The sequence below is a fragment of the Takifugu flavidus genome, chromosome 3 (genome assembly GCF_003711565.1).
Source record: "Takifugu flavidus isolate HTHZ2018 chromosome 3, ASM371156v2, whole genome shotgun sequence".
In the NCBI taxonomy this organism is placed as follows: Eukaryota; Metazoa; Chordata; class Actinopteri; order Tetraodontiformes; family Tetraodontidae; genus Takifugu; species Takifugu flavidus.
The window spans coordinates 1,832,211-2,332,500 of record NC_079522.1 but is presented as its reverse complement, the minus strand read 5'-3'; the positions used below and the strand labels follow the sequence as shown (position 1 = coordinate 2,332,500).

Below are 500,290 nucleotides of genomic sequence, written 5' to 3'. Positions count from 1 at the left end.
ACAATGCTGCTCCACGTCTGACCTTGTCCTCCCGTGTTCTTCATGCTAGCGGGACGGCGGCGGCGCTTGTTGACGAATGGCTCCGGCGGCAGGATTCATCAGCGGCCGCGGCGGTAGCTAGCAGGACCGACTTCCACCGCGCTCCACAACCTGACCTTCAGCGGGAATGATCCCGGGCCGGGAAAGGGGAGCGCCAGGCGGAGAGCAAGTTCCCTTATTTATAACCTGTGACACTCAAAAGGCCATTTAGGTGAATAATTTGGCGTCATCGGCGGACATTTATTCGCGGGATTGTGACAACGCGTCACGATCGCGTGACGCTGACGAACAGCCACTAGCTTGTTTACGCAGGTACGCGCGCGGGGTCATGCAAAGTGTAGCTCTGATTGACATTTACTCTGTAAACACAATGCAAATACAGCGCACGTGGGTAAAGGTTGCACTGTATCGGCGCGCCGCTCTCTGAGGTGTGCGCCTGTGTTCCAGACCTGTAGGGATTCTTCCGACTTTACAGCAGCTGATTAGCATTGAATATTCTCCTTATTCTAAAGTGTGTTTTGAAATGTAAATTTTTTTTTGATTCTATTATAAGCGGCGGCGGCGGCGAGAGGCCCCAAAGGCTGCGGAGAATCATTAGAACCTGAGCCGGTCGTTGCTAAATGTCAGTTTCACCGCGGATATTAAAATATTGCTGTTTAACATGGTGCAAATATCAAAACGACTTCATTTGGACCGGAATGTCCTGAAAGGAGCAGGAAGTGTGACAGCTAGCTTCACATTTTCGGGGTATTTGGCTTTAAAGAGGATGAGCTCGTTTGAGTTGGGTCACTTCCCCAAATGGATCAAAGTCTAAATTTGCCGGCCTCCGCAAACGACAACCCATCAGCTACAGGCTGAACGCCGCGCTGAATGCTAATTAGCAAGCAGCCCCATGCTGCACAGAGATGGTGTAAATACTGTGCACGCTCATGTTAGCATATAGCCCAGAGCACATGTGCTATTAGCCAAACGTCAGAGATCGTCCCTCAGTCAAGGTGCTGAACGTGTCGGCCAGATGGAACAGAACCGGGCGCCAATTTGGGTCTTTAGAACTGTTCATTTCCTGTGATTCTTCAGACAGAAGGACCCAAAACGACGAGGCAGGACGAGAGGAGCGTCGCTCTCGCCTCCCGTCGGCGCATTTACAGTCTCCCCGAACACGTAAACCAGTCATTGTAAAATTAATTTCCCCATCAAGCGAGACTCGCGCTCTTTGGGATAACAATCTCCTAAGCGGATAAATGTAATCCAACGTGTTGAGATTGACTTGTTTATGGCCGCTGCCCAAGCAGTGAAGGCGGCGGCGGCGGCGGCGGCGGCGGCGGCGGGTTGGGGGGGGGGCAGGAGCGCCGAACGCCAAGGTGAAACCCGGCGGGTCCTTGGCTGCGACACCTGATACTCTTCTTCCGATCCGTCATACGTGATGGATGGCGGCGCGTGCAGCCGCTCTTGCTCGAGCTGTTAGCATTTGCTAAGCGGTTGCCAAAAAGTTCATGGCAGGAGACAACACGGGATCTTCTGATGTGGGAGGGGTCGGAATGATCGGGGCGACTGGGATGACGGATGGAGGAACCGAGCTGCACGCAAACAAAGGCTGGACACTGTAGTTTCCATGGCGACCATTAAAACCTGGAAGCAGCGTCCCAGGAAACCTGGATTTCCTGAAAATGGCATGGAATACATTTGGGATTTAGCTGGTTGCTAACTGGTCTTGCTCTCAAGTGCCAATGATGACTTCATTTGTGTCTAATAATGCTAGCTTCCATCTGAAAGAAGGAAACCTGTGATGCTACAAGCTAGCATGAAGGTGGTCCTGCTCTAGGTTTTTCCTCTGATTTCAACAACAGCAGTAACTGTCGCTCCACAGTTGGAACCTGACAGGGAGGATCTCAACAATGTTTGAGCTGCAGTTGTGGTCAAACATTAGCTCGGGTGTTTGCGGCTGCTAGCTGTTAACCATTAACCGCGTTGGTAGCCTGGTCTGACTGCACGTACGCTTGGCTGATGACTTGGTGGGACTTTGCCTCTGATTAGCCTTCGATCGGCTGTGATTGGCGCCCGCTGAAGCTGCACCCAACGCCGCCTTCGCTTCGTTGCGCAACGACACGTGATCGCTGTCGGCGACACGCGCGTCGTCAGCGAGGACAACAGGCAACTCGAACTGTTACCTGAGCCGCATCGCCGGCCTGACTCATCCGTCCCGATATCGCTGAGTCACGAGTGGCCGCCGTCACCTCTTCACGGCGGCGAGCAGAATCCGATTTGTGTTGAGGGTTGCAGCCAAGACCTCGCTTTGATTTACTTTACTTCCTTGGTGGGAGGGGCAATGAGCTGGAAACCAATTAGGCCCATTAGGAGATCACCAGGGACGGTGCCGCTGTGCAGCCGGAACAGAGCGAAGGAGAGGGTGACGGAACCGTGCTAGCTAGTGACGCCGCCTGGTGCAACTGTGCTAACGCACAACGCTTGTACGTGATTAGACGGTCGAAAGTTGGCGTCGATCCTGCCGCCTGAGTTGGAACGACGAGCCAAGATACGATTAACGGCGATGAGAGCCGAGAGGCTGCGCTTGGGAGCGAACGCGGGAGACGCTGCCAAAACGCTCCGCACGCTACCGTCACTTGGTTTTCATTTTGCATGAAGTCATTTTGTTGGAGTGGCGCTAAGTGCGCCCAGAAAGGAGCCCGAGCGATGGCTGTAATAAACGCCGGGATGTTGCTCCTTCAACAGGAAACATCTGTCTCCGTAGCTGCCGATTGATTAGCCGCCATTAGCTGCTCTCGGTTTGTGCGTGTTGTGAGCCGTTTCCATGCTAACTGTGACACTGACGAGTGCTCTCATCACTACTTGGAGCCGCGAGGTTCAGAAATTCCGCTCGTTGGCGGCTATGAAACATCAATCAATGACGGATTCAATTATCGACTCTTGATTCCGGTCACGTTAGCGCAAAGAGGCTCCGTGGATTTGGACGTTTCTCTGGAGATCGATGGCGACGCTAAAGATCTCTGGTGTCCCTGAGTCTGTTGTTGCAGATGGACCTTTGGGGTCCCGTTTATGGGTTCACGGCAGTTCTTCAGTAGGTCCCTGAGATGGTTCTTAGGCCGCCTCCCCTCCCCCAGGTGGTTCTCTCTCCCGATACTGCCTCCAAGTCACGCCGCTGATGTCATAAAACCAGTAATTCCAGATAAACGGAACAGCTGAGCAGAAGGTAAACATCATCTCATCCGACCCGTCCGGGGAAATCAGGACGTGCCGTCATCAGGCGACCGGCGCGTTTACGAGCCGCCGCCGCAGACTGGCCAAGGGTCGCCCGTGCACGCCGCCGGGGCCCCGAGCCAAGAGGAAAACAGTTGAGCGGAATCACAGAGGAGGAGCAGGAGAGCGGAGCAAGGTGATCCTTCATTGGCTCGCAGCTTTATGGGATGGCTTCCAGCTGCCGCTCTGTGTAGCGACTCCGCAGCGCCGTAATATCTTAATTGTTTCAAATTAAATACTCGTAAAATGGCAACGGAAATGAGCCCCCCCCCCCCTCCCACCAGTCTCTGGTTAATCCAGAGCAGCTCCTTGACTTCCATCTGGGCCCACTTTCAGCCAGAGACGGTTTAAAAGGCTCCCACATGGGAGGAGCGAGCGGCGGCGGCAGCGTTAGCGCTCGTAGGTGCTGACCTGCGAGCGGAGGTGAATCACGCGCGTGAGAGCTTCCTCTGCCCCTCCCCCCTCCTCCACCTCCTGCCTGTCTGTTCCCGCGCGTTAGCGGGGGGGTTAGCGCTCATGCTAATAAACCGCCTGAGTTTCCCGCGGGGATTCGCACACGCAGCCTTCCCCTCCATCTCCCGGAGGCGCTTGCTCATTCCGCAGCGCGCTCGGTTCAGCTAAAGCATCTGGAATGACATCAGCCGCGCTGTCGGACACGCACGAGGGCGTGCGCACGCGGCGGCTGGAAGTTTAAATGCGCTCGGTGGGCATTCCGCCTCGCGCAGTGCGTCTAATTTCCACGCTAAACGCTCGTCTTTGGAGCGGCGCTCGCCTCCTCGCTGGACGCGGCTCCGCGTCTGAAAGGATCCGTGGTTCCCACGGGAACGCCCCTCTGACTTGACATCCTCCGCTTCCTACAGATGCCGGGATGAAATGGAGCTCCTACGCCAGCCGAATCAAACAGACAATTATGTGTCATTACGTGTGCTTTGGTGGGGGGGGGGCGCGCGAAGGTACAGATACTGGAGGAGATTAGCATAAAATGAGCCGCGCGATGATGGCGAGGTAGAACAGAAACGCAGCCCGAATGGCCTCCAATCCGCCCCGTTTCCATGGTGAAAAGTTTGGAACTGAAAGACTTCCTGGATTGAAATCGGGTCTTCCGAGCTCTGTCGACCGTCGGGGTCACATGACCGACCAGAGGATCCCGGCTGGTTGTTTGTGTGTGTCAACCGTTGATTATTTCGTTAATGGTGGCGGCGTCCTTGTCGTACCCTTCAGGTTTCGCTCATTTACTCATCCGCCGGCGCCTCCGGGAGGTCGACCACATGCGGCGGGAAGCAGGGTCGGCCTCCGCCCCTCCTCCTCCTCCGCCCCTCCTCCTCCTCTCCGCTGGTGTTTTGGAAGCCCCCCCCTCTCTCCACACTTGTGTTGAGGCTTCCAATGACCCGATTCTTCTGCCCCTCTTCCCCTTTAACCTCAACATCTTCTCTCTGGCATTTTGCCCACATCCTGTCCGTGGTGATCCGTGAACCTGTCCCCCGTTCTTCCGTCCCGGCTCCGTCTCGTGTTTGTGGCCTTTTGCTCTGCGCAGCTAATGGCTCGGCTGTAATCCACTGGCTAATCTGCTGACGGCCTGTGTGACAGGGCATTAGCTTTGTGTCAGCGCCCGCTGTGCAGCCGCTCTGCGTGCGCGCGTGTAAAACATGCGCACGTCATGTACATGCATGAAGCTCATCAAGCTATGTAGCTGCACAATTGCTCCCGACTAGCATCCTTTTCCGAGGATAGACTTCGGAAGTGCACGGACTGCGCCCCCTTTCGGTCCTGCTCACGGTTTCTGCCTGTTCAAAGGCCGCTTGGCCAAAGTTGGCTGAGTCTCGCCACAAGCTTCAGCTAGCATTAGCATGTGAATGTCAGTTATGACCCGCGTTGGTGAACGAGCAGCGTAAACACAGGCTCCTCCGGCTGGAACGCCGCACTCGCGCACGTCTGGCTGCTTTTTCCGCACCTTTTCTCCGGCGCGCTCTTTCCTCGTCTCCCCCTGAGTGATCCTTTTATCACGGATGACCCCGCGCTCGGTCTGTTGACAGCCAAATGGATTACACCGAGGCTGGGGGACGCAGCAGACGCTCGGGTTGACGCGCGAGTGTGTTGCCTGATCCCTCCGTGTTGATAAACGCGCCGAGGCTTCTGGGATTGGAGAAGGTCCTGGCGGGAACGGGTTAAGGCGGGATGTGCGCGCCCGAGCCGACGTTAAGTCTACTTCTAATCACGGCGCCTTTCGGAGGGGATGAAAAGGAGAAAGGGAGCTCGGTTTGGATGGAATTAGGCCCCGATGGAGCCGGGATAAGCTGCTAGGCTTTGATTTAAACACACTGTTAGCTTGAAAGCTTCTGTTTGATCAAAGCTACACCCCGCTCTGATCGGCCCGCGCTCTCCCCAACAATAAGGAACCAAAACAAAGAGCTTTTTAACACTCCTGTAGGCCAGTTCCAGTTCCTGAGAAGTCGCTCCAGCCTCAGCACAACACTCGGGTCAACAGGAGGCGTCCGGTTCCGCCCCCAGCTGCTTGCGTAGCTCCCCGGGCCCTTCCCCCGCCCCTGGAGGACCACCATCCCTTTCCTTCTGATACCTGGATCCGCCCCTCCCTGGTTCTGCCGCATGGCTCCCGCCCCTCTGCGGAGCTCCTAGCGTTGCTTCACGCGTCACAAAAGCGGGACTTAGCGAGACCGACTCTCGCGGAAAGCCGTTCGCCAGGACGCCGTCAGCGACGCCGGCTTGATGGCTCACTCGTCCGTGGCCTCCGCGGCGCGTCGTCTTCGGCAGCTGCCGTCTGACAGGGAAGGGATCCTTCCCGCGGCGTGCGGAGCCACAGCCATCGACTCAAGAGGCTCGACGGCAACACGCCGTGGAGCTGTTCCCACTATTATAGCAGGAATGACTGAGGCCTCCATAAACGGTCCAAGCGCCAAACAAATTCTACAGCAGGAAAGCGGAATTGATCCGTGCTCCGATGCAACGCTTGATGGCTCGAGACGGCGCGTTAAAAGCTAATCCGTTGGCACCGGCTCGCTCGTGAAAGCCGCCGCCGCCGTTTCTCCCCGCGGTTTGGTCTCAACTCACAATATCGAGTGATTATTCTGGATTTAAGCCTTAAAACAGTGCAGCCACCCCCCCAGCGGAGCCTCTCATTGATCCGCCCTAATTGCAGCAGTCAATAAAATTTATGGCTCCTCAGCTGCCGGCAGCCGTTTATACGAGGCGCCGCGTGAAGCGTTGGCTCCTAAAAGCAGGTGATCAGGTGATAAACCGACGTGCCGAGCGGCAGCAAATACGGAGGCTTATAAAAGCGTGTTGAGGTCTTTGTTTTTATCCTCCGTCTGGGCCACAACTGACAGCGGGTCCTGGAAGACGCTCCCAGCTGCTTCTTCGGTGTGTTTGGCTTCAAGGAGCCGCCGAACCCCCCCCCGAAACGGTCACGGAATTCCACCGGAATTCCACCGGTGACTCGCGGAACCCCAACGGACGCGAGCAGCTTCCCTGCGACTCCACTCCGGGGTCGGAACCTGAGCGGCTTCTGCGCAAACCTGTGAATCCGCCCAGCCCGGCATTGGAATTCAATCCCGGGTCCTTTGCGCAGCTCCTGGAGAGCAGCTCTGCACACTTAGTAGATCATCGCAATTAAAACATAAATTGGAAGCATCGAGCGGTTGCCGGCGCGACTCCAGCGAGGCGTCGATGGGCTCCTGCTCTTGGAAACAAGCACTCGGATCTGGAATAAAGCGGGCTGTCGATAAAATTGACGGTCAACAAAGTGCCTCTGATTGTTGGCAACCAGCTGCCACGAGCTAATGCTAATGCTAACGCACAGGCTCTACCTGGGGTTGTTATGGCAACCCTATTAATCCAGATTTCCAAAAAATAAGGAGTTCTTTGAAGGAAAAGAGCTGAGAGATAACAATTAAAGATCTAAAAACGAAGCGAGCGCGGAGAGAAACCCTTTAATACGGCGTGAAGAGAGCGGAGACGTGCAGGGGCGGCTCTCCGCGGAGCTGCCATGTGCCATGAAGGAATCTTTCCGAAAATCCCTCCGGGCCCACACCTGAACCCTGCGCCCTACATTTCTAAATTTACATCTTGAAAAGTACAAAAAAAAAACGGTTCAGTTGCTGCAACCGTCGTGTTGTTGGCTGCTGAGGTGGGCGAACGGGAAGCGACGGTTGCTGGGGGGAGGGATGGGATGGGAAAACGGGGAAAACAAACAGGCGCGCTGGGAATCTGCTCCGAATGAACGCAGCAAACACACAAAGATTCCTGCCAATTGCACCTCGAGCGCCGCCGAGGCCTTTCAGCGCCACGGACGGATCCCGAAGTTGGGATTTATCCTCTCCCAAATCAATGGGATGCCCTAAATCATGAGAGGAGCGGGAACGGCTGCGGAGACGTAGCCAGACTGGATGGTCGGGATGCGGGAACGATCCCCGGATGACGGAGGCGCCCACTTGCGAGGCCCGAGATGAGCCGAGGTTCTGGTGGCCTTAACGCCACCGTAGCGGCTAACGATGCGGAATAAACGAAGAAGAGAGGCGGGAATCTGCCGGGAATGCCTGAGAAAGCTCCGCCTGTTTGCCAGGTTAGCATTTAGGTCACTCGGAGGTTACTTGTCCTCGTCTAATCTTCACGTAAGAGGACCCCGGCAGGCGTGATGCGTTCAGGTACCATTTGATTAAAAACAAAAATCCATCTCGGAGAGAAAACTTGATCCATCCGACACACTTTGAAGCCAAAGAGATTTATTACGGATCCGCTAGCTTGTAGCCATAGCATTGAGTTCCTTTTATAGTCAAATTCCTCAATTCAACGTTGACGACACCCAATAATCTCACATGGCTGCGATAAACATCCGATTTCGGCCATTTTGTGTTGGAAGCGCCACATTTGGTTGATTCCTGGTGCTGTTCCCAACAACGTTCCGCTCCGTCACATGACGGATGCGGCTCGGATCGTCATCTGTCTCTGTCAGATGTGGTTGAACGCAGCTTCCTATTGGCTGCGCAGGAATCGCGGCTGCTAAAGCGGCACCGGCGTTCCCGGAGACCAGGTTAATTAAACTTTGGGGGAGAGCAGAGGGAACGGGAGGCCCCGGCTCTGCATCCACTCCTGAAAACCGATGCCAAAGCGGGAAAACTTACCTTTCAGCGCTCCAGCGACCTTCCCAGCTGTTCAAGAGCTGCGGGACAAACACATGAAACACGTTAGCTTGTCTTTTCGTCACATTTTCACAGGACTTTCCCTGTTCGAAAGGCGGGGCAGAGGTTAGCTCTCTGCTAGGTTAATGGGAAATAATTCCGACATCTCGGAGCGCAGAGCCGGAGCCACCAGTACTTTTTAGCGCGTAAAGGGCAAACATTTATTACCCGCTGATTACACTCGGCAGGCGCATGTGCCTGACACTTAAGCCCTTGTAATTTTCAAGCCCTTACAAAATAACCCTCCTCTGCCGGTGATATCCATCACAGCTCCGATGTTCCTGGATTTCTTTGGAAGACAACAAAGCAGTCGTGCGGATAAAGGGGGCACGACGGGAAGGAAAGAAGGGGGGTGTCACTGCGGCGGTATAAGACTAATTAAAACCCGGACGTGATCCCAAAGGTCAAAGATTGGCTGAAACCCGGAGAAATGGCTGCTGATAGCGCGGAAGAGTCTCGAGCTCCCGCGGATTAATGAAAAGCGGGAACAAGGAAAATTAGCAGCGATGAGCGACGTTCCCTGCTGCTGCTGTTTGTTTGGGCTTCGGAAACATTAGCCTTGGTTCTGAGACACGCACGCTGTCCGACTCCGATGCTAGCGCTTGACTTTTTATACGCCGAGTATTTTTGGCATCCTGGCAGGAAGCGCGCAGCCCTTTAGTGTCCGATGTCGCCCGTGAAAAGGATACATATATATATAAAATGATTAATAGACACTCCAGCAATCAGCAGGCAATAAGAGGGCACCTGTCAGAGGCCCTCCTGCCCTTCCCTGATTTATAGCTAATAACTGTCCGTGAATGTAGCCAGAGAAGCTAACGGGAGCAGCCGGGAGGACACGGACATTCAGCTGAATCCTGACAGAGTTTGTGGGAAACTAGTGACCTCCTGGTTAAATACGTGTGACATCAGTGCTAACAGCTAGTTAGCATGGCTGCTCTTTCTTGACTGTTTCTGAAAAGTGCTGAAATATTTGGTTTTGGGAGAGATCACAGCGGATTCCTGGTTGGTACCTTTGGGTAAAACGGAGTTTTTCTCCTTTGTACTTTAAGATGAAATCGGAAGTACAGCAGTCCACCCTCCAGACTGGAAAACGGCATCTGTTGAGCGGCTCAACCACAACATGGCCAGATTAGCCTGACAGGATTGCGTTATAAGTCCGCCTCGCTCCGGTTCTTCGGAATGCCATTGTGCCGCTACAATGGTTGAAGAGAAAGGCGCAGGAACACGTCTGAGCCTCTGTAATAAGCGGAGCGCTAACAGCAGGAAGGCGAGCGTGGATCAGGCTAAAAGGCGAGAGCGAGGCCGCCGCCGCCACCGGGCGATCAAAGTGACAGAGATGCTGATATTATTCCGCTATTCCTTAATCTGGGAATCCCGACATGTGGTACTGCTCTGATGCCGCCTGCCGCCCCAACTTTCACTTCCTATAATTCTTTTCCCAGGATTAATGACGTCTCCTCTCCGGCACATCCCGGTGTCGGGGCGACTGCCCCCCCCACTCAATCTTCCTCCCGCCCCCCCCTCGGAGAGGCTCCGTCCGCCGGCCTCCTGACAGCCACCCATCAACCCGGCTGCAATTTAAAAAGCCCTTCAACAGCTGCCATTCCGCAGGGCCGACTATCAGTTCAGCTGACAAAGCCCCCCCCCCCCCAGCTACCCCCCCAGCCACCCCCCCCTCCCAAATAGACTGAAGGTGAAAGACTATTTCTCACCGATCGGCTTGGCTGAGGACTTCCTGACATGTTGCAGCAAACATCTGGAATGCAGACGGGAATTCTTTGACAAACATGAGGCGGCGTGTGAAGCGTTGGGAGGAACATTTGCGGTTGCGTGGATTCATCAACCCCCCCCCCACACACACACACACACTCCCCCCCCCCATGCTAACGTTGCATGCGTTGCTTGACAAAATGTGCACGTTGCCTGAAACAATCAGGCGGACGCGGCTGAGGCTGGAGGCCGGGCAGCCTGCCGCCGCCGCCCCCCCCCCCCACCATATGTCTTTGTCAGAACCATTTGCGGTGCACGGAACGAGGGATGAAATCAATCCAAGCGCCCCCCCCCCCCTTGCTTCGACTCGAAATGGCGGCGAGAGTTGCCAGGCCGGGCCGCGTTGGCCAACAGTGACACTTGCAGACGGACCATCTGGACTCCAGCGCCCAGCAGTGGTTTCGGGGAAGAATGGGACGGCTGGACCTGGTTCTGGGTGAGAGATTGGGTCCGGTTCTGGACCAGGCTGCTGGACTCGGCTGTTTCAGGAGATCTGTTGCACTGCCTGAAGGAAAAGCTCCACCTGGAGCCGCGTCCCGCGTCCTCGCTGGGCCCGGGCCAAAGCTTTTAGTCCGTTGTGTTGTGGCATCGGTTCTGCCTGCAGCCGCCAGACCAGGCGCACAAAAGCCGCAGCCGGTCCGGTGCCCCCCCCCCCCCATGTACCTGGGGGGCGCGCACGTTTCCACGCGGGCCGAGGCACGCTAACTGTCAGGTCCATTAGCATGAGAGCGCGCCGCAGCTTCCAAACAGGAAAAGTGCCCTGAGCGGGCCAGCATCGCGGCGGGACATCGTCCCCGGTCCCATTCAGGGGGGGGTTAATGGAGCTGAAGTGGGTCAGCCGAAGCTGAGCCCAGGCTGGATGTCGCTAAGATGAAGCGATTGTCGCCACGTCGGGAGCGGCGCCGTCCCGGAAGCCTGGTGTTTCAGGAGTCCATCGGCGGTTATGTGGTCGCGTCCCGCTGCGATTTTAACACCATCCCGCTAATGTGACAATAAGCCCGAGTTATTGGAACAAACCTTCTGTTGGAACGTTCGTTTAATTGGAATTGGGGAGAATCGAAAGCCATCAAATTTAATGAATTCGTTTTGTTGCTTTGTGGGAATGATGAAACGAAACTATCGAGGTGGGAGAGCTGCTACCAGGCGTCCGCATCAGTCGGCTAATAAGAATAAGAAAGTTTTGGGAGGGTTTTTGTTGTAACAGTGATTCTGGACTGGGTCCTTTCCTTTCCCACCACCAGGGGGCGATGCCCTCACTTATCTACAGTCGAATAAAAGTGCCTTTTAACGTCAATATTTCTGAAAGTGGAACCTTTTTTTGGCTCTGAAACGAGAGGGTTCTGATCGCACCTGCTTCTGCTCCCGACCACAGGCGGCGGGTGCAGCAGAACCGGCGGTTCTCTGGTGGGAGCCCAGTTAATGGTGGAAGTGTCCTTCCCACGCCCTTCGGTAATAGCTAAGCATCATTAGCGCGAGGCTAAAGAGAGGGCTCGCTCATCCATATGTTCCAATAATTACCTCGCACTTCTGTCCGGTCACACGCAGGAAGGCCGTGCTCGCGTCGGGCGGCTACAGACAAAATGAGTGATGGGGGGGGGGGGGGGCGACACAAATCTCTTTTCCCATCAAATCTGCCTTTTCTCCCTTTTTTTCCAAGCGAGCGTTGAAGCGGCTGAAGGTGAAAAGGTACAGATGTTCCGGTTTTATCAAAGCGGGCCTCAGCCTTAACACCTCGGATCACAATCCCGCCTTAATCAGCCCCCCCGCCCCCCCGACAGCCCCCACAAATCTATTTTCTGCTCGGCTAGCTTTATGAAACTGCCCCGATTCTGTCCGATTATTTCCCCCCGTGTCTTCGCACTGTTTAGTTTGAGGAGCAGACAACTGCAAACAAGCACCTGAGCCGTCAGAAACAGGCTACCGTCAAGTGCAATAATGCTACGGCGCCGCCGGAACCGCCGTTAGCTTATTTACCCAGGATGTACTGACGGGCTAATTAAACCTCCCTTCTTTACTTTCAGGCATCGACTTTCCTGGATGGATCACCTGCAGCGCGTGGAGATCCAGTTCACCGTCCAGAGCCGTGGGTGAAGGTCAGTGCTTCTCCAGTACGTCACGGTTAGCGACGCGCAGTTATCTTGCTAGCTGAATTAGCTGTCAGTCGCCGAACCAGCCGGGAGGAGTTTGGCTACAGGTGCTAAATCGTCCTGTTTTCTGTGTGTTTGTGAGTTGAGTTAATCAGTTTTGTTGGCGCCACCTGCTGTTTGGGACTCTGAACGTTGCCTTATTGTTGCTAGCATTGCAGCTAGCAGCTCCGTGCTAGGATTGAACAGAAAAGCTCGGTAATATTCAGCAGGACTTTGACCTTTATCACGTCAACTCCAACGAGTTTTACGTTCTGGTTGGAAACATCTGGAGCATCAAACGGCTTCACAAAGTCACCGCCGCGGCGCCGGCAGCCAAACGGCTAAACGGTGTTTGGCCGGTGCGGCGACACGCGATGGGCTCAGCACAGCGGCGGTAGCTTCAGCTGTGTTGGCGTAACGGTCATTCAATACCGTGCATGTGTGATTAATGCAGATTGATGCGGCCTCTGTCTCCACGCCGGAGATTCATCGACGCCTCTTTAAGGTTTCAGAGAAGTTTGGACGAAGCGGTTTGACCCCAACAAACTGTGAAAAAGTTTATTAAAGTGGGTAAACTGAAGAGCCAAAATGGCCGCCATGTTTAAAACCTTACAGACTTCCTGTTGGGTTAATGCTGTTTGGGAGGGGAGGGGTGGCTTATGTATTCATTAGTAAGAAAATGTGCTTTAATTTAAGTTGTATTGGCGTCTAATAACGATTATTTGCAACTTTTTTCTGAGAAATGTGGCGGTTTCGCTCAAAAATCCATCGCAGATGAGCTCTTTTTTGCTCCGTCGCTAACGCTAATGAAGAAACCCAAACGCAAATGGCTGGAGATGTGGGTAATTAATTAGATTTCCGCTGATAACTTGATCCAGGGTTGACAAAGTCGCTCCTTGGCGCTGAAGCGGCTCCGCAGGAATAAACGTCCCGAGCACTTGAAGATAATTTCCCATTTATTCGGCACGCCGCGCAGACTTCCGCTCCGGCAGGTAATATCGTTCATCCCGATCTTAAATGAGCATATTTGCTTTGACGCTCCACATGTTAAGAGGATCTGAACTGAGTCTGAGGTACGTGGACGCCGTCTGCTCACACGCGTCTGAGCGTTTCCTTTGAACGCAGCTCTCCGGCGGCTCTTTGATGCCTTCCTCCACTTCCTGTTCGCACCTGAATGAGAAATCTGTCGCAAAGCAAAAAAAAAAACAGGTTGCCACGGCGTCTGGCTCGCCAATCTCCCCGGGAAAATGAGCAATTAGCGCCTAAGCTGGCTTGTAAAATCAATTAAGGAATCGCAGCTCGTGTTCCAGGTGGGACGCTAGCTGGCGCACAGGTGATCCGCGGGGCTTTAATCTTCACTTTGCTGCCTTTGAGGACGATCAAAGCGCGTTTCAGGTGCCGTCAGGTCCTGAGACTTATCAGATTTACCGGATGAATATTTTGACGTCCGATTAATTAGATTTTGCTTTGTCAGCACTAAATCTGTTCGGATGAGCCGGTTATTTAGGAGGAAAAGGCCTCGGCTGACTAAATTAATGAGATCGACATTTTCAATTATCCGCCGCCGCTCGCGTGCGCGGCAAAGGAACAGCTGTTAGCATCGGCGAGGAGACGGAGAACAAAGGGGCCGGCAGCTGCCGCTCTGAAAGGCGGCGTGTTATTCTCCATCAATATCTCTGAGCAGCACGCCGCCGCCGCCGGAGCGGGGTTCCCGCAGGGGCGTCTAACGCGGTTGGATATGATGTCACAACGTAGCCGTGAAGCCGCACAAAGGAGGCCGGCGCTTTGTGGAGCGTTGCAGACCGGAACCGAAGAGAAATAAACCGGCACGCCGTCGGAGAAACTTTCCGTGTGACGGAGGGATTTAAAGTTGAAATCCGCGACGTTCCCAGAGGAATATTGGATTTTTAGGGACGAGGTGACGTGAACGGCTGGATTGTGACTGAAAACACACCCACCAGAAATGGCCCATAGCAGCCTCTGCTGAGGCTTAGCTAATCATGCTAGCGTCACATGTTTTAGCCGGCGCATGAGGATCTAAAAGCTTCATATAACGAAGGGAACAAATCGGTCTGACTCAGCCAATCAGGGTGACTGAGGATCTCCGACTGTGACCCCTCGCTGGGTCACGCGGCTCGTTTCCACCTCGCCCGAGGTCGGCGGCGCTCCGCTCGGCTGGGAGCTGCAATTAGGCTCCCAGACCAGGAGGCGCAGCGGGTTAGTCAGCGGCCGCGGCTGCCGACCAGCGCTCAGGTAGCCGTTAGCTTCCCTGTAACCGCGGCAGATTTCACCTTGCCTGAACGCAGCCACCAATGAGGAGAGGGAGGGGGGGTCATGTGACCCGCCTTTTATTCAACCTTTGTCGTCAGGGATAACAGGAGTTAGCACAGTTAGCACAGGTTATTTGTGAGTCAGCGCCAGTCCCGCTGCGGTGAAACAGCGCCGAGATGAGCCGGGTCGACGCCAATGTAGCCGCTTATGCTAAAGTCGCCCGCGACGACTGCCGGTCTGCGGGTGTAGAAATCAACGACGAGCCTCATAAATACCCCAACCGGCCCCCCCGCGGTTGCAAAAACCAACCGAAATCAACTTTAGCACGCGCTGCCAACCGGCACAGCTGGAGCGCCGCGTCGCGAAGCCTCGGCGTTCGGGGCGGAGGAGAGGAAACAAAAGTAAAGTTGCGGCGAGCCACCCATGTGGAACGTGGCGAGCGCGGTAACGTGGCGCGGAGGAGGGAACGCCACTTGAGTAAATCAAGTGTTAAGGAACATCTGAGGCTGCGACAGGCTGCTAGCAGCAGATGCTCCTCCAGGTTCAAGCTCGAGTCCCGGCAGCACCTATTTATAACCCCTCACGTCGGGCTAAGCTAATTTCCCTTGATAGTTCCTGTTTTAGAAGACAAACTGAAGTGAGTCGAGGAAAACCGGCGTTCCGCACATATTTGTTCACGTTGATGCCGACTTTTCCTGGTGAGTGTTGGTGAAGCTCTGCCGGGGAAAAATGGGCTCTTAGCGGGGGGAAGCTAACTCTTGTGGGGAAGAACATTCGACTTTTGATGCTTTTAATGGACTCAGGAGGCTAAATTGGCCCATTTTCTCCGTTAAAAGAGTTTTAGCCTGGCTCCGCCCACTCCGACCATCGCTAGCTTTGCTGTGCTTTCGCAGCGGCCGCCATGATGGAACCGCTGCTCCTTTCGGTTTCGCAGCAACCGTCAGAGCCGTGACATTCTTCAATCTCTCACCTCGGCGCCGCCGCCTCGTATAATCAGGAGTCGGCTGGTAATTATCAGCGCCGACGCGGCGTCTCTCCGCTCGGCCTGAATGGGGGGTATTTATACTTGAAATTAAGGTGTAATTAAAACAGGTCTGGTGCTTTAGGGGCTGCAGGTGATTACGCTCATTTGCATAGCACACCGAGTTCTCTTTAGAAACGCTGCCTTCGCCGTAGCGACTGCCGCTAACGCATTTCCGGCGCCTGCCGTTTCCGACAGATGAGATCCGAACTCGGCGGCGATTACGAGCGATAACGCGTGACGGATGCGTTTCCCCTTTTGCCTCGAACCGAGCGCCAACTCGGTGCCGTCCGGAACGCTAGAACCGGATCCGCGAGAGGTTGTCGCGGAAGTCCGACCGGTAGAGTAAACATTAGCATTCGGCTCATTTTTCACGGACGTAACATTTCCTAATTTGCTCCACCGGGCTTGTTTTGGAGCAAATGGGGGATATTATCCGGGGTAAAGACCAAGGAGAAACTCATTACTCCCCACATTATCGCGCCAAAGCGAGGAGCAAAAATCCGGAAAAGGCGGCGTCTCGTCCAGGAGCCCCGGTGGCGGCCGCGCCGCCGCGCCAGAGCCCGTTCCTGATATTTGGGATGTCATGACTGCTCCAGCTGTCACAGGCACAGCTGTTCACTTTCCCCTTCAGTGAGCAGAGCTGCCTTCGGCCCGCGGCGAGACGCCGCACGCACGCACGCACGCACGCGAGCGAGCGCGCACGGACACTGGCGAGGTGCGCTAGCAAGAAGCGCCTCTCACCGCAAGACGCCAACAATGGAAGCGGTTACAAGCTGCCAGGTCGTGGCGGCGCGGAGTTAAACTGATTTATTCCAGAATTCGCTGTGATCGGGGGAGCGTTTTTTCCGAAGTGATAGATGCACGTCGGCGGGAGTGTTGACGAGTGGAGCGCTCGCCGCGGGACAAGCTGCCGCTGATGCGAGCGCTCCCCGATGATTGATGCCTCGCCCCTCCGGCCTGGGCAAGCGTTTACTTTATCACAACCCCCCCCTCACGCCGCCGCCGTGTAGCTCCGGAGGTCCGGGCTCCTAAAAGGGCCGTATTGATTGCATACTGAAGCGGTCACTTATGATGAATGGACGCCGGCGGCGGCGGCGGCGTCACGGCTTTGTGATGGGTGAATTAATACGGCGATTAAATGAGAGGTCGCCGCGGTGTCGCCGTGTCAGCTTTGACAATCTGACCCCGGATCTGCTTCCATGGGCGAAGAGACACTTCATCATCTCCCACCTTTAGACTGTCTTTGACCTTTGACATTTCCATCCATCACGGAGGGTCGGCCTTATCCCAGCGCCGCCGCGGCCGAGGGACGGCGACTGAGAGGTGGAACATCGAGAATTCCCGCGTCACCGTTCCTGCCGACTCACTCGCAGCGGATTTGCGCTCGTTTGGGAAGCGGACGGTGCAACGTGTTCCAGAGATGGAAAACGTCGATGCGAATCCACCAGAAACTGGAAATCAAAGCCCGGCTTTGATGCTTTGAAGTGCCGGAGCTGGAGGGGAAAACTCCCATTGATCTGCATGAACGTTTGGAACGTTTTGGAAGGAAAAAAAAACGTCGGCGCGGTTTGATGGCGGCCGATCGATGTCGGCGGCTCAATTGGTCTCCGTGCAGCTGTGAGCGGCGTCCATTACGACCCTCGCGTGCCGAACTGTCCTTTGTCAGAACGCACGCAGAGGCTTTTATGTCTTTATGTAATTTGTGCCTGTCGATGGCGCCCCAGAAACGTTTTAGCGTTAGCGGCGTGTCCCTCTTAACGCCACGGAGCGGGGGCACCAGCAGGGGCTCACAGCGGGGCATCAGCGGGGACACCAGTGGGGGGCACCAGCGGGGGCATCAGCGGGGGCACCAGCGGGGCACCAGCGGGGGGGGCGGGTGGCCCTGAGCTGTTGGGACGTGAACTGATTTGATTGTGGCGGCGCATTTGTCGGCCGCGTCGTCTAAGCGCTGTCCTAATTTAAAAGGACGGGTCATGGGGGGGGGCGCCTCGCCGTGGGGGGCGCGCTGCGTCCCAGCTGCAATTGATTCTCGCCGGTGTCTCTGCGGGCTCCTTTGGAACGACCCGGTCCTGCCCGGGGCAGCACTTACTCCACTTCTGCTGACCTCGTTGCCCCCCCCCCCCCCCAGCACAGTTATGGCCCCCGTCCTCGTCATCACCGCTTTTCAATCCGGGGTCAAAACAACCGGCTGCGTTTTCTCCCCACAAACCCTGAAGGCCCGCCCCCGGACGCGGTCATGTGACCTCTTTAGCGTCTGTTGTTTCACACCTGTGCTGCGTTCGGGCGCGTCTTTATGAGCCGGGAAAGTCGAGCTCCGCGTTTAACAAAGGAAGCGGAAACGGGAGCAAAGTTTCCGCGTGGCGTGCGATTGCGATTCAATTACTGTGGCGGCGAGGAGGCCCGGAATCTGCCGCAGAATGTCCCGTTCCGTCTGGCTGCTTTGGGTAATGGTGTTTTCTCTGCTCGGGAAATGAAATATAATATCATTAAACAGAGAGATGCGGAATGAAGTGCCGACAGATCCATCTCGGCTGCCTGCTCAATCTGTTCCCGGGTGCTGAGTGGCTTCCCGGTGACACATCCAGCCCATCACCGGAGCCACGCCGCTCACGGAAATCTGGGCGTTTGGCTCGTTCCGCGATCCAGAGATTTACGGTCGAGGGAACGTGGAGATGGGAACAAAGACGGGCAATTAAGGAAGCGTGGAGCGGTTTATTCCGGAGGATCCGTTGTCGGGGGGGCCGCAAATCCACAAATTAGACAGCAAATATGTTTAATTTACACCTGCGCCTACGGAAGCGTCCCGGAGTCTGGAGGCTCTGAGAGGGACCGGAGCTCCGGGGGGGATGAGGAGGAAGCGCTCCGACGCTGTCGTGCGTGTGTTGATTTAGCTGGGAAGGAAGCGCACAGATGTCCGCCTGAACTCCTCGGAACGCCATCAAACATTCACCACTTCCACGTTGTCGTCCTTGTTTTTATCACCGACGCTCAAACAGGAAAAGGTCTGATGCAAACGTTGCGCGTTTAGCTCGCCGGCGCTCCGAGGCTCCACGCCGTCGTGGAAGTAAAGAGAGAGGGAAGTGGCGTCATCGCTCGGACGGAGAGGAGGGAAGTTGGGATGATTCTACATAAAATAGCAACGTAGGCGCCACCTGAGGCTAATGAGCCCTCCGTGCAGTTAGCGGTTAAGCTAGCAGTTGATAATGGCGGTTGGCAGAGGTTAGCCAAGACGGAGAGGAAAACCAGCGAGGATTGTTAACGAGGTTCAGAGCTAGCGGGATTAAAATTTAAGCCTGGCGTGTGCTCGGTGTCAGTATGCTAATATTAGCAGGTTTAGTGCTGGAGACTGTATGACTGTAACCTGCCACCAGGGGGCGTGTAGTTGCCATCGAGGTTGGAACATTCCTGGCGAAGACGTAAACTGGTCGTTTGCAGTTGTTTAAACCGGAACCACTTCATTTGCAGTTATCCCTGGCTAGCGTATGATGCTAAAGCTAAATGATGCGGGTTCATTGCATTTTTACATCATCTTGGAAGTTAAAGTAAACGCGGCCTGTAGCGATGACGCCGATCGGGGACAGAACTCCTGACTTTTCCGTCTTTAAAATTTCCTTATTTATCATTCTGCCGCTTCCGTGACGTCTCCCCGATAATTGGAAATGCAGCTTTTCATCCGGCGGATGTCAAAACATTTACACCTTGAGCCTTGTGCATCTGATAAGATTAGCTTTGTGCGATAGCGATCTCATCTTTGGCTCTTCCGGCAGATCTCCCGCGACAGCCGCGTCGGAAGACAGCGCGACCTTCAGCTTCTGCCGCCTTTTAGGACTAAGTAAGAAAAGTTAGCCTGGATGTGAACCCCGGCTAAAAGTTGCTAACTCTAACGACGCAGTGGCGCTGGATTGTATCCACTTTGACTCCACGCCACTAACCCGAGCGGATGATTCCCTTTCAGGAGGGAAAAGGGCTCCGTCACACACAACAGGTCAAGGGAATCAAATGGCGGCGCGCTAATGCTTCCTGTGCCGACCCTTTCTTTAGCTTGATAAAGCGCATCGCCGCGCCGAAGAGAAAAGCCTTGCTTCATTTTCCAGAGCTCCCGTTCGCCTTTGTCGGCCTTATCTTCCATCCGCAGCGGCTGTTTGGTCCGACGCCGCCGCGATCCGACAAGTGGAAGATAAACTTGACAGATCAACTTTTTGGATAGGCGGCGAGGCCGTAAACAACCGCCTCTAATCTGATAATCCACCCGTGAAGGATCGGGCGCCGGGAGTATTATGGCGTTGTCACTCTTGCTTACGGGGTCGCACGGGTCGGACGTCCCCGGGCTAACGCCGCGGAGGTGTCGCGTCGCCTCAGGTGAGGCCGGCTGGCGAATATTACCAGCGATTATTAAAGAAAGCACCGGAAGCTAGCGGGTCCGGCTCTGATTGGACCGGCCCTCGGCAGCTTCTCCGTGCAACTTTCTATCGGCTCAATTAAAAAGTGGTTTTCGTAAAGCCGGATGGACGCGGCGGCCGTCATTAGCGCGGCCCACATTGTCTCGCCCGGCTCCTTTCAGCGCCGCTCGCTCCAGACCCGGCTGGTATTAACCATCCAGGCAGCTCCTGCATATGCTCAGCGCTATCTCGCGCGGAGAGCCGAGAGTCGGAGCAATTCAAACATTCTTCAAACCGCAATTTATTTTCCCTGAGTTGTAATTATGGTCTATTAAAATGCAAATGATGTCAACGGCAGAGCAGCGCTAATCACTCACTGTCTGTTTATGGGCGGCGCAGCCGTGTTGGAGAGACTCCGATGAGCCGGATCCTCCGATATTTCGGAACAGTCCAGATGAGATGCTAGCAGGGCGGCTCAGACAGACGCTCCTGCACTTACTGGTGCCACAAACCGGGACGCTTCGGACCTAAAGCTTGTGTTTCGGCTAAAGGGCGCTAGCTCCACGCGCATCCTGCCGTGAGTGGTGCCGAGCGTCACTGGATTTGACAACGGAAACGCGGATGATCCCAGATCTACCTGATCCCTGATGGCCCGACAGGTCGTGTGTCAGGTTAGCATCGTTTCGACTCAGGTTAGCATCGTTCTGGTCATTTGGAAGAAAACCGGCAAACCCCCCCCCACCAATTCGGGATCATAAGCACCACGATGGGGATTTGTAATTCTCGAGAAAAGGGTAGAAAGCTCGTTATGTATGTTGTGTTTGTTTAATTAATGTCACGCATGACATCACGTCTTCAAAATAGGTGATATTTAGTGTTTAACAACACAGCTAACGAGCTGTAAACGGTCCGGGAGCCACAGGGTTGATGTATGGAATCATGGGTAATGATCACACGTCCATTCCAGAGAAGATCCACATGAAATAAACCGGGTCAAAAATATTCCGGTGTTTTATTCATGAGCGCCTCGCCGAGGGTGGAACGGATGCTCATGCATGCTGATCTACACGCGATTTCCTGTCGTGCGAGCGGGCGCGGGCGAGGCCGAACGCACCCAACGACCCAACAGACGAGCATGAATTACGCGTTGCTGTTAGCATCCCTTCCGCGCCTTCTCCCCTCCGCGATATTTTATGCTCCTCGCTCCCGTCGCCTTTTCCGCCGCGCGTTCCGCGGAGCCCAGCGGGAACGGAAGCTTATCTATATCGCTGTACGGCGTGACGGCAACCTTTTGTCGGCGTTATCGTGGGGTCGGAGTCCTGACGCGGCGTCGCTACGAGGGGAAAAACCTCGGAAGCGCTAGCACGGCGTCGCACCAGGTGATCAGGCGGGTTCGGCGGGCGGCGTTGGTGGAGTCCTCCGGCAATCACCGGTGAGAGGATTATAAATAACCCGTTCACCGGATCGATCCGCTCATCCTCCGGCGGCTCGGGCTCCAGCGGCCGCTTGGATTCTTTCTGCTTCCTCTCTGTTTGAGCACCGGGGCGGCGTTCCCCAGGGCGCCGTCTCCAGCCCGTTGATGAATACATCTCCCCCACTGAGAGTGTGTGTGTGTGGGGTGTGTTGTGTGGGGGGGGGGGGGGGGGGGCATTGACTTTCCATTATGGAGATCAGCATATTGGAAATTGAATTTATCGGAGGTTTAAGCAACATAAGACTCGGCTTCAGAGGCCCCAAACAACGTTAGCACACAGGAAGATACTGACAGAATGCCCAAATAAGGATTTCACGTTTTGTACGGGAGATTAACGGTAGATTAACGGTAGTTTACAAGATGACGTGCCCGGCTGGTAGCATCTGTTTGGGTAGTTGCTATTGGCAAAAGAGCAACATGCTAATCAAAGTTTTATGACGTTTAAAGCACTCATGAATGCGTCATAACTGTGCTGGTTTTAGCTAACATCACATTTCCAGGTAGCGCTGTCGTGAGAGCAGGTTGGCGTTCGGCCTCAAACGAGCTGATTTTAATGGAGCCATTTTATTTACACGTAAATGCATCTTCAGGGTCGTGTAGCCAGCTAGTGTGTCACGCGTTTTACCGCTCAAGGTTCAGGAAGGTTGAGCAGAATAGCCCGCGCAGAGCTGTAAATTACATCAAGGTGAGCTAAAGTGTTTACCCCCATTAATTTAGTTTAGCTAAAGCCAGCCCGCTGACCCGTAAAATGAGCTAAGCTAATACTGACCTTAACATGGTCTTGTGCACATGGTGGTAATTGCCAAGGCTCCGAGATCAATCAATATCGACTTACCCCCCACCCCCACCCCCACCCCTCCCCCACCGCCGCTGTTGCCGAAGCTGAATGTGTAAATTTGGGTTAATCCCCGATAGCGTAACCTTTAGCTAGTTAGCGTGTTCTCTTGTGCCAGAAGAGTTGGGTTGTTTGATTTGAGTCGCGGTTAAATTCCAGACGCGAACCAGTGAAACACGCTAACACGCATCTTTCGGCACGCCAGCAGTAGCATTAGCTTCCTTTAGCGGCGCGTCGGGACCAGAAGGTTTGCTTTGCCTTTGATTTTTCAGGGTGCGCAGCAGGCGTTTCCATCTGCACTTGATAAATCTCGCAATCTTCTTTTTTGCCGCCACACCGAAGTAATTTATTTTCTATCACTCCGAGCTATATCTCCCAGTTAATATTTCATTTTTTTCCCATACACGCTGACAAAGGATGCCACGAGGGATGATAAGAAGTCTGAAACCTTTGCACTCTCTGGATCGACGATTTACCGTGAGAGTAAAAAAAAGGTGGAGAAAAAGACGCCTCAGACGGCGTCGATGTGGCGAGCTGGTGATTTAAAGCTAATTTATCTTTATAGTCGGTTGATGTTCGCTAATCTACTGTCACAACCCTCAATATTAAACATTCTTTCTGTTTTGGAAATATTTTCAGTACGTTTTTCACGTCTTGACTCGCGTTAAGTTAAGATCCGTATTCCCGCCACTAGGTGGCGCCACGTCTCACTGGGAAACGTCTCAATCGTGACCTCCGATAAAGGTCTGACTCCATCCTTCCTGTGCGACATGCCCGCTTTGATGCTGCCCGGGCGCTAGCTGATGGTGCTAACGAAGCGGGAGCCGGATTCCACGTTCCTGGCGCGGCGGCGTCCTCCGGGCCACGGCGCTCGCTCCTAATTTGAATTTGATAAGACGTCTTTGGGAGCCGTCGCCGGGCCGGACGAGAGCCCACTGCTGGCTTAGCTGTGATGAGGTGTTGCTATCTAATATCTAAGGCAGATAAAAAGCCTTATTAGCCCCCCCGGTCTCACCAGAGTGGGGACTTATTACACGGGGGAGACGAGACAAACGCAGATGGCGTAATAAGACCGCCGCGAGGTTGGTTCCGCTCGTCCTTAAGCTTCCTGACGGGGTCAACTTAATTTTGCGTCTTAAATGCTGCGGCGTCGTGGACGCGGACGAGCTGATATTGTTCGAGAGATCTAATTCTGACTCTTACATTTCATAGACAGCAAACATCTGGGGGATTACGGCGTCGCCCGCCAGCGGCGCTCTGATAATCGCTTGTCGTTTCAGGAGTCGCGCGCCCTTCCTCGAATTCTAAAGGTCTTTGGTTCAATCAAATGTTTTGCCAGATTAGCCCTTTCAAGCGGCGTCTCCGTGTGGGCTGGAGTTTCATCTCCGCCTTCAGGCTTTTCACGGTAGAACGGCCGAAACGCGCCGAGCGGCCGCTAACTGCTAGCAGAGTCGCTGGATTTTAGCGGTCAGGGAGGAATCGACAGACTCCGGACTGGAAAACATCCGTCCAGGAATAAAGAGGATCCGATGTCGTGCCTCCTTTTCTGTCCTACTCACACACATGCTAGTGTTAGCCTACACGGTGTGGGTGGGCTAAGTAGCCCGCTGCTAATGTGCGAATGCTAAATGCCACTTGGAGTCACCGGTATCTGACCAGGAGGGGGCGTCCTCCGTGGGAAAGACACATTTTTTCGCTAAAACCAAATGCTAATTAGCTCCGAAACCTCTCAACATTTAAATGTTCGACGGAGCTTCAGACTGAGCAGCAGCATCGCTGCGGAACGTCCAGTCCAAATAAGTCGGAAAACACCTTTGGGTTCCAGCTCCGTGTCCCATCGATTTCTCTTCACTCCGCGCGGCTCCGTCGGACGTTTAATTCCCTCCCCGGCGAAGTGATTACAGCCAAGCATTTAATTAAGCAATCACAGCGGCGCAATCGGGATGATTCAGCGCTGAAGCCGAGGCCAAGTTGGCAGTGTGGAAAAAGGGGGTCGAGCTGGCGTCGCCGCGCCGTTCTCGTCCCTGCTCCAGCGGCATTGTGGGAAAATTACAGCGTGCGTGTGCACGAAGCGGTGCTTCCAAACAGGTTTTCTGAGGCTTCATCTGAGGGCCGGCGGACAGGAAACGGGCGAGCCCACCCATGTAGCTCGGTCAGTTAGCTTAGCGCTCAACGTCTCGGGGGTCGGTGGCAGTTTACAGGCTGTTTTAACTCTTTCAGGACCTGTTTGATCAACATTTTAATGGCTTTTAATTAGAGAAAAACCAAACTGGCTCCTGCTGTTTTTGCATCAGTCAAAACACAACAACAACCAAAAATCCCAAAAACCTGAACTCTGACATGCTAATCTGTGCACAGACGCTAATCAAAGTCATAAATTAATCCGGGCTGATAAGAGGCTCTGTTCAACAGGCCTGTGGGGGGGTCGATGCGGGGAAATGAAGAGGAACTGATTGCTCGCCGTGATTGTGCTGATTACATTTTAAATTTAAAACGTCCCCCCTCAGACGCTGACCCGAACGCCGACGCGCACGCGGTCAGAGGCAGGTTTGAGACCGCCAGGCGAGCAAACACTTTCTGCGGGGGTTTGTCTTTCCGACGCTAAAGCTTAGCGTTGCTAACGTGCTCCCAACAGAAGGTTATGGACGTCTGTGCTGCAGACCGGCACTAGCATGAAGCATGACGCGGCGTACGGCATTAGCATGAGCTAGCGTGAAGAACCCTGTGTAGGGAAGGAAGTCCAGCCTCTAATGTTTGACTTCCTGTCGCAGTTTTGAAAACTTTAAAGGGTCAGAGGCTCCTGGACCGTCGGGAGATCCAGGGAAACGTCTCGGAGGGGGCTGAGCGGCTCCGGCGGGGGACTGAGGGACCAGTCGCTCTGGGTCTCAACATGTCCGGGACATTTAAAGCGGGTTTTTTAGATGCTAAATGTCTCATTTCTACGCAGCTTGATGAGTTGAACCGCTGAGCTACTAGCTACACGCTAATCTGCTGCACCTATTTCACATCCTGCCGTCGTTTGATCCGAAGACGCCGCCGGGGGCTGTGGCGCTCCGCGGCGCCTTCGTCCCACGTTGGCGCTGCCTTCGACAGCTGTTGAGGGTCGTTTTCGCCGGCTGTGACGGAGCAGCGGTCCTACGGCAACGATCCGTCAGAGCCACGGAAACCTGAGTGATGAATATTCATCAGCGGTTCTGCCGCCTGAACCTCGGCGCTCCGTCTTTTCCTGCTTTTTCCCTCTGACATTCAGGATTTCTTTATTTATCCCTCGGGGAAGGTGGTCTTAGACGCGGAGGGGGGGGGGTGTTTTTGGGTGTATTTTCATAAATAAAATGGACTGAGCAGCAGAGATTCACCCCTGATCTGCCCCCCCCCACAAACGATGTAAAATATTCATTTACGAGACCGGGAAGAAGAGTAAAACCCTCGGAGAGGACCTACCTTAAGGTCGAAGGTGTGAAAGTCATGGAACATTCTCTCTCCTGAGACCTGTGACAGAGGGGGGGTGGGGGGGGGGGGACACGTCACTCATGATTAGGACACAGTGCAATTACAGAGCAAGTTGCCTGACAGTGATTGATCAATGAGGAACTCCCTTAATGAAGACAAGGACTCCGGGGCTCCTGGGAGCAAACTGGCAGGGAGGAAGAGGAGCGGGAACGCTGTCCCGGACTGCCGAGGCCCCCCCCGGGGATCATCCTGCGGGGGAAATAACTCGTACTGCACGCTTGGCTACCTCCCCTGCTCACATTCCAGAGCGGAATATTCTCTCCCGGCAGGACAGCCGAGTCACGGCTCCTGACTCCGTTTCTGAAGCTTCTGTTCTGGACGAATTTCATCCGAATCCTAATCCTCTTCCCCAATTTAAAGGCTGACGTTTCAACCCCCCCCCCCCCCCCAAAATTAGCTGTCAGGACAGTCGACAGCATCCTGAAATCTTTTCAAGTCAGGCTTTGCTTTTCCCGACGTCTAACGTGGTGCCGAAGCTGCCGGTTAGCTTCCCAATCCTCCCAGTTCAACCCTCAGATCTCCACCTCCTCACGGAAGCACCGCTGGAGGAGGGAATCGGGAGCGGTGCTAGCCGAACCCGATCCGAACGGTGGGGGGAGACGCGTGGGAGCAATGAGCAACATCATCAAAACGGTGACACGTTAGCTGTATTTCACCGACTCTGACCTCCTGACACCGGCCCCTGTGGCTCGGAATGACCTTTCTGGTCTCTTCCCCCTTTGACTCCGCCCCCTAACGATTGGGCGGTAGCGATAAAACGGGTCCTTGGGAGCTGAAGAGCGGAACCATTTGGCTAACGGAGCTGCTGCCTCAGCACATGTTTAAATGCTCGGCTCTCACCTGGAATGGCCCACGAGAGGCCCGGAGAGGGTGGACGGCGAGGGCCCGGGCGCCGGCGAGGCCATTCATCACATTAATGAGTCGTGTCACTTTATTTATAAAAGCAGGATTTTCCCTCCGGATCCAGCTCAGAATTCCGACGCTAATGTCAACGCGGCGCAAAGTTGAGAGAAAGAAAGTGGATTTTGCCGGTAGCCCGCCGAGCCCGGACACAGGTAGGCGCTGCTGGGTTGGCCCGGGCTTTTGCTAATTTGGCGCCGCGGCTAGCGCTTTGGCGAGCTTTGGGATGGTTCAATCATCAGAGCGGCTGCAGCGGAGCGTCCAAACAGCTGTGGCTCAGTTACATCCCAGTTCCATCTGCACATTCCCAAAGCTCTGAAGCAACTTTGGAGGACACAAACCCACTTCCTGGACTTCCTGGCACCATCCTGGATGCAGACGCTGAGCAGGATTTTAGCCGCATGGGCTCTTCTGCGATACTACCGTTTCAGGAGCGCCATCCCGATAACCCCCGGGAGGGCGGGAAGAGATGAATCTCCAGTTATTTATCCTTTTTTAATAGGAAGTGTCTGTCACAGGCCAGCAGACCCAGTCCTCCTCCAGACCATTATCTGTCTGCCTCCATCACCTGCCGGTAATTCAGGAGAATGACGCCGCCAGCGCCGATGCTAGCGGCTCAACGGCTGCGCGAAACAAAGGAAAAGGTGCTCATCACGTTGGCTCGGAATATTCAGGATCGATTGATTTGATTTGGTTTCCCTTGGTTCGCCGGATGTCCCCCTCAGGACCAGTTCCTCAGAGCTCTGGACCAGCGCTTTGCTAGCGCGCTAATCTGCCGGTCGTCCTGGTCGACACCGGAAAACCAGCGGCTCTGCTCTTCTATCACAATGTTCACGTCAGATTTTTGGATTTGGGGGAACGTGAGGGAACGGCTGACAAAAACCAGTCAAACTGAGATAAACTCTCAATGGCGGCAACCCTGCGGAGTTGATTAAACTGTCAACATTTCGTGTCACCAGGTAGCTACCGAGCTCCGTTATCCCCTTTTCGGGGGGTCTCGGTTGTGTTTCAGGACAGATTAAATTGGCAGGAGGTTCTTGAGTAGACCCCTGGGTTCCGCTCTTAATTGCTCCCCAGGGTCCCGGCAGACGGTTCTACCTGCTCTCCGGCCCGCCGGCGTGCTGTCATCGCCGCCGCGCTGCCTGTCTGGGCTCCTGAGTGACACGGCAGAGGCGCAGGATGAGTTCTGGCGAAGGGAAGGAGGAGCCCACTGGGACGCCGCCAGCCTGGTCGGCGCTATCGCGGCGTGACAGCGGCGACTGGCTGAGCTGGAGAACACTTGTGAGCCAGGCGGGGAGGGTGCTCATGTGTGCTCGTGTGTGTGTAAACACTCCCATCGCCGGCGAGCGTGTCGGATTTTCAATGAGGACCTCAAGTTTTTTGCCCGTGAAGGAGCCTGAACATCTCGCCGACCTCAGGATCTTCACGCGCCGCTGTCTTCAGCGTGCTATTGCTAACAGTGGAGTCGCTGCATCTGTCACGGCTAAAAGCAGACGGCGGTCGACCCCCACCGCCTTCGCCACCCCACCGCCCCCTCCTCGTCTCCAGCGGCGTCCTTTGATGTGTCGAGGTGATGACGGCGCTCGCCACTTTTATTTCTCTGTCAGAGTTTAAAGGCTCGTTTGCGCCGTCTGCCAGCGGAGGTGACGGACGATTCGGGCGGTTCAGCGTTCCAGGGGGCCACTGAGACAAAGAGAATACGGCTGCCTCAAACCGCTAAAACCGCTCTTTTGGTGTCTTTGAAGGCCGGCGCCGCTGAAAGACGCAGACGCCGCGCTCGCGCTACGTCGCTACAGGGATTAGCTAACATTCTGGGCTGTTCCCAGCGATAGCGGGATGTGAGAAGGTTCTCTGAGAATGTGTCGTTTCTCGTGTGTTTGGGCCTCAATAATTCTCCCATCAGGATGATGAGGCAGGGGCAGTTAGCTAGCGCTAAGGGGCTACGTTTAGCGGGTGTCTTCAGCCCTTTTTAGGCTGATTTAACCCGAATATCTGAAGCAGCTCTGAGGTTTTCATGAGTTTGTTGGGCCGGAGGTGACCCGGCCGTACCTGCAGGCTAACGTTGGTCAGGCTAACGTTGGTGAGGCCGACCTGCAGGCTAACGTTGGTCAGGCTAACGTTGGTCAGGCTAACGTTGGTGAGGCCGACCTGCAGGCTAACGTTGGTGAGGCCGAGGCGATTCTGCTCTGATGGTGATTTGAGCGCCAACATTCCCAGGCAGGGATGTTTCGCAAGGGTTGATCCCGTCCCCTCACATCACCGTCAGAACTCCCCACTTCAAGAAACTTCCCAGTAAAGTTAGCATCCGTCGGTGCGACGCGTCACGATTCCGGCGCTTTGATTGCGTCCGTGTTTTCACGTGCAGGGAGGCGGAAAGGGAAAGAGGAAAAGAGGGCTTCGTGTGTTGCTCAAGGTCCTTTCAGATACTCCCCTTCCCACATCTCCCTGCACAATTAATTTTATCTTTGGGATATTATCAAGAGGGCGCCCGGCGAAGCAGCATGACAGAGAAACGGCCCAGAAGCCCGCGGCCCTGGGTGGGAATTAATCTGTTTGACAAGATCTCTCACAACCGATTTGCCGGGCTTTCCTTCAGCCGGATGTTGCCACTATCCTGCACATCTGAGGGCTGAAGAGTTAGCATGTTTCGCACACAGTGAAGAGAGCAGCGCTGGGAAGTCGTGCACGTCCAGGTTCCAAGACGTTAGCTCGGTGATGCTACTATTTAGCAACAACAATAACAGCTACATCCCGCAACCGGCCCTCGAACCGCTGAAGTGTTGCTAGCGTTAGCTTTGAGCCGCCTGTGCAGCCTTTACTTGATTGACTTCCCTTTCCCAAGGCAAGCTTCCTAAAAATCGTCTCGTCCCGCTCCCAGAACCATCGGCACCAGCCGGACGCTTGACGCCTTATCTGGGAAGCAGGAAATTAATCAAAGTAATGATTGAATAATTATCTCAAGTGCCATTAATTACACATGCCAATGAACTCATCTTGAACAGCTGTCCTGACGCTGCCACTTAATCACTTGTGAGAATTACCAAACACAAGTGGAGGACGCCGAGTGCACGCGATGATCTCTGCAAAGAGCATTGTTTACAAACACTAATTAATATCGCACCGCGTTAGCGGGCTGAGCGACTGCGGCGCTCTGCTGTAATTGGGCCTGAGAGAGACGGTTTTGTTCCCCGGCGCCGCCTATCCAGACTGGAGACAGATCAGGAGCCCGGGGCCGCGTCCCAACACTCTTCAGACGTCTCGTACCCTTCACGATGTATCGGATCGTCATGACGACGACGCCGCCGCGCTAGTCTGGGGAGCATTGAGGTCATTTTGACATCTCGTAGACGGTTTTCGTGGTCCGCCGAGCCTGGCGGTCACATTAGGAGACCAGGAAGTCGCTAACATAGCGGCTGTTACGGAGATTAGCATTGAGCTTCATCAGAATCCATCGGCTCTTGACTCACGTGCACGTTAATGGTGTAAATGCACAGAATTATGTTGTGATATTAGCAAGCACGTGTGCTCATTAGAGCTCTAAAATGGCATAAAACCATTTTAACAGTCTGAATATCACAGAGATAATGAGGATATTCATTACAATTCTAATTACATAATAGTGTAATATAATAGCGTAATTATGTCCTCTGTACTGTCGAAGGGAGATACTTTGATCACTGAAATAAGCTTCCCGACCGTCACATTTTAATGAAGAAAGGAATCGGCGTTACCCAGCTGAGGCGCCGTTTGGTGACAGGAAGTGAAAGTTTACAGAAGCGACTCAGTTTTTGGATTCTCTTGGTTAAATGGTCAATGTCTCATCACGTGTGAAGCCTTTAATCATCAAAGTCAGGAGTCTTTAATGTCTAGAATGCTTAGGAGCCGAGGAATTTGTAAGCTGTTAGATGTTAGCTTGCGCTTAATTGTGGTTTAATATGATTACTTTGGTGATTTAAGGAAAGGAACATCTATGTAGAAGCACCGTGGACTCTGCCTTTAAACTACCTAAAGGTACGCTAGCATTAGCAGCATTAGCACCCTCTTTATCATCTGTTTACGCTTTCTGCCAGTTTTCTCCTGCCTGGACAACTTTTTTACAGCGTGGAGACGTTGAACATTGTAAAACAGGTTAAAATCTTAAATTCGCACAAGCTAATTCGTGTACGGAGCAGACGGTTCCGGCCCTTTGATCCTGCCGTTATTTGTCCCAGCAGAGCCGCTTTGCTGGAATCGATTTTTCAGCGGTGTGATTGGTGTCGTGCCTGGTTTGGCTAAATCAGCCGTTCCGCTCCGAGCTACGCCGGCAAACAAAAAAGGCATCTCTTAAGTCGACGCTAGGCGCTTCCGCGGACCAGAACTGTTGTCTAAACAGTGCTCGCCGCCGTGCACCCTGGGTATTTGCTTTTAGCGGCCTTGCTGTCCCTCTGACAGCATGAGCCGCTGCCAAACGCCGCCGTACATCAGCACTTTAACGTTTTTATCAGACTTTCAGCGTAATTGAAGCGCATTAGCGCAAAACGGGTTCACCCCCGATCGCTCGGTCACGCTCGACGCGCGTCGGTGAGACCCCGATTCACCGCTGGCAGCCAACCAGAGGAGCTTAATGCATTTTGGTTAACAGAAAAGTACAAGGTCAAAAGGTTAATATCTGCCGGCGACGACGATCCTCTCTGCTAGCGCAGCGGAGCGTCCCGCCCCTGCTCCGGTTTGCTCTCCCTCCATTGTGTTATTGCGCGCACGTGCACACGTGCACACGCGCGCCGCTCTCCTCCCACCGGCGTTCGAGTGGCGGCACAGCCATCCATCTGAACCCCGCAGACCATGAAATGAGGTGAAGACGTACGGCTGTGAGTGACACGGGTGTGGGCGCCAAGAACATCGCAGCGAAGAAGGTCGGGTCCGCGGAAGCCGGCGCCGTCGCTGCGGAATGATGTTTCACGCGGCGTCCTGCGTGGTTTTATTCTTCTTCTCCCGTGAGCGAGCGGTCAGGACGGGGCATTAGCATACACGCCGGGGGAAGCTACGCATGAGGACTTTAGCGCTCGTTTTATAGCAGAAAACGTAAAAGTCGCTCAAGCGTCGCTGCGTGTTTATAGACACTTTCTTCTTTTTACTTCGGATCTATTCCGGAACTCCGGTCCAGGTTTTATTTTGTCCGGCTCCATGATTATAACATTTGGGGCCACGTCGAGAGTTCACGTGCGTCGTAGTTCGGGTCCATGCTTTTGTTCCTGGTCCTTCTCAAGGTTTCTTCCTGTTAAAAGGGAATTTTTCCTTGCCGCTGTTGGGGGTCTGGTTCTGGGTTTCTGTAAAGTGCCTGAGACAGTTCTGGTTCGAAAAGACACTGTCTTCCCCGGACGAGCAGCTAACATGTCTGGAGCTGGGCTCTAAGCCGGGTTTGTGCCTACTAAAAGGAGCTTTTCCATGAGAAGTGACCCATGATTTGAAAAATCAGGTGAGAATTTACGACTTTGAACGCAGCATTAAGATTTTTCCAGTTGTGATTGTGGGAGAACCCAGACAAATAATGACCCAAGGACGTCGGTGTTAGCCGTACGTGGCCGCGACAGCCGGTCACAGGTGGCGTTGGCGTTAGCGTTAGCCTTCGCTCCCTTCATTTAAACTTCTCTTTTATTCATCACTCGACAAAGGAACCATCACCTCTCCTCACAGTGCTGCAGAGAAGGATTTTTCAAAGCAGCCACATGCGAACCGCTAACGCCATCGATTATTGCTATAATAGCTATTGACCTGTGCATCCACGGGGATCTGCTGACGCCCGCAGTCCTTGAAACCCGACTGACTTCAAACACGGAAAGTTTTTGGAGCGCTGGCCGTCTGTCCGGCAGGAAAAGACCAGAGACGGAGGGAATTAAATACGTGCCGGAGTTTGATTGATGGGTGCTGTTCAAGAACGAATTTCCCGGCTAATGATCCTTTTAGCTTTGAAATGCGTTTAATCGGAGTGCTAAACGAAGGCGACGCGCGCCCAAACACAACAGGTTTGACGGACTATTATAACCCCGTTTGATTAGTTTCGAACTTGTGATCGGATGCTAGCATACTGTAGCCGTAGCCGTGTGGGCCAAGAAACCCACCTCGCGTGTCGGCAGCGTGAACCATGGATGCAATACCCAAGTACTTGTGGGATGTCGGAAAGGTCAAGTGGTTTTCAGCACGCCTGTACGAGAAGTCCTGACGCAAGCTAATCCTTTTTTTTTTTATTGTTATTTGCATGCGGCGCGCTGCCTCAGCCGGCTCCCGTTGCCGGAGCGTTCCCGGGAAATGTCAGCATCGTCCGGAAGGCAGGTGTTTCCTCTGCGTCTCGCTGCCAAAGGGAAGGCGTCTTTTTCGGTAAACACTTCGTAACACCTCTGACGCCCGATGAGCAGCCGTTGGCTGAATCTTGGACTCAGGGGAGGAAGGCGGGGAGCGTCCTTTTCCTTCCCGCTCCTCGCTTGTCTCTGCTTTTAGCCGTGTAATCAAGTGCACTTTGCTGCCATCACGTCAGGCCCGACTGTAATTTTAACTCCCGGTCGGACGTTGAGTCGCGGCGTGGGGAGGGGGGGCCCACGTTGACAGACACGTCACAAGACGTTCCATCACTTTTCACTGCGGGTGGCCTGAAAATAGACCCGGCTTGTTTTCTTTTACTCAAAAATGTCTCCGATTTCCAACGTCTTTGGAATTTTTCGGGCATTTTTGCAGGACGCCCACGCAAAGGTGGTGCCACAATTGGAGGGCGCCGGACCCTATTGAAGCGGGTTGTCGAACGGGACCCTCGCAGGGTTACGTTGGGGCGTAAAAGCAGACGCAGTTTTCACGCCGCACTTCGGAATGATCGGACTGGCCGGGAGCCGACGAGTTCGAAAAAATTTTCGGAAGAGAATCGAGTTGATTTCATTTTCTGGTCCATCAGAAATGAAGGGAGGATCCTGCTCGGTGTCTTTAATCGGGTTTTCAGGCTTTATTACCGGCTCCCATCACGCTCGACGTCAATGAGGAAACATTATTGCTCTTCGCTTGAACAGTTGGGAAAGAAAACGAGCTTCATTTGCTAAATAGTCTGTCGGAAGCAGAAGCGGAGAACTCACAAATGAGTCACTTCGGCATTCCGCATAAATGAGCTTTACTCTTTGAGCTTCCTTGTTTTTACTCGTCCCTTTCAGAAGAACCGTCTGGAAAATACAAAGATTCTATCGACCTCCGTGAGGGACGAGGTCGTCCGGGCGACGCCGCCGCACCGGACCGTTGGAACCATTGCTGATAATTATTGATTCCGTTTCTCAAGTCTTGATCGAGAGTCACGAGCTTCCTGTTGGAGATTTATGGGTCAGATTTGAGGTTTGGATGTCGGATGTGTCCGTGAATCACTCCGAGCCAGAGTGGCTTGTTGAGGTGCTGGGCGCCGCGGCGGCAGGAGGCGCTTGGTTTGTGGTGCGTCTGTGGCTCAAAACTGCCAGATCAGCAAAAAATAACAGAACAGAACTACACAGGTGTGACAGAGATGCAAACATGCTATACGCATCCGGGGAAGCTAACGGGCTAGCCTCTCCTGCGTCCAGTTTCCTCTGGAGCACATTCCCCCCGGAGCACATTCCCCCCGGGGGTTGATGTGAATCCCTGCTGAAGATAGATGGGGGCCCGGTCTGGGGCCTGGTCTGGGGCCCGGTCAGGGGCCCGGTCGGGGGTCCAGTCGGGGGCTCGGTTAGGGGCCCGGCGGGCTGCAGAGAGGAGCGTTTACCTCTTTGTCTGCTTGTTTTTCTTCTTCCAATAATAACTTTCTGGCCAGTCCGCCATCCTTCCTCAGGCAGGGATACAAGTGAAGCAGCCTTTATTGAGTCTGGAATCACCAACTGTGGAATTCCCAGAACAGGGATTTAACTGAGCCGCTATTCCGTTCTTGGTCCGTGTGACCACCAGATCTAATATTGCGCTGAAAGCCCGTAAGATGTCCAATAAACCGGCCCGAAAACAGTTTATTACACTCACATGTGGGTGTGTTGTGGTTTCTCCAAACGTCACAACAAGCATCAGGACCTCACGCTAGTGTGAATGCTAACAATGCTAACACACGCGTTCTCCTCCCATTTTCCTTTTGTTTTGTCTTCCTGCTTTATATCCCCGTTTCCTCCATGTTGTTTCCACATCTTTGACCCCCCACCCCCCCCCCCCACCCCCCCGCCAGCAATCGCATGTCCAAAAACCCATTCCTGGCACTTCCCTCCACTTCATCCTTCTCCGATTTATTTCTCTCCATCTCTGCAGGCTGGTCAGCCCCCCCCTGCCCCCCCCCCCCCCCCCAGTGACAGTCTCATCACACTCCATCAATCAGGCTTGTGCGGCTCCTCCTCTGGTCCCATCACTGCCACTCACTCTGCTTCACTCTCTCAGTCACTTTAAAGAGCTTTCGGTTGCCAGATATGCCCCCCCCCATCCCCCATCAACCCCCCACCTGGGCTGATGCAGGTCAGCAGATGGAAGGAATCAGATTAGCGCTCAATTTTATTCCACTCGGCATTTTTAAAGGGGAGAGAAATCATTTTTCCCTCTTCGGTGGATCTTTAACGGTGGAAACGTGAACTCGCCTGTTTTTAATTTCAAAGTACAATTTTACGTTGTTTTTTTTCCTACATTGTGAATAAAATGGAGCCGCGGTTCCCAGTTTAACTATAACCTGTCGTCGACCTCTGAGATGCTAATAAAGACGATTATTTGGAATATCTGGAGTGTCTCCGGGTCTCACCTGCCGGAGGCCTCGTCCCAGCGGTGACGTCTCAGGAAAGAGAACTGGGAAAACAGAGAAAATTCCCAATCAAATGTTTCCATTTCTGTCCGTTAGCTTCCGTAGAAGCGAGTCTCCTCTGTTGACTCGACAATTACGCGGCAAAAAAAAACACAACGGAGGGAATATTTGCTCGGAAAGTCAAATTCAGCTGAAGGAACAGAAAATTGCGCAGCTTAGCCTCGGTTATCGATCGGCTCTGTGAGTTATAATGAAAACAAGTGTAATTACATTTTCCTTTAAGTAGCACAACAAATTAGCTTGTGAGTTATTCTGGAGGGCAAAGATGGAGGGGGGGGCAGTCGTAGATTTAATGTCCTGGGAAGATTTTCTCGGGCTATTTCCTTGCTAAATCCATTAGCTAATATTCTCGTAAATGATTAGCTCCTGATTTGAGCAACAAGGAGAAATGTGCTCTGGGTGGGAGCAACAAAACGAGCCCGTGGGGTCGGGTAAACATTTCAGGGTGAGCGTTAATTTCGCTCGTTATCTCTTGAAAACACGGTGGCGGCGGCTTTCTGGCGGTCGAATGAGGTGATTAGCGAGGATGATTATGATTGTTGTGATGACGCTGGAATTCAGTCAGTTTTCTTTGCCGCTTGGTTCGCTGCACGTCCCACACTGGCAACGCCACGGGCAACTTGACGAGAACACGGTAAATGCTAGCTTACGCCGCGTCAGTTAGCTTTCGCCGCTGCTAATCTTAGACTTGAGCTTTATTGGGCACGTCTATGGGGACGTTATCAGAAGCGTAAAGCTCCTAAACTGTCCATGACACGCGAACTCCGATGCTAATGCGCCTGTTTGCTAGCTCCTTCCACCTGCGGGGGCCCTCCGACGGCTTCCTTATCATCTGCCTTCGCTCTCGCGCCACGTTCATGCTAATGAATCCGCAAATTGAATTGTAGAACAGAGAAATATTAGCCAGGCGGCCATTTGGATGCGGTCAGGAATACCCAATTAGCCCCCCCCCACACTGTAATTACTACATTATAACTAAGATAAGTGTTGAATGGACACAAACGCTTTGATGGGGTCCCTCCTGCAGCGGGGACGGGGGTGGGGGGGGGGGTGGGGCAACTGGGGGCGTAAAGATGAAAAAAGAGCAGAAAAAGTGGGAAAAAAGGGGTGAAAGTGACAAGAAGGCAATCGGACGGGAGCTTCTGTCTGCGGCAGCCATATTTCATTACACAGCACTGAGGCAGAGGAGGCAATCAAGCATATTTAGCCGTCCTCATCTCGCAGCCGCTGCCCCCCCCAAAGCAATTATTACTCCCCAGTTTTTTTACGGTGCTTCGCCATGGGGAAAATGAAGCCCAGTACTTATCAGCTCAGTGCATACACAAGTGACTGGGGTGTGAGGACGGCACAATGAAGCTTTTGTTTACATTTTATTTTGTGGGGGGGGGGTGGGGGGGGCTGGCCATCGCGGGCCACCTTTTGAATTCCCATTAGCGCGGCAGCATCAGCACATTTAGGGGCGGCAGGCGTAACGGGCGCAGATACAGAGATAACCGTAAAGATGTCACGCCGTTATTTGCATTCATATCGGAAGGGGGGGGATTGATGGGGGGGTCAAACGGGGAAGGTGAGGGTTTATGACCTGTGCAGAGCGCCGCCGTCAGCAGCTGTCTGATCTATCGGGGCCCGGCCGCTCCGCGCCTGATTAGAACATCACGGCCCATCATCGACGGCAGCCATCGATCGATGGAAGGCGGCGCTAACGGAGCTAGCAAGCGCGGTGAGGTAGCGCCCCGCTGGTTACCTGCTGTCATATTTGCTAACAGGTTAGCTTCACCTGGAGGCCCCGCCCCCTTCCCTCCGAGTCCATCCGCTGGTGCTGCTCCGGTCACACGACTCCCTTTTAATACACACACGCGATAATGTGGCGTCGCGAGCGCCTGCTGATAGCCGCCGTTTCTTATCGCTGCGGCTGAATATGGCAGCAGCGCCGCCGCGCTTTGACGAGCTGAGGGGGGGGGGGGGGGGGGCATTTTGGTTCAAATTATTTAAGCTGCCTACAAAGCTCTTTTTAAAGCTGCAGGGTTGTGAAAGTTCAGCCAAACGAGGGGGAGTGGCTGGGAAATGGCGGCGGCTCTGTGAGGCGCCGATAGCTGTGATATCTGGATCAGGCCGGTTTTTGGTTCCACCGGCTGGTGAACGCCGTCGAGGGGGGGGGGGGGGGGGGTGCAGCGGCGCTAAAAGAGCCCCCAAAGAGCCCAAAGTCCTGAGTCCAGCCATCGTCCCCATCTGTGCGCGGAGGTGATTGGAGGCGGCTAATGCTCAAGCTAATGGTGGCGCGTCTGAGGAGTTGCCGCTCTGAGTCGTCTCCAAATGGCGCCGGCGGTCGGCGGCGCAGCCGAGACGCCGCGACGGCGTTTGATGGACAGCGGCGCGGAAACGGGAAAGAGGGAGCTGAGGGATCCAGGACGAGGGCGCCGAGAGACGCTTCCCTTCTCCCGGAGACACGGGCGAGTGCACAAACAGATGGTGTGTGTGTGTGTGTGTGTGTGTGTGTGTGTGTGTGTGTGTGTGTGTGTGTGATGACGCCATCTTCCAGGAGTTTGAGACTGCAGAGCAGAGGTGTGAACCATCAGCCATTGATCCTGGAGGCTTTCACTTTTTTCTTTAATTCCTTTTTATCGCGGCAGCAGTAAAAGTTGCGTTTGGCGGCGGCGGCGCTGCAGTGTGAGGGACGCCTCGTGATGATGATGATGATGATGAGGAGGAGGAGGAGGAGGAGGAGGAGGCGGCGGTGCATCCACCGAACCGACGCAGAAGTGGCTGTGCGGGTTGTGTTGACCGACTGCCACCTGCTGGCCGCTACTGTAACTACACCAGAATGCGTTCAGGCCGCCTCCCCGCAGAGGATTGTGGGTAAAGACTCTCCAGAAAAGAAGCTGGTTTGTCTTCTGTCGGAGCGACATGGTTGAATTTAAGTGTGGATGCAAATCAGATCAGGCTTTTTAAATAGATCTTTGTCTCTAAAGTGACTGTTGGGAAGGAGGAATCCACTGATTAACACATTTATGGAAGAAAAACCGGCCCCGGTCACAGCTGAATGTGGATCGCCATCGCCATCTAGTGGTCACATCACATTATAGATCTTAAATATCTATACATCCTCATCGTTGTGAATTAGAAAGCCGACTTAATTCTCATCATTAGAGGGTTTATTTTTTAATGAAGAACATGCTGCCACTAGTTTATAGTTACTATTTCCCCTTGATCAAGTTCTTTTGTTGCTTTATTTCGGAGATGGTGTTATGAAAAGCTAATGGCGTTAGCTCGTCGCTAGTAGCTGCAGGAATTGCTCACATCAGATTTTGATGAAGTAATGAAAATGTGTAATTTGTCAGGAGTGTGTAGAAGCACAGGGAGGCTTCCAGGGATGAAGATAAGGAGCTAAATCTGAAGTCATTAAGAACAAAATTAGTCTTTTAATTCGGTCACAAATCTTTCATTTTTAGGTCGTGAATCAGCAACTTTCTCCTAAAATCCTGCTCATTTGGTTTTTTTCCCCAATCATCGTTGAAGTTAGTTTCCTCTCGGCCGCCGTCGTTAGCGTTGCTAGCATCCTCCGCTCGGTTCACGTGAGGCCATATTACCCATAATTCCTGGCTGCAGTTTATGGAAGCTGAGCAGAATGTTTGGGAAGAAGCTGCTGGATTCGTTAGCTTTCCGTGCTCGATCAGTCGTCCAACTCACCAGAAATGAGGCTGCTGGTTGGGGCTCACGCAGGCGCCGACATGCTGCTGTCACCTCGCCGACAGACCCCAGATTTAATGCCCCCTTTGACCCCCCCACCTGGGACGGAAGGAGGAATACATGAGATTCATTTTGTTGTATTTGGAGAAACAGCATCAACAATCCCACCTGCAGAGGCTCCTGGCGGCTGCTTCCTGTCGTTGGCAGAGAACAGGCGGCTAACGCTCAGGCTAACGTCAAACTGTGACGCGGCGTTTTCCTCGCAAATGTGATCAAAAACCCGAAAAAAGTTCCACTAAAACCCGAAAACTCGGTGAGACTTCACGTTAACCCTGCTAATGCTAACGCTAACTTAAATTGAGTCCCCCCCCCTTCCGCCGATGAAGCTCTTTTACGCCTGGATGTGTGTTTATGTTGGACAACATCCTGTCGTGCTAAGCTAACGACAACTGCGAGCGGCGAGCTGGGCCCGACTGCCATGTTGCTCATGTGACCTCGCCAAACCCTTCCAGCGGTGTAATAAATCATCCAGGCAGGGCTGGAACACATCACACGCTCGGGCACACACACACACGCACACACACACACACACACACACGCACACACGAATGACATCACAGCCGGCAGGAAGCTGCTGGCGTCGTATCCTGTTTGACTCGGAAACACGGAAGCGCCACGTTCATCCCGGCTAATTGTTTCATCGTTGCATCTTAAGCTCATTTTCCGTCCGTCTGTGGTCGTTTTTAACGATGATTCCGGGATCTGCTGGACTTCCAGACTTCGTTTATGAACTCATTACCGCCCCTGCTGGCGACAGAGAGGTAGCACAACCGCACTGACTTGACCTGTCGGTGATCCGACCCCTGGCTGGAAAGCTTTCGCGGTCAGACCTTCCGAGGAACGTCGGAGGGGAGCAGCTGCACTTCTGCCTGATCCCGAATAAAATGGCCCCGACTCCAAAACACACAGAGTTGAGCAAAGAAAGAGTTTCTCAATATTAATGAGGACATGAGGAATTAATGAGCGCTTCAGCCCGTTTCCTCTCCCAGCTCATCAAATAAAGACGTTGTTGGATTTAATCATCCAACTTTAATGCTTTTATATCCTCCAAAACTCTTATTGAACATCTCTGACCGAAGTGGCAGCAGCTCTTTAAACCGGTTCAGGTTCAGGTTTAGGTTCAGGTTCAGGTTCAGGTTCAGGTGGGGCATTTATCATTTATTGAGTCTCTTTTGGTTTTGGCGGGTGTAAAGAAAAAGCAGCTGTAGTTGACATTTCTGGCCACCAGAGGGCGACACGAGCACGCGGATGGGCTCGTACCTGCCGTTTACGTCACTCGGCGCGTGTCTGTGAGGAGCCGCTGGTGATAAACGTCAGGAAGACGTGCTGCCAGTTTGACCTTTGACCTGTGCAGGTGGGATCGCTGATGTTTGCTCTGAGGGGGCGGAGCTTACCTGTCTGGAATAATGGCTGGTGGTCGCTGTCTCGGACCAGAGCGATGAAAGAAGAGAACTCCTCAGAATCTCCCTGGAAGGAAGGAAGGAAGGAAGGAGGGAAGGAGGGAGGGAAGGAAGGAGGAAGGGAGGAAGGAAGGAAGAAAGAAAGGAAGGAAAGAAAAAAAAGAAATTGGACTCACATTTGAACCTTTTATCTTCGGTATAAAGTCAGGAAAACAAAGAACATTTTTGATCTGAAGACAACAGCTGCTAAAACTGTCACAGACGTCAGACGGGGGTCAAAGGTCACACATAAAGCACAAAGACGGATACTTTCTTTCAAGTGGGGAAGCAGCTCCTTTGGTCCAAAAGACAAAGTTCCTCTTTGATCTTTAACAGGAAGGGCTGACGGCGCCATGGCAACCATCTGCCACGACGTTAGCATGACGAGGTCTTGGTGGAAAACAACTTCCTGTCCTGTCCCTTTCAAAATAAAGCGACTCACGCTGAGAACTATAAAGGGGTCGAGTGAGGTGCGTGTGTGTGTGCGTGTGTGTGTGCGTGTGTGTGTGCGTGTGTGTGTGTGTGTGTGTGTGTGTGTGTGTGTGTGTCCACGCAGGACTCGAGTTGATCCTGTCAAAAGCAGAAGCAGCTCACGGACGCCGACGCCGTCATTTCGCGCCACCTTTCTCGTCTTCCTGCGATATTCAAACGCTTCTTTCACCACCGGAGATCAAGAAACCTGCTTGTTTACTCGGAACATCAAAGCTTCTTTTTCAGGATCGGGGCCTCGCCGCTCCTCCAGCGCGCTGATTCATTAGCCTGAATAATTAGCCTAATGATGCTAAGTGCTGCTGGACGGCATCCGTAGCGTGTGTGCGTGTGTGTGTTAGGGTTCGGTGTTTGAGAGGCAACGGACTCATTTGACCCCAGCGCGACCCTTTAGCACGATTAGCTCACAGCTTTAAGGGCGGAGCTCCGGCGAGCGTTCTGGACTTTACGGTTTCCAACATTCCCGACATCAATCTCCCGTTCACCAGCTTCCCCTGAACAGGAAGTCCGCAGAGACACCAGCTCCAGTCGGAGCAGCCGAACTGATCAAATCCCCGAGATTTGACGGATTATCGGGATCGTTTTAAAAAACTCGGTGTTCAGGTGCTTCATTGGTTCTTTTCTCTGCCGTCCTGAAGGAGCGAACGCTAACGTGAGTCAGATAATTGCCGCTCCATTAGCGAATATTCCCTGTGATCAAAGGCGAATTCAGGCTCCCGTATCGCCAGAGAGAACCTGCAATTTAAAAAATTGCTGTTAATCATCGGACGCGGAAACAAAAGAGACCCGTTTGGGACCGCGTGAGGACACGTGGACTCGGCCGCCAGCGCACGGATTCATGCTAGCTGTTCTCTGTCAGCGGCGCTCGATTCGGCTCGATGAAACGGTAAAAGCGCTGCGAAATGTCGGAAGCGAGCTGGGAGGTTGTGGATTATTCCGCTTCCCTGTCGAAACTAAAACGGGCTCAGATGAATGTTTCATGAAAACGCCTCTATTATTTATGTTGATCAGAACAATCTGAGACAGCAAAAAGCGGCGAAAGAGAGACGCTAATGTAGAGAAAAGTTTCTGGGTTTGACTCAGACTTAAACAGTCGCTCTGCGTGTTCCGGCAGCTCACAGGAGCCTTTTATCCCGGAACAAATGAGTCGCGAGGAGCGCTAACGCTAGCGCGAGCTGCTGATGTGGCTTTGACGCGTCCGCTAGCATCTGTGCGCGCGCCTTGCCGGCAGGTGCGGTTCTGTTCCCGTCCCGGGTTTGACACCATTGTGTCAAAAACCTCGGCGCTCGGCTCGTCAGCCCTGCCGCTCGGCGCCGCAGCGCTAAAAATGAACCCCGCTGACGACGAGCGGCTCGGTGGCGCGACGTCACTGTCAGACGGAGATAGAAACGGCGCCGCATCGCCCGCCTGCTCTGAACCGGCGTCATCCGGACCCAAGAAAAGAGGCTGGTGGGTGGGAGAGGTTTGACTCTGCGGCTACATTTGCATGTTTGTGATATCTGACGGGATGCTAGCTCACTTACACCGTTATGATTAGCATCTGTGTTGTTAGCATCTCGAGCTACGGCTTTGTCTGTGACAAGGTGATCCTCCAGAAAAGGGCCCAGATGTGGAGCAGATGTGGGTTCAGGTTAGCAACTTCCTGAACCCGTGTTCGCTCCGACTCCGTCCGCCAGGGTGGCGAGGGGGCGCGCCGCGGCTCTGATTGGATGCGTTTGTGGCGAGCGGCGTGCTATCAGCAGCGCTGTCTGTCACGCTGAAGCTTCCCCCCGAAGGCCCCTAATCTGCATGCCGCGCGTGGCGCTAACTGCTGGAGTATTTCATCACGACAACACGATAAACGCGCTGTCGGCACCAAAAGAGCGGCGGGATTGACAGGAGGAGAGTGGGAGGGGGGTGGCGGCGGCGGGGGAAGGGGGGGGGGCAATTAAAGCGAATATGAAACGGGAAGACGGAGACGGAAAAGGCATTAAGTGTAAAGTGGTGGAATTAGATGAAAGGAGAGCAACTCCGACAGGAAACCCGACTCCTCTCGCTTCCAGAAGGTGACGGCGCTCGCGCTCAGCTAGCCGTGGGACGGCTAACGCCCCGGCTGCGGTGATTTTCCGCTTTTCCGGCCCGGTTATTTGATTAGCTATATTGAGCGTCATTGAAAGTCCCGTCCGATGGCGCGCTCATTAATCACAGCCAGGTAATTCCATCATGGCCGAGGCCTCGATGACAGATCCTCCATTTCTATTGTTCTGATAGATGACTCGGTAGGCCTCGGTACCGCCGGGTCTCCCCCAGGACCCCCCCCAGCTCTGTCCTCATGAGGACGGGACAAAGAATGAAGTAAATAGATTTTGCCTTTTCCTCCCATAAATCCACTTTCTGCTGCATGAGTCTTTCCTGGCAGCCTGTTAGCGCCTGGACCACTTTAGCGCTTCAGAGGAAGAAGACGGGGGAGTTTGGGACGGCGCAGGCCACGCCCACTTCCGGTTTGTGTCGACTCCAGGAGTATAAAAAGGAAGCATGTGCTCGTGTCTCAACTGTGAATATCATTTTCATAACTTTTTCCCGGTCTTCTCGTGACTGCAGTTCTCGCTTTCGCCACTGGTCGGCGCCATCGATCAGGATAATCTCAACATTCCTCTGCTTTTCCAGGAGTGTGGCCGCCCCGCCTCACCTGCTCCAAGAAGTTACCTCATCTTGGCAAATGAGCTGCGGGGCCTCGCGCCGCCGAGCTCGCTGCGAATTCCACCCGTTTCGGAAAAGCGTTCCCGGTGAACGGGACATGGTTCCGGTGATGCGGACCTCGTTAGTCTGTAGGTGAGGAAGAGGTCACGGTGGCTGTCTTTGTTAGGCTAACGCGCAACAGAATTCCCAGAATTAACGTTTTCCTCGTGGGTTTCCGGCCGGCGCATCTCTGCCGTCTCCCTGTTTTCCCTGTTTTCCCTGTTTTCCCTGTTTTCCCTGTTTCTGCCCGCTTCAACCACATTGTAGCCGAGAGCCGGAGAGTCTGTGTTTGCTGAGTGGGCAGTGGGGGAGCGGAGGAGGGAAGGAGGAATGGAAAGAAAAGGCGATCAAGGAGGGGTGGAGGAAGAGTTATCTAACAGGATTAAAGGAGAACAACGGAATTGGAGAGCACTTAAAATACTCCTGACATGAGTCCTCTTCCAAAAAAGGAGGGGATGAGTAACAATGGCTGAATCACTCTTGAGGCGCCCCGTCGCTACGCTAGCTTCTCTCCATTTTCCCCTTTTGGTTTCAGTTTTACTTACTGGACAAGGGTGTTTGATGATTCTCCGAGGAATTGCACTAATAGAGTCAGGAGGAGCGGCTTTAATTAACCAGCCAGAGAAAAGAGGAGCTCGGTGGAGAGAGAGCGGCTAAAGCTTCCACCCGTATTCCCACTAAGGATGGAAGAAAGAGGAGGGAATGAACTGGGAGGAAAGGGCGATATCAGGAGGGGGTCGGAAGAGGGATTCTGCCTTCAATCGGAGATGAAAAATGGGAAAATCAAGCTCCAACTGCTGACGAAAGCCAACAATTCCGCACCTTTAACCTTAGCTTGTTAGCATCGGTGCTATTTTGAACCACAAACTAGATCTTGGCTCCCTCTTTTGGAGCCGCCTGGTTCCCCTTCGCTGGATTCAGTGAAATCTTCTCTTCATTAGCATCAACGACCTCATGCTAATACGCTAGCCGCTCTTATGCTAATACGCTAGCCGCTCTTATGCTAATATGCTAGCGGATGTTGCTGTTTATATGCTGTCCTGCACAGAAAAGCCTCTTGTTGTTGGAGGACATGAAAGGTCTTTAAAGCTAACGACGACCCAGGAGCCCTCCAGAACCGACCCAGAGATGCGGCTTCAGGCGCCGCTGCTCGGGAGGTGGGGGGGGGGGGGGGGGGGGGGCAGGGACGGGACCTGAACCTGCCTGGAGATGTCGCGTTGATGCCTTCACGTCTGACAGCTGCCTGATGTGTGACAGGGGGGAGGACGTGAAGGTGAGGGGGGGGTGGATGACGGATCTGTTGGACCCCCTCCTTCATGTCAGAGGACACGGAGAACACGAAGATGGCGTCCGGGCGAGAACGACAGGACGAGGATGGATGGACGGCAGGAACGGCGAGGGGGAGGGGACCAGGAGCCCGAACAGGAGTCACCGGCGACTCCTGGAGAGCCCAACATTCCGCGGCCTCTGTTATTAACAGGCGGCTAATTAATGCGCGCGTCCAAATGCCAAACCTGATGGAACACCGCGATGAGGGATTAGCCCAAATAACGAGAGCGCCGACTAGCATAACTTTGTGGTGCTGATGAGGAGGAGCGGCGCTCCAGAGTCCTGCTCCTCGACTCCTTCTCCTAAACTTCACCGCAAAACTTTTCCCCTCGTTCTTCCAGCCTTGTCCTAATTCCATTTTGATGGCTGTGGAGGGAAAGAAGCTCATTAAACGGGGTTTTTTTTGGCGCTCGTCTGATGTGTGGTCAGGTTTTTTCTGGATGCTGGATGTTCCGTGGGGTAAGGGGGGGGTGATACCCGTGAGAGGGGGTTGTTATGAAACCCTCCTGCACCGACGGAACCGTAACCCGGAGTCAGGAACGGAATATTTATTGTCCAGCCGAGATGTGGCGCGTTAGCCGCGCGTCAGGTACCTGCTAACACGGCGGCTTTTGTTCAGATCTGTTGTGTTTTTCATCCTCCTACTAGCGCTGTTAGCACCTCAGGCTAGCTCCAGTTGCCTCACCTTGTTTCTGGCAACTGTTTTTTTTTTTTTATCACTTTTCGTGATTTCAGCCACATAATTCGTCATTATTATTCAAGCGTCTCCGCGGCGGGCTGCTCGCCAGGGACGAAGCTGTGGCTCGGGCACCGAAGATTAGCCTAGCATATTTTTAGTTTAGTTCTTATTATTGTAATTGCCGGAGACGTTGAGTTGCCCGCAGCTGTATATTTTTCAGCCGTGATGATCTGCGACGGCTCTGTCCCGCAGCCTTCGCAAGGCTAAGCTAAGTGGTTAGCTCTAGCGTTAATTATCGAGCTATTGACTAGATTAGAAATGCCAGATTCTTCTGCTCTGATGGTTCCTCCTCAGGAACTCTGCTCCAAAGGTCGGGAGCCAAAACGGAGGAACAGGAAGGGTCTCGTGACCAATGCTAGCAGTCTGCTAATTTCTCTTCCTTCCTTCTGCTTCACTTCACGTTCTGCCGGAACTCGATCGGCGGCGCGACCGAAGCAACGAAGACAAATATCCGACTTATTAAAGTTTGCTGGAAAAGACTCTAATGAACCCGTTGAAGACGGTGACATCAGCCGCTGGCACGCCGTCCGTTCCTGCGCGCCGTTTTCACACCGGCGTATAAATAGCTTCCCTCCCACATGAGTTCTGACACATGATGTTCTTACACTTTGAGGCCTCAGCAGCACCAACCCAATATCACACGTACGAGTGGCGAGATGAGATCTCGCGGGGGCCCGGAGACGCCGACCACCTGATCGACCGTTAGACGGTGGACGCTTGTGGTTAAAATGGCCGCTTCTTCTGGGGTCTGGCAGTGGTGAACTAAAGTCCTGGCTCCCCCGGTCCTGAGCCAGTTCCGCGTGCGCTCGCCGCCTGGCAGCGCGTCCTGAACGTACAGTGGCGGCGTGACGGCAGGTATCAGCCTGCGAAACGCTGGATTCCGAACTCACACCTGCCGCCGAGCCGGAACCGCTTCGGTGTAGGTGCGCTCTGTTGTACATGCTAACAAGCAGCAGGCTATTTTTAGCCGGTGCCATTTTCTCCGGGAGCTGACGGCTCGGTGTCGGAGCGGAGGACGACGAGGGCGGCAGACGGAGCCTCTCCCCGGACCAGAGGCCCGGTTAATGGCAGGAAGCTCCGGAGACTCCGAGTGGAGATGTAGAGGCAGCTCAAAGATCTGGGAACTTCCTGGAGACGGCGAGGACCCTCAGAAACAGGGGGCGGGTCTTTGTCTCCAGACTCGGAATGTTGTTTTGCATCCGCAGGCGCCAAAGTGGATCTGGGTTCTTTAGATGAAGAAAGAGGAGTTCAGCTGCTGGCGCGAGCCGGTCGGACTCGTCCGAACAGCTGCGTCTTCACGGAGAACCGGCTTAGGAACGCCGCGTATCCATCCAGCCGTTCCAGGTTGTTTTGGTCCTCAGCGGGAGTCGACTAAAACGGGCCGATGGAGAACTAATTAATGTTTGCCCGTCATCTCGTGCGTCTGCACTTAAAAGCGCGTCGGCCCGGACGTCAGATGTGTCGGCTGAAGAGGAGCGGGAACAGATGGCGGAATGTTTATCGCCCACTTGAAAAGTATCGTAAAGTGTAAACGCCAGTGCGGGCCGTCAATCTCCCGTCAGGCCGCCGTTCTGGGGCCCCGGTTCTGTTCCGCAATCAGGAGCCGAGGAATCGGAGGGGGGGGGGCTGTGGTCCGACTCCCAGCAGCATCCGTGGGACACGGCTGTTCCAGGAATGCCTTCCTTGTTGTTTAAGAAGGGAATCGGGGACACCGGATATCTGCCGTTGCCGGTACGCTGGGAGATAATGCGGCGTGAGCCTGAGGTGGGGGGGGGGGGGGCTGAAAACCCCTCTTGTCGTTTCAGATAAGGGGAAGGAAATGGGACTGGCTGCTCTGGGACCAGCTAAGTGCTTGTCGCTGTCTCTTTAGCTTCCCGCCAACAGGCCGCGGCGGCGCATCCGAACGGGCCGGCGCCCGTCCTGCAATAATCGCTTGGGCGCGGCTCCGTCCCTGACGTGCAGCCGGAGAACAAGGACGATAAAGTGGGTCTGAAGTTCGGGATGAACTCGCGCTCCGGCAGCCGCACTTGGGGGAATTCGGGCTCCCTGCGTCACGCGCGAGCGTGCAAAACTTTGGGAAACGGGGTCATTTGAAACCTCCCGGATGCAGAGGCGCTCGCGAGGGTCCCGGTTAGCGGGAGGCAGCTAATGAATGGCGCACAAATCCGAGCGGTTCCTGTAGCTAGCTGTAGCGGCGTAGCAGCTTTTAACGGATCTGAGGCTGTTTGGTCTCGCTGGAGTCTTTTAATGGACGCCGCCGTCACGCTCCGCCGCTTCTGCCCTGAGCGGCGCTGCAGCTGTTAGCACGCGCGCTAAAACCCACCACAGTCCAGGGCTGCCTGAAGCGCTAGCTGCTGTAAAACGGCGAGCGTGTGGGACGATCGCTATAAACAAAAGCCTTTATTCCGACGCTGCACATCAGAGGGGGGAGTTCTAATCCAGAGGACTTGATGAACGACCTCGGACGCGCTGGTTTGTGTAAGCGTGCAAACAAACCCGCCCACCCGTCTTCGCCGCTCCGAGGTCAGCCGCTGTCCAAAATGTGTTTATTTTGAGGGTAATTGCAGCGGAGCGAGGAGTGAAATACCGCCGGCTCCCCGGGAAGATTAGCGGCAGGGCCATCGGAGGGATCGATCACGGCGCCGGCCGCGTCTGCGTGAGCGATGGGAAGGTCAACGGCTGCGATATTACTCACGTTGGAGGAGATCTGATGTCGGCGGCTTTAATCTTGAAGAGGCTAAATAATAGCGGTAGATTGTGGTCGATGCGACGCCGGAGCTGAAGCCTCTGGAATATTTCTGTTATTGAATCACTCTTCCCCCCGTTTAACGGTCCCTTCTTCCGTTCCTGCCGCCCGTCTTTTCATGCTCCGCCCCCCCCAGTTGACTCATCTCGACACTTTCGTGTTCAATGAAAGCGACGCACCGCCGTAGCCACGCTGCTAGCTCGAGCTGAACCTGAACCTCCTGGGAGGAGTCCAGGGGGGGCAGTGGGGGGGGGGCAGTGGGGGGCAGTGGGGGGGGGGGGTGGTAGGAAACCTGCCCTCCCCTGAGTTTGGAGCCCCCGGACCCTGCAGGTGAGCGGACGCATCTGCTAGCGCTTCTGTTTGTGTTGATCAAGCTTTGGCTGCTCTCCAGGCGCTGTAAACAGCATCACGGGTGAGTTGGCTTTGGCAGGCCGCGCGCATCGATTATCGAGCGGGTCCGAGCGGTGCCAGCGAGGCCGTGGGAGGCAGCGCCGAGCCACGGCGGTAAAAATACATCCAGGTTCGTACGGGAGAGCCAGGGCTGTGCGGCTTATTGTGGCTACACATAAAGAGCGTAAATCAAGTGGAGCCTGACACTTTATGTCAAAGCTAATTTAGCTTCCAAACGAGACGCTACTTCCTGTAGCTAGCATACATTAGCTGCAGGGCTCTGCCGCCCTACAGAGGAACGTGAGCCAAAAGACGCTCCCCCTGGCGTTGGTTAGCATATCATCCGTCCAGATGCGTCGGTAAATTCTGGAGACGGTGAGACGCCTGCGGAGCAGCGGAGCGCGAGGCGGCGCCCCCCCGCCCCCGTCACACCCCGCCCCCGTCACCCCCCGCCGTTCCTCTCAGGTAAACACAAACACGCCACAGATTTACCGGCGTGCCGCAGATACGAGGCTGCCGCCGACGGTTCGGAGGCTCTGAGAATGTTAATCATTCCCAAACCCCCGTGGATTCGCTCCCGCTGCCGTCTCCGCGCGGACGGCGAGCGGCCTCCGTTATTGCGGTAAACACATTTGGCCTTGTAGAACATTCAATTACACATGAAACTTTAACGGCCGCCGCTTATTTCACACGTCTATTGGATGCAATTAAAGCCAGACACTCCATCATATTAATAGAGCTTGAGTGACTTGAGCGTCACGGGATTTTAATCAGCCGTTTTGTTGGATGCCTTGTATGAAATTAAAGAGATAAAGTATGAAATAGACAAATGGCGAATCTCAGGCAGGGAGAGTGCGAGGCGAGGAATTCACTGCGGGGTGAAAATTCCCCCTCCGAGACTCGACGGGCGATGTTGGAGCTCCGTGAGCGGTTGAGTTTAACCTCAATACACTGGGAAAAGGGCCTGGCTGAGAGCCTTTAGCATCTTTCCTTGATCTTTCATTCCGACCTTGACGTTTTATTGGTGCCCAGACGTCTCATTCCAGCGTTGTCATGTTGGGAAAATCTCCCCAAACCCCCTAAACACAGGGAAAAGTCACGGCGGAGACCTCAGGAAGAGAGGTGGTAACGATAGCCAGGGCGCTAACACGGGCGCTAACACGCAAACACAACTCAACACTTCCAGGATGACATCTCAGGCCTGCGGGAAGTCCTAAAGAGCCTGTTCGGTTCCTCTAGAGCACCACTAGGGGGCCACCTCGCTTCCTTTGGGGCCAATGCTGTTCTTGAACGCTAATGGAGGGATGCTAACATTCTCAGTGTCGGAGTCACTAAACCACAAAAGCCCAAAGGATGAGGTCATCTGTGGTCCATCCGTCCTGTCCCAACACGCTCCGACACCGTTGGTCGGGCGGACAAGCTGCGGGATTTCGGTGTGACGTGTGAAGGGAAATGGTCCGGACCGGCTCAGAGCGCGGCGCCGCTAACCTAGCAAGTATCGCCGCGGTCAGATACAGTTACAGACGCGTCGCCTCTCAGACGTTAATACATAAAAGCTCATCACGCCGGATTAGCGCTGATGAACCGCCCAGCTAACGTGACCCGATGGTAGCGTCAACGCTCCGACAGTTTGCCAAATAAAACAAATTACCTCCGAGAAATCTCTGTCGTCTTTCAACCCTCCACCTCCGGCCGCCGCCGCCGCCGCCGCACCAACAGAGCGGCGCGAAGGCGCGGGAGGCGAGCGTCCTCCCAGGCTGCGAGGTTGTTAATTAGCGTTCATCACACGTCTAAATTTAAAGACGTCTCTGTCGCTGCGCCGGTGGAGGTGTTGCCGTCTTTTGTTTTGTTTTTTTCCCAGAAATCCGAGCAGGAAAGTTTCTCGCTGTGAATCGCTGGTGTTTTGGGCTCCTGCATTATTCAGCGAAGGGTACCGCGGCTCCCCGCGTTTGTGTTCCCCCCGTGGCAGAATCTGCCTCGTTGACAGCTGCGATAGCGTCCTCGTCTTCCCGCTGCTTCCTTAAACAACTGTACGGCGCCCGGAGTCTCTCCCGGTTGCGTACAACTCCAGAGATCAAGCCGGTAATGCTACACCAGAGCTGTTCGCTCTTTTTAGATCTCAGGTTGAAAAAGGAAGTGACAAATGTTTGATGATATATTCAAGCCTATTGCTTTGGGCTTTAGCTCCTAGCTGCTACTCTTCGGATGCTAGCTCTGTGATTTGGCCGTATTTCCGACTTCCTGTGACTATGGCCATGGAGACTTGGCTCCCTACAGGAACAGCTGGCCCGTGTCCATGACGTCACATTAGATGATGTCACCCGTGTGATGCTAATCAGCCCGAGCGCTAGCTGTCCGGTGGTCGCAGTCGCTGCGTCCTCCGGCAGCACGTCAGCAGCGCATTCTAATACGACCTAATAGGCCCGCCACAATGTTAGCGTGCTACAAATATGAATGCTAACGAGGAGCTGAGCGATTAGCCACTGCACCCGCAGGGGCCAGCAGCAAATAATTAAAACGCTTCATCCTTCAGTTGTAGTGGGCGCATCGTTTAAGGTGCTCACCCGTAGCATGACGCTGAATGTTAGCCAAGCCGCCGTTAGCCTGATGAAGAAGCCACCGGCTGATAAGCTGTTGTCTGCTGACGGACGCCATCGTTAACCTCAGAACATCCACAGCACACGTTGGTTTCCGTGAAACAGCGACGCGGCAGAGGTGTGTCGGTGGAACCGGCGCCCAGAACCAGAACCAGACGGCTCCAGCTAGAACTTCTCTCAAAACGGGCTTGATAAGCGGTTCCCTTGGACCGTGACCTCGCTCCGCGGCGGATTTAATTAAATTTGTGCTGATGATTTGGAGATAGAAGCCGACACGGGGGAGCGAAAGGAGACGTAGCGGCGGCGAATTTCCTGGCGCTCCCTCAAATGTGGCTCCGGAAAAGAATTCCGAATTCAGAAACTGTTTATCAGACGGATTCTCGCCTCTGATGGACCAACCTCAACCTTCAGCAGCCACCAAGCAACCGTTGGACACGTCTCACGTCATCTGACGCGTCTTTCTGCCGAGGCTGGGGGCGAAAATGGCGAGGGGGAGGGGCTTATCCTCCTCCTGCTACCAGTTTCTCCCCATCGCCGTTTTCCGTGGCGGTGATGGGCTCGGTGCTTACCGGACCCTGGCAGGAGGCCTTTGAGAGAAATGACTGTGAAGAACGAGATGATGGCATAGACGGTTGATAAGCTGCCGGCTCACGGCCGTCCATTAGCTCGCGCGGCGTAATTGCGTCCTCCCATGTGTGAAAACGATCAATCAGGTTGCGTTAATGGCGAGCTATTATAAGTGGATTAAAATCCAACAGTGATCGATATGTTATCGACTGTCTTATTACAGCCGGCGCGAAACGATGAATCGCTCCGACTCATTTCATCCTCCGGGCTCTTTGTTTACTTTGATGTGACGCGTTCGCCGTTAAACGCTTTCGGTGTTGGAGTTGGTGGCGTCTGGTGGCGAGATGACGGACCGCAGGACGGGAGCGTCGAGCATTTGATGGTTGGACTGTTGGATGAGACGCTAACTAGCACATGCTAATGTCCTATTATGTGACTTTTTCATGTTTCCATTTTGTGTTCAAAGCCAAACTGATAAACATCAAAGCAAAGGTTTGCTTTAAGAACAGAAATCCGTTGAATATTATTCTTAGGATATTTTGGGGGGATGTAGTTTGTATTTTTAGCACTTTATCTTGCTTTGTTGAGTCGTTAATCCTTTTTTTGGGTGCTGTGCTAATATGTGAGATCATTTATGCGAAAGCAAAAACCACCAGTGTGGATTAAAACAATACAAAACGAAAAAAAAATCCACTTTTGTGCCGTACTGAAGCCGGACCTGTTGTAATTCCAAACGGTTTCCGAGTCTTTTATCGTGGTTGGAAAATCCTGCCGGCTTTATTACAAAGCGATCCGTTTAGCTGAGGCGGGCGGGAGACTCCCGAGTGCTGCTGAGCATTCTGGGTAATGAGCGTGGGACTGAAACTGAGCGAGGCAGACGGATAATCTCTACCTGTCGCCTCGTTAGCTTGTTAGCGTTCGCAAAGCCCCCATCAGAAACCGCCGCGGCAGCTTTTGCTCGTCCAGGTGACGGTCGGGACCGAAGGTCGCGGACGCACGCCGCCGCCGTCTATTACTGCTTTAAGTGTAATTCTCTCGCAGTTCACGCCCATAAATAATGGATAAGCACGTTTCGGCGATGTATGATTGATGACATTAGCTCTCGATGTGAAAGGTTATTCACAGCTGAATAAATCGATCAATTCTGCCGCAGTAAAAGATAAAACAGGAAGGGCGAAGCGGGTGCACTCCCGTATTTATGGCGGAATAAAAAACCCTGCTGAAGATTATCCCCCCGCCGTTGACGGTGCACTGTCAGCTTGTTATTCCTGTTTCGCGCTATCTTACATTTTTGTTTCCTCGCCTCCCGTGAGAGAGCGCTCGGCGGTGGAGTGGTGGCGCCGGTAATCACCCGGGAAGGACTCTTTTTTTTTTTTTTACTGACTGGGGTAATAAAATTTCATTCGTTTAGTTTTGATTCTGTTGATTCTGGAATCTTTCCTGCTTTCTGTCCCATCGGGGGGGTAAACCGCCGTCACCCTGAGCCCCCTTCCCCCGCGGCCGTCGCTGCGTGGGTCAGGAATTTAAAAAAAAGCCCATCTGAGCTAAAATTTCCTCTGACTTCGGGCCCTGAGTGTGACCAAAGTGGGTTGAGGACTCCTGTTTGTGGGAGCCCAAATGGGACTAATTAACGGGAGTTCTTATTTTGGTACCTGTCAGAAACAATGAGAGTCGAGCAGCGCTCTGGTTCTGACTCCGCTCATTTGGATTTTTCCGCCCTAAAATGGTGCGCTGATGCTAGCTGACGCTAGTTGAGGTGATTCGACAGAACACGTTTAGTCAGGGCCGACTGCTGCGCTCGGAATAGCGTAGCAACGCACACATAGGTGTGTTCCTCTAGTCGTCCATGTCGCCGACATCTGATGAAACAGACGGCGTTTGTTTTACTCGATGCAGCTGTCGACACGTACAGCTCCGTCTTTTAATCCAGCTCGGTTGCCATGTCGGGGGCGTTTGTTGAACTCTCCACTTCAAACCTGCAGCCCGTCGCCTCAGAATTCGTTGTGTCATAATTAGCGACTGTTGGTCGGACTATTTACAAGAAAACTAGCTTAAAAAAACGAGTAAAAGTGGCGAATTGGCCAGTTTGTTCGGTCCAGACGGACCAAAAATCGCGTGTCGCGTTAGAGTAGCATTAGCTTACTGTGGGGATGTTCTGGCAGCTTAGCTCTCATGTGCAGATGATCGGTGGAGTTTAGCCACTGGAGACGAGGATCCGACTGCTAACATCCAGCCAGACTGGCAGATGGACCGGCCACCGGATGACCTCTGACCTTAACCTTCAGGGAAGAAGGTCGCTATCCAGCGGCCTTCAACTCTCCAACCTGCAGCCTGGACCAGATGTTGTTGGACTTTCTTGCGCAATTAAAACTGGATTCACGAACACGTACGCGAGGAGCTGCGTGAAAACACACGACAGGATCATCGTTTCTGTTTGTGGCAACTCTTCAAACGATGATGTCGGGCCGAGTAGAGTCCCCCGATTGTTTCTCCACCAAGTTTTCTAATGGCGGCGCTTCTAATCAGCCGAACCCGTCGTGTTTGACAGCTTTTGTTCGCTTAATGATCAGACCCTCGTACGGGAAAGGAAATTGTATTTTTGAAGAGCAGGCTAATTAACGTTGCTTATTAGAGAGACGTCGGCGCGGGAATAACAATAGACGGAGGCAGCGTGGGGGAGGGGGAGTCGGTTGGCGCGCAAGCTGGGACGTATCAGGCTTTTCACACATTAGCCGAGGCTTAGCATGAAAGAACTGGAGGTTTTTATGAAGCAATATTCATTTCATTTCCAAACAATGACTCTAAAGTGTGAACAACTTTAGTCGCGGTTACGAATTCCGTGATTCCAAGACCTCACGCGGCGGTTCCGGTGGAACGCCGTCACGTTGGTTGGAGGTGCTTAGCCCTGCCTCCTCTTCGCGCTCTTGACGTTAGCAGGTTCGGACCTGCACGACTTTGAGTGAGAAGCCGTTTGTGGAAACACTCGATGGTCTGGGATCGATGGTTCCAGGGGTGGGCGAGCGGGGGATATCAAAGGAGGGTGAGAGAGGAGGAGAAAACGAGCTCTTGAGAAAGACGCCGTGCCCACGAAGACATTTCGTCTCTCAGAAAAACAGGACTAACCTGCAGGTAGGTAGCTCGGAGCTTTGAAAACAGATAAAATAGCTCCAGCGTGATGCTCACGATCTCAAATGAGGTGCCCACCAGCCTGCCGCGCATGCTCACAGTGCACGTGTTGTCCTGTGAAGGGAGCATCAAAGGCTTGGCGGGTGTCAAATAGAACAGGAAGGAGAAGAAACGGGGAAAGGACGCTTCAGCGCGCCTTCGGCGTTAATGCCGCTCCCTCCCCGCCAGGTTCTAAAGCCTCCGCTGGTGAGCCCGGCGCAGCTGAGAAAGTTAAAGATGCACCATCTGTTCCCGACAGCCGCCCGGCTTCATTTGCAGGGATATCCAAACGTTCGGTGTTGCCGTGTAGCATGGCTAATCACGTGCGCCGTCAGCTGCCATCATGAGTGATTAATAAGGAAATAATTGGCCCCGTGAACATTCGACCAAAAAAGACGTGAACAACCGGTGAAGCTGTCACCCTCGCGTCGAAAAGTCCCGCTAGGAAGCTACCGCTTACGTTTTTGTCCCGCTACTTTCCTAACAGTGGTTGGTCTTTATAAAAACAAGGGTAAGACGGGGAAAAAATAACTTTAATCTCCCCCAGGAGGCTTTCAAGACTTGCCTGAAAAATCCACCATTAGCGAAATGGACGGTTACCCAGAGGGCACGGCCAAAAGAGAGCGCGCCACATTAAAACCCGCCACAGCAGCGAGCTATCGTCGTTAGCTAATAGTGTGGGCTTTTGATTGCCCGCGATAGGCCGAGCGCGGTGAGATCTTCTTGACTTTTGCCTCCTCTCTTCACGGAGGGCAAACACAAATATCCACCGATGATCGATAGCGAGGATAATTATCCAAACAAACGCACCAAATTAGGACCGTGTCCTTGGTTTCGTACAAGTGTGGCTTTCTGAGTCTGCAGAGCCCAGATGGAAGCTTGAAAGAGCTCTGTTATCCATGAATAGCATTATTCGCGTCCTCGGAGGGATAAATAAAGCAAGAAGCCTTTCAGAAGAAGCCACACGCGACTGTTACAAAGCCAGCAGTGCTTTGGAAAGTGTCCGTGCCGGCCCTTTCAGAATTCCCACCAAGCGAGGATCTACTTTTAGACCAGATTGGCTTAACTTAGCAGCCAGCGACGCTTCCTTCCCTGCCAATGTCGTATCGCCGATCCGCTCCTGTCTGAGGGTAGTGCTGCCAGACGTAACGCAATAATAGCTGCCGCACAGATTGTCGGAGAGAATCAAGGACCCGTTCCGCCGCTGATGATACCGGCGTGAACTCTTTGTGCTCTTCCCTTCTCCCTCTCCTCGCCTCTGAGGCCCCGGAGCTTCCGATGGCATAACGAACCGATTGAAATTCCTCGGATATACCTTTGTGTTTCCGTGCGCCCGACGTTTTTTTTTTTTAACTCTTCAAGGATGATCGTCCTCCAGCAGGAGGGTTTGTTTGACTGGAGGTGTGTTGTCGATTAGATTCACGGGTAAATTAGGAGTAACTCGGTGGTTGGAGGTCATTCCCGACCAATCGGAGCAGAGTGGGCGTGGCCCCGCTGACTTGATGACAAAATAACAAAAGTTACGTCTTCGGTCTGCTTGAAAATGTGCGCAGGCAGCTGGGATTTTTATCTCCTTTCAGGAGCCTTAAATTGAGGTTAGCGTCAAACCGACAGACTGAAGCGAAGAGGCTAATTTGCGGCGTTGCTGACTGCGTCCGCGCGGCTGCTGCTATCTCCCCGCCGTTATCCAGACGTCACTTAAAGCCGTCGCTTTAGCAGGTGGCACTAATCTACTGTGAAACGCCGCCCTCGAACCAACACAAACGCCTCACGGAGATGTGATGTGCGTTAAGATTCCAGCGGCTTTTATCCTCGACGAGTAGCGGCGTGCGTGCGCGAGCGAGCGCTGCCCCCCCACCTCTGTGATGTCTGACAGATTCCTCCCTCTCCAGCTAGGCTCACGGTGAATGTCCATCTGGCAGCTTCCCACGGGTACTTATTATTCTCTGCTAGCCAGAGGTTTTCTGCTCCCGAGCAGTCGGCCAGCGCTGCAGATGCCGGCCCGGGTGGTGCGGCGCGTCCCTGGCTGGACCCGCTAACAAAGAGCAGCATCAGCGCGCGCCAGTCCTGTGATTGGAGATCAGATGAGTGATATCTACTCGGGAACAGATGCTCGGAGCCACGGGCGACCTCAGAAGGTCTTGCTGTCCGTGTCGGAGCCCCCGCCCACATGGATTCAATCACGCCGTTGACCTCCGTCGCGTTCTCGGAGCCTGCTGAGGGCATCCTCGAACACCAGAGGAGGTTCTGTTGTGGTTGTTCTGCTCGACAGTCCGTTCTTTTGGCGATGAAAGAAGGAAAACCGCCGGTTGAAAGAGCTCTACTCCTGAAGAAGGCTAACAATGCTATCTATGTGTTTACGTGTGCACATCTGCTCATAGGTAGGTAGAACACCAAAAAGGTAAAAATATCCCACCACTCGGCGGCACCAGTGGCTGTGTTGGCACGTGGAAGGAACAGACGAGCGCTGGGATGTCCAGAAGCTCGCCACGGTGGAGACACGGGCGCCGTCGGTGCTAGGCGCGTCAACGCCGCTGCTGTTCCTGGGCCTTTCCACGCTCATTTGAATCAAATTCTAATGGAGGGCGCAGAGCCCGTAGCACAAAAGTGGGCGAATGACGGGTTGCAGAGCATTGCGTACATCCAGCCCCCACCCAGCCCCCACCCGGCCCCCACCCAGCCCCCACCCAGCCCCCACCCAGCCCCCACCCGGCCCCCACCCGGCCCCCACCCTGTCCTCTATGTTTATACATTCATGCCGGTCCCAAAGACACAACGCACACACAAGTGAGACTGTGAGAAATGAGCCTTACCTACAGTAGCGCCGAAGAGTCGGTCACATCTGTGGGGGGGGGGAGAGAAATGTCAGCAAATTAGTGCACAGCCAGCAGAACCAGAACACAGGCTGAGTTTTCAGCTGAGAGACCGTAATAATCCCCGGTGAGGGGGCATCATTTATTCATCCAGGAAGTTTAAAGGGCTAAAATTACCCCACAAGAACTCAACATTCTCGATATGTGAAGAGACGACACGGAACATGATCCATGATGACGGCCGGGCCCCCGTCTGTGGGGGGTCTTCCCGCTCCGCATTTGCCTTTGAGCTGATTTAGCAGCACTCAAACATCGCTACCCCGGCGCTCCGACCTCTGCCGCGTTTCCCCGAGCTTGTTAGCGACTGCCCTAATTTCGGCGCCGATGGCGAACCGAAGCGTCCCCCAGAGACCCTGATGTGGTCTCAGCACGGCAAAACAGCCGACCGGTGCGGCCACAGAGATGATTAGCATACGCGAGGATGGAAAAACATCCTCCGCAGCAGCTCCTAGCTGTGAGAGGGAGCGCCGAGCTCTCAAGTCCAGGTTTGCCTTCTGGTCCAGAAGAAAAGGAACAAAGGTTCCGACTGCATGGCGCGACGTTCCCAGTGATCTAGTTAAGTGTTGCTAACGTGGGATTAACGAACAAACACGAGCTGCGAATTCCACTTCAGAACCAGAGAAGTAGGACACTCCGGGAAGGTGCATTTTCACATGGCGTTAGCAACGGGAAGCTACGTTGCTGTGTGTTTTGTGGAATTTCAGCCTCTGGTGCGGCGGGACGTGACGGAACGTCGCAGCTTTAGCGTGTCAGGAGGACTCTATTCCACAGAGGCGTAAATACAGACGTTGTGTCTCTGGGTCCCTCATTACGATGCTGACACACATTCGCACGAGCCGCTGCTAAACACAGAGCTCCACCGAGGACCTTGAAGCTTCACACTGGGAAAATTGGGCCCCGGGGAACACTCGGCACGGACTGATGTTACACTTCAAGGGGCACGGGAAGCACCTGGGGTTTGGGCCACATTAGCATCGCTATTGTTTGGGAGGAAGGCGCCGAGACGCTTGCAGTACAGTCGAGATCATTGATCGTTTTCTCGGTCCTGGAGTGGAAACTCACAAGCCTGGATGGTCGCAGCCGTTGGACGTAGTGTTGGGCTTTAAGTGGATTAGAGCAGATTGGTGGCGGTGGGTCGAACCTCGGGGAGAAACCGGAGCTGCGGCGGCTTCAGTGAGTCCAGCCCGTCAACCAGGAAACAGACGGAAGGCTGAGAGGCTTTTTTCACCCTCTCCTGCCCTCCTGTTTTAAGCAGATAAGCTGCTTCCAGGGTCTTAGTTATGCTGCGCAGAACCCGAACCTTTGCACAGAAACTTTTTCAGCCAAAGACAAACTGAGGAGCCCCCTTTCCTCGCGCTGGCTTTTCTCTGTTGGCAAAGAGGGATTTGGGGATGTCTGGAGTGGTCGGTGCAGGGAGGAATTACAAAAAGACTAAGGATGCTGCCACTTAAAGGGGTTTACCGAAGGCACGCCGGGCGGTTCCGAGTGGTTTCTGCTCCAGCACAACCTGAATTCCGTCCAAGCGGACTTTTGAAAGAGGCCTCGGAAACTTGTCGACTGGCGAGCGGCAGAGAAACGCCAGCAAGAACGATGTCCGTGAAGGTTCTCAGTCATCCGGGTCGTGGTAGTTCTGGTAGCTGAATCCTAGCATAGTCGCTAGGATTCAGCTACCAGAGCTAGCAAGAACCTTTCAGACAACGTGGAAAAGTTCCCAAAGGGGCACTCTCAGATAAAACCCCCTGGAATTGAGCGAGGAAGCTACTTTGCCATTATCTATGAGTCAGGATTAGCGCCTTTGACTGCTAACTTTTTAAAATCTAAATACTCCAGGGTGACAAAGTTGACAAAAGCTCTCCTCCATCCGTCTGCAGAGATGAAGTGATCTGAGAGCTTCTGGTGGGAACAGATGTGTTTGTTCTAGCCGCGGCCCACCTCTCATCTCCAACACGCCTGATTCCGAGAGTCTGCCGTCATTTCTGCTCCCTGCACCAACAGACAGCTGCGAGAAATTCCCGTTCTGATTCCCGGGAGACGCGCTGGATGGTTCGGATCTAGGCGAGGGCTTTTAATGAGATGGACTCTGATGGCAAATTAGCCTGGCTTGTTATATTAGAAGTGAGATGGATGGTTTGATTCTTTTCAGCTTTTTAGCCATAAAAAAGCCAATAAATTGATGCTGGGAAGCACCGCGACGGAGCGCTTCCCTTCCTAAAGGTCACATTTGGAACGCGCGCTCAGCGCCTTGCAGTTAAGACAACCGAGCGTGACGAATTCCCGGCGTCACTTATTATGTTTTTGTCTGGAATTTTGGATTAAATTCCGCCAGACATGATCTGCCCTTGGCGGGGCGTGCGCCACGCTCCGTAGCCAGGCCTCCCGAGACGCGATGAGAAGGACATCGGCTTCCCCCTGGGAGATTCTCTCTGACACAGCCAGTGTTGACTTTCCTCATTCATCACGGAACACAAGCGGGACAACGGTGCTCTTTAAAGGGCGTCAGGGGAGCTGGTGAGTTCTGCCGCTGACAGCCGACTACACCTACCGAAAAGTTCAAATTAGCTCCTTTGTGTCACTCTTCTCTGTTAACTACCAACAGAAGTGGGTTTTTTTTTTTTAAATCTTTAAAAAGTGTCCTAATGGTGCTGGAGAAAAAGCGCTGTCATGTTTAGCATGTTAGCGTATCCTGTCTAAAATGGCTGCTGCCTCACTGGCGTTCGCTAATTAAAGTCCGCTTTTCCAGCCTTTTCCTCCCGCGTCACCATTTAACCTGTTCACCAGTGTGAAATGGGAGCAGCTGTTTCTTTACATGTTCCCGTTACATGTGATGGGAGGAAATGGCTCCGGCTGGCTGAGCTCCAGTTCGCTGTGAAAAGGCCTGAACGCGGCGAGGGTGTGAAGGGAACGCCGCTGCTGTGCGATCCGCCATGCCGCCGGAGCTTGCACCCTTCCATCTGAGCCGACATAAACATTCCTGATGATTATTTTTCCCCGCTCTGATCCAACAAAGGTTTAACGAGGCGCTAGCGGTGGCTACAGATGGCCCGGGCCCGCACAGCCTGCTCAAGAATCTAGAAGTTTACACAAGCCAGAACGGAAGCCAGACTGGAGAGAACAAGAGAGAAAAAATGGCGTTTTTGTTGATCTGAGGTGTGAACGACAGCCTGACGAGCGCTGCTGCTAACTCCGAACTCCATCGGGCGGCTGTCAGGCTCGGCGCCGTCTGGTTTAAAGGCCACGAGCGCGTTTCTGTCTCTCTGGTGGTCATTTTTAAAGTCACGCGTCCTCTTCGTGGACGCTGGCCGAACGCCACGCTTACGTGTAGCCATTAGCATTTTTTTCATTTTTCCTCCCTTTACCTCTTAACCCCCCCTCCCGGTATCACGCAGCTGATTGGACCTCATGAGCGAGCACCATCTCGCCGTCTGAGGACACTTATTGCGTTTTAATTGTTTTCCTGCGCCGCCGCCCGACTGAAGGCTCGCGTACCTGCGCGTGGCGGCCGTAGCGGGGGGCCAGGTGCGGTCATTACCACGGGACAGCTGGATCGGCAGAATGGCGCTTGCTCCTCTGTGCGAGGCGTCGCGGCATCTGCCATATGTAGGCTCGTCATTAAAGTCGACCTTTGACCTTCCACAGGGTGTCTGTCGCTCTAATGGAATTAATTAGCTGTGTTTGGGTGTGTAGGCCGGGATATTCCCTCTGTTTGAGGATGTTATTGGATTGTGGGAAAAGTAATACTGGTGTTTCTGTGTGTGTGTGTGTGTGTGTGTATGTGTGTGTGTGTGTGTGTATCGCCCGGCTGTGGAATCAGCTGTGTTTAAGTTTAGCGAGCACCTTTTAATATTGCCAGCGCGGCTCCTTTGAAAATTCATTAAAGCGCTGCGACCTCTCTGCCATCTGCTCGAGCGACGGGGGGGGGGGGGGCTAGCTGGACGAGCCCGAGCTGCTCGGGAAGATGAAAATCCCGACATTAGCGAAGGTGTGCGGGCGCCGTCCCGGAGCGCCGGAGATGTTCTGCCTTGTAAACCGTTATTTATTTCTGGTAAAACCTCGCAGGGATGTTGCGTTTGAATCGGGAGCGGAGGGAAGATCGGGGCCGCGGCTCGCCGGCGTGCGTCGCGTAACCAAGACGCAGATAAACTTTGAGGATGAGATGGAAACGACGCCTCGGGGTTGGCGGTAAAAGCCCCGGCGCCGGGAGGGGGCCGTGTCGTGCTCGGCTCCAGACATTTCCAACCCAGAGCTCCAGTGGAAACCTGGTGGAAGAATAGCGTAGCGCCGGCGGACGGGCCCGGTTCTGGGTTTTACATCACCAGGAATGCTAAAAGTAGCCACTGCTGTTGCTCGTATCCGAGCGTGCAGCCGTATCGGCGTCAGTGTTTCTCCCCTGTAATCACATCCTGATCTGCTCTCCCTGCTGCCAACATTATTGATGTTAGCATCCAAAATGTGCAGCTCTGCATTATGCATGAGCGGCGCTCTCCCCCAGGGTGGGCGCGGGCGCTTTGATGATGCGTGGACGCGTGCTGTCGGAGACGGACGCCTTGAATGAGACGTGAGAAAACGCAGCCGGGTGTGAGAGGAGCGAGCTCCTTCCCTGCTTTGTCTTTTCTGACACTAATCAACACCTCTTCTGCTATTAAAAACACCTCTGCGGGTTTTTTTGGGGTTTTTTTTTGTAACTGCTAACTATCTGATTTACATGACTGGCGCTAACTAGCCCGGCATGTTTTTCCAAAGGTGTGAGGGTGGGGGGGTGCAGCGGGGGAGACACTCAAACGGTAGCGAGGGTGTTAGCCCTGAAATGTTCGGTTTTTAGGTCCGTGAGGTGTTCAGCATTTGGCCAATATCCTCAAACGCCTGTTTAGAAACGGCATTACGTCATCGGCATACACACTAACGATATTCTGTTCGCCGCTTTCGGTGAAATCAAGTGACAACCTCGAAAAAGTTGAGGATCAGAAACTTCTGCAAATCTGTGTTGGGCTAAAAATAGAATGTCTTAAAATGATTTCGGCTGATTTCCGGGGGTGGCTCCCCCCCCCCCTCCTCTCATCTTGGCTGACTTTGTGCCGCGCCGCGGGGCTCCCAAGGAGCCCGGGCCTCTTTGGCAAGAACGGCGAGCCAGGATGTCATTGAGGACGCGGCGGCGGCGGATCGGAGCGCACCAACGGGGGTGCAGTCGGCAAACGAGAGGGTGGAAAGGTGGGGAGATGGGGAAGTTGTGGGAATGGCAGTAGGTGGCTTCAATCGCAGCTACGCCATCTGTTCCACGCCATTTTTTGCACTGGCAGCGGAGATGTTCCCTGGTGAGATGAGAGGAGCCTGTGTGGATTTGTTTGTGTGAAAGTGAGACAGGCAGTGCAGGAGGCAACCGCGGCATTTACGCTCAACGCACGTGGAGCTAGCCTCACGAAGTCCCGGGAAGCCGCTCTGCTCCATAAAATGCCTGAAACTGGAGTTGAAGATGCAACCATTTCTCACACCGTTGCCGTCTAATCGGGGTTCTGGGGGCGGGATCTGGCAGGGCTACACATGCTAGGATAGCACACATGCTAGGATAGCACAGTCGTATGCTAAAGTCGCCTTTGATCAGAGGAAAAATGTGAAAACTGTTAAAATTCCCGCTGAATTCATAAAAATGTGTTTTTTTTTCTCCCACCCTTTGGGTCCGACTCATGTTGCTGTTCTGCTTCAGCGTGCGTGAAGCTTCAACACCCCCCCCCCCCCCCCCAGCTCAACCTGCCTGTCTCCCTCCTTTGTTCTTTCACTTAGATCTTTCGATCTGTCACTTTGTCTCCTGATAATCATCCCCACTTTCCCCCGTTCATTACCTGTCCAGCATCATTACAGTCTTTTTCTGGTTGCACCTCTTTTCTCCAGCGGATTAAAAAAAAAAGCAAAGGAAAGCTAGCGCCCGATCCCCTCCCCCCACGCCGCGATTTAAACGAAAATTCAGCATTTGTAGATGAAAGGCAACTGGAAATAATCCCAGCATTAGGAGTAGCTTTAGTTTGTCGGAGTAGCTTTGTTTTGTGTCTCAGGGGTCAGAGAATCTGTCTCTTATGGAATGTTAAATATGAAGTTGCAGAAACTCTTTTTTTTCTTTAGCATGTTTGCTCAGGAGACGTTATGGGATCAATGTTCCGGGGGGAAAGGCCACGACCGACCCAGACTAATAATAACAAGGGCACTTGTGCAAACCTCTAAACCAGGTTGCTAGCATAAGCGGCTCCTCCCCAGGAGAAATGCCAGATTTAGGTACATACCCCAGCTTTAGGTCGGCTATAGCGAGTGTAGCAGGCCAGTGTGTTTGCAGTCTCTTAGCTCGCGTGCTCAAAGAAGCAGCGCTATTAGCCGGAACATTTGACCTTAAGTGAAAATAACGGACAATTCAGAGCACATGCTGAGATTTATAGTTGTGGACTTTGGGTTCCAGTCCAGTTGCTGCTTGGACATTTCTTAGAAAATTCGGAATTTGAGGAAAAGTCAGTGGTTATCCGATCCATAAAGAGGCGCCTTCTGGGAACCCCGAACGGTCGATACTGGTAGCATCAGTCCGATTATTTCAGCAGAGGAAATGTCAGGATCAATAAAAATCATTTCAGTGTCAAAGAAATCTGTTATTGAGATTCTTCTCGAGGGGTCGATCGATCCGTCAACACGTTTACGGTGGTCTGGTCCGTCGGCCCGACCCCCCTGATCCGAGCTCAAACAGATGCTTCAGTATCAACACTTAGAAACCTCCGACCTCACTAAAGCAGCCTGCAGGGTAAATAAAGCTCGGTTTAGAGCTGGACGGCGTTCCTCAGGGACCCTGTCCAACCTGACAGTCTAATTAAAGCCAATTACTTATTCACACATGAGCAGCAGAGTTGTGCCCTCACAACCACCCGCAGGACCGGAGCTAATCTGAGGTTAGTTCACCTTAGCATCGTCACGGTCGGCTCTCCTTTCTGTTTCTGAGGATAACGGCGAGGGACATTTGGGAGGGTTGGGTGGACTGGGAGAGCTGGGTTTGATGACCCTTGTGAGCTCCATTGTCAAGGCCACACAAAAAGAGACGCCCCCCCTTCTCAGGCTCGCCGAAGCGCAGCTTTTATATCCTGCCGTGGTGAGTGGTTCCCAACCAAGAGGAACCACATTTAATGAGCACCGGTCGCTTCAAAAGCATCGAAGGAGGCTCCAATACGCGGTAATGCTAACGCGTCTGATCGTTTAGAAGCGCTCACATGAGTCTTTACGTTCTTTCTGTGTCAATTATAGGTTGAAGTCTGGATACAGGTGTATTGTGGTCAGGGTTAAATGGGCGAACAGAAAGGGAAACGGTTAATCCTCCAGATGAAAACAAACTTGTAAAAACGAGAAGCAACATTAAAAACGATCAGGACGACGGAAGCAGGGCGCCAGAGGTCGAGAAAATTGCTTTGGGAACTGTTGTGGAATGACCTCGCAGTCTTCCAAATCGGAATCAGCTGTTTTTTATAGTGCGGAGCGCGACAGTGAGGAAGCTAGTGTCGCCTACGGTTGCCGCTGGACTCCTGAGTTAGCCGCCATGGCCGCCATGTGGGCTAAACTCAGGCAGGGAGGCGGCTAGGCCTCAGAATCTCGCTGTGATACCGAATTTCCACCGACGCTAATCCCAAATTCATCACCACTGGTAATTCAAGCTTCCTGCTCCACGGTGCACTGTTTTTCCCAGCTGACCAGGCCCGATGCGATAATTTGTCAACAACCGTCGGCTCCAAACAATGGCTAACCACTGGTGCGCACCACATGATGGCGCGAGGGAGAACGCGGCTTCATTCACGGTCGGCGGCGAACGCAAAGCTGCGCCCAGGTGTTCGGCACCTTCCAGGTGGTCATGTAATACTCGCGCCTAAACGGGATCACGGCAATCACGGAGCTGGCAGGGACGGCTGGTTGCCGCCACCAGTGCAGCACCCGGCTAACGCTGCCAAGTTGGCAGCTACGTTACCGGAAAGCTGGCGAGCGAACAGGCGGAGAGAATTGGAAAGATGCAGAATGTTGGGTTTTATTATCTGATTTATGAAAATACTGCCGGTCCGCGCGAGGTTTTCCGAGTTGCGATCACACGAATACAGAAGCTCTCCAGCTCGTTAGCATCGAAACAGGCGGCTTTATTAGCATGAAGGGAACGCAGGATTAATTTGGTTGGGATTTTCCTTTCGATCTCATTCAAGAAAAATCACAGTTCTTCTTATTTTGAAGCGGTTTTCGTGCGACATCACTCAGAATTCTGAGGATGAAAAACACAAAATCAAGAACGAGAAGAAAAAGGGCGTTAAAATGACAGCGTGATCACATCTATCTCCGGATAAACCCCAAAGTGCTTCAGTTTCAGCCGGATTTGTCAAATCCTCAAACGAGGGATCGGCCCTCTCGGCGCTCCACGCGGCTCCGCGGCGGTCTGGGCGCGCACACTGTCACAGGCTCTGCTGGCGTGCGGCCACGGCCGAGAGCGCCGTGTTTCCGCCTGCCATCCTCCCATTTGACTGCACGCTAATTACCGTCTCAATGCAGTCGGAGAAAGCCGCTTTTGGTTGGTAGGACTGAGGAAAAAGGGGGGGGGGGGCGGATTGGGAGCGCGTGTGGCTTAGCGGCTTAATGAACTTGTCAGATGTATTTAAACAAAAGGATTAGCACATCTGTACACAACTGGCTGGATCGCGCTCACTCCGAGGAGCTTCCCGCTCTGAAGTGGGTCATCGAGAAACAGAAATATTGGCGGTGTTAAGAGAGCGCGCGTGCGGCTTCAAACACGGCTAAATCCAACCTGTCAGTCAACTTCTCCTGCCCCTGATGTGCTAATCATCATTATTGTGTGTTTTGTGGCTCTGCAAACTTTGAGAAAGCTTTGATGCTTTGATTTCACAGCCTCCTCCTGCGGTGACGTCTCCATTTCCGACCCTGGCGTGCAGCGTGCTAGCGCCGCGAGCTCGTCTCCCGGTCTTGAGGCGCAGCTTGGTTTTAATCATCCTGGGATGGATTTAAAAGGTGAAGCTCACGGGGGGGTGAGAGGCCCAAACATCTCTACCTGCTTGTTGCCTGTGTCATTAAGCTTTGTGGGGGGAGCCAGGGTCGAGATGCTAACTGGGAGAATTAAGCTTTAAAGGGGGATTAGAAGTTTCCTGCGAAGGTGTTTTACCCCGATGGGACTCGCTGGAGTGTTCTGGTTTGACCACAAAGTCCCGGGGCAGCAGCCTGGCCCCCGCCAGGGAACTTTTCCATTTATCCTTCAGACAGGGTCCAATTAAACTGACCAATAGGTGCTGAGTTATTTTGAGGGGTGGGGGGGTTAAAGGACGCCACTTCCACTTATTCCTCATTCTGGAGCCGTTGCTCCTGCAGTCATTACTAAGCAGAATGTCGATAGCTTATTAGAGAGCGAGGGGCGAATGGAAAACGGGTTTGAATGAAAACCGCCGTATTGACTCTGACACTGGGAGACGGGGAGCAGACAGGCAGGTCGGGGGTGGGGGGGGGGGGGGGGGCGGCGTTTCAGCCTAGGATTGACAAAAACCACACATCCGCCGTGTCATTTGTGTTTGATGGCTTGATCATGCCGCCGCGGCCACATCTTTCCCAGCTTTTTCTCTTTCCCATTTATTTGTGCCGCTCCGCTCTCCCCCGCTTCTCTCCCGGCGTCGTACAAATGTTGCTCTTGTCTAAGGAACCGTTCCATATGTTTGCAATCACTCCGGCTCCCTCGCCGGCACAGATCATTTAGCAGCCTCTCTCATACATTTCAATTAGGCCCATCCAGCGCAGCCGCAGACACGGCAAAGCAGTATTGATTTCCTGATATCCTGCGTGTGGGTCGGCCGGAATTAAAGCTTGTCCTGGGGAATATGACGAATCCGAAACCGCTCGCTCCTGCTCGTTACTGTACGTGCGCCGCACCTGCCGTCTCTGTCAAATCCACCGGTTCGCGCCCAGTGATGGAGCCACCGGCTTCTCTGGAACGCTAACGCGGCGCCGCCTCGACCGGCTAACGCACCTGCTGGTCAATTACTGCCAGCGTTTAAAAGATATGGCCGCTAGCTTGCGTTTGCCAGAGGAGCAGCCCCCGTTTGGAAGCTATCCGTCACTCTGGGCCACCTCATCCATCCTCCTGACACTCCGCCGGGGCCCGCAGAGAGCAATCAGTCAGCCATCAGGATACGGGGCCGCTGAATCTCAGAGGCTTTTCCATTCCCTGTGAATGATATACACGGCCGTATTTATGTCCCGAGGACGCTTTCCGTCACGCGCGGGCCGCAGCCCGGTGCTCCTGTAAAGCTCCGCGTCTGTCTTTGTCATTTACCGCTATTTCTGGCTCTGGAGGACGGGCAGAGCGCGCGCAGCCTCTGATATTTGTAGTAATTATCGTGATAAAGACGGGAGGCCTGTCAATTACAGTGGCACTCGATTAAGACTAATGGCTCCCGACCCGGAGCGGAGCGCCGGCATTAAATCCCCCTCTAGCTGGGGGGTTGACACCGAGCGACTTATGCAAACTGTCCTTTCCTTTGACTCCGCCGCGGCAAAATAAGGCGAGGAAACGGCCGCCGAGGGCGAGAACCGCGACGTACGGATGCGCTCCATCTAAATCCGCCAGGATCCCCTCGGTCGGAGGTTGCGTCACGCCTCCCCGTGTAATGACAGTCTTAATGGAAAACAAAACTGCCTCTCCGGGGAGTGTGATGGTCAGGCCGCCCATTACAGAGCCACTCAATAGCGGCTGATTGACTCGCTCTCCTTCGCCTTTATGAGCCTGTTAAGCCGCTCCGGGCGCTCTCCGGACAGCTCGGCTCGGAATAAAGTGCTTCCCTGATGCAGGAAAACGGAACAGTCCAGGACTTTATTTGTGATCAGCAGCGATATCAATCAGGAGACGGAAGAGGTGGCCGCAGGACACCGCCATCGATAAATAAAGGCGACCCGCTCCTGCCTCCTTAGCTGCCACCGCCTGGGACGACCAGGCCGGGTTTTGGGGCTTTTCCGAAGGGAGCAGACGCGCGGTCGCCACGGCGCCGCGGCGTGACGCTGGTGGTTAACGTTGCCTCGAGCGTTCGTAGGTCTGCAACAGAAGCATATTTCACGCTAAAGGAGCCATTTTCCCCATCAGTCGTGTGATCAATGAGCCTGATCAGACGGGCGTCTGAGAATCAGGCCGCGATGGAGCGAATGGATGAACCATCTCCACGGCGCCGCTCGCCGACTCCGGCGTTCATCACGCGGCCCGGCTCTCGTCCCATTACCGTTCGAGATGAATCTATCTGATCCCTCATTCCTGGCGAGGAGCCAGATTCCCACCTCGTCCACGTGGCGTTTTTACTGACCGCGGCGCAGACGATCACCAGTCGGCGTCCCCCAGCGTCCTCGCCGCACGCCGTGCCTCGCTCTGCTGGAATCTTCTTGATTTCTTTAGGTTCATTTTCCAAGTGAAGCAGAAGTTCTTTGGGAACAGGTCGTTGTCATAGCAACGCATATTGACAGCCTGTAAAGTCACACAGAACCGCTGGACTGGATGAGGGGACTGAAATGACCCCAGTGGGGAGCAGAAAACCGAAGCAGCGGCTATAGATCAGTGGACGACCGTGTCTGTACGGATCAATCCTGGCAACTTCAGGGCACCAGGATTAATGTTGCTGCCGTTCAGGGACCAGATCCAGATCTGGAGTCAGTGTCACGGTCAAGGACGGCGCCCGGCCCCGCCTGCCAGTGTGGTTGTGGGGGAAACCGGAGGACCAGACAGACCCCCCGACGCAGGCCCGGGGAGGACCTTCACATCTGCGCGGGGTTCGGATCCAGGAGTTTTTCCAAAACCTCCGTCTGGTTGAGCAAATTCAGTTTGCAAATTTGCCGTCGTGCCGACAAGTCTGAGGAAGGAGGTCACGCTCCAGCGAGGCTTCTGTCTGGGACCTAACCGGGCCGTTCGTTCGCATCGGCAGTCCAATCTCAGCCGGATTACGGATCTTTTCTCTGCTTAGAAACGCGGCGATCTGCTGCGGGAACGTCGACAAACGATTGGAGGACGAGCAATAATGTTAGAGTTGGTCCAAATGGGATTTGGAGAAAAGTAATAGCCTTAGTTTTTACACCCCCAGATATAAAGTTGTAGCCACGGTCGGAGAAAGGAGCGTCCCCCACCCCCTTCCCGCCTCGCCGCTCCCGCCGCCACTTTTACCTGAGGGAATCTGATCACCTCCTGATGTGGAGCTCAGAAGCTGTAATCCAATAGAAAGTCAACTTAGATTTCCCCAGCGAGATCGCCGCTGCTGAAACTTCATATTCTTGAGCGGCCACGGAGCCGAGGGAGGGGATGGCTCCAGGACATCGGGAGGACTGGAGATGGAGGGGGGGGGCAGATGGAAGAGGGGGAGTCTCATCCAGACCCTCGCGAGGCCGCAGACATCTGTCAAGGGCGCTAAAGTCAGAGTAATCTATTACGAAGACCTTTACCCCCCGCTGTCAGGTTAGCGTGCAATGGCTAATGACACCTGGTCAAGCTAGCGGAGCTAGCGGAGCTGTAGCGAGCTGGTCTAGAACTGGAGGCCCACGCCGCCTGTCTGGCTCTACTCCGTCTCTGACTGGACAAATCGATAAATGTGCTTTTCATTATTGTTTCAATCTAATTATAATCCATTTAATTTTCCATGCCGCAATTAGCCGGGAAACAAACAATCTTCTTTTGAGTTTCGCTGTCAAAAGGCAGACAAACGACGGCGGGCAGATAAGGCAAAAATTCTAATTAGAGCAAATAATGCTAGCGTTTTAAAGTATTGTAATATTAAGACCCCAGAGCTGCTCATATCTGCAAACAATGAATATTAGTCAGCTTTGCAATTAGAAAAGAGCCACGAAATGTCGGAACAGGGGGTTAAAATGTGATTTTAGGGTGAACAATGCACTGGGCTGGGCCTTTAAGCGAGCTAGCTAGCTGTTATCTGAAATCTGGACGTTGATCGTGTGAAACGTGTATCGAGGAGTCTCCACTCAGATACATGATAAAGAAACGCCGAGCTCTTTTCACAGCTTCTTCCATGGAGCCGCTGCTGTTCAGAGAGACGAGAACTGACTCACGCCAGTGTTGGGGGGGGGGTCTGATTATCCAACCAGAACAAAGCTGCGTGTCCGTGTGAAGGGAAACTGTGAGGAACGCGATGTGAGGCTCCCCATTTAGGAAGGAAGACAGCACAGGTGGAATCGACTCATCAGGCAATAAAGCTAGCGGTTGGCTATGACTGCCGAGAGGGATTTTATGAAGAGGGAAGACTTCGGAATTCACACTGTGAGTGGAGGTCAAGCATCGGAAGATCCTTACGAGAGCCGACAAGACTTCTTCAGTTTTTTTCTTTATTTATGTACAGAATCAGGGAAGTTAGCCATGGTTAAGAGAGCCGCCGTCAGGAGTGGACGCTAATGCGACGCCGCGGATCTTCCGCTTTGCTATGCTAGTCGATATCTGAGGGGCCTTGGTTGTTAATTTAGCATCGGTGATGAGCGCAGCTTAAATATTCACAACAGCGTCCAGCAGGGGGCAGCCACGAGGTCGTTGGGTTCATCTGCGACCACCGAGTTGATCTTTTATCTCTGTTTTATGTTTTCTGCCTCCAGGCTTCCACACTTGTAAATGTTGATGGTGCACTTCTCACAAATGGAGCCCTTCTCAAAAACAGGCCGGCGCGCAACAAATACAGCACATTGTGTTGACACCTAAAGTGAGATGGACCTAAATCCTCCTGGGCTTTTGTCTGCTGGAGTGTGATATAAAGCCGGGGAACAAAAGGTTGTCTCTGCTGCCTCTGCTGACGAATGAAGCGGCACAGCTCTTAATTGGAGCTCTGATCAGAGCGGGAGCCCACAGCTCCCAGCAACGCTCTCATCCTGGGAATGCCAGGGTGTTGCTCCCGTCTTTCCTGATTAACGACCGCCCCCTCTGACCCCTCCCGTGAGTCCTGACAGGCACCTCAGCAGCAAAGACACACAAAAAAAAAAGCATCCGAATTTTCAGACGTCTGAATAACAGTGCTAATGAGTCTCTTCCTGGAGAAGGGCCCCTCGGTCGGCCGGCGCTAACAGCAACAACACGCGTGCTCCCTCCTCTCCGTTCATTATCCCGCAACAGCCACTCAGATGAAATATGAATGACCTGAAGTGCACATATTGTTCGGCATTTGTGGGAAAGCGCATGAGAGGCCTCACTTAGCTAGCTGGGTTATTTAATCTGAGGCTCCGGTAATAAATCTGACTCTTTCACGCCGGTGCTGTCTGGGCGTGGGTTGGGCGCCGCGTGAGGCCCGGAACTGAGCGCAATTACGATCCCGCGGTGGCTCATCAAAGCAGGAAGTGCATCGCGGGTATTGACGTTCGGTCGCGTCGAGAGTTCGGGTTTTACCTGAAGTCGCTTTGCAAGTTAGCGCGATGCTAACCAGGCAGTCCAACCCTTGTCTGACTGGCATTTCGGGAAATTTGGGGACTTCGAGTTGAAGCGTTCAGGTCTGAGTCAAACGAATCCAGGCTCTCGACATCGTGACAGACCTGCATCGGTTTTTGCCTTCATTAGCCAATAAAACTGCTCTTCCTATTAAATGATGGCGTCCTTGCCTGCAGCAGCTCTCTGGGCTCAACCAATAGGCTCAAAGCAAACAACCCTCATCCATAACAGCATCTGCTGACACCTTTACCCCCCCCCCCCCACCCTTCCAATCCTCCTATTGCTAATTAAGCAGAAGATGGATTACATCACGAGAGCTAACGGAGAGAAGCGAAACCCTCGTCGGACGGGCTCGGAACCCTCCCTCGCTGTGGCAGAACCTCTCAGCCATTCTGCCCGTTGAGCTCCAGTGTCTCATTAGGCTTTTTCACTCCAAATCCTTGAAGTCGCGAGGACGGACGCGATTATTTCGCTCCGGAAAATAACAGTCATTTATTTTCCAGCGCAGTCACGTGACCGAGAGGCTCTGGAGTCCCAGGAGGGACGGAGTGTCCACGTCCACCACCTACTTTGGTAGAAAAGTAATGTCTTGAGTCTTTTAAAAAAAAAAAAAACAATTTCACTTTTGTTGCCATGGTGACCGGGCGCACGGGGCAGGAATCGGCATACAAAAACTCATGAAACCTTAATGCAGGCAAAGTCACTTTCTTCCCTGTGCGCTTGATGCCTCGGGGTTGAAATGACACGAGGAGCCGGCGAACGCGCTTGTTTATCGCCGGGGTGGAAGGTGGCTGCCTGCGCCATCGTTAATTCTCGGCGTAACTCCCCTCTTCAAGAAAGGAAAAAAATCCCTTTGATGGAAGGCAGTCGGAGCTAAGCTGCTTCCAACCGGCGCGCTCCGTCGGAGACGCCGCCTGCGTACCTGCTGCGATCAACTCCTCGCCGTCGCTGTTACTTGGCTGGATCTCGTACCCTCTACCTCAGCCATTATCTCGCCGCCGCTCGCTCTCTTTTATTACCCTCTCCACTTTGCTCTCCTTCACTGCCTCCCCATCCTCTCTATCCAGCTAATCCCACCCTCCCTCGCCTCCCAGATGAGGTGGTCTGGCCCTGGCCTAGCTCTTCTATTCCCTTCTAATCTCTGTCCCTCCTCCTTTTCCCCCGACGCCTGATTTGCACACTTCATGAACTGGAACGTCTCGATGGCTGGTATTCCCCTCGGCGCTCACCCGGCGCCCCCCCTTCCCCCCTCCCCTGAGCTGCCATGCCACCTTGAACACATCATGACGGCGGCTGTGACCGTGAAGACGGGCGGCACGAGCGTGCACGCACAGCACCGGCTCGCTCCAGATAATGACGTAACTCGCTCGTTGTCGTGGTAGCGTCGCGCTGCCTTGTCATCCTGCCACATCTTCATACGTGCCGGGGGAAGTTGCCACTTCCTGCGTGGTCAGGAACTCTTTGCGTTTTTGAGAGTACCCTAATTTGTCGATTCGAACTTTTTGGGGGACCTCCAAGTATTGGGCACCCGGTAAAAGCTGGCAGAACCATCTGTGTTACGCCTCTCGGACCTCGTCAGGTTGCCTTCAGACTTCCTGTTAGCCTCTTGCTAAAGCCTTCCGCGAGGGCAGCGGTCCCCGGCGGGGCTGTCGCAGGACGCCTGCTTGTGTTTTTGTCACGGCGAGGCGGCGTGAGCCATTGTTGGGTCGGTGTAAGCCCGCGTTGGCCCGGTAGAGCCGCGGCGGTGATGGGATGCGCTGGAGAATGCTGCCTGCCTCGTGATCCAAAGACCGGCCTAATTTGTAATTACCTTCTTCAGTGTTGTGGAAGACTGCAGTTTGTGCCTGTCCAGGATGGGGATTATCCAGTGTGTACGCGTGCACGCACCCACACACGTGCTCCGGTACTGACACACTGATGAGTTTCCACGGCCCGGCACTTGATTGACTAAGGGAGCCACGTTCCTAATTCGATTTTCCCGTTGCGGTATTGTTGAATTTTTAATCAGACCATTCCTGGACAGGGAAACTTTAATCGAATAAATCCAATTTGGACTTTGGGAACACTGAAGTTGGATCGGAGAAGCGTTTTCTGGTACTTTTCCTTTTGGGGAAAAAAAAGAAAAAAGATCGTTGATGCATTTCATCGGAATGTTCTGCAGGGAGGAGCGATCGGAGATAAAGCCGCGGCTCTTTGGAACGATCTTTGTGGTTATTCATTCATAATCTGATTATATGGAGCAACAGCGTTGCGCTCCATTTACTGCGACTCGTTTGGAAAGACGTTTGTGGAAAATCTTTGGTCTGTGTTTAAAGAAATCCATTAGCGGGAAAGGTCAGCCAAGCTCCGTCACCGTGTTGTAAGTATCCTGCCGTCTCTCCAATAGGCCTCGGCTTCCTTTCACCATATTGTGAGCGGTTTCAGACGATCTACTTCCTTTTTGGAGGGTAGCCGGAGTGCTACCGGCTCCACAGACCCTGGGTGAGCGTGTTTACTGCCAAACACCATAAAATAAGTCAAAAGGGAGACGGCAGGGTCCTTCCTGGAGGCTTCGCCTCCACAGATAACAAGCTGTACTCTGCTTTCTTTGGCCTCTGTACGCATGGAAGTCCTGCCTGGACTGACCTAGCCTTGTTAGCGCGAGACACGGCAGAGTTGGGGGAAAATGGTCAGATGGCGGTGGGCAGACGCGGAGTGGGTGGGCTTTCCTTGCTCGTCCTGAGCAAGTTTTGTGACTAACTGCTCACCCACTGACCCGGGAGCTGGCGTGGAGGCACAGCTAGCTTACAGCTCTCGAGTGTAAGATACAAAACAACTCTTTCTCCCATCCAGGATCAAAGGAATTAAAACTTTCCTGGGCCTGGCGATGGTGGCAGAAGGTGGGAACAAACGCGCCGATTCCACTCGAGACTCTATCGTTCGTAATAAGGCGAGAAACAGAAGAGCTCATCCTCCGTAGGGACAAGAGAAATAGGAGTTTTTAACCCTTTTAAGATGAGCGAATCTTCCTGAAACCCACCATTTACTCCACCAGAGTAGTTTTACCCATTTTGACGATGTCTCCGTCAGAGATGATGACTGGAATTAAGCTAGCATGTTGAAGGCAATTTGAAAACTCTGCACAGAACAGCCTCGAGCCAGGGTTGAAACCCGCCCTCCAGGAGCGCCGATGTCCGTGCGCGTCACAGTGGAGAAACTTTTTAGTCTTTGTGGAGGAAACTCGGACTGGAGCGTTCAAATTTGACGCACGTTCTTCCACACGTTAACGAGCGCTTTACTCAATCAACCCTGAGAACAAACCTTAATGAATACGAATGTTTGCGCCCTCGCTGACTGCTAATAATCCCAATAGTGGCGTGATTCAGTGTGCTGGCGTAATTGGCGTTCCCAGAACAGAAGCGCCGTGGACCGGATTCCCCGTCTCCTCTGGAATGCCACGTTTTTAATTTCGCCCTCCCATGTGGACTCGCTGCCTGACAGTCGCGGTGCCTCGTTTGGGCGAGACACCCAATTACACAATGTAATCTTCTTCAGGCCACACGGCGATGGCGGCGAGGTTCATTTGTGGTAGACAATGGCGGGACGTGGGCGGGGCCTGACGTGGACTTCAACTGTCTCCAGTCTGCCGGCATCTTCCTGTGATCCCACAATTACGCTAAGGTGGCCGGTGACTCCGGAGAGCCACCGGGGTGACTGTGGACACGACGAGGGTACGGCTGGAGGTAATTGCCAAAACCCACAGCGGAATATCACGATCTCACTCCGACACCGACGGGGGGAAAGACAAAGAGCCTTATGAATATTTAAATTGCAATTTTCTTCGTTTTCTTCACCTGACCTTCTTTTTTTGGTGGAGGAGGGTGGGGCGAAGAGCCAGAACACATTCAGGACGTAGACACTTTTAGACCTTGATAGTCAGGCAAACGAGGTCCGCGTTAGCCTGCGCTCCTGGTGTCCTAGTTTCTCTGCTTTAATTCTAAATGCAGCAGTCGGAGTCGGTCCTTGGGTTGGATTTATTAACGTCGAGGCTGAGTTAAAGCGCTCGGCTATTGATTGCGCCTCTGCGGTACCCGTGTGTGTCCATCGTTCTGTAAATCTGTGTGAAATGTCTCCACTAGCAACGCCGCGCGAGAGCCGCCGATGCCGACGCGCTAATGCGAGCGGTTCGGAATGACATCATCTCATTAGGAGATAATTACAGCAGGTGTCTGAGGGCAGACGCAGTTGATGAGGGGGGCAGATTAGAACTAGAGGAATGACGCAAGTACAGCCTGACGGGTCCTGGAATGTTGCTGGGTCTGGAATGTTGCAGGTCTTTTTGTCCTGGTAATACTGCTGTGACTTGTTTGTACGTGTAGACATTATCGGATCAGGCCCTCCACCCCCGACTTGGTCGTAAACACAAGCCGCCGCCGTGCTCGGTGTGACCCCGGCGTGATGAGCGACACAAGCTCTTTGCCCCGATGCCAGCGTCGAAGGCGAGGGGTAAAGACCGAGTCATGCTAATGCACCCTGGTGCCGCACATGCTAGCTGACTCAGGGGAGCATCCTTGTACCTCCTCTCTTATGATCATATTAGCATGGCCCCCGAGGCCCCCGGAGCCCCCGCCTCACTTCCTTGCTCATTCTACCTAAACCCCTAAGTAGCCCCGCCCACTACTTCTGTGTATAAGCCATGAATATAAAGCGAGAGTCGCAGCCATCATGTGACCGCCTCATAAATGAAACATCGGTCGGAGAAATGACTTTTATTTGGTTTTGCATGCACACACACACACACACACACACACACACACACACACACAGACACGCACCTCTCGCAGGCTAACATGCATTGTTATTCACCTTAAGACAATTATTTGCCTTCCACAGCCGTGTTGCGGGAGCGTATTGGCTGTAATCCCGGCGGGCGCTAGCTTCTCCCCGTGTCGTTAACCCCGCGCAGCCTGGAAGTGCCGCAGGTGAAACTGTGGAATGTATTCGTACTCGCGCCCTCCCTGACCGCATTAGCCAGCCACGGCTGACACGGCGGCACCTTCCCCGGCCGTCTGAAACTGGTGTTAACAAGCCGTATAAATAATTGCTTCCTTCTTTGTCTTGCAGTTATGATTCCTCATTAGACCGGATCTCCAGCCGTGTACGTGCACAGGTTCTTATCCTAATAACACGTGCACATTTCCTCTAAAGGCTCCGACTCCCTTCGCATGGTTCCATGAAATCGTTGTTTGGACGCCATCGCGGCGAGGGGTTGCATTTAAAGCGCGTTGTTTTGATCATGCTAACGTTCAGGTACCTGCACCTTTGATGTGTCGCATACTAATGTGCCCCCCCCCCCCGCTCCGCCCCCTCCCAACCCAGTGAATCGTCTTCCACAATCCCGACCTGGGGAGTCAAACCTGGAAATGACGAAGACAGTGGTTGTTGTTGGCTAATGATGATATTAGAAGCTTTTCACAGTCGATTCAGTCGGAAGGGGAAGGAAGGGGGGCATTTTATTGGGGGGGGGGGGTAAAACCTAAAAACCCAGCAGCCCCCCGTGATCACGGAAAGGGGCCGTCGGCTTAATTCATGAGGCAGTTTTGCCTGAGATCATGAGGAGCCGCGGCGCTGTAAATGGACTCGGTGGTAAAATGCAGGAGGCCTCATTGATCCGGAGAGGGATCGATCCGGCTGATCCCTCTCAGTTGATCCTGAGAGCGCCGAGGTGCCAGGTGAAAAATGATCCATTAGCCGAAGGCGAGGCAGCGCCAGAGGAGTGCATTAAGTCATCGTCGGAGGCTTTGCTACTGTCCAGCGTTTAACCATTTCGCCGCTCAAACAGCGGCTAGCTCCGGAGCTAAAACGGCGAGGATTAGCATTTAATTAGCGTAGCTGCCTTGATCCTGTGGCCATCTACACACGTCAACGTTGACTATTTGCATCTAGCATCTTTCTGAAAGTGGCCTAATTATTAGCAACGTTTGCTCCACAACAGAATGTTTTTAAAAAAAAGCTAATTAGCCACATTGCTGTTATCTATAATTAAATGTCCCTTTGTCAATAATGAGAATATATGTGGATGTTTACATGCAAACCTCTGCTAAATGCATTTTTTTTAAAGAATAAAAAGCTGAAAATCCAAATTAGGTTGAGATATAAATTGGTTTTATCTTTTCAATGATTTTTTGTTTTCCCCCCCTCATCGGGCTGGAAAACAAACGGACAAAAACCTGGAATTTCAGCCCAGAAAGGCCCCAAAAACCTGGAACCAACAATGCTAACTCCAGGAAAACTAAAATTAGAAGGTTCATTCTTCCAATTCTGCTGCATTTCCACACGTCGGGATCTTTACGGGAGTCAAAACGTCTATTTCCAGATAAGAAAAGAGGCTTTTAACCAGATTATTGCCGTGAATCGCTGCTGATGGGAAGACAAAAGCTTCCGTCTCTGACATCCTCTGACACGCTGCCTCCGCTAACCAGATTTGGGAAGGACGTGAGCGCCCATTCATCTGCGCGCTGGCGTATCCCGCCGTGACGACCGCCTCGCCGCGTTATCACCTCTGAAGGACATTTCCTCAACATTAATCCGAGATTACAGTGAAAACATTACAGTAAGAAAGGGCGGGGATTAGCGCCCCCTCCCGTCACGCCGCCGGTATTATGTCATGTGACCCTGCGACTGGGGGAGGTGTTTTATTCCTGATCTCCAGATATTTAAATACCTCAAACATGAGCAACACACCGGCAGTTCGGGATCAGCATGATACACACGATGTGTTTTATCCCGTTGTAAATTCCGGAGGAATTAAGGCTGCAAGAAGATGGGAAAATTCCAACGTGTCAAAGACGAACCGGCCCTTTTGGGCTGGACGCCGTCTGCTAAAGTGCTGCTGCTAAATAACGACTAGCTACGCAGAAGCATCGGCTTCATTAGCCTTCGCTTTAGCTTCAGATGAGCTGGTTTTCACGCTGCATGAGACAATTTCTCCAGGCTGTGATGAAAATCCAACTAAAACCCGGTTTTGGGTCATCGGTTAGCACTCTTCTCCATTTGCGCGGGGCTAAAATGCTTTTTAATTAGCGGTTCCCCGCTTGCCGGTCCCCTTCCTCTGACTCCTGAGCAGGACGGAGGCTTCAAAACTAATTTCCACAAAAGACAATCGAGCGCCGCCGGACCCATCGGCGGCCTTTGTAGCCGCGGGCGGCCACGCTAGCGCTTTCCTTTACTCCTGCTCGCGCAAGGCTGGTATTTATGGTCTGCGCTTCTTTCGCTTCCTGCAAGTGAAATATTTAAATGTCATAAAATGCTAATGTGAAAGGCTTCACAGCCGCGTAAGTGCGCCGTGGTTTCAGGTGCAGCACAATCGTCTTTCTTTCCTGTCATTCACACGTTAAATGAGCGGTAGCGGCAAACGTCCGGCAAACACGTTAGCTACCCTGCAATTACGACATCACGTGGACGAGCTGCAGGTGGCTTCGTAATAACGCCGTGATTGAAATATTCCCGATCCACACCGTCCGCCAGGGAACGCTGACTCGGCTCTTCGGTGGACGTGCCTGGAGTCGTGCTAGGCTGCTCGGGCTAACAGCTTTACATGCCCCCCCCCCACACACCAGTCTCCGTTTTATCTGCTTGACCTGTCACCGCTCCGGTTGTGACGCGGGAACGTTCCGAGCCAAACGGCCCCGGAGGCTCCTGTCCCTTCCCCCGCTTCCGCTCCGCGATCTGTCGACTCAGCGTGAAGGACGTGCTCCCCCGGGACGACGCGCCGGGCGGTTAGCGTGCGGGGATGTCGGCGCCCGGTAACGCAAGGTCAACGACTGCCAGAGGCCAGACGCCTGCGAGATGACGAGGACCCCCGGCGGCCCCCTGCTGGGTAGCGCGCCGCCACACGTTGGTGATGCAGTTTATGTAAAGAAAGACGTTACGATGAGGCAGCGAGGCGATTACAGCTGCGCGCCGCCGGCACGACGCGCTAAATGCGTAATAAATACGTAATAAAAACAGGCTTAACTCTGAAATCCACCTCTAGATCCTGATGACCGACATTAATGGGTGCAGAACGCAATTAGAGTTTTGTTGAACAAGCCATTCGCACGCCGCTCATAATAGCCCTCGTTTTATGGCGAGATTTACAGGCGCTAATCATCTCAGCCGCCGCGCCAAATCCTCTACCTTGTGCGAGCGCAGAGCGAGAGCGATTATTTTTTTGCTAATACTCCTGTAATTAAATGCATGCTTAGACTCTGAGCGATTGCGGTTGGTGACGAGTAATTGCTCCGCTGCTCGTGGCGCCGCGAGAATGCTAATCAGACGCGCAGAGTCGCGTCCTTGTGCGGGAAGAGTCGGGACGCCGCCGCCTCAAATTAAAACCCGCTTTAGTGACGACCAGGAGCTAAAACCATCCGGAACGGTCTCGCCAAACGTCGCGTTTGTCTCGCTGAGCGCGGGCTGATTGCTAGCAGGTGAATCCGCTCCGCTTCACACGTTGGCCCGCTTGTTTTTTTTAGCGTCAAAAAAATGAGGTTGCGTTTTCGGAGCGGAGTGACACCGCGAGGAGCTAATCTGCTAACAGCGTGCAAGTTTATTCCATTAGCGCGATTAGCATGCGCTTCAGAGGAGCTAATGTAGTCGCTGGACTGCGTCTCCGACGGAAACGAAGTGTCCTCGCCTCCAGACTCAGGTGGAATGGACGTTTTATTTACTCGTGGATGGAAAAACAAGAGCCTTTCCGGAAAAGACGGATATTTGGAACATTTTCCTCTCTCACGCCTTCTGTTTAAACAAGCGGCTGCAGCCAGGAGATGGTTATTTTAGATTATCGGCCTAATGTGCAAATCTGCCCGGCAGCACCTCCGACGCTCGTTAAAACCTTTTATCTCGTTGGGTGAATACGCATTAAAACCAACTGACAGTGCAGAGCTATGGCGTCGCGGTGGGGGAGGGGGGGGTCGCAGCACGCGCTGACCTTCCAGCGGCTCCGTGGCCTCCGGGGGGGTCAAACAAGTGTCGGTCATCTCCGACCCGCGCTCGTCCAGGACGCCACCTTTGGGTCGGAGCGCTCTTTCCTCCGCCGGACTTCGCATGATCTCATACGTGAGGTGCGAGCGGCCGCGGCGGCGCCTCACGATTCCACGCCGGCGTGGGCGGAGGCGAGCGGTTGCTGCATTTGTCACCAGAACAGAGCTTAGCGTCCGTCAGCGCTGCCAGCGGAGGTGCGTCTGTCGCTGAGTGGGAACAGAACGGGCCAGATTGTGGGGGGAGGGAGGCGCTGGCACGTGACCACGCGCGTCCCGAGCCTCCTCTGATCCGCCAATGTGCCGCCGAGCTCGGCTATTCCCCAACACGACCCCCGAACACCTGCTCGGTGCCTTTGTTCGGGCCCAGAACGCAGCAGGTGGAGCGCCGCCACGAGGCGCAACCCTGAAATCCGCCATTATCGGCGAGGAGCGTCGGAGGGACGCGCGGTCAACGAGCGCTCTGACGGAGCAGAGCCGCATTTGACTAATGAGGAATTTTGAAGGCGGGCATCCGTCAGATGGGGAACTAATGCCCGATCCCCCGTCATCACCGCGAGCGGCGGCGGCGGCGGCGAGCGATGGGTGAAGCGTGGCGATGTGACAGGCTAATTGGAGGCATCTATCAGAGCGGAGCGACAATATGTGCTCTGGGGCCTGTAGGTGTTTCTGCCACCACGTTAGCGCAGCGCGGGCGCTGTATTAGCCGGGTGACGAACGCCTCGGCACGCCGCGCCTAATGGAGGGTCGTTAAACGGCGGCGAGTGTCAGGACGCCAGGTCGCCGCTGCGCCGCGTGTTTGGCAGTTGTTGGGGGCGACGGCGCGTTCGACAAAGATGTCTCGTAGAGTGTTCTGTGGGGGGCCGAGGAATAAGAGGGGAGGGGACGGGTAAATGAGGCCATCGCCAGGCGAGGGGGGGGGGGGTTCCGAGCTGTCTCAGCTCCCTCGCCGTCCGGCGCTGCCAAATCCCGACCCCGAACAGCTGCCGGCGGGTGGAGAGGCGGCGGCTGAGCCATCGTCACCAGCGCCCGAGGTCGTTGCGAGGTGGAGTTGGACACCACAGGATTCGGACCCGGCCGGACCCTCGTCAGTGGTGACACGGATCGCCCCCCCCCCGCCGCCATCCCTGTATACGCCTTCGCTGCATGAGCCCTTTTTCCTCGTCTTGCATCACGCCATTTGGCAGAAACACTCTGCGCCCCCCCCCCCCCCCTCGCTCCCCCGCCCGCCCCCCCACTCACGGGCGGATGCTCCATTAAACCTGTGGTTCGTAACTCGCCGCCACGTCACAGCGCGTCTGCGGCGCCGCCCCGACGTTCCGACATCAGGGGGCGTCGATGTTTCATTCATAAACTGGAGGGAAAAACGGCTTCAATCGGGAATTTACGGCAACGATTTGTGTGTTTAAACGGAATTCCTCTGTGGGGGAAACGAGCTGGAGAGAAAGCGTCTGGAGAATTGCAAATTAGCGTTGATGAAACGCGACGACAGCTTGTTGCCGCTTTTTACTGGAATGATTTGAAGACGCTCGTCTTCCTTCAGGAAGGAGCCGATCACTTGGTTAGAGTCCCGGTTAGTAGCTTAACTAGTCCAGATTTAAGATCAACGCGACACTCAGAGACACCAATTAAATCATCTCTGGAGGAGGCGGAGCCGTGGAGCCAGGCGCTGCCTTTAGTTGCTAGTTCAGACCCAAACTCCTTAATAAGCCGCACGGCGACGGCGTCGGGGACAGAGGAGGTCGCCCGTCCTGGCGATGGTGCGTTCCAGTCGAGCGGAAAGCAGGAACGCGAGGACGGCAGCAGGAAACGGCCGCAGTCTGTGAACAATCCCGCGCTCGCTAGCACCAAACCGTGAGCTCGTTAGCGAGCAGCGATTGTTCCGAGTTGTCACATTTGGTCGGCGGTCGTCCCGGATGAGAAGCCGTCTGGCCTCGCGTTAGCGCGTCCTCTCCGGAGGCCCCTCCCCCGACCAGCCCCGCTCAATGGCGCTCTTTTTAACTGTTGCTAACTGTCCCTCCTCTCTCGGCGCCTGCCCAGGCTAGCCGCTGCTAGCATGCGCACAGGAGGAATTCCGGAAACGCTGCTCTCAAAACACAGCAGGAAAGTTGTCGGACAGAAAACGTGTTTTCTCCGACTGTTGTTGTTCTTTAATAGCGCGACGCGCACGCCTGAGCGGCCGCCGCCGGCTGACAGCTCCTAGCTCGCCATCGTATCGTGTCGGGGCTTTGAACCGTCGGCGCGTCTACATTTAGATGCGCCGCGGACGAGCAAATCTCCGCATCCCAGCAGCCATTTGCATAATTGGCGACGGCGGTTGTTGCTCGTTGACACAAGGCTGCGGAGAGGCAGATGGAGAGATGTACCGAACTGACTGTTCCTGTTTTTGTCAGGAAGGGATGGCGGCGTCCTGGCAAAACCGCCCGGAAGCGGAGGGGGGGGGTTGGGGGGCTTTGAATCAAAGCGGCGGCGCGTCTCCGTCCCTTTCATTTGTTTACTTTTGGGCGCTGAATCGCAAATTGACGTGTGGGCCAACATCTGCGGAGGGACGCCGGGAAACGGCGAACGGAGCCTCCCCAGACAAATCTGAGGCCTGGAATGAAACGACCCCCTCGAACCCGGAGCGCACGGAGCACCTGACGGAGGCACGGCGGCGCTGACTGACACATCCATCTCCTGCCAGACGGAGGACGGAGGCGTCGCAGGTCCCTCATGCGTGAAGAGGAACGCGCTGTTTATTAGCTAGCAGGGGGGGGGGGTGTCTCGATACCAGCTCGCTGAGAGTCCGGGTGACTGTCGGGGTACAAACAGATTAGCGAGCGGACGTCTTGAAAGCTGCGTTTCGTCACGTTTGGTTGCAGCTAGCCGCTAATGTTCAGCTAACATTCAGCTAACATTCAGCGTTAAAGCTGTTTCACTTCATTATTTTCCTCATCTGTTTTATGTGGCGCCGACTCGAAGACTCGCCGTCTTTAAACCATCGTTTTCCGCCTGCTTTTGCGTCTGTTGCTATTTATTTTTAGCATGTCTCCATGGAGACCTATTAATGTCATCAAATAATAATGATTGGAGAGAGAGACGCCGATGCATCGACCATGCTAACGCTGCCCCTGTAGCATTAGCGGAGCTTTTCTGCCTTCCTAAGACATCAGCTTGTTTAGCACCATGTGACCATGGCGACACGTGTGGTTGTGGACAGACGAGGACGTCGGGAATAGTTTGGAAAGGTTTTATTAGTTCCAACGAATGTCTATATCAGAACTGCTGCTTGCTAGGCTACATGGGCTTGAATGGTTGGACAGGACTTCCTGTATCCCGTCCAATGGAAACTCTGCGACCCAGGTCAAGGCTGCTGTTGGCGGGGAAATATGAACGTGTATGTCGATATCCGACCTCTTCCTTCGAGGCCTGGTCCTATTTCTGGTTTACGATCTTTCGGACTGCTACTGGTTTGGGTGTAAAGATGGGAAGACTGGAGGGAGCGCCGGTTCTTCCCAGAATGCAGCGCTTCGCCGCCAGGGTCGTGTTTTGGATGCAGGAGCCGACGCGATTTCAATTTAGCATCGCCGCGGCGAGGAGGCAAACATTTGAGACTTCCCGTGTTCCGAACAAAATAAATTCAATCTGTGTGGTTAGACTTGGGAAGACAAACAGAATAAAAGATCACAACCCGCTCTTTCACGGGGGATCCGAGCGTCGCGGCGCGCGCTTGAAGAGTTGTTTGTCTCACACTGGGTCGCGGCGTTTTAGAAGTAATCAAGCCCAGCGTGCGTGAAGCTTCGCGGTCAGCGAGAAGGCAGAGGAACGCCGCGGCGCTACGCTCCGCCGGGCTCGCATGAACAACCGAACGAGTCTGATCACGCTGCGAGCCGCGCACACGCTGTGTTAGCATGTTACCAGCAATGCGCCGCTGCATGGAGCTCCGCTGTTAGCTGGGCGTCGCCACACGAGTCGCCTCGCTACTTCGTTAGCTACCTAAACGGCCGCAGCAGAAACGCAGGAATGTATCGGAACGTTCAAACGCCGCGTTAGCTTCCTCGCTACTGCAGTCAACACTGGCTGTGATGAGAACCAAACATCGGAGAAAAGAGGGCCGGATGGATTATTTACAACAGCTAAGGCTTGTCCGCTAGCATTAGCCACGCTCGTAGATCCGCGAAGAGATGAAAAGCAAACGGCAAAATTGCGACGCGCTCCAGCGGGAACGTCGGGCCGCCTCCACGCTCCCCAAATTTTCTGGCTAAATTTAGCATCATTCCGAACAGCTCGATGACGCTAACGGTCAATTAGCTTCAGAACTTCTCCGACAGGCCTGTGAAGTCGGAGCGAGACGACTCCCAAACATTTTAATCACGGCTGTAATTGATAAGGAGCGTCGGCAGGAATTAATGAATCCAAAAGGGCCCTTTGAAGTGAGCAGGACTGTGACATTCAGATTGGCTCTCGCCCGCGTCTGAAGCAGATAGCTGCACGCGGCGAGCTGGCGGTGGCGCCGCCCGGCGTCATCCGTCACCTTTGATTTCAGAGGGCAGACGGGCGAACCGATAACCCCGGAATCTTCCTCCACAGCTCCCGGGAGCAGTGCGCCTGCTCGTCCCTGCGCAGGCCGGAGCTGCGACGGCTTCAAAGGTTTTTAGCGTATTTATTCGATTCCAGCTGAGACGGTTCCGCCTTTGGAGTCGGCCAGGTCTCGCTGCGGGGAGGGAACGGGCCAACGGCGCTGTTTGTCGTCCCCGACTAATGCCTGGGATTTGAACCTTTGCCCTGCCGTAATGGCCCGGAATAGCATGGGGCCTAGCTTCATAAGCTAACAGGCAGCGGGCCTGGCAGCACCTGACAGGCGCTGCCCCCCAGCCCTGCTGCGTCCTGGCCTCGCGGCTTCCCGTCAGAATGATGAGGGTGGCCCCTCCTGGAAGTTCACGCCCCCCCCCCCCCCGCGCTCAGTTTAGCCCGAAACTATAAGAAATGACGACAAAAACCTCAAAGTTTCCTTCCAGTTTGAGTCCGATGTTTCCAGGGAACGCCGGATCGCTCCAGACAGATGGTGCGAGGACACGACCTCGATAAGTGCCGAGGAGGTCCGGACTGGAAAAGAGATCGTCTGGCCCCGGAGACAAACAGAACCCAACCGACCGGAAAAACAGAAACTTCCCAGCTTTTAATCGGAGCAGGATGGTTTCACCAGCAGGAACAAGACGGAGACTCCGGGATTCTGGAGCCTGTCCTGGCAGAGAGCTCCAGTTATCCTCCAGCTAAAAAGCGCGTGTGTTGTGAGCTAATTTAACATTGGCAGTAACATATTGAAGCGCCGCAGCGTTTCAATAACATCCGGTGGCGCCATTTTTGTCTTTCCGCTCTTTGTTTTCGTATTTTTAAAGATATTTTCTGTGTAACTGTGAAGCTTCCGACCGACCTGGGAGCAGCGGCGCGAGGAGAAGCCGCTAGCAAACCTCATAGATCCGTCCGTTCATCCGTGAAACCTGCTGCAATTTGTCAAGTGTCAAATTACGCGGCGGCAGACGGAATCTTTCGGAAAACCTGCGAGAGACCTGAACGATCTTTTCAAGTCAATTTAAAGAAGAGAAGAAGAAATATGTGCAGACAAGAGGCGTGCTGAATTAATTTGTCAATTCCTCGGGATCGGCCGCGGCGTCGACGAGGCCGCGGAAACAAAAGCAGCCGCGGAGTCGTAAATAAACGCCGGCAGCTGCTCCGCGCGGTTCTTTAACCTTTGATTGATGCTTTTTCTCGGGAATAATGGAAGTCGTCAGCAGTGAAAAACCGCCCTTGTTTGTTCTGAATTAGCACAGTTAGCGCCACGCTAACGGGGAGACGTGAGACCTGGAGGCCTGGAAAGGTCCCAGCAGGGTTTTTTTTATTCCCTCTCTTTCGAGGCCTTGATGATGCTTCCCAGCTAAAGTTGGGATCATTTCCGGAGTTGGCAGTTCATCAGACCAGCGCGCTCAGGAAGGATTTCTGCTGCCAATTAGCATCAATCGTGGGGAAAAGAAGGGCTGCACTGTTGCAATTCCTGCTCCTTTTCCCGCCTCTGTTCCACATTTACGGCCTTCAAACGGAGCCGCCGGAACGCTGCCGGAACGCTGCCGGGGAAGCTTAATCGCGTGACGCCCTCGATGTTTTATTGGGGAAAAGTATCGCCCGTCGCCGTGGAGACCACCGCCGTTCTCTATATCCTCAAAGTGTCCGACACTTCGTCCAGAGAGGATTCCTCCCCGCCCTGTCGGCCCGCGGGTCACATGACCTGCTGGGCGGCGACTTCATTATTCAGAAGCTTTGAAAAATTCAGACAAGCGAGGGACAAAGGGAGCGTCCCGGCGGCGGCTGTTAGCCATGAATGCGCGGCGCGACCTTTCGCCGGTCCTGGGTCACACGTTAGATCCGAACGGAAACGTGGCGGCGGGTTATCGGACGAACAAGCTCCCTCCCTCTCTCGCTTTTCCCCTCTTTGTTGCTGAAGGCTTTCATTGTGGGATTGAAGGAAATTAAAGCAGCAAAACTTCCAGAAACCCGGAGAGAAACTACAAATCAGAGGATCCGGTTATGTTCCCGCAGCAGGAGCCGCGGGGGAGGAGGGAGCGCAGGGATGGATTTGTCTTTTTCCGTCACGGTAATTGTGTTTAGGTGGGAATCGTCACGGCAGCGGGCGGCCTTCCGTCCTGCCTGCATCTATGAGGAATGAAGAGCTTTAAACTCGTCCCCGGTGGCTTTTCCGGTCTGGTCCGGTTCAGTTTGACGTCGCTCCGGTCAGCGGGCGCCACCTTTGACGGCGTGTGATTGGGCGCCGGTGGAAAGACGGGAAGGAGCTCGTTAAATCGGCGGTGCTGTGTTGCTCTGTTGTTGCTCCGCTGCGGGGCTTTATTTTCGGAACGCTACAAAGCCAATTTGCTCAACATTCCGATGTTTATCATTAGCTGATTAGGGCACCGAATCCCCCCAGCAACCATCTCCTGAAGCGCTCCTCGGATAAGTGAGCGCCCCGGCTAACGCTGCCTCCGACCCCAACACGGGAAATATAGTTCCGAAAGAACCTTTACGGATGTCGTAAGTGTGCGCCAGTTTATGCTACCGAGGAAAACGTTGTGTTGATGACCTGGTTTACCCACACAAATACAAAAAATTCTTCTGGTTTTCCCTTAGAAACCAGATCCAGAACCCAAAAAAAGCAGCGTTCATTTGGGAAAATTGAGTTTGGAAGCTTGATTTTAGCTGTGTCTCCTAGCATTAGCCTAGCATTAGCCTAGCATTAGCCTAGCGCGGCTTCCACTTCTTACGTCTGAGGCGACAAATCAGGACGGAGGGATTTTTTTTTATTCATCTTTAAAGTTTCCGACAATTGCTCAAGTCTGTCTGAGCGTGAGGGATCCTCCGGCTTTCCACCTGGCGTTCCCGGCGCCATCATCGTTCTAAGGTAGGCCAAGACGGCGCTTTGTCTTGGGGGGGGGGGGACGGGGGGGCTGTGCAGATAAATGCCAGATGCTTAGAACGCAGGCGTAAGAAGAAAAGTAGGGCCGGACCGCTCACTCAAGCCTCAGACAGATCCAATATCCCGGGGCGTTCGACAGGGGAGCTGGCATAAATAAAAATGCTGGAGTGGAAATGGAATCTCACGGGAGGGGGGCAGAGAGAGGAGGAGGGGGGGGGGGGGGGGGGGGCCGACAGGAAGGGCCCTCGCTCGCTCGCTCCCTCGTCTGCCCATCACCCGTCCTCGCCGTGTCACAACAAAGTGGAAGCCGCCGCGCATTCCACTCCAATTGTCTTGCGAGTCATTACATTCCGCCCGACACCGGGGCCCATTTTCCTGCTGACACGGCCCTGCTGTCACCGCGGAATTTCATTGACATTCACACAGTCTTCCTCCGGTGGGATTCAGGCCTTTACGTGTGTGTGTGTGTGTGTGTGTGTGTGTGTGTGTGTGTGTGTGTGTGTGTGTGTGTGTGTGTGTTGAAGCCGCCGAGCGGTGATGAATGCTAACAGGGCTCATTACGACTCTTTAGCCGTGACTCACCGGAGCCGGACGCCAATCTTGGACTTAATTGAACAATTTGAAGAGATTTGCGGCGATATCGCGGCCCGTTAGCCGACCTATCGGGCGCCGCCAGCACCGACCCGCGGCCACTTCACACGTGGGCGCGTGCGACAATTAATCCATTGTACATCAACTTCCTCCTCGGATGGCGAGCGGAGCGCGACCGGAATACCAACGCCGCCCCCGGTGCTGCGAAGAGGCGCGTTTGGAGCAGCGGAGCAGCGGATCGATGTGAAGCTCCGCCCTGATGGGGGGGGGGGGCTGTAACGAGGCGAGATGGTGACAAATGTGGTCGGGAGCGTTGGAAATTCTCCCAAAATGATAGATGGAGTCGCGACAAACTGCTCCTCGACGTGTTCCGGACCTGTTTCTGCAGGCGGCTACTAGCTTGCGATCACTTTTCCGTGCTAGTACGTAATTAGCAAACTCCTGGAAGCAGTTTTTTAGCTTTAACCAAGTTTGAACCGACAGGATGGGAGTCTTAGCATTAGCATGGATGCTAATGATCGCTACTGCGCGACCCATCCTCACAACAGGGAATAGGGAACGTTCCGTTGTAACCCGGGGGGGGGGGTCTTAGCAGGAACGTCCAAGAGGCTAAATAAACGGTCTGAACTGTCGCCCCGTGTGATGGAACAATGAGTCCGCCGTGTTCCGAAGGAGTTAGTCCCCCTCGGGAATGGAACCCAACCCTGACCCCCCCCCCCAGGGGAGGTCGGGGAGGCGCCGGGGCAATGGGCCAGTCAGGCACCTGCCAGGAAGTCGTGGACGTGCGTTCGTGCACGACGTGCAGTTTCCCATCAGAAATGTAATATGGTCGAAACTTCCTGCGTCCCTGTAGCGACCCGCCGCGGTGAGCCGGGTCGGCTCGCGTTACCCCGGGGAGGCGTCGGGGGCGTCTGTGGGCTGTTGTCATCAGGGACGCCCCCTCCCCCCCCCCCCCCCCCCCCCGAGCATGTCGAGTTTGTGCACCTTTAGCATTAGCGGTAAAGCTAACGCCTCTGTGGTCCAGGTAGCTGAATGGAATTGTTTCAACTGCGATGGTTGATTTGAAAAACACTTCAGCTCCAATGACATCACAGGCCTTATCAGCGTTGCCACGGCAACCATCTGCTTCTTTGAAAGTTGTTTTTTTTCCTGAAAACGGAGCAGCAATTTATTTCATCTGCGGACCTTTAAAAGTCAAGGTTCCTGCTCGAATTTCACAGTTAAAGTCTCCCTTAGCTAACGGACGGTGGTGATGGTGGAACTGGGGCTAGCTTAGCAGCAGCAAAGACAGGAAAAACGAACGATAAAAAAAGACATCTTCAGGGAACGCTGCACTTCTGAGAATCTTCCTTTTTCCCAGACAAGCCTCAAAAAATGTGTCGGAGTTAGCCGACTCGCTCTCGACTTGTCGTTAATTAAATTTCGACACCTACATAATTAAGCAGCTGCTTCAACAAAATCTGCGCTCGGGGCCGAGAAGAGCGGCGGCGGCGATAATGAGGGAGAAAATGTTAATCTGCAGGCAACATCCTACCGAGGGGGGGTCGAAGAACAAGGTCCATTATCACCTGAGCGGAGCCTCGGAGCTGCTCCCAGCTCGGCAACAGACGGCAAATCCCTGACGACGTAGCCGTCCTAGCAACACTGTGCTAGCAACACTTCTTGTTTACGGGCCGCAAACGGCAACGCATGGAACAATGATAACGGCTTTTTTAGGCTAATTTACCCAACGATTTAGTCCCGCTAACGCCATGCTAGTATGCTAACGGGGCCTGAAACTGCTGTTCTTCCCAGTTAAGGTATCCGACCGCTTCAGAAGTCGGCCGTTCGCTCGGGCGCTACGCTAAATTACGCCACGGACTGGAGCTGGCGCATTAGCGTTTACACCTGTGCTTCATTAGCTTCCCTCGTTATGCAGATTCCATTTATTTCATCAGGAAAAGACCAGACGTCAGCGCCGGGGCCCCCGCCGGAGCTCTCCTCCCTCATTTGTTATCGTTAGCCGATAAAAAATCAAATCATTCCCGGATTCCTGCGGTCCTCCCGCCACAGACAGGTGCATTGTGGGTAAACTACTTTCCCACGCTCATGCGTGCGGATCTTTGAAAATCCTCCAGGCTTTTTTACTTTTCCCGAGCGCTGACTGGGAATGAAAGTTGAGCCGGCGTTGTCGTCCGCGATGGGGGGGCGTAAATGTGCAACCTTGCGCTTTCTTCTCCTCATTTCCAGCTGATCCGCTCGCGTCCTCGCTGTCACGCGTTCCTAATCCTGGGAGGGGATTGTGGAGAGTCCCGAGCATAATGAAGGCGGATATTTGCCGTCACGGAACCGGGCGGAATGAGGCGGCGGCGGCGAACGAGCGAGCGCACCTGAAGGCGGCGGTGACACCGCGGGAGCCGCTGTCTCTTATGAAACGGGATTTGCGAGGAGACACTCGGAGCTAATCTCCGACGGCGTCCGGTTGGTGCCGAGTTTGGACGACGGAACCGTTAAAACGGTTGGAAAGTCGCCGCGTCTTCTCGGGGGTGTCAGGGTGACCTGGGGGGGGCGGGACGTGAGTCCCTGCCTCTCTGAAGTCGGCTCGTAATGAATGAGAGGTCAACCGGTGGCTCCTCGGAGGAGGGTTCCACGCGGCGGAGCGGGCCGGCGGAATTCCCGGGAGGGGGCGGGGGAGCGCCGCGAGACGAATCCGCTCAGAAAATGAGAGGTGACCTGTGACCGGAGCCACGGAGCCGGCGTGAGACGGATCAGAGGACTCTGGGAACAATTTGCAGGAAGTTTGTCTCCAGACTTCGGAGCGACTCCTGACCCGGAAAATTCCGCATTTATCATTTCTGGGCTATTCTTGATCTATTCTGTGAAATACGTTTGGGATTCGTTAGAAGCTACGAATCTTAGCTTTGGCTAATGCTCAGCGTCCTGGACTCCACTTGAATGTCCCTTTGCGGTGACATCATCAGGTGATTTCCGTCCAGATTTTTCATCTCAAAGTGAAATTTGGCCGCGGAGACGGATCGCGTCCCAGTTCCGACTGGTGATGTGAGCGCAACTGGAACAGCAGCACCGGGAGAGCGCTCATTCACTGGGAAAACCCCCCAGACTGAGCTAAAGGTTGAGAAGAGACTTGGAAAATGCTGCTGTGTTGAGTGTGTGACGAAGGGGGCGGGGCTTCCTGTCCCACGGCCCTAATTAGAGGAAGAAAATGTCCTTTATGGTGACGAGCCTGATCGATTCCGGAGCGGACGTGAGACCCCCGTAGGGGTAACAGAGTTTGGCCGCCTGGTTCCCTGTGGGCGCGTTCAGGACCTTGGACAGAGAACGTTCCGTCACCGGTGAATCACCGGAGCCCTTTGGAACGTTCTTTATATCCGTGCTAACGGAAAACCTGTCAGTCACAATGTGTTGTGAACGTTGTGATTACCCTGCTAGCGCATTAGCTTTCGCTCCTTCAGCCACACGGAGAACACCGAGTTCTTGTCTGATGCGGGAAAATGTGCGGAAGATAAACGGGCTAAAGGTTAGCAAGAGAAATGAAATGACAAAAAAGACGCTGGGATCCGAGTGGCACATAAAGAAGAATGGAAAAGTCAATTAGCATTCAGGAGCCGCGCAGCCCCTTGAAGCCTTTGTCTGAAGGACCCATTTCACTCCAGGTGCCCCGCGCCTCCACAAGCTAACAAGCTGATAATTGTGCCGGAATTTACGAAGCAGAGAGGCTAATGTGCATAAAACCCACGGCCAGTTAACGCGCGTGTGTGTGTGTGCGTGCGTGTGTGTGTGTGTGTGTGTGTGTGTCGCTGGTGATAACACAGTTGAAAGGAGCAAACGCTGAACCGAGATCAGGATCTTTTTGCAGCAGTTCTGTATTTTTCACTTTAAAAGTGAGCGGCTGATGATGCTAACTCTGTTCGTCACGCTAACTCGCTGTAGCTGCGCAGGCTCCGCCTCCTCATGCGACCCGACTTTGTCAGTCCAATAGTTTGTGTTTGTGGGTATTTTGGAAGGTGGAGGCAGCTAACGATAGCGAGGAGAGCTAAAGACGGTAGAGCTAATAAAGCTGGAGCGCGCTAACGAGGACGGAGAAAGATACGATTTTTGCTAATGAGTGTTAGCGATTGATGAAACCTTTTCCTAGAGCCTTTCTCTTAATACCCCAGAGGAACTGCCCATGAACTGCCCCGTTTTTTCTGTGTTTCCACCCCTGTCGGGGGCCAGTTGATGAGGACACGCAGGCTAATTGTTTAGCGGATGGAGATGAAAGCTCCGGCAAATCAAAGCCAAACGCTACGGCGTCACTTCGGGCCGACCGAGCTCGTGAATGGGACTTAAAATGTGGGATCTTTATCCTGGATTAATGAGACGGAATATGGCTGATGAAACCGCGCTCCCCTGAGGGGGCGGAGCCCAGAGACACAAGCCACATGAGCCTTTGATGTCGGCGCCACCGGCCTTTTTTTCTTCCCTTCCCATAATGCAATAACCTGAAACGGCGCTGAAATCAGGTGTTTGACGGCGCCGCGCTGACGGACCAGCGAGCTGGAGTCACAGCGGGGCTCCCGGTCGGACGCACGTTTCCCAGTCACGCTTCCCGCCGGCCGCCACGAGGGGATTGCGTCGTATCCCACACGCCGCGGTCCAGCCGCCGCCTCGAATTAGCCGCGGAATGAGATGTTGAGTTGGTGTTATTATGCTCACATTATGCGGATTGCCGGATCTTCCCCGCTGGGCCCGGTGGGCTTAGAGAGGGAGGGAACGTCGGAGGAGGAAAACCTGGCAGCGGACAGCTGCTTGGCTGAGTGACAGATTCTCCGGAGCAGGAAAATCTGCTCTAAAAACGGGTCTAAACGGGTCCTAACGAGCTTTTGCCTCCGTTTAAAGAAATTCATCGTCCCCCTAAAAGCTTGAGATGATCAAACCTCTCCTGTGGTGGGAAAACTGGAGGATAAAAAACCACAAACTCGCCGACACTTGAAATCGGCGGTGGCAGCCGAGCCGCCGTCCCGGAATATTAATTGCCGTTGTGCAGCCGGAGTCGGAGTTCTGTCGTCACGCAGCTCTGAAGCTTATTATTATTTTCTCTCATTTTCCCGCTCGGCTGTTTGTCGGATTTCTCGCCCTTTCCCCCCCCAACTGTCATCTTTTAACGCTCATTTTCCCATACGAGATGCCTGTGACGCTACGGCAGGCTAACCCGCTAAGCTAACGATTGATGGGAGGTGATTTATGACAGAGTGACGCTGATCCGGCATCGATCCTGTCGTTCCGGATCCTAATCGATGTTGTCACGCGGAGCGTCGTTTCTGCAGGGACGACCTCGTTAGCCGGATCCGAGTCCCGACGCGTGATACGCTAACAGTTCCCTCGTTTCGCTCTCAACATCGTCAATGATCCAGTTTATCTGCTAGTTTATCCACCAGTGAGCACGTGAAATGTCATGCTAAAGCTGATGCAACTGTTAGCCCAAAAGGCTAATGTTGCCAACGAGCTCATTAGCTTCCTACATTAGCTTCCTAGCAATGTAGCCAGATTCCCCCGTCGCGTGAATTGCTAACAGCAGGATTTAAACACTCACGACAGTTTTTTTTACACAAAAAGGTAAAAAAAAACACATTTGCTAAAGAAGCCACGCCCACCTTGAGCATGAGATGCTAATGGGAGCGAAGTAGCTTCAAGAATCGTTGCCGTTGCGTCCCTATGATTTAGCATCCTCCCTGACTTGACTGCAAACACACTCTGACCTCCCGTCCGTTACTCCGGCAGGATGCTAACTGAGAGAAGAAGAGACCATCATGGCGGCGGTGAAAGCTAATCGCTCTTCAAGGTGAAACGGCTTCTCTCAGATGTTTTAAGGCGGTGAGTCACCTCGCACACGGCCGGGCTTCCTCTGCATTAGCATCCGCCCGCGCAGACGCTGACGTGATGTCGCGATACGTGTAAAAGGCTTGTTGGGCACTTTGGTGCTAACCGCTGACAAACGTGTCCAGAAGGTCGGCGCGGGCAGACGGGGAGTCTGTTCCTTAATTGGGACGCTCGTAAGTTACCTGAGAATCGTATCGAGCTGCTTCAGCGGCGTCCAGTCGCCTCCGTCTGTGACTGGGGGGGGAGGGGGGCAGGGGCCCGTGGTGACCGAGGCTGCTGGAGCCAAATTACAGCTATTTGCACGCAAGCGTGCGGCGAGGGAGGCGTGTCGAGAGAGAAAAATCGATGCTAATGAGGGCTGAGTGCTCGCACGCCCGACTGCAGAGCGCTAAAGGCCACGGCGTGCTCCATAGGGTGCACGCCACGGCTCTGGCGTTTAGCCGCGTCACACCTGCGCGACCGCCCGGCCGAGGGGACGTCTCTGCCTCGGACTGGCGTCCAGTTAAACCTCTGTTCAACTGGAAGCTGCTGTGATTAGCGTCTTCCTGGCGGGGTCTGCGGTCTCATTACTCCGCTAACTAACTTTAGCGAGTTCTCGTTTCATCTCCCTGACCCCTCCCACCCTCCCCTGACCCCACACTCCGCCGCCGGAGAGCCCGGTTCTGCTGAAACAAGCCCAGCACGTAGCTTTACCCTGGGAAGGAGGAGTCGGGGACGAGCCGATTTGGCCGGCAGGTGGGACCCAAAAATCCGCCGAGCTACAAAGAAAAGCTTTAATCTTCAGGATCCAAAACATCATTAGCGTTTGAGCGCATGGACGCGCAAGCTAACTGCGAAATCAACTCTGCTTTGTGCAACCGACATCAAACCGCTGTTTGGGATATTTGCTCTGCGTCTTTGTGGAATTCTGGGAGGGATCGGCTGGTTCTGCTTCGGCGCCATGGACCCTCCGCCGCTAATGGAGTCCGGACAGCATTCATACGCTAAGCACCTGTGCGCTATTATGCCATTTGGCAGGAGCTGGTCTCCAATCCAGGTGGAAGTAGCGTGTTTTTCACCAGACATGAAATGCTAACGCCGCCGCTACGGAGCCGACTTCATTCAGGAGCGTCGACGAGTCTTTCAGCCGCTTCATTTCTTCACAAGTCACATGGTTTGACTGTGAAAGCGCACGGAGGCGCTAACACGACCTCCTGACACAAACAAACAGAGAGCTTTGTGGGGGAGCTTTTCTTCACCACCTTCTTTGCTGTTAGCTAGCAAAGCTAGAAGGGAGCACAAAGGCAGCTCAGCCCAACTCGTTTTCATCGTCCCCACCCACTTTCCGTCACCGCCGGATCAAAAGGATCATTTTTCCGCACTTGGCTGAGGAGTTAGCCACGGCTACAGCTGCTGAGGGCCTCTCTGCGCTACTACCAGATCATTCCAAACTTTAGCTCGCGTTGCTATGATTGGGCGTCTTCAAAGACTTTTCCTGTTTCGGGATGACGGGACATGAAAGATGGAGTCAAACGCTCTTGAAGCGCAGCAATAACGGCGGAATTATTCATCTCTGTGTCTTTCTTCCCCCTCTGCGCCCTCTCGCGCATCTTCCATCAGTCTTTATTCTCTGGCTCCGCCCTCCCTCCGAATCCTGTTCCACGTTAGCTGGTGACGCTCGGAACGCCGCGGTGCTGCTCTGCACATAACAGGATGAGCATTTCCCTGCCGGAATACTCCTGTGGCGTCTCCTGAGAGGGCGGCGGACGGCTCAAAAAAATGCAACATTCCAAAACTGTCGGGGTTTTAGCCGGAGAAAAGCACCTAGCATGAATGCTATTTTTAGCTTCCGGCAGGAGAACAGCGGACAGATTCACCTCTGAGAAGTTCCTTTTTTACTCGATTGAGACAGCGAGAAGAAGCATCTTCACTTCCTGTGATTGCAGCATTAACGCTAATGAGCGTATTAGCTTCCGACTGTCTCTGGGAATAGGGAGCAACATTGATCTCTTGTCACAGAGCTCATAATAGACCCCCCCCCCCCCCATGCATGTATTATTGCGCCGCTGCGTTCCAGCGGGAGCGTCTTCGGTATTTTAATCTCTCCACTGTAAACACAGCTGATGCTAATCACAGCGCAATAAGAAAGCTAGCTTCTTGTCCAAATGGCCGCTGAAGCCAACCAGGAACTGGAGTCGTGACTTGACGCGCCGTCTTTGTTTCACAATTCCATCGTCCAACTCTGAAATGATTAAACGACCCGGAGCGCTGGCCCTGACCTTAGCGTCGTTTAGCTTAGCTTTGATGTTTTTGAGGGACAGTTTGTCTCTCCGCTGCAATAAAAAGTGCGTTTCCGCCTGGAACGCCGACAGACTTTAATTTATTCCCGCTTTGTGCATTTGCATCCTTTTGTCATCCTGAAGGTCTCTGGGCAAACGGAGCGGAATTCTAAACCGGATCGGCTTTAATTGTTTCTGGAGGATGGAAACACTCTTGGCCCCTATTAGCTCTGTAACAAAAAGTGTTCTCCATCAATAACCTTGTTTATGAAGACGAGCGGCGGCGGAGCCTTGCTCTCCGCCTGGTCCTTGATTACAGCGTCTGACAGACAACAGAGGACAGCTGGAGTCCTGCTGGACCCCTCTCCCAGGGGGGACACACTTGGCCCTTCCACTGAGAAAAGGCCACTAATGGAATTGGAGGGTTTGTTCTCCAGTCCAGCCGGGCCAAACGGTGTTCCGGGTCACTCCGGGTGCAGCCGTGTTTACAGCAGCTGCTACTGGAGCCACACATGAAGGGAAGGCTTTCCGGACCTCGGATGGGGCTCCTTTGACCCGCCCGTCACGGCCCCCCCTCGCTTCCAGAGCTCGTAAACATCTTTGGACGGTTCATAAAACATTCATTAGCTCGTAAAGGTGAGGCGGGGGCAGCCGCGGTTGAAGCCGGATGCTAATTCACTTCCTGCTTTCCTTGGAATTCTGACGGCAGAGAGCAGAACCCACCTCAACGCCTCCGTTTAGAGCCCCCCCCCCCCCGACTGGAGGCAATCGCAGCGTGTATGACGCATTAGCGTCTCCTAATGTGACCGTTAAATGAGCATGAGGAAAATTATCCCAGCGCGTGGGAGCAAACAGGCTCAACGATTCTGTTTAGCTACGTAATTTTCAATTACGAGCCGGGAAAAAAAAAAAAAAACGGCCTTAGATGAAAGGCTGGCTTCACGCCGCATGTTGCAATAAGTAAAGAACTGGATCGCACTTCCCGCCGGAGCAGTTAGAGCAACCCGGAATGTTTTTAGGTTGGGAAAAGCGTCTCAGGAAATTAGGAATAATTAGTCTGACGTCGTGAGTTTCGTCTGGGTCGACAGGAGTTGCGTTCGGGAGCTAATTCAGAGGCGCTCTCAGACAATGCGATCCATATCTTTACCCCAACGGGTCCCTTAGCGCGCTAATTCAGCTCAAACCCTGCGCGAGATTAATCGCAGGCAGCGGCCAGATGTGATAAAACGGCAAAAAAAGTCGCTCCCATCGGCCACCGGCACAAAGGCTCGTTTGTACGACACCCGGGGGGCCACCATGGCCACCGTTGTTAGGGCTCCATCAGATCCTGTAGCCGCCTTGGCTATAATTAGCCGGAGGAGCATCGTAATTCACTCTGCAGCAATCAATTACCAGATAAGCTACTTGCTAGTTGCTGACTCTACATGGAATTATTCCATGTAAGGTGGTGTTAAGGCGCAAAGAGGCGCCCGCGGCTAATGCTATTTACCGCCCTCCGTTTGTGTGTTTCCTGTTGCCCAAACTTGACTTTTCCTGTTTTTGTCTGAGCTGAGACACACGATTCCAACATGTATGTGTTAGCTAGGCTAAAAGAAAGGCGATAACAATGTTGCTAACCGGTCCGAGACGTGCCAAAACTTCCTCAATGTTTTCTCCCTGTGCTATCCTTAGCAGTCCCCCCCAAGTTAGCTTAAGAATGCTAAGATTTGTTGTCGCGCTGCTTCACAGTTAGCTAACGGGGACTGGGCGGTGATTTGCGTACGTGGCAGCAGTGCTTGACAAGAGGAGAGAACTTTCCACAAAATGGGAAACTCTGTTGTCAAAAAGGAGCTCAAACGAGTCCAAAACACCCGGAAAATCCAGACTCGCGCCGCCTGACTTTGTCGGTCGACTTTGTGAGACAAACACAAAATGTCCCTTTAAGGAAAGAAGATGACAAACGATTGTGATGTTCAAAGGCACAAAAACAATCCTGCATTCAGTCCACGCGACTCCTCGTTTTGGGGGGGGGGGTCCACGTCCACATCCGCGGATAAAGGAAAGGGAAAAAGATCCGCCGCAAAGCCGTAAAACACAATTCATCTTGTGGCGGCCGCCGCTAGCAGCGTGTAATCGCAATGACACACTGGTGTAATCCATTTAAAACACTTTGGCTCGGGCCTCGGATTCCCTCCGCAGGCTCGTGTCGCCGTCTTCCTTTCAGATCCGATTCTCCGGCTGCCTGCGAGTAAACGCCGCATCGGCTCCCGGTTATAGGTTAGGAAATAGCAGCACCGCTCGGTGAAAGATGCTAACCTGCCTGTCTTCAGTGATAAAGAGCTAGCCTGGTGGCTTCTTTACGGACACGAGATCCAGAACCCCCCCGAGTGTCTTCGGAAGGGTGGAGATCCCAGCTGCGCTAGGCAACGAGCTGGGAATAATGGTGTCACTGGAGCACGGAATCTCATTGAGGCTTCAGCAAACATTAGCTCACAGGGAGCCGCGGCAACGTTGTCTGGAGGGGAAGTCGGGCTGAGCTATTCCTCTCGCAGGAAGTCGCCTTTTTAAGAGGGAAAACCGGAGGGTGACCAGCGGTTCCCACCTAAAGGCGGAATGGGAAGGGAAGGGTGTGAGCAGATGTGGATCCGGTGGATTATCTCCGCACCTATCAAAGCGGAGCTAATGGTGTCGGGCACGTGTGCTCACCAGACGGGAGGGAACAAGTATCCCGTCAGTTACCGGCGACTCGGGAAGCCGCAGCGTTCCGCGGCTTCTCCCAGAACCGCTCTTATCTCGCAGGCAATAATGTAAACTCCTCTCTGCCGGCGTATCGCGTTCCCCGAGCCAACAGTTCAATCTCCCCTTCCTCGCCCACTTCTCTCCCAGCAGCAGATGCCATTATTCCCCCCCCCCCCCCCCCCCACACGTCTAATTCTCCTCCTCCTCTGTTCCGGGGCCTCTGGATGGATCGGCGCTCCGCCGCTCCTCCACCGCGCCTCCTCAGACGGGGAGATTGATCTGTCTGCAGGACGCCTCTGACCTTTGGTATGATCCGATAACGGACACGGGGCCCTAACCGAATTAGACGTTCTCGGGGGGGTGGGGGGGGCATTAGGAGTAAGATGAGGTGTTTCCCCTTCTCCTGTAGCGGACCTCCGCCTCCTTTTTCCGTGGCGGTTTGGAGCCGCCGTCGATCTCCTGCCCGACCCCATCAGACGCCTGGGGGAGGATAAAAGATGTGTTTCCAGATTGCACTTTGCCTAAAGGCTGTTTGGGCCGGATTTAATTTTCACCTCCCATCGATCTCCCCCTGCCCCCCCCCCCCCCAACGCCGTCGCTGGCGTATTTGTGTGCAGGCGAGCTGCGGACTGCTGCCTGTCAGGAGGCCGTACGTCTTCCTTAAAGTATCTGGGCGGAGGGAATGATGGAGAGCGCCTCTTTCACGTTCATCTCTCCTCCTTCCCGGTGGTTCCGTAAATCCTCCACCTCACGGAATCAGCAGAATGGAAACTGTATTTACGTCTCGGCTCCGTCCGCAAGTGGACGACTGGACAATTTTGCAGATCTGAGCCGCTATCTTTCACTTCCTGGGTGTGGATCGACTCTCCCGAAAGAGAATTCCGAATGACCTCCTTTAAAGGAAGCAGCTCGGCAAACTCCAAACTCCAGACAGCGGATTTTTTAACGGAACCTCTGAAGTAAATCATCAGCCGTCTGGAGTCGCTTCTACCGCGGTTACCTTCGTGTTAGCGTTGTGGCGGTTAGCCTAAAGATGATGGCAACGCTAATTATTAGCTGCAGCAACCGAAGTGTTGACGCTAGCGCCGTGTTGACGCTAACGGCCAGGTTTTTCCTCGGATCTCTGGTGGCAGAGACGGTCGTGGTTTTTGGTGGCGGCGTTAACGATCCCGCCTGTTTTTGTGTCGGCGAGCTAATGGGCTGCGTTTTTAAACGAAACGCGCGTAATCTTGCGTCTTTTTCGCCTTCTACCTGTTTCAGTGTCATAAAACCCAGCGTGGCGCCGAGCTCGAGTGGATTTTACTGGCAGCCCGGAGAAAAAAGGCAGGAGTGACGAGGCAGACGGAGGGAAGAAAAGCTTTTGACAGATCTCAGCTGTCTTTTGTTGGAGTGCGCTGGAGCGAAAAACAAAGAGAGGAAGAGGAGGGTGAGAGGCTGCGGTGGGCTTCAAAGTGGGCGACGGCGCTGCAACAGGGCGGAAACACGCCAGCGCGCACGTCAACAACCAGGCCTGGGATCGGCCGGCGAAACCGCGGTGGCCGTTCTGCTCAAAGATGGGTTAACGTGGAGCGATGCCTCACTCGCCCCTCCCTGCCCGTCGTGCATCAACCCTCTCCAGAACGGCTCTGTGCCGGGAACCGATCCCTCCCAAAACCCTCATTGATATTCTCCCATGATGCCGAGGGATCTGCAGAGCGCCCGCAGCCAAACTTTGCGCAGGGCTGGGTGGTAGACGGGTGGGTGCCGTGTCGGGGGACGTTAGCGGGATTACAGGGAGAGAAAGGAGTCCTGGTGGGTTCTTTTCCGCTCAGGAAAATGGAGGAAGAGCGTTGGGAATCGACCCGAGGACACTTGCAGGTTGTCTCGTGTCTCCCTGCCGCGGAGCCTCGGTGCCTGTCTGGGCTTTGAGTTATTCATTGAGAGGGCGATCAAAACGTGTCGTCTTACGCGCTGATCAATGACGAGGCCTCTGGGCCCGCAGCCGCGCGGCGGCGTGCTCGCCGTGCCCGCCGCCGCCCCGCGGTCGGCCCAGTCGTCTCCGGAGAGCGACTCCAAAGCTTTTACAGAATCCACAATATCTGAGTTAAAGGTTCCAAACTGTTTTTTGGAAACACTGGAGTCAACCGCTGTTCTCGTGGAGGACGTGAGTCCTCGGGACGAGCCCTGGGTTCTGATCCGACCATAAGGTGCGGTTCCGTTTTGGTTTTTGTAAAGCGCGACATGATTCCAATTTGTTTGGAACTGTGATTTGAGCGACGGGGGCCTGATCCATCAAGCGTTCCGAGGGAGTCCTCCCCTCTGTTGGGAGCGTCGGTGTGCAGGAGAGGCTTTCAGGAACGTCAAAAGAACCTGTTCAGGATCCAGATTTTCAGAAGGGCTCCATCAGCGCTAGCATGGAGCATCCCCCCACCACCTCACCCCCCGTCCCAGCGGACGCCGAGGCCCCACGTGCTCCTTTCAGAACCTGTTCTGGACAGGAAATGCGCAATCTGGTACAGCAGGCGAGGAAAAGGTCGGAAGATCATGCTGCTATTTGCTCTTTAAGTCGGCGGTCGGTGATTATTCGGCGCCACAGAGGACGCCCCCGCCTCCAACGTATCGTGAAACCAGCCTGGACTCAGTAGAAGCCCTGATACACATTAGTCCAACAGGGACCATAGAGGAAGAAGCTCCTCCAGGAGGCGGAGTCTGATCTGGCCGCCGCCCCCTGTCCTGGAAGTCCGTCCTAACTGGAGACCTGGAACTGGAGCGACCTCCGCTCTCATCCCTGGTGTGTGTGTGTGTTCCTGTAGCCCCCTCACACACTCACGGGGGATCGATTGTACCTGCGGCCCGTCCCCGTGCGAGGAGCCGGCGCTCCCACCCCAGGATGGTGTTTTTGTGGTGTGAGGAGAAAGATGAAAACTGGAAATGCGTCAGCCTGCACAAAATGAGGGCCGCCTCAGCAAAGAGCATTAAGATGTGGATAAATAAATAAAACATTGCCACCATGAGAGGAGAGCCAATGTGACAGCAGGCTTTTTATTTATTTTATTACCCCCCCCCCCTTTCTCGTTGGCAGGCTCCGCTTATTTTGGGATGAATCACATTTTCCCGAGGAGGGAAAAGAGCCTGCGTCAGGTGTATCTAATCATCTGACAGCGCATCATCGTTATAAAAGCACCCGGGGGGGGGGGCCCGCCGGCTCGCCTCGGCCGGCCGCCGCCGCGTCCTGGCGGCGAAGACGCGGGGACAATGCGGAGGCTCGCCTGGTGACAGATGGGCGGGAGTTTTCTCTCCGCTCATCCTGCAGAATTCCATTAGCAGAAGAACTAATTCAGCGTCTGACCAGTGCCTGTCAGCGGCGGGGACGGCGTCCCGCCCCGATGACGTCACGGGCGGCGTGATGGGAGCGGCCTGGACCTGCGTTCACACCTGTCCAGGCCGCAGGTCGGCGTGGACGGCCTTCAGCGGGACAGGCCGTCCTCCCCGCTGCTTCCTGCTCAATTCCCATCTGGCGGTGACGGATGCGGGCCTGGCGAGCGGCCCGACGCCCGTCACACGTCGACTGTGACGGCTGGGGGCGGGTCCCACCTGCGAGGACACGCTCTCAGCTGCAGGTTGAGGTGGAAGCCCCGGAAGGACCTTCTCACCTCACCAGCGATGAGCCAGCGGGACTTTTCCTACATCGGACTCAAACCCGGGATCAGGCGGTGACGTGAAACAGACAACAAGTCCTGATGTAACTGATTGTCTCAGCCTGCATGAGCTGTCCTTGGCCTGGTTTCCTCCTCTCTCTCTCTCTCTCACACACACACACACACACACACACACACACACACACACACTCAGAGGTCACTGTCTGGCCTTTTTGGCATCTTTATCTACTCGCCTGTGCCACGTTGCCGCTAATTGGCGTTGCTTGACTCACTTGTCAGCCTGACAAACGTGAAGAAAAGGGTGGAATAAATCCTTGGGGGGGGGGGGGGGGGCTGTCAGTCACGAGTCAAATCTGCCATCAAAGCCTGTCAGCCAACAGCAGCTTAGTCACATCCCACCTGACGTCCCATCACCTGAGTCTGCGCAGCCATCCACACCAGTGCAGCCCAAACTTTCCCCGCACGACCGCAGCTGACGCGCCGCGCGGAGCCCGTGCGTGCCTGCGCCTCGGCGAGGTGTCAGCGAGAGGGGCTGAGCACCGCCTGGAGGTCTGGGCGGGGTGTTTGAGGGCCGCTCCGAAACATCAACGGCCGTGAACCCAAAACGCGTCCCGCAAGCGTCAATCCGCGGGCGCAAGCGCGGCGCGCCGGACGCGCCGCTTCTCTTCGCCGCGGCTCCAGGACGTGCAAAAACACGCGCCCCCTCCCCGGGCACCGACCCACACACTGGCACGGCCGCGCAACTTGGAGCAAACGCCATGAAAAGATGGGAACACATCGCGGAACGAGCAGATGCAGCGAGGAAAGAAAAAGTCTACTTACTATGAGCGCAGGCGGCAGCGCGCAAAAAACCCCGGTAACTGCAATCAAAATAGAGGAATTGACAATGAGAGCAACGCTTTCATCCGCGGACACAGTCGGGTTTGTGCGTGAGAAGGACCCACTCATCGGGATGTCCACTTACCGGAGCGGTCGGGATAAATTCCTTAGGAAATTCCAGAGGAGTCCCTTCTTTCTTCCCTCCAAGTCAGAAAACAGCGACGCTTTTCTTATTCCAAAAACAGGCCCCAGCTTCAACTGAAAGAGAGAAGACAGCCACAAGAAATTCCATTAGAACCGCGGGTCCAGTAACCCTCCAGCACCAACCCCAAAAAAAAAGTGCTGAAATGTGATGAGCGCGCAGCAAAGAGGGGAAAAGGCAGCTTAGAGAGGGAGGGAGAGTCGGACGGACGGACGGTACCTGCTCTCTTCACCACTGGCGCCAAAGACACCGAGAGCGGCACCAAACTGAGAGAGCGCAGCCTTTCCTTTTTTTCCCTGGGAAAACGCAGCCTCGGCAGTGCTGTCAGGCTGTGGCAGGACGCACACGCACGCACACGCACGGAGGAGGAGAGAGGAAGAGGCAGGGATGCTGCGCTCCGAGCTGCAGTTCGCGGCCCCGCCGCTTGGCGGCCAGAATAAGATTAATTCAGAATAAGATTCCCCCGAAACAACGAGATTATCTCCACTGATTTGGAATATTTTCTACTTCCTCATTCATTTTCTGTATTAAATATTCCAGATCGAATCGGACATTTCAGAACACGTTTAATCTGGATTATATCCAGACTACATTAGCAGCTGCCCCTGAGCCACTCTGGAGGATAAAAATAATTTCAGGAATCTTCGTATGAGATTAATGGTTCTTTAGGAAACATCAGCGAGGACACGGGCGGCAGAATTAACTTTCCATTCGAATGCAGCAGTAATCCCAGATTACATCCATGTTTTGTGGAGATCTAGGAGAGAATTCCAGGTTTCGCGCCACCAGTTAATTTCCTGAGGAGCGGCCGGTCGGCGTCCAGGTGTTCTGTCATCGTTAGCGGCGTTAGCGGCGTTAGCGGCTAGCGGGGGTCGAGTGAGGCAGGCAAAAGGAGAGGAGAGGGGAATCTGGAGGTTTGGAGTGGAGACATCAGGGTGTCTGAGTGTTCACATGGCTGGGGGGGTGGGGGGGGGGACTGGGGGGTGGGGGGGGACTGGGTGGGGGGGGGGGGCAGGCTGCTGATCAGAGCAGAACCAGGAGGAGCAAAACAGGCGGGAAAAACTAAAAATACAGGCGACAGAACTCGATCCGAAACCTCCGGCCGTAGTTGTGGGTTTGGAGGCCTCCTTCCTGATCGGAGTAACCTGCCCCCCCCCCCACCCCCACCCCCCCACTCCACGCCCCTCCTCCAGTCCCATTTGTAAACGCAGACAGCGCGTTGTGTTGTGCGTGCGCATGATTTATAGTTCATGTATTAATCATATCGCTTGCTTTAAGTAATTGTGCGGCATGAATATTTCATCGGAGTTCATTAAGGATGATCCAGGGTGTGAGACGGCGGGAACGCCGCGGCCGGGACGGAATGTCAGGCTGCTTCTTTTCTGGAATTTCCTGTTTTTTGGAAGTTTGGCTCAAGTCCCCTGGACAGAGATAAGAAGTACGGAGGGACTTGATCTGGGACTCATAAGCCGTTCAAGGATTTTCGCAGAAAACAGCAGTGGCTTGTGGGAAAAGGCCGCGTGGGCGCCAGAGTTTCGAGAAAACGTTCCATCGGGGCAGCGGAGAAACATCTGTCCTGGAAGTGAGCCGGCCTGGAAGATCACGTGGTGGTGCTCAATCATGGCGAGACCACGACCCACAAGAACTCGTTGAGCTTAATCAAGTGATTTTAAACGTTTGGGTTCGGAAGTCCGGACGGCGGACGTCTCCTCCCTCTCAGATGGAATTTTAACTCCAAGCTGCATTCGTTTCATCTGCTGCTGAAAGAACAATATGTGGGTCAACGCGCCCGAAGAAGGAGAGCAACCGCGCTAGCATCGGGGGTGCTCGGGAGGACTTCCAAAGGTCTTTGTTGTTAGCGCGCTCTGGTAGCTCGCTTTGTGTCCCCCCCCCGCGTGTTTATTTTGGTTGCCCCCTGAAGAACATGGTGAACAACCGATGAAATCGGAATATTTATTATTCCAGTGAAGCGGGTTTTTGTAAAAGACTCTCTGATATTCGCCGCAGCAGCAGCGCTCATAAATCAGCAGGGCGCCGTTACACCAGTTTATGTGGAACAAAGATGGTTCTTTTAGTCCGGGTCCGTTCTTTCCGCTGGACTGCAGAGATGCATTCAGGTCCAGTTCCTGCGGGACCTCCATGTTCATCAGGGGCCGATGACCCGTTCGAACTCCGAGGTGTCCTGAAGCACGTGGGCTGCATGCTAACGCCGCTAGGTCTCCTGGTGGGGCTGGTTTTATAGCGTGACCCCTCCTCGGTTCTGCAGTCTGGACCCTGATCCCTCCAGTCAGCGGGGTTAGGAACCCGAAAACTGTGACTCAACCCACGAGGAGCTGGCTGGACCGCTGTCGCTACTGTGCCCTTTAAGCTAACTTACGCATGCATGAGGGAGGCTGAAAAAAATGGGCCCGGTTTCGGCTTCGTGCTGGGTTGAAACGGCACCGGAGTGACATCATTCTGTCCCCGTTTTGCCTCCTCTCGCAGCTCTGAAATGGATTTGTTCTGTCTGGCGCGGTTTAGCTCAACGTGTAAACATGGTCCAGCCAGAAGATTAGAACCATGTTCCTGATCTCGTGCGGGTCCGACACGTCAGGGAACGGATGGATCCCAGCCGTGATTGTGTCACATCCCATCATTCTCAACCGGGTCGTAATCCCAGAGGTCTGTGGGCCACCAGGCTCTCCAGCGGGTTCCTGCGCCTCGGCAGCGTTCGTGGTTTGGCAGACGACGGCGGCCCTCGTTTATCAACCCGGGCCGGTCTTACGAAACGGCTCCCGAGTGATTCATTATGGGCTGGCGCCGCACTCGCACGGACCTGGCCTCGCGACCCGGCTCCGCATAAACGTCTCCGTGTTTCAGAAACCTGAACCGCGGTCACGATTCAGAGTCGGCCGATGACACGCGTAACGGTACGCTAACGCTAACCCCGCAGCCATCCAGCGCGCGTCTCGCCCGCCGCTCCGTTCTAGCGCCTGCTTTGTTGACGGAACCTTTGAATCCATCGTACAAGGTCGGGCTCTCGATCCTCAAGAGCTGCGTTATGAAAGCGCTCTTGACCTTTTGTTGCCGCGTTGTGTGCAACTCATTACCCGAGCGTCTTTTCTCTTCAGAAGCGTTGCCGCCGATGCTGCTGCTTCTTAACAAATCACACTCAGGTCTCCTTTTAAGCGATCCGAGCTCGAGCGATTCGGTTCATTCGCTGGAAACTAGCATCAAATCAGGCTAGCAGAAGCCCACCGTAGCCGCGGCGCCGGAGTCATGATTTCAATATCTGCGCGATCCGCCGAGGATGAGCGAAATGGGATTTGTTTATTGCTTCGACGCGGCGCGAGTTCCAGCTAGAATATATAGCTGGCGTCCCTCCAAGTAAAGCAACATAAATAAAATTGAGTGGGTGACTTCGGCTCTTTATATCTGATATCCAGAAGCCAGGTGATATTTATGAGTCATGGGATTATTCTAGGAGGCCGGAATTACTTGCTCGCTCCGCTCCCGCCCGTCATAAGAGGCGCCGTTTGCCGACTGAACTGCTCTTTAGTGCCTCTTGTGATCGCCGCTGGATTATGGGATAAAGGAGATTTGCATATTTCCTTTGTTCCCGGGAATCAGACCGTTTTTAATACGCCACTTAGCGCCGAGCTCTGTGGGAAGCAGAGTGACGGCGCGACGATACTGGTTTTCATCTTTGAATGGGCAGATATCGGCTGGCGCCGGCGTCGCCTCAGGTGGGGAACGCCAGCGATCAATCGGCAACAAGGGTGGAAAAGCAAGTCCGACAGGGAGGAGGAGGAAGACGGCTGAGTTCCAGCGCTAATGTCGGCGCTAATGTCAGCACACGTGTCACAGTTGTTGCGGGCGGGGGCCATAAATGTTGGGTTAGCTCTCTGGGCTAAAGTCAGGTTTGTTAGCAATTACGGCTCCACTTCCGAAACGCCCCGACGCTTTAAAATCCCTCACTTAGCAAATGAGATGGGAACTGGAACATAGTTTGAATGGAAGACTGCACAAACGCTCCCTAATTAAAGCGCCGCCGTCTTTGTTGCTGTCACACGGTGGCGTTTAATCTCCGAGGCCGCCTCCCGTCGTCGTTACGGCTCCTCGGATGAGCTCATCGTTTGGATGCGACAGAGAAGGAAAAAAGGAAAAAAAACAATTTCCAGTTTTTTGGAATTCAGATGTGAGAAAACACTCTGGGAGCCAAAACCCCAAACAGACGAAACCGGGAGTCGCACGATGTCCGTCCATATTTTAGGAACCGGAAGGGCTTGTTTCCTGATCGAAGATCGGAGCGTTCCTGACAGAGCTCTTCCGTCATTCCCTGCTCAGCCTCACGCCGGTTGTTTTGTCGGGTTTAGGAGAAACATATGTTCGGTGGGAGGTTCTCCGACGCCTCTGTGCTTCTCTCGGCGCTGAAGGTGACACAATGACACAGCTTTCCTCTCCAGCGAGCTTCCTCGGCTCTTCTAATGTTCCGAGCTGATCGGAGGGTTACGGAACCCGAGACGACTGGGGAGGTTCTCATGGCGTTTAGCTCGGTGCACCCGCTGATCTGAGAATTCTCTCCAATTGGACATTCAGTGGGAAAAATCCGGCGGGTTTCCAGAGCTCCTCGGCGTTCCGCAGCCTCTGAAGCTCCTTTTCCTGATCTGGAACAGGTCACCGGCTCCTGTGTTCACCTTATCCAGGCTGATTCATGTTCTGCAGGCTGGTGCGAATATGCTAGCAGTGACGTGAGAACGTTCCCTCAAAACAAGCCGAACTGACCCTCCCAATCTTTGGCTTTGAGTCTCCTGTCGCTCTGGAACGTCGTCATCCACCCGAGGTGGAAAAGTGTCGCATTCACCCTCTTTGGAGGAAACAGGAAGTCACTATTTAGCTGGGACCAGCCACACGCACCAGCTGCAGGTTAGCTACCAGCGCAGCTTCAACAAGGGCTCCCTTTTACTGCCCGGAAGCAGGAAACTCCTTTCTTTGATTCTTTGATGAAATGATTATTCCCACCATAACCATGTAAAGGTCTATGGTGGACCAGCTCTAGACAGTTGTGGCGTTAGCGACAGTTGCCTTCATTGTTTTCTATTGACAGCAACGATGCTTTCATTTCCTTCCTTCCTTCAGCTGCCCACTTTTCCTCCCCTCCAACCTCTGAACCGGCTGCAGTGTCGTTACCAATAAACACCTGCGCCTTTTATACCTTCCAGTTTAGCTAGCCACAAATTAGCTTCGCCCTTAATTCTGGACCAACACTGTCCGTCAACTTCCCTTCCCAGTTAACGCCTGCGAGGGCTCCGGCGAGAAATGCTGTAATCGGCCGGCGTAGCGCCGATATTTTCAGGATACGTAGATGACAAACTAGCGTTGCTGGAGCGGCGTATGCCACAGAGGTCGTCCAGCCCAGCTGGAGGCGGTCTAATAAATTGCCTGTCGGACCCTCTCGTGTGGTGGTGGCAGATGGTCCGTAAACCGCGTGGAAGCGGCGGCTTTTCCCACTGCTTGTGCGGCACTTTTCACCTCCTTCAAAATAAAAGTGTCCGCTTGTCGTCGTTTAAGGGATGGACCCTCGGAAAACCCGTCTTTTCTGTTGGAGGTTGAAGGAAACGGACGTAATCTATTTCTTCCCCGGTGCTTCCTGGCGTCCCGTTGACGGGAGGTATCATCAAGGCCGGTGAAATATCGGTACAATATGCTGATAATGCCCGACGGGAAGGCGGAATCAATTCAAAAGGAAAGAGAGGGAAAGACGATCCAGAGCTGAATTTGTGTGTCAATAAACTACAGAGTTTGGAGGCTTAATAATTCAGAGGTTCCTCAGAGAAGCTCCACGGTTTCCAGGAAGAGCGTTAGCTTCTGGGGCTAAATTCAAACGTCTGATTGTCCAGTAAATCCAGAGCTGCCTCATTGCCTCCAGGATCCTGCCGTTCATTCCTCATTTTCCACGATGACCCGTTCGGCCATTCCTAAATGCTTCCAACTCCCATCTGTAACCATCGGAGAAGCGGCGCTCTCGTATCACGAGAAACTGGGCGCGAACAACTTTGATTGACGCGCCGTCTCTGGCTTAAAGGTAGTGCGGGGATTCGCTTTAATAAAAGGAGCTTATTGCTTTTCGTAATACGCTTTATTATTCCTGGAAGGCAGAGGAGGGAACCCCGGGGTTGCTGCGTTTACCGGAGTTTTTTATGTGTGGACGGCCCAGCACACAACCACGCAAACACACAACCGCACAACCACCGGCGAATGTGGAAAGTTTATTTCCAAACAGGGCGAGTTCAGAGGAAGTTCTCACGTCGGCATTTTCACGTCACGTTTCCCTCCCGCTGTTTTGCATTTAAAGACACAAACGGAACGTTCTGACGAGCCCTCCTCAGGGCCGACGGGGAGTCGGCAAACAAACCGCCTTCCTCAACGTGGTTCTTTTTTTATGAAGGCGTCCCGCGGCAACAGCAATTACGCTCGGCGGATATTACCCGTTTACCGTTATTACTCGGGGATTGTCGGGAGAACAGCTGGAGGCTGGAGCGACCGCTAACCCGCTCGCTGCTCCCATTGAGTGAACGTGATACACGACGCACGTTTTCTTCGCTAGTTCACGTTCTCTTCAGCCGACGGATCGTCCGCTAGCGCAGGAAGGGAACGGTATCTTGGTGGTTGGCGGCTGTACGGCTGCTCCTCGAACCCAAAGTCCGACCGTCAACTGACCATAAAAGGTGCCGAAATACAGAATCGATGATCACAGCTGCCGCGGCGTCAAAAGTTCTGAGCGTCTTTGGAATGTTCAGTGTCAATATTCCCGTTTTTGAAGTTCTTGTGAAGAGTTGAGGCGTTAAGATCTCGCTCTCTCCGCTGTTTGTCTCTCTTTTCAAACATTTACTCTTCTGGGCCGACTTTCTGATGTGTGAACTGAATTATAGATTTCTAATTTCATCTCCACTGGAGGCCGGCGGCCGTCGGTGAATAGCATGGATATTTTATCACAAACCAGAAAGTAAATAAAAACACAATAGCCCCGGGGTCCGGCGGAAGATCGCACTCTTTGAGCGGATAAATGGAGGGAATTTCCGACAGAACCCAAGTTCTCGTCATTTCCTCCGGGGTCGGTCCAAAAATAAGCTAGTAAAATACAAATATTAGGTCGGCGGTACGAACTGCTCCCGACAGCTTTCACCGGAGCAAATTTAGCAGCGTCCGACCAGACAAAGTGCTGCCACGTAGGTGCTGAGGCTTAAATAATCGCCTTACCTGGTCTCCCCGGGGGGGGCGGTCTGCTCGAGGCAGCCAGTAGGCGGAGCTTTGTTTTACACGGGCTGGAGGTCCTCGGGGAGAAGGTTTCCTCGGTGTTTATAGGCTGTTTTACTCATTTATTTGCCTTCCAAAAGCCACTTCATGGGTTGTTAGCGAGTCCGCGCCACAGTATCGGCTGTGTATGAAAACACGCATTAGCATACTAATATTTGGAGATGATATGGTCGGTCGTGCATAATTACGATTCCGAGGGGCTTTCGTAATGAGACGGAAAAGCGGGACGGGGGGAGGAAAAGGGTGAATTGGTGAGAGACGCGGCAAACAGAGGAAAGCATGAAAGGATCCAGATGCCGCCGCGTGAGGCGGCTAATGAGAGAGCGATCGGCGCTCGCTCCAGATTGCGGTTCATTTGTAAAGGGTTTAATTGAATCACGCTGGCGCTTGTTTACAGGAAGTCGTCAAACCGCCGCTGACGAGAGGGGAGTTGGTTCTGGCTCCCACAGCCTGCGTAGGTTCTCTCCAACTTCTCCAGTTTCCTCCCACAATCCAAAAACGTGCATGTTAGCGTTAGCTATCGTCTTACCTAATCAGCAGTGGGGTTTGTGTCTAAGAATGCCTCGGCACCATCGTGAGCTTCGGGGTTTTTTAGCTGACAGGAATAGAGTTCCTCGGAATCTCGGTTTCTGAGATCCACTTCCTGCCTCCTACCATCTCCTGAGCGGTGCAGGTGCAGCATCCAGTATTTCCAGTCAGAGAAGCGGTGTGGGAGGATCAGATACCATCAGGGAGCACATCTGAGAATTCATGTGCAAATGTTCCGACAGTGAAGGAAGCATTCTTCTCCAGCAGAAACGACAGAGGTGTATTTTTAGGCGTGCTAGCACGTCCTGGAACGGGCGCCGAGGAGAACAATAGCTCGCAGACAGGAACTCTCCGGCCACTTCTCACCCCGGCTCATCAGTTATTGATGCTTTGTCAAAGTTGTTTGTGGTTCATCCAGATGGAAAATTTCCTCCGGCTTCGCCCGGGAAACACAAGAATTTTTTGCTGGCACACAGCAGAGCCTTTGGCCTCTGTGACCGAAAAGCTAGCCCCCGGCTTCCTTAGCATCTCGGACTAGCCCTGACCCCGTGAACCCGAGTGTGTGACTCGGGAACATCTGCTGGTTTTGATGCATAGCTAATAAAGCAAACAGTCACTTTATTAAGCACAAGCTTATGCCGCTAATGCTCCCCAAGGAAGAATTTGCCGGTGCGGGTATTAGCATAAATTAGAGACAAGTAGCTATTCGCCAATTTGCAGGTGCTGTAAAATTTGCTCTCCGTCTAATTCACGGTCGTTACATAAGTTGTGCCTCGGCGAGCGATGTCGCTGGTGAGGTGCTAGCGCCAGAAAATGGCCTGATGAATCCTCAGGAGCTATTCTGAAATGCTAATCTGCTTTATTCTGGAAGTAAGTAGACCGGTGATTCCGGGACAGAGAGGACAAATAAACTGGATTCGGTGGGACAGTGAAGGAGGACTCATCTGCAGTTTGTCCATTAGCATTTTGAAGAGAAGCCACGTTAGCGCAGCAAGACGACTTCGATCCCCGCCGAGGCAAAAGGAGTTCAGCGGCGCGGTTACGCAACAGCGTTGCATGGTAATGAGGTTTTTTTGTCTCCGCTGGGAATTAGAGAAATAAACTCGCATCAAGACAAAAACAGGGCTGCTCGGGGTCACCACGGCCCGCGTACTCCTGCCAAAACAATAGATTCCTCTACATCCTTACCGTCTTTTTGGTATAGCTAAATGCTTGTTTACGGCAGAACGCTCGGCTTTGCTCCGTCAAAGTCAGACGTCCTCGACCTCTGTTCTCTCCCGGCGTAGGAACGAGTTTATTTTAATGCTTCCCTATATTATTGATTAAGTAATCCGCTGCGGAGCGCAGCTCTCCGTTTCCAGCAGCTCACGGAATCGCGCGTCTTAATAGATCCCTCTGGGAATAGCACGAGCTGAACTGTCAGACACAATGTCAGGCTGCGATTGGCCCGCACAAATGAGCCGAGCATGTGCGCCCGGGTGCACGTCGCTGCGGGTCGGCGGAGGTGGGAGGTGCAGCGAGAGAGAAGGAGCGACTGGGGAAGGAGTGGGAGGGAGAACAGGAGATTCCAGAGGTTGATGAGGCGCGTATTCGCAGAGCAAAGGCCCGACCCCGGGGCCGCGAGCCGCGATGTCTCTGACGGCCATGTTGCCTCTTTCAGCCGGCTTCCTCGTTTCGGCTTTCATTGGAGAAAACCTGGCAATGTTCGCGGCTAACCTGGGGCTAGCTGCCAGCAGCGCGAGCCTCCTCCGAACTCTGCAAACACCCAGTTCTTATACAGACCTCCTATACGGGTCGGTCACCATGGTAACGCGTTGCTTGTCCGAAAAGACTCAATGCGTGCTACTCGTTCCTGTGCTGAAACTGTCCGTTTCTGGAAGACGTGCGCGATACATCAAAGCGGAGCAATGCATCACCGTGGAAACGGACGCGGTTGTGCTTCAAGGAAAGGAGCCAGATTAGCCAAACAAGAGTGTTTTAATGTTGAAGGGTGGTCGTCATGGCGGGTGTGGAAACGTGTCCAACGTGTTGACTGGAAATGAGGAGGAGGCTTCCGCCGAGAATCCAGAGGCTTGAACACATCTGGATTCGGAGCTCGACCCGCGTTTGCACCCACGAGGTCCCAGTTAAAGGGACTGGATTCAGAGCCAACCCCGGTCCTCCTCCTGCTTCCTCTGAGCAGGGATGCATTTGGGTTTGGTGCTGTTTCGTTCCTCTGGCAGCGATTCTGTGGTTTGGATATAAAAAAGAGCCGGAAAGATCCTGGAAACGCTCCGTTCCCCTGTGCTTGATTAATCCCAGCTGTGAGATGAGTGGATTTTGCTAACGCTAACGCTAATACGGGATGTTTGTTTGTCGACATTATTGCAGTAAATATTACTGGAGGTCTAAATGTGTTTATATTGCAGGCTAATTAACCGCGTGCGTCCGTTTCCGCAGGCGGGAGTCTCGTTTGTCACCGATGAGGCTCCTCATCGAATAAAAAGTCCAGGTTTGGTGGTTTTGGTGTGACGTAAGTCGGAGGAAACTTTGGCGTTCAGCCCGAGGCTGGTTTTACCTTCGGCTCTCTGCCCGCCAGCGGTCTACCGACGCTAGCTAGCACCTAGCACCGACTTACTCTGCTGGAAATATTCACTCATTTAATTCAAAGCTGTCAAACTTGAGTAAATATTGACGTTTTGTCCGGCGGCCATCTTGGACCTGTCCATCTGTCTTTAGCTGGGGTTTAATTGCAGTTTGACCTCCGTGCGACCTCCCAGCGGTTAGAACGTGTCGTAAATCTGCGGCGCTGCTGTTGTGTGAGTCACGGCGCAGCGTGATTAGACCTAATATTAGAATTTATGGTTCACATCGGGGACACTGGTCGAGTTCACGCCGTTAATACTTTATTTTCCAGCGACTGACGGACACGAGCTGGACTCCTTCAAATGAGTCTCGTGGGCAAAAACCTTCTTTTTTTTTTAAACTGGCTGTAAAATATGCATCAACGTGGAGCTAACCCCGCACGAAATTACCGCTCGCAAAATTAAACTGCTGCTGTTTTGGCTAATCGGGGCTGGCGTGACAAAACAAAGACGTCATCGTCCCCCTCCGATGTCGAGACGGGTTTTCCGGTTGGGAGAGTTTTCGTTTTACTCCTAACGAGGTCGGGCAGCGTTTGCGTGGAGACGTTGGAGCGCACGCGTACCGTTGATGGGAGTTTACAGGAAGTTGCAGATTATTGAAAGGAGAGCCTGGATGAGAAAGGGTGCTAGCATCATCGGGAAACAGAAATTAGCGTAGCAACATTTGCACGATTAACTGTCCTTCGTCCTCCAAAGAAAAAGCTGCTGTTTGCGCAGGCGGTGAGGCGCCATCGGCCGCCATCTTTGGTTAGTTTTGAAACACAAACTGAATTATTCTCGCACGCGTCATTTGTGTTAGCATTTAGCAAACGGCTACAGGACCTGTGAGCAGCTCCGTTCCACTTGCTAAACCACAGGAATGTGGGTTTTCTGTTTAATTCTGTGTAAATTCGTTAGCGTGTGGTACGATTTCCTCTGTCGCACCGCTGATTCTGCCCCTCGCTGTGCAAATGACACAATTAGGGGCTGTGGTTTGTGCCCAGTGTAGCTGTTATAAATATATATTAGAAAAATAGGATTTTTTTTCCCAGGGAGCGCCGTTCACACGCTCATTAATGCACAAAAACAACAACATCCTGCGTGTCCTACATAAACACACCAGGGGAAACGCACCAGAAAGGGGGGAAAAGTTCCAGCAAAGAAGCAAATGATAGTTTTTAATATTAAAAAAAAAAGTTTTTACGTCTTTTCACGCTGAGAAGGAAACATGGAGTCGAAGGTTCCACAGTTCGGCGGAAGCGTGCGTGCACGTGTGTGTCTGTGCGTGTGTGAGCACCCAAACCTGCATCCAGGTTGATTTGGGTCAGGGGTGAGAGGTCAAAGGTCAGGGTTCGAATGGGCTGGCTATAGGTGTTATAGGTTCTCACAGCCGCCTCCTCCCAAACCGCCTTTCCAGTCCGACCAGTCGCCGGTGTTTTTGTTGGGGAAACTCGTCCCGAGCCGCCGCGAACCTTCCGGTCTCTCCTGTCCCAGAGCCGCGTCGCCCTTCGCTTATTAATGCGCCGCAGCAGAGCAGACCGAGCAGCACTCTCCGTGATTCCGGCGCCAGGCCTCCGCTGACACGCCGGCAGAATGTCACGTCGGAAATCAGAGGCAACAATTTCGGCAAAATCGCGGCGCCGGCGGGGAGTCACGATCCGCCGCCGGCCCTAAAAGGGGATGTGACCCGCAAATCGTCTGGGTACCTTGCGGAGCGGCTGCCGCTATTGCGCGGCGCTCACCCGTGAAAACCGCTGTCTTCCCTCCGGCTTGTTGGCGGCTGAAATGGGTCGTGGGTTGTCAGGTTTGCTGTGACGCCGGGAACGTCTGAGCCGCATCCGCACGGCGAGCGGGAGACAGCTCCGCTCTGCACATGAATGGGCTTCCTCCCTCGTTGTCGGTCACCCCGTCACACCGCCGATTACGGGCGGAATCACGAGGGGACGGCTGTCAGGCGGAAAAGCACGTAAAGGAATATTGAGACGTCAGGAGATGAAGGAGAAATGAACACCGGAAGAACCACCGATCGCTTCAGTTGTGGCAGAACCCTCGAGCGAGGCCCCCCCCCCCCCCCCCCGCGCCGTAGCCACGTCGGCTAACAGCCACGCGGCCGAGCGGATTTGGAGGTCGAGTACTAACTCGCCAATAATCAAAGCCAGGGCGGATCGATGCTGTTGAGCACGTCAAGAGCGAGCCCACCTCGTGGAGGGCGAAGGTGCGACGCCGAAATCGACTGCCGCGAGCCCCCGGTCATCGGGGTCGAGCGGCGGGAGAGAACAAACAGTGTGAAGAGACAACAAATGTTAGCGCGGCTAAACAAAAAACAACGGTTGTTCCTCTCTCTTATGGTAAAAGCTCAAACTGAGTCGCTAGCTTTAGCTAAGCTATGTGATAAGAGCCTTCTGAACGCGGTGACCCGGACAATCCCCCGTCCGTTCTTTTTATTTCCTGTCCCATCGGACTGTGGCCAGAAGCAAATAATCACCCTCACCGTATCCCGACCAGGAGATGTGAGGTTGCGCTCGGGGTCATCATCCCCCACTGGAAAGTTAATCTTACACCAATTAGTTCCAGCCCAGAGGGTCATGATGGCTACCGTGCTATGAAATGCTATGGGAGCGCCCCTCCACACACACACACGCACACACACACACACACACACACACACACACTCCAGGGGTTGCGGTATTGATCCAGCTATCACTCTCCTTTAGCTGGAGCGTAGAGTCTGGCCGTATTACCAAGGTTGTTACTCGGCTCCTGTAATTGTTGCGTCGATATCATGTCAGTGTTTTTGTTGCTTTACGTTTGGCGGCCGCACTTTTATCGGGTTTTAACTGTTTCTGTGGTCACTGAGCGCCGACGATTCCTGCGTAAACGTCTCCAGGAGCGGACCAGCGTTCCCAATATGGGATCAGCTGACCTTGGTGCTCTGCTCCAGTCAGGCGAGGTTTCAGGAAGATCTATCGTATTTTGATCGTAGCTAACGTTGTTTGCTCTGAGCTAGGCCCCAACCCGACCAGCGCCTGATCTAATTAGCGCCGATGGGCAGGTTTAAGGTGGCGGTTTAGGTGGAGGCAGATCCGTCTCCTCAGGTTACCTGAGTGATTTGTCCTCTTTCGTCACGCTTCCGTGTTTATCCTGCTCCGGATTTCAGCTGCGTCCGAGCCCTCACTCTTACACTTCCTCCTCCTCATCTTCATCAGGTTGGCGTGACTCGACCACAGAGGAGCGTGTGACAGGAAGTAGATCAGGACTAGTGACACACCTTTCTCCTGGTCTACCTCTGACATCATTGCTCCGGAGAGCGCGGTGGTCAGGAGGGAAGCTCTTGGCTCCCTTCACGTGGGAACTTTTCCTCGGCCAACTCTGTGCTCTACCTGTGGAAACAAATTTACCGGAGAGCTCTTCCAGAACTGGGGCTGCTGCTGTCAGAAACCTGAAAATCCGCCTTTTTTTTCCCGTCCCATTTTCTGTAAAGTGGAAGCTGCTCCCGCAGCCTGATTCAGGGAACGCTCGACTCTGAGGACGCTGAACTCGGAGGCCCCTGTAGACACGGAGATGTGGATTCCTCATGCTCGGCTGGAGGATTTGGCTGTTTTCTCCCGCCTTGGCACGTTCATCCGCTCGCTTTTAGCATGCCGGCTAACGCTGCTGCGCCTCCCAGAGGAGAGCGACTCGCTGGGTTTCCAACGCTCACCTTTAGATAATTGACATTTTGGTTTATTTCCCACTTGTTGCAGATGAAAATGAAGCAACGTGCGACACGAACAGGCTCCTCTGACTGTCAGCGGGGCCTTTTAAAAATGTATCCGTTGCTGCTCCATTTTTAGTCAGTACAGGGATGAAGCGTGTAAGAAGAATACACGAGTACACGATTAATACTTTAAAAAGGCTTTAGCTGCACGTCTCCGGTGGCAGTGGAGTACAGGCGCACCACGGATGAGTCAGAACTTTAAAATAACACTTCTCATCGGTGACTTTGCCTCCTGCTGTGGAGAGTTTGCAGGTGGAGAACTTGAGCTGCAGGAAGGTAAAAGGATCCACTCAGAGGGCTGCTGCCCTACTGGTGTCAGCACGAGGCCAGTCGGGGGGGGGCTTTATAGAGACCAGTACAACCAGTGTGTTCATCCTCTGGCCCAAACCACCATTTTGTGCCTCAAGCTATGGGGATAAGCTCAATGCTAACAAATAGAGGCTAACAGAAGGTCGTTTCCCTGCTTCATCAGATGTGTAAATAAACTCTTCCTCATCCTCCTCCTCCTCCAACCCCCCCGGGACTTCTGGCCTGTAATTGAAATGGTGGCAGCCTCCCTGAGCCCGGCCACGCCACCTCCTCCCGCGTACACAAATGGGTTGTTAAATGGACATCGAGCAAACGTTTGAGTTGATTTTCGCCGCCCGCGATCCGTCAGGCTCAACATTCGTCAGCGCGCTTATCGATTTAGCAATACAGGCGAGATTGGTCGGGGCAAGGAAGCCCTGAACCACGCCGCAAATCAAGGGTTCGGCCAGCGGCGCGGGAGTGAATCATGAGGAAATGCAACGCTAGCTGTAACGCACTGTGAAGAGGATGATGACACCAACAGCAAACACTCAACTTTGTTCGCCTAAAAGCTACCATAGCAAGTTTTACCTTCCAGCGAATCGGTGGCGGAGCCGCTCGGCGATGTTACCGATCTGTTGGGGGAGGAAGTAACTTTACCGTCCCGACTGGGTGGAACATCCTGTGCCCGGGATCCATTAGCACAGCTAATGCTAACCCGATTAACAGCTCAATCGGGCAAATACAACCAGTATCACGGTGGTGACGCATCACCGCCTCCCCGAGGAACGCCCGCCAATCACAGGCTCGGATCGTTGTCGTATTCCGCAGCGACGGTGAACTTTTTTCCGCCAGAACAAATGAAATATAATTTGTATTTCTGTCTTGTCAGTTGAGGACGACGGGAATAATCATCTTTCATGTTATTGTGAAGCGGCGTCTGTAGTCGTGCTCATGGGTTCCAAATGAGAATGCATCTTTTTTGTTCCTAATTGGGTTGAGTTCCTTTTGAACCCTTCGCTGTGCTGCAGGCAGAACCTTCTCTGGATATTTTCAAATTGAAAGAGACGCGCTACAAAGAGCAGGCGCACACCTACGCACGCTCTCGCACGCACACGGGCGCGCCAGCGCAGGCGGGGAGCGGCTGCCGGAAGAGTTTGACTTTTTGTTGTCAGACTTTGCAGACGGAGACGCGTCAACATGACAGGTGTCTCCGTGGCGCCCTCTCAGATCACCGCAGCTCCTCACTTCCTCTCTTTTCCCCCTTCATTGCTGACATCAGGATCTAGAAATACGCTTCAACGGCGGCTCTGCGCCTTCGAGTACAAACTTTGGGAAAGTATAAACGCCACAATTAGCGTCCAGGAAGCTACGCTAGCTCCTGCTGGGCCGTGCGACCAGCTGAGCGGCAACAGAAGAACCGGCGTACATGCCGTAAACGCGTCGCCCCGCCGTCGCCTCTCAAGGATTTTAAAATCAGGTTATTGATTCCGCCACCGCTGTTCCGTGCTGACGGGTAAGTGGCAGATTCACGAGGGCACCGATGGGTGAAGGCCGTCCTCGGAGTTTCAGCCGGGAAGCCGGCGAACACCGCCTCACGCTCCCCCGAGAGACTCTCAACCTTGAACGATGGCTGTGCTCATCCCCGTCTGGTTCTATCATTGTGATGGTTCTGGTTCTGGTTACACCGGCGTTTGGGCACAGAACCACTCTGGCGTTGACCTTGGCGGCCGCCGTATTTCTTTCCCAACCCGACTTTTGTGCATCATCTCCTCAGCTGAGTTGAAAGAGCTCATAACGGCAGCGAACTGTCCCTGCCAGTAATTAAGAGCTTAACCCTCCTGATCCGCTCGGCGACCCGAGGGACCGGCTCCACTCGATACCGTCAGGGTTCCATCAGCGGTAAACAATGAGCCACAACCATCTGATTGTTCTACGGCAGGTCGTTAAGGGACTTTGTGGAACGCCGAGGAGGCCACGTCGGGCGACTGCTCGGGTCTGTTGATGTGAGCGGCTCCACTCAGCCGTGCGCACACGTGCACGTTCAGACCGCCCCACTGACCAGTCGGAAAGGACTGGAACCGGCAACCGTCCCACCGTCCATCATGATGCAGGATGGCACTGGAGACGAGCGTCCCCCCCGGCCGCTACAGACGGCGGATCATTAAGACGGATTCCTGCCTGGTCCTGGTTCCCTGCACTGCCTCGTGGTCCAATACGAGTCCACAACATGTCATTTAGAAGGAAATAAAAATAAAAATGACTAACGGTGTGTAACAGGTGATAAAATGAGGCTAATAATGGGGACCATTTTAATGGGGACTTTATTTCTCTTTGAGACATTAACCGCAGGAACGTTTTCCTCCAGGGGTGCACGGACCCTGTCAGATGAGCACGTCAGGCCGTGCGTGATAATCCTCCACCTAATCACCAAGGGGCGTGGCCACGGGTGGCGGGGTGGTATCAAAATGTTTCCTCGCTGCTGCTGAATCGGTAGAGACGTTAGCGTGTCGGCAAACGCGCCCTGGCCGCGGCGTACTGCTGGTCACATGTTGAGCCGTTGGTGGATATTGATGGTCCGTCGTTGGATGAGGTCGCGTCTGTGGCGCGTGTGACTTTAATTCTACCGATTTAACGTGGACAGTGTTGACAAATGGACTGAATGTCCTCTTTCCTCTTCCTCAGGTCTGTGGGGACCGGTCACACCGTCCTACCTGCCGGAATTCCTGGAGAAGGAACCACATGACCTCCCTCAGGATGTCCCAGGTAGGCACCTGGTTTGCTAATTTCGTCCTTGTCAACGGAATACAAGGCGGGAGCTAACATTAGCTTACATTACCTAATTTTATCTTCCAATGGGAACGTGAGCATCGAGTAAATCTGTTAATATGAGGAGGGTCGCATCAGGTTTGGAATTACTCTGGGATATTCCTATTTCGGCTTCATCCTTATAGCCAAGCGAGCGATATGTGTGACATCGATTTTAAGACTTTAAGACAAAGATTTTAAGACCTTAAAAATGTGCCGCTGCCCTGCAGAAGGTCGGCCCTGTTAGCGGGTGACACGATAGAGGAATCTTGTGACACTCCGAGGAACATTATTAGCAGACGCGTTTGTTAGCATTGTCTGGAACAGACTGTGGTTGTTGCTGGAGGACAGGGGACGTTGGGGGTATTACTCTGGCTGTCATGTTTAATGCTGCACACAGGCAGAATTAAGCATGTTCAAACAGAGCTAATTCAATAATAGACTGCTCCCTCACAGCAAATTTGGGCGGGAAAAAAAAGGTAGTTAATCGTTCGACGTGACTAATTGTCGCGCCACTGTTACTCGGCGCGAAGGCCGGAGGCTCTGGATTATCTACGTGGATGTAATTGCATGTTTCACCAACTTAAATAGCTGCATAAAGGGAGCGATTTTAGCTTTAACGCACAGAGAATCGGCTCTTCTTCTTTCATTACAGCAGAGCCTTTAGCCAAACGTCTCATCCGGTGAGACGGGCTCTCACCCACCTTCCATCCCCGTCTCATTTGTCTTCGGCCCGCTCTCATATACGTCAGGCCGTCCGCCTGTTTGTCCTCCCCCACCCATTGTTAGGCTGAGATGGATCCTGCAGACCAGCAACCCCATTTGGGATTTACAGCCCAGGAAATGGAGATTAGAGGGCGGCCGCTGCCCTTAACTGCTGCCTATTTACGCCGCCGAGAAATGGGCTTGTTTTCAAAGTCGCCGCTCGTGATGTGAAGAACGTTGGCTTGATCGTTGCGCTCCGGAAACCGCGAATGTGTGACTGATGTGGAATTGATGCATTTCTGTCGCTCGTTTAGCGTAATGACGGTTTTTAGCATAAACAACGGTGAGTTTTGTCGCTTGAGTCCCTCCAAAACACATTAAACCAACAAATCCACGTAAAACCCGGCAGCACCGCAGACGCATACGAAGATACCAACTCATTATTTCAGGGTTTTGTTCCCCGAAGGCGCCGGGGTGGCGCCGCCGTTACCGTTGTCCGGGTCTCCTCCGGGACTTTCGGGTCGTGTCACCGGGAGCGTGTGGGGACGTTCCTCGGAGACCTCTGAAGGAACGTCGCAAGTGTCTCAGCTGGATCCTTCAAAAAGACGCAGAAGCAGCAGATCCAAAGTGGGATCGTCGGAGTGTTCCGAGCGGCTCTATCGTGCATGCCAACACCAAAACGCCGGTGCCATGGAAACGCCATCACAGAAGACGGAAAAAGATCTTTTTCCCTCCTCCGCTTCTCTAAATAGTGAGGGAATAAATAGAACAGCAGCGCAACGGGAAGGAACTTCACTGAAGGGGAAAATGAAGAGCGAAAACAAGGAGGAGACACGAGTCCGGAGTGGAATGAGCGATCCGTTACATCGACTCTTTCTTATCTCCATTCCAGACATCAGTCACAACAACAATCTCACCCTCGTTACTCCATCTAACAATGGCTCCGAGGGAGAGCCGGAGCGAGGCAGCACCGCGGGAGGAGCTGCTCAACGCCAAGGTCACGAGGGGGGAAATCCATTTCTGCTGGAGAGGAGAGGTGTAACATTTTATTTCTCACCCGCAGGGCGGGCGGCCGCCCTTTGAGATTTGGAGAGGACCGTTTTAATGGCCGTGTTGCTTCCTCTTCTTCTTCTTTTAAAAAACTGAGCCTCCTATTGTGTTTTTGCCAGCTGATTTTTCCTGTCCAGTTCTTTTGCTGTAAAAAAAAAACATGGAAAGATTTTTGATTTATCAAGCGAAGCTGTGAGAAAGAAAAAACTGACGTCTGTGACCCGATTTTTTTTCCCCCTCTGTGTTGCTATAACAACCAGCTAAAGAGGGTGTTCTTGTGAAGAAAAGGAAGTGGCAGAAAGCTTGATTTATGTATGTCGCTCCGCTCAGACCCCGACACCGGAGGCCACCGCTGTAGCGTGTGGCCTAGCCAGCGTTATAGCTCACTGTTTTCGTGGCCTTCGTTTGCTTCATCGCGTTTCGGAAGCTAACCGGATTTAAGCCGACCGCTCGTTCTTCCAAAGATTCATTGACATTTCTGTCAGAAGAGAAAACAGGAAGACAAATAAAGGCCGTAGAATTGCTGAATTTCCACCTGCAGCTGTGTGTTGAGCCCGTCCCAGGTCCATCGACGCTAACCCTCGTTAGCTAACCCCCGTTAGCAAACCCCCGTTAGCAAACCCTCGTTTAAGGACTTTCCGACAAACTTTGCTGCCTCCGTCCTTCTGCGTAACAAGATGAAACCGGAGACACTTTAAAACTGGGTTGTTGTGCGGATGGTTCTCTCCACGGATCAGCTTTGACAAACATTCAAATTTTAATATGTTTATATTTAGCTGCTCCCTGATTGAATAATGCATCCCCCCCCCCTTTTTTCCCCCACATCCAGAAACAACTGCAGGGCGTCAGCAGCGATGAAAAATGGATACGTTCAACTTAGTTCCACAAGAGGAAAAAAAAAAAAAAGTTTTCAGCATTTGGCAAAGGCTGCCGACAAAATCCATCACGAACCGCGCAGAATCCATAAAGATGTCAACCGGCCAGAGGAGGGAAGCCGCCGGAATAGTTTCCGATTAATTCTAGCGCGGCTGACTCCGTTTGTAAAGATTTATAGAGTCGCAATTAGCATAAACATGAAGGGGGTCGATAGCGGTGGCGTTATCTCTGCGCGGCTAATCGGTTTATCCGCGCATCAAAACGAGGAAGAGCAAATATTGTTTTTCAACACGGACACGCGGACGGTGAAGAGCCCACACGGATGTGGAGGGGAGCTGGGAAACTGCTGGTGTCTCTGGGAAATCAAACCCTCGCGTCAGAGCCTCGGAATTATCTCGACTGACATCGTCTCATCCCGTCGTCAGGCAGAGGGAAAACCGCCAAGGGGCACCGAGGTCCCCGGTGGCGCTGAGCTGGAGGAGGAGCGCTCCGGCGCCTGGGGGTGCTCGCCGCTTTTAATAGAAACCAGGAAAACAGAGTCACTTCAGCAAAGAGCTGACTTGTGGGGACCGTCGAGAGCTGTGACACGCCACCGAGAAACCGCCTGAGGTGCGTCGGAGGGTCAGCGCTCCCGCTTTAAAGGTCGACCGGGAGGATCATTCGTTGTTACGCAACAGCATCTGTCTGCATTTGCTCACCACAAGTGTGCACGTAGGTACGTGCGCTGTACTCATGCAGCAGATGGGGAGCTGTTTGTGAGCCTCTGATTAATGAGCCCACTGACCTAAAGATGTTTCACATGCATTTCGGAAATTTGTATCCGTGTGTGTGTGTGTGTGTGTGTGTGTGTGTGTGTGTGTGTGTGTGTGTGCTGGGAGTAATAGAAAATGAAACTCTTGATCACAAAGTACAGTGTAGTGATACATTTTCAGGTCAGAGCCAGTCAGCAGAAACTGCCGCTCCGGCTAACAGCTAAAAGCTATTTCCAATCTAAGTAACAATCGAAGAAAAAAGTTCTTTGGGAGTCAAAGTCTGGCCTGGATATTTTCCTACGTGACGAGTCTTTATTGAATTATTGCAGAGGAGCACTCAGACAGGACGGGAAGCTTTAGCTGTCGGCCGCAAACTTGGCCGCTTTTGCCGAGTCAGCGAATAACATTAGCATACGGCTGCCGTTAGCCGGGCTGCAGGATTCCTAGCTGTGGATTCCTTCTTGAGTCAGTGAAGAGACGTAGAAACACAGAAATAAGGTGTAGCGGGGGAGAAGCGATCGCGGCGAGTTTCCAGCCGATGGGAACGGCCCCCGCTTGTGTCCAGCCCACCCCGAGAGAGCCGTCATTTCAGCTCCGGTCGAGGTTGAATCACCGTCCGTCACACGGCGTCGCCGGCTGATTGCTCATCCGTCAGGACGGCGACGGACGCAAACTGGTTGCTGATGCTGCTCCTTAAACGCATCCCGGTCGGGCCTTCATCATCAAACCTGTCCCCGTCTCCGGTGATGTATCGGCAGGGCCGGAGTTGTCTCCTCCCTCTCCTGCCGGCTGAATTCCGTCGTAAAGAATGTGTGACGGGACGTTGGGGCGGGGAGCAGGTCGCCGTTGAGGACGTTTAGCAGCCCGGACTCGCGGCCTTGATTTCGTTCTCAACCGCTTTAAAATCCGAGGTCAGAGCTGCGTCGGAGGTGGCGTTCCCAGCACCTTTTCATCGGTCGCGGTCCGGAAGGCTCAAGCTCCCACTTCTTATCACAAATTGTGATCTGGAACGATAAACCTCAGGACCGGATCGATGGCACCGGCCTGGACGCTGATGTCAAATCCAATTAAGATTGCCCGTGTGGCACAATGGCACCAATCTGAACTGGGTGGGTTCAGCATCAGCAGGGCCACCACGCGCTTTTTCTTCTTCTATTGTTTGAGGTATAGAGACACGTCCAGAGGGATCCCTGGCACCACGAGGCTATTATCTGGCTCAGGTCCGGGACAATCACACCGCCCCACTCTCATTTCTTATAAAGAACCCTCTTCAATTATTGTCAGCTGTATCTTTTTAATGCTCCCTTGTACGGAGCGCGTGAAAGGGGACTTTTTCAAAGCATCCCGCAAACAGGTTGGCCTTCGGGGTTGAAAGGGAACAAAGCGGCTTTATGTCCCGGAGAGTAAACCTGGGAAAACTGGGATGTGGCCGGGTAAGTCTGATTATGTCCAAATGAAGTCGGGTGGTCTGGAGCCAAAGTTGCCCAAAGTTTCCAGAGAGCACCGGGGGTGAATTATTACCCAGAAGAGCCGTCGTTATCGGGCGTCTCGACCTGAAGCGCAGCGGCGAGGAGCCGCCGCGGCCGTGTCAGAATCTGCGTTCCTTCTCTTCGCCGGCGCCGCCTTTAACCGCCGTCTGTCGCCGATAGGGCGCCAATTTGTCGGACTCCTGTTTCAGAAGATAATCATCACAGAGGAACACGGCATTTCCAAACCCGGCAGCACCGGGGAGATGAAACGGACCGGGACCGACTGGAATCTTTATTGACGGACTAAAACCTGAAAACATCGCCGAGAACGGACGCGGCGAACAAAACCTGCTCATTAGTTACCGATGCGGCGTCTCCTCTCTTCGGGCACACTTGTTTTCCCGTCGCCGGAATATAACCTTGAGGAATGTGAACCAGGCAGATGTGTTGAGGTGATTAATTCATTTCCGAATTGCTCTGCCCAAACGCAGGAAGATTAATTTTGTCAATTTATGTATTCCGCGGCGTTCGGAGCGCAAAGATGAATGCTTATTTGGACAAACGGGCCGAGATCTAATGTTACTCTCTGGCCTTTTGTGGTGTGTGACGACACACACACACACGCACACACACACACGTGTGTGTTCAGTCAAAGTTGTTTTAAAGTCAAATGGATTTCAACGGAAACCCAAGATGCACTCTGCTCCTACTCTGTGGTTTAGGTCATGTGTAGAACAAAAGACATCTGAATAATTTATTGGTTACGGCACACGCCGCGGGCGCACACATGCAAGTGTCAGCTTCCCAACGGACGTGTGAAATTCCAAACACGTTCCATAGACTTCCGATTCCTCGCCAGGCGGACGTTTGAAAACGGCAAAACGGACACGGTTCGCTGATGCCACGCGCGTATCACCGGGACGGAAGGATAAGTATCCGCTGCAGTGTGACGCTCGGCCCTGCAGGGGGCGCCGGTCGAGCCAGCGCGCCTCACCTTCGACCCGTAGCTCTTAAATCATCAATAATAATCACCAAAATGGCGTCGGTAAACAAGGCGGACCACATCTGCTGCAGCTCCGAGCTGCTGAGCCATGAAAAGTTTTGTCCGCCATTAATTTTTCCGAATGGTTTGAGGAAACGCTCGTGCCGCGCGGCTCCCTGGGCCGCGCACACCTTTTTTTTTTTATCCCTGTTCTGGGGACTTCATCATTTTTTTTCCTCTCTTCTGGGTCCATTCTATAAAAAGGTGGCGGTGTCTTCAGGTCCCGGCGGTACCTATTACAGCATCCTCGTAGTCATTAATCACCGAGGAGTAAGCATTCCGACGCAGCGTCTGCCCCGAGTTTCCAGTGGCCATTCATTAACAGTTTCCAGCGCCATCTCTTTTCTTAGCACCTGCCCCCTCCTCCGCATCACTCCCACCTGGGCTCTCTGGAATTGGCCCTTTTCTTGCTGACATACCTGCTTTTTAGTTTCTGCATTACAAGTCTCGGGTTTCTCTCTTGGCGTCGGAATAATCTTCCGCTAACCCCTACAAACGTGCACCAAAGACTCTTTTTTGCCAGTAATGAGTCTGTGGTGAGAAAGCCTCTCGGCGTTCCGTCCTGGATCGGCCGGTTGACAATGGATGGTCCTTAATTGGGGTCATAATCGGATCTGCATGCAGGCTTCAGGTAGATTAGGACCATCTGAAGCTTTGAAGGGCTTTTCCACAGCTCTGAAGACGACGGCGAGTCCTGAAACGCTCGGCTGCTAACGATATAACGAGGCAGGAAAAGTCTTTGAAAGCTTCTGCTGTTTGATTTCCCTCCACGTGGAAAAACAGTCTGTCAAACGTCACGCAACATAGCGGCCGGTGGGGAAATTATGGGCATTATTAATCGTCTCCGAGATCTCCCAGGGGCTTTTCGTTGCAGATATCGACTTTTTCCTTCTGCTCCCGTTCGCAGTTTCTCCTTTTTTTTTTGTTGTTCATTCGGTTACAAGTCCCAACATGTGGCGGAGTCGCCACAGCTGGAAACTCTGAAGCCCAAATTAGCGTCTACAAGCAAAACTACAGATGAGCCCGTTTGTTTTTGAGTCGTCAGAACCTTGGAAATGACATTTGGGCCTCGTCAGACATCCCGTCGACACGTTTGGACCTTTAGCGACCTTTTGGACCGAGAGCAGCAGTGGCGGAAGAGTCTTTTTTCCTTTAAATCTGGAGCTGCCGTGTCGAGCCGGACGCGTTTAACGGCCAAAGAGCCGGTCTGTGTCCGAGCTGCTCGTCGTTATGCACCAGCGGCCGGGAATGACTTCCCTCTCCAAATAATTTGCCTTCAATTAGAGGCCACCTCCCAGCCCGGCAGCCCCGTCAATCAGGAGGAGGGGGAGGGAGAGGAGGAGGACACAAGTGCCGATTAAGCAGATTAGCAGGGAGATCCTTCATCCTCCTCCTCCTCACCTTACCATGTGTCGGGCCATTAACTGTCTCCATCAGCTTCAGCGTAAACGACTGATTGCTCGTTTTTGGCTTCTGTCTTTGGCTGCTGACCAAGTGTGAGCGGAGGGAATGAAGAGACTCTCCTGGAAACAGGGCACCACGATCAGGAACAACAATTTCCAGGGAGAACAGAAAATATCCCGACAGCATGAGGGCATCACCTTTAGAGCCAACAAGCACACAAGGCTAATAGCTAAAGCTAAACTTTCCGATACAAGCACAGGGCAGCACATGGATCCACGTGGAAAATAAGCACGGAGAATAAATCATGCGGGTGCGGAATCCTTTCATGGAATGGCACCAAACTGCCTGGAATTCCCCACAAAGAAAGTTAGCGCACAGCTCCATTATACCAACTTTCTACATGACTAAGGAATCAAATGTAAATACCCCTGTGGTCTCACGCAGCATGGCAGCGCTATTACTCATATCCTGGAATCAAATTAATAGGCCAGGCCCGACCACACTGTGGGGGGGTGAGTAATGCGGGGTCTTGGCCGCCGGTCAGCTCCCCAACAGAAGTTAATGGCACTTGCCAATTCCACGATAAATATCAAATAGTCTGTCGGCACCTTTTGGAAATCGAGCCCCACAATGGAGGGGAAGTCGCCATCAGGCTGATGAATTGTTAAAGGCAGGCGACAACAGCTGGTAGCCTTTTCCAAGATAATCCCACTCTGGATGTTTTTTGGGAAAGGATGGGGGGGGGGGGGGTGCTCGCTCGTGGCCTCTTTTCCTCATCCGCTCCACAACAAACTTTGCCAACTTCTTTGGGGCACAGAGGGAAGGCGGTCACACGTGATTTGCCTGCAGATGGGCAATGCAACAGCACAATTTTGGACAAGGAGTCAATGAGTCTGCATATTTGCGGGATCGTCGGTACGACTCCATTAACTTGCGGTAATGATGCTAGCGATCCATCTGTCTCCCTGCTGGTGATTTAGAGGTGGCAGCCTGCTCGCTCCGGTTCTGCCCGGAGTCTCGGGCCTCCTGACACAGGCAGAGGTGCCTGAGAGGCAGGAACCAGAGGTCTTTGGAAGCCTCCATGCCTCTTTTTCCAATTGCGGAGTTTATTTGTCCGCAGCCCCTTTGGACAGCCCACAAAGGCGCCGCCTGACAAGTGAAGACGTGTTTTCTCCGAGCGAGCATCTGCCTCGGAAAACGTTTACCTCCAGCTGTTCACACGGGGTGTCAGAAGATCTGCCGCCTCGGAAGTGAAATCGGCTAACGTTAGGCCTTATTTTCACCGGGAATCGTGAGGGAATCCAGAATTTGCCCACTCGGCTCTGGAAGTCGGCTTTGAAGGGGGAAGTGCGGCAACACGAGTCAGCAGCAGCTTCCTCGGCTGAATTTCCCCGTCATCAGATTGTTGTGGAGACGCCAGGTGTCTCCCTCCCGTGAGGAATCGCTCTCGTCGGACGAGGACGCGCTGGAGAACATTAGCTCTTTGAGGGACCGTTGGAATATTTTCCCGCCAGTTCTGACCCTGATTGGTTTTTTCTAACTCTTACAACAGATCGTTGTAGATGGGTGCCGCTCTGCTGCCTCCCAGCCAAGGACGGCCAATAAGACTCCTGATTGATACGACGTCTTTACAACGATTCCTACATCTGCAGGAGAGCGACGGCAGTTAGCTCTGTTTAGACAAGGAATACCGAATCTGTGCTCTGGAATGACCCAGCGCTCCTATTTGTCTCTCCCACTGCAGCTCTGGATCTTCTGGATGCTGCTCAGCTGCTAGCTAGACTAGCTTCACGCTGAGCCCGAGGATGACCGAGATGAGTGGATTCACAAGCTGATTGGGAGAAGCAAATCACCCACATTAGCATTGCTAACGCACTATCTGCTGCCTTTGATCCGGCTGCGGTCACCTCGAGGTGGAACCCGATTGGAGCCACGTCGCTCCTCGTCCAACCCGCCTGAGGGACTGTACCTATGGTCAAAGCCACGCCCCCCACTGAGCTGGAACAACGCTCTAAAATGCTTTTTGTGCGACGCCTTAAAAACGGCGTGTCTGGAATCCTTCAGCGGCGAAGCGGAGAACAGAGCGTACGTGCGCCAGCAGGCGACGGCGGCGCCTCATCAGGGACCAATTTACATTGCGACGGCGTCACGATGGTGCCTCAAAGGTGCTACATCACACCGAGCGCTCTGAAATGATGTGCACATATATTTGAATTTTAACATCAAGTTCATTCGGCGCCGCCCTCGGAAAGACGGAACTCCACAGGCGAATGGCTCCGCACGCGGGAGACGGAAGGGTCCGCGTTGTTTACGCTAACATGGTGCCGATGGCGAGATATCCGACCAGCAGAGCCAACGTTCCCCGTTGGGAGCAGCTGTGCCCTCACCCTTACCTATTTTCTGGAACGTCGAGCCTCCTTTTGAGGTTTTCCCACTCTGTTCTTGATTCAACAGCCGATTTAACATTCGACCCAGTTTCCTGGAGCTTCTCTACTGGGACACAACCCAGAAGTGTCATGCTGCAGAACCAGAAGAATAAAGCCCGGCGCTATGGAAATGAAAGCAGGCAGCCTGTTTATGAGGAGCAAATTCGCACACAAGTGTCAAATTCAGGGGTGAGAACCTTCACGCAGGCTTGGGGCGGCGCACGAGTCCAGTCCAACCAGGACTCACACGCAGATCTCATTATGGGAGCTAATTATGCTCGCTCTGCCTCTCAGATGCTAGTTTGATATGGAAATGACAATTTTCTACAAGCTTCAGAACTGTAATTAGTGCTATAACATGATGCATGTGTTGCTGGGTTGTGTAAGAACGCACAAATATGAATCGTTAATGCAGGAAAGGCCTGATTTCACTCTCTGGCTAGCTTTAAAAGTGCTAGCATCGGTCCGGCAGCAGGTCTCAACCGCGACTTTAGGGTATTTAACTCACGTTCGAGACCATATCATCTCCCCCAGAAACGGTTTCGCCAAGAAAGATGCCATAAATTTCATAATTTCACGCTACTTTTCCAAGCTTATTCGCGGTGATCGAGCATAATCGTGGTTAAGTTATGCTAGCTTTGGTGTTTGCCTCTTTAGGTTGTTGCCAGTCATGTGGTGAAAACCCTTGACATCCGTTTTCGCCAGGTCCAGGACCTGATACTAGAGGAAAAAAGGTCTTCTGTGTAGTCAAATAAAGAGCTTTAGCATCTTTTAGCTGGAGTGTGCACGTGTCTGTTATCTGGGACAGGCTGCTTTAATTTGCTCCCTCTCTGCTTGTTTTTTTACCGTCTGTTTCTCTCTCCAAAGCATGTTTCCGCCATCCGAGCTAGCAAAGTGTTGGGGCAGTAATTAGCCCAGATTAATGAGGAGGCTCCTTCAAATGAAACATATGAATAATAAAGGTGTACTTATCCAAACACAGCTTGTTATCATGTTTATTAAGGGCACGCTGACAGTTTGTCCCAGTGAATATTGATTCAGGCGGCTTTATTCCTGCGTCGGACGACAAATGTGTGGTGAAATGTCATGGGCGACGCCTTCTGCATCCTTTCATTCCTCAGCTTTTGTGCCGCTGTTGCAACGGCATCGCCCACTTTGTACCCGCAGAAGCCTAATTAACCACTCGGGGGCGCCACTCAGCGTCGTTAGCATCTCATCACCGTGAGCAAACGCACAAATTACGCTGTTAAACTGGGCCCGAATCAAAAGAGGCTCCTTTTACACAGACTTTTCTGCACAAAATGTGCGTTTTATTCCTCTCACTTCTCTTCACGTAGCCTAGCCTCCGCTTCTAATCCGATGTTTTCTGTTTGTGTTTTTTTTTTCCCCGTCACGGGGGGCGTGGATAAAAAGGCCGATTTGCGCCGTGTTAAATTTAGCGTGACGGGATGAAAGTTAATTTCCACATTAAACAAAAATGTGCTGATCTCTGATTCGGGGAGCAAAAGACACAAAAACAACAGCGGCGCTGTGAAAAAGTGGAGGAAAAAACAAACTTTCCCACAGAACCCAGGCCAGGACTTCGCCCCTCTGCCAAGTCGGATCTGGTGAGTTTCGCTATTTCTCTCTTTAACTGAAGCTTCTAGGTGGGCCGGACGGAACACGGAACCTCCTGCGTTGGGAGAACGTGTCACATCCTGGAGGTCTAAATGAAAGCTCTTCAGGTCTCACTCATTGTTTCCAGCAGGCATTAGCAGAGACGGTTCATCTGTCTGGCACCACGGACCCACGGGGCCTTGGCAATTCTGGTCCAGGTTCCATTTGATCTATAGAGAACACAACATGGATGTCAGCGCCGGGAACGGATATTTCCCCGGGGAAGCTGCCAGCGGGGACGACAGAACGCAAGCGGCTAAAAATACAGAGTATTTGTGTTTGCCAGAGAGGCGATTATAGGTGTAACGTCACCGCGGAGAGGCTTTGAAATGCTAATTTATTATCGGCTCCGCGCCTCAATCAGGATCATTAGCGTTATTTTACGGGCGTATAAACGCTACGTCCTATTTGATGTGTCCCTAATGTGAGGAGAGTGGATCCTGGATCTGATGATTCGTTCAGAAATGTGGTGCTCAGTCGCATAATGAATGCTAACACAATAGCATAATGAAGGCTAGGACACAACCATTTCATCAGCAACTGGAATCCGAGCAAAAATAGCCACAAACTCATCGGTTATTATCCTCGTTATGTCTCGTTTGGAGGCTCCTCTAGTTGGATAAAAGTGGACCTTTTTATCGGGAGACCCTCCGTTTTCCTGTCCCGGCGTTCCGCCTCCGCTTGATTAAGTGCAGCTCCAAACACAGGAGAGCAAACACACTTATCAGACAGGGATCAGGGGAAGAAAAATATCCCTGGAACCGCCTCTCCATCCTCTGTTTCTCTTTCCCGCGACGTCCTCGTCCCAGAAGGAGGGGACGAGCGTTCGGCGAGGACACCTACACGCAGGGACGGGGACGACTTGTCAAGATGGCGGATGATAAACCGAACGGTCCGCGCGGGTGGAGGAGCTAAGCGGCGCCGGTTGGCCCGCGGGTGGTTTGACTCGTAACAAATGCGACCGGCGCTGCGGCGGCGTTCATCTTTCAGGTCTTTACGCCGAAGGTTTAACTCTTTTTAACATCTTCAGATCCATCAACACGTGACCGCTAGGAAACCTATCCGCGGCTAGCTAACGTTAGCGCGGGGGGGGGGCGATGTGGCGGCGAGGACTTGCCCGCATGAAAGCGGCCAGGACATCACATTCATGCTACGCTACAGCTTTGGTCCTTGGAGCAGGCGGGCGCCGGCGAGGGCGTTCGTTGACGTGATGATTTATTCATTTTCCTTTTGATTTTTGAGCCGTTGCGGTGAAGGATCGACTCGCGGAGCTGAAGCGCGGAAACTGAATCCGTCTGAGTGACTGACGTGAATATATGAAAGGACGAGGAGCTTCTAAGCGGCCGAAGCACCAGCAGAGGGTGAAACGTGGGATTCTGTGGGTAAAATCACGCCGCGGCGAGCGGATAATTGCTACCGGAGGCTCTTCTTTTTGTGTGCTGGGAGCAAAACTGGGCCCGGATGAGCTGCTCCTGTCGGGATTCTTCCTCTGAACTTTAAAGGTTGAGGACAGACTGCGAACGACACCTGCAAGATGAGACACGACTTCGCAGATCCGAGAATAAAACTGTTGCCTCGCCAGGTTGCTCCGGATTGTTGCTAATGAAGTGTTGACGCTCATGTTGCCTCCCTCCACCGTCTCCTTCTCCCACCCTCTTAAACTCCCAATCGGTGAACAACAGGCGGCGAATTCTGCCCTCACGGGCCGCCCCGTCTCCCAGACACTCTGTCCTCGTGACCCCCACCCCCCACCAGTCGTCACCCCCCCCATCAGGGCCACGTTAATAGTTGAGCACGTGCCCTTGGACGGTTTTGACGGAGGCGTGTCTGAAATCGATAGCCAACGTGACACTTTTCCGATACAGCCGCTCCGACACGTGAGAGCCGCGCACGTGCTCCTCTGGGAAACAATCCCGGCGCCCAGCCGCGGAGGGTTACGTGAAAATGAAGTGCTAATTTCCCCCCCGCCGGGTTGAGGCTGTCGGTGCAGCGTGACGGACAGTACGACCAATAGGTTCTCTCCCAGACGCGCGCTATTGATGATCCCCCGGAATCGCATCCCAGCGTGGCGCCTGGATAACTACGCCGCCCTTTCTTCCCGCTCAATGACAATAACCACCGACAAAACAATTACGCTTTCCCTCCAGCTGAGAAACGGCTCGCCGGGACTCGGCTGGATGTGACTCCGTTGACAGTGCTCGCTACCGGATGCTAACTCTTGAGCCGCGCGGAACGTCGGCCGTGACGGAACCTCACACCTGACGGCCTGAGATGAAGGAAATATCATCAGAAGGCAGGAAGACAGACCAGTTCAAATCCCCCCCGAACCGCCCCAGGAGGTGCATTAAGACGGAATCATAAGTTAGCCGAGATCTAGCGTGACCTTTGACCCTGCCGTTTAAATCTTTCAGCCCTCGGATGAAGCAGTCGTCTGGGCATTAAAGGGAAGGATTGGAAAGACAGGTGGAGATCCCAGTGGATAATTTATGATCTGGCTCCGCTGCCGGGGATGGATATCAAAGGGTCTGCGGGCGGATCGTCTCTACGCTAACCTGTTTGACGGACGGGAACCTGACCTGCATAACCGGGCAAACATGTTGCAAAGTTTTGGGTCTTTATCCCATCAGAACAGGAGATGAGGATCCATAATTAGTCCGAGGTTTGATGAATCTCGCAGGAATCAAATATTTCCCAGCCCGTTCTTTGATCTGCTGAACTATCACCTCTCAGGTTGCCGCCGTCACGCGCTTTGATCTTTTATGCAGTCGGGCCAAAACAGAATCCTGACGATGTTTTTGATCTCCGCCTTAAAAGCTCCCGGGGAACTGACAGCACTTCAGTGTGGATACGGCGTTCCGGAGCGGATTAGACTAAAGTTCCCTTTGATATTTTGATGCCATTATTGACCGTGAAACAAAAAGCTAAATATTGACCTCATCAAATATTTAAGGAGCTCTGACACAATCTATGAGGGCTGGTCCAATAGTTGCCCCTAGGTGGGCTCGCTAGCGACACGCTAGCGGTTCAGGCCAGCGTGATGGAAATCTGACTTTTAAATACCAACATAACCTTTGATCTATAAGAGAGAGGCTTAGCGTGCGCGCATGTGCTAATCAGAGCTTTTGGAACGCGTTAGATGCTAGCTAACTTGTCTTTCAAGCATTTGCTCGGCAAAATGGTTGAACGCTAAAGCGCTCCACGCTAACGGCCACCTTAAAGGGGATATTTTGTCCCATCTGCATTGTTGGTGCTTGAGCTATTAGCATAATCCCAGACAGAGTCGGTGATTTATTTTTTGGACTTATTTCAAATCAAAGTCACCATCTGGCCCCTGAAACAGGCAGCAGAAGAAGCTACTCCGCGTCTCCTCTGTGCACGCGCTCATCAGACGCGTCTTCTTCCGCACGTTCGCACACGCCTGCTGACTTGACACGCAGCAGGTCACGCAGGTGTTGATTACTGCGCCCGAGCTGCTTAATTAACGTGTTGGAGTTTATTTGCTGACACGTGGGAATCAGCTGAGCTCCGGCCTCTGCAGGCCTGGAAAAAATCGAGCTGCGGCTATCGATGTTAGCGCTCTGGTACGGACGGAGGCTAACGCCACTGGAGGCTTTTCTCCTTTTTTGAACAGCAAATTATTTCATTTTGATCTGCTCGGCGGCGGCGGCGGCCTCTCTGCTAATGACATTATCCAATTAAAACTCTCTCAGAGGCGGCAAATTAAACCGCATGTTGAACTTTGGGCGCCAAAGAAGAAACATTGTTGCCGCGAAGCGAAGGACCTTAGCAAGGAGCTTAAGCTTAGCAACACTTGAATTCACAACGTCACTGGAAGGAGCGCACAAGCGCTTGCAGGTGGAACAGAACGTGCACGTTTGCCTCCCGCTGGGTCCGAGAGGCTGGCCAGGAAAGCATTAGCATGTTAGCACGTTAGGAGGACCCTACCAATCAACACATCTTTAATTAAGGCTTGTTTTTAACGAGCAGGGCGGCCCGCGGCGCTCGGCTGGCCGCGGGTGCCGGTCCTGGACACGCCCCCCAGCACCTCCCCTCCCTCTTCCCGAGCCTTTCACAGGAGCGCAGCCTCCGCGCGGATGTTTATGGATTCCCCAGCATTCCAACGGAGCGCCGGTTCTCTTGTTTACCCTCTTTCTTCTCGGCTGTGTTTGAACACGTGCGCGGAGAAGGAGGACCTGAGCACCCAGGGACGTGCACGGAGCCGTGAAAACACAACCGGCTTAAACTGGATGAGCCTCAAAGAGTCGTCAACCTCCTTTCCCGCCTCGATCGGGTCAGGAGTGTTTTGAAAGGAGGTGCGGATGTTCAGAGTTCTTTAATCATGGTTCCACCCGCGGAGCGGGAACCCATGAATTCCTTCACATTTTTAGCCTTTGTTGAATTTTGGATGGACCCATATGGGGGGGCTGGGTGGGGGGGGGGGGGTGATTGACTGAGTCACTCTGGAGATTACAGCAACATTGATGTTCCATTGTTCCACAGAACGGGCTCTGACATCACCGCCGCCGTTCTTGGCCACCAGCGTTTGGCTTAAAAACCCTCCTAATATTTTATTTGAAAGCCAGCGTTGTTACATAATGTGGTGACTCAAACACAAAAAAAAATCCGGGCCGGAATGAGGCGCATCCTGCTCGTGTTTGAATTTGAAAGACTGAAACAATCGGCGGCTATTTTTACCGCCGAATGTTTGCGCTCCCGCAATATGGCGCCTTTGGGTCCGCGGCTGCTGCGGGGAGGGAGCCAGAACCAGTGGTCGGCGTTCCCTCCACAAGCCCGGAAGTGGGCCCGATGGTCCCCTTCCCGGCCTGCATGGCACCAGTGTTCCGGCCAGGTGGGCCAACATCACCCCAGCCTCCTGCTTGGTCCTTGAGCCGCACTCGGTACCCGTGACCGAGGAGCCAAAAAGGAAGCATCAAAGCGACGACCTCGGCCTCGAACGGCGCCGCGCTGCTCTTTGATCTATCAGAACCCAGAAAGTCTCCGTGTTCCAGGAAGCGCAAACATTTGGGTCACCAGAAGCGGCGGAACTGTCCCGTTTCTCCCGAAGGCGCCTCTCGTTCCCGCTCTAACGCTGCGTTAGCCTCTCGCCTGCCGATAAATAAATGATCAAGTGCCGCCGCGGTCGGCTCTCCATCAGGACTCGGCGCCGTGTTCAGACGCATCCCGCCGATGTCTGACATTAAAGCCTCGCCGTCCTCGCTTGACACGGCCCGAGTCGTCAAGTCGTTCCCGCTCGCCCCGAATACAGCGATTCTCTTCCCAACGCCGTCTGGCTTTTTGAAGATAAGCGCACCTTAAAGGGAATTAGCGCCTCTATCAGGGAACATCAAAGCGGGAAGTCCGAGGCGCCGGAACGCCTTTTCCTGTCAAAAGCCGGGTGAAACTCAAAATTTCGGATCGTCATTATCTGTTGCGTCTTTGTTCTTTTGGGCAAACGTGTGCAACGTTTCCCGGGAATGTTAATGGAGCCCCGTGTGAAGATGCCGGGAGACTCTTCAGCTTTTGCTCCGTCTCCTGCTGCTCCGTTACCGCCTGGATTTCTCTCTCCGCCGGGGAAATAGTCAGTAGTCAGAGTCAGTAACGTGGGAACGGAGGCGACGTCACGGGCCTGTAGGATCTTCGGAGGGTTGTCAGGGGCTCAGGTCCAAACGGCTGGAGACGGAAAAGAGGTATTTCATTTACTCCTTCGATAATCTTTAACTATAATTCCAAAAACAAACCTTCAGTCTGGGAAAACTCACGGAAGCAAGAGAGGAGAAAAGGATTTTTACAATCCAAGATTTAACCTGGCAGCCATCAGAACCTCTGAGGCGCTTCCTGATTGGAACCAGCTCAGAACTCTGGGACAGAACTTTCCGTCCTCTCCGTCCCTCCAGCTGTCTCTCGTTTCGGCTGGAGAATCCGTCACCGTCGGAAGCTGCCACTCGCTCGCCCTCTTGAAATTCGCAGCCTTGTCCCGATCGTAGTCCGCCCGCCTGATTGATATCCCTCCACGTGTAGCGAAAATCCCCCAGCATGCCCTGCGCGCCCTCCAGCCAGCGGGGGCCCGACTCTGCCGGGCTTGTTGGGAGCGTTCCCGGCACATCAGGACAAACCTGATTCTGCTGCGGGGAGCCGCCGGTGATTGATGATTCCGGCACCTATCTCCAGCCACAGCAATCTGGCCTGGGCGCCGCCGCCGCCGCGCTGATGCGTGCGCGTGGGCGCGAGCGTGACAGTGAGTGAAACGTCCTCTGCAGCTGTGAGCGAGGGCGAGTGGTGGCGGGTGTGGGAGCGTCCCCGCTCGCGCGCTGGTGGCAGCTCCAGGCGGTTCCCTGTTGTTTGGATTCCCGAGCGAGTGACAAGCCGGGAGCCCACTCCATCCAGGCTTTGTTCGAGAGTCGGAAAATGCCAGCCGCTTCCCCGTCAACACCCACAGGATTCCCGGGCCGTGGCAGTAATCGGCGCCGAGAACGCCGCCCGTGCCTCAAAGTACAAGTTAAGGAGCCTTTTCTTCTTTTCCTCAAATGTCATCCCGCATCACGTTCCTCCTCCTCGCTCCTCCTCAGGCGAACAAACACCGACGCGCGGATCGATCCCGGCTCATCGCGGAGGGGTTCGGATTACACGTTGATAAAAGACGGATGCACCGAGGGGCGACTTCTAAAGGGACGCGCCCGCACCCTCGCTGTAAAGTCCTAATTAAATCGGGAACGAGAAAGTCGCAATCGCATTTGGATGGATTTCAGTTCGGATCGCGTTAGAAAGGGCGCCGCTTGACCCCTTCGGCGAGCTGCGGCGCCCGGGCTTCCGACGCAGCCGAGCCCTGAGTTATCTCTGCGTTAGCGGAACAGGGTTACGCAATATGCCAAGAGTCAAGAAAATCACAACAACACATGTGATGCAGGAAACGGCGTCGCGTAAAGAGGGTCCGGTCGGAAGTCTGACTCCCCCCGAGGGCAGCCCATAAACAGCGCTAACGGATCCAGCTAACTGGCGCGCGGATCCACCTGACCTACATTCATCCACCGCCTCCAATCAGCCCTCGGATTTTGTGAATGTTGCTCCTCTTTGTTTCCCGACAGCGGCCTTGTGTTATTTTGTGAGTCCCGCTGGATCACACACACACGCACGCACACACACACACACACACACACGCGCGCGGATGCTAACCCTAGCCACAGAAAACTCATGTAACAGTGATGATGTGAGGCCGGAGGGAGAAGCAGAAGCACTGATGTCATGTTTCTGCGGAGCCAGTGCGAGGAGCTCCCTCTGCTGCTCGCCTGGGTGAACTGCAGCCCGCGAGACGGACAGCTCCGCTCACCTGGTGAATTATGGGTAAACCGGGTCACATGTGGGTGCGGGAGCTGACGAGACGAAGCAGAGATGGGCGTGGCCTGACAGGGATCCCAAAGGACCCAGAGGAATCCCACCTGGATACTGGGAGCACCTCCAAAACACCCCCCGCCAGGGGCTCAAACCGGGAACCTTTTGGCTTCTCGGCATTCCGGTTTTGCCGCGAGGCGGCCGGGATGTTCCCGTGGCAACGACCGCAGGCTTGATTCGTTTATGAGGAATCCGGTGCCTATAAACAGCCAGGCAGCCGTCGGCCTGGGTTTATAAGCTCATAGAGGTCAGGCAACATCATTTCTCCGGGATAAACTGAGACGTATATACTGTCCGCTCTCCTGGAAGCCATCCTCAGCAATATCCTCCCCCCTTCATCATCCTAAATGCACTTAAATGCTTTGGTTGGAGTCGCTCTGAGTGGGAGTGGGGGGGGCAATAACCGCACCTTTGTCACAGGGGGAATATGCAATCTTTGATGCTTTCCCTGGCATGAAATGTATTTACAAATACCTTTGTGAGAGCTAATAAAAGGTTTAATATTTAATTAAGCCTGGGGGCGTCTCCCAGTAATGGGCGCAGCGGTGATCAATGGGACGTGATGGAGCAGCGTTCCCAGACTGCCCGGCTTCTGCTCCTGAGCCGCCGGATCCATGTTGTTGGAGCGAAGGGCCTCCTGACGTCAGACGATTACCATGAATGATGAATGGAAGCCGGTGATGAAAAATGCATGCGGCCGCTCTTTGTGCCGAGGCGCCATGAAACTTTGATGACCTCTCCGGAGCGGCCGGGCGGGACCGGGCGTCGCCGCGGGGGCGCTGCTGAAGAGACCCCTCGTGATTCTCGCGCACACGGCGACAAATGCCGCCTGGCCGGGCCGCGCTAGCGCTGGGTCCACTCCGGCGGCGCAGCTGACGAGCTAACGCTAAAAAAGGGGGCGCTAAAGCGTCAGCAGGAAGTGCGCCGTGTGCCGCCCAGGAAGACCTCCCGCTACTTCCTTGAACCGGTTGCTAGCTACGTGGTGTAGCTCCGATGTCATGCTGCTCCCAGCTAACGATGCGCAGCCTTGACGCCCCTCCCCCAGTGGAACAATCAGCCCAATTAAAGCGCAGCGTCGCCAACAACGCAAAAAAATGCTGCGTGAGCGTTTTTCCCCAGTTTGCTGCCCAAAACACGAGCCTGAATCCCATCCTGCTTCCCCGCTGTCTCAGCAGAACGCGCAGGGACGCTAACAGCCGGAATTTTACCACCGTGTCTTCGTCCTCTGGGCCGCCCGGGCCCGACCGGGCGACCCGCATGCTGCACGTCTGCTGGGCACCCGGAGGACATCAGCGACCCGCCCGGCCAGAGGACAGCGCTCCAGATCTGACCTAGCTTCCAGAGCCAGTCCAGGAATTCCACAGATCCCGACCAGGCTTCTCCGAAAGTCTTTATTTGTTTCGGGGAGTTTGAGTGGCAGCGAGGCAACAGGAGAAGCCAGAATTTACCCACTAAACCTCACCGTTGTGTAAATTAGCACACCTGCTAACGCGCTCGGCGTCGCGCTGTGCAAATCCACAAAGCTTAGCGGCGGCTGTCGGAGCTGGTCGCTCCTTTTCCCTCTTTTTTTGGTTCGTTCCGGCGTGAAGGCCCACTTCTCCTTCCTTCTAACGTCATCCTTTTAAAAGATGGATAACAGGCTGTTGCGTAAGGCGCTGGCTGCTGACGCAGGCGGCCCCGGTGGAACAGTCGGGGTCTTGTCTCCCTGTCAAAGCTCCGCTTCCACGTGTCTCCACGTGGTTTTCACCCTCGCAAATGGAGACAAAACACAATTAAAGGCCAGGAACCAGTGGAGTCATTTACAGCCTCGTTCTCGGAACGACGACAGGAAGTGGCGACGACAGGAAGTGGCGACGACAGGAAGTGGCGACGCCCGGCGAGGTAGCGCCTCCCCCGGAGCTTCTCCCCATCCCTCAGCGTTCCCACACTGGGATTGTTTGCTTTTGTTTGAGGTATTCAAAGGGAAGCTCGCGCGTGGGTTCCGGGCGGAGGCGTCTGACTGGTCTCCGACACCTCGCCGAGTCATTTCCGAGCTCGCCATCATGTCGTGTAACCAAATGTTTCACTTGTTATTCGTGCCGGGTGACAAAGGTGGAAATGTTCTCGCTAATTTGGTGCCTGTTGAGACGGAAAATTGGATCCACTTTGGGGAGCCGCGGTGAAGTGTCGCCATGCCCGAGCTGCCAATTCCTGCCTCCCATTAATTAAAAGGGAATTTCCACGGGACCTGGGAAAGTCACCCGTCTCCTAGACAAGGTTCCCTGGAATTGGAACCGTTGTTCTCTGGGGGGGGGGGGGTTCCGAGTGTCATGTTAAAAAGTCTTGAAGTGCGAGAAAGGACAATAGAATCCGAGCCCACTTTGACACCAACAATTACCTTCACGACGGATCCGATGCAAAAAATATGCCGCTGGTTGTCATGGCAACTGCTACTTATGCCAATAATACGTTATCTATAGAGAAAGAGGAAGGTTTTCTGCTGCTTTGAAATGTGCGTTTCAGCAGAACCAAAACTGTCCTTGGCTGCCGGGGTCGCCGTGCGATCCGATACGCCGATCCGAGTTTGAGGGGTTTCTGCCCTTCAGACTTCCTGCCTCTGTGAGGACCGGAGACGTTCAGGGTGGTTTTGTAAGACGTTGGACTTATCGCCACCGTGACCTCAGCCGTGACCTCAGCCGTGACCTCAGCCGTGACCTCAGCTACGGCGGTTCGGAGGCGCTACTTCCTGGCATGGCGGCGACGCGCCTCCGTCCAGTTACCACTCTCGCCGCGTCGCTGTCTGGCTCCGCCCACGGAGAGACACTCAGAACCCTTTCAAATGTCTCCCTGAATTGGCTGAACCTGGGAAACCGGCGCTTTTGTCCCCGCCCGCCGGTGCTGATGACCACCGGTCCGACAAAGAGTCGCCGTTTGGTTCTGGTCGGGGAATTTAAGCAGCCTCGTCTCCGGCTTTTGATCGTCTGTCTGGGGAGCGTCTGTAGAACTGTACGGAAAGATGGAAGCTGTTCCCAACGGGAGGTGTTAAAAGAAGAGATTTGAGGTATTTCATTAAAATAAAAATGTGGGAAACGAAGCGCGTCTGGCTCTTGCTAGCAGCGCTTCACACCGTTATCACCGCTCAGGCCGAGGTTTTAAACTCCCGAAGACCCAGACAGATTTAACAAGCTGAGCCGGAGCCATCTTTCCCTTCCTGTCCTCCTCCTCCTCCTCCTCCTCCTCCTGGCTGTAGCATGAAGCTAACGGCACCTTCCAGTCGTGGTCGGGAAGTTTAGCATTTCTCCCTAATCGCTGCTGCTACCTGCTAGCGCCCTCGGCTAGCTAGCGGCTGTTAATCATCTGCACCTTTCTGCCATAAAGCTTGAGAAGTAAAAAAAAACCTGACTGCTGACCGTGGTGGGGGGGGGGAAGGGGGAGCGTCCATGTTTTAAACACCATGTCTCTACTCTTTAAATGATCGCTCTGTAAATCAGCCCAAGTGCTTCGGTATTGGAAAAGCAGCAGATTTAAGAGGTCGAGTCCTTCGCTAAGCAGACAGGATCCCGATATCGGTGGAGGCCTCCGTTCACCGGGATAATTCCAGCTATTCATCAGGCCGCCGTCAGTCTGAGGCCGAGAAGTTCGCCAATAAACTTCTGTCCGAGTCTGAAAAAGCTTCTTCTGTCAGCTCCTCTGAAACTTCTGGGGGCTTCTGCCGGCACGTCTGTCCTGAACCTGCGGAGGACCTGTGGAGAACATGTGGAACACTGAGTCTTGGACTGTGTTTTGGGCTCAAAAGTGTGTGTAGAGTGTGTTTCCAGGGTGAATCCCAGTGGCTCCAGTGAAACCCTGAAGAAGATGATGTGAGAGGTGGAAAACAGATGGACGGATCAAAAAAGGAAACTATAAAAAGGTGAGATGAGAAAGGTAAGATCCTTAAATGTCCTTAAATTGAGCTTTGTTTCTGGTCTCTGACCTCCACTTCCACCAATTATTAGTTAAAACATGCTCCTGGAGAGATGCTCCGCTGGAACCATCCAGGTTCCTCAGGTGGAAATCTTAGTGTGGGGATTTGCCGCCCTCTGCTGGCGGCGCCGCGGTATTACACCCGCTGTTGAGGTGGATGTTTATGGTTCCAGAAAATTAAAAACCTGGACTGAAAATCCCAAAATTCTGTTGTTGATGTAGGAACAAAGCACAATTTAGCACACACACACACACACACACACACACACACACACACACACACACACACACACCTCTATCCCCCCCAGAGGTTCAGTCACGAGTCTGCTCCGGTCCGTCAGCAGACACACCGACACAGTTCCAAAGCTACACCTGTTAGCATTAGCATCCAAGCAGAAATACAACATGACTCCAAATGAAGGTTTTTAAGCTACTGAAATGATGAATGTTGCGTTCCAAGCGGCACAGAACGGTTTGGGTCCAGTCTGTAAAAGGCGGTAAATATTGGACACTTCCTGTTTCGCTCCTGCGGCTCGAAATCACCCCGGAATGCCTCAACATCGTCGATCTTTCATGGCGGTGGGGGGGGGGGGGGACAGGGGGGGAACAACAACAGAATTTTGTCAACGGGGGCCAGAAATGTTTCATTATTCAAAATAAACTCCGAGGACGGAACCAGAAGAGAACCAGAAAGGTTTCAGTTGTATCGGCCCAGAGAAGCGGAAGAAGAGGAGGAACAGCAGGCAGCAGCAGGGTCACATGAGCGGCCCCCATGGCTCCTGGGCCCCCAGCGGCCCCCACTCTGCCTGCTTTTTAGTTTTTGACTCAGGGGAGGATTAGCATTAGGCCTCGGTCACATCATCTCACATGACCCCCTCCCAACCATCCTGCACAGGGTTTGTCAGCACGGTAGCGGGCCGGGGAGGGGGGGGGGGGGGGGGGGGGGGAGGGGTGTGGGTGGGGGTGGGGGGGGCGGATGAGAGGTCAGCCGAGCCGCCATCACGGGACAACTGTACACACAACAGTGTAGCTTAGCCGCGCAGCATACCTGCGCTTTCATTGCTAATGTGGATTTTTCTTTGATTTCCAGTTGAACTGGATCAAAGTCCCGTCCCCCGTCCCCCCCCCCCGTCCCCGTCCCCCCCAGAGATACAAGGGTCACCGTCTCAACGTTCGCGTCGACGTTTAAAACAGATGAAAAGCAGAAAAAGACCCTGGCGAGATGCTAACCCAACACACAGAAGGTTCCTGTGTTGGGAATGCCCTCCATGAGACTGAGCTTAGCGTTAGCTTTGCCTAATCCCTCACCGACCCGGCCCGGTTATGAAAGCGGGCTGGAATTCTGATCGTGGAACACATGTGACTGGGTTAAGGTTCTTTCTCCTGCCGAGGGCGCCGGAGATCACGCACGGCACCGCCGGAGAGAGGCGACGAAGGGACCGACTCCTGACCGCGGTTCCACCGGGTGACGTAGATGTGGGGGGGGGGGGCAGATTTTAGCATTCCCCTCTTTAGCCTCCTCTGGTTCGAGTTCCCAGTTCCTGCTGGGAGAACTGTTGCTGGTTCCGAGCAAAGTTGGGATATTTTGGCAACAGCAGGAAAAAGGTTCTTCTCTGTTCTGAATAACTTTCTCCCCCTGGTCGAAGCCCCAAAATCCCTCAAAAATAGTGTTTATTTCCGCAAAATTAAAATAAAAAACGGAATACTGCAGATTTTTCCAGCTCCGGTGATCCAACACTTGTTGTAGACACACCGATTTGGATCCGTCTCTGGGTTTATGGAATTACAAACATTTCCCTAACATTTGCCACACTGCTGAGAGGCTTCAGGCGGTGTTTTGTGCTCCGTGCATGTGCGTCTCACACGCTCGCACAGCAGCCCCGAAGCGGAGCCAGAGAAGAGTCACATGACCCGGAAGATCAACCTGTGAATGATTTCTTTGTTAGTCTGGAATTAAACTGCTTTAATAACTAGTTTAGACTCATTAAATGTGTTAACGTGCTGCCGCGTTGAGGGTTTTACGTCATCAACGCGGCTCATTTCCCGCGCTTTGCTGCTAATGTCACATTTACACCTGGAATCAGGTGGATTTCCGCACTTTTCCATGTTGGTCCGGTTGGTTTTGGATAAGAAGACGACCTTGTGCAACTTCCAGTCCAGTAGGAACTGGGAAGGAGTGTGAGGGCGTCACGCGGGAGTCAGAAATCCGGGCAGTCATGCGCTAATCTGCTATTTAAGGGCGCTGCTTGGATGATTCTGGGTGCAGCTACGGGGGCGCGGACGCACGGGAGGGGCAGCAGGACACTCTCACACCGGCACATCAGATTCTCCTTCCATCTGGATAAACTTTCACCTCTCATTTTTACCCCAACTTCCAGCCTCGAGCGTGCGTAAAAGTTACCCAAACCTCCGTTTGGATCATGTTTGCGCGCTGCGTTTTCTTGCTCGCGAGCGCAGCGGTCGTGCGCGCTCAGTTCCCGCGACAGTGCGTCACTCCGGAGGTTCTCCGGAGCGGACAGTGCTGCCCGTCGCCCCCCGGGTTCGACGATGACCCGTGCGGCGCCAGCACGGGCCGCGGGCAGTGCGTCTCCCTCACGGTGGACGCGCGGCCGCACGGCCCGCAGTACCCGCACGACGGGCGCGACGACCGGGAGCGGTGGCCCGCGCGCTTCTTCAACCGCAGCTGCCAGTGCAACGGCAACTTCAGCGGCGCCGACTGCGGCCGCTGCCGACACGGATGGACGGGAGCCGACTGCGACCAACGCGTCAGCGTCGGTGAGTGTCGGTCAGGTGGGGCAGAGTGGTCACGTGGGGGCAGTTGAGGTCAGAATGGGGACTTTAGGCACGAAATTCTAGTTAAGGGCCAACATTGTGTGTCCTTCACGCGCAACCTTCACGCGCAACCTGCCGCAGCGGCTCGTTCAAAGCGCCGATTGTCTCGTGGGCGCAGCAGCTAATCCGCCTTTCTTCTCCCGTGACCCCCCCCAGTGAGGAGGAACGTGATGCAGCTCAGCGCGGAGGAGAAGCGCGCCTTCGTGAGCGCGCTGGACCAGGCCAAGCGCACGGTGCACCCGGACCTGGTGATCGCCACGCGCCGCTACGCCGAGATCTTCGGGCCGGACGGGAACACCGCGCAGTTCGAGAACATCACCATCTACAACTACTTCGTGTGGTCGCACTACTTCTCGGTCAGCAAGACCTTCCTGGGGGCGGGGCAGGGCAGCTTCGGGGGGGTGGACTTCTCGCACGAGGGGCCCGGCTTCGTCACGTGGCACCGGTTCCACCTGCTGCAGCTGGAGCGCGACATGCAGGTGAGTGGAGGGAAAAGAGGCGGTTCCCCGGAACACTTCCGCCCCCGGCCGTTAGTTTTAGCTAACGAGCTAAATCTGCACACTTACTCGCCAATTACCCGCCCATAATTGGCGAATGAAAGGAGGTTCTTGTTCCGGGGAACTCGGGTTTCACGCGCGTTTAGCTACTGTCAGCGGAGGTTTCGGATCCCTTTTCCCGGTTTGGTCATCAGGAAGTTCTGTTTCTCACTAACGAAGACTTTTGTGGTCGAAAGCTTGAACCGATTCCGTCAACCAGATCTCCGTCTTTCCTCCGGAACCAGGACATGCTCCAGGACCCCTCCTTCGCGCTGCCCTACTGGAACTTCGCCATCGGGGGGAGCGCGTGCGACATCTGCACGGACGACCTGATGGGCGCCAGGAGCGGCTTCGACGTCAACGCCATCAGCGCCAACTCCATCTTCTCCCGGTGGCGGGTGGTGTGCGAGAGCGTGGAGGACTACGACACGCTGGGGACCGTCTGCAACAGTGAGACGCCGCCCCCCCTCCTGGTCTTCCCGCCCGGGAACGCTCTTTCACTCCGCTTCACCTCCTCTCAGGTACCGAGACCTCCCCCATCAGGAGGAACCCGGCGGGCAACGTCAACAGGCCGATGGTGCAGCGCCTCCCGGAGCCCCAGGACGTCGCCGACTGCCTGCAGGTGAACACCTTCGACACGCCCCCCTTCTACTCCACCTCCTCTGAGAGCTTCAGGAACACCATCGAAGGTGAGACGACCCCCTCCGTCCTTCCCGCGTGGCGCTCCTGACTTCCTGTTTCCCCAGGCTACAGCGCCCCCAAGGGCAACTACGACCCCATCGTGAGGAGCCTCCACAACCTGGCTCACCTGTTCCTGAACGGGACGGGGGGGCAGACCCACCTGTCCCCCAACGACCCCATCTTCGTCCTGCTGCACACCTACACCGACGCCATTTTTGACGAGTGGCTGCGGCGGCACAGTCCAGGTGCTCGAGCGGCAAAGCTCGTTCGTTTCTTCGGCCACATTGCGAAGTTTCTAAGCTAATTTCAGCGAGTCCCCAACAGGAACGGCCGTGTACCCCGAGGAGAACGCCCCCATCGGACACAACCGGGGCTACAACATGGTGCCCTTCTGGCCCCCGGTGACCAACGCCGAGATGTTTGTGACGGCCCCCGACAACCTGGGCTACTCCTACGAGGCCGAATGGCCAGGTAACGAGCGCCCGCCTCCGCTCCCGTCGGCGGACGCCGCTAAAGTAACCGAGTTCCGTCTCCCCAGGTCAACCGTTCACCTTGACGGAGATCATCACCATGGCCGTGGTGGTCGCCCTGGTCGTGGTCGCCGTCATCTTCGCCGCCACCACCTGCGCGGTGCGCGCCAAATCCCGCCAGTCGGAGAGCCACCAGCCCCTCCTCATCGACCAGTACCAGCGCTACGGCGACGACAAGAGCCAGTCGGTGGTGTGAGGTCGCTGTTCGCCGAATCCGTGTCGCGTCTGTTCATCTCGTTAACTAGCTATGAAACAAGTAGGGGAGCTTTTATGAGCTCAACATCTCAACTGTCCTGTCAAATCAAGCGTTTAAAGGTGTGAAAGTGTGGCGCCGCCCAGCAGGTGGTGCTAAAACGCCCCGGCGGGGCAGTAAAGGGGGCATCAGGGGTCAAGAAAGTAGCTTCGGTTGGAACTCCAGGATCTCCTGGAACGTTCTGATGCATTTACAATAAAAAAATAAATTAAAAAAACGTCTTTGACGTCAGCAGAGCGCGCGGGGGCCAGCAGGGGGCGCCACACATCAGCTTACAAAAGCCTCCACGTGCGCGGAGCGTTCAAGAAAATCCAACAACCTGATGTTTATGTCGAACTAACCGGAAGTGTTAATTAACGGCGCGAGGACGGATGTGCTTTGGTGGTTTATTGTTGTTGTTTTCTCTCTTTCTGCTAAATTCGTCTCGTATTTTGTTTTTACGTTTATACTTTGAGGCTGTTACCTGTTTATTAACTCTATATGAATTAAACTTTATTAAAACCTAATTAACATGCTGACAAATATAAAATATATTAATATTCAACATGACAGATTAGCGGAATAACTTGAAAGTGTTTCAGTGTCCTTTTAAACCTTTTTCTTCAGTGGCATTAAAACCACTTTAGCCTCCAGATGCTAAATGTGGTCAAAGGAAAAGTGTTTCTTTGATCACATTTTCATCATTTTACTTCCATCTTTCAAGAAAAAATGGGAGCTAAAAAACCGTCAAAATGACAAATTTGATGCTAAGCTAAAGAACAAACTTGAAGAAGCTTTAACTTAATGTCAAAAACACATCAAAACGACGGCCTAAATGACGTCATCTCCCCGCCCAGGTAACCCCTCACCTGTCCGGCTACTTCCGGAGGAGGTTCCGTTGTGGGCGTGTCTGTGCGGAGGCGCTCACGTCATTGGTTGTCTCGGGGCCCTTGAGCGTAAAGCCAACGTTAAGAAAACCAGCACTTCAGTCCGCGCGCCGGCACAGCTGCGACCACGCGCCGCCGAGTCGCGCTGAACTCGCGTGCGTCTCTGAAGCTCGTGCCTGGTTCAAACGGAGAGTCTGGTCGCTGTTTCCATTTTCGGACACGCGCGATGGCCGAGGACGACCGCGTCTTCCCGGATTTAAAGGACATCGAGACCAAAGTGGGTCGGAAAGTTCCGGAGAGTCTCGCGCGCTCGCTGCTCGGAGGGAAACGTCACGAGGAGCGCGAGAAAGCGGCGATGTCGTCGACCTGCAAACGTCGCAGCAGCTCTGCAGAAGTGAAGCGGCTGGAGGGCAAAATGTTGTTCCTGAGACAGGAAATGGTGAGCAACCATCCCGTAATAAGCCTGGTAATAACGCGCCAATAACGCGTTAATAACATCAGGTGCGTGAAACCTTCAAGCGTGCAACTAAAAGTTGCTGTAAACTTCACAACTTCACCGGAAGTGTGACACAACCTGCACATGTTTACATTCAGTGTTCTTCTATTTGTATTAAAATATACATATATTTGGGTAAAGTATCGCGAGAATAGCTTTACTTTTTAAATTCCTGGAGTTGTTAAACCCTCTTCTATTAGACCGACGTCAGTAATATGCTAAATATGCTAACGACTGGTTAAAAATGCCGGTTTCAAATTTCCAGCCTCAATAATTAGTCAAATAATGGTTCTCTTGAGCTTAGTCAGCATTTTTGGAGAAGCCAGCGAGGTCAACTGTGCAACGGCGTCTTAGTCCTGTCCAGAAAAGCCAAACCAGGAGACAATATGGACATTAGCTCTTCTTTGTCCTAGAAATGTTCGTTAATCTCTTTAATCCGACTGAAATAAGACTTAAAACCGCCTCATAATCGAATTCAGTGGCTCGGAGAACCGAGTCGTGGGTCGCCTGACTCCCAGCGGGGAGCAGGTGATGCACGTTCACACCTCGGTCAGCTGACGTGGCCCCGCCCCTCCCCCACCCCGCTCTTTGTTATTCCCCCCCCCACCCCCCCCCCACCCCATCCTGCCCTTCATTTAAATGATAACGCGGAAGAGTTTCATCCAGTCTGGAGTCGCCCAGGTTGCCCGAGCAGTTTCCCAGAACGCATCCTGATCCGGGTGAACCGGAACCGTGTCCGTTAGCATCGGCCCCGGTCACCTCGTCCGCGTGTCCTCGTGTTTCCAAAGCAGGTGTGGACGCCTCAGAACAAACAGTCCCAAATCCGGGTTGTTTCCCTCCGGAGGGAGGCGGCTGTGTTGACAGTCCGGAACGCCTCCGGGACCGCAGCTGCCAGTTTCACTCCAGGTTTTGTCCCGCTGACGCCAGGCTCCTCCTTCCCGTCCTCGTCCCACGTCTGAGCACGCGGTGTTGTGGCTGTGGCGACGGCGCAGGAATGCTAACAGTTGTTGCCTTTGACATCGTAGCGTCGGTTAGCTCCGAGGAAACGCCGTTGAGACTGTCAGTGACGGGACTTGGCCACCGGGGGCGCACTTCCAAGGTTAAAATCGGTCTTATCCTAAAAGCTAACAAACGTTCCGTGGTGTTTCTCCTCATTTAGGCGCTCCTGCGAGCCATCGACGTCAAGCTGATGCGGCAGCTGATGTCCATCAACGAGGGCATCGAGTCCATCCGCTGGATGATGGAGGACAAAGGGGGCGTGGCCAGCCCAGAGGGCAGCCTGACCGGGAGCCTGTACAGCCTGACGGACAGCCAGGAGGGGTCCTCCTCGCGGGGCAGCCTCAACAGCCTGAACGACGCTAACAGCGACGAGCTGGACGGGCTGTCGGTGGGCAGTTACCTGGACACGCTAGCCGAGGACCTGCCGGGGGACCCGTCCCCCACCGAGCTGGACTCTTTTGTGGAGAAGACGGTCACGGACACTTTTAGCAAGTCTCCGCTCAAACAAACTAAAGTGGAATCAGACGAGTACTACTGCTTCGGATAATGCTAAGCTAAAAACACCGGTTTACAAAGACTGCCGACTCTGACCCGTTAGCTTAGCTTCTCTCCTTATCGCAAATGCTAAAAGAAAAAAGGGATCCCGCGTAAATTTCCCGGTGAAATCGACGTCTTAATTAGCAACGCTAGCTTCGTCGGCAGCGTCGGAGGCTAGAAGTGTAGCATCAAGTGCAATTTTGGCCGATGCCAAATTCCGACACCACCCGGGCGATGCCGGCACCGAACTTTTCCCCGTTGACCGACGGATACTTGAAGAATTTTGGGGAAATTGCTCCCCGAGGCAGCGCTGACCGGACGCGCTCCAGACGTTTGCCGACGATTTTCCCGAGCGCTAACGTGTTTCCATGTCGACATTTCCATGTTTGTCCCGTTGATTCCCTTTGATAATGCCGTGAAAATTAAATAATATATTCCAACTTCCCTCTCGCTCAGCGTCTTTTTCCAGCAGCCTTAATGGGACGGAACGGCTAAAAATACTTTTGTGCCTTTTAAAGTATTTGCAGCGGAATCTTTGTTATTTTTAGCAACATTCCCGACTGATCCCGTTGCCAGAAGCTGAAGGAGTTGAACTGAAACTGACACAGACGAAACCAGAGATGATTGAAACTCCGGCTTCCGAGTCGCCGGGACCTTTTTGGCTTCTTATCTTTCCCCTGATAATTAACGTTCCAGACGGAACATTCAGGGAAAACCATGACGGGACAGACGAGAGCCTCTCTGGTCTGCTAATGAGTGAGCGGTCACGGGGAACAGTAGACCAGTCGCTCCGGGACGGGGACCTGACGTCAGGGCCGGATTACTCTTCAATTACTCCCCCCATGCCGGAGTGTCCGTGCAGTTTGGAGCTAGCATCTGGGAACGCTTGGGGTTGGTGTTAAATTAGTCCCAGACGGATAAATCTCCTGATCCGGGCACCTGTAACTGTCTCATTCTGAGTGTAAAGCAGATTTATCTGAGGACCCCCCCCCCCCAGAAGCTAGGCTATAAGCTCCTAGGCTAGCTAAACCAGCTGCTCCGGGCTAAAGCGCACAGCCAGGACAGGTTCCATGAGGAGATAATGAGTTAAAATTCCTCCGAGCTGCACGGAACGCTAAACATAAACAGTGGCCCTGAGGAGGAACCTGGGAGCTGCCTGTGTCTCCCTCGGGACGTCTGTGGACCTGTCCCGAAGATGACTGACAGGTGACGGAGGGACAGCAGCCATTGTTGGACACGGCTAATGCGTCACGTGCCTGGCTGCGGCTAAGCTAATTAGCCTCTTGGGTTGGGAACCCAAAACCGGCCAATGTCTGGGAAACTGTCACCGCGTGGTTAAATGGGGATACGGGATATGGGGGGGGGGGGGGGCGGGCGGGCAGAGACAGCGTCCCCTCAGACAGGAAATCGGAGGACGCGGCTCTGTCGGCTCAGTCTTGATGTTGACGTGGCACTTCCTGCCGCGGAAAAGCAAATCCACGAACGTCCTTTTCCCTAAGACGCGCTATCGGGTCTCATCCAGGAAAACTCCTCACCGTGCGTCCCTCATCCCAGGGGACGACCGAGCTGGAGCGCCCGGAGCGGGCGTTGGCGGCGGGCGGGGGCTTTGGCCTCCTGCCAACATCTGGGCTCTGAGGCTCTTTTGTGCTGCTCAGAACCTCGATTAGCCGCCGCAGAACGGCTCCACTGTTCCGTTAGCATAAATATTGGCAACAAAAGCCGCCACCGCTCGTAAATTCTCCCGGAGAGAGCGCACGTCGGAAGTTTCCTCAGACGTCGGAGGGAAAGCAGACGGGGCAAATTCCATCCATAGTTTTCAATCTTTATTCTTACTCAGGCATAGCATTAGCATGTTAGCGCGTTTTGGGTCAGCGTAACCTTGGCTCGTGTACAAAAGAAGCTAAAAGTTGGAATATTCACACGTTCCGGACCCTTGGAATTCCTGTTTCTTGGGTGAACAGTTCGGGACGACCGTCACGCCGTTGGTCCGACCGAGGCTCCGCCCCCCCAGGAGGAGAAAGAGGTCGGTTCTTGTGATTTGGTAACAACAGGCATCAACGCTGATGTCATCCCACATCAAAGCAGATCAAAGAGGATCTCATTACAAATCCAGGGTTTATTCCTAAACCTGACCACGCCCCCCTCCCCCACCAGGCTGGGATTGAATAACGGGCCGCAGCAGACGGGAACCATCACCAGAGAAGAAGAACAAAACCTCCCGACCCTTTGATCCCTTCTCTCTCGTCTTCCTGCGACGGTATCGGGAATCAAAGGTCAAAGGTTTCGACCCCGTCTGGGCTTTTGAACGCGGCTCAACTGAGTCATGAAAGAGACGTTTCTCTCCATCTCTTTGGAAGAGTTAGCATTGGGAAACAGAACCGGAATTTCCCCCTCCCGCTCCGATCTGGCTCACAAACGGTGAGACGAGCCACACGCTAGCAAACACGCTGGAAATGCTCGGTCATTCCCGACTGGGGTCAAATGAGGGCCGTTCGGGGTCAACAGGAAAGGGTCGGGATAGATCGACCCCGAAGGGTCGAGAACTATTGATCCACGTTCCGTGTCAAGTGCTCTCTTCCCGTTGTGGACTTAGCTACTTAGCTACGACGTCTGTCATCGCTCCACACTCCCACACTTCCTGGGAACGGGAGGTTCTCTTGGGAAAGACAACGGGAACGAGCTTCCCTGTTTCCTGAGGTCCCGTTTTAAACCTGAGACGGAAGCAAGAGGGAAAACCTTCGTTCTCTAACTTGGCTACGTTCCTCGGCAGCTAGCGCTGAAGCCACGTGGCTAAAACAACAGCAAGCGTTTGTCTGGACCTGTCTCTGATTACCCCCCATTTACCCTGTGGGGTTAGCCACCTGTCTCTAGCTGCTGAGCTAACAGGGGCTAACAGACAGATCCTTGTGCTCGGCTAAGCCTCTTACCCAGCTGTTCCGAGTCTCCCGTCAGGAAGCACCAAAGCTTCGATGGTTTTGCGATGGCGCTACAGCTGCTGAGACGGCTAACTGAGCTCTCGGCGCTCAGGCAGCTCAGGCTAATGATTGCTAACGCTCGCTGCATCGCTAGAGTCGGCTGTCGAGCCGCGCAGGTGACTGTGTACCGGCTAATGGAGACAAACGGAGGCCAACGAGCTAAAAGAGAGCTAGCAAGCGCACCGAGAAGCGGGTCATCGAGCTCGATGAATACGTAGCGGATGTTAGCTGGAATGTTTAGCCATCAGACCAGAACACATCAGACCCGAGCTGTTCGCATTTACTCTCCTCGTTCATCAACGCTAAAACAGCAAAAAACAGAAATACGTTTGTGCGTAGGCCACGCCCACCTCCTGAGGTTGCCATAGCGACAAGTTGACGCACAAGCATAAGTTGGCCCTGACGCGTGTCATTGAATTAGCATTATACACGTCGTACAACATTTATATGTTGATCCTCAAAGCTAATGATAGTTGCTAACGTTTAAGCTGCTAAAGGACCCGACTGTTGCTTTCATTTGTCACTGAAGCCGCAACGTAAAGGCGACTTTGCTTATGCAAACGATGACAAATCGCGGCGCCACATCAGTCGATGTGCGGAGCAACATTCAGTGTGAACGCTAGCGCGCAACAGGTCAACACAAGTCAGAGGCAACAGCCTCCAGCGGAACAGTGATGGAAGGTTGCTGCTCTCCGTTTGGCTTCTGCGGGTTTCTCAATCACGCTAGCAAACAACTTGGAGTGCGTCCTGTTAGCCGAGGGGTATTTGCTAGGAAGAAGAAAAAGGCTGGCGCCAAACCTACTGGGAAGAACATTCACTGAGAGGAAGATAAGATCTTAAAATGAGCACCAGTTAGCTACATTAGCTTTGAAAAAAAACAAGCTAACTGCTACAACATTGTCTTCAGGACAAGAAGAAAAGCTGATATTGGCATAGCTGTACATCAAACAAGAACCAGTCGAGTTAGCATCTGTTTAGCTTTGCTGACTGCTTTAGCACGCCACGGAGCGTTAGCATTTCTGATAGCATCTGGAAGCTATTTCCGCCTTGAGGTGCAGCAGACAGACACATCAGGTACCTCCATCTGCCGGCGCCAGAACATTGTCGGAGCGATCATGAAAGCAACCGGTTTCACACTAAACCCAACCACCCCACGGCTAATTTTAGCATCACTCCGCGCTATTAGAAGCACCATTATAGCCTGAGAGTGGCTCTTTAAACCACATCTGACTAGCGTGCTCGGCTGGAACGCGGCTGCCTCTGAGCGGTCGACACGCCTCCCGCGGCAACGGTTGCCGGCCCGTTTGGATCCAGGCTAAAGTCTGAGTCACGACGTGATAACAGGATGCTAGCGACGTGGGTTCTGTCAGCTCGACACCATTTACAACCCAGATTTATGCTCCCTTGTTTTACTGCATGTTGCTTTGATGTAGCCGCCCAGGCGATAGCGCAAAAATAGGCTAAATGCACACAAGTGCCGGCGGCGGGAAGCTCGAGATCGATAGCATGTCCTCTTTTTCCCATCAGCGCCGCAGAGACGACACTCAGCACGGATCAATAACAAACGAGGAGCGGCGCTAGCATGTTAGCGCCCCGGCGTTCTCTCCCGATGGCGTGCAGGAGCACAGAGCGACCTCAGATAATTCTGTTTCTGTTTACACCCCGAGTGAGCAGCAAATGTTGCCTAGCAACCAATCAAGCTAGCTCCTCGGCTACTATATTGGACAAGAACCCTCCCTGATCCAGGTGGCTCGCTAAGATGGCTTGCGTGGTTGCAGGCTAACAACTGACACTATCGTCTGTGCCAAACACAATGAGATGCTAGTTGGCGTGAGAAATGTTGGTTAGCGTTGCTATCACGCAATCGCAGCTACAGGAAGTGCATTCTCATTCGTGCTGGTTTGCATGTGGGTCGTGCTGGTTCTGTCGCGCCCGGCTGCTGCTGCCCCGTTTCCTCCTCAGACGCTCAAGATAACACCCATGTTAGCATTCACACGTAGCTGCGAGCGCCTCTCTTTGCACGGCTGTAGATCGTTAGCTTGTCGAGCTAATGATCATACGAAATCTGGTACAAAGTATCAAAGCGGCCTGGAGCCATGTTCTTCCACAAGGTCACACTTGTGAACCCCCCCCCCCCCCCCAATGTGCAAACATTTGCCAGCGGCTACGTCACCGCGCTACTTTAAACACGCTCATAAACCGAGATTACACGCTCTTATCGGAGCGTCGCGGCGGTGATGTCATTTGAAGCTGGAATGCTAACATGACAGGTGTGTTTAGCGCTGACTTCCTGTCCCGAGCCTGACGTTGCTAACATGCTAGAACTGCAGTCAAAGGCCCGAACCTTTGACGTTAGCGTTGGCAATAGCGCTCCCTTGTCTGGGTTTAGCTCCCAGACGGAGGGTTAGCGTTAGCCACCAGGAAAACACCACCATAAATCATGACAACTTCCTGCCTACAGAGGACGACGCCGACTTAATTTCGGGTTTACGACAGGAAGGAAATTTGCCGTAATTGGCGCCGGCGAGATGAGTCGTGTTGTGGACAAGAAGACGCTAAAATTAAAAAGCTAAAATTGACCTGAACGCAACGCTAAACTGGGACTGTGAGAGTTGTGTGACGTCGTCGTGGCGACCGACTGTCGGCCGGAGGTGAAGCGCGGCTACGCTAACGCGACAGTTGCAGGTTTTAATCCCACAGGCGCTGTTGCCCAGCGTTAAGCATACATCCAAGCAGTTTACCCACAATGCAGTGCTTCAAGCCATATGTTGCCATATGTGTTCTCAGGAAGGGGTCTAATCCACACCGACCCCCCTTCTTCGGTGGTGGGGGGGTCCAGTCCGGTTGCTGACTCCTGCCTTCATGTCGGAAATGGCAACAATGGTTCCTTTAGCAACAAACAGATGTTAGCAGATTTTATCGGAGGCGGCTATCAATCACGGACCATGATCAGCGAGTAAAAACACGCCGCCGGCGTGGCTCCGCCCACTTGTTCCTTGTCTGATTCTGATCCAGGGACAGAAGATAATTATCCAAAATGATTTAAAAAAAACAAACTTGTCAAAGCAGTTAGCTTGTGCGACAGGTCGCGACTTGCCTTCGCTGGTGTGGCGCAACCTTTGGGATAATCCAGGCCTGATGCTAAGTGTTTAGCATGCGCTGGTGTAGCCAGAGTTCCGTCATGACCGTTGTTGCTTTGATCTTCTCCTTTCAAGTCCGCTCTGCCCTCACCTGTCCTCCTCGCTCACACCTGCATGAAGCTAGCTTGTGCAGCATATTTGCCGAGTCATCGCGAACGGCAGGTTTCTGTTTGCGTAACCTTTTCGGTAGCGCGAGGCGCTAACATGAGTCACGGTGTTTGAACAGGAAGTGCCGCGTCTAAACGAGCGTTAGCGACAGACGCGACACAACGAGTCGTTGTCAGAAGTGAGTCAGAAGCTAAGCAGCTACTTTACGCCATCCTGGACCTTTAGCCGTCGTCATGGTAACCCCACACCTTCGCCCACATCCAAGCGGAGCGTGACGCTGTGGCAACATCCGATCTCGCCTGTGCAGGCACGCCGCGGGTAACCTGACTCCTGAACCCGGGGGGGGGGTGACCTCGAACGCCACGGTAGCTTATTGAGCCAACAGGTGCTCGTTGCGGCTTCAGCTGCGTAGCACAGGTGCTAGCTGCCGCAGGGTTTGGCGAGCAGCAGCTGCAGGTGTTGTCTTGTCGCTCCAGAAACATTCACAGTAACGGGGAGACAAAGCGAGCAAAGTCTTCTTTCTGCTACGAGCTACGTTAGCCTTTAGCGACCACCGTCAGAAGAGCTTTGATCCAGCGGTCTGTTAGCGTTAAACCGGCGGTGAAAAACGTAGATATAACGTACAAAAGAGCCGAGCCAAATGAATCCAAAGGTCACTTTTATTGAGTTGCTGATGGCGGTGAAACGTCGGAACGACGAGATTTACGGGATTTAGCAGCACTACGACACAAACACAAAGATTTCACGCTAGCTAGCCTTCGGCCTGTTGCTAAAGGCTAGTTATCCACGCTGCTGTCTTTAGCGTTTTGCTAAACCGGTTTCACAGCAGCGTAGCATAAAGCTGAACGACTGCCTTTCTCCACAAATGTATCCATTAGCATTAAACCATGCTAACTGATTAGCAGCCTCAGTGGATCTGATTATAAAAATCCATCACGTGTAAAGATTCAGGAAATGACAGATAAAAAGTTACAGGCGATCTATTAAATATCGAGATGCACGTCTAATGCTAAGCTATTTACATCTGACACCACAGTGTATAAAAGCTAAGTGAGCTGCTAGCATCTTTAGTTTGTGTGTTAAACCGGGGCTAGCCGCCGTTGCTAACGCAGGTGTCCCTCTAGGACAGCACGGTGAGCGTGACGGTTCCTTTGGTCCTCTTCAAGATGGCGACGGCCTCCTCGTGCGTGACGCCGTCCAGGCTCTGCCCGTTCACCGCCATGATCTGGTCGCCCCTCTTCAGGCGCCCGTCCTCGGCGGCGGCGCCCTGGGAACAAAACCCGTTAAAGGCGTGTCCCGCTGCGCTAACGCCGCTGCGCTAACACCACTGAGCTGACGCCGCTGAGCTAACAATGCTGAGCTGACGCCGCTGAGCTAACAATGCTGAGCTAACACCACTGAGCTAACGCCGCTGAGCTAACAATGCTGAGCTGATGCCGCTGAGCTAACGCCGCTGAGCTAACAATGCTGAGCTAACGCCGCTGAGCTAACACCGCTGAGCTAACGCCACTGAGCTAACGCCGCTGCGCAGCGCTCACCTTCCCGAACACGGTCTTGACGTAGATGGGCAGGTCTCCGTGGGGGCTGCCGTGGCCCCCGACGATGCTGAAGCCCAGCCCGTCGGGGCCCCTCCCGAGGGTGATGCTCTTGTACTGGGGGGGGCTGGAAACACACACAGTTAGGGAGCGTCCGACAGCGGCGGCGGACGCGGCGGACGCGGCGGCGGCGGCGACGGGAGGTTACCCGAGCTCGTCCTGGAAGATGCAGCCGGCGGCGAGCGGCTGATCCGGCGGGGGCCCGGTCACCGTGGCGTCCCCCCCCGCCACCACCTACGGCGACATGAATCCAGCGTTACGGAATGTCGGGAATGCGGCGCTACGTGCTTGCGTGCGAGTGCGTGCGTGCGGTCGCCCACCTGCAGCTGCACCGTCCCCGTGGCGTTCTTGAGCAGGGCGACGGCCTGCGAGTGAGTCATGCCGTCGGTGGGGGTGCGGCCGATGCTGACGATGCGATCTCCGATCTGGGAAGAGGTCACGTGTGAGCGGCTCTGTTGTGCCCCCCCCCCCCCCCCGGGCCACAGAGCGCCGATTGTGGCGGAACCGCTGAGGTCGCCGCAGGCGTTCGACCCGCGGGGGTCGGATTCAGACGCCAGTGGCGGGGGGGTGACGCACACGTGCACGAGGACGCCAGCGCTCCCCGCTGCTAGCGCCGCTAGCGCCGTTAGCTTCCCGACCGTACCTTCAGCTTCTGCGTCTGAGCGGCGATGCCGAGCGGGTTCATCATGGCGATGAAGATGGGGGTGTCGCCCAGGGGGCTGCCCACGCCGCCCGCTATGCTAACGCCCAGGGAATCCTGAGGACCTTTGGTGAACTCCACCGTCCGGATGTCCGGACTCTCTGGAGCTGAGAGGGAACGTCGCGGCTGTCAGACTCTGGGAATGAACTCGACCCCCACCCCCCCTCCCCCGGGAGGACTTACGCTCCGGACTCGTCCCGTCCGGGTCTTCGGGAAGGCTTCCGGGATCGGAGCAGGACTGCGGGGCGGCCCTGGAGCTGCCGGTTTCACTCTGGGGAAAAGAGCCGGACTGAGTTCTCCCGGGAGAGCGACTCTTCCCGCTGTCCGTCATTCCTTACCTGGCTGCTCTCGGAAAGTCGTCTCTCCGAGTGGAAGGGTCCCGCCTTGAACCGGCCCACCTCCAGCGTGATGGGCCCGACGCAGCGCTGCCACACAAGCCGATGTTAAAACCTCCCCCGTCGGATGGAAAGTTGCGGAATCCCGCCCGCTTCCTACCTTGAGGAGCGCCGCCGTGGCCTCCTGAGTGGCCGACCTCACGTCCTCGCCGTTGACCGACAGGATCTGGTCGCCCTGCGTCAGCCGCCCGTCGGCGTCCGCCGGGCCTCCGCTCACGATGTCGGAGACGAAGACCCCGGTGTCGTTCCTGGAGACGCGGAGAAGAGCTGACGTCACGGAGCGTCAAGTTGGGATCGCCAAGCTGGCGTGTCGGGATCCAACCTAAACTGTGAGGGAACCGGATCCCGGACGCAGCTGCTAACCGCTAACCGCTAGCTCGCACTTTCCGTCCTACCGAGGGTTCGGGTTTCGGTCTTTTCCAGCGCGACTGTCGGGTTTTCCGACCGCCAAAGATTTACGGCTCTCTGTGACCTGGATTCTCATCCCGAGGCCTTCGCGCCACCTACAGCTTCCTGATCCCGCGGGTCTCTGATGGGATCAGGGGCGCCGGCGTTCCCAAATTCCATCCTTCCTCGTTTCTTTTTCGAGGCTTTTGCCTCCTGACAGGAATCTCCTGAACTCAGCTCTTCCGTCAGGAAAAGCCTTTGGGGAACTTTCCGCGGAGCGCACGGTTTGTCTGGAATATTAGTGGTTTTCCCTACGCTCTGCCCGCGTCCTAAATCAGCGGAATTACCTCTGATCCCGAGATCTGCGTTAAAAGAGGACACGGATCCGGTTACCGCGGCTCCGGAGCCACAGAGGTGAGGCCCGGGCCCGGTGTCCCACCTTCTCCGACGATGCTCAGGCCCAGACCCTGGCCCGGCCTCCGGAGCAGCTCCAGGGTGAAGGAGTCCCACAGGTCCTCCTCCTTGTACTGGGCCTCGTCCCTGTAGACCACCAGGTGGACCCGCTGGGGCGTCTGGCGCAGGACGTTGATGGCCTCGTCGTGGGTGGCCTCGCGCAGGTCGATGCCGTTCACCTGAGGGGGACAACAGGTGGCTGATTGGGAAGGGGGGGCTGGTTCCAGGCCTGGAATACCCCCCGGTGACCTCATCCTTCAGAGGGGAGCAGAGTTCCCACAACTGGCTCCATTAAAGGGGAAAAACCACATCGCATTCCTGCAGGACTTTCCCAGCTAACAGCAGCGCTACCCCCCCCCCCCCCCACACACACACACACACAGACCCCCCCCCCCCCCACCACCCCCCCCCCCCCCCCCCACACACACACACACACACACACCCCCCCCCCCCCCCCCACACACACACAGACACCCCCCACACACACAGCCCCCCCCCCCCGGCCTGGCTACAGAAACAAACTGAAAAGGGTAATTAAGTCACGGGGGGGCGTTCAGGTCATATGACAACGCTACCCAACCCACCCCCCCCCCCCGGCCTGGCTACAGAAACAAACTGAAAAGGGTAATTAAGTCACGGGGGGGCGTTCAGGTCATATGACAACGCTACCCAACCCACCCCCCACCCCCCCCGGCCCCTCCCTCTGTGATAAAGTGTGAGGTCGACCGGAGGGCAAATCCATGTCGTTCGTGTTGGGGGGGGGGGGTCTGACATCACATGGTACCTCCAGGATTTGGTCTCCGGCCCACAGCCTGCCGTCTTTGGACGCTGCCCCCTCCTCGTAGACTTCGTGGATAATGATCGCGCCCTGGGGGGGGAGGGAGGGAGACGTTTACGATCATCTGTGTGTGTGTGTGTGTGTGTGTGAGACTGTCGTTTCAAAGGTTCAAAGGTCACATTCCCAGGCTGGATATTGTCTGCTGTGACTGAGGCCTTACAAAAGCGCCCACCCCCCACCCCTCCCCCCTCCCCCGGGGGAAATAAATGAAGAAGAGGAGGGTGAGGAAGGCCGTGTGACATCATCAGTACCCACCACCCCGCCCCAGTGTGGTCACTCTGGCGGGGGGGGGCAGGTTTCGTACCAGCAGGGTGTCGCAGCCCCCCACGATGCTCAGGCCCAGCCCCGTGCGTCCCTTGGAGATGTCGATGGCGGTCTCACAGCCGGGGATGATGGGGCAGGTGGCGGGGTCAGAGGTCAGCGTGGACGGCGTGGACGAGCGGCTCTGGGCTGGGGAGGGACCACAGTCCGGGGGGGTGATCACGGTGGCGCTGGGCACGCCGGGTAGGCCGGCCGGGACGCCGTCGGCGGCCCCGCCCACCTCCTCGCTCGCCGCCAGCAGGTTCTCCTCCTCCTGTGTGGAGCAGATGATTAGAAGCGGATCGGGAGGGGGGGGGGGGCACCTCTCGCGCACCTTTTCCTCGTGTCCTTCCACCTCAGGCGCGCTCCGCGTCTCCGCAGCGGCCTCAGGTCCCGCCTCCTCCAACGCCACGCTCCCGTCCTCCTGCAGAATTCCGATGGTAAACAGTGAACACACACACACACACACACACACGTCCCCCCCCCCCGTCTGACGTCTCTTTCTCCTTCCTGTCACACTCGTCTGCTCCTCTGAGCTCCTTCCGTCACACCCCGCTGACTCTTTTTGTGGACCCCTCCCTCTTTATTGTGTTGCTGCTTCAACAGCATTCCCGTGTGTGTGTGTGTGTGTCTGTGTGTGTGTGAGGGGGGGGGCTCACCTTTATCTCCACGTGATGCCCATATTTTGACGTTTCCGAGTCTCCGTCTGGAGACGTGACTTCCATCTGCGGGGGGGGGGGGACAGCAGCGGTTAGAGTCTAGTTTAGTTTCTGGTTGTCTGGAATCTGGAGACCACGCGGAGGATCCCCGGATCGACCCAGGCTCCGGTCTAAATATCGCCCGCTGTCCCGTGGGGTGTGTTCGTGGTCGTACCTCTGCGTGGGGCTCGGCGGCGTCCCGCTCTCTTACTGGTCCCACAGCCATCTGCTTCAGCGCCTCCGTGTTCCTGCAGTAACATCCCCCCCCCCCCCACATTTATCATCTAAATGTATGTGCAGAACTTCAGAAACGGGCCCAGAACAGCAGCAGCGCCCTCTGCTGGGCGCGCCGCGCCACTGCAGCGTCCCTGACCCGCCTGCCCCCCCCAGGACGGATGCTGCGCCCACCTGATGAAGATGATCTTGACCTTGGAGACGGAGCTCTTGATGATGGCGGAGGCGTTCTGGTGACTGTGGCCGTACAGGATCTGCCCGTTGATCTGCAACAGGAGAGGAATGAGCGCACGCTCCTCTCCCTGAAGGCGGCGCCCGGTCGTGGTCCTTACCTCCAGCAGTTCGTCCCCCACCGTCATCCGCCCGTCCCTGCCCGCGGCCCCGCCGGGGTCGATGCCCACCACGAACACGCTCATGCGCGAGCGGTCCCTGTTCCCCGCCAGGCTGAGGCCCAGGCCCGTCTTGCCCTTCTCCAGCTCGATCATGTGCAGGACGCCCGGGAGGCTGCCATAGCGACGGATGACGGTCTCTGAGAGACAGCGGGAGCAGACGCGTGAGCTGACAGTGGCGTGGACGGGTGCCAGGAACGGGTCCTCACCTGCGGATTCCTGCCCCCGTGTTCTGGCCCTCCGCCTCTAACTTTAATCTCAGCTCTTTTGTGAGCAGCCCTGCTCCCTGCTCCACCTCATCCCTCCCCCCTTTGTCCGCCTCTCCATCCCTCCCCTCTTTGTCCGCCTCTCCATCCCTCCCCTCTTTGTCCGCCTCTCCATCCCTCCCCTCTTTGTCCGCCTCTCCATCCCTCCCTCTGCCAGAGAGCCCGTGTTCAGAACAATGAGCTTCTGTCGCTCTGCTGTACTGGGCTTCCTGCCACCGTTGAGCCATCGCTCCCGCGCTAATCTCCACCTTTCCGGCCTGGGACGGAATGGGGATCCCGTCTGTCCTCTCTGCTGAATCTGACCCTGTTCTCCACTATCTGCCGTCCGCAGGATGCTGACAGCTTCACCGGGACACCGGATCCCTCAGATGGGGCAGGGACACCTCAAACACCTGCGGCTCTGGTGCCCTCTAGCGGCAGAAAGGCCGAACAGCAGGGATACGTTTCCCGCTCCGGTTTGGACAGAACGACCTTCACAGACAGAAAGTAAACTCACTCCAGCTGTATCCAAACTCATCTTCCCCCTCCTCCTCCTCCTCCTCCTCCTGAGCCTCGGCGGAGCCGCCAGGCGTCTCTGCGAGCGTGTCCGTGTCAGTCTCTCCCACATGGGGCACCACGGGGAGGAGGAGGCCGGCGCTGCTGGGAAAGGCCTTGGCCGCTTCACGGTTCGCCGCCTGCCGCGCCAGAGTTTGGGAACAGAGCGGATCGTTAGAGGAAGTTCAGAGAGGAGCCGGGTTTTGTCTTTAAGCTTGAGAGGAGAGCGCAAACAGGAGTGAGGAGAGTCAATGTTGGCTTCTGTTTGAGCAGGATTGTTAGTTTTAGGAACAATCATGATTCCAGATAGATCCCAGGAGGAAGAGTTTAGCCCAAAGCAGCTGCAGCAATTAGTGGTTGGGATAAACTCTTCCTTCAGGTTAGCAGATTGATGATTCCAGAATTAGGAGATGAAGCCGTCAGAGATGCGGAATCTTACTGAACACTTAAAGATGCTGATGAAGCAGACAAAGAAGGAAGTCACGGATTCAGGAGCTACGACGGCGTGAGGACACACAACAGAGACACGAGGCAGAGACCCACAAACCTTAAACGGAGTAGGAGTGAAAGGGTTAGTTGGGGAGAGGCGGTAAAGTCTACTGTGACTGTCCCCCTCCTACAGAGAAGACATAAAGACCAGGTCAGCTGACCCCAGCCGTGCTGCGTTCGAGTGCGTCTGGAGGTCTCGGGGGAAACACAGGTGTTATCTGTGCATGCGGGAGAACACACAACACCGCACCAGCCGGTCTCACACCCACCTTGTCCTTGTCCTTGTCCCTGTCCTTGTCCCTGGGGGGGGCTGCAGCTCTGGCTTCACTGGGCTCTGCTGGATACGACTGTTGCCACAGAAACGGAGAGAACGGCGTCAGGACCAAACACGGCGTCTGCGTTGGGTCATTTTCTCCAGCAAGCTAAACGTTGAGGCCATGAGCGACGGCGGCACTTTTATCCAACGCCGACCAGCTTTGAGCGTTTATCCGCCAACCCAGAAAAAAACCCACCGATTTCGGACGCAAACAAAGACGTCGACGTCCGTCAGTGCTGAACGCCGCATCGAGATGTTTGACGGTGCGACGCCTGCGGGATAATTGCGGGGAAAATTGGGCCTTTAAAGCCGGAGACAGGAAGTGGAATGCACTTAAAGTAAAAGCCTGGGCGGCGATCGGAGGGGGGGGGGGAGCTGGGGGGGGTACACAAACCCAGAGGAACGCAAACATTCCCAGGAGTGGGAAAATAAATAGAGCCTAAAAACCACCCAGGCAGACGGACAGAGGCGGTGGGAGAGGAGGGAGGACCCTCTGGATCTGCCCCCCCACCACACGTTTCCCCACGTCTTTGATAAACAGATCTGCTTCAGCGAAGTCGCTGGGCTCCGGGGGCCCGCTGAGGCGCGTCCCCTGGTGACGAGGCGCCGCGCTGATGTTTCATTAACCTCTGCGGTTAAATTAAAAGCCTGGACGCCGACGCCCCCACCTGAGGCCGTTTCTTAAATATTAGCACGGCGACTGAAATTGGTTTAACCTCTTCGGGTCCCTTTTCATTAAAACCATCACTCTGTCACTGCAGCGCCGCAGGAAATAGGCTCCGCCCCCTCGGAACGTCAGCGCAGTTAATTCTGGGGGAGTCGGGCGAGATAACGCAGCTGAGATTAGCGCTGATGGATCGTTGATGCGAAGGCAAAGACAGAAAGACGGATGACCTGACACGTGCACCGCGGCGTGCACCGCGGCGTGCACCGCGGCGTGCACCGCGGCGTGCACCGCGGCGTGCATGCTAAAGCGGCGGCGCGTCTCTTGAGAGCGGGTGACTCGGGCCAGCACAGCGGCGAGGGGCCTGGCCACCGTTGGGTTAAATGGGGCGCTAGCATGCAGGTTGCTACGGCTAACGTGTGAAACGGGGGCGCCGCCGCCCAGGCCGTGGTCATGGCCGCAGCGTCCGCGTTACGGGTTTTGGACGGGTGAACGGGGTCGACGGGTGGGGGCCACCTCTGCAGACTTACTCTGGGCCTGTGGATGATGCTCTGGACCAGGAAGGAAACCGGGTTGCCCGCTTTCCGGATGGCCTCCACCGCCTCCTCGTGGCTGGCGTCTCTGAGGTCCACCCCCCCCACCTGCCAGAGGAACATCAGGAAGTCCGGGACAGTTTCTCCTGAATGCAAATCCCCGTCTGAATCCTGACCTCAACGATCCGGTCTCCGGTCTTCAGGGTGCCGTCCTGGCCGGCGGGACTGTCCTCCAGGATGTGCTTGATGAAGATGCCCCTCATCACCTCTCCGTTGTTCAGCCTGCTGCCCATCCCGCGGCCCCCCACGATGCTGATGCCCAGGGACTTTCCGGGCTCTCGGAAGAGCTCCACCCTGAAGGGACGAACGGCGATTTTTACAAGCGACGGGAAAGGTCGGGCAAACCTTCACGACCCGGCGTGGAGGCCGGACTCACTTCCTGGGCTGGGTCCAGCTGCTGTGAGAGGCGCTCTCCTCCCCCTCGCCGTCCTCCCGTTCAGGCAGGCCGGGAACGTCTCTGCAGCGGGAACAGCGGGAGAAGAAACAAGCTTGGAGACTCTCAGATCTTCCTCCTGACAAAGGTCAAATGCGGAGACCTACTTGGGGGCGGAGCCGCTCCGGCGGAGGCGTGCGGACGCGTCTCCACGCCGGCCTTGTACTCCTCCAGATACTCTGCTGGAACATACGTGATGCTGAACACAAGCGGAGACACAAAGTGAGCCAAGCGGAGAAGAAATCCCTCATTAAAAACCGTAATTACGCTGATTCCCAAAGAGTCGGAGCCCCGGTGAAGAGGGAAAAGCACGGAAACATCTTGTTTGGGAACGCCGTCCCGTCTGAGTGGGGCCAGATTTGATGAATTCTTTATTTTGAGCTGCTCCAATCAGACGTTTGTGCGTCTCCCATCACAGCCTGAGTGATGGGGGGTGGGGGGGCAACAGAGCTGAGGGCTGTGAACAATCTTCCAAAATCATCAGCAGTTTAGCAAGAAGCTGGGAATTAAAGCCCCATTTTCAAACTGTTTCCTGAAGCGCCCGGGGTGTTTTCAGCGCCGAGACGGCATCATCAGGACACTTCAGCGGCGGAGGGGAGGAAAATAAACCCCCCCCGGAGAAGGAAAACAGAAGAGCCCATTAAAGGCATCACAACATGCAACCGGCGATGAAACGACGCTCAAATAGTGATGATTAATGTGAGATTGAGTTAGAGGCGTGAACGGGAAGAGCCTCGGCGTGGGACGGGAGGAGCCGCGGCCAGACGGGGATTTAACCACATCACCTTTACTCCGGATCCCAATTGATGGCGCTCGGCGCCGTTATTAGCGTCTCTGTTCCAGCAGATCGATCAAATCGTTTTCGCCTCGTCTGGATGAAACTCCCCCGCGGGCGGACGGTGAGACGGAAGAGAGGAAAACCCAAAAGAGGCGGCTGGTCTGGGACCCCCCCCCCCCCAGCGGCGTGGATGTTAGTCATACTCACACATAAAACGGGCACAGATCGTCCTCGGGTGCACAAGCAGATCTAGAACGTGAGAGAGGTTTGCGTTTAAGCACCGGTGCTCACGGGCCGCCCAGGTGAGCTCAGCAAGTGCCCCTTTCTGAAACATCACATCTGATCCTCTCAACGGCGAGAGGAACGTGGGTCCCTGAACGCAACATGTGGGGTCATTCTGGATGAAGAATAGCGAAGGCCTGAGGCTTCTCGTCAGGGTTGAAGCTTTACATCCCCACTTGGAACTATTTTCACACACACGTTTGGCCTTTTTGGCCAGTACCGACCCTCGAGGGCTGCAGACCCACAGAGGGAGTCTCTGGAGCCTCACCCCATGTCTGGCCCGACCAGAGAGTGCCTCCTCAGCATGGCGCGGGCCTGCACGTTGGTCAGGTTGGCGGTGGGCTCGCCGTTGATGGCCAGGATCAGGTCGCCGACGCCCAAGCGGCCGTCCGGCTGATGGAGCCGCCTTGGATGACGCTGCGGATCAGCATTCCCAGCCCGTCCTTGGCGGTGCTGACGGTCATCCCTGTTTGAGGCAGATTTGACAGCTGGTCAGAATTCCTGGAGTTTTCCTCCATCCCGGTGTTTTCCGCTCCGAGTCCTGGGTGCAATCATGCAGACTCTACATCACAAACCTCAAATCTGCATTTTAGCGAGATGTAAGAGGGATTCTGGGGCAAAAAGAGGAGAAATCAGTGTTTCTGAGTCACAAACAAAACAGGCGTCTTCAATCAGACGGGAAGAAAGACGGCGTTTCAACGAGGCGCCGAGCATAAAAGCGGCTTCGTGACATTTGGTTCGGGAGTTTAAAGTTGGTGTGTTGCTGCGCTCCCGTGGGCTGAAACACGGGTTTGAAACACATGCGGGGGAAAAGTGCTCCAAATATTCCCTTCGCAATAAAGGCGGCGCCAGAGCGAAGGCCGCCGCCGCTCTCGGCTGCTCGCGTGGAGACACATTAAAATAAAAAAATAAATAAAAAAAGAAAGAAGGAATTAGCACAAACCCAGGCTGGAGTTGCCCTTGACGACAGTGATAGTCCTCTCGAAGCTGCTGCCGGAGGTCGGCGCTTCTTTATCGCCGCCTTCAGCCGATTCTGTCGCGCTGCTCTCCGCGACCTTGAGGGAGATAATTCAACGCGCACATTTGCATGAGGAACGTAAACCCGCTCTCCAAACACGGCCCGAACACAAAGTCACGTCCCCGTTACCTTCCGCGTCATCTTTACGCCTCCAAAGGTCTTTGGTGTCTCCTTGTGGCACCGGAGCGGTTCTGCGGGATCATCCGGGACGTTCGTGAGCAACTCTGCTGCTTCCTCCTGTGGCAGGAACGCAGCATTCGGGCCTCTCGGGCCGGCGGGGGGCGTGTCCTCTGTGAGGCTGCGCGGCGCCGTGAAACGGGGATGGTCGTGCGCCAGATCCAGGCGAGTCAACTTTAGTTAGCACAAAAAAAAAAACGCAATGCTTCACATTAAATTTGCTCCCGTGTTTTCAACCAGGTTTTGCCAGCAGGGGGCGCTGTGTTCCGGAGGTACCTTGGGTGTGGATGAGTCCAGGTACTCCAGGTCGACGCTGCAGACGCTCCCGTGCAGCGCCGTCATGGAGGCCTGGAAAGTGTCGTCCTCCATCTGGGAGTAACTGCGATCCATCGCCTTCTCCTCCGAGAGCTCCGTTTCGCTGGTGTCGATCTGCGAGGGAGAACGGGAAGTAGCATCGGGGGAGGGAGGTTTGCGTCCGTACGGACAGACAGACAGACTCTGGTGATTCGCACAACACTGAAACTCCACGTTTGTCTCAGAACCGATCAAAGGCAATCGGGAACTTTGAATCCCACACGTTGGGAATCGGGGCAGGCTAGCTTAGCGTGTGATTCGAAGTAAAACATTCAACGCGACAACTTCCGTTCGTTGCTTTGGTGTCAGTTGGAGGTTTCAGTGTTGAGACTTTTAATGATCAGAGTTTGTGCTGGATGAAATCACTCAAAATCACATTTCCAGGTTGTTGTTTTTTTTTAGGAGATTCTAGGTTGATTGATGTTTTCTCGTTTTCCTGGCAAAAGCTAACTGACCAATGCCGGCTCTGCCCGGTACACGGCGCCCTCTGTCAGTCCTCCTTCCTCTCCCTCCTCAACCGAAATATGGTTGAAGGCAAATGAACGGGTGGCGGGCGGCGAAGTAATTTCCTGCTCACCATATGGGTGTGGAGATTGGGAATATCCACATATCCCCTAAGAAAGTGGAGAAATTCTTTCAGTATCTCCGGCTGTACGTGCGTCCTGAGAGATCTGCGTCATTGTGACCACACCAAGCACAGATAAATGAGCATAGAAGGGGAAAAAAAGAAGTTAATGAAGGAATTAGAGCTTAATCCGGGCGCAAAAGCACTGACTCGGAGAGAATCCCCACCTTCTATAAACTAGCATATACGTTCTCCACCGTCACACAAATTCTTTAGCCCTCATATTGATTGTGTGTAGCAGCAGCCCGGACAGGTACAGGAAAAAGCAAGAGAGGCATATTGGTGGATTACACTTGTCAGGCTCAATTTTGTGAGGCAATGTACCGGAGCCCCCGCCCCTCAGGAGTGCATTCCTGCTCCTGCAGGAGAGCCGGACAACTCCACAGAGGCTCCCTACAGCTCTATAATCTCGCTAACCTTGGCAGGCCTGAGGTCTGAGAACGTGCGTGGTTTAGCAAAGAGAGCCGGGCCCCGGAGCGGCGACGGCAAGTTTAACCGGGGTCGTCTGAGACAGGGGGCGGGGCTTGGGATGTGCTGAAGCGGCCAGATGAAGCTCTGCTCTCGCCGCCGCGTTAAATATTCAAGCGCTCGTAAGATGAGCCCTGACGACTGGATACAGAGTCACACAATATTGAGCCGACCTGACTCAGGAGTCCTGGACGTGCTCAAAGACTCATTCCACCGATATATGGGACGCGCTTCGCAGCCCCCTCCCCCGACACCAGTGCTCTAATCCCATTACATGAATCAGCTTCTACCTTTAATGATCAGGCGGGATCAAAGCCAGGAAATTAAGAGAAACAAAGGTCTTTTCAACACGTACAGGCAGCGGTTTGGCAACTCCTATCTGGACCTTGCCAAGCTTGGCCCCCTTCAGGGCCTGGACGGCGTCCTCCAAGCTGGCGTTCTCCAGGTCGGTGCTGTTGACGTACACCAGTCGGTCTCCTGGCAGCAGCCGGCCGTCCCGCTCGGCAACGCCGCCGGGAACCAGGGAGCGGATCACGATCACCGTCTTGGCGGGGTCCAGTGGGTCCTGTGGCGGCCCAGGAAATACAAGTTAGCATAAGTTGGATGCTGGTGGTTGTAGCAGGAGCCACTTCCTCACCTGGTAATCCAGAATGCTGAAGCCCAACCCCCCTTCTCCTTTTTCAAGCTCTATGTTCTGGATCTCCAACTCCCACATGGCCAAAGGAGATCCGATGGCTTCCTCTGCCACGTTATCCTGGGCCGCCGCCCTCACCGCCGGCTCCTCGGCAGCTAGCGCGCCGCTCGGCTCTGCCTGTTTCTGCAGAGAGAAAACGAAACGTCCGTACGGAACAATATCCTCCCCCAGTGTTCCTCCCAGCCCAAAGGAGCTCGGGTGTCTGGTTGGAGATGAAAGGAGGCCAAATATTGGAGGATCAGAGGCTTTCTGACAGTATCGTGGCTAAAGCTGCAGGGTCGAACGCCCCGACACACAGAAGTTGCCTTTTTGCCAGGGCTAAAGTTCAAACATGCACATAAATCAGGAGCTTTACCTTTAGCATCGGCGCCTCAGGCTGCGGCTGCACAGGCTCCGTGTCGGCCTGCGTGTGAGGGGCGGGCCTACAGCAGGTCATGTACACGCAGACAGGAAGCTCCTTCAGGATCCTCACCACCTCCTTATGGGTCTCACCAATCAGAGAGATGCCGTTGACCTGTGGCGGAATAAAGGGATTCTAGATTCGCCTCATCCCCTGCTGCATGCTACATGCTAACTGGAGAAACAAAATGGGACTGGCCTCCAGCAGTTCGTCCCCACTGAAGAGCTTCCCACAGCGGCCGACCGGCCCCTCTGGGAGGACCGAGCGGATGTAATGGTGCCCGCTGTCGGCCTCCAGGCTGATGCCGAGGCCGCTGCTCTCGCTGAACTTCTCCACCTGAGCCACCTGCCAGAAAGAGCCCTCGTTACCCCCTCCTGTCCAGCCAGTACCCCCCACCAACCAAACGCACCATGACTTCATTGCTCGGCCCGAGGATCTCCTGCCACTTTTTCACCAATTCTTGCTCCTCGAAGTCCGTCAGCTTCGGCCCTTTGACAGCGGAACCCGCGTCTGGAGAGTTAACGCAGAGACACTCGTGAGAAGCGGCGGCCAGACGGCCGTTGAGAAGAAGCTCCTGACCCTCGGAGCCGCCAGTTGCCCGACTGGCTCATTAAGCCGTCAGAGTGTGTTTGGCCGGCGTGTTCCTGACAACAGCGACCCTTATCTTTCAGATGTGTGCCCAGCAGCTCCGCTGATGTACTCCGACACAAACCCCAGCCTCCTACCGTGTTTGTCTTGGGTTAGCTGATCCGTGGCCGGCCCGACATCACATCCTTCGCTCTTTGTGGGCAGCAGCTTTTCATCTGCAGCGGAGGTAAACACGGAGGAGACGTGAGGAAGGCAATTCAGAAAGGCTCAGTGCTGGCTCATGCAGTCTGGGTCGGAATACACTGGGTCTCAGCACAGTCTGCGTTCCCTGGAGTTCCACAGGGCCCTAAATCAGTGACCCTTGAACTCACGAGCCTCGGTTTTGATGGTCCAGCACAAAGGTAACATGAGGTAAACCACCGAACTGAACTCAACAACCCGGCCGCAACCAGTTGACTTGGATAATCTCCTCTGGGTTCCCGGCACATTCCGCATTAAATCGGTTAGAAATTCCTTCTATCACATCTGACAACTCGTACAAGTTGCTTTTCTAGTTTCTGCAAGAGCCCGGAGGTGCTGTCGGCTGCAGCTGGGAGCCAGAACCGCTCTCGTTTGATGCCGGATCATTTAAGATTTAGTGTAATTTTTAAAAACTTATGTTCGGAGATGTGGAGCGCATCGTGTGTGCGGAGCCGAGGCGCGTCGGAGCCATGCAATGAGGGAAAACGGCAACATTCTCCACCGCAATCCCATTTACACCAAGGCTAGCTCTTGCTACCTTTAGCGGGACCCTCGGCCTTTTTCCTCTCCTGCTCCAGCTCCCTCATTCCGGCAGCGGCGGCGGGGATGGCGGCGTACGGGGGCAGGGTGGCCACACTGGGGGTCACAGCGGGAGGAATCTCCTCGGACCTGAAGCCCCTCCTGATGAGTTGGAGGTGGACCGTCTGGCCAGTGTGTCTGAGCACCTCCACCGCCTGCTGATTGGTGTATCCCTGGATATTCACCCCGTCGACCTGCAGGGGGCGACGGTGGGGGGGTTTAAAAGAGCCAAATCCACCTGAGCGCAGCAGCACCGGAGCACTCACAGCTATTATCTGGTCTCCGACGTGGATGCGTCCATCGTGGTCCACGGCGCTGTCTTTCGTGACGCTCTTAACGAAAATGCCAGAGGACTCTGAGGAGAGGAGAGACAGTCAGCGGCAGGAGCGGCGACTCGGGCGCTTCCTCCCGACCCACGAGAACCAGCACCTGAGTTTTTATCGCCCACGTATCCAGCGATGGTGATTCCCAGGCCCTGGGCGTTCTTGGTCAGGCTCACGTCAAAGGCGTCCGCCTCCTCTTCCTCGCAGCCCTGCGACGAAGATGATTTAGCAGGGAACCGTAACCACGGCCAGAAAGTCTCTCGTGCTTCACCTGTTGCTCGCTGACAGTGGGGAGCACCACCTGCATGACGGCGGAGCTGGTCGAGCCCTCGTCCGCAGGACCCCTGGTGACCACCAGTTTCACCCTGTTGCCACACTGCCTGAGGACCTGCGCCACCTGCTCGCTGCCCATCCCGTGCAGGTCAGTGTCTCCGATCCTCAGGATGTGGTCGCCGCTGCGCAGGCGGCCATCCTGACATAACAAGAGCACTTTAAAGCCCTCCTCCTCCTCCTCGTCATCATCATCACCGATGCTCTAGAGAATACTCCATAAACAGACCTGCACTACCACGACCCCCCACTAGAGGCAACAGCAAGCCCCACTTCCTTCCTACTGCTAATGCTAATGACGTAGCTTCCACTACCTGGTCAGCGATGCCTCCAGGCAGGATGGTTTTCACAATCACCCCAGAGCTCTTCCCTCCCACGATTCCGAAGCCCAGGCCGGTGCCGTCGTTGACCAGCTCGATCGTCTCCACGTGCAGCAACTGTTGGAAGAAACAAACCCTCGTCGGGCGTTTGCTCTGATCCGCGCTCCTGCTGTCAGTGGCTGTTTACCGCGCTGGAGCTGACCGACAGGGTGCTGGCAGCAGAGGGGGTCCGGGACACCACCGGACTGGACAGCTGAGGGATCGGTCCTCTGGCCACCGTCAGCCCCACCCTGTCCAGGGCGTTCTGCAGGATGCCGATGGCCTGCTGGTGGGTCACCTTCTTGTCCAGCGGTTGGCCGTTGATGGCCAGGATCTGGTCGGCCTCTCTGAGCTTCCCGTCGCTGCGGAGGGATGCAGAGAGTTCGAGAAACGTCTGGGATAAACGCGCCTGGCGTCTGACGACCCCCACGTACCAGTGAGCCACGCTTCCTGGCTGGATCTCCTGGATGAAGATGCCCAGCTCCCCGTGGTTCTCGCTCTTCAGGCCGACCACGCTGAAGCCCAGACCTCCCGACTCCGGCTTCTCCAGCTCCACGTGCGTCACGTAGCGCCCCTGGAACACACGGCAGCTCAGTATAGCATCAAAGCTAGCGGCAACCTTTAGAAGTCTATTTGAAGTGCCTCAGGAGAGAAGAACACAGCCGGAATCTCTGACTAACTTCGGATATCTGAAGGTTTCAGGTCGGCTACCTGTTCGCCGGTGAGGGGATCGTTGAGATGATCCCGTCTACAGAGAATATCAATCTAAACCCAGCAGGCTGGGGTTCAGGGGAGCACCTGTGCCATGGAGTGGATGACGTCCTCAAACCCGCCAGACGCGGCGTTTCCATTGCTGAGGTTAGCGTCCGCGGAGGGGACGCGGCCGCCGTTGGGCTTGACTGCTGCGACATGGTCGCCCAGATCGGTCCCGCGGGAAGCCTGGAAAACAAAGCTCTCATTTATTTCCTCACTTCCGTCGTTACGTCTTAATTAAAGAGCACCGCGGAGGTTTGTTCTAATTAGCCTTCCAGTTCGCACCAGTATCCGAGCCTCCCAAACTCTCCAGCAGAGAGCAGATATTAGCTGGCGCTACTCCCAAAACGGCACCGGGGCGCAAAAATATTCAGGGAATTTCATTTGAGACGCCGGCATCATGGAGCCTGGCGGCCCGGAACCGCCGGCGTGCCAAATACTTTGTTATCCTACCGCGATTCGCTGGATCGATGGCGGCTTAATCCTTCAGGAGATAATGGCTCTCGGCCGACGTTCCAACAATGACTCGGCTCCAAACGCCATATTTCTCCCGTACTATGTCAAAAACACCGGCGGCCATCTGGATGCTTTAACGCGCTCGGCACTTAATGACGACAGTGACTTTACTGGTGTGACGGATGGAGCGCACCAAACTGCCAACGACGTGACAGCGCTTCATTTCCTGGTTTCATTAGCCAAAGGGCGTGATGTTGGCGGCCTCATGAGCGGGCTTTAAAAGGACGGACGTAATGTGCCACGTCGTTTCGGAAGCGTATGGCGTCGCCAGGCTAAAGCTGTCCTTGTCAACTTGTGGGTTTAGGAAAGAAAAACTTTCCCAGCCGGGAGACACGCGCACGCCATACGGCGAACCACACCAGTCGCGTTAGAGACCGGCCAGGACGCACGAGAGCTAGCTAGCGTAGCACGCCGCTAAGTTGCTGTCCTCATGAATGAGCTTTGTTAGCTGGGGCCCGGCTAAGAGGATTAAAGTTCCAGTTTGGTTCTTGCACATTTAAGAAATTGTTTCTGCCCCACTTCACACGCGGCCTCGTTCTCATTGGAGAGAATGAGGCCCGCGTCGCCATGGCGACCGCAGTGACGGAGAGCGCCGACTGTTTACCCGTTAGCCGTCCCTCCAGTCGCGCTTGAGAGGCTTGTTGCAGTTGGTGGAGGACGCTGTCGGAACGCCGGCCGCTCGGCTTTAAGAGCTCAGGAGACCCGAACAGCTATTTAATAAACTGAGCTCAGGAAAACAAACAGGAATGCTCGTCTTCGGGGGGGGGGGGGCATACCAACAGGGGCTTTTATGAGCTGAATTCCCCGGTGCTGAAATGTTTAGCATCCCTGCCTCCCACTGCATAGCTGGAATATTTTCAGCTATACTTCCCCCCCCCCCCACTAAATCCTCTCAAGTGCTCTTTTTTTTCCTTTTCTCATATTTTCAGCGGTGAAAAGAATCCACTTGAGATGAGTCTGAGCAAACGACCCCCGCCCATGAACCCCCGTCTAGCTTATCTCTACCCTTGCGCTGATGTGCCCATAGCAACCAGACACTGGAGATGTCGGGGGTGGGGGGTTGTAGATTAAGGGGGGGGGGGGGGCATCTGGCTGCTAGGAACCTGTATGATATCAGTACCCCTGCAGGTGGGTGCTGGTGTCATCAGCGAAAAGGGGCAGGACACAGGTGATACACACAATTTCCCGCGTTAATAGCGAGTTGACAACAGTACATGGCGGAGCAGCACGCTGGAAACGGTTAGCAGGCTAAACTGGGAGGCTAACGGCTGCCGACGGGTGGGAGGAGCTCCGGTCCCGCCTGCGTTTACCTGGTCTCGGAGGTGCTGGACTGACTTCTGCAGGGCCAGGATCTGGTGGAAGAGGGGGCTCTGCAGCACGGAGCGGAGCAGGTTGAGCTTCTCCTCGGTGGGCACCTCCCCCCGCTCCTTCAGCTTGGCCTGGAGACGCTCCACTGCCTGCAAGGCGCGCTGCGTATCTGCAAGTCATCGCATACTTCAGTGGCGGCGCCAGGCCGCGGTGATGGAGTGGACGCGTGGAGGAGGCGATAGAGGATGAGGACGGAGGCCTTATCAGCGCGTGGACGGCGGCGGGAAGACAGGGAAGGGCGTTGGGAGAGTTCCGTGCTGGAAAATCACCTTATTTAACCACGATTTCAGAACCCTCCTCGCAAAAGTTTCCCAGATTCCCACCAGTTAAGTGACGTCACAACTTGTTATCGTCCAAAACGATGCAAAGGAAGTAAAATGAGCCCTTCGCGCCGCCTCACAGGCAGCTCTTCCTCAACGGAAGGCTGCACAGAGGCTTTAAAGGGTATCAGGAGAGCCAGGCCAGCCCTCTGCACGAGCCCCACAACGGAGCAGCGACTCCAGGGCGGCTTGTTAGTGAAGATAACGGCAGTCCGACTTTATCCGGACAAAAATAAAGCAATTTCCAACGTTCCCCAAGTGTGACCGATGCCTAATGGGGCGTGCACGAAGGTCCAGAAGCTCCTCGTGCACCTATGAGGTCTGTTGATCCGGCAAAGTCTGTTCACAGTGGAGCTACGGCGGGTTTGGACCCCTCACCAGAGTCCCGGGGTCAAGGGTCAGGCGTTTTTATCGCCGCCCCAGCGCCCTTGTTTGTCACTCAGTTAGCGATTAGCACTTTTAGCTTATTCCGCATTACTCACCCATTGTTTCGATCATGTTTGGAGTTTGAGACGAGCCCGATTTCTCCGTACGAACAGCAGTTTCCGACTCTTCGCTGTTCTTAAGGCCTGCGAAGGACAAATATTCTGTTATTCCTAGCGGAGCCGTGACGGGGCTCCGATCAGGCGACCTGCTCGTGCTACACGGAAACACAGGAGCTTCTCGATGATATGTCGGGCCTGTTGATTGATTTATGGCTGATTAAAAGCTAAATACGCCCAATCCTCCCTCTTTCACGCCACAGCTGCCGTGTTCGCGGCCCCGTCGCCATCAACTCCCACCTTAGGAATGTTGCACTTGACCTCGGCAGGTCGTGTGTTGCTAGCACGACACCGTACTCAGGGATAAAACACGATTACAGGAGATTGCTCGGATAATTAAAGCCCACAGAGACTCCCGGGGAAGCTGTCCCACACGCGGCCCCGGGATAAACGCCCGAGAGGTTTGTTTACGTTGCTACATGCTAGCTTTAAAGCCGCATCATCAAATCCAAATAACAGTCCCGCGCCGTTTCCGCGCCCTTCCGTCAGGGTACCCAAACAGTGGCGTTGTTTTTTTTCTTTGATGAAACAACCGTCGCTAAGATGCTAAGCAGAGCATTTAGCTCGTGTAGCTATCAGAGACGGACGGAGGCGTTCCGCTCCAGACCCTACCGTGCCGTTCCGTGCAAATGTGTGATGCTAGGTGGGAATGTGCAGGTGAGAATTTCCTCCGGGCAACTAATGCTGGCAACTAGTTGCAGGTATGAGGTGTTGCTCCCGTTTCTTCTCCTTTGAGGATTTGGAGGCAACGGTTCTTCGTCTCCTGACCTGTGTTGACCCACCCCCAGAGGCCCGGGGCAACTGTTGCAGCCCGGCGGGGCAGTTGTGAGGTGTCGTTGCCCTCGTTTGGTGTCACGTGAGCCACCGCGACCGGGCGGCAAACACCCGCGAGGGTTCTAACGGTCACGCGCGCCTTCGTTTCTCCGTTTCCCTCCTTCTGGGACATTTGGGAATGAAGCTGCCATGTTCGGCCGCCTTCGGAATAAAGTCGCCATGGCAGCCGCCACAATCCGCTTTTCTCGGCTCCTCCTCCCGCCTCATCTCCTCCGCCGAGCGGGGAAGCAACAGGCTGCCGCCGGAGGAGCGAGCGGCGGCTCCCGACGCCCTTTGAGTCGGGAATAACTGTTTAAAAGTGGAAATAAAGGAAGCCGGAGGTGGGAAAGAGCGGCTTTCATGAGCCCCCCTCCCGGTTTCCGCCGAGGCAGCGTCGCGTCCCTCAATGTTTCGAGCCGCGACCAGCGAACAAAGGTGGCGATTTTCCCACCGAATGAAGTTTTTATTTCCTATCAAATCCTCAAATGTCTCCGATTCGGAGCGAAATGTGGCCACTTACATGAGGCTGGAGGCTCCGCGGTCCGTCGCTGTGTCCCGCTGTCCTGCGGCTAACGGCGCGCTCCGACTGGGGCTTAAAGACGGGGCGTAGCGTAACCCGAGCCCGGTGGACACTTCCAGGGACGCGGAGGACCGAGCTGGGGCTGAAGCGCCCCTTACTGGCTGCCCCTGGGCCTGGCCGGGCCAGACCATCAACAGTGGGCTCAAATGAGGAAAAATAAAAACTTAATTTGGCTGAAATTACGCAAAAGTCGCATCCTGCGACAGGGCCGGCTTAAACAGTTTTAGGGCTCCCAGACATCGAGGCCCCCCAACCCCCCCTTTAGTTTGCTGGTTTCTGAAATAATGTGAGCCGTTTATTGCACAGTTGTAAATGTAGTTTTTTTTAATTATCATTATTATTTTAGAAATCTGTCTTCTGTGGCTTATGAAATTAAGGTAAAATCTCACACGGGCGTCGTAAATGCGCGCAACACCTGGATTTATTCCTGAAACTTGGTGTTAATGACATCGGGCCTCTACTGGAAATGTCCCAAGAGGGTCGTTAAATTACAGAGGTCATAATTGTTGGTGTTTGAAACTCAAAGTCTTGAGCCGCCCGGAGCCCAGAATATCAACTTTGGAAGATTCCGAAATAGCATTAGAGACGAATTAGCATTCGGAAGAAGTGGCGTTGCCTTTGTCTCGGGGCAATTAAGGGATAGTCAAAGGTGACATTCAGAGAACACAAAGAGCAAAAGAAGCGGGCAGATAAATGATCTCGTTACCAGCTCGGTGCTGTTTTAATTCCTTCGTTATTGCGCAACAATCGGCGAGGATAAAGCAAAGATTTGAGAGGACGGAGCATGGCGACCTTGAGGGATGCACTCTTGATTTGTTCTCTCTGCGAGGGGACAGAGGAACAGACAGGTGCTTGTTGTTTATGTGCCCTTGAGCAAATTAGCCAGCTCCTTTGCCGCCCTATAAAGGGAGAAAAAGGCAGCTGTGATGCCTTTTGAAATACTGAGGAGACTTCTCCAGCAAATTAGTGCACGGCAGAGCTGAATTCTTAATGTCAGCCTGATACAAACATTGCTGGAGGGCATCCAGTCTCGGCCGAATCAACACGAAATTGTGTCGAGCTTCATCTTCCATCGCGCAGCTATCTGATCGCGCCCCCCGTGCTTTTTTTCCACGATAAATAATTTTGGGAGAATCAGCGCATGAGTCAGTCGAGACGTCTCTGGCTCGCTGCTGGTAAAACACAAACTCAACAAGCCGCCCAAGGTCGTGGCGATAACGCCCACGTTCACGCTGCCTCGGATTATGGGTTGAAAAGTGGAAGTGCCCTCTTGGACAGCACTGTTTTTGATACGCCATGAAATACCCTGTCAGGGAACACTTTAAAAGGGCTTAAAGTGACACAAGTGTCATCTGTTGTGCCTCTGGACAAGTCCTCAGGAAACCCCATAGAAAAATGCCCCCAAATGCACCGTTTGATTGGTCAGAACACTCCAACGAGCCTTGAAGGATGCCTGGAGCAAACGGACTAAAGTGCCCTACAGGCTCCCTATATTGGAATTTCCAGTGTAACATCACACATGACAAAGTGCCCTCTTAGTTGTCCTCTTGGCCCCTAAAGTGTCCCCACAAACTACACTAAAGTGCAACAAAAAGTGCCCTCTTTATTTCCATACGGGAGGAAATGGAACAACTTTGCCACTACTCCACCCAGAAGGTGCCTTTCTGGTGAGGAAGGTTATAAAGTGCCCCCAGAGCTCCTGTCTGTTGTGTAAAACATGACCTGCTGACCTCTAGGTTTCAGCTGGCACAGCTCAGTTCACCAAAATCGCCCCTGAAATGGACAAAAATGCAATAAAGCTGCTGTTTATGAGCACTTTATTGGACAAAATGCAGCCTTAGTTTCTTCCAAACTCTCCCGCGATGTCAGATGAACAGTGGATAAGAAAGACCTGCTGGAATCCTGCTTTAATTGGAATGTTATGGATTTCTTCTTCTCTTTCAGGTCCGGGATAAAAGTGAGCACAGCTGATAAAACCTGAATTCTCTGCCCATCCTGTTTATAGGATTATACATTCTGTTTCAAGTGGCGCTGCGCCATGCTTATCAAATTTGATGAGCTCTTTTCTGGAAATGAAATGCATCAAGAAGTCCGGCGGGATGAAAGCTTTCGGCCGTTAACTCGCTCTTCGGATCAAACGGCTGCAAAATACCCTTTTACGAGCATCGTCTCTGGTACGGGCACGGAACTGGAGGAGCTGGTATTTTACAGCTGATAGTCTGAACACGAGGACTTTCGGTTATTAAGGCCTCAGAGGGAGTGAAGGAGGGGGCAGGGTCAGTCGGCGCCGCGTGGCTTCAACAAAGGCGAAAGAAAAAGTGGATTTCAGGGAGCTGATAGCGGCTAAATCCCTTCTCCGTTCATATCTTCACTTCCACGTCCCTGCTAGCCGCCAAATAACTCCACTCTCACTTGGACGTTAACTGGACGCCGAAAAAGGCGAGACGCGAAGGTGAGGCGGCTTTCTCGTGGGGGGGGGGGGGGGGGGGGGGGGGCGCCCACTTTCAGAAGATTATGCATTTAGCGTGAGTTTTTAAACCATTAGGTATCCATTAACCTACAATGTGTGGCGCTAGCGACGTGAGCAGGGCACTTCCTGTTTAACCCATAGCGATCGGTTTTGCTAGCGCCTATCCCAGAAGGTATCGAGCAGGAGGCAGGATACTCCCGGGAAGCTGGGGGTTTTCCACAACGGTGATGGCGTCTGATGGTTCACCTCCCGCTTTAGCTTTTCCACGTAGCCTCGTGGAACAACAGAAGGGTTCGCTGGTGGAGTCCGATGGACCGATGAGCTAAAGTCTTTGTTGGGGCCTGTTTTCCTGCCATTTTCCAGGTGTCTCACCAGCTCTCCAAACTCCACCACGCTGGTTCCAGCTCCAGACGTGGACAAATTCATTAGCGCGATAACCATTCAAAGGAGCATCGATCAGTTAAAGCGAGCGAGAACAAGAACATTCCAGACTTTTACTGCATGACGGATATGCGCCGCGGTTCGATGAAATGCGAGTCGGGTCAACTGCTGTCGATGTGTTGGAGTTGGCAGCTGCGTGATTGCCGGCTATAGGCTGCTGATTGATAGCCTGGCACAGGGGCTTATTTCGGACAATTTATTGCCACCATCTTCATTTCAAGTGGACGTTGCACTCTCCAGAAATTACAACCTGTTTCACGTAGAGGAGCTCGAGAGGCTGTTAATCGACCCGGCAACCTCCGGATGCGATCCCCAGCAGGAAGTAGGCCCCTCCGGTGGATGTTCAACATTTTCAGCAATTAGTTACATGAAAATAGCATTTCAGAAGATTTGACGTCCAGGCTAATCCGCCCTGCTAGCATCACGGTCCTCCTGGCTAATTTGCAGTTGTGTGATGCAACTTTTGCAAAGTCCTTAAGTGTTTTTCTTTAAAAAAAAAAGAAAAAGAAAAGCACCGCGGACGACTGATGTGATGATGAATAATGCAGTGGTGTTTGTGAGGACGGTTCAGGAAGTAAGAGACGTGGCGGAGGGGCGACGGGGCGGAAATAAGCGTTGCCCAGCGTCTCCGCCAAAACTGCCGGCTTGTTGATTGACTTTCCATGTCGTGACACACATGGATACCTTAACGCCGCCGCGCAACCTGCGCTTCCTGACAGCCAGGTTAATGAAACTTTGATAATAGCATGAATTAAAGATCCCGCCGCGCTAAAGTAAACAACTGGTGCCAGTTCTTGATCAAGAGTCGACTTTGAGTGAAGGAGAATTTGTTCTTACATTATAAGAGAGCTAATTGCTCGTCTTTCTGAGAGACTGGACGATTATGCTCTCTATCGACCGACTCCTCAAACTAGCTTGAGGTAAACTTTGTTTCCACCACTTTTGGGCTAACCGAGTAGCAACGACGTGCACACCGACACGGTCAACTTGAAGCGTAATGATCACAGCAGAGACACTCGACAGACTGATTATTAACCAGGTAACATCGCGGCTGCATCTGCCTTAGCTTGTCCTAGAAAGTTTCTTTTTCAGCGCGCCGGCTAGAACTCTGAAACAGGAGGAGCCGAACTGGGACGTCTGGAACGTCTGTAGATCTGAACGCCATCCCCAAATTACTGATCCCTTTAAATAACTCCTGAAAAGCTCCTGCGGAGGTTGTGGCGATAAAATAAACTTTGCCTTTCAAGCACGCGCAAATGTTCCAGGAGGGCGCGCGGATCCGAGCAGGAACCATCCCGAAGCACCTCGCTGTGGGCTCAAGGAGTCTCTTTTTAGCATAAAAAGCTTCGGTTTTTCCCTTTCTCTTGCGTCTATATGTGTTTCTGTGCTTTTTCAGTCCTGCGGCGCCTTGAATCCTCACAAAGGCTGTGATCAATACCAGAACTCCCATTGTTATGCGACTTGGCTATATTTAGCACGTGCTAGCTCAGTATGATCCTATTATGCCGGTGCAACAAGTGGCTCATATGCAGCTAACATGATGCTAAATGAATCATCTTTTAACTTAAGTGCCCAAAGTCATCACATGGGTAAGATTCTATTTCACCTCCATCCAGAAAGTGGGTATCTCGTGCACACTCACGCTCACACACCCACACGCCGTCACGACCGGCTGACTCGTGACCGCCCGGGCCGCTCGTGCACCCTAAGAACGTTTGGTCGTAAGTCCGCTGTTGCCACATCATTGATTTTTGGTGCTTCTCTGTGTTTCTTGAAGGCGAGGGTTGAGCGGTCGCCCTCCGAGCCGGAGCGAACGGCAACCGCAGGTGCTGCTGGGAGATCGGAGGAGTTGCGGATGATGTAAGGCTGGATGTAGGCAGGCGTGCGGTGCCCACTGACTTGTACCAGCTCGCACTCCATGTTCAAAAATTCCAACGTTCAAGAACCCACATCAGGGTTACGGATGAACCCGGCAGGATTCCGGCTCGAGGGCGAGTTTATGATTACTATTATGAACGTTGGTTCAAAGATTCGCTCCGATGGTGGAAATCTGGGAGCAAAAATAGCTGAAATCAGTAGTAGTCAAACAGCTTTGGGAAAAAAGCTGTAACCTCCAAAATAGAGTTATTTATTGTACTCAACAGCGCCTCTTGTGGAATAAAGAAGAACGACTAGAATATTGTATCCCAAATTCAAAGATTTGGGGTTTTAGGCCTAATCCCTCCACCATGAGCACCTTCAATGTTTTCCTTTGTTTTCCTGGTAGAAAATAAGAAATTAGTTCTACTTCCTGTAGGATTTGTATCCATTTTTTCCTAAAGACGCTCCTGTTTGCAGATAAAGATCTATTCCCAGGTCTATTCTCCTTCAGGATTAGCCGCGGATTAGCTCCAGTGGCTGCGTTTCCTTTGGAAATTTGGGATTATCCAAGAAAACTAAAAAAAAGTAGTCAATCAAACCAATAAATTCAAGCTGGAGAATCTTGTCATATGAAGGAAACTCGTTAATCCTGTCGCAGCAGAAATTTTCCAGAGGCCTCGTTCCCTAAACCGACTCCCCGCAAACCCGGCCCCCGGCTAAGCCTCCCCAAGAAGCTGGTTTTGGCGGCAGCAGAAGTAAATCTCAACGCCGCTGTGCTCGTTTCTAGGCTGAGTAGCCTGGATAAACATGGGAAATGGCTCCGACATTATTGGAAACCATTTGCACAACAACTGTTGCCATGCGCCCTAATTTTCCTGAATGGCTCTGTCGTTGGCAGGAGTGTCCTGCAACAGCCTGGCGAGAACGTGACGGACGCTTTATGGCGCCGTGCGTCACGTTATGGAGTCCTGTTATTGTGGCGTTTCAGGCGCTCCCTGTTTAGCCGATCCATCGTTGGCAGCTGGAAACTTAGCATTAGCTTGTAATGCCGACAGTTAGACAAAGCGCGACGGAGCCGAACCGGTGATGTTTACATGGAGAAACTGGGAGATTTGCCGGGGAAGTCATTTGGTGGAAAACAGAATGAGTCACGAGCTAATTCAGATGAGTTGCCGCTAGTTAAATAGGAAAAACATAAACAAGTGCTAATCTAGCGTCCTAGCCTGGTGCAAGAGGACTTTGAGTCACTTTATCTATAGATTCCACAAACAAACTGCTTTGATGTGTGTTTACATTGCTGGAGGTGTCCACGCTACTGCTGTTTCTGGTCGCTAGCGGTCTTTTTGGGCCACTTTTAGTTGTTAGCGTTGATTTGTCGACAGTTTGTCAAGCTAAAAGCTGCCAAATCTTTCCCGACATGTACCCCAGTTTGCGCAGGGAATGTCAAAGGGAATATTTTCCCATCCTTTGTCAACGTGGATCGAGAGCTGAAAGAAGCGACGATTTGCGCAGCCGTCGAAAAGCCTCTTGACAGCGACTGTGTGCTTCGGCGCGATCGATCGCGTTTATACTCGCTGAATTTTACAATGAAGCGTCATGTTGTTTGATGTCCTAACCTCAGTTAAGATCCTTTTTATTCTTCTGCCTGACAGGAATAAAGCTGTCTCACGTCTCCTGACTTTCTTATTAAGCTAAAGAAATCTCCTCTAGCGTGAAGAAATCCCCGCGCCGGTCCACTTCCTGTAAACGCTAGACTGGTTTGAATGGATATAAAGTGTATTCTGAAGCCCCAGCTAGCGATAGCTATGGAGAGCTCTGATTAGCTTGTACTGGCACGTCCTCTCAAAAAGAAACGGCTGGAGATTCATCTGTTTCAGGGTTTTTTCCCGCCACTTTCCCGCCGTCTCTGTCCTCCTCGATGCTAAACCCCTCCTCTCTGGCCTTCGTTTCTGGGTTTTTGAGAGGTCGGCGCAGCTGTTTGTGCTTTAAACAGGAAGAGTGTGTGACTGTGGGATGAAAAGTCTGGCTTGTGTTCCATTATCCTGGAGGCATCTGCATCCCGAATGCTGCCGCAGCTCCGGCCTCTGCGGCTCGGCCCTCCGCGCATACATGTGGCGGCGGGTATGGAACGGCGCTTTGAAGTCAAGTGCGCCGGCGAACAGCTCCACCTGAAAGAATTCCATTTGCACGGAAGGTGCGAGGAGCCACAAGTCCTCCGACGGCGAGGGCGTCTCTTCAGGGGATTCCAAACAGGAAGTGTGTCGTTTGATCCATTAGCTGATTGTTGACTGACTGCGGCTGCAAAACTGCACCCAAGAGGGCAACGGAGACCCCCTGGGGGGCACAAGGATCCATCTGCTGGGCACTGTAGCGCTGTTTTATCTTTAACGGGCACTTGGATACCTGGCCTGGCCCCCGTGCCCGCTGGAAGAGCCCCCGAAGGGTCATGTGATCCGTTTGTGCTCTGAAAGGGCACCTTAATGGGCAGTTAACATGTTCTGTGTTCCTCTCACCGGGAGGGCACCTAATTGCCTTTTCTTTGGCAGACCTTCTCGTTCTTTTGATGAAGGGCACTCAAGCGGGCCATTTATCAGGATTTGTCCATACGGAGGTCATCTGAGGCTTCCATGCGAAGGGCATTTTATGAGCTGGTTCCCTAAGAGGACACTTTGTGGATTTCATAGACTGGAAAACCAACATAGTCCTGGATCATGGTTCCTCAACACAACATTGGGCACTTTGATGTTTTTGACACTCATGTTTTGTTGGGTGGAACCATAAAAGGACCTTGAGCACCAGTAAGGGCACTATTTTCTCATTACTTGGCCAGATGGATGCCATAAAATTACTGTGGTGGCTGCTTTTCTTCACTAGAAGTTTGATTTTCTTTTCACTCTTCGCGTCGAGTCCAGAGAAAATAAGTGAAAAAATAAAATCAAACCATCTTTAACAGCTTCTGGCACATTTTTCGAAGCAAATCATTTCCTTTTAGGATGAAATGAAAAGAAAAGATGGAACTGTCAGGGACCCCCCCCCCCCCCTTCCTCCAGCCCCCATTAACGGAGGAAAATTTGCATTTTCCTCCATTAACTGAAATTCTGCATTTCATTGATTGACCTGCCCCTTTCAGGATTTATTCTTCCTTATTTCGGGGGGGGGGCATTTGACATAAATATTGCATAGACGGAATGGAACATCACGCGGAACTCCCAGCAAGCCCGGGGCTCCTCATACTGGTGGGACTGGGTTCCGTCCCGCCGGTGGCCTCTAGGTGGAGCCCGAGTATCCCGCCAGAGCGGCAGCGGCTCGCCCCCCCCCCAGATCGCTCAACTACTCCCAGCCAGCGCGCACGATTGTCACAGTCGCAGAGAGCTCAGTATTTTCGGGGGCACAAGAACAACTTTGAGTCTTCTCTCGCCCCCCCCCGACGCACGCTCGTGGAGCTCCGCTCCGTGTTGAATTCTTCTGGATACTCTTCTTGGGGTTTTTATTTTTTTTGTGCGTGTGCGTGAACGGCGAGGGCTGCGTTCGCTTCCTGAGCCTCCAAGACGTGATGTAGCCCCCGCACAGAAGGACGCCTGGTACCATAAAGGGATGTAAGGTGGAAGTGGGAGACATCCGCGGAGCCTCAACGCCTGGAAAACCGCACCAGCGTCAGCGGGACGCGGAGATCGCTGCTGCACGCGCGTGTTATTGTTCCGTTGACGCGGATATTTGAACGCGGAGGCTGGAACCCGCACGCCTCCCTGGACCCGCACGCCTCCCTGTCTGCACCCCGGACGCGGTGCGGTCGGACGGTACCCGACGGCCCGGAGAGATTATCGGACGGGAAGGACGCGAGCGGCGGTAAGTGCCCCTTTCCGCGCACACGCACCCGCACATCCGCGCTGGATGAGACCCCCGCGGCGGTGCCGACCCGCGCCCCGCGCTTTAATTACGCTCGGGGGTCCAGGTGCGCGCGGCTCATCGATGAGCTGTATCGATTATGAATCAAGTGATGAAACGGATCATTTTCGGAGGTCAGACGCGGGTTGCGCGTCCGCGGAGGAACTTTGCGCTGGGGGGGTTCGGTGGGGGGGGGGGTTAATTGCGCGAATCTGAGCAGCTGATGTGAATCAGGGATCAAACGTTGCGCCGAGAAACGCACCGCAGGGCCGCGCGTGCGGCAGCGAGAGCCGCGCGACGCGCACGAGAGGGGCTGTTGTGCCGGAGCCCAAATGAGGCGGTTAGTGAATGAAAGAGTGAATGAGTGGACGGTGTGGTGGCCCGCGCACACGCGATAATGAGCGTGCGTGTGTTTAAAGTCTCCGAAGCCGCTTCAGACCAGCCACACACACACACACACACACACACACACACACACACACACACACACACACACACACACACACACACACACACAGGTTCAGGTTCTGCGACCCTACAGGGGACATTTGATGTGGTTTTTCAGGCTCTGACTTTTTGCTGCGTCTTTTTTTGCTTGTTCCTCACAATTCTGGGTTCGTTTGGAGCCATCGGTGAGAAACTCGCTTCTTCTTCCTCTTCATTGTGTGTCGTTGCCGCTGACATGGAGCCACTTCAGTCCCATGATTGATTTCCTGCCCTCTCTTTTTTGTTGTGTGTGTGTGTGTGTGTGTGTGTGTGTGTGTGTGGGGGGGTGCAATAGGAAGGCAGGGGGGATGTGATTTGTTGTGGCAGCAGCACGAGCAGAGACGTTGCCTCTCGGATTTCTCTTCGTTAGGTTTGCTTATGTCGGGGCCTCGGCTCCGGCTCCTGTCTCCCGCTGCGGGGGCCTTCGGCGTTGTGTCAACTCGGAGAAGCGTTCTTCCGAGATCGGCCTTTGGAGCAGCTGTCGACGCCTGATGGACCATCACCAGGAGGTGAATCTTGGGCGAGTTACGGCCTGGTTCCCAGCCCTCCCAGTCCTCCCAGTCCTCCCAGTCTCCTGGGCTGGCTGACGTTCTTCTTCTTCCATCATCAGTTGCCTCCTGCTCTCTTCTTCTGCCCTTTCCTCTCTCAGCCGGTGGCAGAAAGCAGCGTGAGGCTGCCAGTTTATTACTGCACCGACTTTAGCGTGGGCGGGCCCCCGGCCCCCGCAGCACCGAGGCCCCTCAGTTTTTGTAAGGTCCCAAAGGCCGCGGCGGTCGTGCTGTTAGGAGCCAGACGGGTCGGGCCTGGCGGGGCCCCTACTCGTCCAGCGCTGTCACTAAAGCAGGGAAGAAAAAGTGTGTGTGTGTGTGTGTGTGTGTGTGTGTGTGTTGGGGGGGGGGGGGGGGGTCCTCACCTCTTCACACTTAACGCGCTCGTGCACGAAGGTTCTGACGGCGGCTTTGACAGGAAATGATGGGAGAGACGGACAATCGCTCGGCTGGTTCTGACCCCGATTCCGGAGCATTCAGCGCCTGAACCCCCCCAACACACACACACACACACACACACACATTTCTAAGTCTCACTCATTTACACGCTGAAAACCTGCGTGGCCATTTTCAGCATGAATATTTCCGCTTCTCTTGCGTTCCAATTTTATTAAACTCTGTTATTCTCAAGGTGAAAAAGGCTAAGAAGCAGTTTTCTCGCCCTAAATTGCCAAAAAATACGACGCTTTGTCGGATGTTTAAAAAATGACAATGAGTAAGTCACAGTTACCATGAACATGCCGCATTAGCAGCAAACTGCTGAATGAGGATCCTTGAATTTTCCTGGAAATAAATGAAAATGAAGCTAAAACTCCAGGTTTGTACCGGTCCTCACTGAAAGCCTTTAGCAAGGATGGAAAGAATAAAAGGATCTTTCAAGTCTGCAGATTAGTTAATTCTCCATAAAACGCGGATAACAAAGAGGAAACATTAATATTTCTGTTAACGGATTCTGTGTGGGCACAATTGTGAGATTAAAAAGTCAAAAATCCTCCTTTCAGCTTCCTCTTTGATAAACCACGGTATTGTTTCCACCAGTGGACTCGCAGCGGCCTGATGACGGGATTACCAAATTAATTCCAGGCCGTTTCTCCGCGGCTGCTTTATGAGGAGGAGGAGGAGGAGGAGGAGGAGGAGGAGTCCAATTCTGACCGTCTTGGACGTGCAGGATCAGGTCACGGAGGTGCTTTAAGAACAGAGAAATTAGCAAAAAGGCCTCTTCGCGTGTTGCTAGCGCGCCTAGCTTCCGCTGCGGCTTCCAGCCCCATTTTTAATTAATGGGCTCGGACGCTCGCCCGCAGGCCCGGTTCATTGTCGAGCGACCGTCATGCTTTTATTATTTATTATTTCCATTCAGCTCCGCCCTCAGCACGACACGTAAGCTAAGTCGAGCCCCGGGCGGTCTACACACTTAGCTGCGTTAGCGCTCAGAAACAAAGACTTTGTTACCGCCAGGGTTGTGGGTACAGACAATTGTGTTTCTTTTCTGACTGGAGAGGCAGGAGCCATCTTGATAGCACAGTGATACAATCTGGTGCTAACAATTAGCGCTGCTTTCCTGTAGCCAAGTTACTGATGTGTCTCTCGGTTTGATGTTGGTTCGCTAACACCGCTAATTCACCTCTCGATGTGGCTTTTTGAACTAGCTTGTTCAACGCTCCGACCAGCTAGCATGCCAAATGCCTTTTAAAACTCCCCTCTCGTCTGTTATTTTAGCCTTTTCTTTACGGTGAGATTTTACGGTATGCTAGCGCTCTTTAAAGCTCCGACAGTCCGTATAACGCAGCGCTGGCCCAAGAAAAGCGCCCATAAAATAAACGGTATATTTTCATCTGAGGCGCAGACACGGACCCAAAAATGTTAACTTAGCATTTAAAGCGGCCCGAACTGCTCTTACGGGCCCGCCACTGCTATTAAAAGACACCTAAATGTCATCAAACTGACAGAACCTTTCAGAACCGCGCTACATCAGCGCCGTTACACCTGCCTAAAATCCGATGCACTTTGCATCCCGACATTTTTTGCAGCATAATTGATGGCCGTCCGCTAACGGAATACATATTTTCTTTCTAATTGTGGAGCAGAGCAGAAGATTTGAACAAAGATGCGCTGCTTGTGTGAGACCGGGGCTCTAAAAGAAGTTAATTTATGGTCTGTTTGGGAGGCAGGTTTGGGCCCGAATACATAATGAGCTAGCGCACCTGCAGCTGCATACAAATGAATGGAGATGACGGTTGGTATTTACACCCCCCTGAACCAGCGGGACCTCCTGATCCACCGAGTAATTGGGCAGCAAAGAGAGAAATGAAGATGGCTTTTCTTCTTCTGGGGTTTCATCTGCAGGTATTTCACAGGAGGAGCAGCAGGAAAGGGCGGAGAGAAGATCGCCGCCCTGACCGTTATCAGATGTTAGCGTTAGCGGTTTGGCGTTCCGTCGAATCGGAAGGTGTAGTTGAACTGCGTGTCGCCTCCGAGCGCCCTCGCGGTGTCCTGGAAAATCTGGGCGGGCCCTGAAACCTCGCGGGAGCGGGAAGCAGCTTTTTCCACTCGGTTTCCCCATTTTCTCCTGATGTAATTGCGAGCCGAAGCGCTTTGGCAGGTGGGTAATTAAAGTAATTCCCGCCCGATGAGGATTTCCCCCCCGTTTTATGTCCCTCACGTGTGTTTTCTTTATTAACGGAGGGATGTTGAGGTGCGGCGAACCGGAGCGGACCTGCACTTGATCAGATTCCACTTCAAAATATACTGCAGCATTCCTGCCTGACTTGGACCCCATTGATTTTTCCCGATCGATGGCGCAGGATTGGATTTAGGAGAGTGGGAGTACTGGGGGGGAGGGGCTTGGAGCCTGCTTCCTGGTTGCCACCGTCTTGCTCCCCCGGTGTGATGGCGGTGGAGGCGGGCAACCAGCAGCACGGCTAAACTTCCCTGCCAGCTCTTTGTCACCACGGTGACGCCTGAGCCGCCGCGTCGCCCCGGCGGAGCGAGACGCTGTCAACGACGACGCCTTTTTGGTCTCACCTTGAACTTAATTGACTGCCTGAAAGCCGCCGTTTGAGAAGCGCTGACAGGACGACTTGCTCAAAGGCGGCTGAGAGCGAGACGCTACGTAGCTGCAACGTGTTCTTGGCGAGGCTCTTGGCTGGCGCGTGAGGCTAATTACCGCTAATGAGCTTAACATCCGAACGCGCGGGTGCAAACCGACGCTCCGCTTCTCCTGTTAGCATATGTTGTCATTTTGCCACCTGTGGCGTGGAGACGGTACCTGTGGATGACCCAGGTGCCAGCGGCCCTGTCGGTCACGAGAGATGCTAGCCCCGTTAGCCGCAGCTAACCAACACTGGCAGGCAGGACCAGCGATAGCTGCTTACAAACAGGAGCTAAAAGGATGCTAACAAGGATCAGAATTAACCCCGATGTTTATTGGCTTTAGAGACTGGAATGATCGTTAGACTACTGCCGATGAGGAAATGTTTTTTTTCCCATTTTTTTCCCCTGTTTTTAAAGGGAGATTTAACGATGGAAAAGTGACTTCAGCTAATGGTTTCCTTAATCTAACGTGCTAGCACTGACGCTAACAGCAGCTTGGTGAAACCGCCTGAAGATGGATACATCCTGACCTCATAAAACCGGAATGAAAAAAGAAACCCCCCCCCACCTTTCGAGCCCTGCTCGTTTCCACCCCTGCTCCTACCCCAAGCCCCCCCCCCCCCTCGTATTACCTCATGCTAATATTGACCACTCCTGCCGGGCGTCTTCCGTACATCACGGCTGTCAGTCGGAGGGAGTAGAGACGTCAGCTCGTCCTCTCGTTTCCTCCCATCCTGCTTCTCCTGACACACCCCGGATCGATGGCTGGACCACCAACCCCCCCCCACCCCTCCCCCGGCCATGCCTTGCTGTAATAAAAATCCCTCCCAGATGCTGCGGGAATATTTTTGCTTCCAATTCCAATGTTTTCCGAGGGCGCCGAACCACCTCCCGCCGTACGGGCGCGCGGCTCTAAATTTGTCCGGCTGCCATCTTCTAATTGGTTCCCTCCTGCAGGGATGCGCAGATTCATAACCAGATTAATCTCATCAAAATGTTAAGCTTTTATAATCTTCTCCCGGACCTGGTTTACCCTCTCATCCATAATGAATGGAGCTAAAAGTCAGGCAGCATGCCGTGTGGTTCCTCGTGGAACCTTTGGAATTACAGCGTCACCACAAAGACGGTGAGCTCACCGGGGTCGCCGGAGGTCAACGCTTTATAGAATTCCTGCCTGTAATGATTAATCGGGCAGGTGTGGTTATTGCCTCGGAAGTCATCCGCGGAATGCCGGAGTTGAGCTGTAATCCAGTTTCATTACACCTCCGCCTGCGTTTTCCTTCCCTAATCCATTGTTCTCTTCTGTTGGTAATTCCGAGCGCTAACGAGGAGGCCGTTATTGATCTGCGTGGACAGAGACCGCTTTGTTCCGCAGGTTCTTATCAGCGTAGCCTGGCCGGAGCTCCAGGTTTAGAACCAAGACGGCACAAGTCTGGAATTCTCGGTGTTGGGGGTCATTCGCGATCCATTCAGGCCTCCTCCTCAGTCCGCTCACGTCAGTTTTTTGTTTTTTTTTTCCTTCCGCACCTTCCGAGGAGCGTTGTAGCCAGACTTCCAGAGATGAAAGCGAGCGGACCCGGAGCGTTCGGCTCTCTGTAATCTTGTTGGTGTTTTGGGTCAGTCGTGCGTCGGGCACAGCTGGAGAGCGTTAGCATCGCGGCAGAGCCGCCGTAATTGGCCCGGCAGCTTGGATGCGTCCGTGACGTGAGGCTAATTTGCTAATTTCTCCCTCTCAGGTGGTCTTATTAGCGCGGCGAGCTGCGGCTTTTAGGAAGAGCTCGTGTAAATAATTCACCCAACAACTTAAACTTTAGTTTGATGTTTCTGCCGATTCTTCGGCTCGATTTTTCTCGGGGTTTAATCAGACCTCCCGCCCGCCGCGCAGGCAGCAGAAGCTCATCCGGCGAATTGCCACAGATGGGTCGTCAATAACCCGACCTTCCGTACAGTCGGCGCGCTCTCTGCGTACGTGAGGCACGAAAACGGCCCCGCGAGGAGCTTCTCCCGGCAAATTTACCTTGGATGACTTTGAGCGGCGCTCCGCTAGCAGGCGGGGAAAGTTGGACGGGAGAGTCCGTCGAAGCCACCTTTAATTACGGCGGCGGTAAAGGATGAAATTGAGCGGCAACGAAGTGCTTTTTGTGCATTGATTTTTCCCTGTGTACACCGGGGGAGGAGGGGGGGGGCGTCGCCCCCGCTATCGCGGCGCTGCAGGCAAACAGGCGTAACCTTTTATTTCAGCCTCGTTTTGAATACGACGCGGACACGTCCTCCCCGTCCAATTAGGAGCCGCGACGGGCCGGCGAAGTCGCTCCGTTCGGCTTTATTTGCCCTTGATCTTTTCGGCTCCTTCCAGGTTCTTCCCTGGGGGGTTTATTGTCATTCCTGGTGCACTCCTGTAATCCCCAGGCTGAATGTCGCCCCACCCGGAGATCGGCGGAGCGCACGCCGCCGCCTCGGCCGCCTTCAGGGCCGCTCCCGCTGACGGCGCCGCGGCGGCTATAAACGGGTCGGCTTCCGCCTTCCTCCGAGTTTGGCTTCCTTGCTGTTTTCTTGGAGCCGTTCCCCGACTGGACGCACCGGCCGATGCGACCGTCCGTCACGCGTGAGGAGCTCCATCTGTCCCGCTGTGTTTGTTTCCGTGCGGCGATAGCTTGCTTTCACACCCGTTAGCCACATCCAGCTCCAGTGGCGAGAACATCTCCGGACCTCTGACCCTCATCTTAAAATCCCATCTTCCACCCATCTGTGACCCAGGAAGGAGAAACCTGAGGGAACCCGTCCCAGGCCTTGGATCGGCGTTGCGGTCTCATCGTACTGTAGCCTCGGATGAATTATGGCTCCGACTTCCAATTAAATCTGACCTCCTCCTCCTACGTGATTCCGCGGCCACTTGGCAAAAATACAGCAAATGGTAACGTGATAAAAGCAGAGAGGTCAGAATCCGTCGAGCGCCACAATCTGTGCTAGCATGACGTAACGTGGCCTAATTCATAGTTAGCGTTAGCTAGCATGCTAAAATCTCTCAGTATCCAAACTGTTTTTTGGAATTTTTCCTTCTGTTTGGAGCTGGTGGCAACAAAAAAAAAGCCTTTTTCTTGTCCTAGCTTTCATGCTAGCTTGTGTGAGGTGTTTTTCCTCGTCCTCGCGCTTTGATCTTCATAAGATCCTGTCTGGCGCGACGTGCACTTGGCTCCACATGCCGGCGCGTGTGAGGTCACAGTAGAAAATCTCTGGACTTTAAATGCGATCTGACCCGGTTTTTACGATCTGTTGAGATTGCGAAGCTCTCGCCGTTTCAGCCCGGCGTCGCAGCCAACCGGATGTAAATCAGGGACGCGCTCGTCCAATCCGCTCGTAACTCCGTGCCGCGCACACGTGACTCCGCTGCCGCTCTTGCATGGCGCCTAATTAAGCCGTACCAGTGGGACGGTGTTGCGAAGATGCTAGCAGCATCAAAGAGCGGGGCTGCCATTAGCACGTAGCTCACCGTTTTTTTTTTTCCAGTTGAGCGTTGAGAATTGGCCGCCCCGGCACACGGGCGCTCGCTGTTGTGATTATTTCTGGTCGTCTCTCCCGTCGCCAGCCCGCCTCCGTTCCTTCGCATGTGTGTCACGTCCCTGTTCGGATGACTAAATGAAAGCTCTGATGACAGTCTGACGTCGGAGGAGGGATTTGGGGCCTGTGGGGGTTGTGCTAAGAGTGTGCCGTAAAGCCCCCGCGTACCTGCGGCTGCACGTACTATAGCTCTTAATTTCCATATTTTCCATCAATGCGTTGACGCCTGGTTGAGCCCTCGCTGCACCAAGGCTAACTGAACGTGCTTCCTCGACGTTAGCCGCGGTGCTAAATCAGGGCCCGACATGGAATCCCTGCGCCCTGTGATGGAATGATGCCCATCGTGCTTTGCCGGAGTTCCTCTCCCCTCGGGGCCAGATGTTGAATACGACCCTACAAATGTGATTTAGGAGGGAGGCGGCCTCGGGACGCAGAGGTCGCCGCCGCGGAGGCCTCTGTCGGGACGTGCGGAGCAGGTGAAGGTTATCAGCTTCCTGTCGGATGTGTTGTGAAGGGGGAATAGCGGCGCTCCGGTTGGGGATTTGCCGCCCGTAGCCTCGCCCGGCAGTTTATTTCTGAGTGCGTAGTTTGTCATTCCCAGCATATTTCCTGAAGGCGAGCATCAGATTCCGGCGACGTGTTTTCCTTCTGCTCCCATCCCGCCCCGCCTGTAGTCGTCCTCCATTCAATTATTCTTGGTTTCGGCCGAGATTCCTTCTCTACGATATTGCTCTCTGATGCGTGTTGCCATCCCGCAGATTTATGTCGGCGCTGAAGGATGGCTGTCCCATTTTCTGCATGGATAGTGGCGCTGGTGGCGCGTGTGTGTGTGTGTGTGTGTGTGTGTGTGTGCGCGTGCTTAAAAGCTCTCGTCAGATGTGCGTTAAAGATGCTGCTTCCACAGAAGTAATTCCTCCTGATGCTCACTTTTCCCATCACTTCCTGCCCTTTTCCACGCCTTTAATGGCTTCGGCGTGTGTATGCGTGCGATACGGAGTGTGTTTCGATCCACTCGGCCATAATTCTGTAAATAAACATGTCACCGACCGCCCGAGAACCCCAAGAAACTGAATAATTTAGCAGGCGCTTCGCTGGGCTTTATCTACTCCGCCGAGCAGGTTCGGTGTAAATTGGCGCGCGGCTATCGGCGCACAACAGACGGTGTTAATTGCGAGTAAACAGATCTGATGTCCAGACATAAACAACCTGCGTTGTGGCCTCGGTAACAACGTAGACGTGAGGTGTATCGTCCCGGTAGAGGTTTGCTAGCGTCTTTTCAGGTGGTTGGGAAAAATTCCCATTTGATGCTGGGTTTGGCGCCACATTTGTGCGGCGCTACGAAGGCTAATTGAGCGCCAGATCATCCTCGACATCCTCATTCCTCCTCCTCCCCCTCTTCCTCCTCCTCCTCTTCCTCACAGGAGTCCTGCGATATCTCGCTTGTCTCCGTCCAGGCCTGAATGGACGCATTGTGCTGCAGCCCCACCGCCGCTCTGCAGGTCACCGGGTCCTCCGCACACACCTGTCAGGCCGTGTCCTTGGCGCCTCTGGTGCTGAGACGCTCCAGAGCCCCCCCCCCACCGTAACCCCCCCCCCCCCCCCCCCACCATAACCCCCCCCCCCCCCGCGCTGCACACACGCTCATTGAAGTCGTGAGTGGCCGTGGAAACACACGCAGGCAGCGAGAAGTGGCGTCCGTGGACAAGCGCCCGCTACCACTGGAGGGTTTTCATTGGAAACACTCGCTCGGCTCGCGCTAAAGGTCACATTCAGGGAGGGGGTCAGAACTCAGGGGGTCAAGTTCCACATTCGTCAGGGTGGGGAGGGCAAGGGCACGCACGCCGCGGCGCTCGCACATGGTAACGCCACTCGGGGGTAAACTACCGGTAACCCGATCCACAGCTACAATCGCTTGCAGATTTTCTGCGGTCCTGGAGGGGGGGGAGGGGGGGGGGCTATCTTTATCTTATTTCACCATTGAAATAATCTGAAGCAGGCTGAATAATTAATTTTTGTTTTTTTTTCTTGACTGAAATTTGAGAGAAGGCAGCTGCTGGCGCCGTAATTACGACCCCGCTGTTAGCGTCGCAGGAAAATGCTAAACAGCCGATTGTGCATTCCCAGAACGGACACCCTCCTGAAGGACCAGCCGCGCGGAGTCCCACAAGTGTCGCCCACACAATTTTCCCGTCTATTGACTTTTATGTTCCGCAGCAAGGTTGGTCGTTGAGGGAGGAATATGCATGTATGACAAGCGCCATCGCTGTAATGATATTCCGCGGCTAAGGTAAACAGCACGCCGGCTCCCGGGAGAGGGGGAAAATGTCGGCGTGAATGTGTGGCAGCTATGACAGCTTGTTTTTGATGAGGCATTCTGTGCATTTAGCGCAGGCAGCCGTGGACACAAAGCCTTTAAAGTGTTGTCTCCAACGCGGACCGGCGGAGACGCCGTCGTAACACACATCTCGTTTTGGCTTCAGAGCAATCTGGGGCCCGAGGGCTGCAAGAACACCTTATTTACATAAATATTCAAACCCATGAGTGCGCAGACACCCACGTAGAAAAAAAAAATCAAGTTCCTGAGGCCCACGCTGGCGGAATGCATTATCGCATTCATCGGATCCGTCTTATGTTGTCTACCAACATGGCTGCCGGGCCCTCACCTGGAACGCCACCCGCACGCTCAGATCCCAGTTTATCCCTCTCCAATTAAAGCCAATCGTAGCACATGTAACAGGAAGTCTTAGGGGGGCTCCTGCGCTCCGCGTCCCCCGTCGGCGCCTCTCATCGGTCTGCTGCCAGAGCGGGGGAGCGAGAGGAAGGATGGAGGGAGGAGAGGAGGAGGGGGAGGGAGAGAAGAGGGGGAGGGATGTGAGGAGAGGAGAGGGAGAGGAGGGAGAGGAGGAGGGGAGAGGAGAGGAGAGAGGGGGAGAGGAGAGGGAGGGAGAGGAGAGGAGAAAGAGGGGGAGGGAGAGAGGGAGGAGAGGAGAGGAGAGGGGAGAGGAGAGGAGAGAGGGGGAGAGGAGAGAGGAGAGGGGGAGGGATGTGAGGAGAGGAGAGGAGGAGAGGAGGAGGAGAGGAGAGAAGAGAGAGAGGAGAGGAGAGAGAGAGGGAGAGAGAGGGGGGGAGAGGAGAGGGAGAGGAGAGGGAAGAGGAGAGAGGGAGAGAGGGAGAGAGGAGAGGGGGAGGGAGAGGAGAGGAGAGGGAGGGAGAGGAGAGGAGAGGAGAAAGAGGGGGAGGGGGAGGGAGGTGAGGAGAGGGAGAGGAGAGAGGGAGAGGAGAGAGGGAGAGGAGGAGAGAGGGAGAGGAGGGAGAGAGGGAGAGGAGAGGAGAGGAGGAGAGGGGGAGGAGAGAGAGGGAGAGGAGAGGAAGAGGAGAGAGGGAGAGAGAGGGATAGAGAGGGGGGAGAGAGGAGAGGGAGGGAGAGGAGAGGAGGAGAGAGGAGAGGGGGAGGGAGGGGAGGAGAGAGGAGAGGGGGAGGAGAGAGGGAGGGAGAGGAGAGAGAGGGGGAGAGAGGAGAGAGAGAGAGGGAGAGGAGAGAGGGAGAGAGAAGAGAGAGAGAGGGAGGGAGAGGAGGAGAGAGGAGAGAGAGGGAGAGAGGAGGAGAGGGAGGAGAGGGAGGAGAGAGAGGGAGAGAGGGAGAGGAGAGAGGGAGAAGAGAGAGAGAGGGAGGAGAGGGAGAGAAGAGAGGGGGAGGGAGAGAAGAGAGGGAGAGGAGAGGAGAGAGAGAGGGAGGGAGAGAAGAGGAGAGGGCCGAGCCGGGTGGCAACAGAGGAAGCAGCCAGAAGAATCGGACGGCGGACGCGTGTGGATACATCGTGTCCCTGCACTTGCCACCAGCCTCAGTCAATTGTTATCAGCTTTCCTGAATGTAATGTGACCCTGGGGGGGGGGGCATTATAAATGCTGCCTGCTGACTCTGTGGGGGGGCTCTTCCTGCCTTTACAATGACTCCCTGACTGGCTTGGGTTGTTCACCTGATATAAACATGTTTTCATTTCCTCCCCGGCTTATTTGGATGCTGTGTGTGTGTGTGTGTGTGTGTGTGTGTGTGTGTGTGTGTGTGTGTGTGTGTGTGTGTGTGTGTGTGTGTGTGTGTGTGTGTGCGTGCGTGTGTGTGTGTGTCTTGGGGGGGGTCCGGACAGAATCCCACGCAGCGGCAGAAAGAGGGTGACTAAAACTCAGCGGTGCTGTTTTAGCCGCGGGAAGCTAACATTAGCTTTAGCTCGTTTCCCTCTCTGACAGCCGACAACGGCAACATTTCTATCCAAACGAGGACCAGCCCGCGCAGGGATGTGCGGAGGTCGCCGGAGGTTTCCCGCTCTCCTCCTCACGCTCGGATATTCCTCGTATTTTTCCTTCATTAGCCGTATCTGGCCCGACCTCGGCGACAGTGTGGTGAGAGAGCGGATACTTAACGCGGCGCCCCTGCCTGTCGATTACGGCTTTTGTTGCGAGCCGCCGCGGCCGCTGTAGCGTGGGTGTTTGGTCAGCGCCGGGCACAATAGCTTCGTTACTCTCGCTGACTTCCTCGCTATCGCCGCCCCCCCTCTCTCAGCACATTTTCCACTCGGCTGGTAAAATAAGCCGGTCTTTGACGGGCTCGGGGCGGCCATGCTACGCTGCGCCGGTAAATGCTTTTACTGCCGGCTTCTTTTTTTTTTTCTCTCTTTATGCTGATGACTGATTATTTTTTTTGACTTGACGTTGATGAGTTAGCGATAAGGGGGCTAATGTGTTTCACAAAGGCTGCAGCGTGTTCAAACATTTGCCCGGGGCCGGGCGAGCATTGTTCACGTTCTCTCCTCCGTCGGCCGAGTCCGCGACCTTGTGCTATTCATCACCTTTAGCTGTCAAAGTCGAACAGCGTGGCGCCCGAGAGGGCGAGGTGACCAGCAGCTGCTAGGCTAATTCAGCGAGCTTCTGGAGAGCCAAAACCAAGCTGTTTCAGCCGCTCCCCTCACCTTTGTCGCGTCACACCCGGTATTACACGTCAGCTGTGGTCCGCTGATCAGTTCCAGGGTGTGAAACTAAATCTGGGGTTTGTTTCCAGCTCATGCTGACAAAAGTCGGAGGGTCGAGGTCGCGTTGCGCGGGTAATTTAGACGACGGCCAGGAGACGACAGGGTCCTAACGGAGTGTCTAAATGTGTTACTGCTGGAATCTTTCATCGCGCGACGCTGCTTTATGGTATTTGTAACCCCTCTTTAATGTCCGGAGACTCAAATGGGCTGTAAATTGAAGCGAACAAGACCGGCTCCTCTTGTTGCTGTGCCGTAGAGCGTGCGTTTATCCGTGTTAGCCATCGGAATGCTACTACAATAGCTGACCCGCACTGTCCCTCTAACAACAAGAGCTTAGAAAGGAGAGTGGGCCCAGAGGGGAGATTCGGCACCATGTGATCAATCTCAGAGCTACAGGTTTGGGTCTCTTTTCTTCCTTCCTACACGGCTGGATAAATGGTTCCTGACTGGGGAAGGTTTGATAATTATCGAGTCAAATCCACTCTTGAGGTCCTGCGGCTGAGGAGAACCTGGAGATAATAGGCAGCCATCTTGTCGCAGGGCGCCGCTTCCTCGTCCTTCACGTCTTTGAGAGTCCTTTGAGTGCCTGGAAGTGCTGTTGTTAACTCCTCCGGTCCAAAACCTCTGGGAGGATGTTGTGGAGGTTGGGAAGCTCCGTCGCCGCCTCTTTGTTTTGCAAACTCTCTGCCGCCTTTTGTGAGACGGATTATTGCAATATGGCGTGCGGCGCTCCTCTCCAAACACTCCTCGGGCTCGCCGAGCGACTGGCAGATGCTCTGTGGCCCGATCCCCCCCCCCACCCCGGTTCAGAGGGTTTGACCTGTGGTGTCTGTTCCACCAGAGGCTGATCAGACATAATGAAGATCAGATTCGATACGGCGCCGTGGCTTGTTGGCGAGCCAGGATCGGCGTGTTCTGGAGTTTGGCGACGCAATTGAGCGCTTCCCCCTTTTTCTGTGGCGTCCCTGCACAGTTGGGGGGGGGGGGGGGGGGGGGGGGGTTCTTGATCAGACATCAGTACCGGTCACGGCAAATAGCAGCTATTTACCTTTCAGCTCCACGCGGCAGCCCGGCGGGATTAGCGCCAGCGCTGGTGTTAATTTATCTCGCCGCTCGTCACGTTTTGTAGATGCAGGTGAGATTTAATTAAAAATTAAGAGCGTGTCAGCGGGAGGTGCGAGGTGACGCGTTTCCGTGCGTCGGGAGTGAAGAAGCTTTTGGGTGTTTCGGCGAATACAAACGCCGTTCCCCCGCTCATTAATTCAGCCTTAATTAAAGGCAGCCACTTCACCTTTCCGGGGGCTGATATCGGCGTGGCGAAAGGTTCCCATTGTGCACGAGGCGAAAACAAGCGCGAGAGCTTCCTGACGTAAGGCTAACAAAAGCACGCCGGCGCGTCATAAAAGATGGGCGATGAAAAGGAGGTGAGGCCGAGGCGTTCATCAAAATGCTAATTCCTGGTGGGAATTTACTGCAGATGTGTCCGTGCAGTTTGGAAACAGACTCTTTGTCCCGCTGCACATCACGGAGCCCCTTCAGGGCCTTAATAAATCAGCCATTAGAGGCTGATGTGACCTGAATAACAGGCGCTACAACAGAGAGCAGCGCCGGACAACAACCGGGAAATTTATGAAGATGCCTCTCAATAAGGCCTGAGCCGGCCTCATCTGTGGTCCTGCACCTCCGGAGAGGGATTCCTGATCCCTCCCGTCGCCCGTGTTAAACAGCTGTCCATTGTTCCCGGTCTGTCTCCCATTTGTCCTTAACCTGCTTCCTCTTTCTGTCTCCTCGCAGGGCAGAGGCGTCGTTTTATGACCTGGAATGTGATACGCTGGATTTGTGAGGAGCGCACCCGACACAGAGGTATAACGTTGCTTCTACCCGTGACCGAGGCTGTCCGACAGGATGGGGCGGGGCGGAGCGGAGCGGGGCGGAGCCGGCAAACGGGCGGGATCGTGTTCCACGTTCCACGTCCACTCCAGTCTGATCCGGTATCGTTCGATCGGGCCGCAACACTCGGGGTGTTTCAGGGCGGATTGTTGTCAGGTGTCGGTGAAAATGAAGCTGCTCCTCTTCCAGTGGGAATCTGTTGGATCTCCGGCATCTTTATTCCTTTTTCACGAGCCTGTTTGGTTTTAAATTCTCGGTTGCGGATCGTATTTTCGCTCTAATCGTGCAAATTGCCCATCTGGCTCCCGCATCCAGGAGCCATGAGAGCTCTCGTCCACCGGGCCCACTCTCCTCACCGGCTCGCTCTGCCCAGGAAAAGCCCCCCCCCACCCATCCATTGATCCCCTTCTGCACCATCTCCTCCTCTACCTGTCTCGCTCGCGCCCACGTACGCGTCAGCTCTGCACCCCCCCGACCATCTCTACTCCGGCCGTAGTGGAGTTACAACTCCCCACCACCAGCAGTGCATCATTTCTGCTGGGGGGGGGTTGTTCTCCGCTTCCCTGTTGATGCTCTGCCATCACACTTGAGGAGATTAAGTCGTACGAACCGCCACCGGTGAAGAATGCGTCCTATCACCTTCTCCATAAGCCCTCGGGGACGCCGATTCTCCTCACGACTGCTTCCCGACGGCCGATGTGACGGGGGAATAATTAGGAAGCGCATTTGAACCCAATTCCAGCGAGTACGCGCGCACCTAGTCTGGGATAATCCCATTTTTAGGATTAATTTGCCGGCTCACTTGCATATTCAGCACAAAGGAAGGACATAAAGTGTTGCTGACGCGGGCGAACGGCCGCATTAGTCGCAAGGTGAAAATGGAAGAGCGCCGTCATTTGAATAACACGGCGCAGCGGGCGGCGGCTGCGGCAAACGTTTGAGAAGGGCCCCGTTTGTCGGCGCACGTGTCCGACGACACGGCGCCGTGCTGCGCGGCCGTGCTCCCGAGGAGCATCGGCCCGGGTCGCCTGCTGCGCACCTGCCCATCAAAGCCAAGAGCCAGCTTTGATGCTAAAAGGCTTTTGGGGAGTGTAAACATTCTGCAAATCACCCACAATGCTTTGCATACCCAGGACGGTTGCCCATAGCATCGGCCATTCAAGTGAGTTTGACCATAATGGCCCGTGATGACGCGGCCCGCGCCGGGTTTTGGTTCTGTTATCTTAGCGCCGCGCCGCTTGTTGTGACAGCGCGGCGTTGGCCGGACTCTTCCGAGCGATGCAAAGCGGATCGTTTGAATGGAAAAGGAGGAACTCCTTCGACCAGCACCGCCGCTGGTGTTGAGTTTGGGTTCCACCAGGAGAAAGTTGACCGCGCGTCCTTTGTTTATCGGCTTGTTGCTGGGACAACTCGGATCGGCGTCGGGGTAACGGGCAGAACGCCCGAACCCTCTAAATGACCGAATTATTTCCGCGGCACACAAAGCTCGATGCCCTGCGTGGCTGATAATGACAAATTTGTTGACCTTCAGAGCAAATTGCCGGTGTCTTGACAACGGCAACCTTCTATTCAAGTAATTGCTCAGACGTGTTTGTGGTCATCTCGTCCCGTCCGGCCCACTCAGGGAGGGCGTCGCCCGCCGTCTCGTCTTAGCCAAACGTCTTTTCGCGTTAAAATAAGCCTCGTTGCCAAACATTTCGGGAGGTTTGTTTGTTTATTTGCCGTTTGTGCTTAATTAGCATGTGAGGAACACTCGCTCTCACTTAATGTGGTGTTTGATTGAACGCTCCCAACCTTCCGTCTTCTTTCATTCGAGCTTTATCGCTTCTCTTCAATAAACGCTCGATCGCCTTTTCATGCTACTTTCAAAATTGTGCGGATCAACAAGCGTTCGCGCTGCTGTCAAAATCAATTTAGCCTGCTTTTAATTTAAAAATCGAAAGGGTGTTTTTCAGCCAGCCTTTCCTCTTAGGTAGCCAGAAATTTCCTCGGGATAAGTTAGCCTTTGTTGGATGGCTCGGCAGCAGCAACCGGCACTAATCTCCCAGCGGGTCCGAAAGCTGCTCGGACAATGCACCAGAACCGTTCTAAATGGCTAATTTTGTAAGGTAGGGTAAATATAGCCCAGGGAAGCACCTCTTCTTTCAGTGTTTAGCGATCACAGGGCAGCCATTTTGTCCCAGTGTCGCATCGGAAATAGTTGGACTGCAGGTTTCTTTGTGGATTTGCTCTCGCTAACGATGACCGTTAGCTTCCGTTCGCTAACATTAGCTGTGCTCTGATGGTCACCGTGTCGCTGTCGTACGTTGTGGTGAAATATATGTTCACGTTAGCGTTGGCAGGCAGAGGAGCTATCAGAACAGCCGCCAATCATCCGAGTCTCCCACGCTCAAACTCACAATGGTATCACCCGCCGCCGTGCGTCCTGTCAGCGTGGGGGCCGCGCCTCACCGGCCCTGATTGGTAGCGGCAGCATCTTCACAGCACCCCCGCCCCCGGTCTGAATCCAGGGCGGTAAACGACCGGTGAATTTGGTTGAGGCTATTTTGGTCCGATAAGGATACCAGACACAAGTGTCTCTTCATGTGGGCGGCGTGCTGACCTTCTACCTGCACCCCCCCGACAGCTCTGGCGCTTTAATCAAATACAGGAGAGACCACACAGCAGCTCCCTGATCTTCCTCCCCCGTCTCCTCCCCCGTCTCCCTCCACACTGTGGCCATTGATACTGATATAAATGAACAGTATGATCCGTTGATGGGAGTTAGCTCCTGCACCACTGAGGCCTCGCTCTCATTATCTGGTTCGACAGCAGAGTAGAAAAGATCTAAAGGTTTCCTGATGAGTGGAGGTCACCACTGGAGCTGTTCAGGACCAGATGTCCGCTCACTAGAAGTGCTTCTTTTTTTAATTTTTTTGTCTGTATTTTTAAAATCCTCCTTTGAACCGGAGCTCCGCTCCTCGTCCGGAGCTGGAGCTCCTGCAAAGGTGCGCGGCTCTAATCAGCCCCGTTTGATGTGCGGAGGCAGCAGACTTAGCTGTGGAGCCAAGATCTCTTAGGACATTAGGAGGAGAGGAGGGTGGAGAGGAAGATTACGGCTCATCTTTTTATAGAGCATCACTCCATCTCATCCTTTTTAGATTCCTCATTAGTTCCTGCTTCTCCCAGAAGAGGATCCTCTCTTCTTTTTGTCTTTTACCAGGTCTCATTTACCAGAGTTACTGGTTAGCGGCTAACGTGTTCATCTCCCGAGCCTTTCTGTCAAGCCGAGGTCAGGAAGTGCACGTGTGACCGGGAAAGGCTGGCATTCTGGGAAAAATAGGGGGTTGGGGGTGATTGTGAAGCAGCTCCAGAGAGAGCAGGGAAACGGAGTTGGATGACTAATGACTGCACACGCTTTGTTTTGTTGTCAGCAGAGGCTCTGGAGCCGCCAAGTGAGTTTTCTTTTATTCCTTCGCTCCATTTTCTCCTCCCCCTTTCACCTGCTAAATCAGACGTCCCCCCCGTGTCCATCAACACGTTGCAGCCGGCTGTCAGGGGAGCGGTGGCGGCGCACGCTGAGGCAATCACAAGTTGTCAAGCGTAAAGAGTCCTCCGCTACGCTAGCCGGAGGGGCGCTAGCAGCCTCTATCAGCAGGTCCTGCGTGGTGGGCGGGGGAGGAGCCTCGTCTCGCCGCCTCACCGTGCGTCCCTCTCATGGCCGATCGCTCCTTCTGCGTTGTGAAGAAGAGATTTGCACATTTGCCGCTGTACGAAAGCAGCCGTCTTCCCCGGAGCACGGACACGGAAAACGACCATTTGCGTGGGACAAAGCCGGGAGACGGACCCAAAGGTGGCGCCGCCAGTCTGTCCTTTTTACAGCATGGGTTTCCGGCATCTCTTGAAGCTTATTTACGGCCTGGCAGTAAAGCTGCAGCATTTATGACTTAGTTTTTAATTAGAAATAATGTCTTGTAGAGCTTAACTGATGGATGGTTTAATCAATATATAGACTCCTGCGGCCCTATGATGAACGCCGCTCCTGGCCACCAGCGCGGGAGCCTAACTGGAGGCCGGGTTTGGTTTGGAGATGGAAACCAGCCCCTCCTGCCCCCCTGCCCCCCCGCCCCTCCTGCCCCTCGCCTCATTCCTTCCCTTCCAATCTCTCCGTCTTTCGCTCCTCACCCAACTTTCCCCCCCTCGACTGGCAGCACTTTCCACACGATGAATCGGGCTCACCTGTCACGCCGTATTTAGGGAATTACTTTAGCTCAGCAGAACCATCCATTGTCTGAAGTGCCACGTTTGTCCGGGTTTAAATGAAATAACCGTCGGAGGCGGCTTCTCCTCAATGGAACGTCGCGAGCTGGAAGCAAATGCAATTGTCCAATAGGTAGAGCTCTTTTAAATGGGTTAAGCAATTAGTTTTTTTTCCCGCCTCGCGCCTCTCGGGCTCGGAGAGACGAGAGCTGCGAGGATTTTCAAGAGGAATAATTAAATAGGAAGCAAGTCAATGGGATTTGTTTCCCAGTGCCGTGGATGATGGCGTAATAGACACCGGGGATGGGAATGAAAGCACTTGAAAAGTGAAGTTCAGTTTTGTCCCTTCTGGGCTCCTGTGAAGTGCTCAGACGGAGCGGTGATCCTTTTTTTTTTCTTTCTGGGACGCCAATCAGAGGTTTGGAGTTCAGACGCGCTGTCAGAGGTTGATTCAAGATGAACCCGGATGGACTGATGTCTCCGCTCAGTATTCAGGCCCAGAGCAGAGCTAAATATTTAAACTCTGGCTGGAAAGACCCAGAGATTGGTGGGGACAATTCTGTGTTCCTAAATTATGGATCGGGACACGAGTGTCTCCAAAACTTTAGATCCGTTTCTGTTCAGAGTTTGGGCCTGAAATGAGCTACGGAGAAACAAACGTACATTTGAGTTAGCATGAGCCTGTTTAAGGGCACCCCAGGAACGTGGGGGTCCCCTCAGCAGGACCCCCCCCCCCCCCAGTCGTCCTGGTGCTCCGCCTGCTGCTCCCGGACAGATCGGCCTCATAAACATGCCGGTCTTATCTGAAATGGACACGTGCAGGCTAATGCTCGCCGCTATCACCTGCCCTCGCCCAACAAGCACAATGCTTCTTTTTCATCGATTAGCGTTGCAGTCGCTGCTCGGGGCAGGCGGGGGCCGTAATAACGAGCTCATTCTTTGTTGCTGTGGTATCTGGGATGGGATAAGACACGGATCCTGCTCCGCGCAGCTTGACTAGTCCCCTCTAGTCAATGGTTAACTGTTCTCCGGTGATTCAAAGCACCGAGGCGCTGTCGCAACCCACTGCCCCGCGGTAGATCTCGACCCGGGTACATTACCTTCAAACCAACCCCCCCCACACGCTCCCAAGCTTCATTTCCACTCGTTTTTCCATCCCCTCATGGCATGTCTGAGCTTATCTGCCTCCTTTGTGCAACATAAGCTCCCAGATAAGCACTATATTGGTCTGGGTTACTCATGTCTGTCTTGTTCATTCATCAGAATCCTCTCATTCCCACCCAAGAACGCACATTTCCCAGCCCGCAGGTGGCCCGTGTCCTAACTCGGGGGCCACGCCCACTCTCTCCAAAGCAAACACAGACATTTTAGTCACCTGCCGCTTTTGTATTCCCAACCGGTGACGGCAAATTCCCAAATGTGTGTGCACACGGGAGTGAGCAGGAGATGGCGTCTAACATACCAGCGTTGGCCTCGCCCAGATTAGCCGAGCGTTGGAGCCGCTTTCCTTTGTTGGATTTGGCCCCAACGTTTTAATCCCAGTTGACGGCAGGGTGGCACCGGCAAAATAAACGGAAATCTTCCTGGAATTTTCAACAATGGTTCCCCCGAAAGCCCTGAAATCTCCAGGTGAGTCCACTTTGGAGAGCTTCTACAAAGGAAGAAGCTCATCCCGGTTCTTCCATGACGCAGCAGAAGTGGAAACTCGCTCTCCAACAGTAACGCTGCGAGGCGTCCGCCGGTCCTGCCCGCCAGCCGGGGTCGCCGCCCCGCCGCCATCTCTGTTCTGGACAGTTAATTAGTTATTACAACGGGGCGTGACCCTCGGGGCCTGGAATAATGAACACCTGGAAATGACGTTGACCGAGCGCTGAAGAGGAGGAAGTCCTCTGCACCGGCGGCGGCGATTCCATTAAAGCGCCTGAACTTGTGTCGCCTTTATAATTACACACGCCGTTTCCCTCCCAGTTTAACTGGAAACTCTCTAATATTCGCCCAGTCACAGGCGCGAGCCTGCCTTCCCTCGCTGGAGACAACAGATTTGCCGTGGTCATGTGACCTGTTGTGTAATCCAGAGATGCAGCTCAGACTAATTAGAATATTCTCAGCAATTGTAGCTTTATTCCCCCCAACACACACACACACACTCAGACACACACACACACCCCGTGCTGGCAGAGAACAGCCCAGTACGCTCCGTTCTGAAACGCCGCCCGGCAGTCATCATCTTCCTGTCACATGTGGGGGGGGGTACAGTCCAAAGGTGGCATCTGGCCGGCTGTTGCGTGTTTGGCTGGTTCCTGCAGGAAACTGTGGATTTATTTCTTTAATTACACGCAGCAGGTGAAAAACCACCTCTTTCAGCGCGATTAAACCCTCTTAAATGTGTGGACACCCTCCCGCTTCACTCACACCTGCCCCTCCTGCCCTCTGAGGGGCCCCCGGACAAACCGCTGTCCTCGGGGCCGATGCTGGGCCCGGCACACGCCGGCCCGTCTCCGGGAGCGCCTCGGTCCATGCTAGCAAGCCCTCGCTAACGGCCCGGGCCTTGTGCTTGAGAGCAGAGGATCACTTTTCTCCTCTTTTGTGTGAGGAACGTGGGGCGGGATGGGGAAACGGCCGGGATATCTGGTTCCTCCGCGGCGCTCCCATTGTGCTCTCGGGTGAATTCGGGGCCAGAAAATTCCCTTTTACAGTAATTGGGTGTGAATGAAACACTTGTCTGTTGTCTCCGGAATAATCTGCAGCTCGAGCCAAGACTCGCACGGTCCCGAACGGAGAACGCAGTTCTCCCAGAGAGGGCGCGACTCGCAAAATCCTTCGCAGGGGTAGCGGGTCCACGGCAGGACGTCGGACGGACGTGCCGGCGCCGCGAGTACGGCGGCGGGCGCTCAGTGCGACAGCGGCGAGATTGATTGAGAGATTTGCTGGACTTAATTGTGCTGCACCATCTGCCCAAGTTGCAGAAGCTGCCAGGCATGTGACAGGTTCCAACAGGCCGGCTGACGAGCAGATGCAGGCAGGAGTGTGTGTGTGTGTGTGTGTGTGTGTGTGTGTGTGTGTGTGTGTGTGTGTGTGTGCGTGTGAGAGTGTGTGTGCGTGTGAGAGTGAGATCTCTCTTTTCTTTGAATAGCATTATTATTATTTTAACATATCCTTTCCAGAATCCTCTTGTTTCCGTAATTAAATCCTGCCTGATGCAGTTTCGGCGCTCCGTCGGGAACGCTGCCGCGCTCCTCGTTGCTGTCGGAACGATTATTGATACGCCAGACTCATAAATGTCACACGCACAGAAAGACTTTCCATAAATCAATCAAGCATTTCCCCCGTCGCCCACCCGACGGAACGCCAGCCGAATCAGACAAAGGAGACAAAAGCCTCCATTTTAATGTCTTCGCCGGCTTCATTTGCTCTTCGCTGCAGTGGCTGATGGGAGATTTCGTGGGAGGGTCCCAAACGTAGATCCCTCGCGCCTCCGACTTGTCGGAATTAAAACGTCACGATTGGCGTCCGTTGCCGCGGCGACACCTCGCTTGTCTCTTGTTTACACCTTTATTTTTAAGCGTAAACATCTGGTCGGAGCGTTGGGCGCCGGCATTCCCAACAGTGAATCAGGACGCCGGGAATTTAGATTGAGAGGTCGGCGCTCGGATCCATGCCGTCACGCCCATCCTCGCGTTCCGGATATCCCGGTGTTCCGTGTCCCCGGACCCCCGCTCCCTCCTGGAATTATCATTCACCGGATGCACCGCTTGGCGCAAGGACAACAGTTTGCATAATTTATGCGCGGCCATCATCCCGTTTGAAAAATGGCCTGTCTTCGCCGCGCGTTCACAAACACGACGGGAGACTTTGATCGTCCCTAAACTTTTCCTGTCTTCCGTCTTTGTTGCGTCCGGGAGCCTCGGTTGCGGCAGCACGCCTCCCTGCGGGCCCTCACCTGAGCGGTTATTTTCAGAGACTCTGCCGCCGTCGTTCCGTATCCCAGAGGGAACGTTGTATGTCCGCTCCCACTCTTTATGGTGACCCTCCTCTTCTTCTCTGGTTCCTCATCCTGCCGTTTCACTCCCGGGCTTCACAAATGCTTCAGTTTTGATGTTTAAAAGTCGGAACGTTTCCTTTCATTTCCACATCTGCCCAAAATCTTTATCTGGAATTCCGTTTTTCGGCCTCCTAATAAATCCGGTGCTTGGACTTTTAATCTCCCAAAGTGATGATATTTTTCTGGTATCGACACATTTTAAACGCGTTCGACTCGCTTTTAAAGCGATTCCAGTTTGATTTGGATGAAGCGGTTTTCTCCGGGATTATTAATTCCCGTCATATCTGACTAATTTAATCCATTTTCGCCGGGTGGGTTTGCGTTCGCAGCAGCAGTTTATCTTTCCAGCAAACGGGGGCCGATCGCGTTTCACCTGCCGCCCGCATCGACAACCTGGCAGGGAGGCCGATTCCCGTGAGGTGGAGCGACGCAGGAAGTTCGTGGCTCCGCCTGGACGCCCTTTGACCTCCTGAAGATGTGTTTGTGATGAAGAAACGGGGCAAAACCATGTGAACCCAACTGTGCTTAATGAGCGTTTGACCCAGGGCGACGCCGCAGAAGTGATTTTTTTTTCCCGTTTCCAGCTCCCCGTCATGCTTCCTCACCCAATATTTCTCTCCTTTTTCCAAAGGAAAACAGATCAATGCGCTTCACTCCGTTAGGAGACCCTCGGGACGTTAGAGCTCGGCCGTGACGAGGAGCCGCGGCGGCACGATCTGGATGCTCCACAGGCACGTCAGATGTGTCTTACTTCCAAACCGGAACCGGAGCGTCGGAATCCATGAATATTAAGGAGGAATAATTTCCACTTGTCTGACGCTCGGGTTTGAGTCGGACTCTTTGGCAGAAGACTCAGGAGAGGAGGTGATGATGTCAGCGGGGACAACGTGGGGCAGAAGGAGGCTTTAGAAGCCTGGAAATGGCGGCGGCAGCAGCGGGATGGATCTCGGCTAAGCTGCGGGTCTGGATCTGGGAATGTGGGTGTCGCGGATGCGCGTTTTTCACGGCCCCGCGTCTCCGGCGCCCAGTCGTGCCCGACAGTTGTTCTGCACCGTGCGCAGATGTGCGTTCACGCCTCCCACACGATGATTTAGCGCGGAACGTGAGCCGAGTTCCGGAGCGGCGTGTTTAACGTGCGGGTCACGCCGCCGGTGCGGTGTGAGGCGCACGTGCCCCATGTGAATGAAGCCAGACTTCCACTTTGGCATGCGCACCTTGTGCGCTGTGATTGCAGCTGTGCGGCGTTGGCAGGACGAGCGGACGGAGAGGCGCATTCCGACGTGAAGAAGGGAAAAAAAGCAATTAACGCGGGAGAATATTGGCAGCGCGGCGAAGCCGCTATGACCGTTCATAAAACACGCATAAACACCTCCTGATGTCATGGCAACAGAAATATGCAGCTCGTTATTCCTCATCTGGTTTCGATTTCCATCAGAAATGGGAACGACTTCGGCAAAGCGGCCCCAGAGTTGCCCCCACTCATTCCCTTCAAAACAACCCCCCCAAAAAACCACGTACAGGTCGTTCCTGGCTCGGAATCTTCGGAGTTTCGGACTCACTTTGACTGCTTGCATGGAAAAATCACATTCCAGGGGATCCGGCGACAGACACGTGGGCCTTTGATGTCATAGTTTTGCAGTAAAAAAGAAAAACTCCCAGCATATTTATCAGGAGAGGTGAAGTCTCACAAGCGTCCAGTCGTGATTTACAGCTGCTCCGACGCTCTAATGTGTAATCCCGAGCAGATTTATCAACATGGAAAAAAAGGCCGACACGAAATGGACATCTTTTTTCCATTAAAGTGTGACTACAGGGACCAGAATTCTCATCTCCAGAACTGTATTCCGTCATTGTCGTGTCCGTGATGAGGAACAATTCCTGCCAGAACAAGTGTAAATGGACTGGGGAGCTCCCAGTTCGCCCGCTCCGCTCCTCCTTTGGGCCGGAGGGAAAAACATAATCCGAGTTGAGAAAATTAATTATTCCAAAAAAAAAAAACACTGGAAAAACTCCAGACGTCAGGTGCTAAATAAACAGGATCTCAGTGGAATTCAGCAAATTGTAAAAGCAGCTTCGTAGCCGGTTGTGGCTTTAGCCTTTTAGCTTAGTCAGATAAAGATGAACTCATTCAAAGAAAAATATTTTTCTTTCCTCGGGAATTGCTTTGTTTTCCTGCTAATGCTACTTTTTAGAGATGCGTTGTGAAATTCTGGGCCGATGCGATTCCGATACTTAAAATGAGAAATTAACCGATACCCGATATCTACTGATATTTATTTATTTAGTTTTATGTTTTGTATGGAACTAAGTTTTTTGGGTGGTGTGCGACGCGTCTCTGTGGCGGTCGTGACGGATACAAACTTTGGAACCTTGGTGTTTTTATCTTGTAAACTCTTAATTTGGACGATTTGTTCGGAGCGTTTTGGTGTCCGACAGCCGTTGAGGGTCGTTGAAGGAGCTGCTTTAAGTCGGGGTCGTTCTTTGGCTAAAAAACATCGTATACGTGGCATCCGTCGTTAATATAGGCGCTAACGGCCGTCGTCATCTGGCTTCGCTCTGCCGCTCACTCCGGGTTCTTCCTTCACGCTTTCAGGCTTTTTTTAGGAATCGTTACGGGAAGTGCCAGGAAATGGCTCGGATGCGCTGACTTATCGCTGCCATTTGCGGCGAGCATCGGTGCGTGGTCGGAGGCTGGGCTCACCGAGCTGTGCTCCAATCTGAGTAATGATTTGCAGGGTCGGAGTGAACAGGAAGACATTCCTCTGCGTCACTCCGAGAAAACGTGCCCTTTCCCATCCGGCTGTAGCTCGGAGGAGGCAAGTACCTCGTACGCTAAAGAAGCTACATTAGGAATGTGTGATGAACGGGAAAGGGCTGATTTTTCTCGCCCATCGAGGAAATGAATGTTTTAAATAAACTCCAGTGTTGCTGCCGTCTTCATCGGGCTCATCCCGACATCATTTCCCCGCCATTTATCGTCCGTGCGCATTAAATCTGCATCATCTTTAATTTCAGTTGAACGTAGTAAAACGATCTTCATCCGTTCACGGAATCGCATTAGTTTCCTCTGACCTAATTTTCTTGATGATTCAGTCGGAATTGTCATGTGCGCAGCTCCGTGCACAGGCCGTGGAAGCGTGCGGCTCCGGGGGTGGGGGTTGGGATGGGGTGGGGTGGGGTGATGGGTATTTCTGTCTCATTCAGCTTGGGGGGGTGAGTGGGGTCAAAGTAGACGCCGTCCTTTTATGCAGATAATGGCCGAGCGATTGGAATGCGAGGAGCGCCGCCGGACCTTTTCCTGACACAGTTCGGAATACCGCAAACAGGAGCGCCGCTGCTCATGCTAGCGTCATCAATCCGCCTCAGAGATCGGCCACTGTGTCAGAGGGATGAGAAGGCCTCACTTTCATAGGGAGGCCATCCCGTAGTGTCACTGTACGCGACTCCTTTCACGGAAGTGGGTCACGACCAGCGGGAAACATGGAGTTTAGTGAGATGAGTGGCACCGCTCCGCCTGCATGCGGAATCTTCCAGGAACGGTTACTGCAAACCTCCTTTGAGGGCGGAGTTTCTGTGTCTGATGCCTCAGAAGGGCACTTAATTCTCCAGGTGGTGCAGCTCCCGGTGGCTTCCTGGTTCACCTAAACCCCTCCATCTGTGGGAACGTTGGCGTTGCTGCGGAGCACGGGGAGATTTACCTCCGCTGAACGAGTTTGGCGAGAGCTTGAGAGGAACAGATGCTCTTTTACGTGTTAAAGTTCGGCACTCCTGCTTTAATTTTTCAATAAAGCCTTTTTTGCAGTGAAATGTGAAGGAAAGCTCGTGAGGAAATGGGCCCAGTGACGTTCCCGAATCTCAGCGAAGCTATTCCATTTAATGTAAAATTGAGGCGAGGCATGCCGGAACGCTGTTAAGTCTCCCTGTTGGCTGCGTCGGAGGGGTAATTTCTCAGTCTCGTTCCTGATGTGGCCGTTTAATTTGACGACGCCTCTCAAAACTGAAGATGCTGACAGGTTTTCCGAAAGAACGGTGCTTTTCTGGGACTTTCAACCGTGTCTTAAACAGAGAGGATCTCAATAATTAATGCCGAGTCATTTTCGTCGTCTCTCCTAGCGTTCCCCCGAGTTCCACAAATATCCTCTGGAACTCTTGACACGGCCGTTGTTGTTGCCGGCTGTGCTGATCTTTCCCTCCTCCTCCCGTCGGACATATCGGATAATAAATATGAGATCTGCCAGCACAGATGATGTTATTAGAATTGCCAGTCTGAGGCATCAGCTGTGTATATTAGATATCTGTCAGAGTAGATGCCCCCCCCCCCCCCAGCCGTCCTCAAACCTCCCGAGCAGAGATCCGGCCTCGACTTGCCTCCAAGTCCAAAGAGAGTGTGGCTGCTGATTCCCACTCCCATGCCCCCATGCCTTTCCTGTCCAGTTTAATGGGGAATCAGGGTGGAGGCGCACTGGGAAGAGAGAGATTCATGGAAAATGTTGCGGTTCAATAAGATTCCGCTGTTGGGTTGGTACAGGAATAAAGTGATAGTAATGGAAAAAGAGGGGAGGAGGGGAAATTCCTTTTGAGATAGGCTCGGAATCGTTAAAGGCTATGGGCTCAGAGCTCCGATGGGCTCAGAGCTACGAGGCCCATCATGTTAGCATCGCAGCTGTGGAAGCCAAGAAGTATTGAGTTCAGCAAAATCATCTCTTTACCTAATTTAAGGATTGTTGGATTTCAAACGAACCCCCAAGAAAAATAACCTCGATGAGGCTTAAGGAAAGCCTCGCGGACCGATCTCGCTCCTCTCGGTGGTGGGATCGCGCGCACGACCCACCCAGAGACCTCTCAGCGCTGACGCACTCAATATTGATTGGCAAGAGGCCATCAGTCCCGACTCTTGGGTCGTCCCGCCTGCATAAACAGGAGGCCATGGCATAAAAAAAAAAAAGGCTGCAAAATTTCCACTTATTTCCGAAGCGGCCCTCCTGTGGGTCTAAAGCAATTACTGGCTTCCGAGCTTTTATCTGCTCTGTCGAGGGCAGATTGGTGTTTGTGGCCACTGTGAGATAACGCCGGGGTTCAGGCCGGACGGCCGGGCTCCGCAGTCACAGCGGTTCTGGGTTAAATAAAGGACGTTTGGGGGCCTCTGCCTGTCGAGCCCGTGCACCACCTCTGGTTCTCGCTGTATCCCAAGAATTTACCCGTTTTCTTACCCAGTATCCATCTTCCCAGCCTAATCATAACAGAATTTGAATGCTTTCCAGAATGTTCTAGACTTTTGACACCCCTAACCCTAAACCCAGAGCCTACAGGAAGATACCCACACAGGTCACGCGGCATCCCAGCCTCCTCGGAGCGATCCACGGCTGGTTCCTTTAGTTTTTTTCTTTATGAAGCTCTAACAGACTCTCCTCTCAGATTGAATCCTTACCGATAGCATCTTCGCGGTGTCGATGCGCTTGCTTTGTGTTGCCCATCCCGCGTGGCTGAATCCCTCCAGTCCGCATATTCCTTCCTCAGGTTTTTAACAACTTCATTAGAATTAGTCAGCATCTACTGAAGCTAAACTGCGCTTCCTGAATTGCTTGTTTTTCGTGTAAACTGCATCTGTTGGTTGCCGACGTGGTTTGCCGCCAGCGAGTTAGCCGGCTGTGGGACGAACGTACTTATAAGAATAGGGCTGAACTTCAGTGTGCATTTAGATGGAGGTGGAGATAACCCTCGGGGCCTCCTCTATCTCATCGGGTTTTAGGAGTGGCGGTAAGCCCAGGCACCTGGAGACCGGCCATGATTTGTCAGACCTGAGAACGCTCGCCACTGACGAGAGAGGAGAGTATTGCTGCCCGTGTCCAGAGACATCCCCCACGAGGATGTTTGCCCAGACCAATCAGACTTTCATCAGAGTCCGTTCTCCTCAAGCCTGAGCGAGGACCTAGGGACCCTTCAGCCCACGAGCTGTCTGCACTTCTTCTAGTCTTTCCTCGCCAGCACCTCTTCCCCATGGCTTGGAAAAACAAAGTACCCAATTTCAGATGATTATCTCAGGCTGTTCTGTGAAAAGTTGGACTCCTGGAGAAGAATTGTTATAAACTGAGAGGGGCTGGAGGAGCGAGCTGGGGCAAAATCATCCAAAATCCGGGTCATGGGGTCTTTGACTGCCCTTCTGAAGCTTTGCTCTGGTTTCTGTTTTCAGCAGTCAGGCCGGTCACCCTTGAATTGGTGAACAAAAGGAAAGAAAGGAGATAAATATGTTACAGATTAGGGAAAAAAAACGTTCACCCGATCCTCATTTGTTCCCACTTTTTTCCCGTCAGGCAGGTTTGGTCTCGCTCACAAATCAATCGCTCTGTTGTCGGGTCATCGGGGTCCCGGCTCGAGATGGGCCGACACATTCCAGCCGGCGTTCCTAAGGAGTTGCCGCACAACTGGAGGAGCCAATCGGGCGGGTCGCCGCATTGACCTCTGACCTCTGTGTCAACTGCCTGTGGATGATTGTTCACTCCAAAAGCCACAAATGAGGAAGGTGAATGTTTGTTCTGTGGTTCCTCTGCAGCTTTCAGAGGAACCAGAACCAGCTTTCTTATATTAATGCTGCTGGAGAAAACGATACTCGTATAATAAATCTTTGATAAATGAGTATCTCTCATGGAAAAATGTTCCAGAATAGAGCCGTAAAAGTAGTTAAAATTCCATCTCTGGTAGCTTTTGCTAACTTTTCATAGCCGGGATAAAGGTTTCAGCCCCATTCTTTTCCTCGTAAAAGACAGTCGCTGCCAAAAAAAAGTCAGAATTATTCATGATTTTCATTTATTCATTTTATTCCGATGCGCTTTGAGTATCAAAGGGCAGTTTTCTGCGAAAAGCCGCGCGGATAAATCCCGATCACAAAAGACTCTTCCAGCGCTGGTCTCACCGAATCAATGACGATCCACGCCATGTATTATTAGCGAGGCCGTTATTTATTCGCACTTTCATATTGATAAGCCGCCTCGATTACTCGCAGCGGGACGCCCTTGCACAATAACGGGCGGAGCGGCCTCCAACAAAAGCTGTTTGGGCTGAAATGTCAACTGATAACGGCTCAATGAAAAGGCCCTCCCAGTGGAATTGAAGCGGGAAATCAAACGCCGAGCTGCGTTATTGCTTTTTCTTTTTGGGAAAACAATACATTTGAGTGCGGGAACGGCTAAAACTCGCCAAAGCTAACGGCGTCTCCGAAAATGAGTGAACCAACGTTGAAATCTAGAACCTCCAGACGTACATTTCGCAACATTTGTGGAATACATCTGTATGTATTAGGTTGAGTTTTCAGATCCCCCCCCCCACCTCCTTCCCGGCTAATGGGGCTGTGAGTAGAGTCCAGGTGGAACCCATTTAGAGTCCCTCTGGACCGGGCTGTTGCGGCGGTGGTGACACGGCCCCACCTCTCATTTCCAGACCATTTGCAGCGCCTTCTAGCCGTGGCTAACGCTCGCGTTTCCCGTCATTATGCAGCCGAGACGCTCCGTCGTAATCTGCGGTCAGAAAACACGGACATTTGGGACCAGGTGGACGGTTGCAGTACCTGTAATCGCCTCTGGGGAGGGTGCGTGCAGCAGGGAGCGGGTCGCTCCGGCGTGCATCGCGTTAGCACGGCCGGGCCGCGCTTCCTCTTTTTTTTAGAATTCATATTATTGCGCGCACGTCCGATAATGACATTGAAATGCATGCGCCGACGGGATCAGCGTTATTGACACTGGAATCTGCTGCTCTCCCGAATCAGACGCCGAGCCGAGATTGCCGGGCTGCTGCGCATCTGCGCGACGTCTCCAAATCTGGCAGGGAATTAAGTGTCTATTGGAAAATTATGCAGACGCCTTCGGAGGGATTGCAGGGAAGCCGGTGCCCTGGAAAAGTCAAATACAAATGAGGAGGAAACGTACGGAGCAACTGCCGCTCCACGGAGCAGAAAGGGATGTTTGGAATGGTGGCGCCGCACGGATAGAACCCGCCCGGAGGTCCTGTTCGGAGCCTTCCCTGCTGCTTGGACTCAGCAAACACGCTAACGGTCTATAGATTCCTTTTTCTATTTAATCTGAGTATCATTTTCATTAATCCAGCTTTGTTTCCCGGTTCCGTGGAGGCGCTCCACCCCCGGAATGGGCAGAACCACCGGAGGCCGCCCCCCACACCTTCATCATTTTTATGAATCGGACTCCGGTTCCTCCGCGAGTGGGTTCGTTCCCGGAACAAAGCTGAAAATAATGAGGATTTCATGAGTGCTGAGACGACGCTCACCCAGAGGAGCCGGCGGGAACGCCGAGCTCAAATTTCCCAACAATCAACGCCGTTTTTATTAAAATGTATTTGTCCATTACTGGCGGAATGGAGCCGCTCTCATTGACGAGGATGAGGTCGTTTCCTTCGCCGCCAATCCGTCCTGTAATCCAGTCGATTCCGCCGGATTGTGTCCCGTCAGCACGGTACTTTGGCGATATATCGACGCCGCTGTCGAACAGGAAATCAATTCCAGCCATCGGATTCATCTCTGAGGTCAGAGCTGTAGTTCCGGGCACAGCTCGGCCTCCCAGCTCGCCTGGAAAAATCCAGCCGCGTTCTGACCGGAGGCGTCTGTAGGCCCGCGGGCGAGGTTGTCATGGCAACCACGATGGCAACAGCGGCCGAGGTGAGGGCTGCGGCGCCGGGTTGGCGACCTTCAGCTCCGCCCCTTTCCTTCACGTCCCTTATTGCTTCCCACTCGGTCCGGTTTCTCCCCTCTCTTTTTCCGACGCTCCTTAATCGTTTTCCCCGGTTAAAGTTCATCCCCCCTCTTCTCTTTACCGCGCCGCTTCCTCTTTGTGGCTCGGCCTCTGGGATCCGCTTGTGTTGCGTCGGGCGAGATATGCGGCGGGAGGAGGTAATGAAGGCCGACGTGGGAAATGGATAGCATCGCGGCGCCGCATGATAATGGAAGCTCGGCTCGGTGTGGATTCGGCCCGACTTTGAAAGCCGATGCAATTTATTCGCCATTATTCACCTCACATTCGCGCTCAAAAGAATGTGACCCCGGCGTTTGAGTCCGTCTCTCCGCAGACTGCAAATTTGCCGACGGATGCAATGGGAACGCCTCTCCCAGAAACACCGGGGCATCCGTAAAAGCGCTCCCTCATTTATTCGCCATAAACATCGGTTTCTTCAAGGAGCTGTTAGCGGGAACGCTGAACGGATGGTGTTTGCATTGTGCCGCAGGGTTGGAAGCGTGTCGGGGGGGCTGGGACACCTTTGTGCACATAGAAGTGGGAGGGACGTTCCCATTATTTACCCAAAGCCATCAGTCACACTCAAGAAGCCATTCACGGACCGCGGCGGCTAAAGTTAGCACTATTATCTGGCTGTCACGCGGCTAGCTGTGCCAGGTCCCCGGTGGAGGAGCGGCTGCTCCAGGGACGCCTGGGAAGAGCGTTCCCTTCTCTCCGCACCTCTCAGCCGGCATTATTAACTTAGAAATTTGACATTTCTGCTGTGTTTGGCGTTCCGACGCTGACGGTCCGGCAGCAGAAGCCAGTCGGGATAAAAACAGGACAGTTTTCCCTCCGCTTTAATCATCTGAGCTCATCTTTCCGAGTGAGCGCTCATCAATCAAGCCGTATGCCGACAGCGTGGCTGATTAATATTCGCTTCATGCCACCTCATTTGCATGAACACACTGCCTGTCTCATTGGAATTACCGAGGCCTCCGAGCCGCCGCCGCCGCCACCGCCGCGATAAGCATCTGGACATGAAACAGTCTAAAATCTGAGACGCGGTACTTAACCCGGAAACAGGATCCCACTTCATTACATCGTGTTACGTGGGCGGACTCGATGAAGAAGCAAGCCGTAACATCATCCTTATTATTCCCCCATCAGATAACGCCGCGGATCCAGTTTCACTTTGTTTCGGAAGCGCCCAGGTCAGGAAGTGACAGAGGAAGAATGGCCCCGGGGCAGGGGGGCAGCGGCCGCCTCGCCAGCCAGAGCTTTATTAAAATTTAGAGGCTGGTAATTACACCTTTGGCTCTTTCCACTTCCACACAGCCACAGTGGAGGCTAACACAGTTGCTTTAGCCACTATTTCTGCTTAAAAATGTCATAATTAGCTTGCTCCACTCTCCGCGCCGCAGTTTCGGTGGCCTAAGTCAGACTTCCTCCAGCGAGCTTCAGGAAAAATCTGTCAAAGATAATTGTGAGCTAAATTTAATAAGGAATTGTTTATGCAGGAGGACAGCGAGCAGAGGAGTGTGAAAAGGAAGATTCGGTTCCGCTAGCCGCTGGAAACATTCATATTCATTCAGTTCCTGCGAAAACAATCATTTCTGTCTCCCTTTTGTCTCTCAAGGTCGGAGCTGCGGTGGGTTGGGAGGAAGGGAGTCGTATGGAAATCGCTGCTCGGAGTTTTAATATGGAAAGTACATGTAAAAATCATGTAAAGCAATTAGCATAGCATGCTACGCTCGCCAGAAATGCAGCAAAGGGCAAGGCAGACTGTTAGCTGCAGGTGCGGCCTAGCGTGTTGACAAGTTACTTTCGTGATTCATCCCGAACACGTGTAGCAACGGGATCACCCATCCCGCCCACGTGCACCGTGCACGGAGGCAGTTGAGCAGTAAACCTGGAAGCCTCCTGTGGCTCCGGATGCCAAAGTTGTCAACGACTCGCTGAGAAAGTGCCGCGGCGGCAGCATAAGCGGCTCAGAAATGTCTTTCCCTGAACGACGCGCGCGACGTTTTCAGAGAAAAGAATCCGCTTCCGACGCGTTTCCCTTCAACTTTGACTGGGAACGCCGACGGCCGGCCGGCCTGCTGCGACTGCTGGCCGGCGAATTCATCAAAAACAAACGCCGTCACCTGTTGGTGAAGAAAGGAAGAGGTGGCCGGTCCGAGGCCCGGGGAACGTTGGCCGGCTCATCTAAGAGTCGCACTAAATCCCTCTGAACACGTAGCCTTGAAACGGCAGCGGCGTAATGTATCGCCACGCTCCTTCTGGAATACGGGACGAGCTGGCAGCTCCCGTCAGGACTTTCAACTCCCCGCGTTTGCGTGTTGAAGCCGCTCCAAAGCTTCCTTTCATGGAAATGGGTTCTGCCTTATTTTGTTCGTCTCGGGGAGCAAATTGACGACTTGTTTCTCCGTTATTCCCAGGTAGCCGCTCCTGCCACGGCAGCCTTGGTTCTTCCCGTTCTCCCATTACGGAAGGCGCCTTTGTCTCCTGTGATTCGCTGTTTTCTTCCGTGACAGTTTAGGTGTAAACCTGTCAAAACAAGAAAAAAAGAAACCCATGCAAATTGGGGGTACGTGCGGTTCTCCGTGTTGTGCGTCCGTCTCCTCTTGAGTGTCTGTCTTTGACAGTAATTTCCATGTTGTCCTACAATCCACCAAACTTCAGCTCCAATTTGCGGAGCGTCCTCGCCATTATTCCTGGAATAATGTGGTGGTTTTTTTTTCTGTCAAGGGAGTCAGTCGCTGATTCGTTGTCACGTTTAATTTAGCTCTCCTCCAGCCGTCGCGGCGGCTAATAAAGTGCTGTTTACTCCCTCGGATGTTTCATCAGCTGCAACCTTTTGTGTCGCTCTCATGATGCCTTTAAAGTCCGAATGTTTTCCTGGAGTTTTCTGGAAATGTGTCAACTGATCAGGCTGGCAGATATTTTCGCGTTTGCATCTCCGGCTCCTCTCGGCTAACCGCTACCGGTGGTCATGCTGAGCTAAAGGGACATCATGTTAGGGGACAAATCAGGACCAATGTCCAAAATAACATCAGCGGTGTCCTTTGGATGACCCGCGTGGTCCTAGAAACCAAGTCGGGAATTTCAGGAACTGTCAAACGGCCCTGAAAACATCCCGATGCTATAGCTAGCTGTCTAGGGCGTCGTTGCTGTTGCTTGTTTCTGCAGAGACGCAGCGTCCATCAGATTCCTCGAAGTTCTTTGAGGAGGGACGAGGAGCAGCTGCTTCCGATCGACACACGCCCCCCAACGCAACCAAGCCAAGCTTAGCTAACGTGGCGCTTGGAAGTTTGCTCAGCTTCCTTGGGGTCGTGTCTCTCGATGGAATTAACTCCGAGGAACATTAACGGCAGCTTAGAATGCCGTAATACCCACAAATAAGCGGCTGGTGATGATTTGTTTGGCAGAGATTATGTTTCTGAGGCAGATCCTGGTTGATAGTGGATAATAAAGGGGTTACGACCGGCTCGTCATTCCGGCTGACTTAACCTTAATAACATGATACGGGTTTGATTCGGATAATCTCATCAGCACTGATAGGAAAACATCCCAGTGTATTACAGCAATTACGTTCATCCCGAGGAGTCGCACAAACACTCACGTTACTCTCACAGCAGATCCCACTTGATGTCTGCAAATTGTTCCGTGCTAGCTTAGCTTCTCTTAACGCGCCCGGTGACCTAATTCAGCACTCCGTTGACGCTCCGACGTCGAGGATAATGGTGCCGTGGGGCAGTTGGCGTCCACAGGAAGTAGAAAAATCCGAGGCCTGTGTTTTTGGTGTCGGCTACCATCGTGCCGGTCGAGCGGCGCTAGCACGGCAGGCTTCTTCGCTCCCTGCGCCGCGCCGTGGGGTGTGGTGTTTCGCTGGTAAAGTGGAGGCGTTAGCAAGTTGCTGAGCGGACGACAACAGAAGGCCCCAAAATACATCGAGCGGTTTCCACTTGTTTGGTGTTTGGCTGATCACACCCGGCGTGACGGCGCCGACTGGAGGCTGAGCAACTCGCAGGCTGGCGCACGATGACACCTTGAAAGCTGCGGCGCCATACGGACGGCGCGCGAGCATGCTAAAGCTGTGGTGCGCCCATCTGTTGCGTTCCTGGAGAAGGTGGTCGCTTCCTCCTCAGAAGTAAACACCAAAACTCGTCTCTTTTCCCCCCGACAGGTTTCCAGACTCGTGACCTGGCGTGAGCAGCTTCAACGTGGAGGGAACCGTGCCCTGAAAGAGGCACCAGAACCACCTGATCGCCAAGACTGACTGACTGGGACCTTCGGCGGCGGGCGGTAAGAAGAGGAGGCCATGTGGACCGCACGCCTGCTTGTCCTCGCCAGCCTCTTCGCTCCGGCTGCTCTGGGTGAGTTCATCTGTCTAGGATTCACCCACTTAGCTCATCGGCTACATGCTACATCCCGTTAGTTGTGGACAGATACTTAGGTCTTCATTCTCGCCACTAGATGTCAGCAAATCCTGCACGCCGTTTCGTTAGCCCGAGTCACTGATTAGCATCAGCGTGTTGGGTTCTTACTGCTGATTTCCCAGTTTTATTGCTACTATGAACAGAAATAAACGTGTTTCCAGTCCCTTTGACTCTTTAGCGTCATCGCTCACATCAGAAACAACCTCCGTGTGTTCTCTCTCTTTTTGAAACCCTTCTGCATTTTTCTTAAAAAGATTTCTTACTCGGTCCCTCTCGTCTCGGCCTCTCGTTCTCCCGGCAACAGGAAATTGGCTGCTGTGACTGTGGGAGAATCAGTGACGCAGCGGTAGCTTTGCGTGTTTAGCGCGAGGTCAGTTGCAGTACTGGGAATGAAAAGACTTTTCATTCGAAGGAGTTTCTAACGATGCAGCCGAAGCTAAAACCTCCTTTTTGCCGATAAAATAAAACAGTAATTTTTCAGGCTGGGGGTGTGAGCGTTGGGGTGTGCGATGCGGGGTAGCTAGTGGCTAATGGGAGCTGATGAACACACACTTTGTTGTGTGTTTTTCTTTTAACTTTTGACCCCTCTGCGCTTCTTAATTATCTCGACAAACACAGATTGATTGCAGAAGTTCTTCTGGGCTTTTTGATGGGTTGCTGATGTGTTTGCCGGATGCTAAAGCTTTATTCCCAGCCAGTACGCTAGCACTTCACCATCTGTGCGAGCGTGTTATGTGGCGGTGGTCCCATCTGCGCGGCCCACCCGGCCTCTGCGCCTTGGGATTAGCGGAGCAATATCACGAGGAGATCTGAGGTCATAACGCTGCTTCTTGCTTCACTTGTTTAGCTTCCGGTTGTTTGCTAACGCCTCAACTGGATCCCTGACCAGTCCGGTCCAGTTCGGCCTAGTTTGATCTGCTTTTTTATTGTGATGGTACCAAATGGTCAGATTTAGCAAAAAAAACAAACACCTGTTGCTCGTAAATGCAGCTTTAATGCTAGTTGTTACAATGTGAGTTAGCATAGCTTTTATGAAAAAAAAATCAAAATAGAGAACATTTCTGAGCGGACAGCAGTGATCTGTGCCCAGTTTTGCCCCATAAGTGTAGCATAAATGTACATCCACCATGTGGGAGTTTACAAAAAGGGCCCATTTTATCCTATTTTCCACCAATCAGCTCCACTCAAATAACTGCGTTGCTTTTCTCCCAGTTTTCCCACGTAGCCTAATGGATGTTTGCTCTTCTCATCCTTCCAGGCCGCCGTACCGGCCATCATTTCAGTCCAGAGTGAAAAGTTAGCACTTTTGAAAGTCATGCAGGAATTATTCCAGATGGGCTGTAAAGATAGCTTCACGCTCCCACGCTGCGTTCCCGAAGCTCCGAAGCTGCAGCGGCTCGTGAGGGAAAGTTTTGGAATGGAAACGTGAATAATTTGACACTTTTATCGAGCAAAACAAGCATTTAAGGCCCAATTCGAGGCTGACGCCCCTCGCCAGATGTTAGCGGTGAATGCCTGTGTCATTGTGCGTGCTTCTCTCTGGGAGCGCTGATGGAGGTCTCCTGGGAATGCTGGCCTACTTCGGGATGTGTAGGCGCTGGTGTCCGCGTGCACGGATGACTGGAATCAAAGAGAGGGAAAAGCACTTCCACAGTCGCACACCTAGCATAAAAATAATAACAAAACAGTCGGCTCAGACGGCGCCGATGTGTGCGTGCACGTGGGCGCATGTGGCGTGATTAATGGGAGGTTCCGTCACAGTCGGCGGGTCGGTAAAAAAGCAGCCGGACGCATCCTGCTCGCCGTCCGGGTCAGAGTGAGCAACAACGAGCAACGCGGTCACACCTGAGCGCCGCATTAATCACGCCGTTTTCTGCACGCGGCGCCGCACCGGAGGGACTTTTCCTCTTCATCCCGCTGCACGTCGCAGCGCGGGGTCAGAGGTCAACTCCAGAGAGGTAAACAGGAAGATTACAGCTTCCCCCCCCTACCTCCCCCACCCCAGCAGTCCTAATGAAAAGCCCGGCATCGGGGCGTCCTCGGCTTTGCCTCATTTGCTTAATTAAACAAATGATTTATTAGGGCTCATATTTCAAAGTGGAAGGAAGTTGTTTGCAAGCAAACGGGCGTGGGGGGGGAGGGGGGGCTGCCAATCACTCATTTTGTGGGGGCACATTGTGCAGACAGATACAGTACGTCAACGCCGCCATAAATTATGCCTCTGTGCACGGCGGCGTATTAAGGAAATGACTTTCAGGCGTCTGCAGTGGGTGGGGCTTGGGGGTGGAGGGGTGGGGCTTAGGGTGGGGGGTGGGGCTTGGGGGGGTCACTGCAGGAAAAGCAAACAGAGGCAGAGTTTGGGGAGCGTATCCGGTTCCCTGATTTCCCTCCGATGCTGCAGGTGGCGCCGTGACCTCCGGCTTCATTTATGGAATCACAATCTGACTCGGAATTCAGCCGCCATGACTCGGAATTCAGCCATCCTCCTGCGTCCCTTTAAAAAAGACTGGGGGGGGGGGGGGGGGTACGTAGCACTAATGTGCTGATTTATACCCGCCTGACTGGGGCTGTAAATCACGTGAGACTCAACGTTAAAAGTCAAAATAATTCTGTGTTTTGGACGCTGATCCGGCCCAGGCGGGAAAACGCGGCTCGTTTTTATTGTTTTTCATCCAGATGTTGTTCGTCTTCGGTGTCAGGTGGGTTTCAAAAGCCCCCCCAGGTGTTGCGGTTTGTCACACCTGTGCAGTTTTTCATGCCGATACTTCCTGGTTTGATCCGTTGTGCATCGTCACCTCGGGAACAATCGGTCCCACTCTTGAGCCGGGTCGGGGTTTTCTGGGTGTTCCGGGTTTACTAATTACGTTGCCTGGCAACAAGATAGCATAGAAAACAGCATCCTAGAGGTGTTGTAAGCTTGCTTTAAGGTTCTTTACCACTAAAGAAGTTGGACCCAAACGGTCCCGGATCACATGATGTGGGGCAGCGGGTCAAAGGTCGACTGTTATTCTCCGACTTCAAAGCTAAAAGTTGACCCACAGTTGTTGAGCAACTTAAATCCGCCTTTAAAAACAGGAAACTTTCCTCTCCACAGAGCGACTGAATGTTGCTGAAATCAGAACTTCCTGGATCGGTCCCGGTCCTGCGGTCCGGTCCAGTTTATATAATATTCCGGTTCCTCCCGCTGATATCTGGGCCGCTGCCCCAAATCTAGCCTCCATTTTTTATGTCCTTCCGTAATGAGTGTAAAATCAATACAGGCGCGATACGGGGAATAAAAGAACGGCCTTTTGCGTGCGCGGCTTCGCTAGCCGCTCGCTTAACATTGCCAAATTGCTGTCAGAACTCGCAACCAAAGAGGCCTGAATGACAGCGCTATTACTGATGGCGGGGGCGGGGTTAAATACCAGCGCTTGTTTTATAGGTGTCCATAGCGGCACCCGTGTATATCTTCCAAATAAATGACTCAGATTCCACATCCATTCAGCTCGGTAACGCAGCCATAATTCGGTAAGAGCTGACTGATGCCGTTTAGAGTGGACTTCCAGCCGGCCGGCCGGCGTTTAATGAGGACGGATATCGACAGCGAGGTCAAGTGTTAGCTGATGCTAGTTTACATTAGGCTGCATAATGCGCCGGGGCATTTATATGTTTATGGTGTCTGGCCGAGCGCAGGGGGAATTGCTAAGTAACCTCCGCGGACGGAAACGGTGGGCGTGCGGGCGCAGGGTTTCCCACACTGCATAATGGCAGGGGCGAGGCTGTAATTTAGGGTGTGGGTGGTACACGGGGGGCAGAAAGGGCAAACGGAAGCATGCCGAGAGACATCTCAATGGCCTACGGTTGGCTCAATCTGCCATATTAATTAGCAATCCCTGCGCGAAAGCTACACGTGCCGCGTTTAGCGTGACTCCGGCGCGTCCGTTCGGCATTCCGCAATTATTTGCATACTGATGATTGCGCATCGGACGCCAAAGTGCTGCGTATGCAAATGGATTCACTTTGTAGCAATTCCTCCGCCGAGGCTTCCTCCGTCATGGTTAAAATGGTGCATGAGTGAAGCTGTCAGACCCCCCCCCCTTCCCACCGCTACATGATGAATTAGCGCTGCAGCAGAAAATGATCGGGAGGAAAGCCTCAGAGGAGCGTCCAGTCGGCTAATTAAGACGCGCGTTTGAGTTTGAGCATCTGTGCCGTTGGAGGTTTGAATGAGCTGTTTTTATTGGAGTGCCGCGTCGCCATTGGTTGTTGGGACACAGCCGAAGGTCAGGTGCTACGATGTAGCTATCACCGAGGACAGTTTGGTTCGGTTGGACAAGGTTTGCTTTTGTTAGCATCCTGCTGAAAAAGCATCAGCCCAATCATCGAAAATTGGTAGAGCAGCAGGCCTAGCCTGTTTAGCACCCAGTCTGAGCTCACAATGGGCATGTCTCTTATCTGCTAGCCTAGTTAGCTTCTTTATACATATACAGTAGCTGATTCTCAATATGCGTACTTGTGTGATGTCATCAGTTACCGCCCTAAAATTAAGCAACCTGCCAAATATCTGACGTGCAGTTGCTCTGCCAATTGAAGAAAGTACTCATTAGCCGCGACTGCTAGATCCACGGTGGTCCAATAAATCCTGTAAAATCTGCTTCATTTTTCCCAAAGTCCATTTTTTTCTCTTAAAATTTTTGTGAATTCCTTCATCATTTTTTTGTACTCTTATTTTACGACCAAAAGAGTCTGTCTTTTAAAAGTAATTTTCTAAAATATACAAAAACACCACAAAAAGTGCCTAAACTTTATGGACGTGACACAAACGACACTTAGCAACACCTTAATAAGCAAGCGCTGCATGATGCTACGTCAGACTTCAAGTGCCAACAGCTTTAAGCTAGTTTAAAAATAAAGTGCTCATTGTCATTTTAATGCGTCCAATCATTAGAATCCTGGCAGAATTTGCAAAACAATAATTCACCTGCTCGTAAAAACGTCGCTACGGCTCTGTGTTCAGGAGTTGGCATCGAATTTCTGAGCTGTTTCACGGGCGAGTTAAACGGTGCCGTGGACGGCCGCCTCGCCACGCTGACGTTGTTTGGAAGGGGGCGGGGCATAGCACCGTAACCACGTGATTTCAAATCCCATTTTAATCGTCCAATCCCGCGATTCCCTCCCCAAATCCGTGATCAAGGAGCTACAACTGGTTTTACCACCGAGGTTTTTCCGGTGCTTTCTGTCAATGTTCACAAGCTGCTAGCAGCAGTCGCGCTGGCTAGCAGTAGCTGGCCTCTTGTTTGTCTGGAGCGCTCTGAAGGCTTCTTGATTAATGTTGATCGTAAAAGCCCCTAGCATCTTCCAACTTTTTCTGTTGTTGTCGTGTTTGGTTTTGAAACAACAGCTGGAAGGATCGTACATCCGACCTGACAACGTGACATCGCTTTACTCAACAACAAAATAATTAGCTGAAAAACCTGTTATTGTTCCCGTCTGAAAAATAGAGATTTGCCTCCAGGTTGACGCCAGCCTGCGCAGCCAACCACGGCCGTGGGGCGCTGCGCCTCGATTCTTGTCATCAAGCACAGCTAGCTTGTGCATGAGCGACTGACTTCATCACAGCGGATCAATAGGAAGTATTGTGAAATTTGCAGAAATGAGGCGTTGGGGGTGGATCAGATGGATCAAATGATGAGCCTGGTGCAGATTAGCCCTACAGACCTTCAGAATGAGTTGGTGGTGGTGGGGGGCAGCGATATTGGAGATGGCCTTCAATAAGGCCCAGCGGCCTTGTGGCGGAATTCAATACATCCTTTGACAAAGAAAGCTTCTTTTTATGGAGGTCTTTGGGAGACTGCTTGATTCCCTTATTAATGATGTGCTCATTAAAATAAAAGGAAAGTGGGGGTAGATAGAGACTGAGCGGTGGTAGCTCTGCAGCATGGCCCGGGGTCAGAGTTGAAGAAGAGAAATCTTCCTTCAGGGCTCCAAACAGGCTGTCAGCAGATGGGGCCCATCAGCGCTCTGGGCTCCCAGCCCTGCCTCCCAGCTGTTGGACAGGGGAGGAGTCGTCATTCCCGGCTGTGGATCAAACCCCGAACAAGGATCCTCCCTCCCAGGCCGGTCGGTGCTTGAAAGTCAATTTCTCCAAGAGGAAACGTGTGCAAGTTCATCCAGTGCTCACCACGCAGCTTTAGCCACCGTGTGCACCTGTGTGTGGAGATGAAGCCCCGCCCACTCACCCAGGCGGCGCAAGGCCACCGTTTGATACTGAACAATTCGCCCTTCTCTTCGATTTATACAAGGATTCGCCACAAGGGGCCATTTTTGGTCGAGAATCTTCATCCAATGAGATCAAAGACACCTTGAGCTTTGAGTGTTGCCTGGTCAAACCCTCGTCCGAAGGGCCAGCTGGTTATCCGACAAACTGGGAGTCGTCTTTTGTTTCTCTTGGAGCACATGCTGTTCTGTTCCCGGTGTTTGGGGCTTCCATATGGACGTGCAGCCCGTTCCAAGCTTTTCTGAGAAGATATTTCAGCTCGGCCAAACTTCTCCGGTCATCTTGACCCCTGCCGGTACAACCGACCCTCCCGACTGTCCAACTCCATCTCGCCTCCCACTTTCCACACATTTACTAAGGCACAGATGCCCGTGTGCTCCCCCCCCCCCCTCCTCATTTGGAGGCAGAAGGAAGAGGAGTAGGGCTTGGTGAGGGGGGGGCAGGGGGAGATCCTTTTTCACTCTGATATTGCTCCTCTTTCTCTGCTCTTATGTAGTTGGACTCAGGAAGCGCCTGAAACTCGATAGGCGGGAGAGAGAAATGACATTCCGGCATCAAACGAGCCTTTTTACAGGCCCGCTGCAGATGTTCTTGGGCTACATGCTAACAGACAATGGTAGCTTTTGACTTGAGGGGGGGTTATGCTCAAGGCCCCTCCCCACTAACTAATGAATTTCTGGTGTCAAACATGGGTCAAATGTTATGCTAGTTTTGTTATCATCTCCCAAAACCATCGGATTCTCTTTGCCAAACTCCGCCCCCCCATGTTCGAGAGTTTAGACTGAAACGGCTCACCGCTGAGGCATCTCCAGCTTTGCCAGTTAAGCTTGTCCTTTGTTTCCAAGGCTCACGTCTTCCTCCTAGCATTACTGTATCTCGCCTCGCGGCTGTGTGAAACCTCGGCGACGTGTCGAAATCTTGCATTCCGACACGTTTCCGCCCGTCGTGCTTGTTGCGGGGCGCCGATGTGCCAGGTGCAACAAGTAGAGCTGCAGCCAAAGAGCTCTGTACCACATGTCTAATGCATGTTCCACTCATTATGTTCCACACACACACACACACACACACACACACATACACATCTGAAACTTGTCAGTTTCAATATGGAACAAAAAGACGATCAAAGGAGGCGATAACACATGCGTCTCAGAATTAGCGTAGCCGGCGTGGCTAATTTCAGCGGCGCTTTCTTGATTGCATACACGTGGAATGAGATTACTTCTCACTCTGAGGGTGAGGAATTCTTCACATTTTGCCCACCTCCTTCTCTAACACACTTTTTTAAAGCCCACATTATTTTCTTTGCAACATTTTTTCTCACTTTTCTCCGGTTCTTTGTTCACAAATCCACATCACCCACACACTGTCTTCACTTTCCCTTTTCTATTCATATCAGCTTCCCGGTTGGTGCGATGCTACATATTTAGCTTTCATGGTCTTGGATTGTAAGTAGATTTTCCCAAGTATCCTGACAGCCAGGGAATAGAGTTGAAAGTGCATTCTCTATTTCATAAAATAAAAATTTGTTTTTCCTTTTTTTTTTTTGACAGCAAGCTAGCTTCTCCCCTCAACCTCTGAGGGAAATCTGACTAATCTTTATGCCTTTTCTCTTACTTTGCCTTTGAAAGATTCCAAAGTTTTCCTTTCATCTCGCCATCATAAACAGTGGCTTGTCCCGGCTGCGGCACTGTGGGGCAGCCGACACGAGGTGCGGACCTCGCTACAGCTTGTCGGTGTTGTAGCTCTCGGAGGGGGGAGTGTTACTAGCAAACAATAGCTCTGATTAAAAATCCTTGAGAGCCCTCGGCTGCGCCTCCGATGCCGCTACATTATTGATATTCCCCAGGGACAAACTCCCCCGACTTAAGTATTAGAGTGGGCGCGTGCACCTTTAATGCTCATATAGGATAGTGAAAAAAGACCCCACAGGGGAGGCAAGAAAAGAAGTGAGGCTTGGAAGTGCCATCGACACCCACCGCATTAATCGCCCCCCCTTCAGGTTCCAGCTGCCAAAGCCCAGCTGCTTCGTCTCAGCCTAATTGAATACCTTCAATTTCCATCCATTTAGATTACCGGACATAAAGCTTCTTGGGTGTGTGTCTGTGTGTGTTTGTTATTACATTTGGAGGACCAAAATCCTCATTCTACTTGAGAAATGGGGCCGTTTTGTTGGGTCCCACAAATTGAATGAACAGTTTGAGGGTTCAGACTTGGTTGAGGTAGAGTTGGGGTGAGGACAGGGTTGTGGTCAGGGACTTAGTGGTGATGGTTAGGGTATAGGGGTTCTATGAAACAACCGGAGAAATGTGAGGGTGTGTGATAGAGACTGGGCTAGCCATGGCCGATACTTGACGTACTGTGCCTCCAGTTTTACAAATAAACAAAGGAAAATGTATTCATGTCTTTATTAGGCTGAGAGAGCATTTCATATGCATGAAATCACATTTTAATTTTGTCATTTAAATAATTTTCAGTTCATTTTTGCAAGTAAACATTGCGCCAGCGCGCTTTAATTGGTTTTAATTCATGCTTTTTCGCCCCTCGGATATTACTGCCGCAGCATGGAATAAATAAAAAAATTAAAGTTGAAGGACTGTGGGAAAAAATAAGAATTGGCTTATTTTTGAATGTACTCGTTCAAAATGTAATTCAGAGTTCAGCCCTTGTATTAGGAATACGTTTAACACCACAGAATGCAAACTAGCTTACGCTGCAAGTGTGCGACCTTGGTTTTTATTTTAGTGCTTTGATCTTTGACACGCGGTTGAACTCCAAACAATTTTTATCGCAAATATTCATGTTGAGATGCTGCTCTTATCTTTTCTCTTAACTGTCCTTACGTTCCAAACGTGCTCTGGTCACACGGCCCCAGTCGCCCCGATGATACACGATTTGTTGGAACACAAACCGTTCGGCACTGAAGGCTGTCGCATCCTTGTGAAAAGAGCTCAGAGGATACTGAGGGTGGCTGTGTCAATAAAGTGCAGCGGAGTGTTCACAGGAAGTGTCTTAGAGGAAGATATACCGACATACTTTTTAAAGCCTTTGCCCCGGGAACATGATGGATTTATTGGGAATAAAAACAGGAACGTCCTCTAGCACAAATAATGGGGAGGCAGAGGAAACATGAAATTCATTGAGGAAGTTCAACTTCCTGGTTCTAAACAGGGCCCTGACCTTACCCCTCACCTCCGTTCTGCTCGGCATGTTCCATCGGCCTCGAGAACTTTGGTAGAACTCGGAACCTTAACATGAGTCGACTAACGAATGAGCGCTACGTAACCGCGACACAATGCAACCAAGGATGACTGTGATGCCGGAGAGGGGCTGAACCCATCTAGCATTAATCACAGGAACAAGACCCTGAATCCTCCTCCTTCCTCGGGTCCCAAACTCAATTGTAATTTGTGTGAAAGCGCCAAAAATATGATCAGCGACTGATTTGGTTACCCTGGGAGATGCAGCTAAAACATTGCTGTACCAACTGTGAAGGTCGGGTAGAAGAAGCCAAAATCCCCTCCTGATCAGATCTTCTGTGTCCTCACCTTCAGCTGTGGTGTGTGTTGGTCCAGGACGTCAAAGCTTGTCCCTCCAGTTCTCTGTGATGATGTGGGGTAAATGAAATGTCTGCTAACGACCGTTTCCCCCTCGCACGAGACTAAAATCACCGTTGTTTCTTTCCTCTGACCTCAATTACTGTCAGGGCACCCCTACGGGGGCGCTCTGGGAGCCGTGTCCCACAATGTGGACTGTGTGTCTGTCTGAAAGTGATTGTGTTCACGTTGGCCCGGGAGGCCTGGGTACAGTAGGTGGTGGCCAAGGTGTGCCGGGCTTGGCAGAGGTGTGGGGGAGGGAGCCAGGAAAGGGCCAAACCATGTCAGAACAAACGCGCCTCGCTGTCGGGAGCACTGGCTGCCTGCTCCCGATTGGACCTGCAGACTGGAAACCCGTAATCGCTGACAGGAAGCAGAACTGCGCCTGGCTTCCTCTCTGGAAAGGAAAATTGGGCCAGAACCCAAAAATGCAGAGGTGCCTTTTAAACAATCATGAAAATTCAAATGAAGAAGTCCTAATGCTCATCACTCTTGATGAGCTCGTTTGTTCAGACTGAAGGTCCAGTTTCCCCTCAAGGCTCTGTGACTGACAGTTTGAAACCCTCCATCACTCCTCCGCCCTTCCGCTGGAGTTTGTGAGTGTTGCCAACTAATTTGTTCGAATGCGTGTCAGCAAATGTGAGTCGAAGCGAAACAAATGGCCCGGCCGGTTCCCCATGCCGAGCGGATATCTGGGTCCTGTCATAATGACTAATGCTAATTGTGCTCAGCGGAAACGTCGGTCAAAGTCTCAGGAGTCCAATTGAAGAGTTCATCAGAGGTGCACGGACGTTCACAAATCTCGGGGACCTCTGAAACTTGCTCATGGGTTGCACGGCGACGGTAGCGCGAGTCTCTATACCCCATCATCACCTGGTGGGGGCAAATGTATTATTGATGGTCTCCTCTAAAACTCTCCTGTACACACCATGCATGGCTTCAGGCAATATGTACACTTAATTTTCTTGGGAGAGCAAATTGCTGTTTTTCACTTTGTTAAATCATCCCTCATGCATCTTGGAAAATGCACCCGCCCCCCCATCCCAAGCCACTCGCTTCGATTGCTGAAAAATGGCATTTGTTGCAATCCAGGAAGTGGGTGTGACAGGCCCCCATTGGTCTAATCAAATAATGGTATTTAGATTCATGTGCTAATTCATCACTAGCGCTGGGGGCCGGACGGAGCCAACGATTCTTTGTGGGGGAAAAAACAGACCGCAAAAAGAGACTGGCCGCCTCCTCGCCACCATCTATCCTCCGTTAATCCAATGACGTTTGAGTTGATTTGAACGCACACTCGTCTTTTTCTGCTTTTTCTGGACGTCCAACATCTTTTTCGCTCGTTTCGCTTTCGTGTTTTCTTTGGAAGGAGAACCTGGTTTTACCGGATAATGGATCAAAACCTTCCAAATCATTCTTGTTAGCTCCGCCCCCTGAAGGGGTTTCTAACGGCTCATCTTTTTTTAACCATTTTATTGCCCTATTTTGGAGCGCATATTCTTTATTTGGAAACAGTTCATTTCCGTTGGTTGCAGCTGGTTTTTTTGAACATTTTCAAACGTACACGTTAAGAATCTGTGCGATATTTAGATTCCCCAGTGATATTTTTAACCTCACGTAGGATTTCCTGGCTTCGTTTGCCAACACTCGGTGACCCGCGATGTTTCTCGGTTTTCTTCTTCCTCTTCCAACATTCAGCTGGGGGTGAAGCATAAAAGCAGACAAAGGAGGAGGAGGAAAGAGTGGCGTCATCTGCATATTAACGCTCGTCTGGGCTGCAGACGGAACAGAAACCACTGATTCCCAAAATCTCACCACTGCGTCCACAGATGGCGGATTGAGGAGTGCCGGCCCCCTGAGGGGGGGGGCTTTGATGTCCTCTGGACACCAATGTAATTATGCTACAGGTGGAGACGCGCCGGCTAATGTGCCGCCGTGATTGGCGCCGCCGCCCGTGTTGATAAGACGACAGCCCAAATTGAGATCTCGATTGCAGGGGTGGTGGACCTCGGCGCGAGGGGCTGGCGGCTGCGACGGGAACCAACAAAAAGCGAGCGCACGTCGGTGCACTGGCGTATTATTAAGAGCCTCCTTCCTTCATTGAGCCGAGCACCTTCCTCAACTTTTTTTATGCTTTTTTCTTTTTTTCCCCCGCGCGTTTGTCGGCCTCATAGAAGTTTGGGCGCTTTTTGAGGGTGGGCGGCATAAATCTTCCTATTAAGAGGAAGATAATTGATGGCTTTCAACACCGGAATGAATACAATTATTTCAGACCGCGATGTTTCACTGACGCTTTGCTGTTGTGGCGGTTTGAATAATTTATGAGATGGTTGGAAGTGACACGATAATGATTGGCTTTTTTGTTGTTTCTACCTCACTTTTCTCACATAACTGGTTTGCTTTGATTAAATGATGAGAAGTTTTACCTTTTCAACCCCCAAAAAGGCCACTTTTACCCTTTCAACTTCTCCGGCGGTCGTGTCCTCCTCCAGGTCAGGGGTCAGGGGGTCGCCGCTGCCGAGGTCGTGCTTTATTTATGAGCGTTCGACAGTGTTTCTGGGAGCAGGCGTACGTGGTGTCAGCAGGACTTTTTTGCATTAATCTTCAGCGTAATCAACAGGATTGCGCAGGAGTTCTCCGTGTAGAATTTACTGCAGCCTCTGTAGCTCATTTAGTAATTAACCAGCTGTTGGAGCTACGATAAAGAGACCAGGAAGGAGCAGGAACGCAGCAATCAAAGCCGAGTGTGAGATTTAGAAGAAAATCTTCGTTATAAAGATGTTTTTTTTTGTTTTTCCCCTCCTTCGGCTAATTATTGCGGCTGCGAGAGTCGTCGGGGAAAATGTCACAGTACAGAGGCGAACTTCAAACCGAGCTGTTTAGCTCGAGACTAAAGCGTCTGGAATCGTGTAATTACTGAAAACTGCTTTTCCAAAACAAAATCTTCTCCCTGTTGATGAACAACTCGGCAAAGAATAGCTAACGTTGACGTGTTTGTGCCACAGCCGTCATTTCAGGGAACGAGCGGCTGGAATTCCAGCCGATATCACACGTGTGAGGTCCCCTCGCTGCTTTGAGGCCAACGTTTGGACTTTAAATATGAGGTTACAGCATCTTTTGGTTTCTGAGATGGAGGTTCTGGGGCCTCAGGGGCTCCTGCTCCTCTGATGGGTCGCTATCGCTTCGTGTTAGCTAGTTTTCATAAGACAAAGGTTGGGTGGATCGTCGGTGGATCACCTCAGCCATCGTGCCCACAAATACCTTCGGTTGGGGTCAAGTTGGAGCTCTTGTCCGTCTCAAGACTAAACATTCGGATGGCCGACCGCCCAGAGCTAAAATTAGGCTGCCGTCTCCGGGGAAACCGACAGTTTTTGGTGTCATCTTTCCACCCAGTCCTACTTCCACATAGATCTCGTTTTCTCTCCGTCCTCTTTCTTTCACTCGTTTCCTGTCTGTTACCTGATGAACTTGCTCCACATCTGACAGCCCTGTTTATAAAAGTCCATAACAGCCAGAGTCCTCCTACAGGCTTTCAGACCAATGTTTACTTCTCCTCTCCAGACAAGTGTGTGTGTGTGTGTGTGTGTGTGTGTGTGTGTTTAAACTGAAGCTCAACTGCCCCTTTCCCGGTAGCCACGCCGTCCTCCAGGTCCATCCGTCCCATCTGTGTGTTGTGTGGTCTCGACTTTTAAGGGTTACAGAGAGGACTCGGCTCCGGTTGACTTTTCTCCGGCTCTACTTTCTCACTTGATTGCCCACGTAAGGATATTTTCTCCCAGCCCAATGCAAACACTTGCCTATTTCCTGGTATTTGATCTCTGTCAATCTCCGCCTGGTTTCTGGAGGAGCCCCTCCGGTATTGCTCATCCTCCCACACCAAGCAACTGGCGAGCATCCTGTCCGCCCACGCTCGCCAGACAACCTCTCCTCGTACGTCTCAGTGGAAGACCTTTTGATTGGAGGTCGTCCTGTCCCTTCTTGATGTTTATTTTTTCCTATTCTCTGGATTCTTTTCTCTTCTCACAAACTTGGCACGAAGTTTTTCTGAGCGTGGAGTAATCAACACCCGAACCCTCCGGGGATCCTGGTAGGACACAACAAAAAAAAGTTTTTCTGGCTTGTTTAGCAAAGTGTTCACATCAAAAATCAAGTCATCATCTTCCATTGAAGCGACTCTGAGCTATTTGGAGTTGATGAATGGTCAAAATGTCTAATTTTCTCCCAACAGTTGGAGTAAAAATGCAAAAATACGGCATCAAATTCAGCAGAAGTGCTGTTTGGAGGTGTTGCCCCCCCTCCTCCCCCCAAGTTAAAGTTAGCTAAAGCGTCTTGCTAGCAAGTGACTAGCATCTGTTGACTTAAAGTACGTTTTTTCTGTCTGCAGCCTTCAGTCGGGCGCCCATCCCCATGGCGGTGGTGAGGAGGGAGCTGTCCTGCGAGGGCTACCCCATCGAGCTGCGCTGCCCCGGTACCGACGTCATCATGATCGAGAGCGCCAACTACGGCCGCACGGACGATAAGATCTGCGACGCGGACCTGGCGCAGATGGAGAACACGCGCTGTTACCTCCCCGACGCCTACAAGATCATGTCTCAAAGGTAACAGGGAGCAGCGTTAGCACCGGTTAATGGAAAAGTCAGGCTCATCATTCATGCGTCTGGAGCCACATGAGCACTTTACTTAGAGCTGCTAATCGTTGAGGTCCCAAAATCCCGACAGTCAGGTACAAAAAACCAAATTGTAGCTGCAGTAATTAAATGACTTGTTAAACGTGCTGACTCCACCCTTGCTGTGTGAGCTTTAGCCTCGATCTGTTAGCACCACACCAAGCTACAAGGCGTGTTAGCTTATCGGTCTTATTTAGTTGGGGGGCCCATGTTAGCATGTAGCATCGCATGCTAATGCCTGCACATTTGAAGGTGCTATGTGTGGCTTGGAGCCCTGCGACCTGGTCTGGGGAGGAGGGTATGCTAGCGTGTCAGAGAGGGCTTTGAAAAAGGTTTGGTTCCACGTCACTGGGTTAATCTGGTGAAAAGCTTGAGGGGGCCACGCTCAGACGTAGACGACAGCGCACCTGGCAGGTGAGCTATGCTCTTAATTACTGGAAGTGATGATGACTTAAACCAGGCTGAATATGCGATCGGCTTTGATTTTCCCAAGAAAGGATCCCTAAAATCTGCTCCTGGGTCCAGAAAGGAGGTGGAGACCAGTCTAACCGGTCCTGCTTTTCCCCGGAATGAGAAAACAGCAGCGTTTCCACGAGCCGGGACCGAATACGTGTCGACTCCATTATGGCCCCTTTGTTGACTGATTGCTGCACTTATAAAAGACCCACCGATCGAAATCGCCAGCCCGCCATTAACTTTTGTCTCCAACGTTTTGCTCGACCCCTTTGAGATCCGTAATGGAACGCTGGGTGTTATCAAACATTTGCTCTCGGCTTTTTAGTTTTGTGCCAGACTTCAGATAATCAGCCGTGTCAGGAGCAGCCGATGGATGGAACATGGTGTCGGATAATTGACGCACCCCGTGGCTGCCTTGTTCTCCATCCGCCCACTCGGAGGGGAAAAAAAAACCTTCCCCGCAGGGAAAATGGGTCCGGTGGACTGATGGGTCCTGCCGCTGTCACCAGCACAAAGGAAGCATGTTGTGGCGGAGAGAAGCGAGCTAAAGCTAAAGCTAAACGAACCGGCGCCAGAACGCCTGTTGTTGAAAGTGCTGAGTGGATGAAAAGGTGTGGGTGGTGCGAGCGGAGGACCGGCGAGGGGCGCGACGACTCAGTGACACCGACCGCACGCTGGGGTCGGCGCCACAAACAAACGCCACCCCCGGCGACGGCGTTGTCGGGCCGTTTGAGCTCAACGGGGAACCTGCAGCTGAGCTCATTAGGGTTTAAACAGAAAAAGGAGACGAAGGAGGAAGAGGGATCGTGTTTGGCTCGACGCTCCGGCAACCACGTTTCACTTCATTCCGTCTTTTCCTTCCTTCCAATTCGGAATAAAGTTTGCGACGCTGTCGCGTGAAGCTCGACTTTGATCTCTGCGTCTAAATCGCAGCTTTGCGGGCAGCAAACCGTCGTTTTCGGACACCTTTACAGGCATCGTTTCTTCTTCTACACCTTTTTTTTTCTCGTTACCGGCGTGCGTTTGACAGCCGCTAATTAACGTTCGCTCCCGCGTGTTGATGATGATCCGTAACCGACTGAAACAAACCGAACAACGTAGCGGCACCGCTGGAGCTATTACGGCCGCCGCCGTAACCTGATTTCCCCATTTTGTTTCCGGGGCTAATGCGAGCCGCGCCAGACGGCAGACGTAATAATTCTTTAATGGCGGTTTCAAACCGACACGGCAGGAGAGCGTTTTAAAGCCCGATTTGGGAGATCATATTCAGCGTTGGCCTCCTCGCTCTCCTGGACAATTTCCCTGTTGAAATATGAAACCCAGAAACGGCCGCTCGAGATCCGGGCGCCGACTTTCAACCCAGTTTAGCAAATAAAAGTGCTTGAGCGGCGCTGATCTAAGAATTAGCTTAAATAAAATTTGTGCTGCTCCTGTTGGCTTCCGGCCCCGCGGTGATTTTCTCCACCACCTGCCTCTCCTGCTGGCACCGGTGTCGTCGTGGCGACTGGCACACGTGGCCGTTAGCATTCGCGTCCCGTCCCTAGGCGAACTGCGCTGATGCCAGCTTGCTCAGCGCGCCAGACTTGCATACATCACATGCTAATGCCCCTGCGTGTCCTTATAGATTTAGGTGGCTACCCCCCCCCCCCCCCCCCTTCCTGAGAGCACTTCCCTGACACTCAGCCATCAAACCCGAGTGCTACCTTTCAGTTAAGCGCCCCCACAAAGGTGTGTACTGGACCATTTCAGCGGGGGGTTCGGTTCCATTATAGTCGTCTGAACGAGAGCTAATAGCAGCCTGAGCGACGACCCACGTGAGCGCTCTAATGCATTTCAGAATGAAGGCTGTCTGACATCACGCTGCGACAAGATGAGAGAAGTGGCTCCCTTTCATTAGCCGTCGCTGCCTCTGTGCCGCGGCTGTCGAGGGGCTCTGCAGAACCAGCAACCTCCAAATACGCACGTCCCTATGAGCCGCACCGCATCGCCGACTCCGAGGAGGCTAATCACGCTACCGCGGATTGAATTAGCATCAATTGGAGGCCATTTGCATCACACCGATTGTTTTGTGGGGTATTTTTAGCGCTGGTTCGGTAGCCTGGACGAAGCTGCGTGAAGATTACAGTCCTCTCCTCATCAGAGCCCGAGCGTCTCGTCCTCCTCCCTTTCTTTCTCCTGTTCTCCTCCGTCTTCCCCTAAGGCGGCGTGGCCTTCACGGCCAGTAATTACAGCCAATATCAAAGCCATATATCACCTTCTACCTCAGCAGACCCCAGCAGACTCCCTCAGGAGGGCTGATAGCATTGTAGCGGCGTTGCACCTGACCTCTGAAGGAGACAAGCGCGACACAAAGCAAAAACGCAACCAAACACGTGAACCCGATGCCACTTTTGATCCAGTTTTGTGGCGGCGGTCCATTTTTTTTGCGTGGCGAAGAGTAAATTTCCCCAGAGGGCGGAGAGAGGAGGCAGGTTAGCATGGCAGCTACTCCCGTAGCCGCGCTTGTGTTCATTTCTCTCTTCGCTCCGTCATCGCATTGACCACAAAACCATGTTTTGTGACGATGTTGTCATGCTAGGAGCTACATATTAGCTTCTTGCTACTGAATCACAGGCTGACGAGCCTCCGGAGGACGATAAAGCTAAATTAGCGCAACCCGTGATGCCGGCCTCACCAGGGCTGACATGTGACAACGGTCCCGTTAATGATGTTTCCGGGGGGAAATAAACGAGCCGCTGTTTACTCCGGCACTCTCGGCGTGAACGCGCGAGACAAACGGCTCCTCCGTCATCGGGTGCAAACGCTGACGGAGCGTCGGGAGTGATTGAGGGACGAGGAGGAGGAAAGCAGATAGGAAGATCCTTCCTCTGTTGCTGATGAGCTTTCCCATACGTTCCAGCTCTCATTATCCTCGACTTCTGACCCCCTTCAAGAGTTGAAGGATTTGATGGGATGTTTGTGTTAGCGGGAGGGGAGGATTAGCCCGAGGATCCCTGTCGGCTCTCAAACCCATCTTCATTCAGATCTCCTCATTCCAAATGGGCTTTAGGAGGACCAGGAAGAGGCCTCGCGGCTGATTACCCCTCTGGACATGAGACAAGTCGTTGGCAACAATGTTGGAACTTGATTTAAAAAAAAATATGACCCCTGATTTGAAGTCACCGTAAATAAAAGGGCTCGTTTCCTGGCGGCGGCTCGAAGCTTCGGCCTCCTTCGACGTTCGATGAAAGACCTGCGGCGGCCGTGTTTGCTAACATTGCTAACTGGAAACAAAGCCTTGCTACATAAATAAACTGGCGGAGGCAATGACAGGAAATGGCTCCCAGATCATCCAGCCGGAGTATTGATTAACTTAAACAAAGGCGGTGCGACCACGCATTCTTTGCCCTTTGATCTTTAACGTGGGGGAACACTAACGAGCCTTTAGCGTCTCCTGATCAAGCCGGTGCCGTAAATGTGAGATGTTTGTGTTTGCTTTGATTGCAGCGTTGCGCGTCCGCCATGGGCGCCGCGGTTGCGCTCACGTGTTGCCGCGGCGACTCGCGGGCCTACTTTTCCGCGACGGCTTTGTTGTTTACGCAGGAGTCGGTTCCTCTTGGTTGGCCGCCAGGTTTCTGCGATGCAATTATGTGTTGAGCACCTCGCAATTACAGTACAAAAACACGCATGATAAGCACGGCGGGGGGGGGGGGCAGCGGCGCCGGCAAATGGAGACCGGTGGGTGGCTGTGCAGCTAGCATTAATATGCAGATGGGGAGGAGGGATGAGACGGATCCCTCCATCAGCCAAAGCTGCAGACTAACAAATATATTTGAAATGTCTTCGGAACGCCGTCGGAATGCCAATCCGAACCCCCCCTCCTCCGCCCTTGTGTAAGCCTCTTTTTAAAGTAACAGGGTTCATTGCTGGTCCCGACCCATCTGATAAGGAACCCCTGTTCCCGGAGTTGGGTGATGTAAATTCCAGGCTGACGGCCCTGCAGGTGCGATCCCCCAACACATGGAAAAGGAAGCCCCGCTACGGAAAATGGGAAATGTTTAAGGCCGTATGAATCCTCTCAGGGGGCGGCGATGAAAGGAGAGCCGACTGAATCGGACCCAGTCAGCGCTTTGAGCTGCGCTGGTTTCCTTTTTTTTGGATTCCTGGGCCGAGGACCCGGCAGACTTTGTTATTCCGGAGTAAGCGGAGCATTTTGCCACTTAATCCACAAGTTCGGGAGTCCTCAAAGGAACAGGCCTCCCTTCTGCTCCCGTCCCATTAGAACTCCCCAGCGGGGTCATTTTGGCCCTCGTGGTGTCAGATTCAACAGCCGTCATGCTGGTGGCTCGCTAACCGCGGTGGCTCGGCGTCGGCCCATTTGTCAGCCGGGGGAGCGAGTTTCCCAGTAAAGAAAGAGCCAATTCAGACGGGAGCAGGTGGTTGGTCCTGAGCGGGAACAGAGCTGGACTTTTCCCTCCTCGCTGTCACATACGTGGCCGTTTCTGCCCTCCTTTGTCTTTCATCCCGGTTGTTTTTAGCGTTCCCTTCAGCTTATCCTTTAATTGGAAGGTGGGAGTGAGCGATATGAACATTTGATGTCTCGCCCCCAAGCGCTGGATGCAGTTTTCTTTCCCTTTCCGGCACAGTTGGAGCCGAACAACTCCGACTGACCTTTAATAAGCTTCCCAGCCCTTCATCATCCCTCCCACAAAACTGGAAATATGGCGCTTTTATGTTGATTCATGGCTCCCGAGATCCCGATTTTGTTGTAAAACACTTCTCAAATTCCGATTAGCTCAAATCTTTTGACTCTTGGTCACGCTGAAGTGAGAGAGAACCAGGAAAGGAAGCCCGGAAGGCGAAAAAACAGTCGCTAACGACTCCTTGAGCCGAAGCTAAATGGTCATTAGCATTCCAAACCGTGTTTTCTGATTGGATTTGGGTCTCTGAAGCTGGCCTGTGTGACTCAACCTGTCTGCTAAAGCGCTCACAATCCAGTTTTGGGTGGGGGCAGGGCGGAATCCTGGCGGCAGCTTTGATTCCATTTGGCTTGAGTGGGATTATTCTACATAACTGTCTCGTTTGTGCAGCCATCCAAACAGCCTCGGCCGCGCTAGTTCTGCCGTTTGGCACGAGGGCTGGCGCCGCCGCGTGCGCAGGTACGCGCGGCTAATGAAGCCTGACCGGTCTAATGACTCCAGTCGAACAAAATCAAACATTTGAAAGTTATTTAGCGTCGGGAGCACGTTAGCCGCTTTAGCGGAGGCAAACTCCCAGAATCCACCTGCACGTTTGATCAGCGGGAGGTTTTTGCTAACTGCTAACAGCTGTTTGGAATGCACGAGAGCAGAAATGTGGCTGATCGTGATTAATCTGACGACGGCCTCTACGGACGCCCTCGCTGCGTATCGGCAGGTGCCGTTGGGGAATAGGCCACACCCCCTGCCCAGTACATGCTTTAAAATCTGCATAGTTCATAGCAGTAGACAAACGGAACCAAGCTCAACCCGAGGCTCCGAAGCAGCAGTCACACCTGGACTGGATTAGCCGCTTCCACAACCCTGCGGTTTAATTTGCGTTAACTCTCCCAATTAGCATAAAGCCCTCGTAAGTGCAGAGCTCAGATTTAAAAAGGCAGTTTGATTGGGGAAAAAAGGGACAGAAAGAGAGCCGCCGTTCCAAATATTTTATCCGGTAAACCTCTTTATTCATGAGCCATGGGGAACGGAAGCTCTGTAGCATTCCGCTCATCGTTAGCCGTTATGTTGGTCACATATGGACGGTGTATGGGGGTGCTTCCGATGCTCATCCTTCTTGGATGTCTTCAACACTGGTTTAAAGTGACTCATCTTCTGGGGGCTTAGCCTGACAGGGTCCTCCAGTCGGCTGAAATGATGGGTGAAAGCCTTCGATGGCGGCTCGGTGTAGCATCACAGGCTACTTTCTACCTCTCTAAATCCTCCCTTTTCCTCTCTCCGTCCTCTCCATTACCCACCGCTCCTTTATATCCCCTTTTTCTCCTTTTCTCTTTCAGCCTTTGTCCTCTGACCTCTGTAAGAGGAGATTCCAACTCTGTTAGCGCTGCTGGAATTAGCCGTTTTATCGGTCTTGTCCCGCTCAACCTGATTGAACGTTTGTTTGAAACAAGTGCAAACGGCATCAATCAGTGAGCTTTAAACCGATGACGTCCTCGGTGTTTCATAACAGTTACGTAATTCCCCTCGACGTGGCGAAGCAGCTGGATATTTAGCGTCAGTCCGACTTTCTATGTCTCCAGTTGTCCACGCAGAGAGGGCGCGCTCGAGACAGCCGTGCACGACCCTCAATACATCACGATTTCATGACAATCGGCTGATTAAATTAGTCACCGCTTCTCCTCGGAGGGCTTTCAGATGTTCTAATAATCCCCATTGAGCTAATTGGCCGTTTAGCGGTTTTATTTAGCTCTTCGTTCATCCGAGTGTTTGGGTGAAGGCGTTTATTTATTTTTGGCCGACCAAAGTTGCCAACTAAGCTGGTGACAATTTCCTTAAATAGCATAAATTCTCTTCAAATAATTGGCTAAATCATCCAGGACTCAATGTTTCCCCCGTGGGGCAACTGTGGCAACTGCAGCAGTTTCTATCTGTTCGAAATTTTAAAGTCGAGACTTCGGAGTCTTTTGTGCTAGAACACCAACAGCCACAAGATGACCTTTGATCTTTTGTTCTTTATTCTTTGAGGAATTTTCCATTGATGTGATGCTGAACTCAGGCTGGACGAGGACGGAAAAGACATTCAAGGATAATTGATCCAAACGTTGTTCCAGTACATGCACACCGTGTCTCTTGAATGCATGGAATGAAAGAATTGTCTGCGATTTATGGATTTATCAGCACTTCAAATCGGTTACATCTCGCCCGGGATTGGGCAGGTTTTTAAAAAATCTTTTAATTTTTAATTTATTTTCCGGGAAAAACACAATTCAATTCCCTTTGTTCGCTTGACGACCCCACGGTCAAGGTTTCAGATGGGACCGGCGTCTTTCCTCGGCGGCTTGGTCGGGCTGGAGAGTGCTCTGTTTTGGTGTTAGCCTCTTGTTCAAAGCTAATTACGCCGGGCTATTTTCTGACGGGGGAGAATGTCAATATTACTCCGCGGGAGCGCCGCGGCTCACCCCCGGCTGCATTCTTATTCATGAGCTTTAATTCCATCAATGGCCTCCTCGGCCCCTGGACCGTGGTTCTCCTTCTTTACTTGTATTTTTTTTTTAAAGCACTGCAGAGAAACGCTACAGCAGAGAGAAGTGGCGCTCAGGGCTTCGCCCTCTTGCCATTTGCTGAGAACATGTTCGGCGGTGTTGTGTAGAAATGAAGCAGAGTAAAGGGCTTTTTGTGGGTGAGCGCTTGTGAAAGGAGGCTGTTGTTGTGGAACCCGCGGTGGAATTCAGCCTGACCTCGTCTCCACGGTCACACAGCAACACCTGGCTACCGCGCAGGAGGGTTGCGTTGCCTTAGCAGCGTTTGCAACCTCTATTCTCATTAAAGAGAGATGAAAGGCATTTTTAAGCGCCCTTTTCCTCCAACGGACTAGCGTCGCTGCCTAGCATGAGATGCTCCATCTGGGTTTTCCGGTATTTACAGTACCGTCGTGTTGTCTGAGGTTGTTCTGCTGTTCAGATCCAACCCTCTGCTCCAGGTATCAACGTGGACGACTCGGGTTTTCGTGTTTCGTGTTTCGGGTTTTCCATAATTTCCTTTGATCTCGCCCCCTTTGAAACATCAAACGAGTCTCTTTCGTCAACCTTGAAAAGTTGTGCTTCCCTCACAATAACTTGATACCGTCGTCTATAAAGCTTCTCGCTTACAGCTCGGACATCTGTTAGCATTTGATTAGCTACGAACTCAGAATGCTAATTTGCCTTTGCGACCGTCTCCGTTTGGCGCTCTTCCCTCCCGAGTTTGACCTTTTGGCACTTTTCCCATTATTTCTTATTTCCTGAGACGTGACGCAGTCGTGTCTGACACCTCCGCCGCGACTCCATTAAAGCGACGAGGACTGTGCAGGAAACGCGTATTTAATAAAAGATATGGCTACTTTGTTTCCTTTGGGGAACGTTGGTTGCGGCAGAATGAAACATTAGTCACAGCTGTAGGAGCCAAAGGTACGCTTCCGTTTGAAGGTCTAATTAACTCGAGTCCGGATCTTTCCACTTTTGTACGGTATTCCGAGCAATACCTCGTGTAGGTTACTGACGCTAGCGGTTCAAGCTCAGGCTCGATCGTTAGCGGTTTAACAAAGAAGGCTCAACTGTCTGTGACTGAAATGGACCTATTTGTCTCAGGCAGGACAAAGAACGACTCCTTCATGTTTGTCTCTTCTCGCTAGCATTAGCGGCTCCGGCTGTAGAGTAGAAACCCAAAGGCAGGTGAGGCAGGACCCGTGCCTCCGAAGGCACCGAAGCGACGGCGTTAGCGGTAATAACGCTTCTTCTGTTTGGTACGAGGGCGTGACAAAGTGCTCCCCAGGAAGCTGTCACGGCTGCAGTTACAAACAGACGTTGACGGCTAAGACGTATCATAGTTGGGAAACGAGCCGCGCAGCAACAGACAGGATGACACCTTCTCCATTTGGTTTTTTAGCAGCATGTGACACCCTGTCCCCCCCCGCGGGCGGCGTCTCTGGAGACCTGCTGGTACGGAAGAGGAGTTAAAAGACAGCTAAGCGTCTCAGCTTTCCTTGGCAAATTTAATGGGACATCCAGATGAAGCAATGACAAGTTTGCTTTAGTGTTTGGAAAAATGGCTTTGATCTCCCCCTTTAAGTCTGGTAATTGTTTTTAGCATCAAAAAGCAAAATGTTGTTTATGTTCGTCTCTAAATGAATTCAAATGGGTCCACGTCCGGAGAACTAGCATTAGCCGCCGCCTTACTGAGGAGGACAATCATGTTTTCATGCTCCTCAGGTTGATAATTAAAGTTTGCCTTTTACACTTCTGCCAGTTTTTCGCTCTAATTAAATGTCCGGCTTTATCCTTCATTAGCGGGGACAGAACTTTGTTAGCGTGTGTGGTCAGTGAATAAGTTTCCCCTCAGAGCTTGGCCGGGGCTGCCGCTCCTGCAGTGGTATCGACACAGAGGAGGCGGCAGAGTTCAGTTCGGTCCAAGCCTTTAATCCCAACTCTGCTTCCTGCCGGACCGTTCCTTAAGACCTGCCACCGTCTCCTGCATGCCAAAGCAGGCCTGGACCCCCGCCGGACCACCGACCCCCTGACCCCGGCCTACTGGGTTTTCTATTATTGGGATGTGGACTCACGAGGTCAGGGGGCTCCTCGCATCGCTCGGTCAACAGGGGAATATTTGGGGGGGGATGGAAAAGCTCTGATGACCGTGGACCCCGGAGGTGGTTTACAGCAAGAACCGGCTGGATTGTGCCGACGGTTTGTTGGGGTGATGAACAACTGAACGCCTTCCTGGACGCCGCGCTCGTTGGGTGGTCATCAAGTGCCGGGGGGGGGGGCTTTGAAGAAAGTGCTGGAAGCACATGCTGGCCAAAGTCGGACAGTGGGAGTTTCCATGGTGACAGCGACTGGAAATGGAAAACCTCTGCTTAAAGGCAGGGTGTGTGTGTGTGTGTGTGTGTGTGTGTGTGTGTGTGCGTGTGCGTGTGTGTGAGCTCGGGGAGGCAGCGATACAGCGTGCGTATCGATTTGTGTGTCGATTATGAATTCAGTGAATTGAACGCCGCTCCGTCAGCGCCGCTCCCAGTTATTCTCCTGCATTCAAACAAACAAAAACCAAAGAATTTCTTCCGATTTTCCGAACCAGAGATTGAATAATGGCCCCGGCGAAAAGGAATCGGCTTTTATTGTCGGCGAGCGGCGTGGGCAGCCGCCACTCGCTCCCCCAAGCAATCCTTTGACTGGAACCAGCGGCGGGCGTCTCTTTAGTGCACAACAAACGGGGCTGTGCGCCTTGGAAAGTCAAATGGCTGCCTCTTTCCCTTTTTTGTAATTCCCTATCTGTCCATCACGCGGCTGCCACCGGCGCCTGCGGCGGCGGCGGGGCGGAGGAATGCGACACTCGCGGGGATGCTCCCAGATGGCATCTGAATCTCAGTAGCTGGTTCAAAAGGCTAACTCCGGTTAGAAATTCAATGGCTCTGTCAACGGAGTTCACCGGGAATGGATTCTTCTCTGCCGGAGGAATGCAGAGCCGCTCCGGCTCACGCATGCTCCGCTTCGGTTTCGCCAGACATCCTTCGGCGCGTTGATATTTATGTGCATGTCATAAAGAGGAAATACGACTCTATCCGAGTTTTTACACGTTCCTCCCCGAACGGGACAAAGCTCGAAATGAGCTCGTGATCCCGAAGAAGCGTCAGCTGGAGAATAAATCAGGCATCACCGGCGAGAAAGAAATCATCTTGGAAACAGTAAATCACAGCGCCGCAGTGAATTACCCACACTCGCCCGTCCAATTGTTCCCGATTTCATTCCACCCTCCCGCTTCCTTTAAGGCCCCTCGAGGGATCGGAGAGGTGCTCCGCTCACGTAGCCCGGAGACCGCAGCTCTATTCACAGCCGGACGATAAAACTCGACTTTATCGCTGAGTCATCATTCAAATTTAGGCAAAGTTCCGATATTTTCATTGCCGGCGTTGACAATCCCGTACGATGCCGTCCTCGACCGGACGAGCTGGATGATGTTTTATTAGCTCTTTAACGGCCCCGTTTTAGGAGGCCTGATAATCATCGGCGCAGTTTCAGTTCATTCGCAGGTTAAAGTGGGAAGGGAGCGAGGAGACGATGCATAATTGAAGGGGATTTGCACCGCAGCTCCATCCATATGCATGGAATGTGTGAGCCTTAGCGCGTCCGGCTAATATTAGCAGGAGCGACGTTTAAAGCCGCCATGGCCCCTGCGGTATTCCCACCGTCGTGAATCTGCCTGACATCAAAGAGAACGCCGGGTGGGTTTATCTCTGCCCCGTCCAGATGTGAGGAGGCTCCGTGCGCTCCTGGGGGCGCTCGCTGCGACCACACATTCCAGGCGGAGATTAGCTTCCCACCTGGGCAGGAGGCAGCGGCGCTTCCATTGTCTTTAATGGAAGGGCTGTCAGTCTCCCGCCTGATTGAAACGCGGGGTGGCTGAAGGCTTTATTGAACCGATTTTGGAGGGTCGATGTTTGCAACTTTAATAGCCGTGCACGGAGCCGTGCACGGGGAGCGGTGCATCACCACTTACCTGGAATGGACGGATTCATTTCAGAGCAGCCGCCGGTGCAGGTCTGATCCACGAGCAGCGGAATTGGTCCTTCACAAAACAAGTTGTTTTCCCACATTCTTGGCGATACGTCGCTGCGGCCTTTGACTGATTCCTGATTCCAAAAGCCGTCTGCGCTTCCCGGCGAGGGTGATTTTGGAAGTCTGAGCTGCCGTTGCAGCCTGAAAAATCCCACAAATAGAACCGGGGAGCGTCTGCCGCAGCCGATCGGTCGATTTATCCGCTTCAGACCTCTGCGGGACTCGGCGCTGAGGTGAATAAATTCCTCTTCAGAGGCTGCGCTCGCCACGGGGCGCGTGCGTCCCCCCGGTGGGATCCCCTTTGTCCCGCCTGACCTCAGATCAGCGTGTTGCCTGACAAAGTCACAGCCCAGATAACAACTTTGCAACTGACTTCTTCCTCTGTTCTTTACGCCCGAGGACGGAAACGTCGTCGAGCGGAAGAGCAAAATGTTGTTTGTTGCTTTGATAATCGGATAAAAAACCCCTTGAAGTCCTTTTAAAGGGGATTTTGGTCTGTCGGAGGTGGGAACAGCTGGGAACGACTTGAGGTGATCCGAGGAAAATTGTATGTGAACGTAGATAATGCCGCCGCTTCATTTTCCCAGAGTTCATTTCTGCTTCCTCTCAGGTGCGTTTTCCTGCTTCTAACCTTCATCGAAACCGGCTGCTCGGCATTAATCACATTGCCGGATCCGGCTCGGCGTTAAAAACCAGCCCCGGTAGCAATGAGTGTTCTTCCAGGGCAGGTGGGGTTTATTTGCCCAGTGGAATAATCGGGAAGGGGCATCATTTCTCCTTTAGTTCTGTAATTGCTGCAACGACGTCATTCTCACACTGTAATTGGAAGTGTTGCCTTCAAGGTCCCGCTCGACCCTGACGGTGCTGCTGCGCTTTAGAGGCTTTAAAGAGGCGCTGCGCTCCTCACATTGACTTTGGCTGCCACGGCAACGGAGCGGGCTGCGTGGAGAGTGCTGGCGCGGTGCTTTTGGGAGCGTTCGCAACGTCGACGTCAGCAGCAAAACTGTTGACTTTATTTGCTCAACTGACCGCTCCGCTGTTGAATTCCTATTATTGAGAGCGCCGTTAAAACCCAAACAAACCGTTCCCTCTTAAAGGGAAGTGGCAATAAAAGGAACACCAGCTGTAAAAGAAAATGAACCGGGCGGAGGGATTTCTTTCTCTGGGCTTAAGCAAGCGGAGAAACGGATAAATAGAGCCAAAGGGAGATGGAAAATGTTTTGACTGTCGTTTATATTGGACTCATCCATCAGCCCGAGCCATAAACAAGCCCAATATCCTCCCTCGCTTCCTGAATATTGGTCCGGTCGTCACCCCGGCGTCCGCTCCCAGAATCTGGGAAAAACGCGCCACATAAAGTGGTGTGGAGGAGAATATGCCCCCCCCCCCCCCCCCCGGATCCCACAGCAGGTACTCGGAATGCTGGAGGATCCTGTAATGCGGTTGATTATCTCCCCACAGCCGTTCCCCGTGCCCACCATGTTTTCCTCTGATTACCGTTGCTCTGCCGCTTATCTTCCAAACACAATATTAGATGGAGTGGCGGGGGGGTGGGGGGGGGGGGGGGGGGCTGTGTGATGTAAAAAATCTTATGAAAGCCGCTAATCTGTGTGAATGGCTGAGAGGGATTATGTTGTCAGGAAGAGAAAAATAAAATAAGCTCAAGATGCTCACTTTTTTCTTTTTTTTTTAACTCTGAAATGTGGTTTATGTAAGCGGCGGAAATCGATGTTCTCACTTGACCTGCCGTTGACCCCGCCCATGGCGCCGCGGCCCCGGTCCCGGACCCCGCAGAGGCCCCAAACGGGGTCGGTCCGGAGCTGCTCCCCGCTCGGTTCCGTGCGTATTTCCGAGGCGCTCCACGCGGTTAATCCCATAAAAAAGGCGCGCGGTTGATGTTTTTGTCACCCGTAGTTTGTTTACACAAACAGCGCGACGGAGCCGGAGGTTCTGCTGCGACGTGGCGGAACATCGCAAATGCCACCCAGCAGGCAAATGAAAAGCTGCCATGTGCGCGCTTGCCTTTTCACGCCGACAGTCCTCGCAGGTCAGCGCGTGTGTGTGTGCGTGCGTGCGTGCGCGTGCATGTGCGTGCAGAGCAGATGTTCAGCTCTCTGGAGAAAATGGCGCCATTGTATCTGTTTAATACATTCGCCGCGCAGCCTTATCCCGCTCGATAAGCCGCACGACGCGTCTTACTCGGTGTTTCGGAGGCAAATCTGCAGCTTTTAGCAGTTGCATAAGCACATTTGCATGCTAGCGCGGCGCAGAGGGGGTGCGTTTGCGTAGGTTGTTTAAATATTTATGCCCTTCGTGTACAACTTAGGGGTTCAAAGACGCAGCCTTGGTGACCTCCGCGACGACCTCGGCCTTTCAGGCGTCGAGCAGCAACAAAGACTTGGTTTTGTCGTAGGCGGACGCGAGCGTGATGACAGTGATTCTAGAGTTCAGCGATCCCAACAACATGTTGGGAATTCTGTACCGCTGTTTGTCGTCCTCTCGCTCGCCAGCGCTAGGTGGCGCCTTCACAGCTAGCGATTGGATTGGCTTCTTTGTGTCAATGAGTGATAATCAAGACGTTTTAGTCCGGTTGGGCGTTTCCCCGAGGGCTCGCTCACCCCCCGCGAGCGCCTCCACCCTGACGAGAGGTTCTGGAGCGAGAGGAGATGGATGCACCAGAGTGCAGCTGGGAAAGATAATGAATGAAGTCGACTGTGGGTGGCAAAGACCATCACTAAAGCGTAATGGGTCCCAGCAGAGAGTCGGGATATTGACCCGTCCGTCACCCCCCCTCCCCTCCTCCCTCCCGCCCTACCTTAAGTTTGTCCACACAGCGGTGGAGACACACTGTAGACCCGAGCACACATTAATCAGACGGTTTGCTTTGGCACACGTGCGTGGAGTCCCTGAAGCACCTGCAGCCTGCTCCTCCATTAGCTGCATGTGTGTTCTGGAGGCCCGTTTGTTCCTGCTGTTTTTGTCAGGAAGTCAACAGATGGGTTTTTGCATCCCTGGCTGACAGATTCCGGTGAAATCACCTGTCTCAAACCTGTCCTGTCTCCTTGATGACCCGCTTCCGTCTCCTCTAGCGTCGGGTTTATGGAGGATCTGGCGTCTGTGGTCGGAGACGGGATGATCCGGCGATTACGGTTGCGACCGGCCGTGCTTACACGGGGCTCCTGTGCTCCGTGCCACATCTCCCCACGTCAGCTGGTGGTCCGATGGCTAATCTGCCTGTTGTGAAGACGGGACAGAAGAGGAACGCTGCCAAGGCGGGATTGGGAAGATGCTGTCGCGAGCAGGAACGTGGTGTTCTGTCCGTCTCCCGTAGCTGTTCCGCTTTGGTTGGGCTGGCGTGAGTCCAAGCCACAGGAAAACGCTACTTTTTAACCATTTTCTCATGCATGGCCGTTAGCTTGAACGGCCCGCCACCTTCTTCCACTTGTAATCAACCTCCAAAGCACGGATTGACATTATGGGATAAAAGCCCCTCAGAGGGAGTCCCTTTGCCTCTCCCCATCAGTTCAGAGGCCTCTGGAGCCTCTGATGAAACCCTAATTAGTCCCCTAATTGGCAATTGTGCTGCCGTCGTGACGCGAGCTGCAGCGAAGCCATCGATCAGCATCCGATCGATTTTCGCTTGATTCGTCTAATTCATTTCTCCGCCATTTATTCCTCTTCGGAGATGCTGTCAGGATACTGCTGGGCTGCCTGGTGTGAAAAGAACTCACGACAGTGATGAAAGGGATCGTAAATGGGGTCCGAGATGACTGCTGAGGCTGGGATTGAGTGAGCGTTCCACATCAAACACACATTAGCATCTTTAACCTCTCGAGAGGAAGTCATTCCAAACGATGACGGTAATCCCAGATTAGGGCCTCGAACTGGAAAGATGACATCATTCGTTCGCTGTTTGGCCATCCGAAGTCTGTTGTCCCCGTTCTGTGTCCCGGCCTCTGGATCAAACTCCCGTCCTACACTAACCAGAGCTGATGGCTGAGTTGAGGGTGTGGACAGTAGAGGTCGGCCTCTGTCATCGATTCCCATTTTTATTGGTTTGACCTTGGGGTTTCTGACTGGCTTTTACTGCCTAAATTTAGCTCCTGGTTCGGCGACCTGCAGAGCTCATTCCGGACCCTCGGAAGGCTACATCTCATTATTGGGTCGGCTTGGAATGAGACGAGCCCTGTTTTGCTTGTCCGTCACTGCCTCGATTGATTGGTCGGCAGCCGATCAATGTTAATTAAGGTGTAGAGAATCCTTTAATTGTGGCGTATGAATCATGGTGTCAGACCCCGCCTTGACCTTCACAGGACGGCCGCTGCGACCAGCCTTGCCGGGGAATAAATACCTTTAATATATTACCAGATAATGGTACCCTTAAACGACTATGGATTTGATGGACGTCCGTCCGGTTGGGCGCGGCGGCTCTTGCGGAGGCATGCTCCCGAAGATTACCTCCACGCCGGTTTCCTCAGAGGGACACGACTTTTCATTTTGAGCTGATTCACAGTCGGCAGCAATCGATTCTTGTCAAAACATCTGCGAGTTAATGTTGTGAGATAAGAGCGGCCATTACGGGCGGCGAGCGGCTCTCCGTGCATATGAAGCGGGTCTTTGATTGATGACGGCCAAAAACAAGATGACACTCGTGAACACCACCGGCAGCCTTAATTGTAGTTTTTTAATGAAGACCCTGGTTTCACGGTGCACCTGATTTTGCACTCAATTGATTGCTTCTACCCCCCTCCGCCGCCGCCGCCGGCGCCATCCATCACGCTATAATAACTATGTAACCTGTAAAGGCTGCTCATACGTCCACGATGTCTGCACCCACAAGATGAGTTTAGCCTCCTGAACCTTGGAAAAAGGGTTAACCAACGTGCCGCGCTTCAATCCTTTAATCCTCATCTAAATGGTGTCAGCATAGGCCGTCCATACGTAGTAGATCATGTGATCCCAAAGACATCCACAGCTTATGGAAATAGCTTACAGACTGTTATGGACAACGTTGCTGAACCACGGTGGCTTTTTCTGGCTGAGCAGGACTCCATCACCCCCACAATATCTGAGGTTTCCAACCAGTGGCGCCCCCTGGTGGTCCGTGAGGTCATTAGAAGTGGTCCGACCCTCGATCTGACTGGCTAGCACCTGAAACAGTTTACCAGTAAAGGTTTTAGTAGAAAGTAATGTGTGATCTGTCCCTGTCCCTGTCCCTGTCCCTGTCCCTGTCCCTGTCCCTGTCCCCGTCCTTGCCCCTGCCCCTGCCCCTGCCCCCGTCCTTGCCCCCGTCCCGTCCCTGTCCCTGTCCCTGTCCCTATTTAGCCACCACCATCACCAGTTTACGGCCTGGTTGCACCATCCTACAGGACCTTCCCTCTAGTTTCTAATAAATCCTGGTTATTCTCGTAGGAGAGACTCACTTAATGACGAGCTTTTACTTGTTCCATGCTGCATCTTTAATAAACATGAATTAGGGCCTAATGGATGTTTTCAGAGTGCCGCAGACATCCATAAAGTTTTGTACTTGCATGATCTGCACAGCCGCATGAATGCCGAGCGTCTCCTTTTAACGCGTTCACATCTGACAGTCCGGAATCCGAACGATCTGACAAACACGGAAGCGTCGGTATCGTCGTTATATCTTCTGCCCAATTAACCTCAGCATCGTTAAACCTCCAACGTCCTCTAATTGTTTTTGATCTCTTCCCAGGTGTAACAACCGGACCCAGTGTGCCGTCGTGGCCGGCCCGGACGTCTTTCCCGACCCCTGCCCCGGCACCTACAAATACCTGGAAGTCCAGTACGAATGCGTGCCCTACAGTATGTATTCCTCAGTGTTCTGTCCGCTTCTTCCTCCCCCTCACAGCTCACCAGCATGCGCGGTTGCAGCGCTCCCAACGTTTATAAATATCTCCAAAGTGTCATCCGGTTTATCCCAACAGATGATGATTGCCGACAGCGCTACATGTGCGCTACAAATGACAATCTAGCAGTGTGGAAGACCGTCTGTCCGTGGTTGTTGATCAGACTTTAACCACATTGTTGTACCTGACAACGCCGTCTTGTTTTCCCGGCGTGCCGGAGATTATTTCGGAGAATGTGTCATTCCGCTGGCATTGTTAGCATAACTTATTGGTTTCCAGATATGCCCATCATCCTGTCACGTTCCCAAGGTGCTTGTCACGAGCCTCTGTAGCTCACGGCTGAAATGGGAGGAGGAGACGTAAAAGGTGGATTCAATCGGGAAGTCAACGGCAGGTCAAACTGGCGGTGAGGCTGCACGAGCTGCCGTTTCCGTGGAAACATTTGGGCTGGGAATGGAAGGATCAGCATGGGGGGACAGGATGAGCGCAGAGTGAGGAAGTCCAGGTGAGGCCTGAGGAAGTGGACTGGACAGTGCCACATGACCTTGGCCATTGTTGTATCAGGACACGTCTGCCAGGATCCTGATGTGGCGCACGTAGCATGCAGCCGCTAGCAGCCGCTAGCAGCCGTTAGCAGCGACCGCGAGGCGGACGCCAAAAGAGAAGAGTGAGATTGGAGGCGGGGGGGGTTGAATGAGCTGAATGTAAACATTTCTCTCTGTGTCTTGAGTTATGAATCAGTAATTAATCAGTAATTAACTCAATATCCGGCCCCCTTCAGGTCGTCGTGGTGTAGCCGTTGGGACGGGAGCGTCTCCATTCCGTTGAATGTCCTAATTCAACTTGTTTCTTCCAGTCCACCTCTCCTCAGCTTGCATCTTGTCCTCTAAATGTCCCCCCTCCTCTGTCCTTTTATTTGATCCCTCTATTCGCTCTCTTTGCAGTCGCGACCACCCTCCCGCCCCCCCCACCCCCCACCTCGACTGACAGCTTTTATCTGTATTCCGCTGGCGGCGCCTCTTTTCTTTTTGGGATAAATTACTGCTCCCTTCTCCGTATCTTCATAAGCCGGAGAGATTGGGCCATCAGATCCACGTTTAATGAAGGCAGAGGGGTGCGGCGGGTTGATGGGGGGGGGCCTCAGACGCTCCATCAACTTTATGAATGTGGAAGTTGATCAGCTTTGTTGGTCGTAATTGAAAAATTAGTCATTCCCGCTGAAGGTTTCCTGATCAATCGCTCTTTAAGTCATCGGGATCAAGTCGAGACATTAATTGCGCGTTATTCACGTTTATGTTTTCCCTTGTGGTCCGTCCCGACGAATACACTCCGAAAAATGAACCCCCCCTTCTCGGTGGGCGCCCTCTCTTTCCCGCTCCTGTCGTCGTGCTAATAAGAGACGAGCGACACGTGAAGCTGGAATATTATTTCCCAACCACGCTGTTTAAGTCGTAATGGACTCGTCTGCTCCATTTGCCTAAGGACACACTCCGCTGTGTATTAGTGCAGTCCGTGCATGCTCCCACATGCACTTTGCAGATTAGCGCGGCTAGCCCCGGGCAGAGCTGATGTGCTGACCCTTTCTGATGACTCATAAACACGACGGCGCTCCGGTAGCTGACATCTGTCTCCTCCCCGCCCTCTCACCTTGACTTTTCAATGGTTCAGCGGAGAGATGCGCCTCTATTCTCTCAGCACCTTATTAAAACCTCGCTCGCTCGCTCGCTCGCCCGCTCTCTCAATCTTCCCCTCGTCCCAGAGGCGACGCTTGTAAGAGGTCAACACATCTGCGCCTCCCTCCCCGTTCAGCCGCCATCCTTCCTGCTCCGTAATGAAGCTCTTACACCCCCTCAGTGGCCTCCCAAATTCTCAGACTTGTCACACAAGAAAGCGCATTCCAACCTGCCGCTGCCGCTACAAGACCGTTGTTGACAGGTTTGTTGTTGCTCCTCTGGAACATCTCCCCTCTGTAATTAGATGCTTATGGAGACTCGGTGTCAAACTGACTGATTCGGTCAAGGCAAGGGGCCAAACCTGCCCACTGGGGGGGGCATTAAACCTGGAGCCGTGCTAAAGCTTCGCTTTGGACGTAAATTTGAAACTTCTGGCAGCACGAGTAACGTCGAAGTCACGTCGAAGTCACCTCGAAGTCACGTCGAAGTCACGTCGAAGTCACGTCGAAGTCACGTCGAAGTAACGGCGAAGTAACGGCAAAGTCACGTCGAAGTCACTGCGAGGTCACTGCGAAGTCACGTCGAAGTCACGTCGAAGTCACGTCGAAGTCACTCGAAGTCACGGCGAAGTCACGGCGAGGTCACTGCGAGGTCACTGCGAGGTCACTGCGAGGTCACTGCGAAGTCACGTCGAAGTCACCTCGAAGTCACCTCGAAGTCACGGCGAAGTCACGGCGAAGTCACTGCGAGGTCACTGCGAGGTCACTGCGAAGTCACGTCGAAGTCACGTCGAAGTCACGTCGAAGTCACGGCGAAGTCACGTCGAAGTCACGCCGAAGTCACGCCGAAGTCACGCCGAAGTCACGGCGACGTCACTGCGAAGTCACGGCGAAGTCACGGCGAAGTCACAGCGACGTCACTGCGAAGTCACGTCGAAGTCACGGCGAAGTCACGGCGAAGTCACGGCGAAGTCACGTCGAAGTCACGGCGAAGTCACGGCGAAGTCACGTCCAACGGGGAGTGCTGCACCGAGTTCCAAATTCAACAATGATTGACGATTCAACCACTTCAAATGATTTAGAATTCGTCAAAATACATTTGAACCTAATCGTGTCCCCTTTCCAGGCTGGTTACCATAGAGACCATCTCCGAAAATTCACAAAATTTCTAATTAGCGGGTCTGTTTGGACCAGAGACGCGTTTGTAATTAAAAAAAAGGAGAGGAAATATAATTGGGGAGAATTGTTGATTTCCCTCCGCCTGCACGGGCCGACAGCAGGTGCGGCTAATTCCGTTAATACGGCAGCTTTTCTGGTGTAAATTCATTCGAATTAGCAATAAAGCTAGCGGCTAAAACCGAGGCCATGTGATTCCTGTCGTCACAATCGCACGTGTGCTTTCACCAAACTGGTGTTCAGGTGTTTGACTGACACTTTTAGATGCGCATGTTGGGTACGCTAACGGTGGAAATGAGGGAAGGAGGCGAGAGGAGCCGCTGGAAGGTGGCGAGTTCCCTCCACTGTCTGCGGCTAATAAGGACGGTGTAAAAGCCTGTCTGACACGCTGGGATCCAGCTCAGGCCGGTCTGAAACCCCTTCACTCTCTGCACGCCAGCACTTACAATCACGCTATCGCTTTTCCAATTTGAGCGGCTCGCTGCTCTCACCTCGTCCAATCTTCCCGTGCAATTTGTCATCTTCTCTCACTTCCAACTTTCCTAATTGATTTTTAATTCATTTTGCTAATAATATCAACAGCTAACAGGTTTGCGGCGCTCTCCGCGAGTAATGAGTTGATTGTTTTGGCATGTTTCGCCCGACACCTGCTACCAATCTTCGTCCTTCTGTGCTGGCAGGTGAAACCGTGAAATCGGCGCCCGGCACACACGGCTATCGTTTACACCGCAGCCTGAGCAGAACGCGGCGCGATTAGCGAGGGCCCATTATCTAGTGGTCACGCTAAAGATAAACGCCACCTGTGTGACCAGGACGCTCCTCCAACTGGGGGAATCATTAGCAGGGAACACGATGCTAACGGCTAAAGGGCGCTGCGGTTTCTGCTGACATCTACGACGTAGCGCCAGTGGTTTGAACGTGACTGATGGGAGATTTTTTGGACGTTCATACCAGAGATAATCAGAGAATTACCTTCCCGGGCGGCGCCACCTTCCTTAAATGATTTGGCAGCAACTTTTGCCTTTCTCTGAGTAGATCACTTTGATGCTATCAGTAAATCTACTTAGCAGATTGTGTCGGGACGTCTGCCCTCCAGCCTGCCCTCGTTAGGCCTGCTGACATATTGACAGCAGATTTATCGGCGAGCCACGCCCCCATCGCTCCGCGCTCAAATGCTCGGGAGCGTTCACCCGTTTGTCGAGATCACATGTCGCGATGCCGCTAACGCCCCGGACGGGTCGCTATGCTAGGCTCCTGTCGGGTGTCGCTGCGTCCAGGTGAACGCCACATGTGCCCCAACATAAGCAGGCGGGAATTTATGGCAGCGCCGCTTTCTTTCTTCTGGTGGTTGCCATGGCGCCGCGATGAAGATAACAGTTTGACCTATAGATTTAAGTTGCGGCCGGATGCACGGAGGCAGACCAGAGGGGCAATAATCTAAACTCAACGGCGTTTACGGCCATGATGGACGCTCGCTTTTCCTCGCCGCCTCGGGCCAAGCCCGCCGCTGTCGTGCCTAATGGCTCGTTTAGTTAGCGAGGTTGAGGGCGGCTACGTGGCTTTCATGAAACCAGGGCCACGACACCTCGCAGTGGCGGCAGTTCTCCGGAGGTCGTGTTTGCCAGTTTAATGTATTTATGTTACACTCAACAAGCTAATTGGCTAACGGGCGTAAGCGGTGCGATTTTCCGTGTCTGGTGAACGATTCAATAAGCAGAGGTACAGGACCGGACGTCTTTGTTGCTTCTTAGCCCGAGGCCGCTTCCATTTCCCTTTAAATAAGTGTGTTAATGTGAAAGAGGGGGAAAAAAATGCAACACCGGTGGAAAAACCCCCCCAAAACTGTTGTTTCCAATTCAGGAGTCAAGATAATTGTGCAGGGAGGCTCTGATCACCAGGGTAGATAGATGACGGTGTGAAAGGGGTGAATGTGGACATGTAGGAACTGTTTCCCCCCTCTAATAGCTGCATAAGCTGTTGTAATCTATCAGCTTCTTGTTCGGGCGGCGCGCTAATACACACGCGGGATCCTTCCTGCTCTTATTGCGTAAACAGAAATGTGCGCAGCGTGCACGGCGGACTCAATTCTCCCACCAGCTGAACAAGACCTTCATTTATGTAACATAAGCAGAGCTTTCATCTCAGCGTTTTCTGCAGCACACACACACACACACACACACACACACACACACACACACACACACACACACACACACTCTAGGTCTGGGATATGGCGCTAATTAGACGGGGCTTTCTTCAGGGGGGTCGCTCCTGTTAATGATCACCCCACAAATCAAAGCTGTTATTGCTCTTTGTTCAATCCCTTCCCCCTACCTAAATAGCCCCGCCCCCTCACAGCCATACGTTTCCTTTCCCGAGTTCAAGGTCCTTGAAAATCAGGATATTTCCAAGGAGGAGCAGCAATGTTGTTCCTGCTCAAGCTGTAGTTTTGATTTTATGTCTTTTCCCGGCTGCAAGGAGGTGGGATGAGCTCCAAGTCCTTGCACCTGTCCCTCGAAGAGAGACAAACATAGGACACACGGCGTTGTCAAGGTTATGAGATAGCACAGCAGCTCCCAGTGGGGACGGAGAGACGGCGGGAAGCAGGAGATTGGATAAGCATGTGAAAGGAGCACAAAGAGAGCAGACAAGTGGTTGAAGGGGGGGTGTTGAGAAATGGAACATGTAATGACGGTCTGAGAGAGTCATGAGGGCCGGCGGAGGGAAATGACAGAGGGGAGAAATGAGGAAGATGAAGAGGGAGAGGGAGAGGGAGAGGAGAGGGAGAGGGATGGCGGCTCGCCTGTCCTCCCCCGCCCGTAGCCACATGCTATTCAAATCACCGTAATTTGTGTCACTAACTAAAAACCTGATGGGATTAAAGGGTTTGTACTGCAGCAGAGAGAGAGGGGGGGGGGGGGGGGGAATAATGCCACCATTCCAACCATGAATCTCTATTAGTGGATAATGATGCCATTGTGATGCCTCTCAAGCATTAGTGTGAAATTGGGGAGCCTTAATTTTTCAAATGAACCCCCTGTAGCCGCGGCTCACGTGGCCTCACGCTCGCACATGGGCGGAATGAAGGTCCAGTCGCACAGCAAATAGAGATAATATCAGATCCACACTATCTGTGACCCAGATGTTGGTCCAGACTCCGTATCGGGCTTTGTGATTAGCTTCCAGGTTTGAGTGCGCAAATGATTGAAAAGGTCGGCGACCTTCGGAAAACCTATTGGCAGTAACTGTTGTTAGGCGGGAAAAAAAGACCACTTTGATTAAAGTTTCCCACTTTAAAAGCTCGTCCGCTCGCACGAATTTCCCGACACGAGCACTGATGACACCTGCTGACGTTAGCATGCTAACACCAAACACTGGGAGGCTCCCGAACGGCTGGAATCGCCACTTCCTCCACTTCTCTTAACCCTCCATTATCATGAAACTCATTTGTTTGTTGCCTCGTTCACGATAATAAAATCCATAATATTCAGCCCCCCCACGTGCGTGTGTGTGTGTGTGTGTGTGTGTGTGTGTGTGTGTGTGTGATACCATTAATTCCATCTTCATTATCCCAGTTGAGGGGATTCTTTCCATGAGTTGTATTTTTAGATGATGTTTAAATGAGACGATCATCGGATGCGTTTTGTCTGCGGCCCTTCCGGAGAAATAGAATTGATGGAGGGAAAAAACCCGGAGGACCTTCTGCACCGCGTCCTCGTTAAATCTCTTTGGATCAGAGGGGAACAGCTGCTGTTTGTGCTCAACACAAAATTCCAGTTTTCCAGTCCTGTCGCGTTTAAGGAGGTGGGCCTCCGGGGCCCCGGCGTGTGACGCAACAGCACGCTCCGCCGTGTCTCCTGGAGGATCCCGAAATGATGTCGGATCACGCGCTTCTTCATTCCGGTCGCCTCCAATAAGGCAGCGAGACAGAGCTGGGATGTTTCAGGGGATTCGGAAGTTCCCTTTCCCAACCGCACCTGCGTCCCGGCGTCATTCGCTCCGCCGTGTTTGCAGGGAAACGCGGATCGGGCGACGCAAACAAATTGTCTTTGACTAACCGGAGAAGTCGACCCTCCACCCGGAAGCAAGTCGCAATCAAGTAACGGGGCCGTGTCGTGTTCCGTAGCCCTCGGAGTTGCGTTTCCGTGTCAGGGATTTCATCCCAATCCTCCCTTCTCGCCCCATCTCCCCCGGCGACCGCTTTGTGTACCTCTTCCCACATCCCAGCTGCTAATGCCTTTTCCTATAGATCATTACCCTCCTCTCCCCTCGCCGCAGTTAGCGAGCGCTCAATCAGAAATGCCAGCCTCCGCTCCGTCCCTGTTGTGTGGTCGGCGCTCACGGGAAGGGAAGAGGCTTCGATCGGCGACATTTGACCGGTCCCTCGGTTTTGATATATGTGTCCGCGGCGGGGCCGCGTTATTGGCAACTCTGAGCTGCCAGTAACGGTGATTCAGATGTAGCCCGGAGCCATTGTTGCCCGCTCCATATGGAATTATTGGGCCCGGATGACAGCTGAGACGTGTGCTGTTGATGAGGCGCCGTGCTGGAGCAGGGGAGAGTATTATGGGCTGGCAAACGCCACCAACTTGTTGAAAGCCGCTCCCTCCTTTAGGCCCCGCCCCGCCCGCTCTTTTGTTATTGGCTCACTGCCCCGCATTAACATCGTCTGCCGCTAATAACTTTCCCATCTTTCAATCTTTACCCCACCCGCTGACCTCTGACCTCCATACCTCAGCCTGCTGCCGTCCCCATTTGGAGGAGAGGGCTCTTGTAAGCCCTGGTAACAGAGGTTAATCCTCTCTTATTAGAACTGGGATTACTGGAGGGGAAGGGACAGGACCGGCAAAATGCCATGACTGACATAAAAAGCGCGGCTATGAGAGGATGTAATAGCGCGGCGAGAGCAAAGAAGCGGTAGCCGCGGTAGCGTTTCAACGAGATGAGCCTCTTGAATCAAGAAGGCTTTAAATGTAGGTCACTGTTGACAGAAATAACCGCAGTCAACCTGCTCGGAAGAGTGGAAATCAAGGAAACAATCCCAATTTGTCGCGCTAGGCCCTAGCGGCAGAGCCGCGGCTCGCTGCTAATTGTCAGGAATCCTGCCGCGACGCGCGCTGAGACGCGTTGCTGAGGTCGCACTTCCGCGTGGCGCTGTCCAACCTGGTTGGCGTGACTTGCTCCGCCCTTTCCTGACACGGACGAACCAGCTCAGATGTCACATGACGGGTCATCCCGGTCGTCCCACTGCGAGCCGGTCCTCAACGTTCCTCGTTTGTCGCCCCAGTTGGACGACGGTTGCAGGTGAAGGTCAACACGTCCTCGGGCGTTAGCCTCCCAGCTGTAGCGCGATGCTACACTTGGCTTCTCCGAGCACTCGTCTGACACATGTAGGCCACTTTAACCTTCCTTTCTGAAGAGTAGAGGATGGATGAAGAGTTTTTTCTCCCCACCGCAGCCGCGCTGAAGGTGAATTATTTGTGTTTACTGGGTTTACGATGTGATTAACGTGTCTTCTCCCAACAGGCTCTTGTGTTGCTCTGCTAACCCCTTGTTGTGATTGGTGACTGTTACAGTATGAATTAGCCTTCCCAGTTAGCGCATGAATAACCTGTTCTCTTTCTTTCTCTCCTTCCATGCCTAAAAATAGAAGTGGAACAAAAAGGTAACTAAATGCCAACAATGTTTCCTTTTCATCTGCATCTTCATACGAGTCCTCCGGATTCTTCTGTCTGTCGTTTCTGCTGGTGACGGGTGGCCGCGGCGGGTTTTTAGCGCTTGGCGCTCATTTTACGGCTCATTTCCGCGGTCGAACGCGGCGTTCATGGGGAAAATGAAACCGGCTCCCAAACATTGTTGGAAATCTGAGCAAAACTCACACACTTAATCTGCCGCAGCCCGCAAATCATTCTGCATCATGCTAGCTTTCATTGGAGATTCATCAACAGCGTCGATAATAATGGCGGTTATTTTGCAAAAAGGTCACCGCGGACCAGCTCCTCGCTAAAACCCCATAACGTTGACATTTTAATCTCCCATTATGACTAAGATTATTCCAGCTCTGGTTTATCAGCAACAAAATATTAAAGGAGCAGGAGGTGGGGACTAATCAATATGAGTCCAATAAGCTGTCAGCGTTTTTTGATTATAGCTACGGCCGTAACCTTCAGGGGCCCCCGGTCAATACACACCTGATCATAGCAGCCATATTCTCAGCTTATCAGCGCCGCAGGAGCCCAGAACACGTCGGAGCTTCACATCACGCGTCCCAGGAGATGTTTTGAACGCAGCTTTGTCAAATCTATAAAGCTGCACTTCAGTCAAATATGAAAATCGGAATCGTTAAAACAATCATCAAATGGCTTTTGTTCATATTTTGACTTATTAATGAGTTTATCTTAAGTGTGTCAAAGATAATCAGTGAAACTTTCTGCTGCTGCGGCGTTTTTTTTTTTTTTTTTTGGTGGAATTCCCCATGAAAGTCGCGCTTGCTTTTATCCTGCTTCTTTCATTATTTTCGGATGTCGGCTACAAGCTAAAAACACAGTTTTCCGACGTTTTGCCGCACTAATGCGGCCCGACCCGACCTCGTACCCTGAGTGCAACTCATCTGGAGCTTGTTAGCTTTTAGCAGAGCCGCCGCTGAGGTTCGTGGCGGGGCGACGTGTCAGCGAGACGCGTCTCGCGACATTTTTCTCCCGCAGCTAGACAACATGTTTAATCGTGAGAGATTACAAGAGAAGGAAGACGCTGCTGCCGCTGTCGCTTTTCTCATCTTTCTGCTCGGAGCGCCGTGCTTTTCCTTCTCGTTAGATCGGCAGCAAGAACCTGTCAGGACTTCAGGCTCCGGGCCGATTATACCGTCAACGGAGCCTTTGCACATGAGCTTAAGAAAGGAAGACAAGCGTGGAAATGGTTTTTTTAATTAAAAAAACACCAAAATATTAATATTGCAGTTTGTTTTTAACTCAAACCTGCTCTGATTGATTGAATTGATCGAATAATAAAGAATTATACAGGTCAGTACTGGACCGCATTGGAATCTTCCGGAACGTTCCACCTACTTGGGGGCCTTTTCCTTTTTTTATGGTTCCAGCTTTGTACTGAGGCTTTTTCCTGCTCTCTGTTCATCCTAACTGGTATTTTAGTGCAGTTAATCTGACTCTTTAGTGCCCCTGAATCTGGTCTTCCTAATCCCGAATCCACATGCGACGTTTCCAGAGAAGCCGATTATCACAAATGCATCGGTCCGATACGATACGCGATGAGCCCAAATGAGCTCTGGCCGTTGAGCCGCCCCGGCCTCCAGACGCCTTTATCAGATTTGACTCCGAACCGGTTCAGGTGTAATTGGGTTTGGCTGTTGGCTGCTGTAAATCACACCGCCGCCGGAATAATGGACAGGCCATCGTTAAACAGGTGATGTAATTACGCTGTTTTCCGTTTTGTTCTGGAGGCAGCAGCTCTATCAGCCACGAGCTTCCGCCCAAAAAAGGACAATTTCAACTGTTTCAAGCGTCTGTTGCCCTGTTTGGACTTGGTCATGTCTCATCTTCCTGCATCTCACCGTCCCCGATCACTCAGATGAAGCACATTTGTTCTTTTTTTGCTGTCTCAAACTCACCCGGAGGACGGCGTGGCGTCACCACTCCTTTCTTCACATCCCACAGAGCTGAATGACCTTTTGACCTTTAGTCCCCCGCCCTCCGGTGCCCCTGTGACTGCCTGACAACGTAACTCTGTGCTTGTCTTTCCCCTCTTTTGGCTCCTCAGTATTCCTGTGCCCGGGGCTTCTGCGCAGGGTGTACCAGAGCGAGCACCTCTTCGAATCGGACCACCAGTCAGGCGCCTGGTGCAAGGACCCCCTGCAGGCCTCCGACAAGATCTACTACATGCCCTGGACGCCGTACCGCACCGACACGCTGACCGAATACTCCTCCAAAGAAGACTTTGTCGCCGGCAGGCCGACCACCACCTACAAGCTCCCGCACCGGGTGGACGGGACGGGCTTCGTGGTCTACGACGGCGCGCTTTTCTTCAACAAAGAGCGCACGCGCAACATCGTCAAGTTCGACCTCCGGACGCGCATCAAGAGCGGCGAGGCCATCATCGCCAACGCCAACTACCACGACACCTCCCCGTATCGCTGGGGAGGGAAGTCGGACATCGACCTGGCGGTGGACGAGAACGGCCTGTGGGTGATCTACGCCACCGAGCAGAACAACGGGCGCATGGTCATCAGCCAGCTCAATCCCTACACGCTCCGCATCGAGGGCACCTGGGACACGGCCTACGACAAGCGCTCGGCCTCCAACGCCTTCATGATCTGCGGAATCCTGTACGTGGTGAAGTCGGTGTACGAGGACGACGACAACGAGGCCACGGGGAATAAAATCGACTACATCTACAACACGGAGCTGAGCAAAGACGGCTTCCTGGACATCCCCTTCCCGAATTCCTACCAGTACATCGCTGCCGTGGATTACAATCCCAGAGACAACCTGCTGTACGTGTGGAACAACTACCACGTGGTGAAGTACTCTCTGGACTTCGGTGCTCTGGACAACAGGCTCGGTAAGGCTCTTTATTTTAGACGCTAGCAACGTCCAGTCTTTATTTTCTGCTACAGATTTAATAGTCTCCATTCGACGCGCGTCCACAAGCTCCCAACGGGAGACACTCGGATGCTCTCGTCAACGGGAGAAAGGTCACCGAAGTGAGCCGAGAAATTCTCTACTTTTCAATTTGTTTTACTCTCTTTTTTACTTTAATCCTTTTGGTTTTAACAGCTCAGATTATTGATGCTTTTTTTTTACAAATAGACGTAAAATGAAAGTCGACAGAATATCGGCGACGGCATCACCTTGAGACGACGTGGGATGGTGATAATTGCCTGAGCGGAACGCTCTGGATGTGTTAATTCTGAATGTTTTTAATTGGTTTCCTGAAAGGAAGTGGTCCGTACGTAGCTAAAACGTATGAAACGCGGCACCTTTAGCCTCGACCCGACACCCCGACACCAGAACGAGTCCATGTTCTAAATCGGAAGTATCTTTTGTAGCGGCGCTCCCGGCCTCCAGCCCAGCCTTTTCCCACCCTGGCAGATCTTTGCCGAAGCGCCGCTCAGATAAAAGTTTCAAAGGCGTAATTTATCCGCCACATTGTTCTTTTTGTAATTAAAGGAGGCGTGCAGCGGTGGGGGCAGCCTTTTGTCTTTGCCTTCAGAAATGTCAGAACTCATTCGACTGTGGCGTTCTCCTCCTGAGCCCGTTCCTCCTGCTGCTTTCAAGGCTGATTTCTTTTCCTCTGCCGGCTGCTTTTCTAACCCAATTATGATATTTTCGAGACTCTTCTGCACCAACCTGAATGCGACGTTCCCTTTCACTGGCCGGCACAACGCTCGCTGCAGCAGCGGCCGCATGGACACGGATAGTAAAATGTTGCATTAAGTGGATTGATGGAGCTGGAGAAGAGATATAAATGTCAGATAAAGAGACAGCGGAGGAATGAAAGAGGGATCGGAGTGACTGCCGAGCGATAAAGCCTTTTATTTGATCAACTCCCGGAGCAAACGGATCCAGAAGAGGAAAACATGCAATTTGGAGTTAAGTGCGTCTCGTTGCTCTCCAAACAGCGTCTGGGTAACGACGGCGGTGGAGCCGGGGCCCAAACGCCGCCTCCGCCGCCCACAGACGGACGCTTGGACATCAACGGGACGGGCAAAGCGCCGCCTCATTGTAAAGGTCAGGAGGTCGACCCCGGGCTGAGCCGTGAATGGAGCCGCGGTTGGAGAGAGAAAACTGTTGAACCGTCTGGATACTCGCTTTTTCCCGTTCACCGCGGTTGGGTTTGGTTCCATTTGCTTTGATCTGGCCGGAATGCTTTGATCTGATCACAGTTCAGGTGACTTTAGAGATCAAAAGTCTTGGAATTTCCTTGGATATTTGCAGCACATTGTGCACATTTCAAAATGCCGTTGTGCACGTTGTCCACGGATCTTCATGGCATCTTTACCGTTTGATGTTTACTGAGTAACTGAGCGGCTTGGCGAAATTCCTGTTGGGAATTAGCTAAAGCTTTACTGTAACGAGCCAAACTAGGACATTCTGAGGGGGTTTAATGGCACAAGGAACCTTTGAGATTGCAGGTTTGTCCCGGTCGTCGGGGAAAGGGGAGTTAGCTCGCTATTTCTTTAGCATATTCTTGTGCAATCCTGCACAATGTCTGCGACGGTGTTTCGATGTGCTTCCACCACCGTTAGCATGCGTCACCTCAGCGTGCTCACTGGGAGAACTGGGCCACACATGGATGCGGTCCAGCCCGCAGCTGCGCCCGCTTGCTAACGTCACGGGTCGCGGCGCATCGCACGCTAAAGAGCGCCGGGCACCGCGAGGAGCTCCGCACAGAAACGATGTTTTATTGAAGCGCTCGCGAAGGATCTTTGGGTTCAGAGCAGATTGAAAAATTCATCGTTCTTCCTGCGTTTTATAACCTCCCACAATTATCTAAATTGAAGTGAGGCTCCTTAACAGGCCGAGCAAATCTTTTACCCAAACATGCTGCTTTCAAGGACAGATGATCTATGCCCAGGAGTGCTTCCATGACAACATCGCTGATAATTAAATTCCACAAATTGGTGATAAAAAAAAAGAAGTGCAGCCCCAAAAGTTATTAGCCGAAAGATATAAAATGTCTGCTGCCGGAGCAGGAAAAGACGAGTCCTGGAATTGCCAACATCATCCGCTGTAAAAAAGGCAACTGTGTCAAATGTATGGAGCCCATCCTCCCACGATATTCCCAAGATATTCCCAAGTGGAAGCGCTGCGTGACGTCCGGAGAAGGCAGCTCGTATTAATAGCTCATAACCAGGCGATCACCCTTGAAAAAATCGCTTCCTTTTTCCTGACAACTGGTGTGTGGAATCATCGGAAGACCGCCTCGCTGCTCAACAAGCCGTCCGACCGTTCTCTGAAGTGCTTATCTGCTTCAGCATCACAGATCGCGCCCCGCACGTCCTCTCACGACGGGAAGGATGCACACTGCTTCCTGTCTCCTTGCTCATCCCAAACAGGAAGTCAGGCTTATATTAATCCTATGGAACCTGCTCCGTCCTACACAAGCTAATTCTCACCGACGTTTTGATTGATTGTTATGAGTTGGCTAGTTTGTCCGTCCACGCACCTCAGCTAGCCGATAGCGGTTTGTGTAGCAAGGTAGGCGATCCGGCCGGCCGCCGCGGCAACTTCCTGTTGTAGCAGATCCTGTATCCTGCCAGGGCTAAACGCTAATCTCAGCAAACGTGTTACTACTGGGTTTAAAACCTTGAACTAATACCTTACTTAGCAACTTCGACTCCGTGCTCCCACGCCGAAACACTCGTTTGCATGCCGCACGAAGCCCTTTTGATGTGGAGGCTTAGAAATGTAGGCTACATGCTTATTTGCAGGCTGCGCGCTCATCACATGCCCGGCGCACCTCTGTAGAGGGCAACTTTCTCTGGGGGGAAGGAGCGAGGTTTGGGATTAGAGTTGGGAGCGATTTTACTCACATGGGTGCGCACGCACGCACGCACGCACGCAACCTTTTTGCTCACCCTTTAATACCGCGACACAATGGAGCTCTGTTAGCGGCGCGGCTTTGGATTTTTAGCCCCGGAACAGCGACTTCTTTGTCGGCGCCTCGAAGCCACGCTCCCTCGTGTGAGGAGAATTTGCTGAAAAGTTTCTCAAAAATCAAATCGCTGCAGGAGCAAAGACGCGCCGGCGCTCCCGCTCTGCTCCCAGCGCCGGGATTTTGAACGACGGCTGTCGGTTTTGGCGCGCGGGCTCATGATTCAGGCGGTTTAGAATGTGGCATGTTCATTTGTTCTGCGTGATTCCCGATTATACATCACATGATTCCGTCTGCCATTCCTCATCAGGATTGGCCATCCATCACGGGCGCCGCTCCGAACCGGGAATCATATACAGATCAGCTGCGTGGTGAGGGGGTGGCAGGCGATCCCTCAGCTGGGGCCAGCACCCCATCCATCTCGGCTGACATCCTATTTCTCTGCTGAAATAAGAAGCAGCATCAGACGGGGGCGATCAGACTAAATAAAAGGTGAATGGAAAAGCAGGAACACTTTGACGGCGTTGTCCAGAGCCGTGCGCGGGCCCGGACCGCGACATTGGGCTGGAGCAGCTTCCACCGGCTCCTCCGCCGCTTCCTTCTAAGTCTCCTTGCTTTTCCAGAGTCTTGGATCATCAGTCGGAGACACGCCCTGAAGTTAGCTAACGTGGCGAACGACGCGGAGGAGCAGCGGCGCGGTATGTGGGCGGGGCTAATCTCACCGTGCTTTTATGACCATTGCTGACTTTGGTCCAGTCTGGATCCATCACACGTCTGCCTAAATGGTCACGTGTCGTTGACCTCTTTTCCATCCATGTGAGCACGTATCTAGGGCTGACCTTCATAGACGCCCCCCCCAGCTTCCATCCATCCACCCCTCGTCACGTCGGATGATATCGTAGCGTCCGTAGCGTCTGGCTGCGTCCACTCTCCACCTCCTGATGGATCTGCCGGCCCGTCCAGAAAAGCTCCATTAAACCGCCGCTCCTTTATCATCGTGTTACCCCCCCCCCCCCCCCCCCCCCCCGCACGTCGTCCGTTCACGTGGGTGAAAGAGGAGACGGGGCATCGTGTTGGACATGAACATTAGGGAGCGGATTAGCTGGGAAGCTAGTCCTCGTCTGTTCGTCTGTGGCGTTGGGAGGGTTTGTTTTACTTAGCATGGCTACAAATAGAGCGGCGAAGCAACAGCGGCGACCGGCTCAGACGTCCTAACGTGATTACTGAGGATCCGGGAGTAGGTCGTAATTACAGAAATGGATTTCAGGTATTTTTAGGGCTAAAAATACACGTCCCAGAACCCGAACGTCCCGGTGGTTAGAGAAAAGAACGCAGGTGGCCATCGCAAGGTTCAAATCCTAAAAGTTGGAGGTAATTGGGTTCAGCACGAGGTTGGAGGAGTCTGATGCTCAATCCCCCCCCCCCCCCAGAACCCTCCCTTTGATCTCAAGTCTGCAGAAGTTTCTGCCAGACGGCGAGTTTGCTCTCGGTAGCGGAAACGTTAAGTCATACAAAACGGATCCTTTTCATAATAGCAGGTTTCCCGCGGCGACGTGGAGTGGGCTTATCTAATTGTGGGAGCCACGAGCTCCGGGACGCGGCGAGGGAGAGGCTAATTACTTATAAATGAACGCTTTGAAACCAAGCACAAAGCGGCGCGTGTGCGAGGTGGAAACAGACTCCCCGCATCTGTTTCAGGGGGTTCCTGCAACAGATGACGCACGGTCGTCGGCGGCTCCTGTCTGGTAGCTAGCATCCCAACATCTGGCCGGTCTCCCGATCTCCTCGCTCATTACGGCGGCGGCCCCCCTCGGAGGTTCATGTTTGGGGTTTCCAGCCTGGGTTGAACCCATAGCGTGACGGTAAAAAGCCAGAGAGGAGAAATAAAAGTCTTTCTGATTGGAAAAGCAAGCGCTTGTCACGCCAGGAAGATCCCCCAAAACAACCGGGATCCAGTCGGATATCGTCTATTTTTATTTCCCGGGATAATATTCGGTATTTACCTCCTCCCGACCGTGCTAGCGGACAAATTATGGCTGTATTTTAGCAGAAAACACACTAAAGTGTGAAATTACACCCTTCAGAGTTTATGAATGCGGCGTTTAATTCATAGTTATGGGATGTCCTGAAAACTAAGGGCAATGATGCTGCTGCTTCTTTTAAAAGTATCACTTTAAAGCCTAATACATAATCCGCCGTGGTATTTATCTTCTTTATGCCTCCCGTTAAATCAGGGTTAATGCGTTCCTCTGCAGCTTATTTACTCCTGTCAGTTCTGGCAGCAGCAGAACCCGGCCACAAACAGGACCCGTCCTGGTTGGGCCACCTGAACCGCGCCAGTAAGTCCCTTATCGTCGGGGGCCCGTCCGCACACCCTCGGCGCCGCCAGCTTATCCGAGCCGCTGCGCCGTGACCTTCGCTGACCTCAATACGAGCCGGGAATCTTCAGATGTGGGAGCTTTCTTCCGGGTCTCCGGCCGTCCCTCCTAAATCGATGCTCCGTCCCGACTCGTTTTGGGGGTTATCGTCAAAAATGCTGCGCAAACAGGATAAATAAACCGGAAAGCAGCCGGTGTCCTTGGGAATGTCTCCATATGGACGCTGTCAAACAAGAGCTTCCGGGATCCAAATGATGCTCTCTGATTGGCCGGTTTTGGAATTTCAAACTAAAACTCCAGCTGATGTTTGAGGCGACGTTAGACTGATTGCTCCCCCCGTCCCTGGTGGAGCGTCTCCGCGGGAGCGTCCTGGACCCCCGCCGATCCCGAAAACCGCCTAATTTGCCGTCTTTGTGGCTCCAGACAACAAATCCTCAATCAGCCGGCGCTCTCGCGGCGGCTTCACCCTATTTAATCAAAGGCGTTTGTGCGAACGCTGCTAATCGGCGAGCGCTGATAGCAGGCGGGTTCGTGTCATTACGGCACGCCGGGTCTGTGCCTCGCTGACTGTGGTGCTCGTTTATGTGGCCTCGTTACGCAGAGAAACTATCGGGGAGGGGGGGGGGCAAGAAAGCCCTGATAGACGGGTTATTTCTGACCTGCCGACCTGAAACTCACCCTGATTAAATCCCTTTCATCTAAAGGCGCCGCCCATTTGTCACGTCTGTCGTCATAATTGCATCCTGGCCGACGCCGCGGCGGTGACCGCCCCAAGTTGCGTGTTTGACTGTTTGGCTATGAGGAAGCGTCCTCCCCTGGGAACTTATTGACTAGCGAGCTAGCTAGCGAGCTAGCTTCCTCCACGCTGAGACAGAGAAACATCACTGCAGCACCAACTGGAGAACATCAAGGTGGAAAAAGAGCCTTCCTGGGCCTTGCAGGTGGATATTCACGAGCCCTCGCTCCTCACGTTGGTAAAAGGTGCCTTTAATTGGGTCTGGGGGCCCGGCCCGAGCCGGGAGGAGGGACACTAATGGAGCTGAGCTGATGGAGTGATTGGTGACCAGGACCCGGGCTGGGCTCTAATGTGGGAGCAGGAAGAACAGGAAGAACTCTGTCCTCTTGTGTTCCGTCCTGAAGGTTCTCGTCCTCAACCGCTTAAGCTGGGCCTCGAGGGCGACCATGGCGAGGACAGAAGTCCTCCAATTTGTCCCTAAACGTCCAAGCATTGACTCGGCGTGTTGGCGTTGCCGACCCCTTTTGACGTCTTTCTTTTCTCTTTCCTCCAGAAACGTCCTCTTCCGTCATGGTTTACATGGACGCCACCACTGTGACAACCCGGACCACCGCCCGACCGGCCACCATCGCCATGACTACCACGACCAGCAGGAGCACCACCACCGCCAAGACGCTTGCTGCGACCACCCCCATCGTCTACTGGCCGCGGACCACGACCACGGCGGCGCCCGTCCAGACGGTGGAGGGTTTGGACCCGGAGGACAACGGCGAAGAGTCTCCTTCATCCAAGGGTCCCACAATGAGGACGGAGTACTGCGGTCCTCTGCTGATGATGGACGTCTCCTGGCCCAAGACCAAGCCAGGCCTCGTGTCCAGAATGCCGTGTCCGCCTGGAACGATCGGTGAGTTTTGAGCAGATTTCTGGTGGAGGCTAACGCTAACCCTGGCTAACAAACGCTAGCATCAAACAAAAGATATGCGAGGGAATGCAGATGAAACCCCTGGAGGGGGTCTGGTGATTGAAAAGTGTCTGAGTGGCATTCGCACGACGGAACCCCCCATGGAGCCCAGGCCGCGGGGGGGCTGGGGGGGCTGATTGTTCTGACAGCTGACGCCGATGAGGCGGCGACAGAGATGGACGTTTTTTCGAGAAGGTGGCAGCGAGATGGCGGCTGAGGCCTCGGAGGTCACGCCAGCCTTTTATTGATTAGCGATCATATTAGTTCCGCTCCAAACCCTCTTCCTCACGTTAGCAGCTAGCTAGCCCGGCCTTTTCCTGCCCCCTAGACCAGCAGAGCCGTCAGGAGGAGCCCCCCCCCCCCCCCCGCATGTTCTTCCTGCCACTGGAGCCTGGTTGGGGCTCAGACTCGGGTCTTTTGACAAAGTGACGCACGCTCACGCACGTGCACATGCACGTACGCTGGGTACAGGCGACCTGCTGAGCCCCCCCTAACAGCCGTCATATGGAGAGAGAGATAGAGAGATAAGAAGACCCCCCCCCCCCAGCGCCATCTTCAAAGCTGCGGTGCAGAACTCGGCTCTTCGAGCTTCCTCTGAAAGTTCCCGGAGATCCGTCTCCTCCATCTGCTCCCCCCCCCCCCCTTCCCAGGAGGAAAGACCGAGTCCCTTATCTTATAAACCCATCAAAGGCGCGGCTGTCCGAGGTGGACCGGGAAGGAAATTATATGTCAGTCAAATTGATATCTGGTGATGCCGGCTGCCTCGGCCTCACATGCACCCCCCCCCCCACCCCAAGCTCCACCCCTCCGGTACAAGGACGGGCGGGACCCGCTGCCTCTCCCGATCGGCACCTTCTTGCTTCCTGGTTCTTCCCAATCTGACTTGAATGGGATGAGAGCCTTCCTGACACTGGGTTTAGCTGTCGACGCTAGCACGCTGCCCCCCACTGACCCTCCCTCTCTCCCTCCAGGCGTGGCCTCCTACACCTGTGTGGGTCCGGACGGATACTGGGACCCCCAGGGGCCCGACTTCAGCAACTGCACCTCCCCATGGGTCAACCTCATCAGCCAAAAGGTACCAAGGTCACCACCCAGGTCCTGTTGTCCGTTCCGTGTTCCTGTCAGGGGCCTTTGGCTCTGTTCTTTGGATCCTGTTAACCGCTCAGTTCACAGGTCGGACCTGGTGGCTCCAGGGCACAGACGCTAACACGTAGCTTTTGAAACATGGCGATGGACCAGCTGCTGGGGAACAAACCACCAGGTTCCTCTGAAGTGGCGCCATGGTAACGGGGTAACATGGCGCCACTAATTAAAACAAAGTTATTCACCGCTAGCGCACAATTGAAATCACAACGTCGATAATAGGAAAAAAAAAATGCGTGCACGTGTTTAAGGACATTCTTAACGGATCATTAGCCAGGAAAAATTGGCGCCGTACGTGTGAAGAACGGGAAACGGGCGCGGAGATCAACGCGGCGCAGATGCCGAACGCACATCTGGCACTTCATTAGCCGTAGAGTCATCGTCAGCGAGCGGCGCCGCTCGTTACCAGGCGGCCCAGTGGAGGAAAATAAGAGAGGAAGAGTAGAACAAGAGGAAGGACAACAGATGAGGGGGAGGAAAACGGAGCGTTTCATCCCGCTCCCCCCCTCATTAGGGAGCGGGAGGGCCAGACGGTCCCTCTGTAAAGGCCGGTTTAAAGGGCCCGATTGGCTGGAACCGCAGATCCAGAGGCCGGATCAGGTAACAGCTGGGCTGTTTCCAGCGTGTCGCCGCGTCTCCGGGATATCGGTTCCAATCTCGGAAAAAACGGCGTTCCCTCCGAGGAAAGTGAATAATGGTCACATTATTCCGGAGTTTGTCATGGCTGGACGCCTCCACGCGTCCGGGGGAAAAATCTCTTTTGTGTGGAATTTATTTTTCTCCTCTTTTTATTTGTGTTAGCGCCTCCACGTGGTTTTAGCCAAACGGGAAAGCTAATTATTGATGGGGTTTGAAGCCCAGCGAGCTTTAGCGCCATAAGTGAAAAATAAAGACACAAAAGGGTCCTAATGTGGACTGAAAGGTTCCTCTTCCTTTCCTTTGCCTCATCGATTAGCCTTTAGCCTCACATCAGTAGCTAGCACATCATGCTAGCAGATAAATACATGTATTAAAATGAGTTGAAAGTTTTAGCTCTAATACGATATGAAGGCGTGAGAGGAGAAGTAAAACAGACAAACCTTCAGCGGCCGCTTCCCTCCCGCCACACTACGGCGACCCCGGATCGTTTCCGAATGCTCCGAAGCTACCTGGGGAAATTCCTGCGATGTTTGATTCCATAATGGCTTCTGGACAAACCGTTTTCCACGGCGTCGCTCGGCTGAGCGCGAGCTCGCCGCGTTAGTGCCGCGAAGGAAGGAAACGATTAGCGTTCCTTTTAAGGATGCACATGTCCGCTTTCATAGCACTCGTAGCCTTGTTGCTAATCCTATTTTGGCTCAGATAAAAGCTGGAGAGACGGCTGCCGTCATCGCCAGGGAGCTGGCGGAGCAAACCAAGCGGAACCTCCAGGCGGGAGACATCACGTACACGGTAAAGGCCATGGTTCAGCTGGTGGACCTCCTCGACGTGCAGCTGAGGAACCTCACGCCAGGCGGCAAAGACAGCGCCGCACGGAGCCTCAACAAGGTGAGAACCTGCCGCCGAGGCGTCCGCGGGTCTGGGCTCATTAGAGCAGCCCGCGCTGCCTTCAATGACATCCGGTAAAAATGGTGAATACGCTCTGGTGATTAAGGAAAAGCAGGCTAAAGGTGCCGGATCCAGTCCAAAACAGTTGGAATATCAACATGAAATAAAATGAATCTCATCTTAGTGCACTGCTAATTACATATTTACCTTAAAAACACAGATTTTACCTCTAAACAACAATTTAAAATGATTATTTGGATTATTTTTTTGGGTTCGACCTCTTCAAAAATCAAAGCGCCGTCATTTTAAAAAGTAGCTAAAATTGCTGGGCTCGAAGCTAACGCCTTTCCTGGGATCACAGCGCGCCGCGCGGCCCGCAGATAAGCTAACATCAGTGGAATCCAAAATGTCAGTCGTTAATTTGCTGGAACGGCTTCAGTCGTCGGGGAACGCGGACACCTGTTCCCCGAACGGCGTTTTTATTTGGTTGCGGCAGGCGCAGATGTCCCATCGAGATTTTTAGTGTCGGTCTTCCTGCGCTGGCGAGTCGAGGCTGGAAAGGCGGCCAACGGGAAATGTCAGTTCACACCGAGGAGTTTTTCTTATCGAGAATATCGGATGATTTCTTCCCTAAAAGCTAAACGCGACTGAAAGAAAACAGCCTAGCTCTAGCGTGGTAACAGGTCAAGGGTCGTGTTTTGATCTTTATTTCTCGTGTCCCTTGATACGCTGTTGGCAGCATCTGGAGCTCTCGCGGTGGACTTGCTATGCTAATGTCCCCGAGGACCCGCCGGAGACTCGACGGGTCCGCTCCGCTCCGCTCCGCTCCTGATGTTCGCCACCTGAGTTCATCCAGTTCAACAGCCGCCGCCGCAGTAGCGCGCTAAACGCTAGCCGAGCGCAGGAAGGATCGAGAGATCGATGCAGATTTGGCGGTCAAAAGTCTTGTTGGCTAATGTGGCGTCGTCTTTTATGTCGAACTCTTTGAGGCTAATTGACATGATTTAGTTTGGGGGGCGTTACTGTCAAACGGTAGCTCTGCTGGCGATGCGCTTCGTATCGGAGCCCTAATTTAAATGATTTGCTAGCCCTGCTGAGCTAACGGCCTTTCAGCCCAGCTAAATTGTTGCCGACTGAAGAGTTCTCCCCAGTGAAAAGTACAAACCGTTTTCATCCGACTGTTTTCCAACTTCTTGCTGTCGATTTGTTGACTGTTTGATTGTCTTTGTGCTAACTTGCATTTTCTCCCGGTTGCAGCTGCAGAAGCGAGAGCGCTCGTGCCGGTTTTATGTTCAGGTATTTGCTCCGGACTCTCCCGACACCCTCCAACCATCCCTGTGCATGCTCCTGCCATTCCCTCCCATCCCTTCATTGTTAACATCTTCACTTCCACCATTATTCCCAAATTTCCCCTCAAATCTTTGACAGCAGCAGAAAAAAAACCTGCTTGTCGCGTCATTCCAGAACGACTTAGCGTTAGCGTGTAGCTCAAAATCACCGGGGTTCCACCTCATCGTCGTCATCCTCCCCGCTGAATTAAACATGCATCCCAGTTGGGGGGGGGGCTGCTCTCAGCTGTTCTCAGGCTGCCTGCAGGTCCCCGGGGGGACATTTTACCTGTCATCAGAATCAGTCCTAGCTTGACGGCGGGATTACGAAGTGAGTCGTCACGCCCGTCTTTTCTGCAGATGGCTCCAATAAAGCTGCACATCAGGAGCAGATGTTGCTCTATGACGTACGCGGTGGGGGGGGGGGGGGGATTTATCTGTGTGATGTGTGAGAGTGAGTGATGAAACAATGATCTGTGATTTCAGTTACAAGCTACAGGGCTAAGCTAACTAGCATTACCGCTAATTCTTTTCTAGCGAAGTAAATCAGCTCTTTTTGAATCTTTATTGATAGAAACGAGACAAACACGCCAGCCTTAATGTCGGGAGTCCCTTGAGCAGGTCGACTGCTTCCCGCGCTCTCCGCCTTAATTCACTCTGTTTGTGTTAGCATGCTAACGTTTGCTCATTAGCAGAAAACGCAGCTGCTCAGCTGTGAACTTCCTAGGAGGTTGAAATCCCTCGCCGGGTCAGCGAAATCTAAAACAGCCGCACCGAGCGCTAGCTTGACAAGCTGAAACAATAACACCGTAGCAACATCTGCGACCTCGGGGAGACGCGTTAGCGGAGGCTGTGCCTAGCGGCGGTCTTTAAGGGGCTGATAGCCATTAGGGACACTTTCTTCGGTGGGGTCCTGTTATTGTCATAAGTGCGATTAGCAGAGCGAATTAGCCGCCTGTGTTGTCACTCCACTGTCGCCAACTTCTCTGGGACTTTTGGGAAAAGACAGATTGTGCCGGCGCAGGTGCGGTTGCAGAAAACAAAGGCTAATGCAGTCGGGAGTGAAAGCACTCGTCAAGGTTGACGTCTCAATGAGCCGAGGAGCATCCCGACGGGGCTTTCGTCGAGTTTAGAAGCCGTTTCTCAAGGGTCAGCGGAGAATTCCAAAACATTGCTGCTTTAGCCGCGAGATGCTAACGCTCCCGGGCTCACGAGTGACGCGACGGGGGTGGAATCAGGCTCTCACGAGTTCCAGACGGTGCAAAAAAACCTTCCGTGCCAAATTCTGCGTCATTCCTGAGTGTCGCCAAACTCCGACGCGTCATAATGAGATTAGCCGGCGGGAAAACGAGCTCGAGAGCATCGGAAGTTCAGCCGTCCCCTGCAGGAAGGTTGTTTTGATGCGGGGATAAAAATTCCAAAATTTGCAGGGAGGGGGAGGGCCGCAATGGTCCCGATGAGGACGCCTCCTTAAGTCGTCACCGTTAGCGCTGGAACATTGGGTCATTATTGGGGTCCTGACCCAAAAAGGTCCAGAAGTGGAGAACATGTGACCGGACCGCACCCATCAGCCCAACGGGACCTGGAAAACTCCCGTATCAGAGATCATTTGGTGTCTGATCGCGATCGGACCCAGGACACCCCCTCCTCACATGTTTTGTTCACCGTTTTGTCAGGTCCAGAAGAATTCTGGGATCAAGAATGTCAAATTGAGCTGTTAAACCGCTCAAAGGGAGCCGGGATTTCAAACGTTCCGAGCTGGAACCTTTAACCGTAACTGTGCTTGTACAAGCTGGAAAAGCTGGAATTCTTCAACTCCTTCCAGTGGGAATCGTAAACAGCAATCCCAGGAGATGTGACAGTGTTCGGAAAATAAACCCACGAGATCCCTCCGCCGTCACGCCGGAAGACGTGGGAAAAGAACCAAATGGTCCAGGAACACACCGTCATGGAGAAGATCGCCCTCAGCCAGTATCAATCTTCCAGACCCCCAGTTCATTTCATTAATCAGCGCGCACACACACACACACACACACACACACTCTGGACTCCAGCCAAATGCGGGCTAATGTCCCCCTTCCTTCCGACCGCTGCCCGGTCATCCTCCCCGTTGCAGGTGGAAGATTCCAGCAGGTCCCACGCCGTCGTTAGCGTGTCCCACGCCGTCGTTAGCGTGTCCCACACGGATCTCCACGGAGTTTTAAGAACATCCACCGGCACAAAAGCTAAAATTAGCAGCAGCGGCTTAGCCGCGACATTTGTTGGAGTGGCAGTGCTGATTCCTGCAATATTAGCAAGTCGTGTCCCTCAGAGTTGGGCTGCACAGACCGCCGCGATGCTAACGGCATTTGGGCTGGTTGCCCCCCCTCCTGCTCTTCCTCGTCCTCCTCCTCCTCCACTCACTTTCTAGGCACGAGGGGGCTGGAGATGATCTTCTAGCTTCCTGCTCCTCATGAAATTTTGCAGACTGAGGCCAATGTTTTTTTGCGATGTAATTACGCCGCCGCCTGCATGAAGAGATGAACAAGATTCCCAATCCGAGTGATGTATCGCGCGGAGGAGCGGCAAACAGAAACCAGGCAGGCATCTGGTGCATGGCGGAGGTCTGGTTCGCCGTAAATATATTAAGCCTCTGAAGAAAATACTTCACTCCGATGTGAATTTTAAGCGTTTTCTTACCAACCAGACATTTTCCCTCTCGTTTTCTGTAACCTAGTTAGCATCAGATTAGCTTTAGCACCACAATAAGGATCAGGAAAACCACCGACTTGAAAGAACAATGACTTTATTTCCTATAAAAACAAGATTTAGTCGTGGATACTGCATAGGCCAGACCCCCCCCCCCCACATAATTCTTCTCGCACTCGTTAGCGTGACTGTTATGATTGACACAACAGACATTTTGTTGGGTTAAAACGGCTAAATCGAACCGACCGAGAGTCCGAGAGGAAGGGCTGCAGTCGCGCTAGCGTGGTTGCGTTGACCACCCGTGCTAAAGGAGTGAACGTCAACATCGGCGCCATATTTTTGGAGGGGGGGGGTCCACACTCGTCTGCCGGAAAGGGGAGGCGGCCTCGGCGAGTCTGTCAATCTCCTCCCTGAATTAGCATGGGTGTTTTAATAAGCTCGATAGGGGATGGGTTGGTTGGTGGGGGTGGGGGGTGGTGGTGGGGGGGCTCCTCTCGTGTGAACAAAGGAAACGAAATGTCAGCGCCTGAAGAAAAAGAACTCTTTAATTGAGAGCGAGTCGACGTCAGCCGGTAGCTGAATGTCAAAAGGTGTGATTGGAGAGCGGCTGCAGATAATGAATAATTACATCAAAGATCCTCAAGTTTGGCTGTGGGGTGCACGTGCGCGCGGGCGTGGGTTTGTCTGCAGGTGTGTGTGTGTGTGTGTGTGTGTGTGTGTGTGTGTGTGTGTGTGTGTGTGTGTTCTCAGTGAAAGAGAAAAGCAGATGGTGTCGTCGGCATCGAGCACAATCAGGCCGCCGTCTCACCGCGGCGGCGCCGTAATTGAGGCGAGACGTGCTGTTTGTGCTTCGCCACTGTTATCAGGGATTAATTTGAGACGGCGCCGTCGACGCACGATCCCGCTCGCCGCTTTTGTAATTTGCAGCGGCGCCAAAGCTACCTTCCACGATCCGGTGATCAAGAGAAGAGCCTCTCCGCAGAGATTCCGCTCAATAATTGCAAAGATCGAGACGAACTTTAGGCAAAAACGCCGCCGATTTCTGGCTACTGTCCTTAGCGATGCTAGCTAGCCTTCCTGGGAACCGGACGCCCTTCGCTAGCCTTTGCTTTAAGTGTAAACGTGTCGGCGGAGGACACGTGGAGCCGTTGCAGATAAAAACTCTTACCTCCAAGGAAGCGTCTTTTCTTTAGCACTTCGGCGTTCCGGGGGGGTGTGAATGGAGGAGCATTAATCACTCCAATTAAAGACTCCAGCCCGGAGTGGCGGACGAGGCGGCCCGGAGTCGCGCGCGCCGCCGCTCTGCTTCATTTACATGATTAATTCTTGTAGCAGATAAAAGGTAACAAAAGCAACCTGATAACTTATTGAGTGTTATTGTAGCTTCAGGCTGCTACACGTTAGCGCTCCGTGTCCGGAGGCTCGACTTGGAAATACGTTTTCACGCTTCGTCCTTTCTCCTTTTGTTTGCCTTCCTCACCTCCATCGTCCCCCTCCTCCCCAATCACGCCGCCGATCAATGGCGCCCTCTAACCGGCTGACTTGGGCCCCGCAGGCGATGGTGGCGACGGTCAACAACCTGCTGCAGCCGCAGGCCCAGGCGGCGTGGAGGGAGCTGAGCACGGGCGAGCAGCTGCGGGCCGCCACCATGCTGCTGGACACGGTGGAGCAGGGCGCCTTCGTCCTGGCGGACAACCTGCTGAAGACGGACATCGTGCAAGAGAACACCGACAACATCCGTGAGTACGCTAACGCGCTAACGTTGGCGCGGCGGGCGGTTGTCTCCTCCGATCGAGCTCATATTCCGCGATGATTCGGCGGAATTAAGCGGAACTTTTTCGATGCTTTTCAAACCGGGTCCGGCGATCCAATAAGCTCCCGGCGCCCGGCCGGGAAGGGGAAAACAAAATCCCGCCTGGATGTATCGCTCCTCTCGCAACCACAGGGACTCCTCGTCACATGCCGTTACCACGGCAACCTAAAAATATAGGTCTGCGGATTTAAAAGGAGCTGAGCATAAGGAGAATTAATAAGGAGGGTTTTATTGTATCTGGCACACGATTCAGGGGGGTATTGGGTGGGGGGTGGGGGGGCAGGGGTGGGGGGGGCTTTATCGCTGCTGGTGCTATTCTGCTTAATTATGTGCCGCTGACATGTTTACTAGGCCTTATCTCTGTGTTTGCTCGGCTCATTTCTGCAGCCAGTTGGCTCCTGCCATCCTTCATGCAGGGTAGTTAAATGAGGACGGGGGGGTGTGAGGGGGGAGGGGGGCACTTAAACTCCGGTAATCACTGCAGCAGCTAATAATTGATCCCTCGCATTGATCCACGCCTACAGTCGCGCACGCTCCTGGCACCTGGGTCTCATATCAGAACAGAAGGATCCAGTTTTAGCCTCTCGGATAATGAGATCTGTTTTCTCTGCTTTCAGGGGCGGAAGGTTGCTCCCTCCGCCGTCGGGTCTGTTTTTGTTTCCTCGCGCGCGCGTCTTTTGTCTCTTCTGCATCACAATCTGAGGAGATTTCTCCAGATTAGGGAATATCGGAGGCGTCGCCTTCGGGTCCGAGGAGAAGTGCAGCATCAAAGAGTCCCCAAAGCCTTCCTAAGCTCTCTTACACGACAACACGGGGAGCCGGAGTGGCAGAGGGAGAAGGCGGGTTTGGGATCCAGGAGCCACGAGCCTCCTTCCATTGTCTTTGTTAGCTTGAATGGGAACATTCGCTCCGCTCGGAGAAGAGATAAAACGGGAGGATTAAAGCGAGTCTTCGCGGGGGCGTCGGCATTTATCAGAAACTCCTGCGTCATCGTCGGCGGATAATCTGACGGAGCACCTTCGCTCCCGTTCCCAACCCTTTTGTTTCCCACTGCTTTCTATTTCCGTCCACGGATTGTGGATGGAGGGCGCCGTTGCCAGCGTTCCGATGATGTATGTGAATGTAAAGGTGAGGCGTCACGGCGGTAATAAATCAGTGGATCCGGCCGGCTGCTCTGGGAGTTCCGCTGACATTTCGGAAGGCCGGGAACGCACGCTCCGCTGCGTTATTAAAGCCGACTGTGGTGGACGCGGCTCTTTATTCCAATAAGGCTGCATCAGTGAGCCGCTTCCCCTCTGCGGAACGCCGCCGCCACCTCTGGAGCGTGAGGCGCTCCTCTCTTCAGGGCTTCCTTCCGCACTTCCAGGTGAAGTGTGGTCACCTGAGCGGTTGGTGGTCACATGACTAAGAGGCAGCATTAATCAGCGGCGCTTCGTGCCCGTTGGAGATGCACTGATTAATAAAATGGCGGCGGTGAAGCGGCGATGGCCGCCACCGACGTCGGGTCGCCTCCTAACGACCGTCTAATGAGAGCTCAGTGACTGGGGGGGGGGGTCCAGGGGCAGTTTTCCGTGATCGGCTTCATCCAACGACCGTGTTTTTCCCTCTCCAGAGCTGGAGGTCGCCAGGATGAGCACCGACGGGAATCTGCCCGACCTCAAGTTCCCACAAACGGGAGGACAAGGCAACGCCATCCACCTGTCCGCCAACACGCTGAAGCAGCACGGGAGAAACGGTGAGGAGCCTTTTCAGAACCAGAACCAGAACCACTGTTGCTGTGAAGCGTGGTTATTCTCTGCCCTGCTGTGACAAATTAAGCAAATATTCTCCTTTTTTTAGTCATTTTCATTGGAAAACTAAAAATCAGGCGTTTAGATGCAATTAATCTGCATCCAGCCACATTTTTTATTCCTTTTTATTGCCTCCTGTTGATGAGAAAGGGCTGGAAGACCGCGTCCGACCGGGCCCGGCAGGATACCGGAGCAGGGCCGTCGATATTCCGCCATTATCCGTTTGTTTTCTTTTCATCTGAATGAGCGATCTCGGCCGCGGCGGGAGGGAAACCTTCCTTGGTATCGGTGCGATGAGACGGCGGAGGGGAAGGAGACGCCACCGAGAGGAGGAAATGATTAACAAGAAAAATGCTAACCTCGGCGGCCGCGCTCGCCGTAACGCCGCCGCCACCCGCGCCGAATTAAACTGTTTGTTTTCCCTCCTGCAGAACTTCCTCTTCCCGTCGCCTCATTGTGACACTTTTGTTATTGCACTTTTTATTCATTTATTTCCAAAAGCGGTTTGGTATTTTTCTGGTTTTCTGAACTATTCGGATAAATCCGAGGAAAAAATGACTCCTCGGTTCACAAACATGGACTCGCCTCCCCGCAGGTGAGATCCGGATCGCCTTCGTCCTCTACAAACACATCGGCGTTTACCTTTCCACGGAGAACGCCACCGTCAAGCTGGGCCGCGAAGCCTTGGCGACCAATTACTCCGTCATCGTCAACTCGGCCGTCATCACGGCCGCCATAAACAAAGACTCCAACAAGGTGTACCTCTCGGACCCCGTCGTCTTCACCGTCAGACACTTGCAGGTAACTTCCTGTCTTTTTGTCAGATGGAATACGTTTGGACTTTGATGTCGTTTTTCTCCGCTTTGATGTTCTTTGATGCACTGTTCAAAGAGGCTCTTTTGTGGCGGATCTAGTTTGTCTTTTTTGTGTCTTTTGTGTCATTCATTGTTCCGCCTTTGAGGTTTCTGCCGGTAAAAAAAAACAGAAGTCCCGTGTTTCATCCTCCACCTGCTCGGTTTTCTTGTGCCGCATTTAGGAACGGAGGGAAATTCAGATTTGGATCGAGGACCCGTTCAAAGTCGTCTCTTTAGAACTCGCAGCTGCGACCTTCTCGGCCCTGAGCGCCTGGATCAAGGATCTTCTGGGAGGACGACGCGTCCTCCAGTTATTGTTTAGCTTCTTTGCGTCGTCGCTTAACGGGACCAATTAAAGCCGCGATGGCGGCCCGGGCTCGTCCTTTGTCCCTGCTCTGGAGCCGCTCCGGCCTCGGCTGAGTGAAGGATAAAGTCAATCAGCAGGACATAAACCCTGTTAGCCTAATTAGCCCGCGGCTAGTGCGAACCCGTAAAAAAGACAACAGCTCCTCCGCGCTTTTATTGAGAGAGAGGAGACGCGGTCGACCTCGTAAGTCGAGCGAAGGCGGCCGCTCGCCGGTTTGTGAGGAGCTTCTCATGAGTTCTCTCTGTCTTCAAACAGCAATCGGAGGAGAACTTCAACCCCAACTGCTCCTTCTGGAGCTACTCGAAGAAAACCATGGCCGGCTACTGGTCGACGCAGGACTGCCGCTTGCTGGCCACCAACCGGACGCACACCACCTGCTCGTGCACCCACCTGACCAACTTCGCCGTCCTCATGGCCCACGTCGATGTCAAGGTGGGTAAAGGGGGCGGATCGATTCCCCGGAGCAAGAGTAGACGGAGAAGAAGAGCGGAGAGCAGCTCCTGAGAGCCTCTTTTATGTCTGACTCAGTCTCAAGTCCAGGCTGAAATGGAATTTTCTGACCTTTGTGGATGTTGATGAACCAGTTCGGACGACCCTTTTTAGGGGAACGGGCCGGCGTGGAGTGGTATCGATCCGACCTCCGCGTGTGCGACGGTGCCCGAGCGAGCGGTTCACTCGGGCCTCCTTCCGACTGGAACGTTTGTCTTTATGCGTCTCCGGAGAACAGGAAACGGGATCAGCATGGTGTCCTCACACCGGCGGCGTATCCCTTCCAGTCAGGACCAGAGGAACGTTGCTAATGGGCGTTAGCGTAGAGGTCAAGACGGAGCGGAGTCAAAGGAGGCGTGTCGGAACGATTTTGGAAGGGGAAGAAGAGGGGAGGGATGGAAAGGGAAGAGGCTGGATGATGCTGGGAGTAAGTTGTGTGGCGGCTCTGATGCTGACAGATGGAGTAATGAATTCTGTCAGAAGTTTGAGGAGCTCGCATGCTGACAGAGCAGATTAGTTTTCCGTATCTGGCACCGGATCTGTCTCGGCAGAGCCGCGCTTTGGAATCGGTGGCGAAAAAAGGAAGCGCTGAGCAACGCCGCGCTTGGCGCCCGTCCACGGAGCTGTTAGAACTTCCCTCCGCCGCGTCCTCTCTCCTCTGGCAGCGCGCGTCTCCTCACTGTCCTCCAGTCCTCGGGACGGATCCTGAAACCCGGCCGGGAATCAAGTGTTGTTTGTGTCTAAATGTGGAACGAATCCTCCTGAAATTAGTGTCAGATTTTGCGCCTCCAAGCGGCGGCGGCTCCCGGGCCGGTGAAATGCATTGTGGGATGTCCAGCCGTGCCGAGGCCAGATAGGTGACCGGAGGGATGCGGATTCTGAGGGGGGCACAACCGGAGGAAGAGGGGAGGCTGAGGGCTGAAGGGGAGGAGGGAAAGAGCCAAACCCAAACGTTCCCCCCCGGACAAAAGCTGCCACTTCCCACCTCCTTTATTCTTTATCTTTTCCACTTGGATGTTCTAAAAGGTGGCGGCTGAATGGAAGATTCAGGAGCTTTTTATGTGACAGCGTGTTCCGTCTGAGGACGCCCTGAATGGAAGCGTGTGTGTGTGTGAGGGAGGGGGGGAGGGAGAGAAAAAATATGTTAGAATCCGAAGAGATCTGTTTTTGTAGCCATGGCAACAGCTCACAGCACTGCGGATCTCGACATCGTCACCCCGTGAGCCGGCTTATTCCTCAGTGGCGTCCTGGGAAAATTAAACGTCGTTCACCTTTCCTACGCAGGACGGGGACGGGCGTCCCGCTTTTGGTTGATGACCAGCTGGTGTCGGCTCTGCCAGTTAGTTCCGCGCTAAACCTCCACTCCTTCCAGACTAACCGTCGTTCTCACGAAGGTTTTCCCTGTTTTCTCTCCGGCGTCCACCAGAAACCAAAGAAATTCCCAAAACTTGGTCCAGGCGTGTTTTCCAAAGCGACCCCTGAACCGGAGCGGCTCGGATCTGAGATTATTAGACACATTCAGCAGCGGGGGAACTCCAGGCTGCGTCTCTGCGGGATTAATTATGTTTGAAGTCAATTAGTTCCCAGGAATAATTAGTAATTCCACCATTTCTAGATGTCGGAACACTGCTGGAAATTTGCGAGCGTCCTCAGATGTCTGGAGACTCGGCAGTTTCAAACGCGTGTTTCCGTCCGGCCAAATTAGCGGAAGTGAAGTCTCTATTGGGTGCTCATATAGACAATGTGCACTTTATTGGCGCCAAGCTGGGAACGTCGGGACTTTTCCTGGTTTTCCGGTGCGTCCAGCTGTGTGACATCGGTCAGGCGCCGCCCGATGGCGTTGAGCGTCCGTCGCGGCGTCCGTTTGGCCACTCGAGCTCCTGCCTCGTCTAAATTTTGACTCTTTTCCGAGGTTTGATCCTGCGATGGGAGCTGCGGAGCGCCGTCGGACAGATTTATCCCGGGATGGCAGCTGCGCGCGAGCGATTATGTTTCTTTTGTATCGCTTCCCGGTGATTGCAAACAGAGACTTGGAACGGCCGGCGTGAGAGTGGGTGTGATTCCAAGGGACTTTGCTGAGGACGCCGAGGCGTCTCGCCTCAAGATGTCCCGATTTTGGAACGCTGAGACGGAGGCAAAATAAAGACGCCTTAGGAACCGGTTCATTCCGGTCGGGGCTGATGGAGCCTGCTTCTGCTTCCCTTGGGAACGTCGGTCGTCTGGCCGGAGCCTGACCTAAAAACGAGAGTGCAGCGTGTCCGATATTGGGAACCGGACTTTTTCTCCGGATCCGTTAATGCGACCGTGAGGTGGAGAACAAACAGGCGGTAATGAGGCAAAGCAACGACTCGGCTCTAAGAAATATAGACCTGCTCTGGTTCCACCTAAAGGTCGTTATTCACGCCGTAGTTGTGCGTGCTAGCATAAGCTCCAGGGATGCTCCGAGCTACTGGCAAGTGGCGCTATTCCCGCCAGACCGTGGAATAAATCAGTGGTACGTCCCACTGGGTGATGGAGAAGGTGGTGTTGGGAGAACATTCATCACCGCCGGAGCGTAGAAGCGGCGCCCGCAGACCGCAGCTACGATGGGACGCGCCGGTCAAGGTTAGCCCCATATTTTAAGGTGTTCGGCTACCGCTCACGCGGGACGATCCCGACGAGCCCGTTCAACGTGTTCGGGAAGGAGGAAAATGGAGCAAATGGAGGGCGCGTCAGAAACATCGGAATGGTTGTCGTTGCTGTCGTAGCTTAGCAACAGTGGGATGTTATTTTGGCCATGCTAGCCCGGTTGTCTGCGTGTGAGGACAGATGAGCATCTTCACTGCTCATATCAGGTGAACCACTGCAGGGGGATGCTAACCCTTAGCTTAGCTGAAGCCACCAGAGGAGATCAAAGCCTGGCTCGGCGCTCCCGGCTCTTCTCCGGGATTCAAGGGTCGGCTGACTTTCACGGAGAAAGTTCCTGAGCTGGATGTTTTTGCTAATTGAGTGACTATGATGTCTCCATGTTCCTGACATCCGCTCTTCCTTGAGAGCCCACAGAGCTTCCTCCTGCTCGCTAGCAGAGCCGATCTTCTGAAGCATCCGTGTGGAATGAGCCATCGTCAGGAAAGCGGAGAAAAAGCTGCCAGAGCCAGAAACTGGAAGACAAATGCACTTCCACGATCCCGGGGATCTCAGAGCCAATCCGCTTCCCCTCACCGTGTCGCCGCCGCGGCCCCCACTGACGCCGTCGTTGCCCCCCTCGGTAAAACACAAACGGCCGTCGGCCCCATCCCAGAAAAATCAAATCATTCCAGAGTAAATCCATCACGCCGCTGCAGATACTCCCTCCGCCGGTGTCGACCCAGCTCGTTGCCAATTGATGGCGAGATTGTGATGGATGTAGCCGCTGCTCCGCTCTGCTAGCAGCCTCAGAGCCGCTCGCTGTAAAATAAACTGGCGCCACTCAAACTTCTCACCTCGCTGAAGTTCATTGGATTTACAAATTGCTCCTTCGTGGAAAAGTCAAATCCAAAATGTATATTGAAACACGGCTCTTTTAAAAGATTTGACTTTCTTTGTTTCCACAAACGCCTTTTAGCAGGTTTCAGACCAAACCTTCCTGTAGCCTTGGAAAAACATCATTTTTTACTGTAGAAAAGGTTGGACGAAACCCAGCGGTTAGCAGTTAGCATGCTAATATGGGAACGCGCATTTGTATGTGTGAAGGCGGCGGACATCAGCCGCCACCATGTCTCAGTCACGCGGGCGCCGTCCGCCACCGTTATCCCCCTGCTAGCATCACCACATCGCCTTACGTAAACTCGACTGAGCCGCGGGGGAGGGGGGGGGGCAGCCGATGCTTTGATGTCGACGCTCCCTCTCTCCCCCCGGCCCCTGCGGGATTTACTGCTGACTGGTCGGAATATGATTTAAAGAGGCGCTTGTTTGAGAGACGTATTAGACACAGTGCGCCTCTGCGGCGGTATTCCGGGGCGTAAGCAAATATTTTCACGGGCCGGTCCGACGCTACAGCCCTGAGTCATTCGTTATTTGCTGAAGGCCGAGACTTTAATATTAAACAGCTGAACTGCACCTAAAGTCGGCTCCTATTCCGTGTCTGCGTGTGCCCAGATAAGGCTGCGCTCCCGATGAATAACTCCCCGCTTTCAGCGTTCCCAAACTCGCGACAAAGGTAAAGTGGCGTTTGTTCGCCCCTCGTTGGGATTCAGGCGCCGCTCCCGTTGCATCAAGAGTTCCACCCAGGTGCCATTGGAGTCCCGTTCGGAAGCGCGACAGTTTTTTGCTGTTTTGTGGTTGGGAAAAAAGAGGACGGCGTCTCCGGGGGAGACGAGCCTCGGCAGCTCGCCGGAACGTCGCCGTTGGTGCGTTTAGCTAATCGATCAGCCGGTCGGCCGTCCTCTAACTTAAGGCCTCGGCCGGGGTTCGTGCACAGGGAAGATATCCAGATTTGAACTCTTGGTGGAATTTTCCGAGGGATTTTCCGTGGTTTTTCCCGTTAGCTGTGTCACATATGATGCGTAATTAGGGCCTAATTCAACCGTCCTCACTGACGGGTTCTTGAACGTAGCTTCTAATTAGCTGGTCCGAATCGGCCACAGGCCCCAGAGGTCAGCCGGGCCGGACTCCAATCTCCGGCGTCCACGTGTCCACGTGCGCGTCCTTCGCGGGGGGATGTAAATTCTCTCGGGCGGGGGTGATTATGGTCTGTCCGGAGCCGCGCTAGCGTTGCTGCAGCACCTTTCAGCGGCTGCAGCGGGAAGCTTCAGCAGCGCAGGACGTTATTGGCCTTGTTGTGGTTTGATTGTTTTCCCGGCGTGCCGGTCTGGGACACCTGCGGCCCGGCCGACCGTTTGCCGGGTTTCACTTTGTTGCCCGTCCAACATGGAACGACAGGAGGCCGTTTTAGATTGATTCGCTCTGACTAATTCATGCCTGGGATCCGCCACCTGTGGCTAGCGGCGTAATGGGATATCGGAGGTTGGGTGGAACCGCTCCAGCCGGAGAAGCGCCTGTTTTGATTCCCTCCTCTCTTCCAGAACGAGGATCCCATTCACGACATGCTCCTGGACGTCATCACGTGGGTCGGCATCCTGCTGTCGCTGGTCTGCCTCCTCATCAGCCTCTTCACCTTCTGCTTCTTCCGAGGCCTCCAGAGCGACCGGAACACCATCCACAAGAACCTGTGCATCAGCCTGTTCATCGCCGAGTCGCTCTTCCTGGTGGGGATCAACCGCGGCGACCAGCCGGTGAGCCCGCGGCCACGGCGCCGCTCTCCTACCGTACGGTATCGATCTATTTAGCGTCACGCGCGCCACTGAAAGTGCTGCAGCGCTGCGGGAAGCAACGAGGGATTAAAGAACGGGAGGTAAAGAACCGTGTTGAGCTGTTTTTCCGAGACTGGAGGAGAATATATGTAACTCCGAGTGGGAACGTGCAGCTGCCGCCAGGCGTGGAGCTTAATCCGTCACCCCCCCCCACCAGCTTCCGGCCTTGAAGAAGCTCTTCAGAAGCAGGCGCTCGTTTCTAGCGTCTGTGCTAGCGGGGCCGCGAGATGCCGCTCATCCCGTCGTTGTTACGCTGTTTCTCTGTGGGATGAGCGAGACGCTCACGTCTCAAGTGGCGTTCGATGTCACCACCGCGAACTAGCATAGCTATTAGCATGAAGCACGAAACGTGCGACCGCCTAATTGAGGCGACGCGCGGACACCCGGGGAGGAGTTGCACCCAGCAGCATTGCTAATGCAGATCAGGGCAACGCTGCTAACATTAGCCGAGGCCGGAGCTTCATTTTTTACATGCTAGTGAGCAAACACACTCGACGTGGCGCTCGGCGCCGCCACGAGACGCGTCCTCGGGTAATTACACCATCCCGACAGACTGAACCTCCTCTCGCCTCCCTTCCAATTTACAAACCCTTCAGCTCCGTCTGGATTAAGCTGTTCAGTGCGGCTAAGCCTTCCTTTGCTATAATTGTGGCGTCCCAGAGCGGCGGTGGTCGGGGGGGGGCGACAAACGAAGCGACGGGACCGAGTCCATAACGAGGCGCGGCGCTCCCTCCACACGGGGGTGCGGAGGGTGTGATCCAGGTGAACGGGGTCGGCACTCATCTCCAACGCCCGTGTCATATTATCCTGCAGCATATCCAAACTTTGAATCCAAGGAAAAACCGCACGTCGGAGTTTATCCACGATCCCGTGGCGTTGAAAGTTAATGCCTCGGCCTCCGCCCTTCCCTTCCATAACGTTTTATGGCCGTGATTCATGGCCCGGGCACGAGATCGCTCTCCTGGACCGCAATTAGTGTCCACTCAACCTTTCAGGTTTTCAATTCAATTCATTTAGGCGGCGGGAAAAAAGCGGCGCGAGTCATGTTAAACTGCGGCGGTAATGAGATCAACCCGCGGGAGCGCGGCGCCGTATTATTCTTAGCGAGCGGACACGGACTTAGCGTGCATGCTAATCTCACCTGCAGGTATTTCCAACAGGCCGGGAAGTGTGGAAGTACATGTTGTGCTCCCGTGTCCCCTGTAACCCACGGCAACGGGGTCCGGAGCCCGTCGCCAGGCTAACTGTTAGCGATGCTAATGTTTTCTGAGCGTCTCCATCCTCTCTCCAAAGATCGCCTGCGCCGTCTTCGCCGCCCTGCTCCACTTCTTCTTCCTGGCGGCGTTCACCTGGATGTTCCTGGAAGGCGTGCAGCTCTACATCATGCTGGTGGAGGTGTTCGAGAGCGAGCACTCGCGCCGGCGCTACTTCTACCTGATCGGCTACGGCGTCCCCGCGCTGATCGTGGCCGTCTCCGCCGCCGTGGACTACCGGAGCTACGGCACCGAGCGAGTGTGAGTAGACGCCGCCTGGCTTCGGTCACGTGACGGCTAACATGTCCGTGAAGCAGCGTCTCGATCTGCCGCCAAAAACAGCGACGTGTCACACGCGGAGGAATCCGACACGACTTAACGTCGCTGCTTCTCATCAACTTTTAACAAAGCCGGGGAGCTTCCGAAGCTGCTCCCGGCGGCGTTCTGGCGCCGCTCCGCCGAGACAGGAAGGAGCGTCGGCTGCTGCCGTTGATGTCAGACACTCTCGCTCAGATCCATCGGAAAATAATGAAGAGCGGCATCAACAGCCCGCTTCCGAGGTCTTTATCACGCTGTACGTGGCTCGGAGCGACGGCGCTCTCAGACGCTGGAGTTGCTTCCTGATGGATGAGGCGCTCGCCGCCGCCACCGGAGCCTCGGCGTTGCGTGAATAATTAAAGGCTGCCACCGGTGGAACAATTACACGCAGCCGGTGAAGGACGAGGCGGCGGCGGCGGCGGCGTGACGCGCGCCGAATAGCAAAGGGCCGGTGTGGACCCGCGGTCGCCGCCGCCACCGATTGATTGGGCGCCGTCACCGGTGCTCTGCTTTTAAAAGGAGAAACCTCCAACTAATATTCGGCCTGACAACCGGTCTGCTCCTAACGATCAATTTGGTGGCTCTAATCATAATTTCCAATCACTCGCTAATTGTAATCACTCGCCGATGAAAGATGATCACCGGGCGATCCGGTATAATTGAATCTGCTTTAATCAGAACCGCGGAGCAGCCCACTCAGACCCGATTGCTTTATTCTAGCACGTTAGCGCCGGACTAGCGTAGCATTCTTCTAGATTTCGCCATCGGAATTTACAGGCTCGTTAACAGACGGCTCATCCTGAGAGCTAACCTGTTAGCATGCGCTTTTATTCTTTTTGTTTTATTCACAAAGTAAATAGATACTGAAAGTACAAAGATTGGAAATATGGAAATAAAGAAGATAAAAACGTTCAAGGTTGAATAAAGTTCAGACGATATTATAATTTTCACCCAAAGTTCTTGTTTTGATCGCTGTGGTACTCAAACTTTTTTCAATATTTCCGAAGTAAGATATTAATATCGCCTTGAAAACAATATTTGGATGCCGGTTAGCAAATTTGGAACAATGTAGCTGTAATTAAGAGGAGGTTAATTACATCCATTTCCTCCCGGCTGATTTCCTTGTTTTCCGACGAATGAAATACGTTTAATTTAACTTAATTTAATTTAAATGAAGAGTCGACTGAAGAAATCTTGAGGAAAGCCCAAAATGTACAAATGTGAGAACATTCCCAAAATAGTCCGTTATTAAAGTGTAACACTGGTGATCAAAGAGATGAAAGGCAGGAATATTTATATTTCTGAGTCTAAACAAGCTAGCAAAACCACCAAGCGCGACTCTTATTTCCCAAAACGTCTGGGTGTTGATGCTAATTGTGGTCTCAAAGCTAATCCCAGTTTCTCCATTTGGTCGCTTCCTCCCTTCGGAGCTTTCGCACATTCAGGCGGAAGAAGGTCTCCACGCCACAGCGCTCCGGCAGATGTTAGCTTGCGCCACCACTTTGCTCTGGTACCTAATAAATGGCGCGCGCGGCGGCAGCCGCTCAAAAAGGCAAATAAAACGACAGGAAGGTGCAGAGGAGGCAGAACAAAACGAGAGCCCGCAGCCGCCGCTGCCGCCGCCGCCGCCACCGCATCTTTAAATCTTTCTGTGATCTGAGGAAGGCGGCTCAAGCTAACAATGGAACCTTCAGTGTAATTTAGAACGGCGACGACGGGAGCGTTCCCTTTGATGATCCGCCAGCGTTCCGCACATCCTCCGTTAGCGGCGAGGGGGAGATGGGCACAACAAAAGGAACGGTCCATTTCTGTCCCGTCACGTCTCGTTACGGCGCCATCTCCCCGCTGTCGCCGCCGTCTTTGTGAGCGGGAAGTCAAACCTGCACAAAGTTGCTTTTCGGCATTATTTCGCCCGATATTTCAGTCCGACAGGTTTGTCGCTATAAATAACGTTAAAAGAGCGGGCAGGAACAAAGCGTTGATGATGATCGATCCGCCGGATGTGCGGCACATTTACGATGACGCTTCCCTCTTAAGCGACGCCTCCATTTGCCTCAGAATTCCCAGCGTTCCGGCTAACTTCCCTCCACTTCCATTTCCTGTCCCCGTCAGCCTGAGTGACAGTGGCCAAAAATGGAGGCGCAGCAGCGGAGATTAGAAGATGAATAATTCAAGCACAGGTCATGGATCTTTCATCGGGAGGGAGCCGATGCCGGCCATGCTAGCCTTGTTCCGCGTTTACCTTCAAACGCCGTAGAACCGCCTTTGTTTGTTTGTTTGTTTGTTTGTTGTTTGTTTCATCGCTGTTCTCGGAACTGGGGTCAAGGTCGACTCTTCCTCAGGTCCAACGTTGTGGTAGCATTTTCCTTCTGGTAGCGGTGCTGTTCTGGAGCTAATAAAGGTTGTGGGGGCTTTGGGGCCCTAGGGGGAGGTTTGTCCTCTACTGAGACAGCAGGACAGGAAAGTCCTGGTTCTTATTCCCCGTCCTCTGCTCTTATCTCCGCCTCTCTCCCCACAGCTGCTGGCTCCGCCTGGACACGTACTTCATCTGGAGCTTCATAGGACCGGCAACCTTGATAATTATGGTGAGCACGACACCCGCCGCCTCCTCCGCTCATTAACCCCACTTACCCCGCAGGTCCTTTCTTAAACGGTCCGCCGAGATCCGTCCCCGCTCTCCCCGGCTCCGAGCTGTCCTTCCTGTTCCCCGCTCCCCCGCCGGCCACGGAGCCGTCCAGGAAAACGGATGGGGGTTGTAGGGAACGTGTGGCACTCTGTCACCTCGCCGCAGTCGATGGCACTTTTTGGCGTGATGAAAGAAGGGGCGGAGGGCGCTGAACTAGCTGCGCCGCGGTGGGCTAATCTGCGCCGCAATTATGATTGATTTGGCGCCGAATGGTGCTCCACCCCTTTTTTCTTCCCTGCTTGGAGGGAGGACATTTCTGTGTCTTTCCAACTAGGACGGCGCATTTTCTTTCTAAAAAAGCACTTTTATTGATCCGACTGCTTTAAATCTGGTGTCAAGCCCGGTGTTAAGTATTTAAGCTAACGCCAGGCTGTAAACGCTCATCCCTCATAATTAGCTTAAGTGAATCATTGCAAAGGTTTAAGCGATCCAACGAGGGGAAAAAAGTCGTACAGGAGCGAAATATCAGAACCAGGAGATAACGCTGCGCTCCCGTGCGCGCGGCGTGATGCTAAATCCAAACAAGTTCATAATGCACGCTCGCACTCCAGCCCAATCGCTCACAACGCTCGATCGTGTGAGTCACTCGGAGTCCTGAATTCCCAAACGTGATTTGGGTTTTGCCAGCAGTGGAACAACACCAAGTTGGAGCCGTTTCCCTCCGTTTTGATGGTGACCGACCTTGACCAGGATGACCTTGGTTGACCTTGGTTGACTTTGACCAGGAGGGGTCCTTGAATCTCCCAGAGTACAATGTTAATTTCTGTGTTCTGCCTCCCCCGGAACAAAGTGAAAAGTGCTCCAGGAAGCGTGAGTCCAGGTGTCCACTCGGAAGGGAGAAACCTCCGCTAGGCCCTGGGTCCGAGTGGGCCACCGTCCGCCTTGACCCTGCAAATGAGAAAGATCCCCTTAACGGTCTCAGCCAGCTGGAATCAGCCCCTGCAGCTTGAATGGGTGATTGATCCTCGGCTTTGGCCAACCTTTGCCACAATACTGTGTCGAATTTTCCCTCCCACTCGCTCCAGAAGTAGAAACGGCAGAAGAACAGGGATCCGGCAGCCGTTATTCCCTGCGGTGGCCTCTAAGTGTGAATGTGATGAGACAAGTGTGAATAAGTCAGAGGCTCCGTCATGAAAGTACGCAGCTGTCTTGTTTCACGCTTCCCTGTTTAGTCTGCCGCGCCGCCGAGGTTTCGCGGGATTTTGCGCTCTGTTTGGCAAAGTGGGGACGCGAGTCGCGCGGCGGCGTTCCGGCGCTACAAAGTGCTCTGATTTAAAATGGACGGGAGCCGGAGGGGAAGGTCCGATCCTCATCGCCCTGTGTGTTGTCTTTCAGCTCAACGTGATTTTCCTGGGCATCGCGCTCTACAAGATGTTCCACCACACGGCCATTTTGAAACCAGACTCCGGTTGCCTGGACAACATCAAGTAAGAGAACTCAGATTACCCACATGTCCATTAGAGCCCTCCAGAAATAGCACTCTTTGTGGCACTTGTTCCGGAAGAAAAGACGCTTTCAGCGGCCGACGGACTCCTTTTTTCCCTCCAAGTGTCTCTTTGACTTCTCCATTTTTCAGGCCTGAGTTTAGATATTTGGAATCCCGGCTAAAAGCACTTTCCGGTCGCACGCGTCCGGCGGCTATGAAAGGTCGTGTCAGAGGGGGTTAGCGTCCAGGGCTCAATGTTCCGTCTGATTCCACTCGCTCCGCTTGGCTCCGACACCTCGGATGTGAAAGTCATCGTCCGCTCCAGGTGAAATTAGCGCGAGTTTGTGATGTGAGACGGTAAAAGATTCCCGTTCAAGTCGCAGATCAAACACGAGGCTTTGATGAGCTCGACGGGCCTTTGTAGTCCCGAAACTTTATTGTTAACGTTTAATGACGGAAGTACAAAACCGTCTTTTCCAGATGAAACGGAGAGCCTCTCGGGAGACTTCCAGGATGATTCACAGGATTCCAGTTTATCTTAGTTTGTGTTTGATAACCAAACAACGGTTCTAGCTAGGTCAGGACGCGGTAATTAGCTTTAGCCAGAGATGTCTCCGGAGTTTTGTTTCTTTCATCACCCGATGAGCTGAAAACCAGCGACTTGACGTCGCCGCTGTGACATTGATGGTGCTAAAAAAAAGCTGCTCGCCTCGAGCGCAACATCAAAGCAAAACCGTAGAAAGTGATTAGCCATGAGCGAGAACCTTTTGGATGAGACGCTAAACAAAGACAAATGCCATTTAAAGCTCTTTTTTGGGCTCATTTTCCTCTTTCCGAAGCCTCTGGACACATGAGGCTAACGTGGCCGTTGTTATTGCGGCGTCCCCAGCTGCGTCTCAGCGCGGCGCCCGTGTCCGCTCAGCACCCCGGCGCACTCATAAAAAAATCAATCTTCGCTCAGCTGGACGCCGCCACCTTCAGCCGGACCACAGTGAGCTCCGCTTGGCTGTTCCGAACACGATTCCGCATTTTAAATCTGTCGGCTTCAGGCTGATGATTCATGGCTTTAATCTTTATTTGCGTCGCGAGAAAACAGTAAGAAATGAGAAGCCAGAAATGAATCATCCGAAACCCTCAAATGAATTTCTCAGTATTGGTCGAGCAAAGCTGAATAGCAGGCGGCCACCAGGCTGGAATTCCAGCCTCGTTCCGACCTGGTTCCAGCCTGATTCCAGGCTGATTCCAGGCTGGAACCAGGTCGGAACGAGGCTGGAATCAGGCTGGAACCAGGCTGGAATCAGGCTGGAATCAGCCTGGAATCAGGCTGGAATCAGGCTGGAACCAGGCTGGAACCAGGTTAGAACCAGGCTGGCACCAGGTTGGAACCAGGTCGGAATCAGGCTGGAACCAGGCTGGAATCAAGCTGGAACCAGGCTGGAATCAGGCTGGAACCAGGCTGGAACCAAGCTGGAACCAGGCTGGAATCAGGCTGGAACCAGGCTGGAACCAGGCTGGAATCAAGCTGGAACCAGGCTGGAACCAGGCTGGAATCAAGCTGGAACCAGGCTGGAATCAGGCTGGAACCAGGCTGGAATCAAGCTGGACCCAGGCTGGACCCAGGCTGGACCCAGGCTGGAACCAGGCTGGAATCAGGCTGGACCAGGCTGGAATCAGGCTGGAACTAGGCTGGACCCAGGCTGGAATCAGGCTGGAATCAGGCTGGAATCAGGCTGGAACCAGGCTGGAAGCTGTTGGGGCTGAGCAGTTGTGTGTTTGAGTCCTGCAGCAGTGGAGGACCGCCCGCCGCCCCTTGATTGGCTGCCTCGTTACGCACTCGTGTGTTAGTGTGCGAGGGGACCGATAGCGCGGCGCTTTGAAAGCAGCAGATTGGAGTGGATCAGCAGGACGTCGGAGCGAAGCACTTAATCGCGGAGCCGTGATGCCGTAAACCCACGGTCTTTCTTCTCCTCTTCCCTCTTGTTTTGGCGCTCGCCCTCTTTCGTTTGACGCCAGATTCGCTCGTATCGACTTTCCGCTGGTTGTTTTGTCTCCCTGCGTCGCGTGATTTATGGCGCCGGCCGCTCCCAAACGCGGACGGCGACCGACCGCCTGACCCCGAGACTGACCGGCGCCCAATGAGAGGGCGGCGTTTTAGCGGCCCGCTAGAAAGTGATTTGAAGCTACGCTGCTTTTGTCAGTCCTCATTCATCTGGCCAAGGCTCCGCCTGCAGACTCATTACTCGCCGCTCCACGCCAAAAATAGCCGCTTCATACCTGGCGCGTCCAGTCCCGTTTTTTTCCCTGGAACGCCGTTTAAAAGCTTTTCCACCAGTCATGAAAGAGAAATCCCCCCTCTGACACGGCACAACAGGTTAATTAGCCAAATTTAGCTCCGCCTAATGAGGTGCGTCTCCTCGTCTCGCCCTTCTGCCATTTTGTCCCCCTTTTTTCTGGTTTGATGTCGTGTTTTCTGCTGCGATTTCATCAGGCTGCCTTGTTCTAATTTGAAAGTTTCATCCCTCTTTTTCAGCGGCTCCTCTCTGCTCCCGTTCTTGTGATTAGCGCTGGCATCCGGCCTTTTTAATCTTGCGCTGTGTTTATCTTTAATGTGCCTCTTCTTCCTCCCCGACCTTCCGTCTCCCCCCCTCTTTGATTCAGCTACCGTTATTACGACGGCTGTGTTGTTGTAGAGTGGCACCGGTAAGACGCAGCATCGCTCGGCAGAGAAATGCATCCGTGTCGTGTTTGAAGTGTCTTTTCCTTCCTCCCTTCATCCCCCCCGAGAGTGGGACCGCTGCTGCGTTGACCTGCAGTAACCTCAGACACCGCCGCCGCCCGCTAACGTATCTTTTTGAAGAGATCGCAGAGATTAAACATGCTAACGAGCAGCAACGTAAACGGCGGAGCCCTCTTTTCCTGCCTCGGCTGTGATTAGCCTCGCGAGCCAGTCTTTAACGCCGCCTCAGGTTAATCACAGCTCTCCTGTTTAACGCCCACGGAATGACTTAATACCAGTCTGGAATTGACCAGTTGGAGGTGGCGAACGGCGCCGCTTTGAATTAAGTCATTTCAGAGGAAATTGGCAGCGATTCGGAGCTGCAGTCTCAGGCTAAAATGGCTTTTTGGTGATTTTTCCCCGATGATTAGCACTAGAAGGCTGCTCTTCTTGATTTAGCACTTTTACTGTCAAGGGGGGGGCGCGCCGCCGCCCTTGTGGACAGATTCTGCATCTACGCTACATATTGCACAACTATTTCCACCTGTTTTGGAGGTGGACATTAGCACAAGCACCGGCTGCTGCCATCCACGGAATGTTTGAAACAGTCTTGAGTTTGGAGGACAGCGTTTATTTGGGGAGACTTCCCGTCTCCGTGTCCATTCCGCAGGCGGCCGCCGTGATGAAGTGCCTCTCCTGCCAGGTCATTAAGACGGCCCTGGGAAAATTATGTTTAATGGTTGCGGCGCTGAATTCATAAATCATTTGTTTTGCCGCACACCTGGCCCATTTATAACAGCTTAGAAGTGAGGGGTCCAGGATTTATGAGCTGACTTAGATCCTCGTACTTATCACCTATAAATCATCAACGTGCACCTTTCCCCAAACGTGTGCCCGTCTGGTTCTGTTGTGGTTCCAGTGCTTTCCATCCCTTTTATGTCCCACATTATGTTGTTCTTCAAGTTCTCCATCTGTTGATGCCAGTTCTGTTAATTTTTTCTTTCCTGTTTTTATGTTTTGTTCTCATCGTGGTTCTCAGCTATCAGGATTATGAGCCCAAGATCAAGTAAGGCGCCATCATCACCCCCCCCACCCCACACCCTCGCCGCCACACCATCGCTCAGCGACCATGTTAACAAACCTCATCCCATCTAGCCGCCGCTGCGAGTCGTTAGCCTGAATAATTGCGGAGTTCTCCGTCGCGCTGGAGGCTGCGTTAGCGAGTCAGAACCTGAGCGGATGAGTTGCTCACCTGCGTCTTCGGCCTCGGTAACGCAGCAGTTCTCAGCCGCGATTCACACGTGGGCGTCGTGACGCCGGAAGAGCACGAGGCTAATTAATAGCATATTCACTTAGGGGTGATAATTATTCAGAAATGCACATGTCAGTGTTTTAGTCGTTACTTTAGCATTATTAATGACAAACCTCCCACACGCATCGAGACGCCTGTGGTTTTAAATGACGCTGTCGTCTGCGTAGAAAAACTCGGAGCCGTACGTTCAAATTAACTTCTTGATCTGGGGACTCGGATGTGTTAATAGCAGTTCAACCTTGAGCTGCGGCGGCTCCAAACATCTCGTTAGCGGCATCAACCAGCTAACACGGAGACTCAGGTGCACCGGAGCAGAGACGTTCCCGGGAAAAGTCCATCGCCGCGGGAAAACCACTCAGACGAGGTTCCCGAAGGAGGCAATTCCATAGCCGAGAACAAATGTGATCAGAATGTTGTAATGGGTTTAGTCGGAGAAGAACAGAGTGCACTTTCACATCGCTACAGCCTTAATAAACGTAGACCTTAGACCGGTCCACAACGTGAGTCCTCCACCAGAACCTGCCGTAAGGGTGCACGCCATCATTCCTCATCAGTCTCCGACACGTTTCCTTTCCCGGTTTGTAACCCGGCTGTTTGTCTGACCTCCAGGTCCTGGGTGATCGGCGCCATCGCCCTGCTGTGCCTGCTCGGCCTGACCTGGGCCTTCGGCCTGATGTACGTCAACGAGAGCACGGTGGTGATGGCCTACCTCTTCACCATCTTCAACTCCCTGCAGGGGATGTTCATTTTCATCTTCCACTGCGTGCTGCAGAAGAAGGTATGGACTCGCTCCTCGGGGAAACTTCCCACCTGTTCCCGGATCCAGGCTAACCGCTAATGTCTGAACAGGTGCGTAAGGAGTACGGCAAGTGCCTGCGTACCCACTGCTGCAGCGGGAAGAGCGTGGACAGCTCCATGGCCTCCGGGAAAGGCGCCGCTTCTCGCGCTCCGGGACGCTACTCTGCAGGGTCACAGGTGGCGCCAACGCACCCAGTACACCCGTTTTCCTTTCAGGCGTCTTCTGTCGATAAAAAGGCTGCAAACGCGGAGCCGCCTGGCGAGGAATCGCTCCCAAATGCAGATTTGTTTATGTCTGCCAAAAAAGTGTGTGTGTTCGGCGTGTAAGCGGCGATCCGCGGCTTCCTCCCACAGTACAGGCGGCACGATACACCATAATTGAACATCATATCCATATTCTAAAGACTTTGATTCCCTCCCAGTGGTTCAATTATAAATAGTGCTTCTACACAAGCGTGCAGTTGCATCCCACGATACAAGACGGATTCTGCCGAAAGATCAAAGCCTTTAATTATATGCGGCTTTGACGAGATTGCTTCAGACCTCAGATTCGGCTCCTCGTTATGACGAACGCTCGCTCAAACGAGCCGCGGTGCTTCCAAAAATAATGTGTCATTTGGAAAAAGTCCTTCAGAAAGCGGGAAACCGCGGCTCCGGATGTTGACGTCCGCGCCCCTCGGAACGCCACCCGGGCCGTCGGAAGTAGCGCCGCTGGGAGCGTTTTATTTTTTCAACAGCCCTCGCGACTGCAGCAAGAACGCGCTCGCGGTGTGAATGTCGGAGAATTTCCAGGAGAGATTAGCCGAGGTGCTACAGCAGCTGCTCCAAATGCGGCTAATGGAGACGGCGATGACTTAATTTATCTGAAACCTGTCTAAAGGTGTCGAAGGCAATTACAGCAAGGGAGGGGGGGGGGGGCTGCTTGGTTTCATGACTTAGCTCCTAAACCTGCCTGTTTTAGCCCAGCCCCCGCCGTCACAGCGCACAATAAACCGGGATTATAGCCGAATAAAGATGACGCCGTTAATGCAGGATCGGAATTATGGCCGAAAGCGACACAAATAATAAAGCGGTTACAGTATCGGGATCGCTGTATCGGTGGGGGGGGGGGGGGGGGGGGTTTATCGGGGGTGCGTTCGAGCGCCGTTTTCTTCTGAATGTCTCGAACGTTGGTCTGAGTCCGCTGCCAAAAAGGCTTGGCAGGGTAGTCGGCGGCGCAGTTGGATGCGTGCGCCCGCGCCGCAGCCCCCGGGCCTCCGTCGTAATTAGCCAAGATGAACCCTCTCGGATCTGAAGAGACCGTCCAGGGAACGCGACTGATGGCTTTATTATTGACTTCAACTCTCCCGGAGCTGCCGCTCATCCACATTCGCAGAACTTTCCCTCAGAAGGCCGACTCACTTCCGGCGTCGCGCATTTCTCCCGCGTCGGGATCGAAACTGGCTGACATGTTTTGACGTTTTCTCTCCCGGCAGAGCCGCATCCGGAGGATGTGGAACGACACCGTGAGGAAGCAGTCGGAGTCTTCGTTCATGACCGGCGACGTCAACAGCTCCGCATCGCTCAACAGAGGTACCTTCTCCTCAGACGGAAGATTCCGACACAAGCGTAGATCTTCCAAATAATTAGGATTCCGAGTCGGGCGCTTTTTCTCCAGCAGCCAATTATCCCCGGCTGCTCAAACAACTTCCTCAAGATGAGGAACGGGATCCGTCTACAGACAGTTGAGGGATTCTATCCGTATTTTTGAACACTGGCTGACTGCACCAAAACTGGAACCAGTCGAACCGCTCGGGAAAGTGACGGCTAACAAGCTAAAACAGCTAAAAGGCGTTAGCTATCAGGAATTGGACAGCATCGCAGGGATCAGACCCCGACTACAGGGAAAACTGAGGATCGAGTCACATAAAACGGCCTCGTCGGCGCCCACGAACACGCTCCCCACGTGGACGTTAGTGCGTAGCTCCAATGATGGATGCGTGCTGGGCACGAGGCTTTCGCGTCGGGATCTCAATAATTAGGCTCTCGGCGTAGCGTATGCTAGGGAGGGAGAATCTGGGGGGGGGAGAAACACGGATCTTCCATAAAGGCAACAGGCGGGTTGGAAATAATGAAGGCATTTTTATGTACTTCCCATTTCCACCGGGCTTTTAATGGATCATGCGTGGAGCAAACGTGATTTCTTATTGCTGCTAGCGAGCAGGCAACACGGCTGCTCCATTTAGCCCCGTTTTAAACATTTACAGCACAACAGAGGGAGCTTGAGAGGAGCTCTGGAGTTTGTCAGCAGTGAAATCTACGTTCGAAGACATGAAGCTCAACTCGGCGAAAAACTTAGCACAAAATAGCCTCGGTTATGGACTGCGCGAGCTATAAATGACCAACAGAACCATTTTAAAAGTTTAGAACTCCTCGGGTCTAAGGAAAGTTGCTTCATGTTCTGACAGAATCGGAGCGAGGAACAATGAGGCCCTGCGAGTTGCTGTAATTTCCGTGGATTTGTGCGTCAGATGAAAGATGTTTTCCTGCTCTCGCTCGGTCTCGTCAGTCCGTCATGTCACGTTCACAGAGAGGAAATAAAAAAACAAAACCGCGTAAACAGGAAATGAATGTGACTGACGTTCTTAGCGCGTTTCAGAGTCTGAAACGAAATTATTTTCATCGGCAGAGCTGAAAAACAAACATCAGAAACGACACACTGATGGTGAAGAGTGCAGGATTGAGATGTGGAGCTCATCAAAGGTTCCACGCTGTGATGGTTCCACTGGTTAGAGGAGCGAGCTCCAAATGAGCAGCGAGCTCCCACTCTGTCCGTTAAAGGCCGGAGCCAAGGGACGGCCGGCGTGACAGAAGAGGGATCGCGTCGCCTCGTTCCGAGGTCCTTTCAGCCGAGTCGTGCAGAAAGTGAACTTTGCTCTTGGAGAAGAGCAAACCATACCGCGGCGCCCTGGCTCCGGAGATTGGCAGCGCTACAAGTAATAATCACGGCAAATGGGAGTCTGACTCTGCCCGTTAGTGTCGCTCGGCCCATTTTACAATCTCGGACGGTGAAGGCAACACTTTTAGCCGTCTAAAGTAGCGCTCAGCCCGAAGCAGCGGCTGGAAATGCCGCCGTTAAGAATGTTGTTTTCTGTTTTAGCTAAAAATGTGAACTGAGCGCGCTCCAAAATATCCTTTGAGATATAATAAAGATGTTTTCAGCAGGTCCTGTTAAATCACAGACGCGACGCCACCTGTAGCCTGTTTTTTTTTTCTGTTCTTCACGTAGTTCGTGTCCGTTAGCATGAGCGCTGCCGGGGCTGGCGAAGGTCACATCAGCGCTAATGGCCGGCATTAACAATGCAATTAACACACCTTCCCATCGGCGCCATTAGTCATGTCGGGTCGGACCCGCCGCTTCCCATGTTAGCGAAGCCGACGCATTACTGATGTGGTGTGGATGTTAACGGCCGTCACTGCTCTGCTGCATCTGATATCAATGTTCTCTCTTTCTTTCTCCTTCTCCCTGTCTATGCCTCACTTTATCCTCCACCCGCCCTCCCTCTCCCCCTCCCCCGTCTGCCTCGCTCTGTCTCTGGCTGCTGCAGGGGCTATGGCTAACCATCTTATACCTAACGCACTCCTACGTCCTCATGGCACTAACAATCCTTATAACACATTGCTTGGGGAGTCTGCCGTCTATAACAACCCTCTGGGCATGTACAACACGCAAGGTGTGCAAGCTTCTTCTCTTTCATGTGGGCTCTAGAGCGGCCCGGTTCTCTCGGCCTTGGTCACAGAGAAGCTGCGAGGTGGGCGGCTCTTTGTTGCTGCCCGGCAACAGAGCGAAATTCCCCGTTTTTAAGGTTTAAAGTAACAAAGTTGCTCCGCTCCGGAACGCCGGCGGCTTGGCTCAGGGGTTATTGCAGCCCGGCTGGGATGAACCGCCGCTCTAGAGTCCGTCTCCATTGCGGAATAAAACCCCCGCAGATTTGTGTTTCTGCCGGGTTTTTGTTCTCCATTTTTGGGCTGCATCTCGCTGTGAACCGGGCGCCAGTTGAGGACCGGGCCTGGCGGAGCTGGATCCAACCCACGGTTCTGAACCTGCTCTGATGTTGTCTCGTCATGTCAAGCGCTGTATGAAATGTGGCGTTTAATCAAACGTTCCGACCAAGTGAGACGTTTTAATGCTGAAATCTGTGAATGTTGTGTCTCATTCAAATGGGATTTTACTCCCGTTTATCCTCTTTCCTGGCGTAGCGCAGTTATTATTTCGCCCCAGCGCTCATCAGTCAATGTGCGGCGGCGGCTGCGAGTTTTCGCGAGTGTGTAAAAGTGAAGGAAACTCGTGTAAAAGCACGCTTTGATCAGCAGATAATTCACGGACGCCATGCAAAGCGCCGCACCGGAGCTCTCGTCGGAGCGGCTGTAATTCATTTACGTGTCTGCGGGTATAAAAGAAATATCTAAAAGGATGAAAATGCTAATGCGCCGCGAGATTTACGGCTGTGCTGTACGCGTGAGCGCCGCAGCCTCCTGTTAGCCTGCTGATCCGGCAAAAAAAGAGAAAGAGCCGCTTCGTCCCGCAGCCACGTAGGAGACGTTTCCTGGAGTCGCGACCCAACTGTGCATGTAGAGAGAAATAGGAACGCGTCATCAGCATACTGTGTTTGGACATTTCTCTTGGAGCTGTCACTGTTTTGCTTATTGTGTTTTCTTCTCTTCTTTCCTCTCCCTCATGCTGTCCCTAAAAGAGCCCTACAGAGAGACAAGTATGGGAGTCAAACTAAACATTGCTTATCAAATGTAATTGACTTTGGCTTTACTTTCTTTTTCACCCAGTGCTGACAAAAGGGGGGGATGAAAAAGAGGGAAGAAGGAGGAAAAAGTCTCATTCCCTTTGGCAGTAATGGCGCTCTTTAATGAAAAGGTCCCCGACGTTTCAAAGAAAAGTGTAAAAATCGCTTCAGATCACGTCCGGAGTCGATGTTCCTCGCAGGCGAACGTTCGCCGAGGTTTCGGATCGCACCAATCAGGCCTGGAAATTTCATCTGGCACATCAATGCGGGCTAATCCGCGCTCCTTCCTGATGCGTATTGAACATCGATGCCTTTGTACACTACGTTCATTTTCCCATCTGCTTTGATCAGCCGATACATTTCTCGAAGGTCTCGGAAACGCAGCGTGTCAGATTTCCTCGGAGGTCGGACCGCGTGAGCGTCCTTGTCTCAGCCAGTCTGAATTAGCATCAGACTTGGACTTTGACGTCGGCGAACTTGATATTACTGCAGAATTCCAGGCAACAGTGAAATCGCTTCTGTCGAATTTCGCGATGCTAAATTCTAACGCTCAAACGGGACGCTATGGGTGGGGTGTCCACTGACTTTTGGACCTCTTTCTGTGTTGCATGCTGTGATTCTAGTGCACACGCTTTGTCCCGTGGTTGCTGTGCTGTGGCGTGTTTTTGTGTTTGTGTCACACGTCTTCATCCCGAGAGTTTGTAAAAAGTAACTGAGTACAGTTACTGTGTAATGCTAAAGGGAAGGTAAGTGTGTGTTAGCATTAGCCGTGTAGTACAAATGTCTTGTTTTGTGTCTCACCTCAGTTAAATATCTAAGGAAGAGCACAGAGTGTAATTCTTAGTCCTCCAAGGAAGTCACGTTGCAAGCTAAGATTAGCGAATGACGACTTTTTCCAGTGAAAAGTTTGATTTTTCCCTAAAACTTACAGCTATTTTGGCTACGTGACAAGTTTGGCTAATCTGGGAGCGACGTGACCTCCTACGGGACTCAAGCTTCTGGTTTAGCTCTACGCATTTGCCCTCGATCCGATCCATGTCTGTCGTTTCAGAGGGAATTCTGAACAATGCCCGGGATACCAGTATCATGGATACTCTACCACTGAATGGTAACCATGGCAACAGCTACAGCATCGCCAGTGCTGACTACATGAGTGACTGCGTCCAGATCATTGACCGGGGCTACAACCACAAGGAGACCACCTTGGAGAAGAAGATCCTGAAGGAGCTGACCTCCAATTACATCCCCTCCTACCTCAACAATTCCCACGAGCGCTCTAGTGAACAGAACCGGAACCTGATGAACAAGCTGGTCAATAATGTTAGCAATGGCGGCAAGGACAGCGGTTATGGAATGGGTTTGGGGGTGGGGATGGGGATGGGCATGAACGTCGCACTTAGCCTCGACGACCACCCCGCTTTCGGGCCACACCACGACGAAGGCCTGGGGCTAGAGTTGATCCGCGAGGAGTCCAACGCCCCCCTTTTGCCCCAAAGACCTCCCCCGTCCCTGCCGGCGGCGGACAATCCTCACAACCACCTCCACCAGTCGGTACCACCGCCGCTGCCCCTGCCTCACCACTCTTTCTCCTCCGCCACCACTTCCTCCTCATCCCGACGGAGGATCCCCCAGGAGAACAGCGAGAGCTTCTTCCCCTTGCTCACCAACGAGCACACCGAGGACGAGGGCTCGTCACCCAGCCACAGCCACCAGAGAGACTCCCTTTACACCAGCATGCCCATGCTGTCCGGCCTGCCAGATATGTCTGCCGAGTCCACCGACGACTCCAAGGACGGCGGGGACAACAAGAGCCCAGAGGCTAGCTTGGATGATGTTTACTACAAGAGCATGCCTAACCTGGGCTCACGCAACCACCTCCACCAGCTGCACTCCTACTACCACCTGGGCCGGGGGAGCAGCGATGGCTTCATCGTACCCCCCAACAAGGAGGATTTATCTCCAGACGAGGGGCACCAGGAGCCTTCTCAATTGGTCACCAGCCTATAGGCCCGACGCTCTCCTCCGCCACCTTTCTTACCACCACAGTCCTCACCTTCTCATCCATCAGTGGTCGGCGGTCGTAGCCTCTGTTGTTTTTTTTGGGTTTTGTTGCGTCCTGGATGCTGAGGCCGGACCAAGAACTGTCCTCTGGATTATAATCTCTCCAATCTGGGCCGGATGGTTTGAATAGACTTCACAGGAAATTGTCAATGTTGTGTTCCTCCCTTCAAACCCCGTGTGGTTCAGTGTGTTTTGTCTCCGTGTGAAAAGAGACGGTCGCCCACACGGGAATTTTAGGTGTCCCAGATATAGCCCGTCACTCCAAAATAACTGACAAGTCTACAGCGATGCGGCTCTGGCCGTATAAAAGGGGGAGTGGAAGAGACTATTTTATTATACTTCTGTATCCACAGTGACTTTTGGAAGATTTTCCTCCTCTTTGGTGAGTTGCAGCACATTTTTGTTGGCTGAAGTGTCTCTTCAATGGAAAAAAGACATAAAAATACCAGTTCTGAAGAAGTACCATGAAGGAATTATTGATTGTATGCTTTCAAGCATAGCTGTTATTTTTTTTCTTTTCTTCATACTGTAACAACAGTTGTTAAAAGAGGGAGAAACACCTAATGAGAGAATTATGAGATATTTCTATGTAATTGTACAGATAACTAGCACTGCACATAATAGTATGCTTTTTTTGTTCCGAGCGAACCCTCCGTCTCTGTAAACGTAGTGTTTAGGAGCCAATTTTGTTCTGTTGTGCTGGCCTTTCTCCCATTTTCAAACCAGTCTCGCTCTCTTTTTAAAAAAAAATAATTTAAAAAAATCATTTATCCTCGCCGGAAAGATGAAATTGCAAAAAAAAACACCCGACAAAACAGAAGGAAGACCGACGGGCAGCCTAGCTCTTTTCCGTGTGACGCGGTTCCTTTTCCTGGTTTCATCTCTTTTGCCATTTTCCATTTTTTACTGTATCTGACGGAGCTTTTTTCACAGGTCGTCATGGAGACGGTTCGGGTTACCTGAAGGGGGCGCTCCCTCGGAGGGAGGTTATATAAAGAATATATTCCGCCCCTCGGCATTGTGGGGAAGCTTTCAGTGAACCCCAGACGCTTGTATGGAAAATCTGTTGGATTTATTAAAGATAAAGAGTGAGAAAAGTCTTTTTCATTTCTTCCGCTTTTTTTGTTGAATTCTGTTTATTTATTTGAATAAAATGGAGGATGGAAGCTTCGGCGGTACTTTTATTCCTGATTACGGCCTCTTATTTATTCCTCTTGTAACACTTTTCCTCATTGATCCGGTGATCCTTTATATAGACGATGGGATGTTTTCACTCTCTGAACCCGTTAATTCTCGTTTAACCGCAGAATAATATATTTTTGGGCCTCTCGGACGTTTGTGCTCTGTATTCTCTGCTCTGCTTCGTGGTAGAAGCAGTGATTTCATAAGCTGTAATAAATATTTCAATATCTCTGCTTGTGTAACCAATGAATTCTTTACAGATTCTGTGTGTTTTACTTGATAAGCCGTGCACGGGTCACGCCAGTCGGCCCGGCAACGAGCATGAAAGGAGGTGAGTACGGCAACTGGAATCTTTGACGCTTGTGTAATGATGCTCCAGATGTGGAGCTGTAAATGAAGTCACATTAGCTTTACATCTGCACAGCGGAACACTGATTATTTAAAGAACTCATCGTTGGTAGTTTAGAGGACATGATTTTGCTTTTGGGACTTATTTATTTCGGCAGCAGAGAGTGAAAATGATGATTTGGCTCAGAAATGGAATGTTGGGATGTTTCTGTGCGCTGGACGTCAGGAAAGAGTTTGAAATGGATTTTCTTTCCTGTATAATTTTTATTTAAGCTGCTGTTTTTTGGTCGTTCATTTCCCTCTAAAACCCTAAATAGTTTAAAAATCTCTTTTCTGTTGGCTTACTTTACTTTGATGATTACCTTTAATTAGAAGCATTCTGTGACCCTTTCTCATCCTTTGAGGGGGGGAGTTGCTGGGCTGCCCCGACCCGTCTGTAGATGGAGGCTTAAATAACAAAAATTCCATTTTATATGAGCTCTGGATGAGGAAATGAAAGCAAACAGTGACTCAAAGGTAACTGGGTTTTGTTGTGTGACTCAGACTCTGTTTACCCGCCGATGCTGCATAGAAAGTTTTAATAAAAAAAATATATATATCGGTCCCACTCCTGCCGAGCTGCCGCTGTGATTGACGGCTGAGTCATGGAGGGAAATTGTCAGCGATGCGCAGCTCAAATCCCCAAACCGACCCCGAACCCCCCCCGCAGATATGACTCGGGTGGACAGACGGAACTCGTCACCGCCACGCGCTGATTGACGTTTATAAACCGGGACGGTCATCAAATGTGCTGGAGACGGGACCCCGGTCCCTGTGCACTTCATTAATTAGCTGTTATGCTAGCTCATGAGCCGCCTCGGGCGCCAACGGGAACATGCTTGCGCGGCACAACCGGCGCGATGACGACGCACGAGTCGAAGCACAAGTCAGGCGTTTACTGAGGCCAAAAGCTGAACAATGGTCAGGAGAGAACTTTTCTGTTGCTAGCATGAGCAGCTAGCCTCCTGAAGAGCTGACTCTCCGCCTTCCAGCTGTGAAAAGTTTGATTTTAATGGCGCGATTATTCATTCATCGGTCTCCGTCTCCTTGTTTGTTGCTCAGGGAGCCGTTACTCGTATTTCATTATCCAGCCGTGCGTCTCGTGATAATTAAATCTTCCTCGATTCTCCATTATTGATTTATTTAGACTCAGAAAGCCGTTTAGCAGACAAAGAAGCAGATGTTTCTGATGGAGCGGTTTAGGCTGGGAAGGGCCCGGGGGAGGCTCTGGCTGGCAGGCCGTCTCGTTTGGAGGTGTCCTTGTTGCTGACAGTTGAGGGCAACATCAACTTCTCCTTCACCTGTTCTCCAGCGGTGTCCGGTCCTCCTGGGATCTCACCTCTAATCCAGCATGGATCCCAGTTTAACTCCAACCAGTCGCCTCCGCAGTGGATCAAGGTCTCCGTAACATTGAGCATCAACTGGTGAGTTTCCTGCTTTTCCTGGTCCAGGGTGAACAAAGTAGTCCTCCGTGGTTGGTTAGCTGGATGCTAGTTAGCTAGGTGCTAACCCTGACCCTAATGTGTCCCAGGTCAGGTAAAAACCAACTCAACTTTGAGCGTCTGCTTAAACCTGAGGAAGTTGATTAGAAATGATAAACTTAAGATGGTTTAGTTGTGACCAATCAGAGCGCTTTAACATTGAGCGCCGACCATGAAGGACTACAAGCTGCGCTGACAGGACACGCAAAACAACAAATTTCATACTCGTCCCCCGGTGAGACAAAAATCAATTGTTAACTCTGACAGGATTCTGCAGCTCGGGTGAATCGATGTGGTCTCCAGCACCATGTGTCAGAGGAACCTGCCGGCCTGGGCACGAAACAGACGTTACCCTGGTGATTATTTCAGTCCAGATAACATCGATTTAAGATGGGGTGGAGATTTTTCCAAGGTTTGGCCCTCAAGGGGATCAGAGAGGGTCAGGTTTGGGCTAGAAGAAGCTGCAGCTTCGGAACGTTCCCCCCAATAAAGTGTTATCTGGAGGTTAGCGAATTTTAGGAGGGAATTTTTCAAACCAGATAGCTAAAATACCAAAAACTCTCGGTGTTTTTAGGCTAAAGCCTCATTCTCATTGCTAGCCTCCCTGCATGGCTCGACATCTCGCACTCTTGGCTCATGGTGGTCACGCCTCGCCCCGTCTGTGATGGCCGTGTTTTCAGAATCGAAACCATAAGCAGTAAAACCTCTCGCGCCCCTTCAGCGCCTGACAACATCCGCGGGGAGGGAAACAGTTTACATCCAGGAGAACAAAAGTCCCCTGTGAGTTAATTTAGAGCATCATTTTCGGTGCATTAGGCCACAGGAGGAGCAGCGGTGCAGTCAGGAAGGCGGTAATGACCGTCCAGGGAATGTGTGTTACTGCGGGTCACAGGATGGAGTTAGTCATGGACTCAATAAGCAGGTAAACTACTGCAACGTGATGAAGATCACCTGCGGCTCCGCTCTGCTCATCCCGGTCATGTGATGACAGGAATGTTGACTCTTAACCTGTATCGTGTGTATTTCGTTGTAACGATCAGGACCCTAGCGTACCTTGACTTTTTATACTAAGAACAAGATTAAAACTGATATTTATCTTGACATTATGGAAGGTCGGGGATATCGTGTTGGATTCCTCTTTATTTGGTCCACCAGGTGAACCAATATATGCTGACATCAAAGCTGCACAGCCGACTCCTTCGGGTTGGTTTGTAATAAATTTGCCATAAACTGGTAAACTTGAGAAAAACCCAAGGACGTGGAGCTCGTTATTTTTGCTTCTTTAGCATAAAGAAGCTCCCCCCAACGCCACAGACCCAAACCGTTGTGCTTTGAGCTCGGTCACATGTTTCGGGTCATCTGGGCACCAACCGCTCCACCCAAATAACCAACCGACTGGACGCCGTCCATCTGTGCACTTGAGTCTCCTTGTGGTCCTGCCGGGGTAGGATCTACCTCACTGAAGATGATTTGCTTCCATTTCTATAGCTTCCTGTTGTCCAAAACACTTGAGGTTCTGGCCCAAAGAGGTCACTTCTCAAACAATCAGCGACACAATTTTTTTGCCGCCGTGGCCACAGAAACGGCTGTGAACCGATGCCCCCCCGCTCCTCTCCGTGCATGAAACTGCAGCGATAAAGCTAGCGTCCTTCTGTCTCGTGGCCAGGTGGAGCGGCGCGATGATATCTGGCCCGCAGTCAAGGTGGACAGCAGACACGCCAGTTTTCTGACGCGCCAATAGATTCCACGCTCGCCACTGCCCCCACATCCATCACACCTCTGCAGCCAATCGCTGAGATAATCTTTTGAATTAAAAAAAATATCCAGGGGTGCACACTTGTGATGAGATAAGTACCCTTTTGTCAGAGCAGGCAATGGTATTTTAATTAAATATATGAGCACATGGTCCTGCCCCAGATGCTCAAGTCCAAACAAAGATAGCATCATCTAATCAAAGCTGGGCCCGCGGGGTTTCAAGGGCAGAATTATTTTCTATTAAGGTCCCTCTCCTCAGGGATCGAGCCAATTTTCTTTATTATGATAGAATCAGCATATTGTAGATCAGCTCTGGTGATAGCGTCAGTGCGGCGGACCACCGTAGTCCGTCGCCGTGCTTAAATCTTCTGTATGGACGGACCGAATGCTGATGTTTCCCTTTGTGACATGTCTGGATTTAAAGCGTTTGGAGCACTGACGATCTCGCCAAATTATTAAACTCGACCTTTTGTGGATTTCAGTCGGTGCCTCTACGGAAAACCCAGTTGGGACGATGTTTGTCGCCGTCGGCGCGTTAAAGACGTACATGCGTCTGGATCCTGTGTGGGTCCTGTGGATCGCATCCCGCTGTGTTCCAGCGGCCTAATGAGGGTTCCTATTGGGAAGCTCCCACTAATATGAAGGCGTCTGCTCTCATCATGGAGGCTGCAGCGGGTCGGCGTCCCAAATCACAGATGTTGGCGAGGAACAGCGCGGTTGGACGTCGGCGATAAACTTGCTAAGTGGATGTTTGCTAGCCGGGTGGCGGAGCGCCCGGAAAGGTCGGGGTTTCTTCATGAGAAGCAGAGATGTCGTCTGGAAGACGGGATCAATGGGATCAATTTAGAGTCCATATTAATAGTTTGGATAATTACACAAACGATATTGGGGTAGGGCAGCAGCAGGACGGCTGTTTCAGGCTGCATGGGGGGAAACGTTGACTGGAAAGACATTTTGGATGAAAGGATCTTGCTTTTCCTCTGTAAGAGCTTCTTGTGGTGAGCTCCAGGGTACTTGGCTGTTTTCTCCCTGTGAAAAGGTGCCGTGGTTGAAACGTTAGCGTGATTTTCTCGTACCGCCACTCTTCCCAAGCTGCCGGAGCCTCACACACTCACACTTCAGGGTAATTTAGAGCCTCCGATCAACCTCCGGTTTTGACTGAGGGGGAAATTTGGAGTCCTTCTCTCTCCGAATGATTTGAAAGAGAGCCGTTCAACGGTCCTTGGAGCCGATATTCAGCCTCAGAGGCTCATTGTGCGTCTGCCTCGCCTGTCCGCGGCGTCAACACGCTGAGGGTCGTCGTTTGTGCCTCAGCACACTCTCATCCGGTTGGCGAAGCGACTTCTGAATTTAGATCCGAACGAGCGACGAGGGACAGTCATTACTTATATTTACAGTCAGTCACTTTGGATTTAATTAGAAGGTGTTTGGTTAGCAAACATGACGCGCTGCAACACATGGGTGGTAGACAACAGAGAAAATAGGAAAAACAGAGCTGTGTATCTCAAATGGGTCCGTACTTTCAGCTGATGGCCAGAAGAATTTAAGGTGCGACGTGTCCCTGCAGTACCGGGGGGGGGGGGGGAGGGCCTTCACTGAGCCACCGCAGCAGCTGGATTGGCAACGTTTCCCCTCCGTGGGGTCGTGCAGCGGATAAAGACGGGAATAACACTTTTCCCAATGACATCAGTGGACTCTTCGCACTCGTCTTCATCCCTCATGTGGGGACCGTGAAGAGGCAATTTCTTCCTCAGCCTGCTGGCCGTTAGCTGCTCCTAATGTACAACGGGTTGTTCCGAGTTTTGCGAGGACAAGGTTAAGCGGTTGCCTCCAGGGCGAGTTCTGTTTGTGGGCGTGGCCAGGCAGCGGCACGATGTGACCGCACAAAGCTCATGAATATGCAAAATAATTACCAAACCTCTTTCTAAATGAAGATGAATAGAGGGTAAACCTCAAGGGGGCGGAGCTTCGATGGCCAGATTTCACCCGTCATTAGTTTGCAGCCCAACCTGGTCCTCCATGAGTCCAGGACTGGGTTCCAATTATTAGCAGTCACGCTTTTGTGCGGATGGTCTGGTTTCTGCTCGTTGTTCGGGAACATGCGCATTAGCTTGATTGGAGGTTCTAAATGTTCCTCTGGTCGGTGGGGGGGTCTCTGATGGGGTAGCAATTTCCATGCCAGGCTCCAGCAATCCCGGTTACATTAGGGAAATGAATGGGAACTGGCTAAACTAGCCACATCCTGAGGGAAAACTAGCTTAAATCTACATGTGGTTCTATTATCAACATTATGGAAACATTACGGAAAATTAGCCCAAGACAATTCTGAGGGACAAAAAGATCATTTTGGTTGTAATTTTAATTCACTGGCTTGAATCACTGATCTTTCCCCTTTACTAGCAGTCATTCGCTCCGACGGCTCCTTAATTATTCGAGGTTAATCTAAAAGTTTGCAGAGTGGAAGGAGGTTGGGAATCATAAAATAGCAATATTTCCATCGCCAATCCAGTGAATTGTGGGTTTAATTTTCTATAATAATCAGAGTTGGTGGTGATGCAGAGAGAAACAAAGATTGTGCGATTGGTTTCCATCTTCATTCTTTCTAAAGCTAATTTCAGTTTTCTCCCTTTTCCGAAGCACCTCAGCGGCGACGGATCCCGAACCGACGTTTTCCGTTGCCTTTGTCCGAAATACCTTTTTCATTCTGCGGAGGAATCTAATTATATTTCATCAGGGAAGGTGGTTTTTGAATGGGCCGCGGAGGCAGGAGCTCGATGCCGTGTCATCGATCCTGGCGTCCGCCAAACGCTCGATCCCTCACTGGGATGAAACGGGCATGAAACCGATTGTTGTATTGACGTCGTTGATGTCCAAAATGTTAATTTAATTCATTTGATTGTTACCTTTGCCTCCGTCAACGAACATTGTGCCATTTTTCCCACGCCATTTTCAAGGCCAACATTGACTTCCATCGACCGATGTCGGACTCTCATTTTTTAACGGAGGTCCGCGGTTTGGAAGGGCGGTCCGTCGAGCCCGGATCAACATCCATCCGTCCTCCTCGAATGGCAGCGCCGGCGAAAAAGGCGTTTTCCTCCGGACAAAGGGCAACGCCATCGGGCCGTCGGAAAACTCGGCAGGAGTTTGCTTTTGTCTCCAAATGTCACGGGACCGAGAGTCAATAACTCGCATTAAATGACGGAGGGGAGAAGTTGTGTTTCCCTTTAATGAAGCACGAAAACAGTTTATCTGGCCAGATTGACCTTAGGCAATTACTTTAAGCCTATTTCTCGGATCAATAAAACATTCTTCCGATGTGTGCGTTGCTGCGCGCGTGCGTTGGGATGTGTCGCGGTTGCGCGATAGCCGACATTGCCGTATCGATACAGGGGGCCGTATCAATTAGGGTGGCTTTTTCTTCTCGCAGCTCGTGCTGGCTGAGCTCGGGAATGGCCCAGCAGGAGTGGCGGCGCTCCGAGATGTGGCTCCCGTCCTCGCTTCCTTTAACGTTCCGTGCTTTATCGTTGGGCTCGGAGCTAAAAGCCTGCGGGGGGATCGTGGCGCGCAGGTAAAGATGACCCTCCACAAACGCGCTTTTGTTCTATTCGGGGTTTGAGGTGGCACAAGGGCAAAATAAGAAATAGTGCCGCCGATGGATATCTGCGCGCCGGCCCTTTCTTCTGCGCGCCCGGATGACCTTGCGAGATGGAAATTCCAGATATGGGGTGGAGAGGATGCTCTGAATTAAAGCTTTGCACAGGAAATTGAACTGTCAGACAGATGGAGAGGGCGGGAGAGGCGCTTTATTCCGCGCTCACTTTTTAAGCCTCGTGCAAATGTCAGAGATGACGGCGCCTCCTGACGCAGCCGGTACGGCCAAATAGCCTTGAGTCCTCTGGTCCTGGCGGTCCTCTATGAGGGGGATTCTGGGTCAGGGACGGGGTTGGTGCCCTGTGTGGGAGATGGTTTCAAGGCAACACTAACGTTCATTTGCGACAAGGACACTTGGAAACAAGGAGTTCGCTCATTCTTCCAGTGAAAAATGTTGATTTCGAAGTTCGAGTCACTCAGCAGATCTCAGCGCTATAAAAATGGCCTTGACTGACAGTGGACAGAATAGCTAGTGCTAGTGCTAGGGCTAGTGCTAGTGCAAGGGCTAGGGCTAGTGCTAGGGCTAGGGTTAGTGCTGGGGCGAGTGCTGGGGCTAGTGCTAGGGCTAGTGCTAGGGCTAGGGCTAGAGCTAGGGCTAGTGCTAGTGGTAGGGCTAATGCTAGGGCTAGTGCTGGGGCTAGTGCTAGGGCTAGTGCTGGGGCTAGGGCTAGTGCAAGGGCTAGTGCTAGGGCTAGTGGAAGGGCTAGTGCTAGGGCTAGTGCTGGGGCTAGTGCTAGGGCTAGTGCTAGGGCTAGGGCTAGTGCAAGGCCTAGGGCTAGTGCGAGGGCTACTGCAAGGCTAGTGCAAGGGCTAGGGCTAGTGCTAGGGCTAGGGCTAGAGCTAGGGCTAGGGCTAGGGCTAGTGCTAGGGTTGGGGGCTATTGATCCATGATAGGATATTGTCTATTGTGCTTTGCTCGCGCTGTGCGTCTCAGTGATGCTACCTCTGTACAAGTTGTGGAGAATATCTAAAGCGAGAGCAGAACCACCAAGGCCCAGGGTCATTCTTGGATTTTCTGAATCAGAATCCAAAATGTCGTCCACAAAGGAGCTCCTGACCTCCTTTTTTTGCATCTTCATTGTCATTAATTGGCGGTGAATTCTGGTCAGGTGGAAGCATTTATCACCAAAGCTAAGCTTGTAAATCCATCTGTGTTACGGGCGCCGCTGCTGAGACACATGATCCATGGTTCCGGAGCCCCTCCCTCATTACGGCGCCATCTCCGGTGACCTTACATTCTCTCTTGAGATATGAATCCCAGTCAAAAATCCCTGGCTCTCCCATCCAACCTAATGACCACAGAGCATCTGAAGACCTATTCCAGCGGAGAAGAACGGCGATTCATTCATATTGAGACAGTTGTGGTATTCTCTGTCCCAGGAGGACCTAAAGAAGACAAGTCTCTCAAGCCTTTGAGGCTGCAGTGTCTCCACAAGATCAGACACCAGTGAACCCAGTGGGCCCTGTCATGGGAGCAATTTAAGCAAAAGACTCCGGGCTTGAGAGGAAAACTTTTTGTAGTTGTAGCGAAGTCGGAAATACTCGTATCGCACCAGGAAAAGGAGAACCAGGCAGAGCAGGACACACCGGAGGGACCGTGCCACTGATCTAACCCCGGACCATCTCTGTTTCTCTAGGGATAGCTGGAGGAGGTAGCCAGGGTCGTCTGAGGCTCCCTCCTGGAATCGCAAGAACTGATGAGACGGACTCGGAATGTCACGGTCCAGCGTCCCTGGGTCCCGTTCCCCTTAGATCCACCTCCAGTCCTGGTTCCAGGAGGCACTCCAAGGACCACAACCTTTGCCTGAAACGTGCAGACAGCAACTAAAGCGGCGGGCGGGTCGGACGGAGGCGCGTTCCCGCAGCTCCCCTCGCGCGACGGATGTCTGAAATTAGCGTCTAACGAAATGTGCGCTGAGCTCCTGCGGTGGGGGGGGGGGCTCCTGCGGGGGGGGGGGCTCCTGCGGGGGGGGAGCTCCCGCAGGACAAATGATGCGCCCACATCGAATTAAGCGAACCTCCGTATCACCCCGAGCATCTGCGTGTAGCTCCATAATTACGCGTGTCCCACCAAATGGGTTTTTTAAAGCCAATCTACGCCATCGCTGGTTACGTGTTCCTGCGCAAATATTGTCAATTAAGTCTTTCCCCCCCCCCAGGACGCCTCAGCGGAGAGGAGACGGATGAAACTCTACGTTTATATGATACTGCAGAGTTAATTCAATCGGTTTACTTTGGTGGAGGGACGTTAGAAGGTACTTTTGAGATACTTTTAGACGGAAGCTCAGAGAATCTTTTTATTTTCTTTCTCTTCTTAATTTATCAGGTTTTCCTGCCTTTTCCAGCGTGTTTGAAATCAAATAATTGGGTCTCGGAGGCAGCCGATGGTGGCAAAACTTCCCCCTTTTCTCGGGGAAGTTTTATCGGAAGGCCTCTGGTTTCCAATATAGGACGCTGAATAATTCACGGCAGCGGGGTTCTGGGTAATTTGTCCGCGGGTTCAAGGTGGCGTTAAAAGGCAAGTGTTGAGCTATAATAAGTGCAACTTTATCGGATTCAAATCCGTCATCCCTCCACCAAATGTGGCCATTAGAGCGAATGGATGGCGCTTTAATTGTGTCGCCATGGCAATCCTTCAGCTGGTCCGGTGGCAGGAGTGTCTATAACCTTTGTTAAATCACCGGGGCGGCTTTGTTTGGCTTTGACCTCCACTTTAGATATTTTATCACACTTTCTTGGCTCTTTCAGGTGTTTTTTTTTTCCCCGGGATTAGATACGAAGTTGGGAGCGCTGAGTTTATCTGCAGAAGCATCCTCCATTAGCATCCCTCAGGTTTCGATCTTTTCGTCTCGGTTTATTTAGTCAAACAGCTAATGTTTCATTTATATGCAGTAGCTCGTCGCCACGGTTTCCTTGTGGATCAATGAACGCAATCATATGGCAGCATGTTAATTATTAAAACTCCATATTCTTTATTAGCTTAATGATTCCGGCTCAGACCTTTGTGGTTTTCCAGCAAACACACAAAACAGTTCATCAGACTGACCCATCCGGAAAAAAGGGAAAAAGGCGTTTAGCGGCGTGATTAATGAGGTCAATATGCCGCTAACGGGAAAATGCTAAAAGATGTCGTTTTAATCGCGGGCCTCGCTAGCGGGAGAGACGGGTGCAAACGATTCCATTAGCGTTTCTGAGCATCTTGCTGCAGTGCGTGAAAACAGCAGGAAGCCCCGCGGCGCTACAGATGCTAACGCTTGACGAGGGCAGAGATTGTTGAGCTGATGGAGTCTCGTCATTTCGCCTGTTTCCTCCAGAGACGACAGGCAAGGAGCGGACGGCGGCGGGAAGCCGCCCGCCACCGCGTTCGCCGCTTGTGGGCGTCGTGTTTTCGTCAGGGACGGCGGAGTCGTCGCCCTGGTTGCGTGTGTTGACACAACTTTCTGCGCGGGACGCAACTAGCCGCGCGCTAACATGCGAGGGAAATGTTTTTGTTCGCAGGATGCGGGAGGGGCGGCTCCTCCGCTCGCCACTGTTTTTTGTCACGAGCAATTAATTTTTTCGCCCATAAAATCGCCCACTGAGCTGATGGGAAAAGGTGGGTTCATTAACCTTCCTCACCCGCGCTTCCTGCGGCACTTCGGCGGATGCTTCCCGCGCTCGCCTGGAGCAGAAAACGCGCAGGAACGCGCCACTTTGCTCCGGGATTTGGAAGGATTTCTCTCCGCTCTTCCCTTCACCCAAAAACCGTTAGCAAACACTCTCGCGGCGTCCATCCTCCTCGCCGCCGCCGCCGGACTCCGAGTCTTTCTTCCTTGCTTGAAATTGACGTTTCATGGAGTTTACTCTCCGGAGGGGGGCGGTGGGTGGGTGCATTCCTTCACACGGAGCGACACACAAAGAGCTGCAAAGCTCCTGAATGGGGAGCGAGAGGAATAAAAGGGGGGTGGGTCTCAGAGGGAACGCCAAGGCTCCTCCAGCCCTTTGTCCAGTCCGTCGTCAGTCGAGTTAGCCCGCTAAAATAATCCCTCTATTTACCTTTATTTCTCTTCACAGACCTGTGTGTCATCCTCGTCGGTCGCGCTCATTTTCCCGTCGGTGTTAACGTGATCCAAAATGGCGTGAAATAGCCAAACGCCCGTCCCATTTAGCATCATGGCGCCGGCGTGGGTCCCAGTTCCCCGCGACCCTGCAGAGGTCAGGATAAATAAATGGCCCCAACTGAAGTCACTGAAATCTTTAATGATGTATAGCTAGTAGCAATTAGCAGCTAACACAGGACGCGCACCGTTGCTAGCGGCAGCTAAACAGCAGATTGTAGATTTCCACCTTCATCCCTTCATAAATGGCTCAGCTTTCATCACACGGACGCTCTTTTAGCCCGGAATTGCGTCGCTCCCCGATAAATGGCCGGGGGCGCCGCGGCCACGTGGGTTGGGGCCTCCAGCTCCCCCCACAGATTTGACGCCGGGAGCTAAAAGCGCCCGTTCTCTAAACCGGGTCTTTTGATGCGGGAACAAGTGTTGGGCTGCAGGATGTTGCTGCTAGCCTCGGTGAAACAGTTATCAGCTCCGTTCCCCTCCGTTGCCCACAGCAGATACCCGCGGCAGTAATTGCCACCCCGCTTCAAGCGGCGGCGCGCTGACAAATTACCCCCGCGGAGCGACCTTTTTTGTGTCGTCCTTCCTGCCTGTGGTGAAGCCTCAGATGTTTGCATCCTGGCGGTATCGTAAACATCAGTGCGGGAATATTAATTGCCATTTAATTGTGAAGCGAACACATTTGGAAGGCGGGTTTGATATGTATAATTGAAGGCGCGAGATTGCTCCGCCGCGTCGGGATCTGCAGCTCCTGCATTAACGCGAGCGCCGCGTTAGCGCTTCATGCTTAATTCATTCCTGTTTCATTCCTAATTCATTTGTTGAAACGACGGTGAAGCTGCGTAATAGCGGGCGCGGCTACATCACGCTACTGGTGCTGCAGCCGCTCCACGACCTCATTTAAAGCCATGATCCAACTATCCTATTTGATTTGGCTAATTTGGTTTAAGCTATCGTATAAAATGGAATGGAGTACCTTCACCTCCTCCACAGTGGTCCAAGGTCGCGACCCGCTACGTGACGGCATAAATACGGTGAAGTGAACTGTAGCTAAAGGCGACGGGTTTCACCTGTGCGCTAAAGGAGCTCCAGAAAGAGTTGTGATCCCCTAACTGTTAGCATGCATGCTAACAGCCACTTCTTTGTGAATATTAATGCTAAATGTACAAAAGGACAGAGAGGAGCAGGTGCAGCACAAATATAGTCCAGAAAATGAAGACGGTTCTGTTTTCTTTAGCTTCTGTCGTCGCCCCCAGACTGAAAACGATGCATCTGTTCGGATCAGGCCGATCCAGCGGCTCGCACCTGCGACGAGCACACGAAGCAGCTCACGGATACAGAAACACGCCTCCGTAACAGGATTATTTCTCCCACTAAACCCAAACCTCAGTTTCCCGTTTTCCATTTGAGGTTGGAGGAAATTTGCAACTTCCCACGTGGAACAACGCAAACGGGGCGGTGAGGAGACCCCCCGCGGTTCAGCGTTGGCTTTGCTAACGCTCCTTCATCCCCGCAGCTCTTGGCAGTGTCACTCCGAGTCGTCCGATCACCTTCTGACCTTCGGGGCGTTAACGGAGCCTCCGAGGACGTTCTGGAGCCTCCATTAGCAGCAGCATTATCAGGAGCTCCGTGAAGGGTTAGCTGGACGGTTAGCATGACGCGGTCATGTTGGGCTTAAACTTCCCTCCCCCTGGTGAAGTACGCTAGCGGCTGTTTTACCAAATGTGTGGCTGTATTAGCATTGCTGTATTAGAGTTGCTGTATTAGTGTTGCTGTATTAGCGTTGCTGTATTAGCGTTGCTGTATTAGCGTTGCTGTATTAGCGTGGGCCTCATGACTCTTCCTGCCCGTCAAGTCTTTCATCTCGCCAGTTTGGCTAAAAGGACGCTTCGCTAACGGCAAACCGATCCTTTGAAGTCACTTTCGGCGGAATATTTACGCGGCCTCTAATTGGTGTAAAGGTGAAAGGATGTTTTAGCGCATGCTAAATAGCTTTTTCCCGCGCTCGATAAAAGCTGCGCACTGTTGTTTTCCTGTTGCCGGGCTGATCCGACCTCCGTCGGCGTTCCGGTGCTGCGGCTTCTCTAAACAAACATGAGAGACACAAGTTGTCGCCTTAACGGTCTGATGGGAGACGTCAGCCGCGCCTAGCGTGTGCGTCAGCGCCGCGCTACGTTTGTGCAGCTTTATCCTGCCGCTTGGACCTTTCGGAACTCCCTTTGATCCCAAAAGTAGGCGCCATCGTCTGGCTCTGGCTCAGACTTGGATCTGTTCTTTAATATCCAAAATTGCTCTCTTCTCTCCACTGTTGCCAGAGGCAACGATGAGCAATTTGATGGTTTTTGATTTCTTCAAGTAGAGAGAAACAGCGGCTGTATTGTCGCTGCTTTGATGCTTTGGTCGTTTCACAGGCGGACGATACAATAAAGTCCAGTTTGGACCGATTGGACCAAAAGAGCTGGTCTGAACGGTGGACCGGGCTTCTGTTAGCTAGAGCGGCGGAGTTGTGAGGTGAACATGATAAAAATATATGATGTTGCCCTTTAGCTGGAGACTTTTATAGCTCGGTCTCCGACACGGCTGCGCGACGCTTTCGGAGCGATCTTATAAATCTTTTACTGGGTATTTTCGGGACATCGTTTGTGGAACGTGTCGTGGAGTTCAGATGCTGCGACGCCCGCTGTATTAGCGTTGCTGTAATAGCGTTGCTGTATTAGCGTTGCTGTATTAGTGTTGCTGTATCAGCGTTGCTGTATCAGCGTTGCTGTATTAGCGTTGCTGTATTAGCGTGCAAACGTCCTGCAGCCGGCTTTTCCTCCGCTCCTCTCGCTCCGAGGTGGATCACATCGTCTTGTTCCCGAACACGAGCAGAAAAGAAACCAGTTGATTTGGTGTTTCCAGTTCAGAGCTGGGCGGCGGCTCCCAGATCATTCTGCACCACCTGTGTGGATGCTAGCTTCTCTTTAGCCTGAGAAAAACTGCTCCACTGCGCTGCAGTTTTCTCCCAGCTGTGAGAGCAGCCAAAAATCCATCACCATGCAAGCGTTTGTGCCGTAACCGGACAAAATGCTAACGGCTAAACTCTGCTTGGCTAATTTGTACCTGCTGCGAACTTTCCTGAAATTCCACATGTTTTACTTTGAAAAGCCCCAAAGAAACTGGAAACCGCCTCCGCCGGTGCGATAGGTGGCATTAAATCCGTGTCCGGGCCGGCGGGGTACTTACGCCGGGAACGCGCCCTGCCATTAGCACCCTGCCATTAGCACCCTGCCATTAGCACCCTGCCTTTTTCCTTGATGTGCAACCATAAACAGAGGGCAGAACAAACTACTCACCAAATTAAAACACTACGTCACCCTGAAGGCTTTACAGTATCACAAATAATATCAATTTCAGAACGGGGCAAGGTTCCTCGCTGGACTTCACCCTCCGAATCTGTCCAGAAAGGCGGAATTTCACACTTTTTGGTTGCTGGAATTTCGTCAACAAGGACTCATATTTTCCGACGGGGCATCAAAAATCGCCCCCCCCATGTTGACAGTCCGCCGGTGTCTGAAGCCCTCGAGCACTTTAAAAATCTGGTTTGGGAGGCTAATTAGATATCGAACCGATGCCTTCGCACAATATGCGTCGGAGTTTTGAAAATAGAAAAAATGTAGCTGATGGAAGAAGCCTTTTTAGGCCTTGCTAGAGATTTTTGTCTGAACAAAGAGGTTCTTTTCCATCAAAGCCCGGAGAACAACCAGGATCTCTGACACGTCGATGGGTCCAAATCAACGCTTCTGCACGCCAGACTTCCATCACGTGATGATGCCGCGGCCAATTTGACGACTTAATTTGTTCCTGCACCGTCAACGGCTTCCGTAGTGCTAGCGGTGCGTCGCTATGCTTGCCCGGGGGGGGTCTGATCTGTACTTCAGTGACCTCGGGGAATAAAACATCAAATATTTGGGTGATGGGAGGCGTGAGCGGACCTGCTAGCAACCGTCCAGGCTAATCAAGAGCCCCCCAGCAGGACCCTCAAACCGTGGATGATGTCATCGCCGCCCACGTCAGGATTCTGGCAGAGTTCTGGTCTGGCACCGCCGCCTCTGCGGTTGTGTTTGCCAGCACGGCAGCAGGTGTCACACCTGGCTGTGGCCGGTGGGACCGTCAGCCCATTTATCACGGGCGATCCGCACGCACGCCACAGCGGGGCAACAAAAAGGGCTTTTGTTTCAAGGATTTTCAGAGGGGCTGATTTTCCAAACCCGCGACTCACAGATGTAAGCTAGTAGCAAACGGCGTAGCATGACCCACACTTAGCAGCTGTCATGCAGGTAGAAACAAATTATTGCTGACATTTTTTTGTAGCATGAAGCTAAACGCAACGTTCTCTCTGGGAGACATCAAAATAAATTTCCCTCCCGTGAGCTAAATTGTCATCTGAAGTCCTCTTGACTTCAATCACAGCCTTTGAAATGCCGCCCGCCTCCCGGGAATGTCCGTTGTTTTATGGAAAAGCAGCGAAAACAGGCTGCGAACGGGGCGGAAGCGGCGGCGCGATGCTAACTGACCCTCGGATTATGCGGCTGGGATTCAGATTTATGTCGAGTCGGGCGAGATTTCTGCAGCTAGTTGCAAAATTTGAAATTCCTTCACGGCCATGTTGGGGGGGGGATCAATGGAGAGACGTTAATTCGCACGCCGGCAAAAAAGAGTGTAATTTCTGATGTTTACGTCTGATTCAAGGCCAGATTCACACTTCCACTCCATATTCATGAAGGGTTCCGACCCCACCAGGTGGTCTGACTCAGAATTCCCGCTTTTCGAAAGGTTTCCTTCATCCGGGCCTGGAAATTTGGTCGGTGAAGACAAAAATAAGAGCGAGCCCACGTCCACGGTGTTTCGGCAGCGGCTGCGAGCTAATCTGGCGGATCTCAGGCGTCAGGTGTTGTTTTTCCTCACACGGCGTTCCCACCGCAGTGCCGGTGCTAAAATAGAAGCAGTCTTCCGGCGCTGGGCCAGGAGCTCGTTTTCTGCCTTCCCTGGATTTTCCCCAGGATGACTCCCCGCCTGCTGCGAGGGCGGACGAGAATTCAAAATGGCAGCTGTCCGCCGCCGCCTCCGTACCTGCATAGCTCGTTTGCTAACCTCGCGCTACCTCTTTTCCCCTATTCCGCCACGAGTGCCGGATTTTCCTGCCAGGTTTCCTGATTCTCGAACTTTTCTCATGCAGGTTCGGCCCCTCAGCTGGTTTTTACTTCCTCCCGACAGGTTTCCAGGTTTAACGTATGCATGAAACAAACGATCAGGCGGCGCTGCTCCGCGCCTCGTTTCTCATTAGCATGGCTGCAGGAACGCAGGGTTTGCTGACCTGGGAACAGCGGGAACGCTCCACCACGCCGGCCCCTTCCAGCGGCACCACTTCATTAGTCCGTGCAATTACTTTTGGGCAGCGGAGGTTTCACCTGGGCCCCGCGAGCGCGAACACGTGCATGCGCGACGTGTCACAGTGAACTTCCCCGACGGTGGCGGGAAAGTTGTCAGAGTTTTCAGTCGTTACTTCCCAGGAATCTTGGGAGGAAAACCGGTATTAGAGCCAAAGCTAAAGTTTAAAAGATGCTTTCTGTTCAAGCTTCAGGTGGAGCTAGCATGCAGCTAACCTTCCAGAAGGTAGAGGCTAATGTGGCTAATCATCCAAAAGGCGACTAGCCTAGCCTTGCATCTACGTTTGATGCGTAGCTAACAGAGTCTTATGAGAATGTGTTGATTTCTGACTTATTTGCTGTTTATTCCTGAGCTAAATGCTGCTCTCGTCTCCATAATCGCGTCCTCCCAGAGCAGCTTAAGTATTAGCCTTTATCGCCTAGCATAATAAACTCGTCGCCCCCTTGTTACCAAATTATATAGTTGCTATAAACACCCGCGGTCTCGCCACGTCCGCCTCGCGGAGGTAAATAAATACATTTCCCATGATCCCCCCTGTTCTCTCTAATTGATCAAACTAACGAGCTCTGCGGCTAATTAGCTTATGAATAATTTGTGCTGGGTCAACAGGTGACGGCGTCTCAAAGTTTGCTGGTGGAATGTGGCACGCGACCTGAAGAAGAGTCCTCGTGAGCTTCGGGGATGTTTGTCTGTAACCTACACCACCTGCGCGCCTCCCGGCGGCGGCATCACCGTGGCGACGGTCTCCACCGCGGGCTCAGCGCAGGTCATTTGCATAGTTTATGACTGTAAGAGGGGAGCAGCGGAGTGTGTGAGAGTGTGTGTGAGAGGAAGAGGAACCGCCAACATGTGCTGACGGAGGAGAAGCACCCGCTCGCAGGTACGTGTCCTCTGTGATGGTGCAGGTGTTTCACAGCTTCCTGCCGCTGGTGTTCTGTCTCTACTCCCGGGGGCCAACTGGGGGCCCCGGCCTGTGTTTCACCTGTTAGCAGAGGATGAAACGGCGAGTCCTCACAACTGCTGGTCTTCCAGGAGAGTGTGTGTTGGAGTGTCCTCGCTGTCACACTGGAAACCAGGGTCCTGGTGTTTGTTTGTTTGTTTGTTTGTTTGTTTGTGTGTTTGTTTGCTGTGTTTTAAAGCAAAAGTGAACTTTAGCCTTTAGCGCTGTTAGCAAAGTGGCTAATGATCAACTCGGGGCTGATGTAACTGAAGTGGAACAGAGGTGAGCTACCTGTTCTCAGGCCAGCGGCTCCTTGATGAGTGATCACGTCAAACTCATAATATATAGACGCCGTAGAAACGGACTTTTATACTGGGACGGAGAGATAAATGGACTGGTTGTACTGGGGTGTCGAGGGGAACTGTGGTGGTCATGAAACTGGTGCGGCGGCCTCTCAAAACTCCGCAGCGTCTTTGAATGACACGTCCTAATGAGTCAATAAGCGTCACCGTTTTTACCTCTCTTTTTATTTATGGTTCCATTTGTTTCTAATGAATGAGCCATTAGCTGCTAAGGCTGATTGACAGGAGGAGCGCGTTTGAAATGTCGCGTCGCTAACGTCATTTACCGGCAACGGCTAATTCAATATCCGTGATATTATTGTGGCAGACTTCCTGTGACAGCTGAGAGGGCCTTTAATTAGAAGGGGGGGGGGGGGGGGTTCGGTACAACAGGTGCAAATACGCAGATTTTCAACGGACACCGAGGCTGCGGTGATGCTAACGTTAGCCCGCGGCGAATCCGTGGATGGAGATGGAGCTGCAGAGATGAAGCTAAGATGGATGGAGCCAACGAGCAGAGGGACCATTACAGCCTTCGGAAGGCTAAAGTGGCCCCGGCGTAACGGATGCGGAGACGTTCCGTGCTGCTCTCAGCGCCCGAGACAAATATCTGTTTACTCTTTCCATCATCGGAGGGGCCGATATTATGCACCCCTCCACCCCCCATCTCTTTTTTTTTCATCTTTTCCTTTCTGCTTTTTTGGGGGCCCTCTTTTGGAACTAATGACGCCGCGGAACGCTAGCGGTGGATGTTCGCGTGAGAAATGAAGCCGAAATCCAGCCGAAAGAACTTCTTTCAGGTTTTCAATTATTCTCCGAGCTGGGAGGCTCCGATTAAAGAGACGATGTGGAAACCTCCCGTTTCCCTTTAGACCCGCGGTTTCTAACACTGGCGATGCGGCTCGGGCGCTCTCCTGGGACGCCTTATCTGGTCCTTTTTAGACGCGGTGTCGGGAAGGAGACCTTGGGCTGGGATCTTCCGCCTCGCTCCCCCCACGCCATCCTTAACGGGCGCACCGCTGTAGACAAACGCGCCTTTTTGACGTTGGGGTCGAGTCCGTTCTGTTTCCCTCCTTTTAGCTTTGACACGTGTCGGAAAATGCCGGACCGATGGGGGTGAAGTGAAGATTCCTCCCCATTTTGTTCCTGTGCGGTTCCATAACCACCAGGTCCTTCCAAGCGTTCCGTCCTAAAAAGCTTAACAGCCCCGACCAGGGTAAACGGCTAACCTCTCAGGAGCGCTAATGCTAGCCCAGCAACTTCCTCAGAACGGTGAATAAAACATCCATGCGGGAGCGGTAAATAATGTAAACAGACGGAGGGAGGATGGAACCTGGACAGAAGGAGGAAATGGAGCAGGAAAAGGTGGCCCATTTGTCAGGGGCCGCCCTCGGGGCTGCCGGGCTCATCTGCCCCGGTCCGCTCGCCACCACCTCCAGAGCTCCAGTTTGGGACACATGGGTAGTATTCCAAAGGCCACCTGAAGTAGCCTGACCTTGACTCCAAACTCCCCAGGTCCCAATCCAGCCGGGGGTCCATGGCGTTAACAGGAAATAAGCCCCTCCCCCTCCCAGAGGACCCCCTGTTAGGTGTTCCGGCCCCACGACAGGCAGCCGAGTCTCTTTCTCTTAAAGGTCATATTTGATGTCGCCGTGTAAAAAAAAAAATGCCGCGGCGCGTCTGTCTGTTCGTAAATGCGCCTCTGTGGTGAAACGCTAATGGGGGGGGACCTAAAACCGCCCCCTTTGGTGGACCCGACTGGGCCGCATGCAGGTGCTGCGGCGGGAAGTGCGCGATTAGCAGCGCCGCCCTCAAGATGCGCGTCTCCGTTTTATGAAAACCAAACTCTGCCTTTTATTCCCTCCAGGTTTTATTAAGTGGAGCCGTTGCCATAGAGACGCTTTGGCAGGCGATTGCCAGGATCAGCCGTAATGGGTCTCCTGACACAGTTCACTCTGCTCCTCTGGAAGAATTTCACTCTGCGGAAGAGACAAAAGGTACGCGCTTGCTAATCGATATACGCGGGCCTCCATCTGGCTACGCGGGAAAATGAGAAGATGGTCATCAAGGGCAACTAAGTTATTCATGGGGGGGGCGGGTAATAGGAGGGATTTACTCTGAAAATTGTCTCCTATAGAGGTAAGCTGCCTTTAGCAGTGCCGCCAGGGAACAAGAACAATCTTAGCTTAATGCTAACCAATTTGAAGTGTCACCTTCAATTTTTGGGGAGATATCTCTGCTGCACTTTAGGTCGCAGCCTGTTTTAGCTGCGCGGAGCCAGACTTCAGCGGAACCGGGCCGGATGGGGAGTGACGAATGTTAAACGCTGCGTTTGGAGGCCAAATCCACTTTCTGGCTGTTCTCGCTCGCTCGGGTTCGTGGCCCGCCCTCCGCGGCGTCGCCCGTCCTTTTTGGTTTTGAAACGAAGGTTCAACGGCGGCCTGGCGTTGCCGTTGTGCTCTTGACTCCACATCCAAAATGCTACTTTATCCGCGGCTAGACGGCGTAGCATCATGGGCACGACGTATCGGCCGATGATGTCACTCCCACCGGCCGGGAGGTCACGTGTCGCATGGCGACGGCCGTCTCAAAGGTCGGCACAGGCGATGACTGAGCGCCATTCGCTTTATGAGTCACGTTTCCGGGCAGATTTACGGCCGCCACGGACCCGGCGTGATCCTGGTGCTCGCCGGTGAGTCCGGAGAAACGGAGCAAAAGTAGCAACCGGACAGGTTTTCCCCCTAAATTATGGGCGGTTTGGGGCAAAAGGGCATCCAGGCGGCGTCAGCATGAAACATCGTCATGTGACAACAGCGCTGGGAGGTAGCGAGGACGCCGGCGCTCCCGGAGGGCGTGTGGAGGTTAATGATCAATTCCACCAACGCCTCGCCGAGCGTTTTAGGGCTTCCTGAGAGGCAGCAAACTGATTTTATGGTCCGGAATTTCACATGATTCCAGAGGTGGAGATTATCCATTCACAGGGTCCGATAGAGCGACGCCCGAGGAGGAAGTCTCTGCCATCTCCGGCGCCTCTCCGTCATTCTCCCGTGGAATCCATTATGATAATTCTGGCTCTCGCCAGCGCCGGCTCCGCGTTGACGTATGGGCGGGAGGGAATTAAGGGACGGAGAGGCTGCCTCGTTTCTTTGAAATGTGTGCACTCCAGCTCCTTGGAACGCTCTCGTCGACAAACGTGCGGCGCTGCCGTTCGCCTCTGTACGCACACTTCCTGTCCACCCTTGCTCCGATCCATCACGGCGCCATGTTTAGCGTCACCTCCCGAAGGCGCGCCGTTAGCATCGGCGTCTCCTCGTTGCTTTGCTGATGAGTGGCATCGCACCGGGACCTTTTCCGGACGGTTAACGGGAGAGATCGGTCTTGTCGGACGAGGTCGTGCCGTGGCCGAGGTGCGACTGAGGAGCCTCGGAAGCACCGTGTCCATGTCGGGGTTAACTTCCTGTTTGGTTGCGTGAATGTTGTCGGCCATCTTGGCTGATGCGGCGCGTCAGGAAAAACGCTTTGCTCTGAGAACCGAGCAAATCTGAACCTGTAAGTGGTTCAAATATTTATGGAAAAGCTTCAGATGCTTCCTGGTACTTCACTTCCAGAGTCGCCCCTGAGGCCATCTGAGGAGGAAGGGGGGGGGCAGTAGGAGAAATAAATGACTCGTCCATTTGTGCCGCTATTCAATATCTCCACCTGCGGTCCTCGGAGCGTTGAGGCAGCGGCACCGGAGAAAGGAAGCGGCCGCTCTTCATTCCGGAGAGGATTAAATGTGGGGGGGCGATAAGGCGAGTATGATAGCTTTGGCCTGGGAAGTCATCAGCACAGGCGGCTCTCGTAAAGCCCGTAAGTGCTCGGAGCGAGAGCGCGGCTAACGTCTGAGACGCACGGCCTCCAGGGTGGGTGAGGACAAGCCCAGGCGCTCCTTCCGGTCCGGCTGCAGCTCCCAGTCCGACATAACGAGGAAGGAAATAACGGCGTTCCGCCCTCTGCAGGTGCGTCTGGTGGTGGAGCTGCTCTGGCCGCTCTTCCTCTTCCTAATCCTGGTGTGGGTGCGAACCACCAGCCAGCCATTCCACAAAGGCCAGTGTAAGTACGAGCCCCCCAATGGCGCCGCGGCGCTGCGGCGTTCCTCCTAAGAGCCTTTTCCCCCTCTCGCAGGTCACTATCCCAACAAGGCCATGCCGTCGGCTGGCGTGCTGCCCTGGCTCCAGGGCATGATCTGCACCATGGACAACCCCTGTCTGAGCCACCCCACGCTGGGCGAGACGCCGGGACAAGTCAACAACTTCAACAACACCATGTACTGGCGCACGCTCCTCCCGACGTCCCCGCCGGAACGCCGCCTTTAACCGTCTCGCTTTCACCGCAGATTGGCCGGAATCTTGATCGAGCTCCAAACCCTGGTGAAGACGCGGCCGGCGGTCGCCGCGCTGCAGTCGCTCGCGGACGACGCCGACCGGCTGGCTGCGCTGTCGCAGTCCGACCCCGGAACCGGTGAGGACGCTTTTAAGCTAGTTTAGCCGGAGGGGAGTCGGAGGATGGACCTCGTATCGGCGTCGCGGCAGGAGAACTTCCCTCCCGTCCTTCCCGGACCCGTCAGGAGGGAACGCGCGCCGCCTCCGCTGACGTTAAGCAGAATTAAGTTGCGCTGAAAATATTTTTTGGCCTCAGAAATGTTGCAGTAATTTTTTGTGGTTAGCTTTAATTCCGTAGATTGGTCTTCCCGGACATTAAAATAATGAAAAACTTTTGGGAGCGCTCTTCATCCGCCGCGTGTCTCCGCGGAGGAGGATTTGTTGTCCCCCTTTATCCCTCAAAAACAAGGCGGCGGTTATTTACGAGGCCGTTTTTCCGCCGGACTGACGTGATAAGTTGCCGCTTTGCATTAGGCTCATTTAGCCTGATGATATTCAGATTTTCAAACGCTACCTAATTTAGCAAAGGCAGCCGGGAGGCGGGGCCGCTGCTGTTTAACAATGGCACCGGCGGACATTAGCATTTTGGGGTCATGGGATTGTAATATACAAGATTAAATCCATCGGAGGACTGAGCCGGGCTGTAATTAATGGCGTTCTGCGTCTGATGCGAGAGCACGAGGGATCGTTATCGGCCACGGCGAACGGAGCCGTATCAGACGCCGGGAGGTCAAAGGTGATCGTGTCGTCCTTTATGTGTCGCTAGCGGAGGTTGATTAAAACACTCGGGCGGCCACTTCAATCAAGACGGAAACAATGTAGAAGAAGAGCCCGGAACATGTTCTTCTCCCCCGTAATCTCACCTCATCCATCCCAGCTGATCCTCCTGCTCTCCAGGCGGGCATAATAATGGGCCACCGAACCGGCCCCTTTCAGGACCTGGAAATGAGCGTACTTCACCGCGCGTTGCTAATCGGACCGTGGCTAACTCGTTCCCGCCTCCCATCATGATTTGCATACATTACGCATGCGGAAGGGCTCCTCTAATGAAATTACTCGGCCCTTTTAATCATGTCAACAGCAAGCCCCGCCCACCCGTGCTTTGATGATGTTATTGCTTGTGATTGGGGCTATGCTAAGCCCGTGTGTGTGTGTGTGTGGGGGGGGGGGGGGGGGGGTATGAAGAGCTACCTTCTACCTTCTGTCAGTGAACCAGCAGAACGCGGCTGATTGAATTTGGCACCTGTCCTGCAACAAATGATCTCTCCTGCTTTTGAAGCGCTTCCTTTTAGCAATTAGCCGCTAAGTCCCGGCCTGCTCCAAATGCAGGCGAAGATCCGGCGGCTGCAGCTAACGAGCAGCCAGTTTACAACTGGGATCTGGAGCCGCTTTCAACCCAGACGCAAACCACGAATCCTTTAAACACGATCACGCGGGCGACCCCCCCAACGCCGGGCGCTGCTCGTTACGAGGAGTTGACTTGGCAGGAATGTTGTCATTAGCGTCGACTTCCTGATGATCGGCTGTGAGGAACCGGCGGCGTCGTTCCTAATTTGATAGACACGTGTTTTGGCTTCCGTGGCTTTTGGAACTTGTACGATTCTGGTCATTTTGTGTCATCGGCCGCGATCGTTGGGCGAAGAGCGTCCGTGTTGACGTTAACATCCGGATCTTTGTGCTCCAGCTCCAGCCGTGACCCTGAGGACCATCCTCAGAGACGACCAGGACTTCTCCGCTCACCTGACCGACGATTTGTCCGTCCCAGCGCCGGTGGTCCAGAGCCTCATGAGCGCCCAGGTGACGCTGGGCCCTGTGAGTATCAGGCCTTTGAAATCCTCCGGTCCCATCTGCTCCGGGGCAGCTTGTGACCTTTTCTGTCCATGAAAGGTTTCAGACGTTCTGAAAGGTGCCACAACTTCCTGCGGGAATCCTCGCAGTCGGAATCGACGCTAACTTGTATTTACCTGACAGAAAAAGTGCCTTGAGCGGCCCGCTTGAGGAGATTTGGAATGAAATTAGCCGTCTCCCCGGTGATCCGCTGGTATTTACCGAGATCTGATGAGCTGAAAGATGCTAATTATGCCGCTAAGTGACGAGGATGACAAGAATATCTAAAGAGAATGTGATTAAAATATCGATGTTTGCTGTCCAGATGACGGGCATCACGACGCCGAGCGACCTGAGGGGCGTCCTGTGCGAGGGGAAGGGTCTGGACCGGTACATCCTGTTTGGCAGCCGGGCCGAGAAGGAGGCCTTCCAGAACGTCAGCTGCTCCCTGTCTCCGCTGCAGCTAATTAACACCCAACGAGTGCTGCTGCAAAACCTCGACGGAGGGAAACTGCTCTCCGAGGCGAGTCGCCGGGCTCCGATACACGCGTTCAAGCTAGCACGATTCTGAATTTTAGATCAACATTGATTCCATCTGAAGGTGGAGATGCAGCTCTGCACCCAGTGGCTAGTCAACAACCTGGTTTACATAGCTAGCATTAGCTTGTAGGGCTCAAAAAGGTTTACCAGGGGCCAGACTGGGTTTGAAAAGCAAAACTTGCCATCCTGGTACTTTATTACAGTTGAGGTGTTAACCGTCACGTAAAGAGTCGATTACTGTTGGATATTTGGAAGTTTACGATATTACGGTGATATGGAGCAGAAGAATCACCTCTGGGATACTGGTGTGCTGTAGCCTCACAGGTGTCACCTTCATGGCCATCCCTTTTGCTAATAGGCTGCATATGCATTAGCGACATGCTAAAATCAGCGCTAGCTCTGTCCAAAGTGTGAAAGTGCCTCGTCGTAACTGCGTTAAAATGAAATCACCTCTGTGCCGGCCGGCGATTTACTCGAATTCCCACGATCATTCGGGAATTATTCATAAGAACTGATGTTTTCACGGGTCCTTTTAAAAATTTCCCGCTCCCATCGGAATGATGACAGCGCGCACTTTTCTCTCAGTTTATCTCAGGGAGAAAATATATGGGACAGCAAATCTAATAAATAAGTGATAAGGCAGGAAGTTCGAAGGAGCAAGCATTTGAACAATTTAAGCCCGGAGGCATTTCCAGACGCGGGGAGGGGAAATGAAGAAGGCCCGGCGCGATACGGTGGGAAAGCTCTTAAAGCGCCGCCAGCAAATGGACGGGAAAAGAATATCAAGGCTTAACAGCCGGAGCGTGATGTTGGAATGATCGTGATAACAACAAGAGCATAAAGGAAATGACCAGACAGGAAGTCGGAGTTTATCGGCGCGCTCAGGTCAGCGCTGGGCTCTTTTTCCGGAATTCCACGCCGGAGCGGCAAGAATGGGCTCAAGAAACCATTTATTTCTGGAGGCACTTGGAGCCCCCCCCCCGAGATGCCTCCTCATAACCGAGAGAAACTGATCTGAAATAGAAAAACATCATCAAACAAGGTCACACGTTCAGAGCTCGCCGTGACGCCCCTCCGCCGATCGTCACGCTAACGCCGCACGCGTGCTGAGGCCCCGCTAATAAAGCCACAATTGACGCCTGATTTATGAAAACGAGGACGACGAGAAGGTCACGTCATCGTTACTGACTCTAATTGGACGCCAACGAATGTCACCGTGATGCTCACCAACATCGTTAAGATCGAGCGCTCGGAGGCTGCAGTTTTAGCGAAATACGGAGCTAATGGCTGCTGATGAAGCGTAGCATAAAGACGGAGCTTTGCTGGAAGGAAGAGGCGGGGCCAGAGATCAGCTGCTGGCCAATCAGAGCGGAGCACAAGTCGATCAGTAAAACAAATCTAGAAATCATCTCCGATTAAGCTAAAAAACAACCATTAACGAGTTTTCTGATGTAGCCGCTATTTTATTAGCTCTACCGCACTTGTGTTTTATTTTAATTACATAATTAGCATTGACATAAACCAAACGCTGAGGCGGTGCAGGTGGTGCCGGGGGTCCGAGGAGGCGCTGTGCAGACGGCGTGCAGATACGGTGTCATTTTCCCCGTCGGCGCGGGTGCGAAGGGCTGGAAAAACTCCACGAAAGGAACAAAAACACACTTCACAAAAAAAAGTGTTGTGTTGTTGCATGAATTTTTCAGACGTAGGCGCGTCTGTGATGTATATTTCACGTTAAACACAGCACAAACGCCCCCGTCTCCTTTGTTGGGAAACGGCACGACCGGCTCGGGAATCGGAGCAAAACAACACCAGCTTCCTTCTTTCTGACCCGGCGTCTCCCGCTCTGAACCCGTCTCCAGGTGCCTGCGGCTCTGGGGCGCAACGGGACCGGCCCGCCGGCCCTGATGGTCGGCCTCGCCCGCGACTTCCTGCCGCTGTTTGAGCAGGTGAGAGGCTGAATCTCGCCACAAGGTGGCGCCGAACTTCGCAGCCTGTAAACAAAAGTTGCCCGTTTTGTCGTGCCCAGGCGGTCCGGCTGCAGAACTCCGTGGCCTTCGGTGCGGCCCGTGAGCTGGACTTTGGAAAAGACCCCGTTGGCAGCCTGGGTCAGCTGATCTGCGACCGGGATCTGTCCGGCTCCAACAACAGGTCCGCCAGCGTCCGGTCCGGAGGGCTGATGGGGATCACGGGGATGGCTGCGGGCAACAGTTCAGGTTTGTTTACCATCATGTTTATACGTCATGTGACTAACTTTAATGGTACCCCGCCCCTCCCCCCCCAACTTGTGGTGTTCCTGCAGCTTGGTGCGAATAGCATTAGCCTAGCTTGTTACCGCGGCTTGCATCAGGTTGTCTGGGGGTTCAGGATGTGACTGATCCATATTCAGGAACCTGCAGAGACCAGGATTCTGGAATAGATTATCGTCGCCTGTCCCCGGGAGCCGCTGCCACTCTGTCTTCAAACCCCAAACCCCAGTCAGGACAGGGCAGAGCTTCCGGAACGGGAACGGGACGGCGTTCCAGACCGGCTGTAATCCCATCAGAGGAGCCTCTGCAACGTCTCCCACAGAGGAAAAATGCCTCCAAAAAAGTCTGGATGGAGGCAGGAACGTGACTATTGTCCCCCATACTGATGACATGCAGCTCGTCGACATGGAAACCGTGTTGGAGCGCTCTCCCGGCAGAGCCTCATAAAATATGCATTCCGGGTCGCCACAATGGAAGAAACTGTGATATTTCCAAAGTGCTTTCAAAGTTCAGGCTGCACCACCCACCGTCAGCCCGGCTGGAGGTGGATGAACATCCTCGTGGCTGCGAGGGTTGAATTAATTCCCCCCGCAAAAAAAAAAAAATGAGGAAAGATACGTGAATTCGCAGGAGATGGATTCAGGAGTCGTGATACGAATCGCCCTTTGATCTCACCCGGCGCCCCCCTCCGCCTCGCCGGCATTAGCGCATCAAAGTGTGTTTCTGGGTGCGTGGATGTGTCTGCGGGTCGGGCGCCGGTATCAAAGCCAAACAGCCGCACATTAGGAGTGTTTGTGATGTTTGTGACGCGCCGCGCACGCCACCCGTCCACCATCTTGAGCGGCAGGCGGACGTGGAGCCAAAAGCTGGAGGAGCCGGAATCTGCTGCTAAATTAGGTTCCTCTGCCGAAACGGCGCTAACGTTTCCTTGTTTTATTCGATGTTGCTGTATTCGTGTGTCGCGGCTCGGTCCAAAACCTCCTCCGGTCTCCTCATCAGAGGCGCCGCCGTTTCATAAAACGCCGCCGACAAACGCACACAATTAGGTTTTAATAAGCCTCCATTCCCGGGAATAACGGCAAAGCAGCGCCAACTCAAATTAGCAAAAACATTGGCTCTTCGACGCAAAATAAGCAGCGAGGCCTCCGTTAGCATGCTAATGGCTTCTTTGGATTAGCTATGCTATTTCGTTGTGTTGCACGGATAAATGAAAATGAAATGTGTCTCCGTAATGTCCAATTACGGCTCCTTTGTTAGCACAAATGGACATTTAAAGGAAAGTAAGAGCAATAATAAAGCCAACAGGAAGTTTCCTTAACAGCCCAGAAATGCCGAGGAGCCATTTCAGGCATTTCTAGTAGCATATTAGCTTGTTGTGTAAGATTAGCACTTATAGCTCCCACAACAAGAGCGATACGAATGTGGTTGTTTAAAAATAGTTAAATAAGTTCAGATTTCTCATTGAGACGCGACTTTGTCTCGTCCTTAGCTGTCGGCGGGCTAGCGACGGCTCCGGCGGCTTGCGCTGACGCCTATTTGACTTCCCGAACAAATGCAGCGAGACAGCGCTTGATTTGTCAGATTAAAGCGCCGCTTCAGCGACGCTCAGGTTAGCTTCTGACGGAGCGGCGCGCGTTTGTGCTCCTACTCTTGTTTTAGCATTTCATGAGATGCCGGAAAGGTGAGGCAACAGTCTGTGTGTGTGTGTGTGTGTGTGTGTGTGTGTGTGTGGTGTGTGTGTGTGTGTGTGTGTGTGTGTGTGTGTGTGTGTGTGTGTGTCGGGGGCACGTGTGCGGCTGCAGCTGCCTCGCTGTCACGCAGAACTGAGCCCGTCTCCCGGGTGCGACTCAAATTGATTAAATTTGCCAGGTAAGTTCAGGGGCTGCTGGAGGCACCAGGCAATTATTGGACAGTGGATAAAACCGGTGTGGAGTCCGGACCCGCTCGTTCCGTTCTGTGGTGGAGCACAATGCTGCTGTCTGAACACACGTCGCAGCCTTTCAGGACGTGTCGCCGCATCAGCTGACCCGGAAAAGCACAACAATGATGCGGAACCTCCAGGTGGAGCCGGTATTCAGGAGCGGCAAGCCGGTGACACGGAAGCTGATCCAAGGAAAAAGGAGGATTCTGTTCTTGAAAGCGCTGATCCTGAAGCTGGCCCACAGGCCTCTGATCCGTGACGGTCCAGATGTGGCCTCCCCTGAGACTCGGGAGCACCTGGAGGAGCGGCAGCCGGCCGGACTTGGACAAAGTGGCGACAATTAGCCGACATCTCCTCAAAAATGGCCGACAAAGTCTCCCTGATGAGGGAAACAAAACAAAGAGGTGGACCTGAGTCCCGGATCATCAGTCAGGCTCTAAACTAGCATCCGTGGCGCGGATCCAGGCCTGGTCTTCAGGTCCAGGTCCTGGTGAGGGCTGTTGGCTGACGCTGCCACTGCCGAGCAGCATGCCGACTCCTGGCTTTCCAACAAGTCTTCTTCTCTGCGTCCTTCCCGCCAGCGCCAACATCTCTTCGCCCAGTTTCTCTCATCTTCATCCGAGATGTTCCGGCTGTTCCCACGACCCATCCAGGGTGTGGTTCCACCCCCCCCAGGCTCCTCGTTGGGCCTCGCTTCCATCCATTCGGCAGCGCTCATCGGGGAGATGTTGAATATCATTGATGCTCTTTAAAAGGAACGACGACGGATTGACGTCAGAATAAACGCCTGTGAGCGTCAAACGGAATATGGAAACAGGGAGACCGGAGACAAGGGGAGGCTTTCGGAACGTTGAAGGCGGATGTTGTGGTTCTGAGGAGCATCTGACGCTCCCACATTAAGCTGAAGGAGCCATCAGCGACAGCCGGGCCTCATCCGAGGATCGGCGGTTGCGTCAGCGCGTCCCCGTGGTGTCAACTCTGCCCCTTTCATGCGTTACCGCGGCGATTACACGCCGTTACCTCACCGCCGCCGGCCCCGCGTTCATGCGGCGCACGTCGGCAAAACGCCGCGGCTAACGAGGACTTGGATCCGTTTGGTAATTAGCTTCCGATGATGTTCGGGAAACGGCGGCGAACGTATAGAAAATGTAAAAAGTTTGTGAAAATCTGCTTTTTAATTAGCTCATTTAGCTTTAGCCTTTTCTTTTTGTCACTGACGCGCTGCTGCTATGCTAGCGATGCTACACTGACGCGCTGCTGCTATGCTAGCGATGCTACACTGACTCGCTGCTGCTATGCTAGCGATGCTACACTGACTCGCTGCTGCTATGCTAGCGATGCTACACTGACTCGCTGCTGCTATGCTAGCGATGCTACACTGACTCGCTGTCTCCTCCAGACGCTTTCTGCCAGGTCCTCGTCGCCACCATGGAGAACACGCCCGGGCTGCGCTACATCTGGAGCGCCTTCAAGCCGCTACTGCAGGGAAAAGTCCTCTACACGCCCGACACGCCCGCCGCTCGCCGCCTGATCAAAGAGGTGAAGTCCAGACAGGAAGTGGGAAGAGATTGTTTCCCCTCGGGATTAGCCCGGACGTGCGGATGTGGATCATCCAGGTGTCTTTTCCTGACTGCTGTTTTCCGTGCAGGCCAACGCCACCTTCGACGCTCTGGGTCGCCTCCGGGAGCTGGTGGACCTGTGGGACGAGCTCGGGCCACGCGTCTGGGACTTCTTCCAGGACAGCCCTCGAGTCAACGCGCTCCGGGTGAGCTCGTCGAGACGGTCGGAATATCCAAAGAGCTCCCGCCCACAGTCGGTCCTTTCAGTCCTGTCAAACCCGATAAAAACAAAAGAGAAAGTGGGATTAGGTCTCTGGCTCCAGGTGGGAACGTCTGATTCACGTCTATCAATCCGTTGTGTTGCACCTGGAATCGGAGGGTGGGAAGTAATTAGGGATAAGCGCTGGGTAATTTTCATCCGGGCAGAAAGGATTATCCGTGGAAGTGGAGGACGTGGACTCGTCCCCCCCTTCCTCTCCGTCTCCTCACATCCGTATTTCCTTGACTCCGACATTCCGCCGGTGTCACTCCAAATGAGCTTATGGGCAGCTGGAGGGGAGCAGACCCGGGAAGCTCCGAACATTCCAGGTATTCATTTCCCGGGCCTAACCTTTACACAAATGGGCCTGCAATCCTCCTTTGTCTTCATTTTCTCCCCGCCTCGCCTCTCTCGCTTCCCGCCACTCGCGACCACGCCGGCGCCTCCGCCGCTTTGTCATCCTCAAAGGTCGTCCAAGGTCGCGCCGCGTTTCCCGTTGATGAACCAATTACCGTCGGCACCGGAGCCGCATGTGCGATGGAAGATAAAGCGAGCGGACCCGCGGAGGAGGACGCAGGAGCAATCAGGGGTTCGACAGGATTCCGGCCGTTACCGTGGCAACTGGGAGTGCGGTTTGGCATCGGTTTGACGTCGAGAGAGGAAATAGTTTCATGTTCGAATCCCAACTTTTCTCCGCGCCCCTCCGAGGTGGCGTTTATAACCACGGAATTCCAGATGTGCTGCGCAGCAACGCGCCACCGAAGCGTCAGAACAAATGAAACCGGAGTTATGGAACGTCGGGATTGATTGTTTCTATTTCCGGGCAGCAGGTAAACGGACTCCAGGGAACTATTGTCTGTTACGGTTCCGCTCGTTCCGAGGGAGAACCCAAGGAAGCGCCGCCATGAGCCCGAGACGACACGCGGCGAACTTCCCCAAGTTTGCGATCTGGTTTCCCGCTCGTATCCGGCGTTCCCGAACGTTCCGTCCGTCCGTGCAAATGTGGGCTGCAGATTTATGGAGCGGGCCTCGAGTCCAACGGCGCCATCTATCTTGTGCCGCTAATTAACGCGACTCCCCGACGGCGAGGTCGTGTTTCCTCCCGCTCCTCCTTTATTTATCCTGCAGCTTCCGGGGGGGGGGGGGGTGCGATGAAAACGGTCACTGATTCTCTCTTTCCGATCAGATGTTGCTGAAGAACCCGCTGTTCGCCGCCCTCGTGGACCAGAGGCTGAACGGGACGGGCTGGACCGCCGAGCTGCTGGCCAACTTCCTGTACAACGGGCCTCCGGAAGAGCGTCCGTCCGGGATGCCTCCGTACGACTGGAGGAATGTTTACAACGCCACCACCGAAGTGCTGACGCTGCTGTCCAACTTCCTGGGGGTGAGTGGCGGCTGCACGTCCGCGGCGGCCGCGGCGGCGGCGGTGGCGGCGGCTCATAATGAGCTCGGAGTGGTTTGTTAGCGATAACCAGCATTCAGATTAGCTGCATTTGGCCTTTGTGGCTTCGGATCCGCAGCAGATGACAGTATTTACAGCCTCTTTTGTCTCCTGATGATGTATTCGTAGCCGTCGCTGTCGCTGCTCTATAATTTACCGAGACGCCGCCGCCGCCCCAGCGGGACGTGAGCAGGCCGCATCCTCGCCAGGCACGATGCCGTTTGCTTCTCTTTTCCCTCCCGGAAACAGATCCCTGACGTCCGGGTTTTCTTTGCTCGCCACCGCTCGGTCGTGTGCTGCCCTCTTATCTGCCCGTCCACATCTCGGGGTCCTGGGAGGACGTACGTGGGGTCCTGGAGCGCTCACGTTAGCCGTGAGGCAAATAATGCGACATAGCGATGCTAACGGCAGCCGCCGCGAGGCGGAACGTCATCTGCTGTGGCTGCTGGGGCGGAAATAAGAATGAGAAAAGTTTGCTCATGTTAAGGACAAACATGTCGCCCATCTGTTGAGCTGCGTTTGCACCGTGCTCCCGCTCACTCGTGCACCCGTGGACGTGCGTGCACGAGAGAGTGAAGCGCTAATGGTAAATCAGTGCCCACCAAGCTGCTCCCGTTTTACAGCTGGCATGGCTTCCTGGTTTGGTGCCATCCGCGTACGCGGGGAAGAGTTAGCACGCACAGTTGGAGCCACCGGCCACCGCTGCTGCCTTGCTCAACAGCGCCCTGCCCTGCCCGGATCAGGGCTCCCAAGGTGGACAAGGGGAGCTTTCGGAATCTTCAAGTCCGTGAACGTCAAGTATCTGCAGCCAGCCTGCGTAGGGACAAATGCTAAAGAACCCTCTCCCCCTCCCCGAAGAACAAGCTAGCTTAGCGCAGAAACATCACGGTTTTGAGACTTTAAGATCAAAAAGGGAGAAAAGTGTAAATGTCACGCGGCGCCACATCAGACGTGGCATTTATGAAAAGGATTTCCTCCACTTGGCTCAACGCTTGAGCAAACTGACCAGTCGGTCTCCGAGATCGTTGATTGTGTTCGGAATTAATGCGATCTTTTGTTTTACAGCGCGCGTGGGGGGGCAGTGATGATATGGGTGAGACACCCCCACCCCCCCCAGCCTGTGTGCAGTTTAGTCGCTAGCTGTCCTTTATGCTAACTATCTATCTAGTTGTGTCAGCTAGCCTGTCCCTGTTATCCTCTCCTCTTGTTGAGAGTGGAGATAAGAGCTCTGAACCTCTCTCCCAGTGTTTGGACCTGAATAAGTTCGTGGCGGTCCCCACGGAAGGCCTCCTGGTCGCCAAAGCCCAGGAGCTCCTGGAGAACCACACCTACTGGGCCGGAATCGTCTTTGAAAACCTCGGCCCCGATGCCAGCGAAGCCCCGCCTCACGTCAAGTACAAGATCCGCATGGACATCGACGAGGTGGAGGGCACGAAGAAGCTGAAGGACAGGTACGTGCTGGTGATCCTCCAAAGGTCTAAAAAGGTTCCAAGGCCACCCTTGGATGTAAGAGCGCTCTAAAAGCTGTTTAACCGCTACGTTAGCATGTCAGTTAAAGGTCGCAACCTGCACTATTAACAAAGAAATGAGCTAGCCTGGCATAGTTGCCAGGTAACTGTGCTAGCTAGCTGACTTCCTGACTTTCCTGGCGTCCCGCGAAGATATTCTCACCTCGCTACGACCTCTAAAACCAATCTTTACACTCCGGCTGCTCTCCAGTTGCTCCTTTGATGATGTGTGTGCTTTTAACAAGGCTGTGGGTTCCCGGCGCCGGCGACAGCGCGTTCAACGACCTGCGCTACATGTTGGGAGGCTTCGCCTACCTGCAGGACATGATGGACCACGGCATCATCAAAGCCCAGACCTCGGAGGCCCCGCCCCTCGGCGTGTACGCGCAGCAGATGCCGTACCCTTGCTACGTGGACGACGGGTGAGTAGCGTTGCTAAACCAGTTGGCTAATTGTGTTAGCCTTTAACGACCGGGCCAAAGGCCTCCATTAGCGTGGATGAATTAAAGTGGGCATCGAGGCTCAGTGGGAGAGAAGAACTGGAGGGAAAAAGTCGACCTAAACTATTGATTTTAGTCAAACCACAGGAAGTTCTTGAATACTTGATGGGTCCTGAATTATTCACGTAACCACCCCGAGTCCTCGCCGGCCTTTTTAAGTTGCTCCGGCGTTAGCGTGCGCCCAGATAGCAACACCGCTCTTCTGTGAATTCCTCTGCAGGAAAAGGGCACACCTCCGCGCGTTAGCATTAGCAGCGCGAGCCGCAGAGGTCCGGTGACATCATCGCTGGCGTCCATCCCCTGCAAATTGACGACACGACTTTATTGACAGAAGCTAGTAGAACACGCCGCCGTTTTTCCTCTCGTCTTTATCTCCCGATCACACCTGCAATAAGGAACTCCGAGTAGACACACACACACACACACACACACACACACACACACACACACACACTCAGTCTTTCTGCTGCCATTTGAACATTTTTTCATAAATTATTAATGCTCAAAAACTGCTATTTCATTCATAAATAATAGAGTGACATCACACAGAAGGGCGCTACAAGACAAGACGCATCGCGGGGGAAGAACTTTAGCCAGTAATGACTTTTATCTCCTGTTGTGCCGCCGGCGGTGGAAATCTAAAAAAAAAAAAAAAGCCTTGACCTCGTTATCGTCCACCACGCGACCTTTGAACCAGTGTCCGCGTCGTCCCAGCTGGCATTTGAAGCTACGATAACGGAAACCAGCTGACTGGAAATGTGCGGGTGCGGCGTTAGCGCGCTAATGCTGCTTATTTCATCGTCGTCGTGGCCTTTTGAGCCGCCATAACGTCCTTCGTCGGGTCGGGCGGGTGCATCTGCTGAGGAGGATTTTCAACAACAGCTAGCTTTATTCAGGCGCTAGCTATAATATAATATAATCAGCATGGTTAGCAGATGAAATAACTGATAGGCTACAACTGGAACCCCAACGGTTTTCCTTTGGAGTGGGTTCCCCTGGCAACCGGTCTTCCCATCCACCTTGTTCCGGGTGGCCTCAGCTCTCCGGGACCCCTGGGTGCACCAGGGTGGCAGCGCTAGGAGCTCCACGCGGCCTTTTTCAGGTCTCAACATCACAGGCGTTGCTTTTAATCCGACGCTCGTTCCGTCTCGGGGAACGAGAACGCCGTCGGCTCCTGAGGAGCGTGTGCCGTGAGCACGTGCACGCGCTTGAAAATGAGCTCATTGGGTCTCTTCAGCTCCAGACAGACGCGGGTATATTTACTCCGAATGAGACAAAAGCTGCTCCCTGGGGACCGAGTGCTCTAATATCTCACCGAACAGTCCTCAAGTTCCCTAAATTTAGGCCGCCGATGGAACCGGAGCGCCGCCGCGCAGCCCCGCCTGGAGTTCTATTACTTAAGCGTCTTTGATCGATCAGATGTATAATTCAGGAGCATCTGGTGGCAAGGTTGTCGGTGTCAAACACGGCGTGCATGACTGATCCACCCCAACACAACCGCTCCGCTCCGATGGAGTCAACTCAGACGGAATCTGCCAGATAATTCCGGGATTAGCATCACCTCCACAGGAAGTGGGGGGCAGCAGTGAGCAGCCCCCAACTTTGAATTCCCGGCTGCATGCGCACATTCCGCATCCCTCATACGGGAGCAGTTTGCCCGGGTTTAAGGCTAAATGTATTTTAGTGTTATCTTTATTGGTCTGCTGATGTTAGCATGCGCGGAATACAAAGCCGACTTATGGAATCTCTCTGAATCTCTCCGGCGCCGCTCTGTCACCGTCTCTGTCACCGTCTAATAAAGCCGAGGAAGCACTTTGTTGTGCCGGCCTGAGGAGGAGATATTGACATGACATTTTGGTGGCATTACGGAGCCGCTTTAATATCCCGTTATTGTGTCGTAGCGGCGTCAAATCATGCATCATCTCTGGCGCGGCGCCGCGGCTCCTCCATCGAGCTAACACGTCAGATTTATGAAGGTTAGCTCGATGGCGTTGAATAATACGACCGGGGTCGTCCTCAGCGGAGGAACTTTGATGGGAACGCGAAAACAATCTTCCGTTAGCGGCGTAAACAAGCGCTGTGCGGCGTTCTGGGACCGCCGGCGTCGCCATGCTAACGAGGTCTCTCCGGTTGCTCTCCTGCGAGCAGCTTCATCCAGGGGATTTCGGGAATGCTCCCCATGATGCTGGTGCTGGCCTTCATGTACACCGTGTGCATGAGCATCAAAAGCCTGGTGCTGGAGAAGGAGCTGCGGCTCAAGGAGGTGCTGCGCGCCGTGGGCATCCAGAACGCCGCCCTCTGGGCCGCCAGCTTCACGGAGAACCTGGTCCTGCTCACGGTCCCCTGCGCACTCATAAGTGTCATGGTCAAGGTCAGTGGAGACGTTCCGGAGGGCGAAACACAAAGCATCGGATGCGGAACGACGACAGTTTGTGGGATTCTCGAGGTGCGGAATGCAGATAGCAAGAACGGCGCTAATGCTAACAAGCACGCCGGACCTTTGATTTAAGGAAACAACGGCGCCAAACAAAAACGGCTCCGAGTCCACATTTTGTGTCGTCGTGGCCCATTTCCTGCTTTGTGTTGCGGGTTCCTCCATTTTGTTAATCAGAGCTAATTAGCCATCGCAGCTCCGAATCATTCCGTCCCGGGGGTCAACAATCGGGCAAACCTCTCATAATTCCTCTGTGTTGGTGTGATTTCATCGCCTGCTTTGTTGACGGTTCCCGTTCGGCCGTTCCCGGGAATGTTCCCGTGAACGTGACGAGAATGCGTCAGCGGAACGCCGCGCGCTACTTAGCATTATTGAATGTGCTGGGGTAATAACCCTGAGTGGGAGGAGGCCCGGCGATGCCCTTCCTGACGCAACGCTCCCGGCTGGATGGGAGTAAACGTGGTTTAATACGGATCTCATACGGAAACGATGGAGATGGATTATGCGAGAGACAATTCCGGACATGCGGCGTCTCCCCGCCCGGCTGACGAAGACAAATCTGAGCTGTCAGTCAGGATGGGGGCCGCAGACTTCCTGTTCGAGCTCTCGGGTCGGATTATCGAACCTTTCGACACCTCTCCGTCTCCGTGCACGCTGGTTAAACCCCGGAGCGGCGTGCGAGGGAGGAAATATCCATACGGCGGCGTCATCGCTATGGTGATGTATGAGTGACAGCTAGCGCAATCATCTAATGGCTCAGACGCATCAATCATCACTGGAAAACTCCGCGCGCAAAAGTGAGGTGAATTTATGAGGCGAAGCCGAGCGTGAGCGCACGTTTGGGCGCTTCCCGGTGGTGCACAGCACTTCCTGTCACCCCGTTGCCGATGGGAACCGTCAGGAGAAAGGCAGCTAATCTCGCCGTCCGGGAGACGGACGAGGCCACGATGCGGCGTCGCTCGCCCGGTCGTGGCGGCGCCGCTAATGGAAAAAAAGGTGTTGTTCAAATCGCCCTAATCAATTTCCCGGGTTTAATTGGGAAGTGTGGCTGGCAAATAAAATCTGATATTTGAACAGCTGCTTGAAGTGTAATTTCCCATCAGCCTAATGTGTTTGCAAGGCTGCGACCGTTCGTAAACATTAATAACAATAAATTGAGTTAGCGAAGCGCCCTGGAGCCGCAGCGGCGGCGGCGGCGAGCCCGGAGTGTTTCCGCGCCGCCCTGGATGCTAATTTCACGGCCGTTTTCAGCGCATTAATAATAATAGCGCATCAAACGGTGATTACCGGGACGCCGGATCTGGATCAACTGTGACAACGACGCCGTCTGTTGTCCGCACCTGAGTCCACCGTGGGTCCGCCGCTCCGTTCCAGAGGTAATACCGGCGTTATGACACGTGCAGGATGGGAAAGCTGGAGCGATACGAGGTTCGGCTACACGCGGCGCCCTTGATGCGACGGCGGGAAACCGGCTGCCAAATCCTGCTTGTTGCGTTTCCGTCGGCTCGTTAAACGTGATTAATTTGTTACGCGCGGCGACGGAGAGCGGCGGGGAAAAGAGGCAGGCGGCGGCGGCGTCTGCGTCCGGGAGCACCTTCACAGTTGGGAGACGGCTATTGACATCTCATCAATCAGCCCATCATGCCCAAAAAAGAAGGGCGGTGCTGAAATCCCTGACTGGGTCCCTGTTCAGGACTTCCAGACGGGTCTCTGGTCAGCTGGCCCCCTGCCTCAAAGAAGGCTAGCTAAGCTAACGTGTTCCGTATCCGTGGTGATAATATATGACCTCCTCGTTGAAGAGGAAGTCCAATTTTCCGTTGCTAACACTCCAACTTTGTGGTTTCGTGGACATGATTGGGAACGTCCTTCCGCCCCGATGCGGCTGCTCCGCCCTCCAGGTTCCTCCGCAGTCTGGCGCGCTCGCTGCCTCTGTTCATGACGTTAGCCTGGATCTACTCGGTGGCCATGATCGTCAAAGGCGTGGTGGCCGAGAAAGAGGCCAGACTGAAGGAGACGCTGAGGATCATGGGAATGAGGAATGTCATCTACTGGCTGAGCTGGGCCGCGTCCTTCGGCCTGCTGCTAGCCCTCAGCGCGCTCTTCCTCACGCTAATACTCAAGGTGATTCCTGGTGATTTAGCTGTTAAAGGAGGACCCGGAGCTAATTTTACCAAGTCATCGGTGTTCGGCACAACATCGGGACCTGTTTTAAACCCGGAAAGATGCTAAGAAGCCAAAACGGCGAGACAAGATGGTTCCACTCGATGCTAATGCTGCTGCGCTCGGAGAGTTCATTTAATCTCTAGAAATTTAGACGAGCTTGGCGTCATTGTCCATTAAAAATGCTCCAGAATGCTGTCAATCGTCTGGGAAGAGAGCACCGGGATGACGGGTAAATGCCGGAGATTCGGAACAGGCTAAATTTGGTGATGGGTCCTCTTCTGCCCACTCCCAGATCGTCTGATGATGAAGCCTTAGCCCTCGCACGTTAGCATAGCACTCATTCCTCTTTGATCTCATTTGTCGGGTCTGTTTCAGGCTAGCGGCATTGTGTTGTTAACACACGGGCTAGCTTGCATACGTTAGGCTAATGGCAAAGGTGCCGTCTCTGAGCTTCATGATCAGACAGTTTGGGGTGAGATCTGCTTGCTAATCAATCAGCTATGCTAATCACAAGTCGCGAATGTGGTCCAGAGTCCGATGCGAGCGCTAACGTCCTGTGTCCCTGTGTCCCCAGTACGGGGGCGTCCTCCAGTACAGCGACCCTTCGCTCATCTTCGTCTTCCTGCTGGTCTTCTGCCTGACCACCATCACTCAGTGCTTCCTCATTAGCGTCTTCTTCTCCAAAGCCAACTTGGCGGCAGCGTGCGGCGGCCTCATCTACTTTGCCCTCTACTTGCCGTACGTCCTTTGTTACGCCTGGAGCGACGTCATGGGTTTCCCCGCCAAGGTTGCCGTGGTGAGTACAGCCTAATCTCCGACACGCTCCGACCCGGCTGTCAGCGCCGCGGCCGGCTGTATTCCGAGTCCAACGCAAACGCTAACGCTCCCTGACAGCCGCCGCCGAGTCCGGACCCAGGAGATAAAGTCAGATTTCATCGGGGCTTTGTTGCCATGAAAGGAAGTTGCTTCAATCGGAGCAGCTCCGCTGACAACGAGGCGCCGGGTCGCGGCATTGATTCCGATTTGCTCCGACGTGTTTTTGGCACGAGCCCGGAGAGTTTTGCTAAACCTGCAGATCTTCAGGTAGCAGGAGCACGGAACGCTGACAGGAGCCCGACGGGCGCCGCGGCGCCGCGTCCTCCCGAGTCCTCCGAAGATGAATAGATCAGCGTTGCTCAATCCTCAGCGTAGCCGTTCAGCCTGACCTTTTCCCGGATGTTGCTATCATTTGTCGTCCTGGCTGCGGACAAAGAGGCGGAAAAGCTTCGATTCGGAGCTCCGGGCCACTGATGTTTCCTTATCCGTCGATCCGCGGGATCGGCGGACGACAAAGGCGGCCGTCTTCCCGGGCTATCGCTAAGCAGCAGCGAATAACATCAAAAGTTTTCACCTGGCAGAAGTCGCCTCCGCGTCCACGTTTCAAGCTCAGAGGCGCCGCGTTTTAGCGTCGACGGCGCCGCTGAGCGTGATCTTCCTCGGAATAAATCCCTTCAAACTTCTCTGGCATTTGATTGGTTTTTGCTTTGATGTTCGGTGTTTCAAGCGGCTCGTGTGCGTGATGCCTCTGCCCTCTACAGCACTTTAGCATCAGCGTTAGCAACCTACCCGCGCACTCTCCCGGACCGGGTTCTAACCTGGTTTTTGACAGCTTTTGATTGTGGGAAAAGCTTCAGGCAGCGTTTCTGGAGGCTAACAAGGTGGCCCCATCCGACCGCTTTCTGCTTCCAAATCCAGAAAACTGGATTCTGTTATTTTGTCAGAGGTCAGCGGGGGCGTCACGCTGGCCCCCGCCGTCGCCCTCGGCCCTCGGCCCGTGACCGCCTGCCAGCAGCGTGGGCCAGAGCTTTGGCCTCGCTGTCGGGGTCGCTGCGCGATTTGAGCTTCTCCTCCGACGCTTGAGCAGAAGCTTCTGCGGCAGCGCCAACCAAGGGCAGAGCGTTAGCAGCGTCCTCCGGTAGAACCGCGCATGGCTCCTCACGATGTTTATTTCCCTTTATAGAGAAGTTAAACCCCAATAAGTCTTTTCGTACCTGAAAACTAGCACCAGAGAGGGCGATCCATTCCCTGTTGGGAGAAGAACGTTAGCTGGTTAGCCTAGATTGTGTACATGATGTGTTTATGCTAAAGTGGGATAGCGTAGCAGGCTGGAGGTTAGCAGGAAACACGTGTTTTTGAGTGTAATTCTTTCCACGCCTGCAGAGCGTCCTCTCGTGCGTGGCCTTCGGCTACGGCTGCGAGAACTTTGCCAAATACGAGCAGCAAGGCGTCGGGATTCAGTGGTCCAACATGAGCCAGAGTCCGGAGGGAGGCGAGTCCTACACCTTCACCCTGTCCATCATCATGATGCTCTTCGACGCCGCGCTGTACTGGACCCTCACCTGGTACATCGAGAACGTCTTCCCAGGTGGCTGAAACTGATTTGTTACCGTCTGACAGCAGCGCTGATTGAGTTTTATGCAGATTAGCACCTGGCGCAGCTAACGGTGATCGCCGTAATGCCTCTGAAATTTCCTTTAATCAAAAGAAATGGGGATCTGCGCCGCGCTGTCGGGAGGAAACAAACACATTAGCTAACATGCTAGCTTGTTGTTCGTGCCTGAAATGTTGCTTTCCAGGCCAGTACGGGATCCCCAAGCCCTGGTACTTCCCTTTCACCGCCTCCTACTGGTGCGGGACGACACCGGCGATGGACGATGACCCCGACCTGCTGAAGGACGCCGTCGCACAGAGCGGTAAACCTTTATTCCGCCTTATTAGGCTGAAAATAATTGGGGCTGAGCTAATTGGGAGGGGTTGCAACCAAAGATTATCGCCTGATTTGACACTGGGAGTGTTAATAGCGGCGGGAAGGCAGGTGAGCATCTCACCGAGAACGTTATCGCTAAAAAAGTTCCCAATTAGCATCCTGAGTAACGAGACGTGCGGCTTATTTTCATGCTTTAGGAGCTTGAGATGTTTTCTTCTTTTTTTCTTCTTTTATTTCGTGTGTTTTTTAAAGAATACCTGGAGAAACCGCCGCCCGACGTGAAGGCCGGCGTCTCCATCCGCAACCTGGTGAAGATCTACAAGAACGGAAAGAAGCTGGCCGTGGACGGGCTGAGCGTGGACTTCTACCAGAACCACATCACGTCTTTCCTCGGCCACAACGGAGCCGGGAAAACCACCACGATGTGAGTCCGATGATCCGCGCCTGGGCTGCAACGTTCCGGCTTTACTGAGGGGAATTCCTGGGAAGTGTGGGGATGTTTTTGGATGACGGGGAACGAAACCCCGCAGCGAAGGAAGCAGGTTTGAGGGGTTGGAACGCACAACGCGGCGGTCCGAGTGACGGTAACGGAACGCCGCAGGAAAGGACAAAGGAAGGACGGTCGCACAGCGGAGCTCCAAACTAGTGTCGACGCCAGGATTCATCCGCAAATACCTTGGAACTTTTCCTCCGTGTCGCGTTTGTTGAAATGGGAATATTTTAGAAGGCAAAGGTCAAACGGTCTGACCTCTGTGGAAGAGCTTCTGGTATCCGGCTAATAGCCACATGCTAACAGGAAACGCTGCGTTTTTCCTTTGTCGGTTCACGTTCATTTCTTCCGCCCAGGTCCATTCTGACGGGACTCTTCCCGCCCACGTCTGGAACCGCTCTCATCAGCGGATACGACATCCGCACGGACATGGACGGCGTCCGGAGGTACCTGGGGATGTGCCCGCAGCACAACGTCCTGTTCAACGAGTGAGTGGGCGTCTTGGTTCCGGTCTGATCCCGGTCGGCCTTCTCTCCTGGTTCTCTGGTGCTCCGTGAACTTTGCTCTCTCCCTGCAGCGCCTCTCTCCCCCCTCCACCGACCCGCCGTCGGCCTTTCTCCGGCTTTGTAATCACTCACGTCTCCGCGTCTCCACATCACAATTCCGCCCGAGCAGCCGCGATTCACTTTAATTAAAATTAATCCCAGAAGAGCTTCAGTCAAGTGGGGCGGAAAAATTCAGCGCAAACATAGAAGGAGGGTGTTTACTTAACAGAAATCCACCACATCATCAGGTAAACAACGACACGGCGGAGCCACGTCAGTTCCAGGTCGTACGTTTCGGGAGGGGGGGGTAAAATGATGAGTGACACCTTGGAAATGAAGGGTGAGACCGTCGCTTAATCATGTTGCCTTCAGGGAACGTCGGAATGGCGCGCGTCAAAATGAACGCACACTGTCTGTCATGCTGGGGGCAAATGTTTCAAAACTGCTGATTCATTCTGTTTTAGCATGCTAACGCTAACGAAAACAGGACAGAACGCCTCTCTGGCTCTGGGACTTGCTCCACAGCTCCCCTAGAGGCGGCCAACTGTCACTGCATACAAAACCCCATCTAAAGCCATTGTGTAGGGCAGGGGTGGGGAACCTTTTTCATATCGAGGGCCATTTCAATTTTTATAAAGTCCTCCGAGGGCCATACTATTATGAACACATACCTAGGGATGCAAAAAAAAGACAAAAAAAAGTCTATAACCACTGTGTTACTAAGTCTCATGATTGCTGCATTTGAGTTTGAATTATTTATTTAGCACACATGCATATAAAATCACCAAAAAAAATAGAATAAAATGACAAGTAAAATATGTTTTCATGATCATACAAAACAATAAAAAAAAGAGGTGCAGAGTTGAGGCAAGAGACCCGTAAGGGCCTGTTCGAGGCCTCTACTCACAAAAACTGCAATACAACAAGATAATCAAGAAAATAAATGAAAAGAAAGAAAGATAAAGACAATAATAATAACAACTAGAAATCACTCGGAGAGCGCAGACCTCCGCCAAGCGCAACAATTCCTGGCATATTGTGATTTCCACCATAAATATTAGTCCCACATATACTTTGACTACATATTTAGATTCCTTGACCATAAAAACATACCGTTAGCCACTGGAATCATTACAATATACTGTATGTCTTAGTTCAATAGTTATTCACGAAAAAAAATTCACGCTTAGAAACAATTTTACGTTGGCCGGCGCGAGCGCCTCAGCGGCGGCTACGAGGCGCGTTCACGAACTCTCCTTCATCGTGAGGTTTCAGCTTCGTGGCTATTAATTCACTCATCACAAAACTTGCACGTGTAATATTCTCTCTGTCGGTACATGGTCGTGTGAAAGCTGCTTGTTGAGCCTCCAAACTCCGACGAAGAGCATTAATTTTATCCAAACGCTTCTGTCCTTTCAACTCGTCGAGTTTAGCGTGTTTCGCGATGCATTTTTCGTCCGTGTCAATCAGTCCAGCCCACTACGTGCATCACATGCTGTGTTCACTGACCCTGACCTTGCCTCGGACATAACATAACCGTCTGTTTTATCTCAGAAAACGGGAAAAGATTTCCTCTTGATACGAAAGGCAAAAATACGCTACCGCTGCTACTCACAGCTCGCGGAGTTTAGCGAACGGTCCCACTGTATAAGTGCACATATAAAATATAAAAATCTTATAGCGTTGCGGGCCGGTAGAAATGGTCTCGTGGGCCGTATACGGCCCGGAGGCCGGGGGTTCCCCACCCTTGGTGTAGGGGAACATGTGACCTCTGACATCACACCACGCACTCATAACGACCGTTTATTTGGGTTGACGGTGACGTGCGTTGAGCGGCAGGTGCTGCCCTCACCTGTCCGTGTCCTGATGCTGTTGGCGCCTCCGCAGGCTGACGGTGGAGGAGCACGTCTACTTCTACGCCAGGCTGAAGGGCTGCAGCCGCCAGCAGGTGGCGCTGGAGATGGACCAGATGATCGCGGACGTCGGCCTGCCCCACAAGCGGAAAGAACTGGCCAAGAACCTGTCAGGTGCGTCCGCTTCCCGCTGAAATAATCCCGGAATGTCGGCCCGAGCCTTCTCGCCTGTGCTCCTTCATCCCTCGCAGGGGAACAAATGCGACTTCCTGTTCTGTGAGACAAGCGTGCGGCGTCCCCGCCTGTCACCTGTATTAATTCGCCGTCTGCGGGAGAGCGCCGGCGGATCCGGCGTGATAAATCGGGTCTCAATTGCTCGGGAGCAGAATCACTGAAATAAGACTCTCAAGGTTGATCCGCGCTGACATTTCCGCCACATTAGCGCGGCTGGAAGCGCTTTGAGGAGCGCCGAGCCTGGAAGCACCTGGAGAAGGTGCACGTTAATCTCCGTTTCTCCTTGTGAACCTTCCTCGGAGCTTCTTTTCAGGCTGAAAGGTGCCTCCTGCTGTGGTCCACAGGGCCCGGGACCGAACAGGGACCTCCTCGTTAGCGTTATTCACCCCCCCCCCGACCTCCAATCAATTAGCTGCTCTTCTTTCTTCCAGGTGGGATGCAGAGGAAGCTCTCCGTGGCCATCGCCTTCGTGGGCGGCTCCAAAATCGTCATCCTGGACGAGCCCACGGCGGGGGTGGACCCGTACGCCCGCCGGGGGATCTGGGAGCTGCTGCTGAAGTACAAACAAGGTGAGACTGGAAGCTCGGGAAGGAGGGGGGGGGGGGGTCGGCCTTCCGCACGTGCTGAAGGAGCCACCAACCTGTCTGGAAGTGTGAAACCTTTCCCAGGAAATCTTGCAGTGCCCCCGCCACGGTGATGAACCATTCCGCGATTCCGAAGCCGGCGGAGAGGAATCGTAATTTGCGCGGCAACAGATTGAAATGGAGGCGAAGACGAGTGAATCCGAGGAGCTTTAATTGACATTGCTGTTTAACAGAGTCCGTAATTGTCCCGTCCCATCCGTCAGGCAGCCGTGGACGCCCGGCTCCGTCGGTGGCTGCGAGCGGGAGCGCGGACATTACGGAAAACGTTGCTGTCGACAGATGTCTAAATGTTTAATGTGCATTGAGCGACATTCCACCCTTGCCGTGTCATTAGCTTCTCCCTCTCTAATCAAATCCTTTCACTCCAGTTGGGAGGCCGAGATAACTCCGTTCTAATGAAAACACATTCCCACTGGGTCGGAATGTGGTCCTTCCTACCGCAGCGTTTTGCAGCAACGAAGTGCTTATTTTTCCGCGTTTCCAGGGTTAACGGGTCAGCTGTACGGAAGTGGGAAAGATTGGCCCTGAACAAAAACATTGAGATCCAAACGCTACAAGGCAGGAATGAAACCTTCAGGGGGACGTTTGTGGCACAAAGAGGCGATTTTATCGGATTTTCCGCATTCATTAAAAGTCCGTTTTTCAAACAGCGGCCGTTCGTTTCCATGTGATTGTCGTTTGACCCGTTTTCAGCGGGAAAACGTGGACGTGCTCCGTGAATGGGAATTCCTGTGGAACGGCAGCGTTTTTAAAGCTATTTTCACGTTGTGTTCCGTGTTCTGGTTCTGGTTTCTGCTGTTCTGGAATGTGGAATCACCTTCTGGAACGTTCCTCGGCCAGAAAGGTTGGAAAATTAGCATCAAATGCAGGAAGCGGTCGGAGGACGTTCCAGGAGGCTGCCTGGGAAACCTGGACTGTATTTTTAAGGCTTTACTTCTGTCCTCGCGGGCAACCACGTGGTTGATTTAGCGGGAACGTCGGGAGTTTCGGCCTCGTGAGCCCAACACTCGCGGCCCTTTTTGATGTATCGCGCGGCGCCGCGATGCTCCGCCGGGCGCCATAAATCACGGCACCTTTGTGGGCCATCGGCAGCCCAAACACATTTGTTTTCCTCCCCTAATTGATGCGCCGCAATTAGATGTTTTTCATTCCCTCCGTAGGCTGAGCACAGCTTCAGGAAAACTCTGAGTTTTCTCCTCCTCTTCTAAAGTAGACTCCCACTTTATTTGGCTGGATTTCGGACCGTCGGTCGACTGGGAATGGTTGACCGTGGCTCCAGACTGGAGAGGGCAAAATGGCGCCTGCGTTGTCGTTCCGGAGACGAGGTTAAACTCAACAAAGAGCTCGCCGACCCGCGCGACCTTTCGGGTCAACGACGCCGGCGCTGAACAGCCGGAGCTTCCGCGAACGCCTCACCTGCCTGTTTGTGGACGAGGATGCTTGACGTGGCGCCTCCGCTGGGAACCAGCGTGGTCGGTAGCCGCGTCACGCCGACACGCTTGGTGATGTCGGAGCGATCCTTGACGCCTCAGACGGAGGCCTCATTCATCGAGCGAGGAGACATTCGCTTTACGAAACTCCTCCTCAGTTATTGGAGGATGTTTGATGCTCCGTTTGATGGTGGAAAATAGATCCGAATGGTTTGATTTGGAGTGACGCTCTGGGAGGTTTTAGCCTTTCATTTCCTTGTTTGATTCCAGCCTCCGTTAACGTTCTCCTGAAAGTTGTGCACGTGTGTACTTTAACATTGTCATTGCCACATTCTATATAATTAACAGCCATGTTAACGAGGACGTGGCAGGATTCTAATGTTAGCTGTGTGTTGCTAAGCAACAGATACCTTGTAAACCTCAGCCTCATTTTGCTTTGAAAATTTTATGAAATGTGAATCTAAATCAGGTTTGAAGTCCTGCTTCGCAAATGCACCGCGGCACGGTTACATTTTAAAGCCTGGCTGCTAGCATTAGCCCGGAGCATTGGGGCTTAATTCTGCTCTCACCTTCACAATAAAAGCTGTCAGGTAAATGTTTGTGTTGGATTAAATGGCGGCGGCGTGGCCACGCTGCGCCTCCCGGTCCTCCGGTTTTTCCCCGCTGATTCCTGCGGAAGGTGATAATTAACATGTGCGATGCTATGCAGCGGGATACGAGCGGATTAGCACACCTGCGAATCACCGCGCGCTGTCGTTGTCAACGCAACTCCTCGGTTTTTGTCTCCGAATTCCATCCCAGATTCACACCAACACTAATTCAGCTTCTTTTGTCGCCACGTGGGTTAAAAACAACACGGAATCAACAGTTTGGTGACGGATTGCTATGCTAGCATGTTTGATCCTTCACTGTCCGCCTACTTCTTCCAGCCCGATTTAGATCGTTTTTAGCCGTCATCGCTTCTTTTTATTTCTCACGCCCTCTTTGGTGTCGCCGACGCTGATCCAGCCTCTATTTTTGCCTCCCGGCAGGCCGCACCATCATCCTGTCCACGCACCACATGGATGAGGCGGACATCTTGGGCGACCGCATCGCCATCATCTCCCACGGCAAGCTGCGCTGCTGCGGCTCCTCGCTCTTCCTCAAGAAGTATTTTGGCAGGGGCTACTACCTCACCCTGGTCAGGGACGGCGCGGCGAAGATGGCGGCCCAGAGGGGCGGCATCATCCAGGATCAGGCCCAGGAGGTGAGGGAACAGAGCCCGAAGTTTGCCTCCTCTTCCTCGTTAGCTTCTGTTACTTGAATCCATCTCCCTCCCGATGATCCGTGTCGAGGCTCTCCCAGCGTGACAACTGAAAACACCTACACGCTGGATGATGCTAATTGTCACCGGGAAGAGGGGTGATTTCCACCAGCGGCGCCCGGCGCCCTCGGTGTGGGCGCCTTAACGGCTGACGCCAGCGGGGTTTGGAGCAATTAGCATCAGTCTGCAGACTCTCTGATGAGCAGCGTCGCCTCAGATAATTAAATAACCCGAATTTGAGTGAGGAAGGAATGTGATTTATAGGGAAAACGTTCTCGTCCCATGGTGAATAATGACCCCTGAACGCACCACGTGGCCGGTTGCTGTGGCGTGTTTGTGTTTCGGAGACGTTGTTAAGTTGTGGTTGTCTGATTTTGACCTCCAGCAGAGGAGGAGCTGCAGCCCTGACGAGGGCATCGGCAGCCGGAGCTGGAGCCCCCCCGACCCCACAGGTAGGGACCGTCGCCATCGTGTTCCACCTCACGTCATGAAGCAGCAGCAGGAGAACAGGCAGGACATGGATTTCTTCGTCCCACTTTCTGAACGCTCTCCTTCCCGCCGCGTGCGTCCCCCAGGTCTGACGGCGGTGGGTCAGCTGGTGCGGCGCCGCGTCCCCGAGGCGGTCTTCTTGGAGAGCGTCGGGCAGGAGATCACCTTCGTCCTGCCTTACAGCGGGGCCAGAGATGGAACCTTTGCTCAGCTCTTCCAGGATCTGGACCGGGCCATGTCTGACCTCGGCCTCACCAGCTACGGCATCTCCGACACCACGCTGGAGGAGGTACAGCGCTCCGCTCCTGGTCTTCTTCCCACCGGGGTCACCCCGTGTTGAGGAAATTTAAGAGGGAGTTTAAAACCGGCCGCACGCCGACGCTTCCCTCGGAAAATTTGGCTTTGTTGAACAAAAGTGTGAACGTGCATGAGGGCGCTTCTTTAGCGCCAACCTTTTCTCCGGTGAAAATATGCTTTGAAGAATTCCGAAGTGTGTATCGAAATTTAGTTTTCTCTCAACAGCTTTGTGAGCCGAACTTGTTTTCACCGCTCGAAATCCACAAGTAAAGTGGGAATTTTAGCTACTTTTAACCTACGATATAGGTTCAATTGTGTACATTGTTAAAGGAGCATTTGTGTATTAAAGAGGTCAGAATCATCAGATCACCTTTAGATTACTTATGACGGAAAACCGGGCTTTAGCCGGGTTAGCGGCTATGCTAACTGCAAGCTTGTTTTTTTCACAGATTTTCCTGAAAGTGGCTGAAGACACTGGAGTGGACGCTAGCAACCACGAAGGTCTTGTTTCTGTGTGTGTGTGTGTGTGTGTGTGTGTGTGTGTGTGTGTGTTTGTGTCCGGACAACTGTGTCCAACAACTTTACTTTTTCGCGTTACATCCCATATTTTCCCCAAAAGCACCTGTGCTTGTGTCGGGCAGCCCTTCCCATTCTTATTTATAACCCTTAAATTGGGTCAGGACCAGAACAACATCTCTTATTTGTATTCCCACAGCGGCGGAGCTGTCGACCAGACACCGCAGACGAAGCTCCCGCGCATCGGAGCGGAGCGGCACCGCCCGACCCGAGCGGCTGTCTGGCATCAAAGGCAATCCGAGATCTACTTTTCAGTGCATTAAAACACCATAAAGATTGGAAATGTGACGGCGCGGGAGCAGAACCGGAGCTGTTGTGGCTAACCTGCACGTCTCTTCCTACAGGAAACGGGGAGAAGCTCTCCAACAAGGTCGAAGGTGAGCGCCCGACCTTTTTCCCATCTTGTTTTTTAGCATTCCCACCCAGTCCCGCTCCAAATTGACGGTTTCACCTCAGCGGCTGCTTTGGGAAGAGGGCACAAACAAGCGCTCCGTCCTCGGAATAAATCACCTCCAACCAAATTTCCCCTCTCCGCTTCTCAGGCCTGACCGACGTGAGAGAAATTCCGCTCCTTCTGAAATGATTTTTAATCAGACCCTGTTTGCCGGAGCTTGTTTGCCTCCCTTTCCCGCCAGCGGAGCCGCTCAAACGTGGCAGATGAAAGCAGAAAGTGCCGCGCCGAGACGTGATCGGCCCATTAGCCTCCCAACCGCTTGTACATATGCGCGGATGATAAAGAATACGATGGGTTAATGTCCCCAACAGACCTGAATCGGAAGGCCGCCGTCAGCGGGAAGGGATCCAGGGTCATCACCGGATTGGACCTGATCAGGAGGCAGTTCCTGGCACTCTTTATCAAGCGCTTCCACTACGCCCGAAGGAGCCGCAAGGGACTCGTTGCCCAGGTAATAGCCTCCGTCTGTCACGCTGATGAAGGGCTGTCCGAGCGGGAGCGCGTGGGAGGATCAAAGCAGGCTAATACCAAATACACGTTGGTGTTCAACATCAGCTAATGACGTGGTACGATCGAGCAAGAGCCGCCGACGCTTCCGTCTCGAAGTGGCGTGGAAAAACGCCGCCGGGAGGCAGTAAAAGAGAAGAGGAACAGGTGGAATTTAAGGAGCGTTGAGGCGCTAATGAACTGTCTAGAATAGCTAGAGGAAACTAGAATAGCTAAAGGAAACTAGAATAGCTAGAGGAAACTAGAATAGCTAAAGGAAACTAGAATAGCTAAAGGAAACGCCGAGAGGCTGAGAATCTGTTAGCATTTGCCCCTCGCTTCCCCACACATGCTAATGACGTGAGTACGTGATTGCTAACCAATTACGCAGACGGCAGAGCGCTGTTAGCCTGTTCAGCAGACGTCGGCGTTATTTTGTTTGCTCGGGAGGCCAAAACCAACAAACAGAGAGCCGCTTTGATGGACGGGCGACCAATCAGGATTCAGGGCGCCGTTACAGCTCTCACAATGCATGTTGACTCTTCTTGTTGGGACACTTGGGTTGGTTAATGGGGTAGCGAGGCGTGCTACCGCGGTAATAGCTCGGTTTGAGACGAGATGAGTCCTTTGTGAAGCTGTTCCGTCCTGCTGCCATTGAAGGCATCGCGCCTTTGAACGTACTGCAGGTGGGTCGTAAATCATCCCATCGGGAGAGTTTCGCCAGGAATCTTGCCGCTTTCATCTTCCCAGTCGCGCCATGACGCGTCCTACCACCGAGCGTCCTCACAAAGGCGCCAACCGGCGTGCGTCGGGGAGAACAACGCGGCGCCTGTGTGAGCGCCGCAGGATCATCCGGCGTTCCGCGACCCTCATTAGTCACTGTCGGTGCTGGACGTCCCTCCTCGGGGCTGGATAGAAGGATAACAGCACCAGCGTGTCAGGACAAGGCTGCACATTGTCTACCCCCCCCCCACGCCTGTGCGGTGAGGTAATCTCCGGGACTACAGGCAGTTCGGGGAGTTTACGAGAGATTATGGCACGAGAGACAAAAGCGGTGATTTACGGGAGCTGGAGTTCGGCGGCGGCGCAGGGAGGCAGTAATTGGACGTGCTGCGGCGGACGCGTGGACGGGTTCTGATCCCACCCCCGCCTAGGAACACCGGGGGTCGGATGATTGCCCCGGATCGGTGTTTTGATCCTCCAGACGTAAAAAAAAACAACGGCGCGTCGCCGTCTGGCTTCGCCGGATCCCAAACGCGCTTTCACCGTGTTTTGGCGTTCGTTTCCGAACTATTTTCCGATCCTGCTAACGGGAGGGTGAACGCCGCGCGGCGTTCCCGGGAGCGCTAGCTGTCACCTGCAACCGAGAGACAGAGAGGAGAGGAAGAATCCGTCCTCCCTTTTCACCATCTGCCATTTAAGTTTCTCTTTATCTCCCTTTCAAGCTCCATAAATTCGTGCTTTCCGATTGTAGCATCTTGAATCGGGCGGCAAATTGCGCGGCCCGCAATTAATCACGCGAGCGCGCGGGGGGGGGGGGGAGCGCGAGTGGGCCCGGCTAAGAATGATTAAACATTAAAGATGTTTTGCTCTTCCCCCCCCCCGCTGACCTTTTTGTCTGCTCACACAATGAGATGAAAAGAGAATTACGCGACGACAGGAGGGACGCGTGGATAAAAGCGCCGCCGCCGCCGCCTGTTTCCTCCCAAAGAAGCGACGTCGCGGGAGAAGAGGAGCCAGTAATTACATCTGGGCGTCCAGGAAGTGTTTAATCAAACCCATGAAGCGTGCAGGGGAGGCCAAACACGCTGGTGGGGGGGCGTATTAATGGGGGAGCGCTGTTGCCGCGGTAGCGCGTTATTGTTGATCGCATCGGTCGTAACGACAGCGCCGGGACGCCGGGGGGGCGATGATGAAACCCTCCCGCCTTTCAATCTTCCCTCCATTAGCATGCGTCTCAACCGGGTTATTGGAATGTATCTGACATTTCCCCCAGGGGGGGAGACGTCACGAAAGGACTGATGGCTAACGTCCGTCTCCGCCCCCCCCCAGGTGGTCTTACCTGCCGTCTTTGTGTGCCTCGCTCTCGTCTTCTCCCTCATCGTCCCACCGTTCTCGGAGTTCCCCAGCCTGGAGCTGCAGCCCTGGATGTACGACCTGCCTCAGACCACCTTCTACAGGTGAGACCCTCACCAGGGCTCGGTTACTTCCTGTTACCGTGGCGATTTTGACCCTGTGCTGTAGTGCGGCGGCGGTGATGAAACCGTTGTGATGCTCGCCCAGAGGCAGCCGCCGCCCGCTTAGACGGCTGTTAGCAGCCGCGGCGGCGGAGACGAACGGGATCAGGCTTCAAAGGCGGATCGGCGGGTTCCTCTCCGCCCGCCGCCGAGGTCGTCAATCTGGCCGCAGCGCCGCGCACATCCTCAACAGAGCGGCGACATGAAACGAGCGTCTCCGCTGATAACATCTCCACGTCGGCGCCGACCATCTCCAACGTTAGCCGGAGGAAAATGATCCCTTTCAACGCCAAAAGGCCACTTGAATCCCAATCAGCCCGTCTGGGCCGACGCGTGAAACTGATCTCAGAGCTGTTTCTGTTCCTGCGGCGCGAAGCCGCCGCCACCTGCAGCATCCTCTCCCCCCACCACAAACTCACTTTGAAGAAAGAAATAATCAACCGCAGCCAGAATCTGCTTTATTTCCGATCTGATCTCAGCGGCACCGTGGGCTGGGTGACCCAGACGTTCCACTGGCTGCACCAGATCGGCCTTTGGTGTCCGCTAACGACGTTCCGGGAGTCGTTCCTTTGCTCCATCACACGTTTTTGCTCAGATTTCCTCCTTTATAATGATCCAGAGCTCAGAAGAACCTGGACATGTCTGACACCTTCGAAAATGGCGCCTGTCTCTTTTCCGAGGTGAGGACTCGAGTCCTGGTCGTTCCGTTGACCCGTCCGAGCAGCGTGGGGGTTCCACCCATGTGTGGTAGGACAGGGAGGGTCGTATCCTCACGAATTTGGCAAATGTTTTCTTTCATCCTGCAAGAACTCACTTTTAGAAACAGTTTTTGGGCTCTTGTGCGCCAGTTTGGGACTCCTGCTAATGCTACTTTCATAGTAGCGTTAGCAGGAGTCATCAATCCATGAAATAGTTGCTCCCAACAAGTTCGACCTGCCCAAAACTTCCTGACGGGTGCAGAAATGTCCCTAAACGACGGATCACCTGCCGTTTCACAACTTTAACCCAAACTGACAAGACGTACTTTTCCCCGTTAGCATTCGTACCGCCTGTATTTGATATGTGTCACCGGCACTTAGTCGGACAGAATCGGCCAAGTGAAATTCCTGGGAACGTTTCCGGGATCCGCTCTCACGTGGCGGATTTTAACACCCGAGTTTCTCTGACATTTTCCCGCTGGCCAATTATTAAACATTGTCTTTTCTCTCGAGTGATTTTTAAACATCCTGCCCGACGGCGACGGCGCAATTAAAACTAGCGCGCCTCTTCATCTTAAGTTCATCCAGACGAGTGTTGCGGTTTTTACAGACATCATAAATGCCAATGAGCCCTTTACGCTCGGCGTGGTTGAGCAACATAATTGATGCAATTTCAAAGTTCAGGGGTTTTAAATGCCTAAAACACAGATGTTTAATGTGAAATAAAATGCAGGTGTCGCTTTAGCATTTTAATGCTATAATCCTGCCTCAGATCTCCGATATCGCACTTTTCCGGGTGTGCGATCGTAACTGTTGGAGAGTTTTATTAACCTTAATCATCGGGCCGAGCCGGCCGCCGTTAATTGTGGAACGCGCAGCCCCGTAATCAGACACCTGGATCGCCAAGGTCGCGTCGATGACCTTGGCCCACGGGTGATGCATTAATCCAAATTGCGAGGCTGGAGCGCGGCCACCGCTGGCAGGGCGCCATGGCGGCGGTCTTTATGAAACGCTGTTTAGCTCCCCCGGTACGCGTCAGATAAAGGGCAGAGTCCCTGCGCGTCGTAATGAGAAAGAAATTGGAATGGGGAGATTGTTTAACTGAGACAAAGGGCCGACGCTAGCATAGCAATGGAAAGGTTCTGAACACAGAATCTCTGCCGGACGGGTTCTGGGTTTACGACCTGGATGCTAAAATAACCTCCAGGAGCAGCTCTGTGGCGCAGCGTTCAGCCCAAATCCATCACATCAGATTCGGGCCTCCCCGTGCGAGATAGCTTGAAGATTAACGACCAAGCTAGCTCCCGCCTGGCTGAGGCGAAATCACAGATAAATCGGCTTCTAAAATCCTAATCAGTTGTGAAAGTGGAACAATACAATCGAGTTTCAAGTGGAAGATGGATTAGGAGGCTCCACCCACCCCCGTTAGTCCGGGTTACAGTCCGGCACCGCAGCGAAACGGCGCCGTTAGCCTGGTTTGAAGGTCAGCACCACCAGAAGGTGGCACTCTTTCTTTGTCCGGGTCGGAACCATCGAGATTCAACGCTGATTAAAAAATCCCTTCCGCCGCTCAGCTGTTGCTAACAGAGCTAACGTAGCTAACGTAGCAACGAGCGACTAATCTAACGAGCTCCTCCGTCAACATGTGGAACTTTGATGCGATTCCTCAGGTCTGCGTTGACGTTTTAATGAAGCGACTGAGCAATTATTATTATTATTATTACTCACTAACCGCCCTCATAGCATGAGGGCGGTTAGTGAGGACCAGAGCCACGCGCCCGTCCTACCGGAACAGCTGCTGGCTCGGCTCCTTTTGGACCCGATGTTCAGACCTTCTGTGAGGTGAGGGGAGATCACATGACTCAGGTCCAGCGTGTCGCCACAGACGCTGAATTAGCCCCCCAACTCCCCCCCCAACTCCATCATGAGTCACCGTGACCCTACAAATCCTGTCGTAACCTGCTACTGTTTACAGCAATGACGGAGCAGACGGCGTGGACGTGTCCCGGGTGGTGGACACCTTGGTCAACTCGCCGGGGTTCGGGACCCGCTGCATGATGGGAGATCCGATACCGTGAGTCCACGTGAGAAAGTGGGTTTTTTTTCATGCACCCAACACCGATGAAACTTTCCTTTTTCCAGGAATTTTCCCTGTTCCTCTCGGGGTTCTGAATGGGCGACGCCGCCGGTCGATCCGTCGATCGCCGACATCTTCCTCAACGGGAACTGGAGCATGTCTAACCCCTCCCCTTCCTGCCAGTGCAGCACGCCCGAGCGCTCCCTCATGCTGCCCGACTGTCCACCCGGAGCAGGAGGCCTCCCGCCGCCTCAGGTGTGTTCCCGAACCCTCCTCCCGCTAAGCAGTAGCATAACGCTAGCATCCGGCGGCGAGCGATGCGTTAAAACCCGTGTGGACGTCCTTCTCCTGGTGGGAATGGAAGTGATGCAGTCGTCATTTTAGAGGCACCCCCAGCACACGTGCACACACACACTCACACACACACACGCGTGCGAGCTACTGTGTCTAAATGCTAACGACTCCCCAATAAAACGTGCCTGTCATGCAGGTTTTTGGCTTTGCCCGAACGCCGCCGTCAGCATCCCTCTGATTTGAAAATGTAAATGTCCTCACTAACAAGGAATTTGCATCGCGCTGCAAAATGGAAATCAGCCTTTTGTGCCCCCCCCCTCGGTGGGCAGGAGGTCCGCACCAATCGTTGATTCCAGCCCAAATCTTGAATCGGCTGCTGGGGCTCCCCCGTCTCGTGTGTGTCCCCTTTCCTCTGACCTTTGACCCCCGGGGATGTTTTACTTCACGCCGGCAGCTCTTCCTCCTCCTCCGATCTCGAGGCTTTCTCCTCACATCGGTGGGGGATCGATACCGATCTTTTACAGTCCGTTTAACGATATACGCGACCAGGGCGAGTGTCGCGGCGGCTGACCTCAGGAGGCTCTCGCCCCGGTCCGGATCGATGGTCCCCCCCGACCGGCCGCCTTCTGCTGACTGAACCAGTCGGATTCTAATTAATGCCTCATTTGCTGGTTTTATTGCTCTCCTGCAAAGATAATGAGAAAGCTAAGCCGGCGGAGAAGATGGCGGCTGCGCTCGGTTTATTAGACGGCGCCTCGCGTGTTTGCCTCCGAAGGGGCTTCGATCGGAGCGACTCGCCGCTAACGGCGCCTAAATCCGCCAAGATCATCTGTTCTTCCCCTGCGATGGTTCAGACTTTGAAGGAAAGAGGAAAAGGGAGTTCCTGCGAGATGGTTTCCGAGATGGCGAGCCCCCACGTTTGTGCTCCGCCCTCTTCCGGAGCGGCGTTCTGCCTCCTGGCTGCAGGGGTGTGAGACTCGGGCTCCGGCTTCAGCCTGTTCCTGAAGCTTTCCTGTGAATTATTCCTCTCGGAACAGCCTGTTGGCTCCGACGGAGTCTCGGAAAACTAAAATATGGAGCGTTGGGCGTCGGGGTGATTTCCTGCTCGGGTGTAGCGTGCGCTCTGTGCTCTGGTCGACCAATGAAGAACCTCAGATTTTAAGAAAGGTTCCTTCAAATCGATCAAAAGCCCCTCCCCTGTCGGTGCCAGGCCACACCCCTGGATCCAGTGACGCTAGCCATGCTATGCTAACAGTCCTACGAGGACGCGTGCGAGCTGGGTGATCGCCGGCGTGGCATTTTTGTCTCATTTCCTCCTTGAACACGCTGGAGCGGCGCCGTGGTGGAGGGACGGCGCAGGGATCTAATAGTCAGGACAGGAAATGAAAGCGTTGAAAAGGTCGGGGTGCTTTTTATTCCACATCCAACTCCCTCCACCTCCCTCAGACGATCATTTCACAGCCTCCACACATCCGTAACGCCTTGTTGAGCCGGCGTGAGTCCGCCAGGACGCCGCCTCCCGTGACAAGGCCACATCACCGCGGCGACCGTCCAGGTATCCTGTCGGAGGATGATTGCGGAGACAGTGGAACAAGCGGCGCGGCCTTTGGGTGACCTTTTCCTTATCCGTGACATTTGGTCGCGGCTGATGGCAGAACTGTCAAGAGCTTCCCGTTTGTTGATCCACTCCTGGTTTCCTTGGACCTCCGACCCGGTTTTTAATCCAACCTCCTTTGTTGTTTCACCAACCCCACCTCCGTTTGATCAGGCCGCGCTAACTGTGGCTAATAACGAGCTCTCTGCGGTCCCGTTTGCTTCGTTAAAACGGCCCGTTCCGCCGCGCTCTGTTGCACTGACTTGCATCACTTCCTTTATTTACAGCTTCTTGCTTTCTCCCAGTCCAGATCCGGTACGGATAAGCAGTTTTTGCGAGGCTACTTCGATGGGAAAAGCACGCTTGATTAATGAAAGTGCTCTAGCTTACTCGTTTGTTGGACCGCAGCTAACAATTATTCACAAAGCTACTGTTTAATAGCGCCCAGAGGGCTTGTGGTCGGGCGGTACCGTAAAGATGACCTGCCGGTGAACACGGATAGGCTTCCATGAGAGTGCATGTCCATCAGCAGCGGAACAGAGGTCGCTAACAGCGCCGCTAGAAGGCGGTTCGGCGCGGCGAGGCCGTAAGTGAATGCGCTTCCTCTGACCCGAAAGCTTCGCCCTGATGAATAACTCATGACGACGTGGAGCCGCTACACACGACTTTCCTTTTTTATCCTTTATCCTGCCCGTCCTCCCGGCGTGCCCTTGAGAAGCTCCAGAAAAGACGAGGGAGCGGCGCGCTTCTCCGCGGGAGGCGCGATGGAATCATTGTTTCCATGGAAATGGCGGCAACAGTCAGGCCGTTATCAGTTCAGAGGTATCGAATCTCATTCGCGGGCGATATTTAACCTTCGTGGATGAAGAGGACGTCGTGCGTGCGGAGGAATTGATGAAGCCGCCGCCTTCGCCGGATTGCGATTGATGCCTTTATTACTCGGAGGAACGGCATAACTACAGTTTGCTCGCAAATGAATCTCCTCGGCCTCATCGATCACGCCGCGGGAAAACCACGAGCCCGCCTCGGCGACATCTTTGCGAAGGAACGCCGCGGCGATTTAGGGCTGAATTAGCAGGAAGCGTCTGCAAACTGTCAGGAAGGTTTGGACAGCGGCGGCAGATCAGCCTCCATCCTCCGGGCTGCTGATTTGTGTTGCTGCCGGCGTCGTTCCGGGGCGACGCCGCCTGTCCGGAGCCGCTCCTCCCAGCAGGAGGCCAGCAACAAACAAGGGAAGGGCTAATGCTAGCGATTCCCCGCTGTTGTGGGAAAACAACAGGTCCGCGAGGACTTAATGGGTTCATTTAAAGGAAAGTCGTTCATTTTAAAGCTAGCTAGCGGACACCCGCGTCCATGGCTGGCGCTCGAGGAAGCCTGGATATTCCGTGGAAGATGAATATCGGCCGTTACCGTGACGCCAGCTCTCCCAACAGACTTGATTGCTCCTTAGTTTACATTTCGCTCGTCGCTGTTTGCTTCCCCTGCTATCAGGACCCCGCTGTGTCGGAGAGAGCCGCGGGTTTGTGCGGAATGCCAAGCACGGCGACGCCACTGCCGGGTAATGAGAGCGCCGCGCGGGCCCCAGGTAGCCGACGGACGTGAGCCACGTTTCCATTTCAGCCCCTCGTGATGCTGGACGTGGACGCGGGCCAGAGTAATTAAGAACTGCACCCACTGGGCGTTTGCCGCTCTTATTTCGCGGCCGTGTTTGTTTCCGACTTCCCGCGGCTTTTCGGAAGAGAAGCGTGTTTGCTCAGAGATAAGCCAAGGTGGCGGCGCCGCTGGTGCCTGTGATGCGTGATCCAGATGGGTCTTCTCCCTCAGCCCCCCCCCCCCCCCCGTGTTTGGTTTTCCTCCTCCCACATCTACCCCCGCCTCACCCTGCTCCCTCTTCGCGCTGGCTGTTAGCCTCTTGCTAATGCGTCCTCCGTTACCCCCGTCCCGTCCCGAGGTTTTGCCCCTGTGCATGATGGGTAACGCCCAAACCCTGCTATATTGTTCGGGCGGGTTTGGACCTCGTCCTTTATTCTGCACTTGAAGTGACGTCTAATTAATTGCAGGCACAAACGCAGCCGACATACAGTAACAACCAATTAAACCTCACAGCGTGTTTACCAAAAGCTCCCATATCAGGCAAATTGTACAGAGGAGGAGATAACTAGCATAACCACGGGGCACATTAGCGAAATTGGGCCGCAATCAGGATCGCTCCGATAATTAGCGCAGCGCTACCTCTCGAAACAAGCGGGGAGGGACCAGCGTGATGTCAGCCCCGCTGAATGCTGGGAAGTATCAGTCTGCGGCGGGTTGCGCCCTCTCTTAATTGGGGATTTGAATGTGGCCTTTTATCCTCAGAAGAGTGTCTAATTAGGGTCCTTTGACACCAGACACGGCTTCGGCAGCTTCGCCGAGCTCTGAGTTTGAGGCGCGAGCGTGCTAGCTTAATGGGCTATTATTAGCGGGGTCGGGGGAACGCTGCTCCGCCGTCCCGTGAACGCCGGCACCTGCCAACGCTCCCCGCTCCTAAATCATGTTGATGTTGCATCGGCTGAATGAGGTTCTGTGGTCGCTGCTCCTCCAGCCGTTACAGAACGACCTTTGACCCTACCTCCGAGTCCGGAGGCCCTGCCGGCCGCCGAGGTTTAAAGATGATTTTTCCTGTTTCCCGCAGCGCATCCAGAACACCACGGACACCTTGCTGGATCTAACCGGGCGCAACGTGACAGATTTCCTGGTCAAGACCTACAAGGACTCGGGTAGAACCAGGTACCGCCTCTTTGGTAGAACCAGTAGAAATGTGGATCTCCTGAGCCTTGTTTCCAGGCTGTTCTGGACTTATTCTGTACCCGAACCTTTGCTGCTCCCCCTCGAAGGTATGGAGGGATCTCCGTGGGCGGGGTCAATTCCCAGGTCCTCCTGACGGAGGAGGAGATCAAGGCTGTGATCGGAGACCTGAGAAACCTGCTGGGTTCGTTTCTGGTACGTATGAACTGGTTCTGCGTTCCATAAACAGGAGGAACCTCATGATCCGTCAGGTTTATCCAGCGGATTTTTCTGGGGCTCCGTCGTCGTCGTCGGGTGATGGAAAAACGATTTTCCGTTTGTCCGTCGGGCGTTGTCTGGGCGGGAACATCAGGAGTTCAGGAATCCGCTGGCTTCTGAAGGGATGAAAGCAAGAAAAGGAGACTTATCGGAACCGGTTTTTCTGGGTGTCCATGGTAACGAGCGGTTGCCACACGTGCCGGCTTCTGAATAAATCATGGGATCCACACCAGCGTTCCCGCTCGACCTTTCCAATCCCAGATTTTCCCCTCGCCTGGCAGATAAATATGTACAGTCACACACTTTTCCTCCCGCTGTGAACCTCATCGGAACTCGATCTCTCCCTCTGTGCGTCCCTCTCGCCAGGACGCCGTCCCTCATTAACATTTTAAATTCCTATACTTGGAGACGGCCTCACCGCCCCCTCCTCCTCCTCAGGCGTCTCCGCTCTCGCTGACGCCTGGACTCTCTCCTCCATCTCCTGGATCGGGATGCTAATGTGACTTTAATTCGTGTGGCAGCGATGATGTAACCCTAATGGCCGGGCATTAGCGTCCCAGCTCCGCTTTCCTCGTTATTAAAGTGCTACGCTGTCCTTGGGAAATGTCCGGAAATGTCTTCCTCCGGCTCGGCTGCCGTTTGTGATGTGCAACAAGAGGGAAGTCGGGAACCGTCTCCTACGTGTCGGGAAAGGTGACCTTAGAGCATGTGGTAACAGCCGTCACCGCGGTTACCATACGGCGAGAGCGGCGGAATACCGTCTTCCTCAGTCCTTGAGGATCGCTCCGAACATCCGGAGTGGGTCGATAGTGTTCCGTGTGTTTTATCTAGCGCCTCCTGTGTCGCTAGATAGTTCCGGACATGCTAGCTGACATGCAAACTGAAATATTCCGGAGCACATCTAGGGGAGACAAACAGCAGCCGGGGTCGAGATAGTGTCTCTACATCCCGGTATTCCGAGCAGGAAAACAAGGCCTGTGCCTTCACTAAAGGAGCCGTTTGGCTGGCGGACTGTGCCAGCGGGCGGAATATCAGCCGGAGACGCGGAGGCACACTGGAGCGCCGTTGTTGCCGCGTCGCTAGCGGCGCCGTTAGCGGCGCCACCTGCAGGCCTGCCGTCCAAGCAGCCTTGTCATCGTCCTTGAGCAGGGAGGAGACTCGTCTAGGATTAGACCCACTTCCCCGTCTCATTACAGCCGCGGCTAATCCTCAGGAAGGCCACCTATTGGCACCGCCTGTCCCTGCTGGCATGACGCAACCCAGACTGGGGGGGGGGTGATGTGGGGGGGGGGGGGGGGCGCCGGGGCTGAGCTGCTCTTCTGGAACAGGCAGGACAGATAAGAGCAGGAGTCTTGTTCTCTGCCTGGTGTCTGAGGAGGTAATGACTCGGAACGGAGGAGGTTATTTAACGCAAATACTCTCGTCAGCATGGTAGCGCTGCCCCCCCCCCCCCCCCCACACACACACACACACACCCCGTCCACACCTCCACTAATCTGGCGGAAGGAGGTGAAGGGCTCATGCTGCAGTCTGAAGTGGTGTGTTTAGTCATGCCACACGGGTAGGTTTGCCTGCCCCCCCCCCCCCCATCCCCCCCCCCCCCCCCCACACACACACACACAGAGCAACACCTGGGCAGGCTCCTGCATTTTTGGGATGTCTTTCCTCATTTCTCTCCTCTTATTTCCAACCCCCCGCGCCCGTGTCCTCGCTTGTCACCCCTGCCCCCCCCCACGCCCCCCGCCCCCACCCCCCCGCCTGGGCCCGCTGATGGAGGCTGGGTCCACCAGGGGGTCCATTTGCATTTATATCACAGGTGTAATGTGCTCGCTGCTCCTCTGCCTGAGCTGGGTACCAACGCGACACTTCGGAAGTGGCTCATTCCGGACGGAATAGAGCAGATTCCCGGATGGAATCTTCCCCCGTGTGACAGAGACTGAAGGAACAACTCGGAGTTTAGCGGATCGATGCCTCGGATAATATTTGTGCTGCTCCTGAGTCTCCTCCGCTGCTCCGCGTACGTTCGGATTATCTCCCACTATTTTATTAAGCACAAATCTCAGAAAAGAAAGTTGCCGGAACAGCGGGAGACTTTTTTTTTTCCCCCCTCGGAGTCTGAGGGAAATAAGTGGCTCCGCACAGCGAGACGATCTCGTCTCCCTCTGCCGGGTGTTTTGCATTTCAAAGAGGAAACAGTGGTTTTCCAAGTGTATCCAATTAAGCCTCCAACTCTCCTGTTTTCTTCACCTTCGTTAGGGTAACGGGACCGATCGGATCTTCCAGAGCGCCGAGACGCTGCTGAAGAGGATGGGAACCCGGAACAATGTGAAGGTGCGCCATTGATCATCTCCAACCGTCTCTGAGGGGGAAATAAAGTTGACATCAAGCGTTGTGATCCTATCGCTCTGCTCCTGTGACGAGGAAGCTTCACACCTGATCACTTCAGGGATTTTCTCTCATGTCTGGTGGCCAAATCCAGGTTCCGGTGCGGGATAACGGCCCCGCTCGAACGAGCCTGGAGTGGTCCTTATAACTCTGCCAGCAAGTGTCACCTCGTCCATAATTAAGCTAATTTAGCACAGAGCTTCGGGAGGAAAGCTAGCAGCAGAGCATTAGCCACCAGGTTTTCTTGGCGTTCCGACCTGCTCACACAGCCTCTGATTAGAGCCGGTCCGGACCACCAGACTGCTGCCGTCCCAGAATCCGCATATCGACAGAAGGCCGTCCGACTGCATTAGCTTGCGCTAACCCTTCCGGCTAATCAGCCTCGGATCCTTCCTGGTGCAGTCGCAGTGTTACATCACAGAGGGAATGATTCCTTAATACTTCCGGGCCTTGTGACTGGAAATCCAACAAACATTTCTTCATTTTCCGAACTAATTGCTCAAGTGAGATCCGGTGTTTCAGACAGGAAACGATTGTCGATTCTGATCAATATTTCATACAAATCTGTTTCTCCCGCACCTCACGCTGGGATGGGAGCGTTCCTCCTCCTCCGAACAATCCAGCATTTACCCCCCCCCCCCCTCGGCACTTTTCCTCTTATCCTAAACGCATCAAACAACGTTGAAGCCGCTGACCTCTCGCAAGGAAGGAAGCCAAACGCGGAAAATCTCAAGTCTGGAGCATCTCGGAGAACAAAAGGAGCCGCAAAAATCGGAATTTTTCTCTCTAGCTCCTCCGTGTCGTCCTCTGTGACGCGCCCTTCTATTGGGCTGACACTCTCGTGCACACACTCTTAATTAGCGCCGCGCGACCAGCGGGGGTTTCCTCTCACACCCCTACTTCCTTTCATCGGCTCGTTTTTCCTTCCTCGACACCCCGGCAGCCGCAGACCCGCGGAATCACTCGCACTGAAATGAAAGCGCGTCAAAATGTTTTCCATTAACTTTCTGCAGCTGGCATGCTAGGCTAGGCTATATCAGGATCTGGCAGCCAGCGCGGGCCTTTATCTTCTTTAAATTTAAAGAAGAAAAGACACGGCTGACAGTTCTGTTGCTTTTTGTTAAAAGAGGAAGTTCTCTCGGAAAATTCTGTATTCCTGGATGTGAGCGGCCTCATTTGCGGTTCTGGAGAAGCGTCGCGGTGTCACAGAGAAGAAGCTGAGAGCTCGATGAGGAATAAAAGGGTCACATCTTTGACAATATTAGCAACTACCAAAATGGCCCAGGCTGGGAAGGTTACAATTAGCAACAAAGCAAACAACAAAGCTAGCGTTAGCTCCAGACCCAGGTGGGCTGAGCAGGAGTTCTGATGGTCCACTTCCACATTCATATGGTTCTTCCCACCACTGGACTGTGAATGAAATGTGTTGGGAATGGGCTCGGCTAAGCTAGCTTGGCTTTGCTAACCTGACAACTCAGAACCTTTGCAGAACGGGTCGTTTCCTGCTGGGTGAACCCAGTCAACAGACCACCGGTATGACGTCGAGCACACCAGTGCATTGTGGGTAAAGGTGAAAAACCAATACGACGATATGAGTGAAAATCAAAGACCATCTGAATTCATACGCTAGCATCAAGGCTAACGCGCGTTCCGTGGTCCCCCCCCGTGTCTGTCCAAATGTCTTCTTTCCGTGCCTGTTGCAGCAGCTCCTCTTATTGGTCCTCAACCACGGAGGCATCAGACAGCAGTTGCTAGGAGACGCCTGCAGCCTCGTTGCTAACGCTCACCTCTACCCCGGCAGGTGTGGTTCTACAACCAGGCCTGGCACAGCGTGGTGTCCTTCCTCAGCGTGGCCAACAACGCCATTCTGAGGGGAAACCTGTCGACCCCGGAGGAAGCCCGGCGCTATGGCATCTCCGTGTCCAACCACCCGCTAAACCTCACCAAAGAGCAGCTCTCCAACGCCGCCATGTGAGTTAGCGTGCCGGAGAACCCGGCTAAACAACAACCAAACAAACAGGATAATGTGATTTATAGATGGATGAGGGGATTGAGAGTCGCTAATAGCAGTCGGCTATGAGGATGAATATCTTGTTCCTCTTTGTGCTTCATCTGAACATTAGCTCCCCACGAGAGCGGGAGATTAACGACATGCTAAAGCTGTAGCATATGGATCAAACTGCTGCCTGTGTTTGCTCAGCTTCACTCTGTGACCTGTTACGTTGAGGATTGGGGGGTTTATCCATCAATGTTTTTGAGTTTCTGGGGTGACTTTAATGGAGTGTGGCTGTAATACATCAAATTAGCCGCCATGTCGGACGGCCGCTGCACGCCGCACCAAACTTTCGGGTAATTACGCCGTTCTGAGCGAACCGTTGGATTCACGGCGTGGAACATTTTATCAACTGTCATTCTGCTCGCTGCATCTTAGCAACCGCCGACTAGCACGACCTGGATGACTGACAACCTTCCCAGACGTATTTTAGCAACTGTGCTTTCCAGATTGGCCTGAACGCGTCACGACTTTTGTGTGTATGTGACAAATGGAGTTGCAACATTTGGGCCCCGAACCACGACCCAAATGTTCATCAATCAAGTTTTTTGTGCTGAAACTGACTAAGTTTTGGTGGTTTAAAGTCGTAAAAACTGAGGTAAGAACCTGAAATGTGAGGCTCCAGATAGCAGATGAAATGACAATGAGCTAATGCTAATCAGTGTGATCATGGCTCATCTGAAGGAGATTAAAGCATTTAATCGTGGAGCAATTTGTTAGCTTGTTAGCTTCTTGTTAGCACGATGAGATTAAGGTTTACCCCAAAACTGTACTTCCTGCTCACGCAACAGCCCTCAGAGCGGCGGCGGCGGCGGCGGCGGCTATAATTTGCCCGTCAGCTGTTCAAGTATCACTGTTTTACGAAGAGCCTTAAAAATGTTATCGGGATGAAGCGTGTCTCCCGGCGCTGTAAAAACAATTTCAACTGTACAGAAATATCAGCTTTGAACATGAATTTATGGCCCTCGTCTCGGCGTGGGACAATTGTTCGTACCGAGCTAACGTTAGCAATTCATCACCGGCTCCGACAGGCTGTGGACACTGAAAATTGTCCCGTACTGTCCCATTTAGGGTCTGTTTGAAAGGGACGCCAGCGGCGCTGTGAAGCTCCGCGGTTTGGTTTGAATGCCGATGTGCGGCTCCCCTTTTCCTTCTGGGCGGCGTTCCGATGGAATCTGCTGCGTCGTTTCAGAGGCGCTTTCATCCTGGGAGATTGCGGCTTTCTGCTGAAACTGTCCTCTGAATTATCTGGAGGACGAGACAAACACAAACACAGACTTGGACGTGTCAGGTCTGCCATTATCGTGTAGCTTTTAGCCGCCGCTCTCGAGGCGGCGAAGGCCGTTCCCAGCAGCCCCGGAGCCGTACATCATGTGACACGTGGTCCCAGCTGCTCTTCCTTTATTGGCTAATTAGCAGATGGCTTGTCCTCTTCCTCACAGCAATTAGCCAGCATTCAGGGTTAGCTCACTCGTAGCGTCGCCCCTCCCCCACCACCATCCACCCGTTGAAACCTGCTGAAATGTTTGCCGCCACCGCCGGCGTGCAAGTGTTTCATTTAGGGTCCTAATTGCATCCGGCCGGTGATGATAAATACACAAGTGTCCCCACATGGGGTGGATTCTTTAATATGCTAATTGCCCGACAGGAAGCCGTGTGAGGGATTATCGCGGGCCGGGGGCGAGGACGGCGGCGAGGGTTAAGAGAACGCTCAACGGTTTTTAACGGACGCTAATGGCGCGCAGAAGAGTTTGATAAAGGATTATGACACAAATGAAGGTCGTCAGGTCACAACAACCCCAGGTTCCCTCAGCTAGCTGTCGTATCGGATGTTAGCATCGCGCGGCTCCAGCCGTCCTGTGATGGAGGCCGACGTGCTCGTGCGCTGGTGCGTGTCGCCTGATGGGAGCGCCGGTCACCCTGGCGGTGGTGATGTCATCCTCCGGTGCGTCTCTTTTGTGTCTCGCCGAACGCTAAGCTCCGTCTCTCTCTTCTGGGTCCCAGGGCCGCCAGCTCCACCGACGTGGTGGTGTCCATCTGCGTCATCTTCGCCATGTCCTTCATCCCTGCCAGCTTTGTCCTCTTCCTCATCCAGGAGCGGGTGAGCAAAGCCAAGCACCTGCAGTTTGTCAGCGGCGTCAACCCGACCGTCTACTGGTTGGCCAACTTCACCTGGGACATGGTGAGTCCCCCCCCCCCCGACTGGCTGTTTACCGCCTGTTTCCGTCTCTGTGTCTTAGCTGGGGATGCTACTGGAAGAGTAATTAAGAGTATTATCCAAACATCACCAGCTAGCATCCAACCGGCTCAGCGGCAGCTTCCCAGACTGTGAATTATTTTATGTGTGGGGACTCGGGGTAGGCAGGTATCCCAAGATGCATTTCACCGGAGCCGTTAAGTCCCTGCTGCTCTGCGATCTTGCGTATTACCGTATTGTCGCGACCGTGAGGCGCACCGAATTATGGGGCGCGGCCATGGTAAAACATACCGGTACGCTAGCTTAAAACATGCATGCTAGCGTGTGTTTAGCACCTCCATTTTGGAGAAAATTTAAGACTTTTAAGAGCACTTTATGGTCGCGAAAATACGGTACTTCAAATGAGAAATTGCTCCTGTCGGTGGGGTTCTCTGGTTGGGGGAGGGGCTTATTTCAGGACCTGCACGACATGTTCGGTCAATAAAAAGTGTTTTTCTCCTCTTCTGCTTCTTTTCTTCAGTGTAACTACATCATTCCGTGCTTCATCGTCATCGTCATCTTCCTCTGCTTCCAACAAAAAGCCTACGTTTCACCTCCCAACCTGCCCGCTCTGATTCTCCTTCTCCTCCTGTATGGGTAAGAACCTCCCGAACCCTCGGAATTCACTCCAAACATTCCGAGATTCCCTGAAATACGCGCTTGAAAGGAACGGCTGGACAAAGTCCCCCGGCTCTGGAAGCTGCTGAAGGACACCAGTCCTGCCTCCCTTTCAATAGCCGTGGACAAGGACCACTTTAGTCCTGCTCTGTCCTCTGACCGTCCTCAAATTCAAGGCGTTTGGATGAAAGCGGCAGAGAGGCTCCGTCCGTGACCTTTGACCCCACCAAGTTTGATATTAAGGAGAGAAAATCTTTTCGCACTTTTACTAACTGCTCCGGATCCGCAGTTAAGCTAATATTCCATCCACATCAGCGTCCTCTGGCAGTCCAAAGTTCCCAGGTGATGATGATGATGAAGATGATGATGATGAAGACTAAACGCGAATCAAAACCCACTGGAATCAGTAACGCCGACAAAAATCAGTGTTTTGTTTCCCTGCGGCGTCGCCCTTTTATGAGCTAAATCATCTGTTTTGATGGACGGGACAGGAAGTGGCTTTCATGTCTATGATTGGGAAGCTTTAAGGGGTTGACTCGTCCCCTCTGCAGGTGGTCCATCACTCCTTTGATGTACCCGGCGTCCTTCGTCTTCAGCGTGCCCAGCACGGCCTACGTGGTCCTGACCTGCATCAACCTCTTCATCGGCATCAACGGCAGCGTGGCCACCTTCGTCATGGAGCTCTTTGATGACGAGGTGAGTGGCGCGACACCAACATCAAAGCCGGCACCGCAACATCAAAGACAAAACCCGATTCTCCATGCTTGCCACCTTCTGTCGTCCACGCTCGGAGGGCTGAACATCGTTGTTGTCCCTGAACAAGGTGAAATGCATTGTGGGATACCTAGCTGGTCCAGGCTCAACGCTAATCTGGTGCCCATGGGTTAAAATGGGCGGAGCCAGTACACATCTGGACACTTTGTGCACATGTACGGACAAGTACGCGCGTAGGGCAACGGCTATATTTAGAGGCGTTAGCGATGGAGGCTAATTGACATAAATCATAGATGTGGGCATCGTGTGCGCCCACCTGCTACGACTTCAATATATTTCCTTGATCCTCTCAAGGATTCTTCAAAGGAGTTATTTTCCCTGTTCTCTTTCATCTTTAATGGTTCTGTGAGAACTGGGTCTGTGGAGAACTTTCCTCATCCATCTTTCAGCAAGTGTTCGTTTTCCCTGCGAGCTGCTCGGGTCTCCGGGGAGTCAAAGACAAAGACGGCGGCGAGGAGCCACGTTGGGGGCGGGGCCGCGCAAAATCTCTTCGTTTACTTTTAATTCCAGCTGAAATCGCGTTTGATTAACAAATAACTGGACGTCATCCCATCAGGCTGATGGAGGAATTCCTACCGAGCTAACGTTAGCAATTAGCCGAATCCGTCTAATTTAACTGAGGCTTCATCGTGACAGAGTAGCAGAAACTAGCCGCGGTTGGATTTGTTAGCGTTCCTAAACCAGGCACCTGCTGCTTGTCCCTCGAGACCCCCCCCCCCCGGGCTCATCAGACGGATCATGATGCTGTTGGACAGTCGCGTCCCCTCTGAAGCGTCTTCCTCTTGACAGCCCGGGATGTCAACTTCTCCCCTAACGAGGCTCCCTCGTTAGCATGCTGATCTCGTTATTATTAATTTGTGTTCTTTCTGCGGAAAATAACTCGTTTCCATTTTGTCGTCCCTCCGATTTAAGCTAACGCAGCGTTGATGTCAGGACGGGTCCTCGGGCGGGTCCTGGAGTGCAGCTATTAGCCACTGGTCAGCTTCTCGTGCTAATCACACTCTGATTAGCGCAAAATAAAAAGTGGAAATGAGGAAATGGAGCGCAGCCGACAGCCGACGGTGCAGAGAGACGGCAGGAAGTCTTCTCTCGTGATAATGTTTGTCGGGGACTCGCGATAATTCTCTAATCTGACTTGATTCTGCGTCCGATAAGAAAACCCGAAGGCTCCACATCGATCAGCGACAGTTGCGGCTCTCCGTGTCCTGCCTGCCAGGGGGCTATCGCTACAGAGCAGCTAGCACAGATACCGCGGGGCCCCCACGTGCCCCAGTTATGGGAGAACCTGGTGACGGCTCAATCCGGTCGTCTCCCCCCGTGACTTCATCTCCGTTAAAGTTGTCCCTCCGGTTTTTAAGACTAAAGAAATCCAAAGCTAGCAGCTGCTGGAGAAGAAGCGAGGCAGGAAGCGGAGCTTTTGCCCCAGTTTTGCCTCCAGACCGAGCGGAGATGCCCCCCCCCCTCCTCCCCCAGGACCAGACGGATCCCCGTGGGTTCCAGCGTTGTACGCTCGGGGCGAGCCGACACCCCCAGCACACGGACACGGAGACATTCCCAACCCCGCCACTCTGCTTTTGAAATCTCCGACCGACATCGAAACGCAGCTATGATAGCATTTAGCCTCAAATTAGCTTGTTGATTGTGCAGCTGGACAACAAGCAGCCTTGGGTCATGTGATGCGTCCGCCCTTGGTATGAATGAAGCAGCAGGAATACGCTCGAGGAGCGATGTGGGTCAGATCAGCCGCACGCAGACAAACCATTCCGGGATGATTTATGGCGGCGTAGCGGGAGCGTAAGCGGGAAAATTGTCCGGCGTTCCATCGCGCCCGACTAAGGGCCTCTTAGATCTCCTTGATGACCACGGAGGGTGGAGAAGAGATGTGTTATTTTTGAGTATTTATCTTAAATTGGGCCCTTCCAGCTACTCCGGTGCGCTGCAAAGACGGAGCCACATCCCGCCAAGGTCGTCGGCGACGTTTGTTGATTTGAGTATAGAATATAAACCGCTAACGCTAAAATTAGCCTCTCGTCTAAATCTCAAACACTGCAAGTTGTTTGTTGTAGGATAGAATAAAGCAAAGCAGAGGTTTACCTCTAACTAAGCTGTTAGGTAGTTGCATTAGTTAGCCAGCTAGCTTCACTCTGTCGTCAGCTATAGCTAATGGTTTGCAGGTGAAAAGAATACCAACTTCTCACATCTGTAACATCAAAAACAATTCTATTTTCACTCAAATATCTGCAAAGTGCTTCTCAGAAGCGCGTCGACTTTAGCTTAGCTTTGGTTACAGAGTTGCGACATTGTTCCGGAGGGTGCCTGGCACCTTTAGGATGAGAACTAAACACCTCTGTAGCTAAATTAATGTTATATGTGACGCGTGAGGGGGCGCTAATGTCGTTTTCCACCTTTTTAGTGACGGGCACCCACTGTGCTTCCTGTTCATGCTGAAAATGTGCTAACGCGTATTCGCTAACCCAGACACCCAAATGTATCCTAGCCAGCCACCGCACCTTTATTAGCACCCTTGTCAACATGAATGCTAATGTGGAAAACATTCCTCTGAATTGGTATGTAGTCATATCGGTTGGAGGACATGTTGCTAAGTGCCGATAGCTTGTAGTTCTTTTTGTTTTATCAATTTCTAAGCCTGGAGTGTCGATGCAGCGAGGGCACTTAGCTCGAGCTAATGACAGCTAAAGTTAAACGTGCATTTCTTTTATACTTTACGCTACACGTTCCGGCTAAGCTAAGCTTTGAAGAGCCTAGCTTTACAACTTTTCACTCTCTTCACCCGCCACCAATTAAAGCTCGTGCTGCGAAGCTAACGACCGGCTAACGAGCAGTTACACAAACACGCTCGCCGGCAAATCGGCTCTCGGCCGCGGATCCCTGAAAATGTGGGAAATGATGAATTTAGCGGCGCCGCCCCCACAGATGCCGGAGCTTTGAAGACAACGCTGCATAATGCATGAAGGTTCCTCTTTGACCAGCATCGCGCTGCCGTCGCGGCGCTCGTCTTTGCTTAATTAAGGGTTTTTGTCTGCTTTGCGGGGCCGCCGACGGATTGACTTCCTGTTTCCCAACAACGTTCCCATTTCAGCCGTGTCTCCCCAGAACGTCGCCTACACCAACGACATCGTCAAGCAGGTGTTGCTGATCTTCCCGCACTTCTGTCTGGGCCGAGGGCTGATCGACATGGCCAAGAACCAGGCCATGGCCACGCTCTTCATCGGCTTCGGTGAGTACGGAGACTCCGGAACACGCCGGCGTGCACGGGAAGGCCGGCGATCAAGTCGTTTCGGGACGATTCTCTTCAGTTCTTCCGGAGTCGACCAAAAAACTCAGAGCTAAAGGAAACGCTAACTGTGGGATAAACGCGGATAAATTTCCGAGGAAGTGAGTCATCAATGAACAAGCAGGTGAAAGTTCACAGCCGAAATTCCGAATCCGGGCCTAACGCGGGTTAATCCCTGCTGATCTCGCCCAAAAGTCAGCGTTGAGCGGTCGAAAATGAGCTCTTCGGTGTTGGTGGCGAGGAGGAGGCGTGCGTAAATTGGAGGGGGGAGCGAGAGGACGAGGGGGTCATCGGGAGGCGCCCGGCGAGGAAGAGGAGTCGGATCCGTCTGGAGATGAAGCAGGAAATAACAGTTTGAGGAATAATTTGCGGCAGAAAGCAATCACACCCTGAAGGGCCGGCGTGGAGAGGAGCTATTTACCCGAGACTGAAAAGCACTTTGGCTTATTTTCGCCCCTCCTCGTGCACGCGCGCCCCTCGTGCACGTGCGCCCCTCAGGTCTGGAGTGTCGCAGACAGAAGGAGAATTGGCAGTGATTGGAGCGCCGCGCCGTCAACGGTTTACTCAGGCCGTCGTTAGCCAAAAGAGGCCGCGGCGGCTTCCTCGCCCGCCGGAGGAGTCGGCCATTTTGATTTCCGGGGGCGAAGAGGCACTTTAAAGCGCTGGATGTGTCAGCGGAATGTGCACAGACGCTCCGGAGCCGATGGAGTCGAGCTACAAAGACGCGTTTGCGGTTAAATCGGGCGCCGCGTCGAGCGCTAAGCTAACTTTAGCGGGTCGGGTTGGAATCTTGGCTCACTGTCATACGTCTGTTGTTATCAGGTGAAGATCGATTCCAGGACCCCCTCGGCTGGGACATGGTGGGGAAGAACCTCTGCGCCATGGCGATCCAGGGCGCCGTCATGTTCGCCGCCACCATCCTGATCCAGTACCGGTTCTTCTGTAAACCCAGGTACCAGCTCAAGTGCCTCCGAGGACGCTGAAAGTGCTCGTTCATAATTGATAGCCAACATTTGCTCTACAAGCCTCACGTTTGTTGATCACCTTTGGAGTTTTATCGACTCCAAAAGTGGCGTTTCCATGGAAACTGCCGCCGGCGGCCTCTGTCGCTTGTGAAAATTGCAGCGAGCGTCGGCCGCGAGGATGTGAGTCGCCGTTAATTGGAGTACAAGCCACTGCGACTTTATCTCCGCCAGGCTCGTTTCCGTGGCGCCGTTACCGGCGGAGGACGAGGACGTGGACGTTGCCCGGGAACGGCGGCGAGTGCACGAGGGCTGGGCCCAGGACGACCTTCTGAGGGTCTGTGACCTCACTAAGGTAATGACTTAAGGCGTCTCCTCGAGTGTTGCTCTGATTGCTTGATTGCTTAATCTCTGATGAAAGGCGAGATTGCTGCTAGCGACAAGCCGCCGCCGCCTCTTCACGGCGCCTGGAAGTCTCTGCTCATCAGGAATCAAACCATTGACCTCTGAGCGTCTGCCGCCCTGAAACGTGACTCAACGCCGCCACATTTAGCCAAGCGGATCGATCGAACGCTAAGCTGATGATGTTTAACGCTAAATGCTACATTTAGGTTGGGCTAAATGCGGCTATGCTAACGCTGGTCTTTTCTTGTGGCCTCGTGTTCAGCCACAGCTTTAGCGAACGGACCGCAGAGCTTCAGACACCAAAACTCTCGTCTGATATTTGCCGTCGACTCTAGTGGGCGGAGCTTCTCCCCCGGCGCCAGATTGCGCTTCCGAGGGTTTCCAGCTCGGGCCCATTCCTCTTTTGCAGCAGGAGAAGCCGACCGTGCCGCGGCGCCGCGCAGATTAACACTTCCGTCCGCCGGCAGATGTTCCCTCGCCGCGGGCGGCGCCGCGGCGGAAACCTTCGCCGCTGCCGCCTGTTTTGCCGCTCCAGTGCTGACAGCTGGGCGATCCGGCCCCCTCGTCCCGCTCCTTCAGTCTTCCCAGCATCACTGTTGCTAATTTCTCCCTCAATGATCGTGGCCGCCGGCGTGAGCCGCGCTCCGCGGAGTAATTACCGCTCGGTCGTCGGGGCGAACAGGTGGAGGAGGGACTATTTTTTTCGGCGGATCATCTGGCGAGGTGAAAGCGGCACATCGATAACGTTAACGTTATCGTTGTCGATAGGAAACGTCACCAGCGCCTCTCCGCGACCTCGATGCCAGATGTGGGAACAGCGTCGGGATGGTTCCCGCGGCGCCCCGCGGCAGCTGCGGGCCGTCCGCTGGCGGCGTGGATAACAGATTGATCCGTGTGCCTCGGTGGCCGCAGCCGGAGCGCCGTCATAAATCTGAGCGTGCGTCTGACGCCATCGACGGGCCATCAGTCATGTGTCACGGTCCCGCTCCTCCCCTTCGCCTTTCATCCTGATCCGAAAGGGCTGTGCGCTCCCTCCGGTTAGCCCCCGCTTAGCCGCCATATTGGCGCCGGCGCCGGGTCGATGGGAGATGGTTGACGGCTGTGAGCCGTCAGGTTAACCTTCAGGTCGGTCACCGAGGAGACAGGAAGTTTCTGTCGCGCTAATATTTGTGGACCGTTGCTACAGAAAAAAGGTGTCAAATATTCCCATTTAGGAAGCAACTCCAAACAATAACAAGCACGTGATGCTAATCGACGGTCTCTGTGCTAATGAAACCAACAAATCAGCATGCTACGTGCTAATTAACTCTGTGTGCGGCCTTATCCATATGTAAAGTAGCCGTTAGCACTATTGGCAGATGGGTTTTGCCTCATCAGCCCGGCCTTCTGTTAACATGCTAATCCTTTAGCTTCCCAATAAAGCCTGTGTTTTGTTTTTTTAATGACATCCCGTGGGCGAAGATTCATACGGAGTGGGAGGGGCAGTTTGGTGAGGTGGCGATAAACATGGCTCACGCTAAACCTAGCAAAAGTTGACATCAACGCCACCGTCTAGCTGAGGCGTCACCTGCGGTTAGCGTCACAAAGGCTCGACGTTGATGTACCGTTTTCCTGTTAGCATTCTGAATGTTGCTAAAGCTCCTTAAATATCCAAGCTGGAATGTTTATTCCTGTCCTGTCACACGTTCCTTCAGGGATTCGTTGCATTTAAAATCCACGTCGCTGCAGGAAGCGCGGCAGCGTCCCTGATTAGCGCCGCGGCGGCGGCCTTCATACACTTTACCTTCCCGTCATTATTTTCCTCCATCTAGCAAATCCGTGTGTGTTTTAAGCCGGCGTCTTTACCTCCTCCGGTGTGGCTTTCAGACGATGAAAATTCAAATGTGGTCGGTGGGGGGGGGGACGTGGGGGGAGGGGGGGGGCTTCCAGTGAGATGGAGGGAGAAATCAAGCAGCTTTTTCATTTCCACCGTCACCACATGATCTTGGCGGGATACTGGCTCACAATCCTGTGAGAGGTTTTGTTGTCCTCTCTGTTCGGAGAGACGGGATTCTGGAACGCCCCCCCGGGGGGCCTTTCCACCGCCGAGGCCCCCAGGAGCCGCGGTGCTGTCGGGACGTGTCGGCACAACACTTTCAACTTGTGTGAAACACTCAGAAAATCAGCCATCGGGCTCCCGGTGCTAATATGCTATGCTATGCTATGCTATCACGTTGGAGGTTCGTTGATGTGGAGACAAAAAGTGTAATTAAGTGTGTAGCTAGGCTAGCATTGTGCTACCCCCCCCACCCTCAGCTCCACCCCCCCCCCCCCCCCTCCCCCCCCCCTCAGCCACCCCCCCCAACCCCCCCATTAGTGTGGGTCTCTCTCCTCTCCTTTTTCTCTACCTCCATCTCAGCTCTTCCCCTGCTGCTCTGGTCTATCGCTCCATATTTTCACATGTAATCCTCTCACCTATCTTTCATGCTGTCTGCCCCCCCCCCCCCCCCCCCCCCCCCACACACACACACACACACACACACCTCCCCCTCTCTGGCTGGCTGCTTGATTCATGTCATTGTCTGTTCTCTGCAGGTGTATCCTCGGAAGAGCACCCCCGCCGTGGACAGGCTGTGTGTGGGCGTTCCCGCTGCGGAGGTGAGCCAGAAGGCCGCGCCTCTTTTTTGCTTTAGCTAACAAACGCAAGCGTTTAATTAGCGGCTAGATCAGGGAGAAACATTTCGGTGCCTTTTTACAAGAACGCTAATCCCCCTGGTCACACGATTTTGGTGCGCTAGCTAGCATGGATGCACCCACGCTAACATGCACAAAGCTTACGTGGCTAAAGATCCGTCAGACTGCGGTTGCTGTTTAGGTTAGCCGCTAACTGCTCCCGGATCTCCCGGATCTCCCGGTCACGGGTCACATCTGAAAAAGCTTTTGTGGCGTCGGATCGGTGCTGGTGCCAGATCCAGTTTCCCCTCGGAGCCCGAACAATTCTGACCGTTACGCTTCGGTTGTTTCTGTGCTGAGAGGGAGGCGCAACGCAGGCTAACAGGCTCCACTTCGGCTGCGGTTGTCAGTCTCCCAACTTTCCCACAATTGCTCCGCTCTCCCGGAACTTCTTAATTGGGACTCGGGGGGGGGGGTCGATGGTTGAGTCCGTCCCAGCGGCCACCAGAGGTGGGAAAAGTCTCCGAACAGTCCGCCAGCTGACCTCGGAGCAGTCCAGCGTCTCCAGCACCTCCCCACGTGACGCTTGAGTGGGATTCGAACCCAAAACCCGCCCTCCGCCATCGGATCGGTGGGTCGGATGCATCCACGCCGTCGCACGCGCTTCGCTCCTGTAAGATCAATTTAAAGATAATCCCGCGTGCTGACAGCTCGCCGACTCAGGTCGGCTTTCCGGCGGCGTCCGACCGGCCTGCGACTGTTTGCTCAAAGCCCAATGTAAATGCCAGCGGACTATTGCCATTCACGCCGCTCCGCCGATCGCTGTGATCCGCATTTCCATGCATTATTTACACCCAGCTTAGCCCCCTCCTGCATCCACAAGCGCAGGTCACAAACAAGCCGGGATCAATCGAATGACAGAAATCAAATATTTATGCCTGAACACCCAACATGATGGGGGGGGGGGGTCACGTGACTGCGGCGCTCTGCGGCAGCAACTTCCTGCCGCATGCCCTCGGAGGAAACGCGTGAGCGGCGGTGTCGGGGGGAACCGAGCCGGCCGGGAGCGCGTTGGTTGTGGCGGGAACGCCGCCGGGAGTTGTGTTTTTTCCCGCTATTTGCTCGCGCTGTTGATTTACTGGTTGTTGTGTTTGTGTACAGCCAAATATCAAGTTCTTCTTCTGCTAAACACCAGCGCCGCCGTAGTGTCGCCGTGGCGCCGCCGTGTTTAAACAGCCTGCCGCCGTCAGATAAGCGTCTTCTTACGCGACAGGAAGTGCAGCCATGTTGCTCGCTGACTCACTGACGCCTCCCGTTGGGTCCCACAGTGTTTCGGGCTGTTGGGGATCAACGGCGCCGGTAAAACCACCACCTTCAAGATGCTGACCGGCGACATCCCCGTCTCCAGCGGGGAAGCCTTCCTGAGTGGATACAGGTGAGTCACACCAGCAGCTCATCATCGTTAGCCACCCAAGACGCCGCTCAGCTAGCTCCATCCTGCCGGTTGCTCCACTTGGTGTTCTCTCCCGTCTCCTTGGAGGAATTCTCGGAAATCTCCGTGAGTGGAAGGCGAACGCGCTTCCCGCCTTATTTTTGGGAACAAACAACCAGGTGGTTGTCACGACGATGCAGAGCGGCAGCCAGCGTTAGCTCCTGCCATAGGTGTTCATTTATACATCCAATAATGAAGCAGGGTGTTGAACAAAAGAGAGCTAACAGCGCGACGCTCTTCGCTAATGCTCATTAACCTGGCTAACAGAGATCAAAGGGAAATCCCAGGGACCTTTGAGGTAAACAAAAATCAAACAGATGTGAGCACACGGCTAATTTTCAGCGTCCTCTCCAGGCTGTTGCTGCTGTCGTTGTGCTAATAATCACAGCTAACAAAAGCTTTTGGCTCTCATAATAAGGAGAAGCTCTAGAGAAGCCATCTGATTGGAAATCGCAGTGGCTCAATTAGCTCCATTAGCTTATAAAACTGTCACGGCATCACAGCGACGCTCATTAGCACAATAGTTTCCAAAACTGCGTGATACATTTTTGCTTTTGCCAGGTGATTTTTCTGATTATCATCGATAATTGTCATTTTGAGGCGCAGCTAGCTAGCTAGGCTAACCCAGGAAGCACAGCAGCACACAACTGATCTTACTTGACGTGAGGTTTAACATTTTTAATCACCAAAATTAATCTGACCAACGTTTTTCTCCATATTCTTTTAGCATCCGGACACAAATGCGGGACGTGCACCAGAACCTGGGGTACTGCCCCCAGTTTGATGCCATCGATGAGCTGCTAACCGGACAAGAACATCTGGAATTTTACGCCCGCTTGCGGGGGGTTCCGGAGAACGAGGTCACCATGGTAACGCTATTTTATTCGCACCTGTGTTTTAGGTTATCTCGGCTAGCTAGCGTGAAGTTTGCACGCTCTGACTTCTACCTATTGTGTCAGTAGTTCCGTGACGGCTACCCTGACAGAATGCTAACACTTCGAGGCAGGTTCCTGTCCGCGTTGTTTGGTTATTTATTTTTCATCAAACTAGGTTGCAGCCGGAGTGCACGTGGGGCGAGCTGCGGCGTGCGTGGAGGTGATAGATAACCTCCGCGGCAGGAGGCATACATAATGAAAAATGACTGGTGCTAGCGGCGCAGCAGCTGTGGGTTATGGCTGTACATTATTCAGCGTGGGTCCGGCCCCTCGCGGCCTCGCCGTGCGCGCCTCACCGTGCACGCGTCCACGGCAGAGAGATGAAAAGAGGAAGAAGTTGGCGGCCGAAGGCCTCAGAAACCTCTGACGGCGCTTTGATGTCTTAGCTGCTGTGTAAAACGATGTGCTAGCACGGCTCTTAATTTCACTGTGGTCGTTTTAGTCCAAATTTCGCCCCGGCGGAGTCGTATTTGCATGATGGTGCCAGAAATACCCATATTTACGTCCAAGAAATCTCCTGGAAGTGGAACCTGGGTCCTGCATTTCATTGGTGCCTCTCAAATCGCCCTTCGAGAGGTGGCGAGCAGGCTGGCGTTTGATAAGATAGCGTAGAAACAGAGCGGCTCCGGGAGAGCCTCTGATTAAGGTCTTAGCGAGATGCCAGCTGTCAAGCGTTGTCCTTGAAGACCGCCGAGCACAAATACATCAGAGCTCCGGGCCGGAATATCATCCATCACGTGGAGACCGATGATGTAGAAACACCTCGTTTTTTTTCACGGGTTCCTGCTTCCTGTCGTTTAAAGGTGGCCGAGTGGGGCATCCAGAAGCTGGGGCTGGTCAAATACGCCAACAAGTCGGCCGGGACCTACAGCGGCGGGAACAAACGCAAACTGTCCACGGCGATGGCCTTGATCGGATCGCCTCCGGTGATTTTCCTGGTAAGTCAGCGGGAGGGTCCTGCTCCAGGGTTTCTCCCTGTTACTCAGGGCGACGTTCAGGAGGAGAAGCCGCTGTGAGATTCTGATAACGTTCGGATCCAACGCCCGCGCTCACCAGATGGTTCCCGTCCGATGCTCCGCGTCGTCTAGAAATGTCGTAGACTTCTCTCGCTCGCTGGATCGTCGCCGTCGTTCGCAGAGCAAAGTTCGCAGTTGGAATCGTGAATAACGAAGACGCCTTTCAGCGGCAGTTTTCGCCCGTGCCGACGCGAACGGACCCGGAGCGCGTTTGGTTCTCGTCCCGAACCAGCTGAGTGGTCGTTGGCGTCCAGGAGTGTTTGTTTCTTCGCTCGTCCACTTCAGTTACGTTCTTTTTTGGTTCAGTCAGTGGAGCCGCTGCTGGTGTTGTTCTTCCCCGCCGACCCCCCACAGAGCGCTCCAGACTCAGGCCCGCGGGGGGGCTCCTAGAGAAAGAGCCCCCTCGCTGCGCCGTGGGTGTTTGGCTCTCTCGCCCAAACCGACGGGGCCTCTGGCGGCTGTCGTCCTCCACCGCGCTGCCTCGGGGGATTCTGGAGGCGGAACGTCCCGCGGGAACGCCGCCTTCAGCGGGCGCCCGCGACGACGCCCCTCACCTCGCCCCGCCCACCCAGGCTGATGTTGCGTCGCATCTTATAAATGTTGCAGCGTTAAAAGGAGGTCATGATAATCAGGCGTAGCCGCAAAAAGCTGAATTTCCGAGCCGCACTTGAACGCATCAGACGCGCCCGATCCGCTTGTTCTTAGTGAGTAAAACTCAACATTAAATTCTTGTCAGCAGCTTCCTACTAACTCTATAATTCCAAAAACAATAGCGTTCATCACTTTTTAACGTGTTGGGCTGAAAATTAGTGCCTAGCTTAAAAAGGATTTACACCTCATTTCATTTTCAAGTCGTTCAAGCAAAACATCCCAACTTATTAGCAGACGGGACTGAAATTGTGGATGAAAAGGAATTCTGGACCCGTCTAATTTTCTTTTCCCCTCTGACCAATTCTCTTCCGAAGATGGACAGAGTGGTGTTTGCACATTATAAAATCCCTGAGAGCTTAGTGCGAGGGGATTTTTTTGATGGCAGATTAATAAAAGCAGGACTCACCGGATCACGTGATTTCCCTTTTAAGCAGCTTTTTTGTGCATTAGGAAGTCCGACAAACTCGAATAACGATCTTACATCGGGCTGTGGTCGTCTGGGTCAGTAAGCTTTCACTTTTGTTTTACACGTTAGCTAATCTCCATCTACCAAAAGCAGGAATGCTAACTGTTAGCTACCAGAGAACAACACTGGCTGTGTGTTTATTCCGAGTATTACTATAAATCAATTTTTCCTGGCTCTGTTCTTTGCAGCAGCACAATTCCAGACCCTTATTTACTAAGCTAAGTCCTGGCTAGCTTTCGCTTTGAGGCAGCGGGATAATGCGACGTCAGTATCTGTGACAGCCTCGGCATTGTGCGCTAGCCCAGGGAGAGCTCAGGCAGGCCTTGAGGCGCTGCCACGCAGGGCCTGCAGAGGGACGCGCTGGGCTCAGTGATGAAAACAACCCCTGGGAGTGCTGAGGGAGGGGGGGGAGGCCTGGACCCACACCAGCCGGTGGACCGAGTACTGTCACTCTCTAATCATGTGCGGACAGACTAGCCCGGAGGAGAAGGAGGTGGCCGAGTCGCCGAGTCTGCGCGGGTGCTGCATTGTGCTGCAGAGATGTGCAGAACAACCCCGACTCCCCTCGCGTGTGGCTCTGAATTTCTGCCGCCAGTTTCTTCTTCTGTGCCCGCGTATCGGCCAAAATAAAGTCGCCGCGCGGAGCTAGCCTCTGGACAAACCGCAGATATCCGAACTCTGCTGCCCCCTGCAGGTAGTGTGGGCATTCTGCGGGATATTTAGCTGATTAAGGCTCAGTCGCCAACCGTTTTTTAAGACAAGTGATGCTAGTTTAGGTTAGCTCCGGGTTAGCTGTTCGGGACTGAGGTAAAATATACCCAAACATCCTTTCATCAGTTTATAAGAACCTTTTTAAAATACAAAGGATTAGCGAGGAGTACAGGTGGAAGGGGAGGGGTTTATTGACAGGTGAGATGTGGCGTCCTGTGCTTGCTCCACTAGGGGGTTCCAGATCCCACATACTGTTATAATGACATCACAGGGTTTCAAAGAGGTTCTGTTTGTTGCAGGATGAGCCGACCACGGGGATGGACCCCAAAGCCCGTCGTTTCCTGTGGGACTGCATCCTGAGCATCATCAAAGAGGGGCGCTCGGTAGTTCTGACGTCTCACAGGTGAGAAAACATCAAGCCGGGGCGGAATCAAGCGTGCGAGGAAGACAAACGTTTCCCTCTTCATCTTTCGGCAGCATGGAGGAGTGCGAGGCCTTGTGTACCCGCATGGCCATCATGGTCAACGGGCGCTTCAAGTGCCTCGGGAGCATCCAGCATCTGAAGAGCAGGTAAGAGACGTCCTCACGAAGCAAAAGACTGGGAATAAGCCCCTCCCACCGCAGCGCCGCTCGGCTTAAATGTGCTCCGAGGTATCGGCGCCGTTTCCTCGGTATTAAATTATGCTAATTGTATAGAAGTTTTAATGGCTTTATTGTAAAATATGCTCATCATTAATTTCATATGAAAAGATTAATATGAGGGAAATCTTTGGGTGTCTCTTAGCATCTGGAACGTAGCTGTTATCTCAGCTTACAGACCCCTTAAATCAGCACAATTAGCGGGGCTCTTAGCATCTTTTGTGTGCCTTTTGTCCATCTGGATCACAGATTTGAATCCTTTACAACCGGGTGTCCGATATTCTGACATTTTCCGAGGCTAGCTCTCAAGCTAGGGGGTCAGCGGAGTCAAGGGGATTCCACATCCGTCATATCGGCTGAAGCTGGACGGCCGTGCACCCACGGGGCCGGGCCAGATGTTGGAATGATTGACAGACCCTCTGTGACAAATAAAGGAAGAGCTGTGAATAATTTATGCACCACTCGGGAGGTACAGGATGGGTAACACTCCTGGGGGGCCGGGGGTTAACACGTGTCCGGCTACACCCGACAGGTAAAAAGGAACCTCGCTCCAGGACAGATAAGGGCGGCGTCTCCAAAGCTTGTTTTAGATCTCGCGCAGACCATTTCCACGGCGCTGAAATGCTATCGCCCACTTCTCGCCACGCGCCGAATCATTTCTAATTAACCGTCCCTATCTCGCCCGCGCTCGCTGTAATTAATGTTTCATGAGGTGTGGGACCCTGTTAATGACTGAAAAGGCAATTAAGGGCTGTCTTCTCTGTTTTCCTTTCTCCTTGTCCCTGTCCTACATGTTTGTGCTGCCGTGTTGCCCCCCCCCCCCCCCCAGCCGAAACATACCCGCTAAATGCCCCGCCCCTCGGTTACTCTCTCGGTCCACCAATATTCCAGTCGCAGCCAGCGATATCAATCCCGGCTGGACGGGTCCAGATAGGAGTGCTGTTTGGTTCTGGCCTTTGGGGAGGGGTGTTGCGTCCGGGCTGGTGCCAATACTGGACTTTGTTGGAACGATTACCGAAGAAAAACCAGCAGTAGCTACAAAAACAACCCTGGAATCTTAAGTGTAACCAATTGTCAGTGACCCCCAACCGTGGAATCGGGCCTCTTTGGGGTGAGATCCACCAGAACCGCCTCATAATCGAATATCTGCACCCCCAAAGGCATCGAGATTCCCTCAAAGGATCAAATGTATGCAGACAAATGTCCTGGATCCCAAATTTGTGGCTTTTTCTAAACGTTGCTCGAGTCAGGAACGGGTCCCGTCAGAGTGGCGGTTAGCTCGGAGGGTGGGGGGGGGGCCACGAGGCAGCAGAAGCAGATGGTGGGTACGATTGTCACGCTGTGTAAGTGGCTGACCTGTAGCGTGGGGGGCCGTAGCCTCTGCCCACCCCCAGCCGACAGCTTCATCTCTTTCTCATCACAAACCCTGAAAGCAGAGTGGAATCAGGCTGGCCGGGGCAGCTCTTACTTTCTGACCCCCTGTCGCTCCTGCCCCCCTCCGTCAGAAGCCCCGCACCCCGTCGCCCTTATTTATTCCCCCCTCTGCTGCTCTCCCGTGACAGCGCCTCCAGACGCGGCCGTCCGAGCGCTTGTTAGCGCTGCCCCCTCTTTGCTCGGCGGTGACCCCCGTCTTTATCACCCGGACGCCCTTCCGCCTCTTTAACAACCCGCCTCCTTCTATCAATCAAGCCTCAAATGAGGCAAAATGGCCCATTCGGACGGTCGGCGTGCGACAGTTTTATCTGGACGGCGGCTTCTGAAGAGCGGGGCAGCCGTTTTAAACACCCTCCTCATCATGAACCTCCCCGGCCGTTAATAACGTCCTCCTCACCTGTCCGGACATCCAGACCCCCCCATCAATCAAACTATCGGCATCTACGGAGCGCCGGTATGCAGGACGAGGCTGTAAATAGTTCCTCAGCAGAGCTCCCAGGTGTTAAGTCAACTTAAATGAAGTGAAGGCGCCAATAAAAGCGGCCTGGAGCTCCACTATAATCTTGTCAGTTAGGGAGGACCCCCACCAGCCACCACCGGAATTCTGGCTGATTGATATCGTTCATATCCTCCTCGTGGAGCACCTGCGGTAAGTACCCATCACCGGGAGTCTTATTTTCCTGATATAAAAGCGGCGGCGGGGGGGTAAAGTGCCTTTAGTGCATTAGGATAATGCCGTTGGGCCACTTGAGACTTTTTACAAGAGCAGCGTTTAAAAGTTTGGACCGGCGGCCCTCAAGTTGGCGTGAAGAAGTCCAATAAAGTCTTTCCCCCGTCAGCTCTGCAGGTGGTCCATTAAGCCAATGCTTTACGGCGCTTAAGTGCACGTCGGCGGCGGAGATGGATGACAAAATAATTCTGGGTAAAAGTGCAGGAGGAAGGGAATCGGGAGTGCAGGGGGACGGACGGACACGGATGGCGGAGCCGTAAAGGTTCCGCTTGCTTCCGGACGGGATTGTGAGATACTGACGATCCTGATCGGATAAGCCGACGCGTTTGGGAAGAAGTTACCCAGGCAAACACGGAGATACAGTCGGGCTTTGAGTCAGTCGCCCGCTGAGGCTGAACCCAGCTGAACCCATTCAGATTTACCACAGGTCAGATTTTGGGAATGTTTCAGGGTCTTTTTCATAAATTCCCTATTTCTGCTCCTGTTTATTACGTCCTTGGTGAAAGTTCTGAACGTCCGCAGCAATAACGTTTACAGGCCAGATGACGGCCTCCATGTCAGATTAGTTTCGGAGGGTCGTAAATGCCTCCGGGGCAAGAAGACGCCGTCCAAGAGGAGTCGCTGGAGATGATCTGGAAGGACGGAGCTCTTGTGGTGGCTCCGTCACGGATGTACCGGAGACCAAGGCCTCGCTCCCCCTCTGGGAGGGTTTCTTTTTAGGCGCCGTCTTACCTGATCAAACCACACGGCGACCTCTGGCCCACCCCCCCCCCCCCCCCCCCCCCCCCGCCCCCCCCAAACAAGGCTTGGCAGAAGCATCGGCGACCTTTCTGGACTCCCTCTGATGAGGGAAGGCAGCCGAATTATTTTCCGTGCCCTTATCTGCGTCTGGCTCCTGTTTGTTTTAAATTTCACGGAAGAGCGGCTTTAGCGGGGAGGAGAGGATCGAGGCAGAATAATGAACACGAAGGCGTGGAGCGGCCACGGCCGCCGCGGCGTCTCTGCCGGGCGGCGTCGAGCTGCCGTATCATAACTCCTGTAATATGAAAGGATGTCGCACACCTAATCCATCCGTGTCTTCCCCCATCAAATTACAACTAGTTCATCTTTTTAAATATCATGCTAATGAAATGTTTTAGCATCACGCAATTTATCACAGGTGCCCTTTTATGCTAACCTTTCCGAACACATCAAGGGGTTCTTTGAGGACAGCCCAAACCACCCCAGATCAAAGGAGCTGTTTTATGCGGAGGCGAAGTTGAGACGTTTTTCCTGATGTTTCTGCAAAAGAAAGATTTGAACAAATAAGGTAGGCATGGCGAGGGAACGTAGCGGAGCTAATTGATAAGGCCCCACACCGGCGCTGACAGGCTGCCTTCGCCACCCCCACGCTTTCACCAAACCCTCACTGGCAACAATGCTCGCTCGGCCTTATTGGATTTTTGATTAAAAACAAAAATGTTTGCACGTCTCAGCCAAGTTTGTGCGTTTACGAAGCAAATTTCCTGAGCCTGCCAAATGTAATAAGGAGATTATGGTCATAGTCTTGATTGGATGATGGATTCAGCTTTGGTGGCTTCGTTGTTGTGTTGGCGGAGGCTGATTACCGACTGCGGCGGCGGCGGCGGCGGCTCATTGTGTTGAAAAGATCAGCAAAAAATTATGCCGAATTTTGTGGCCGGAGCCGTTTCCCGGCTGCACGAATAATGAAGCTTGTTGAGACGCTAATGCGCCGGACAAATATAGCGTAGCATTCAGGCACCAAAATCGGCCAGCCCCGATCCTGACTGGACAGCTCGCCCTTCTAGCGCCTCCAACTTTTAAGCGGAACTCTTATTTAAAGTCCCTTTGATGATCAAAGGAGATGTGGCAACACCAGGATGTCATCGGGACACGACCAGAGCTTCCGATGTTCTGAGAAAATGACACCTGGAAGCCAAATAATTGGAGCGTTATGGAGGAAGAGGAGGCAGCGCCACTGCGGCGTGATTTGTTTGGCGCCGTAACGGCGCAGTCGTTGCCGAGCCCCCTGCCTCCCTGATGACTGTTGTGCTTTGACTTAATGAAGCCGTGCGTTCTAAATGGATGCCCGGAAAAATGGGGAAAAGCACTCGATGGCTGTTTGTTGAGCCGCGTTAGGGTCAGAGTCATATCAGCGTAATTTGGTAGCGCCGAGGGGCCGTCTAAAGGCCGGCGGCTTAATTAGGCGCTAACATGCTGTTACTTGCAGGGCACCCATAGCTGCAGCCATGTGGCGTGTAAAACATAATATGTCTCGGAGTTTTGTGGGAACGCTTTGATCGCCCGCTGCGTGGAGCCCCCCTCAGGAGATCACAGCAGAGGGCTGATCTCAGATCTGTACAGGGGCTCCGTGGATACGGACGCCTCTGTTGCATCATGGGAGTCCAAGCACGTGATAAACGTGATATCGAAGTCACGTACCCACTGGAAGGCTAACCCTAGCTATAGCGACCAGGAAGTGGCGTAACGAGCACGGCAACGTGAAATGGGACGAAAGTCTTATTGTCTTACTGTACCCGGGCACTAGGGGGCAGTTGAGATGGTTTGCTACCCCCGCTGGAGCTTCACCTAGCCTAGCATGCTAGTTTCACTTAAACCACAGGTCAAGAGTCCAACTGAATCGCACCTGAAGATCCACTCTCCCGTTGAGCCATCGGCATCTGAGGACGCTCGTGCATTCATGATGAAAATCCAGTTTGAAATAATCGTGCACTGGTGGGATTCATGCACGCTGACGCTGGCTCTTCAAGCGGTCGTCATTGAACTACCGCTCCATCGGGGCTTCACTTCCTGTCTCGCTCCATTTGGGGATTGCGCGGGTCCACGGTTTGCTCGCCATATCTCTAATTGCCACTGAGGGAGTCTCGTGGTCGCGTCGCACGCCGCGTGCGCGGCGCTCCCACAATGGGCATTTCCACAAGTAAACCCAACATTAGGGAATTAATTAGGCTGAAAACAATGGGTCATAAGAGTGCTAACGACGGAATAACAAGATGCACAAGGAGCCGTTGGTGCTTGCCAGGCGCGGCACACAACCAGAAATATTCAGAAAGCTAATTAGCTTCAGGGGCTTAGCTTTGTAGTTTATTATTTGGCTATTGTTTCACGTGTTGGGGTAAAAGAAACGCCCTTTTGTGTGGCGTAACTGGAACAAACCCGCTCAGAGGTTAATCTGAGCTACGCTTTGGTCCGTAGGTTTGGCGACGGCTACACCGTCATCGTGCGGGTCGGCGGCGCTCCGGCGTTGCTGAAGCCGGTGGAAGACTTCGTCCAGGAGGAGTTCCCTGGAAGCGTCCTGAAGGAGAAGCATCACAACACGCTGCAGTACCAGCTCCCGTACACACGGGGAGCTCTGGCACACATCTTCAGCCAGTTCCAGAAGAACCAGCACCGGCTGGCCATCGAGGACTACTCGGTGTCCGAGACCACCCTGGACCAGGTGAGACAGGACGCAGACGTACGGCAAATTCCTGCTTCCGTGCCGACCCAATGCTATACGTTCCACGTAGCTAGGTGGGCGGGGCCTCCATGCTTTTCAGTGATGTCAGGACCACACACTGATGGAGCCAAGATGCTACGGGCTAAAATGCTATTGTGCGACCTTGGCAATTCTTCCACGTTCCACCTGAAGCTGCGCCTCCAGATTGGCGAGATCAAGCGCGTTCCGGAGTGTTTTCACCTCGTGTTTTCGATGCAGTCGCACACTGAGGCGAGCGTGGCCGCTCTCGCCAAACCGCCATTAGCGCAGCGACTGACCAGCTGAGCCGGACCGCGGCCGGGCTCACGCGGGTCAGCGGTCCGTGTTAGCTGTTAGCCGTGAGCCAAGTGAGCACTGTCGGGATTAAAAAGCCAAAATCCAGGAAGGGCTTTAGCCGAGGGACGTACGGCTGCGTTCAGGCGCGCCGCACAGCTGGTCCGCCCCCCCGTGGGCGGTGCTTAATTTACGATATTATCGTGCGCTGCGTTATTTAAGGTAAACATGTTCAGGGGTGATTAATTTGACCGCCGGGAAAGAGAAAGAATGCAATTATCACAGCGTGTCGCTAGTTTTGGATGCGATTCCTTCGTTTTTACGAGGTCCTTCTGTCAGTGCTGCAGGTTCTCTGCTGGTCAGTCGGCGCCGAGCGGCGAGTTAATCGCACTTGAACACAGAGGTCACAGCATTAAAGGGGGGCGGGGGGGGGGGGGGGGGGGGGGGGGGGGTTTGGGGCTGGAGGACCTGGGACACCTGGACCGTCACCTCTCTGCTGGTGATTTATAGAGATGAGCTCTGACCTATAGCGCCGCAGCCCGGCAGGCATTACAATTTATATCGATCCCCGGAGCGCGGCGCCGGCACCAGAGGCCGCAGTGCCGCTCAGCAGCAGAGTTCTGGGGGGGGGGGGGGCGCTGTGCGCTAAGAATGCAGAACGCTTTATCAATCGCCCCCCCTCTCATCGCAAAAACAGGCGGTCGTCGCTTTGTCACTTCTCTCCACGAAGCCATTTGTCAACCTTTTGAAGCAGCGCTGATGTACGTAAACTAGCATTAGCTCCAGTTTTTGGTGGATTAAATGTCACATTGTAATGAAGGTTGATCGTAGCGACAACACCGATAAAAACGAACTTGTTTTTCCTTCTATTTACACCTCCTAAACTGAATTTTGAGTGGCTGCGCTAGCGGCAGACGTTGGCTACACTTTTAAATGATTAAATATGGTAACTGCTACGATTCACCCGGCAGCTGTAAACGCACATCTACGACTTTCGGTTCATGACATTTGGGTCGTGAAGGGATGGTGTGAAGTTCACGTTGTCTTCACGTTGAAGAGCTAGCCGCTCCGAGTTGTCCTGCGAGTCTCGCAGAACTGCAAACCGTGCTCATAAATGTAGAAGTAGCTTCGCTGCGCACGTCCCAGAACGTCCTGCTAGCATCTTCCCGGGGCAGGGTCATGAAACAGGCAGCCGCCGTCACGCAGGAGACGCCTTGACGAGCGTGACCCCGACACACGCCGCTGACGGCCTGACATCACAGGACACGTCAGGCTCCTGTCGTCCCGTAGCCTCCGGCTGCCTCCAGCCGCTTTGCTTTTCCAGCACGTAACAGGCTAACAACACGTCAAACTGTAGCCAAGAAAAACCATCATCCTGTTGTTATGGTTAACCTCAACCAGGCAACCTTCTCCTTGTGAATGCGGAATCTTTTTTCTTCGTCCAATTCAACTTTCCGCAATTTGTGGTGCACCGTACTGCTAGCCTCGGCTAGCTAATTTAGCGCGTATGAGATGCGGTGTTACCATCTGTGAGGACTAAGGCTCTGAAATCGTGGCTGCAGCAGATCTGGCGGGGTGTCCGGGTGTCGTCCTCGTGTCGACTTTCACGTATAAGCGAAACTGTGAGGGACGCGCACGTGCTGCTAGCTGTTAGCTCTATTACGACAGTCTCGCTGTGGCATCCAAGCTTCACACTAATGCACAGACATGAAAGCCGCGTTGCTCATTTCACCTGATGCTCAGCGGGAAAAATGCGTGAGAATGTGCGACGGGCGCTAATGCTAATGACGGGGGCTAATGGTGGATTCGTGGGGATTGTTTTGGGCATCATAGAGAGAAGAATGATGTTTTCTTGTCTCTGTCAGCTGGGGACTCCACGTGCACACCTGACGCGTTATGCCCTCATCACCCGGGGCCTTTTTACCGCTGTTTATTCTAATTTTCTCGTATTTTCCTGTAAGTATCGTCTCTCGTTTGTCGGTATTTCAGGTCTTTGTGAATTTTGCGAGGGAGCAGCAGGCGGAGGACGACTCTGGAGCCTACGACAACCCCGTGGACACCACAGACGAGCTGCCCCTGCGGCCCCTGCAGGGGAAAGAGGTGTAATTCAGTGGGAGTTACATTTATAGGTGGGCGACCTAGCTTAAACCGGCAGGGAAGGAGTCCACAACCGGATCAGCTCCAAACACCAATTAGTCGCCCGGTTCCAAAGGCTCAGTGGGTCAAATGTGTCGTCAGGAGGAGAAAATAGCGGCATCTACAACAAACTCCGGTCCAGAGTTTTTACTTTTCTTTTGTCATTGTTATTATGTTCAAAGATCTGGACTGGTCTGGTCTGGTCTGGACTGGACTGGACTGGACTGGACACTCCTCCTCACAACACTGAACCTTAAACCTTTAAGGGTCAACATTAATCAACAAATGTTAATTTTTAATTGGTGCCAATGTCAAATCATATTTATGCTTAATGAGGGACTCTGATCGAGAGCTAATCAGCTTTGATGTTGCTACATTGATGAGGTGACTTCAAACAGAATCAACAACGTTAAATGTGTTTGCTGGTAGAAATGAGGAAATTTGGACACCACGTAACGTAACCAAATGGTTGTATCTACGGAGATCAAAGATCAAAAGGGGCAGATCAAAGGCAACATCGCTGTCAGCTGACGACCGATGCGCCGCTGTTTATGTGGAAATGGCGTCCAGCCGTCGGACGAAGGTTCTGCGAAGGACGCCGTCGTACGTGCAGCAACTGCAACCATCAGGCAACGGCAGGGGACCTGGAACGACGCTAATTCACTGAGACAAGCGATTGTTTGGAGAAATCAAGTTTATGTTTTATTTTTAAAAAGAAAATGTTTTCAAAGTTTACAGAAAAATCTGTCAGGGATTTTTTAAGTGCAGTTTTGAGAGAAATGTCGATCTTATTTAATTTAATTTCACTCTCTTTGCTAACGTGGGTCCAGAGTCCTTCACTTGACATGTCCAACGTAGCATCATTGGTATGCTATGCTAACCGCTGCCATGCATAGACGAATGTTTGTACTCCATATTGCTTCACGCCACGCGAGCGATTAAATATTTGCACAACGGTCGTGCGTCTGGGAGTCGTGTGCACGGATTTGTCTCCACGTGCTGTTTTCTTTCTCCTCTTGGCCTTGTTGTGCCTCAACACTTTGAGGTTTGTGCAGTTTTCCGCTTGCTAGCACGCCAATTCTTTGAGTTAGCGGCTGGGTGTCGGAACGCCGACCGCGGCGGCGTGTGCGAGGCATTTGATTTCACATTTAGAGGAGCCGCTGCTGCACGAGGGGGGCCCGGTCTGTCCGTCAGGCCCCTTAAATTGCTTCTGTTTTCAGGCTAACAAACACTTGCTTTTACATTGTTTTTGCCCGCGGGAGCTAAATTCTAAAGCAGTTCTCTCTTCGGGTTAAGATGATTGCTTTGTCAGTTTAATTCCGGCACCGTTTCGACACACTTCACCCGAGCAAAGACGGAACAATTTCCAGCGCTAATTTCCCATTTTTTGCCAGATTAGCTTGACAACACCCCCCCATGTTGCCACTCTGCATTCATGACTAAATCAGAGCCATGAATGAACATGATCACTTGTTACCGCGAGCAACAACCAGATGATGAAGGGAAAATGTGCAGGTGTGATTTAATGTCGCAGGATTCAGGCATTTATCAAGTGTGGGCTTAAATTTCCCGTTAGCTTTGAGGTTCAGACTTCCAGATTCTGGTCTGTCCCCCTCAGCTACCGGATATTAAGGATCAGATGTGAGGAGTCATTAAAAAGAGGTCATCTGCAGTAGTGGCGGCTAAAGCAACCGTGGAGTCGCAGCTAGCTTAATAGCTACGGCCATGCAACACGGCACCTAGCCCATGCTAAACTAGCTTCCTCGCGTTTCACACCTCTTATCAGCGGTGCAGCCGAAGGCGTCCAGCCAGGCCGGAACTCTAGAGGTGATAAAAGCTCAGACTTACGGTAAGATTACTCACAGCATTCCATATCATCCCGTCCCACATTTCATCCCCGGTCCACGTTGGAAGTTTATGAGCTGAGGGTCCATTACGGACCCGGCGTGTTGGCAGTGCGGGACTGAGCAAACGGGCTGTTAAATCAACCTGTCGCGCCTTCCTAAATCTGCGGGTAACTTTCCGAAATACTTCCTCGGAGTCCGTCGGCTCTCCGCTACATATAATGTGTGTTTTGCTGCCAGGATTCAGAGCTTAAAACGTTTCATTTTCTCAATCGCTCAGTTTTAGCTAATATCAATGTTGGTACTTTAATTACATCAGATCTGATTCCTGGTTTCATCTTCGGGATAATTATCTTCCCTTTTCAACGCAGAATGATGGAACTCGTGTGTTCGCACGTGTTCGTCTTGCTAATAAACGTCGGCGGCTTCCTTTTGTTAGTTTAAGAGTTATTTTCAACACCAACGGTTGTGTTTAAGAGGCGTTTGCGACCCCCTGAGAACGCTATTTTCTTCTTCTGCCTTTTGGAGGCACCTTTCCCGTCTCACTGCTGCTCTTAATTACAGTTGACATTTTTAAAAATACTCCGCATCGGCGTGCTAGCTTGAATAAATCTCTCCTTTACGATAGCACCACCCTGCTTCCCCTTGTAGAGGCTTTTTCGGCTTTTCCGGCTCTTTCTGTCCACAGCAGGTGGTCACATGACCTGTCTGGGGCGGCTGGGATTGATCTTCTGTGTTTAGCAGATGGAAAATGAAGGGGTTATCCAGCCTCTTCCTGCCTCTGCTCCAGGGATTATCTTTTCTCACCTCAGTGGAGCGCCGCTCCGATGGATGGCAACGGCTCCGGAATTGTCGTTTGAGCTTCGATTCCCTCGTTTGATTGGTGTCCGTTTGGGGCCGCCCGCAGCGCCGTGCCGCGGGGGGTCGGAGGCGTTTCTCAGATTTTTTTCTTGTCCGGCCGCTGTCACCAAAGAGCCATTTATCATTTGTGGAAAACACAGGCGGTGGGCGTGGCCACCACGGCGGCCTCGGGCATTGAGCAATTGCCGCCATCTTATTCATTTATCCTTCCTTACGTCATCGTTGCTGAACTCGTTAAATCCCTCAGCGTGCTGTTAGGCGGCGAAACAAACGATCTTTGAGGGGAAATTGATTCCACTTCCTCCATCAGTCGTTGGCAGCATCAGGCCACGCCCCCAATTAAACCAGGCCGAGAAAATAACTCCGTGCCGTCTGACAAATGTGTATATTTCCGACTTTTCTCTGCGGTTTGTAGCGATAGCAACGCGACGTAGCTCTGGATCGTTAGCGAGGGTCTGAAGAAAAGAATTGATTGCGTTTCCTCTTCGGGCAACACTTTGATTTCCTTCAAGGACGGCAGATCAGCACGTTCCTCCATTACAAACGCTCGCGCTCGTAGTCGAGATAAACACTTTTCTGACTTCTCATCGCTCCGTATCAGCTGTTCAGCTCCTCGAACGGCGACCTTGACCTTCGACGCATCAGCCGGTTGAAACCGCGCTAATGAAGCGGAGGACGACACGCAACACGTAGCATCATTGCTACGTCGTTTATTAGCCTGAACCACCCAGAGGCGGCGTCTTGGCCTGGGCGAGTCTGAAGTGTCTGTTACTTTGTGCGGAATCTCGCCAGAAAGCGATGCGCTGACCTCATCGACAAATAAGACCACTTCAAACGCTCGCCGTCTGAGGGGTCGTGGACGGGCTCGGCTATTCTGGCGACGTTCCTGGCGGGAAGAAAGAGAGCGAGAGATCTGAGGAAGGTTCATGGTCCACGTGCTCTGTTCACCGCCCGTTCATCTTCCCATCACCTCCCGAACCTTTTCCTCGGGACACGAGAGCCAGAAACAGAGGATGACACACGGCTCCCGAGGCTGTGGGCAGACCCACGCGGCTCCCAGCATGCTTTGCCCTTAGCAAGTCACCTACCCACTCTGGCGCTGTCTCAGCCTCCGTGAACGCCTCATTATTCACTCTGACAGGGTGGAGTGACCCAGCAGCAGAGCCCAGACGTGTTCAGGCACCGCTATCAGAACCTCCTGCAGTAAATAAATCAAAAGGGAAGAAGGAGGAAAAAGCCCGACGTGATGTTTAGCTCGCCGTTTCCTGATAACTCGGAGGAGGAGCGGGAGCTGAAAATAATCTACCCAGACCTCTTTAAGAGGCCGGCAGGGTCGGATTGACGGGATCCCGACACGGTCGCCGGATATTACAGGATATTCCTCGGGATGTGGCACAAAAACTGGTTTGAGTTTCAGGGTTAGAGAGTAAAAACGAGGCGGCAATGAAGCAATTAATGCGCAGCACAGCGCCGGCGGGCGAATACCGATGAGCCGGAGCGACCGCGAGCGCCGGATCATTGGCCGAGGCCCATATCACGATTGAGCAACCGCCAGTTGATGAGGACGGGGAGTCTGACTACCCTGGCGTCCTGAAACCCCCAAAACAAACCTTTAAAAGGGATCAAACCTACGGTGCTGTGATCTGGGGGGGGTCAGGGTTCCCTACCCCGCTACTGCGACCACAGGCTTGGTTCTCCCACCGGATCTCTGCCTTCCGCCCAAATGGGTAAATTATGGCTGCTTTTTTCTGTTGCTGGTGGCCCAGAAGCAGCTAATCAAGCGCGTGGGCACATTCGGCACTCAGGAAAATTCCTCTACGAGTTTCGCTGCCTCCCGATGAGAAACAAGAGCTGAATAAAAAGCCGACTTACATAAAACCATTATAGGGTTGTTCCGTCGCTCCTGGACGTCTCTTTGTGTGAATGAAGCGAAGGCGCGATTGACCTGCAGTAGATGTGGAGGCGACGGTGACGTGGCAGCATGTGTCACGAGAGTGGGGGGAGGGGGAGGAGCCTGTGACGGGTCACATGATGCGTGTGGCTCCTGGCGTCGTGTCTGCTCAGGCGTGCTACGTCCACCAGGAACAGAGTCCTCCCCTGTGCAGCTACAGCACCTCTGAAAGGCCAGACCGATCGATCAGCGGGGGCTCTACAGCTTCATTCAAAGAGCACCTTCCTGCCCCCCAACACACACACACACACACACACACACACACACACACACACACACACACACACACACCAAACAGCACCAGGCTTCCAGGATGTGCACGCCGAGCGCTGACTAACAGGGACGTAGCCAGAAGACAGATGTTTGTTTGTCGTTCATGCTCCACAACGAGGACCAAGGCCGGCCCTGGATCTGAGCCATTAGCTTCCAAGACCAGGAATTTCGCCCCCCCCCCCCCCCCGCTACCTGACGTCTTCTATCATCCCATCAGCCGGGCAGCAAAGCGGGAGAACTTCTGTTTCAATCTGCGCGGAGACCTCACCGAAATATCCGCATGACAGCTCTCGCAGACCAGATGAGTTCTGGCAAACGCCTGCTCTAACCCCACCGCAACGGCCCCGAGTCAGCAAGTCCGGCCGAGCGTGGACTCTGGGACCAAGCGGGGAAGGGGGGGGGTCCTTCCTCTGCTCCCCGGAGTCTGACCGACTCCGAGGGCTGCGGGAAACGGGAGCGTTTTGCACGAAGAAGCTGCCGACGTTTTAGCTCTCGACGTAATCCGAAGTGACGCGTTTGATGTTTGCGTTGGGGTCGGCGCGCTCTGTCCTCATCCAGAGAGGACGTTAGCGTCGGTAGCGTGAGACGCGTAGCGCCGGGAGACGGGCAGCGCCGAAGACTGATGGCGAATCTTGAGTTGCTTACACGGCTTTAATAAAGAACACTTTTAATTATCTGTGTTGATTGAGTTTGATGCAATTAGCTGCACCAGAAATGCGACCAAATGCTAGCTCTCTTATTAGCCTAGCAATGTCAACAAATCAACGGCGGGGGGGCCAAAGGAGCCGGTGGCGGGCGCCAGCCCGGCAGCTGCTTGTTTGCGCTTCCTGGGACGTTGATTGCCTCATCACCGGAGAACGGCGGCGATGGCGGATGAGGAGGCAGCGCTCCTCAACCCTTCGAGGGTCGTCTGAAGAGGGAGACGCGGGAGCGTGAATCAGTCTCAGCCCCTCTGAAAATAGCAGGCTCGAGAAGATGCTTCTCAATTTAGCCTCTGGAAATAAATGTCGCCTCGCGAGTCAGACAAACGGAGCGTTTCTTCCATAAACACCTGGACATGGATGAGAGTTCTCGCAGGAGCTACAGGCTAATGCTAATGCGCCACTAATAAAGCCCCTCCCCTCATGTTCCCCCCGCGTCGAATGAGCTTGTTTCATCTAAAGCCGGGGGCCAGATGTTCCCGTCTTTGCTGACCTCGTCTTCACATCTTTCCCGGCTCCACTTCTGGGCCTTCCCGGCTCCTCAGGAGAGACTTCAGACTGAAACGGAAGCGCTTTAGCCGCGGTTATTCAGCGCCGCCTGTGACAGAAGGGGGACATCTGGGACGACATTCGGAGGCACATGTTGGTCCATTTCACTTTGTCCCTCCGGGTTTCGCCGCCATATTTCCCCGACAGCGTCGCCGGGGTTGCGAGGGGGGTCGCGGAGAGCTTGGCCTGGTCTCTTGTGCAATCTGCTTCCAGGGCGCCGGAGCAGACGCCGCGGCATGTGACACGCGCGCAGGCGAGCGGCGAGTGCCGCGCCATATGGCCACTCCACATAATGAGGGTCATTAACGCGCCGGTGATTGGCAGGTGGCGAGGGCGGCTGAGTGGCAGGTCCATCTAGAGCTAATATCCCGGAGCGTCCGTGGCAAAAGCCGGAGCCATCACTCGGCATGACTGAGGGATCCGAGCGGAATTGTTTGGATTTTTATGTAAAAGTTTAAGGAGCTTTCCCGGCCGGGGAGGATAATATCGATGCCATTCGAGGCCGGGTTTGAAGTCCTGTCATGGCTGGATACGATTAGCTTAGGCCCTTCTCAGAGGGGAGGGGGAAGCAGACACCTTGGAAACTTTGAAGAGACCTCTTTCTTAGCGTTTAGGCTCGGAACAATCGGGCGGGAAATTTAGCCCTTTTCTGAACCGACGCGTCTTCCGTTCTGGTATCGGCAGGTGGAGTCGCGCCGCGGCCCAAATCGCATTTGTCTGTCTGGGTCGGTCTTTGTTTGGTTGCTTTCTGACGCGTCATTTTCGCGTCTTCGGCTCGAAACTCGTCTGAAACGGCAAAGTGGTGATTATGAAGAGTCCTCCGGAGCGCCGACGTTCCGGGGCGGTCGGAGGTGAGCCTGGATGTCTGCTGTTGGATTATCCAGCTCCAGATTAATAACCTTAGCGCAGACATTTAGCTCGGCTGTTTATCCGAACTGCGAATCGATGTGTGCGAGCGTCTGCCGCCGCGTCCGTAGCCACAAACCCGATGTTTTAAAACGTTTACAGCTGCAGATAAAATGATTGAGCCGTAATGAATCGTGTTACTTCGGGCTCCATGTGGGCACAACGCTCCTCTGTTCGTGCACTTAAATTTATGATTCTTTCTGTCAACTAACGAGAAAATGGGAAAGCTAATAAAAAAATACGTCGGGGGGCGAAAATCAATAATATTTGTCTGCATTTGGATTATTGGGCCATATGAGCCGGGCAACTTTTTTTTACGAGTTTCTCGGTGGTTTTCTGGAGTTTATTGCGATGTTATAAAGAGATTTATTTCTTTAAAAGGGGCTCTAAATGGTCTCGTTTCGGTCTGCTAATATTTTTAAAAATATATTTATCATTTCACATGTTTTATATACACATTTTATTAAAGAAAAGGGGTTTAAAGGTTTAATTTGACTCATTTCGGTTTGTTAGGCATCGTTTCTGTTGATTTTCTACTGATGCGTTTTCAAGCGCTACGCTTGCTAGCCGGAGATGCTAGCTACAGGAGCTAATTATGGTCCACAAGCAGACAGAGCAAATCAACTTTTGGAACCTCTGTGAGACCTTTCATTTAAAAAAAAAAATCACATTTTTGTCATAAAATGTTTCTTCTGAGAATTAGCGGTAGAACATTTTTAGCATTTCTTAGCATAAAGGCTGGAGGCAGGGGTTGTCGAAGCTTAATAAGGCTTCATATTTTGAGGTTGCCAGGCAACTGAGGCCGAGTCTCCAGGAAGTACTTAAACAAATGATGCCTTTTAACTTAGGAGTGAAAATACACGGTTTGAACGGCGGATGCATTAACCTTCAGAACCAACAGAACCGTTTTCTGCCGCTTTGACAAGTTGAGCAAATTGCTGCTCCGCTTAAAAGTCCGACAAGAGTGAAAACCCGCTTGAGAATTCCAGTTTAATCCTGACGTTGAAGCCTGTCATTTCTGTGTGACTGACTCCGTTAGTGTTGGTTCCGCTCCCGTCATGAAGCCGGGTCGAGGGTTCTCACGGGGATGCAAAAGGTTCCCCTGTGGTGTCGGTTTTGGACTGTCGAGTCAACACCGGTCCGTTTTAACACCGGTGTTGGCATGCTGTTGGAGCATTATCTGATGTTCTGAGGTCCACCAGGTCTCAACTGGAGAACAGAGGACCCAGTGGGGTTCTGAACCCCAGCGTGTGGGTCCGAGGGCCCACGGCTGACATTTCCAAGCACCTCTGGAGCCACAGCCAGGACCCAAACGCTGCCGGGTTTCCAGCCGTGTCAGCGGCCCCCATTAATGTGTGTGTGTGTGTGTGTGTGTGTGTGTGTGTGTGTGTGTCACAGTAGGCCTCACCTCCTGACATTAACACGGTGGGTTCCGCCCTGTTTAGCACCTTAAACTCTCAAAGGCTCGTTTTCCTGACTCTTCCGTGATCGTTTACATTGTTTTTCTCTTCTCCGGTATTTAAATATAAAAAGATTCCTCTGCTAAACTCATTAATCTCACGCTGGTTCCCGCTAACGATCCATCAGCGAGGGTCACTTATCGGACTCCGTCCTTGTTCTTCTTCTGGTTTGGTTTTTGTTTCTCCTTTGTCAGACGGCCTTTGGGGAAATTAACTGATGAGCTCATGGCAGCAACACAGTTGCTATAGAAACGTCACATATAAGACTTGGGCTGGAGTTTTCCTCTGGAGGAACAGAGGAAGGGGGGGGAAGAGGGGAGAGGTGACGGCTGCCTGAAGAGGCGTAAAAGGTGGAGTCGTTGGTTCCGCGGCATTAACGCCGAGCGCCGCCCCCCCCCAAAACCATCACGTCCTGGCAGGGTCCTGACCGACATACATGAGCGGAAGCTTTTCTTTATGTTGCTGAAAGCCGTCGTAAATATTAACGGAGGACAAATTATCAACCATCCAAAGCGGGTGGAGGAAGAGAGGCTTGTTTTTGATGCAGGGACGTCCGGCCGGGGGGAGTCAAGGTGGTGTCGGATGTTCCGTTACTGGCCCCTAGTGGTCAGCGTCGGCAACAACATCAGGCTCACAAATGCAGATGTGGTTATATTTAGCACGTGGCCTTTCGACGGATTTTATAATAAATCCAGTGTGCAGTCGTTGTTCTGGTCACATGACACAAAAGGACGCAAATGAAAAGTCACTGCTGCCGTTTGCTTTTCTCCACTTGGGTCTTTTTTTTCAAGGATTTAGGACATTCAGGCCTTTCTAGCAAAAGAATTTCAACAATTCCCAGTGTTGAAGTCTTTTAAACGCAAACTATCCGCTAATGTCCCGACTTTCTGCTCCTCTATGCAGATGACACTCTTTTATTTTTTACCTTTGCGTGTCAACAGTTTCTGAAGAATGTGTCGGGTTAGGTTTAGTTCCCAGAACTTTTTAACGTTATACTTTTCCTAAAATCGACGTTCCAGCTACAGAAAAACATTCGGCTCTGTTTTTCGGCTGAGCCCCGGCTGAGACGAGTCTGGGCTCTTCAGGTATCAGGATCTAACACCACATCCTTCCTGTCACCTTTTTTTTTTTCCCTCACACCTTTTTCCCGTCACCAGCTCCAGTCGAAGGACCGGCCCAGTCACGTCTCCAAGTTCCAGCGCCTCTGGCGAAGACTTCTGGGTCAAAAAAAAAAACAGCACAAAAAAAATCTATTTTGTAGTTCTGCAGGTTCTCACTCGCTCTGGGTACGGGTAATCGTGCATGTGGTGAGAGCACGTCTGCACCCCCCCAGCCTTGGAAACACACCTCCTTTATCTCTGTTTGCATCGTGGATCGCAGCTTTTTCGGAATAAAGCTAGCTCCCGAGACGGAGGCAGAAAGTTGGAATGTCACCTTCTGCTCTTTGCCGCCTCGACCGAGACTCGGTGGGAGCCTCTGTGAACCTTAGCCTTGGGACAGATGGCGAGTTTGGACCCTTGGACCCTGCTAATGAGCGGGTCATGCCAGGCGGTGTCGGAGACAAGGACATAGGTTAGGTTGCTCCATCCACGCCGCGGCGCCACCCAGCTGTTTGGCTGCCGCTGAGCTGGATCCTCTGGGCTGTTTTGTGCCGCCGATTCCTCTCTTCACATCTCCCCCTTTTTGTCTTCTCCCTCTGAAACTGTAAAAACAAAAATAACCTTGACATTTTCCGACAGAATCCCAACCTTTGTCATCTAAGGTCCGACTTCTTCCTCCCGAATAAGGAACTTTTACCTCATAAATCAGGAGTTCGGGGCGTTTTCTCACCCTTCATCTTCATTTAGATGCTGAAATCCGGACTTTGTTGAAGGTATGACTGCACACCCGACCCAATTACTGACAGCTGTCAGCAGCAGATTAAACGGATCGGGGGGGGGGGGGGCTCCTCTTCCAGGCTGCTGCATTCATCCGTCCCAGTTATCGACCTGATCGCTCGGACCCACGTAGGTGTGTTTCGTCTGAGCAAACACTTCACCTCCGCTGGTGATGTGGGGGGAGGGGGGCACCCTGGGATCTCATTTGTTGGGAGTACAGGTGTTAGAAGGAAGCGATGAGACAGGAAGTAACTTGTGATGGATGACGAGGGTGGACCGCTGACGGGAGAGCATCAATAGTTAAAACATCAGTCGCGCGCTGCGTTCGCTCCCTTCCCGCCGCTCGCTGCCAGTTGAAAGCGGTTTGGGGACGGGAGTGGCCCACACCCGGCGCTCAGCCTCGGCGTATTTGGGAGGTGTGACGCTTTTGAAGCGTTATTGTCAGGCGTAATCAGTCATCAGTCTGCCCACCGGAGGCTGCTTTTGTTCCTCCGCCCGAAGAGCTGAAGGGCGTCTGACTGACAGCGCATGACAGTCGCTCGCATCGTTCTCGCCACAGTCCCCGTCCTGCCTGCTTAGTATTGCCCTAGCGTGTGTGTGTGTGTGTGTGTGTGTGTGTGTGTGTGTGTGTGTGTTCTCCCCAATGCCCTGCTTTAGCTTCACATGCATCTCCGACAACAAACAGAATCTCCTTCAGTTGCTCAAGGCCGCCTGAACGTGCCGCTGAAGTGGGCGGGGACTCGTCCTCATTGAATATTAAAGCGTCCCAGACTTCAGAGTCGCGCCCGTCGTGGAGGCGCGAGGGCGGGAACGTCCCCGACTTCTTAAGTCATGACGATTTGATGACCCCTGTGGGCCCTTCCTGCCAGCGAGTGCTTAAAACCCTCGAGTCGGCTTCAGAAGACGCGACGCAGCTCCCGTTTCCAAGGGTCACGCAGAAGGTCAAGTCCTCCACACTGAACCCTCTCAACCAGGAGACCAGAGGTCACGTTCCATTCCGACTCAAGTGTCACTCCTCCCCCCACAGAGTCCATTTTAGTCACAAATTTCCCCTCGGTGTCACTCGGAAGATGCTTTTTGCTATGCTAATGTAGCATCGGTATCGGCAAACTTTGAGTGATAAAATGAAGCCAGATTGTCTCCTGGCTATGGGCAGACGCGAGCTTTGCTGCTTCTTCAGGCATTTGAAGGTATTTTCGTCCCGCGTGCTGCGGAGGCTGTTTCTGTTTCACCACCCAGAACGTTTGTTTTTAGCATCAGAACGTTTGTTTTTAGCATCTGAAATCTGCTGCACCGGGACCAGCCTGGCATGACATCATCCTCCTGTTGGACTCCAGATCTGCGGAGCCGCTTCCGTCTCTTCCGTGGTCAAACAGCGCCACCTGTGGAGCGTCCGCTGCTGCACCCCCGCACCGAGGGCTCGTCCTCCCCTGGATGTGCTGAAGAAGACCCCTGAGAACTGGAATAGGATTCTCCATATTTTGGTCCAACCTGACTTTAAGCCTTTAGAGAAATTACTCCAGAAATTAGTCAGGGATAAATCCAGGGCTGGATATGCGCCTGACAGATGGGAACGCCGCTAATGCGTCGGCTTTGGCTGCTGTCCGTCATTCTTGAGGAAGCTGCGACGGCTTCAGAGCTCCCGGTGCTTCAACCTTTAATCAGCTTCAGCAAACATGTGGCGCAGCCCGCGAGTCGGAGATGTGATATCGGCGTAAAAGTGGGGTTGATATCCCGCTTAAGAGTTCTGTTGGCGAGCGGCATCGTGCAGATTCCGGCTTTCCAATATTAAAGTGATGCATGAGGCAGCGAGGGAAGACCTACGAGCTTTAGCCTGCAAGGGTTAGCAGGCACCAGCTAGCACGAAGCTAATATTTCTACATTTTCTTCCAGGCCCGTGTCGGTTACACGGACACTTTTGTTCTGGAATGTCGGCCTGACGGGTGGGAAGTGTCGTCTCAGACATTCCCTGAGCAACCGCGTAACAATGGACTCCATTTCTACTCGCTGTTAAATGAGAAATGTTCTGGGGCGAAGCTCGGCTCAGATGTCGGGGAATGAAGCGGCGCCCGGCTGCTCTGGGAGGCTGCGGGGTTGCGCCCCAGCGGACGGAGATCCTGTCAGTTTCCCTCCCAATCTTACGGCTCAATTACGGAATCAGAGGCGAGAGCCGGATCCCATCCTGTGCCTGGTGTTCATCTCACCCGGCAGACCCCAAACGTCCTCGGCTCCCTCCGGCTTTCACGCGAAGAGGAAGGTGACACACTTTGTCTTCACACTCCAACCAATCCGTGCCCAGGATGAGCGTGTCGGACGTGATGGATGGTAGCACCACCTCCTGGTTTAGGGAACCTTTTGGTCAAGTTGAAGGTCCTCTGCCCTCTTCTCGACCTTCTCGGTTGCCTACATTTACAGAGAACAACCTCTCATCTTCCCACCACGAAGGCTCGGCGCTCCCTCTCGCCCCCCCTTTCCCGAATGTCCCGAAGGAGCGAAGGTGCACGGATCTGCATCCGCACCTTCTCCTGAATTATAAAGCCCACTTCAGTATATCACCCTGACGCCTTGGAGCTTTTATTTTGGCATTCGTCCGATGAGGCGCCGCTCAAGCCCGTCCAATTCAGACCTTATAAATGTTTTAAAGATACCTCTGCTAGCGTATAAACCGGCGCGCAGGAGCCAAAAGGCTTGTTCTCCACACCTTCCACTCGGCGGTGACTGGTGTATTTTTGATTAGCTACAGCTCTCTCAGAAGCCGTTGCAGGGCAATAATTAGATTTTTCATAGACATCCCTGGCTTCTCAACAACATCGCCTGGAGTGGTGAGCGATGCTTTGTTTTTACTGTCCTCTAACAAGGTGCCTGGCAGCGCCGCGCAAGAATCGCTGCTGCACCACTTTCAACGATTCGGCTCCATATTTGGAACGTCTGAAGCCCCTCGCTGGGCCACTAAACTCCACCCACTTCCCGGTGCTAGCGACTTTGCTGCTGCTGCCGTTTAGCATCTCTGCTCAGCTGTGATATCAAGGTCATGGTGCTACACCCAGTTGGAATCCATTAGCAACGAGGGTCAGTGGTGGCAACTCTTCAAATGAGAACAGAAACAAACTAGCGAGCAAGCTAAGTTTCCAGTAACGAGCATCGGTGCAGGACTGAGCACCCAAAAATGTGGCCAAAAGTTTTCGACTGGAAATTAAAAAGTAATTTAAAAGAGGCAAATGAGCACTATAAACATCCCTTCGTTTGAAAGCAGGCCAGTGTGTGTAAGGGTGCTAATTAAGACAAGATGCTACCCACTGCTTATAATTGTACAACCTCTGTCAGCTAATACGCGAGTTGGATTTAATTGGCGACAATTGTAAGCCGGCGCATGTAAAAGGATAATTGAAGCCTTTGCGACAGCTGAGGGTGCATTCTGAAAGCGTTGTTAGCGACGGCCCGGACAACCATTTTAAGGGACGCCATATTAAGGCTTTGAATAAAAGCCACCGTCAAGGACACTGACAGCGGGTTGTTGTGAAGGCTGGTTGCCAAGGCCACGCTGACACGTCTCTGCCAAACTGAGCCAAGAGGGCGGCGGTCAGTCGCCGGACTGGAGCTAGCGTGTCGCTAAGAAATGCTGCTCGTCCGTTGTGAAGTAATAAAAAGTTCCCAATGGCAAAAACAGGAAATCGTGGATGCTCCACATTTAATGAGTGGGTGCGTGAGGCTGGTAACCTGGCGGCACTGGTGAAGCGTGAATCGCCACCAGTTCTCACGGCTGGTTTAAATGTCAACAGCGCCCCCTATCGGATACAGCGCCAACTACACCGATGTAGAGAGGAAAAACAGACAAAAGATATCTCATCGTTTTTGGCTCTGGTGGAGTTCTGTGATTACATAAAAGTAAGATTGAATCATTAACAGCTGAGAGCGTTGCCCCCCCCCCCTTCCCCTCCCCCCACCAGTGTCATCATTGTCCTCCCCCCCTCCCCCCACCAGTGTCATCATTGTCTCTACTTAACGAGGTGCCATCCAGACACATGGGAGCAGATGTTGCAAGGAAAACCATCCCGGTGATGTGATTGTGATCAATGTTCGCCTCCGTCCGCATCAGCCGCATAATCTGGGAGGACGGCATCGGGATAACAGCCCGCAGGATGTGGAGACAGCTGTCGCCATGGCACCTCAGCAGCCATCACCACAGCTCCAGCCTCATTTCGGGCAGAGGCAGGGCAGCCAATTAGAGTGATTTACAACCCGGCCTTGTGTCGTTGCCACCTTGGAACCAGAATGCTCGGTTACCTGGGAGGACGTGAGAGGTGTTCACAAATCTGATCCAGACCTGGTTCATCTTGTAGGTTTGTTTTACCTCTATCAATCCTGAACGGCACCCATGGTGAGTGGAAAAATGTTCCAGATCATCACAGCATGACTGAAGTGAGCAAAGCTGGCTTGCAGGATTTTCTTTTCTCCGCAGTAATAAATTCAGGTTCGTGGAGGCCGCGTGGCGAGGAGGGAGACTGGGTGATTGACTGCTGCTACGGGGAGCTGTACGAGCTTCTGAAGTGGAAAATGATGATGGGATACAGCCTGGATGTATTTGCACTTCCATCAACCGCTCTTGAGAGGGCGGGACGCCACTCACCGCGAGGCAGATCAAACAGCTGCAGCACTCACATGTCAAACATTTCTTAATGAACCCCCTGATTAATTATACGCAGGAAACAGGTAATACACAATAGCTGCTGCCAATATTACATGAGGGGTCGTAATAAAACTGATCTTTTGTCTGCAATGTTCAAATTAGGAGGTAGGCTACACCTTTTATTTATAGTGGGACGACTCGGGCCGTGGAATTAATCAAAATTCTAAGATTAAAAAGAAAGATGGAGGCAGTGACGCTCCGGCCCGACAGGTGGCGCTAACAAAAAAGTGTCGGTCTGACTCCGTCGCCTCCTGATGACGCATTTTTACCCGCGACGTCGCACTTTAGCAAGCGAGCTCCGGAGTGGACGCCTGACCTCAGAAGTTTAAAAAAAACCGAGGTTCGGCTCCGACAATGTTGAAAAAGAAATCGAGCAGCAGCGAGAAGAAAAGGAAACACTCGCAGCCCAGCGAGCGACACGACAGCAACAAACGAAGAAGCGCGGAAACCCGCGCAGAGGTGAGCTAATGTCGCCGGTTTAGCTAGCCCGGTCCAGATGCTATGGTTGGTTTCTTACGTTATTATCCGCTATGATTCAGAACAAACTGGTCGCTAACATTAAAGTAGTGCTTAAGTTCTTGGTCATCATTTTTGTGCGTCTTTTCAGCCGCCCGCGCGTCCACGCACGCCTGGTGCGATGCTACAGCTGTTAGCCATGTTGTTTAGCTGTTGCTACACATCCAATAGAATTATACTTCTGTTTAAAAAGTACAATGTTCGTCAGCTTTACTTCACATTAGAGTAGTTGATCTGTTCAACTCTTTCTCATTTTAACCATCAGGTTTAAATTATGTCAAAGCTGTGACGTCTCCAAAGTTGTAAGAGAGGGAGAAGGATTGATTGAATATAATTGGATGGGTCCAAATGGAAACCGAATCTGGATTTTTGCTTCGTCCCTTTTGGTGCCGATGAGCTGAAACACCGCTGATGTCCACCTCTGACCTTTGTCTCCGAACAGGCCTCCCCCCTTGACCTCGCCGACCCAGAGCTGGACAGGATCGGCAGCGACATCGAGGACGGCGGCCTGGACCTCAGCCTGTCCTTCCGGCCCATCGGGGCCTACGTGGAGGACAAGCGGGAGATGCTGGACCAGTGCTTCCACGTGCTGGGGGAGAAGAAGCTGAGGAAAATGCTGCCGGATGAACTGAAGGTGACTCTTGCTCAAAGCTTTCACAGTCCTGTCTCCACGTCAGGGAATGAAAAGTAGCGATTATTTAAATAAAAGAGATCTGAGACATCTCAGGTGGAGAAATTGGTGATTTTAAGTCATGATCGTTCTCAGGGCTGCAGCTTGGAGGAAATCAAGACGCTGTGCTGGGAGCAGCTGGAGCCCATGACGGAGAAAAACCTGACTCAGATTCTGGCAGGTGAGTCTGCAAATGGGCTGAGCAGGAAGCAGCTGAGGTAACCAGGAAGCAGCTGAGGTAACCAGGAAGCAGCTGAGGTAACCAGGAAGCAGCTGAGGTAACCAGGAAGCAGCTGAGGTAACCAGGGCCGTTTGTGTGCAGGGGAGGAAGTGACGCCTGGAAGTGTTGAGGAGGGAACGGGAGAGCGGGGGGAAGGCCAGTGAGTGAGCATTTTAACCAGTCGTGCAAACACCAGCTTCTTCTTCATGGCGTTTGTGTCCCCGTCTTTATGTCAAGGCAAGACAATAGCGTGGACTCCACGTCCTGTCTCAAAGAACCCGGAAAGGAGTTCAGAGGTAATTCAACGACTCTGCTGTCGCCCCGGGACGCCGGGCTGCATTTGACGGGTGTGGTTTTCCTCCCAGAGGGGGGCGGCTCGGGCGAGGAGAGCGACGTCCTCAGCATAAACGCAGACAGCGACATCGACGGCCCCAAGGAGGAGCCGGCGGGGGACAGGGCGGCCGCCGACGCGTCCGACCCGGCGAGCGTGGGCGGGGCCGAGGCGAGGAGGGACATCCAGAGCGACATCGACGAAAGCGTGAGCCAGATTTTAACACTGTCGTCGGCTAAGAGCGGGAAGGAGGAGCCTGAGAGCGCCGTCCCTCAGGCGGCGGACGCCTGTTCGCCCACGTCCAGTCCCGCTCCCGCCGCCTGTCCTCCCTCCGTCCAACAGCTGGAGCTGCTGGAGCTGGAGATGAGGGCCAGGGCCATCAAAGCCCTGATGAAGGCAAACAACAAGCACGTCTGATTCCTCCCTCCATCCTCCGCGGGGGGGTGCAGCCTTATTCCTCCATATTGGATGTGATCCGTGATGTCGTCCAGCGCTCCAGAGTCTCGCGTTGAGATGAAGGCGCTGCGGAGACGAGACGATTACTCAAAGTAACGTCCAGATCTTTTGTAACCAGCTGCTCATTAAAAATCTGTGATCATTAAAAACGGGATTTGTATTTTTTTTTGCCTTCCAAAGGGGGAATAATTGTCATCTAGGTGTGTTTCCCGCACCGCCCGCTAGATGGCGGCGTTGGTCTTCCGCGCGCCCGCTGCCGCCGTGACGTGGCCGCGCGGGGGCAGCAGACGAGGGGAGGACGCGGTTCTCCTTCAGGAGACTTTGTCTCCATGTCCAAACCTGAAGCAGGTGGCAGCAAGGATCCACGCCTGCTGTGTTGATCACCTGTGTGACCTGTCAGAGGGTACGAGCACAGAGGTTTAAACACGTGCACGGCGGCGGCGGGGGGGGGGGGCACGTGGTGATTAAGGTGGAAATTTGTCGGTGCTTTAATTGCTCCTGGAGGCCAACAGGTGTCCCCTCAGCCAGACCCCTGACAGGAAGAACCCTGGATTATTGTTCTTCAACGCGAGTGAAAGTTTGTGGTGAGTGATGCTAAGCTAACAAAACACACCGGGAAGTCTTTCCACCTTAAAGGACTGCAGAGATCAAAGGCTAACCCTCGACACTGGTCCAGTTTTAAATCTGCTCATTGGCTTGAACGTTTTCTGATAATAATAATAATTAAAGCTCTGTTAGCACCAGCGCTAACAGACAGTCCACCACTGTCCCCCCCCAAGCTTTGATTGAATATTTAGCATTGATGTTGAATCGGTTTAAACTGCTCAGGCTCGTTATGCTAACACTTCATTAGCCGGATGCTACAAATCTGAATTATTTCTTTAAGTTCCATGTAAATGTCTTTGATGTTGCCCTCCTGACCTTTGGTCTTCTGCATCTTCTTGTTTTTACTTATTACCGCTGAAAGTTGTCAGGCTAAGTGGCAGCTAACTGCTAGCTGAGGGTGCAGAAATCCGTCGGTGTCATTTTTAAAGGACACGTCTTGTTTGCTTAAATAAATTCTCTTCAAATCTCCGCCTCAGCCTGCGACGGTCCCTTCGCATGAGATGAAATCGAGCTAACGGCTCACGCTGACAGGCAATAAATAAGTTAGCATGTGTGTACGACTAAACAAATTGATTTTCCCGGGCAGCGACTCGCAGCTGCATTTTTCCTCAACTTTCTGTATCCATAATGAAGCCGAATAAGAAATGTTAGCGTTAAGTATCTGTCTCTCCTGCTAACGGCGGCTTTCAAGCCGACTTGAATTGCGTTGGAAGCTCCTCCGCCATCATCGTTCCCCTTTATAAGCAGTTTATAACAATTAGTGGGCAAAAATTCCACCTTTTCCAAATTCCTGCTGTCGTTTTCTGGATTTCAGAAGCAAAAACCCCACATTATGTTTACATTCCATGCCCCCCCCCCACACACACACACACACAACAAGCTTCCCCAGAACTTCGGCGTCTGCATCTAAATGGTGCATTAATACGTCCAACAACCGTTGAGATTCAGCCGGCTGAGCCAATAACACAAAACGCTTTTGAAGGATATCGGAGCCGTCGGGCCGGGTGGACGACCCCGCGCCATCACATCAGCATAATCAAATCAAAACATCTTGATATTAAACTCCCAAAGCAGCTCAGTGTGTGTTTGTGTGTGTGTGTAGGGGGGCTCGGATCCCTCGTCTGGTTCAGTGTTTAAAGCTAAAAGCTCTTCTCATCTAACGTGAGAGAAGGAAACGATCGTCTCCTCTTAATGTGACTTCTGAGGGTCGCAACACCAAAAGTTAATTAATGGATCTTCAGATTTTATTCCTCCGTCTGCATCAATAACACAAACGCCTTCAGCTAATTTGATGCGCGGCAGATTAAACTTTCCCAAATCAATAATGCAAAACGCTGCGGCTTGTTTGGAATAAATAGCTTTAATTTGGCAGGTTTCCCCGCTAAAGCTAGCTGCAGAGGCTCTAAACGTCACTTCCTGGTTCCTGTCACATGACCTGTCTTTAGACCCCTCCATCAACGGGCGTCTTCCTCTGAGATCGACGTGGATCCGCTCTTCATTTGTTTTTTTATTGGGATGATTTATTTCCCCCGGAAGCGCAGGAAGTCGAGCCCAGTAAATTTCTTTTGTTAAAAAGTGTCAGATCTGTGTTCCAGCAGTCATTGTCAGAGGGATTGTGGGTAGATTGTGGGTTCTCTCGGCGCCGTCCCGCCGGGGCCCGGTGTGAGTTTAATTACCTGCTTGTGTGTTTTAAGTGCAGCGCGGCGTCTGGCTCTCCAGAGGAACGTGTGCTTTTGTGCGAATGTCACTTCTTTTTTTTTTAAAAAACGGCACTTTCAGCCTTTCACCTCTACAAGGCGCCGCCAAATCTCCCCGTTAGCTTGATTATTTCACATCGTTTGCGTGGTTGGGTTAGAGTTAGGGGACCGAGGGGAGAAGATGGTGGACGCGTTGGGGACGGGAAATCGATGCCACCTGTGCGCTTCTCTGCTGGAATTAAGTGGAGCTATTAGCGTCATTATGCTAAATAAAAAAACCAGTAACCTCTACTGTGCCCAAAAACAATAAAAAAACGATAAAAACGAGAGCTCGCGGACAGATATCGTGACGAGGTCCACTTTAAATGGATGTCGCTAACAATTTTGGCTAGTTTGATGTGTTCTATAGCACTTAATTAGCATTGAAAGCTAATTGTTTCCTTGCTTAATTGATCGATTGCTATCCCAAAGCCGGGACATTGTTATTAGCGTCCTCGGGACCAGTCCAACGCTCCTGAACAGGTGAGTGTGAAACTTTAATCTCTTTCTGCCCTTTAGCGCCGATGAAAGATCAACTTGTTCCTCCCTCAAAGTTTTCCGCTGCTAATCACGTTTTTTTTATGGATTTTAATCAAGCTTAATTTTGAAGTGATTCAAACATTAATCAGCGTCCCTCCTGAGTCCATTTAATCTGGTCCAACGCCAACTAATCAGTCGCGGGAAACGGCTGCTGCGGTCAAACTTCTCGCCCGTGCTTTCGGGCCATTTTTTTCCCCCCGGCTCAATTGACGAGCGCTCGACGCAATTAAAGGTCAGCTGGTGATGAGTCACTCCCGTAATCGCAATCAAACCAGAAGATCCATCATGAGACATCTGCTCGCTATCGATAACCCTGCGCCATCGGGACGCCGTGGCAGCTGAGGCTCATTAGCTATGCGTGCGCAGATGGGCGGAGCCTCACGGAAAGGCTCCAAAAAAGTGCAGCACGTATCCCCAAGTTCGAGCTTCACCACCCCATCCCAAAGAACGAAACTTCACATACAATGGTTTTCTGTAATGGGCTCCGCTATGCGAGCGTTTCCACGGCAACGGGGCCCAGGCGCCAGCTCGGCTCGGCGCCGCTCTCCAGGGAGAATCTGTGGAGCTTCTGCTTAGTGGGAAGTGAGGATAATGGTGCAGGGCATCAGATGAAGCTCTGCAGGAGAGAGGAGACGGCGTTTCTGCTGCCGCGTCCCTCCGTTAGCGCAACAGGCGTGGACACCCCCCCCCCCCACCCCCCCGCCACCCCCCCACCCTCAGCTCAAGCGGGTTTCAGACAAAAGTGCAAGGAAACTTCCTGTCCTGGACATGGAACCTTGGAAGTTTTGGGGTGCTTTCGAAATACCGGTCGACAGATTCCAGGTTTGGGACTGTCACCGTCGTTCCGGTGTTGGGGTTACCTGTTACCCGGGGGCCTCGAGGGTCTTTCTGACCTTTTGACCCTCTCTGATCCTCACCTGTCACCTGCCAGCAGAAACACAGTTCTTGAACATGGGACGAGCAAACGAAAGCCTCGCTCCCGTTGAGGGTGGCAGTAGAACGTGGATATATTTGGGAGGAAGTGGCTTTATTTCCCCCCCCCGTGCCAGCGTTGGGACTTGGGTCTTTGTGCCGCTTCTGCAGCCACCGTCGCGGAGGTCTGGGTCTCGAGCCGCCGGGGCATAAACGGGCCCAGTCCGGTAATGGGTTCATGACTTTTAAATGGGATGAACAGAAAAGTGAGCGTCCTGTTTCTGCCCAAATGTTATTCCGGATTCAGACGCCGAAGCTTCCTGCCTTAACGGCGGTTGAGCATCTGGAACTTCTCGGCGGTGTTTGCGTGTGGATCCGGACGACGCCCTGCGATTCGTGGAAGGTCCCCCAAGCGTGTGGTTGGACTATTTTCCTCGTTCCTTTCGATGACCCCTCAACATCAGGACGGTGTTGGTCCCATCTCCCCGACGTCCAACGCATCCCATCATTGGTCAAGTTACTCTTCCCGGTACTGAGGATGGTTCCCGGTCTCTGTGGAATGTTCCGGGTCCTCTGACAAAAGATCCTTGACAAAAAACACAATTCCCACATATTTGTGTGTCACTCCGGGTCCGTGTCGCATTTCCGTGCGCCGGCTCTCGCTCGCTCCCTCCTCACCCTGACAGATCCTCCCCTCCGCCAAAAGTCGATAAATAAATGCGTTGTCTCTCGGCGCTCCGCTGTTGGCATCGGCCTGTCTGGGATGTCTGAGGAGGCAGCAGAGTGTGAAATTGAGTTCAGGACTGTGCGGCGAGCGAGGGGCGCCGAGGTGAGCGTATGTTTTGCTTATTTATTCATATGGCGCCAGCGTTCAGGAGCACTTCAGCAAGGACGGGGCGCCTGAAACACCCCAGTTTGCAGGTGGAAGCCTGATGAACTTCCAGGTGGTGAGGAGCGCAGGTTGTTGATCCGGCGGTAAATGGAGCATTAAAGTGAAATTGGGCCGCGATGGAGTCCAGCAGGTCTGAACCAGCACGGCTTTCTACGCCGCTCCAGAGGTGACACAAAGCCAACTGCTCATCGTTCCCCGAATCATCTGCTGGTGGTTGAATGACATCGCCGTGACTCTGGAATGATGAATTCCTTTTCCAGAGCCGGAATAACGGCGCTCATTTGCCGAGAACAGATGTTTTTTTTTGTTCCTGGGAGTGGAACTTTTGGGGGTTTAATCAGAGGGGTGATGCAGGCCTTCCTCCTCCTCGGGTCTCCTCCCGCCTCTCCGTGATGAATGGGCTGTTGCCTGATGATGTATGTTTATAGATTTCCGGGGATAACGGCTGTTTTCAAGAGTTATAGCTTCCCTCAGAAAACGCTTCTGTGTGGAAATCATTCAGGGTTTCAGGTCCGTCTCCGTTTCACTCAGCTCAACGTGATAAACGAGCTTCAAAATGCAAACGGAAACTTGGCTTCCGAACTTTCTTGGACGAGTCTCTTTCAATGCGGCTCTTCCGGTTAGCTGTAGTTGAAGAATCCAAAAACCCGTCCAAGCGTTTGAAGCCTCTGACGTCTCTTCCACCTGAGCCGAGGAGACTCGTTCGTCCACCCCAATCAAGTCCTGTCTTGTCGGTCCTCCTCCGCTACCCGTCCCACCATCAGCAGTAGGTCCTCCTCCGTTACTCGGCCCACCATCAGCAGTAGGTCCTCCTCCGTTACTCGGCCCACCATCAGCAGTAGGTCCTCCTCCGTTACTCGGCCCACCATCAGCAGTAGGTCCTCCTCCGTTACCCGGCCCACCATCAGCAGTAGGTCCTCCTCCGTTACTCGGCCCACCATCAGCAGTAGGTCCTCCTCCGTTACTCGGCCCACCATCAGCTGTAGGTCCTCCTCCGTTACTCGGCCCACCATCAGCTGTAGGTCCTCCTCCGTTACTCAGCCCACCATCAGCAGTAGGTCCTCCATTACTCAGCCCACCATCAGCAGTAGGTCCTCCTCCATTACTCAGCCCACCATCAGCAGTAGGTCCTCCTCCATTACTCAGCCCACCATCAGCAGTAGGTCCTCCTCCATTACTCAGCCCACCATCAGCAGTAGGTCCTCCTCCGTTACCCGGCCCACCATCAGCAGTAGGTCCTCCTCTGTTACCCGGCCCACCATCAGCAGTAGGTCCTCCTCCGTTACTCAGCCCACCATCAGCTGTAGGTCCTCCTCCGTTACCCGTCCCACCATCAGCTGTAGGTCCTCCTCCGTTACCCGGCCCACCATCAGCAGTAGGTCCTCCACCGTTACTCGGCCCACCTTTAGCTGTAGGTCCTCCTCCGTTACTCGGCCCACCATCAGGAGTAGGTCCTCCTCCGTTACCCGGCCCACCATCAGCTGTAGGTCCTCCTCCGTAACCCGTGATACATCCCACGCGATATTGAGAATCGCCAAATTTGTCTGGACGAAACCTTCAACTCTACCACTCCCTCTTCCCGATGCTTGGGGATCATGTGTGCTAGCTGTGTCGGTTTTTAGTAATAACGTAATATTTTGCTGCTGTTAGCAGCCTGACCGGCCGTTCAAGGCTCCTCTCATGTTAATCATAGTGGCTCGAGGACTCGCTAGTCTATTATCTTCTCTGCACTCATTAGCCGAGTAAATACCGAGACGCTAATGTGTCAATCGGCAACATCTTTAATTTTCAAAGACATCATCTTCTCGTCGCGTTATTGCCATCAGGACGATGATGTCGTTTCATCGAATTAGCTGTTTTGAAAACAAAAAGCTCTACGTTGGGAGCGCTAACGCTCGTGCCGGTTTAATTCCAGAAGCTGTCACGTTAAATGTGCAGTAACATTCATCTCCGACCGGCTTGAGGCTCACTTGTGAGGCATAACGGCATGAAAAGCTGCTGTCGGGGGACATTTAAATTTATAATAAAGTCTGATTGATCTCATCTCCTCACTAGCGGTGTGTGGAAATGCTAAGCTAAGGCCTCTCCTTTGTTTTTAAAGCTGCCGCAGGTTTTCGAGGGTGTCGATGGGGAGTTGTCGGAGGATTCCTCGCTGCCACCTCTGGTATTACTTTCCCTCCAACTTTGTAAATTAAAAGTCAGACCTTATTTCCCGGAGTCTCCTTGTGCTCGTACCAACGCCGCCCGGCAGCGCCCTCCATGTTGATCACGATCAATATTTCAGCGCTGAATGGCAAGTTTGTCCTTCAACAAAAATAATTTTCCCTGACAACCTGAACAACCGTTAAGCTAGTTAGAGGGGCTTTGTCCTCCTCGGAGCCCATTAAAAGCTTTTTAATGAGGGGAGAGTGGAAGGCAGCGGGGGACCCCCCGCCCCCTTCCCCACCTCCCGCCGATACGAGACACTGTCACCTCATTAAACCGTGATGATGTTCAGCGCCATCCGGAGAAAGTCGGAATAGCAGAGCCACACACCGCGGACGCTTTCGCTGTGGGGGCACTGCGGCGACCGGCCGGACTCTGAACGCGCTAACGGCCTCTCTGCTTCTTCTTATAGCAAAAGTTTGTCACTTTAAAGCGCTCCGTAATGGCCTTCCCGGACTGCGATGAATTGTGCTATAAACAGAGACGCTACGGAATAGTAAGCAAGGAAGTTTGCCACTGCGGGTTGTTTAGGTTTGAGGGAGTTGGAGGGATAAATTCGGCTGAATACCGGTCGTTTGTTGACTAGTTTTCCATGTTGGTGGCCGTCGGAAGAACCTGGAATCGAAGGTCATGTGGGAACACAAAGCTAACCGTGGAGGGTCATGACATGTCCTTCGGTTCTGTTAGCTTCGGAACCAGGAACGTCGTGGAGGTGTTGATGGAATCATAAACGGGGCGGCCCTGACAAGTGTGTTTTCTGTGTTGTCTCCGCTAATACTTGAAACTTTTCTGAGCTTTCGGCAGTTTTTGCGACGGAAAAGGTCAAGTGATCTCCAAACGGAGCGATTTCGCTCCGGCTGCCGTTTCTCTCCGAAGCGGAGGGGAGAGAACTGATGGAATGGTAAATGGAAAATCATTTCTCGCTGGAAAAGCGTTTAATCAATCGACGTTTGGGTGGGCGGCGGGGGGGGTGAAGAATAGGATATACATTTTGTTTGAAATATGTTAAGCGTTTTTTCTGCTCCTAGCGAAGCCATTTTCTCCCAACAAGCGTGAGCAAATCATGTCGCCAATACAAGCGTTTATTGTTGTTGCTTTGAATCGGTGCCCGAACGGCACATTCCCAAATCCTGTTGGGTTTCTCTTCCTCCGGTCGTTTTAATCGCGTTGCTCTGCATTTTAAGCAGCGTAAATGCAGACGACGAGGCTAATATCAGCCGCCTTTAGCTCTCCTTTGACTCCAACAGTGGGTGGATTTGAAGGCCGTCTCCATCCTCCCGTGTTCTCCCACGCCTGCTGAATATTAGCGAGGGTCTGGAGAGACTCGAGGCTTTGTGGCACTAACGCCGGCTAGCTAGCGAGGAAACATATCCCATCTTCAGCAATCAGTGGCGGTTTTTCAACAAAGAACAGCAGTTTTAGTTTTACATGGCCCCAAGTTGTAGACACGTGAATATTGAGATACCGGCGCATGGAAAACTGCAATATCCGGATTGGATATTACTTCCTTACCGAGGGAAGCGGCTTCATTTATCCTTCCAGTGTCGTACAAGTGTCGAACTGCGTGGAGTGGGAAGTGGAAGTGTCCCCCAGGAAGCAGAACCTCCCGTTCTTTGAGTGATGAACGAAGCGGAAATCTGCGGCGCGCTCCAGAAATTCCCATAAAGGATTATTCGGCTGCGATTGGAGGCTTGGCTCCTTTCCTCGGCTTCACTCTGTGTTTTCCAGCTGGTGTGTTTGCTTCAGTTCTGCAGCTTCTGCCTCCTTTTGGAAGCACGCTAACATTGGAATTCTTCTCAGTGGCATAAATTATCATTTCGATTGGTATTCCATGATCGGTTTAGCATACGGATAATTGGGTTTTTATTGAAGGTAAATATTTACGCGGCGCCCTCTCCGCCACCCTGCTGGTCATCTGGACCTGAACAGAAGGAGCCCATTTCCATCCTGCTCTGACGGAGGCACCGGTTCTAATTAGAACACCGTCACCGTCCAAGTTTTTCTGCTTGTTTCTCCTCCAGACGCTCGAATCCATCACAGGAAGCCCGTCAGCCGGCCAGAGACTCGCGCCGCTTTGTCCGTGCTGCACGAGATCCACCATTGATATTCCGAGGCTTTTTTTTTTTTTTAATGTGTAGCTTGGCTGACAACCTGTTCCTGGCTGCTGGAGATCTGATGAACCTGCTGCCCTTTTGTGAAGTTGAACAGGCTGTAAAGGCGGAGCCGCGTCCCCCCCGGAGACCAGCGAGCAGCTAAACACATGACAAGGATCCGAGCAAGAGTTCGGGTGAACTTTCCCTGAACTGGAGCGAATCGGTGGTCCGTGGCCTTTTCTCTCTTCCCTCCTTTTCCTCCACCCCACCCCACTGCAGTGGTACTTCTTAAGCTAAAGCGGCTAACAAGGCGCTGTCGGGGTGCGGTGCCACTTCGCTGCCTTCCCATCATGGTGGGCCTTCAAAGGCTGCACTTTCCAACGTGTGGTCCCTCGCTCCGTCCGTCCTCTCCTCCTTCCCCCGTCGTGGCTGACTGGGAGCGCTCTCAGGCCGCTGCTTTTATTCGTCGCCTCTGCTCGGCCAGTTAGAGCACGTTCCATTTCAAATCGCCCCCCCCAGACACAACCGAATGAATGAGGTGATCGGTCAGCGCTCTGATTAGCATTGGATCGGTGACCTTACATGACAAACTCACGGACGTTCAGCTAGTTTAACCAGTTTGTCCGTCTCTGTGCTGCTGCTTCGTGCAGGTCTGTCCGTGGTCAACAGGGGGCAGTATAGGAGTTCCTGTGGACGCCGTCCCTCCCTGCAGAGACACGGCCCTCCGTCCTCTCAGTGCCATGAAGGGTTGAGATAGTGTTGATTTATGCCATTCAGAGGTGCCATTTAAGTAGCTCTGAAACGCCGGGCGGCTCGGTTCCTCTCCCTGACACCAACGAGGGCGGTTAGTTGGTTCTAGACCCACTTTAAACCAAGCAGAATCCCAATTTATCCGCGTTTATCAGTTTATTACCGACTGTGAGCCTGTTATCGCGCTAGCGCCGCCGCATCATTCAGCGCCAGATATCGGTGTATCTTTTAATGGATGATGGTTTCTCTCCATTAGACCAGCTCTTCTCCTTCCTGCCGACTCCAGTGTGATGCAGATCCATCCCCTTATCACCCCCATTAGCCCCCACAGTCAGGTAGGTGGAGGCTAATTAGCTTTTGCTGGATTTATAGGACACTTTAGGTGATATTGGAAATTCCTCCAGGTCAGTTTTCAGCTGCACGTCCACCACACCACATCCCCCCCACTTCCCAGTGGGGGTCCTGCCGCTTCCACCCATATTCCGGGACGGGTTGACCTGTCGCGGGCTCTGACTGCGCCGTCTGTTTCAGGCCTGCTCCTCAACCGTGTTGAAATGCTAATTTCCAGATTTAACTTTCAGAGCAGCGCAGCTTGGAGGAGCAGGAAACCGGACCCATGAAAGTTTTATTCCAACCTGCTGACTGTAATCTCTTCCCCACCGGCCCCCGCGAGCACTCCGGGTACTGTAAAAGAGGAGCGATCGATAATGAACTGAATCTGGCCACGCTAGAGCTCCGTCTGGGATGTGAGCCTTCTCCCATAAATCCATAACATCGTGACTGAAACGCAGCGACACACCTCATGAAAGCCCAGCCTGGAAACAAAAGCCAGCTCTCATCTATTCAGGAGGCCATTTACTGAAAACCACCGTTATTTGTGTCGCGCCGACGTGTCGGCTGTCAAGTGGCTCCGTCTCCGTGTGATAAAATCGCTTCATTCATCCGGCCTGTAAATGTGCTTAATAACATAGAATTTAACCACAAAAATGCTTCCTGGTTTCCATCTGCGTTCCCCGGACGGATTGTTGCCACCTTCCGCCCCCTTAATCCAGTAATTAAGCATCTCTCTGCCGTTGGGGAGCGCAGGTGGTGACGGTCACGCCGACGCTGTCATAACGCGGCCGACTCCCCCCTCCCCGGGTCACTGTGTCACACGCAGGTTCTGTCTGCACCTTAAATATTTCATCGCCTCAAAATGAAAAATGGAGGATCCAATTCAGACCTGCCCGCCAGTCATCACGGAGGCTTTTAGCCGCAGCCTTTGTGATTGCCCCCCCCCCCCGATTTATGTACCTCCATCACGGCTACTGCATCAGTACGTGTTTTCCTGTCAGCACAAGACTTTCTGGAAAATGAGCGGAATCGCATCCTAAGTGCACCAGGAAGTCGCTCTCTTTTTCGTGTCAATAAGAAAACGTCCCGTTTTATTCGGGGTGTTTGTGCTCGGCGCCGCCGTTTCGCTCGGAGGAACACACCAAAATTGTAAATTGCAGTGGCGCGGCAGCAGCTAGCGGTTTAGGTGACATTTGAGAGTCATTAAGAGAAACAAGATGGCACTGCCCCCCCTCCTCCGGTACCCCGCTGCTATAAATGCCCCCTAGATTCAATAAGCAATCAACAAATGAATTAAGTCGCAATTAAACGGCAGCTCCGCCGTCCCGCGTCGGCCCCTGTGCAGCCGTACACAAACACGGCGAGGTCAAAGCGGGCTCACGCTAACGCCGATCTCTAGCGAAGGTGCCGAGTACCCCCCCCCCCCAGATCTGTTGTTCGATCCTCCGCGGAGGTGTGAACCCAATGACGTTCATTATTCCAAAGGGCTCGGGCTCATTTGCCTAATCAGCAGTTCTTCGACCCCCCCTCCTCCCACCCTCCTGCCGCCTGAATGGCAAATGCCAATATGCAGCGCAAAGGTGGGGCGAGTATAGATCAGCACGCCGATACCGGAGCGCCCATCCATCATTTTGTCTTTCATGGCTGGGAGGGTGACCCAAGCCTTTTACCAATGAGAGGCCGCACCAGCCACGGGGTCAACGAGGGACGGCCTGCCGACGACTCCGCGGCAATGCTAACTGCCACTTCCGGCATCTAATGGCATCAGAGGGGCCGGACGCTCTCAGAATCAGCATCAGAAACGTCCCTCGACACCTGTTAATGATTGCTCTCAAAAGGTGGAACAAAGCAGAGGTAGCGCTATCCACACTTTAGCCTCATCAGAGCGGCTGCTGCTAACGACAGCGGAACACGGGGGCTCTGAACCCTCCTCCAGACAGACTGCGTACATGTTGATCCCTGTTGAATCGGAGTGGCAGAGAACAGCTCCGAGCGGTCGCATTTCAGCTGCGCATAAATTATAACCCTCGCTCCTAAAAACGCGCCCGCTTCCCACGCCGCCCGGGCGCTGCCTCTACCGAGGGCTTTTTACTGATCGTGTCGTTTAAAAAGCCAGCCCGACACACAAAGGCAATTTGGTAGAATAGCCGCCGTAAAATATAGCTTTGGGTGCAAACGCTTGGCGCCGTTTCGCTGCGAAAGCTTCTGTCCTCGTCAGAAGTGGCGTTTGCATCCACCCCGAGGCAAAGTGCCCCCTTGAGTGCTGCGGCCGTGCTCCGATGCTCGCCCGGAACAAACCGACTCCTTGCTGAATAAATTCGACAGCAGAATAATAAAGTTTTTTTGAAGGGACGCTCGGGACAGACCTGACTCATCCGGTTCACAGAAAAATGGATGGGAGCCATCCGGCTAATTAAAATGCTAACAGAGTGTAACCTTCATGGTGACCACGTTTAAGCGCAGCTTCCTGCTCCGCCGGGAAGTCGCAAATCAAATCAGGTGGGAGCGAGTGACGCGGCACGAGAGGCGTTCAATACGTATGATTTATCTGCTCGGACAAATGAAATCAGCGTCACCTTATTTGTCCAAAAAAGCGTCCGTGTCTCCTCTGACAACAAACACAATTTGTTTTAAATGATTTTTTTTTTTTTTTTGGACCCTCCTCGGTGGCCGGTTCCACAGAGGAGACGCGAGGGAACAGGACGTCTTCTCCTGTCGTTACCTGAGAGGTGAAGGTGTTGGATCCCGTTGAGGCTCCCGGGGGGAATTGATGTCTTTACTTGTGAAGGAGGTGGACACCATTACACCCTCGACATCCCATCCGGTCTCCAAGATGAAACGGAGAATTACAATCAGAGGTAATGGGGTTGGGCTCTGGGCTCTGGGCTCTGGGGGGGGGTTGTTTTGTTCTATCCAATCACATTGAATGATTTGCAGGCTCTTACTTTGCATCTTTATGTAGCCCCACTCTCACCTCAGGGCGCAAGCTAACGTTCACTTTCAGAGAAACCTGCGCTACCACTATTTTCTTGTTTCCAGAAAAAGTTTAGAAAAACTCCTTTGATTCCTTTAATGCCACTTTTAGCATGTCTGTATACAGTAGCACCTTTAGTAGCACTGAGATAAAGACAAATGTAACCTTAATCCCCTCGGTAGAAACAGATAATCAGAAGAAATGGCCCGCCATGGCTGCCGGGTTGTTCCTGGCTCTGTGGTGCCTTCATGCACGCTGGGTAAAAGCAGCATCTGCAATGTCCCTTTGTTTTTTGCCGCAGGTTCCCCTCCGTGAACCGTCACCTTACTGTGGTGGAGGGGTTTGTGCGCCCTGATGATCCTGGGAGCCGTGTCATCAGGGGCAGTTGGCCCCCGAGGCAGACCCGTCCCAGGTGAAGGGCCAGACTAAGTGCGGTTCAAGAAGACCATGAAGGTGGCCAGGCCAAGACGCCCATCAAAGGAGCGTCTTCAGGTGGGCCCACCACCTGCAGAGGTCAGGGAGGTCACAACAACGACACAGGAGTGAACAAAGGTCAGTGGTGGGTTTAGGAACGGCCTTGATTTCCATGTCCCCTCTATATTGATACCTAATTTAAACCACAATCAGTCTCACTACGCTAACATAATGTTTCCATCTCATGATGCTTAATGTCCCATTTACACTTTCCCTTATTTGTGGGAAAAATAAGCTAAATAAGCTAAAGTTCCCCTGAGTTCAGTTAACGAGTGTCACGCAACATAAAGCCAAAGAAAAATGTCAACGTCGGTGGGAATTTTGCGGTGAAATCCATGAACATTTGCGCTTTTATAGCACTGTGCGATTTCGTACTCTTCCTATTTTTTCCTGCTCTTGCTTGTTTACACATCTATTGTTTTTAACGAACCGAGGGCGGACAGCTTTAGGTGTAGCACGCCGCTAACGAGCTAAACTAAAAACTCGAAAGAAACTGCACGTGTAATTATGGAAATAATTAATTGTTGGCTTTTTAAAGCTAACAAAGGTGTCCTGTTATTCAGCTTACCAAAGTGAAGAGTAAAAATAATTTAGCATTAATAATTATCGAGAAATGATTAGCGCTCGGCGCTAAAGCACTGGTCTCGATGTCAACAACAGCAACATAATTGTTTACCTACAAATTAAAAGATGAATAGAACATAAACGTCCTCGTGTTTGTAAATCAGTGACTTATTCTACGTAATTAAAGTTACGGAGCGACAGCTAAACTTGAGGCTAATGATCATCTGCTGTGTCATTATATGTTATTACACGTGAGATAAACCAGCGGGAGCTGAGGTCGCTTCATCATCTCTTCATTACTCATCGTTAAACGTGTAGTTTTATTTTTTGTTCTAATCCGACACCACAACGGTAACATTTTCACCCCGCGGGCACTAAATTAGCGCTGACGGGTTTAGGATACCCACACCAATAAATCACTGGCCGTTGGCCTGGGTTACACAGGAGTCCCCCGCAGTCGGTAAGTCAGGTCAGATCAATTTAGCCTCGAGATCTGCTCGAGAGGGCGTCCAGGGTCGACGTAGATCTCCATATGGGCTGTTGTCCTTACGGAATGTTCCTGAGGAGGTGCACCTCCAGTTGGAGCAACGTAAATCTCTACAGCAGGAATGGGCAAATCCAGCCCTCCAGACCTGGTCTCCTCCTCTTAAAACCCACCTCCAAGAACCTCCGTGGTGTGATCGTGTGCCCTTTCAGATCTGAGAAGGAAAAAGTGGGAAGTAGATTAATAATCCACAGCTCATTTAGAGATCAATGAGGGGCATCAGGCTACTGAGGTAAAGGATGGCAATAAAAGGTCAATTACAACCAGGACGGGACAGCCGGCCAGGCCAGGCCAAGTCGGACTAGACCAAGTCGGACTAGACCAAGTCGGACCAGACCAAATCCAACCAGGTAGTGCAGCAGCCATCCATTTTCTAGTAAAAGCTGTCCTGCACTGCAGCGAGTGAATCCAGCCGTGTGTGTGTGTGTGTGTGTGGGTGTGTGGGTGTGTGGGTGTGTGTGTGTGTGGGGGGGGGGGGGTGATGGCACTGATCCAGCCATGGCACTGGTTTCCAAACCAGTCTGGGTTCTCCATTAGCCTCCTCCTTATTCCTTCTGTGCAACCTCTCTATGACATTAGTGTCAATCTGGTTATACCCCCCCAGCAGCATGATGGATTAAGTGCTGCTGCCCCCCCCCCTCCTCCCCGCCGCCTTTAATTGGTTTGTCTAAATGTTTTATGAAATCAAGATAAAATTCAATCTGCGAAAAACCGCTGATTCACCCTGAAACCTCGGCGGACATTTTGATTGATATCAGCAGCCGTGGGGGAGGGGCGGGGATGGGGGGCGGGGGGTTGGGAGTGGGGGGCAGGGGGTTGGGGATGGGGTACGGGGGGTTGGGGATGGGGGGCGGGGGGTTGGGAGTGGGGGGCAGGGGGTTGGGGATGGGGTACGGGGGGTTGGGGATGGGGGGCGGGGGGTTGGGGATGGGGGGTGGGGGGTTGGGAGGGGCTGCAGCAACAACTGAAGGTTAAACGGCAGAGGGAGATGCCACTGCGGCCGTGGCCGCGGCGGCCGAGAGGGAGTGGCGGCTACGGCTTTAAGAGACGGAAGGTCGGATCAATCTGGGATTGACTCCGCCGGCCAGATGAAGCATTTCACAATCTGTTCATTCGTTTCACCGTCGCACTTTCAGCGGAAATCAATGGTCATTAAGCCGCACCAGCAGTGGCGCCTTTTCCTTGTTTTTCTGCTCCGTTTGTCGCCGCTTGCGTCTCGGCGTCCTCGCCATTGATCCCTTCGTTGTAAATCACTTTACGCGTCCGACTCGGGACAGACATCCATGAGGAAATAAACGGGACGTGCGACTGGTGCGAAGCGGCAGCAACACCATATTTCCATTATCGATCCGGCGCTGCGTTGCTTTTTGATTCATCAGGCCGATAGTTGGGAACTGGATAGATGCTCCTGATTTTGAGTTCCTGCGTTGTATTTTTTGATTACTGGTCGACCCAGTACAGTAATTTCTGGAACCTAATTTCCGGGTCTGACGTCCGCTTCTCATCCATTCACAACAGGCTATCATCAGCGCAGAATATTAGCGATCGGGTCGAGCTGGCTCAGGCAGCCAACGCATCAGGATGTGACACGAAAAAGGGTCCTGGAGACTTTCTCTGATGAGAACCAATCACAAACGACCCTTTGAGCTTCAGCCTGTGTGAAAGTTAGCGCCGACATTTGTCCAGAACTGTCCAGAACCAAGACGACAGACTCATCGGGGTGAGGACTCTCCTGGCACCCCATCAGACAGGTGTTGAGATATTTCAGTCTGGGCGCGTTGAAGCCGGTCCTCCGACCTCGGCCTCCCGGCCTCGCCACTGAACCGCTCCGTATGTCGCCAGTTGCCCTCCGTGGTGGCAGGAAATCTGTTCGGAGTGAATAATGGGTCGGATCGTCCCAGAATCCTGCTGAAGGAAGGAAACAGAGCTGCTCCTGTTGGTTTGAGACGAGAGATTAGTGTGAACAGATTCCAGCCAAATGGGCAGATAAGCCCCCTCAAAGAGGAGGAAGGTGGGTGAGGAGGCTCTTCGAGGCTCCGCCGGAGTGAAGGGACTGCCTGGTGCAGACGGAGACCCGACCGTGGCATCTCCTTATTGTGCATTTAATTTGCAGGCGGAATTCTATAGACGGCGAAAATGAGGCTGGAGAGGTTGCTCCGATTCGACCGGATATTTCCTGTCCGCAGTCCTCCGGTTAACTTCCCCCCACGTCGCTCACGTCCTCTGGAAGCATTGGCGTTGGGAATGATCACGTTGCGGCGCGAACAGTCAAACGGCAGAGAATAATAGGGTGGTGGCGAGGGCTGACGGATAACTGGGAGAGAGCGGCACAATGGCCGAGCGGCACAATGGGAGGAACGGGAAACGGCTTCAGCCGGACTCTTTTCAGCTGAGGGGCCGGATAAAGCGGAGAAAAAGCATCTGCGGCGCGGACGGTGGCGTGCAGAGAGAGGCGGAACTGGCGGTTTATTTCTGGTCGCTTCCAAAACAAGACGATTTCCTGATTTACGCCCAATTAGCTTTTAATTAGGAATCGATCTCATTTGAATAAAAACATCAATCCTCATTCAAAATGAGCAATTTATGTGCAATTACAAAACCCATTAAAGCATAATTAGACTTTCACGCTAACAATCACACGGTGATGAAACGCAGCGTTTCTCCGAGTCTGTTCCCGGCGAAGGGAGGAAGCCGCTGAATCAACGGGATGCAGCGTCGGGTTTATTATTCAGGAAATATCGGAGATGATGGCACAACTGGACGAGTAGCTGGTTAAACACAAGGCTAACCTCCACCATTTTACTCCTGTAGCTTCGCTACGCTAGCTTGACTTCTGTAATTACTGTGAAATGTAACAAATGAGCTCCTATCAGGTCAATGTACATTTGTTCATGTTGCGCTAGCTGTGGCGTAGCCATCAGGGAGTAGCGTGAAAGTGTGTGATATTGCAGTTTATGGCGGGAACGTGGGTGGCGCTACTGCAGATTTAACGCGAACATTTTTGAATCTTTCAACAAATTGCTGCCTTCTAATTGAGTTCTGATAATCTGCCTGTAAACCAAACACCTGCTATTGATTATTAGCTACAGATCCTGGACTTCCTAATTAAGTGTTCTGGCTAAATAACAGTATTTCACCTAAACGCCCCCTTGTGGTCATTCCTACTGTCGCAAACTTTTAAAAAAGTTCCATCTTCCAGGAACTTTATTTAATGCGTGTATCAGTGTCTGAGACCGATCGGTGTGATTTTTTTTTTTTCTTTTTCTTATTGTAGCTTTAGGTGAATAAGAATGTGAGGAAAGCCGATACGGGACGGAGATGAATCGAGCAGAGTCGTGTTTTGGACTGTGTTTAATTCAGCGGAAGCAAATAATGAAGCCGCACGTAATCAGAAGCGAACAGGAAATGACTTTTTCCAAAGCTTGTGAGATCCCCCACCAGTCATTTCCGTTGAAAAGACGTATTTAAATGACGCCGGCGTGGAAAACGCACCGAAAGAACGTATTAACAATTGGTCCAACAGCAAAGTCGCGTCTCAAGACTTAATTCTGTCCGTCCCATCCGGCTCGACGGCTGAATCTGGACACGACACCTTACGCAAACCTAAATGACGGGAGGTTTATATGCTAACACAAACACGCAAAAACAGGATTGGAAGCGGCCCCGAAATGTCAAAACCGTTATCGGCAACATTTTAACCACCGGGAAAATCCAGGTAAGTTAAATGTTTCGAGATTTTCATCCAAATTGGATCTGCTCTGGGAGCGGCGTGCGCGGGGAGGCGACGAAAATTGTGCTGTCACGCTGGAAAATGCTGATAGATTAATATGGCGCGCTTTGGCCGCCGCCGCCTCACTTTCATTATCAAGTAACAAGTGCGGCAGGAAGAGGCAGAAAAAGCCGAGCGAGACGCCGCTCGACCTGAGACGTGTGACATTATGTCGACAATCCGGCGAGGGGCTACTGTTGAGACGGACGCGCCGCGGACCGACGCCGGCCGGCACCGATGGCGGCCGCCGGGCCTAGCTCGGCGCCGAGGGGTAATTGCGCGGCTGTCCGCCGTTATTTCTCCCAAACAAATTGGTTTGGGAATGCACAGCCTTCAGATCTTTAAGCTAGCACTGTTTCAGCAGCTCACTTTAGCGCTTGATCAAAGTGTTGGGTGGCAAATATTTGCTTTGATCTCGTTGCGTTTCCGCCCGCATTGTTAGCGAGTGTCGCTGAAGTCCCCAGGTCAGATGCTTCACGACCGTGTCTTCCGTCCATCGATAGTTGTTTCACGACGGTGGAAAGGGGAAGAGATTTTGGAGCCAACACCGATAAAAGTACCGATAAATTGACGTCGCTGTTGTTGGCTGGATTTTTCAACTTTCAACAAGAATCAAATTTAGTGAAATTTTCGTCGAACCAGTCGACGCTGAGGCCGTTTCCCAGTTCGGCCTCCTGGAGTTCATACTTGGAAGTTCATACTCCAGGTGAAATGCATTGTGGGATATCCAGGACTTGACACATGGGGGGGAAAGGGCAGAGCAAGCAAACACCTGGGAAGTTGAACTTGTTTGGCACTTGTTGATGATACAAGTATTTGAGATCCCGAATGATCCCGAATGATCCCAACGTGGACGTTTGGCTGTTTCTCATGGTCATGCTGGTTTCAATGTGGTCGGGTTTCCAACAGCTTCCGTTTTTCTCCAAAGCGAGATGGAGAAATGAGGCGTGTCCGAAGTCCCCGACCCTTCCGGATGTATGTTAAAGAGTCGCAACCCAAACTCGCCTCCCTGCGTCGCCGCCTTGCTCGGGAACGTCCTTTAAGAACTGAAACCACGTACAAGTCGTGTGTTTTCAGGGTCAAGGAATTTAATTATCGCACCACGTTGGCCTGGAGCCGTTCCATCGGTGGCGGCGTCGGATCATAACAATTTATGCTCCGCGGAATAGAAGGTCAGAGGCTGTCCGCCGTGCGTCACTCTTGTCAGCCGCTCAAGGCAAAAACGTGTGACGGACGCTCCGGGAGGTGGCTCCATCAATATGTAGGACGCGGACGTTGGTTCGGGCCCGGGCGGGAAGGTTAGCGGTGTTAATCTATTCCCCATCATGCCTCCTGTCACGGCGTCTCCTGCTGAATGTGTTGTGGTCTAATACATGTTCATGGCATGTCTGGCTGAGGTTGAGGGGTCGAGTCCATTCCCAGTAAGTAACGATGTGCCCCTGGTCTGGTTATCCAGCGGGAATTGATTAGCTAATGTAAGCTAATACGGGCGTCGCACAGGCTTCATGCATTAATGCATGTGCCATTTGCATTGTGCAACTGGCCTTTGTGGATCATTACTGGGGAGATTCCAGTAGCTTTAGCTTGTGTTTTAGTCTCCTCTTAGCTGCAAATACGCTACATTTTGTTGCTAATTATGTGAAAGCAGCTATAGAACAGGGTCTTCATAGTAGGGAAGAGGAAGGGTGGGTAGCTCCTAGCATGTCGCTACATCACATGAAGATTTTTATTTCCAGCTAGCAACGATCGGGATGAAGCAACCTTGAGAAGGTTCGGGCCGTGAGCGGCGGCCTGGAGCTCGTTAGAAACAGATGATCAAGTGGCTCCCTGACAGCTTTAAGTCAGCAGTCTTTTAACAAATCAACGTAAGATTAATCTCCCCCATAAATTCTGCGACGCGCAGCCGCTTTTTTCCACCAGTCGGCTTCAGGAGATGATTTATAGACGTCTGACGGGAACGTTACTCTCAAAATTGTTTTCCTGCTCGACCAACTGGAAATATATTTACCGTATTCCGTGAATCAACTCGCAACATATTAGCCGAACTGCTAATATGTCACACGCTAACGGATATCAGTGATGCGCTCCTTTGTGTGATAACTAAAGATAGATTACGAGGAGTGACCTAACCTTTATCCTGCTGAAGGCTCAATTAAACATCATCTGTGTCGGGATGTTCCGGGAGATTCTGTGCGAAGCTAATTTATTGGCTAAAGTGCACGGGTATCGGATTCGTGGGTTAGCTACATTTTCAAACCTTGCTTATTCTGAGATGGGTTAAAGGGTGACGGAATCCCAGAAAATTTCTGAACGGTTTCACTCTCGCTTCACGTGTAGCTGACGTTTAGATGTTAGCTAGGCTAACGCCGTCACAAGTTGCTTGTCGAATAGATCGGAATGAAATGGCTCGAATGTAGTTTCAGTCGTTACATCAAAGCCTTCAGGAAAAAAAATGAGAGGATCAGGATTCAGTTTTAGCATTCAGTTAGCATCTTTGACAACTAATGGAACTAAAGTTCACATTCATGTTAATTGTTTTGCGAAATACCAGTAAGTTCGAACAATTTCCATTGAGCACGTGCTAACTTAGAGGTGTTCTCATAAAGGACGTTACCATGACGACACAAGGCTGTTTGGAGGTTATAACTCCTAATAAAAACCGTTTAATTAGCGTTGCTTAGCGCCAAAAGGCCCATTTTTCAGCCGGACGCAAGCGGCGGCACCTGCGGCGAGGAGGTGGGCGGGGCCTTCATTGATTGCTAATCACTATCGGACGCGCTTGATATTCCCCTCGGCCTGTTTGCTTCCTGCGTCGGAGGAGGAGCGGCCGTGTTGCCGCCGCGTCCTGGTGCTGTTCACACGGTGATTTACAAAGGAAGAGGCGCTTTGCAATCTGTCGGGGAAATAAATAAATCACCGCGGCGCTTCTTCAAAAACAAACAGCTGTCAAGAAGTCACTCAGGGGCACCTCGAAGACGGCGCTCATCCCCCCCGCCCCCCGCCACGGAAATCTGGTCCTTCTGACATCCTTCCTTCCTTCCTTTCTTTCTTTTTGTCGTTTTCAAAGGAACGATTGTGATCCTCTATTTTCATCCGAGAGGCACGAGAACATCCTCGGAGGCGGAGGTCGAATCTGACGCCTCAAATTACAAGCTAATCCTGCCGCCGCTGCAGGAGGCGCCCGCCATGGAACAGGCCTCGGGTTCGACCTCGCTTTTAATGCGGATCAATTAGGGCAGGGGTGGAGTTTAAACATCAAAGCCGAGTCAGGTTCTCTTTTGTTTCCTTTGTAGTGTTTTGAGTCCCCCCGACTGGAACGGCTCAGGTGGGTTGGCTAACCTTTTTTTCTTTAGCTAGGGCTGAATGCTAACTCGCTAGCTGAGCTCTTTTGTCCATGTGCATGTTTTCCGGCCAGTTAACTGCATCTGTTAGCATGGGAATTGTTCATCCGGACCCGCTTCGTCTCTTGTCCTTCCGCATCTGTTCTGTTAGACGTTGTCGCTGTTCCAATTCTGGGTCCGAATCCAAGAAGGCGATCCGCGGCGCTAGCCCAGTTTCATGTGTGAAACACGTGGACGAGCGCGCGTAGCTGTATCATCGGGGTTTGCTCGTCCAGCTTGAGACGTCGCTATTTCTGGATGCTAATTGAAAACGTCGGGCGTTTTTAACCGAGACGTTTAACGGCTTAAATCGGCCTCGTTGAACACGGTCACGGGATAAACACGAGCTTCTCCCGCTCAAAACATCGGAGGCGAAACCTCGACGACACCGCGGTTGGTTAATTGTCTCCACGCTAATGGAAACGGCGTTCAATTTGCAGAACGCGTTGTCGCACACTTACCTCCGCACGGATTTTCTTTTTTTTTTTCCACACAAGCTAAAGCTTCCATTTAGCCGTCAAGCTGGGATTTGTTGCGCGGAGTGCAACAATTCCCATGTGTCAGTCAGCCGCGCTGTTTTCCTCGCCAGCGCTCAGGTGGCGGGGGGGGGGGGAGGGGAAGAGATGGATTCTTTTCTATATTTGTGACTTTTTCACGAGTTTGGCTTTCTGCCGAAAGAAAGTTTGTTTTGTTGCGTCGCCGAGGAGTCCTAGCTAATTTTGTTCGTTGTGGGGAAGTAAAATCGGAAGAAAATGTTACCGTACATCTGCTTTGATGCGGCCGCGTAACTCCAGAGCTACATTTTACCCTGCTAATAAAGCGTTAGCACTGATCTTGACTCTGTCAGGAACGAACTCGTAGCTGGCGGAGGTGTAAAATGTGACCTCGAGCTTAAATGTTGGTGAACGCGACGGATTTGGCTCTTTCATTCGCTGCTTTAGCTCCACGTTTTGGGACTTGAAATGAGAGAAATCGTTCACCTGAGCAAGGTGACACCTTTTCATCGTCTCGAAAGGGATCTATTACATCACTTTTCATCTCTTTTTTACTTCAACTTGAATCCTGATTCCAACCTTGATTCCAGCTTAAAACTAGTTTTCTAAAAGCGGCGGTGAACCTCAGAGTGGAGGCTCCGCCTCCGCCGTTCTCGCCTTCGGAACCACTCAGGATGCTAATAGCTGCGTAAACCTGCCAGATTCCACTCGTACTTCAAGGCCGATTCAGCTCATCTCTGCTCTTTTTTTACCCGAGTCCAACAGTAGGCGCCTCGTTGACTCCTGCGCCGCGTCGCCCTCGCCCGTGCGCTGCGCTCTTCAACGCACCGCTCGCCTTATCAAGTCCATTCAGGTCTCAGACCTCGAAGGCTGCACCCAAGCGGCTCTCCTGTCGTCCACACGGTGGGACCAAAAACCCGGTTTGGGGGCCGACTGGGTCTGGACTGGGCTTCTATAGAGCGACGGCAGCTGTGAGAAAGGTTAGCAGGTTGCGCTAAGCCACCATTTAAAGTCCCGTCAATACATGCAGCAGAGCATCGATCCCCCCCCCCCCCCCCATACTGGAAGGCCCCCGACCGTACGGCCCTTCGATGGATTATGCAGATCCGTGTTTGATGGCGACCTGTTTGGAATACACTCCGAGACGGGGAAAGAAGCGGCGTTTCCGAGGGATGGTGCGGTTTACCGGACTCAAACGCACCTTCGGAGAGCCGAGCGTCGGTCGGGAGGCGAGAAGCTGTGAAGAACGCTTCAGATACTTCCTCAGTTTCCTGGTTTTAATGCAGGTGTTGATGTTCTCTGGAGGGGAAAACAGGATTAGGGAGTAAAAGTAAATTGCACTGTCACTTTGTGACGGGTGCCGAGGCTGCGTTTCCCTGTGACACCGCCGCCACGGCGACTGACTTGAACGCAGATGACAAGGTGTTGCTATGGAGACCCAAGCGAGGAACCTGCAGAAGCTGATCTGTGGACAGTTTGTGCACACAAAGAGGAGTCTGTGTGTCTCCGCTGTGTAGCAAACACGGGCTAGTTCCATACGCTAGCAGCAACATTTGGCTCTTTCCTGCGACCGTTATGATCAAACTATATTCATGTTGTTATTTATCGAAGCCGACGAAGGCCGGGAGAGGCGGCGCTGGAGGCGGGGCCCCCTCGCGAAGGCTAGCATCTTTCTCCGTCAACTTACAAATTTCAGCAGTGATTTCTGAAGACATTTTACTGTAGAAATGTTCCCGGTTGCTGTCATGCTAATCGGCGCTAGCCTGGATTTTCTGTGGTGTCTTTCTGATGGGAGCGACACTTTTGTCAAAGTCGCACTTCGTGAAAATTTTGCGAAGCGCCACCAAACCGGCCTTGATTAGCTCTACTGCTAACATGGTCGCTAAGTTATCGGTTAGCTAGCTAAGCCTGGAGACTCTCCTGCGTTGTCATTCGGCAAAGATGTAATTTTGTCTGTAAATTCTGTGAAAAATCAAAGGGAAGAACGGGAGTGCCGTTTTTTTCGTACCAGTTCTGGTGGTTCAGCGCTCCCGATGACCCATGTGATCCGGATCTCTCAGGACAGGCGACCGGGCGTTTATGAAATTACGGTACGGTGGGCCCTGAAGTCATATTTGTGATTTACTTTGTCTGGTAACTGCAGGTTTTTCAGCACCACGTGGGAGAAAACGTCGGTTCCGTCAGGTCCGAGCAACAGTTGGAGCCTCTTCTGTGGCTCTCGGACCCAGAGCTCATTTGTTCCTCCAGCAGCGACATAAATCTTTAAAGACAGTCACAGAAATATCGTTTTTTTGGAGAGATGCTGGGAGACGGACAGATCTTGGTCGTAGTTTGCTAACGCAACATGCTAACACATAAGTCAGTTAACGATGGAATCGGATCGTTTCCACCGTCGGCGACTCGTGGAAAAACAGACCTCCTTTTTTTCATCCCTTTGTTTGTAAAATGACCCGAAAATTGAATAATTCCAGGAACCGGACAAACCGCCGAGGCAAACGACCGCGACGATTATGCATCATTGAAATTCAGACGGGGAAAAAAGATGAAACCTCTATTTTGCAACATCCATCAATATGGTAATTTTAACATTTACTCCCCCTGTTCTGCCTTTCTTGGTGCTGCACTTTCACCACCGGCAGACTTGAAAGTGCCGCGGCGGCGGCGGCGGCGTCACACATTCCACACACTGTTCGAGGTAGCCCCCCCCCCCCCCCACGCATCCTTATTCTGATTAACATTCCAAAATATTAATCACCGAGTTATCTTTGGCACAAAGTTTCTTTCAATTTGCTGCAGGCGCGCTCCGGTCCCCGACGCTCAACCAGAGTATGCAAATAGCGGAGGCGGCTTTGCAATAATTAAGGACGGAAAAATGCTAATCCATTAATGCAGAATTCGCTTTTGAAAGTGTCGCCCATCCTGAACTGAACCGGGAGGAAATTCAGCCAGTCGGTCAGCTCGTTTAGTCCGGACGATGAGACTAATTTAACGAGATTACGATCAGATTAAAGACCAGTAGATGGAGCGCGCAATCTCTGCTGGCTAATTTACGTTAGCGCTTAGCTCTGACAGTCGGGCCGTCACGGCTCCTTCACGCTAGCTCCTCCTGCGGTGCTGAGACCTGGTCTCATTTGTTCGTTCATGTCGGACATAAGTCGGCTGACGTTGACGCCTTTTCTCTTAGCAGCTAAGATTAGCAGCTAACCGCTAAAGACAGGAACAAAACAAAGGGGTGTTGCTGGTTTCCACCTGTGTTGAAGCCACAGGAGGAACCCGGTCTGGGGTCATAGAGCTCTTTGGTTCACGTGGCCTGGTGAGGAGGCAGCGCTGCTCTCCGCGATGCTATCTCGGCTAACAACGGCTGCTTTTCCTCTCTTGAGCGCGACTAAAAAATCCAGCTGAATTGCAGCCAGGGAAGGTCAGTATGGATTATGGAAAGCTGCGCTCCCCCTGGAAAAGACTCGTTTGTTGTCCGTCCCAATGTCAGATCCAGACCGGGGAGGAAAATGCTTCTCTCAGCAGGTCCAGACTTCCTGTCAATGGTAATCGGATGGAGCGCGGCCAGCGGGAGGAGGAGGCGGCCGGTCGGGCGAGGCTCAGGAAAAAAGAGAGAAAAGGGAATTTCCTCCAGACCTGGAATTTTATGGCACAATGCCGCTGCCGTCTTCATTAAACGTTCATGTACTACACAAGCTAACTAGCATTAAAATGACCTTTGACCATGCCTGACGGTTAAACTGACCCCCGCCATCGCCGTCTGTGTGACGGAGCATCAATGTCCGCCGTTTCCCTTCCCCTTCGCTGCGGCGCCAAATTTGAGCGTGCGACGCTATCCTTGACGAAGGCTAACGAGTAATCGAGTGGCGGCGCCGAGTCGTGCGGCTGCGCTAGCGCGTTCCAGCACATCAAAACAAGACGTGAGCGGGGTCCCGATTTGTTCGTTTTCCTCAGGCTCTCAATCCTCTTAGAATCATTCGGCAAAGATGTAATTTTGTCTGTAAATTCTGTGAAAAATCAAAGGGAAGAACGGGAGCGCCGTTTTTTTTCGTACCAGTTCTGGTGGTTCAGCGCTCCCGATGACCCATGTGATCCGGATCTCTCAGGACAGGCGACCGGGCGTTTATGAAATTACGGTACGGTGGGTCCTGAAGTCATATTTGTGATTTACTTTGTCTGGTAACTGCAGGTTTTTCAGCACCACGTGGGAGAAAACGTCGGGTTCCGTCAGGTCCGAGCAACAGTTGGAGCCTCTTCTGTGGCTCTCGGACCCAGAGCTCATTTGTTCCTCCAGCAGCGACATAAATCTTTAAAGACAGTCACAGAAATATCGTTTTTTTGGAGAGATGCTGGGAGACGGACAGATCTTGGTCGTAGTTTGCTAACGCAACATGCTAACACATAAGTCAGTTAACGATGGAATCGGATCGTTTCCACCGTCGGCGACTCGTGGAAAAACAGACCTCCTTTTTTTCATCCCTTTGTTTGTAAAATGACCCGAAAATTGAATAATTCCAGGAACCGGACAAACCGCCGAGGCAAACGACCGCGACGATTATGCATCATTGAAATTCAGACGGGGAAAAAAGATGAAACCTCTATTTTGCAACATCCATCAATATGGTAATTTTAACATTTACTCCCCCTGTTCTGCCTTTCTTGGTGCTGCACTTTCACCACCGGCAGACTTGAAAGTGCCGCGGCGGCGGCGGCGGCGTCACACATTCCACACACTGTTCGAGGTAGCCCCCCCCCCCCCCACGCATCCTTATTCTGATTAACATTCCAAAATATTAATCACCGAGTTATCTTTGGCACAAAGTTTCTTTCAATTTGCTGCAGGCGCGCTCCGGTCCCCGACGCTCAACCAGAGTATGCAAATAGCGGAGGCGGCTTTGCAATAATTAAGGACGGAAAAATGCTAATCCATTAATGCAGAATTCGCTTTTGAAAGTGTCGCCCATCCTGAACTGAACCGGGAGGAAATTCAGCCAGTCGGTCAGCTCGTTTAGTCCGGACGATGAGACTAATTTAACGAGATTACGATCAGATTAAAGACCAGTAGATGGAGCGCGCAATCTCTGCTGGCTAATTTACGTTAGCGCTTAGCTCTGACAGTCGGGCCGTCACGGCTCCTTCACGCTAGCTCCTCCTGCGGTGCTGAGACCTGGTCTCATTTGTTCGTTCATGTCGGACATAAGTCGGCTGACGTTGACGCCTTTTCTCTTAGCAGCTAAGATTAGCAGCTAACCGCTAAAGACAGGAACAAAACAAAGGGGTGTTGCTGGTTTCCACCTGTGTTGAAGCCACAGGAGGAACCCGGTCTGGGGTCATAGAGCTCTTTGGTTCACGTGGCCTGGTGAGGAGGCAGCGCTGCTCTCCGCGATGCTATCTCGGCTAACAACGGCTGCTTTTCCTCTCTTGAGCGCGACTAAAAAATCTGTCTGAATTGCAGCCAGGGAAGGTCAGTATGGATTATGGAAAGCTGCGCTCCCCCTGGAAAAGACTCGTTTGTTGTCCGTCCCAATGTCAGATCCAGACCGGGGAGGAAAATGCTTCTCTCAGCAGGTCCAGACTTCCTGTCAATGGTAATCGGATGGAGCGCGGCCAGCGGGAGGAGGAGGCCGGTCCGGGCGAGGCTCAGGAAAAAAGAGAGAAAAGGGAATTTCCTCCAGACCTGGAATTTTATGGCACAATGCCGCTGCCGTCTTCATTAAACGTTCATGTACTACACAAGCTAACTAGCATTAAAATGACCTTTGACCGTGCCTGACGGTTAAACTGACCCCCGCCATCGCCGTCTGTGTGACGGAGCATCAATGTCCGCCGTTTCCCCGCTGCGGCGCCAAATTTGAGCGTGCGACGCTATCCTTGACGAAGGCTAACGAGTAATCGAGTGGCGGCGCCGAGTCGTGCGGCTGCGCTAGCGCGTTCCAGCACATCAAAACAAGACGTGAGCGGGGTCCCGATTTGTTCGTTTTCCTCAGGCTCTCAATCCTCTTAGAATCCGCTGCGCCGCCCGTTTCGTCGTCGAGAGTGACTTAACATTTTAATTACTGCTCCGGTGTCCCGTTGGCCTTAAACGCTGCTCACGCCGTCACGATTCCCAGCGAACGGTCGGCTAATTTAATCTGCACGGCTTCGCAGAACACTGGCAATAAATGTTGGGGCAGTAAATGAGTCATAATGCGGCAAATCCGGCGAATCCGGCTTCAGGTCATAACGTTTGTTCCCGTGAAGCAACAGTGAAATAAACACGTCCCGGACTGGCGTTCCGCGGGTTTCCCGCCGCCACACGAGACTTATGTACCGCAACCGTAAACAATATTGCATAAATATTTGTGGCAGTTTTGAAATGCCTTTTTTTATCGATAGTTTATAACGAGTAAAAGAAGCCGATGCATCTCTGCTGCCCCCCAGTGGCCGAGGCCAGCAACACTGTTAATAAATCTCTTGATTAAAATGACACAACTTATTGAACCGGAATGAAACATGCCGATGCTAGCATGCGCCACGATATCCTTGGTGGCCAACAGCTTCGGGCGCTCCGGCGTCACGTTGACAGCTAGCCTAACTCTGCGGGACGGCTGCTGCCGTATCGTCCGTCTCCTGTGACGAGTATTGAAATTAGGCTGAACCGTGATGACCGGTCTTTTATGTCTGTTGTAATTGTGCCTACGCGTTTCCTCAGGTGGCAGCTTTAATTGCCGACCGAGGGGGGGTGGAGGGGGGGCGGCGGCGAGAACAAAAGTCGAATCCTTTCCGGAAAGCGGGATTTTAATTATGATGTGTTTAATTGCGGATCTTTGGGGCAGGCCAATTACGAGAGTTGGGAGCGAGCCGGCAGCTGCGATCCCCCCGTGTTTGGGGACATAAGCGACGCCGCTGCGAGCTGCTGGATCGCCACGGCGACGCCGCGGTTCGATCAGGTTAGGTTCGCCTGAGCAGGTGCGGTGTTCGAAATGAACTCGGAGTGATTAACTCATCGTTTCTGAACATTATCTCAAGGTGTCAGCTCTAAATGTGATATTTGACTAGTTGGAAAACTCGGAAAGTCGACTTTAACGGTATTACCTAGCGTCACGCGTATTACCTACCGACTTTAACGGTATTACCTAGCGTCACGCGCCCCTTCCTTTATCGTGCTACTGGGATTCTTTTTCCAGGATTCGCCTTTTCAAACCCTGAATCTCGGTCTCTCGTGGACTGTTGGCTCATCTGGCACGCTAGCGCGCTACCACACTGTGTTCCCGGCGAACATCGCCACTCGTCAAGGATCCGGGCCAACCCTTCGAAATCGTGGAAAACTGTTGAATATTCTTAGTTTTGTCACTTAATAATAAAGAGAGAAGCTAGAGTCACACTTGAGTACTCGATGCTAACGCCGAACCTCCTCGCAGTCTCGATGAGAACGATTTTGGACGTATTGTTGGTCCGAGTCTCCTCAAAAACGCCGGCGGATGAGACCCGACCTATTCAGCACTCCAGCTGTTCTCCTTGCGTTTTAGCTATTCTAGCACCTTTCCACGTGACCCGACCCACGTGACCTAGGCTCACTCGCTCCCTCTCTAGCGGGAATCGATTATCCCAAATCAATTATTTATTATTTACGCTGATTTAAAAGAGGGGAAAAGAACGCCGAGAGAAGCGCTGTCTCACTGAGCTAATTTGTCTTAGCTTTGTTTCATTGAGCGCATTAGTTAACGCACACGCGGATCCCTCGCGGGGTCCACTGCGAGATCAAACGGCGCCACGGGCCCCGCTGTCCTTCACCGGTCCTGGCGGACGCACATCAGTGACAGGGTGATGAGAGGCCGGCACGGCTGCCCTTTTCTCTACATCTTTGTGACCTTTTTAAAATTTGGAAATAGCGCTGAGGGCTCTCAGTCGCCAAAGCTGACCCTGTGGTGCCAAGAGAGGAGGCGGTTTCAAAGGAAATTATGCAGCTCTTGAAAGGAGGGGAGGCCTTGGCGATGCGTTTGATGGCTGCGTGGAAAACGAATCCACGCCGTGTGAACAGGACGTTCCTTTTTGTTTTCCCTTTTTACACACCAGCCACTGTGACACTACAGGGACATTTAAGGAAAGTTTAGCCTTCGAGTCCACGTCCAGAGGAGTTCCGAGGCTAACGCTAGGCAGACAGCTCCGTAAATGTCGAAAAACCATCCGATGGGAAATTTGGGAGCAAGGTGGTGTTGATAAAGGTACTCTTAGCGGTTGGTGTCGTTTAATTAGATGCAGGCTGGTTTTGTCCCTGCCAGACGGGCTCATATCACAGGCCCTCCCGGTCCAAACTGTTCCAGGTCACATCGGTCCTGAAAGAAGCTCCTCAGGTGCCAATTTCCCACAACCGCGACTAAAAATACACGGGTGCCTGGAATGAGGTGTCTAGACCGGAGCGGGATGATTACAGGTGACGTGGGGTCGACTCCGCAGGAGCTGAAAACTGTAAGAGGGCAATGCGGGAAATAGCTAACATTCCGCATGCTGCGGTGAGCTAGCACGGCACGCGATGTCAGCAGTTCGGTGAGCAGCTATCGGCAGTAAACGCACCGTCACGCTGACGCGTTCCCCGGTGGCTTACTTAAACACTGTTGCCCTTTCAGCCTCACTTACCTAATAGTCTCCGGCGCATTGATCAACTTCCGCGCTGTCTGTCACCTCCCGTGTCGCTAACTCGAGCGCCGAGTTAACGCCGGCGTTTTTTTTTTTATCGCAAGGTGCCGCGATCTGTGACCTTTGCAAGTTATGGGCCGCAATTTACCGGAGATGATCTGAAGAAAAACATAAATTATCCAGAGAAAGGGCAGCGGAATCAATTTATCGTTAGCTTGGATGCGCCCTCCCGCTCTCCGCGAGATGCGGTGGGACTGAACTGAAAACAATCGCGAAAAATTAGAAGCAAACGCCGGTGAGACGTGACCTTTTTTTGCTTTTGAAAATGGCTGCGGAGGTTCTTTAAGAACTGCGCCGTCATTAGCCTTCGTTTTCAGAGCCTCGGCACTTTTTTATGTCAATGTCGGTTGTCAGTTTATGTGGAACTTTGTTCTGATCAGGACGGCAAACTTTTAAACTAATTTGATTGCTTTGCCGTTCTTGACAAGTCGCCAATTTAATTTCCATAAGAGCGATTGGCGCCATCGCGGCCGGTCTCTTGGTAAATGCATCCTAACGTTGTTGCTAGCTGGAAACTTGAACGGCCTTAAAAGGAGTCGGACTCATTTTTGGATTTAATATCTCCTTGGAATAAAAGCGGCAGCCACCTTGATGCCCGTCGCTCCTGAAGGACAGTCGCCACTTCCTCCTCCTCCTCCTTCCCCGGCGTCCGAGGTGACCGCGCCGCAGTGAATCAGCCTTATCGAATTACCTCCCGGCCTTGACCTGGGCTGTTTGAGGAGGACATCGTCTCGGCGTGGGAACTCATCTCCAGTTAAACGGCTGCAGCGTGATCCGGGTGACGTATTAGAACCTTCGGACTCTCTGCCGGATGCTTGCGTTGACCTCTGACCCCTGATCGGGAGACATTGACATCATGGATGTGGTTGAACCCGGCCGACTGATACAAGAGCAGACGTGGATTTAATCATCTGTCCCTGACTCTCGCCACTGCTTTAACACTTACCTTTTAGCACTAGCCCGCTAAGCTAGTCCGCCAGGCTCCAGTTAATGCCTTTGTATCCACACCTTTACCGACCAGGCTATGTTGGCTAATTTAGGAGTAAGAAGCTCCTGAGGCCCGTTCGGGTCAGCACAGATTGAAACAGTCTTGGATTGGCGATGCTGCAGTCCAGACCAGCGCCGAGGTCCGCAGACCCAGACAGGACGGTGAAATATTGACCGCTGAATTATTTATCGGCGCGCGCACGGCTGGCGGCATCGCTGGGCTTTATTCAACAACACGCTCGAACTTTCAAAAGGTCTGAAAGTGACAACAAGATCCCAAACACGCCTCCACCCAAAGTTCTTCCCTTTGTCATCAAATGTCAGAAACCCAACATGGCCGCGGCCGCCGCTGCCCTTTAGGGCGCCGCGGACGGCCGCATTCGCAGGCTCCGGCTGCCGAGTGAATAGGTGGCAGATGTTATCGCCGACGTTTCAACCTCTCGGAAGTATCGAAAGCCTTCCGGAACATGTCGGAACACGCGGCTGAATTACTTAAGCTCGCCGGCGCTCGGCTGATGTCCTTGATGGGATGCGATATCCATGTAATCGTTTCCCAAATGGACGCACCGACGCCGCTTCTCGCATTGTAATTTCAATGGCTGCGGCGGTGTGATGCAGCCAGCAGGACAATGCGGGCGGCTCAACGTGCAGCATTTTTGGCCCTTTTCAACATCTGCTTCGCGATAAAAAACCCGCCTTATCTCGCTGGCTGCGGCGATAACGGGGCTCGGAGCGCCAAAGCAGCTTTTCCTTTAGGTCGGACTCAACGTTCAGACGCGGCGCTGTAATATTTACTCCTCTTTGAACGGCGCAGATTTATTCTCCTCTCAGATCAAACGCAGTTTTGTCACTCGTCTGCCTCCTCCAGATGTGCGCCAACCTTTTGCAAATGAAGCCCCGCAGCCGTGTTTGTCAACTTTTCACTGTGTGACGGCTAAATTAGCAATTCCAACACTTGAATATAGAGTAAAAGCTAATGCTAGTCGTCAGACTCAGCTTTCCCATCCGTTAGCATCCCCGCTAAACTCTGTATGTGCCATTCTTGGCAAGCAGGCTTTTTTCCTCCCGTGCAGCATTGAAAAAAAAATCCCAAATTTAAATCTCAGAATTGCAGAGAAATGTCTGGCGATGGACAAAAGAGAGGGAAAAAGACCTCGGTTGAGAATCATTTCCGCCCAGCGGGGAGTCCACTGCAGCAGACTTCCAAGGCAGAGGCGGCGGCAACAAGCGCCGCTGCATCCACCGTCTCGGGCTCTTCTTCAGTTGAGTCTCTCCAGTCACGTAAGGTGCGTGGGCGAGCGCCGGCTCCGCGTTCTCTGCCTTTGCCGGCCTGTCGGTCTCATCAGTGGCGGCGCCGCTCTGTTACTCGACATCCTCCTCCGGAGGAGGAGGAGACACCTGCTGTTTTCATCTTGAAATCTCACATCAGCCTGTGATCAATCGCTCCCTGTCAAGAGAGGGAAATATCGATCCTTGGCCTCCACTTTTGCCTAGCGTGAGCGTGGCGGTGCAGCAGCCCACGGTGCTGGGGCTGCTGCACCGCATGCGTGTTGCTCTCCTGCATCAATAACGGCGGAAATATCAGGGAACCGCCGGGCTCGAGCAGCTCTCGGCGCCGCCGCTGTGGCTGGACCGAGGAACTAAGCAAAGACGGCGCCTAAAGTGACCAACATTCCCGGCTAATGGTGCTGTAAGCTAGCATTACTCAGAAGACCTAGATCTTCTCCACACCTGTTTTTGAGTCCCACAAGCACAGGTGTGAGTCGCAGGTGTGGAGGCGGAGCTAAAGGAACCTAGCTCCTTGGGTAGGGGGTTGCCTGCGGTGGTCCTCCGTAGCCTCGACGGCCTGAAGCAGAGCCCGGGAGGTAGAAATGAAGTTGTAGTAACAGTCGTCCGTGGGCGGCCACAGTGTCGCCACGGTTGTCGGTCACGGATCCACACGTGTGTGAAAGCCGGTGAGATCTGAAGTGAGACAAGTGTGTAAACCTTCTCCCACTTGTCAGCCACGATTAGCCGAAGCCGTGATGTCCGTTTAAATCTCCGGTTGGCTGACAGTCGGCGAGCTGTATACACATCATTGAAATGGACCCTATAAATGTTAGCATGCTAATGATAATTGAAGAAAAGGCTTCCTGGTTTCCTTCCTGGTTTTCCCAGTGTGATTGACCCGTTGCTGTCGGCAACTGTATTATATCTTTAATTGGTGACATTAAATCAACCAGACCTGCTTCGCATCGGATCCCTTTGCCCCCCGTGTGGCCTCGTGAATAGATTATTCCTTCAATCCCGCGCTGATCCAACATGGCGGTCTCCGGTTGTGACTGCGGTGACGCGCGCGGCCTTATTAATCTCAGAGAGGACGCGATCGTTTTTGTGTCGGGGGCCAGGCGCCAGAACATCGGCTTATTGGTTGTGCTTGAATTATTTATTTGTTCAGCAGTTCGCTGATGTGCTCCACGTCAAAGTCGCTGCCCAGGACGACGTTTGCCGTCACCTGCGTCTGGCCTCAAATACTTCGCTTCCCTTTCCTTTACCCCCTCGCTTGACTCGCTGGGATGTGCTGATTAGGCGATATCTCTCGCGGCTGCTACATCGTATTATGTCACGGTGATGCGTGTTTCGGTGGAATTCAGCGTCTGAAACCGCCAACGAGACGTTTGGCGCCAACCGCTTGACAACCACGTTTTCCCCGTCTTCCTGACACGATTAAACTGTAACTTTTGACAGCTAGTGTGCTAATATCACATTAAATCACAACAACAACAATTTTCACGATGCTAAATTTGGGGCCACTTGATCCAGCATCCCTATTTTCTAATGAAAAACCTTTAAAAAAGAACAAATATATTTAAAGTCAATTATTTTACCTGGGAACTCGGTTACTCAAAGCTAACAGGCAACAATTTGTTCACAATCTTAAGTTGGTACCTGGAAGTCAGGTAAGTGAAATGCATTGTGGGATACCTAGCTGTCCCAAGTCCCTTGCAAACTCGATAAAATGGGCGGAGCAAGGGGGCTGGGGGCGTATTTGTAGCTGGCGTAGTTAGAATTTCACTCTCGCCACCAGGAATTTTCCCGCCGTCCTCGGCATCGTGATATTTGAGACTTTGATTCCAAATATTGAAGCACTTGGTGACCGTGGAGGCCCCTAAGCCGCCCGATCATCACGGCAAACACCAAACGGCGAGCTGTAACTGCCCCCGAGCCGGTGATTCACGTCTTGGTCCCCGCAGCTACGTTAAAAAGGCACTGATCTTTCCCAACGCCCACCCTTTAATCCCTACGCAAAAAAATAAATACCGGGGAAATTCCCGCGGCAGACATTCCTCCGCCTTCTCCGGGAGATCGATATGTGCGTTTGAGTGTAAAATAAACTTTGATGAGTGAGGAAATGCGAGCCATTCGGATGCTCTCTCACACTCGGTTGATCCCTCTGTCTCCTTTTTCCTCTCTTCCACCATATTCCAGGGGAGCAGCGGAGGACCCACCTCGGTGGTTTTGGATGTTCCTCATCTCCCCCCTCCTGGTGCTCCTCCCCCTCTGTTCTTTACTTCCTCGTCCCTCAGCTGCTCCTCAAACTGGGAAAATTGGGAAAGTGTTGTTTGAGCCTGGAGGAGGTCCCTGTGGAAGTTGGTCGGATCAGGCTCGGTCACGCCACTTTTGGTTTTTTTTGAGGTATCGAACTTGCGAAGGTCGTTGGGGTCGGGGAACTCTTGCTTGCTCTGGACTGGCCCTCAGCGGTGGCTCCGCATCCGTCTGAGGGTCTGGTGGCCACACCCAGGATCCACAACCGCCCTCAATCGATGCGAGATTCCAACAATTCCTGCCCAGCTTCCCCTCTGCTTCCCAGAGCCCAAGCAAAAAAGGCAATTAAGCTAATGCAGTCGGGTGTCACAAGGTTGTAGATATTTCAAGAGCGGAGCAATTTACCACTTGGAAAGAGAGGGAGGAGCAGCCCACATTAAACCCGTCCGCTCTCGCGCAGATTTATTACGCTTTTAGCTGCGCGCTACGTGATATAATTAGTGATCCGTGCCAGTGCGGCTCAAGGCTGCAGGATGTGGTCATCGCCCGGCCGTCTGTCGTTAATCGCATCGGTGTGTTGGAAGCATGTAAGGTCCATCTACGACCAAGTGTGGCGTCGCTCCACAGGTGGTGGATTTAAAAAAGTAAAAATAGGCGGCGGTGTCATCGTGGAAACTAGCTCTTTATTCCGTGATTTACAGTTTTATTTTTGTGGGCTTCCCGATGAGCGCCCCATCTTACTCCGGCAGTAATGGACTTGTTCCCTTTGCTGCCGCTTTTTAACAGCTTGTATTTCAACCGCTGTGGCGCGACGCTAGCACCCTTTAGCAAAGGCTGCGAAAATGTAAAAGCAGGTGCGAAAAGCTTCTTATAGGTCAAACGAATCCCCCCCCCTCCCTCCCATGTTGGGTTGGTCCAGGAAGTCAGGCCAGTTCAGGTCAGATGCATCATCTGAGATTTCCTCATATTAGCTCGCTGGCTAAACGCTGAAACGACTTGACTCATGTGGGTCCACGCCCTTCGTGAGCTGCCGACATTAGCGAGTCGAACAGGATTTGATCTAAATTTAGGGGGATCACGCCACGCTCGTTGGCAGCTACCTCGGTAAATTGCCACTCTGGCAGCGCGTCATGACAGCGAAGATTCCGTCGCTGTCAGGAGGGACACGAGACGCGGGGGTCTATTTTGGGCGAGGGTGGGTACGCCGTGCCCCCCTCGTCAATCGGGCGGGGGTAAAAACAAGATGGCGCCCCGCGGCGCTGGTGAAGGACAGGTCTAGGCGGAGTTTCTGACACGCGCCGTCTCCGGAGTTCCTCCTGACAGGTTGGCAGAGATGCAAATGATCATTTCTTGCACCTGATTTTTTAGTGCCAGAGGTTGGCAGGCGAAGGTTGCTCCAGTATTCATGTCTGAGGTGGGATGTCGGCTCCGTCTCTGGGCGGATGATTGATGGATTCCTCCAACTGATCCGACAGGGAACACGCCGACAAACAGATAAGGTCAAAGTCGGCCTCTTTCCTGGAAGTCTGAATCCATCGTTTTGGCTCCGTATCAGACGGGAGCGTCACCTTGAGTGTCCTCGGACACCAGGAAGACCCAAGACTTCTAATCAAGAATTAATGTGCCGATCTTAATCCGAGGCATTCCCGGATTCCTGGATCGGAACCGAAAGTGTGTTTGATGGAGCGCAGGAGAAAGGCTGGGGAATAGTTGGCAGGGAAACGCCATCTGGCCGATCCTGCATGTTTCAATCTGAATTGCAGATTTGGAGGTAGATGAGATTTTAGACACTTCACAAGGAAAATGACCAAAGAGGAAGAGACAAACAGACGGGAGAAGTCCAGGAACGAGCGCGCTTTGGTGTCAGTTCTGAACGGTGTGAATGGAATTTTGGGAACGGAAGCAAAAGTTCTGACAGGGTGTGAGGAGATTACGTCAGCGTCTTTGGAGAGAGTCAATAAAACCTGCTCAGGTCCTCACGTAAACCAAAAGATATCATCAATAGCTAGCTAGCTAGCTAAAATGACATTATGTTTAATCTGTTTGAGAACAACAATGCTAATCTTAATTCCTACCGAGCTAATCTGGATATCGTGCATCAAGTGTCGTTGCATCAACTTTCTCAAAAAGTTCGGAACCTTCAACTGTCGTCGGTGAAATTCAAACTTTTGTTTCAATGGCCAAACGCGTCCTTACAAATGCTAATGCTAACTTTCTGTATCGAAAATAGAACGACGGTTCTTCACGATCAATGTTTTTTCTCGATCGCAGGCGAAGTTTTCAGTTTTTTTTCTCCAGTTCGCTGCAGAACTTCGACCCTTCAGCACAGCTTCCCCCTCCGAAACGCTCCCAACTTTGCTAATTTCATGGATTTTGCGTGAGTTAAAACTTTTTAAAAAATAACGCGCGAGTCGATGTTTATGGTCACCCATAAAGTCGGGCTTAGCGTAGCGGCGAAGCCAGGCTATTACGCGATAAAAGTTAATGTCCATGAAGGAAGGAGAAGAGAGGAAAGGACAATGCACTCATTAAGCAGGGAATTACTCCCGTGTCAATCAAATAAATGCTATGCATAATCATGCTAGTTTTCCTCCGATGGCAAATGCAGCATGAAAACTTCAGACCCAACTGACATAATGAGAAAATCGCTGCCATTTCCTGTAGCGAAGGATAACAATAATGAGATTTAGTCCCAACTGCACGTTCAGGAGCGAAACCCGGGGTGTCTGCAGAGGTTACTGCCACTTCTGCTCTGCTCACGGGCGCAGGAGCTCAGGGGGAGGGGCGGGCGGGAGCGCCGGGGTCAGGAACGTTTCGTCCTCCTCTGGACGCGATGCAACATTGACCTGACATTCCGGAGACGGCGAATCAGGTGCAGGAAGCCGGAGCCTCGTTCTTGAGCCCGCGAACGTCGCGGAGCGGCAAAGCAAAGGTAACGGTGGCGTCGCGGCGCCGGTTTGTACCCCTCCCTCTGTTCTGTTAGCATTAGCGCGAATAAGGAGCTCCCCTGCGCATTGGGGCGAAAGATCAAAGCAGACTCCGCCCATTTTCACAATTTTTGGTGGGTCGAGAGTGGATTTGCTCGGATGCTCGGCTGTGCGCACTGATGTCTTCACTCTCTTTGATGTTGACACCTCCGACCATTTTCAAACGGTGCTGGTTAGCCGCTCAGGCTCAAGGTTCCCGCCTCCCCACGCCGCCGCATCGACATTAGCTGCATCAAAGCAGCTTTGCACAACACAGTTGTTTGCTGATTACATAAAGCGGCGCCTCCCACGCCTCGCCGCGTTAGCCGCAGACCTGTTAACACACGCCTCTTTGGAAGAGCAGCAACTTCACTGCCGAGGGTTTGACGACGGCTAACAGACGACACCTTATCGGATTTTAGGACAGGGACCTTGAAGTAGCGCACTTCTAACATAATTAGCTCCCGCCAGCGCCGCCGCCGCCGCTCTTGGCGAGTCTTTTCCTTAAAACTCGTCTGTTCTTCCCCAGACGTGGCCGTTTCATTCGGTCTATTGATGGGGGGCTTTGTTGCTAGACTGATGGCGTTTTAAGGCGGGAGCTGCTCTAGCAACCGGTGCAGCTAGCTTAGCAGAAACGGTGCGACCGACTGGCCTCCAGCGGTGCCGCCGTGGCGATGGGCCGAGCAAAGCCAACGCGGATCTAATCTGACACCTAGCGCGGCGAGCTAATGCCTTGGTGGGCCGTAAGTGGATCATCTCTGCCTTGAGAGAACGTCGTCTGCTGTGCCCGGGGAGAAACGGCGAGCCGGAGCCCCGCCTCCTGGTGGCTGTCATCGTTTCTGTCTCCGGCTTCAGCTGCTTTTTCTTTTCGCCGCCGTGTGTTCAAAGCGCTCCGCCGCGCCGGCTCACCTGCTTTTTTATCGCAAACTTTTCCGCCACGTCTTGAAAGAAGAGCGCATCAGTTGGGCGGCGCCCGCTGAAGTCTGCTCCGTCTTCCGGCGGCGGCGCCGGTGCCGACTGCGAGGTTAAGATAAACAAGTCATTAGCGCTATCTGTCCAACCTTTGCGCCGCCGCCGAGCTAACAAAACACCTGCCACCGTTCCCGCCTGATGAGAACGCCATCGAGGCGCTTTCATGTGGAAATGTTCGGCGGGAGCTTCCGTTAGCATACGGGGGGTTAGCCGCGCCAACGTGGCGCTGCCGACGGCGTCGCCGCTCATCAGGATTGATGAGGTCATCGCCCCCCAGCCCGGCTCTTCTCTGTTGCCATGAAAACGAACAGCCCATAAACTGGAGGAATAGAGCCTGGAAATAAAGAGCTGTGGTCCCAGTCGCCGAGGCGTATTTATTCCGTCTTTAAGGGGGGGTCCAGGCCGCCCTGCAGTCCCTCCCCAGTGACATTTTCCAACTTGACATTCTGTGACATTTCCAGTTAAATATTGCTGATATTCCTGCAGAGGAATTAAAAGAACGTCTAAAAGGGACGCCGGCATCAAAGTTCCTCCCCCTCTCTCTCCCCCTTCCTCCCCCTCTCCCCCTTCCTCCCCCTCTCTCTCTCCCTCCCCCTTCATCCCCTCCCTCCCTCCTCCCTCCCTCCCTCCCTCCCCCCCTCTCTCTCCCCCTTCCTCCCCCTCTCTCTCTCCCTCTCTCCCCCTTCCTCCCCCTCTCTCTCTCCCCCTCCCCCTCTCTCCTCCCCCTCCCCCTCTCTCCCCCTCCCTCCCCTCCCCCCCCCCTCCCTCCCCCCCCTCCCTCCCCCTCTTCCTCCCCTCTCTCTCCCCCTCTCCCCCTCTTCCTCCCTCTCCCTCCCCCTCTCTCCCCCTTCCTCCCCCCTCCCTCCCTCACTCGTTTCCTCTACCTTAGCTACCTAAGCACATTTGAGTTTCTTCCTCGGTTTAATCTGGGAGGATTACCGACATTTCCGTCGCCCGGAATATACAGGAGACAGAGTGACGGGGGAGAGAGCTTAAGATGTTATTTTGAGCGGGGGGGCAAAAAAGACACGTGAGATACAAAATTAGAAATCTGTGCGAGCTCCTTCATTTTGTTTTAGACGAAAGAAAAGCTAAGATACAGAAAAGACTCAGTAATTGGACATTTGGTCGTGCTATCTCAAAGCTACGGCGTTAGCATTCTTTTGGCGGGAAAATAATGTCGACAAGTCTCTGGAAGTACAAACAAAAGGAAGTACAAACTCAGGCACAGTTCATCACTAACTGAAGTACGACGCTAATGGTTTTTGACGCTAACCTGTCAGCTTTAATTCTCTCCCTTCGTTGCCGGAGGTTTGGGAGATTTCCATCGTTCTTTCTGTGACTTCAGCGGGACCCCGGCTCGATCCGGCAGCGTTTTCCTCATAAGTGTTTCTCATTGATTTATAAGACTATTAGCGCTGATGCACCACGGAATCACTAAAAGCTACCGCTGACATGGAATCAACCATTAATTTAGCTGCATAAAGCTCCCGTTTTTAGCTTCACATCATGACTCGCATGATTCTCCAGATTAGCTTCGGGAGGCAGCTGTGTCCAAATATTGCTCCGTATCGGGAATCTTTAGACGTTTCTGCTTTGTGCGTATTGATCGTAAACACTTTTAAACATCAGGCGTATGCTAGCTAATACTTAACCCGTGTGTTTCCGTCTAAACCAGGCTAAAAAAGAGGCTAACAGGCAACGATAGCTCCTGGTTAGAGGTGTTTACTATCATCTCTTGCTCCTCCCCTGATGGTTTGTGACGCCGCTGTCGTCCTCGGCGCTCCACGTCCAGCTAGCGGCGATTCCCGCCCCACGCCTGAGCCCGCCACCTCCTCCTGGCGCCAAATCTCTCTGTAAAAAATCGCTAATAAATATGGTCCTACACCCACGATAAATCTTTGATAATGATCAGAGGTCGGTTATCAGACGCCGTTTTCGGCACCGACGTTTCCGCATTCGGACGAAACTAAAGGCTCGTAATTTCTCAAAATTTGAAGTTAGCCCGAGCCGCCGCGCTAATGGATTTAATAGTTTATTCGAGCGGAGAGGTGAATCAATCTCCAGATATTGACCACAGGATCCTGAAGGATTACCCATCGGCCTTCGGGGGTCACAGGGCAGAGCGGTGCATTTACTGCGACGCGGCTGCCGCCTGGACGAGGTCCCGGGTTCTTAGCAGTTTAGCATATTGAATGGAAATTAACCTTTTCTCTAAGGGAGAGCCCAAGACTAGCAAATCCTCCTCTATTTGTTAATTCATTCATTAGTTGGGGAAAGATAAGACGGCTGAAAACCCCCAGAGGAGAAACTCCGGGGAAGGTTCTGGAGCCGCCAACACGGAGGACGACGCCCTGTCGCGCAGGGTTCACCGTTAGCGTCATCAGCGCGGGGGAACGGGGATTAGCTTATCGCTGCTAATCGATGCCACGCTTTGAAAAGAAAAGGATGAATTGTGGGAACGCTGGTGTGGAGATAAAAACCTCAACCTGATCTGTTTACTGGCGGCTGCACAATCAACAACTGCGCTCGCGTCGGTTTGCTAAATATGACTCTTTATTTTTTTGATTGTGCCATTACAGAAGCTCCTCGTTAGGACTTGGCAAGGACAATTTGCATGTTCGCTTCCACGGAATGTGAATGAGCCCCCAATCAATTATGCTCATCAACCAGGCAACTGATTGGAATGTGGACGGCGCTCGCCCTGACGAGGTACGGCCGTCGTTAGCGGGCAGGCTAATTACCAGCAGAGCTGTCTCCTCGCAGGACGCAGGAGCAACGGCGGCCTGATGACGCCGCGGCTGCAACTGGTTAATTAGCTGCTTTAAGTGTTCTTAACGAGACCTCTTCGTTTTGTCTTTCATCCTCAAAAATGTGGCCGCGCAGATATATCGATCCGCCCGGCGCCCGCAAAGGCGGATTCTAATTAAATCCATCCATCCGTCTTCTTAACGGCCCCTGATTCTCAGCCGGGGTCACGGGGGGGGCGGGGGGGGGGGGGGCTGGAACCCCTCCCGGCAGCCAACCGGCGTCGCCCGTTAGATTTTGTCTGCTCCAATGGGTCAAAACTGGCACAAAAGCCTATTGAGGAGTGGATTAGCATGAAAAAGAGTCTAGCTAGTTGAGGGCCCACTTGTACAGAGCGTTTAGCGGAACCCTGAATTCACCCGTTTCCATTTATTTTCAGCGAAGAGTGCGTCTTTTATCAGTGAAGAGGTCGTTAACCTGTTGAAAACTGATGAAGAGAATGAAAGCGCCTCTTCCCTGTAGCTTCAGCGCTAACGCCGCTATCTTAACATCGACCACGGTGTCTTTTAAGAAGGCCGAGCTAAAAGAGTTCCTTTCATTTGCCATTTCTTGGTCGAATCGCCGTCCTTCAGTGAGCGAATTGTCCATTAGCATTGTGTAACACGGCTATTTTAGCTTGTTCTTGTCTGCAAATTGGACTTCCTTTTGATTTCGTCGGAAGCCTTTGGCTGGAATTACAAGTCAAACAACACGCGAGACAAATATGCATGCTAAAAGCTAGCATGTTGTAACCCAAAATAATTATCTCACCTTCACCATAAAGCCTTTGTTCATATCGTACCGCCACCTACGATTACCTGCCTCCGCGCTTGCCGGAGCGCTAAAGGCCGCGTCGGCGTTCGTTTTATCAGTAGTTTGATCAGCAGATGATTAAAAGGTTGCTCCTGCCCACGCGCTTACAGCTGAGATCGCCCGACTTTTAATATCGCTAATAACGTCGGAAGGTTGAGAGGATTCCCCTGAAGAAGAAACTTCCTCTGACGCTAGCGTAGGGCGGCCGTCCTCAGGCTACGCTAGGCTGCATCTCTGTTATTGGACACTCAGCCATCCAAAGGGGAGATGAGGACGAAACAGAAGCGGCCGTTAGCATAATTGATGCTGGATTAACCCCTCTGCTACCCCCCTCCCCTCCCCCGACTTGCTTTAAACCACCACAATTGTCTGTAGTTGTTGTTGTTGTTGTTGTTGACAGAGCCGTTAGTCTGAGAGACGCCACCAAATCCATCACAGTCGCCCCGCGGTTGTTTCGCGAATCCATCATTTCCTGACTTTTTCGGCGCGTTTGTCGGCCTGAGCGGCGCTGAAATAAGTTCACGGTTAAATGCCAAAACAAGGGCGGGAATTAAAATGCTAATTCCGGAGCTACCTGAGATGGTTTTCATTATATCTTGATGGGGGGGCCATTTATCTCCGGGCCCTCGACGAGTCCGTCCCGCTAATCCGTCCCACAGATAATTAATATCTGCTTATTGAGTAAATGAAAGTCATTATCTCGATTTTCTTCAGAGAATTTATCTGCACTTCACAGCGAGGACACTTTATAGCGCCGGCCACTTTAGGAGAGCGCACATTAATTACGCCGCTAACACGCGCCGCTAGATTTCACGGCGGTGTCGGAACGCTGCCCTTCCGCAACGCAAACAGTTTCCATAAACACTGTTAAAGCAACAGATTAGGGAGATTAATGCGCTCTGTGTCGCAGGGCCGAAGGGACGTTAGCATGCTGTTTGCGGTTGTTTAGGCTTCAGGTATTCATGCTAGCTCCCGCCACGTCAAATCCAACTGCAGGCCGAACAAATTCAGGATCTTTTGCATCACAATCGAAAGCCTCCGCTTTTCTTCTGTCTCAATGCCGCCGTAAATAATCCCACTCTCAAATGTCAATCACCAGCGTCGGTCGGGCCGGGTAACCATGGCAACCATACCATACAGCGAGCGCGCGGGGCCAGCGAACGTCTGGCTGCTGACACAAACACGTGGGAGCGGCTGCGATGTGGCCTGCGTGTTTTGAAATAACGTTAATTTTCACCTCCTTTATTTGCATAATAAACGCGTCCACGGCCGACTGCTGTTTCCACGCTCGCGCGCTAAATGTCAGAGTCTGATGTGCATGAATGGCGACTGATTAAAATAAGCGTAAAGCCGGTTCTGATGGAGGCGCTGAATAACACGTTTAATTGGACCTTTCGCAGCCAAGTTCTCCAGGGTGGAGTTTGTTTTTCCAGATTTCCGTCCGCTAGCGCGCAGATCTGAATCTTGAATTAGCTTCTTTTGAATCAGTTCATTCTAATGGCGAGCATGTGCTAGTTCCTGGTTAGCTTCATGCCATAACAAGCTTATTGCTATGCCAAAACCAGGCTAAAGTGGCTAGCCTAGCGCACATTTGAGGGAAATAATGCATCTCTTTGCGTCTCGAGCTTCTCTGTATCGAGGTCCTGCTGAAAGACCCCGCCGGGCTCCTCGCCCTGTGGCTCGCCGCCTCGGCTCGGCGGCTTCTCCACGGGGGTCAGCGAGGGAAGGAGGGCTCTGTCTTCCCATCTAATGGGACCAGTCATTAGCGCGAGTTAGCACAGCTGCTGGGGAGGCTGTTAGCAGGGCTAAAACTGGAAGTGCTGATACGAAGAGAGCCTGGATGGGCGGACTGGGGGGGGAATGCTCCAACAACGAGGTCGACAGGTGGAGCAACGGGCTAACCGCTAATATTTAGTATCCTCTGTATGAAGGGCACTTTAGGAGGTTGGCGGCGTCGATGAAGAGTGACGGGGAGCTTTATCTGCACATCTCTGTCACTCACCCACATCAGACCTTCCCTCTGAGTTCAGGGAGCTGTCACGCCGCCGCCGCCGCCTCCCCCCGGTTGCGTAAGCTGCCATCCCGTCACAGAGATCCATCACGGACCGGAGGCCTCTGCGCATCAGGAGCGGCTCTAAAATGAGATCTGACGGATGCGGGCGCGTGCTGCTGTGGAATATGTGGATAATACGGATCATACAGGACCGCGGTCCGAAGCAATTTCCTCTCCTCCCCCTCCCCCGCCTCCGTATCGGACATAACATCCTGAGACGGAGGAGATTGGTAGCCAGGATGCTGAATTTTTCATGAGGCAGGAAAGGTTAGATAAGATCCTCCCACATATTGGAGGAAGAGCTCTTCGACATTCCCGTCTGTGGGGGGGGGGGCACAGAAGATAACGAAAAGAAACGGTCATTAAGGCGCGACCGAACACTTTTATGTTGGCGTTGGAGCTGGGAAACGGGCGCTAACGCCGCCGTCGTTTCCATGAACGGGACGATAAAGTTTCCCGGGATGGTTCAAACGGATCATCTGAGGGAGTTTGTTCCGTCCTGTGACACAGGAAGTGACAGTGACCCGGAAAGGAAGCTCCCGCCTGTCTGTTAGCATCAGCCAGGCGAAGCAAGCTAACGCCATCAGTTCAACCAAAGTTATTAGAGTGTGATGGGGGCAGGGGCCTGATGGTGGGCCCGGTAAATGCCCCCCCCCCCCAGGCTTCCTGCCTCCACAGATGTCTGCAGACATTTCCATAATGGCGGCAGAAGCCCGGCGACGTAACACACAACAGGTTGGAGCTTTTAGCCATAAAGGTCAGTGGCCGTTTCCCGCCTGCAGCAGCTCTTTTTGGGGGGTGGGGGGACAAGAATCAGCTCTTATGTCTCCCTGGAGGCCGAGGCGACGCCTGAAATCCAGAATATTACCTCCGTGGTCCCACGCTGAAGATGGCGGGCGGCCCGAGACGAACCTGTTGGTAACCTGCTAGCCGCTAACTCCGACAAAAGAGCAAGATGATGCTAATACATAGCTATCTAATCAGTCGGACCCTTAATTGGTTTTACTAGCACCTGATCTTTTGTCTCCTTTAGCCTGTTTAGCTTGGTGAGCAGAGGTCTGAAGTTTTTGGGCGCTAGGCTAACAGGCATGCTAATATGTACGTTTGATTCGGTTGAAGTAATTCAGATCCACGTAATCGTGTTTTTAGCATTTGTGTAAATTAGCATTTGCTCCTGACATCTGTCGTTTATGGTTAGCGTAGCATGAGGTCACTCATCAGGCAGAAGGATCACGTCTCAATCAAACGGTCGTTAAGACTTGATTTAAAATATCCGGTATTCATCTTAGGGGGGGGTTACCTTTGGACCGGAGTCCCTTGTTTGGGTTCTGGTCTGTACTGGATTTGGCCTGAAGTCCCGCGGGGCTAATCGCTACATTTCCCAGCGATGCTTGCTTAGCTAAGCAGTTTTAATACACAAATCAATTTTGCATTAGCTCCTTCTGGCTGGGGGGCGCTCGCCGTGTGGGGGCCATGAAAAATTGATGGGCGTTAGCATGCAGATGGGCTCGCCGGTGAAGGGCGATGTCACCGAGGCGGCTCGGCTGTTTGTTGTGCTAGTAATAGCGTCGCCGACTCCTTCTCCTTCTTCTTCTCCTTCTTCTCCTGCTGCTGCCCCCCCTTCCCCCCCCCCAGGCTTGAAAACATCTCAACATTTGAGGAGCAACATCTCCGACAGCATTTGTTTTTCCGCGGCCATAAAATGGTGTCATCCGCTCCGTCTGCGCCCGGCTGATGACTTGAGTGCAGAGAGAAATTATGGCGCCCATAATTAGCTTTCACGATGAAATGAAGCTATCGCGGAAGAGAATGAGGAAATTTCACACTCTGGAAATTAGATTTTGCAAGGTGCCGTGTCCGTGTCCTTGAGTATGAGAACATCAAAAGACTCTTTCTTCTTCTTCCTCTGTTCCTGGACCGATATCGACGTGACGCCGCTGCTCTCATTGTCCCGGGAATTCACGATAAACCCACGCGGCTGATTTGCTGCTTTATGGCGCGATGAGTCGGCGCTTTGTGACTTTTGCCCCGAAATTCTGATGTCATCAAAATATGCCGGAAAAAAATTGTTTCCTTTGTCTAACCTCAGTTTTTTACACTAGCTTGAGCTGGATAGTAGCTAGCATGCTGGTGAGCTGGCTGCCGATTCTTCAGGATCCAGACTTTAAAAGGAACCTTTAAACCCAGGTTAATGGTGGCGTCGTTAGCTGTCTTCGACTTCGGAAACGACTTAAATGCTCAGCAGAAGGAAACGTCCTCGACAAAAGATGAAAGAAAAAGAAGAAAGAGCGCTGCCGTTCATCTCGCCGCGCCTTCCTTTGCTCTGTAATTAGTTGGCGGCTAACTAAATGGGCTAAAACAGTCGAGCGTCTCCTCATTTATGCCGATTCCTGACTCTTGAGCCTCACTGGTTGTTATAGCAACGTCGTGGGAAACTGCTGGGATGTGGAACGTCAACCAGCTGTGAAGTATAAATGATCATCGACAACTAGCATGGTGTGGCTAGCGCTGTAGAAACCTAGTTTTGTTGCTTCAGAGTTAAATTGTGTCGCGTTTTCGAGACAAATGTGCATGTTTTTAAATCTCAAATCCATCATTTCCAGCACAAACACGGCTGGATTTCCAGATTCACGCAGGACAGAGTTTAAAAACCTAAATATATTAGCCGCACGTGACTCCGCCGCGTCCTCAAGCCTCTCCGCCGAAAACGGGGGGCTTTGTTGCCATGACAATAGCTACGCCAATTCGGCGGCGGAGACGTGAAAATGGCAGGTGTGTTGCATTTCATATGCAGGTGCTCGTGATACAGATAATGGAATCAATTTCCTGTGATTTCTGGAGCCGCGAGTTGGTGGAGGAATAATAAAGGAGCCCAATGAGCTGAAGCTAAACATCATCCACCGCTCACTGACGGCCGTTTGACTCCAGCTAGCTGCGAGGAGAAGAAAACACTGTTTCTCTGCACTGATATATATTTATATTTTGTGCCCGGAGGCAGAAAAGATGACAAACCGCAGCTTTTTGTGCTAAAACTAACGGGCAGAATTGTCTAATGCTAACGCTTCCTCTTTAACGCCGCAGCAGAACCTGCGAGTAATCTGATCACCGCGGCGTGTTTGGCTATTTGATAGTCGGTTGCAGATCAATAACAACGAGCGCCCGGTCGATCTAAAAATGTTTTCCTCGGACTTTTGACCCGCTCGGGTCATTTGAGGACGGCCGTCCCCAGAAAAACGAGCGGCTAATGAAAGAAAAGCTCTCACAGCGGGTTTATTGACCGGCCGCTCAGCTCGTTGGGGTCAGAGCATCGCCGGGTGTCCAACAAAGGGCTAACTTTGAAGCTAACGGCTAAAATTCTCTTTCCTTATCAAGCCGCCATTTTGTCCCCTACCCCTTTTAGAACATTTCTGCTAAAGTACGTCGGGCTCGCCACTCGCGGCTCTTTGGGTGCGACACCACTCGCTCTGCCGCAGCCAGACAATCGTACTGATTGGACGGTCCCCCGAACATAATTTCAGACGTGTTGAAAGGGACATTAGCCGCCTGCGCAGGCTGTTCTGGGGAAGATTGTTCCTCTGCATCCAGTGGAGGAGACCAAGGAGCCAAGAAAATTCACTGCCCAGAGTGAAGCTAGCTGCGCTCACACGTGTCGGTTCAACGTGGCGCGAAAGTGGCGGCAGTGAAAGTCTATTTCGCTCGTTCCGGTCCAGCCAGATTAGCTTTGTTCCCCTCCTACTGAGCATATGTTCGTCAAAATATTGTCTTTTGCAAAGCTACGTTAGCCATTTCACCTTTGAAATCATGCTAAGTTCTTTTCTTTTTTTTTAGCGCTGAAATTACCTGTTACTCTGTGCTGCTAACGATAGCCCGCATGGCTAGCATCGTGAGCGTATCGGATTCGGCCTCCCGATAGAAGCTCGTGTTTCGTCGCCGTGAACGTGAAGAACGTGGGAGGACGGCGGAGGAGAGACTCGAGTGTGGAGCCCGTCTATGAAAGCGCCATTAAATTGTCAGTTATGATGGATGTTCTGCCTTTTCTGCATTAACTGGTACATTAGAAGTCATTAATTCTTCAGGATGTGCGTTGGAGATCGGAGCCTCCCGGGTGGGGGGGCCGATACAGCGGGAGAGACGGAGCGATGAAAAAACGAGTGCAGACGAGAGGAGATACGTTGGTTCTGATAACAGTCTGGGGATTTTTGTGGCTGTTCCAGTGAGACGGACATCGCGACTGAAGAGGGACTTGCTAGCTTGCTAGCAACGCCGCGTCAGATAGAGGTGAAATGAATTGTTTAGCATAAACTGGCTAAAACTTGTTTCACTTCTTGTTTAGGGTTAGCATCGCAACTGTAAATGTTCACCTGCTGGTTCCTTTGTAACATAATTGAATTTTTCTTTGAAGACCCCCCCCCACCCCCCTCCTCACATTTCCACCAGTTTCCTCTGAGTTCTTCTGGGATTCATGAGCTCACAAATGAAACGGAGCGTTATTAATTTAGCATTGTTATTCTTGCGCTTTAAAAACCGGCTGGTTTCTCTGCCAATAAATGGACTTTTAATGGGTGAAGCATCGGTGTGAGGGCGTCCAATTATCTCCCCGTCCAGATTGGACCCTCGTCCATTTCCTCCCTTTCAAAGCCTCTTGATTGGGCTCTTTTGTCATTGCCATGGAAGCTAGCATTTCTGTGCTGTCGTTCTGAAACAGCATGAGGCTTCAGACAAACATACCCAGTCACCATCTTCCAGTCCCACCAGTGACAGCTGCCGCGGTGACTCGGCAGAACGCCATATGGTGGAGCGCCGAACGCTCGCACCTTTGAAAGAGTGTCGGAAATACTTCAGGAAAAGTTCCCTCCTGAAAGCAGCTTTCCCTCCATCTTTCCTGCTGGGGTTAGCTTTAGCGCGTAGCGATACAGTAGAGCTCTTCCCGCTCTGGTGGTGATTACGGCTGACCTCGGGGGCGTTAAGTGCCCCGATCCTTCTGCTCAAACGTGACCCACGTGCACGGAGCGCAGCGTTGAAATGAGAGGGGGCCCCTCCGTGCACTCAAGCCTCGGCTGAGCCGGCTGACCTGTGGCCCCTTCCTCTCATCTCCCCGAACCCTCCTGGAATACCGAGCAGGGCCGGACTAATTACTCGTTAAAAAAACAAGTGGGAGGTGGGCGGTTTGTAGTCGGCGAGTGTCAAGCGTGCGGTGAAAGATGCTCGCGGGGGGGGGGGGCTTCCATTCATGACGTGGGTTTGAGAGGCCCCCGGTTAAAACGCTAAAATAACCATCAAACGAGTATTTTGAAGCCGAAGAGTCGTGAGACTCACGTCAAGAACGAGAACGCCGTCGCAGGGATACGAATAATAAAGGAGATCTCACCGCCGCTGTCGAGAAACCCGAAAGGAGGAGCGCTGAGGACGACACGGGGGGGGCGGCGAGGACGAGAGCGACCTTAAACTTTTAAAGATATTGGAAACGGAATTATGAACTGTCACCAGAGGAAGTAGCGACTCGTTTCCTCTCCCGCCCCCCGTGGCCGTTCCCGGCCTTTGCGGCGGCACTAATATGAGAAAATAGTGCGGCGAGAATAATTTTCTGACATTCAAATGTTATTGCTTCCACCAGAGCGAGCGAGGAGCCGCTCCCTTTGTTCCTTGGCGGCTGCGACAGATGGAAGCACGCTGGCGTTTGGGCGCCGTTTGTTGCCGCTCGCGCCGACTCCATGAAACGCATCAATAATTGAGCGTCTCTTTCAAAAAAATAAAAATTGATGTGTAGTAAAAATTTCATGGCCTGTCATTACGTCCCCCCCCCAGAAACGCCGCCGCGGCAGCTCGCCACCGAACCCTCCGGTGGTGCCTCTCCAGGAGGGGGGGCGGAGCGGCGTTCCCTCCTAAAATGTGGCGGGAACACGCAGAGCGGTTGTCAGCGGGATAAATCTCGTTGTTATATAAATGTCAACAGGAATTTTGCTGCGCGAGGTAACAACTTTTCCCGTTAGCCTCCGTAAAGATCCTTAAATGTATCGCGTTTTTTACGGCCTCGTTCTTCCAAAACTCTTATTGCGTCTGACCTGTAATAACAGGCGAGGCGAACCTGTAATAACAGGCCAGGCGCACCTGTAATAACACGCAAGGCGAACCTGTAATAACAGACGAGGCGCACCTGTAATAACAGGCGAGGCGCACCTGTAATAACAGGCAAGGCGAACCTGGAATAACAGGCCAGGCGCACCTGGAATAACAGGCGAGTAATAACACACCTGCGGCACTCGAACCGCCAAAAACGCCAAAATAACGTCTTCTGCGACATCTTTCACACTTCTGAACAAGTTACGTTAATTCTTGAGGGCCGTTGTGCGAACAAGTCGAGCGCGGCTAACGCAATGTTGTGTCTAGACGTAGCATCTAGTCCCCCCCCACCGGTTGGCCAGGCGCTCAATAATTCACAACATTTTTTATTAAACTTCTGTTTTCTCGTATGCTAGGCGGGGAGGCGGGGGGGCGGGGCTGGGGGGGGGTCGACCACACCCTCCTGGTTGTTCATTATCCGACTCGCCGCTCTCCTCGCTGTCGCTGTGACCTTTGTGCGTGCAGCCACGCCGCCGTCCTGGCTTGTTCAGCCAGGCGTAAAAACCGTGCCGTTACAAACAGCGGGTCTCCGGGAGGCTTCCTGGCGTTTGACGGCCCCTCTCTCCGCACGCCGTGGCGGTACTTCCGTGCCAGCGCCCGGGCTCTGGCACTTCACCCCCCCCCCTCAACTGTCAGATTTGGTGAGGTGAACCTGGCGAGCAGCCGGATCGTGTACCAGTCAGATTTCCCTTTTTAACGCACCCACGGAGGCTTTCGGCTCTCTGACCGCGGGGGCGGTGCCGTGGTTACCGCCGTGGTTACCGCCACCCCGCCGGCGAGTCACCGGGTCAGGTTTCTGTCGTGCCATGCCGCCCAATTACTCGCCTTCCTCCAACCTCGGAGCTTTGTTTTCCCAGCGCCGTCCCTTGGAACGCCCGCCCTGTCAGCTTCTGTCGGCCACTTCCTGACTCACTCCCAGAATCCCTGTCTCGGCGCTCCGTGTCACGCTTCCGTTCTAATGAGAGGCAGGGATCGGCCCGGCGGACCCCTGAGTTCCAGTTACCTGTTGTGCCTCCGCATCTCTTCCTCCCTCCTTTTTGTCTTCCTCGCTCCCAGAACGCCAGAGCTGTCGACACCCGGCGGTTTGACTCTAAACCGTTCCCCGGCGTCGGCGCTCGCTGCCGTGACAGGGAACAAAAGGAGGGAGAGTTGGCGGCGAACAGAGTCGGCGTCGCTTTCTCTTCTCTCTGCGAGCGCCGCGAAAAGGTCGGTGTTTTCGTGGCGTTCGGGGCCACCCGGGACCGTTTGTGTTGACTTTTTGTGTGGATGGAAAAACAAAGTTTGCTGTTTTTCTTTCCTTTCAGTAATAAAGAACGGGGAAAAAAAACTCCATCAACCTTCGACTTGATCTCGGGGTCTCGCGAGGGATTAAAGTAGCCAAAAACGGCTAAAACCAATTTTCTTCTATTCAGAACACGAGATTTTTTACGTGAAACGACGGCCAACGTGCTCCTCCAGAGGATCCAGGTCCTGGATCAGGGCCTCTGATGGGGTCTGTACGGTGTATCTTTAGGATAACAACCCCTGGCCCCCCTCCTGGAGGGGCCCCCGGTCCTGCTCAAGGTTTCATCCTGTTAAAAGTGAGTTTTTCCTGCCAGTGTTGGGGCTCTTTCGGAGCTCAAATTGAATCTCTGGGAGTTGCTGGGATCGGGACTGTGGGCCTGGAGAAAGGGCGGCGGGTTTGGAAAGGTCGTCCAGCTGCACACCGTTGTGTCTGGAACGCCGACTCGCCTTCGGCGCCTTCGCCTTCCTCTGTTCCGTGGAGCCTGGCGAGGTGTCGTCCCGCGGCGCGGCGCTCTTTGAACGTCTCTAATCTGATTCCCGTCTGAGCAGAATCCGGGCTGTGGTATTTAATTAAACCTGTGAAATTGATCCAGATTCACGGGGAAATGCCACTTTGTCCTTTATGGTGATGGATTTATTTAGTCTGTTTGCTTTAGTCCATGTTTGCAAAATGGAGGAGCTGGGGGGGGGGGGGTGACTTCTCTCTCTCTCTCTCTGTCTCTCTGTCTCTCCCTCTATGTCTCTCTTTGTCTCTCTCTCTCTGACTCTCTCTCTGACTCTCTCTCTGTCTCTCTCTCTGTCTCTCTATGTCTCTCTCTCTATCTGACTCTCTCTGTCTCTCTATGTGTCTCTCTCTCGGTCTCTCTGTCTCTCTACATCTCTCTTTGTCTCTCTCTCTCTCTCTCTCTCTCTCTCTCTCTATGTCTCTCTCTCTCTCTCTCTCTGACTCTCTCTCTCTATGTCTCTCTCTCTGTCTCTCTATGTCTCTCTATGTCTCTCTCTCTATGTCTCTCTCTGTCTCTCTATGTCTCTCTCTCTCTCTCTCTGTCTCTCTATGTCTCTCTCTCTCTGTCTCTCTCTGTCTCTCTCTCTGTCTCTCTATGTCTCTCTCTCTCTGTCTCTCTCTCTCGCTGTCTCTCTATGTCTCTCTCTCTCTCTCTCTCTGTCTCTCTATGTCTCTCGCTCCGGCTCACAGTCAAGTAGGTCAGGCCGACAGGCTTGACTGATTCCTCCTCTGGTGTCGATGCCTGGGTGGATTCACCTGTCTTGGTTAAGCTGACACAAATGCAGGCTGAACTGGGGCCCTGAGCTGTTGGCGTCTCCGGCGTCAGATTCGTTTTAATTTCGCAGAAACGCGACGGAGGCCCGTTTAAAACTCGAACCGGGTCCCGGCAGTTCAGAGGAAGTTCAGCCGCCGCCGCCGGACGTCTGCTGATCTTTAAGCACGGCTGCTTTTTGTCTTCCCGTCCGTGCTCCCGCTCGTTTGTCCGATCTTCCAAATGTTAAGCGTCATGATTCCTGCGGCCCGCCGAGCGGACCCGCCCGATCCGGTTCTTCAAAAACACCACATTACGGAGCTCATGAGACCTGGACCCACTCAACCGTGAGCCACCCGGCCACGTCCTCGCGTGTGTTCCATTAGAGAATTAAAGATTAATTGCCAAATTTCTCCAGTTCAAAACATTGATTAATTAGAGAGAATCAGCGGTGGATCCAGAAGATTAATGCGGTTCCAGTTGCCCCGTTTCGATACCTATTGATTTTGATTTGCTCACAGAGACCTGCCTCTTCTTCCCCGGAGCCCCCGAGGCTGCTGACGCACAGCCGCTAAAACCAAATATGTGGAACAAGAGCCGGAGATTAAGGCTGAACTTTGCACGAGGACGGACTCATCGGTTCCGTGCGTGTTTGGACACCTTTGGAGCCGAGCTCGTGGCCACCGAGGCCACATCCCGTCTTTTCTTCTGTTCTGTACTTGTACTTGTTCCCTCAATAGTTGGAAGCTGGTCTGCGCATCCAAAACCTGTTGAACTCAATCAGAGGAGCTAAGACGGAGCATCAGCGGCGGGTCACGTAGGCTATGTTGTCTCTGGGATTGAACCCCCCCCCCCCCCCCCCAGGCACACGTTAATTGAGCTCCCTGTAATCAGGCCCACAGGTCCACATATGAACAGGGTCTGAGGCCCCTAGGAAAGGGTCTCCGGGATGTTTGGACTGAATTGGAAATGGACCCCGGCCTCTACGATGTCTGAGGCAGACGGCGTTCGCGGGTCTCTGAAGGTTGTGGGTTCGACCTCAGAACTGTGGTCCCAGAGTTTGGGTTTAGCCCGCGTTGCAGTGACAAGCGCTAAGTTAGCATCCAGCGGCTTCCTTACTCAATCGCCTTATCGGCTTCCAGACTCGAGTCCTCTTTGTCCTCCGCGGACGCGTTTCCAATCAAATCACAATAAATCCCTTCGCAATAATGAATGAGATTCAGGCTCAATTCATCTTCCTGCGGCTTTTCTAATTTGTACAAATATTTCTTTGGCTGAAAGCAATTAACGTCGCTCCAACGCCGCGACGCTCCACCGCCGGATCGCACGTTAGATGGCGAATCAAAATAGGAGCCAACCTGTTTCCTTTTAATTCATTACCGGCAGAGGAGCCATTATCCGGGCGCACGAGCGCCGCTGAATAATTAATCATCCTATCAGTTGTTTGTTTGACCCCTATTGAGCATTCGCCCCTCGTTCTTTTGCCTCCCAATGAAATCCCGTCTTTAAGTGCTAAATGCAGACTCCTAAGAAGTCTGGGTTGACTCTTCAATTGTCTGGTGAATAATAAATGAGGGTTACGTGACAGTTTCGAAATGCCGGGTCAGGGACTGACGGCCGCGGGTTTTATACCCCATCTTTCCTTCCGATTCGTGGTAAACGTGTGATTGTTTGTGTTTGAGTTTCAAGACGATGCCGTGCTCTGCTAGCATAGCAGCAACAGCTAAAACTGTTCGAACATTACCAGCGATTTGCTGGCGGTGAAAGAAAGTCCGCCGACTTGAGCGAAAAAGCGCAGATTCTGTTTTTCGATATTTTACAATGTCAGGGTTAAACACCAGGGGGCGTTTTTAAAGCTGTAATTCATATTTTAACGCTGAAAGTGTCCAATTGATGAGACTAAATATGTCAGTCATTTTGTGTGGTTGAGAAAGTCGTACGATGTGATTCTGTCGGATCCCCTTTGTATGCTAATACAGCGGAAGCTAACATTGTGCAAACGAAGAGGAACGACGGAAGATCGCACCATCGGCTGAAAATAAAGAGCTTCGATGTTTTCGTTGAAAAATCACTTAAGATGATTTTATTCTCCCTGGAATCACTTGAAAGAAATTAGCCAGTTTGCTTTTGTTAGCGTTTGACCTGGCAGCTGCCTTGGTGTCAATTAATGCTCCGTGCTAAAGTGCTAGCATTGTAACGAGCGCGCGCGACAGAAACTAAAAGAAAGCTGAGAAGAATAAATAATAAAGCGCTTGTTTTTCCAGAGACCCCCCGAGTGTTTGAAGACGACCCTTCGGTGTTTTCCAGGAGCCCTTCCTAATCCAGAAACCAAACAAACGGATATTTTAGCGGATAACCGACGTTGTCGGGGAGAATCGGGCGTCTCTTCGGTGTCGAGTATCTGCGAAGACCTCAAGTAGTAAAACTTCCGGGATCGTGACAGAGCTAACAGAGATTTCATGCCCTATTTTTCCAGAAGCCTCCTGCAGCGGATCCTCAGGGGATCCGGAGGAGGGGGGGGGGGGGGGGGGGGGGGCGTTTTGGGGGTGTATTGTTCCTGTTGCTTTAAGGGTTTTTTATATTTGGGTTATTTATGCCGCTCAAGTGGGTTTTCAATAACCGCCCGGTTCTGATCTGCCTGAAAGGTGAAAAGGGGAATTCTAATAAACTTCCAGAGGAGCCAAGTTTGCCTTATTCCTTTAACATCCCTCAGAAATAGCTTTTATTGCAGTTTGTCCTCCGTCCTCTGTCGTCTCCTGTGTCTCGTGCAGTGACATCACCCCGTCTTCCGTTACATATTCCTAACGGCCACAGCGGGACCTCGGGCTTCCCAGCAGGAGCAATATTGGATGGCCGGCAGTCGATGACATCATGCGTGAGCATCATCTCGAGGAACTGCTCAGGAAAAGGTAACGACCGCCCCCCCAAACCCCCATTTAAGGCTAAAATGCACGCCGGTATAAACGGAGGTCATCGACCTGCTTCAGGAACGCGTCCCGGCGCTGCGGCCTCGATTAAAATCGCCTTTTCTTCGTAAAGATTCCCGTGTCGTTGCGTCGTCATGCTAGTCTCAAGTTCCGCTGACGTCGGACACGGTTGCTGCGCTTCCACGCCGCTAAATGAGCCTGTTTTGAACCTTCCTGCGCCCCCTGTTGGTCAGAAGCGGTCACTTTTCTCACAGGAAACTTTTGTGACATCGTTTTAACTGTTTTTGTTTTGATTTTTTTGCCTGATTTCTACATCAGACGGACTTCCTGTCCGAGCTGCTCTTATTTTTAGCCGCAGCCTTTTATCGGGCTAATATGTGGCGCCGTGTCCTGGCGGCTCCGGCTGTCCTTTTGGACGGCCGCTCTGTTTCTGTTCCTGCCGCTTTCATTTGTTAGCTTCAGTCTCTCCGACACAGATGAGATTTGCCGTTTCTGCCAACAGGTGCGACGGAATTTTACATCTCGATGACTTTGCAGAGTTGGGATTAGTTTTCCTCCTCTTTGCATTCCATAAAACCCTCTAAAGCCACTTCTTAAGGAGAGCGGCCCTTTCATTTTAATATAAATGGATGGAGCTGCCGCCACAAAAAGGTTGTTAGGCGAAGCAATAATTGAGCAAAGTCCCTGACAAGAGTCCCTCGTCTCCTCGCTGCTTTTTGATGGTGGTAATCTTCACGGAGGGGAGGAAAAAAAGGATACTTTACAGTGTCGGCGTTATTAGCCTCCTCCGCGGCCCTTCGCCGGGCTCATCCTGACATGTTTTTGCCCGTTCCCAGCAGGGAGCTGCGATAATCACCTCCACGCTGCCCCGAGAACGCCAGAGCACCAGAGGCTCCGTCAGCGAGTTCACGGAACCACTATTGACTTCTGGGTCCCCGTGCTGAGATCTGCCGGAGTGGGGGAGGGGGGCACCGGTTTGTCAGCCAGTGAGGGAGCCTGGGGTCCACAAAGGTCAAGAGTGCCTGACCTTGACATTTAGGAGCAGGAGGGGGGAGCACAGGACCGGTCCGGAGACTGTTCATGTCGGGGGAGGTTCGACTTTTGATCTTTTTTTTGTCGGGATGCTAACGGGAACGGTAACGCTGTAAAATATCGCCACGATATTGACGGTTATCGACCCGAAAGAAAACTTAGAAGAAATCCATGATGTCAAAATGAGACCTCTGTCCTCCAGGGATGGATCGGGTTGACGGCGGCGGCGGCGGCGCCGACCCCGACTCTCTGCGGCGTGCACATGACACGTCCGCGCATGGGTCCCTGGAGCTGCTCCATGACGTGGAGTCCAGAGATATTAACAACTAGTCCATGTCGGCTAGCTTGAATCTTTACAGTTGCTGCATGAGGAGGGGGGGGAGTGCCACGCCCATTTCGACTTGTGGGCGTGGCCAGTGAACAGTGGCCATTGTGAGCTTCAGTCCAGGACGTGTCGTTAGCTGAGCGCTGGAGGAGACAACGGGGCTGCTAATGCGTGTGAAACCAGGAGTTTCAGCTCGACTGACATTTCTGTTCTTTTGTCAGAGGCGAGCCGCCGCTCTGGTGTGGCGCGACGGGCCCAGAGGCATGCTGGGAAGTCCTGAGGGGTCCAACAAGTCTGGTAAAACTCCTGAGTGAAACCTGAGCGGGTCTGTCTGCTCAGCTTAAACCAGAGGTGACAAGGCGATAAAAATTAGCTTAGCAGCTCCCTTTGCTCATCTTAATTGCTAATTTGCTGCCTCCACATTTTTCCGGCCTGAGTCTGTTCCCATAATCGAGTCACGCCCATCCGTTCGGATGCACTGACCCTTCCCGGTGTCTGATCTTTAAATATAATCTCCCCACCACAGCGAGGCTTCCTGACATTCTTCTGAAGAACCCGCTCCCAAATCGCCTCCCCAAAGGTCCACCTCTGCTTTCATTCCTTATCTAAATGCTAATGATTTAATTGAGATTTGCAACCACGAAATACCTTTTTGTGAACACCAACTTCTTTTTTATTGCAAATTTCAGGAAACTCGATGGGCTTGAGAGTTTAGGAGTTCCCCAGAAGTTACGAACTCGTCCTCTCCGGCTTAAGGAGAACTCTAAAAGTGACAAATCAGGCAAAAACTGGGAGGAATGGAAGTCTGATCTCATCTCATTTTACATTTTTGCCTTATTTTCCACCAACTTTTGTGAACCAGTTTACTCACTTTTAGATCAAAATGAGTTTAATGGAAATAACTGGAGTTAACTTTCTCGTGTTCAGGATGTGATTCTTCTTAAAAGTTCAGTTTCAATCGTTCCAAACTCACGCCGACATCTTTGGTCCTATTTTGTTGCGCCTTCACGCACCGCGCCGCCGCCGCATGCTCGCCGTGTGCGGGTTTTCAGCAGTAGCATCAGCGCTCTCTCCTTTTTTACACACATGGAGTTCGACTGTTGCTCCACCCTCCAAAAAACAAAGTCAGCTGGGGAAAGAAGCCGTGCGTGATCCCTGCTGCCGCAGCTGCTGCAGCGCGCCCACACGTAATAAAGTAAAGCTCCGGCAGAGCGTTTTTTATTTTCTCCTGCTGCTCAAAATGTGTCAGGGGAGTCCGAAAAAACGCCCACCCGTATTTTGGTGTTTCTGGGGGTTGATCATTGACTGAGTCTGGGCGGGTGCGCAAAGCGCCGCGCCGCGCCGCGCTGTCCGCGGTGCTGAAGCGCAAAGCGGCAGCCGCCTGTGCCGCATGCGGCTCTTAATGACGCTAAAATAAATAAGAGCTGGTTAGGATCAAATGACACGCGGGGCTGGGGTGATGGGCAAACAGTGGCGGTACCCCCCGCGCGTCCCGGCGAGGCGGCGTTTGGTTCCAGACACCATATTTAGGAGAAGAAAAGAAAAAGAAAACCCTCGGTCGCGTTGAGTGACTGCGTCACGGGCGAATTGCGTCGCGCCGCTCGGCGGAGACGCTCGAACGCGGACGAAGCGCCGCGTCACCGAGCCAATGGCGGTCCAGGGGGCCCCTGCGCGCAAACGCGCTGCAGCTCCGGGTATACTTCCGCGTCCAAATACGTGTTGGTGTGTAGGTTGAATGGATGAAAGGGAGAGAGCGGAGAGGTATAGGCACGCTGTGATACGGCCCTATATATGTGCCGGCAGGACTATCTTCCTTTTAAAGACAACCTCCTCCTCGCGTTGGTTTCCACTCAGTGATGTCGCGTATTTGTGTGGCGCATCTGTAAAGAGCGAGACAGGCAGAAAGCCGGCTTTTTTTTTAATGATTTGATTCCTTTTCTTTCTTCTGTTCCGTTTTTTTTCCTTTTGTTTCATGCATTTGCTGAAAGGAACCCATTTCTGTGTTTTGATTTAATAAATATTTCATTTCCTCATTTTATCTTGTTTGTGTTGGCTTTTATGTTTCCAAGTTTGAACTGAGAGGGCGGAATTCGTTGTGCGAGGTGTTTTCATTCAGAGATTGTGTCTTTTCGTGCCCCAAAGGACGTCCGTAACTTTCATTTGTAGAAACGGTAAGATATTTTTCTCCATTTTAACATTGGACCTTGTCCCCCCACCCCCCCACCCCTCTTGTGTCGGCTACCTTGAGGACAGTGTGTGGATCCGATGCTGTCTTGTTGCATGCAACGCAAGCGCGTCCTCAAAGTCACCGTGATGCGTTCACTGCGCGGCTTGACGGCCGAGTCTTGAGCCCGTTCCCCGGCGTGTCATCAACTTATGGTGGCCAGGCAGGACCGGGGACGCGTCCCTGCGTGGACGCCAGCGGCTTCAGATGTGAAATCGGGGCTTTTGGTGGAGATTTCTGTCGTAAAACGTGTTGATGTTGGAAAATATTGCTTCTGTCATCGGGCTGTCGTGCAACATTTAGAAGAGTTTATCTGGAATGCGAGCCGTGCCTGTTTGTCGGGTTATTTCCCGTTTAATAAATGTCACTAAAAGGGTGAGTTCAGTGGAAATTAACCAAAACAGCTGAAGGTTTAATTGGTGTGATTTGTGTTTTACCCCCGTAAGACGCTCCTCTGTGCTGCAGTGACTTATTGGATGATATTTTGCGTGTTTTCGCCTGCGTGTTTTACTCAAGAACTCTGGATTTGGACCCGGGCGGGTTCGAGCACCAGTCAGGTTCCGGTGTCACCCCGTGTTTCAACCTTTCTCCCCCTAATGACCAAATTAAGAAGCTTCATCGGCGTTTAAACTCAGAAAAATATCCTATTTTTCTGACAGGACCTAAACGCCCCGTGCGTGTCGCTGCGCGCATCCACGTGTCAAAGTTGCGTTTGTTCTTAAACGCCCCCCCCTCCGCAGAATGGCTACCACGTTAGCTAGCATTCGGCTAACCTCGCCGAATCTACGGCTAAAGCTAATCAAGCCTAAGTTAATTAGCCACTTCCGGGGGGAGGGGAAACGGGAACACGGCCGTCACTGATTGGCTGACGCCCTGATTAGTTTATTTAGCGTGGCTGCGATCCCGCCGCCGCCCATTTCATCTGCTCTGACCCCGAACCGAAAGGTTTGACGTCTGCTGACTTGCATCCATAAATACGCCGCTTCAACACCTCCAGGTAAGACGCTCCGCAGGTGCCGAGCGGCGACCCGGTCGCCTCGTTAGCTAGCCGGGCTCCGGCGTAGCTGCGGGCGGGGACGCGAGCTGGAGCTGGCGCGCTAGGCTAGCATGGTAGCGAACATCGTTCAGACGAAACTAAAAAAAAAAAAAAACCTCGCTAAATTGTTCTCAATCTCCCCGCTCCGGCTTTATTTCCGCTCGCTAACCTCGCGCTGCGGCTAACGCCATGTGTAGCTTCGACTCCAGTGACGCGTTTTAGCTTAATTAGCGAGGTGCGTTCGCGGCGCAGGTGCGTTGCGTTAATTAAGGGCCGCGCAGGTAATTAGCCACGGAGCTGAAGCGTCGCGTTTCGTTCGCCCACGTTAAAGCATCCACCGCGTTCCGGGTCATGGTTCACCGGAATGTCCCGAGCTAGCTTCTTCCAGGGGGGGGTCGCGCTTTGCTGGGTTCTGTTGGTTATTTCAAAGTAAACGTGGCTCTTATTTGATCTCATTTCCCAGCTTCATTCGGAGATAATCACATGTTGTCGAGCTCGGACGGTTCGTCTCCGGGGGGGGGGGGGGCGAAGGTTCCAGACACCAGCGCGGCTGTCTTAATGTATTATTAACCCCCCCATCCCCACCGCCACCCCCGCAGCCCAGGAGGCCGCTCTCGGAGCCCGGATCTGGGTTAGAGGAGGGCGGCTGTTGCAGCAGGACACGCACGTTTGTCCTCTTTGTCCTCGTCCACGCTCAGCATCATCATCTCCGTGACCCCCCCCCGTCCTCTGGGTGGTGCACTCGTCTGCCCCCCCCCAGTGATGCTGCAGCACAGCTTCAGTGTTTTGTGAATAACTGGAATAATTCCAACTGGATCCGGTCGAATCTTTGGGAATTACCTGAATGTTGGAAGCGAAAGTGGATTTTAAACGTGGAATTTTTGCTCCAGAAGCGGTTTTGAGGTCAAAACTGCAGCCGAAATATGAAAACATAAATCTTAATTACCTTTATTCTCTGAAGCTGCTTCCTCGCGCGCGTTAGCAAACGTGCCGCTTGGGTACGTTCACCTGTTGAGGTCGCGACCTCTGTCGTGCCTGAAACGGGACTCGACCTCGACCGAGTGCAATTAAACCAGTTTCCCCATTTGGTTTTAATTTTCTCATTTAGTCTCTGCAGCTGTTGCTAACCTACGTGTGTATGTTTCAGTTTTTTTTGGGTTTAGCATTGAGCTAAAAACACTCATTGACGTTGTCGCCATGACGCTGAGCGCGCACGTGCTCCACATCTGCCTCGTTGCAGCTGAGGTCGTTAAAAGGCCACACTAATGATCACATTAATAACATTAATAAAACACAAGCCCCGCCCCCTCAGGCGTGCACGTGTGTTGCACGAAGGAGACGGCCGGAACCAGGCATTAGCTTCCAGTCCATCCTGGCGGCTAACGCCGTTGCTAATGCATTTAAGTTAAATGCGGCGCAGCTAAATGTTAAGCTGCTGCCTAGAGTTCTGATTTCATATTAGCATTTAAGCTAATTTCTGATGCTAATGTCAATGAGGTGTTTGTCTCTGGATGAAACTATCAAACTCGCTGACGGTTCCGCATTCAGCCGCTGACCCGTCGCATCTGGGATATTTTAAACTGCGTTTCTCCAGGGGCAGCTCGTGCGCGTCGGCGTGCACAGGCCGGAGCTGCAGCTTGTCACGCACACGTAGCCGCCGTAGCTCTCCGAGGAGCCGGCTGAAGGGGCTCTGGCTTCGTCCCGTCGTGAGCTGGCGTTTTAGCCCGTTTTAGCCCGTTACGGACGTGAAATGAAACATTTGGGGACGAACGCGTCCAAATTTAATTGGACTTCGGCTGATTGTAGCCAACAAAGTCTCGTTTGTGTTTAGTCTGAAAGATTTAAGAAGTCCAGGTTCGTACTTCCGAGGAAGTAGCTTAGCAACACGGGTCCTTGATTGGTGCTAACGCAGGATGGAGCGGATGTGTTCCGTTCCTCGGGCAAAATTCTCTGGTTCCTGCCTCCATAACTGCTGCTTCAGCTAGCCACATGGATTTTAGCATCACTTGTCCGGGCTAACGCTTCCGCCTGTGCAACACCTGCTGTGACGTAGCGCTGGGCGTGTAGCCTGGTTCTACTGTATCAAAAGTTCAGAATAATGCACAAGAAATGCTAACTCGGACCAAGCGCTGCTTCCAAAATCTTAAACTTTCCCTGTTTGAGTGTCAATAAAGCTTGCTCGCTGTTCCACAATAAAGCTAAGCTCCTTTAGTGTTAGCCTAAGCTCTAGGTAGGTAACGTTAGCTTGCTGTCATGTCATCCTGCTAATTTTGCTTGAATGGACAGTGGACGAGGCCATTATGTCACTTTTCGATCCAACTTTATGGGTGTAGCCTGTGTTAGCATCAAGGGTTTAGCACCGCACCGGTTCAATGTAACCTTGTTTGCCAGATAATACATTTTAACAAGATCAGCGGCTAGCAGTGACGCTAGCAGCAGCCGTGTTCTGGGAAATGACTCGTGCTCGTCACCGTTGCGTGTCTCTCCGTTAGCTTGTCAGCTAAGGTCTTTGCGTGTTCTTTATATGGCGTCGGTGCGTGCAGAGGGGTTCTGGATGCTGGGATCCGAGAGTGCCAATAACCAAACGCGCTGCACTTTAATTAGCCCTAAAAGGCTAACCTGCTCAGCGGGTAAAACCTGGTCTCTGCGGAGAACAGAAATAAAGAACCTTGTGGTGTTTATCCGGGGCAAAGCCTCATGGGAAACGAGCTCCTCTGCACTCCACTGTGTGCCGGATGCTCGCTGAAAGCATCCCATTTTTTTTATTTATTTTTTTGGGAAGGGGCCTCGTGCCAGGATTTGTCTTCCAAGTGTTTATCTAATGAAATATTTGTGCGGCTCCGGCGGGACAATGGCCAATGTTTGTGCTTTGTGTTCCGGAGAAAAGGTGCAAACGAGCCGAGCGAAGATTGAAGGAAATCATCTCCAATATGTTTGTGGTGGCCTGACCCCACCCCCCCAAATCCCCGTTGCTCGCCGTGCGGGGGCGGAGACAACTGCTGAGTCGCAGTTTCCTGCCCAAACCTCCACGTTTGTGTTAAATTTATCGCCGCTCCGCCGTGTCTACGGCCGCCAGCTGCCTCGAAACTTAAGCAACGCGGAAGGAAGATAAATCGATCGGATGCTAGGTACCTGGCAGGATGTGTTAGCGTAGCTTAGCTGTGAAGTCGCCGTCTGTCTGGTTTGCATTCGTGCGTCTCTGGATTCAGAGTTTGTACGTCACATGTTGAAGTGAACCCAAGAGGGTTTTACGGTTGCGTAATAAGCCAAGTGCATGCTGGGGGTTTAGCCCCGCCCACTGTGGAGACGGGTTTGAGGCTTCGTCCTCCACTTCTGAGTCGGTTATTTTTCACGGTCTTCATTTTCAGGGTGCTAACGTGGCTAAAGCTGTGGAAATGTCGTAGCAACGGTGCAAAGTCACAGGTGGAGATTAGCTCAGAGGTGAACGTTGGCTAACAAAGCTGATTTAATGGTCGATTTTGAAGCTATTTATTACCTTGGGATGAAAATATGGTGCAGCAGACGTGAAACGGGTCATCCAGAAGGTCACGGTGACCTCCTGTCGGCTGTTTTCCAGGCTTCCGTGGGATGCAGTTGCTATTTTATCCAATTGTGTGGTTGGTGTGTCCTGACCTTTGATTGGGGACAGCGGATGAGCTGTGCGAATGCTAAATACGTGACTCAGTTTTCCTCCAAAGCGCCACAAGCGTTGACGCGAGCTACGACTCGCGCTGTTAGCACAAATGCTGAATATGTTGCTGAGCGTCCTCTTTCCATCACGTGTTGACAGGACTGTCCAGGACTGCTAAATGTGGCTAGAGCTAGCGTCGACTGTTGCGATTTGTCCTTTTTATTCACGCATGGAATGAAAACACAGGGTGTTTTTCCATCAGAAGTTAGCGAGTTAGCATTAGGGTGTTTCAGGTTCTCTCGATACAGCATCAGGAAATGCGGCATCATTGGGGACGGGAAGCGTCGAGCGTTGTTGGATCATGCGTCCGCCGGTATCGCTGCTGGCGCTAATTGAATCGTCCGTCGTCGTAAAGCTAAAATTTACGAAGTTTGATCCAATAGGAAGTGCGGGTGGTGTTGGCGCGATGTCCCGTACATGAAAACGTGCTCCAAACATTAGCTTTCTAATGCTAAAACCTGCTTGAGCTGGTGTCGTGGCAAAGTGCCTCCTGTGCTGCCCCCTTCAGGAGGGGGGCGGTATTACAGGCATGATTTGATGGGGTTTTCAATTGGCGTGAGCTTGTGTGTGTGTGTGTGTGTGTGTTTGTACATTTGTGGGGATTGTGTCAATTTTTTTGGTTGTTCCATTAGGTTTGGGGTCCAGGCCCGGTGGGTGGGGGGGACCCACCCCGCCCCTCTGGGGTCGGACTGCTTTCCCACCCATTTAGCTAGCATCCATTTATGGCGTTGTTGCTTGGCGGTGCTGCGGCTTCTGTTTGCTCGTGCGCTGAAACCTTGTTTCCCCTGTTAGTGGCTCTGCATGGACCCTGACCCCTGACCCCCCCCCCCCCCAAACAAGCACAACAGCAATGACATGTGATCACCTGTCTGTTCTTGATCTAACATGAAGTCCTTTCTGTGTCCACATTTTTCAGACGGCATCTCGGAACTAACATGGCAGTCAGACTGTGCGATGTGGCTTCTCTGCTTAGAAGCGGGTCGTGGGCGCCCGAGCCTTGGACTGGGGTCTGTGGCAACTTTATTTCTGTGACAACATGGGGTCGATGCTCGTTTGTCGGTGCTCAGGCCATACCAATGGCGTCCGCCGCCCTCGCCTCGGCGTGCATTGGTATGGCGTGACGCTCCCGTGCATGGTGGCGTTGGCGCTCGTGTTGATAACGTGTTGATAAAGGACGACTCTTCATACATGGGTTCGCGTTGCGCTGCGGATGTGCCGTCTATTCTGGTTGCAACGTTAGCCGCCGAGCCCGTTTAACGTGCTGAGATACGACGCTAACGCTCCGGTCTCGTCCGCTCTGTCATTTTTATCGACGTTCTCGTCGCAGAAACGTCAACTTAATGCTAAGCTACGCAGAGACCGAGGCTAAATCCACAAACGTTAGCCGGCGTTGAAACGGAACTGTCTGTGTGAAGAGTGTCCTTTCTTAACTGGACCCAGGTACCGTTCGCACGTGTCCCTGACTTGATTTCTTCCCCCCCCCCCCCCCCCCCCCTTTGTCTCTTTAGCAGGTAATCGCTGCCATGGAAACACAGATGTCCAACGGGCCCACGTGCAACAACACAAGCAACGGCCCCTCCACCATCTCCAACAACTGCTCCTCGCCCGTGGAGTCGGGCAGCATAGAGGACAGCAAAACCAACTTGATAGTCAACTACCTGCCTCAGAACATGACCCAGGAGGAGCTGAAGAGTTTGTTCGGCAGCATCGGCGAGATCGAGTCCTGTAAACTGGTGCGCGACAAAATCACAGGTATCATCGTGTAAATGTCTCCGTGCATGTTTGCTGGACCGGAGCGCAGATTTGGCCACGCTTTAGTGTCGTTTGTGTGAGGAACCAGATGAAATGAGTTAAGTGCCCCCCCCCCCCCCCCCCCGCCTCGGCAGAATTGTGGAGTCTGATCTAATAAGCAGCGTTTGAGCGTTGGCCTCGGGGTGGATCGTGACTCGATGACTAGCGTGTGAGTCGGTTTATTGAAGAGACGTTTGGTTGGTTGGTTTTAAAGAGATGAAAGACTAAAAACGGGTTTTGATTTGAGACGCGAGCGAGAGGTCCTTCATTTGGAACGTCTTTGATCGACCCCTTTTCTTCAGGAGGTCATGTGACGATCCGGCACCTTTCCTTCCGTCTGAAGTGAGTATTGATGGGAAATTCGCGCCTTTGTCGTTTGTTTAGCTACCGTACTGGAGGTGCGTTACCGCGGTAACCGCCCAACGCCACATATTTCTCAGTTGTCTGGATGACGCAGCAGCTTTGTTGGACGCAGCGGGCGGAACAATTTGAAACGGGTAAAGGCAGAAAAGTGGGAGGAGTCAGTGGAAATCGGCCCCCTTTCATGTTGCTCAGAGGCTGGCGGTGGATTCTGAGCAGTGGCGCTGATTTTAGTGGCAGCCGTCCCCTCCGGGCTCCGTCGGCGTCTCCCTGGGCCCCGTGGCGATGGGTTTAAGCCAGCCCACATCTGTGGCGCCGCTGCCTGTGATGTTAAGTAATCACCAGAGAGGCTGGAGACGCTCCCGGCTGCTGCGCCTCTTTCCCATCCTCCACCAGTGCTTCACTGGGCGCCGCCTCCCCCAGCGTGGCTCCTCGGCTTCCTAATGGCGCCTGGATGTGAGCGACTTGTGTGTCGGAGCGCAGACGCGGCGCATTATAGACGCTGCGGGAGGACACGAGCGCGTCCACGTGGCGCTCTGCCCTCCAGGCGGGAGCCGGAACGCCGCCGCCTTCCTGATTCTGGACACGCTTCTGCGGCCCTCGGCTGCCAGGTGAAACCCGGTTTATCGGCTCCTCGCCACAGTCCCGCCCCGAGTTTCATCATCCCGTTGATGGGAAATTGTGGCGGCGTTGGCCGGCGGCGAGGCCCCGGCGTGGGCGGAGGAGATCGAATTACCTCTGCGCACGTGAGGAGTGGGTGTCAACTACTGCGGCCCCTTTTTAATTCAAGTGGTTGGTCCTCTGCGTCCCGCTGCTGCTGGGGGGCGCGGCACGCCGCCTCGTGGCCGCCGTCGTGAGAACGGCGCTTTGTTGTTGATTATTATTGCTGTAATTTGCTGGATTTGTGCTGGATTAAACGTGATCCTCTGTGTCTCTCGCAGGCCAGAGCCTCGGCTATGGATTTGTTAATTACGTGGACCCGAAGGACGCCGAGAAAGCCATCAATACCTTAAACGGCTTGAGACTTCAGACCAAAACCATCAAGGTGAGACGTCGGGCTTCCGTTCTTCCGTTCTTCCAGACCCGCCGGGGGAGCGCCGGGATGGGCGGCTCCTCCATTGTTAATCTGGGCACACGCGGCTTCGCCTGGGCCTCAAGTGGAGCAGAACCGTTTCTATGGTTTCATGTGCGGTAGCGCTGCTGTAGCCTGTACGGGGAGGTGGCCTCCATTAGCATTCATCAGGCGCCGCCGCGCCGGTGGAGGGAAAACTCATTTGCCGCAGGAGCGGCGGACGTCGGAGCCAGATTATGAGGCTCCAGCGTGTTGTCGAGCGGAGCGGCTCCGCGGGTGCGTCGGCCGAGACGTCTGCGGCAGAAACGCTTCCCGCGATGGCGTGTTCTTGAGCCGCGCACGTTTTACCGGAGTGTATCGATGTTTGGAGGCGCCGCCCGGAAAATAGAACGCGGGATGATGTCGCGTGTTCCGAACCCTCCAGCTGCTGTCAGAGGTGCAAATAAACTGTGGCGAGGTGGAGGAACAGATTAGCTGTGTGTGTGTGTGGGTGTGTGTGGGTAGGTGTGTGTGTGTGGGTGGGTGTGTGTGTGGGTGTGTGTGGGTGGGTGTGTGTGTGTAGGTGTGTGTGTGTGAGACTAGTGACAACAGGAGACATGCTGATCAATGAAGGTTTTACTGAAGGATTCTGGGATTTTTGCTTCTTCTTTCCCGACGTGAAGCAGAGATGCTGCAAAGAAAACGTGTAAATGTGTTTAAAGGTGAAGGAGACGAAGACGAGCGGAGGATGATGAAGGTGGTGCAGTGCAGCAGAGCGGCTGGACTCTGGGCTGTAATGATGTATTGATCTGCAGGATCAGCTGGATGGTCTGGAACTGGGCTGCAGATATGGACACATGTTGATTTATGGCGCCCGGAGCTGCTGCAGGAGGAGGCGGAGCTAAAATAAGAGACTTCCTGCTTCTGTCTCTCCAGGTCTCCTACGCGCGTCCAAGCTCCGCCTCCATCAGAGATGCAAACCTGTACGTCAGCGGCCTCCCCAAAACCATGACCCAGAAGGAGCTGGAGCAGCTCTTCTCCCAGTACGGACGCATCATTACCTCACGCATCCTGGTGGACCAGGTGACAGGTGAGCTCCAGGGGGTGGACCGGGAGGGCTCCCCGGCCGTGTGGGGCTGTGGCTGACGCCGGCGCTCTCGTCCCCTCAGGCGTGTCCAGAGGAGTCGGCTTCATTCGCTTCGACCGGCGGGTGGAAGCCGAGGAGGCCATCAAGGGTCTGAACTGCCAGAAACCGCCTGGTGCCACCGAACCCATAACGGTCAAGTTCGCCAACAACCCGAGCCAGAAGACCAGCCAGGCCCTGCTGTCCCAGCTGTACCAGTCGCCCAATCGAAGGTACCCAGGACCCCTCGCACAGCAGGCACAGCGCTTCAGGTAAAAGGGGCACAAAGTGAAATAAAAGCTCCCCCGAGTCGATGCTTTTAATCTGAAACGCTGCTGGAGCCCGGCCACTGACCCCCGTCTGTGTTGTGTTCCACCTGTGGCCGCCACAAATGACGACCAGACGCTAATGCTAACGCTAACAGGCGAGCAAACCGGTGACGCTCGGCCTGAGACGGGGATTATTCCCCGTCTGGTTCGCAGCCTTTTCCTGAGGGAATTGACCCCAGTGTTTTCTTCCAGGTTGGATAATCTGCTGAACATGGCCTACGGAGTGAAAAGGTAACTTCCTGCTTCACTTCCTCTCCCTATGCTTTGTCATGGCGCGCTATTCTAGCCGTTAGCATAGTTCTGCAGTCTTGGGCAACATTTTGCTGTTGAATGTTTTATTTTAAATCTCTTGCTTCGGTCTTGGTGTTTCTGTTGACCTGAAGGAGAGTTTTGACGTTTAAAGACGCGTCAAAGCGTGATGGAAACCTGCAGAGAGCTAGCTTGTAGCTTTGGTCGCGTGATGAGCAACAGTGACATTAGAGCTGCGACTCTGGTGGAAACGTGGTGTTTTGGCTGTTATTGTTGCGTCGTGTTAGCGTGTTAGCATCAACAGGTTGTATTTCAGTGGTCGCAGCCTTCGCAGCGCCGCTCCAGCTTTAGCATGTTAGCATGTGGAGCCGTTTACATAAAGACGGACTTTTCTGCTTTTGTCCGAGCCGTTGCACCAAATTCCGTCCCCGTGCTCCCACCTTGATCTATTATTCTCCCTCCCGTCCCGGCGGAAGCTTCGTTGCGTCAGCCGCGTCTCGGCTTCGCCAGAATTCGCCGTCTTCCAGTACGATTGAAGTCCGATTCCCCGAGAGCTCAAAGGCTCGTCAGCGCTGACAGACCGGAGCCTTCCGGCGGCGTGCCCTTGATTCCGGCAGCTCACCTGTCATGGCGGATGTTCCCCGAGAGGCCAACTGGAGCGGCTAATCTCCTGCGACGCCCGCTGCAATAATTCATAGGCTCCCGCGCACGTCGGCAAAAACCCACATTTACCGAAGGAAACGGGAACGTTCCGTCCGTTCTTCCCCTCCTGGTGTCGCAGGTTTCCTGAGGCGGCAGCTCCTCGTTTTCCTGAACTGGTCCAAACGTGCACGTTCGGTCTTTCTCTCCCACATTAGCATTTACCTGTTTATGTACACACACACACACGGGTGCCGGTTTGTTAAATGTGTGTGTACGTGTTTAAAGTGACGTCCGTGTTCACACCTGTATAAACAGTTTGGGCCCACGGTGTGTGTGTGTGTGTGTGTGTGTGTGTACGTGCGCACGTGTGTGTGTGATGGATTAACTGTGGCTGTGTTTCCAGCCGCTTCTCGCCGATGGCCATCGACGGCGTGACCAGCCTGGCGGGCATCAACATCCCGGGTCACGCGGGGACGGGCTGGTGCATCTTCGTGTACAACCTGGCGCCCGACGCGGACGAGAGCATCCTGTGGCAGATGTTCGGGCCGTTCGGCGCCGTCACCAACGTCAAGGTCATCCGCGACTTCAACACAAACAAGTGCAAAGGCTTCGGCTTCGTGACTATGACTAACTATGACGAGGCGGCGGTGGCCATCGCCAGCCTGAACGGGTACCGCCTCGGGGACAGAGTTCTGCAGGTGTCGTTCAAGACCAACAAAACACACAAAGCCTGAAAAACCCACCGAGACGGTTTGTAGGAACTCGGAACGAAAGAAGCAGCGTAACTTTCTACATTAGTAAAAAAAAAAACGGGGAAAAAAAGAGCTTTGTAAATCAGTGTTATGAAGAAAAAGCATCTTTAGCGTCCAACAATGTGATTCTTTTGGGTTTTTTTGGTTCCTGCGTGTCGCGGACGACCGCCTGACTGGTTCTGGTCTCGTACGGTTGCGTGTGGTGTTTCTTGCTTTCTCAGGTTGTTTCCTTTGGCGTCCCGAGTCGGCGTTCCTTTTGCCTCCAGTGGTTAGCGAGTAACTTCTTTGCCGTTAGTTTTTGTGTTTGTTGGTTCTGGGTTGGCTGCGTAATGTTGCTTATTGTAACGTTTAAATGGATAAAAGACAAAAAAAAAGAGAGAAGATTCTTAAAGCAGAACCTTGCCAAAGAGCTACGAACCTCTTTGATGTGGGTTTAAAAGCATCTATTTTTATAAAAAGAGAAGAAAAAAAAAATTTGGAGAAACTTTTTACTGGACCTGGAACAAAAATATTTTGACTTGGATACTTTGAGAAATATCTTCATACGCCACCTCGTGAGCTTTTGAACTTTGCAGGAAAGCCTCGCGGAGGTCGCGACCTTCTGCGGGAGGTTTCCGGCCTTTTCCGACCTTTGTATTCTCTTTCCAATCAACGGCAGCGCTGCTCTCCTCCGTCGCGTCATCACCCCGTCGCCATGGTCACGCTCCAGATCCGGAACCCGCTCCAGAGTTTATCCGCCGATGGAAAAATTGAGTGGAGAAATCAGTTCTTCCTGGGTCAGTAGCCAATAAGGTTGTTTTCTTTTTCCAGTTTTCCTCTTTTTTTTTAAATTTAATTTTAATTTATTTTTTCCACATTTGTGTGAAAGTTTGAGGACGAGCCGCCGAAGGCAGATCAGAACGATCCCTCCCGGGCTTTGAGCTTTGTAAATAAGTCCTTTTCCTCGGTTCCCTATTGGACAGACTCCTTTTCAGGAAGTGTATTTTTGTTTTTTCTATCCGTACCTACGATTGTTTATTTTCTCTCTTTTGGCATTTCGGTGCTTCAGATTTGTCGGTTGTTTGGTCTGTAGATAGTCTTGCTTCGTTAAAAAAAAGGTATTAAACTATAGACATATGTTCTGTTTTTTTTATATATAAACATTATAGATATATATTTATGTGGTAAAGAATGGATATAAACCACAGTTTTGAACTACTTGATTAGTTTTTTCATACTCATATATATGTAATGCATATAACCTGTCTTTAACATTGTAAAGAATTTAAAAAAAAGACGTGTATATTGCTTTATTCACCACGGGGGGGGTCCATTAGCCAATCGGGTTCCGACTCCTCTCAACCAGACGGAGGCTGGTGGGGCCTTCGATGCACTGAAACCTGCACCCGTGTCCGCTGACGTCTGCCCCCCCCCAACGAGCAGTGTGCTATGCATTATCTTATATTTGCGACTGCTTTCTCCTCCTTTCTCTATTCCTCCTTTTGTGTTTCGTGTGAGTTGCATTTGAGTCTAGATGAGTTGTGAAACTTGCTGCTGTGGGGTCGAGTCCCGCTCCTCACGCCTGACCTTTGGCCTCGACGCACGCCGACGTTCAAGTGTGGGGAGGGGGGAAAAGAGGCCTCGCCCCCCCCCCCCCTTATTGAGACTTTATTTGGAGTTGTGTAGTCTGACTTTGTTTCACGACATTTTTGGGAATAGAATATTTTCTGTTAAGTATTAATAATGATTGTACTTTGTGTTTGGATACTTTTGGGTATTTTTTTTTTTTCCATGTTCCGTAAGTACATCAATAAATAAGTTGAAGGGCTTTCTGACTCCATCCAGTCATTCAAACGTGTTTCCCTGGGGGGGGGGGGGGGGGGGGGGGCATCTGTGGCCCAGAGAGCCCCCTCAACCTCTGCCCCGACCTTGGCCACCACCTCTGGAGGGAGGGGCTTCCCAGGACATGCTCCACCCACTTTATCGAGTATATATTGGGTGTGTGGACTCGGGGCTGTAGGTGAGGGTTGGACCGTGGCTCTGCTGCCCTGGGGTAGTTGTCCTGGGGTAGTTGTGTCCTCGCCTTTTCTTTGATCTTTCTCATCAGCTCTTGGTTATTAGGTGCTCTTGAGTTTTGATGGGGTGTGAAGTCGTTTGGAGAGGTCTCACCTGCCTGGTGAAGAGGATCCCCGACAATCTGCCCCCCCCTCCATCATCTCCCCCCCCCATCAAATAAGCTTACCCGCTTCTCTGGCTTCTGGTCCAACATGCTCCCTGATTGGATTTTGGTTGTTACATCACCGACTCGCTCCCCTTCAGCCCTGTCGGATCAGCGCCGTCAATGCGGCGCCGCCGATTCCGCGTCGCTCCTTCAAACGTGGCGCCGTGCGAGGCCCTGGCACCTCGGCGCCGTAATGAGGCGGCGAAGAAAGGGGCGAAGATTAGAATAACAGCCTTGACTAATCCACAACAGGCAGACGAGGCGCCACGGTCGGAGGAACCGTGTCATTCCTCCATTGCGAAAATCTCTCTGAACCTTCCCACGCAAAACCAGCCCCGAGAATAGCGGCGGCGGCGGCGAGCGGCTGGCGCCCGGACAGCAATCGACAAACCGTAGCTGCTGCTTTTGTCTGTGTTCTCGGATGTCTGCTGACAACAGGAGACGCGGAGAGGAAGCCGGGCGGGTCCAGACTTCGGATCGGGTATCGGGACCCGAAGACGTTTGTCGGTGCCGAGGAGGCGCTCGCAAATTTGTGGAATACCCACCCGGATGTTGACGGACCCGCCCTCCGCCAATGCCGCTGCCGGCCAAGGTGAAGGGCATCGTGGGATAGCTAGCTGATCACGAGGTGTCGCGTTAGTTCGTTAAAATCTACGCGTGAACGATCGTATTCAGAACTAGTTTGGTTTTAATTCCTAATCGTCTGAAAGTTTGCCGCCTTTGTGTCGACGCATCGAGGACCGTTAGCTAAATGGTCGCGTAGCCTTCGCGTGAACGAATGTTGGGAAACGCGACGGTGAAACTGTCGGCGCGTCCAGATCAAAGACATCAAAGCTTGTGAAACTGCATCAAACGGGAGATCGGTAACGTTTGATGTGGAGTTAGATTCTTCCCAAACGTTAACGGCTCCTCGTGAACATCTGGGTGAATCTGCGGCGGCGTTGCCGTGGTTACCGCCGCTCTCGCATAATCAGGCCTGATTTAAGAGTGACCGGAGCGCGGCGGGGACGCCGCTTCGTGGATCATTTCCTCAGCAGCCGGCGGAGATGAGATCTCTTCACAATATTTACCCCGACGCTAACGACGCTCCAGTCGACTCTTCTGGGCTGTTTTCATCCGCGGAGAGGAAACGACAGCTGCGGCGTCGGGAAGCGGCGAAGCCTCAGATCATGGTTTATGGATGACGCCAGGGTCGGCGGGTTTCTGCGCCGGGCCGTGAGGGTGAAGAGCGGCTGCTAGCGTGACTCACACTCGGGTTGACGGGGAATCCGGTCGGCTCATTACGGATCCGCCAAATCAGAGGGGACACCCAAGTCCTCTCAGGTCACGAGTCCGACCAATCAGGCGGCTGCGGCCGCAACGAGCCCCGCTAGCTAAGCTAACATCAACATGAGCTGGTTTATCCTTTGAATTTTTCACATTCGTTTGTTGTCCTTGTCATTGACGTCGGCGTCTGTTTTTGGAAGTTCCCCACGCGGCTGCGTAAGTAAAAGTGTTGTCGACGTTTCCGGAGGTTTCAAGACGCCGTTTTGAGGATTTCGACGGGTTCGGTGCCGATGCTAATCAAGAGTTCAGGCAAATTAACTCTGCTGCCAGGCCATTAACGGCTCTTCTGTACTGAGGAGAATGTCGGACTGGAGCTCATCTGGGAGCTTGTGTTTATGCACCTTTAGCTTGTCGGCAGCTACAGAACGCCACCGTTGTGTTTAGCTCATTAGCACCTCCCCCAGGAACGCGTTCATTTGCATCGCTGCTTGTCAAACCATGTTAATATTGACAAAGATTTGTTGCTGTTTTAATCTCGCCGACTAAAAGGTATACAAATTGCTCGTGGCTGCTCGGGCCGCTGCGCTAGCGCTGCTTTCTGTGCCGCTGCGCTGCAGCGGGGGGGACGGGGAGGTGAAGGAAAACAGACTCGATGGCGTTGTGGTTTGAAATGCAAATAATTTGCATATTAAAACCACGGGCGGCGTGAAGACGCGTCAGTCTGTTTGACTTGCAGGGGCCTCGCCGCCGTAAATCTGAAGTTGTTTGTGGATGCTGCCATCTTGGCGCGCTCCGGGACGGAAAGTTGGCTCGGCGCCATTTACCGGCAGCTTGATGAGAGCGCAGTCAGGAGTTAATTAATACAACATCCCCGGGGCCGCTACGGCAAACCCTGGAGGCAGGAAGAGAGAAGAAAGGACAGTTGATGCTAGCAGGCCAGCGCGGCGAAGCGAGGCTAACACACCTGCAAGCGCGCTAGTTTTTTGCCAAGTCGTGACCTGAAAATGGTCAAATTCCAAGAGTGGCGCCGCGAAACGCCCGTTTTCCATTTAGCTTGCGCGTCAGCAAACGTCGCAGATGCAGCAGCGATACCGAACAATCGAGCGCTAAATACCCGAATAAAGCTAAATGGCGGGAGCTAAAGCAGCTAAAGCCGGAGACTGAATCCCATTTTTAAAACTGCCTTCGCCAGCGCTTTCCTTTCGGCGGACGTTTAAGAATTTGCGGATAATTACCGTGCTGAAGCGCGTGTAGGAGTCGGAGCAGTCGTGGTGGGAGAAGATAAGACCGGCAGAGTCGCGGAGGGCGGGAAAAATGGGAAAAATAAAGCCGGTCCACCAGAGGCCTATCAGTCAGCCCTGAATTGCTTTATAATTACTCAGATGCGCAGACATAATTTCCTTCTAAAAATAATACAAACTTTCATTTCCTCCACTTAAACCCACGTGGGGGGAGGGGTTCCGCCCCCCTCCCCCCCCCCCATTTCCTCCACGCTGAATACATTAAGCTAACCTCTTCCCGTGTCGTCGGCGTGGCGCCGTGTTAGCGTAGCCTAGTTTCGGCACAGCGTGATCTGTTGCTCTCCGTTTTGGGATGGAGGAAGAATCCAAATCCTGACACATTGGGAACGCGACGCTCTCGCTCGCTCTTCCTCGCCACTCGCTGGGAGCTGCTATTTGCACAGATTTCCCGAAAGTTCCCATTTTTTTGCGTCCCGTTTACCGAGTGGATGTTGTTGGCGTCTGCTGGCCTTAATTAGGCTCGACCCGAGCGCGGCGGCTGCCATTAACGAAAGCTTGGTTAATTCTTTTTAGGCCAAGTCGTGGGTGGAAGTTAAGGTGGATCTGCCCTAGTTTTTGTTGATTTCATGCGGAACGGAAGATGGAAAACGGAGCTGCCGGAGCTCGGCTCCCTCGTGTGCTCTTATTTCATTATTTGGAATCAGGTTGTAGGTGCGAGCGGCGTTTAATGTATCGTTGCTCGGAGGGACCGTTAAGGTGAGAACGGACCCGACGGGCCCGCTTTACGAGCAGCTAGCTTGTGCCCCCGTGTTGTAAAAGACAAACAAAGGCTGAAGGCGTAGCCGGCTAACACTTTAGCTCCGTAACAAGCTCGGAAAGGACAGAAAAGGTTGCGGCAGCAGCTTCTCCTCTGATGAAATATTGATGGTGCTGACTTTGATTTTGGAATCGGTACTTTTGATCCAGATCCACTGTGGCAGAAACCCCCCCCTCGCAACGAACAGCATCACCCACTTCTTCCTCGTCCAACAGTGTCCACCGACCGCTACCTTTGATCAGCCGTGCGTGAGCGGGTCGATTTGCGAGTCGTCGCGGATCCTCGGCGATCCCACGCGGCGTTAAGCCCTCTCCGTGCACTTCAGGAAACGTGGGGAAAAACACGCGCCGATATCTAAAGAGGCAGATTTTAGTCACAAAGTAAAATCCCGAGGCGACGCTGTCAGTGTCGTCGTCTCCGCTTCAGCTCTTTGCAGGTTTTGAAGATCACTCTTGATGCTACGCTACACGCTTTCCCGCCTCCTTTATTCTCCGGAGAGTCAAGCGCTCTTTTTGTCTGCCCGTGGACGCGTCCGCCGCAGTGCTAATGGAGCAGGCAGCCGTCCGCCTGCCTGGCCGAAACTGTCTCACCTGCTAATTAGGATGCAGCGGCTAAAAGGATGAGTTGTCAGTGCTTGTTTGTTGTTGTTGTTGGCTAAAGCTAGCAGTGTGGGTAGCGCTCGTCGCGATTGATGTCAATACGTAGCATCGACGCTGCGTTGTTTGGCGCTACGCACCTCCGCGCTGGCGAGGCCGGGCGCCACCGGGGAACCTGCATTAATTGGCTGATTGATAACGGCTCCTCGTTAATAATTGCCGTAATTGTATAAGCATGCGGAAACTGCAAACACGAACCGGAGCGATGACTATTATCGGGTTGATCACCGATAATTACTTACGAACTCTGCTCATTACCGGGGCCCTCCAGAATCCCCTCCTCCTCGCCCACCCCCCCATTCTCAACCCATCTCCGCTCTTTTTTCCTCCCCGGTCGGCTTTTTCCTTCCATCTGCTCTCCGCCTGTTCCGATGCCGCCTGGCTCCGATTTGTCCTCTCCCGTTAGCTTCTCCGCTACGCACAATTTCCCGCTCTGCTGATGGTTTTTTGGGTCTTTCTGGTCCTGAAAGATTAACCATCCCTTCTGCATCTACTGCTCATCTATCATCCTAATGGTGGGGGGGGGGGGGGGTGTAGGGGAGGGGCTAAAACAACAGTTTCCTGATGTGGGGACGACCGCGGAGGGACGGGTGGCGCGGCGGTTTCTGTTGTCAGGCTCCTTTTGAGGTTGAATATTGACTTGTTGGAACATTTTAAACCCAGCTAGCTAGCGCTCGCGCACGATTGTGAGCGGAGATGTTTTGGTTCTGTATTTTTTTTCTTTCTTTCCGTCACTCGGCGACTTTCGGACCGTTAAATGCTTCCCTGCACAGTGGTGCCGTGGTCGGTTGTGTTGCGCCCCGTCAGTCGGGCGGAGTGGGGGAAGTGGACGCCGGGAGGCCACCACATGCTCTCACAGCTCGGCCTTCCAGCCTCCTACAGCGACACGCTTACACTCATCCACTCCGCAGGGGAAGTGTTGAGACTCGCTCGCTGACGTGAGAGCGCAAACACAAACATTTAGCCGCCACGAGACCGGCAGCTCGCCCTCTGCTCCCCGTCCACCCAAGTCTGTTAGCCTTTAGCTTAGTTTAGCTTAGCTCAGCTCGCGTGATGAGGTTTGGTGGCTTTGGTCGGGGGGAAAACCGCTCTACTGCCCCCCTCTCTACCCTTCTACCGCTCACAGACCCCCCCCCTCTCTTCCCTTCTCCCCCTCACAGGCTCCCTCCCCCTTCTACCCTTCTACCCCTCACAGACACCCCCCCCCCTTCCCTTCTACCCCTCACAGGCTCCCCCCTCTCTACCCTTCTACCCTTCACAGGCCCCCCCTCTCTACCCTTCTACCCCTCACAGACACCCCCCCTCTCTTCCCTTCTCCCCCTCACAGGCTCTCCCCCTCTCTACCCTTCTACCCCTCACAGGCTCCCCCCTCTCTACCCTTCTACCCCTCACAGACCCCCCCCTCTCTACCCTTCTACCCCTCACAGACCCCCCCCCCCCCCTCTTCCCTTCTCCCCCTCACAGGCTCCCCCCTCTCTTCTCCCCCTCACAGCCCCCCCCCTCTCTACCCTTCTACCCCTCACAGACCCCCCCCCTTCTACCCCTCACAGCCCCCCCCGCTCTTCTACCCCTACCTGTCCACAGGTCAATAAAACGTTCCCTCATTGGCTCCAGCCTTGTTTTTCCCTTTGTGGACTTTCCAGACCTCAACAAACTGCACCCAGACCTGGGGGGGTGGGGGGGCGCTCGCCTACAAGCGTCCCGGTGTGTCCAGGCTGCGTTTGAGCGGGAGCGGCTCCACATGAGGAGAATCCGCAGCGCCTTCACACGACTTGGGGACGTTCTGTCATCGGCCGTGTGCACATCTTAAGGACGCCTGAGCGGGTCAGTTGGAGGTGAACTGCTCGTACGAGTGGACGCCGGCCGTGCCCCAGCGCCCTTTTCCTTTCCGGCCTATTTGATTGGATTTTAGCACTCTCTTAGTGGCGCCGGCCTCTCAAATGGATTGCTGTCAGGGCGGGCGGACACGGCGAAGTGAAGGAAGTGACAGCACTCCGGCTCTTGTTGCTAGCCGACCGGAGATCCCTCGTGCATCACCTCCGCGCCCCGCCCCCAAATATCGCACGCTTTGCCTCCTTCCCTAATCCGGGCCGGATCCGTCCACCGGACCCGTCTGCTTCTGTAAAACACCCTAAACACCACGTGCACACGCGTGAACACACACTTTCCAGTGTCAGCAGCCAAGTGGACGCCTGTCTGTCCGTTTCCGTCCACGTGAAACCGAATCCGGAAACCTGCGGAATCCCATTGACTCGCGCCACCAGAAAATGGAGCCGCTGTCGCCGGTAATCCTGGGAGAGCAGCACCGCGCGGCGGCTAAACCAATTACGCGTGCGTTTGGTTTGCATCGTGGGCGAGCCGGCGGGTCCACGCGCACCTCTGACGGCACACGCTCCATCTCGGCTAATTTACTCCCCGGAAACGCCGAGGTGCGATTTGTACTGACACGCCAGGCGAGCAGATGGAGTCGTGATGCGATTCGATCCGCGACCCGGCGGACGCCTCCTGCGTTAAAATTCCCCACCAAGCCGAGAACAACTGGGAAAAACTGCAGAAAATTGCCAATTAATAGCCAGAAAACCAACAAAAACATCACGTTGAAGACAAAATGGCCTTTTTAAAAACATAATCTAATCCTCATTAGGGATGATTAGCATTTAAAAAGCTGATTAGCTTCCCTTTCTTCTTCTGATAATGGTCTGAGCCCATCTAAGCTCATCTCGCTTCCTTAAAACCGAAGTTATTCCGTTTAAAACTTCGCCGCGGCATTAATCCGCACGCCTGCGAGCGATAAATCCCGAAGATCCACAGCTAATCACGCTCCGCGCTGAGGGGGGGGGTCCTCCCCCCTCCGATATAGCCGCGCATCATGCTTTCACAAGCAATTAGCGTCGACGCAGCTCCGCTCTGGTCCGTAAACACCCTGCAGACACCGAGGGGAACATGTGGGACGCACCAGAACACGTATGAACAAAAGTCCGTCCGCTACTTCCTCGGAAGCAGCTCCGCCTTCCTGGACGCCGTTGAGGCTCAAATTCCAAGAAGCTAGCTCCACGTTACAAATGAGGCTAAGCTAACCGGGGTTGAAGCCCTGGAACTTCCCGTGACAACGTGGATACGCGGTTTCGGCGAGGCTGACATATTTCCAACGGTATTCATTTACGGCGCCGTGTCGGCGCGACGCCGGACGACAGTTTACTTGTAAACGGCGCTTTAATGACCAGCTGCTCGTCCTGAACTCTCACCTGAGCTAGCACGCTACAAAGCCTGCGCTTATCGCCGTCACCTTCGCGGCGTAGCATCCACTCATTAGCGGCCGCTGCCACAAATTATGCCTCAGCCAGGCTTTTCGCCGCTTTAACGAGGGGTCCGGGGCCCCTCGCTATGCTGCTAATGCGCTAATGATTTCAGGCGTGAGACGCGGCTCCGCTTCGGCAGGTAGCGTCGATTCTTTGGATTTGGTGAAGCTGCCTTGTCGTTTAATCAGTGCTACTCAAGAAAAGGTCACCTGTCGGGGCCTCGCCGGCGTCGGTCAAGCCCTCGGCGGCGAGGAGGTTCACGCGTTCGCGACAGGAACTGTTGCTAGCAACGGAACAGGAGAAAAAAAGATCCGGTGTTCTCCTGCCTCGCTGTAGCTCAGGCTGCTGAGACGCTTCCTTCGTTTGCTGAAGGTCGTGGGTTCAAATCCCATGAGGTCCATTTTTGCAGGAACCGTTAAAAGGACGGAGATAAAAGCGCCACGAGCAGAGGTTCCACCACAACACCTCGGTGGTGGAGAGGAGAACACGAGCGTAAGTCGCCAGTGGTGCAGTGGCCGGTTCGAATCCCGCCATGCCGGAGGTGGGGAAAGGAGGGGGCCGTGTCCCCTCCTGAACCTCCGTGGAGAGGCAAGAAGGGGGTTTTGCAGAGGTGTTGAGAGTCCTTTTATAGAAATGATGCTAGTTATTATA

General features: G+C 53.1%; 9 protein-coding genes and 1 long non-coding RNA gene across 108 annotated transcripts in view; 8 read left to right on the top strand and 2 right to left on the bottom strand.

Moving 5' to 3' along the window:
- LOC130522885 (receptor-type tyrosine-protein phosphatase delta) overlaps positions 1–105,721 on the bottom strand; it is a 185,191-nt gene extending 79,470 nt beyond the window's left edge. For 38 of the 50 annotated variants that reach the window (XM_057027696.1, XM_057027713.1, XM_057027703.1 and 35 more), the window contains exons 1-9: positions 105,574–105,721; positions 105,298–105,410; positions 105,156–105,193; positions 58,324–58,352; positions 40,726–40,798; positions 39,272–39,370; positions 35,525–35,568; positions 25,810–25,857; positions 8,430–8,467 (exon numbers count right to left, since the gene is read on the bottom strand). The gene's annotated coding sequence lies outside the window, so the exon portion shown is untranslated. The remainder of the gene's footprint in view (positions 1–8,429; positions 8,468–25,809; positions 25,858–35,524; positions 35,569–39,271; positions 39,371–40,725; positions 40,799–58,323; positions 58,353–105,155; positions 105,194–105,297; positions 105,411–105,573) is intronic. The other 12 variants (XM_057027727.1, XM_057027742.1, XM_057027729.1 and 9 more) reach the window with 4 other exon arrangements.
- The window catches only part of LOC130522892 (uncharacterized), a 130,613-nt gene extending 998 nt beyond the window's left edge, over positions 1–129,615 (top strand). Inside the window, exons 2-3 of the long non-coding RNA XR_008949730.1 lie at positions 12,281–12,352; positions 122,512–129,615. This is a non-coding gene — a long non-coding RNA (uncharacterized LOC130522892). The remainder of the gene's footprint in view (positions 1–12,280; positions 12,353–122,511) is intronic.
- Positions 129,616–147,378: 17,763 nt separating this feature from the next.
- LOC130522888 (5,6-dihydroxyindole-2-carboxylic acid oxidase-like) lies at positions 147,379–150,680 on the top strand. Its single transcript, XM_057027744.1, has 7 exons — positions 147,379–148,117; positions 148,331–148,653; positions 148,956–149,160; positions 149,232–149,399; positions 149,457–149,636; positions 149,716–149,862; positions 149,930–150,680. Exons 1-7 carry the CDS (start codon positions 147,763–147,765, stop codon positions 150,115–150,117), a joined length of 1,566 nt encoding a protein of 521 aa, XP_056883724.1. The 5' UTR covers positions 147,379–147,762; the 3' UTR covers positions 150,118–150,680.
- Positions 150,681–151,138: 458 nt separating this feature from the next.
- LOC130522889 (leucine rich adaptor protein 1-like) lies at positions 151,139–153,512 on the top strand. Its single transcript, XM_057027745.1, has 2 exons — positions 151,139–151,479; positions 152,696–153,512. The coding sequence occupies exons 1-2, from the start codon at positions 151,267–151,269 to the stop codon at positions 153,080–153,082; spliced, it is 600 nt and encodes a 199-aa protein (XP_056883725.1). The 5' UTR covers positions 151,139–151,266; the 3' UTR covers positions 153,083–153,512.
- A 6,424-nt stretch (positions 153,513–159,936) lies between these two features.
- LOC130522890 (multiple PDZ domain protein-like) lies at positions 159,937–180,794 on the bottom strand. Its single transcript, XM_057027746.1, is given in 47 exon segments — positions 159,937–160,562; positions 160,834–160,957; positions 161,039–161,124; positions 161,211–161,315; positions 161,534–161,697; positions 161,774–161,861; positions 161,929–162,015; positions 162,086–162,252; positions 162,812–163,004; positions 163,610–163,693; positions 163,968–164,237; positions 164,298–164,387; positions 164,623–164,688; positions 164,837–164,909; positions 165,070–165,161; positions 165,228–165,424; positions 166,047–166,224; positions 166,632–166,700; positions 166,837–166,920; positions 168,084–168,194; positions 168,263–168,440; positions 168,523–168,603; positions 168,683–168,778; positions 169,565–169,606; positions 169,908–170,031; positions 170,034–170,105; positions 170,583–170,694; positions 170,787–171,008; positions 171,111–171,263; positions 171,644–171,802; positions 172,637–172,846; positions 172,919–173,098; positions 173,331–173,489; positions 173,574–173,720; positions 173,785–173,885; positions 174,101–174,178; positions 174,742–174,976; positions 175,049–175,137; positions 175,212–175,314; positions 175,377–175,577; positions 175,750–175,872; positions 175,943–176,156; positions 176,229–176,368; positions 176,593–176,733; positions 178,374–178,540; positions 179,234–179,320; positions 180,627–180,794. Coding segments are annotated over 46 exon segments (6,018 nt in total). The 5' UTR covers positions 179,250–179,320; positions 180,627–180,794; the 3' UTR covers positions 159,937–160,415.
- Positions 180,795–188,795: 8,001 nt separating this feature from the next.
- Positions 188,796–312,101, top strand: LOC130522329 (adhesion G protein-coupled receptor L3-like). 38 transcript variants are annotated; one of them, XR_008949596.1, is made up of 27 exons: positions 188,796–189,303; positions 203,843–203,911; positions 225,123–225,312; positions 239,612–239,825; positions 257,327–257,436; positions 265,979–265,994; positions 268,094–268,902; positions 275,606–275,956; positions 276,985–277,088; positions 278,498–278,683; positions 279,941–279,979; positions 284,255–284,438; positions 286,125–286,247; positions 286,898–287,103; positions 287,779–287,955; positions 293,055–293,264; positions 294,636–294,856; positions 297,432–297,498; positions 298,935–299,026; positions 302,781–302,807; positions 303,663–303,831; positions 303,903–304,028; positions 305,327–305,423; positions 307,439–307,564; positions 308,585–308,602; positions 309,681–311,072; positions 311,624–312,101. XR_008949596.1 is itself a non-coding variant. In XM_057026546.1 (26 exons), exons 3-26 carry the CDS (start codon positions 225,258–225,260, stop codon positions 310,634–310,636), a joined length of 4,674 nt encoding a protein of 1,557 aa, XP_056882526.1. In that variant the 5' UTR covers positions 188,796–189,303; positions 203,843–203,911; positions 225,123–225,257; the 3' UTR covers positions 310,637–312,101. The 38 variants fall into 38 exon arrangements, 37 of the variants coding, with proteins under 37 accessions (XP_056882526.1, XP_056882523.1, XP_056882555.1 ...); XM_057026546.1 differs by having other exon boundaries at positions 265,979–265,993; positions 268,102–268,902; positions 309,681–312,101; XM_057026543.1 differs by having other exon boundaries at positions 309,681–312,101.
- Positions 312,102–312,890: 789 nt separating this feature from the next.
- Positions 312,891–337,463, top strand: abca4a (ATP-binding cassette, sub-family A (ABC1), member 4a). 2 transcript variants are annotated; one of them, XM_057027352.1, is made up of 8 exons: positions 312,891–313,683; positions 329,283–329,553; positions 331,822–331,951; positions 333,953–334,046; positions 334,119–334,260; positions 334,330–334,454; positions 336,060–336,187; positions 336,528–337,463. In XM_057027352.1, the coding sequence occupies exons 3-8, from the start codon at positions 331,886–331,888 to the stop codon at positions 336,771–336,773; spliced, it is 801 nt and encodes a 266-aa protein (XP_056883332.1). In that variant the 5' UTR covers positions 312,891–313,683; positions 329,283–329,553; positions 331,822–331,885; the 3' UTR covers positions 336,774–337,463. The 2 variants fall into 2 exon arrangements, with proteins under 2 accessions (XP_056883332.1, XP_056883333.1); XM_057027353.1 differs by lacking the exon at positions 312,891–313,683 and having other exon boundaries at positions 327,206–329,553.
- Positions 337,464–337,786: 323 nt separating this feature from the next.
- LOC130522705 (phospholipid-transporting ATPase ABCA1-like) lies at positions 337,787–402,580 on the top strand. Of its 5 annotated transcripts, none has more exons than XR_008949686.1 (43): positions 337,787–338,688; positions 338,769–338,955; positions 342,309–342,448; positions 342,558–342,674; positions 343,914–344,111; positions 345,414–345,619; positions 345,922–346,098; positions 348,325–348,547; positions 351,348–351,569; positions 352,973–353,177; positions 353,389–353,505; positions 353,772–353,943; positions 354,366–354,497; positions 356,442–356,581; positions 357,073–357,210; positions 359,747–359,961; positions 360,404–360,470; positions 360,594–360,796; positions 361,254–361,305; positions 361,520–361,612; positions 361,725–361,757; positions 362,146–362,285; positions 364,373–364,500; positions 367,231–367,329; positions 367,398–367,587; positions 371,892–371,986; positions 372,094–372,199; positions 374,519–374,593; positions 376,449–376,618; positions 378,705–378,882; positions 379,418–379,533; positions 380,106–380,250; positions 383,443–383,566; positions 384,446–384,575; positions 384,820–384,940; positions 387,565–387,627; positions 388,971–389,077; positions 389,862–390,003; positions 390,873–391,007; positions 393,213–393,316; positions 393,391–393,483; positions 394,382–395,635; positions 398,933–399,126. XR_008949686.1 is itself a non-coding variant. In XM_057027349.1 (43 exons), exons 1-43 carry the CDS (start codon positions 338,647–338,649, stop codon positions 401,592–401,594), a joined length of 5,901 nt encoding a protein of 1,966 aa, XP_056883329.1. In that variant the 5' UTR covers positions 337,796–338,646; the 3' UTR covers positions 401,595–402,580. The 5 variants fall into 5 exon arrangements, 4 of the variants coding, with proteins under 4 accessions (XP_056883329.1, XP_056883328.1, XP_056883330.1 ...); XM_057027349.1 differs by lacking the exons at positions 348,325–348,547; positions 394,382–395,635 and adding exons at positions 350,509–350,731; positions 401,478–402,580 and having other exon boundaries at positions 337,796–338,688; positions 398,933–399,176; XM_057027348.1 differs by lacking the exon at positions 394,382–395,635 and adding an exon at positions 401,478–402,580 and having other exon boundaries at positions 337,800–338,688; positions 398,933–399,176.
- Positions 402,581–416,971: 14,391 nt separating this feature from the next.
- On the top strand, positions 416,972–419,075 carry LOC130522997 (caspase activity and apoptosis inhibitor 1). Its single transcript, XM_057027928.1, has 6 exons — positions 416,972–417,192; positions 417,692–417,883; positions 418,016–418,100; positions 418,242–418,299; positions 418,377–418,435; positions 418,505–419,075. Exons 1-6 carry the CDS (start codon positions 417,088–417,090, stop codon positions 418,885–418,887), a joined length of 882 nt encoding a protein of 293 aa, XP_056883908.1. The 5' UTR covers positions 416,972–417,087; the 3' UTR covers positions 418,888–419,075.
- A 59,470-nt stretch (positions 419,076–478,545) lies between these two features.
- elavl2 (ELAV like neuron-specific RNA binding protein 2) lies at positions 478,546–491,967 on the top strand. 8 transcript variants are annotated; one of them, XM_057027459.1, is made up of 8 exons: positions 478,546–479,083; positions 484,780–484,870; positions 485,375–485,615; positions 486,956–487,059; positions 488,002–488,155; positions 488,235–488,460; positions 488,710–488,748; positions 489,812–491,967. In XM_057027459.1, the coding sequence occupies exons 2-8, from the start codon at positions 484,799–484,801 to the stop codon at positions 490,140–490,142; spliced, it is 1,167 nt and encodes a 388-aa protein (XP_056883439.1). In that variant the 5' UTR covers positions 478,546–479,083; positions 484,780–484,798; the 3' UTR covers positions 490,143–491,967. The 8 variants fall into 8 exon arrangements, with proteins under 8 accessions (XP_056883439.1, XP_056883437.1, XP_056883435.1 ...); XM_057027457.1 differs by having other exon boundaries at positions 478,574–479,083; positions 485,372–485,615; XM_057027455.1 differs by lacking the exon at positions 478,546–479,083 and adding an exon at positions 479,276–479,511.
- The last annotated feature ends 8,323 nt before the right edge of the window (positions 491,968–500,290 follow it).

Bases quoted from the DNA above. Each gene is read 5' to 3' on its own strand.
- LOC130522888 (XM_057027744.1), top strand. From the start codon at position 147,763: ATGTTTGCGCGCTGCGTTTTCTTGCTCGCGAGCGCAGCGGTCGTGCGC. The intron at 149,400-149,456 runs GTGAGACGACCC...CTGTTTCCCCAG, and splicing joins CTTCAGGAACACCATCGAAG to GCTACAGCGCCCCCAAGGGC. The intron at 149,637-149,715 runs GTGCTCGAGCGG...AGTCCCCAACAG, and splicing joins GCTGCGGCGGCACAGTCCAG to GAACGGCCGTGTACCCCGAG.
- LOC130522889 (XM_057027745.1), top strand. From the start codon at position 151,267: ATGGCCGAGGACGACCGCGTCTTCCCGGATTTAAAGGACATCGAGACC. The intron at 151,480-152,695 runs GTGAGCAACCAT...CTCCTCATTTAG, and splicing joins TGTTCCTGAGACAGGAAATG to GCGCTCCTGCGAGCCATCGA.
- LOC130522329 (XM_057026545.1), top strand. From the start codon at position 225,258: ATGTGGACCGCACGCCTGCTTGTCCTCGCCAGCCTCTTCGCTCCGGCT. The intron at 239,826-257,326 runs GTAACAGGGAGC...ATCTCTTCCCAG, and splicing joins TACAAGATCATGTCTCAAAG to GTGTAACAACCGGACCCAGT. The intron at 279,980-284,254 runs GTATTTGCTCCG...TGGGCCCCGCAG, and splicing joins CGTGCCGGTTTTATGTTCAG to GCGATGGTGGCGACGGTCAA.
- abca4a (XM_057027352.1), top strand. From the start codon at position 331,886: ATGGGTCTCCTGACACAGTTCACTCTGCTCCTCTGGAAGAATTTCACT. The intron at 334,261-334,329 runs GTACTGGCGCAC...CTTTCACCGCAG, and splicing joins AACAACTTCAACAACACCAT to ATTGGCCGGAATCTTGATCG. The intron at 334,455-336,059 runs GTGAGGACGCTT...TTTGTGCTCCAG, and splicing joins GCAGTCCGACCCCGGAACCG to CTCCAGCCGTGACCCTGAGG.
- LOC130522705 (XM_057027349.1), top strand. From the start codon at position 338,647: ATGGTCGGCCTCGCCCGCGACTTCCTGCCGCTGTTTGAGCAG. The intron at 364,501-367,230 runs GTGAGACCCTCA...TACTGTTTACAG, and splicing joins CCTCAGACCACCTTCTACAG to CAATGACGGAGCAGACGGCG. The intron at 393,484-398,932 runs GTAAGAGACGTC...TTTGGTCCGTAG, and splicing joins ATCCAGCATCTGAAGAGCAG to GTTTGGCGACGGCTACACCG.
- LOC130522997 (XM_057027928.1), top strand. From the start codon at position 417,088: ATGTTGAAAAAGAAATCGAGCAGCAGCGAGAAGAAAAGGAAACACTCG. The intron at 417,884-418,015 runs GTGACTCTTGCT...GATCGTTCTCAG, and splicing joins TGCTGCCGGATGAACTGAAG to GGCTGCAGCTTGGAGGAAAT. The intron at 418,436-418,504 runs GTAATTCAACGA...TTTTCCTCCCAG, and splicing joins ACCCGGAAAGGAGTTCAGAG to AGGGGGGCGGCTCGGGCGAG.
- elavl2 (XM_057027454.1), top strand. The intron at 487,060-488,001 runs GTGAGACGTCGG...CTGTCTCTCCAG, and splicing joins TTCAGACCAAAACCATCAAG to GTCTCCTACGCGCGTCCAAG. The intron at 488,156-488,234 runs GTGAGCTCCAGG...TCGTCCCCTCAG, and splicing joins CCTGGTGGACCAGGTGACAG to GCGTGTCCAGAGGAGTCGGC.